Raw genomic sequence first — 559,044 nt, forward strand, 5'->3', positions numbered from 1 at the left:
GAGTTATAGTGGTCAACAAAACTATCTAGTGTTGGTGGAATAGGTGCAGACAGTAAAAGATCTGAAATGGATCCAGAAAGGATAGAGGGACAGATATTTTTAAGGTTTCTGTAAGAAATTTGTCGTTTACAGGTAAGAGGTGGGAGAGGTAATGAGACAGTGAAAAATACTGCTTTATGGTCAGAGAGTCCCAAATCAGTGCTGTAAATGTTGGCAACAGATAGTCCAGAAGTGCAGATCAGGTCCAATATATGACCGCCAGAATGGGTTGGAAAATCAACATGTTGTGTCAAGTCAAAACAGTCCTTGTTCCACCATGTCTCTTAGTGGAAGCCTTTGATGTTTTGGGCCCATCTTTACTAACCATTATCAATGATTCCATAAGTGCGGTCCGTCCCTGTCTAAAAAAGGCAGAATTAGATCCTGGAGTTTTAGCCAATTTTCGCCCAATTTCCCAACTGCCATTTCTGGCTAAAATTCTAGAAAGAATTATTTATAATCAATTGGTCGATCACCTTAACTCCAATAATTTATTTGAGATCTACCAATCTGGCTTTAGGCGTTTTCATGGTGTTGAAACGGCACCCCTGAAAGTGTTAAACGACATCTCTCTTATTACTGACTCAGGTGATGTGGCTGTCCTTCTCCTCCTTGACCTGTCCTCTGCCTTTGACACTATTGACCATGAGATATTGCTGATGCGGCTTGAACATCTTGTGGGGCTTAAAGGGGCTGCTCTTAACTTGTTCAGGTCATATTTAACTGGTAGACACTTTTCAGTAACTTTAAATTCCTGTTTTTCATCTACTGCTCCTCTTAAATATGGTGTTCCTCAGGGATCCATTTAGGGTCCTATTTTATTCTTTATATACCTTCATCCTATTGGTGCTATTTTTAGGAAATGTAACATTTCTTTTCACTGCTATGCTGATGACACACAGGTTTATATTCCTTTCTGCAACTCTGCAATAAATCAACTACACAACTGTCTTTCTGAACTAAGATCCTGGATGGCTAATCATTTTCTTGATCTGAATAAAACTAAAACGGAGGTGCTTATAGTGGGTCCATCAGCTAAAGCCCAAATTGGTCTTGGACTTCTCGGCTCTTTCTCTGTCTTTTGCAAACCTCAAATCCGCAATCTCGTTGTAATCTTTGACAGTAACCTCTCTTTTGAGAAACAAGTAAATTCTGTAGTCAAGAGTTGCTTTTTCCAGCTTCGTCTATTAGGTAAGATCAAGCCTTTTTTATCTTCTAGGGATCTTGAGAAAGCTACTCATGCGTTTATTTTTTCTCGCCTCGATTACTGCAACTCGCTGTATTCTGGGATTAGCAAATCCCTGAGGCACAGGTTACAGTTGGTCCAAAATGCTGCCGCTTGCTTTCTGGTTGGGGCAAGAAAGTATGATTATGTTTCTCCTATTTTAGCTTCTTTACATGATTGATTTTAAAATCTTGTTGCTAGTTTTAAAATCTTTACATGGGCTTGCTCCTGCCTATTTATCCGAATTGTGTGTTTTACACCAGCCATCCGGAGTGCTTAGATCATCTGGTCAGTTGTTTCTTGTTGTCCCTCGTACCAAGTGTAAAACCAAGGGGGACAGGGCTTTTGCAGCTGCTGCTCCTCGCCTGTGGAACTCTTTACCTCATCATATAAAGGAGTTGTCTACAATTAAACTGTTCAAAACAAGATTAAAAACCCATTTCTATTCTCTTGTATTCTGTGACCTTCAGTTTCCTCATTGTGATTATATAACATCACTTCTATTTATTATTTATTTTATTTTTATTTATGTTCATATATTTTATTTCTATTTATGTTATTTATGTTATTTGTTTGTTTTTTCTTTTATTCTGTTATTGTAAAGCACTTTGGCCACAGCATTCCTATGTTGTTTTAAATGTGCTATATAAATAAATTGACATTGACATTGACCACTGATTGATTTCAACCATCCAAAACTTGTTACAAAACTCCCTTCTGGTAAACGCTTTAGGTCAATTAAAACTAACAATAACAGACTCCTAGACAGTTTCTTTCCCAGAGCCATAGTCTTCACAAACCAGTAATTTAGCCTGTCTTTTCTCAGTTGTTCATGTGTTCTTTCATATACTGTATAAAGGTGTGTGTGTGATTGCACAATATAATGTACACATTTTGTACACTATTCTACAGCTGTTTATAATGTATGTTGTTTAACTTAGTTATTTATGTTATTTTTATGTAATGTCAACTTGTTATGTTACAAGTGGCTCAAAAGCTACCAAGTTAAATTCCAGCATATTAAGCAGTGGCGAATGAAAGGGATTCTGAAAAGTGTACCTGTTGTTTCAGTATACAGTATCTTTCTCTCTCTCTGCTTTTGTGCTTGTAATTGCTTTTAAATTGTTTAAATCATTTATTTTGCTTTTTTTCCTTGTTCATCTAGTCATTTATTTTTATAAAATGTTTAATAGTATTTGTGAAACTTTTCTCATTTTGCATATTATCATCTGTGGTGTCTACTGGGATGCATGCACACTGCTTTAATAGGAAATCGCAGGTGTATGGTTGGTGTTGCTCATCTACAGCTGAGAATTTCTGCTATCAATGAGACCAACTGCAAATAATGTCCATTTGACTGCTATAGTACAGCTAACTACTATGTTTCAGGTGGCTTGTCATATTTTTCTATCAATCAAATAATCCTACTATGGGAGCCAAATATGACAGGACAGCAGAAAATGGCAAGTGAAAAATCCTAACCGTGTAAGTGTAAACATAAAATGTTTGGTTATGTGACTTGAGAGTAATTTAATGTTAGTACTTTGTGAGGGCAGCATGATGATGGGCTATGTCCTAATATGTAAAAATTGCAAAACAGGAAGAGTGATTACTTACTTTTTCACATTACTGTATATAAGTAATTGTAATATATACATGTGACTTGTAAATTGCTTTTTTATAAAAGAGACAATAAGTAACATTATTAGGGCAGCTAAGGATAGCAATGCACCATTTGTTTTGTTTGTTCCTTCAATTTATTCGTTATGTAAGAAATGTATTTAATCTTGACAGCTAGGAGTACTTGTCTTTATCCACTGATAAAATCACTTCTGAGCTTTCTAAGCAGGAAAGCCAGCTATTCAAATGGCCTTGCTCAAATTGCTTCAGCAAATGTTTGCCTAATGTTTACTCATGCTGTTAATCATTTATAAATGACTTTACCTGTCTTTTCAGCAAGCACATAAATGATCAAGTCATTCAGGTGTCCCTGACAGCATGGTCTTTTGATTAATAAGTAGCCCTGGAAGCCCAAGTGCAGAGGAGTGTAAAATGAGTAATATCTAGCACGTACGTTAGAAATATATTGTGGTGGATTGCCGGCTTCTTACTCCGGCCATCACCCCCAGGCCGCCAGGAGGAGCTCTTCGGACAGCGTGGACGTGCCCCGAGTTCCAGCAGGGACTCATGGACTATGTAGTTTTTATACGCAGCCCTGCTGGATACCTTGGGGGCCACCAGGAGTCGCTGTAGGAGGACTCGGAGGCTCTTATGTGCCCTATGACCCGGGATACATCATGGTCACGTGACAGGAAGATACGATGTGCTCCCAGGTTGAAGAAAAAGACTGTTTACCCTGACCCGGAAGCAATAAGGAACTGTGGACTGATTGGGCAGGAACACCTCCGGGTCAGGGTGTATAAAAGGACTCTGGGAAGCCCAGTACAGTGAGCTGAGCTGGGAGGTAGGGTGGCGAAGTGTCTGGGCGAGGAGGAAAGAGTATTGTTGAGAGAGTTTATTGTTTATGAATAGTGTGGTGTGTAGAGTGCTTGGTGCACAGTATTATTATTTAATAAATAATAATTACACTTTTACCCGGTGTTTGGAGTGGTACCTGAGGGTCCGAGAGGTGGACGAGGGGCTTATCTGCTACAATATATAAATATTTTGCATTTTTTTATTTGTAAAGAGTCAGGAATCTGGACAAACCAGTTTTCTGCCTCCAGAGTTTAATTGATGAGAAAAGCACCATCAGTTTTCATAGCTAAATAGTTTCCTTTGTTCCTCTCCCACCCGCTCAGTCTATCTTGGTCTCTCACTCACCCTCTGGCCACAAAGACAAGACCTCTAATAGATGTTATGTTAAGTAAAGATGATTTATTTCTATCCTGGAGTAACTGTTCTAGTGTATTACTTTGCCCTTTGTCTTGAAGCACAACAATATGCAGTAGAGTTTTGACGAGTGCCTCTCAATCCTGGTTCAGGGAGTTCCCTTTGCTGTAAGATATGTTTTTAGCCAATGTTTTTATATGGTGGCTGTTTCCAAACTTTCACTGGATTTCTTGTGTAATTTATTGCCTAAGGTCTGTTTTAGTATAAGAGTGACAATAATGTGAAATTAAGTGAAGTTAGGAATACAATGCAGCTATGTAACATACTGGAAGATTTTTGCCATTGCCTTTGATACACATTTTTATTTATTTTTCTCCATTTAGGTGTTGTGCCTGTCCCAGTTTTCTTTAGTGTCTAGACTGTACACATTGATTGCTTATGCTAGAATGTTAACAGAGGAGTATATTAGTCTAGTTAGTGCTAAATTCACTCATATATGGACATAAGGAAGAAGGCCATCCATTTTCTGAAGGTGCTTTAGTTGTTGTAAGCTATAGCCTGTCACATCAACATTAAGCAACATTGGATGGGACACAAATGTATCTCGGGGAAACTCATACACTACCTCACATTCACACTTTCTTAAATTAGGCTAACTTAGATTAGCCAAGCAACCAAATCTTAATATGTTTGGAATGTGAATGGAAAAGGGAAAACCTAGATAGTGCATCTGGAAAGTATTCACAGCACATCACTTTTTCCACATTTTGTTATGTTACAGCCTTATTTCAAAATGGATTAAATTCATTTTTTTCCTCCGAATTCTACACACAACACCCCATAATGACAACATGAAAAAAGTTTACTTGAGGTTTTTGCAAATTTATTAAAAATAAAAAAACTAAGAAATCCCATGTACGTAAGTATTCACAGCCTTTGCTCAATACTTTGTTGATGCACCTTTGGCAGCAATTACAGCCTCAAATCTTTTTGAATATGATGCCACAAGCTTGGCACACCTATCCTTGGCCAGTTTCGCCCATTCCTCTTTGCAGCACCTCTCAAGCTCCATCAGGTTGGATGGGAAGCGTCGGTGCACAGCCATTTTAAGACCTCTCCAGAAATGTTCAATTGGATTCAAGTCTGGGCTCTGGCTGGGCCACTCAAGGACATTCACAGAGTTGTCCTGAAGCCACTCCTTTGATATCTTGGCTGTGTGCTTAGGGTCGTTGCCCTGCTGAAAGATGAACCGTCGCCCCAGTCTGAGGTCAAGAGCGCTCTGGAGCAGGTTTTCATCCAGGATGTCTCTGTACATTGCTGCAGTCATCTTTCCCTTTATCCTGACTAGTCTCACAGTTCCTGCCGCTGAAAAACATCCCCACAGTATGATGCTGCCTCCACCATGCTTCACTGTAGGGATGGTGCCTGGTTTCCTCCAAATGTGACGCCTGGCATTCACACCAAAGAGTTCAATCTTTGTCTCATCAGACCAGAGAATTTTCTTTCTCATGGTCTGAGAGTCCTTCAGGTGCCTTTTGGCAAACTCCAGGCGGGCTGCCATGTGCCTTTTACTAAGGAGTGGCTTCCGTCTGGCCACTCTACCATACAGGCCTGATTGGTGGATTGTTGCAGAGATGGTTGTCCTTCTGGAAGGTTCTCCTCTCTCCACAGAGGACCTCTGGAGCTCTGACAGAGTGACCATCGGGTTCTTGGTCACCTCCCTGACTAAGGCCCTTCTCCCCCGATCACTCAGTTTAGATGGCCGGCCAGCTCTAGGAAGAGTCCTGGTGGTTTCGAATTTCTTCCACTTACGGATGATGGAGGCCACTGTGCTCACTGGGACCTTCAAAGCAGCAGACATTTTTCTGTAACCTTCCCCAGATTTGTGCCTCGAGACAATCCTGTCTCGGAGGTCTACAGACAATTCCTTTGACTTCATGCTTGGTTTGTGCTCTGACATGAACTGTCAACTGTGGGACCTTATATAGACAGGTGTGTGCCTTTCCAAATCATGTCCAACCAACTGAATTTACCACAGGTGGACTGCAATTAAGCTGCAGAAACATCTCAAGGATGATCAGGGGAAACAGGAGCTCAATTTCGAGCTTCATGGCAAAGGCTGTGAATACTTATGTACATGTGCTTTCTCAATTTTTTATTTTTAATAAATTTGCAAAAATCTCAAGTAAACTTTTTTCACGTTGTCATTATTGGGTGTTGTGTGTAGAATTCTGAGGAAAAAAGTGAATTTAATCCATTTTGGAATAAGGCTGTAACATAACAAAATGTGGAAAAAGTGATGTGCTGTGAATACTTTCCGGATGCACTGTAAAACCCAGTTGGCAATGGAAAGAATGATCAGTCTCTATGCTGACTTGGACATAATTTGATTAGAAGTATGAGTCTGCGACTGTAACTACTGCAACCATAAGCTAGTCCAGTTAAGCAGGACATTAATAATTTGACTATACTTAGTACATATGAAAGTGGCTTAAGCTTGAAGAGAATAAAATATTAAACATATACCAATACAGACAACTAACCAAATCCATGAGAAATAACAGGGTACATCAAAAAGTAACGGCAATTTGAAAATTCTGCGGTACAACCGAGAGAAGCTAATACAATACAACACGTTCACATTGGCTTATGGGTAGTCTGAACACACACAGTGCAGCTATCTGTCATTAGACTAGTTTAGCCAAGGTCAAATGAACATGGACGCCTCACTGCAGGATTGCACCATTGCTGAACAATGCGTCATAGTAAGATTTCTTTGGGTAGAAGGGTGAAACCTGCTGAAATTCACTGAAGGATGTTGGCTTGTGCAAATCAGTAAGCTGTTTAGGTAACCATTTTGGGCAAACATTTTAGTGCCTCCAAGTCATCATGCACTATAGCATGTGGAAATACATAGCTGGATTTCCAAATGTGCAACAACAGTGGACAACATAATTTGTTGTTCTTCTCAGATGAAGGCATTCACCATGTCGATGTATGCTTGTATGTACAATATTGATAGTTGACCAGACTGAGCTTCATCGGTTACACTTCCTATTCTGGCTTTCAACTTCTCTACCCATTCATAGACTTTCTTTGAGTCATGCTGTTTTCACTTGCATACTGAGCCAACATCCTTTGCCAAAGTATATGCAAATACAACACTGATAATATCTGGACCAAAATTTGAAACCAGGACCCTGGAGGTGCGAGCAGCAACAATAAGCATTGGACCACAGTATTGTGATATTTTTGCAGCACTGGTAATGTTGTATTTTTTAATAATGGTAGGAGGTATCGCAATGTATACTATCACATAGCTAATAATGCAGTGTATCATTCTCGATTAAGGGTCACTGGGGACCAGTGCCTATCCCAGCAACATCAAGTGCAAGGCAGGAATCAACCCTGGATAGGGCATCTGTCCGTCACAGGACACACACACACCCAGGTCCAATTTGGATTTGGACAATTAACCCAACCAGCATGTCTTTGGGGATATGGGAGAAAACATACTAACTCCACACAGGAAAAGTGTATGAGTTTGACCCAGGATGCTTGATACAGTATGTGAGGCATCAGCACTAACCATTTCACCGCTCCAACTATGAGGGGTGTTCAATTATAAACAAGATTTTTCATGCTCTGTTCTTATAAATAGTGCAAGGTAGACCTGACGGCAGAACTACAGTGAAAAATCCAAGTGGAGATGAAGTGCTGCAAAACTGTTCCAGGGATTTCTTAATTCAACTGTGTCACCAATGATGAGATTCTTTGCATTATCCAATAACGATCAGGCTATTATGAAGACCTCCTCATGATAGTAAAGAAGAGAAAGCTAAAGTGGTATGGTCATGTCACAAGATCTGAGAACCTCTCCGTGACAATCTTACAATGAATGGCCCAGCAAAAAGGAGAAGAGGAAGACAAAGAAAAAAGTGGATACACAACTTCTCCGAATAGACCCAGATGATGTTTGCCGAAACCCAAATGCTGGCACATAAATTGCAAGTGTGGCGTCAACTGGCTGAATGACCAACTGCTTAGTGCTCCCTGCTAATACACCTGATTAAAAGATCAGAAAGAGAGAGATTTTATTTATAGATTATACTAGCCAAAGTACCTGGTATTGCCCGAGTATATTTGTAGAATGGGTTAAGGAAAGAAAGCAAATGTTTACGTGTTTCTTTAAATGATGACCCTGTTTTTATTGCTAGGTGTCCCACCTGTGATCCACACTGCCTCTCTATCAATGTCTCTGCTCTCATGGTCAATAATTTGTTTTTTGGGTCCTATTTGGATTCTATAATTGCAGAAACTCTTTGCTGGCTTGTAACCATAAATGCTGTCATGACTGACTTGTTCTCTTAGTTCATGATGGATAGTTCGTAGTGCTTAATTTATGAAAAAAAGTTCATAAAGCAGGAGTTAAACAACACCCCTTTGATTCTCCTTTGAGTTGCACTGCAGTTCCACTCTCGTTCAAGCCTCACCCAACACCCCCCTGCAGAAGTACATGATACTCCTTTGTATCCATATTACTAACCGAGAATCCATATTACTAACCGAGAATAAACCGGATATGGACGCAGGTACATGGTGATGGGACCATGAGACATACTGCGCAGGCGTCTACAGCGCGCGTCTCATAAACCGCAAGCAAAGTCTTATCCACCGCGAACAAAGGAGTCACGACCCAAAAACGAAAGAGCTCAACTAACGTGAATGAGAAATGAAGCAACAACCCCCCCTAGCTAACAACTAACGACACAGCCACACAAAAAAGAGAATTCTGTGCTGCACCTCAGAGTCAAACGGAAGAGGCTACGAAGGCCCCACAGGTCCACAAAGATAGTACGGAAGGCGCGTGAAAGTACGAAAGGCGCAGGCGCCGACAATAATCTCTTTCAAATCTGCAGGCGCCTACAGCGCGCGTCTCATAAACCGCAAGCGAAGTCTTATCCACCGTGAACGGAGGAGTCACGGCCCAAACACAAAAGAGCTCAACTAACGTGAATGAGAAATGAAGCAACAACGCGCCCATAGCTAACGACTAACGACACAGCCACACAAAAAAGAGGATTCTGCGCTGCACCCCAGAGTCAAATGGAGGAGGCTACGGAGGCCCCACAGGTCCAGAAAGATAGTACGGAAGGTGCGGGAAAGTACGAAAGGCGCAGGCACCGACAATAATCTCTTTCAAATCTATTTCGGGTTACCCAAGACCAGGGGTTGGCGAGCGAAGCAAGCAGGGGGCGGAGCCCCCTAGTATTACAGAAGATAGAAGCAGCATGTGACACTGCTTGGGTAAGTAATGTTAATGTCTAGTCATTTTGTTTGGATGTTTCACTTGGTTTGAGGTAATAGGAGGCACTGATGTGCAAACTGTAGCACACAGGATAAATAACACCCACTGGGTCATCCAAAGTCAAACTTTTGGGTTGCAAAGTAGTTTATCTTGTCTGTATGATTCTAGAGAGCAAGCATTCAGTCCAGATTGGTCAATGGGTGTAGGATTGTATAGGGAACACACAGATGGACAGACAGTCAGACATACAGACCTTCTATTTTCTATATTTAGACTTATTTACATCTAGAGACAGGATGGTGGTATAGTGGAAGCACCTCTGGTCAAGTTCTGAGTGCTCCCTGTTTGAATTTTGCATGTTCTCCCCATGTCTGTGTGGATTTCTTCCGGGTGCTCCAGTTTCCTTCAACGGTCCAAAGACAGGTTAGGTGGATTGCCTCCAATTTGTGTGTGTGTGCGTGCATGTGTGTGTGCGTGTGTGTGTGTGTGTGCGTTCACCCTGCAATCGGCTGGCATCCTGCCGGGGCACTGTTTCTGCCTTTCATCCAGTGCTTGATGAGATAGTGCTTCCATGCAACACTGTATTGGATAAGCAGGTTTAGAAAATGGATTGATAGTCTTATTTACATCTGGGGTGGAATAGTAGTGGTGCGGTTAGCACTCCTGCCTCATAAACACATTGTGTTAGACTTACAAATTAAATTAAAAACCATTTGGGATGTGGAAGAAGAATTAGAATACCTGGAGAAAAGAAAACAGTGCAAACAGAGCCACACAGACAGAGAACCTCAAAGAGCTGGCTAACTTTATTATATCCAGACATTGACAAATAAGTAGGAAAGCTTTAGTTTCAGAACTGTAAAAAATGTATTGGCTCTTCAGCCATCATTTCTAGGTCTGTAGGGGCAGATGTGAGCAGGTTTTTAATTTTTCTTTCTTCTCACACAGATGCCTGCTTTTGTTCTTTGTCGTGATAAATGCTGAACCAATAAAACATGTCTGCTTACTGGATTCACATTCATCTTTCAGTGTATATATTTTTTCCTAAGAGTATATATTTTTTTCCTAAGCACCTACCCAAACATAATATGCACATAAATAACACTCCTCCATACGTGTCCAGTACAACACCCATCCCCCATCACACCGCCCATCCTACTGCTTCTGAACTTGAAAATGTTGGTAGCCCAGTAGCACCAACTTCATCTGGAGAGGGTAGTCATGGAAACTGCTAAGCACAGACACTTTTTCCTGCTATTTTAATTCTGGGTAAAAATATGTGAGTATGACAAAAAGAATTTATATATTTAAGAGAATAATCAATACTTAGGCCTACAGGTCATTTTTTCCATCAGTCCAAAACTAGTAGTGATGTGTAGAGAGGTAAATTATCCCTGCTTTTTTATTCTGGCCTAGTAAACAATTAAATAATGTCAGTTCAGATAAATTTATATTGAGCTGTTCATCTGCTGTGTTGCTCAGCATAATGGAAGGTTATGCAGAGTAGATCCAGAACATAAAGGTCTTGTTAATTACCCCTTAACAATAGTTTTAATCAACTCAGTCTATTTGTAAGTGCTTGAGGACGTGTTTGTGTGCCGTGGCACTCCCCCCAGACTCACACCTCGTTCATTAAACTCTCAATGAATTGTACCCACTCTGTCCAGTTCATAGATGTGGGGACTTGTATCAAGGTCAAGAACAATACTCGGGCAAGGCACCCTTGCATTTAAAGACAAATTCACTCATACAAGGCCAATTTAGAGTTGCCAGTTAAAGGAATTTGCATATGTAAATGATTTAAAGGATTGGAAGTGTAATGGGCTATAAACCAGTGTTTTAAAGAAAAGGCAGAATTTCTGGAAAATTCTGCTACAGGTTATTGCTGATGGCTATCTACAGGACACAAATATTTACCTGTCTTGCTAAAGAGTCACCTGCTTTGAATAGTCAGACTGCTTTGATTTAGTATCTTATCTACACACAATGTGTAGATACAGAACTGTCTGCTTCCTTGGAAAATTAACGAGTTCTGGGGACATTGGTTTCTAATCAAGTACTCAAAGTAAATGTGTTTACACTATTTGTTATACAGAGTAAATTGGCTTGCACCATTGTTTTCACTGATCACCATGTTCATCTATGCAGAAATTGAAGCATATATATATTTCTGGGAAAAGGAGAATAAAGGTAGAAGAGAACAGAGAAGTATGGTCTGAGACTTGGGACTGCTGTCTGTTTCTTTTATGCTTTACACCATATCGCTGTGGCTACACCCTGTAGCAACAGTGACTTGTACCTGGCCCAGGTTCCCCTAGGCTTGAGGTTGGTAACAGAAGAACCACAAATTCTTAAAGAAAACTAAAATATTGCTAGAAACATCACACAGTGGCTGGATCAGGAATTGAAAATAGGCTCTTATGCACCGAGACAGCAGTGCTGGCCATTGTTCTATTATTTTTAATGCTAATTTTAGTGTTAAGTTGTTAATTGTATCAGATTTGATTATGTTTGTAAAGCTAGTGGAATTTGCAATAGTCTCTAGTTTCTATACCCACTTGTTGTTGGGGCTACTTATACTCACAAGTAGGCTTGACACCAGCCCATGTAGGCCTATGCCCACTGTTGTAATGGTACATGATTGTACATACATTTTGCATTATTTAGTTGATGTTTTTTAAACAAAGAATCTATTTATGAAGATTTAAATCCATTCTAAAGTATTAGTACTACAATACTAAGGGATCTCCTGAAAAGCACTCTGGGTATGGAATTTGTAGTTCATGTACTTGCGTCTTTATAGTTTATGTCAAAATTGTGACTTCTTTAAGCACACATTTTCTTTCTAATAGCAGTCCGCTCCGCACTTAAATGCTGAGCTTCAGCTACTACATTCATCATCTCAGGGTCACTCATGATTCCTCAGTATTGTAGTGAAACATTTCTATCCAGGTATTATTATGAGATGAGAATAGATAACCAGGACATGCAAATATGGGGCTAAATATAGTGAGGGACAGGAAGGAGTCAAAGCCAGAATAATCCGGGAGACCGAGCAAGCAACACAAGAGAGAAAACCGGAGAATCGAACATCAAGGGCACAAAGGGAATTCCTAGCAAACAATACCTAGCACTTGGCCTACTTGCTTAGAAGCTAACTACACTAAAGCCTTTGTTTGTTTATCTAACAGAGGGATACTAAAACACGGAAATGCCGCTGTCTTTATTCAGTCACTACCTATGAAGTAATGAGAATGATGATTGTGGTCACATGACTAGTCTCCAGTGTTGCATAAACAAAGAACCGGATGAATGCAAACAAAATAAAATTTTGAAAATGGATATAAATCTCCATAAATAAATTCTACATTCTAAAAAAAAAAACCCTAAATAACACACAATGCATTTACAACCATGCGCTATTACAAAACCCACTGACTTGACATTTTAATGATCACAGCCACTCAACATGTGACGTTACATGTTGTGTGGGTAGAGGTCCTGTTGGAAGGAATATGTGAACAAGGCAAAATAATTGTGAGTGAAGTCTTGACAAACAACCCGTAAGGTTTCTTTAGCAAAAGGAGACTAATAGAACTAAAAAATGATCCAGAGTCTTCTAGTGGTCCTGAAAATTTCAGTGAAGCCCCAATGGCAGATGACTCATCCATTATAGGCTGTATTAATTACGGAGACAAGTCAGAGTACAGGAAGGTTGTAAAAGACTTGATCTTGTGGTGTAGGAACAACAACCTGCAAGTCAACATCAGCAAGAAAAAAAAAAGAGCTGGTGGTGGACTTTAGGTATGCCAAGGAGCCTCTGAGATCTGTCACCATTCAGAGGGAGAACATGGAAGTGGTGCCTGAGAATTCACATAAACAACAAACAAGACTGGTCTGATAACACAGTGGCACTGTACAAAAAGGGACAGAGCACACTGTACTTGCTAAGGAGACTCAGGTCTTTTGATGTGTGCAGCAAGCTGCTAGAAATGTCCTAATAGGCCATTGTAGCCAGTGTGGTGTTCTACGCTGCAGACTCTTGGGGAAGCAACCTGAGCTCAAAAGAAGCACAATGCCTGAGCAGACTTATCAGGAAAACCTGCTCCATTCCAGGGTGAACCCTGTGCACACTGGAAGCTATTGTAGAAAAGAGGATAACGGCAAAATTGGATGTCATCATGAAAAATCTCCTCCATCACCTCCAGGAGGTGCTCTCTTAGAACGCTTTTAGCCACAGGCTCATTCCACCATGGTGTGCTAAGAAGCACCTATGGGGGTCTTTTCTGTCCATTGCTATCAGGCAATTCAGTGCTTCTACCAGATGTACTTGTTAAGTTTATTTTTATTTACTTATTGATTGATTTATTGGCTGGCGGTATTATCTGTCCTGTGTGTCTGTATCCTTGTTTTTTATGTTGCTGATTCTGTATGCATCTTAATTTCCCCATGAGATTAATAAAATTTATCTAATCTATTCTAATCTAAGTGAAAAACCCACAACTAGCTCTGTTAATTTTGGCAGATGGTTTGCCGCCAGTTTTAAATATCAAGTGTTCTGGAAAATCTACAACCACTCCACTGCCAAATGTCTAAGGATCAACCATGGTCACAGATTTGTCTGATATTAATGAACCACCAACTCTGTTGGTACTAAAGTTTCCCACCTGGCAAATGCCAATCGAGCTGCATGTTTATGGGCTGTAAGCACAAGTTCTACTAGAGAATATTGGGCCCTCATGCCACCCTCATGGAGTCTGAGTGTGACAGATTGGTCAGAAACTTGCACACCAGTAGCCAGCTGGAGTTCATTCATTTTGTATGGTTCTGGTACTGCTCCTCCTGTTCCTTCTTGCACAATAGAGCAGATATCAGTCCTGCTATTGGGTTGATGCCCTTCTGTGGCCCTGTTCAGCTCTCCTCGTGTAACGGTCTGTCTCCTGGTATCTCCTCCATTCTCTTGAGACTGTGCTGGGAGACACATCCTGTAGTGGCAAGTATGGAAGTGCCATCATGGAGGAGCTGGATTACCTGTGCAACCTGAAAAAGCTGTAGGTACCACCTCATGCTACTGGTAGAGACAAGGAAATTAGAAAAACGCAAAATTGGAGAAGAATCAGTCAAGAAGGATAAGGAGAGAGCAAATGTCGGTGGCCACCACCTGCTAAACCATTTCCTTTTTGGGGGATATCTTGCTGTTTCTTCTCCGGTGTACCTGTTATGACTTTCATTTGTGCCAAAGCAGATGAAGTTGATTCACTGTTGCTTATGCTTCTTAACTGGACAGACTTATACCCCTGAAGCTTAATTGATTTGGTGTTAGACTGTGATGATTAAGTGTTCCTTTCATTTTTTGAGCAGTATATATTTAACAGTTATAACAATAATATGTGACCCAGTCGTGACAAACTGAGGCCCATCCATTTATGAAAACCTGGTGCTGCTACTGCTCAAAAGTCTATAAAAAGCAGCTAGCAGTGTGTTGTAGTGGCTATGGCTGTGGACCTTTAACTGCAAGATTGGCAGTTCAATACCTGTCCCTGACTCATTGTGTGATTCAGATCAGGTCACTTAATCTGCAGGCGCTGAATCAGTAATGAATGCTGTTAAGAGCTGCAGTGTAAGTTGCTTTGGATAAATGTGTCAGTCAAATCTAAAACAGTAAACCTAGGGATCCTAAAAATCCAGGGAGATCCACAGCAAATAACCACACTGTACACAGATAGGAATTGGACCAAGATTTGCACCTAGGGCTCTGGAGCTATGAGTTAGTGACATTAGCCTTTGCCTCAACATTGAAAACAGATTAATGATGGTTTTACTAAGTGAAGTATTGCTGTTTGAATGGGTAAATAATTGAAAATCCATATAAAAATGATAGCTATGTAGCAAAATCATTGTTAGTGAAACGCTTTCAAAGAATGGCCGCATAATGTCAACACCATTTTTAAAGGAAAATCTCGACAAGCCAACTTTTCTGAGATTATAGACAGTTGTAGGAAAATTCAAAGTGAATCGTCTGATACAATATAATATCTTATGAAATTACCAAGACTGTGTGTTACCTGCAATCTCTGAAGTCCTTCTTATGTCCTTCATAAGTAGATTTGGTTGTGAGTCAAAGGTAAGGGAAATGGCACACTGCCATGCTGCGGAATTTAATCAGAAATAGTGTGCTGCAGCGCTTTCTAAGTAGATTAATTTAGCACTTACTGAAATTTTTACATAGAAACCAGGCTGCTGTAGGAGGATTATGATTATGTTAAAAGACTACCGGGCTTCATATTGCATTAACTTTTTAGATGTGCCATGCTTTAAATCAAATTCAAACCTCTGCGCAAATGTTTTATCATCTGACGCTCTAAATTATCTGTTAAGGAAACATACAAGCCCTTGGCAGGGTGGACCTACCGGAAGGCATTTGCAGTTAAGCAATGGAAACTGCCTCTTTTGTCCATCTGAGCTTTGTTAACATGGTGTTTCACTTTCTGTTTAAGTAAACTGCTCACTGAAATGCTGATGAGATAAGATGGCATGGTCATGGTTTCCTGCTGCCCTGGAAAGACAGGAAAGGAACAGAATGTATAGTTTTCTGCCACATATTTTTTTCTTCTGTTCATTTCCATTAGAAACTGGGAAAAGAGATAGAGGGTAGGAAAGTGGAATGAAAAATTCAATCATACTTTATTTTCAGTAATTAATTTCATAGTGAGAGTCCAATGACCAGACAACACTTTGTATGCACTCAATTTCAGGGGTGTTGAACCTTGTGGGCCACAGTGGCTACAGGTTTTCATTCTAACCATTTTCCTAATCAGTCACCAGTTTTCACTGCTAATTAACTTCTTTTCCCTTCATTTCAATAGGCCTGTTTTTAAGGATTCAGTCCTCAGATTTGTTTCTTCATTAAATGGCAGCCAAACAGGGCCGGATTTATATGAAAAGAGGCCCTGGGCTATTCCACTTATGAGGCCCTTTCACCTTCCATTTTTAAGTTTGTAAATTACATGAGAGATAATAAAATTTTGCTAACAATTTGAATGTAGGCCCCTCTTGATCTTAAGGCCCTAGGCTGAAGCCTAGTTAGCCTATAGGAAAATCCGGCCCTGCAGCCAAACAGAAATGAGATGTGAAACGAGCCAACAGATGACCAGCTAAACTGGGATTTTAAACTCCAACCAATTTCACTCCAAACAGTCTCTTAATAAGAAGCTGATTCTTGCTGTTAATTAAGCCCGTTATTTAATATAATGGCTTGTTGCTGCTCTCATTCTGCCACAGCAGATATTTCCAAATTTGTTAATTTTTTTCTGTTATTTCTAAGAACACCGTCAAAATGTTTTGGTGACCTGAGAGATCAACCTTACTGAGACCTTCACCTTTCTTTATTTTCAGATATTGAGTGATGGGCACAGGTGAGCTGGTCATATGGTGGCTTGTTTGATGTCTCATTATTGTTTGGCTGCTAATTAAGGAAAAAAGGACAATTAAGGGGCCTGAGTCAAGTTAATTAAAACTAAAGCAAAAGAAGTTAATTGGCAGTTAAAACAGCTCACTGATGAAGAAGATGGTTAGAATAAAAACATGCAGCCACTGTGGCCCTCGAGGACCGGAGTCCGACACCTGTGGTTTAGATGAATCAGGAGACGAAGAAAAGACAAGAAAATTAGAGGTGGAAACGGGCCTTCACAAGTCAGTCAGTCTTGGATGTTTGACATGTTGTACATTCAGAGATGCTCTTCTGCATACATCAGTTGTAACAAGTGGTTATTTGAGTTACTGTTGCCTTTCTATCAGCAAGAGGCCATTCTCCTCCAACATCTGGTATCAACAAGGCATTTCCATCCCCACAGAACTTCTGTTCATTGGATATTTTGAACCATTCTCTGTAAAACCAAGAGATGGTTGTGCATGAAAATCCCAGTAGATCAGCAGTTTTTGAAAAACACACACCAGCCTGTCTGGCACCAATAGCCATGCCACGTTCAAAGTCACATAAATCAATTTTTATCTCCGTTCTGGTGCTCTGTTTGCACTTATGCTGCCATGTGATTGGCTGATTAGATATTTGTGTTAACAAGCAGTTGAACAGGTGTACCTAATGTAACTGACTGAATGTTATTTATTATTGAGCTTCTGCAAAAAGCCAGATTTCCCCATAAGGACAAATAAAGTCCTATCTATCTATCTATCTATCTATCTATCTATCTATCTATCTATCTATCTATCTATCTATCTATCTATCTATCTATCTATCTATCTATCTATCTATCTATCTATCTATCAAATGTTAGGTCTAAAGGTGTAAATTATTTTTCTTGCCTTTCTGTTCTCCTCAGTCTTTGAAGTTTACTTTGGTGACATAACCCAGGTATATTTGGTGGTAGCAGTGATTATTTATCAGTCCACTCATTTTACTTCCAAATCCCACTTACAGTATTTCAGTGCAGTGCATTGAAGGGTACCAGAGACACACCACAAGGCAGAAACCAACCTGGACTGAAAAATAGTTTATTTCTGTGCATTTTCTTTCAGGGATTAACAAATTATATAAAATAAAAAAAATTTTAAAGCTGATTGAGGGGAACTCTAAAGTACAGTAATACACTAAAGAAGTAATAAGTAGGTGGAGAAGTACATCTGCTTTTAATTAGAAGGAAAAGGACAAATTAGAAAGTGTTGTGTTTATTGCCTATAGCAGATTATCTGTAATTTATTTGTAAATAGTGTGTGATGTTTGTGTTTAAATATTATGTTCAGTTTTAATGTTACATATCTACTGCTTTTGGCCATAATATACTGTACATTGTACAAATGAATCAGAAATACAGCAAGGTTTGGAGCTCCACAAGTGACCCTGTTTCATTTTCAATGGTGAAAAAAGAAGGAAAAATAGCAAATAAATGCTCATAAAAATGTTGCTAATGACGTCAGGCTCCTAGCAGCCTCTTAGTGTTGACTTTCTTTTAGAAAGGAGTCCATCTCAGTCAGATGTCTGGCCCAGAATGACAATGGTCCTCCTGTGAGTGTGGTTTTTGTAGTGGGGGGAGGAAGTGACTTCAGTAGTGATGCACACAAATTCTTCTGCGTGAGTATTTTATATGGACTCCATACCATGCAACATGCCAATGCTCCAGCACCTGACTACCTTTAACTATTTAATATGAGACTGGGTTCTTAAATTCAGGATTACTTAATAAACATTGAGTTTAGTTTCCATAATGTACGTTCCTTGACTGCTCAAATATCATTTAATATTTCCTTGCCAATTTAAGGGCACCCAGTTCTTGCACACCTTAACATTTTCTCAATGTCCATTTTTGGTGTCAACCTTGATTCTCAGTATGTAAACAGAACAACTTCAGATGAAATAACATTTCTGAATGCGCATTCTGTACAGGAGCTTTCATTGTCCATTGAGATCTTGTCAATGTACATTACAAGAATAGTGGAGCTTCAAGATATAAATGTAACTGGCAGGCAAAGTAATTCACTGGCTAAGTGTGTAAATTTGAGTGCACAAGGTCTTGAGTCAGAATATGCCATCTCTTTTACTATGTCTCATTTCTTCACATTATTAACACTAAGAATGTCATTTAATTTTCCAATTCTCAAAATGCAAGGGTTTGTATATCTTTAAAACAATGTATTGTATTGTAAATGTAAAGTTCAATAAATGAAAGAAGAAGCAGAGAAGGTAGCACGGGAACGTATGTGGCACAGTGGGTAGTATTGCCGCATCTCCAATTTCACAATTTGCAGGGAGTCTGAAACTTCTCATGTTGTTTTATTGAATTTTACTTTGACAGTCCAAATATGTTATCATTTAATAACAACCCAGCTCCACCCGAGGCCTGAGATTGTGTGGTTGTGTGAATGAGCATGTCCTCTAGTAGTTTCTAACATGCATATTTTGCCCTTTGACCATAACCAGAAAAACTGATTTTAGACAACAAAAGCTGTGTAAAGGAAATAGAGAGATTGGACTCTTTAAACTTCAGACTTTGGGTCCAGTTCTGTAGACATACGATCAAGCTGGAGAATGTGTATCAGGCAATGTGAGACATTGCTGGGGTTTTTCACAGTCTAGTAAATATGTAATGCTTGGTGTCAAGAGTGCTGCACTAGCTAATTCCTTCTCAGATTTGTTCCATTATAAGCCTTTCTGTCATTACAGATACAGTAGATCTATCTTTTCCTGATGCACCATTAAGCAAATTAAAATGTATGCAAATAACCCACTTAATCTCCATTATCCAATGCTTCCCTCATTGTTGAAAAGCTAATAAAGTTGTTGTTATGCAATTCATGCCATGCTCTCATCTGCTGGTGTTCATTATGTGAAATACAGTATAATGATGCTCCTAAAAATTATAGGTTAACATATTCTCTGCCAGTACATGACATGTTTTCTACAACAGTGTCTAAAACCTAAGAATGCACAGGGAAATCAAACGATGCGTTAAGATACTTCCAACTCTGCAAAAAAATAAAAGAAAGTGTGCTTTTCAGTTGCATGTAGATGAATAGAGGCCAGTTATGAGGTGTCCTGATTCTTCATCTTCCGCCATACATTTGCTGCTCATCAGGGTATCATTGGAACTCACCAGGACATCAGAAAGGAATAAGATTATTGGATGAACATGTGGATTGATAACTGTTACACAGGTCAGAAGCTGGTCTTTATAAAATTCACAGTGCCAAATATTCACTAATCTGGAGGGTGCATACCAAGGAATACTGTAAATGTGCAATGAATCTTTAATTTATTTATCATGCTTCAGCATACCTAGGTTCAAAATCTGGCCAGGACACTGTTAATATGGAGTTCACACAGTTACATCTTTTCCAGAATTTTTTTTTCACCTGCATCCCAAAGAAGTGCATGTTACTGTAGGTTGAGGGGCACCTCTAAATGATGCTACCAGGGCTTTCCCTAAATCTATAATACAAATTAAAACAACCCAAAGTGTATTAAAATAATAAATTTATTTTCCCATCAAACATTGAAGAATGACAATCAGAAGAAAATAAAGTGTTAAAGCAACAGTGATGACAAATGCTGCTTCAATATTTGTTAAACAAGTCTGTTAAGTAGATTAAATTACATAATGCTTTATTCGTCTCCAAGAGGAAATGAAAACCTTACAGAAACCCCACAGCTTCCTGGCTGTCGTTCTCGATCCTTCTCTGGAATGCCCCTTTCTCAGGGTGTACTAACACTAGCAATTTGTTCGGTGCCCAAGCACATTTGCCCACCTGTAATCCCCTAAAGTCTAGTTCATTTGACTAATGTGATCACTCTGTGCCAGATCAACTGTACCGTGTCTTAGCCTACTTGGAAGAAGGATTCGGGGACAGTATGATCGCTAAACGTGCCTGAGCACAGAACACAGATATGACGTCAATGCTGCGACACATCAGTTAACAAACATTTCTCATTTCATTTGATACTATTTGAGACAAAAACAGGTTTTTATTCTCCACTTACAGATGAACGTGAATTGCAATTGGCAAGAAAAGCTGCATATTCCACCCTTAACATCATTTGTCTCCATAAAAATCTTTTCATACATACAGCATGATTAACAGCAAAACTCTGAGCTTCACGCTCAATAAATCTTTAAGGGGGCAGGGGTTATTCTGCCCTACACAACTCCAAAAAAAAAACACACAAGGAAAATCATTTTGACATGCATGCTGTCCCTCACTGTTTGGATCTTGTTTAGGCTTTACACAAAGTCACATGGTTTTGATGAAGGTGTGCCTGTGCCCAGAACGTTAAAACCGGGGGAAATCTTGCTCGGGCACTGTATGGACCAAACCTGCCTAGTGTGAGTACCCCCTTACTCTCATTTGAACTGAACTGGTCTCATCTCATCTGACTAAGTCGCCTGCAGTTTTCTCTTTTATATCCCCTCCTTTATCCTTTTAGCACATTTATAAAAAAATGTTTGCTTGAGCTGAACCTATCCTTATATATTATATGCGGACACAGACAAAAGTGAAAAATACATTTCTTTAATTATTATATTTAACATAACCAAAAGATTTTGATATACACAGTAATTACATACATATCATTTAACAGAAATCTCCAGTCACCATCCTGCTTTTTCCACTCCAACTGCCTGTACAAGAAGAAACACGTCCAGCATTAAAATAGAATCTGGAATAAGATGTTTAAGTCGGTTCTCTGGAGTACCCAGTATACTACAGTGCCTGAAATCGCTGTGACTCACCATGAGTTGTGACGGTTCATTGAACTTAAGTAAAAGCAACTGAGCATTCCTAATTAACTGGAGCCAGGCCAGCTCTGAAACCTTTCCATCTTACTTTCACCCTCACTCAAATCTAAACTTAAAACTCATTTGATATAAGACTACTTTTTCTCTTTGATTACAATTGCTCTGTCTGATTTTAACTTTTGTATTTTACTTATTGTTTATAATCTGTGTTTTGTCTATTGTTCAGTGTCCTTGAGTGCTTAGAAAGGTGCCTACAAATAAATAAAATGTATTATTATTATTATTACTCCAGATCTTTGCCCCTTCTATCCTCGGATGAGCAGCTCCTCAGGATGCAGTGATCACAGTGCTGCCAGCTGAGTATGGGAATATTGAACGTATCCCTCTTTACATTCCTCAGAGTCTCTTATATCCTCCAATTTTTAGATTTGTAAGGTAGCTATCAGATCCTTTACACTCACCCCATGACATCTCTCAAGTTCACAGCCTGTCTCAAAGGCAGGCCAACGCTCCCGTCTGCAATGATAGCTGCATCTCATCAATTTAAAAATTTGTTCACAAATGTACAGTATAGTAACAGGCTAGAGACCAAATCTAAACATTAATATCTAATAACACTAATAGTTGTAAAAAAAATGTAATAATTGTAAAAAAAAATGGTATGGCGCTTGGAAGCTAGCTTGTACTGTGGCATACCCATATCCCATCTTCTTTTAGCCGAGCAGACTTCTTTTCATCTCTTGCTTGATCTGGCCTATCCTTCTTCCCAGCTGCATACCTTTGCCACATTCACCTTCCATATCAAGACCCATATAACTCCTTTAAGAAGTTGGATTTTCAAACACATCCAATTGTTAACTCACATTTAGGGTTAAATTGTTCCTTTAAAGGACCTCTAGCTCATAGTGGCATTTGGAAGAAATACACTTTGGCATCCACTGTCTGTTCAAGAATGATCTCCCCATGCAAGAACACACTCTTATCATCTGTACACTTTACTAAAGCAAATTTTACCTATTAGTGGGTTTGTATGCTGCAATTTATAGTGGCATTAACATAGACCACCTACCATTCTGTCAGATTCTCTTTTTTTATTGTGGTGCTCCTCAAGAATTTTTATTTGAGGTTCCCTATTTGGCAAGGGCATAGTACCCATGATGGCACAGCAATGTGTTTTCCAGCTGGCAGTGTGGATATTCTCTCTCTCTCTGTCCCTCCCTCTTACTGTCTCTCTCTCTCAGTCAGTCATTTGTTTGCTTCTCACCTGGGGAGATTAGCACGAGATGACAGGTTGAAGTTCAAGAGAGGAATGACCTGCTGCTGCAACATGTAACAGAATAAATATGTGTACTTCATGATCTTGAACTGAGAGAATATTCTATGGGTTCTGCACACCAATTCCCATCTATGTAAAGGTAAATAGATATTTCAGTTATTTTTATTAATACATGAGAAGTATTTCAGGATGAGAAAAATCAATGACTCTACCTATTTTGAAGGAAACAGTCTTGTTGAGGTGTCTCCATTTAGTAGAGGTAATAATAATAATTCATTCATTACATTTATATAGCGCTTTTGTCAGTACTCAAAGCGCTATTCACACAGGGAGGAACCAGGAAGCAAACCCACAATCTTCCACAGTCTCCTTACTGCAAAGCAGCAGCACTACCACTGCGCCACCTGTGAGGTTTGTACTAGTCTGAGCTGATCACAGCCTCCAGACAGCACCCTGAATTAGAGAGTATCCCTGCTGTTACACATGTGAAAAAGGTAAAAATGAGTCTAGAAAGTGAAAGTGAAAAAACTATTTAGATGATAATATCCTATACAGTTGACTCCAAGTCAGTTCAGTTCAAAAGATTTTATTCACTATGCCCTACATATTTTTTTTCTTAAAACCACATGAGTGGGCCCGAGCCATATATAACAGGAGTTTTTCCTTCTGGCAGGTTCTTAGTCAAAGTCAGTTACTGTAACTGAATATTTTTCAGCACACGACCCCCTCTCCCCAACGTCTTCTTTACTCCTGTGCTTGTTGGTCTTGGTTGTTCAATAACTGACTCGCAGGTCTCTATAATGTGAGTGGGATGCTCCCCATTGAATATCTCCAAGCTATGACAAAATCTAACATTTTTTACAAAATGCTCATGATTGCCTTTAAGTTTTTTTTTTTTTTTATACTTTTAAGCAGTGCAGCCAGTTTGCAAAAAGAAAAATATTTTTGCATATGCTTGGCAGGAGGGATTGTTGTATTTTTATTTCATTTTCTTTTCATAGGTGCCAGCTCAGTCTGGCAAAGTGGATGAAACACAGAGGAAATGTGAAAGTGAAATTTTCTTTACTTGAACGTAAATGTTGTTTATAGCCACACAACGTAGTGAAAATGGGAACCAACATAGCAAAGACAGTATTCTATTCCCATCTGTCCGTCCAGAGAACCCAGAAGGCAATATGATTTTCTATCCCATCATTAAAACCATTTGTCAGTGGTTACAAAAAACTGAAGCCAATTCTTTCAGCATCGGGATAAGGCAAGGACCACCCCACTGGAGATAATGCTAGCTGATCACGGGGCACACTCAGGCATATACAGTGTGGAAGGTAGCTCGGACAAAGACAGGCAGACACCGATGGTTCAGTCACCAACACACATTTATTCATAATTACTATATTACAAGTGCCATGCACAACCCAGTGCCCCAGCACCAATCACCCTTAGTCCAGGCCTGTTTCCTCTATGCCTCTTTTCCTGACCACCTCCACTCTTCTCCACCGAGCTCTGTCCTCTTCCACCCGACTCCAGCCATCGAATAGAGGGAGGCGGCCCCTTTTATGTTCACCCGGACGTGCTCTAGGTGCCTCCTGATGAACCTCCGCTAGCACTTCCTGGTGTGGCGGAAGTGCCGGCTGAGCACCCGGAAGCACTCTGGGTGTCCCTGGTAATCCTTCTGCCAGCACCTCTGGGTGTGGTGGAAGTGCTGACATCCAGGGCTCTTCAGGCATCTGGGCACCCCCTTATAGGTTGAGCTTCCATGCTCTGTTCCCGTGGTCCCCATACTAACCAAGGCGGCTGCCCTCTCGTGGTCTGGAGGAGGCGTAGTCCTTCTCCCGGTCCTTCCAGGGGTCCCAGCTGGGTACCACCCCCAGCCGCTTGCCACACTAGTATTTTAACATGGTAAACTTAATCCACACTAATTCAGCCATACAGATATGGGGGGAAAGAGTAAACCTCACATGGGCATGACTGGGTGGAAACTGAACTCTGGTCTATGGATCTGTGAGACAGCATCACTACCCATTGTGCCACAATGCCACAAATTGGAAACTGGAAGAAACTCTGATAGGAAGAGATCTGGAGTACCCAAAGTTACAAGCCAATCAGAAGACAAGTTTCTGAGGGTCACCAGCTTGTGTTATAGGCTTCTCATAGCACAACAGCTTCAAGCCCAGATTAACTGTGGTTGAATAAGGCAAGACTTGGTTTCCACAGTTTCTCACCATTATCACTGGATTATTGTCCAAGTAGTACTTCGGAGGGTGTAGTAACACAGTCTTTTCCAACTCTGCTTTAAGCCAGACATAGGGATTTAAAGTGATCAGAGACTGGGACACCTGTGCAAATTGTTTGTTTCAACTTACAAGGCTTAATTTACTTTAATTGCTGCAGAACATCTGGAGGTTGTAACCTATTAGTTGTCCCTTTATGAAGGCCTATTTGTAATATTCTGATATTTCCTTTTTCAGTTTTTGCTAACCTGGAACATCACAATACCATCAGAAAGAAAAAACACAGTCTTTGATTTACACACATACAAGTTCCACTGGACACACGTTTAACTGAGACACTATGAAAGTAAAATTCAGGGCCAATACCAAGAGTACCAGAGAGCTGGCTGAATTGTGGCTTTCTAATGAAAACACCATTAATAGACACTTGAACTTGAACCGAATATATGCAGGCTTAATAAAGAAGTAAATCCAAATAATAAAAAAGACTTTATTACCAACACATTCCGAAAACCCACCTTATTAACCCCCCCTTTACAATATCCCACCCCATCCCCACCCTTCACTTGCTATGTATTGCCTTTGATTCCTGCATGTCTTATCATTTTCCTCCGATGATGACACCTGGTAGGTTGTCAAAAGCTTAAGAATAAAAAACTATTTTAAGATACGTGATTCATTTTCTCCCTTTCTAGCTACAAATATATATATATTATAATAAAAACATCCTGGTACGAGACAAGACTTTTTAGCCTGGGACGAGATGTGAGAGATACTTTCATGTCCCGTGAGACAAGACTTTGTGCCAAGAGATTTAACCACACCCGGGGCCGGAAATAAAAGACAAAGAGTTAATGACAAAGTAGAACGTCGTAAAGAATTCAAAAACGTTGGCGCGGTACACATGCAGAGCAGATTAGAGATAATGAAAGTACTAAAATTCAAAAGTCTCAAAAAAATTATAGTAAAGATCACATTAGCGCAAACAAACGGAAATTATTACTCTGTGAAATAACGGAACAGTGAAAAGAGATTGAATATATTGTTTGGATTTAAACTTTAAGTCGGAGACTTGTAGATCGTCTAATTCGTGTTGCCATCAGGGAAAAGTAGTGTTTCTTCCCAATGAAGAGGCATATCCACGAGAATTAAAAGATTTGTTGTTTGGTGAAAGTGAAATCCACATACGAGAGCGTAGTGGCTGGCACTTAGTGCAGGCCGGGGGGTTGGCAAACGAAGCGATGTGTATATACATATGTTTGAGTACTGAGAAAAGCGCTATATAAATGTAATGAATTATTATTATTATTATTATGTATACTGTACATATACATATGTATATACATATGTTTGTGTGTGTGTGTGTTTATAATAGGATGCCTTTCTATACTGATCACCATATCTTGGCACTTTACTTGTGTATTATATTACAACTAATTACAAAGTAGGGATTATGCAATAAAATGTATTACATTAACTCCAGAGCTCTATTATGCAGACTATCACACAGTCATTTAGGAACTCAGGAAACTCAGTACAGCTGTTTAAATGTATTTATTTATTTTAAGTGACTTGTTCAGAGCCCCACTTGGAATGCATTTGCAGTACTAACTAAACTAACAAGTTTGTAACTTATACTATAGCCACTGGGTGACACTTATTGCTATTCACATATTAAGATCGATAACCAAACAAAAAAAAATCACATAACGCACTACTATATGACATAAGCTATAACAATCTGAAACCCACTTAATCTATTACAATACAATACAATATAGTTTATTTTTGTATAGCCCAAAATCACACAAGAAGTACTGCAATGGGCTTTAACAGGCCCTGCCTCTTGACAGCCCCCCAGCCTTGACTCTCTAAGAAGACAAGGAAAAACTCCCAAAAAAAACCTAGTAGGGAAAAAAATGGAAGAAACCTTGGGAAAGGCAGTTCAAAGAGAGACCCCTTTCCAGGTAGGTTGGGCGTGCAGTGGGTGTCAAAAGAAGGGGTCAATACAATACAATGCAGTACACAGAACAGAACAAATCCTCAATAAAAAATTACGGAGCAGAATTTAACAGTAGATGATATCACATAATAAGATTTAGATAATTTTAGACTCCTGGAGACCTCATCCATCAAGGACCTCATCTATTACAAGGTAGTTGGGGGGAAGGTCAGAGCCTGTCCAAGTCGCATCTTTCACAAGGCATGAACAAGCCCTAAATGGGACACAATCCATTACAGGAGCCATACACACACACCTACACTGACTTTAACATGGCACTTTGGAACTATTTGTTAACCTAAGGTACATGTCTGTGTAGGTATGAGAAAGAAAACCAATGTACTTGGAGGAAAGTCCATGAAGACATGAAGAGAATGTGCAGACTTCACACAGACAATGACTATGCAAAGAGAATTGAACCCAAGATGTTAGATCCATAAAACAGCAATGCTAATCTCTGTAACTCACAGTAAGCAAATATATTTATTCAAAGAAATCAATGCCTATTAGTTGAAATTGGGCACATATACTGTTTAGACATTGTGAAAAGGAACAGACTCAACACACGTAAAAAGGTTTGAGGCAGCCACCCATATAATATTCCTGGCTGCAAATGGTTTTTGAGTCATACAGAGCTGTTGATAGCACTGAGTCCAAGATAGAACTGATGAGGGTTGGGAAAGATGGCGGCTTTAAATGATCAGACTGGAAGTGATGTAGGGTAACTGGAAGTGATGTCCTTCTGACATCACTCTGTGCGCCGGGACTGGAAGTGACGTTGTTCTGGGCGCCTGAACTAGAAGCATCGTTCTTCTGGGCGCTGGAACCGGAAGTGTCATCACTGACTCAGATAGGTTTTCCCGTGGCTGGTCTGTAGAGAGAACAGGAGAAGGTTTAGTGCACTCAGCCCTCCCCTGGCCTGGCCTGGCGTGGAATTACCTTTACTTGGTCCACACACCGTCCCCCTACTTGCACGTGTGTGACAACATACAATGTGAATCAGAGCTAAATGCTGGCTATGAGCAGCTCTCGGAAATTTTCACTATCTAAACACGGACAATAGATTTACTTGGCTATCCAGATAAAGACACCAGTGCCATAGCCGGTGCTATGAATTACTGCCTGATTTTAAACATAAGCAACACCCCATACTGTATGTTTTCAAGAACCATTGGACAATTGTTTAAATGTATTTATTTATTTTAAGTGACTTGTTCAGAGCCCCACTTGGAATGCATTTTCTGTACTAACTAAACTAAAAAGTTTGTGACTTACACTATAGCCAATGGGTGACACTTATTGCTATCCACATATTAAGATCAATAATCAAAAAAAAAAAATCACATAACTACTACAATATGACAAGCCATAACAGAAACCAGTATAGAGTGTGATTCATCTGAAAATAACAGTGCTTAATGTAATGACATATTAAACATTAATATTATATAGTGACCACCATTCTAAGGCAACAACTAAGTGACTTGCTCAGAGTCACACAATAATTGAAAGGTGGCAGTTGAACTGGTAACCATGTAGTTTTAATAACACTATGCTACACTTCCTACTCTCCACACATAGACACCACTTTAAGACAATATGGCTACTGAAAACAGTACTTGGATCCAGACATATGAATCAGAGGCTAATGCTAAACAATGTCATAATCTTTTTATACAACTGAAACCAGTAATCAAAGGTCCTCAAACATGGAAAAAGGACATAAGCCTACCTGCATGTTTGAACCAGTAACACTGTGGAGACTCAGCACCCTAAACTACTTCTCACTGTTTGCAGACCTGAGTGGAAACACCAGCACATTGTACTGTATTGTATTGCATTGTATTGATCATCATTTTTAAGGTGCCAGTGATAATAAACATTTCCATTTCTCATTGATTCATAACAGATTGAAAGTTATCATTAACTGAATGGCTTCTTAGAGCAGTCAGTTCGTTTTTTTTTTTCCTGTGAGACCATTTAATTGATTTCCGCCTCCAGCTGACTTAATGTGCTCATCTGGTCTTTTGCTCCTTTGTTCCAGTACATTAGATGATATAGTATCGTACTGTCAGCGGTGGTGTCAGAGCACCCATGACTATGGATCACACAAATCCATCCCTGCATTCTGCCTTTATTCTCTTTTTCCTCTATATTGATCTTTCTGTGAATTTAAGCTGAGAATTTATATAAAATAGGCTTTCACAATGCATCTTTGAGGCTCTGTATTTTTTTCTTTAATGAAGAATTTTCAAATAAAACCCCTTATTTCTAGAGTCTCACTGTCTGACCTTTGTGGAGAAGTATTTTTTTCCAGTATATATACAGTATATATATTTTGCATTACGAATATATTACTATTTTTAACCACTAGATGTCGCCAAGATATAAACTAGAAACCTGTTTAAATCTACTGTGCAGGATGTAAAAACACAGCGAATAGAAGTGAACTTGTGTTTCTCATAAAGATTTTAAGGTGCCCTAAATCTAAGTATTTAACTAAAACATAAGTCCATCTAGGGCGGCACGGTGGCGCAGTGGTAGCGCTGCTGCCTCGCAGTTAGGAGACCCGGGTTCACTTCCCAGGTCCACCCTGCGTGGAGTTTGCATGTACTCCCCGTGTCTGTGTGGGTTTCCTCCGGGCACTCCGGTTTCCTCCCACAGTCCAAAGACATGCAGGTTAGGTGGATTGGCGATTCTAAATTGGCCCTAGTGTGTGCTTGGTGTGTGGGTGTGTTTGTGTGTGTCCTGCGGTGGGTTGGCACCCTGCCCGGGATTGGTTCCTTGCCTTGTGCCCTGGGATTGGCTCCAGCAGACCCCCGTGACCCTGTGTTCGGATTCAGCGGGTTGGAAAATGGATGGATGGATGGATGGATGGATAAGTCCATCTATCATGGTAATATTTGACAGTTTCCATCCATCTATCCACCTTCTAGGCCTATTAACTCTGAAGTTTGGGTTATAAATGGCCAGAATCTATCCTAGCAGCATCAGGCAACCCACCAGCATTGAAAAGAAGTCCAGACTCAGGAACTAATGCTTATAAGCGATAACACATATTTTTTAGCCCTAAACATCATCTATTGGTATGGACTACACAAATGGAACAAGCACTGCAAAGCAAATCCCCCAAAAAGATCTAGACAAACAAATGACAACTTACGATTACATACAATAAGAAAACATGCTCTATGCATCCCCAGAATCCACTGTCATATAGTGCATTCAGAACATATTAAGACCCCTACATTTTCTACACCCCTTATTATGTTGTAGATGTCATTTTAAATTAATACATTTCCCATTTTTGCCTACACAATCTACACTGAATAACTCATAATAACAAAATGAAATCATTCAGAAAGGTTTGCAAATTTATTAAAAATCCAAAAACTGAAATCTCACATTTCTTTATGTATTCAGACCCTTGATTCAGTACTTTGTAAAAGCCCCTTTGGCAGCAATTACAACTTCGAGTCTTCTTGGGCAAGTCTCTACCAGCTTTGCACACCTGGATTTGGGCAGTTTATACCACTGTTCTCAGCCGATTCTCGCAAGATCCATTAGACTGGATGAGAATTGTCTGTAAGCGGCCATCTTCAGGTCTCACCACAGATGTACTATGGGGTTTAAGTTGTCTTCGCTGTATATTTCCAGTTGTTGTTATGCTGAAAGGTGAACTGTCACTCCATGCTACGTTTGTGTGCACTCTGGAGCAAGTTTTCTTCAAGGACCTCCTTGTACTTGGCTTCAGGAGGCAGTTTTTATAGTCTGGTAGAAGAGCTGGCCCCAGCAGTTGTTCCTTGAATGTCATGGAGTACTTTTTTGTGTGTAAGTACTGTTCTTTGGCTTTTCTAGTATTTTGATTATTTGGCTTCTGGATTCTGATTTTGATTATTGGATTTTAATTTTTATTTATATCTCTTAAGCCAGAGGTTTTAAGGTTTATTCTCTCCCTTGAAGGTCATTTTTGTATATTTTGGGACATTAAAAGTATCTGAACATTTAAAGTCACTCCACCATTTTGCATCTGGTGGACATTGGGGGTCAGGCTGCCTGGGATGAAACATATCTTTAGTCAGGTGAAAGTCCTGGCCTGGATTGTGGATCTTTTAGAGGCTTCATGGCCTATTTGCTATTATGCTCTGCTCATCAAAACAACAACAAAGAGCAAAGTACAGGCAGGCATCCTAAATAGTCATCTCTGTTAATGGCTGCTCTAATGAACACATAATCTGAAAGTTGTAATTTGCTATAATGCCATGTCCCTGTAAACATTAAAAAGAATTAAGGGCAAGTGGCCAAGGAAACATGTAAAACACGAAACAAGATTAATACAAAAGTAAAGAATTAGTAAGAGAAACAAAAAAACAAAACCAGGGTAATGCACTACTGTAACCGTAACAGTTTTGTTTTGTTATTTTGACAATAGTCAATAGTGTTCTTCCTTATATTTGATAAGCAGTCTGTCTTTTAGTGTTTTTCAGCCTAGCAACAAGTAACAATTCTTCTGAAACACCACTTAATCTCTGCCTCTTTATTAATAAAATCAACTAGTCTGAACCATTTTCTCAGTTGACACAATATAAGCTCAGACCATAAGGATGAGTGATCCAGTGATGAGAATCAAACCGAGAAGAGCACATCTCAGGAATAAAGTGAGCCATCTGCAGGCACAAGTCTCAGAATCAACCACCACAGTGCAAAAACTACTTGTCAGATTAGCTGCTTTGTAGAACCCTTATTCTGTGCATCCCTAAAGAAATCCCAATAGTTGCAGAGGCTTTATTAATCAAGGTAAATTAATTTTTGAGTGACCACAAACTAATTTACTGCAGAAAAATCTAAAATTGCATTTAGATTTTCTGTTTTAACACAGAGACCCTTAGAATCGGTGACTTTTTTATGATAGCAATAATCTATGTTGTAGGAATTTATGAAGTCTCCTGATAGAATTTCATTTCTTTTTCAGGGCCTGTGAAAGAAAGGCGATAGTAACTATCTGGCTGTTGAATCTTAGGCTGAGAAATAAATCTATAGGTGAATATATTATACACTGTGAAGCCCTGTCTGTGACAGCTGGCTAGAAGACAATGCATTAATTCCAATATTTAAGAGTGGATTATCACAGGACCTAAAGGATGACATAGCCAGCCACAGTGTACAGTAAGTGCATCTTTGGAAAATGGCATCCGTCTTGCACTGAAATTAGAAACTAGTTTATCAGAAAGAAAGTCATAAAATGTGCTTCAAAAATGATTTACCAAGACCCAACCTAAATGTAAGGGTTCTGAAACTGGGAGTGATTGGGGGTTTAAACAGAGTATAGAAGTCAAGTAGAGATCTTTCTTGGTGCAGAAGAATTGTGGGCAGCTTAACATTACCAAAAACAAGGAATTTGTTGATTTTCACCATACCAAAAAGAGCCTCTATGTTTGGTCATTATTCAGGGACCGGATGTAGGAGTCATGTGTTGCGACAAGTGCTTTGGGGCCCAATTCAATGACAGGCTGGACTGGTACTTTAACACAGCAGAACTGTACAAGAAAGGGTAGAGAAGGGTCTTTTTCTTAGGAGACAGTGCTCCTTTAATGTGGTTTGATGGAGTGGGTCAGCTCTACACAAACGGTACCTTCCAGGAGCTTCTCGAACCCTCCATCGTTGATACTGGCTATCCTCTCGTCATCCTTATTGCTCACTCTGGTGTACCTCAGATCCCTGAAGAGGACTCCGCTTTGATTGCTCCCACTCCTCCAGACAATCAGGGGGGACGATCCTTATATACATTGCTGCTTAACTGGGGCACAGGTGCGAGGATCTGCCCCCTCTGCAGCATGCTTGAGGCACCTGACTGATCTGCTTGTCTCCACACATGTATGGAGTGTGGTCAGCCAGGTACCTCAATTAGTCATGGAGAAAAACACAATCACACACACCCTCGATTATTTATTTAAAATTAGCCACCTATTGTCATGCAGTGGATCAATGATGTGTTATGCTGGGCTGGTAACATCACTTCAAAAGAGGCCCACTGAATCAACAAGCTAATTAAAAGAGGAGTCTCATTTATAGGACACACTCAGGACCCCACGGAATTAGTAGCAAAGGAGACAATTAAAACAAAACAGAATGCAATTATGAACAATGCTGCACATCCTCACTCTGAAACACTAACTCTGAGGACTTTCAGACACAGAATTATTTTGTAGAAATGTGTCAAGAAACGCTATGGGGGCTTCTTTATACCAATAGCAATATGCCTGCATAATGCTTCTCTGAGACAGCCAAGTCAGATATTTTCTTTCTTTTAAGTCATTCAGTTGTGTGTTTCAGAAAGGTTTGTTGTTTGTTATATGTATACTCACCAATCATTTTATTAGGTACACCTGATTAGTACTGGGTTGTCCCACCTTTTGCATTCAGAACTGCCGTAATTCTTCATGGCATAGATTCAACAAGATGCTGAAAACATTTCTTAGTGATTTTGGTCCATATTGACATGATAGCATCATGCAATTGCTGCTGATTTGATGGCTGCACATCCATGATGCAAATCTCTTATTCCACCATGTTGAGATCTGGTGACTGTGGAGGCCATTTCAGTAATGTGAACTCATTGTCATGTTCAAGAAACCATTTTGAGATGATCTGAGCTTTGTGACATGGTGCAATATCCTGCTGGAATTAGCCATCTGAAGATTAGTACACTGTGGCCTTAAAGGGATGGACATGGTAGTCAACAATACTCAGGTTGGCTATGGCTTTTAAACGATGCTCATTTTTGTACTAAGGGGCCCAAAATGTACTAAGAAAAAATCCACTACACTATTATACCACCACCACCTGCCTGAGCCATGTATACAAGGGAAGATAGATCCATGCTTTAATGTTGTTGACACCAAATTCTGACCCTACCATTCAAATGCTGCAGCAGAAATCGAGACTCATCAGACCACGCAATGTTCTATTGTCCAATTTTGCTGAGTCTGTGTGAATTGTAGCCTCAGTTGCCTGTTCTCAGCCTACAGGCATGGCACCCGGTGTAGTTTTCTGCTGCTGTAGTCCATCTGCTTCAAGGTTTGACATGTTGTACATTCAGAGATGCTCTTCTGCATACATCAGTTATAACAAGTGGTTATTTGAGTTACTGTTGCCTTTCTATCAGCAAGAGGCCATTCTCCTCCAACATCTGGTATCAACAAGGCATTTCCTTCCCCACAGAACTTCTGTTCATTGGATATTTTGAACCATTCTCTGTAAAACCAAGAGATGGTTGTGCATGAAAATCCCAGTAGATCAGCAGTTTTTGAAAAACACACACCAGCCTGTCTGGCACCAATAGCCATGCCACGTTCAAAGTTACATTAATCAATTTTTATCTCCATTCTGGTGCTCTGTTTGCACTTATGCTGCCATGTGATTGGCTGATTAGATATTTGTTTTAACAAGCAGTTGAACAGGTGTACCTAATGTAACTGACTGTATATTATTTATTATTGAGCTTCTGCAAAAAGCCAGATTTCCCCATAAGGACAAATAAAGTCCTATCTATCTATCTATCTATCTATCTATCTATCTATCTATCTATCTATCTATCTATCTATCTATCTATCTATCTATCTATCTATCTATCTATCTATCTATCTATCTATCTATCTATCTATCTAGACTGTAGTAGGCCTAAGTGAATGGAGGAACAGGATTCATGAGGGGATGTCTTTTTATTGTGGTGAGGCTAATCAATTAAGAAATAAATGCTTAAAAGCTTTAGGGAAACTAACCTGCTCTCTATTTAATGGGACTTTAAACTTCTAGTTGCCTAAACGTCCTCTACTGCATTAAAAATAGAATCACCATTCAGCCTTTAGTTGATTTTGATATGGCAGGGAACTTTATCAGTGCAACTTTGGTATCAAATAATTTACATAGTCTGCTGATACACATTAAAACTTTAATTGGAAGCTTAAGAGAGCAATCTTCCCAAAGCAGATATTCAGAAAAAATAGCTTTTTATTATTTATTATGGTAGTTTTGAGATCATAATTAATTTCTTTCAAGTCATCCTTGAATAATAAAAGCCAGATATCTCATATCTAAGCATTTTTGGTGGCTTTCTTTACATTATGAAATGGATGATAATGCCAAGGCTTGTGTTAAGCGTACAGTAACTAAGCCAAGTCTTTGACTAGCTGCCCAGAACAGGACCTACCAGAACCCTACTACTACTACTACTACTACTACTACTACTACTACTAGGTCTGCTACTCTAAAGGTTTTACTATCAAATAAGTTGAATTAGACAGATCTTTAAAACCACACAATTTGGACTACTGAGGATGCCACCTACAGCCCAAAAATTAGCCAAAATATTCCATCTATCCATCCATAATCCAACCCGCTATATCCTAACTACAGGGTCACCAGGGTCTGGTGGAGCCAATCCCAGCCAACACAGGGCGCAAGGCAAACCCCAGGCAGGGCGCCAGCGCACCACAGAGCACACACAATTTAGGATCACCAGTGCACCTATCCTGCGTGTCTTTGGACTGTGGGAGGAAACCGGAGTACCCGGAGGAAACCCACACAGACATGGGGAGAACATGCAAACACCACGCAGGGAGGACCCGGGAAGCGAACCCAGGTCTCCTAACTGTGAGGCAGCAATGCTACCCACTGCGCCACTGTGCCATCCGCCAAAATATTTATAATCAAAATTATCTGTTGTCACAAAAGACTCCAGACAATCACAAAGGTTTGGGGCAGCCACCCATATAATACGATCCTGGCAGCAAAAGGTTTGTAAAGACTGAGTTGTTTACAAGACTGAGTCCAAAACAGAACTGAATATCCAGAGATAAGATGGCGGTTTTAAAGGCTAGCAGAGGAAATTATGTAATCTATGCTGGAACTGGAAGTGACGTCTTCCGGGACCGGAAGTGACATCATCAGATGCGCCGGGACTGCGAGAGACGTCATCAAAGGCACCGGAAACTGAAGTGACATCATCAGAGGCACTGGAACCTGGTGGGATTTCCCAGGAATGGTCTGTAAGAGACTGAGAGAGACAGTCAGCCCACTCCGCCTCCCATGGTCTGATGTAGTATTACAGTTACTCAAGCCCTTCAGCTGCCTCCTAATCGCATGTGTGAGATACCGTATACAAATGTTTGCAAAATTAGCTGTTTCTTATTGGGATGCTCAACTCATTTCCCATTTCTGGCTTACTCTGTTGAAATTTAGGCAAAGCTCAATCTGAGTTGCTATTATCACCCTTGGGTAAACGAGAAAACAAAAGGGATAAATCAGGAGCTAGAGAACTTTAAGAAATCTTGTCAAGTAAATTTTGCTTACCCCTTTGGCAGAATTTTTTGCTAAATACAAGCAAAAAATTCCCATTTAAAGTTTTCTGACTGTTTTTTGCATATGCATCTTATGCAGTACATGTAACATACAAAATGCTTTCTACATTCCAATTTAAAATATAAGAAATGGTATAATGCCTGGGTTGACACCAAACATAGAAACTGGTAAATAATAGTCTGTTTATTTGAGGCAGGAATAAAATTAAAAGCAGAGGTAGACTGGGACAAAAACTGGCAGTCAAAGTGGGCCACCAGGGCTGGACCTGAGATCCTCTTTTGGCAGATAGCTATGTTTTGTTTCTCACCCTGAGAAGATTAGCTCTGTAAAGAACATTTAAATATTTTTTTTCTTTTTTTTTGAAAATGGGGGTTTGGTGATGGGGTCAAAAATCTGAAACTGATTTAATTTGTGATTCTGATTCCACAGTGTTTTAAAACACTTAGAAAAGTTGATTTTAGCATGGTGCCTGTGGAAAATCAAATTTAATTTTCACATGTTAATATTATGATTTTCATCAGAAAATTATGCATAGTTTTCATTGTGTAGAGCTCCTGGATAACTACACCCAGTAGAGAGAATATTTAAGAACAAGCGGTTTCTGAGATATCCACACTGAACGCTGAAATCTGTGTACAATGACAACTTACACAAAAACTGACCTTCCATCTTAAAACAAGTTGCATTGTGTTTGTCTTGTCACAGGCTCTGCATCAGTTGTTTGTGGTCTAACAATTATCCCCATATCCTTCACAAGGAGTTTGTCTTATTGAATTTCAAAATTATTGTACAAGTAGATTTTGAGACATATAATGTATGTAAATATACATGTACCCACTTATGAACGCTCACACAAGCACACATATGCGCACAGATGCACATAAACACACTCTCACACTCAAAGAAATGTATAAGCGAAAATAGCTGACAGTTTGTTTACCCTACCAGAGCACATGAAGGATGGAGAAGAGAAAGAAATTAACACACACACAGACACACACGCACACATACACACCCCAATAGATCTGTAAAGCATGACGTGCACAGAGGCAGTAAGCCAATCCTGTGCCAATCTCTCTATCTAGCTATGCAGCTTATTCACTTCATTTGACTCCATGTGTTTAGTTTTAAATTAAATATTATTTAAATTGATCACTTCATTCAATTTCCTCTTCATTTCACTCTGCATTTTGTTTGTGTACATAATTCAGTAAACATTATATGAGTTAATATATTTGATTATATATTATTGTCCAGTACAATTGGTTGTATTGTATTGTCAAATCTTCTATTGAGTGATTTCCTGCAGTATCACTAAAGTGTAATTAAATGTCCGATACAGACCATTCCATACTGATTTTTGTAATTTTTTTTGTACTGATGATTTTCATGGGTGCCACCACTGTGTGTGTGTGTGTGATTGCTAAATGTATGATGAGTGTGTCACATGACCAGTTACAATACGGTGGCCATGTTTTATAAGATGTTGGCAAACCTAAAGCACAGGCAGAGCTTAAAGGGGAACCTGGCCCACCAATGGATGCACTATGTTACAAAATAAATCTCCAGTTAAGGGTTTTGTTTAAGGCCACAACTACTGTAAATATATTAATTATCAATAAGTACAATAATTCTATTCATCCCACCTAAGCAACTCCTTCTTGCACGCTACTTATCCTTAAAACAGAGAAATACCCATCCATACATACATTTTTCCAAACCTGTTTGAAATTTAGCTTGAGGGAGATCACTTCAATATTTTGTATACAGTATTTTCCTCTTTTACATGTCATATAGCTGCTGCTCCATCTACCAAAACTGATCATCAAACAGCTATTTGAGTTACTGCAATGTCACGCATGGGTGTCTGTGTCCCCGCGCTTTATGCTTGACTGTGTCGCCGTTTAAAACAGCAGTGGGGCGATCGAAGGAAATCTTAGTCACGAGTCACACACACCACTGTGGCAAAATATTTAGTAAACCAAAATGTCTCTTTGTTAAAGTAAATACAAAAGTAAGAATACTCCAACTTTCCATCAATCCATCCATTTTCTAATCCTACTTATCCAGAGCAAAAACGCATGGAAGCTGGCGCTTAACACAGCAAGCATCGGAGACAATAAGGCAGGAACAATTACTGGACAGGACGCCAGGCCATTGTAGGGTGAACATACATACAAACACACCACACTTGCATATGGGGTCAATTTAGCATTCCCAACTCCCCAAACCAGCATGTCTTTCAAAACAGTTAACTCAATCCTAGAACCCCTGAATATCATGCCATGCATACATTTTCTAACTCATTTAAAAGTAAGAAAAGTGTTTATTTTATGAGAAGTATAATAAGCTGACAAAGAAAATGTTTTCTGTCATTGTGTACTTCATTCATAAGTTCAAAGTGTAAATCATGTGACTTGAGATATGATGTAAATATGTAGCAGCATGGCTGTGACTCTTAAAAATAGAATTCTGTTTTATGAGTCACCTAATACCCCCCCCCACCCCCCCCAAACTCCAGCTGTTGCATAAAGTACTATCCGAACTCTGTTGGAAACAGAAAAGATTCTGATAATGACTTTCATTTTGCTTTACAACTTCAGCATTAGTTTTCTTCCTAGTGTTTAATAACTAATCTCTGTCTTTAGTGCTTTCGATAGTGGCAATGACTGATGATTATTCTGAAAGGCCAGCTTAATTTCTTGGTTAAAAAAATTCATCCTTCTGAGCCATTTTTTAATTTCAAAGGTGAGGTTGCCATCAAAGATAACAGTCTGATTCTTGACAGTCGTGGAGATGTTCACTATAACAGTGTGCAAAGATGATGGAATGATCGTAGTGCAGCAGTTGTTTGGCTAGGCGGTAGAGCAGGCCTCTCTTGAAGGAGCTCACTAGAAGGCTGTCATCTATGCTGACAGATTTAATCACAGGCAGAACATCACTAAGAGATTAGTGAGTATGTATATAGGAGGAGTAGGAAAAAATAATTTAATGTAAAAATGGATCTGTGGGAAGTGCTCTACAAAACAGAGGTAAGAATTGAACACAGAACACTCAAGCAAGTCCATTAGATAGGAAATATGCATTCAAAATGGCACTTCTTTCATACTGTACAGACTCTGTAAAAAAGGTTAGCGATGAATCGGATCACAACATATGTAATGATGCCATGCTTCTCTGGTCTAATTAGTAGAATCAGGTGGTTCATTGAGTCAGTAAGTAGGTGTGGAAACAAAAAAAAATGTAATTGAACAAAATGTATGTGTGTATAGAAAATAGGACAGAGTGATGAAACTTGTTTGTGTTTTGCGTACGTGACAAAAAGCATGTATACTTTCTGGAAGTTTCTTTTGATGATGTGTGTGACAAGAAAATATACCTTTAGGGTAATGACTTTACAAAAACTGGAAAAGTACAATGAGTCAGGATGCTATTTTTTGCTTACATGGTCAACGATCAGGAGATTAGAAAGGTATAAAAGAACAAGGACATCTGCGCTCGAGGCAGATGAAGTGCGGTGTCCTAGGACTGTGTTTCTCTGACATTTTACCCTTGCTTGGTATGTATTAATAAAAGGTTTTGACTAATTTTAATTTTCTTCTCTGTCTTCAGTCACAAAAATCGTCCACAGTTTTGGCGCCCAACGTGGGGCAAGAGACGGCCGGTCGACTCCTCCAGCGAGACCATTTCAGTGATCCGTCTTACCAGCGGACTGCCGTTAACTTGAGATATCCGGCAGCAGAGCATGCAGCTCCGGCAAAAGTTAGGACTGCCCTGTCCTGAAACAGTTCTTGCGTGAGGAGCCCCTGGTCTCCTCTTTGCTACATCCACGGTGACTGAACGGATTTCCAGACAGAGCTTGCACATTTCCAGGCTGGGGTAAGCACCGGGGGATTTCCGAATATTTTTTATTTTCTAAATAACGGGAGGGCGAGTTTCCTGTTGACCGTCTAGTCATACTCATATCTCAACGGGTTGCTTAAGGTGATGGAGACTTGACCCAAGCAGTTTGACGCATACGAAAGGTCTGACGAAAGGATACTGGCCTCACCCATATCCTAGACTCGGCTGGACGTATTGATGTAGTATTCTGCTGAACCGAATCGGACACGAAGTCACCTGAGCTGGAATCCAGGGATGTGAGCGGACAGGCTAACGGGACGAGTAACGGGGTGGTATGGAAATATAAACCGAAAAGAGCACAGATTACAGGATTGCTGTTAGGACGAAATAAATAAATCTACATACAGAATAAGCAACAAAACCGTGTTCTCCTGGGAACTGGGACAGGACCGATAGTTAGGTGTCTCCCCTTGAAACTAAGAAGGGAACAGTTTAGGTTTAGTGAGTGGCACACTTAATGCCTTGCTGATTCATACGTACAAGGGATTAGGCGAATCAGTATATAGTTGGAAAATTAAATACAGAACCCAGGAGAGCAAGGGGACATAATGGGAATTTATAACAGTAAGCCTGTTAATCGCCGCACAGGGGGATCAAAATCATTAGTGCTGGAGGGATTATTTTCGGAGGATCAACAGACGCCCCGTAAAAAATGGGTCTCCTAGAAAATTTATAGAAAAGAAGACAGGTTTAGATTTATCCTATTATTTTTTTCCCCTCCTCAGAACCGACCTCAGGCACCTCTATTATCCCCTCCTCTTTTCCCCATTCCGATTGCCCCCCCTGCACTACAACTAGCAGAAGTTTCCCCTGATGATTCCCCAGGCACAGATCACTATGACCCACCCTGTACTAGACAAACCCCCGTCTCCAAATGCACTCGAAGTCAAACCTCCACTCACAAACCAGCTCCAACTTTTTTCTCCTCTAATCCTTCACTTACTTGCCCTTTAATAGAAGTTCCCAATCCCCATTATAACCCTGCCCATCCAGCTGGACCCCAAAATCCCACAACAGTTATGATAAATCGGAATTGGGACATCCAAGAACTAAAAGATGTCGTGAATGCACTTCCAGATCCAAAGGAAGTAGGAGGACTAAAATTTGTTGAACAACTTGATCAGTTAGATAGCATGTATAAGCCTAATGCTGCTGAATGGACCCAGGTACTTCGTCGAAAGTTTGGGACCACATGGGCCACTGTTAGCAGGGGTGTCCGCAATGACATTCCATGGGTATGGAACCCAGCTTTAACTCGAGGACAGGGGATAGGTGGAGAAGGCGAATTTAACCCACAATGGGAGGCGTTGAGACAAAATATTGCAGAAAAATATAAAAAAAAGAAACGGACTGGTCCTTTATTTCTGCTGCAAAACAAAAGAAAGACGAGACGGTTGATGAATGGGCACATAGGATTCAAGACCTTATGGCTAATCACTCGGGCTTGGGAAATGCTGATGACCGCACCCGAGCTGCAGTTCCACCTTTTGTTTCCGGCTTGCGCCTTGATATACAAAACAAGGTCCGCACTTCCTGTATTGGGTGGGAAAGTGCCACGTTTGATGAAGTCAAACGACATGCTGAACAGGCCGAATCGGACTCTCATGCCAAATTATTGGTAGCACAGATGAACTATTATACCAGGAATGCTCCTGACCAAGGTCGAGGATATGGCTTTAGAGGAAGGGGACGAGGACGAGGAAGAGGACGAGGTGGTTTTAGAGCTCCTCCTGTTGACCACACTAAGAATCCTTTTATTCCCTCTCCCTTTAATTCCAATGTTAATTCCTACTCTTGTTACGCCTGTGGTGAAACTGGACATTTTCGTCGGGAGTGCCCTCACAGACAGCAACAGCCCCCACCTCCCCTTATTCCACCTATTTTCTCTGACACCCCTGACTAACAATACTGGCCATAGGAAAACGCTGGGACCTCCAGCCACTCTTTTCAACTACCTTTGCTCACTCATAATTCAGAGACTGATCCTTTACTGACATTGTTCGTTGATGGCACTGAGACTGTTTTCTTAATCGACACTGGTGCCACTCGCTTGCTGGCAAAGGTCCCTGCTTCGAACGAAACTGTTACTGTGCTTACTGCTTCTGGACAACCTCACCTTTTTCAAGTTTGAATCAGCTTTGTTTTTTCTGTTCAACCCCCAAGTTGTTGTGTCAAATTACCCCTTATCCCAAACCCTCTTTTGCAGCATGGACTTTAGATATTTCCCCACACACCATTCTCCTCAAAGCCCTACATTCTTTTTCCCCTTGTTTTTTCCCAATTTACAGGCCCCTGACATTTAACACTGTACTGCCCAATACTTCCCTATAGAAGCAGACACCACCTGGCTAGAATCTTTCCTTACTTCTGGTATTTGCCCCGAAACCCTTCACATCTACTGTGTTTTTATTTCATCCACAAAGGCAGCTGTTTCTGTTCATTTTACATGCTCACAGCACATATATTATCTTGGCAAAATAGTGCCTCATATTTTTCCTTAGCTAAATCACACACTGTTAAATGGGAGAAAATAGGACCATGGGTGGAAAAATGCCTTGAAAGAACAGACTGGTTACAAGTTACTCCGGGTATTTTTGATACTCCTGACCATTTAATAACTAAAGTAGTGTTTCAAAGGATAGCCCATTGTGAGCCTCTGGTGATCCACCCGAAATCCTCCTTCCGCCCGCACCGTGCCCAATATCCTTTGTCTCCCGAAGCAGAGGCTGGCATCTCCGCCGTACATCCCGATCTCGTCAAACGCGGTACCGCCGATGGACATGGACCGTCATGCCTCAGGGATACAGAGAAGCCCTTTGTGTTTATGGTTAAGCTCTTGCCCAAAAATTTAGAAGGCTTTTGGCCGGACGGGATTCAGTATGTAGATAGAAGGCTTTTGGCCGGACGGGATACAGTAGCGCTACGAAAGAAAATTGTACAATAGATACCCAGAAATTGTTGCTGTTTTTGGGGGACAATAGATACCCAGAATGTTTTTGGGGGACAATGGCCATAAAGTTTCTAAAAATTAAGCTGCAGCTAATCAAAACAACTGTAAAATCGCATTACAGCCACTGCAGACAGTGGGTTCTAAATTTTACTGAAAGAGCACAGCCGTTGCAACAACTGGCTGAGAAGGCTCTGTAACCTCAAAGCTACTCTTTTATCTGCGCCTGCGCTAGGTTTGCCTGATTATTCTCGTCCATTCACTTTGTTCGTGGACGAAAAGCAGGGATTTATGAATTCAGTACTGATGCAACAACATGGAGATAAACAAAGACCGGTGACTTATTTTTTTTCTAAAACAAAACTGGATCCAGTGGCCGCAGCATTTCCTCCGTGTCTTCGTGCTGTGGCTGCAACAACAGAAGCTGTATTAGCAAGCACGGATGTAGTTCTCATGAAATTTCTTCTGTCCTTTTCTTTTTTCTTGTGACGTGTGTATTTAAAGTTGTGCATTGAGTTAATATTCTCTGTGACTGTAGCCTTTTTCTGGGAATGCGGTCTTGCTGTGGTATCGTACCGTGTGGTTTCTCGATAGTTGGATTTGTCCTTGTTGTCGTAATTGGATCGCCACGGAAGTTTTCTTCCTTGATTGTCGCTGACTCAGTTCGCCAACGAAGTCTCCTTGATCTGGAAACCGGCGCCGTTTAGCTGAGCAGGATTGTGTTAACACCAGCTAACATCATGAGAGGCTGTTTTATGTTTGTTTGTCCTGAAGAGTTGAACTTGCTTTTCTTCAGAGTCCATTCGTTTCTGTTTCCTTTGCTGCATTGTTTCCAAATATAGTGTAAATATAGAATAATACTGGGGTGAAGTGTGTTGAAAATGCTTTGGGTGATTTTGTATGTTATAGAGTGTATTAAAAGGGATCCCTATGAGTATCAGAATGTACTCTGTACTTTGTCAAATGCTACAATTGAAAAATGGAGCGCCCTCAACCAGTTACGCAGTGGTCCAAGGGGACCGCCTGCTGGAAGCAAAACAAATTTCATCAAGCTAAGTGCACAAAACAGCTGAACTCGTAGCACTCACTCAAGCATGTCAGCTGTCCGAAGGGAAGATCGTAACAATTTATACAGATTCCAGGTATGCTTTTGGAGTCTGCCATGATCATGGAACACTATGGAAACTAAGGGAATTTAAGACTAGTCCTGGAGAGCTCTAACTAAAAAACTGAAAAAGATAATTATCGATTTGTGTGATTGGTTTAGCGCAAATGAATGTCTCCACTTTTGTTTAAGGCTTGTAAATATACAAAAGTATTTTTCCTTTTAAACCCTGATCAAGTTTGAAGGGAAAATGCTCTTTTAATAATATTACATGAGAAGGGAGACAAGTTTTTTGGCGATAAGCGGAATGTGTCTAATTGTGATATGAATGTGTGTGTCTAATTGTGATATGAATGTGTGTCTAATTGTGATATGAATGGAAGTTGTGTATTTAGGTACTATAAAGGAAGAGCATGGTGACGCAGTGGTCAGCACACTTGATACGAATAAAGGTTCAAGCACGTATGTTTTCCTTGTTAATAATAAGCATGAAGGAAAAGACGCGTTTAAGTATGTTGCATAGATAACCTTTTAAGCACAACTTAAGACCAGTACTGGCAAACCCATCCAACATCAGAAATTGATCGAATCCCTTTTAGAAGTTATAACCAAACCATCGGAGCTAGCGATTGTTAAATGTCAAGCTCACACAGGAAAACAGGATCCTGCTAGCAAAGGGAATGATTTAGCTGACCACTTTGCTAAAGAGGCTGCATATAATAACACACCAATTTCTTTATTCCAACAGAGAAATGACCAGGACCCTGATAATTAAATTATTTCTTTACAGAATGCAGCCACGGATATCGAAAGGAGAAAATGGTCCAAAGAAGGGTCCCTCTCTGATGGAGTCTGGACTCATAAACACACTAACAAACCTTTTCTCCCAATGATTTTCTCTCTAGTCTTGCAGGTTTGCGAACCTCGTTGAAGGAAATCCACCAGCAGGTTGATCAAGCCTGGAGGACCAGCCCCCTTTCCAAGGATTTACCAATTCCTTTGGGCACCTGGATCCTGGTTCGAGATACTCGGAGGAAAACACTGGCATCAGCCTAGGTGGAGAGGACCATTCCAAATTCTTCTATCCACACCACACGCCGTGAAAGTTGAAGGACTGCCTGCCTGGATTCACGCCTCACATTGCAAGAGATGGCACCCTTGATTGCTGTGCTACTATGTTTTTCTTTTCCCTTGTCTACTGCCCTGGTCACCTTGACTTTCCCGTTGGGAATCACCACATCAGTGCAGTTTGATTTCTGCTCTATTATCAACTGTGGGACTGGTCGACAAGCCCAGTGGACCGGATCTGACAAATACGTGTGTATGAGGGGAAGTGACTGCGACAACTGGCAATGGGTTTTTGCTAACACTGGAACTGAGGACTGGGGTTATCAACCTTTTGAGGCCCAAAAATACGGTTTGAAAAATCGGTTTTCTATCATAAAAGGACATGCCTCTCATTGTATGTGCTGACAACCATTGTAACTCAGGTATTTATGTATTAGGGGCATATGTATCTGGAACAGACCCTTTAGGGAGATTTCTAATTAAGATTGACAATCCTGTTACTAACACCCCTCATTCTCTGGCACAAACACCCATCTCCCCAACTTTTGGTTCAGATTTTTACCCCTATGTTTCAAACTCACGAAATCTTATGGAACGACATGGGTAGGAGAATTACCATTTTCTTTCTGTTCTCAAACTTTTCAGGTTAACTTTTCTCTGAACACCGTTCTGTCTTCCTTTCTTCTCTCCCAAACCACTCCTAGATCAGATATTTGGTGGATGTGTCGTAGGTCCAAATTATTTGCCACCCTTCCCCCTAATTGGTCTGGTACCGGTGCTCCAATCCAATTAGTTATGCCTTTTAGACTTCTATCCTTACCTCCCTCTCACTCCCCATATTATTTCCACACCTCCTTTTTTTATTTCCGACATACCCGCTCCCTTTTCCATACGCCTACTGATATCTCCTTACATGGCCCTGGAGTATACATAGATGCTATTGGAGTCCCTAGGGGTGTCCCAGATAGATTTAAAGCTAGGGATCAAGTCGCAGCCGGTTTTGAATCTATCATACCCCAAATTACTATTAATAAGAATGTAGATTGGATTAATTACCTTAATTATAACCAACAACGTTTCCTTAACTTCACCAAAGACGCTATTGAAGGCATACATGAACAGCTTGATCGTACTTCTCTGATGACTTGGCAAAATCGTCTAGCCTTGGACATGTTACTTGCCGAAAAGGGAGGTGTTTGTGCTATGTTTGGTGATGCTTGTTGTACATATATTCCAAATAATACCGCGCCAGATGGATCAATAACTCGTGCATTGGCAGGCCTCACTGCTCTCTCTAAAGAACTTTCCACTAATTCTGGCATTACAAATCCCTGGGATCAGTGGTTTACATCCTCCTTCGGATCCTGGGGACAATAGATAAGATCTGTTTTCATTTCTTTGGTTGTGACATTTTGTCTCCTCCTCCTGGTTGGTTGTTGTATTATTCCTTTGGTTCGCTATATAATATCTAAGTACTTTACCGCCTCTATGGAAAGGGCATATGTGCTACATGATGAGCGCATGTCTCGTATAGCTTCTTCCATTTTCTCTCCCCTTTCCCTTTCATCAACCATTTCAAAATAGAATTTATAGGCCCACATCATTTTTGTTCAAAAAGGGAGGAGTGTGGAAACAAAAAAAGATGTAATTGAACAAAATGTATGTGTGTATAGAAAATAGGACAGAGTGATGAAACTTGTTTGTGTTTTGCGTACGTGACAAAAAGCATGTATACTTTCTGGAAGTTTCTTTTGATGATGTGTGTGACAAGAAAATATACCTTTAGGGTAATGACTTTACAAAAACTGGAAAAGTACAATGAGTCAGGATGCTATTTTTTGCTTACATGGTCAACGATCAGGAGATTAGAAAGGTATAAAAGAACAAGGACATCTGCGCTCGAGGCAGATGAAGTGCGGTGTCCTAGGACTGTGTTTCTCTGACATTTTACCCTTGCTTGGTATGTATTAATAAAAGGTTTTGACTAATTTTAATTTTCTTCTCTGTCTTCAGTCACAAAAATCGTCCACATAGGTTATACTGATTTAAAGTTGGCTTGTACAAGTAAAAACTTCTTCTGCTTTCTCTGACCTTCATATTAGGATTTGTTGGCCATCCCAAGAACTAGGTGACGATACACTCTTTCTTGTTATGTTCCATACTTCTGAAACTGACCTCAAGCTGATATAACCTAGGTGTCACATTTGGACAAAACTTAAATAACAGAAAAGTAAAGATGACCAACTGATCCACAAAGCCTACCAGCTGTAGCTGCTCTCAAAGCTGCTACAGCCAAGTGTAAACATGAGTGCCTGAATACTTATTCAAGCAACAGAATGCATTTTATGACTCTTCTTAACACTATGCTGATATACTGAAATTCATCTAATTTGGTTTATAAATAGTTTATTTTCAGTACTTAAATTAGGATGATGTGTACCCCCTCCATGGTATGGCATTCAATAAAATGTCATAAAATAGGAAGGAATGAATATTTTTGCAAAGAGTGACATGCACAGTAGATTTTAAAAGGTGGCTGCTCCAACATGCACCACAGTTAAATTTCCTGATTAATTTACACTTTTGCATCTGTAACTTGCTAAAATAAACAGAATAAAGTGTCTGCCAGCTCCATATATAGAGATACAGTACTTGCATCCTAATTAACACCTAAATTCAGAGCAGTGGGTGTCTATGTAATCCAACATATTTCAGCCTCTAGGTAAAAGCTATAAATGTAAAAAGACCTTCCTACACATCTTGGCACTGGAAAAGTTATCCTTTTAATCAAAGGCACCATAATTCACTTAATAAATTCTTATAATTAAAAAAATATATCCTTTTGCCATTTCTTATTTAAGATGTACTCCAAGGAGCTGTTGTACTATAGAAAGAAATTCAAATCAGCAGAGCTATTTGTTGTATAACACATGAGTTATACTCATGTCTGTAAAATATTATGCCAGTTTTCCCTCACAATTAGGTGCTGGGGCTTCTTAAAAATAGATAGATAGATAGATAGATAGATAGATAGATAGATAGATAGATAGATAGATAGATAGATAGATAGATAGATAGAGCTGGAAGTGACATCATTCTGTGCACTGGAACCGGAAATCCTTGCATTGGACTGCATTCATCCTTCTCTCAATTCTGACCAGTTTCCCTGCCCCCCATAGCATGATGCTGTCACCACCATGCTTCAGTGTAGTGATGGTATTAGATATGTGATGAGTAATGCCTGGTCTTTGTCAGACATAGTGTTTAGAGTTCTGTGCAAGAAGTTCAATTTTTGCCTCATCAGACCAGAGAAGCTTTTTCCTTATGCTGTTCAATAAACAATAGATTTGGTTTTACATTTCTTTAAGATCATATAAACAAACGTCAAAAATGTATTACTTATAATATGACACTAAAGCATTGTAAAATAGAATTATATATACTATGGTGCTTTATATTTCTTTTTGTGTTGCAATATAGTTTCATACATATGCTACTTTTTAATCATCTACTCATCCATCTACTGAACCCACCTGATCTCAGCAGCAACGACCAACTCTGGACTGGGCACCACTCCATTAAGGCACAATCACATTCACTGTTACACAAGGTCAATTTTTTTATCCAGTCACCTGCTAAATCCCATTCACTGGCCAGAGTGTATGTCAGAATCATTGAGGGTGCATCTATGAAAGGGGGCAGTTGTCTATAGCTGGATGCAAACACGTCCACGTCCACATTGACACATATTAGGACAACTTAGAGTGTCCAAATAACCTAATATGCAACATCATTAAAGTGTGAGAACAACTAAACTACAGGGGAAAAACCAAAAAGACATATGCAGAACATGCAAATGCCATACAGACAGACTGGGCTGGCCTGCTCAAGCCCTGACACAGCTGCATTAGCCAGTGTGCCACAATGCCACTCACTCACAGTGACCTTGGATTAATTAAATAGTCATGCTATAATGTTCACCAGCTAATGCCTAAACTCTAGGTAGGTAATTTTACTTTCTCCATTATTGAAATAGTAATTTGGCATTTTAATCACTTGACAGAATACAAAGACATGAATCTGGAACAGTTTAATATTTTTCATCTATTAATATGTGTTTTGGAAGAGACCCAAATTTAGTGTTACAAAGCATGGCATTAAAAAATGCCTGACTTAACAATCAGCATTGTTCTTAAATTTTTCTTCATTTAATTTCTGGACATAGTTTTTAGGCTTCCTCATTTTTAATTAAGCAACCTGCATTTTGTATATTGCTGAATAGTCATTTTTATTTTAAATTATGTATAACTTTTCAAATCAAACAAAACAACATTTGACTGATACTTTCACCTCTTTCATTTCTTATTGAAATTATGGGGAAGCTAGAAAAATGGCGGGACTCAAAGGACTTGAAAGAAAAAATAATTAAATTATGGCCAAAAAACACAGAAGAAAAGGCACTTTTGTAGCCTCCTTAGCATTGGATTTACCACTGGAAACACGAGCCAAAAATGTTGAATTTTTTTTCAACAAGAAAAGCTGTTATTATGTGTAACAGAAACATATTAATACAAAACATCAAAATAAATACAGTAGGGGAGGTATGTCTTGTGTCCACTGCTGCACTGATTCTGATTTAGTACACATCCTTCATGTGATTTATTTTGAAGCAGCAACCAGCTCACTGCCCAATGTTGCAATTGGCACTGTAGAAGTGTGCTTCTTTGCACACTTTTCTTATAATATTTTTTCTGTTGCTTGTGCATGAGAGGGTAGCATGTCAGTGCCTGATCTGTATGAATGATGCTGCCCTTTGCGTTATTGTAGGCTAGCAAAGCACAAGGTTTAGTGACTTCCACCTTTCCCATGACATAAACATTGAGAGTCGTTGCATTTTGAACAGTACTTTGGGGTCTAATGTCTTTCTTGCCCTTCCACTTCATCACAATCATTTTGCCCTTTTACCACACACCCAGCTTTACATGACTGAATTCACCAGACATATTATGGCGGTTCATTTGAACAGTGCCATACGCATCAGTTTGTGAGGCCATAAGCCTCACTGAGATGCTGATGCAGTGCCAGGATCAGCCATCAGATGTTCTGCGATGTTCGCATTCACCTGGTTACTTTTTTGCTTCTCTATAGTCCTGGTCAGTCCTGAACTACTAGCAGTACACTTGCTTCCGCAGGTGGGTTGTGACACAGTTTCACTGTGTCAATGTCTGATGACCAATTCAAATTGTTATCACTATCCCTTGATTCAACTAATAGGTCATCTTCAGTTTGTTCTAAAACTGGCCTTAGATTTTTTGTTTACATGCAATTTTGTATTTTGGTTGAAGGCTCTGCCTTGCTCATGAATACACATGAGTTACCAAGAGTGACAAAACTCATAGAGATTGTATTTTCAGCATGATGCTATTGCATCCATTAGATGGCAGCAGAATACTGTTTCGAGTACTGTTTGGGCTTAACATTGTACATGTGAACAATACAGCTTAACCCAAGAGACACTCAGCCTTAACCTTTTTTACATAGAATTCTAAGACTGAGAGAAACTTGGGGTTAATGCCAAGGTGGTCAAAGGAGTAGGGAAGAGGGTAATGAAAAAGCCAAGTGAGGTTCAGAACATGGAAGAATAAATGGCAAAACATTAAAGTAGTATATGAGGGCCAATAAATATATGAAGCAAATCTCCTGAAAAACTGATTAGACAATGGTTCCCCTAACTGACCTTCAAACAAAGAAACCACACTTTGTTTTGTTTGAATTCCAAAACTATGACATATTCTGCAACACACCAGTATCTTAAGCAGCCACAGTGTGGTCATGTTCAATTCCATATCCAGGGCTGGCTCTAGCATTTTTGCTGCCCCAGGCGAAACTGTAAATGGTGCACCCAAACTGCCCACCATCCCAATGCACAGTCATATGGCAATTTCTACAACACAAGAGTTTCATAAATGCAAGATTAACACTGTTTTATCCTTTGACATATTATCACTGTGACTATATAACTTTTTGATAATTTAAATGGATTATGAACCCTTCACCTCATTTATGCATTTTATGAGGACTATAGAAATACGTTTTTTTCATAAATTTCATAATTTTGCTAAATTACCCCAACTAGGTTAAAACTAGATAATTGAATGTAACAGAACAAGAACAGGGAGTGGTGCAGTGAGAGTGCTGCTGCCTCACAACAAGAAGATTGGAGTTCATGTTCTGGATGCTCTGCCCATTTGGGTTTCTGTTGAGTGCTCCAGTTTCTTCCCTCAGTTCAAAGATATGTGGGTTTTATGGATTGGTGTTGTTACATTGGACGACAGAAGGGTTTTAGAACTGAATACATCTTATTTACAAAATGTATAAACACAAATATATATACTGTATATACAGTATATATATTGTCACACATGTGCGAGTTGGAGGCAGTCAAAGAGCCTAAAGGTGAGTGAATTATCGCGAGACAGAGGGTCATCACGTGGGACTTACCTGAATCTCTCTCATTCTACAGAAAGTCAGAAGAAAAATACTCCATTTCTGGGTTCAAAAAAGCCACGTTGACGTCACTTCCGGTCAATCTCAATGACGTCACTTCTGGTCCCACAATTCTCCACTTCTGTCAACTCCTGATGACGTTGGTTCCGCTTCCTGCCAACCATTTCCTGTCCCATCATTCCTTGTCATATAAAAATGCCATTTTGTTTGTAGTAAAGTGTTCGTTATTCTTTACAAGTTACGAATCAGTTTCTTTATTATTGTCTGGACGACAATATATGGGGACGGTCCCCAAATCTTTTTGTGTGTTTTTGAAGTTTTGTTTTCTTCAAGACTGACTTTCACAATATGTATATTTATTGTACTAGAGCGAATGATGAGGCATTGGCAAAAGCCAAAGCCAAAGGGCAAAACCCTTTGGCATTCATGCATAATATTATAAAAAACAGAATAATATCACTTAATAAAAAATGGGTTAAACCTTGGATGGTATTTTCAGTTTACAAAGAGATACTAGTTTTAATGAGCAAATAATAATGATAATATGTATTGTGGCAGGTGGCTGGGGGTCAGACCCAGCTGGGACACCTGAAAGGACCAGGAGGCGGACTATACATCCCCTGAGCCACGAGGGGGCAACCGCCCTGGTTAGAGTGGGGACCACGGGAACGGAGCATGGAGGCTCAACCCCATTGGGGCCCATGGCCACTGCCAGGGGGAATCCTGAGCTTCATAGAGCCCAGGATGTCTGCACTTCCATCACACCTGGGAGTGCTAGTGGAGAAACTTTCAGGGATGCCCAGAGTGCTTCCGGGTGCTCATGCGGCACTTCCGCCACAGCAGGAAGTGCTGCCGGAAGGACGTCAGGGAGAACCTGGAGCACATCCGGGTGAATATAAAAGGGGCCGCCTTCCTACAGTTGAGAAGCCAGAGTCGAGTGGAAGAAGGCAACGCTCGGGAGTGAGGAGGAAAGGTGGCCCAAGGAGGACCATTGAAAGGCCAAGGAGTGAAGGGTGTTTGGTGCTGGAGCACTGTGTATGTGCAGGACTTGGACTTTGGGGACCTTGTAAATAAAACATGTGTGTTTTTTAGATCTGGTGGTGTCCGTCTGTTTGTGTCTGGGCTGTCTTCTCACAGTATACTGTACAATTATAATTATCAGCTCTTTATTATTAAAATACAAATCATTGAAATTCAAAACCGCTTTTTTCTTGACTTCAGCTTTGCAAAACTTATAAACATTTTTATATACGTAGTATGTGGTTTATATAAACCAGATAAACGACTGCTACATTGTATGATCTGGGTTTTCTATAATGTTAACTAATTTCAGAAATTATTCACCTTAATGTAAATAAAGAATAATAACAATAATGGTAATAGAAAATGGATAATATATATATATATATATATATATATATATATATATATATATATATATATATTGTGATAGATTGTGGGCTCCGTGACCCCTTGAACCCTCAGGTACCACTCTGAACACGAGGTAAAAGTATAATAATTATTTATTTTGCTATTATACTGTGCACCAAGCACTCTCCACACCACTCTCATATAAACAATAATTCTCAACAATAAACCAATCCTCCTTGCCCAGACACTTTGCCACCCTACCTCCCAGCTCAGCTCAGTGTACTGGGCTTCCCACAGTCCTTTTATAGCCCCTGACCCAGAAATGGTTCCTGGCCAAACCCACAAGTCTGTTTTCCTTCCGGGTCAGGGCAAACAATCTTTCTTCAGCCCGGGAGCACGTCGTTTCTTCCTGTCACGTGGTGATGACGCACTCCCGGGTTATAGGGCACGTAAGAGCCCACTAGCCCCCCTACAGCGACTCCCGGTGGCCCCCAAGGTATCCAGCAGGGCTGCGTATAAAAACTACAAAGTCCATGAGGCCCTGCTGGCATTCGGGGCACCATCATGCTGTTCGGAGGGCTCCTCCTAGCGGCCTGGGGGTGGCGACCGGAGTCCATAGCCAGTCGTCCATCACAGTTCCCCCCCCTTAGCGACGACAACTGGGGCGGAGCGTCGATCCCCGGGAGGGACGTCTTCCTCCAGGAGAACGCGTCATCCGGACCTTGGCTACGTTGTCTAGATCCCCCGGCGAACCTTGGGGGAACGGTATATCTGCTATCCCACCGCTCCCCTGTCCTCCGGGGACAACTATGCCACACGTGGCCTGGTTGTCGGCACCGCCGACGTCCTCCTGGTGGCCTTTCTTCCCGAGACTGGAAACACCTCGGGAATTCAGTCAGCTCCACCCTTTCCTCCGCCAAGGAGGGGTTAACGGCCGCTTTGCTGCTCTCCGCCCTTTTCTTTAATATGTCAGGAGACCCACGTGTTAATTCGGTGATCTCCTGCTTTCTCTGGGGCTTGTGCACAGCGTGAGGCTCTCTATGGAAAAGAGAGAGTCTCTTTGCTGTTTGCACGCCCGTTGTCCTATGTAATTTCGGAGGCGGCGTCATTAGTACTGTATCGCTCCAGGTAACAGCACTATTCAGCTGTACCGGGGAGATCGGCACTTCCCCCGCCCCTCCGGTAACCAACGGTAACCCCCTTAATTTATCGGTCGGGGTCTGGAGTGGCGACTCGCTCCGGCAGGCCATGTCACACGCATGCCTCCGAACGATCGCTTCCTCCCCCGGCCAATCAGTCATGGTGCCACACTCCAGTGTCGGGTTCACAGTGCTTTGGCAGCCGCTACTTATTAAACGCGGTGCCGACTCACACTGCGTCCCCTTATGATATACGGTACAGAAATCACTCACCTGTACCGCCGAATCAATCGAGGTCGGGGCTTCTTGGCCTAATCGTCGCAGGTACTCCATTAGCCCTTTCAACGGCGCTTCGGCTGTAGCTCCCAGCTCCTCTACGCGTGCCTTTAAGTCTTTTAGTCCCTGGAAGAAAGTGTATATGGGTTCGAGACATTTCTCGAGCTCCCGTAAGTTTATAAAGTTAATTATCTCGGCCGGAGGCAAGGTTACTTCCTTGTTTATCTCATCCTTCGGCCGGGAGCCAATGAGCACGTCCGCTCCTGGCACGTGCTCTGCTGGGCTTCGCGGAGGCTCTTGGGAATTTGAGTCCCGCATGTTAGACGGCCTGGGTGCTGCTACCGGCCGAGAGCCAATGGGCACGTCTGTTATCGGCACGTGCTCTGCTGGGCTTCGCGGAGGCTTCTGGGAAATGGAGTCCGAAGAGGAACGGGTAGCCTCAAGCGGCTGACTGCGATCTGCCGCTTTTAATTTGTCGGCAGACCGTTCAGTCACCTCCCGCTCCTCTTTTTTTAATTTTGGCGCTGCTTCGCTCGCCGCCCCCTTCCCTTTCATGGAGCTCAGACCTGTCGGGGAACAACTGACCTCACCGAAGGCTCCGAACTGACCGTATCGTTCCCGGCATCCATTGCGCGAGGTCACGTGGTCCTTGTCCTCGAATGGGTTTGTAGATTGTCGACTCCTAGCCTGGCCTGCCTTCTGTGTAACGCGGCCATCTTGCCAAGGTATGAGGAAGGCATCCGACGCACCGTCTGCTTTCTGGAGGCATGCCTCTGTAAAACAGGAATAAAATGTACCCGAAACTTCGGGCGTTTTCCCGGTACATACCTCCAGACATGGTAGCGATGTCCCCAATCCGTTCAGGGATTCCGGCGCGGCCGATGGCTGACAGCAACCCTACTGTTGCGCCCTTCGGGCTTGTTCAGCCTTTATCGGCTCTCGGTCCTCCTCACACCCAGTCAGGTACATCCAGGTCAATTCGGAGTCTGTCATAGCCTTCACCCAGTCGGGACTGCCCTTCTTCTTTCCAGTTTTCTTCCCCATCGCGGTCTGCTGTATCTTAAAGCTCATGGTTGCAGCGCTCTTTGTTGTGGGTGGGGTTTTCACCTCCGCGTTTTCAAGAGGGACCTTCTTAGGGTTCTGTCCACAGTAAAATTTATTTAAATCCAGGTCCTCTGCCAAACCCGACGGCCAGAGAATCCTGCCGACTACGCCAACTGTGATAGATTGTGGGCTCCGTGACCCCTTGAACCCTCAGGTACCACTCTGAACACGAGGTAAAAGTATAATAATTATTTATTTTGCTATTATACTGTGCATCAAGCACTCTCCACACCACTCTCATATAAACAATAATTCTCAACAATAAACCAATCCTCCTCGCCCAGACACTTTGCCACCCTACCTCCCAGCTCAGCTCAGTGTACTGGGCTTCCCACAGTCCTTTTATAGCCCCTGACCCGGAAATGGTTCCTGGCCAAACCCACAAGTCTGTTTTCCTTCCGGGTCAGGGCAAACAGTTTTTCTTCAGCCCGGGAGCACGTCGTTTCTTCCTGTCACGTGGTGATGACGCACTCCCGGGTTATAGGGCACGTAAGAGCCTACTAGCCCCCCTACAGCGACTCCCGGTGGCCCCCAAGGTATCCAGCAGGGCTGCGTATAAAAACTACAAAGTCCATGAGGCCCTGCTGGCATTCGGGGCACCATCATGCTGTCCGGAGGGCTCCTCCTAGCGGCCTGGGGGTGGCGACCGGAGTCCATAGCTGGTCGTCCATCACAATATATATATATATATAGTGTTAAATATACAATTACAGAAATGGCAAGGTTATAAAGTATGTGCCGAGCAGTTCAGTGATTTGGCAGAAATCCCGAATGGAGTATTTTTTGTTCCTCGTATTGTGAGGATTCATAACGGGCACATGCATGAATGAGGGTCCTTCACTGGGCTTGGAAAATAAGGAACAAAATGTAAAGAAAAATATAGGTACAGTATGTATTCAAATCTGCAATGTCGGAGTTAGGATGGGAAATACGATAAAAACAAATTTACAGAAACAAAGGCAAAACTATGAACTTGCATCTGAAGAAAATAAAGAAACAAGGACGCTCCATGTAAAGAAAACCTTTGTGAAGATGAGTATGGTGCACCCTGGGATTAGGAAGACCACAGTTAAGGTCTCATACAGGTCCTATGATATTAAAACCAAGCATTGCTTGCACACAAAAATAATATAAAAGAAGATAACAGGGTTAATGGCAGTCTGATAGTTGTAATGAGTCTGAGTGTCAGGGTCTGTATTGTTAAAAAAATGACACCCTCTAATATCTGCTGACCTAGGCTACTGACTAGTTCGGCCCTGGCCATACCCATTTGACAGGCAATGGGTGTCACTACTAACAACAATATATTGTGATGCCCAAGAACAGAACAAAATGGTACCAATAAAAATAAAAGAAAATTGAAAAAAAAAATCCCAAAAAATCCCATGATATAAAAAATGGCTAAAAGTGATCATCGCAATTTTTCTCATGTCAAAGAATAAAATCTTTTTAACCTACATAAGGTAAACCACGGATACAGTAAAAAAAAATAAGTACACTACATATTTTTAGATGCAATTGTTTGAATTGTACAATAATTCTAGTTTTTGCTGTTTGCATACCAGTAAAGCAATAGACAACAGAGAATTAAGGGGTGTGGGGGTCCAACTTGGAATTCCCTGTTTATTGCCAGTAAGGCAAAGGCATTTAGAGGAATATTCTGGGCCATAAAGCCTGAAGACTGGAAGAGTCAGAGACAATGACTACTGGGAAGTGTTCCTTGGAAACCCATTGATTTCATTTTTGGGATTTTTGTACAATAAACAAAGGATAGTGAGATAACGAGAGAGAGAGAGATGAGGAGCATGCACTGATACAGGATGTTGCCACACCGACCACATGATGAACCACCTCGGGATCCCAAATTAGGACCCAAGTGGCGCCGTGCAATGGGTGACACCTCAGCACCACACTAGTTCGAATGGATTGGAACAGTGTGAGGTTTTGCAGCAGTGGCTGATAGACCCTAATTTTATAAACTTACTGAACTTACATACCATGTCAAACAATGAATACATTTTACTCTTGTTGGTTTGTTGATTTACATCCAAATGACTTATTTTATTTTATTATATTCCTGTTGTTTTTATACCCTTTGGGTTGAGCCAACACCCTTGAAATTTTTGTGTATGTAACAACTGTCCGTTCTGGTTGTTTACGGGATATCTGCTGACTTCTTAGTCATTTCTTAGTTATCTTTCAGTTCACATTCTTGTCGGAGTTGTTCATGTGACCTTTACCTGGTTTCCTGATATGCCTGAACAAGTTTCTGACATTTATTAATCCTTTTTTCTATTTCTTTAAGATGAATGCTATTATGGAAAGCATATCAAAACACTTTACCCTAAATGGCTATGTAACCCCTAAGTCTAATTTTTATTTCACAGCAGTGAAAAAGAAGAACTGAAAGAGTAAGAAAATGAGTGTCATTAATTTTAGATTTGAATGCTTACAGCAAGGCTGCCTCACAAACAGACAAGAAAAGGAGCAACACTTGAATAGACCCAAAAATATACCAAGCTCAAGAGACAAACATGTTATAGATAAAGAAAATATAATAAAAACAGTCAAAAAAATTGAGAAAAGAGCACACAAACTGAACAAAGCCAAGCATATGTGTAATGCTCAAAGAAATATGTCTTTGGGAAGTGTGTATGGGAGGGGGGGAAAACAAGACTTTCTTGTTTTGATTTGGGAGATGCAGAAGAAAAGTCAGACCAACAAGATCAACAAGACAAAAGCCCAATTCAAGCTGTGAGATGGTTAAACATTCAAAAAATTACAAAACCAAACAATAGTTTGAGTTGTTCAAAAGACAAAACAAAATCACAGCTGAGAATGCATCTTAACTTGGAAAAACAAAGGGCAGACACCACACAATCTGGGAGTGGACCTTACATGCCTAATGTGTTGTCACATAAGGTGGCATTTATGCAGAAGCACCCAAAAGTGCATTGCATAGTAATACCGGGTTTTCAAAAATGTCCCTGAGAAGTAAAAACAAATGCATAAAAACAAACCAGACAAAGTTCTTTAATTCCTGACAATATTAAACAAATCTGAGGTGTGTTGGCAGCCAAGGAGTCAGACCCTCCAAACTCATGTGATCGGGTTGCTGCAGTGATAACAAACTTTCATTGCTGGGACCCATTCTTTTACAGTTCATAGGAAGCAGGGTAACCTTTGTTTGTATGGAGATGCCATCCAGCTGTAACTCCATTAAGCTAAATGACACTTCTTTTGGTTAAATGATTTGGTTCGTTTTACTGAGGTGAAACAATGGATCAATGAAAATTATTTGCCTTTATGTTAATTAAAAACAAAACTGAAGTTCATTGTGTAGGTGGCAATGTTTGAAAACGTAAAGCAGTAATGATGACACTTAATTTGAACTGCTTATACTTTAGCTGAGTTGGATGTGCCAAAGATTTAGGTGTTCATTTTTAAGGATTAGTAAAGGATAAGTAAATTAACAAGGAGATAAAAGAACTGAGTAAAAGACAGTAGTAAATTTTGTCATACTTAGGTAATTTTGCACTAATTTTTTTTTGCTTATTTTATTTGGATTCTCTGAGTTATTTATATAATATCTTTATTTCTGTGATGTCACCAATGGGCCATTTTGTGCAATAATTTGAATGGTGGGCCCTGTAATTTATTTATTTATTTATTTTTGCATGGTGTGACTCAAAGGGTCATGTGATTTATTATGTCATCGTTACCTGCCTATATAAAACATCAGAATGCTCCTGTTGTTGTCAGTATACAGGGAAAAGATTAACAGGTAGACAGGATTTTTTCTTTAGTTTTTGACCTTTGAATTTTTGACTAATGATTTAATGTATTTGATCATTGATTTCCTGGTTTAGACCCTTGTCTGTTTATACCAACACGCATCCTTTCATTTTCTGGTCCATGTTCTTACATTGAGCTTTCTTTTGCTCACTACTGATTTATGGTCTAAGTACATGCCTAGGTCAAAACCAGACATATCAATTAGAACTTCCATATAAGAAGTTCAAAAGGGATAAACAAAAACTTGAAATAAAAAAACAGAAAGATTGCTTTCCAGTCAAGTGTAGAATCTCTATATATAAAATGCAAAAGGCTGTGTCTGTCATGATAATTTGTGAACCATTGGGGCTAGAATCTTGATCTGTGTCTTAAGTGAAAGCTTAAGGCGTGACATTCATCGGCGAAGCAAAAAATGTGGCTAAGTTATTGGGATTCTGTCTTTCTTATGCCAAACTGATTGAGAAGATGACATAGCAGAAAGAAAAAAAGGAGCAGCGGCATCTGCTGAGTGTGAAACAAATTGCGGAAATTGATTACATGATAGGAAGAATAAAAATGAATGTTGATCTTGGGAGGACCAGATGTTCTCGTTTTTCCTAGTTGATTTTAAAATGGTAATTTTGCATATGGACCTGTAAATGGTTGCACTCCACAGACACGAATGACCAGTCCAGTTACAAGCAGATGATAACCTGTTACATACCACATGCTCCGAACTCTTCCCTATTCTGTATCAAACTCACAAGATTCCTCCCAAAAACATGAACCAAATAGCAATTTTAAAAGAACACACAACCCAGATTTTCTGAGGTTTTACATTTACTTTTATGAGCAATGGTTGTTGTGCTTTATGTAAGGTGTAGTACTACCAAATGAAAGAAAGACTTCTAAACTATGAAGAACTTTGGAGATAAAGTCTGCTACCTACAAAAGTAAATCATTCAACTTTCTTTCAAATGAAAAAATGAGAATCTTCATGATTCACAAAAAATATTCTACCATGTTTGTACAACAAGCCAGCAGGTACTCGGGGAATCATCTTGTTGCACCCTGAAATGCCAAATATAAGAAAGTGCACACTGCTGCAGAAAAGCTCTTCTTGCCTTATGTAACTACAAAATATGCAGTATGTACACCCAAAATCTAGAAATGTCAGCTGCCTGCCACCTAAAACAGTCCTTTCTGCACGTTTTTTTGCTTACCTCTGATTTTGACAATCTTGTGATGATCAGACAAGCCCAAGTCACCAGTTAAAAAGATAAATGGACACTAAATTTGTTTCAGTATTAAACACGCATGTGTCAAGTTATTCATGGATGAGTAGCATACATAACTAATCTACTGTATTATGTACACTGTATTTAAATGTTCATTATGTATTATTGTTATTTGTTAAGACAAATGGACACTAAATTTGTTTCAGTATTAAACACCAGTGTGTCAAGTTATTCTTGGATGAGTAGCATGCATATGTAATCTATTATGTACACTGTATTTGAATGTTCATTATGTATTACTGTTATTTGTTAATGTGTAAGAACCACTTACTCTAAGGAGTGCATTGTGATCTCAAAATGTAGGCCTTCTTAAAATCCCATGCAGTCCTGGTCTTGTAATGACCTAGCAAGTGGGTAGACCCCGCTGCACCAAGGTATTCATCATGATTGGTGCAACTCTCCTGGGACCCAAGTTGTCTCAAGTTTCCGTGACATTCTGACCATCCTTAGGGAACAGTAGTAGTACATACAGAAAGCAACTGTCAAAGGAGGTGTTAGATTGATTTATGACTTTAAGCCCCGCCCCCAATATGAAAATATGAAAATATAAAATATGAAAATATAAAAATATAATTTATGAAAATATAAAAATATGAAAATTTATGAAACTATAAAAATATGAACTACACCCCGCCCATGCGGGGGTTGGACCACCGTCATAATTGATCATCTCTAAACCACACCTTTTAGGGTGGGTCTTTCGTAAATCGGGCACCTATCACGCCCCATTAACAATACTCACGCCCCTGAGGTACGCCTTTATCTCTCAATCCGCCTATAGGGTTAGGGGTGAGGCGTGTCTCTCACCACCGACTGTGGGAGGAGCCGAAAGAGTTCTTGTATAAATTTCTAGACATTCAGTGAAAACGCCACGACACACAAAAGCAAACAGAATGGACGGTCTTGTGAACGCTCCTAAGAAAGCAAACAGGGTGTCCAGAGGAACGTTACGGGAGTTACGGGAACCACGCTTCAGCTCAGTCTGGTACGACTCTAACTGTGCTTTGTGCCGGGTAGAGTTGAAAAGAAATGCTGATGGACAGCTCACGATCGCTGTTTCCAAGAAGGAGCCTATCCTTCCCGAATATAACGAGACCAGTCACGAAGAGGAGGAGGATAAAGAAAATGTGCTAAAGGAGCGAGTGACTGAAATTAATTTTTCTATAAAAGACTGGACTTTTTTTAAAGCTCTTATGCCAAATATTGATGAAGCTATTTACCAAGGGAAACTGTCTGACCAGATGAAAAGAATTAAAAGAAAATTGGAGGAGGAGTTTAGCATGTTGAATAATTCATGCTCGGAGGAGGAGGAAAACTGGGAGGCAACCACCCCTAAGTGAGTGGGGATAAATACAGAGATCTTTTCCCCCCAGTCTACATTAACCTAAAAACCTATCGAGATGTCTTCAAATACTTACCCTACTGAAGCTGGTGCTAGCTGGTCCGGTCGTCTCCCTGTTCTCTCGGCCTCTGAGGTGGCAGAAGTCCTCGACATTCTGATGCGCTCCGAAGAACCAAGCTCCGGAGGTATGGAACATACGTCCGCCGCTGACTACCTTTTTTGGCCGGCCAACCTTCAAGCCAACACTGCCTACTCTACTCCCGACGATATGATCGACACTAACCTACAGCCCTGCTACTCGGCTGCTGACCAGATGCTGACAGACAACGATGTGTTTTGGTCGGTTGACAACCAACACCCCGCCGGCTACGCTCCTGATCAGACCTGTTGGTCTATGGAACAGACGGCGCTCTGCGACGGCCTGTTTTGGCCCGACGACATCGTACCTAACTCCGGGTACTCTGTCCCTAACAACTCTCCTTCAGACCCACCGTCTTGGCCGGATCTTCTGATGCCCTCAAACGACCAGATCTATTGGCCTGAACCTCAGTTACCCGCCCCTGATGATATGTATTGGCTGGACTGTCTCCTGGAGAACCGTACAGTACCTGACCATTTTGTCCCTGCTGAGGATGCTCGGAGGAGCCTAACGGGAGCTGAGGAGATAGCCGTGCAGGCCATGCGGCAAGAAGAGGCCATGGACAACCTGGTAGATGCTCTGTCCGCATGGAAGCCATCGTCCCGGCATGCTGATTATGAGAGTATGGACATTGAACAAACTGACGGGCCCCTGGGTCAAACACTTCGAAAGACTCTGAAACTGGTCAAGAGTTTGATTGCGGCTCTGCTGGACATAATAGTCGATCGGGACCTAAAAAGCACCTGTCATGGCTGTTTCATAGATCACCCCAGCCAGACGCAGCATACGTGTCTGTTTGAGCCTGACTCTGTTTATCGGGTTGGCCGCTTTCAAGAGGTTCTGACTGTTTTCCGCAAACCATGGCTCAGGAGCCTGGTCATAAAGACTCTGGGTTGCTTCAACATCTTTCCGCCTTTTCACAAGGTTCATTCATTTGTACAAAATGCCGTCGATGAACTGGAAAAAGAACATTCTATTAGCGAAGCCATTGTACAAGCCTTTCACAACATGGACGATCCCTCTTACTCGAAAATACGTGAAATAGCCGATGCCTTTTCTAAAAGACATTTTTCTGAACCGACCGATGCACCTTTGGGGTTTTACGGGGAGTATGACTTAGAAAAATCAGACGAAGTGTCTGCACTCAATGTTCCTGTTCTATGAAATGTTTTAATCATGTTTTTTAATACTGCCGTTTTGAAATTTTAATAATGTTTTTAATCATGCTGTTTTCAAATTTTAATAATGTTTTTAATCATGCTGTTTTGAAATTTAAACAATGTTGTTTTGAAAATTAACAATAAAGACTCATTTGATTTTTAAACCATTGACATTTTTCTTTCACCGTCGACGATGGAGGGTTACTTGAAAAAAGTTTATTATAACCCGGCAAATCCTGGTAGCTTTGGGGGAAAAGACTCTTTGAAAAGAGCTCTTGAGGTTTCGGGTCAGAAAAGTAATGACCAACAGGTGTCGGATTGGTTATCCGGTCAATATGCTTATACAATTCACAAACCCGCTAGAAGGCATTTTAGGAGAAATAAGGTTTATGTATCCGATATAGACTCGCAATGGCAGCTGGATTTAGCGGACATGACAAATGTGTCCGAGCATAATCTGGGGTATAAATATTTGTTAACATGTATCGACGTACTTTCTAAGTATGCGTGGGTACGCCCCCTGAAGAACAAAACGGGTAAGGAAGTGACAAGAGCCTTCCAAGACATTCTGAGTGCCGGTCGAACTCCAAAGAAGCTCCAGACTGATAAGGGTAAAGAGTTTTTCAACCGAGATTTTCAAAAACTGTTAAAGAAGATAGGAATAAAACATTTCACCACAGGAAACGAATTAAAGGCCTCTGTGGTGGAGAGATTTAACCGCACACTAAAATCTAAAATGTGGAAATATTTCAGCGCTTATAACACGAGAGCCTACATCGATAAATTGCCGGATCTAGTATACTCTTACAACAAAAGTTATCATCGAAGCATAAAAATGGCTCCTTCCGATGTTAACGCGTTAAATTCCTGGAAAGTTTTCAAAAACTTATACGGCGTAGCCAGCCCCCCGGGTCCGCCACTGTTTAAGTTCAAAGTAGGAGACACAGTTAGGGTGTCTAAAACCAGACATCCTTTTGAGAAAGGTTATGAGCAATCATTTTCAGATGAAATCTTTACTGTATCTGAACTTGTACCTAGGGAACCGGCAGTGTACAAACTGAAAGACTACGATGGTGAAGAGATTGTAGGATCCTTTTACGACCCTGAATTACAGAAAATTAAATTCGGATCCACAGACGTTTACAGGATTGAAAATGGCTCGGCTGGCCAGAAAAATTTAACAGCTGGATACCGGAGAGCCAAGCCCAAGATGTTCAATAAAATCCAGAACGCTCCTAATCGACTCTTCATTCTCTAGCGATATACCATGGAGAGCAAAAGTTTTTTTGTGACTCTACCGAGCAACGCGTCCTCAGACATTTTCCCTAACAACACAATATCCAATTTCACGACGAAGCTTGCTAAACCCATAGAATTAGAAGGTTCTTGGGAAGTCGGTCTAGCCGAAATTCAGTACCCACATACGTGGAATACCATAGACAAACCGGATAACGAATTCTACGTTTCAGCTCCGGGGGTAAAAAAACATTACTACATTCCATGCGGATATTACGAAGGTATTCACGACCTACTGGCTTTTATGAATTCGACAACCTTAAACCTGCCCACTTTGACAGATGTTGCAGCTGGATTTGTCCCTTCCGAGAGCTCTGCGAAATTCAGTTATAATGCTGTGGAAAGAAGAGTCTACGTGGTACCGGGTGAAAAGGATGAAACTATACACTTGAAAGGACAGCTGGGTCGAATATTAGGAGCGCATCCTGATCAGACTCGGGGTTTAACTTATAAGGCACCTTTCCCCGCCGACATCAGGGCCGGCTTTTACACTTTGTACGTGTACGGGGATATGGTATCTCATCAGAGAGTCGGAGACAGCTACGTACCCCTTTTGAGGTGTGTTCATATAGAGGATCAGGCTAATAAAATTACAACCATCACATATGACAAACCGCATTATGCCCTAGTCAGCAAGAATCATTTTGACACAGTGACTATTGAAATAAAGACGGACCAGAACAAAAACGTGCCATTTCAGTTTGGTAAGGTGATAGTGAAGTTGCATTTCAGACCCGTCAGGCATTGTATGCACGACTGAAACAATGAGGACTTACCAGGACCCAACACCTTACATCCAATATTATCAGACCCAAGCGGGTAATGGCTTACCGGGATTCTCTGGATCCCCTGTAATGTATGGTGGGGGGATTGGAGGTATATTTTGAGGATTGTTTAGAAGAGCTTTACCTCTCCTTAATAAAGGCTTTGACATCGCAAAACCACATATCAAATCCGCGGCTAAAAATATTGTAAAAGATGTGATCACAGGTGCTATATCCAGTGCTGCGGGTGGAGTCCTAGAAAAGCAGGAGGGAGCGGGCTTGATGGTCATGAGAAAGACAAAACGCAAGAGACCACCGGGGTCGCGTCAGGCCCCGCCAGCTAAAAAGGCCGGGCGCACTATTTTTACAGCATTATCTAAACGTCGTCAGAAGAGGAACAAGACTAAAGCAAGCAAAAAGAAGAGGAGAGACATTTTTTAAGAGAAGATGGCTTTCGTACACAGAATGTCCGAAGAGTGTGTCAAATCTGAACTGGATCTGTTTACGGTGCCTTTCACTCAAACGAGTGTAGATAAAAGTATATACGTTGAAGTACCACCACTCTCAGCCCTCTCTGAAGTAGCTCCGCTAGAATTTCTCATAGCCGGAAATGGGGAAGATTACCTGGACTTGAATAACACTCTTCTACACCTAAGGGGAAAGATAGTGAACGCTGACGGGACTAACATACCTGCCGGGGCAAAGGTCGGATTTGTCAACTACCCTATAGCCAGTTTGTTTTCTCAAGTTGATGTCACCCTGGGGGACCGCCTAATATCGCAGAGTTCAAATTGTTATCCTTACCGAGCGGTCTTAGAAGGTCTGCTAAATTACAGCCAAGAGACTCTTCATTCTCAGTTTGCTACAGGACTTTTTTACAAAGATATACTTAACAAATTGGAAGAGACAGACCCCGCCGGAGAAAACATCGGTTTTAATAACAGAAGTGCCTATACAGCCGGTAGCAGGACTGTCGAACTTCTGGGGCACATACATACAGATCTCTTTTTCCAGGAAAAACTACTATTGAACGGCCTAGACGTGAAGATTAAAATGGTTCGGAACAAAGATGAATTCTGCTTAATGTCCGGTGATGCCGAACGTTACAGAGTAATCATAACATCAGCCTCTCTGTTTGTAAAAAAAGTAAAAGTTTCACCGGCCGTGAAATTAGGACACGCTCATGCCCTTACATCAGCCAATGCTAAATACCCTGTGGAAAGGGTGAATATGAAAGTATTCAGTATGCCCGCGGGAATCCGAGTATGCAATCAAGAAAACCTGTTTCTGGGGCAACTACCAAAGTATGTGGTGATTGGCATGGTGGATAATGAGGCCTTTTCGGGGTCTTATACACGTAACCCGTTCAATTTCAAACACAACGATGTAGAGTTCCTGGCTCTGTACATGGACGGTGAACAGATTCCCGCCAAACCTTTTCAACCAGACTTTGTAAGCGGCAACAGTGCCAGAGAATATTATAATCTGGTATTGGCCACTGGTAAGCATTTGAAGGATCAAGCTCTGTCTATCAGCCGTTCAGAGTTCTCGCAAGGATATACTCTTTTCGCTTTTGATCTAACCCCCGATCAAGAATGCGGTGATCATTTTTCATTAGTTAAAACTGGAAACATGAGATTTGAATTACGCTTCCGCGTCCCTCTCCCTAGGACCGTCAATCTAATAGTATATGCGGTCTTTGACAACATCATCGAAATCAACCAGAGACGTAATGTTCTGTATGACTACTAATAAGCACCATGAATACAAAACAATTAACACAACTACTGTCCCAAGACCCCTACACCAAAAGATATTTCCGCGGTGTGCTGGCGTGTGATCAACTACCGGAAAAAAATAACGTCTTACCGGCCATGTTTGTAGTGAATACTCACCGTCAAACCCAACCCGGAGAACACTGGCTGGGGATTTACCTCACAGAAGACGGAAATGGGGAGTTTTTTGATTCCTATGGAAATCCTCCGGACTTTATCTACTTCCCGAATGACATTTACCGTTTCTTAAGCAAAAACTGTAAACAAATCATTTACAATAACCGACAGCTTCAAAGTTGGTTCTCGGACAAATGCGGTCAACACTGCCTCTTCTATCTGCATCAGAGAGGAAAAGGTCTCCCGTACACCTCTGTAATAAAAAAGTATTCGGAGGACGTGAACAGTAATGACTCTATGGTCTCTAAATTTGTTCGTTCCTGGCTTCCTTCGCCGGGACTCTGTTTTTATCAGTACCCTTGCGTGCAAAGATCAGAGACCTGTAAATATTTCAATAGACGGTTAAAGGATGACGACACTCTGTAATGAGATAAAATTGTATTTAATAAACAAATCATTTTACAAATTAATAAGCGATCCATTCCAGTCTTTTTTTTCTCGGTTTCAGTCGGTAGGGGGTAACTTCTGTATGATGAGCAGGGTGGGGGGCTGCGGGTGGCTTAAAACTTTCAAGGAGTTCTCTCGTTTCATCATTAGGTACGACAGAAAATGGAATGTTCAAACCGGCCATGGCGTTTACAAATTCCTTCCACCCCCGCGGTCTCCTATGTTCAGGTATTGTATGAGAAGTGGTCAGATTACGGACCAAATCCACCATGTTGGATCCGACCAAAGGTTTACCCTCTAACAATAGCTCTCCACGATTATTCCAAAACGCGTGATGGGGATTGACGGACATTTTATGTAAAACAAATTCAACATTTTTCTTTGCTTTTACAGGCGCGCTTCTCAAAACCTCTTGCCAAACCTTGTCCTCAGACACCATGACTGATCCAGGGCCCCCCTCGCCATTTTCTTCTTTTGGTAATACGAGCGCCAGACTGCTAGTTTCTTTATCGGCCTTTTTAACTAGAGTCAGATATCTCTGCAAGATAGAAGTGTAAAGCTTCACCTTCTCGTCAGCCCCTATATCACAGCGTTGCAGGATGTTTCTCATTTCTTTGTCCAGTTCAGTTTCTGTGGCACTCAAGAGATCGTTCGTGTTAGCGCTCTTTTGCTGAAAAAGAGACATCTGTTGCTGCGGGACCAAATACATTTTTTGAGCGTATTCCATGTTTATGCTCTAGAAGCTAATAAACTGGATATGAATGGCACGGCGACGCTTAAAAGAGCACCCAAAAAGCCTCCTTTCTGGTTCAGAATAGCTTTCTTCTTTTTTAAGGTTAGTTTTCTGTCACTTATTTTTCTGACAGATGTTTTATGCTTCTTGATTAGCTTAAACTGTTTGGGCGAAAGAGGTATATTACCTTTTAAAGTATTACAGGCTATTTCGGACAAAGCATTAATTAAATCGTCAGAAGAGGCGTTTATAAGAATTTTACGGCGGCGACAAGAGCAACGGAGTAAGGCCTTGAGAGGCTGTAGGTTTCTGCTTATTCTGGCCGACATGCTGACAGAATATGTAACGGGGACTCAGAACAGCTTCTTTTATCTTTTCACGGTGTACACGACCGGCCAATTGGGCGGAAACAGACCTGTTCTTAAACGTAGTTCGTCTGGGGTCTGTGCCTTTAAATCCACTAAGAGATAGCCGTACGGTAGTTTTGTAGCATCTTCGAAAGCTTCCAAAAAGAATTTAACACGCCTCGGATACATTTGTCATGTCCGCTAAATCCAGCTGCCATTGCGAGTCTATATCGGATACATAAACCTTATTTCTCCTAAAATGCCTTCTAGCGGGTTTGTGAATTGTATAAGCATATTGACCGGATAACCAATCCGACACCTGTTGGTCATTACTTTTCTGACCCGAAACCTCAAGAGCTCTTTTCAAAGAGTCTTTTCCCCCAAAGCTACCAGGATTTGCCGGGTTATAATAAACTTTTTTCAAGTAACCCTCCATCGTCGACGGTGAAAGAAAAATGTCAATGGTTTAAAAATCAAATGAGTCTTTATTGTTAATTTTCAAAACAACATTGTTTAAATTTCAAAACAGCATGATTAAAAACATTATTAAAATTTGAAAACAGCATGATTAAAAACATTATTAAAATTTCAAAACGGCAGTATTAAAAAACATGATTAAAACATTTCATAGAACAGGAACATTGAGTGCAGACACTTCGTCTGATTTTTCTAAGTCATACTCCCCGTAAAACCCCAAAGGTGCATCGGTCGGTTCAGAAAAATGTCTTTTAGAAAAGGCATCGGCTATTTCACGTATTTTCGAGTAAGAGGGATCGTCCATGTTGTGAAAGGCTTGTACAATGGCTTCGCTAATAGAATGTTCTTTTTCCAGTTCATCGACGGCATTTTGTACAAATGAATGAACCTTGTGAAAAGGCGGAAAGATGTTGAAGCAACCCAGAGTCTTTATGACCAGGCTCCTGAGCCATGGTTTGCGGAAAACAGTCAGAACCTCTTGAAAGCGGCCAACCCGATAAACAGAGTCAGGCTCAAACAGACACGTATGCTGCGTCTGGCTGGGGTGATCTATGAAACAGCCATGACAGGTGCTTTTTAGGTCCCGATCGACTATTATGTCCAGCAGAGCCGCAATCAAACTCTTGACCAGTTTCAGAGTCTTTCGAAGTGTTTGACCCAGGGGCCCGTCAGTTTGTTCAATGTCCATACTCTCATAATCAGCATGCCGGGACGATGGCTTCCATGCGGACAGAGCATCTACCAGGTTGTCCATGGCCTCTTCTTGCCGCATGGCCTGCACGGCTATCTCCTCAGCTCCCGTTAGGCTCCTCCGAGCATCCTCAGCAGGGACAAAATGGTCAGGTACTGTACGGTTCTCCAGGAGACAGTCCAGCCAATACATATCATCAGGGGCGGGTAACTGAGGTTCAGGCCAATAGATCTGGTCGTTTGAGGGCATCAGAAGATCCGGCCAAGACGGTGGGTCTGAAGGAGAGTTGTTAGGGACAGAGTACCCGGAGTTAGGTACGATGTCGTCGGGCCAAAACAGGCCGTCGCAGAGCGCCGTCTGTTCCATAGACCAACAGGTCTGATCAGGAGCGTAGCCGGCGGGGTGTTGGTTGTCAACCGACCAAAACACATCGTTGTCTGTCAGCATCTGGTCAGCAGCCGAGTAGCAGGGCTGTAGGTTAGTGTCGATCATATCGTCGGGAGTAGAGTAGGCAGTGTTGGCTTGAAGGTTGGCCGGCCAAAAAAGGTAGTCAGCGGCGGACGTATGTTCCATACCTCCGGAGCTTGGTTCTTCGGAGCGCATCAGAATGTCGAGGACTTCTGCCACCTCAGAGGCCGAGAGAACAGGGAGACGACCGGACCAGCTAGCACCAGCTTCAGTAGGGTAAGTATTTGAAGACATCTCGATAGGTTTTTAGGTTAATGTAGACTGGGGGGAAAAGATCTCTGTATTTATCCCCACTCACTTAGGGGTGGTTGCCTCCCAGTTTTCCTCCTCCTCCGAGCATGAATTATTCAACATGCTAAACTCCTCCTCCAATTTTCTTTTAATTCTTTTCATCTGGTCAGACAGTTTCCCTTGGTAAATAGCTTCATCAATATTTGGCAGAAGAGCTTTAAAAAAAGTCCAGTCTTTTAAAGAAAAATTAATTTCAGTCACTCGCTCCTTTAGCACATTTTCTTTATCCTCCTCCTCTTCGTGACTGGTCTCGTTATATTCGGGAAGGATAGGCTCCTTCTTGGAAACAGCGATCGTGAGCTGTCCATCAGCATTTCTTTTCAACTCTACCCGGCACAAAGCACAGTTAGAGTCGTACCAGACTGAGCTGAAGCGTGGTTCCCGTAACTCCCGTAACGTTCCTCTGGACACCCTGTTTGCTTTCTTAGGAGCGTTCACAAGACCGTCCATTCTGTTTGCTTTTGTGTGTCGTGGCGTTTTCACTGAATGTCTAGAAATTTATACAAGAACTCTTTCGGCTCCTCCCACAGTCGGTGGTGAGAGACACGCCTCACCCCTAACCCTATAGGCGGATTGAGAGATAAAGGCGTACCTCAGGGGCGTGAGTATTGTTAATGGGGCGTGATAGGTGCCCGATTTACGAAAGACCCACCCTAAAAGGTGTGGTTTAGAGATGATCAATTATGACGGTGGTCCAACCCCCGCATGGGCGGGGTGTAGTTCATATTTTTATAGTTTCATAAATTTTCATATTTTTATATTTTCATAAATTATATTTTTATATTTTCATATTTTATATTTTCATATTTTCATATTTGGGGGCGGGGCTTAAAGTCATAAATCAATCTAACACCTCCTTTGACAGTTGCTTTCTGTATGTACTACTACTGGGAACAATGTGATGTGGCTGAGGGTGGTATACCATTTTCCCCGTTTTACAAACACATCTTTGCACAGGCTTTGCCTTCTTTCTTCTTCTGCTTTCTTTGCCATTTAAACTCCTACAGCAATGAGGGACAGGTGGTAGGAACAGGCACAGAAGTTGCCTGAAGATTTTAGTGTGAATCTTGTACATAGATGGTGTGGGAAAGATGGTCATTGGAGACTGACTCTGGGACAACTGTCTTCTCCAGTCCTACTTGTGTGACTAAGCAGTCCAATTTAGGGAGAGCACTCTATGGAATGGTGTCAAGAAAATGTAATCCAAACAACTGCTTGTCCCTTGAACCTTCCCGACAGGAGACTGCGCCTGGCAGAACATCCCCATTGGCAGTCAGAAAAATATTAGAATTTTACAAAACTGCTTCATGGAACATGAGGACCTTGTTTGACAATATAGACAACAGTCGACAACATCAGATGACAGTACTCATTGAAGCATTACAATATTGACATCGCGGCATTAGGTGAAACTCATTTCAGTAAAAAAAGGATCTCTGACTGAGAGTGGGAAGGACTATACCTTCTTCTGGAGGGGGCTCTGAGAATACACTGTGTGGCTTTTGCCATTAAAAACTATCTGTTGCAGAACCTAGTAGTGGTACAAGGTGGCATAAATAAACATCTTATGACCCTTTGCGTGCCATTGTCAAAGAACGGATTTGCAACTATAATCAGTGCCTATGTTCTTACACTTGATTAAGTGGAGGACGTAAAGAACAATTTTTATTTCTCATTGGATACTATCATGAAAAGAGCTCCTCCGTGGGATAGTTCTGCTTACAGACTTCAATGTCTGTGTTGGCACCAAATTTGAAATCTTGAAAGAGGTGATTAGAAGACATGGAACAGATATAATGAATCCCAATGAGCTCTGCTTGTTGATTTTTGTTTTGCATCACTATACAATCATCTAATAAACTGATCCAACAAATTTAAATCCACATGGATGCAACCACATATTTGTCTATATTTATTGCTAGTGGACAATGACACTGCTTTGATTTACTAATCTGCTGCACTGTTTTTGCACTCAGTGCTATATTGTTGCTGTATACATTTATGCTAGTTAGAGCACCAACAAATACTTTTCATTGACATAATGACAAAGAACAGAATTGAATCAAGCATATTCCCATGTATAAATCACGTGCTTTTCTTTTCATTATTTGTTTGTCTTTTTGTTGTAGGTCATTTTCTTGACATTAACAATAAAGTCATTTACTCACTTCCTAAAGATGTGTGTGTTAATTGGCAACACTACATCAACACATTTTGAGTGAGTGAGGCACTAGTTTAGTTCAAACCAGAAACTAATAAATGGAAGAAAAAATGAATGGATAGATTGATAAATAATAATGTAAATTACAATGGGTATAGAACAATATTAGAATAAACTGAATTGAGCTTTCGTAAGCTGCGTACCCCTCCCTAAATCAATGTCAATTGAATGTTCTAGTTTGTGGTTTGAAACGTAATGAAAAAATGAAAAGGCTCAGAATCATACAATAATTTAAAGATAAAATGGCAACCAAATAATTATTTATTTTTCTTTTTATTATTATTTCTGTTTTTGAATTATTATTTTCATGTATTCTTTGTTATTACGACTGCCAATTAATAAGAAGCATCAAGGTCAATTGTCAAATAAGTATATTTAGTTAACCCAACCTATATTACACATTATGAAAGGATCAGACTCAACACACTTAAAAGATTTGGGGCAGACACCTGTATATTATCCCTGGCTGCAATGGGTTTTGAAAGTAAGACAGTAGTATCTTTGAAGGAGTCCAAACAAGAACTGATGATTAGTGGTTAAGATGGCAGTTTTAAATGCCAAGACCAGAAGTGATTTAAGGGAACCGGAAGTGACATCTTTCTGCCGTTGTAACTGGAAGTGACATTCTTCTAGGCACCAGAAATGGAAGTGACGTTCTTCTAGGTGCCAGAACCGAAAGTGATGTCTTTAGGGATGAGTCAGACAGATTTTACTATGTTTGGTCTAGTAGAGGTAACAGAAGAAGGTTTACTGCACCCCGCCACCCCCTGGCCTGGCATGGAATTACCCTCACTTGGCCCATACAGCTTCCTCCTACTCATTCATGTGTGACAACATTCATATTTACAGCATTCAAAAATATTTTATATAACATTACAACCTGGACACAAAGACTTCCAACAATATATTTGAGCACACAGCTTCCAACATTTTAAACATGTTATAAAAACATATACCAGGTCAGGCCAAACAACATTATTTATAAATAAAAAAGTCCAGAGGGACAAAGTAATCATAGTGTCCAGAATTAAAGCTTCTAACAACTAATATTCATATATTATGTCGCTTAAATCATCCGAGATCAGGTGCCTCATCTTGGATAAGTTAATGCCGGTGACACTCATCCGGGATATGTCGGTTTTTCAAATGCAGCCGTGTATTAGATTAGTCTAGCTGGATCTAATCATACGAGATGAATGTGCGCGCCCGCGCTGAGTGAAAAGCCCATATATATTGAGTCTAGAAAGCATGATCAGCAAGTCTTTGATAGGCTGTAACAAAATGACGAAAGAACGGCCGCATTTTTTTTTCACACACGCGGCGCAAGACCTTTTATTCGAGGGACATTAAGAATGTCAAGATTTAATATGCACAAGGGGTAACATTGCAAAAGCAGCCCAGACCCGAAAAGACGGCTCGCAAAAAGTGACCGACGAATTAAACGCTAAGTACTGTGCATTGTACTTACTGAATGCAGCGTTTCATTTCCTGTGTGTCAGATTAATTATTATTTAATATGTCATAATTCCAGATCAAACGTGAGCACAAGGAGAACATGGGAACAGGTTAAAGTGAAGTACAAGAATATACTTCAAACTGGTACATATTGGTATATAACTATTTAAAGAATTGTTGACATAAAGAATCATATATAATATAAAAAACATTATTTTTAAAGCTAATAAGAAGGCAGACAAGCAAAAAACAGGTGGAGGTCCACGCGGTCCAGACCTAACCCCTGCAGAAGAGTTGGCTCTCCAGCAAAATGCCCATCGCCCTGTTTCTGAAGGCATTCCAGGGGGAAGCTCCTCCTCAGAACCACTGGCAGGATGCAGTGGTCCCTCCATTTCAGGCAAAGGATGGTCATTGCATATATGTCCTCCATGTGTGCCATAGGTATGTTCCATATAGCCCTCTTTTTTGTTGGGTCAGTTGCAGGGAATGTCATATCCCTTGAACCTGTGTCTGACCAACGAGATATTGACGAAGGTCAAATATTTCATGAAGACACTGTGTCTGATTACTCATCGGGAGGAGAGGTACATTTTCCAAATAATGTTTGATCAAACTCCACTCTGATCAGTCCCATGTGCCCCAATCACATTTGGAAATCCTGGTAACGAGAATGTTAGGCTGATTGAGATTCTTCATGGAACTGTGGGTGTTTTAGCCTGTGTATTACCTACCTGCAATGGCATGAAATGCCTCTTTTATTGTCTGCACACGCAGGTGTCCAGGAAACACAATGAAAACCCGAAGGAAATATTTCAGAGCCAAACAGACTTTACGAATTGCCTGGCAAACTGCACTTTTAGTTAGATTTTCCGCATCGCCTACAGTATATAAAAAAGTGCCGCTTGTAAAAAACCTCAAAGCAATGCATACTGTCTGTGTGGTTGTGAGAGCCCAACTTCGCCTAGTTTGACTTCGAATATAAGGTCCTAATAAATTTTTGAGGTACAATATTCCCCCTCAGCTAAAGCGGTATCTTTTGAAAAGAATTTCCTCCGGGAGCAATAAAGGATCTTGCTGATCGCGCAAAACCCTCTCTATATGAAATTCTCTTCTTATAATTTGCACACCAATATCAATTGGTCGCTCATTCATGAACGGCGAAGCCATGACTGGATGACTTCCACGCACCGTCACTGATCACGTGTGTAAACTAATCTTTGTTTACGTAGAACAAACCTGCTCCGAGCAGGTTTGCGGATTAGGATGTGTTGCTATGACAACACTTGCAGCAAGAGTTTCGAAAAACCGACAGATCCAGGATCAGGCCAAATCGTCAACAATTACATCCGGCTAAATGACTAATCCACGTACGAAAAATACCCCCATGGTCGCTATGGTTTATTTTTATTTTCTTTCGTTTTGCCTTTTGCCCACTTCTCCTGTTTTCCTGCTGAGACGGGACAGTTTTGAAGGCTAAGATCAGAACAACATTGTATTCATCCCAGCATCTCTTGTGCAGTTTTTAATTTTTTTTTTGTTATGTATTCAGACATAATTTCTTGAGATAATAATCAAAAGGGTCTGAGCAACAGTAAAATATCACCACACAATTGTTGAATTTTTAAACCCAAAACCTTGGACATAATTACTGAGGAAATTGGAAAATGAGAGTTAATCTACTTCTTGCGCACAGTTTGCTAAAACCAAGCACATTATTGAAAACTGTGCAATTACTTCAAAGCAAGCCTTACAAACTGCAATGCCTCATCAGCTGTCAACAGAACAAAGTATTCCCAGTACGGCTAATGAAACAATTGGGATTACACTTCATTGCATAGATCACATAACTGATTCAGCTGCAAAGATAAAGGAGTACTGTGTCCAGTATAATCAACAGTCTGTGATGCATAGATATTGAAGCTTTCTCCTCTGTCCTGAAAGTCTTATGGCTAAATAGTATGCTTTCTACCGACAGAGGGAATTAGTCTCCATTATGACAACTGTTGTATGCGTACAGCCACAACATGAATTCACAGGCAATCTTCATCATTGCATACTCAAAGGGCTACTGAATGAATTTCTCAATGTTTATTTTATTAGTAACTAATTTTGATATTTATTGAAATCATATATCCGTCATTATGTCAATTTCCTGAACCTTAATTTTTTTAAAGACATGGTTCTGGAGCTGGGCGGCATGGTGGCGCAGTGGGTAGCACTGCTGCCTCGCAGTTGGGAGACCTGGGGACCTGGGTTCGCTTCCCGGGTCTTCCCTGCGTGGAGTTTGCATGTTCTCCCCGTGTCTGCGTGGGTTTCCTCCGGGCGCTCCGGTTTCCTCCCACAGTCCAAAGACATGCAGGTTAGGTGGATTGGCGATTCTAAATTGGCCCTAGTGTGTGGCTTGTGTGTGTCCTGTGGTGGGTTGGCACCCTGCCCGGGATTGGTTCCTGCCTTGTGCCCTATGTTGGCTGGAATTGGCTCCAGCAGACCCCCGTGACCCTGTGTTCGGATTCAGCGGGTTGGAAAATGGATGGGTGGATGGATGGTTCTGGAGCTGGAGCCTATCTTGATAACTTTAGATGGCAATACAGCTAATTAGCTCAACTGCCAGTCAATCTATCTTGCAAATCTTTGGGACATAGTAGGAGACAGGAGAACCCAGAGGAAGGCCACATGGACACAAAGAGAATTTGTAAACTGCTTACACAAATCATACATCAGCTATTTAGTCAGAAGGGCAAAGGAAACAGACATTTATTTTTTTCATCAACAACAGAGTCAAATTTGGCTTCTGTGAAAGTCTTTAGTCTTTTGTTTCTCTGAAATATTTTGTGTTTTCAGCAGCATAATAAATCCTTTTGTTGTTATTCTGGGAACCCCTGCCTGTGCTATTATTGCCTTCTATGATTTGATCTTTTGTTTCTTACTATATGTCATTATTTTATTTATTCATTGTTTTTGCATTCCAAACTGAAATAAAATAGATTTCTGTGGTTTATCATATCTCTCCTAAACTCTCTTGGTCATTTGGCTTTCATGAACTTAGCTTATACAGACAACTGACTCTTGTGGGCCATCACTCCTATTTAATTCCACAGGGATCAGTTTCTATACTATGGAAATGAATGTTAAGAGGTCATGTTCATTTAGCAATGACCTCTGACAGAATGGGTTGACAGAAGCCTGACAGATTTAAGATCAAACCACTGGAATCGACAATCAGCAGTGCCAACCACTCTACCACTGGGCTGACTACATTCATTTTATTATTTAAAGGTTTCATTTTTGTATAGGTTTAAATTCATTGAATGAATTGCAAATTTGTCTACAGAGCAAATAAATCATAAAATTAAACATGAATGAATTACTCAAAGATACTGAGGTGTCCCAAAGGTTAACAGGGGTTCAGCATCTATACTAATAAAAGGCAAAGCCCTCACTGACTGACTCACTCACTCACTGACTCACTCATCACTAATTCTCCAACTTCCCGTGTAGGTAGAAGGCTGAAATTTGGCAGGCTCATTCCTTACAGCTTACTTACAAAAGTTAGGCAGGTTTCATTTCGAAATTCAAAGCGTAATGGTCATAACTGGAACATATTTTTTGTCCATACACTGTAATGGAGGAGGCGGAGTCACGTATCGCGTCATCACGCCTCCTACGTAATCACGTGAACTAAAAACAAGGAAGAGATTTACAGCACGAGTCGCACGCGGGAACGAAGGTAAATGACGTTAATTTTTGACTGTCTTTTAATACTGTGTAAGCATACATATTAACACATGTGCAATTAAACGTGTGCATTTACGGGGTGATTTCTCAGGCTTAAAAGCTCACCTTTTATCAAACGCGGGAACAAAGGTAACTGACGTTGTTCACTGTCTTTTAATACTGTGTAACCATACATATTAACACATGTCCAATTAAACGTGTGCATTTACGGGGTGATTTCTCAGGCTTAAAAGCTCGCCTTTTACTAAAAAGGTAAATGCAAAACTATTTTCAATCAGTTTATTGAAACGCTCCCGTTAAGGATTGCAATAACATATTCGCGAAATAAAAGAACGAAGTAGGGGGAAATGGAGGAACAGCCGCAAACAGCGAAGAGCAAAAAATTAATTAAACAATTGAGAACGGAGCGAGTTAAGCATACAAGCATGTTCATAAGGGAAACAAACCACGGTGTAAAACGTAAGTTTAAATAAACTTTATAGAAACGCTCCCGCTGCAGATTACAATAACATATTCGCGAGATAAAAGTTTAATGAGAACACACGAGGTATAAACGAACCACACGCCGTGGCGCAACGTTAGGGGCAACAGTTTCAACCATTCTATGATCTGCTTCTCGCAACTGAAAGACGGCACATGGCGGATGTTAGCCGACTTGCTGACCGCAACGTTAGGGGCTTCAAGTATGGCGCTGACGCCACATCTCAGTGCCAACACTTTGCAGACTGTACTTAAAAGACACGCCCTCCTCACTGGACAGTTAAAAACACCAATCAAACTAACGATGACATCAAGTATTACCCAATCAAAAGTAGGAAAGGAGGCATCTTCATAAAATGCGTGTGGGATGATTTGCATGAGACGCTGCTTTAAAAAAAAAATTATAAAAAAAATACGGGATAAATCCCGTCCAGTATTGATTCAAAACGGGACGCGCAATTTCATTGTCAAACGCGGCACGATTCCGTATTTTAAAGGACGGGTGGCAACCCTACAGTGCCAGGTAACCACCCATACAATCAGATTGTGATTCAGACTAGGAATGCAATGAATGTAATTACCCCGATCTACATACAAGGTGAAAGTCTTGCAACATTCAAAGATGATGGTTTGGGATAATTAGTACTTATTAAGTACACCATGGAACATAAAAGAGCTTATGAAGCCTTGAACCGAAAAAAGCAACATCTCAGAGATCGTACAAAAAAAAAAGGAGGTAATGTCGTTTTACTCGCTGTAGATTTTAGTGAAACATTACCAGTTATTCCACGAGGGAGACCAGCAGATGAACTCAACGCTTCTTTAAAATCCATGCTTCTCCCACGGTCGGTTATATGTCGCGTGTTCTCGGGTAGGTACACCAAAAAATGTATACATTTAAGCATGTAATGGGCAAAGAAAAAATGAGGTACAGTAATCCCTCGCTGTATCGCGCTTCGCCTTTCGCGGCTTCACTCCATCGCGGATTTTATATGTAAGCATATTTAAATATATATCGCGGATTTTTCGCTGCTTCGCAGGTTTCTGAGGACAATGGGTCTTTTAATTTCTGGTACATGCTTCCTCAGTTGGTTTGCCCAGTTGATTTCATACAAGGGACGCTATTGGCAGATGGCTGAGAAGCTACCCAACTTACTTTTCTTTCTCTCTCTCTTGCGCTGACTATCTGTGATCCTGACGTAGGGGGTGTGAGCAGGGGGGCTGTTTGCACACCTAGACGATACGGACGCTCGTCTAAAAATGCTGAAAGATTATCTTCACGTTGCTACCTTCTGTGTGCAGCTTTTAAGTATGCTGCACGGTGCTTTGCATACTTAAAAGCTCAAAGGGCACGTATTGATTTTTCTCTCTCTCTTTGTCTGCTCTTGACGGAGGGGGTGTGAGCTGCCGCCTTCAACAGCTCTGTGCCGCGGTGCTTCGCATACTTACAAGCCAAACAGACATATTGATTTGTTTCTTCCTTTGAAGAGGAAGATATGTTTGCATTCTTTTAATTGTGAGACAGAACTGTCATCTCTGTCTTGTCATGGAGCACAGTTTAAACTTTTGAAAGAGACAAATGTTTGTTTGCAGTGTTTGAATAACGTTCCTGTCTCTCTACAACCTCCTGTGTTTCTGCGCAAATCTGTGACCCAAGCATGACAATATGAAAATAACCATATAAACATATGGTTTCTACTTCGCGGATTTTCTTATTTCGCGGGTGGCTCTGGAACGCAACCCCCGCGATGGAGGAGGGATTACTGTATACCCGAAGGCACTGCAGTAGTACTCAATGTAACTTTACTTCTTAAATGTTAATGTTTTACTGTTTAATAATTTATACGCTTCTTATATATTGTTCAAATTCTTTTATCAAAATACCAGTGACAGCGCAATGCACGATAACATGGAGTGAATACACCATACGCATCTGCCCACGGCCGCCCTGGTGTGCGCAGATAGGAGTTGATTCTAAAATAAAATAAACATAAAAAGAGTAATACAATCATCACCCATAAAGCGGATAGCAGACGTGACGTATTATATGTGTACCACATTTCAAGTCAATAGGTGAAACAGTTTGCAAGCTACAGGTGATTTAAAATCCTGGACAGACCAACGAAAAGATAGATAGATAGATAGATAGATAGATAGATAGATAGATAGATAGATACTTTATTAATCCCAATGGGAAATTCACATAGCAAATTATACAAGAAGATTTTACTGTTTATTTATATTTATATGAAATGTGCTTCTTATATATTACTTCATATTCTCATATGATAATGATGTTAATGTTGTTTATATTGATTTCTATGTTATTGTAAGTGCATCTATGTGTGTATATGTATGTATGTATGTATGTATGTATGTATGTGTATATATATATATATATATATATATATATATATATATATATATATATATATATATATATAAAATATATATATAAAAAATATATGTGTATATGTATATATAATATATCTGTATATGTGTGTATATGTGTGTGTATATGTGTATATGTATATATATATGACAGCAACACTCATAACAATGACAACACAATTACATTGACAATCATGTTACGTTATTTTTAAAATGTTTCCTTTACTTTTTCATAACCTCTTTAACACACTACTTCTCCGCTGCGAAGCGCGGGTATTTTGCTAGTGCTTAATAAATTAGGAACACATTTGTTAATTAATGTTGCCAAATTGCAAGAACATTTTGGACAGTTCCTTATAAAGTGAATTTAATTTTCCATCCATTTTCCAACCCGCTGAATCCAAACACAGGGTCACGGGGGTCTGCTGGAGCCAATCCCAGCCAACACAGGGCACAAGGCAGGAACCAATCCCAGGCAGGGTGCCAACCCACCGCAGGACACACACAAACACACCCACACACCAAGCACACACTAGGGCCAATTTAGAATCGCCAATCCACCTAACCTGCATGTCTTTGGACCGTGGGAGGAAACCGGAGCGCCCGGAAGGAAACCCACGCAGACACAGGGAGAACATACAAACACCACGCAGGGAGGACCCGGGAAGCGAACCCAGGTCTCCTAACTGCGAGGTAGCAGCGCTACCACTGCGCCACCGTGCCGCCCTGAATTTGATTTTTTTCTTGTTTAATTTTTGTGCTGCCTTCTTTCAATTCAATTTATATTGTATGAAGTAAGAATACTTCTACAAGTCTAGGAAACTCTACATAGTTACAAATGTTATATGCTCTGGCAACCAGGGGTGCTCCAGCTCCCCAAACACCCAACACAAGCAGGCTCAGACACCAGTGTAAAAACCCAAAGAGTCTTTATTGTGGGAAACTCTCCCACAATCAACATTTCTCACCACAAGCACAAGTACAGTAAAGTACGCTATCAACTGTCTTCTCTCTCTCTCTTTCTCACAGTCACTGCCTCCACCACTCCTCCTCGCAAGCTTTGTCTCCTTCTTCCCAACTCTAGCTCCCCGATGTGAGGCAGGCAGCTCCTTTTATCTACCACCTGGGAGTGATTACTGTAACATGAAGCTGTGGATCCAAAGTACTTCCAGGTGAGGTTGGACCCAGACGGAGAAGGGACTCCCAAATCCCACAGCCCCCTCTGGCGGCTACCACAGGACCCAACAGGGCTGTACCCCATGACTACAATACCTGGCATGCCCTGTGGGTGCTGATGCAGGTATCCCAGCCTGGGTTTGCTGCCATCTAGTGTCCTGGGGGAGGCAAAGCCCTGCGTATGCTGCCTCCCTCTGTCCCAACCAGGTAAGGACACCGGCCATCCCTCATAATGCTTAAAATAAAACACAAAGCAACATGCAGAAAAGCTAATGCTCTGTTCAAAGACTAAAGAAATGTACACCTTCATAATATATTTCACATTGGAAAATCTGATAATAACTCCAAATTCTAAAGATTCTTTTTCAAGTCATATTGAATATTATATTGAAAGACTCTTCAATGTATTTTCATGTGCATATTGACCAGGGGTGTCAAACTCAAGGCATGCTCACCAGATCTGCCCCTTCAACAATATTCAAAACATATTGCATACTACCCATGAGGACTGTTACATTTTTCAAAGATGCACTTTACTGTGCATTTTATATATAGATTGCATCCATATACAGTATAATTTAGCCAGAGTACATTTACACCTAGCATTAAAGTGTGTCTGCAGTTTCCATTTGCATTTTGTATCTGAGCAGCACAGAGAACTAATATGTATTAGAATGGAAACTGCTGCTTGTAATGACCCTACAAGTAAAAGCAAAAAAACTGATATAGCACATGGCTTTTAAGAACTTTTTTTTAGCATGATGCCAAAGATGTGACAGTAGAAGAGATGGTAGCTTGTCACTGCTGACATTCCGTTCACTTTTTAATGTTGCAGAGGGCTGGCCATCCTTCTCTGACTTACCTACCAGCTGCCAAAGTCTCGCACAATTCTTTTTGTCTTTTCTGCTGACTTGATTGTTAAATGTGAATGTTTAATGTGATCACTTTCTATTTCTGACCAACTCTGAATGTCGTCTGTTCCATTGCCAGTGTGTTTACACCTGTTTTTTTCACGTGGTCAAGTCCCTTTCAATTGTGACACCTGTTAATGCATCAACTGTGTACTTAGCTACAAATTCTTGCATGTTTCCGGACTGCCACTCCAACTCAGTTTTAAGTGGAGCCTAATTTTTTCATTTTATGTTGATTTTAGTCCTGTGGCTGCTGGTAGCATTCCTAACATGCTGAAAGAAAAGAAAAGGTGATAAAGAGGGAAGACAGTTTTAAGAGAGAGTAATAACTTTGTGAGTTCCTGAGCATCAAATTCTCATAAATTGCCATCTAGTCGCACAGGGCCAGATGTGATTCTCAAATGAGAATACACATATGGGGATAAACTGTTAAAAAGTTTGTCGGGAATAGCTGCAAAATCCTGTTCTGCAAAAGCTACCTACTGGGCTAATACATAAAACACTCAGTTCCTTCAGTCCGTAAAGTTTGAACCGCTGGGGTAGTAGGAAGAGAGCAAAAAAAATTAACAAAACCTAAAATTGCTGATATCAGTTCAAGAGCTCAGTAGTGCAAGGTAACTGAAGCTTAATAATTCATTTGTATGTTGTAATATGTGCTGCTACAGAGGAGAGACACACACCCACATAAAGACCACTGCAGCCAACTGGCTCCAGGTTTGCAAAGTACTTCTGTCTGCTAAGATATCTTTTTTTTCATTTTGACTATTGCATTACTATATTGCATAACAAAAGCAACAGGATTGTTGTCTATGGATATACTACTTGTTAAAATGCTGCAGCTATGTTCTAGCATGGCATGTTTGCATTTCCACTTAGACAGTAATGTTAAATTACTTTAGTTACTCGTTTAGAAGTCCAGTTACAAGGTGGGTGCTGTGCAGCTTTGTTTGTGCTTTACTGGTGTTATTAGGCAGATTCATTAATTTGGGTGTCCTAAGTACTGAAATCTGCATCTTCCGTGACGTTTTGTTATCAGCTCTCTTAACAGTAGTCCCCTTGATGGAGTGTGACAAACCATTTACATCAAATGCATATTTTACAGTTCATATTTTCATGAATATAGCTGCCAATTCTTTCAAGTTTACATTGATTACTACACTATTGTCATAATGCTGAACAACAGAGAACACACACAGCACCTGAGACAACATATTCTTTACATTTACCACTCTTCCATTGATGCTGTTGAATGCCAATGTACACAAATTTATATGTCTAATAAGGTTTTTCTTTAGGTAACTTTTTGACTATAGACTGTTTGTTGCTTGCTCTCTGTCGGATCAAGTTAACGACAGCACCTCTGATCTTTGCAGTTCAAAATCACCGCTCCTACCTTGAGCACCGCCCTAATGAGGTAATGGATTGGTATAGAAACGTGACACTCAAAGAGCCATCTAATTGTTCCATCCAGGTTTAAGCAAAATTCACTTATGGTTGTCTCAAGACAAATATATCATACAACTGGCTTCAGTAAGACTAATTGCCCACTAGAGGGGGAAACTGTCTTACCCTGGGTGGTAAAAAGTTTATTCCAAAAAAAATTTTCTTCACTTACAAAAATAGTTCCACTAAGTCTAAAAATAAAAAATGTAAAATTGCCAACAAAGGCAATGCTAAATAAACATAGTCTTGTAATGTAGATCCTCAAGAACAGTTGTAAAACATTCCAAACTGGTCAAAAAATCCAGAAATCCATACATGAACATAGGAATAATAGAGTGAACATTCACTACCACAACGTGTTCCAAGCAAAAGAGCATACAATGACTGCAAGTCACTCTGGGAATAGGGCTGAGGTCACTCCCTTGATGTTGATGGATAGGTAACACCACCTCTTGAGGAGCCACCCACAAAACAAATGGAAAGTAACAGAAAATACATGTACACAAGGAAACTAAATGGTAAATGATCATAACATAAACAATAGCATCAAAAATGGACCTAAAGGACATGGAACAGGGTTTTAAATACCAGTGAGGGAGGGAACAACCCAGGCTGAAATATGACAGATGAGAGACAGAATATATCATTATGATGAGAAGAGAGGCAAATTTGTGTTTGGTTTGTAAAGAAAATACAGAGGTAGTTGAAAAAAAAAACTGAGTCTAGCAACCCAGCGGTAGATGAAATGATGTATGAGTAAATGTCCTTATCAAGTAGTCTGGTTTAAGTTAACAAACTTGAGTAAATTAATATTCATGTTAAACTTTGGGAAATGATTGATGAGTTCCATTACCTTGTTAGAAGAGCTTTGCAAAAAACAAGATAAATCATTGAGGAAGTTAACAGAAAGGCAAAACAAGAATGTAAATGTATGAAGGGACTAATTGATTGTGCATTTGGCAGGACCTTGAAGTTATCATTAACTAGGAAGTCAACACCAATGAAGTCACCATCATTGACAGCTCATTGCCATATGAAAATGGTAAATTTCACACTCACCCAAAAGTGTTAAAACCAAAGTCTTCCATGAAGGCTGCTAGAAAACCAGAGGTGCTTTATGCTAACCAGCATTACATACTTGGAGGTAAAAACTCAGAGAGAAGCTGACTTGAACAGTCTTTAATCTTATAACCAGAAAACCTTTGCAGATTGAATAGATCATGTGCTCACAAACATGTTCAACCTCTCACTCTTCTTGTCTGTGATACCCTGCAGGACAACCTAAGTAAGAATCCTAAATGACTAGTACTGAGAAACACTCTGGCTTTGAAATATTTGAAGAGATCGTTATCAGTTTACATTTCCTAAAGCCACTCCAGGTTTTGAATCAAATTTAATGGGTCAGTGAATGATGCAGTCCCTCTGGTTCCATGTACTTCTCATGAACACTGTGACAGGTGAGTCGCCAGTGTTATGATGCAATTTATTGACTGCAATTGTGTCTTTGATTCAGTTTTTCCATCTAACCTTGACTTGAAACTCAGAGATATGATTTTGTATAAACCCCATCTGTACCCTAACCCTGCATTTCTTACCAGGCAGTTTACAAGTCGTCAAGATCGGAAGTAATACCTCATCTACAATCAATTTAAACACTGGAGCACTTCACAGGTGCTGTCTCAACTCTTTAACTATCATTTCACCGAGAAATGCAGTAATAATTACAACAATAAATCTGCTAATGACAGAACAGTATTTGAGCTAATTAAGAATGGGGCAGTTTGCAGGACTATGCTGATAATTCTGACAAGTGGTGCTATGACAACAACATGGCCCTCAGTGCCAGCAAGGCAAAATCATTTGAGGGTGCCACTGGTAAGTCTTTTATGGATACCAGGTACAATTTATTAATGTTTTGAATTCTCTCCTTCCATAATGCAGCTTCCTTACCACCTGCCCAATGATTCAAGTGCATTATAAAAATAAAAACACGCATTGTCTAACTGACACTGCTATAATCTCTTGTGCTCTTTGGAAGGCCACCTTTTTTTCCTTACAGCTCATATCCCCAAAACACATACACCTTTTGTTGCTTATCTTATCAAGACCTGGACAGACATCTGTTCTAGATGCCTTTCTCTCCTTCAAATGGAGAGCCAGGGAACCAGCAGTATTACACTTTGTATGTATATGCCTTTTAATTTGTATTCTGTACGAGCTGTGCTACCCATCTAAAGACGGATTGAAATCTAAACAATCAACATAGACAGCAGTGTTAATGTTTGCAGTGCACCTACCCATCTAAAGACGGGTTGAAATCTAAACAATCAACATAGACAACAGTGTTAATGTTTGCAGTGCACCATCTTTTGGAATGTATTTTGTAATGCATGTAGTAATAAAATGATTGCATTTGTCATGCATATGGCACATCACAAACATTTGTAGCAATAAAATTCATAACTACAAATGTTTGTGGTGCACCATCTGTTGGAATGACAAATGTAATGCATTTTCTGTGTTATATGCCGTTTAGTATGGCATTCATAAAAGAAGTGTTAATGCTTGTGATGTGCCATCTATTAGAATGACAAATGCAATGCATTTTATTACTACAAATATTTGCGATGCAGCATATGTTGAAATGACAGAAACATAACAACTGGATGGACACACAGATACACAGACATTTGTCATTTTATTATGGTAGATATTGCATGCTCTTTCTCTGTTTCTGTTTCAGCATTGCATGTAGTATTCAGATTGCATATTTTTCAGCTATATTATATATTTATTTAGTGGATGTGTGTGTTAAGCTCTTATGGAGTGGTTTAATTAAGAACAAAACCAAATTACAACTGACCTGTGAGACTAGAGCCACTAATAGATACCTCATGTGATGAGCTCAGGCTATTTGGGCTATCCCTAATTTGAGACACATGTCTAGTCCATAATTAAAATTTTGAATACAAAATAGGTTTATTAAATAGGACCATGAAAACAAACCATTAAACCTTAAAGTCAAAAAGTGACCACAACAAAGCCTACAGGGAAACAGGAAGAGTAGGCAAAGTTTTACCTTACTGCAGAACAGAGGCAAGACAAATTGCCTCTTTTGGGGCAGTTCATGTGCATGCAGTGTTTATGCTGTGTCAAGGAAACCATGCATGCGTGTCTAGTGTGTGTGACTCTAACCATCACATATTACCAATAAATATAAGGCAAGAAGCTAAAATTGTCTCCAGTCAGTATCAATGCGGACCACTGAGTTGTGGAAATGTGTAACATCTGCATCAGGAAGTTAGAGTCATATAAGTAAAATGTGCTTTCAGTTCAAGAAAAAAAAACTGATCAGAATTAACTTTATTTTAAATGGTGTTTGTATATGGCAAACTTCTGATGGTAAAAGAGTAATGGAGAAATTGACACAGATGGTCAAGGCAGTGATTCATTTTGTCTTGATTTAGTTTTGCGTACACAACCGATACCATCTGCAAAACAGTCAGTGCCACAGGTGACACATAGTGCAGTCTGTTTGTACCTGATAAGAAAACTCATCCTCTATCAGCAGAGACACATCAAACTTTGCATTAGTTCACTGTCAAAGCTACACCCTCTAAAGACAACTTCTAAACATGGTTACTTCTCTTTCTTACTGAATATTTTAACATACATTCACTATTTTTTTCGTTTTATAAAAGAACACTTTTCCCAAGTTCTACAATTAGTGGACTAACCATCTATGGATTTTTTAATTTCCTGAACTCATATCAAATGTAGTACCTGGGAAGGGGAATGGAACCTGTCTTGGCACTATGTATCAAAATAATACTACAATAAAGGGCGTAATTTTCCTAATTTCCAGGTTTGTCTAATATTCACAGAATTATTAATTTATTTCTCTTTTTTTTTTGTTTAGCTGGATTTTAAAGCAGAATTCTTCATTTTTTAATAGTGGGTGGCCACCATCAGCCGCTCCACATAAAACAATTTTTATGTTTGCAGATCTTGGCAATGTTTCCAATACATACTGGTGATTCTACAAAGCTATAAAATATTCTTCCAGACTGAAATGAAAATCCAACTCAAAATGAATGCTTAACACCTTAATTACACGAATAACTGTTGCTTATATTTCATCAACACTACTTTATGAACACTGCAGCTGTTGGATCATTCAACATTTCCTGGATAATGGAGCCAGCAAATGTTTAGTGCTGCTTGCACACAGCTCAAGAGTGATGGTGCTGTCTGTGTGGAGTCTGCACATTCTTCCTGTGTCTCATTAGAATAATTTTGACAATAGTAGGCAATGTACTCCAACAAATCTTGTAGAGCATATTTACCTAATTATTCTAAGATAAAAAACATCAAGGCAAGTTTTGAAGGTCTGTAAAGTACTACTGCTTACCTCATTTCTAAGTACCTTATTCTATGTATCTATGGATCTCTATGTAAAAAATATTGTAATATTTCTTCGAAATTCATTCCAATTAGAATTATCCCAGTGCTCCTGTATTCTTGTTGAAGAACTCATGTTAAACTAACACGGGGACCAAATCCAGGAATTTAAAAATCCTCAAAGGCATTGATAAAGTAGATCCAGTAACATTCTTTTGGCTTAAGGGTGAATCACATTCTCAAGGACTTCAGTGGAAATTAAGGGGAAGTAAATTTAAAACTAAAGTCAGGAAGCACTTCTTTATGCAAAGAGTTGTGGGACCCTGGCGCAGACTACCGAGACATGGAGTTGAAGCAGAAACCTTGACAACTTTTAAGAAAAATCTGGATGAGATATTGGGACAGCTTAGCTATTAGCTAAAAAAATGGGCTTGATGGACTGAATCATCTCCTCTTGATTGTCAAATGTATGTTCTTATGTAGCTGAGATCCACTGTATTAATTCTCTGCCTACCTTTTAATATGTGACTGCTTAAATTGAAAAGTTAATCTTCTTTAATCTTTCATATTAATTTTGTGTGAGCTGTCTGAAGGAACTTTGGTTCTCTTTCACATCCCAAAGATATGTATGTTGGGTTAAATGGTGACTCTAAACTGGTGCTGTATCAGTGAATGTGAGCAAAAGCACGAGTGTGCAATTTCAAAAGGTTGACATGATTTTTGAATACAAAGTCAACTGTGACTGCAACAGTAGAAATACTATCATTAAGGTCAAAGAGTGGTCACTTACAGCTCTTTGAATGCACAGGAAGATCTAGTGAGGGTTTTCCCAATAAATTTTAAAAGATCCCAAGATTTTAAAATTTAATTTCAAAAGATTCCAAGAGAACAGTTCAGTCTATCATAAAGAAATGGAAAAGTACAAAAAATTGCCCAAGCCCTGTTCTTAGCACTACATTGGGCAAAAAGGCCCTTATTCGAAAAAGTGACCAGTTTATTGAGAGAATATTGTATCTACCTAATAGCAATGTAGTTGCCCATTTATCCTCAGGGAAGCCTGAATCTGTTAGGCATGGACTTGATGTAGGGTACAGGAGAGACTGCTACTTGTTGATTCAAATGTGTCATGGAGTTTCTGCAAATTACCTGGCATAAATTAGTGGACTACTACTCTGAATAGCTTGTTTCAGACCTTATCAGCAACGCTAGATTGGATCTGGTGACTGTAGGGCCACTAAACAAAAAGAATTCATATCCATTTTCTGGTATAATTATAGGACTTCCTTCACATATTGCAATTAACACACTACTGCTGATAAGCAATTACTGTATGTTCAGATGACTTGTAGCCTTCAAACTTTGGTTTACTCGTATCAAGGAGCTCAATGTGTGCTATGGCATCACAAACCATACACTATTACAAAATTATTACTACCACCACATTTCAAAGTTGATCCCTCACATAATAGAATGTTTGCCAGAAGAACTGGGATTCAGCAGACATAGTGATGATTTTCCAAACTATTTTGATGTTTTAGTTCCAATTTCAGCCATTTCTCTTTTTTTAATCACTGACAGGAGAAGAACCTGGTTGAGTCATCGGCTGTCATATGATGCAATCTGATGTAACTCATTTGGCAACACTATTTCACTCATATATTCAGTGGTGATTTCAGCCACCTGGACCCTGTGAAAAAAATGCTGTTAGAAGGGGAGGAATTATCCTGAGAAGCCGTGTAGAGAACGTGTGTATGTGAGTGACAGAGAAAGAGGGACAAGCACTTGAAGAGCAGAAGTTAAGAAACCCACTCCTGTGCTTACAGTAAATTCATTGGCCTGAATAAATGGCCACAGGCAATTTTAGGAAAGATCCTGGCTTTGACCAGATCAAGGACTTGGGGGGAAATGGTGCAGATGTACTTGATGTTGACCCCAATTGAGCAATGTGCGGCAGAGTTGGTGGTGTGAATGTCCATGCAGGTGACGCGACAGACAAAAAAGTTCATTGGATCTACATGGAAAGATCACAGTGGTGGATGCAGCATTACAGGGTAGCCGTGAAAGGCGTCCAGTAATCCTCTGTGAGACAGTGAGATTAAACAATGCATTTTGCAATGTATTAGGCTAACCAGTGATAATAAAATGTCAGATGAATAATGCCATAAAAAATCATACAAGATGAATATTTATCAACATATTACCATACCGTACAACCAGTAATGCACAGTATTAAAAGATATTGAAACATCAATATCAAATATGCAACTCTGAAATCATAAGCACAAATAAATATTTATAAATTTCCAACTTTGGTTCAGTGAGAAAGTGCTTAATTGTATTGTAGATCAATAATCAATATTATTTGTGATAATGATGTCAACTATTCCCAAATATACAGATTTATATGTTCAAAAATTCCTTAAAAACATATCACAAAAGATCAACCAATTGTTTACTTAAAAGGGCTCTGCTGCAGATGTGCTCACCTGAGCAAATGTATGCTTAGAATTCTGCACGGTTGAAGTGCCTACCCAAGCAACTCGAAATCAGGCTAGTGGCGCCAAGCGCAAAAAATAAGTCATAGACTATAATTTATCTAGATAACTACTGTAATTGCATTGAACATATTATGGAGAACTAAGAATTTTTTAAATATTTTAACAAGCTGAGTTAGCTATAAAAATTTTAACGATGTTAAACTACTGAGGCGAGTTTACTAATTTAATTATTGCACAGCAGTGCCATCTGCTGGGTGATGGAGTCCAGTGCCCCAATTGCCCTATTTGATTGGGAGTAGTACTTGCCTGTTACACATGGCATGGCAGCTTACTGTCTTTTGCATCAGCATTGTGTTTCTGACATTGGTTGGATGATTTCTGGGTCAGCGGCATTCATGCCTGTAAAAAACATAACAGATATAAAGGTATATTCTAAATTTAAAGAGATTTAAATATTTAATCTTGCTAATAATCCCTTAAAACTGCCCACACATAATCATTTTGTATATGTTTTAAATTGCATTGTGTGGACATACAAGGTTGTCACTGACGGAACAGAAAATACATGGAACACTCAAAGCTGTCTTTCTATAAATATACCTGACAGGGCCATGTTCTTCAGGTGGTTGTAAACTGGGGCTGTACAGATACATCACTTCAAGAAATTAGGTGGGTTGCACATATAGAGTTGCAGGAAAGAGTGGCAGGTGGGTTGTCTCTAACCCTGGGTGTGAGATATGATGCATGGCTGGAGGCATGTATGTGCAGGTACAGGGGTGAAAAGGCCAGTAATTTGTGGAGCAACAGAAGACCCGAGCAGTCCTTTTAAGGGTCAGCTACCACCAGAATTGTCCAGAGTGCTAAGTACATTTTCCCATCTCTTGCACCCAGGGGTCATTACAATACTTTGCCTGTCACTCTTTGCTGAGTAGCCTTACTCTTATGAAATGCCTATATTCTAAGAAATTACACTTAGTATAATCCTTCTTTTGGGCTGTTTCTCACTGTTTAGAGAAACCCATCTATGATGTTCGGGATTGAATACTGTAACAGAAACCAACCACATACTGCGCTTACTCACTCATAAATGGCCAGTTTAGAGACACCAGCTAAGCTGGAACTTGAAACACTTTGTAAGCAGCCAAAAATGACAGTTATTTTTCAGACATGTTGAGCACACATCTTCGTCCCTTTTAGTTTAAATTTGATAACAGTAACACAAAGTAAGCTCGTTTTGGATGGAAAAGCTTCCCTGTTTATGTATGCTGATAAACAGAACTTTCGTGAGGAGACAAGTAGTTTAACTCGGCTCTGCACGATGGGGCAGTTTGCAGAGTCCTAAATGTTCGTACACTTCTGACGCCTGCACTCGACAGTGATTCGCGCTTTTCGTGCAGGTCCCAACGGGCCTTGGGCAATAATGTAATCTGACAAATCTTAATCAAATCTGGAGATCCCGTAAAGTGGCAAAAATTGATCCTATCTGCTTAAAATTGTTCACTATCTCAACGCTACCAGTGCAGTGGAAACAACACTATCGTGTGCCTCGGATTCTTGTAAATATTAATTAATGCAATCGTCAATAAGAAAAGACGAATTAGCGAGCGAGAACGCGCGCTCAGGCTGGTACCCCGAGGGGCGCGCTGCCCCTTTAAGCCGGGCTCTCTCGCTCGTTTCGGTCGGGGTCTTGCGGCTCCCACTCGGTGTGACGCTTCTCAGGCAGTAAACAGCGCTCGAGTTAGGCGGAGTGGCTCAGACAAGCTGAAGGGAGAGAGAGAGAGAGCGCGCGAGCGAGCGAGAATAAGAGAAGCGGAGAGGGGGCTTATTTTAAAAGAGGACTCGGACGACAAGCCTCACATGCCATTACCGAGACGGAGGAGCGTACGGCGTCTCCTGGGTCTGAAGTGCAATGGCAAGAAAGAGTGAAACCCCTGTCGCTTCGTTCTACGGTAAGCACTGTCCGCCTCGGCGGAGCAATGCCCTCTCTGTCACTCACCGGACGCGTGCAACCAAGTCCGTTACGTGGAGCCGAATGTGAGCGGTGGAGAACTGCGCAGGTTTGCTTCTTCTTTCTGTGGCTGCTGTCGCCTGCAGGCGGACGCCGAGCCGGTGGCCTGTTTATACCGTTCCTGCCCTGTCGATTGTCGGTGAACAAACGAGCGCGGTGCCGCTCATATGTAACGGGCGGGGGTAACGTGAGGAGCGAGGCTGGCAGACCAAAGAAAAGCAGGTGCCCGAGTGCCCTTACCCGGGAAGTAAACTTTTGACAGCTACCTATTTGACATATATTAAGTGGGATATAGCTTTCGTGAATGGATCGCTTACAGGAACGCATTGTGCATTTATTATTTACGCGTGCTCAGCTTCTGCAGCTTTACAGTACGTGCCCAAATCATGCAAAGGCTAAAACTTATACGGTTAGCGGACAGGGAGCAGGCATGGGTAGCGATTTTAAAAATAGCTTCTTTACGGTACATATTATTTTTCAGACTCCCTTTGAGTGTTGAAAATTGATTAAAAGTTTTGATGTTTAGAAGGGGTGTTGGTGGACGTGCATGGGTGACATACGGCCACCAGCTGGTGGAAGCGTCTGTATAGCAGGTTGATTCCAATGTCCCCAGTTCAACACGGTGACAACAATAGAAGTAATGGTGCTGTACATGATATTAATTTGTGTTTGGATTTTGTTAGGTTAAATTACAAAGGATGAAAAAGAAAACGTAATTTGCGAATTTGCAGTGAAATTCAAAGCAAACGGAAAAGTCTGCAGACAGAAAATAAGCAATACCAGTAAAGTGTACTGCACTGCAGAGGTGTGCAAATACTGGATCCTTAATGGTACTGCAAAGTCCAGCCTTCTTAAAGAAGTCTTGGGTCTCATTGTTTTGAGTTGTTTTAGAGGTGTATGTGCAGTGGTCACAGTGTACCTGCCTCAAGAATCCAGCATCCTGAGTACGAATTCTGTTTCCAGCTGCCAACAGCACGTGTCCATTTTTCTTGGTACTCCACTTTTCCTCCCATATCCCCAAAACATCTTGTTAGGATTTGTGGAATTTCTGAATTGACTCTATGTCAGTGTGCATGTGAGTGGGGCCTGCAGTGGACTGGTGCCCACTTCAGGATGGCTCTTGCCATAAGTCTGAGGCTACCAGAAAGGCTTTGAACCCTGTCATATCTAAATAGAACTGGATAGGTAAGAAAATGTTTTATTCTGTAACACTTTTATGCACATCCATTTTTGTTTATGTCTTACATGACTATTAAGCTCTGTTGGCCAAACTGTGATGTAATCTTCCTGTTGTACGTATTCCAGTTGGGCCTGCCAGTCTGATGTATTATGCATGTTTTGAGTAAAGTTTCAGTCTCCCTGGTCCATTGAAATAATTGATGCAGCCTTAATTCAATTGATCTATTAATCAGACTCTGTAAAACTTTAAATAGTATTAAGAGGCCACAGTGATCCCACTACAAATAACATTTTACCTTTTACTTTTTCCACTTACATTTCAGTTAACACCTTCAAGTTATAGTGTGTGGTACTGTACTGTTTGTTTATTGTTATGCTATATAAAAGATTATGTGTAATGCATGAAATGTATATCTCTGTTGCTTGGCACAACTGGTATCAAAGTATTAATGTATTATCAGTCTAAATTGATGTCCTCCTAGGCCTATTAGTCTGCTAGCTGTAATCCGTGGCTTCGCCCACAAAGTAATGAAACAGGACAAACTTTAAAAATCAGTAGACATTGGCACTGTATCTAATCGTGTTCAGCTCTGACGGGAAAGCATTCCCCGTGTGTGGAGAAAAGCACATGGCCGTAATATCTCTGGCAATCAGCAGCTACCCTCTAAAACACATGGAGCTCTGATCTCTCTCTCAAAAACGTCAAACGTTACTCCTTACCAATTTGTAGATGATAATGTATGTTGAACAAACAGGTATCGCTAACTAAGCGGAGGCAAGCTGCACTCCAACACGTGGCGAGATGTAGACCAACTCGAACAGAGGCTGACGAGTGAATGAGGAAGGCCCCGCCCCCATGCTGTTGGCCCACAGCCACTCTGTTGGATTTGCATAAATACACCGGTACTGCAAGCAAACACCTATTTCTTAGCAAGCACCTATGGGCCAAGGGTAACCTACATTCCAAATTTCAAATCCCAAATCCTCATGGTTCAGGAGATTTCATGATGAAGTGTGTCAGTGGTATTTGGCTTTTATATATAGATAACAGAGTCTGCAAAGTTGGTACTAGAGGGCCATAGTGGCTGCAGGTTTTTGTTTCAACCTAGTTTCTTAAAGAGTGTATTCAATATTTTTTTAAGTTCAAGTTATTTCTTCACTATCATCATGTATATTAATTTGCTACTCAAAATTGTGTCCAAAAGTGGAGCTTTTTTAAATTTTAAAAATATCTTGTCTGCTTTTGCAATTTACAGTGGGGCTTTAGGGTACCAGGGTGCAAAGGTGAAAGAAAATGGGGTAAAGTTCACCAAATAGGTCCACTTTGGAGCGACAAAGATTTCAGTTTAGGAAAACATACCTTCAGAGTTTATATTAATAGAATAAAGTTAGAAATTATTATTTTACAACAGATTCTTGATCTTTGCTGGTGATATGTTTGTTGCTTGTTTGTATACTTGTACCAGCTGTCGAGGGTGGCGCTATGACAACCCAACACCAAATTCCTTCTCACCCATTACATTCTGTTTTGTTGTTTTACTTAGGAGCCAGATGCATGATGGGTGGAAGCGTATTGAAAAGAACAATACAAGTTTCATTGTACTTTGTACACATAACCATACATCTGAATTGAACTGATCACACTGTATTGTATTTTTATGATTGTGCACACACAATCACAAAAAAACAAAAAACTCAGAAAATAAAAATAAGGCAGAGTGTACATTCGAGCAGTCTGAAGTGCCACAAACAAGTTTTCAATTTTTTGATGAGTCGTTCTTGGTGACAATATGGAAATTAGGGACTAAGGACAATAACTGACACTGATGCCAGTCAGTCAGTAAATACACATTGAGAACATGCAGACTCCATGTGGAATCTGGTGCTGTAAAGCAGGAATGACAGCCCACTCCAAGAATGTTAAAACATCTGTAGTGAGCTATACTAAAGTTCAGTCTGATTAAACTTAGATGAATTGACGTTGTTTAACTGAACCTATAGTGTGTATATTTGTTCACGCGGTGATGGACTGCCACCTTGTCCAAGTGTTGCTTCTACCATACGTCCATGCAGTGACTGCTGGATGGGCTCCAGATGTACTGTGCCCTTGCCTTGGCAAATCAGAATGGATACCTATGAAATCTGTTCAGTTCTTGTTACTTGATTAGATGCTACATGCAGTGCTTGAAGTTGAAACAAATATTGGTGGTATTCTTTTTTTTGTAGGCTGCTTGGTCCTTTTCATGATGTATTTAAAATTTTATGCAATTTTCCTAATCAAGTGGGTATGGGGGTTCCCCTTGGAGGTTTAAATGTGCTGTTTGGCACATATTATTTTAAAGAGCAGGTGGTGGGAGGGTGGTGTTTGCTGCCAGAGTTTGTTGCAGCCTTTTTGTAGCAGCTACACTGCTGCAGAAACAGAAAACTGCCTCACTTTAAACTCTGGCTATGTGCCTGCTAAATATTCTCTCTCACTGAAGTACAACCCAGCGACAGCAGGCAGTATCTTTCCAAAGTAAAGATAAAAGCTTCCGTATAGTAAAATAATTTAAGCTATTGCATGACTTTTTTTGGTTATTATTATCAGGTGTCTACAGGACTCAGATATCTAGGCAATGTCAATAACACTGACTTAGTAACATTTTTCGCTTGAAAAATGTACATATTCAGTACGTTGTAAGGCTTTTCATCACTTCATGACTCAAGTACCTTTCAGGTCCATTATAACGTCTAATGGCAGGGTTTTTATTTTGTAAAATGTATGAAATATGCTGAACTTTAGCACACCATTTCATGTGGCAAACTAATATATACCAAGATTGTGAAGAAATAACTTTGATTTGGAAAAAAAAAAACTTATCCTTTAACGAGAAGTCAATTCTTGCTGTTCAAGCACTTATAGCTCAAGCAACACTTTTGATGCTTCATTTTAGTTGACTTATTTGTTAAGATTCCCCACACTTAATTTCTTATTTTTCACCTGCACCTCTCTGTTTTCAATTACTTATTATTAGCAATAAAATGCATATGACAAAGGAACAAGCAAGTCTCCATCTGACCTGTTTCGGTTTACACCTGTGTGTATTCATCATGCGGTCTTAATTAGGTTTAGTAAAGTGCTTAGAAAGAAACTGAAAAGAAAAAAGTGAAGGACTGAGAATTACTAATTCTGTTCAGGTTTCAAATTGTTTGGGTGTTATCCCTGAAAAGGAAAAAATCTACAATGTAAGAATGATCTGACACGACAGAATGAAAATATTAACAAGCCATACAATTAAATATAGTTTGTTATTGGCAAGAGTTAGTTCTGAAGTAAGCAGGCAAATTGGAACAAAAACGTGCTCCCACTACGGCCCTCCAGGATTGATATTGCTGCAGGGATTTGCTTCCATTCAGCTAGAAGAGCTTTTGTGAGGTCAGGCAATGAGGCTGAGTGATTAGGCATGGTTCAGAATTGGTGTTCCAGTTCATCCCAGTTGTGTGTAGTTGAGGTCAGGACTCTGTGCCAGCCAGTTAAGGTCTTCCAAACTAAGGTAAACAAACCATTTCTATATTTTGTGCCTAGGAGCATTGCCATTCCTGAACATAAAAAGGCTTTCACCAAACGGTTGCCACAAAGTAGGAAAACACATTATCCTCTACAGTGTCATTGCATGTTGTAGTATAAAGAGATCCCTTTACTCTAATTAAGGGGCCTAGCCCAAACCATGGAAAACAGTGCCAGACCATTATTCCTTCTCTAACAAACTTTACAGTTGGCAAAATGCATCCATGACAGATAGCAGTCTTTTGGCATCTGTCAAACCCAGATTCATTAATCAGGCTGCCAGATAGTGAAGGATGATTGATCACTCCAGAAAGAACATTTCCACTACTCCAGAGACCAAAGGTGGTCTGCTTTACATTGCTTCATCTGGTAATTGTCATTGAGCATTGTGATATTAGGCTTGTGTATGGCTGCACAGCAATGGAACGACCAACAAACAGTTTTTCTGCTGTTGATGCTTCCAGAGGCAGATTGGGACTCAGTAGTGAGCGTTGCAACTGACAGCGTGCTATGTACTTCAGTAGTTGGGTGTCTAATTGTGTGAGATTTTGTGGCCTGTCGCTTTGTAGCTGAGTAGTTGTGGCTGCTTGTTATTTCTATTTCACAGTAGCAGCACTTACAGTTAACCGGGGCAGCACTAGTAGGGCAGCAGTTTGACAGACTGACTTGTTGGAGAGGAGCTATCCTATAACAGTGCCATGTTCAATGATACAGAGCTGTTCAGTATGAACCATTTTGTTGCCAATGTTTGTTTATGGTGAATGCGTGGCTGAATGCCTGGTGTTATGCCCCTGTTAACAATGGCAATAGCTGAAATAGCTAAACACACTAATTAGAGGAATTGTTCACATACATTTTTCCATGTAGGATGTAACCTTTTTACCTGTGCACACCATCAAAAGAACCTTATAAGTTAAACAGAGTTTAACACAGTATTACACAGTATTCTATAAAAATTAAGAATAATGTAAACTGAACCTCAAATTTATTTTTGTGCATGTTTAATCCAAATTACCTTTTTATATCTATTACTGCTGAACTTTGACTAAACTACATCCTGTAGCATGATTTCAAAGAAATATCCAGAACAAAGTATTTGAATGGGAAAATCTGCATATGGTAAGACCTGTAAGTGGGCATACTACCCTTATGCATTTCGCATATGGTGCCAAATGTGCACTTCTTCATAGGCTACCGAATCTGTCAGCTTTATCATACGACCATCAAAAAGCCCATTAGATGTTAGCAAGATGTTCTATAAAATTTATCAAAAGAAACTTGGTTTCAGCCATGAAGTGCCATCTACAGAAATCATTATAGATTTCTGACACAAATCATCGCATGAAGTGAAATACAGTAAATAAAAGAAGAAAATTATTGTAAAAGAAACTGTACAACACTTGCCATTTTCATACCTATGAAAATGCTGCAGCCTGAGTCGTCCTAATTAATAAATCAGGCAGTCTGTTTTATATACTCTCATTAACAGTATTGTAAGGTTAAAAATAATCAATTATTTTTTGTGCTTTATATTCTTGCAAGCTGTTTTGTATTTGTCATACATTATTTATGTTTTCTCGGGGTGCACTGTCAGCATTCAGAGTTGCTGGCATCTTTCTTGTTATGTTATTTTCAGCAGAATGGCTGTGCAACTCAAGTGTCTTCAGTGTAATGTTTGCATATTCTTCGTGTATTATTTTAGTCTCAGCTCAACTATGCATTTCTTCGCACTGACTCTCTTTGTCCTTGAGCAAGTGTCTTAACTTGTCATTACTCCAGCTGCTGAAATGTGGAAATGCTTGTGACACAAAGATTTGTGAGTCACTTTGGATGAAAGAGTTAGCTGACTAAATTAGTCTAAATGTACATAAGTGTGTCCCATTCTGGGCTGGTTCCCTGGCTTACGTTGACGATTTCATTAACAAAGGTTTCAAATAGCAAAAACTAGGCATGCAAAGTGGGTGGATGGATGGCTTTTCAGCATGAAGTTGCATTCCATTAGAAAAGGCAAATAAGTTACCAAGTATTTGATGTTTTTGTATAGGGGATGATTTTCTTTATTTTAATTTACTCTTTAAGACATGTCTGTAGCACTAGGATGTTGTACCATGTTAGCCATAATGAATGTAATGAGAAGTCAGGGAAAATGACACCTTTTATTGGCTAACTGAACACATTACCTGCGGTGGGTTGGCACCCTGCCCAGGATTGGTTCCTGCCTTGTGCCCTGTGTTGGCTGGGATTGGCTCCAGCAGACCCCCGTGACCCTGTGTTCGGATTCAGCGGGTTGGAAAATGGATGGATGGATGAACACATTACAATATGCAAGCTTTTGAGGCAAGAAGGGGCCTAAGCTGCCTCGAAAGCTTGCATATTATAATCTGTTCAGAGAGCCAATGAAAGGTGTAATTTTGTCTAACTTCTCTTAAAATGTGTAATATTCTTCTTCAATGAATATTGGCAGATTTTACATTTAAAGACATTTTTCCTTAGTAATCCTTGCCTGTCCTTGTTTCAGGTCAATTGATGACAGCCTGTAAGAATAATTTTGCACAGAATACACATATATTTGACATTATCTAAAACTCGCACATTAATTGGCAAATAATCTGGAAGTACCAGATTGCTTTTGCATTATTTGTGACTGTTCATTTTGTGCCCACGTACTGTAAACTGTTCATCACATCAGATAATTTTGTACTCATTTGTTTCTTATATGTAGGACCCTTTTCTTACTACAATAACGAGTATCCAGGTTCATGTTTTCCAATGACTGGTTCTTCTGAGAAAATATGAATGCACATAATGCTATTAGAAATGCCAGTTAACAGAATGCTGGTATTGCTTGGTGACAGCCCTCCACATTGCTTACAAATCATTACATCAGTATAAACATGCTTTCACATTAGCCTTGCTAACCTTAATATCATGTAGCTTTTATTTCATGAGGAGTGAAACTAAAGTTGTTTATTATCTAGCAAAATCAATACTATTACATAATAAAGCTTTACACATGTCTTCATTTTGTAAAGGCATCATCTGTTTGTTACATGAGAGATTTGTGAATTTTCACTGATGATATAAGATATGAAATAAAATTAAAGTTTATAGGTAAGTTTATTGCATTAGTGGCAATGCAACAGCAATAGCTACAACATGAGTAATATAAACTGCTATTTAATAAGCAGTGCCACTTTTTCCTTTAGCGTACAAGAGGGCAAAGGGAAAATTAACAGTGTTTTAAAAACTGGCTCAATGGTGAGTTCTTCAAAGAACAATCATTTTACAGGTCTAACTTACATATCATTAGAATAAGTGTGGTGATTACGCTTTCCTGTTGAAGAATTACGTGCACCTTATTTAAAAAAATACATAGCGTAGTGGGCAAATGGGGAGAGGAGAACCAAAGAAAAGTTTGGGTGCCAGCTGGGTCACTCCCTTTACTGCTAATGTCTGAAACAAAGAACCAAAATGAGCGTGTGGTGGCGCAACAGAAAAATGGAGCAATATCTGCCTTTTGAGTTTCAGTGGCTTTTCTCTAAACTGTCGGCTTTCCTGAGCAGGTCTGGGTTAGGGAGCTCTGCCATGCGGGACTGTTCTTCAGAATGTGACACCATCTTCTGGGAGTTCTCGAATTTATGTCATACTGACTAGAAGAGGCGTGGTTTAGTTGGGAGTGGGCGTGGCTAAGGTACGCCTCCTTGGGTGGCTTCTTGGAGCTATAGAGGAGAAAGGACATGCTATTGTTAGCAATGGCAGCCCCTCTTGTCCTGGCAGGTTATTGCATACCTTGTCTGAGCCTGTAAGGTCATTCTCAGGTGCCCAATACGTGACAATAGGTATTGTGTTACTCAAAGTTCTCATATTTTTATCTGCTCTTCCTTGCTCAGTCTTAAATGTTTGAAGTAAAACTTAACTCTACTTTTTTTTTTGTGACCTTGACTATTATTATTGTTTGTGCTACAGCTTGTTTTCTGGAGCAGTTGGAATTATTTATGGATTTGGTTCAATGTGTAACAGGCATGGCAACTTGTCAAGCTTCATTTGGGCAAGTGGATGCACTTTTTAGTTTTCTTTTACATAATGAAGATGGTCAGCATGACAGTGCAACAAAGTGAATATTCAGAAGACCTCCTGTGATGGGGTAATTTGATTAAGCTATTACACAGTAATTATCGTGGTATTCAAGTGTAGTTTGCAAGACTTCCAGAATTTCAAGAACTACAGTATATACAGTATTTAAAAAGGAAAGCAAATATGTCCTGTTTTACTGGCATCTTGTTTTACTTTGTGGGAGTGAAGGTCAAAACTACTGAGTAATGTAATTGAAGGTGATACTCTGACTACTTTTGAGAAACTGGGACAACTTAACTATTACTTACTACATGTGCATTGTGAGATTAATGGTGTTTTCTAATTTGTAAAATTATTTACGCTATATGCTGGATAGTTTGGCTGGGTGGCACAGTGGTTAGTGCTGCTGCCTTATAGCTGTAATGGGTTGGGTTAGAATCCCCAACTGCTCACTGCCTTTGTGAAGTTCGTTTGCTTTCTCAATCCTGCTTTCTTTACACTTCCCAGATGTGTGCTTAGATGTGCTTTACCATGGACTCTTACTATGTCCAGGCTTAAATTCTGCCTTGGACACCTTGTGTTTCTTTCTCCCATCAAACCTAATTTGAATTAAAGAAGCCTGAGGAAACTGATGGGCATAAATGTGGATGTTCTCGATGGACTGTATCTTTTAGCTTTAAGGTATGTGTTTCCAGTGGTTTCTTCTGAATTTTCTTTTTTACTGTTTATGCATCATCTGCATGATGCTGTTAGACAGAGGTTTCATTTAGGTTGGTGTCCGTGAGTTATGCAACAGGAAACTATGTGCCAGAGTGACGGAAAAGACCTACTCAAACGATTTACAAATAATTTATAAAAATTTGTCGTTTGAAGATTTAATGCATATTAATCCATTTCTTGTTGCCAATACACTTTTGGTGGTTCCCTTTATAATGACCCAATTCTGTAGGTGCTGGTATAAAGACTTTGTTGGTGAATTTTGTATCCCTGTGTTGAATCCAGTTTTGTAAGTGATAGTTCTAAAAAAAAAAAAAAAAACCAACAACTTATTAAATTAATTGATAAGATGGATAAGATGCCATACTTTCTGGCACATAAGCACAATATATTAGAGGGAAGTGCAAAATGAAAATGAAACATTGTAATACATACTTTGTTTTGGTAATTTAGCTACATCATGTTTGCCAGGTCCTTAACTGACTAAAGGGGACAAAAATGTTTAAATATTTGGAATTCAAGGGACATTTACATTTAGGTTTGTTTTTTTTTGTTTTACTATGCTAACCGAAAGAAGTGCGAAAAAAAAAATTAAACCAAAACAAATAAAAATAAGCCTGTCCACCAAATCCTAACAATAGACAAGAACTTAAGCGGAGAAAATAGGCAAAGAGGTCAAACCGAATGAAACTCGCAAGAAGCACTCAAGCAACATTTTTTTAAAAGAGGTAGTATCTGTAGATCGAATAAGGAAAGGCGCCTCCAGCAGATGTTTTATCCCATCGCCCCGATTAATGTGGCTTACGGTGCTAATGACGCTCTCAAATTGGCAGCGATAGGAGATTCTGAAAAAAGCGATCAAGATGGTAGAATTTGCAAAATAAAATCATAGAAACCTAACTATGAAACTTTCAATGTGGTCATTTTATGAAAATGATTGTTTTGATAAGTAAAGCACAACATTTATTTTTAGCTTATAATTCAATTTGAAAGAAACTCATTGTCAAATCTGCAAAATTATATTTGCATATCTAATTGCAGTACATCCATCCTTTTTCTGAGTCTGCTTATCCCTGTCAGTATCACAGCTAACTGAAGCATAACATGGCATTAGTGTAAAGAAGCAGTTTCACTGCTTTTTAAGTGGGCTGCAAATAATTCTTTGATAAAATATTAAGGTAATAAGTAATTAAAAGCTTACCGTGTTTTGACGTTTTAAATTTGGTTCACGGTGTGTAACCTGTGTATTATTGCAAAGACTCTACCAAATAATGCATGCATTACCTGTCAAATCATTTATTTTTTAAAAAGTGAATATTCAATTAAATATATGTCTAGCAAAGTACTGTATAAACCAGAAATCTTTTTTAGAACATCATGGAGAGACAAAGAGAGAGAGAGAGGAATCTCAAAATATAAAAAATGATGTTGCCTCCAGTGCAGCATGTGTCCAAGAAAATACAAAGCAGAATGCACCTGGACTGAATCACATGCATTCATCTCTTGTATACTGCTTGCGTGCAGGCTTTTTTCTGGGTCATTTCCTTAGTTGTGCATGTCTTAGAGTTTTCAGTAGCTTTTTTTTAATATAATATTCCTACAGATTTAATTTTAAAACTCTAAAAAGGTAAAACAACTGCAAGTGTTCTCTGTATCAGTGACTGTGAATTGTTACTAATTGTGTTATATTTAATGTTGTTTAAATAAGATGTATGAAAACCTTGACCTTTATTACAGAGAAATGCAGTTGCAGGTGAGGACTATTTATACTTTCTAAAATAAACTGGCATTTGCTTCATTGAAAACACACACACAACATTTCTTAGTCAATCAGTCATTTTCTAACACGTTTGTCCTGAACAGGGTTGTGGGGGCAACCTCTCTTTTATACATTTTCTAATCATGAGAATTAAACTTATTATTTCTACAAGAATCTCTAATAAAAAATACAAATACTTCAACCACAAGGTGGTACGGGATTTAGCATTGCCGTCTTATGGATCTACTTACCTGCTCTTAATGTTTCACCAAGCAAAAGCAAGAAAAATGTAATTCTTGTGAAGAGAATACATGCCTGGGGAGAACTTGCTGAAAATGTAATTGTGAATAGCATTAAAATCATAAAAGGTTATGCCCACAGGGTTTCTTTGTAAAAACCTGTCCACAATATCCTCCATACACTTTAAAGAAACTCCACCCAAAAATGACATTTTCTTATAAGTGATTAACATATATGTTTATGTATTATTTACATAAGTGGCCAAGAATAACATCTTTTCATGCATAATGGAGAGAAAGAGGTTTATGACATAATAGAACTGAATGGCAACCCATGATATACAACGGCAAATGATGAGAAAAATGTCCAGGGGAAAAACAAAAAAGTCTTGCGTTACTCAGGTTACATAATCCACAGATCTCTTATTCTGTCAGTTGCTTAAACAATTCTGGAATTATCAGTGTGTACATAAACAGGGAACCCAAAGGCTCACTGAAGTCACTTTTTAAAATGAAGACAGGACTGTGGACCAACGAATGACAGGAAGAGGCAGGTCTTCGAGTCAAAAAGTTATTTGCGTGAGCCTTTGAATTTAGTGTTTATGTACTGTATGTGCTGATGATTCCAGAAGAAACTATTTATCAATATTTAGGGAAAAAAAGCATTCATTTTGCAAGTTTTGAGCAAGCGACTGGATAATAGTCCTGTGAACAATGTGACAAGAGTAACATGAGATTTTTTTCATGGACTTTTTAAAATTATTTGCTGTTGTTGAACACTGGTCATCACTGAGTTCTGTTATTTCATATACCTCTTTCTTTCCATTTAGTTTTTTTAGGCAACTACTACAAAATACATGGGATAAGTAACATTCGCTGCCAGTGTTCCCTTTTTCTTCATGTGTTAATCAAATGCGTAAAATAAGTTTGGAACGATAGGGAAAGAAAAAAGAAAGTGAAGAAAAGACATGGCAATTAGAGAAAATAAAAAGCTAAAATTGCTGTTATCACATCAAATGATCAGTAGCACAAATTATCTGAAGCTTACTGATTAATTTATATATCTTGTTGTCATTCTGACTATTGCATCACTACATGGCATATCAGCAACATATGGTGTTTAGAGGAGCCTTGTGGTCTATATATGATGCTATGTGTTAAAATGTTACAGCAGTATACAGGTATGGCATGTGTGACATTTCCAGTTAGACAGTAGTGTTAACTTGCTTTAGTTATCCATTTAGAAGTGCAGTCAGAAGGTGGATGTTGTGTAGCATTGTCTGTGGTTCTGCTGAAATGGTTGTTGTTTTGAGTGTATTGAGCCCTGAAATGTGCCTTTCCTGTGGCTCGTCATTATCAACTCGATAGTTCTTTTCACCTGCTTTTTACTGGGTGTGATGGCTTAGGTTAGGTTAGGTTAGGTAGACTTTATTTTATCAGAATGAAATTTTTTGCAGCAGAAAAGTACAAAACATAAGACACTGTTACGCAGACCAAAAATTTTACTGCTAAGTTTTAAAATGTCGTTAAGATGATTTATATTCATAATGCTAGGGTGGCAGCACATGCTTAGTCTGAGTGCGTATTAGACAATTTACCTTTTTGTGAATGTAGCTTCCAATTCTTTCAATCTCATATTAACTCTGACTATTTCGTTGTAACTGTCAGTGACAGAGAACACACGCAGTTGCTGACAGTGAATCCGTCTCTTTTACCACTAACCCAGTAATGTCTTTAAATACTAAAGAACAACCTAGTTTTACAGAATAATTTTTCACATGTTTTTCCACACACATGACATACATTTATAATTTTTAACATGTGTTTTTTCCACTATAGAAGGTTTACTAGCCATTGTCACAGATATTCCGTCAGTCGGACCAGGTTAAGAAGAGCACCATTGCTCTTTGCTGTTTAAATAACCATCTCTACTTCAATAATAATAATAATAATAATTCATTACATTTATATAGCGCTTTTCTCAGTACTCAAAGCGCTATCCACACAGGGAGGAACCGGGAAGCGAACCCACAATCTTCCACAGTCTCCTTACTGCAAAGCAGCAGCACTACCACTGCGCCACTGCCTTCATGAGGCTTTGGATTGGTTTAGAAATGTCACACTCGGTGAACTGTGTAATTGTTCCCACTTACATTTAAGACAAATTCACTCATGGTTGACTCCAGATATATATCTTATACCCATGGCTTTGTGAGACTAGTCCCGGGATGGTACCCACTTTTGATTCTCATTTTCTGAGTGCTGCAACCCTGAATTGAATAAAGCAAATTGTTGTTATGTCATAAAAAATATCAGCATGCATATCCTACAATAAAAAAAGCATATTATTGGATATGGTAGCCTTTTTGTCTGGCCTTACTCAGTAAGAGAATTAGGTTGTTTCAGTCATACTAAGATCACATTTTCAATTCCCAGGAAATAGCTTTGTCTACTCAGTACTTGGAACCAGAAATTTTTTATACTTCAGGTAGAATTACTTTTGAGACTAATTAACGTGTGAAATAAAGGAATAAATTGACACACGGAAACCTACCTGGAGTCATTTATTGGATGGATTGAAATGTAAATGCAACTATGAAAGGATATACACCCTGTGTTGAGTATATGGAAATAAAAGAAAAAAATTATGATTATTAAAAGTATACTTTCATAGATTAGGAGTTGTGTATGCATCCTAGATTGTGGGTCTTTGTGCTGTTCATGTCATGATGCATAGAAAATCATTGATAATAGATTATTCCATTTTTTATTGTTTTTCTATGTGGGATAACTGAATGAAAGCATACAATATGTATTTTGCAAAAAATAATAAGAAAATATGTTATTTGATGAGCTGCTGGAAAAAAGTAACTATTTCATTTAATAACCATAATGTATATCAACTACAGGGTGCCTCATAGTTGTTCTAAATTTTCTAATGATGGAGCTCTACTCCAGACTGAATTACAGTATTGCATGGATGCCCAGATGGATTAAGATAATGGTGTTTATGGAATCAAGTGCATTAAGTCGTACTCCTTTTCATGTGTCTGTCCCTAGTGTTGAAAATGGCTATTTACTTATGAATGCATTTCCCTCTCCTTCAAGCATTGCTCTATTACTCAGTTCCAACCCATTAAGCCACCAAACGCAGTCTTCATTGTTGACTTCCAGCAGTAAAGATTCATGCACATATGGGTCTTCATCATATTCTGTAGACTAGTCAGTGTTTGTTGTGGAACTTTTTTGATTTGTTGCATGCCATACATCCTTTGCAAAGTATTATATAATAAGCTATATAATTGATAAGTGTCTTTCCACTGTACTGTTGTAGTACTAGGGTGTTGTACCGTGTTAGCCATTATGAATGTAGAGAAAAGCCAAGCAAAATGACACCTTTTATTGGCTAACTAGAAAGATTACAATATGCAAGCTTTCGAGGCAACTCAGGCCCCTTCTTCAGGCAAGATGTAATACAGAAACTGAAGTTTCCTATGTTTATATACACACTCTAGGACAAGAAACAACATTGGTAAATCTTTAAATGAGAGATTTTGTATGTAAGAAATTAATAGATTCATTCAGGCTAGGGTTAATTTAGCAAGAGAGAAAAGAACAATGTATTGTCAAGATCTCTGGATAAGATAACTGTCCAACAAGGTCTTTTGAAGTTTGTAATGAGTTTTTCAAAACAATGTGGGTCTGTAGACAGGTTGTCTGTCATTCTGAGAGATGTAAACAATCCTCATATCTGGCCATAAAACTCTTGTCTTTATTCAATCCATGTTGTAAAGTATTAAATTTTAGCATGAGTTTAACTTCCCATTCTTTTCTCTCTTGCTGTGTTTTGAAATTGCCCATAAGCACTGTGACCTTAAAGTCCTTCTCACAGTGTCCATGGCTGTTGAAGTGGGCCGCCACAGGAACATCTGTGTTGCCATGTTTAATGTGGAACCTGTGTAAGTTCATTCTCTGGCGGAGTGTTTGTCCAGTTTCTCCCACATAGAGTGCAGTGTCAGGACATTTCATGCAGAAAATTAGGTAGACTACATTAGATGATCTGCAGGAAAATGATCCCTTGATGTGATGTTCGAGTCGGCAGTGTGGTATAACTATACGGTCTGTATCATAGATGTGGGCACATGTTTTGCATCTTTTCTGTAGGCATGGAGATGTGCCATTTTCTGTTGGTTCACTTAGGGAGCCTCGGACAATTAATTGTTGAAGGTTTGGTGGTTGTCTGTATGCCAGGAGGGGAGGTTCAGGAAATACATTTTTCAGTGTTTGGTCATTGTTTAGTATTGGCTGAAGTTCTTTTATAATTTTTCGAAGTGTTTCAAGATGTGGGTTGTAGGTGACAACAAGGGGGATGCGATCCTTGTTGTCTTTGTTTTTATATTCCAGAAGGTTGTCTCTGGGTATGGCAGTAGCTCTTCTTATTTGAGTGTCTGTTGTTTTCGGGGTGTAACCTTGTTTGATGAAATCTTGTCTGAGCTCCTGCAGTTGTTGATCCCGGTCTGTTGGGTCTGAGCAAATACGATTGTACCGTATTGCTTGGCTGAAAATAATGGAGCGCCTTATATGCTTGGGGTGGAAGCTATCATTTTTCAGGTAGGTCCGTCTGTCTGTCGGTTTGTGAAAAATAGAAGTTACAAGGGTGTTGTCTTTCAGTTGAACGGTGGTGTCAAGAAAGCTGACTTCTGTTTTTGAGTAATTCAGCTTCAGCTTTATGTTGGGGTGAAAACAATTATATTCATTATGAAAATGGAGGAGGTCCTTTTCACTGGCAGTCCAGATTATGAAGATGTCATCTATGTAACGGAGATACAACATTGGTTTTACGATGCACATTGACATGAAATCTTCCTCCAATTTTGCCATAAAAAGATTTGCATAGTGAGGTGCAAACCGACATCCCATTGCAGTCCCCATTTGTTGTAAGTAGCAATCCTGTCCAAAAGAGAATAGATTATGTGTCAGAGTGAATTTTATCATTTCTATTACTGACTTTGTGGGTAAATCATGTTGTTTGAGGTACATTTCACATGCCAATATGCCATCATCATGGGGGATGTTAGTGTAAAGTGCCTCAACATCCATTGTGGCCAGTAAGGTTCCCTCAGGTAAGGGGCCTAAAGCAGACAGTTTTTTTAAGAAGTCAGTGGTGTCCTGGATGTAGCTGGTTGTGTTACGGGTGAGGGGTTTAAGGATCTGCTCCACCCAACCTGAAACATTTTCTGTAAGGGAGCCAATTCCTGAGATTATAGGTCTTCCTGGGTTCCCTTCTTTGTGGATTTTAGGAAGCATGTAGAAGTAACCCATTTTGGGGTTCTCAGGAATTAGACTGTTTACATGATCCCTGATGTCAAGAGGAAAGCTACTTACTATTTTTTTTAGTTCCTTTTTGTAGAGATCTGTTGGGTCTTCTTGCAGTTTGTGATAATGCATAGTACTGCCATACCCAGAGACAACCTTCTGGAATATAAAAACAAAGACAACAAGGATCGCATCCCCCTTGTTGTCACCTACAACCCACATCTTGAAACACTTCGAAAAATTATAAAAGAACTTCAGCCAATACTAAACAATGACCAAACACTGAAAAATGTATTTCCTGAACCTCCCCTCCTGGCATACAGACAACCACCAAACCTTCAACAATTAATTGTCTGAGGCTCCCTAAGTGAACCAACAGAAAATGGCACATCTCCATGCCTACAGAAAAGATGCAAAACATGTGCCCACATCTATGATACAGACCGTATAGTTATACCACACTGCCGACTCGAACATCACATCAAGGGATCATTTTCCTGCAGATCATCTAATGTAGTCTACCTAATTTTCTGCATGAAATGTCCTGACACTGCACTCTATGTGGGAGAAACTGGACAAACACTCCGCCAGAGAATGAACTTACACAGGTTCCACATTAAACATGGCAACACAGATGTTCCTGTGGCGGCCCACTTCAACAGCCATGGACACTGTGAGAAGGACTTTAAGGTCACAGTGCTTATGGGCAATTTCAAAACACAGCAAGAGAGAAAAGAATGGGAAGTTAAACTCATGCTAAAATTTAATACTTTACAACATGGATTGAATAAAGACAAGAGTTTTATGGCCAGATATGAGGATTGTTTACATCTCTCAGAATGACAGACAACCTGTCTACAGACCCACATTGTTTTGAAAAACTCATTACAAACTTCAAAAGACCTTGTTGGACAGTTATCTTATCCAGAGATCTTGACAATACATTGTTCTTTTCTCTCTTGCTAAATTAACCCTAGCCTGAATGAATCTATTAATTTCTTACATACAAAATCTCTCATTTAAAGATTTACCAATGTTGTTTCTTGTCCTAGAGTGTGTATATAAACATAGGAAACTTCAGTTTCTGTATTACATCTTGCCTGAAGAAGGGGCCTGAGTTGCCTCGAAAGCTTGCATATTGTAATCTTTCTAGTTAGCCAATAAAAGGTGTCATTTTGCTTGGCTTTTCTCTACACTGTACTGTTGTAAATAACTATTATTTGACTGACTATAGCCGGTCAGTTATTACTCAGCTCTTGTGTATAAAATCAATGACTTGGTGGCTGTTACTGATACACTCTTCTTGGAGCATTTGGTGCCTACTGCTAATGTCAACTGTAAATGCATTTAAATCTTTATCACTCTCAACCTGCTTTACATCTCATTGAGCAGTCAGCTGTGGTGGAATGAATGGCAGGTTTACCTAAGAAAGTGATCATTTTGTGTACAGAACAGCTTTACCATTTTAGAATGTCATTTCTATGCAGTGGTACAATACTATTAAAGGCATTTTGGAAATGAAAGTGTAGATTTTTTGTCCACATCCCCTGCTCTCTGTCCTAAGAATTCTGACAAGTTTAACAGGTCCTGCTTTTTTTAATGTATTTCCACTATTTTTATGGTATTTAAATTCCGCTTGTTTATTTATAAGTCCCATGTAATAACGGAAGCTACAATATTCATGGATGCTGGCATTTGTGATAGTTTCCTTATGAAACTTGCAATCAACCATTACAGTATAAGGATTATTTCATGTGTATAATTATTTTTCTCAACAAGGAAGATTATTTTCTTCAACGGAACAGAATAGAAAGATCTTGTTGCATACTACAATGATTGAATTTATTCTAAACTGACTTAATCTTTGGTGACACAGACCTCCTCATTAGGGGAGTGTATATATAATGCAAGTGACCTTTGTGGACTCTTATAGTGTTATTTACTTGGTAAATAAAAAATGAGTCGAGCCATTGTTATAAATGAAATTCAAATGTGGCTGTCCTTTATTTACACCAGCTGGTAGAGTCCCAAGTGCTCTTGTTAATGCAACGTGGCAGACTGAAAAAATCTAAAAGAAAGCTTCCTTTAATAATCTAGGTTCATTTACATATAATGACTACAAAGCATTTCAGACACATCAATCAGCATACAGAAAAATGGTATATTCTAGAAACACCTCAGTGACATATTGTTGATTGTGAAGCAGCACAGATCCTGATCAATCTTGCTTTCAGATTTAGATTTTCTTTTTTTTTTTTAGTCTTTTGTGACTGGCCAGATCTTTTTATATACAACCTCAACACATTCACCTCTACCTTCTCCACCTTTCTTGCCCTGTGTACATTATATTTCCATTTTATCCTCTTAATATTTTTATTTTCAGAAAGCCATAAGTCTTTGATTCTACTGAAATCATAATCTCCCAGACTAAGACTGTGGTTTCTCTGTTTATATTGCATCTCTTAACAAAATTCTACTAATATCTGTCATAATAAATTGGTAGTGTAAGTGAAGTGTAAATAAAGCACACAAGGTGACTGCTTGTACAAATTACAATTATTCCCTACTCACTTTAGAGGTTACCTGTATTTGCAGTCTACCTGTGTAATGCCAGGCTTTTTGACTTAACATTGTTTACAGCAAAGCATGTTATGTTCTGTTTTTAGCAACCACTAGGTACTATTAGTTTAGCATCGAACAGCTAGATCTGGCAGATACCACCATCTAGTTAGTGCTGTAGTCTTTCTTTCTTTATTTGGCAAAGGTGATCTGCTGTGGTGACCCCTAATGGGAGCAGCTGAAAGAAGAAGGCGAAGACTAGCAGTGAGACAGGTTTACAGTGCATCCGGAAAGTATTCACAGCACATCACTTTTTCCACATTTTGTTATGTTACAGCCTTATTCCAGAATGGATTAAATTCATTTTTTTCCTCAGAATTCTACACACAACAGCCCATAATGACAACGTGAAAAAAGGTTACTTGAGGTTTTTGCAAATTTATTAAAAATAAAAAAATTGAGAAATCACATGTACATAAGTATTCACAGCCTTTGTCATGAAGCTCAAAATTGAGCTCAGGTGCATCCTGTTTCCCCTGATCATCATTGAGATGTTTCTGCAGCTTAATTGGAGTCCACCTGTGGTAAATTCAGTTGATTGGACATGATTTGGAAAGGCACACACCTGTCTATATAAGGTCCCACAGTTGACAGTTCATGTCAGAGCACAAACCAAGCATGAAGTCAAAGGAATTGTCTGTAGACTGCCGAGACAGGATTGTCTCGAGGCACAAATCTGGGGAAGGTTACAGAAAAAAATCTGCTGCTTTGAAGGTCCCAATGAGCACAGTGGCCTCCATCATCCGTAAGTGGAAGAAGTTCGAAACCACCAGGACTCTTCCTAGAGCTGGCCAGACGGAAGCCACTCCTTAGTAAAAGGCACATGGCAGCCCGCCTGGAGTTTGCTAAAAGGCACCTGAAGGACTCTCAGACCATGAGAAAGATAATTCTCTGGTCTGATGAGACAAAGATTGAACACTTTGGTGTGAATGCCAGGCGTCATGTTTGGAGGAAACCAGGCACCGCTCATCACCAGGCCAATACCATCCCTACAGTGAAGCATGGTGGTGGCAGCATGATGCAGGAACTGGAAGACTAGTCAGAATAAAGGGAAAGATGACTGCAGCAATGTACAGAGACATCCTGGATGAAAACCTGCTCCAGAGCGCTCTTGACCTCAGATTGGAGCAACGGTTCATCTTTCAGCAGGACAACGACCCTAAGCACACAGCCAAGATATCAAAGGAGTGGCTTCAGGACAACTCTGTGAATGTCCTTGAGTGGCCCAGCCAGAGCCCAGACTTGAATCTGATTGAACATCTCTGGAGAGATCTTAAAATGGCACCGACGCTTCCCATCCAACCTGATGGAGGTTGAGAGGTGCTGCAAAGAGGAATGGGTGAAACTGGCCAAGGATAGGTGTGCCAAGCTTGTGGCATCATATTCAAAAAGACTTGAGGTTGTAATTGCTGCCAAAGGTGCATCGACAAAGTATTGAGCAAAGGCTGTGAATACTTACGTACATGTGATTTCTCCATTTTTTTATTTTTAATAAATTTGCAAAAACCTCAAATAAACTTTTTTCACGTCATTATGGGGTGTTGTGTGTAGAATTCTGAGAAAAAAAATGAATTTAATCCATTTTGGAATAAGGCTGTAACATAACAAAATGTGGAAAAAGTGATGCGCTGTGAATACTTTGTGGATGCACTGTACACTACAGAGTTGTAGTCTTCACAAACGCATGTTGATATGTGAAAAAAACTTGGTATTTGAAAAAATTTGTTTTGGTAAACCATTGTTTATAGCATCACTACAAAGTGCAAAAAAGACAAAAAGTTGAAAATATAGCTTAGACTTGGGATCATTAATTGCCTGCCTATTGACTGGATCAGGTTTTCACTGGGGCGTTATATACAAGTAGAAGTATTTTAAAATCAATTCAAAAGGACTCTGGCTGCCAACGTAAAGATAATAATATTGGGGATACATGCTCATATTTATTTTTTTGGTTAGAATTCTTGCTGTTGCATTCTGGACAAGCTATAGCCAATTTAAGTCCTTCTAGGGTAGTCCCGATAGTAGAGCATTGCAGTGATCTAGTCAGCTAAACAGGAATGCATATATTCATTTTTCAACATCTTTAAATGTTATGAGAGCACACCCATGCAATGTTCCTTAGATGGTTGAAAGCAGTCTTGGTAATATTATTAATATGCAATCTAAAATTAAGGTCAGAATCAATAATGAAACCTAAATTCTTTACCTCTGGTTAGATTCACGGGGCCAATCAATTAATTTTGTTTCTAATAATGTCTCTTTAATTATTGCTGCCAATAACTAACTATTCTGTTTTTTCCTTGTTTAGATTAAGGAAATTTATAAGGAAATTCTTGATTTTGGTTTTGTCTTGTGATTCTTGGCTTTGGTTATTGAAATTTGTTCTCCTGGTTCTGAACCTTGCTTTAGTTTTTTGACTATGTCCTTTTCTTCTAGTCACTCTGTAAATCTCGTGCTTGCTGGGTAAACAAGATTTTGCCAATAAATGTCTTAGTAATCATGTATCAAAGTTTTATTCTTATTATGTCTTACGCAATTTTCTTTATATTCTACTGAGACCATAATAACAAAAGAAAAATATACATTTTTTTCATAGTACTATGTAAGAGTAAGGCATTGGAATTCCTTTTAAAGTATATTATCATGGTTTGCTCTGTGTTTCCATTCATTTTCAAGATCTACTTTGTCTTTTATTGGGTTGTTGGGTTGGAGCATTTCTCGATAGCTCCAATCAGAATACTGGAACCAACCATATACTAGATGATAGTGCACTGCAGAAAATGGTGATGGACCATATCCACATTTGCTCTTACTATGTTAATGCTGAGCTGACAGTTAAACTAGCACTTTTTTAAAAATGTGCATGAACTGGCAAAATCCATGTTGACAGAAAACCAGTAAAGCAATGAGCCAAGGCCTCTGTAGCTCTTAGTGAGCAGTACTAACAACTGTGCCACACTGTCTTTAAAAAAATAAACTTTGACTGACTGATAGTTAAGATTATCAATCAGTGTTGACACCAGGGCCACGATACATTAGGGTGATCCACAAACCAATGCAAAGAGTTTGAAGAATCATTTCTCCACAAGGCTTGTTTTTGGCCATTAGGGATAATTTACTTATCTGTGAAATTTCAGCCTGATAGTGAAACATTTAGATGTCCTCCATTCTGAATATTTTATTTGTATTGTTGCTACGTATATACTCTTGCGCTGGCTAAGTGATGTGTAAATAAAAAAAAAGTAAACAGTTAACTTTCTAGTACCAAGGTGAAGTTCCCAGAACATTCTAGTAATAAGAGAAAATTTCAAGAACTTTGTAGTATTAAGTAGGATGTTTTTGAAGACAGAATCTCAGCAGAAACAATGGAAAAGATGGTGCAAACTCTGCAAAGGCCACCATTACCAGACAATCCTTGACGCCTTAAACTGACAAATGAACCTGAACAGTGAAATGAGTTACATAATTTGTATGAAAATGTGCTATATAAATAAATGTTGTTGTTGTATTTTGGGCCACCCTAGTGAGAATTTCACATTTGGTTGAGAATTTGCTAAATAGTAATCACAGAAAAAGTGTTTTTCTTTTCATACGATTTCATTGCTGTCATAGACACACACACACACACACACAGAAAATTAGTAATTTTCTTCTAAATAGCCTGTTCATCCATTGTTTTCAAGCCAGTTCAGGGTTGCAGGATTGGTGGCAATCTCAGTACCACTTGGTGCAAGGAAATAACCAATCGTCCATCACTGGGCACATTTTCACACATACCCACACTTACTCACACAGATTAGAGCTGTGTGTCTTTGGAAAGTGTTAGAAGAACATGAGTACTCTGGAAAAAATGGGATGAACATGAAAACTCTATATAGAGTGCCTGAGCTGGGATGTGGGCCCATGTATTTCGAGCTGTGAGGCAATGGCATTAACTGCTGTGCATTTCTTTTATCTTGTCCAAATGCTGTTGTTCAAATTATGAAAGCAGAAAATATATATGCTATATTTTGGAATTTTGTTTTTTGTTTCTGGTTTTAATCTGTGAAATAGTCTCATAATAGTGGTAATATGATTTTTCAAGCTTCCTATAGGAAAAATAATAAATTAAGGCCTTAACCTGACTTTAGATTAGAAATGATGAATGTCTTAAAAGAGCTGTAATCATAAAACCAGTTATGTGACCTACTAATTTATTAATTTGGAATGAGAATTTCTTTTTAAAAATTTAAGGTTAATAAGATTTGTTATAGAATTTCTTGAATGTAAATTGGTCTACTCATACTTAAATCAAAACAATAACAAATTACGCATGTTTCTGTGTAAAGTACTTATTGATTGCAAATGAACCGTGTAGTTGAACCTGCAGTTATTTTTTTTAAATTCAATTTTAAATGATGATAACAACAACATATTTGATTTAAAAGTCTTAGTTGCTAGAAAAAAGAGAAAAAATACTTTTGAGCCAGAATACTAAACTACACAATAATGAGATGCTTTTTATGCTTCTTGGATGAGGGCAGATTGTTATCTTGTATTTTTCCCAAAAGAACAGATGTGCTACTCCTGGTGGCTATATCCAAACTATAAGTAGAATCTTTTAAAATGAACACATTTGGCATTCCCAGCAGAAGACTCTTACATTAATGTTATGATGATGCTTGTAAAAGCAGGCTTGAAAAAGTACATCATCAATTATGTTTAGAATGTTGTGCTTTAATTTTCTGAATTTTAACTTTTACATTTTGTTTTAAATAGAAAACCTTCCCTCATTTCATTCTTAATACCTTGCGTTTGTTGTGTAGTGGCATAGCAGGTAGTGTTGTATCCTCACAGCATTTAGAGATGATTTGATTCCAGTTCAGATGTGTTTTCTATAATTTTTGCATGTCTTCTTGTGGATTCCTTATGGGACCTTGCATAGTCCAAAGACATTATCACACGTTGATGATAAAACGTGTTATTCCCACATCTGCTTTACTTTTTTGTATGGGTAGTGAGTAGTGCAGTTTTCACCCTGAATACAACATTTGTGGTACATTAAGTGGCAGTTTTCCAAATTTACTTACTATAAGTTAGTGTGAGTGTATGCCTCCGTTTGTAAAAGAACATTAGAAAAATTTTCATGAGAATAGCCCATTCAGTCCAACAAAGCTTGTCAATCCTAACTACTTAACTACTACAGAATAATATCAAGTCGGGCTTTGAAGGTGTGTTTAAGTCCTACTGTCTACCTGGCACTAATTGAAAATGTTTTCAATGTGTCTGTACTTCTCTATGTGAAGAAAAATGCTCTTACATTTGTAGGAGACTTGTTAAGGGTAGATTTCGCATAGTGTTCCCATGTTCTTATTCAACTTATTTTAAACTAACAGTCTCAATCCACTGTACTGATTCCATTCACAATTTTAAGTACTTTAATCAGTCACCACTTATTCTCAATTTGCTTAAACTGAAAAGGCAGAAGTCCTTCAATCTTTCCATATAACTTCCCCCTTCTTTTTGACACCCACTGCACGCCCAATCAACCTGGAAAGAGGTCTCTTTTTGAACTGCCAAGGCCATTGCGGCACTTCTTGTGTGATTTTGGGCTATACAAAAATAAATTGGATTGTGTATTGTATTGTATATAACTCATACACTTTAGTACTGTAATCAGCCCAGTCACTGTTTTCTGGACATTTTCTAGCACTGCAATATATATAAATATACATATACTGTATATTGTAGCATAAGGACAAACTCGCATAAAGATGTGGGGTGTTTAGCCCCGTATACTGTAAAGCAAAAGGTCAAAATAATTGTAACAAATCATCAGACAAAAAGGGATAGGTGTACAGACATTTTAAAGAGCCAGACCGGAAATTAAGAATGTGGAATTCTGGGAAGGCGTGGTGGTAGATGGGTAGTAGACATCATCAGTGGAGGACCAGAGGAGAGAAAGGGACCCAGAAGTGTTGTTCTCTTAGGTGTCCGGGTAGGATTATGGTGGCGGTGCTTCGTCTTTTCTACAGAGAAAGAGGCAGAGAGAGGTTAGTACCCCGCCATTGTCCCCTGGCACGACTTGTCGCGATGCGCTTCAGGTCCTTAAGCTGCTCCCCATGCGCTCGTGCGTGACATATCTTAATACATAATTCGCCTGCCTCCTCACTCACTCACGTCCGTCCGAAGCCGAATGTGCAGTCGCCATCTGTGCACGTCTGAAGCCGAATGCGCAGTTGCCTTCTGCGCAGCTGCCCGAAAAACCTTACAAGACTGACATCCAACCCCAACATCGTGGCAGGCGGCGGTTTTACGGCCGCAAAAATTCAAAGAGAAAGGCGACTTCGATTAAAGCTCTAGAGGCCTGAAAGGCGATTTTGACTACAGCTCGAGGCCTAATTATGCATTCTGATTCAATTACGCATTCATTCAATACACCTATATCAGGTTTGTGGTGCTTATACTTATTACTATTTCATATTGTACTGGAACATTCATCATTCAATATTATACTATAGGCCTGGAACATTCATCAACTAACAGTACAAGCCTGTACAGTAATGAGTAAAGCAGACTACAATCATTACAAAACAACTTCTTCGTTACTTATCACTTGTTCTTCATACACTGCTGACACAAACTCATGCCCGTTTCATCTTATGTTGTCGAAATGGGCTCTTTGTCTAGTATATATATATATATATATATATGTACAGTGATCCCTCGCTATATCGCGCTTCGTCTTTCGCGGCTTCACTCCATCGCGGATTTTAAATGTAAGCATATGTGAATATATATCACAGATTTTTCACTGCTTCGCGGATGTCTGTGGTCTACAGTACGTGTGCTTCCTCAGTTGATTTGCCCATTTGAATTCAAACAAGGGACGCATTTGAATTCAAACAAGGGACGCTATTGGCGGATGGCTGAGAAGCTACCCAATCAGAGCACGCGGTTAAGTTCCTGTGTGCTGCTGATTGGCTCAGCACGGAGTGCTGCATTAACCAGGAAGTCTAATCTCACTCATTCAACATTAATGCACGTTACTGCTAATGCTTCAGGATTGCAGAAAAGGTAAAAGTTTTGGATATGTTGAAGGAAGGAAACAGCTACACCGCTGCAGGACACAATTACAGCATCAATGAGTCCACGATTCTTTTTATTTAAAAAGGAGGAAAAGCATATAAGATCTACGGCCGCAGTGTCCTTTAATCAGGGCGCAGAACGAGTTGCAAGTGGACGTGATAAGGCAGTAGTCTGGATGGAATCTGCTTTAGGGATTTGGATTGAAGAGTGATGGAAGAAGAACAACGGCGGTGCTAAACAGTCGCCTGAAGAGGCTCCTTTAGAAGAGCTGTAACGCTATCCTTTGTTGTGCAGTAAAATTAAACTCATCGTTATCGGACAAGTCGTCGTGTCATTGTTGGTGAGTAACCATAATTAATTATTTACGTACAGTACTTATTACATGTACATAGTTTAGTGTCGCTGTACACACATTTTACTGTACAGTAATCCCTCCTCCATCGCGGGGGTTGCGTTCCAGAGCCACCCGCGAAATAGGAAAATCCGCGAAGTAGAAACCATATGTTTATATGGTTATTTTTATATTGTCATGCTTGGGTCACAGATTTGCGCAGAAAAACAGGAGGTTGTAGAGAGACAGGAACGTTATTCAAACACTGCAAACAAACATTTGTCTCTTTTTCAAAAGTTTAAACTGTGCTCCATGACAAGACAGAGATGACAGTTCTGTCTCACAATTAAAAGAATGCAAACATATCTTCCTTTTCAAAGGAGTGCAAAGCAAGCAGTCAAAAAAAAAATCAATAGGGCTTTTTGGCTTTTAAGTATGCGAAGCACCGCCGGTACAAAGCTGTTGAAGGCGGCAGCTCACACCCCCTCTGTCAGGAGCAGGAAGAGAGAGAGAGATAGAGAGAGACAGATAAAAAAAATCAATACGTGCCCTTTGAGCTTTTAAGTATGCGAAGCTCCGTGCAGCCTGTCCTTCAGGAAGCAGCTGCACACAGCCCCCCTGCTCACACCCCCCTACGTCAGCGCAAGAGAGAGAGAGGGAGAGAGAAAGTAAGCTGGATAGCTTCTCAGCCATCTGCCAATAGCGTCCCTTGTATGAAATCAACTGGGCAAACCAACTGAGGAAGCATGTACCAGAAATTAAAAGACCTATTGTCCGCAGAAACCCGCGAAGCAGCGAAAAATCCGCGATATATATTTAAATATGCTTACATATAAAATCCACGATGGAGTGAAGCCGCGAAAGGCGAAGCACGATATAGCGAGGGATCACTGTATACAATTTTTCTTGCATTGTACATATTTATTGCTGGTGGCCTGTCTGTTGTAATGGCTGTAACGTATTGATATCGGAGACGCTCGATATCTTTAAAATAATATTTAGGTTTTACTGTAGGTAAACTGTGTTTACATACATAATTTCAACGAATCTTACCTAATATCTAAGAGAATACAAAGGGTTTATACTGTATAACTGTGCGTGAAATGTTTATAATAGTGTGGGAGAGTTTATAAGGGCTTAAAATATATAAAAATAACCATATAAACATATGGTTTCTACTTCGCGGATTTTCTTATTTCGCGGGTGGCTCTGGAACGCAACCCCCGCGATGGAGGAGGGATTACTGTATATATATAATATATATATATATAATATGTGTATGTATGTATGTATGTATGTGTGTATATGTGATTTCGTAGTTTTTTTATTTTTAATAAATTTGCAAAAACCTCAAGTAAACTTTTTTCATGTTGTCATTATGGGGTGTTGTGTGTAGAATTCTGAGGAAAAAAATGAATTTAATCCATTTTGGAATAAGGCTGTAACATAACAAAATGTGGAAAAAGTGATGCGCTGTGAATACTTTCCGGATGCACTGTGTGTGTATATATATATATATATATATATATGTGGAAGTGAAGGTCTGTGATACGGTTTGCATATTTGCAGCTGGAGATCCACAAAGGAAGAAGATGAATCACGTATCATAAAGTAGTTTTTATTCCTGAGCTTTCAGACCCTGCCAGGAGCCATCATCAGAGGGTAGTGCTTAGACATACAAGAATTCAGCCAGTACTAAAAGTGCCAGAGAGCTGGCTGAATCTTGGCTATCAAACGAAAACACCATTAACACTAGAATTACCAGAGCCTACGAATCTCCGCCAGAGTCTTTTGTCATCTAAATGTGCTGATAAACAAAAGCTACTAGCAGCCAGCTATTCCATCCCCCCACCGACTTAGAATGAACTTCTCCTAGCTCATGCCTTGCCTTGATTTGATTATCTGGGATTGAAGTGGAGTTTTAGAGTGGAAATAATTCGAGCGTTATTTGGAATACACGCATTTCATGTGTGTTCCATTTCTATAGTAGTCTGTGCAAACACATTTTTAAAACAGAAACGTTTTTCATATTCTAATAGTAAATGACAAAATGTAGGCATAAACTATATAACGTATGAAGCCTGAAGTCCATATATCAAAGAAACACTTTCACAAAAGGTACAAATAAGAGAACACGTGCGCTTTTATTCAAAAATATAACTGCACAAAAAAAAAAAGCCACGTTAGCATGCCACATTGACACTCTTACTACAACCGCCGCGGTGGCGTAATGGTATCAGCCCCTGACTGGGAATCAGAGGGTGGCGAGTTCGATCCCGCACGGCTCCACTTCGAGAAATGAACTGCTCTTATTCTTACAATTTTAGAATAACAACATAAATTTGATTTCAGTCTGTAACAGCCGGTGTAACTTATGATACTGGTAAAGGTTAGCTTTTTTTTTTTTTTTTAATTCACTTTTCATTCTCGCAGTCGCATTCAGAATCAATCCATACAACCCCATCTGACACAGCTGGTTTCACATAAATAAAAGTGCACTTTTATTCAAGACTATAACTGAAGAATAAAGAAAGCAAGTTACAGTTGGTGGTTGATACAACAGCTTGCGTGGTGCAATGTTAAGAACTGCTGATTTCCGATCCGTGCTATATAAAATCATCACATTCAAATATTAACAGTTCCCACACACCCAAGGTCCGCCATTCCTACATTTACGACATGTGTACTTGTTGCAGTGTACACACCTCTCTGTGCTATGGTTCCTATTACAGTGAATGAGCACCTGACACTGTACTTTCTTCCCTGGGGGAAGCTGAGGTCTTAGAAGGGAAGTTTGTTGATGCTGTATCATCTTTTCTTTTTCCATCGCCTTTTCCTGTAAGAAGCGACGACGAAGTTCCTCTGCAAGGTGAGCCATGAACACTCTTCTTTTCTCAGTGGACCCCGTGCATGCCTTATATAGTACGTGTGCGTTCATCGCTGCTAGGTCAAGGATGTTGTAGAACACAGCAACCGGACACCTGCGTGTTCCTGTTCGCACTGAATAAGCACGCGCCTTCTGGTCCATGATGTCAACGCCATGCTGGGGAAAAAAGAAAGACAAATATATGTGACATTTTGAAGAAATCATTTTATCACCAGAATAGCACCAGAATACTTCGTCACACTAATATTTTTTTCATTAGCATACCTTCATGTGGTTGTAGTCTGTGACCGTGTTTGGTTTTTTTTTTTTATCTTGCCCAATCTCCACATCATGGTGCATTGTGCTGAGAATGCAGACAGACTTCTTCTTTTTGGGCACATACACTGTCAGCATGGCACTGGGAGATCTAAACACCAGCGTGGAGAATTGTTCGTGTACTGAACTGACTTTAGCTGCAGGTGGAAATTCCCATCGCACTTTATTCATGGTGCCAAGCAGAGTTGTATTGCGGTGCAGCAGTCTATTAGCCAGCGAAAGTGACGTGAAGAAGTTGTCTGTTGTTACGGTTCTGCCTTTTTGGATTGCGGCAGATTTGGAGACAAAGTACATGTGCAATGCCACTCCTTATTTAGGAAAAGATCCCAGTCGTCCCACGGGAGAAAGACTTTCCGAGTCTGTGGTCATAAAGCTTATGGAGCCATTTCTGGACAAAGTGTGAAAGTGTTTCTTTGATATATGGACTTCAGGCTTCATACGTTATATAGTTTATGCCTACATTTTGTCATTTACTATTAGAATATGAAAAACGTTTCTGTTTTAAAAATGTGTTTGCACAGACTACTATAGAAATGGAACACACGTGAAATGCGTGTATTCCAAATAATGCTCGAATTATTTCCACTCTAAAACTCCACTTCAATCCCAGATAATCAAATCAAGGCAAGGCATGAGCTAGGAGAAGTTCATTCTAAGTCGGTGGGGGGATGGAATAGCTGGCTGCTAGTAGCTTTTGTTTATCAGCACATTTAGATGACAAAAGACTCTGGCGGAGAGGTGCAAACGGATTTAAGACGCAATTTAAGGTGGGACGGATTTACGAGTTTTTTCCTAGGCTCTGGTAATTCTAGTGTTAACAGACATTCGGACATAAACCCAGCATATACAAACTTAAGAAGAACAGGTTCATAATAAATAAAATTTATGACCAATACTCCTCCCATCCCCCACCTCATTACCCCCCTCCTCACTCACACACTGACCTAAGACCACCCCCACCACTTAATTTTGCTATATATTGCCTTTGATTCTTGTAAGTCTAAGCATTACCCTCTGATAACGGCTCCTGGCAGGGGCTGAAAGCTCAGGAATAAAAACTACTTTATGATACGTAATTCATCTTCTCCCTTTGTGGATCTCCAGCTGCAAATATATTATATATATAATTTTTTTTTTGTAGTCTGGAGACCAAAACTGCACACAGAACTTCAGGTCAGGCCTAACCAGTGGATTATAAAGGTTGAGCATAATCTCCTTTGACTTGTACTGTACACATCGTGCTATATAACCTAACATTCTGTTAGCCTTTTTAATGGCTTCTGAATACTGTCAGGAACTTGATAGTGAGATGTCCACTACAGCTCCTAAATCCTTCTCATAAGCAGCATTTTCAATTTTCAGACCTCCCACTGTGAATTCAAATGTAATATTTTTTACTTCCTTTATGTAATATTTTACATTTAATTACCCTAAATTTCATCTGCCACAAATCTCCTCAAACCTAAATGCTGTCCATTTCCCCCTGTAATAAGTCAATGGATTCTAGATTATCTGCCAGTTCACCTATCTTGGTATCATCTGCAAACTTAACCAGCTTGTTGTTTAGATTCCTATCCAAATTATATTATATTATATATATATATATTTTTTTTATATATCCAATATATACTAAAAACAACATAGACACTAGCACTGTCTCCTGTGTTACTCTGCTGTTAGCATCATGCAGTTCTGATTAGGTCCCTTGCACCATAATCCTCTACTTCCTGTGTTTTAGCCAATTCTGCACCAATCTACACATATCTTGAACTCCCGCTTCTTTTAGTTTGATGCCCAACCTCTTCTGTGGGACCTTATCTTAATTTTCAGAAAACATTTCATAAATAATTTAAATGTGTCCTTTTTTGCTTCCTCATAGAATTCCAGCATGGTAATAAAATGCAACCTCCCCCTTTTAAAGACATTCTGACTGTCTTGTGAAACTTCTGTACTTCCAACATATTGCTAAACCTTTTCCTTAATAATTCCTTATATTATTGTATTGGACCAGTTCCTCACCAACTGTTTAATTCCTGTCTTTTTTCCATTGCTGGTGGGATGGCACTATAACGGGATATAGCAGGCTCAGCAAATTTGTGGAAGTGTAAAATTGGGTGTTTTTGCTTATATATTTTCTGTGTACACACATGGCTATGTTTTATTTCTGTGTTAGAGATGGGTAGCAAAGATAAAATAAATGGCATTCCTTGGATTGTTGTAGCATTTGAAACTTATTTAAAGACAGTCCGATTATTAGGTGCTGCATGATGAAATCTTTGGTGCTTGGGTGATTAGCTTTGACAAGCTGTAGTTAATAGTGTTCTGTCTGTAAAGTGTTTAAAAATAGAATGAAATGTTATCCCTTGCATGGCAGAATGTTCTGCCTTTATTAGTGAAATTGTTTGCTTACCACAATTGTAACATTTCTTTGACACTTAAAATAGTATTTAAGCTTATTGAGGTTTTAGGCAATATATTTAGTACAGACTTGATTAGTTAAATGTGAAAAAGAGTTAAGTGTTAAAAGAGTTAAGAATTAAATGTGAAAAGGAGTTCAGTTAGGTCTAGTTGTGGCTGTACTGATTGATTAAAATTGTTCTTTAATGTTCTGAATGAAAATTAATCAATTTATATAGCTTATTAGGAAGGACTAATTTAAATATTTTTGCTCTTTTTACATTTTACTCGGCTCTGCCAATCATTGTGCACTAAATTGTTCATAATTGGCCAGTTGGGGGAAAAGAATCATGTAGCGACTTGTAGGTCAAGCAGTCGGTTTTCAGTTATTTATAACTGCATCTGGGGGAGAGAGAGAGAGAGAGAGAGAGAGAGAGAGAGAGAAATGCATATGAGTAATGTGAGTAATGCAGGCAAGGCAGCTCAGATTTGGAGAGGGTGGAAAGGTGTAGTTGGGTAGTTCTACCCGGACAGATTTTCTGTAGCCCAGAAGAAAAAAATAAGAGCTTGAACAATGAGTTGAGAGCACTGAAAGTGAAGAAGGGCAGAATCTTGTGCATGTCTGTAGCCCAGAAGAAAAAAATAAGAGCTTGAACAATGAGTTGAGAGCACTGAAAGTGAAGAAGGGCAGAATCTTGTGCATGTCTAGAAGGAAGAAATTACTTGATTATGAATAAAAAAAATATGTTGATCTAAAGAAAGGGAATCATTCAGAGTCATTTGAAGATTCCTGACAGTATCCTGTGGCAGAGGAGGGATGTCACCAAACACAATGCTTAGAGCTGGGTTGCCAAATTCAGTTTTGTTGAGGACCACAAACAACCTTTCATATATCCAGCGTGGAACACATTCTCTTTACAAACCGACACACAGACACCCCTCTGCTTGTCACAATCACAAATTCTGCCTTGTGTCTCTATTGAAGCTCTATTCTCTCTTTTCTTGGATATTTTAGCGGGTTTAGGGTTGGTCAGTGATTTCAATTAGTATGAGTGGAAATGCAGATGTGTTTTCTCTTCATGTACAACAATGAATTTGAAGAATAAAACAAAAGAATCGTGTAAGGTGGTGGCTGCAGTTAGTAAAGTGCGGAAGAGTGGCCAGCTCTGACACTTATGCAGCTTTAAAAATTAAGCCCTGTGAAATTGTTACATCTTTGGCATCATGCAAAAATGCTTTAGTTCTTGATGGCAGTGTGATATGTCACTTTATTTTCACTTTTTGTTATTGTGATATTATGAACAGTTCATATCTCTTCCAACTAGGGAATAGCAGCTGTGGTGCGCTGTGCTAAGCAGATAAAAATGAGCACACATTGGAGACACATTTTAATGGCAGGTGTAAATGTAGTTCTGCTAAATTATTTATTGATACATTCTATATATGAAATGCACATTAAAAGGGGTCTTTGAGTAAAGTAACTGTCACCGCGAACCATATGTGACATGTTTTGAGTATTGCTGAAGAGGGCTGCTTTAAAATGGGTGCAAGGGCCAGATGTGGCCGATGGGCCTTGAGTTTAACACCCTTGGCTTAGAGTTGATCAATGGACGGATAAGCAGAAGGGAAGATATCGTACTTGGAGAGTTTAAGTGTAAAATCACGTTTACTAATTCAGGATGAGATCTAGTCCTAGCCTTTAGAGATACTAAGAAGGAATTTGATGTGCCCCCATACTACCTTTTAAAAATAATTGTTATATACTGTAAGGACAACATTAAAGTATATACATGCATAAACACCTCCAATTTGATTTTGTTCAATTTGTTGAATACAGTAATTTCACAAATGTTTAAATGTCTATATAACAAGAATTTTGATATCAGACTGAATAAAATTGTCAACTCCAAATAAATAAAGGGTACATTTTCCACTAAATTCTTCCACAATCTATATATATAATTCACTAAGCCGGAGACAAGTAGTCACCCATGGAAAGCATGCAAGATAGCCACGCTCACCAACTCTAAGACCATTGGATACGACGACAACTTGCAGAGCCACGCCCACCAACTCGAACGCAGCAACTCACAGAGCGGGGCGTCATTTGCGTTCGTCTCTGCTACACTCCACATGCACCTCTGAAGACGTATGTTTGTCGCGGATGTGAATAGCTGTATGCGGCGTGTAGAACAGTTTGCGAGGGTTATCCCAAGGTCTTACAGTTGGTCGGCGGGTCTCTGTTAGTTGCTCTTGCGAGGTTCAGTCTCTCCCTGTGCATTTCCTGTGCGACACACACACACAGAGGCAGCGTGAGAGAGAGAGCCGTGCACACACACAGGCAGCACCAGAGAGAGACAGACACACACACACACAGAGAGGCAGCGAGAGAGAGAGCCGCACACACACACAGGCAGCGCCAGAGAGAGAGCCGCGCACACACACAGGCAGCGAGAGAGAGAGACAGAGGCACACACACAGGCAGTGAGAGAGAGAGAGACGCACACACACAGGCAGGGCCAGAGAGAGAGAGCCACGCACACACACAGGCAGCGCCAGAGAGAGAACCGCGCACACACACAGGCAGCGCCAGAGAGAGAGAGCCGTGCACACACACAGGCAGCGCCAGAGAGAGAGAGCCGCGCACGCACACAGGCAGCGCCAGAGAGAGAGCCGCGCACACACACAGGCAGCGAGAGAGAGAGACAGAGGCACACACACAGGCAGTGAGAGAGAGAGAGACGCACACACACAGGCAGGGCCAGAGAGAGAGAGCTGCGCGCACACACAGGCAGCGCGAGAGAGAGAGGGCTGGACTCATAAGGTAGGAAGGCAGTTAAAGAATGCACTGGGCTTGATTTTGTTTTCACTTCTGTTTACAGCGATCGGTTCGTAGTGTGCATTTTTGAAATGTTACTTTTCTTGGTGGTTTATTAAATTACGCATTTTTTCAAATGTTCATTTTTTGTTGCTATAGCGCAAACTATTGCAGTATTAGTTTTCTCTGTTGTTCAAGATTTTCTCAGTATTATTCAATGTTTTTACATTTAGTTTACTATTACGAAGTGCATTCTATGGTTTAATTAACTATATTTGTGCTTAAAAACTTACAAAAATATATATTTACATACAGTTCGTATGGTCTGGAACGGATTAATTGTATTTCCATACAATCCTATGGGAGAAATTGCTTCGGTTCACGACCAAATCGGTTTACGACCAGAGTTTTGGAACGAATTATGGTCGTGAACCGAGGTTCCACTGCATTCTTTTCAGTTATGACGCACGACCGCGTCCACCATCGCAAACTGTTTTACATGCTATGGTCTTAGAGTTGGCGGGCGGGTCTCCGTGAGTTGCTCTTGCGAGCATGCACATGACCAGGCGGTGTGTATGCTTCGAGAACGAGGGTGGACGCGGCAGGACCATCTAAGAAGAGGCATGTTTGTCGCGGATGTAAATCTCTGTATGCGGCGTGTAAAACAGTTTGTTTGTCGCGGATGTGAATTTCTGTATTCAGCGTGTAAAACAGTTTGCGAGGGGTATCCCATGGTCTTAGAGTTGGTGGGCAGGTCTCTGTTAGTTGCTCTTGCGAGCGGGCACATGACCAGGCAGTGTGTATGCTTCGAGAGCAAGGGTGGACGCGACAGCACCATCTAAGAAGAATCATATTTGTTGTGGATGTGAATCGCTGTATGCAGCGTGTAAAACAGTTTGCGAGGGGTATCCCATGGTCTTAGCAGTGTCTATGCTTCGATGTGAATCGCTGTATGCAGCGTGTAAAACGCTGTATTGTATGTTGCCCTGTCCAGAGTAACATCTTTTCATTTACCTACAGTCATATCCTCAAAACCAACCCCATTTGGACAACTGTGTCTTTCAGGAAGTGTTCACCCATCAATACATAATTATGCGCCGTATGCTACGCCGCGGGTTGGCTAGTGTAAAATAAAAGAATTTATAAAAGTGTAAATAAATATAAATACTAATACATAAAAATAAAAATAATAATAATAGAAATATGTAAACAATAGTGGTTGAGGTAATGGTAGAATAGAGAGCTGTGTCTGTGGTATCTGTATAGAATACATTCTGAACAGTCAAGCAACCCCAGTCCAGGTAGTTCTTAGCCAGCAAGGCAAAATATATTAAACTAGCCAACCAGCGCCGCATAATTATGTATTGATGGGTGAACGCTTCCTGAAAGACACAGTTGTCCAAATGGGGTGGGTGTGAGGATGCGACTGTAATTGAATGAAAAGATGGAACTCTGGAGAGAGCAACATACAATTGTCCGTGACTGAAAACTGGGTTTGGCAGATACAGGCATATCGTTTTGAAAGTGTGTCCCTGTGCCTTATTAATTGTCATTGCAAAGGCCAATCTAACAGGAAATTGTCTGTGTGTAAACGTAAAAGGCAAATTTGAATCTGATGGGGTCAGGGATTCTCTCTCTCGCGCCTGTGTGTGTGTGTGTGTGTGTGTGTGTGTCTCTCGCGCGCCTGTGTGTGTGTCTCTCTCTCTCTCTGTCGCATGCCTCTGTGTGTGTGTGTGTCTCTCTCTCTCGCGCCTGTGTGTGTGTGTATCTCTCTCTCGCGTGCGCCTGTGTGTGTGTGTGTGTCTCTTTCTCTTGCGTGCGCCTGTGTGTGTGTCTCTCTCTCTCTTTCGCATGCCTGTGTGTATGTGTGTGTGTCTCTCTCGCGCGCCTGTGTGTGTGTGTCTCTCTCTCTCTCGTGCGCGCGCCTGTGTGCTGTACGTGAATGAAAAGATGGAACTCTGGAGAGAGCAACATACAATTGTTCGTGACTGAAAACTGGTTTTGGCAGATACAGGCATATCTTTTTGAAAGTTTGTCCCTGCGCCTTATTAATTGTCATTGCAAAGGCCAGTCTAACAGGAAATTGTCTGCGTGTAAAAGGCAAATTTGAATCTGATGGGGTCAGGGAAATCTGGGGAATATGGACAGTTTGTGAGGTAGGAGCTGCGATTGTTTTACACTCCAGTACATTGCGGTGAATGCTGAGAACAGTCAGTCTAGTGCCTTTACAGAGACTTCTTGCTGGCATGACGTTTCTGAGAAGCATGACGACTGAACCAATTTTAAGTTTGACTTTATGCGGAGGCATGCCAGTGGGAGTAATGGCTGCCCGGCGGGTCATGGGAATAACGGCAACGCCAGTCGGCATCGTTTATGGTCAGAACTACGACGGAATGTGATCTTCTTCGAACCACTGACTTTCGTTCTTGATTAATGAAAACATTCTTGGCAAATGCTTTCGCTCTCGCGCGAATTGTTGGCTCTGTAGTGCGTGTGCCATGGTCGGCTGCTTAGTGAATTGTTGGTGGGCGGGGCTCGGTCTTGTGTGCGTCTTGCTTGCCATGGACTTAGTGAATTATAGATGTAGATAAAAAGAATAGATGTAGGAAAAGAAGTTTAAACCCTTTTGTCCCATTTATCTCTTTTTAGGAAAATCTTAGCCATTTTTAATAATATTTCAATGAAATTTGCATGGTTGCAGCTCACACACAAGCAAACTCTTTTTAACAAAGATATCCACTTATGGGATTTTATTAAGACATATAATAAAGACACAAAAGGAGATAAAAAATCTTTGGTATGCTGTGAAGGCTAATCCTGTATATTTATTTATTTATTTTTTTTATTTTATTTATTAATTTTATTGTAATCATTCCATACAAATAGATCAATTTATAACAAAAAAAAATTGAAGACAAATCAAACCCCACCCCTGAGAAGGAGAGCTTAGCCAAAGGAGAATTGCTTAGGGCTTTTTAATAAGGCAACAATAAACAAAAGAAAGGAAGAAATATATATAGGTAAATAAAAAATGGAGAAGGGAAATAAATGCGGTAATAGTTATTTCTCTTATTCTAAAATAATATTGATTAGATCCTGCGAGGTTTTGAAAAAAATCTGTACAGATCCTCTAACTGAGAATTTGATTTTTTCCAATTTCAAATAATATAAAACATCGGTTTCCCACTGACCTATCAGAGGAGAGTTAGGATTCTTCCAATTTAACAAAATAAGTCTGCGTGCCAAGAGTGTAATGAATGCAATCACCGTTTGCTTGTCCTTCTCCACTTCAAGTCCGTCTGGAAGAACACAGAACACAGCTGTTAATGGGTTAGAAGGGATTGTGACCCCAAGGCTGTCTGAAAGGCACTTAAAAATTTTGGTCCAAAATGATGTTAGTTTGGTGCAGGCCCAAAACATGTGACCCAGTGAGGCAGGAGCTTGGTTGCAGTGTTCGCAGGTTGGATCTTGCCCTGGAAACATTTTGGACAGTTTTAAGCGAGACAGATGAGCTCGATACATAATTTTTAGTTGAATAATTCTATGCTTTGCGCATATGGAGCTCGAGTGAATTCTCTGCTTTGCTACCTTCCACTCCTTTTCTGATATATTGATTAAGAGATCTTCTTCCCAATGTCCTCTTGGGTCTTTGAAAGGTAGGGATTCTAATAAGATTTTATATAATGCGGAAATGGTGTTTAATTCCTCGAAAATTGAGCAGTATTTTTTCCAGCATGGTGGAGGGTTCGAGGTGAGGAAAATCGGGCAGTTTCTGTTTAACAAAATTTCTAATTTGAAGATAGTGAAAGAATTGTGTAGCTGGGAGGTTGAATTTGGAACGTAATTGTTCAAAAGATGTAAATATGTTGTCTAAATAAAGATCTCTGAGCATTTTAATCCCAAAACTTTTCCAGGTATTAAAAACTGGATATGTTTGCGAGGGTTGAAAGAGGTGGTTCTGTTGCAGAAGTGCCACGGATAGAAGATTTTCCATCTTAAAATGCTTTCTAAGTTGGTTCCATATTCTGAGTGAGTAAAGCACACCACCTTCTGCCTGAGGTCTTTGTAGGGTCGCACTTCGGATATGTGGGTGTTTTGAGTTCCAAATGAATGAGGTTATTGTTGAATCTAATTGCTTAAAAAATGATTTATTGATATATATTGGAATGTTTTGAAATAAAAAAAGAAGTTTAGGAAGGATATTCATCTTAACAACGTTAATTCTTCCGGCTAGAGTGAGATGAAGGGTTGACCATCTATGCAAGTCTTGCTTAATTTTTTCCATACAGACGGCAAAATTTTGTTGATTAAGAACTTTGTTTACTTGTGATATTTACCCCTAGGTATTTAAACTGATCTGCTATGGTAAAAGGTAGGGTGTCCAATCTAATATTATATGCTTGTGAATTCACTGGAAAGAGTATACTTTTATTCAGTTTAATTCTAAGACCAGATATCTTTTGAAATTCTGTGAGTGCTATTAAAACTGCAGGCACAGTGTTTTCTGGGTCTGATATATATAAAACCATATCATCTGCATATAGAGAAATTTTCTATTCCAGTCCTTCTCTGATAATCCCCTTTATCTGATAAGAATTTCGACAGTGAACCTCCAGTGGTTCAGTGGCGATTGCAAACAGTAGTGGTGACAAGGGACATCCTTGTCTGGTACCACGCTCTAGCTTAAAGTAGTCTGAACAAATGTTGTTAATACAAACTGAAGCTTCTGGATTGGTATACAGTAGTTTGATCCATGCGCAAATATTCGGGCCAAACCCAAATTTCTCCAATGCAGTGAAAAGGTAGTTCCATTCAATCATATCGAATGCTTTTTCTGCGTCTAATGATAGTAATATGTCTGAGGTGTTTGATTTTGCTGGTGAACATATAACATTAAACAAGCGTCGGAGATTGGAAGATAGGTGTCGGCCTTTAGTAAATCCAGTTTGATCCTGTGATATTACCGAGGGCAGCACTTTCTCCATCCTTCTAGCTAGAATTTTTGAGAGTATCTTAACATCATTATTCAGGAGTGAAATTGGTCTGTATGATGCACATTGTAACAAGTCCTTATTTTGTTTAGGAAAGACGGTGATTAATGTTTGAGGTAGTATTTGGTTGTCTCTAGCTTCTGTAAATGTTGCCAATAAGAGGGGAGCTAGCTGAGTGGAGAATTTCTTATAAAATTCTACGGGGTAACCATCAGGGCCTGCTGATTTCCCGCTTTGAAGTGACTTTATAGCATTTAGTAATTCTGTTAGCGTCAGAGGTTTATCCAGTTCCTCAGCAATTAAAGCATCCATTTGTGGTGTCTGTAATGTATCCAAAAATGCATTAGATTGTGTGTTGTCTTCTTTAAACTCAGTAGAATATAAGGATTTATAATAATCTCTAAATTGCGTGCATTATATTTTTATGGTCAATGATTCCTTCTCCATTCGTGTTGGTGATTACTGGTATTGCATTGCGAACTTCTTGGTTGTGAATTTGTTGAGCTAAAAGCTTATTAGCTTTTTCTCCGTGTTCATAGTAATGATGTCTTGACTTATAAATAAGTTGTTCAGTTTCTTTAGTTGTTAAGATGTTGAGTTCTGTATGCAGGGCCTGCCTTTTCATGTGAAGAGCTTCACTTGGACGCCTGGCTTGTTCTTCATCTATTCTAGTAATTTCGCTTCTTAGTTCTGACTAAGTTCTTGGTTTCTAATTTATTTCTGTGGGAAAGATATGAAATTATCTGTCCTCTTAAGAAGGCCTTTAGAGTTTCCCAGAGTGTTCCTGTAGAAACCTCTGTGGGCGTGTTTGTCTCTAGGAAGAAGGTGATTTGTTTGGATATAAATTCTGTGCAGTTCTCGTCTGCTAATAGAAGAGGGTTAAGACGCCATCTACGAGGTGAGTGTGAGGGGCTTAATGATTTTAGCTCCAAGACTAGAGGGCCATGGTCGGAGATAACAATTGTGTCGTATTTGCATGATTTAATCGTAGGCAGGAAATCCATCCATCCATTTTCCAACCCGCTGAATCCAAACACAGGGTCACGGGGGTCTGCTGGAGCCAATCCCAGCCAACACAGGGCACAAGGCAGGAACCAGTCCCGGGCAGGGTGCCAACCCACTGCAGGACACACACAAACACACCCACACACCAAGCACACACTAGGGCCAATTTAGAATCGCCAATCCACCTAACCTGCATGTCTTTGGACTGTGGGAGGAAACCGGAGCACCTGGAGGAAACCCACGCAGACACGGGGAGAACATGCAAACTCCACACAGGGAGGACCTGGGAAGCGAACCCGGGTCTCCTAACTGTGAGGCAGCAGCGCTACCACTGTGCCACCGTGCCGTCCCAGGCAGGAAATTATTATCTATAAAAAAATAATCAATTCTTGAGTAGCTATGATGCACTGGTGAGTAGAACGAATATGATCTTGAGTTTGGGTTAAGAAACCTCCAGCGGTCTGATAAGTTTTGGTCAGTTAAAAACTGTGTAATTGTCTTTGCAGTGTTAGATGTCGTCCCCCCTGCCACAGGAGTCCTATCTAAGAGTGGATTTAAAACACAATTAAAGTCCCCAGCCATTATAATTTTATGAGAATTCACATTGGGAATGGATGCAAATAGATTTTGCATGAATTCCTTATCATCGACATTGGGTGCATAAACATTTATCAAAATCATTTTACTGTTAAATAAGTTGCCCATGACCATCACATATCTCCCTTCAGGGTCCGATACTACATCTGATGCTACAAATGGAACTGTTCTGTGTATGAGAATTCCCACCCCTCTAGTTTTCTTTATAAAGCTAAAATGGAACATTTGGCCAGTCCAGTCTTTTTGTAGTCTGAACTGATCCTTGCTTAGTAAGTGGGTCTCCTGTAAAAATACTATTTTAGCATTTAAGCCTGTTAGGTGAGAGCATACTTTTTTTCTCTTTAATTCGTGATTCTGGCCTTTAACATTCCAGCTCACAAAGTTAACTGTCCCCTCATGGAGACATTGATTCTGAGTTTTTAATGTCATTTTATAGTCTTAACTGGTAGTGAGGCAGTTTTTATCTTAATTTCAAAATTCCCCATGAGCTATTGCATTTTAGCCTATTGTTGCATTGATATTTATAGTTGTAAGGATTAGAAGAATAGATTAGATATAGCCTGCTCTCCTTCTCTTCCCTCTTTATCCCCGCACCCTCCAAACTCCCCCCCCCCCCCATTTTGCCTTCCCACATGAGGCTTGATCCCACTTCGCGATGTCCCGGTTCTCTGACATACAAAGAGACAGAGCACGTCCAAAACAAAACAAACCCCACCCCGCAGCGGCGTTTGAGAATTAAAACAAAGAGATATCTATTGCAGCTGAATTCTAAATACTATCTGCCGAAAATATAATCATTAACAGTCTTTAAGCTTAAAATAATCTTCAGCAATTTTAAGATATTAAGATAATAAAAGAATGAACCCTGGGAATGATTTTAAAAAGTAGTCTAGGATAAACATAGTAAATCCTAATGTAATAGTATAATGTAATAGTATAAATGTAATAGTAATGTAATAGTAATAGTAATGTAATAGTAGAAATAGCAATAAACCAAGAGTATGATGTTAAACAGTCTACTTTAAGGTAGTAAATAAAAAAAAAAAACCCTACTTTAATTACTTCCACACTTCCACATTTCCGTCTATAACTGTAATTAAGACATAAACATATAATGTCCAAGTAAAGAAAAGGATGTATAATTATAATACCAGTCTCTTTAAAGTGGATCCAACAGCAGATGATAGGTCCTTCCCATGCCATAACAGAATACGGCTCCTTATTAACTTTCAAGAGTGTCGGAAACAGCTTCTTTAGTTCCTTTTCAGCTTCCTCCTTTCTTGAAAATACATAATATTGGTCTTGAACTTCCACTTTCAGTTGGCGGGATACAAGAGGCTGTATTTGATATCGGCTTTCTGTAGCAACTTTTTAATGTTAAAGTAGGCTGCGCGTTTTGCAGCTGTTAATGGTGAGAAGTCGGGGAAAATACGAATAAGATTATTTTCAAATATAATCTCTTGCTTGTGTCTGAGAAGTGCCATCACATCAAGCTTACATCGTAATCGCTCGAAGCGGACAATAAAAGACCTAGGTTTAAAGGTGCTTGATCTGTATAAATGCGATAAGCTGCTGCTATCTCAATGTCTAGTTTAAAATCATCTCCAATTATTTTAGAGAGTAATTCTACTGCAAATTTCACTGGGCTTGAGCTTTCTCGTTTCTCCGGTATACCCTCAATTCTTATATTATTTCTTCTGCATCCATCTTCCAGGGCTGCAAGTCTGTCTCCGAGTTTTTTGCATTTGGAATTCGCAGCTGTAGCTTTTTCATTGGGGTTAGACGCCAATTGTTCTGCTGTTTCAACTCGAGCCTTGAATGCCTGCTTAACGTCATCCAGCTGATCTGTAACGTCATTAATCTGGTCGGCAAGTATTTTCAGTTTGGTTCTATTTTCTTCAATGTGTTCCTCTAATTTCTCCAACATGCTTTTAAAGTTCACGTCAAAACGTTTAAATAGACGCGTTTCCCGGTCTTTGTTATCCTTCTTAAGCTCAATGTTAGACTTCTTAAGCTCATTCTTAAGCTCATTCTTGTTATCCTTCTTAAGCTCATTTATGGCCGTAGCCATGGCAGTGGCCAGTGTAGCGATCATCTCTTTCAGTTTGGACAGTTCGTTTTGGATTTCGTGCTCCGCGAGTGGAAATACAGCTCCTGTTACAGAAGGTGCTGCGGGCTTGCGATGAGTAGATGAGAGCACATCCTACAGTGCCTTTTCTAGTCTCGAATGATCCTCAGAAATCGGCGATCCATCGCGACCTGTACCACTTGCACCTTCGCTCCCATTTTCACTCTCGACTGTATATTTAGAAAAAAAAGACTTATAGCGCATTGAAAAAGAATAGAAATGTTGTGATGACACAAGTCTCCAAGATAGACTGATTAAGATGGCATTGCTTACGGTGATAAAGGTTCTTGGCAGGGAGAGGCAGGGTGAGGCAGGTTCAGGTGGGCAGAAACTGGAAGTGACATAAAAGGTGTCGTGATTGTCAATCTTCCAGTCTGCAGAGAGAGGAAGAGAAAAGGTATTAGTCAACAGCGCCCTCTGGCTTTCTGGGGGTGGATTACAATTTTCCGATCTGTTAAACTGTCCCCTATGCGCACGCGTGTGATAGACCAGAATAATGAAGCATCACAGAGGGAAAGAACAGATCATAATATATCTTACCATCTTTAATGTCTTTTAATTAAAATTGAGAACAGGTCCAATTTTATTAAATATGTTTCATGTAAGAAACATTGGCAATGACAGCTCCCCTTTGTTGCAATTTAAACATAAAAAACAAAACCTTTAGGGTACAGTAATCCCTCACTTATCGCGGGAGATAGGTTCCAAGGCCGACCGCGATAACTGAATTTCCGCGAAGTAGGGACACCATATTTATTTAATTATTTAACGTGTATTTGGACGTTTTTAAACCCTCCCTGTATTGTTTACACCCCACCCTTTACTCTATTAATAACAGGTTCAACTGCTAAGCAATATGAAATCGGTAGATAAGTTTACACTTACTGTATAGCGAAGTACACGTAGCAGCTTTTAGGCGGTCATGACGTCGTCGACCTTGTTGCAAGGATTCCTAAAGCAGATTCCATCCAGACTACTGCCTTATCACGTCCACTTGCAACTCGTTTTGCGCCCTGGTTAAAGGACACTGCGGCCGTAGATCTTATATGCTTTTCCTCCTTTTTAAATAAAAAGAATCATGGACTCATTGATGCTGTAATGGTGTCCTGCAGCGGTGTAGCTGTTCCCTTCCTTCAACATATCCAAAACTTTTACCTTTTCTGCAATCATTTGCATCTTCTGTTGGAGCTTGGACACGGCCCTTGAAGCAGTAGCACGTTAATGCTGAATGAGTGAGATGAGACTTCCTGGTTAATGCAGCACTCCGTCGCTGAGCCAATCAGCAGCACACAGGAACTTAACTGCGTGCTCTGATTGGGTAGCTTCTCAGCCATCCGCCAATAGCATCTCTTGTATGAAATCAACTGGGCAAACCAACTGAGGAAGCAAGTACCAGAAGTAAAAAGACCCATTGTCCGCAGAAACCCGCGAAGCAGCAAAAAATCCGCGTTATATATTTAGATATGCTTACATATAAAATCTGTGAAGTTGTGAATCCACGAAAAGTGAACCGCGAAGTAGCGAGGGATTACTGTATTCATTTTTCTAGAACAAAAGATGGGCAACAGGGAAACATGAGTTGGCCTTACATATTCTTAAAGGTATTATTTCTAGATTTCATGTCTCTTTGTTCCCTTCATTGCAGAAACCATGAAAGAAATGTTATGATAAAGTGAGGAACTCACACTAGGGCATTGAAATCATGAACCCCTGCAAGGGGGTCAATAAATAAAATAGTTAAGGACAAAAAGGTCCTGATTTGGCACCAAGGACAAGACTTAATGAAAGTGGTAGTAAAATAAATATTTAAACATTAAAAAAGAATAACACGCAATAAATGAGGTATATCGAAATAAAATTGTAAATGGCAAGCTTAAGTTTTCAAACGGAAGTTTATACTCAAATGACTGGTGTTATCAATATATTTATAAAGGCAATTGGAAAAAAAGATGGTAATAATATGCAGTACACTGTTGGGGTTCCCTGAAATGCTGTTCACTTAGTTTCAACCCAGTCTGACAGAAAGAGAGATCTGGACCAAGGCAGGAGGACCAGAGTTGAAATTCTTCTGCAGTAGGAGAGAATTTACAGCATGCCATAGCAGTTTGAGTCAGAGAGCTGGAGTTTTGATATACAGAAGTTTTACTATGCCTAAAATATATTATGCTTGATTGGATAAACAGTGGATAACTGAGATCCACTATTACAAAGTTACCCAAACAAGCATTAAAAATAATCAGTCACTAATCATACCTGTACTAAATGATGAATGATGAATATCCCCTGTATGCTTCTTCGAAAACATCACACTTCTGTTCCTTCAAAACCTTGCAGCACCTTTTTGATGTTTCTTTTGCTCCTTTGTTGGTATGTCTTTCCAGCCCCCTTGACAATGTCTAGAAGCTTTCATGATCCCTAACAAGGAAAATATGAGTTGAATTTGTTTCTAAGGAATCCTGGAGATCACTGCACAATAAATGACAGCATTTACATAATGTCAAAGATAAAAAGGCTACTAAATAAAAGGCAAATTTATCAAGAGCAAGTTATTGCTGCATTAGTGGTAGCTCTGAAAAAAATTCAAAAACCATTGCACAAGTTTGAAATGCGCAAAAATAAATATATCTGCCAGTTAAAGCAGAATGATTAGATGCCAACTGTCAAAAGTGATGGGTGATAAGTAGAGCAATGTAATGAAAAATGCATAGAAGTGAAAGAGAAAAGCAAAAGGAGGATCAGTTGGATAATTCACACTTGCCACAGGAAAGAGTGGTTTGACACAAATATGGTAGCTGTAAGGTCTTCTGTCCATTTTCCAAAATATGCATGTTAGGTAACACAGATATTTGTATTGCCTGACAATTATAATTATAATTCTTACCTCAGCCATGTTGCATAATTATCTCTGATAGTTATTTAATTTGAACTTGATACTGTTTTTACGCAATGCTTTTGTTATTGTGATTGTTATGTTCAGTAGTTTGTATCTGCTGCTTTGTTGCACTCAGTACTATACAGTTTTGTTTTTTGACAAAACCAGCAGGTCTAGCAAAACAAAAATGTACTGTCATTATGCCTTATGATGCAATTAAATTCATTTGAACCAGTTTATCAAAACTAAGCCAGTGTAAGTTGTTGTAGGGAGTTTTGTGTGAGTGTATGTGTAGTTTGAGATAAACTTAGACACCATCCATGGCTGGTTCTTGCTTTCTACATAGCGCTGCTGGAATAGACTTGGTTTTCTGTTACCATATAGTTAGATAAAGTGGGTTAAAAGGTTGGATTAATACCTGGATAAAAGGAACACTGTAAAAGGAAAAGGGGGATGAAAACTTGTCTTACAAATGGCCTTTAACTACATTTTTAAAGTTTGCTTATAATTAACTATATTTTACATTTTTGTAATTATTTAGTATAATATAGTGTGAAGGCTAGGGGCCTCAAATACAAACACACAAAACAGACCCGATTCAAGTAAAGTGTGTTTATTATACAAAATTACCTCTGTAGAGTCAAATAAACCAATTGTTGTCTCTTCCTTCTCCTCCTTTCTCTCTATTGCACTGCTCTTCTCCAGTTGTGTGTTGCCTGCTTTCCTCCAAGCTCTGACTCACCTGGACAAAGCAGTGCGGTCCCTTTTATTAAGGACCCAGGAGTACTTCTGGTGCCAGGGCTCTGGCCCATTGTAATCACTTCCTGGGGTCATACAGAAGTCTCAAATAACAGAGAGTGTCTCCTTGCAGTGCCCTCTTCCAGCACCCACAGACCCCAGCACAGCTGCATTACTGGACTAAAATTCCCAGCATTCCCTGCTGGCTTCCAAATGGGCACCAGTATCGTCTGGGGTGAATAAGCATCCCCCAGAGACAGTCCTTCCCTTTTATCCTGGTCAGGGAATGTGCTACAGATAGCCTGGGGCTTCCCATCTGGGTAAGGAATCTTCTTTTCCTTTGGCTGGGATGACCATCCATCCGCTAGGGGAGTCTCATTTGGATATGGCACCTTTCTCTTCTCTTGGTCAGGATGCCCGTCTTTCCACTTGGAGCCTCTAGTCTGGGTAAGAACCCATCCTCTCTCCTGGTTGGGATGCCCATCCTGTGTGGCATTTACTGTACAGTGAATGAAAGTATTAAAATGCAACAACAATACAGCAGGAAATTTTTATGACTTTTGAAACTAGTGATCATGCTGGATTCCAGAAGCAATATGCAGTAGAAGAATATCACATCCATTGTACACACATTAAAAAGTCAAAAGTCATAATATTTCAGTAGCATAATTATCCCTGTTTTTTTTTTGTTTTCAGCTTCACAATCTCTGTAAGAAATGGACAGATGTTTCAGTATAAATTGACACCTCCAACAGCATGCCAGATTAGATTTATTTGTGCTTGATTATAGCACACTGCCCATATTTGTCATCAGACCCATTTTCTTAAGTCATTCATTATCTTTACTGGAGGCTGTCAGAAGTGCCGTCTGCTATAGTCCATTGAGGTTGTTTTGTCTGTCAAAATGAATTTAAATGCCAAAGTGTATTAAATCAACAAAGTATAATTTGCAGATATTGTGGCAGTTCAAAGTTAAAGACACGCTTAAACAGATTTTCTTTACAGTGAAAGCATATTTCATGCAACTAATAAAAGCCATTAGTAAACTGTTTAATATGTTTAAGGCTCATTGAAAAGGAAAAAGTCAGTCAGAAGGAATAATGTAAAAAGGCGTGGGACCTTCTCCTTCAAATATTAAAGTTTGTGTTTTATGAAATAGCAACCTTTTGTGAATAACACAGTTTATGCTTGGTCAGTTCATTCTCTCCTTTTGCTACAAACACAGAATCAAAGTTCAAAGCGATATTGACGAAAAGTTAATTCCAAATATTGTTTTTACTGAAGTTTTACAGTAAATGTGTAAGTTTAAAAAGTATTTGTGTGTTAATTTCAAAGCCAAACAGAACAAAAACATAATGCAAAGAATACCTCTAGCTCAGCATGAAACATAATTTTCTTTCAATTTACAGTACACCCCCAAAATTCGCGGGGGTTACGTTCCTAGAGCACCAGCGAATTGTGAAAAACCGCAATTTTGGATGTGGTTGAAAAATGTCTATTTTCATAGTTTAAACCCTATATGCCCCCAAAACACTTTAAAACTCAGCCTAATACATTACCTAAAAATAAAGTGTGTAAAGGTAAGCCTGTATACTGTACTGCTATGTCTCCTGCGAATGTAAAATACCGATGTTACCGCTATATGTACTGTAATTCATGCAAGCGCGTTTTCATTGCCAGAAGCCTTAGACGGTGCAGCTCGTTTCGGTGGCATCTTGGGGCTTTAACCGTTAAACTGCCACATACTTGGGGTTAATGCATCCCTGGACGCCAAATACTTTTTTGCTGCACTTTAAGTAAATATCACAATTCACAAAGAAAAAGTGAAATTTTAATGGAACACATTTTTTTTCATGCAAAGAGCATCACAATTACTGCAACACTGATCATTTTACACACTGCTAATGAACTGTAAAAACTATTTTAAAAACTACTAGAACAATATATACAAAGTGCAACTGACGCCATGGATGTACTGCAAATCACTGAGCCAACTGCGTTTAAACTGGCTGCAAGCAAGCAGACAGAGGTAAGCGCCGATGCTTGCAGGCTATTCTTAGTGCAGCTTGGATCACAGAATTACACACAAACACAGGAGATTGGAAAGACCTGGGGGGTATTTTCCATTTGTCGCTTAAATTATCCGAGATCAGATGCCTCATCTTGGATGAGTTAATGCCAGTGAAACTCATCCGTGATAAGTCAGTTTTTCAAATGCAGCCGTGTAGTAGATTAGTCTAGCTGGATCTAATCATCCGAGATGAATGCACGCGCCCGCGCTGATTGAAAAGCCCATATATATTGAGTCTAGAAAACATGATCAGCAAGTCTTTGATAGGCTGTAACAAAATGACGAAAGAATGTGCGCATTTTTTTTTTTCACACAAGCGGAGCAAGACCTTTTATTCGAAGGACATGAAGAATTTCAAGATTTAATATGCACAAGGGGTAACACTGCAAAAGCAGCCCAAACCAGAAAAGACGGCTGGGAAAAAGTGGCCGACAAATTAAATGTGTGTGCATTGTACTTACTAAAGCAGCGTTTCATTTCCTATGTGTCAGATTAATTATTATTTAATATGTCATAATTCCAGATCAAACGTGAGCACAAGGAGAAAATGGGAACAGGTTTAAGTGAAGTACAAGAATATACTTCAAACTGGTAAATATTGGTATATAACTATTTAAAGAATTGTTGACATAAAGAATCATATATAATGTAAAGAACATTTATTTTAAAGCTAATAAGAAGGCAGACAAGCAAAAAACAGGTGGAGGTCCACGTAGTCCAGACCTAACCCCTGCAGAAGAGTTGGCTGTCCAGCAAAATGCCCATCGCCCTGTTTCTGAGGCCATTCCAGGGGGAAGCTCCTCCTCAGAGCCAGTGGCAGGATGCAGTGGTCACTTCATTTCAGGTAAAGGATGGTCACTGCATATATTTGTCATCGATGTGTGCCATAGGTACAGTGCATCCGGAAAGTATTCACAGCGCATCACTTTTTCCACATTTTGTTATGTTACAGCCTTATTCCAAAATGGATTAAATTCATTTTTTTCCTCAGAATTCTACACACAACACCCCATAATGACAACGTGAAAAAAGGTTACTTGAGGTTTTTGCAAATTTATTAAAAACTAGCCATGTGCGCCCAACTACGTTGCGCGTGTTAAAGTTGTCTGTGAAGGGCTCCCTGTTTAAATGTGGCTGCCAGTTGTGAACTGGGCCCTTCATCACACAGCATTATGATTTTTTATAAGGGAAACAAAATTACAAAACAAAACCCTTGGACATTGATTCAATAGGAACGACCTACTCGAAATCACTGTCCGAATAGTAATTATGTGGTGGTGGAGGAGCATTCCTGCTTCTCTCCATTCACAGTCCGTCTCGTTTTCATGACGCTGTCGTTTCCTCTCACAATCTCTTCTCAACCATTCTCCAATCTCGCAGGTTGCTTTGTGGCAATCCAAAGAGTAAGGAAGAACCAATGCTTCTTTCTTGAACTCCAAATGCCGACTGATGGAAAATCACAGAAGTGTGCCTGACTTATATACTCTGACTGCCAACTCCAAGAAGTGGGTGAACATTCGATTTGGACGAAGTGCTGCCAACGACGGTCGACAGAAACACAAAAAACCACAGCCTCGACAACGAAGCAGGTGTCGACACCAGATCTAAACACAAAGCACGGTGTCGACGCCAGATCTAAACAGAAAGAGTGCTATCGACAGTGTTTGTAAACAAAAGTAACAACCAAGGTGTTGTGTATTCAGCCAGTACAAACCGCACGTAGTCTCCTTTAGTTCAATCCTCTTTAATCACCACACTGCAACCTCATCCAACGATCCTCCCCCTCACTTCCTCTCCTCCTCCATCACTACTGCCCTCTACTGAACACAGCAGGAACACCACACAAGGCAGTGAATTCGCGGACAAACAAAGATCAAGATCCAAATAAAGATTATATATAAAGATAAAAAAAATTGAGAAATCACATGTACATAAGTATTCACAACCTTTGCCATGTAGCTCAAAATTGAGCTCAGGTGCATCCTGTTTCCCCTGATCATCCTTGAGATGTTTCTGCAGCTTAATTGGAGTCCACCTGTGGTAAATTCTGTTGACTGGACATGATTTGGAAAGGCACACACCTGTCTATATAAGGTCCCACAGTTGACAGTTCATGTCAGAGCACAAACTAAGCATGAAGTCAAAGGAATTGTCTGTAGACGTCTGAGACAGGATTGTCTTGAGGCACAAATTTGGGGAAGGTTACAGAAAAAATTGTGCTGCTTTGAAGGTCCCAATGAGCACAGTGGCCTCCATCATCCGTACGTGGAAGAAGTTCGAAACCACCAGGACTCTTCCTAGAGCTGGCCGGCAATCTAAACTGAGCGATCTAAACTGAGCAAACTGGGAGACTAGTCAGGATAAAGGGAAAGATGACTGCAGCAATGTACAGAGACATCCTGGATGAAAACCTGCTCCAGAGCGCTCTTGACCTCAGACTGGGGCGACGGATCATCTTTCAGCAGAACAACGACCCTAAGCACACAGCCAAGATATCAAAGGAGTGGCTTCAGGACAACTCTGTGAATGTCCTTGAGTGACCCAGCCAGAGCCCAGACTTGAATCCGATTGAACATCTCTGGAGAGATCTTAAAATGGCTGTGCACCGACGCTTCCCATCCAACCTGATGGAGCTTGAGAGGTGCTGCATAGAGCCAAACAGACTTTACGAATTGCCTGGCAAACTGCACTTTTAGATAGATTTTCCGCATCGCCTACAGTATATAATAAAAGTGCCGCTTGCAAAAAACCTCAAAGCAATGCATATTGTCTGTGTGGTTGTGAGAGCCCGACTTTGCCGAGTTTGACTTCGAATATAAGATCCTAATAAATTTTTGAGGTACAATATTCCCCCTCGGCTAAAGCGGTATCTTTCGAAAAGAATTTCCTCTGGGAGCAATAAAGGATCTTGCCGATCTTGCAAAACCCTCTCTATATGAAATTCTCTTCTTATAATTTGCGTACCGATATCAATTGGTTGCTCATTCATGAACGGCGAAGTCATGACTGAATGAATTCCACGCATGGACACTGATTAAGTGTGTGAGCTAATCCTTGTTTACATAGAACAAACCTGCTCTGAGCATGTTTGAGGATTAGGATGTGCTGCTATGACAACACATCCAGCAAGAGTTTTGAAAAACCGACAGATCCAGGATCAAGCCAAATCGTCAACAATTACATCCGGCTAAACGAGTAATCCACGTATGAAAAATAACCCCCTGAACTTTATTCAAATACTTCAAACAAACATGTCTCTTTCAGAAGTAAAAGGTACTCAGCATGCAGTTAGTTAACCATTAAACAATAGACAAACATCATAGGAGAATGTCTGGGAGAAGTGAGAGAAAGAAAGCAATCAGCCAAAAAGGACAGGTACATTCAGGCTTTTAAGTAAGCGTAGCGCGAGAAGTGGCAATCGAGAAGACGGTGATTTATTTATTTTTATGGTGGAGATTCCAGCCTTGACCCAGCGCAGCGTACAAACAAACAGAGACAAAAACAAAGCAAACCGGTAATCAAACAGCAAATAAAGAATGTAATGAAAACAAATGAAACAAGAAAACAATGATACCACCCCTGTTCCCCTTACGTCGATTACACATTAAATAATAATAATAATAATAATACATTTTATTTATATAGCGCCTTTCCCATGCTCAAGGCACTTACAGAATAAATAAAGAACGGCAGAATATACAGTATATAGCATTGTACAAACCAGATAAATAAACAAAGAAGATTAAGACAGTAAATTCTGAAAAAAAAAAAAACCAGGCAACATAATTGATGGTCTGGCACACACATACAGGTTACATGAGCATCTTGACAGAGAAGTAAACTGAGAGAAAGGTAATAAAGTCAAGTAGAGCTAAAAGCCTTCCTGAACAGATGAGTTCAACAAAACACACACAGTAAATCATGAAAAAGTTCATGAAAAACGGCAATGGATGAAGTGTAATGATGAAAATAGACAGTCCAGAGATCCGCATGTTGAATGGGAATGTAAAGATAGTCCTACCGGTAGTTCCTGAAATGGTGAAGACGGGTGGATAGGTTCAGGAGCGCTCCTTTCTTTGCAGGATGGCCATAAATCCGTTTACAGTCCTCATGTACACAGGCAGACAGCAGGTAATCCAGACGCATGAAACAATCCAGGACAAAATGAACAAGTACAGGTAACCCAACAGAAGGCAGACAGATAGTAATTTGAAACACAAATTACAAAAACTTTTTTTTTTTTTGCTTTTGGTCACCGGTCCCCTTTTTAAAAGCCACGCTGACATCCTTTGACCTCAACAGCCCCAGCTCAACAGAAGACCAATCAAATCCACTGCAGGGATTGCTGGGAGTGGCAGTTTCAAATTCTATTGGCTACTTTCACCATCCCAAGTCGCGATTTTCTCTACAGTTGCTTCCTGTTCTCTCTACAGTACAGTATTGCCACGAAAAAAGCCATAAAAATTGCGGAGAATATTTGCGGTTTCCGTTAACAATTATTAGTTAGGTTCTAAGGAAAAATCCGCGAATGACTGAGGCTGCGAACTCTGAAGTGCGACTTCGTGGGGGTCTACTGTATTTCGTTTTACTATTTTTTACTATGGTTAATTACTCACAGTAATCTAAAATAGATAGTTCTATGCATATGTAACAATTCCCATGAAAATAACAATCTGTTTAAATTGTACATCCGCTTCCCCATATGCGAGAGGCAGAGCCACGAAGTGGCTAGTGCATAGCGCCTGCACGGGGGTTGGTGAGCAAAGCGAGCAGGGGGCAGAGCCCCCTATTGCTAATAAAAATCAACTTTTAGATACTTGATAAATCATGAAAGTGATGCCAGAAATAGAAATTTCACATATCAAAACCACAAATAAACCAAAATACATTTATACATGAGCTTATATTAAATACACCTTTTATGCACCCACTTCTGACAGCCTGCACATTGGACTGAGTTTCTTCAAACACCTTTATTACATACACGTCACGATTATGCAGTACACACCCACCTCTTCTATGCTCTCTTCACTCGTCATGTTGGTCTTTCCCACATTTACTTTGAGGCCTTTCATTTCCAAACTAACCTTTTGAGTATGATCTCCTTTCAATCCACATCACATTATATCACATTATACAATACAAGAGCTCACATGGCAATCCTTCACTTACTTCTCTGGTCGCCACACTATAACTATCACAGAAAGCAATGGACTCAGAATGGATCCCTTGTGCAGCCTCACCTTCACATCGTCATTTACGATCCTCATCTGCCCTCCTGACTATTGTTTGTGCTTCCTCACACATTTACATCACCACAGATCCTAACCATTCATACAGCCTTAAAAAAATCCTCCAGCACCCCCTTGATTACCATTTTGAAACATAAAATAAAAGCATTTATCATGGAAGAGTAGTGTCACACCCCTCCAGTACAGTTCCAGACACTTTTAGAATCTATGTAGACTGAAGCTGCAGCCTGTGGTGATCCCAAGATTCTGCTAAGACAAGTTGTCAAGAGTCTTTCCTTTATTTTGTCAGTTACCTTAATATAATGAAATTAAAAAATGACACTTAAGACCTTATCTATACTAATAAAAGGCAAAGCCCTCACTCACTCACTCACTCACTCACTCACTCACTCACTCACTCACTCACTCACTCACTCACTCACTCATCACTAATTCTCCACCTTCCCGTGTAGGTGGAAGGCTGAAATTTGGCAGGCTCATTCCTTACAGCTTACTTACAAAAGTTAGGCAGGTTTCATTTCGAAATTCTACGTGTAATGGTCATAACTGGAACCTCTTTTTTGTCCATATACTGTAATAGACTGCAGCTCGATGGCCGTGGGAGGCGGAGTTGCGTATCGCGTCATCACGCCTTCCACGTAATCACGTGATCTGACTGTGAATGCAGTACGTAGAAAACAAGGAAGAGCCCCAAAGAGCGCTGAAGAAAACATTCATTACACAATTGAGAAGGCAGCGAAACAATAAGAAGCGAGCGAGTGACGCATACAAGCATATTCATAAGTGCAGCTACTGCGGAAACAAAGCATGGTGCAGCACGAGTGATCATTTCGATGAATCAAACCTGTTCAAAAAACACATTACACAATTGATAATGTAGGAAAAGAATATGAAGCGACTCACGCATACAGACATATTAATGAGTGCAGGTACTTCGGAAACAAAGCACCGTGTAAACCTAAAGTTTAAATTAAGTCCATAGACCTACAAAAGGTTGCCATTGATTTGAGGCAAGATTGCTTTTCTCCTGTACAACTATACATTGCATTCTCAACAGTAAGCTTGCACGGCTTGGTCATATTACAAACCGGAGTGCTGAACTAACAACGTGTTATACAAAGAGAACTATAACAGTCGTAATAAACGAACAATAAAACAGCGGAGAACCCGTGGATTAAATAAAAAGGCTGCTTCCTTGGCGAAGCAAGGAAAAAGGATGACCTTATATGGCGTTCATTTATAAAACAGCGGAGAAGCTGTGTAAAGTCTGCTTCACAAAAAAACAGCAGAGCGCCTTATATGAGCAGGCAGTCAGCTAAAGAAGGGAATCAATAAATAACTATAATCGTAATAAACAAACAAAAAATAGTGGAGAATCCACGGACTACATAAAGGAAATGGGTACCTGAACAGAAAAGTGACTCTCAGATAGCTACACAATAACTATAACAATCGTAATAAATGAACAATAAAACAATACAGAACCGCTAAGCAAGGAGAAAGAACGGCCTTATATGGCGTTCGTTTATAAAACAGCGGAGAGGCTGTGTAAAGGCAGCTTCACAAAAAAACAGATCCTTAACAAATTGTTATTGGTATATTTTCCCTCAATTTAAAAAGGTTTTCTTTTTTTCTTAATAAAAATTTAAAAGCAGTACTTCGCCACTGCGAAGCGTGGGGATTTGGCTATATATATTTATATATATATATATATATTTATATATATATATATATATATATATATATATGTATATATATATATATATATATATATATATATATATGTATATATGTATATGTAGATATGTATATATACAGTATATATATATATATATATATATATATATATATATATATATATATATATATATATATATATATATGTGAATGTATGTATGTATATATGTATGTCTATATATATGTATATGTAGATATATATATATATATATATGTGAATGTATATATATATGTATGTCTATATATATATATATATATATATATAATGTAGATATGTATATATATGTGTATATATATGTAGATATGTATATATATGTGTATATATGTGTATATATATGTAGATATGTATATATATGTGTATATATATGTAGATATGTATATATATGTGTGTATATATATGTAGATATGTATATATATGTGTGTATATATATGTAGATATGTATATGTTTATATATGTCTGTATGTGTATACAGTGATCCCTCGCTATATTGCGCTTCGCCCTTCGCGGCTTCACTCCATCGCGGATTTTATATATAAGCATATTTAAATATATATCGCGGATTTTTTGCTGGTTCGCGGATTTCTGCGGACAATGGGTCTTTTAATTTCTGGTACATGCTTCCTCAGTTGGTTTGCCCAGTTGATTTCATACAAGGGACGCTATTGGCAGATGGCTGAGAAGCTACCCAACTTACTTTTCTCTGTCTCTCTTGCGCTGACTTTCTCTGATCCTGACGTAGGGGGATTGAGCAGGGGGGCTGTTCGCACACCTAGACGATACGGACGCTCGTCTAAAAATGCTGAAAGATTATCTTCACGTTGCTATCTTTTGTGCAGCTGCTTCCTGAAACGACATGCTGCACAGTGCTTCGCATACTTAAAAGCTCGAAGGGCACGTATTGATTTTTGACTGAAAAACAAACTCTATCTCTCTCTCTCCCTGCTCCTGACGGAGGGGGTGTGAGCTGCCGCCTTCAACAGCTTTGTGCCGTGGTGCTTCGCTTACTTAAAAGCCAAACAGCCCTATTGATTTGTTTGCTAGAGATTGTTTTCTCTATCTATGTGACATTCTGTGCTCCTGACACGCACTCCTTTGAAGAGGAAGATATGTTTGCATTCTTTTAATTGTGAGATGGAACTGTCATCTCTGTCTTGTCATGGAGCACAGTTTAAACTTTTGAAAAAGAGACAAATGTTTGTTTGCAGTGTTTGAATAACGTTCCTGTCTCTCTATAACCTCCTGTGTTTCTGCGCAAATCTGTGACCCAAGCATGACAATATAAAAATAACCATATAAACATATGGTTTCTACTTCGCGGATTTTCTTATTTCGCGGGTGGCTCTGGAACGCAACCCCTGCGATGGAGGAGGGATTACTGTGTATATATATATATATATATATATATATGTGTATGTATGTATGTATGTATGTATGTATGTATGTATGTATGTATGTATGTGTGTATATATATATATGTATGTATGTGTATATGTATATATGTACAGTATATGTGTGTGTGTATATGTATGTGTATATATATGTTGATATGTGTATATATATATATGTATATATATATATGTATATATATATATATATATATATATATGTATATATATGTGGATGTGTGTATGTATATATTTATATGTATATATGTATATATATGTGGATGTGTGTATGTATATATTTATATGTATATATGTTGTAGCAGATACGCGTGTCGTCCACCTCTCGAACCCTCAGGTACCACTCTTCGGACCAGGTGAAAGTATAATAATTCTTTATTATAATCTTATACTGTGCACAAAGCACCCTCCACTCCACACTCATATACAATAAACTCTTTCTCAATAATAACAATACTCCTCCTCTCCCAGACACGTCGCCACCCTACCTCCCAGCTCAGCTCAAATGTCTGGGCTCACCCAGAGTCCTTTTATAGCCCCTGACCCGGAAGTGGCCCCAAGCCAAACCCACAAGTCTGTTTTCCTTCCGGGTCAGGGCAAAGTCCTTTTCTTCATCCCGGGAGCACATCGCTTCTTCCAGTCACGTGACTGGGATGCACTCCCGGGTTATAGGGCATGACAGAGCCCACTAGCCCCCCTACAGCGACTCCTGGCGGCCCCCAGGGTATCCAGCAGGGCTGTGTCAAAACACTACAAAGTCCATGAGGCCCTGCTGGAACTCGGGGCACAAATATGCTGTCCGGAGGGCTCCTCCTAGCGGCCTGGGGGTGACGACCGGAGTCCATAGCCGGTCGCCTGTCACAGTCCCTCACCCTTAGCGACGAGCAGTGGGGCGGAGCGTTGATTCCCGCGAGGGACGTCCTCCTCCAGGAGGGCGCGGGATCCGGGCCATGGTTCCGTTGTCTAGACCCCCCGGCGAACCTTGGAGGGACGGTGTATCTGCTGTTCCACCGCTCCCCTGTCCTCCGGGGACAACTACGCCATACGTGGCCCGGTTGCCGGCAGTTGTAGCACCGCCGACGTCCTCCTGGTGGCCTCTCTTCCCGAGACCTGAAGCACCTCGGGAATTCTGTCAGCTCCACCCTGTCCTCCGCCAAGGAGGGGTTAACAGCCGCTTTGCTGCTCTTTGCCCTATCCTCTTCCCTGTTAGGAGACCCGCATTTCTGTGTGGGGATCTCCTGCTTTCTCTGGGGCTTGTGCACAACGTGAGGCTCTCTATGGGAAAGAGAGAGCCTCTTTGCTGTTTGCACGCCCGTTGTCCTATGTAAACTCAGAGGCGGCGTCATTAGTACCGTATCGCTCCGGGTAACAGCACTATTCAGCTGTCTCGGGACGATCGGTGCTTCCCCCGCCTCATCGGTAACCAACGGCAACCCCTTTATCACACGGGTCGGGCTTATAACGTCCGCCTTAGTCCCGAGCAGCGTCTGATACCGCTGCTCCGGTTCTAACGGACAATTACCCGACCACTCCGTCATCGTGCCACATTCAACTGTCGGAGACACAGCGCTTTGGCAACCGCAACTTATTAAACGCGGTGCCGATTCACACTGCGTCCCCTTATTATATACGGTACAGAGAGCACCTACCTGCACCGCTGCATTAATCGAGGCCGGGGCTTCACGGCCTAACCGCCGAAGGTACATCATCAGTCCCTTCAACGGCGCTTCGGCTGCAGCTCCCAGCTCCTCCACACGCTCCTTCACCTCCTGTAGTCCCTGGAAGAAAGCGTAAAGGGGCGCGAGACATTTCTCGAGCTCCTGCAAGTTTATTAAGTTATTTGTCTCGGCCGGCAGTAAGGCTATTTCCTTATTTTGGTCACCTGCCGACCGGGAACCAATGAGCACGTCCACTCCTGGCACGTGCTCTGCTGATGAGCGCAAGGGCTCCTGGGAAATGGAGTCTTTAGAGGAACGGGTAGCCTCCTGCGGCTGGCTGCGGTCTGCCTTTTTAATATTGCCGGCAGACACTACAGTCACGTCCCGTCCCTCTTTATTAATTAATGGCGCTGCTTCGCTCGCCGCCCCCTTCCCCTTCCGGGAGCTCAGACGCGTCGGGGAAGACGTGTCCTCACCTAAGGAACCGAGGACTTTCCCATCCCGGCATCCATCGCGCGAGGTCACGTGGACGGTATCGGCGTATGGGCTTCCCCTCTGCGGTTTCCCAGACTGGCTCGCCGTCTTCTTGTCGCGGCCATCTTGCTTGGGTCTGAGGCAGGCATGCTCGCTGTCCGCTTTGTGCAGGCAGGCCTCTGCAAACAGAGAATAAACAGTCTCCGGCGGTTTGAGTGCTCCTCCAGCACTTACCTCGGCCCGTAGACGATCCCGCTCCAACTCCCGGTAATAATCGTCGGGAGTCGCGATTCTACGCGGCTCCGGTTGTCTGTCCGCTCGGGTTTGCTCGGCTTTGAGCCGTGCCTGATCCTCCTCACCGCCTGTTAGGTAAGTCCACAGCGTCTCCATCGGGTCTGGGACCGAAGTCTTCTGGACAACTCCAGCCTTCTTCCCAGTCTTCTTCCCCATACTCGCCTGCTGTAGAGGACGGCTCTCAGCTGCAGCGCTCTTGGTCGCGGGTGGAGTTTTCACCTCCGCGGTTACTAGAGGGACCTTTGTAGGGTTCTCTGCCACAACGAATTTGATTATTGCTGCAGATCCTCTGCCTCCAGACGGCCAGAGAATCCTACCGACTACGCCAGTGTAGCAGATACGCGTGTCGTCCACCTCTCGAACCCTCAGGTACCACTCTTCGGACCAGGTGAAAGTATAATAATTCTTTATTATAATCTTATACTGTGCACAAAGCACCCTCCACTCCACACTCATATACAATAAACTCTTTCTCAATAATAACAATACTCCTCCTCTCCCAGACACGTCGCCACCCTACCTCCCAGCTCAGCTCAAATGTCTGGGCTCACCCAGAGTCCTTTTATAGCCCCTGACCCGGAAGTGGCCCCAAGCCAAACCCACAAGTCTGTTTTCCTTCCGGGTCAGGGCAAAGTCCTTTTCTTCATCCCGGGAGCACATCGCTTCTTCCAGTCACGTGACTGGGATGCACTCCCGGGTTATAGGGCATGACAGAGCCCACTAGCCCCCCTACAGCGACTCCTGGCGGCCCCCAGGGTATCCAGCAGGGCTGTGTCAAAACACTACAAAGTCCATGAGGCCCTGCTGGAACTCGGGGCACAAATATGCTGTCCGGAGGGCTCCTCCTAGCGGCCTGGGGGTGACGACCGGAGTCCATAGCCGGTCGCCTGTCACAATGTATATATATGTAAATGTAGATATGTGTATATGTAGATATGTATATATATATATGTATATATGTATATGTATATATATGTTTACATTACCTCTTTAACACAATACTTCTCTGCTGCAAAGCGCGGGTATTTTGCTAGTACTTAAATAATTAGAGAACTGCAGAATGTAAACTATAAACCAAAAGTGTTTGCAGTCTTTGATTCTTATACAGCATGTCTCCTTTAGTAAGTGTGACATTGTTTGCTTTATTATTCTTTCTTGGTTTTGGTGTATGTTGTGATAGAACTTGCTTTTAAAATTATTGTATAAAGAAAGCTGGAAAGGTTAATTTTTTTAATGTTACTATATTTTTATATTATTTCCATGGAGGGCTGCTGCAGTTTTTGAGTCAATTGACTAATTGACTCAAAATTTTAGTCAAGTTTTACATTTTTAATCGAGTAGTTATCCCTGCCACTCCTGCACATTGTGTGACATGCTAAAAAAGATTTAAATGGCAGTTTGGTCATGATATCAAAATTCGTTGGCAAATTTAAGTTCACACTCTGAATCTGTGATGTTGAAAATGTCGAGGAAAGTTGATTTTAGCATAGTGTCTGTAAGCATGTGTCTGTGGAAACCAATTTACATTGGTAACTTCTGAAAAAATTGACCTGTCTTTTCAAACAAGTTGCATCGTGTATATCTTGTTACAGGATCCAGGCCTATTGTTTATGGTCCTGTTTAATTTGGTACTTATCTCAATATCCTTCAAAAACATTTTGTCCTTTACAAAATTTTTGTACGATTAGTTTTTGATAGACATAATTTATTAAATATGCACGTAAATGCACAAGGAGGCACATGCAGGCACATGCATACCCACACACACACATGTACTCACACACACACACTACCAGAGCATATGCTGGATGATGAAAAGAGGAAACAACCATACACACACACACACACACACACACTCCACAATAGATCTGTAAAGGTTGAAGGCATTGTCCCCTGTATCAATCTGTAGTTAGAAAGAACTTTACTTGTCCCCAGGGGAAAAATTGACATCAGTCAACGTTTTTTATGCAGTTTGTTTATATTATTTGACTCAATGTGTCTAGTACATTTTACTCTACATTTATTTTTGTGCATGATAATTATTATTTAACTAGAGAGCTCCACCCCCTGCTCTCTTCGCTTACTGTATGGATCATTCAATATCAATTTTTTTTCATTGACTTTTCAGGTTTATTCTAGATGCTGTGTTTTACTGTTTTTTAAATGTATTTTACCTGAATTATTGCACTCAAATAAACATAGCAATAAGTTCAATCTGCTCATGATTTTCAGACATGCTAAGCTCAGTTAATAGAACCATTCCCACCAGCAATCGCGTATTAGGTAAAAAACAACTCTGAACAAGACACCCGTCCATCACAGGGCCCACTCTTATACACACCCTTACTCATTCAAGACCTGTCTGGAATCAACAGTCAACCTAACACAGAGTTATGTGGTCTGTTGATGGAAAATGAAGAGTACTTAAAAAAATAAATAAACAAAAAATAAACCAAATGCAGATATGACGAGAACATGAAGATATCTCACACTTACAGTAACTATCCTGAGAGCCTTGACCTGTGAGCAGCAATGCAACATCCTACTTTACAGCAGTACCTTTTTAGGTATTCATCATTCCTAACATTATAGTAATGAATATTTATTAATGTATTAAAAGAGACTTTCGCTTTAGAGAAAAGACATTTGAAGTTAGTGGAGACAGTAAACACCAACTGTCACCATCCCAAAAGAGAAATGAACAGTCATAAATAAAATATGTTACAGACAAAAGGAATGAATGTGATCATTTACAGTGTTATAATGCTTTAAATCATCATATATGTTGGAGAGAACTGCATTATTGTGAAAAATAAATCATTGAATCACAAAGAAGAAGGTGGTGGCTGATTAATAATTATATTAAACACACCTGATGATTTATTAATTAGTTTTATTAATGCTTAAAGATGTATTAAAATATCAAATATTCTCTGATCACATTAATGACTAATCTTACTAAGGTAAAATATGTATAAGAAAAGTCTACCGTAATGTTTGCTTGATAGGCTGAAGCACCTGTTACAACATCAGTCCAGAGAATTAGATGAGGGATATGGGAAAGAGAAGAACAGCTGGCCAGATGTACAATTATAATCCAAGCCTCAGAGCAAAAATGCTGCTGAGACATTAGATTAACTGAGATGCATGCCCAAGTTAGACTGAAAGGCAATGTATGCCTTCATTTCTCAGCTTGGGGACTCATCATGTGTGATGCAAAGCCCAGCTGTCTTTATGATGGGAATTGTTGAGCCCGTGAATGGCAGGTAGCCAGGATCCGCTCTTTGAGGGTCAGTCTAATGATTATTGAGTTACTGTAGAGCAGTTAAAGGGGACATTATGAAACTGTGTTTCTCTGTTTAGAAATAACAGGAAACATATCCCATGAGAATAGGTTATAGTCTGAAATGTATTTTAAAGTTCTGTTTTCCATGTTGTTGTGACTTGGTGGTTGATGTCATTGAATGTGTAAGAGCTAGTTTGCTGGATTTATACAAAGGGCATATGCAGAAAGAAAAATGAGCTCATGGAGCAGGTACTGAACTTCTTTGGTTTAGTTGTGTTTATTTTAGCTTTTACAACAGTCTTGTAATAGCTTTATTTGAAAATGGACATTCGTATTGACTAGAGGCTGCCCACAGAAATGCAATGGCCTGGTTTAAAATTTGGGTTGAGTGACTGGTCTGCAGAGAAGTATATATATATATATATATATATATATATATATATATATATATATATATATATATATATATATATATATATATACTAGGAGGCAGCCCCCTGCTTGCTTTGCTCGTCAACCTCTTTCCCACCTGCCAGCGGCCGCTTCTCAGAAACCCCTGTTAAATGGTGATACAATGGGAAAGAAATTAATTTTTTTTTTTTAAAACAGTGATACAATGGGAAACAAATACATTTTTTTGAACTCCTCTTTGCTCGAGCAGCTGCTGGCGGGCTTCTGCTGCCCTCACACGTGATCTGTAATTCGCCCGCCTCCCCCCCCCTTCCAGCTTTAGGCGCTGTTGTGAAGAGGTGGGCTGAGTGCACCCCAAGGAGACGTGTCCGCTCCTCCGAAACCCCTCTTAAAAGGTGATACATTGGGAAACAAGTAACAGGTGTTTTTTTTCATCTCCTCTTTGCTCGAGAAGCTGCTGGCTTGCTACTGCATGCCGCGTGATCTGCATTTCATGCAGAGCTTCGAACATTTAAAAGACTGTACAGCACATGAATATTCGATCTCTTTTCGCTGTTCCGTTATTTCCCCGAGTAATATTTTCAGTTCGTTTGTGCTAATGCGATCTTTACTCTCATTTTTTGAGACTTTCAAATTTTCCTACTTTCATTATCTCTAACCTGCTCTGCATGTGTATCACGGGACTTGCGTCTGAAGGTTGTATGTATGACGTGACTTGTCCGTCTTTCACTTGGAAACTGTCTCTCTGTCTCTCTCTTCAAAAGATCTCTCTTCAAAAGATCATGTCTCGTCCCCGGGATAAAGTCTTGTTTCGTCACAAGTTTTTTTTTTTTATAATAGAGAGATAACACATTATTGTAAACACATTTTGGACTATCAGTTATCTTGGTTTTAGATAGCCTTCTATATCATAAAGCAAAAGAGGTGAGTCTAAAGGTAAATTCAGGATTCTTCCTCTGGGTTATGCTCTTTCTGTCTGAGAGCGGCCATGATATGTGATACTGTGTCACTTCCAAATACAGTGCATGCTTTAAACCAGTCCTTTGTGACGGACATCAGACATCAGGTGGTGTTCCAGCTGGGATAGGTCATGGACCATTACCCAGCCGGGAGGCCAGTTTGTTGGAAGAACAGAGGGAGAATTATGCAGACTATTTTCCTCCCCATCACAATAAGTGTCAGTCCTCTTGGATGACCGTGCAGAGCAGGCTGGGATTTGTAGTCCTGTAGCAGAGCCCTGCAGGGTTTCATCCAAGCCTCCAGAGGAAGCTGCAGGGATAAATCATCCTTGATTCAGGGAACTTTCATCTGACCTAAAAGTGCCTCTGACTGGTAGTGCAGTGACACTGGAAGTACTCCTGGGTCTGTCATAAAAGAGGAAAGGCTTAGCCGGCTTGGCAAAACTATGGACAGTCAGAGTTGGGAGGCAGTGGACGACAATTGTCCAGAGAGAGATAAGAGACAGAGAGAAATGAGAAGGTAAGAAAAGAAGACTTGTATCGTGTGCTTATTACTTCACATCTTCAGATTCTGTAATAATAAACTGTCATTTGAATGTATAATTGTGTTGGTGTTGGCATATTGGGGGTTTGGGGGCTCAGTGGTGCCCCCTGGTGGCCACACCTTATAAAAGACACCTTATACTTTTGCATTTGACAGTAATCAGTCTTTTAACTACTGTATTTGGACTGCTGGCTTTTAACCTGGGGCAAAGAGCAATCTCATTGGAATACTGGAAGGCATTTTGAACTGAGCAGGATCACACTTACAGAAGATACTTTAAATGTTGTTAAAGTATCTTCTGTAATCAGGCATCTTTTTGAAATGGGAGCAAAAAAAAAACCAAATTAAACACCCCAAATAATGCATAAATGCTATAATTCTACAAGTTATTTTGAACCTAGGGAAGGATATTGAAACTGGCAAGACTTTTTTGTAATCAATTGCAAAGAATTATTTAGATCATGCATTTCTCAATGTACACTGTAAGATTTTTATACCAAATAATGTGGAAGAGAAAAAAAAAGCTTTACCAAAATGAAGAAAACTTTAAGTGTAAATTAAGAGATATATTGGCTGCATGTGTTGATTCTCATAACTCATTTGGCAAACTGGATTCTGTTCTTATTGGAGATTCTCTGTATGGAAGGTTTTTGTGTGTTACATCATCATAAGATTCAAATTTTTAAAACAAATTAAGAACTTAAATTTGGATTATTAAATTAGTAGTAGGGAATATAGAAAGAAAATAAAAAGAGGGAAACCTGTTTAAAATCAGTGAACTCCTATTGGTTATGTTATACGGTGTTCTCCCCAGAAATTTTTTCCAGCCGGGTGGCATGAAAAAGTAGTCGGGTGGGGTGGGACGGGGGAATTTGGTGGTGGGGAAAATTAAATGTGCACCATTTTTATTAGTTAATTATTATTAATTATTTTCCAATGCTCAATATGACTTCCTTTTTTAAGGTTTGACACTTGTGCCAGAATATTTTTTATTGAATTTAAGAAGTATCCAATTCAGGATCCTGCAACCCTAACAAAAATTTTAAATAAGAATTGTTATGACATAAACCAAGAGGCACAAGTATTGTCGCTGTCGGGAAGAAAAGTGAAAACAATGAAAAAAATTAAAAAATATTCTTCAAAGCCAACTTGCATATGCAGAAGGTGTCTTCAGTTAAATATGTATTCTTCTTTTCTTCCCAGAAAAGGAACAACCCATTTCTTTACAGTGTTCCAACAGCTTTTCAAACAACGTTGTATGTGGCAACTCATTTTTTGCCAACCAATACATGGATCTTAAAGCTCCCACAAAGGTACTGTATCTCTATGTAAGTTATTTAACACAGATACAGATCTTTCAATTTGACCGATTCCAGTTTGCTCTAGTACATGCTGTTCTAAAAGGTCATCAGAAGACTCAATGTGCATTTTACTTTTTTCATGGTCCAGCAAGCTTTCTTTTCAAATTCTTGTGCATGACACGTTTACCCAAGGTAACTCCCTCCTTGGGGGATGTTTGTTTGAATATTTCACGCACAATGAGCACCACATACCATTTTCTTTGACCATTAGCCAATCAAAATATTTAAACCATTGTTTGTTTATGCCTGATAAGCGGTGCTTAGATTTATTAATTGGCAGAGTGTGTGCTAAAGAGATTTCCCCTGATGGACCAGCTTCTGCAATGTGTTTGTCTGAAATTACCACATGAGGAGTTGATGCTGCACCTTCATTAGTTTGTGGCGTCTCTTTTCTGAAATAACTGAGCAGTGTTGTTTTCTGAACACTTTTTTTGCTCATGTTGGTTAAACGTTTGGAAAAAATTAAAAGTACCTATGAATAAGACTTTTGAGTGGGAAAGTTAGAGCTTATTGGATATTCAATGCACACTTGCACTACAGCAGGACAAGATATGAACAAAAAAGGAATGGCAGATGGGTCACTTTAACAAAACTACGGAAACGTATTAGGGCCACAGTGAAGAAAAAAAAACTATATGTCGAGAATAAAGTTGACATGTTGACGTTATTCTCGACATTTCCACTTTAATCTCGACGTTTATGACGAGAGTAAAGTCGATATGTTGACTTTACTCTGAACATTTCCACTTTATTCTTGCCGTTTATGTTGAGATTAAAGTCGACATTTCCACTTTATTCTCATAGTTTATTTTGTCATTAAAGTAGAATGTTGTAAACTAAACTTCATCTTAAAATCAATGTCTAATTTACTAGATTTTCTCAAACCGTGTCATAAGGCAATGTAGTACATTAAATGCTTTGTGTTAAGTGTTCCCCGACCGAGTCTTAAACAGACTTCCTCTTGCACTGAGGAGGCATCGGGAGGGATCGCCGCACAGAATACAGTCACATCATGATATTCCTGCTCTCTGAACATTTACAATGCTAAGATAAATACTTGATGTCATTTTCATGATGAAATGCATTAAAGCATGTATTAAACATGCACAGTAGTGTGGCGGTAGTGCTGCTCCCTCGCAATAAGGGGTCCCCAGGTGTACGTTCAGTGTAGAGAACTTTATGGCAGGTGTGACGAGGCTCCAAAAAACTGGATGTATGAATGGGTATTGCACAGGTTCGTGATCTGGTGGTCGGAGACACGAACACAGAATTCAATGGATGTCCTTCTGAGCGGGCTTTCTTTATTGCATGCGTGCTGTCTCTACCTGACGTACCAAAACCCCAATTCCTATCCTTCCCTTTTCTTTCTCCACATAACCAATCACCACACGATAAACACAAAGCATTTCATGCGCTACATAATTTATGATGGGGTTTGAGAAAATCTAGTAGATATTCATTTTAAGATGAAGTTTAGTTTATGATGTTCTACTTTAATGACAAACACGAGAATAAAGCCAACATGTCGACTTTAATCTCCAGATAAACAGCGAGAATAAAGTGGAAATGTCAACTTTATTCTCGACATAAGTTTAGCAGCACCATAGACATAGAATCACTAGATGCCGCATGACCAGCAGCATCGTACGTCAATGTCGCCGCCATATTGCGAGTGGCACTGCTGAGTAGTGAAGTAATGAATAATATGCTGCTTGGGGTTGTACAAACCGCTGTACGCTCCAAACCAGATCCCGGGGGATTAAATTTCATAGGTAAGGCTGAACAATTGTTTTGGTTATATTTGGCCATTAGAAAATCCCATTTTATAGCACTCAAGGTCACCTTACAAAAAAATTAAGCAACATTAGTAAAATTAAAACAAGGGAATGATAAATCAAAAAGCAATAATTAGCAAACAAACAAAGATAACTGGCAGTAACAGTGCAAAATTCACAATTGGTATGCCAGTTTGAAAAGATAAGTTTTGAGGGCAGTTTTAAAATGTGATATTGAATCGCGCTGACGTATATGAGAGGGAACAGAATTCCAGAGTTGAGGAGCACTATGAGAGATGCTCGAGCTCCCATAGAACAGAGTTTGATGTGTGGTACAGAAAGTAGAGCTGCAGATGAGGATCTGAGTGAGCGAGAGGAGTGCAAGTCTGTAGGAGATCAGTGAGGTTGTGGAGAGCAGTACAGTGGAACCTTGGGTCACGACCATAATTCGTTCCAAAACTCTGGTCGTAACCCGATTTGGTCGTGACCCGAAGTAATTTTCCCCATAGAATTGTATGTAAATACAATTAAGCTGTTCCAGACTGTACGAACTGGATGTAAATATATTTTTGTAAAAGATTTTTAAGAACACATATAGTTAATTATACCATAGAATGCACAGCGTAATAGTAAACTAAATGTAAAAACATTGAATAACACTGAGAAAACCTTGAACAACAGAGAAAACTAACATTGCAAGAGTTCGTGCTATAGCGCTATGAACCACTCGCTAAAAACACTTTTTTTTAGTGAGTTTTAAGCACAATTTAATAAACAACCAAGAAAGTAACATTGCAACAATGCACGCTACGAACCGATCACTGTAAACAGAAGTGAAGTGGAGGTTAAAATCTAAAAGAAAAAAGTCTTCATTAAATACAACGAGGATAAAACAATGCTCGAATCAGTCTCTTTAAAAACAAGCCAGGTGCATCCTTTAACTGCCTTCTTGGCCTTACGCAGCCAGCCCTGTCTCTCTCTCTCTCTCTCTCTCTCTCTCTCTCACGCCCTCGCTCTCTCTCGCGCTTTCTCTCTCTTGCTCTTTCTTTCTGTCTCTCTCTCTCGCTCGCTGCACAGGGAATGCACAGGGAGAGACTGAACACGTGCGGAAATCATCGGCGCGCACAAACCGAAAGGGAAACTGGTTTGTTCGTATACTAAATGTGTGGTCGTGAACAGATGCAAAAGTTTGGCGAACTTTGTGGTCGTAACCCGATTTGTACGTGTTCAGAGACGTTCGTGAACCGAGGTTCCACTGTATTTTGTATTGTATTCTGTAGTTAACAGGGAGCCAGTGAAGTTGAGAGAGAATGTTCAGTGGATGTAGAACAGGTTATTATCCTGGCAGCAGAATCTTGAAGAAGTTGTAAGCAATGGATAAGTTTTTGTGGGATGCCAGATAGAATAGCTTTACAGTAATCTATACGTGAGGTGACTACGGCATTAACCAATACTTCAGTACTGTGTTGCTTAAGAACGGGACGTCTAGAAATGTTTCGGAGATGGAAGAAGGCAGTCCGAGAAATGTTACTTATATGGGAGGAATTATTTAATAATAATAATAATTATTATTATTTAATAATTGCCATTATTAGTGTATAAATGGATATAAATAATTGCATGTAAACGATTCGCCAAAATCTGTTGTATGTAAATGATACTGTTTTAAACATTATTGTTTTTTCATCAGAAAACCCGGTTTCCACGTCTACCTGTATTAGTTTAAATGGCACTTTTGCCACTCACAAAAGGATGGACGCACTGACGTATCGTGTCGACTGGGCAGCACAGTGAATGCAGCATCTATCTATATATATATATATCTATGAGCAGCACTACACAGACTGCACTGACACTGAGAACAGAGACGTCACTTCCTGACGCCCTTTTTCTAATATCTGACAGGCTGGTTCCACGAGTCTTTTTTTTTATTTTATCAGTCCTCCTCTCGCCCTCTTTGCTTGTCCACCTCCACATCCTCTTTGCTTGTGAAGTGCCGCTCCGCTCCAGCTATTAGCATGTACAGCCTCCTCTCGCCTGTCCACCTCTCCATACTCCTTGCTACTGTAATTAAACTGCTCTGCCCCTGCTATTACCATGTACACCCCCTCTTGAAAGCCCACCTCCCCATACTCTTTGCTTGTGAACTCCGCTCCGCCTCGTCCCCGCTATTAGCTTTAGCACCGAGTGATTGGCAAATTCCCGTCCCGCGCCTCTCCCCTCGCAACTTGCGATCCTACTTCTAAAATATTTGTCCACCCGCCTGCTCGTCCCTTGCCATCTCTGCAGATCATTAGATCTGCGGCTGTCATCTTACAATGTCATGCGAGATGACAGCCGGGCGCTCAACTAAACGACGTTAGGGAGAACACTGTTATATGTCTTGTTTTTCTTGCCATCCTTTATAAATTCACTCCATTAAAGCAGTTAATTGAAGGCAGTGGTAGACTATTAGTTCTCTTGTTAGCTTCATTTTCTTGGCAGAATTTGTTATTTTGAAGTGAGCAGATGGTAAGTCTGCTTTGGCATTTTATGTTGTTTTTTGTTATGTTTGATCTCAGGTCAAATGTATGCCAGGTAGGTTTTTTTAAGGCACATGAGGAATCTGCCATGTTGTGAATATGTGTGTGTGAATAAATGACAGTTATGAAGCACAAGCTATGAGCCTTAGCTTGCCTTACTGAAGTGGGGTATGATAGGATTATTTCTTTCCCATCTCTTTTGTGTCTTTCCCTCCTAGTTTGTATTCCATTCTTTCTCTGAATAGTTTTTGCAAAGTGAACACGCTGGCATAGTTCCCTCTGTACAAGTAAATTCAAGGTCAATGCGGATACGAGATGTTATTCATTTTGAGCTTATCAGTCTGTAAAAAAATGAACAGAAAGAAAAATTTTGTTTTATTCATTTCAGGAGCACAATAAAGGAACAAAGACATTAAACAAGAATGTTATTATTTTAACAAGCAACAGTCAGAAACCAAGGCAGCTAAATCAGTCATTTAGATCAAAAGGGGGAAAAGCAAAATTTACAAATACTTTATATGGTCCATGGTAGAGTAATTATAATTTATTTTTTTCAATGTACATGAAATTTTGCAGTCAGTTTTAAAGTGAATAAGTGTCCTTTTCATGCCTAGTTTTGACAATATGTAAAAATGGCACTTACTCTTATATGAAATGGTGACACCATTGTCAAATTGTAAGATGTGCAAATACACACAGCAATGGCAGTAGTATCCCAAGCAACAAAACTGAATATCAGTGCCAGAATTATGAAGTTCCGTTTAAAGTGCAAAGTGTAAAGATAATATAGAATAAAATAAATTTTTGGAAAAGTGGTAGGCAAAAGTCAAACATACAATGGAAAAAATACTATTAGGTAATGTCTTCATTGTGACATCATGAATCAGAAAATAAAATTTACCTATAATGACATAAAGAAAACTTTAACTTGATTAAACTGTATAATTCAAACCCAGTATGTGTGCATGCCCAGTCACAACGGATACCCTTTGACACTGCAGAAACCTGCTTATATTGGTCTAATATTCACCTAACAATAAGTGATTTCCGCATTTTAACATAAAAACAAAGCAATACACAAGCTGCTACTGCTGTATTTTTGGTACACTTAAAACTGCTCTTTATGTACATTTGTGTACATAAAATGAAGGCCATTACTGGGCTCACAGTTTATTTATAGATGGGCATGTATTTAACAAGAAATTATTTGGTGCAGTTAATTAAAAAGCATTGAGTTTTTCGACTCTCTGTGAGCTCATGTTTTAGTAGCACTTTTGGTTTGTCTGAGTCAATCTTGCCAAGAAAATGATTACTGTTAATTTAATCTTGCCAAAGTTGATTTGCCATTTAAAATTATTAAAGCAATGCAATTGACTACAGATTTAACAAAAACAGACAAAATAGGAAAAAGAAACAATATTATAGTGTTATAAAATCTCTTATATATATTTCACTTCTGGTTCATCCTGCTTCCACTTCAAAACCAGTCCCGCCCACACACAGCCGACACAGCATTTCTCGATTCCTATTCATCCTCTTCCATGTCATGCACTATACTGGCCTGCTGAGCGTAATACATCCAACAAGTACTCGAGGTGCTGCCACAACGGTAAAGTAGCTTTACCACCTTTGCGGGAGCCACCTGTGTCTTTACAACAGCTTCTTACATAGCAAACATCAGAAGCTAAAAATTATCGTGAACACATTCGAGAGTACAATTCTTCTCTAGCGTTTGCTTCCACGGGTGCACAGATAACTCAACCTCCTGGCCACGGACTATACTGTTTTAAAATACATGGGCAAATTTATCACCAAATCTCTCCACTATACGCTAACATTTCTACCTCTCCAGGATATGGACAGTTGTATGTTTTTGCACAGCGCAAGCTACTTAAGTACGATTACAAAATAAAGCAAACTCTGCATGCAGCAAAAATGTACTTCTCCAGCTAGATTCCATGCTCAGAACCATCAACCCCTTCGCTAAATCATACAAACACATGTATGAAATCGCTCAGTCCAATCCAACAGCACCTGTACGAATGGTTTTCAAGGAAAACCCTGGGCAGGATTTATGACGATACAATGCCCCGACATTGCAGCGATTTTCGTCGGAGAAGATGGCGAAACGCCTGCCGAAAGGAACATTTGCAACTATCCCTTAGGCAACTCCTTTAAACAGATTTCCACGCTCAATATGAATTGCGATCCTATGGTTTACCCACTTTTATTCCCTTACAGGGACATTGGCTGGCACAAAGATTTACAACATGTTCCCGATAAAAGAACTGCCAAGCGAATAACACTTACTCAATGCCAATTTTACACGTACAGATTAGCAATGAGGAATACATTTAGTATTTTGCATTCCAGCGGCAAACTATTCCAACAGTACGTCGTAGATGCGTATGTTAAAACAGAGGGCATGCGTCTCAACTATCTCAGATTACATCAACAAGATCTGCGCGTGGAACAATACAATGTTTGAATACAGACACACTGCAAGCAAACGCTGAAAATAACAACGTTCGTGTAGGCAAAATGATCAAATTACCGTCCACATTTCCAGGAAGTCCAAGATACACTCAACAAAACTATCAGGATGCCATGGCCATAGTACGTAAATTCAGAAAGCCTGATTTATTTATCACTTTCACATGTAATCCTACTTGGCCGGAAATTCTACATGCACACTGTGTCTTTCAAGAAGTATTTATTTCTAGTTGATTTCTGAATTCCTTTCTCACTGTTTTCCGTTCCTATTCTTATACCGCTGTATGCTACTGCGGGCGTCAGCTAGTGTAAAATATTATAGTGTTATAAAATTCCTTTAGAATTTTTTTAATTTTGATGTTTTCATTTACATGACAAACAACTATGCTCTGATCTTAGTAACTAACCTAAAATAGTGTTTTATCAGTTCATTTTGGCAGCAAGCTGTGACGTACCGTAAAGTAATGAAAATGATTTTTGTTATCCACTGAATTTTTCACTTAAGCATTTTTTGAATTTGACTGTAATTACACATATTTTAAATTCATTCGTAATTAGTGTTGCAGTCAAGGAATCTAATCTCTTCTTCATTTGAAAAAACAGAGCTTGATCATGATTATCATTGGAAGCCTCAGAAATCCGTTTGGCAAACATCTAACCCTAGATAAGATTATAATAGTGTTTTGCTAAAAGAATACATTTTAAATTGTAATGTTGCATTAGATCAGGGGTTCTTAACCTGAGTTCTGTGCACCCCTTCATGAGGTCTGTAAGGGTCAGATAAAAATAGTGACATTTATATTCAGTGTTCAGCCTGGTACTGTTGATTTAGTGTAGATGTAGTAGTAGTAGTAGAAAACGTAGTAGTAGTAGATCTGTTATAATTTGCACAAGAGGATTGTATTTCATAATTATGAGTGGTCATTACTTTTTGCATAAAGTTAGCAGTTTTTAGATTGTTTACTTTAAAGTTTAATAATACTGCATATCATATATGTATGAGACAATCAAATCTCGATAAATAAAGTCCGTTATATTCATTGCATGCAAAGTTGTGTATATGTGAATATTTCTGGGAAAGGGGGTTCATAGCTTTCATCAGATTCTTAAAGGGGTCTGTGACTCAAAAAAGGTTAAGAATCACTGCATTACATTGTTTTGTATTTGTGTTGCTAGGAACCGGTGTGGCCTTTGAACATTCTGTTATTGAATTAATTGACCACCAAGATTGACCAAATGTATCAGCTACAGATAGTGGTTGGACCCTCTTAGAAAAATTTAGGCTATATTTAAGAATGTGTCCAATTGGATAAACTGTTCTGTCTTATATGTACTTTATAGCTGTTTACTAAATAATTCAAATACTGAAATTTTACTTTTAACAGATGTTTTAAAATTACTGTGATTACCTGTGCTTTAAATTTCAGCATTTGCTCCGTGTAACCAAAAGATCATATTAGACAGAGCGGTCTTCTAATTCTTTAAAATGCTTTGTCCTCAACAATCCTTGTTGATTTGGATTTCCAAATTCAGAAGAACAACTGCTTTCTTGGGGTAAATTTTTATTTTAAGAGAGTCATATATCGTTATTGTCTGGTAATGAATTAGTGCACTATTCATGTTTTTTTCCAACCTTCTTTCTAGTTTGAGGATAGTATTTGGACTTACACAACCTTGAACTGGATTAGGTTGGTTTTAGAATGTTGTGTTATGTTATGCATGATTATTTAAACTGCTTTTCTGTATAGAAATATGTTAAAAGGAAAAAAAAGTAATTTATCATAACATCTAGTACACATTAGGAACAACCTCTGAATTATTTTTTCCATGTAGTGTAGTTACCATTTTGATCAGATTCCTATTTTTCAGCTATTATAAAAATTGAATACTGGTTTAATTTTCTTTTTTATTTTGCAATTCATTAAGCAGGCTTGTATGCTATATGTAGCCTGAGGGTATTTCTGCTGCCTTGAGGACATACATATGGCTTTGCTAAATTTATGATTTTCAGACAAATTTTCCAAATGCTGCTTATTAAAAAAAATACTCTGCTAGAAACAAAATGTAGCTTCAGGATGATTAAAAGAGCAGAGATATTCTGACAGGCATTGGTTCACACTGGAGACTTTTCACTTCTTTGTGTGTCTTTGATTATGTTAAAAGAATTGTAGCAGGTCTCAAGAATGTATAGCTGATGACTGAGTAACTTTGAAAGAGAGAGAGAGAGAGACAGAGAGAAATAAAAGTATTATTCCTAAGTTGTCAGCTAATATCTTAAATTAAATAATCATCTATTCATTATCTGACCAGCACAATCCAGTTCAGTGTTGTAGGGTGTTACAGCTGGTCCTGGGCACACTGGGCACATGGATAGAACTAATAATGGTCAAGATGCCACTCCACTGCAGGACACACTCGTACACACAACTACACACTGGACCAATTTAGTGTTACTAGGAGACTTCTATTATAAACCATATATTGTAAGAAATTACTTATACTTATTGAGCAGATGCATATCTAGTGTGATAGACGGCCGGCAGCTCAACCCAGCCAGGATGCCCTGAGGATGGAAGGATGGGGGGAGGCAGCTACTTTTGGATACTGCTTCCCCCAAAACTCAAAATGGCAGCTCCCATGGAGTGTAGCGGCACCCACGGTACCCAACAGGGCTGAGAATCTGGGGCACCGTTACACTCCAGGGGAGCTGCCATGTACTGTTTTGGGGGAGGCAGTGTCCAAAAGTAGCTGCCTCCCCCCATCCTTCCATCCTCAGGGCATCCCGGCTGGGTTGAGCTGCTGGCCGTCTATCACACTGTATATCCACACTGTACTTTGTGACTTATATAAACTATCAAATTCAGATTCAAAATTCTTGCTGTTGACTTGACAATAAATTGTGTTGCCAGTGTATGATGCAATAGACTATAATGTGTGAACAGTTGTCTGGCTAAAATCTATTAACAATGTCTAAGCATAGCACAGGATCAGGGCCCAGAGATGTCCTACGAGAGAGAGAGAGAGAAAAAAAAATCACACTGGTAGTGGAAATGCTAAGTTACATGCCAGTACAGAAAGAAGGGCACTGCCAGAGGGTAGAAAAACCTATAAACAAAGTGCCTTGAAGTAATTTACATTTGGGCACCAGAATGGGCGAGAAAGGAATTTTCTTAGGATGCTAGTGGTACCTGATCCTCTCTTTATGGTTAGTTGCTTATGAGCATTTGGAAAAAGAAATAAATCCCTCCAGTGATGATTTGTTACTGACAAGAGTCCAGCCATAACCCTTAAGGTGTGTAATTAGGTTGGACACAGCCCGCAAAGAAGAGAATTAGGACTGTGTTGGCATTTTAAGGCACACAGCCCAGAAGCTTCCACTAAACCTTTCCCTTTTAAGTCTATTCAGTGTTAAGAAGTGAAGGAAGGGGCAGCTAAGAAGAATTTGCACCTGGGGATGGTGGTAGGGCCACCTATGTCCCCAAAAACTCTCCAGAGAGGGGTTCAGGCAATAATTTCATTTGAATCTAATGGTTTACCAGCTGGCGAAGAGGAAAAAGACAGGTGTTGTGAGGGAGAGTGCTTGTGGTGATAATTTTTTGGGCAGGTGGTTAAACTTCCCTTCCAGACAGACAAGCCTAAGTAACTGGATCCAGAGAGCAGTTAGAGTTACTGTATGTTTTTCTCTGAGTGACTTTCCCATGTTTCCCATGTTTTAAAAATAAATTCAGTTGATTAGTTTTTACATTACTGGCATTATTGTAGGTGTAGAGAGATGCTATGATGAGACCCTTTACTGCTGCAAATAATTTAAATAAAATATAAATATAAGCAATAAATAAATGCTGGAGCCTTTCTCATCAAGCATAAGATGCAAGGCAGGAACAGTCTTTTTGGATAAGTCTGTTTTATGTTTTGTATAGCATTATGCAGCAAGATATGCCCATTCCTCCTCGTAAAATTACCCAGGCTATGCCATATTAGTTGGGGAGTTGAACTGGACTGCATTTTTAAGATGCTGTCACAAAGGTTCAATGGGGTGAAGGTGTCTGCCACTCCATTGTTGCTGTGGCAGTGTTCTTTGGGTCACTGGCCTTGTTGAAATACAAACCTGCCTAGTTTAAGCTTTCTGGTAAGGAGGCAGATTTTCCTACAGGATCTGTCTGTATTGCATAGCATTAATTTTTCTGTCAATTCTCACGAGATAGCCAGTCTCTGCTGCTAAAACGTACCCCCAAAATATGATGCTTCTTAAACCACATTTCACAACTGAGATTGCGTTACCCCGCCAAAATAGTGTTAGACTTACACCACATACACTGCTTAGTGTTCTAGCTGAAAAGTTCTACTTTAGTCTCATTTGACCACATGTTTGTAATATCTTCCAAGTAATGTTTTACAAAATTTCTATGGGCAAGAACAATTTTTTTCAGTCAAGGCTTCTATCTTGCCACTCTTACATAAAGGCCCTGTTTATTCAATGCCTTGGAGATTGTTGATCTGCAAACAACCCCTTTAATCACAGTCACTGACTTCTGCAACTCAATCAGAGTAATAGTTGTCATCACAGTAGCATCTCTGACAAGAACCATTCTTCTTTGGCAACTAGAGGGATGTAGTTTCGTAATATTTCCAACTTCCATATGACTGACTACACTGAGCTCTGTGGTGTGTTCAGTGTCTTGGAGATGGTCTTGTACCCATCTCCACATCTGTGTTTTTCTATTATTGTATCCCTAACTTTTCTTTTGCCTTCATTTTGGTTTGCATTGCAAAAAATCTTTACTATACTATTGGAGCTCAGCAAGGGGGGGAGAAGGGACTATCCTCATAATTAATTGAGAACAGGTGATCCATCCATTTCCTACACAGGTGGAGATTATCGACAAATTGGGTGAGTTTATAAGGTAATGCAGGTGCTCTCTACATGGTGTTTACATGTTCTCCCCATTTCTATGTCGGTTTCCTCTGGGTGATCTGGTTTCCTCCCATAGTTAAATTAACCCTAGTGAGTGTGTGCTCATGTTCATTTTGATACTGTATTTTTCTTGGTTTGCACCTAATGGCTGCTAGGACAGGTTCTCAGTGGTTTGGGAAAAATTAATGGGTGGATGGGACTGCAAGGTAATGCATTGCATCAGAGCAAAGTTATCCTCATATTTACAGAAAGTATGAATACTTTTTAAATCTCACAGTTTGGAATTTTACTTTTTAGCAAATTGCTGGAAGGTTTTCAATTTGTTTCTTTTGATATATCTTGATGGAGACTGCTTTGTAAATCAGTGAAAAAAATTCTTTTTGTAACTTATTGCAAGTGTAGAATCTGACACAATAAAATGTGAAAATAGTTTTGGGGCTAAATGTTTTTTTTCAAGTCTGATGGACGGCTGGGGATCTTGCCCGGCCGGGACGCCCTTTTAAAGAGAAGACCGGGGAAAGGGACATTTGACCAGCAGTACTTCCCCCGGGACACGAGTGGGCAGCCCCCCTGGTTTACATCGGGGCCATGGAATTGGAACTTGGAAGCTAAACCCGGCAGGGGCCAATGGGCACTGCGAGGGGGTGCCTGGACAGCTCCGGAGTCTAGGCATGAAGCACTTCGCCACACCCGGAGGTGCCGCCAGAGGAGGAGCTGAGTTTATATGCAGCACTTCCGCCACACCCGGCGCACTTTCGGATGCAGTATAAAGGAGGCTGCCTCACTCCTTTTGGGAGCTTGAGTCGGGAGGAGGTGGACAACACTTAGAGGAGTGGAGTGGAGGAGGCAGAACAAAGAGAAGAATAACTCGAAGAGAACTGTATATGGTGGTGATTGAGGCACTGTGTTGTGTGTAGAACCTAAGAGGGAGAATAAATGCGTCTGTCTTGAGACATTTGGTGTCCGTGTCTGTCTGTGTCTGGCGTTCAAGTTCACACAAGGCATTCTCAAACCTTTCTAGGTGTTCTGGGAGAAGAACCTATCCTGGCAGCCTTGTGTTTAAGTTGGGAAACAGCCCTACCACTGCAGGTCCCACTCACACACATACCCACAGCAATGTAGCAATTTGAAAACACCATTTAACTTAACCAACACATCTTTGGGGTTGAGGGAAAGAAAACCAGAGTACACAGGTGGAAAACAACTTGCAGATAAGAGACAAACAACTTTAGCTTGTGAGAATACAACCCAGGGTGGTGGACCTGGGTGGTGACAGAACTATCCCCTGCTACTGATAATGCTCATATTACAACTTGCTGAATTAAGCTTTAAACTTTTTTTGAAAATGAATTCTGCATGTTATAGTACTGTCCTTCACGTTAAATTTATAATAATTTAGTCATTTATACTAATAGTAATTTATTGCTTATAGAGAAGGCCAGTGTTTTATATGTGTGTGAGAAATCAGTGATTTAGTTAAACTTCTTTCAGTACTTCATATTATAGTGTGCACTGTCATCATTTTTATTCTTTTTATGTTATACTACAGGCAGTAAAGAACCATTTAAATTTTCATGAATTCGCTTTTAGCTCCCGGCATTGATGGCGTCCCTTTGAATCATGCTGATTATAAGATATTTCAACAGTCATCATCAAAGTGATGAAAAGCTGAAAACTCTAAATCTATATGTGATCTTTCCGTTTGATTTTACAATAAATACAAACTCCCCCTCATTACGCAGAAGTGCCCAGGAATCCACCTACAATCCTGCATACCAAAGTACTGTAGAATATTCTTAGAAGGAAAAAGATACAGGCTGTTCTCTTTCTGTGCAGGTTGAGTGACGATCCATTAGCTAAAACTTAACACTTTGTGGGAGGTGTCAGATCTTTATGAGTTGCTATTAGTACCATTCACTTAAAATAGAAATAGTGCTAAATAATGCTAGGATTGTACATGCTATGTGCTGAATTATTCTTAATAGATATGGCATGGTGTCCAGTATTCTGAAAACAAGAAAATTAAAACTCACAAGCTTATTTGTGTACATTCAGTGTCCCTGTATTACCCAATGACTCAGTAGTTTCGTCTCTCTATAAGTTATATATATTATTAATGATTATTTACTTATTTTGTGTTGCTCAGTAAATTTTCTTTACTATCAGAAGCTAAACCCTGTAGGTGTGTAAAACCGTATTCAGCTTGAGGCAAAAGCAATTATAGAATCGGTGGTAAAAGCAAAAATGGAATCAGATTAGTTGATATTAAATGTTAAACAGAAGGGGATTATTGGGATTGCTTTGCTCAAAGTGTTAACAGTGTGTCATGCACTACACTTCTACTCAGATACAATTCCAGTTGTAGAATGTCTTGCATGCATCTGGTCTTTCCACCTGCTGTACAAAGCAGGGTGCTGATAGTCAGGCCTTAGAGCATGCAGGCCTTTCTGTCCCTTCAAGGAATCAGAATAAAAGACAGCTGCTGTCTGCAAAAGACAATGCAAAGTTCAGGGCAGGGCCTTGGGGGAGCGTTGGCGAGCTGCTAGGCAGCTAGAGGTTTACAAAGCTGCTGTGTATGTGAGCCCAGCTCAGTGGAGCCTTTGAGTGAAATGATTGTAAGTGTGAGGGTGTAAAGACAATGCAGTAACTGACTCTTAAAACAATTATTACATTGTTTTTTGGGCACTCTTTAAGGGAGTAACGTAGGCTAGAATTTACCCTTTAATCCATCCATTATTGAATCTTTTTAATCCATGTAAGGTTTACAGGCGTCAGAGCCTATTATAACAGCTCTGAGTGCAAGGCAGGAAACAACCATTGACTGAGTGATAGTTCAGTGCAAGGTATTGTGCACACAGCCACACCAATTGAAAGGCATCACTTAATCACACCTGCATATCTTTGGGTTTATGGAAGAAGAGTGAAGTACCCTGAGCCACTTATACACAGATCACTCACTGTGCATGTGGCCTGTGTACCCAGAGCCACTTATACACAGATCACTCACTGTGCATGTGGCCTGTGATCAGAGAAACTATGTGAGGGGAGCCCATTGGGGGTTCGCAGACCTATTCTACTAGAGCTCTACTGGACAGCTAATTGGATTGCACGTTTTTGTCACTTGGTTTACTTGACTTGAGTCAGATACCTTCTGCTACAACTTGTAATCTTAACCATAATGTAACCAGGTGTATTGCATAACATCACTGAATTATAACATAAAGCAACAACCTCAAGCTGTGGTCTGCAGCTTGACTCTTTTGGGGTTTTTGCTATTTCATGAATCATCAAATTAACATCATTCAACAGTCAACATCAGTTAGGAGTGCAGGAAAAAAAAATGAAAGCATGAAGATGCAACTTGTGCTGCAGTTGCAGTTATGTTTAGAAATCTAAATTTTTCTAACTTCCAGTAAGCTAGCTAGTGGTACATCAGTTGGTTTAATGGACTAATATAGTGGTGTTATGTGTAATAGTTTTGATATCGAGTGTCTAACAGATTATCTGATGTTACTGTACCTAGCTGTCACATGGTTTTGGGATATTTATTACTGCCATGTAGACCTCAGGACCAATACTCATAGATAGTCGACATATTATGTGCTCTGAGTGTTGTTGCTTTGAGGGCACGTTTTTACAATTCACCGACACACAGGTCCCTTACTTACTATGAATTGTTGAAAAACACCAAGAAAGCAACTGTGACACACTTTACAAAAAGACCAATTAGCTCAGATTAACTTAAATTTGTGGTTAATTTTATTTGCAGCTAACATTACTGATTTAGTTAATGCTTTATTGTTATCTGCTGCTATAGAAAAGACAAAATGAAGTTTAGATACATTGGCAATTGTATTTGATATATTCACATGTTCATTTTTTAAAAATCTAAACATCTAAATATTCAGCTTCATTTTGACCCTTTATTTATTGCATTAATTAAGTTATAGTAGTATTGGTTTTCATTTTATTATTATTATTATTATTATTATTATTATTACCTTAATAATAATAATAATAATAATTCTTATTATTATTATTGAGTAGTGGTAGTAGTATTATTAAAACTGTCTTTGTTGTTGTTGTATCACGTCACAAGTGATACTGTTGGCAATATCAAGTAACAAAGAGTAGCAGCACATCGATATCCTGGACCATTATTATTATTATTATTATTTTTATGATTATTAATAATAACTAGGGATTTTTACCCCTTTTGCTTGCTTTGCTTGCCAACCCTTTGCACTTCTGCCACTTGCGTATGGGGATGGGGAATTTAAACAGATTGTTATTTTCATGGGAATTGTTACATATGCATAATAGAACTATTTTACATTACAGTGAGTAAATAACCATTTTAAAAAATAATAAAACATAATAATTTGAAAGTAAATTATGTTTCATGTTGCATTAGAGTTTTTCGTTGCATTATACAATTTCGTTCTATTTGGCTTTGAAATTAACACGCAAATATTTTTTAAATTTACACTTTTACTGTAAAACTTCAGTAAAAACTATTTTTTTAATTAAATTTTCATCCAGATCGCATTGAATTTTGATTCTGTGTTTGGACTTACATCGTAACAATGCAATGTATGATAATGCCTATGAGAGAATTTTGTTTCTTTCTCTCTATTAAATAAACCTTTTTTGACTATTTTGAATGTTGTCTCTGTGATTTGTTAATTGTCTTTGCAAAATCTATTCTAACAGGAAATGGTTAACATTTTAATATGAATGGCATATCAAGATCTCCCATGTTGTCTAATGTTATCCGGGAAGATGTACTACATTACATTTCTTGGATACATCCTTCTTTTAACAGTAATTCGGGAAGTGGAAGACTGGATGGTGTTAACGGTTGTAGTTATTCTTCGGAATATTGTAAGTTGATGTTTTCATCTTCCGCACAATCACCATCAACTATTTCAGCATAGTCTATTGATATGCATTTAACCAATTTGCCATGTAACCAATCAACAATTTTCGCGTTAATCCGTTTGACTTCATTGTTTCTTGGTGCTAGGATTGCCCGTGTATTCATTTTTTCTGTTGATATCCCTTTGGGATCAAATTCATCAATAAGATTTGGACATAATACGTCTTCTTTAATTGGAAACTTAAGGTGAGGAAAATGTAAAAATTTATAAGAGCTGAGAGAACAGGAAATGTGTCTGTCAAAAGCATTCACACGAATGAGATACTGTATGAGTGGACTGTTTATGTGTTTGAATATGGTTGAGAGGAGGGAGTGACTTGAAAAAATCTCATGTCAAAAGTCTCATCTCGTGGGTCTCGTCTCGTCGCAGGATTTTTTTATATAATAAAATCTCATGTCAAAAGTCTCATCTCGTGGGTCTCGTCTCGTCATAGGATTTTTTTATATAATAGAGAGATAATAATAATAATTAGGCCTTCATTTATAAAGGAAACAAATCAATTGGTGTATCATTGCCATTAATTGCCATTGAAGTCCAAATTTATGGGTTGCCCTCCAGATTGCTGCAATCTTCCCAGTTAACAGTTTATCAGAACTTAAGCTCATCACGACATACTTAAGGTCATCCACAGTACATCGTATATAAGCAGCTTGACTATCAGACCTTGCACAGAAGCTGCCATATGATTACCTCATAGTAAATGGTGACCCTGTTGTTACTGCCTTCTGTCCCAACAGTCACCTTCACTGCCTCTCTATCAATGTCTCTGCTCTCATGTTTTTATTTATTTATTTTTTTGACAAGGCAGTGCTCTGTATAAATGTGGCTGCAAGCTTACAGTTGTAACTTAATAGATGGCCAAACTAAACACTACAGTTTTTACAGGTTTATCAAAGCTACATAAGGGTGTATAAAGCCTCATATAGCCATGTGACATTGCCTTGCCTTTAATTTAGAACTATTAAAGTAGAGATGTAGATGCTTATTCGGTACTTAGCAGGAGATTCTCGAAGTACAGTTGCACATAACTCATAATTTGACATATATGTATTTTGAACAATGAAAAGTTGTAAATGTATATAGCTTTATTTGCAACTGGATTGGGAATGCTATAACAATTTGTCTACGTAAGTATGGTTTCAAAGGACAAAGCACATATTCTTGTTGAACTGAAGTACCTGGTAGATGTCCTAGAATTACATTTGCCACTCTGGTTCTGTGTTGCACCTCATATGCAGGCTGCAGAACCAAGGCAACACAGGAGCATTTTCATAAAAAGGAAGGCTGGAAAAAAAGAATCTAGGCTATATAAGAAAACCAGGCATGTCACTAAATATAGACTTCATAAAAAATTCAAAGAACAGATTGTCTAGTAAAATATTAAAGTTTTCTCCTTCACCAGTTTCTTTATATTTAATAATTTCTGTATATAGTATTTTCACTTGATATTTTAGATGGCTAATGTAGGTAAGCTGTTAAAAAGCTTGATGTCTTTTTGAGTAACATTTAATCTCTCTATTTTATCATCAGATGTCCTTTACAAAGAAAAACATCTTTCTTTCATGCATAAGTCTGAATTTCAGAATTTTAGTCTTAATTCAGATTTAATAAAATTAGTGTTTCATCTGTTATGTTTTTGAATTACTCTGCACAAAAGGAGTCATGTACACATGGCAATACTACTACCTCCCTTATCTATTTATTGTTTTTTAAGTAGAACAACACAGTAATATATCATTAATGCTATATACAAGAATATTTTTCCCTTTTTAATATCCATCCATCCATCCTCTTCCGCTTATCCGAGATCGGGTCGCGGGGGCAGCAGCTTGAGCAGAGATGCCCAGACTTCCCTCTCCCCGGCCACTTCTTCTAGCTCTTCCGGGAGAATCCCAAGGCGTTCCCAGGCCAGCCGAGAGACATAGTCCCTCCAGCGTGTCCTGGGTCTTCCCCGGGGCCTCCTCCTGGTTAGATGTGCCCGGAACACCTCACCAGGGAGGCGTCCAGGAGGCATCCTGATCAGATGTCCAAGCCACCTCATCTGACTCCTCTCGATGTGGAGGAGCAGCGGCTCTACTCTGAGCCCCTCCCGGATGACTGATCTTCTCACCCTATCTTTAAGGGAAAGCCCAGACACCCTGCGGAGGAAACTCATTTCAGCCGCTTGTATTCGCGATCTCGTTCTTTCGTTCACTACCCATAGCTCATGACCATAGGTGAGGGTAGGAACATAGATCGACTGGTAAATTGAGAGCTCCTTTTTCACCACGACAGACCGATGCAGAGCCCGCATTACTGTGGATGCCGCACCGATCCGCCTGTTGATCTCACGCTCCATTCTTCCCTCACTCGTGAACAAGACCCCAAGATACTTGAACTCCTCCACTTGGGGCAGGATCTCGCTACCAACCCTGAGAGGGCACTCCACCCTTTTCCGGCTGAGGACCATGGTCTCGGATTTGGAGGTGCTGATTCCCATCCCAGCCGCTTCACACTCGGCTGCGAACCGATCTAGAGAGAGCTGAAGATCACGGCCTGATGAAGCAAACAGGACAACATCATCTGCAAAAAGCAGTGACCCAATCCTGAGTCCACCAAACCGGACCCCCTCAACGTCCTGGCTGCGCCTAGAAATTCTGTCCATAAAAGTTATGAACAGAATTGTTGACAAAGGGCAGCCCTGGCAGAGTCCAACTCTCACTGGAAACGGGTTCGACTTACTTCCGGCAATGCGGACCAAGCTCTGGCACTGATCGTACAGGGACCGAACAGCCCTTATCAGGGGGTCCGGTACCCCATACTCTCGGAGTACCCCCCACAGGATTCCCCGAGGGACACGGTCGAATGCCTTTTCCAAGTCCACAAAACACATGTAGACTGGTTGGGCAAACTCCCATGCACCCTCCAGGACCCTGCTAAGGGTGTAGAGCTCGTCCACTGTTCCGCGACCAGGACGAAAACCACACTGTTCCTCCTGAATCCAAGGCTCGACTATCCGACGGACCCTCCTGTCCAGGGCCCCCCGAATAGACTTTTCCAGGGAGGCTGTAGTTGGAGCACACCCTCTGCTCCCCTTTCTTAAAGAGGGGGACCACCACCCTGGTCTGCCAATCCAGAGGCACTGTCCCTGATGTCCATGCAATGTTGCAGAGGCGTGTCAACCAAGACAGTCCTACAACATCCAGAGCCTTGAGGAACTCCGGGCGTATCTCATCCACCCCCGGGGTCCTGCCACCAAGGAGTTTTTTGATCACCTCGGTGACCTCAGTCCCAGAGATGGGGGAGCCCACCTCTGAGTCCCCTCCCCAGGCTCTGCTTCCACATTGGAAGGCATGTTAGTGGGATTGAGGAGGTCTTGGAAGTACTCCCCCCACCGACCCACAACGTCCCGAGTTGAGGTCAGCAGCGCACCATCACCACCATATACAGTGTTGACACTGCACTGCTTCCCCCTCCTGAGACGCCGGACGGTGGACCAGAATCTCCTCGAAGCCGTCCGAAAGTTGTTCTCCATGGCCTCCCCAAACTCCTCCCACGCCCGAGTTTTTGCCTCAGCAACCACCAAAGCCGCATTCCGCTTGGCCTGCCAGTACCTATCAGCTGCCCCCAGAGTCCCACAGGACAAAAGGGTCCTGTAGGACTCCTTCTTCAGCTTGACGGCATCCCTCACCGCCGGTGTCCACCAACGGGTTCGGGGATTGCCGCCACGACAGGCACCGACCACCTTACGGCCACAGCTCCGGTCAGCTGCCTCAACAATAGAGGTACGGAACATGGCCCATTCGGACTCAATGTCCCCCACCTCCCTCGAGATGTGGTCGAAGTTCTGCAGGAGGTGGGAGTTGAAGCTACTTCTGACAGGGGGCTCTGCCAGACATTCCTAGCAGACCCTCACAACACGTTTGGGCCTACCAGGCCTGACCGGCATCCTCCCCCACCATCGAAGCCAACTCACCACCAGGTGGTGATCAGTGGACAGCTCCGCCCCTCTCTTCACCCGAGTGTCCAAGACATGTGGCCGCAGGTCCAACAACACGACCACAAAGTCCTGGTGTCCTGGTGCCAAGTGCACATATGAACACCTCTATGCTTGAACATGGTGTTCGTTATGGACAATCCGTGACGAGCACAGAAGTCCAATAACAAAACACCGCTCGGGTTCAGATCGGGGGGGCCATTCCTCCCAATCACGCCCTTCCAGGTCTCACTGTCATTGCCCACGTGAGCATTGAAGTCTCCCAGCAGAACGAGGGAGTCCCCAGAAGGTATGCCCTCAAGCACCCCCTCCAGGGACTCTAAAAAGGGTGGGTACTCCGAACTGCTGTTCGGTGCATACGCACAGACAACAGTTAGGACCCATCCCCCCACCCGAAGGCAGAGGGAGGCTACCCTCTCGTCTACCGGGGTAAACCCCAATGAACAGGCTCCAAGTCGGGGGGCAATAAGTATACCCACACCCGCTCGGCGCCTCTCACCGGGGGCAACTCCAGAGTGGTAGAGAGTCCAGCCCCTCTCAAGGAGATTGGTTCCAGAGTCCAAGCTGTGCGTCGAGGTGAGTCCAACTATATCTAGCCAGAACCTCTCAACCTCGCACACTAGCTCAGGCTCCTTCCCCTTCAGAGAGGTGACATTCCACGTCCCAAGAGCTAGCTTCTGTAGCCGAGGATCGGACCGCCAAGGTCCCCGCCTTCGGCCACCACCCAACTCACACTGCACCCGGCCTCCTTGGCCCCTCTCATAGGTGGTGAGCCCATGGGAAGGAGGACCCACGTTGCTTCTTCGGGCTGTGCCTGGCCGAGCCCCATGGGTGCAGGCCTGGCCACCAGGCGCTCGCCATCGAGCCCCACCTCCAGGCCTGGCTCCAGAGGGGGGCCCCGGTGACCCGCGTCCGGGCAAGGGAAAACACCGTCCAAAGTTTTCTTTCATCATAGGAGGTTTGAACCGCTCTTTGTCTCATCCCTCACCTAGGACCAGTTTGCCTTGGGTGACCCTACCAGGGGCATAAAGCCCCGGACAACAGAGCTCCTAGGATCATTGGGACACACAAACCCCTCCACCACGATAAGGTGGCAGTTAAAGGAGGGGCCTTTTTAATATTTTAAATAATTATCTTCTTTCTACACTAAATAACATACTGTATTAGAAGGCAAAGTGCAGGAGGGAAGGTATTATATCTAATATTGCCTAAAGTAAGGACACAAAGAACTGTATAAAAGACAGCGGGGGTGGCCAACCATTGATTTAATTTTATTTTTTCTAATTTTAGATAGTACAACTCATCCCCAGGCCATTTGTAAAGTACAGAGTAGAATAAGGATCTTCCAGCTGAGCCAGATTAAAAGCCAACATAACCAAATAATACAGACTAGACAACTATTTTCCATTTTTCATTCAGGATGTGCCTTCCATTTAAGATAGTGGAAAATGTACAATAAGATGATTAGAGTCTGGGATATTCCAACATCTATCCATTTATCCATGATGGGGAGTAGTAGGGTGTTGTACCATGTTAGCCGTTATGGATACAATGAGAAGTCAAGCAAAATGATACCTTTTATTGGCTAACTGAACTAATTACAATGTGCAAGCTTAAGTTTTCGTGGCAACTGAGGCCCTTTCTTAAGGCAGGCTGTAATATAGAAACTGGAGTTGCCAGTGTTTATGTAGAGACTAGGACAGAAACAACACTGGAAAATCTTTAAGTGGGTCATCTTCAACGTAAAAAATTAACAGACATCTCCAGCCTAAGATTCATTTAGCAGGAGAGGAGAACAAAGTATAATCAAGATCTTTTTATAAAATAACTTTGCTCTACCCATCTTGAAACATTTTCTGTAAGTAAACCAATTCCCAAGATTATAGGCCTTCGTGAGTCCCCTTCTTTGTGGATCTTAGGAGACATGTAGAAGTAACACATTTTGGGGTTCCCAGGAATTAAACTGCTTGACTTCTTATGACGGGGAGGAAATTTTGGATGATTCCAAAGGCCCTTGATTGACAGTGGCTTCAAAAATATTGGAACATAATTTTATTAGTTTTTATTCTGTAGTTACTGAAATTGCATTGAAAAGAATAATTTAATTACAACTGTAAATTAATGTTTTTGCCAAAAAGTAGAAATCCAGGAAGAGTCTACATTGTATCCCCCTTCAGTTTAGTCAGAGTGGTTCAGCCCAGTCCACACACACTTGAGTTGTAGACTGGTAAAATCCACACACTTGCTAACCAACAACGTTACATATGTTTTGTTTTGCTTGAATTGAAATGCCAAAGCTAAATTCCATAAAAGCAATGAGAAAAACTACGGCAACAGCTGGTTAATCATCACCATACGCGGTGCAAACGAACCAGTTTTTACGGGATTGTTATACTGTATCTACCCAACAGCCAAAAGATAAAACAAAATCTAATTAGAAGCCAGTTTGAATAAGTCATGTATAAATAGGGACCTAAACATGTCTAATTGCTAATGATTTGAATACTAGATTGCTTTTTAACATTGTTAACTTAGCACATTCCTAGTAAACACTCAAACTTGTTTTACAGAATTTTATTTTGATAGTTTAGTGAGTACTTTTTTATTTAAGTGGGTGAAGTAGATTTTGTGCATAATGAGTAGGGCTGGATATCAGCACTGATGTCCCGATTCACATTGTCCCAATTTGATTCAATATTGATTTTACCTTGACTTAGAAATTACTTACCCATGCATAGAGAACATTAATATAATGTGACAAATGTCAGTAACACTTTATTTGAAGATGTCTGCATAGTGACTTCATAACATATGCTTATGCATGGAATAACATTTAAGAAGAAATACTTGATTAGTAATGGACAGTTAACATCGGTATTTGGAAGATATGGAACAAAATATCATTGTTCTTTAAAAAAAAAAAACAAATCTTTTTTTGAACTTATTTGACATTGATGGGTATTTTTTAGATTGTCACAAATTTATATAAAAATACAGTTTCTATTTTATTTTAGTTTTAAATGCTATTCTAATGAACTTATTATATTTATGCAAGCATTATCATAAAATTGTTCCAAGTCTTCCCTATTCATTTATTGGCACTCTAAATAACTGGGAAAAAATATAATAATGAATATATCTTAATTGGCAGAAAGCTTGGTTAATTACTAAGAAGTATCATTTGTTAATAAAGTTTTGTGAAGTCCAATATAAAATTCTTAATAAAATGCATAGGTGTTTTCAAGTGCCCCTTACATTTGAAGGCTGCAATATCCATTCAAAATTGTGATAAAGGCTTCAAGCTTTGCAGACTTAATGGTGTGTAAAAGTCAGAATATGATTAATAATGAAGTGATATGTGGTGTCAGTGTGCTTGGCTCGCAAAGATTTAAACTCCTTCTCGCAGCTGATTTTATGGTTCGCTATCCTAAAAATGCTAGCCTATGGTGGAGTTGTGGCTCAGAGTCAGGGATCTGCACTGATAACCGGAAGGTTGCCAGAAGTGACTCTACTCCATTGGGCCCCTGAGCAAGGCCCTTAACCTGCAATTACTTCATCCTGTGTACAGCCCTGCAAGTAGGCCCTCCAACCTCCAAACCTCCAAACACTACTGGGGCTCATTTATAACAATAAAAATACTCCTCAATGCCTCAATTGCCCTGTCTGTCTGTCTGTCTGCCTGCCTGCCTGCCTGCAGTGTCAGTGTTTGTAATAATGACAATGAGCGATGCAAATTCAGTATTTCTAAAACTGTTTTGGCTGTAAGAAATTTAAAACCACGGAAAATTAAGAATGGTGAATATAAAAGAAACAAACGTTACTACATTTGCAAGGCTGATCACCTTTAACACTTGTTAAAGTCCTTGAAGTTTGATCAAGTAATATCTTTAATGGACTAGCTGTAAATCTTTGGTTCATTTTCCAGAGAGAAATGCTAAAGTACTAATTCTCAAAGAACAAAAAATGCAAAAATGTAACAAATAAAATAGAAAAATATATTTCAATAATATACTGTAGTACATGAATAATTTATGTTTTTAAATAATATACTTATTTGCAATTATAATGTATCACTCTTCATGATCGTTTATTACCTGTGGACTGAATATTTGAAATGTCTTATCTGTACACTTAAAGACAGGAAGAGACAGAGAAAACAGGGAGGCCTTAAGATATAGCCAGCCTTGATGATTTTAAAATTTAGATGTTCCAGAGAGCAAAATTGCAATAAATGATTTCTTTGGGGTTTTGCTGAATTTTGTTGGAATTAAGAAAAAAAATTGCATTTGTCCCAGCGTGACATCTCTTCATGGTGTAAGTTGGGGCAAACTGGCATTTACTGTTATCATTTTACTGACAATGAAAATATAAGAAAAATAACAAACTGTTAACCTTTTTCTTAGCTGTACACTAACCTAGATAAATATACAAGTTAACAGTGACATTAATTGCTGTGACTTTTATGTTAGATAGTTAAATATTTCCATTAAAATATATAAAGAAAAAAATATTGACATGATCAAAGCATAGAGAGTGGTCAGGCTATATTTGGATTGTCTGTATGTTTTTTTTAAGTTCATTCAGCTTAATAATAAAAAAGTGACACTTATGCCAGGACATCTTACCACAGTGCTTAGCCATGCCATTTTATAATCAAGGATAATGGGTGTCTGTGTGTAACTTTCTTGACATGTATAATGTAACGTGCTGTAACTCTTTTCTTCCACTTCAGTGGAATTGAACTTATTCCAAGATTTGAACTGCTCTGAACTATGCCATGATCAATTTTTTTTTCTAACAGTCTTGTTTCATTATCACTGAGACATACTGACGTTTATTCTTCAAATGAGAAATGCTCTTGTCTATAAGCCGTTTTCTTGGTTGAGTGCGCTTATCTTATACTCTTATTTTTCTGGTATTGAATTTAGGTATCATATTTTTAAAGAATTTTCTTTAGCAGAATAGCTGCTGTCAGCAGGTTATATTGATTATAAGCACATGTAGGTAAATTGTGAATTCTATATGTGTTGTGAAAGGGAGCAAACCAAATGTTTGGCTGTTATTTGATATTTAACGTCAGAAAAATATTCTGAAAGAGTAAGATAATTAAGGTTATTCAGAGCTATACTGTTTTTAATAAACAGAGGTCTTGACGGAGAAAGAATTTTTTGTCTATAATTGTGTAATCCCTCTGCAAGGCATAACCTTCCTTTAGACATGTGCAAGTTATTGTATATTTTACTGAATTATTGGCTAACTTTGACCGGAGGCTATCCATACAGTATGTTTTCATTAGGTACAAAGATTTTAATTTGTGCTTCAGTGAAACATAATGAAGTATTTCCTGAAGTTCTGTTTCCTTTCCTTTGGTCATCGTGTGCATTGCTGAGGTCTTAACTTGATCTGATATTCAGTACATTTATTTAGACAAAGCCTGGCTCGTGGTTTGTGAAAGTAGACTATTTCTAGTAATTATAGTTCATAACTTGGTGTAGGGAGTACAATATTTTAGTAGGCTTTTCAGCCATTGCTGCCAGTGTAGGTTATGGACTGTTGTAACACAACTTGAGATGAAAGGGCATTTATTGGACTGATTTGGGGGCATTTAGGGAATAATATAATCAATAGAAACTGGCCATATAATATGCGATTGCAGACAAAAACAAGAGTGCAAATTAATTTAAACAAGCAGTAGCTTGTAGTAAAGAAATTAGTATAGTATTGAACCATAAGTCACGAAATTGATGGCTTTGTATCCATCAGTGGAGTACAGTGATCCCTCGCTATATCGCGCTTCACCTTTCGCGGCTTCACTCCATCGCGGATTTTATATGTAAGCATATTTAAATATATATCGCGGATTTTTTGCTGGTTCGCGGATTTCTGCGGACAATGGGTCTTTTAATTTCTGGTACATGCTTCCTCAGTTGGTTTGCCCAGTTGATTTCATACAAGGGACGCTATTGGCAGATGGCTGAGAAGCTACATTGCTTACTTTTCTCTCTGTCTTGCGCTGACTTTCTCTGATCCTGACGTATGGGGATTGAGCAGGGGGGCTGTTTGCACACCTAGACGATACGGACGCTCGTCTAAAAATGCTGAAAGATTATCTTCACGTTGCTATCTTTTGTGCAGCTGCTTCCTGAAACGACATGCTGCACGATGCTTCGCATACTTAAAAGCTCGAAGGGCACGTATTGATTTTTGACTGAAAAACAAACTCTGTCTCTCTCTCTCTCTCTCTCTTTCTCTCCCTGCTCCTGACGGAGGGGGTGTGAGCTGCTGCCTTCAACAGCTTTGTGCCGCGGTGCTTCGTATACTTAAAAGCCAAACAGCCCTATTGATTTGTTTGCTAGAGATTGTTTTCTCTATCTATGTGACATTCTGTGCTCCTGACACGCACTCCTTTGAAGAGGAAGATATGTTTGCATTCTTTTAATTGTGAGACAGAACTGTCATCTCTGTCTTGTCATGGAGCACAGTTTAAATTTTTGAAAAAGAGACAAATGTTTGTTTGCAGTGTTTGAATAACGTTCCTGTCTCTCTACAACCTCCTGTGTTTCTGCGCAAATCTGTGACCCAAGCATGACAATATAAAAATAACCATATAAACATATGGTTTCTACTTCGCGGATTTTCGTATTTCGCGGGTGGCTCTGGAACGCAACCCCCGCGATGGAGGAGGGATTACTGTAGTCTACAAAAATATATAATGTTTTATGTCGATGTTGTATTGGGATGATGTATCCCACGAGAGTTGTTATATTAAATGTTTTTCTTGATTTTTAAGTTCAGCGTTAAATACTGTACATTTATAGACATTTGTTTGTCCCTTAGAAACAGATGGCCTTGGAGGACTATGCCCTTCAAAAAAGAATGTTAGCTTTACATATGGTAATACAATATAACTAGAAAAAAATCTAACATAGCCTTCTTAATAATGTTATTTGCAATATGTCTGTGAACCAGGTCTAAATTTTATATTATAAAACCAACATTAGTGTTAACTTGACAGCAATATAAATATCTGGCAGGTGCAGAATACAGAAGACTTACCATTGTCTTCCTTTCATTAGAAGGAGTAGTGATTCTGAAAACCTCTAATACTGTAAATACTTTAAACCATTTTAATTTAAAACATTTTTTGAGAGCAAATATTCAGTGTTAGTAACAGTTCTCTGGAGTAAAGGTAAAATGATGTTGAATCAAAAATGTTTGGATGATTAGAACAAAATTTACTGTAGATTCTTACCTTTTCAATTTCTGCACATTTTATTGTGGTGTAGATTTAATTTTGATTGGATACATTTGCCATTTTTGCCCATTATTTTACAGTGAATAACTCACAATGACAAAGTGAAAATATGTTTTCAGAGGGGTTTGCAAATCTATAAAAAATTCAGAAACTGAAATCTCATTCATATATATATATATTCAGACGCTTAATTAAATATTTTGTTCAAGCCTTTTTAGCTTCAGGTTGTCTTGACTATGTCTCTACAAGCTTTGCACACATGGATTTGGGGGGATGTTCCCATTCTTCCTCACAGATCCTCTCAAGCATGTAAAAGTCATCTTTAGGTCTCTCAACAGATATTCTATGGGGTTTAAATCTGGGCTTATGCTGGGCATTCAGATTCTTGTCCCAAAGCCACTCCAGTGTTTTCTTGGCTGTATGCTTTGGGTTATTGCCCCGCTGAAAGATGAACTGTTTCCCCATTCTAAGTTTTCATGCACTGTGGAGCAGGTTTTCTTCAAGAGCCTCTCTGGATCAGTCTCCATGTCCCTGGTGCTGTGAAACACCCATATGGCATGGTTCTCCCAACACCATGCATCACCGTAGGGAATGTATTAGGCAGGTAATAAGCAGTGTCTTGTCTTTGCTAGACATAGTACTTGGAGTTCTACCCAACAAGTTCGCTTTTTTTGTCAAACTGGACCAGAGACTTGTTTTCCCTCATGCTCGCCAAGCAGGCTGACATACGCCTTTTCTTAAGAGTGGCTTCCGTCTATCCACTCTTATTATAAACGCCAGATTGATGCTTATGCTGCAGAAATGCTAGTTTTTCTGAGGGTTTCTCCCATCTCAGCAGGAGACTTCTGTAGCTCTGTTAGAGTTACCGTTGGGTTCTTCGTCACCTCCCTGACCAAGGCCCTTCTTGCCCGGAAACTCAGTTTGGCCAGATAACCAACATTAAGAAGAGGCCTGGTGGTTCCAGACTTCTTCAGGCCACTGTGTGTGTGGGTTTCACTCAAAGCTTTATAAATGGTTTTATACTGTTACCCTGAACTATGCCTCACCCCAACTTTATTACAGAGGTCTACGGAGAGTTCCTTGTGCTTCATGGCTTGTTTTTTCTCCTGATTTGCAATGTAGTTTATGGAACCTTATTCCACAGATGGACCTGCACCTGATCTTAATCTTTTCAGTTTTGCAAACCTTTCCGAAAACATGTTTCCACTTTGTCATTATGAGTTATTAAGTGTATCTTTTCAGTTTTGCAAACCTTTCCGAAAACATGTTTCCACTTTGTCATTATGAGTTATTAAGTGTAGATTGATGTGCAACAATGACAAATTTATCTGTTTAAAATTAAATCTATGATATCTAAAAATGTGCAAAAACTGAAGGGATCTACATACTTTCTCAATTCACTGTATATGCCTGTAATTTTTGCATGACTTTTTTGAAACATGTACTAATTTTTCTTCTTACTTTAAATAAAATTGAAGTTCCCATGTGCTGATTTTTTCAAAAGCATTAGGGACTTAGCATTTAAGTACTGTAATAACTGTGCCAAATTTGATCACAGTTGGTGGAAGAGTTCATTTATTATGCATGCCACACTGCAGATATCACACTACAAATCATCATGTTTAAAATGTCTGAATCTGTCAAAAACAACTGTCTAGATTTTGACCCTTTAAAATACTTTCTCCTTTGTTGCATGAGGAATAAAGAAAATCTGTTGGTATAAAGTAATTTTAGCCTGTCAATTAGCATTCCCTCTAAAAGTAAATCCTGCAAATGTTAGTGTTCTGGCCTCACTGAATCTCCTGTTCAATTATCCAGCAAGCTAAACACCTTCATGCAATAATTCCCGGAACCACGAAGTGATGTAGAGAATGTTTAATTACAAAAATGGTGTGAAACTGTAAATACAAATACAAACAAACACTAATAAGTACTTGTATAAGTAACATAGAGTAAATACAGCAGCATTTATAACTAAGAGCTTAACAGCCAAAGGCTCAGTAAATTTATGTAATGAAATACAACATTTACTTTGACACTCCTTAACCAAAGTTACTTAAAGACTATAAAACTAGAAAAAAGAGAACTTACAGGGAATGCCTTCACAAGGGCTAACTAAGCAGGATGGCGAAGGATTGTTTGAGAGTACAAACACAGAGGTAATAAACACACCATGCTTACTGCTGCTGCACTCACTTCCTACTTCCTGCCTCCTGTCACATGGCTTCCTGCTTGCAGCAGTAGCATTAGGATTTTTATATTAGGATTACAAAGGTTTGCAAAAACAATTAGAACCAGAACACTCCCCGTCTGGTATCTTTAAGATACCACCAAAAACTGAGCCAAATACTTTAATCTGGTGATAAAAGAAAAACCAGTTCTGAAATAGGCCTGTAAAGGATTTTTGTTGCTCCTTGCTGAACTATCTTTATCTCGACCTTCCTTATTAATCCATCTTTGCTAGGAACAGCCTTCATTATTATTCCCATAGGCCACTCATTCCTCCTGACTTGCTTTTCCTTCAGAAGGACAACATCACCTTCTTTGATGTCAGGCCTTTTATTTTGCCATTTCTGTCGTGTCTGCAGAGTGCTGAGATATTTCATTCTCCACTTGCTCCAGAATTCCTCAGCGAGGTATTGGACACGCTTCCATTGGTGTCTCAACATCTCACCTGTACCAAAGTTACTTTGAGACAGAAAAGGCGTGCCTATTTTTTGGGTGAGCAGCATGGAAGGTGTTAGGACATTAGGATGTTCAGGATCAGACGAAACAGGTACCAGGGGACGTGCATTAATTATGGTGATGACCTCTGCCATTAGCGTTGTTAACACTTCATGAGTAAGTCGTACACGACCAGACTGCAACAGCATGGAGTCTAATATGCGTCGTACCACTCCAATCATGCGTTCCCACACTCCCCCCATATGCGATGAATGAGGTGGGTTGAAAACCCAAGCACATCCTTGATCTTGTAGGTACTCCTGCACCTTCCCTTGCTTTGGAGCTTCCATTCCTAATTCTCTGCAGGCACCCACAAAATTTGTACCACAGTCAGAGATTAATTGTTTCGCTGGACCACGCAGTGCAAAGAAACGCCTTAATGCATTAATGAAGCTGGAAGAGCTCATTTCTTCAACAACTTCTATGTGGACTGCTCGAGTACACAGACAAGTGAAGAGTACTGCCCATCTTTTACTGTTTGCATGACCTCCTCTTGTGCGCCTTGTAGATACTTCCCATGGACCAAACAAATCTACACCCATGTATGAGAATGGAGGATCCATTTGGAGCCTTTCAGCTGGCAGATCACACATTCGCTGTTCATGTACTTTCCCTCTGAGCTTCCTGCAAGTCACACACTGATTAAGTATTTTACCTATGCACCGTTTGGCACCAACCAGCCATAGGCCACTTGCTCTGACAGCACCCTCGGTGAAGTGCCTTCCCTGGTGTTGTACCTTTTGGTGGTGATGCCTCACAAGAAGAGTTGCAACATGGTGGCTGCCAGGGATGATGAAAGGGTTAGTTTCTTTTGATTTAAGTCCGGACTGATTGAGGCGCCCACCAACTCGGAGGAGGCTGCTGCTGTCAATGATAGGATTCAGCTTGATGAGGGAGCTTTGTGAGGGAAGGTCCGATTTTGCCCTAATGCATCTCAGTTCTTTTGAATATACCTCATGCTGCACACTTCTGATGATTAAGCTTTCAGCCTTTACTAATGATCCATCTGAGATGCCTTTCTTACAAATATGCCAGCCAAGACAGCCTTCTGCTTGTTTTCGATTCCCAAAGCAGTCAGCAATGTGGCAGAGATGAGCCACAGCCTTGACTAGAGATGACCATCTAGAGAAACGTTCCCACCGTTTTGAGCTTAAGTGACTCTCAGAGGCATAAGTGGACAAAGAGTTCACTTCAGGTCGGATATCTACATCACTTTCTGGGTTGATGAGGTCAAATTTATTTTGTTCTTCTGGAATTTTCTTTAGTGGAAGGCGAAGGAAGGGAGGTCCAGTAATCCATGTTGAACTGGAAAGCTTGGAGGCTGAAATGGAGCGTGAACCATGATCAGCAGGATTTTGATCTGTTGGCACATAATGCCACTGTTCAGGTTTAGAAGACTGCCGGATTTGTTGCACCCGATTATTTACATAGACACTAAAGCGTCTGGATTGATTGTGAATATAACCCAAAACCACTTTACTATCTGTATAAAAACTAGTGGAGTTTAGCTGGAGATCTATTTCCTCACTGACGACTTCCGCAATCTCCACAGCTAGCACCGCAGCACATAGCTCCAGCCTGGGCACTGTAAGTTGCTGGTCATGGCTTAGAAATTTGAGATAAGCCACAGCAGCAACGGCATTAACAGAGGCATCTGAAAAAATGCACAGCTCAATGTGCAGGGCATTAGAAGGTGGAATAGCAGAATATATACGGGGTATTTGAATGCCTCTGAGGCACTGCAGTGAACTCTGCCATTGCACCCATTGTTCATGCATGCCTTCTGGAAGGTTGGTGTCCCAATCACTGCCGTGTCTCGAGAGTTCTCTAAGTAGTAAGCGCCCCCGGATAGTCACTGGTGCCAGGAAACCCAGCGGGTCAAAAAGACTATTGACCGTGGAGAGTACTCCTCTGCGGGTATATGGTCTCTCAGTTTCAGGTGCATAAAATGTAAAAATGTCTGACATAATATTGCATCTTACCCCAAGACTTCGCTGATCAGGTAGGTCATCCACAAACAAGTCAAGATTTTGTAGATCCTTAGCTCGATCTTCCATTAAGAACGCATCCATCACCTCAGCTTTGTTAGAGGCCACTTTGTGGAGCCTAAGATTTGAAGCTGCTAACATTTCCTGTGTTCTCTTAAGGAGATCAATTGCTTCCTCCACAGTGGGGACAGACTTTAAAGCATCATCCATATAAAAGTCTCTTTGAATAAAGCGGCACACATCACTGCCATACTCTTTTTCTCCTTCTTGTGCAACTCGCCTTAGACCATAAATGGCCACAGCAGGTGAGGGACTATTACCAAAAACATGCACCCTCATTCTATGGTCAACAACCCTTTTGTCCTGGTCACTGTCCTCATACCATAGAAAGCGCAAAACATCCCTACAATCTTCTCGCACTAGAAAACAATGAAACATTTGCTGAATGTCAGCCGTAAGTGCAACGGGGTTCTTCCTAAATCTTATAAGGATACCCAACAGGCTATTATTCAAGTCTGGCCCAGAGAGCAGCACATTGTTAAGGGAAACCCCTTCAAATTGAGCACTAGAATCAAAAACCACACGTATTTGGGTGGGCTTTTGTGTGTGGTACACTCCGAAGAAGGGCAAATACCAGTACTCCTTACCTTCTTGAACCGGAGGCGCAAGCTCTGCATGACAGCTATCCAACATCCTTTTCATGAATTCTAGAAAATGAGCTTTCATCTCTGGATGTTTCTCAAGGGTGCGGCTTAGAGATCTAAAACGATTCATAGCATATACACGATTATTAGGCAATTGCCTACGTGCTTTGCGAAAAGGAAGTGGGGCCACCCAGCTGTTGCTGGAGTCTTGGAAGAATTCATTCAACATAGTTTTGAGAAACAAAAGATCTTCCATAGAAGGTGCAAGTTTGTGATCACTTTTTGTTTGGTAGAAAACCGATTGTCCAAGTTTATCCCCATTTGCTCCAGTCAGATGGCTTTCACTGGGAATGCGGCAAAAGAGTTGGTGCTGCTCAGAAGGGATGAACCTCTCTTTGACCATCATATGGCTCTCGCATGGGTGAAAGAGACTTGGCCTGCCATTATCCAGTATGTAAGTTTTCATGCTAGTGACCTCTGAAGGCCTGTATGTACCACCCAGGCACACATCACCAATTATTACCAAGCCCAAGTCCAATTTTTGGGCATATGCTGCATCATGGGGCCCATTGATCTGCTTACGGACTTTATGCACCCTTAACATGTCCCTTCCCAGCAACAGCAGAATTGCTGCTTCAGTATCACGAGGTGGTATTTCATGGGCGATTGCCTTGAGGTGATGGTGATTGTGAGCAGCTTCTGGAGTAGGAATTTCATCCCTGTTGTCAGGGATCATATCGCATTCTAGGAGTATGGGCAAAGGAAGACTTACTTTTTCATCTAATGACTCTATGATATAACCAACCGCTCGCCTGCCAGTAGTCTCAGCTATTCCAGAGCAGGTTTTCAATGTATATGCAGCTGAAGGTCCATCTATGTTGAAAATGTCAAAAAAATCTGGCCGAGCTAGGGACCTATTGCTTTGGTCATCCAGCATGGCATACATCCTCCTGCTTTTGCTGCAGTCACTGGCTGGATAAACATTCACAAGGCATATTTTTGCACAGGATTTCCCACTAAAGCCTTCACCACACACCTCAGTGCATTTGGACGTAATAGCGTCATCTGCTGCTTCTTTCTTCTCCCCGCCATGCTGTGCGAGGGGAGAAGGGGACTTGGACAGCCAAGGAGCTGGGCCTGGATGGAGGGCAGCTGAATGCCTGTCACTCTCACATTCAGAACATTTGACACTTGTTTCACAACATCTGGCAACATGTTTGGTTGATGCGCAGCATTTGAAACAGATGTTATGTGTTTTTAATATTCTTTTCCGTTCATCGAGGGGCATCTCTCTAAAGCCTCTGCACTTTCTCAGGGGGTGAGGTTTGCGATGAACTGGACATTGTCTATCTGGGTCATCATTGGCTGGGGAATTGGAACAGGGAGTAATATCTGTTTTGTGTACAGACACTGGCTTACGGGCATTACTGTGACTCTCGACGAATCTCTCTCTCTTGTTTGGGTTAACAGTGGAGGAGGGGAGAGTAAAGCTGGGGTCATTACGTGCCTTAGCTTCACCGCGTATGAACTGCAAAAAGAAGGAAAATGGGGGAAAGGTGACCTTGTGTTCTTGCTTATAGCGGGAGCCCTGCATCATCCACTTCTCCTGAAGCGCATATGGGAGCTTTTCTACTATTGGGTTAACACCTCTAGCAGTGTCCAAGTAGGAAAGCCCTGCTAAAAAACCATCTCGTTTTGCAGCCTCAACCTCAGACAGTAAATCACTCAGTTCCCTAAGCTTTTGGTGTTCTTTTGGTAATATTTTAGGAAAATTGTCCAGTTTTGCAAGCAGATCACTTTCTATGGCTTCTGGTGACCCATAAATCTCCTCCAATCTCTCCCAAATGCGCTGCAGCCCAATAGACAAGTTCCGCACATTCGCTGACTTGATGCGACGCGCATGTTCTGCAGATTCTGTCCCAAGCCATTTAATCAATAAATCTATCTCTTCTCCCGCTGTAAGACCCAATGTCTCTATGGCATTAAGGAATGTGAATTTCCAGGCCAAATAATTCTCGGGCCGGTCATCAAACTTATTTAGTCCGGATGATATCAGTTGGCTTCGTACCAGATACCTTGCTAAATCTGATGAGGCATGGTCATGAGAGTGTCCAGCAGTTTCATCCATGTGGTGGTTATAACAACTGGGGCAAGGTGTTAGCACAGGCAGGCTCCGAGCACTGCTTGGCTGATTACTTAAAAGGGTAGGATGGCTCCTTTGCCTTAAAGGAGACTCTTTATTGTGTACAGTAGTATCTGCAGGATGACCTGATGCCAGATAGCTTGCTTCTTCTCTGGCTATATTTTCATCTGCTACCAGGTTGAGGACACACATGTCCGGAATGGGGCCATTATTCAAACATCCTTCCCTGAATGAATGCCTGCCGCTATGCTCATTTACATACTGTTCAGTACGCTGCTGTGGGCTCTGTGCTGGCAGTAACTGGGATCCGAGTTCAATTTCTGCGGCCTCTAAGTTTGCAACTGCAGCCTCCATCACAGCTGCTTCAGCCAGCGCAGCCTCTGCCTCTGTCTCTTTCTCCAGAGCATCTAACGTGGCTTCTAGACGGGCCTTTTCCATTCTAAGTTCAATCTCCTTCTTTGAAAAGGCAGCTCTAGCTTGGGCAGCTTCTGCCTTAGCACGTGCTTTGGCTGCTGCTACACTGACATTTGAAACAGCAGAAGATTTAGTCGAACGACAAGCAACAGATCTAACTTCCAATTCTTGAAGCTCCATTTTACATGGACAACTGGACAATGTAGTAACTGTAACTCCTCTAGCAATTCTTGAGCAAATTACTGCGCTGTTATTTCTGCCTTAAGATGCCTTATAAGACAATGGAGTCAGAGCCACTGAGCAATCTTGCTTGTAGGTCTCCCTTTTCACTGTACTGGCCTCACTGAATCTCCTGTTCAATTATCCAGCAAGCTAAACACCTTCATGCAATAATTCCCGGAACCACGAAGTGATGTAGAGAATGTTTAATTACAAAAATGGTGTGAAACTGTAAATACAAATACAAACAAACACTAATAAGTACTTGTATAAGTAACATAGAGTAAATACAGCAGCATTTATAACTAAGAGCTTAACAGCCAAAGGCTCAGTAAATTTATGTAATGAAATACAACATTTACTTTGACACTCCTTAACCAAAGTTACTTAAAGACTATAAAACTAGAAAAAAGAGAACTTACAGGGAATGCCTTCACAAGGGCTAACTAAGCAGGATGGCGAAGGATTGTTTGAGAGTACAAACACAGAGGTAATAAACACACCATGCTTACTGCTGCTGCACTCACTTCCTACTTCCTGCCTCCTGTCACATGGCTTCCTGCTTGCAGCAGTAGCATTAGGATTTTTATATTAGGATTACAAAGGTTTGCAAAAACAATTAGAACCAGAACAGTTAGAATGTGTCCAGTTTAAACTGTATTTATTAAATCCACTGACCCTGAAACTTTTAGTAATTATCTACCTATTTCTAATCTTTCCATTTATAAAAAAAAATCTTGAAAAGATAGTTGCTTCTCAACTTCAGTCCCATCTTTCAAAAAATAACCTGCTTGAACAGTTTCAGTTTGTCTTTCGTCTGAAACAGTACCAAAACTACATTGGTCAAAATTACAAATTATCTTCTCCAACCAACAGACAGGAGACTTTTAACAATTCATGTACTTCTGGATCGCAGTTCTGCATTTGATACTATATCCCATCAGATTCTTTTGGAATGTTTAGCTACGATGTAGTTTTGGAGTTTGTGGCCTTGTGTATCAATGGTTTTCCTCTTATATTACAGATGGAAGACAGTTTGTTCAGGTGAAGAGCTTAAGGTCGGAGAGTACAGTGTTTACACTGGGAGTTCAGCATGGCACAGTGCTGTTGCCACATCTTTTCCTTATTTACATTTTTCCCATAGGTGATATACAGTATTATGGCATTATGGTATTTCACTGTTATGCTGATAATATGCAGCTTTATTTATTCACTGAATCTACCTCTGTTCTTCCTCCTAATATTCTTACATCTTGACTACAGGACATATCTTCTCCCAGGTCAAGAATCTGGGTGTCATTCTGGATAGTACCCTTACTTTATCATCTCATATTGTGACACGTGAGTTGCTGTCTTGCACCCCAAAGCTGAGTTTCAGAAATGTAGCAAAACCAGATTTATTCAACTCGAAAACAGAAACAGCAAGGTTATTTATCTATCTATCTATCTATCTATTTATTGTAGTGGCATCTACCGTTCTACTAAACACAGGGTCTGGGCCAGGTCTGTGGCCAAGTAATAATGTTCCCTGCATCACCCATTGGGCAACTGGTACTTTAGGCGTGGCAGCGGTCAGCTTGTAGTTGTTTCTGTGGTGCTATGAATCTGCAGTTGCCTCGGCGATGGACAGGCAACCCCACAATAGACACTGCAGTCACGCTTCTGCGTGACATCCCATTGGGGAGGGTCTCTGAGGGTATCAAAGATTTCAGAAGTCTCACAATATAAATGATGTTTCTAGAACTGCTTTTTTCATCTTTGAAATCTTTATTTACTGTGTGAGCAATTCAGCCCGGACACAACCAAACAGACACCAACTGTTCATAAAAACACACGCTTTTATTAGTTCAAGTGTCCCAAAACACCAGTCCGCACACTCACAGTGCTACCCGCACCAAACACCCTTACTCGGGCCTTCAACTGTCTCTGGGCCGCCTTTCCTATCCTCACGGGAGTTTCGTCCTGCTCCCGCTCCCGACTCTAGCTCCCTGACTGTAGGAAGGCGGCCCCTTTTATATCCACCCGGATGTGTTCCAGGTGCTTGCTGATGACCTTTCAGTGGCACTTCCTGGTGTGGCAGAAGTGCCACACTAGCACCCAGAAGCACTCCGGGTGTCCCTGGAAGGGCCTTCCTCCACCTTCCCAGGTGTAGCGGAAGTGTCGATCTCCCGGGCTTCATGACACTCGGAGCGCCCCCTGGTGATGGCCACGGGCCCCAGTGGGTTTGAGCCTCTTTTTTCCGTCCCCGTGGTCCCCTCATCATCTAGGGCGGTTGCCCCCTCATGGCCCGGGGGATGTATAGACCACCTCCCGTTCCTTCCAGGTGTCCCGACTGGGTCTGGCCCCCAGCTTCCCGTGACAACTGTTAGCAAAAAAAAAAAAAACACAACATATTCTGTGCTTTTCAGTAGTGTTAGAGAATGCCATTGTATTACCCTTTCATTTATTTCTGACTTTGGTGAGTCAAAGAGTAGCGCTGTGCCATGCTGTTATTGACAACCAATCAGTCAGTAGTGTTGCATTGTGATGTGCTCCGTGATGGTACTCATTAATGTCATGTTCTGTGGTCAGTGGTGTAAAGATGGAGAGAATGTGTTGATTCTTTTTGTTGAACAAGTAGCTTGTGTTTTTGAGTTGGGAAGCCATCTGAGGCCTGAACAGACACCCTGCTTGCCATTTTACCATTAAAGACCAGTTTGTAAGAGTTCTGTCTCAACTACCATTTTATGAACAGTTGGCATAGAGAAAAGGCTTTCACACTTATTCATGCTAAACCGTTCTCAAGTCATAGCACTGCTTTGCCTGCAGTAAAACCTAAGAAGTGGATGGCCTGCGAAAGAATATTTGTGAATATGGCAGAATAAAGACAGACACACGTCAAAATCAACAAGAATAATATTATTTTGGAGTAACATTTGATTTATAATGTTGCCTCAAAATGAAAACATCTTAAAGAAAACTAAAAATCTCATTTCAAGCATCTATGAAAGATTGGAAAAGTAAGGTTTAGCATATTTTGTGACAACTGACATTAACATTAACATTAATTAATATCCAGTTAGAGTTGAATTTATATTTACTCATCTGGGTTCATAACGTAATTAATTGTCAACAGCAAAGTACAACCCATAATTCAGTCATTATTGTGAAAAAGTAAAGCAAGGAAATGTAACAGTGACAATATATATTGTGTGTTTTTATTTTTACATTAAAAAGGTGTTTGTAATATTCTGAATTAGTCTCTTTTTACTAATTGGAGCACTTTACCTCTGCTTTAAGAAACTCCAGAATACAGAGTATGACTTTTGGGGCCTTGCTGTATGACATTCTGCCATAATCAGAAGTGGCACCAAATGAGGTAATTTGTTTGTTTAAAGCACTAAACTCTTTTTTTTTTTCTCTTTTTAACCATGTGTTGAGGGGCATATTTATTGTCTTTGTTATAGACACTTCAGGCTGGTCACCATATCTGACTCTTAATTGACATTTAGCAACAACTTTTGTCTCACTTCAGGCAATGGTATGACATTTATATATGAATATATAAAAATGGAATACAATTTAAGGGCTTAAAGCCACATTTATGTTACATGTACTTCCTGTATGAGACTTGAATAATAAACTTCAGTTCATCAGTGGTTTATCTTTTCATAAAGATGGTTGCTGGCAATTCCTAGAAGCATTCATTTTAAAGTTAAATATATTTTACATTTATAAACAATATGGAACAATATGTTTGCACTAAGTACTGAGAGATGCATGACAAGCAGTTCTCTGCCTGATCTTTTTTTAATTTTTATTGATTTTATTGAAATCACACAACATTCCATACAAATACATAAATTTTACAAGAATAGGATTGAAAACAAATCAACCCCCACCCCTGAGAAAGAGAGCATGGCCAGCAGAATAAAATTTAAACCTAGTAAAAATAAGCAAATAAATAGAGTAGTAAGTGAATATAGATAAATGGAGAAGACAAAAAAAGGGAGAGAATCTGCTTCCTCAGTGCTTTAAAAGCTTATTCTAAAATGTTATTGATTAGATCCTGCCAGGTTTGGAAAAATTTCTGCACAGATCCTCTAAGTGAGAATTTTATTTTTTCCAATTTCAAATAATATAGAACATCAGTTACCCATTGACTTCATAACATGTGACCCAGTGAGGCTGGAACTTGATTGCAGCGTTCGCAGGTTGGATCTTGGCCTGGAAACATTTTGTACAACTTTAAGTGAGACATATGTGCTCAATATATAATTTTTAGTTGTATAATTGTATGCTTTGCACATATGGAGCTTGAGTGAATTCTCTGCATTGCTACCTTCCACTCCTTTTCTGATATGTTGAGGGAGAGATCCTTTTCCCATTGTCCTCTTGGATCTTTGAAAGGGAGGGACTGTGAAATGGTTTTATATGTTGCAGACATTCTGTCTAAGTCCTTGAAACTGATGAGTATTTTTTCCAGCATAGAGGGAGGTGGGAGAGGAGGGAAATTGGGCAGGTTCTGTTTAACAAAGTTTCTAATTTGAAGATAGTGAAAGAAATTTGTTGCTGGAAAGTTAAATTTAGAATGTAATTGTTCATAGGATGCAAAGACTTTGTCTATGTACAGATCTCTAAGTGATTTAATCCGAAATGTTTTCCAGACATTAAAAACTGCATATGTTTGCGATGGTTGAAAAAGGTGGTTCTTATTGCAGTGGTGCTACCGATAAAAGATTCTCTATCTTAAAATGTTTCCTACATTGGTTCCATATTCTGAGTGAGTGAAGCACTAATGGGTTATTGGTATATTGGCGATAATTTGCATTTATTGGGGCGCAAAGCGAGTAATATAAAGATGAACTGCAGGATTCTATTTCTATTGTAGACCAAGCCTGCATATGTTCATCTATTTGTGTCAATGTCCAGGTTTTTATATGTTGTATGTTTGCTGCCCAGTAGTAAAACTGAAAGTTAGGCAGAGCCATGCCACATTCTGCTTTTGGCCTTTGTAGGGTTGCTCTTTGCATACATGGATGTTTTGAATTCCAAATAAATGAGGTTATGGTTGAATCTAATTTCTTAAAGAATGATTTATTGATGTATATTGGAATATTTTGAAATAAAAAGAGCTTAGGGAGGATATTCATCTCAACAGTGTTAATTCTTCCAGCTAAAGTGAGATGAAGGGTTGACCATCTATGCAAGTCTTGCTTGATTTTTTCCATACAGACAGCAAAATTTTGTTGATAAAGAGCTTTATGTTTACTTGTGATGTTTACCCCTAGATATTTGAACTGATCTGCGATGATAAAAGGGAAGGTGTCCAGTCTAATACTGTGTGCTTGAGAATTCACTGGAAAGAGCACACTTTTAGTCAAATTAATTCTTGAGACCAGAAATCTTTTGGAATTCTGTTAGTGATGTTAGGACTGCCTGATCTTTTGTAGGTTAAGGTGCTGGCCGCCAAAGGCATGTGTCGCTTAATTAATTAAGTCATTTTCTGGCACACTCTGGAGGTTGTCAGCTGTCAGGTACTATATCATAGGTTCAGTGGCAGCTTACATTATTTAGCTCTTTAAAATGAAGTCACCAATTTAAGTCAAAAGAGAAATGAGAGTGCACTCTTTTTCATAGGGAAATCTTAAATGGTTGAATACTGTGTTGGTAATTTTTTAATATCTTGGCTGCTTTACATATACTGAAATTATACAAATGAAAATATGTACTTTAAACAAAATTTGATATTTGTAACAATGCATATTTTAAATTAAATATCATTTTAAGATGGTAATTGTTGGTTTATCTTTGTTCATATTAGATATCATTTATATTTCTGTACTGTTTAAAAAATGCAAAATGGTATTTTGATCTGAGTTTTGGTTCTTTGGGGAATTTATGGTTGTAGCAGAAAGAAGGGGTGTTAAAAGATAAGATTGATCAGTCTTTAGAATATATTCTATGTCTGGGATTGAAACTACTGTAAGTGAATGTAAGTCAGAAGGGCATAATGTTGTATGTGGGAGTATTTAAAAGCATGTAGTGTCGGGTTTAAAACATTTAGGAGTCTATGTAGAAACATCTTCAAAAATTAAAAATACAGATAAAACTGCAACAGAAGTGTAATAGATTATTTTAACAGGTATTTTTTTAATAGTTTTGTTTGCAGAATTGATTGAAGCATTTGCAAGATAACTGCAGTAATACTGACTGCTTTCAATACATGCAGTCGGTGGATACATTTTTTGAAAACTTTTTGAGAACTTCCAGTAGACAGAGTTTTTTTGCGAAATATTTAAATATCTGATTGGTTAAGTGGCTGTTTACAAGGCACTCAGTCATACACAAATTGTTACTGCCCTTGATTGTTTCCATAAACAAATCTGTTTTTGATTAGCACCATCCTTCACCAAGATCAAATTTAGGTAAGAACTCTCTTGCACTAAAAATGAGTAAGACATTAGTCTTTCAAAGATTTGATTTATGGTGCAGCCCCTGAAATATTGTGCGACTCTGGGCAAGTCACTTAACCTGCCTGAGCTCCAACTGTAAAACATACAGAATATAAATGTTTATCCTGCTTATACTTCAAAAGGGGCTTCAAGTTATAGAAAGATTCTCTATGAAATCAAATGTTTATATTTTACTGTTTTTTTGTATTTTTCTGTAGACAGATGATGTGTGGTATTGTTTTATGATCTTTAGTTTTCTTTTTTTATCTTTTTATAGCAATAGGAACATGTCACCGAATAGACTAGCATATTGAAATTGGCATGTAACGACATAAAATTATTTATCATAATTAATCATAGATTATTTCTGAAGTGCTGGGTCATTCAAACATATGGCAAGTTAATTCTGATTAATGATCTTTTAATGAAATTGGACACAGTTATGATTTATTATGCCCTTAAAATATGCAATATACATTATTTGCTTAAAATGACAGTTGGGTGGGTATTTTTCTCCTTGAATAACAAATGCAACAAAACAACTCCTATTAAGAGGCATAAATAAAAATAATTAACAAGACTAATTTAGTCAGTCCTGCATGTAGGCCCTCCAATCTGCAGGGAGAACCTAGGGGATTGGTGGCAGAATTGGCACTCCAGCCACCATAATAAAACCTCACACTGTTTCATTCCATCTGAACTAGCGTGGTGCTGAGGTGTCACCCATTGTATGGTTGCACTTGGGTCCTAATCTGGGACCCTGAGGTGGTTTGTCATGTGGTGGGTGCGGCAATGCGCTATATTCAGTGCAGGCTCCTAACCTCTCTTTTTCTCTTTGAAAAGATAGCCTAAATGTAGAACACAAGGCCTCAAAAAATGAGTACTTAGTTATAAACCATTTTCCACTGTAGAGAATGTTGGACTTTACAGGATGGTTGATTATCTTGACTTCTTCTTGTTTGTATTCGGCTAGTGTTTTGTTATGTTTGCCTGTCTTTGCATGCCTTTTATGTAAACTACTCTTGTTCAGTGTTGGCAGACTCATGAACACATAGCATGTAGTCACAAAGCACTTACAGCAGCAAATGTTACATATCTATAACCTTGACTATTTGTATATTGGCGAAATGTGTAAGCAGAATCTTACTGCTACAGAGTTGTAACACAAGTGTCCATATTTAGGGCTCTATATGGATGTGATCATCACTGTTGACTTTGGCATGATGATTAAAGCAGAGAAAATCTGTAAGTTGAAGGAGCATATAATGGTGAGATATAATACAGGAAAAATTTGGATGCAGTAGATTAATGTATGCTTATAAGTTTTTCTTGCATGCTATACAAATTGGAGCCAGTTATGAAAGATGGTGTTTTGTCTCCAGGTACTATCTCTGATGAAGAGATAACTGAGAGCAGGATTGGCTGTCATTTTAAGCACTCTCAGCTTCCATTTTCCCACTTAACGTTTTTTATAAATGGTGGCCAGTAATGCAGCTCAAGGGTCTCTGACAAGATGTACCTTCAAAGTGGAAGAGTACTTTCTAACATTCTCTGCAATGTAAGGAACAGAACTGATCACTTTGGGCAAAAAAATAGTTAACAAGGCGCTTCTACTGCTAATGTGATTCTTTCAGATTAGGGCATTAAAAAGCCTTAAAAAATGTATAATGAGATGAGTAGCAAAAAGCACGCTTTTGAAGACTATGAATAAATGGCTCTGTAATGTTCAGTAAGAACCTCTCAGCTGTAACACAACTATCATGAATCTAATATATCACTATAAGTTTAACAGGAAGAAATATGGTGACAGGACACCAATTCAAAAACACCTGTGAACTCTTGCTGTGTTATTATCTTTTTACTAAAAGGATACAATATTTTTCACTTATGTACTACTGTTTAAATTTTTTTTATTAAAGCTAATGTTGAAAATATTTTTAGTTATGCTAGCAATCTTCACTAAATATACAGGTTGTGAGATCATGGTCAAGTGATTTTTCTCCTCATGTACATTTACTCTTGATATGCAAGGCCCATTATTTTGGCATGGGTTCAGATCAGACCCAAACTATTTCTCTGTACATATGACAATACAACTATTGCTATTACTACTTCTACGACTAAATACTACAGCTACTGCTATTTTTGATTATGATTATATTTGATCTGGCGTCTGGCTTGTTAGTGACAGAAGCCACTAGAAATTGGATAAATAGATTATAAATGGATTTTAAATTTACCAGTGATCTCCGGTAGTCCTGCAAACACAGGCGTTGGCTCATCTCAACTTCCTTTTGAACAGGCTGCGAACTTGGAAGTGGTCGTGACAAGAATCTGAAGGCTACCTTACATCTGCAACACCTGAAAATATAAGAGACACTAATAAAATAAATGTGGGGTGTACTAAATATTACTGTAATCCGCTACTAGTACTGCGATCACAAATGCCTAAGCAGCTTACTTTCACCATACTGCAAAAGTTGTTTGTCTGAAAAGAGGGCAATGAGCTGGCACAAGAATAAAAGCAAAGCAGAAGGGATTTAGAACTGGCCTGCCATCCATTGTAACGGGCAATGTTTGATCACGGAAAGATTCACTCTGCTACCAACACTCTAATGATGTACCCTACAGTTATAATATGTGGTAACTTCCATAAGTTTGTGTCTTGTTTCACTCTAGGAAATAACAAGCTGGACCTACTCTATTCAAATGTACCTTTGGGCAGATCTGACCACAGTCTTATTCATTTTATTCTCCACTACGAGCCTGTTGTTAGACAGCAAGCTGTTATCAGCAGGATAGTGAGGAAGTGGAGCTTGGAGGCTAAAATGTCTCTAAATGACTGGTTCCAAATGACTAATTGTGGAAATGATGTGTTAGTCACATGGAGTCAGGATCGAGGTGCTCATTTACTGCATCACAGACTATATTAACTTATTTGTGGCTACTGTGGTAGCCTCTAAGACAGTGTATTGCTTTCTAAACAACAAGCCCTGTATTACTAAGGAACTGAGAAGTCTCACAAATAAGAAGAGAGCATTCAAATCTGGTGACAAAGAGGTTCTGAAAGGCACCCAGCAAATGCTGACCAAAAAGGTGAGTAAAGAAAAGGAAACTTACGAAGCTAAAATAGACAGCAAGCTCATTCAGAATAACAAAGTATGGTTGGAATGGACAGGGAATAATTACTGGACTCGAGCAATCCAGGGCATATGTACGAGAAGGGGATGTGGACAAAGCTAATGACCTCAATTGATTTTTTTTCATAGATTTCCCCTCCAAATTCCACCTTCTTCCAATGACTATTCCCCCCAAACCATCTCCGCTACAATTAGAGACAACAATTTCTACTACTTCAAAAGGAGTGACCTTTGATTAATCCATTTTTGATCATCAATAAGGGCTGTCCATAACTTTTGGCCAAATGAGGAGACAACTGAGGAGGTTACATACAGGAGAAAACCATTAGACCAGATGAAGTCTGTCCTCGACTTCTTAGAGGTTGTGCTAACCAATTTTGTGGTATTCTCTGTCACCTTTTCAGTCTGTCATGAAGGCTTCAAAAAGTATCACTGCTGTGTAAAACATCCTGCATTGTTCCTGTCCCAAAGAAGACAGATGCCTCTTTATCCAATGACTACAGACCAGTGACCTTTGAGAGGAAAGCCTTGGACTGTATGTGTCCTCTAGAGGTAGATCACCTGGGCCCACTGTAGGTTGCCTATTAGACAAAGATTGGAGTGCAATTAATAGTTAAATATATTTACATTATTTATCTCCAAAGTGAAAGTAAAACTTTATAGACGGTCAAAGGAGTAAAATTATTTCTCTGCTCCACAAGGCTTACTCTCACTTGGACAAAGCTAACAGAACTGTGAAAATTATGTTTTTGGATTTCTCCATTGCCATAAATACCATCCAGCCATCCCTGTTAAGAGGTAAACTCTGGGATATGCAGGTGGATAAGCTTATGGTGTCCAGCAGACTGCAGTTTGTGAGGTTCAATTACTGTTTCTCTGATATGGATGAGAGCAATACTGGAGCACAACAAGGAATAGTCTTATCACTGTTTCTCTTCATCCTGTACACTTTTGACTATAAATACAGTATAATACCAGGTCATGCCACTTGCATGACAAGGGGGAATGAGACAGAGTATTGAAGTCAGATGGAGAACTTTGTTTCTTGGTACAGGGTCAGTAACATACTAATTAAAAAGGTTTTCTCAGTTATGGGACAGACTCTTGACTCTCTGGAGGTGTTAGTGGAGTAGGGAATGAAGACAAAACCTGACTGCCATTATGAATAATGCTGCACATCCTGTCTCTGGCACACTTACACGGAGGACTTTCAGCCAATGAATTATTCCGCAGAGGTGTGTCAAGAAATGCCACTGGGGCTCCTCTGTGCCAATGGCAATATGTATGCATAATGCCTCTCTGTGACTGTGACTGCCAAGTCAGAAGTTTTCTTTCTTTTTAATTTCTATTTTTTTTTTAAAGTTTGTTTTTTCAGAGTTTGGATTTTGTGGTTTTAATTGATTTCATAATAAATTTAGTATAAAGTCAAGTATTAAAGATAAAATTAAAAAACTTTTATTACAGTTACCATGCTTCATGTTTGGGATGGCATTTTTTGTATTAAATGTAGCTTTTCATTCTGTATCATCTGCTTGCTCTGTAGTCATCATCTCAGTCATTATGAAAGTACTTATGGAGAGCGTTAGTTTTCTCGTTAGTACTATGTTCTTATTACTCTTGTTCATTGTTGGTGAACTTATGAACATTGACATTACTAATGCAAGAGAAGTCTTTTGATTCTTACCTCCTATCCTGGAATTCTCCATGTGAATTACTGAGCTCATAAAATATGAATTTGAATCGTAAAATGTGTTTTGGTAAGTAAGAACACATTCACTCCTGATTGACAACCCCAGCTTGGACTCATTTAGCACATGTTGAGGTAACTGCCAAACACGTTGCATGTTGATTAGCACATGCAAGTAAGAATTTCACTTTGCTCTGTTGTAGAAAATGAAGAGAATTTAACCAGATTAATGAATTACCTGTTAAAGCATCTACTTTTATTTTTCTTGCCTTTCTATGTAGGAGGCCCTTAACCTGAAAGTTGTTCCAGGGCCACTGTACAATGGCTGACCCAGCACTCTGACCTTTAAAACTTATGCAAATAGACAATTTCTCCCCTCGGGGATTCAAAAAGTATACAGTATTAAAAAACAGAACTTTATTGGGAAAAGCATTACTTTTTCTGGCACTAAAAGATGCTGAAGTTCCTTTCTTGAAGTAATGGCTGCTCTTCATTATTCTCAGACAGGATCAGTAACTGACGGACCTTGGCTTAGCAGAGTGGATTTCAGCTTTCAGGTCCACAAAGAGAAGAGATTGTCAGTTTTCATCACACCAGAGAGAGAGCAGCTCACCTGCTTTTAGGTTTTAGAAAGAGAGGTTGTTTCAGAGAGTTAAAGAACTAATTTTGGAGACATGAGTGCAGCTAGTTTATAAAGGAAGGCATAATCGCTCATGATTGGATTGTAGCCACTCCCAGGTGCAAAATGACTGTCTGCTCATTGGCTTAATATTTTGTCCATCATAGTTGTCCTTCATTGAATTAAATCTCTTTGTTTGGACTTGGGTGTCTGTCGCAGAGATTGGTATAAACTGGAGTTCAGGCACTTACTTTGAAATGCAAGTTGGGAGACGGTGAAGCTGAATTTCTGCATCCGTTTTAAATCTGCTGTCTTAACAGGCCTTGTGTGCCACTAAAGCCTAGCAGAATGGGCAAGTCCCGCCTTGTCCTACATTGTATATGTTCCAGTATTGCACCTCTGAACCTATATGCAGTTCAGTGACATGGTCCTGTTTCATGATATTTGTAAACCACAACAGTCATAATATTCACTTTAAGTTAATTGTATCAAACAGGCAATCTTGTAATGAAGCAAGCTTAGATAACAGCTAGGAAGATAGTGGTAGGAGAACAGTACATGAGAAGGGTATACAGTTATTTGGTGATGTTTCAGCTCTGTTAGATCCATAAATTGTAAATGATTTGCGATTTATCCTGGCCCAAGGACATCACCTTTAATTCATTTCCTAGCCCACTTATCCAATTTGTACATAAAAATGTGAGCAGCCATAACATTACATTTGGAGGTTAAATACTGCATAGGTAGCAGAAGGCTGAAAAAAGGTGATTGTGATATATAGGATATATAAGAGCTTCTGCGCCCTAAATACAGTATGTCCACCATTGATTCCATATCTGTAATAAGTGGTTGTTGACTCATTGTGTTGGTTGCAAATTGGCAATAATTAGTATTGACTAGAAAATAGAGCAGAGCATACAAAGAATACTTAGGACAAGATTTTTATTCCACTGCAATACCAAGCTGATGTAGATTTGTGGATTTCTGACAGTACCTAAAATTTTATTGCATGAGCAATTGCAGTCCAGATGTAAAATTGAAAGTTAGGTAGGCATGCTGCCTTATGCTTTAAATCTCTGTAGAGTCACCTTTTGGTGCGAGTCCATTTTGGGTAATCTTCCAGTTGAGTCTAAATTCTTAAAGAAGGATTTTTTTATGTATGTAGGCATGCTCCAGAAAAAATATACAAACTTTGGAAAGATATTCCTTTGATTAATTCTCCCAGCTAATGTCAGAAAGAAGGTAGATCACATTGTAGCAGTTAAGGCGTGTGTCCACCTCTTGAACCCTCAGGTACCACTCCAAACACCAGGTGAAAGTACAAGACTTCTTTATTTTGTAATCATGTGCACAAAACATCCTCCACTCCACACTACTCATATAAACAATAACTAATCACAATACTCTCTCCTCCTTCTCCCAGACACTTAGCCACCCTACCTCCCAGCTCAGCTCAGTGTCTGGGCTTTCCCAGAGTCCTTTTATATACCCTGACCCGGAGGTGTTCCTGCCCAACAGTCCACAGTTCCTTATTCCTTCCGGGTCAGGGTAAACAGTCCTTATCTTCAACCTAGAAGCACGTCATCTCTCCTGCTCACGTGACCAGGACGTACTTCCAGGTTATAGGGCACACATGAGTCCACGGGCTTCCCGACAGCGACTCCTAGTGGTCCCCAAGGTATCCAGCAGGGCTGTGTATAAAAACTACATAATCCATGAGGCCCTGCTGGAATTCGGGGCCCGTCCATGCTGTCGGGAGCGCTCCTCCTGGCGGCCTGGGGGTGAGCGCCAGAATTGGAAGCCGGCAATCCACCACAACATATTAACATCATTTATTGTGTTAAAAACTGAAGTATATTTCTTGTGATAGATATCCCCAGATATTTCAACTGGTTTGATATTGTCAATAAATAGCTATGGAGTCTGGTGAGAAGTGCCAAAGAATTAATTGAAAGAAAGACACACTTTTGTTTAAATTAATTTTTAACCCAGCGATTTTATGAAATTCTCCTAATGGTAGAGATGGTTATGGGTCTGATATATAAAGCAACATATCATTGACATATTTTCTGTTCAAGTTTTTATTCTAATGATCCCCTTTATCTCAGATTGTTTCCAGAGATGAACAGGCAGTGCCTCAGTTGGTGGTATTGAACACCCTTGTCTTGTTCTATGTTCTAAGTCAAAATAATCAGAGTTAGTACTATGGGTAACTAACTACAGTGTGAGTGTATGTCTTTCTCTCTCTCATATATATATATATATATGTATATATATATAAACAGATATATAATATTATGGGTAATTGACTACATTGTGTGTGTGTATGTCAGGAGTACAAGGAGATAAAGTGTAAGGTGAAGAGATAGGTGGTGAAGGCTAAAGAAAAGGTGTATGATAAGTTGTATGAGAGGTTGGACACTAAGGAGGGAGAAAAGGACCTGTACCGATTAGCTAAACAGAGGGACTAAGCTGGGAAAGATGTGCAGCAGTTTAGGGTGATAAAGGATTATGATGAAAACGTACTCATATGCAAGGAGAGTGTGTTGAGCAGATGGAAAAAGTACTATGAGAGGCTGATGAAGGAAGAGAATGAGTGAGAAAAGGTTGGATGATGTGGTGAAAGTGAATCGGGAAGTACAACAGATTAGCAAGGAGGAAGTAAGGACAGCTATGAAGAGGATAAAGAATGGAAAGGACTTGGACAAAGTATATAAGGAAGTTGGGAGTGTAAGAGTTGAAGAGTGTCAGGAGTGATTTGTGACAGACGGGTATCAGCAAGAGTGCAAGAGAAGGTCTACAGGATGGTAGTGAGAACAGTTGTGTTATATGTGTTGGAGACCGTGGCACTGAACAAAATACAGGAGACAGAGCTGGAGGTGGCAGAATTTAAGATGCTAAGATTTGCATTGGGTGTGACAAGGATGGGCAGGATTAGAAATGAGTACATTAGAGGGTCAGCTCAGGTTGGACAGTTTGTAGACAAAGTCAGAGAGGTGAGATTGCGATGGTTTGGACATGTGCAGAGGAGAGATGCTGGGTATATTGGGAAAAGGATGCTAAGGGAAACACTCCCAGATAAGAGGAAAAGAGGAAGGCCTAAGAGAAGATTTATGGATATAATGAGAGACAACATGCAGGTGGTGGGTGTAACAGAGAAAGTTGCAGGCGACAATAAGATATGGAAGAAGATGATCTGCTGTGGCAGTCCCCAACGGGAACAGCCAAAAGTAGAAAAAGAAAGTTTTCTTCCTTGTGCTTCAGTTTCCTTCCCACATTCCACAAATGTGGTTTTCAGTTTAATTGGTTACTTTAAATCTGACCCATTTGAGTGTATGTATGTGTATGTCCTATGACCACCTGCTTCCCTGTCCATGGCCTTATTTATGAAACTTTGCATGAATTCGAGTGTGAAAATATGCACATGGCAAAAAACAGAAAAATGCACATGCCAAAAAAAATCAGATTTATAAAATTTGCCATACAAACATTTGTAAGCAATTTACCCTTTATAAATCATAATCACCTTGTAAATTCGAGTATGGAAAATCATAATCACCTTGTAAATTCGAGTATAGAAACGCGTGTCAAATACCATCCCTCAAACATCCATATATGGGGTATGCTAATCCGTCTCATACAGGTGCAATTATGATGCCGAAAAATTTCATTGGCTGGCAGAGCAGCCTCTCTCCTGATGTACTGAGATTCTGAAATCTACAATTCAAGAGTATCAGGTTTTACTCCACAACTGAGAATGCATGATGTTGTGCAGCATTATAGCGTATCTTCTCTGCATTCTGAGGGTCAGGGAAAGGTGTGAGTGCCAGTGTCTGAGTGGCTAGGTGCTATCACCTGGCACATGTCATGTCATGATTGCTGGTACATTGAGTAGTACAGGCCATATGAAAAACTGAGTTACCTTACCCACAAGCCAGCCACCATGTTCATCACTATTGTGTCTGTCTAAACTAATTTTCTTCAAAGTAAATGAATCATGGACTAACCCAGGCTTTAGAGGCACAGTGTTTCAGAGCTACCTCATGGCATCACAGATGATTTGTGCATTAATGAAATATACCAGCTTATGGTTACTAAAAGAAGTTTCATTCTCACAAAGTTCCTGTTTTGCAATATGAGTGCAGTAAAGTGCTTTGATTATGTTTGGAGAACTGGATGTTGCTGCAAATTGCCTTTTTGTGTTGACACAAACATGTTAGGTTTTATATATGTGCAACCACACCATACAAAAACTGGATGTTGTGTCTCTGTTAATGACATTCAGCACAGCAAGCATGACTGAGTGAAGTTTGGTCAAGATATTCATAAGTTATTGGACACTTCTGTGAGAAGTGAAAACGGATAGCCAGTATAAATTGTCAAATACTTAACAAATCCTCCAGGTCAAATAGGTAGCACTGGTCTCATTTAAAAAGGAACTAAAATACAATCTGTATATCATATTCATCGTTTTTGAGGTGTAAGTTTTGTCGTGTTGACACACATAATAATAAGGTCTTGGTGATATGATTTATTGTGCTTGTGAATCGTCATTTAGCTTGTTTGGCTACATTTCCCTACTTGATCAAGGGTGTTGTTATTTTCCAGTTTCTCTGAAATATTGTATATGTGTGGTTCAGAGCTACTGTAAATATATGCATGTTTCCTCTTCAAGTTTTCTTTTATAAATCTCAATGCTTGGGCGGAAAGTTGCATGCGCTCTTTTTTTGTGTACGTAAGCTTTATGAATTAGGCTCTGGTGTCGTTTCCAGTACTGCTGGGATAGTCACTTGCTCTCCATGACCATGAACTGAATGTGCAGTTTACACAATGGACATTGGAGGAACCCTCTTTACAGGGAGTAAAAATAACTTCATCTGCCAATTAAAATGGTTACAGAGTATTTTGTCTGAGTCATATTTTATAACCTAGTCACTTTACCTTGTTACACTTCTGTTACAGTATTTATATAAATTAACTTTGCTTTATAATATCTTCAACAATAATCATAAATCAATAAATGAATGCCTTCAATGCATTATTTCTAACTCAGTAGTAACTCCTACATTGCATTACTTTTCTAAAAATGTAGTTGTGATAAACAGGCTAAGAAAGATGAAAAAACTGGAGGTAATTAGAAACTGATTATAATCTGTATGAAAGAGAGAAACATAGTATAAATAAAGAGAAGATGAATTTTGAGATGTACAAAAAATATGAAATATAAGTGCACTCTTCCAAAGCAGGCTTTTGTTACCACATGAGGTTTAGTAAAATGCTGATGGTGAAATGCTTGCCTCATATTGTTCTGTTATGTTATATAACAATGCATTTATATCTTTTATTGTAATCTTGTCTATTTTGTTAAAGGCGTTGTGAGAATCACATACATATAATTGATACCTAGTTTGAAGCTAATGCAGTCACCCCTTATCAGAAAGTGAGATTTATCATTAATTTCATGTCTGTGCCTTGTGCATACATATCTTGTTACTTGTGCTTCTATTGCAGACTTGGTTGCCCATCTTCTCCACTGCAATGCCTTTCCTTAGTGTTGGTTGCAGTTAGTCCAGTTTTACACTAACATGATATAAACTGCATAGTACTATGCTGTAATACTAAACAAGAAAAAAGCAAGTGAGAAGGAAAGGCGAAAAAAAAACTGCTCACAGACCCAATTAACTGCTTGCTCAGACAGACATCTCTTCACCAAGTCTAGTTCAATACTAGTGTTTTGACTTATCTTTGAGATTAAACAACATTGATAGAGCATATATGCTCTGCGAAACAATTTTCACACATTTTATGAAATTGTAACACTTTTCATTTTGAGATGCATATTAAAGAAATTAGAAACTGAAACACTAATTTTGCATTTTGAAAGACATTGAAGAAGGAGATCTGAGAATTTGTAGCACTGATGCATTGTGGTTATAGCTGTTATTGTACTGTGTATATTTTATTAAATTCCAAGAACTCAAATGGAATATCTCAGTGAAGGTAATGATACATTCACTGTTGCATGTTAAAGGAATTGCTGGAAAAACAGACCTGCTTAGATATTCTGAAACTGCAGACACGGGGAATACTCGCTGTTTGCAAGTAGGTGTTACAGCTGCCATTTAAAAAAGCAGAAAGGAAAATGAATAAACATAAAAGTACTCTCCAGAATGAAAAGCAATTGCAGTAAACTCTCGGGATTAATAAAGTATCTATCTATCTATCTATCTATCTATCTATCTATCTATCTATCTATCTATCTATCTATCTATCTATCTATCTATCTATCTATCTAAACTCAGTGCAAAACTGCAAATATCCTAGTATGATATATGCAGTAATTTTATACTTTCATTTTTATTATTATTCTATTTTTCACAAGACACTGAGGAAGGATATGAAATCGTAAAACAATACAATTATTTCCATATTTTTTACAATAAGAACACCACCAAAATAAGTTATTTGCTCAGGGTCACAAACAAAATCATCAACCTTTTGGCTTACAAACCAATGCCCTAGTGATTATGCCACACTGCCCATCTAAACAAATGGTGTATTATTTGAAGACCTTGTCTTTGTATACACCTAATCTTTCTAACCATTTGGAATATCTTGTGTAATAGTTGTCTGCTGATCCCCAGTGATTCAGTGTTAACCACTGCAAAAGCCTGTAGCCACTGCTATCCTCCTGGACTGAACTTGAAGACCCTTTTATTAAGTTATATGTAGACTGGTCCTCCCTGATATACTGTACAGACCTTAGTAATGATAACACTCTGTCTTTTAATTTTCAGTAACAAGATGCAATGTTGCTTAAAAGTTTAAGGATCAATAAAACTTATTTAGGAAGCAGAGCCTTTGTCCCAAGCTGTGGAATGATCTACTTGCAAGTATTAGATATTTGCCTCCTTTCATGAAATACATCCAGTAGACAAGCGTTAGGCATCATTACACAAGTCAATTTAGGGGAGTTTTTATTGTAATGCATTTTTTAAATTGATGCTCTTTTAGAATTCAATTAAATCAGCATATATTTTTTGTTATTTTCCAGCAAACTGATTTTTGGCATTTTGCTCAAGTGTTTTGTCTATGAAGCTTTTAACCATGTCACATGTTTATTACTTGCCTCCTTGATTGTCTTGTTTGCGCACTGTTCCAGTATAATACTGCCTTCCAGAAATTCCATCTGAATACCATACATGTTCATTAAACTTTTGCACTATTGAAACATGGGTCAAAAATGTATATTTTGGTCAATAATTACTTATCATTAAGTAATGAACAGCCATTCTTCAAAATGTAATTATGATGGCATGTCGTTTTAACTTGTTAGCCAAATGGTAGCAGATAAAGTACAGTAAATACAATTTCAGAGTTACTGTACTTGTATTTATAATGTGGACAAATTGATAAGCAAGGGATCCATTCAATCCTAAAGTAAAGATTTTTTTTTACATTTAGATGAATGTTGAAATATTTTCAGTTTTAGTTTATTTTATATATCACCAATAACAGCATGCACTTTCACACAAGGTTTATAGAGAGTTACGCATTTAATATTGAAAGGGAGCCCACATTTGCAATCTGAAATAGTGAAAATAGTGAATGTGATCTTAACTGTAAAGGAGGTCAAATGTACTGCATACAGCCACACTATCTTAATTCCTTACACTTTAGCATCTTCTGTCCCTTCCAAACTGTTATAATTCATATATTATCCAAGCTAATTCATTTTGGATGAAGAGAAGATTTTCATTTCACCTTTTAACTTTTCAAATGATTTTTCCATTCACATTCCAGCTATACTGAAGTACAAAATAAATCCAGACATGATTTTGAGGATATTATTAAAATAGAAGGATATATTCAGCCTGAGCAAATGTCATTATTGCCATGTAGCAATTTAAAAATATCAAATCCAGGTGATAGGCAAGAAATTAAAACACATGTTCTAAAACATCATATTATTCAACACATTAAAATGTAATGGAAATTACTTAGGGATTGCTTTTTGTTGTTCAGTTATAGTTTTATTGGCAGATTAATTACAACTACAACAATTGGCAGTATTGGGATCTTTCCTAAATCCAGAGGATGTTGACCTTGGAAACTTGCTGTAGGTTTTTTTTAATGTTATCTAGTAGCTGTACTCCATATTTAGAGGTGAAGTTTGTGACACTTCATACTGATACCTACTTCACTATATCCTGTTTGTAATTTCATGTGATTTTTGACTTTCTCTGTCATGCTTTGGTTTCTCTTATTGTGGCTACTAAGTATTAAACCGGCAGTGAGAATTTAGTCTTTTTCACTGCATAGGGCATATTCACTAAATTTATGCAGTGTGTTGTTTTATAGTTAGAGAGAGCACCCATGATTAAGTTCAAAAACTGCTGCCTTTTTCTATCATTGCTTTGAGTTTTTTTTTTTTTTATCAGATTTCACTTAGTAAGAGAATAACATTCCAATGTGTATTTAAAATATCTGTATGAACTGATTATACATAAATCATTCTGCCAGCTTTGATCACAAATTGATTTAGCGTTTATTCATTGTACAGACTTTGGTGCTTTTGTCTTCTTATTTATATTTACTTAGCACTTCATTTTATATATATATATATATATATATATATATATATATATATATATATATATATATATATATATATATATATACCTCAATTAATTGTTCATAATCTTTTCAAATTGTTCTTTTACAGGGCAATGTGGTTTCTGCAGGATCAGACAGTGAGCCTGTGAAGGGAGCCAATGGCGTTGTGGTTTATAACCCAATGCCTCACATACATAACTTTATCAAAGAATTAAAGGTAATGAAACCCATTTAAGCCAGTAAGAGGTATGCTTGGGTCCCTTAAGAAGCAAGTCTAAGTTCAAATGGTTTTATCAATAGCACTGATGTCCTCACAAGCCACTACAGAGCAGTATGGTATGACTTTTCAAGAATACTGGGGAGGGCAACCATTCTAATATTCTCCAGTACAACTGTGTAGTGACAAGATCAGGCTGGGGCCATACTTTGGAACCGTGTGCAGGCAGCAGTGTGACTTAGGATGGCAACTGGATAAGCTGGAAGTAGTTGGCTCGGGTTACCTGGAAGGGTCGGACATCAAAGCACTTTCCAGCCAGCCTTACTGTGAGCTTGGATTTGTAAGGTGTGGCTCAACGGACGTGAGTACGGAAGGTCAGAGAATGACAGTGGTTTAGTTGGAAGGAAGTTGGAGGTTATATCTTATAGTGGGTAAACATACCAGACTCTTCATGGGTAGTCAGTGATCAGTTTTGTCTTGATAGGCCCTGGGATTTAGATTTTGTTATTGTTTACCCACTTATGTATTGTAGTCTTTACTTTGCCGTAATTATTCCATCTTTTGTGTCCCCTCTCTCTTTCTGTCTTTTGTAATATAAATAACCTCTCCTATTACATCTGCTTAAGAACTTTCTCCAGCTCACCTTCTGACTCTAGTCTCCACATGTGGGCTTCAAGTATTTTTAAATCCCATCTGAAGGTTACTTCCAGCCAAACCTTTGGACTACTCCTGGAATCAGTGGCAGCCCCAGTCTTGAAACAGTGGCCTCAGTTATCCCTACATCCCTGACCCTTTTGTTCCTGTAGCCACTTATGCCATATTTCAAAATTGTTTGTGTACGTTGCAATAAGCCCACAAGTCAAAAAAAGCAACAACGATATTTTTATATACCCAATGGTGTCTTCTTTCAAATGAATCATAAGTTTCAATGTTGTCTGCTCTCTTTTATTAGTAAAACTAGCAAAATACCCGCGCTTTGCAGCGGAGAAGTAGTGTGTTAAAGAGGTTATGTAAACATATATATACATAAACATATATACATATATATATACATATACACATCCACATATATATATACATATATCAACATATATATACACATACAGACACATATATACATATACATATTTGTATATCTACATATATATACACATATATACATATACTTATTTGTATATCTACATATATATACACATATATACATATACATATTTGTATATCTACATATATATACACATATATACATATACATACATATCTATCTACATACATACACATATATCTATCTATCTATATATATATATACACATACATACATATCTATCTACATACATACACATATATCTATCTATCTATATATATATATACACATACATACATATCTATCTATATATATAGCTGATTACCCAGTGGATTCGCTCACTGAGTGCAAGAGAAAAAAATAAAATGTATGTATAAAATAAGTTTAATTGCCAAATTTATTTTTCCACAAATAAAGGGCACTTACAATAACATGGAAATCAATATAAACAACATTAACATCATTATCATATGAGAATATGAAGTAATATATAAGAAGCACATTGCATATAAATATAAATTATTAAACAGTAAAATGTTCTTCTATAATACGCTGCCGTGGCTATTCGTTTGTCTGTCCAGGATTTTAAATCACCTGTAGCTCGCAAACCGTTTCACCTATTGACTTGAAATTTGGTACACATATACTACGTCACGTCTACTATTCGCTTTCCCACACATATGAACAAATATATATATATATATACACATACATATACACACACATACACATATATACATATACATACATAGTGCGTTGCAACACGGGCTGCGATTGTTACATGGGAGGGAGAGGACAAATCACAGCTTCCCGCTTTCTAATCGGGCTTGTGATTGCTGCTTTGACGGATGCCCAGATCCCACAGTATTTCCCCTTAGGAGAGGCGTTAGGCAAGTGTAATTGAATAGCGGTGCTGCAAGTTATTGCTCTTTTTATCTTTATTTTATTTTATTGTAGAGTCAACTCACAGCTGCGCGCACCAGTGCGTGCGTGGCGGATGCGTACGGCTGACGTTTTCATTGTCTACCACCTCCGCTAATCATTCTTGAGGCAGATTGAAGACTTAAGTGCCAGCTTAACTGAAAAATTAAAGAAAACATACTAAGTTTTAAAAAAAATCAGTTTTAACGGGAAAAGATGCCGACGAAAGAAGAGAAGCAGCGGGACGCTAGGGTGAAGAGCTGCTCATTAAGCAGCAAGCTCATCAACCTCTGAGCAAACGAATGGTAAACGTACAGAGAAAGAGGATAAATACTATGAATGGTCATGTCAAGTATATTCACTCCACGTTATCGTGCAGTGCGCTGTTACTGGTATTTTGATAAAAGAATCTGAATAACATATAAGAAGCGTATAAATTATTAAACAGTAAAACATTAACATTTAAGAAGTAAAGATACATTGAGTACTACTGTAGTGCTTTCGGGTATAGTACATTTTTTGTTTGCCCATTACATGCATAAATGTATACATTTTTTGGTGTACCTACCCAAGAACACGCGACATGACCCGGCAGTTAAAAATTTATCGCTCCAGCAATTTTAACTCTGTTACAAAGTCATCTAATATGGTATTGCAAACGGCAGCGGGAGCGTTTCTATAAACTCAATTTAAACTTACTGTTTACACCGTGCTTTGAAGATGCATAGTATGCGACACGTGTTTCGCCGTAATTGTGGGCTCATTAGGAGTACACAGTCACTGCACTCCCTTACTGGAATCGATCCTCGGACGTAGAGGCGAAGCCCCTAACGTTGTGCTACGGCGTGTGGTTCGTTCATTTGACAGCATGTAGATCGGGGTAATTACATTGCAGGCATTCGTAGTCTGATTCACAATCTGATTGTATGGGTGGTTACCTACCAGGTAACGCTTGTGGTTGGTGAGCAAGTCGGCTAACTTCTGCCACGGTGCCCTCTTTCAGTTGCGAGAAGCAGATCATACAATGGTTGAAATAGTTTAATATATATAGCAAAATCACCGCGCTTCGCAGGGGCGAATATGGTATTGCAAACGGCAGCGTTTCTATAAACTTAATTTGAAGTTACGGTTTATACCGTGCTTTGTTTCATATTCTTTTCCTACTTTATCAATTGTGTAATGTGTTTTTTGAACAGGTTTGATTCATGGAAGTGATCACTCCTGCTGCGTTCAGTCACTTGACGTGAGCCGCTCTCTTGTGTGATGTTGCGATGTCCACGGATTTATTTAATGTTAGCTAAGACCCGGCAGTTAAAAGTTTCTCGCTACAGCAATTTTAACTCTGTTACAAAGTGATGCAAACTCTCGTTTATACCTCGTGTCTTCTCATTAAACTTGTATCTCGCGAATATGGCATTGCAAACGGCAGCGGGAGCGTTTCTATAAAGTTAATTTAAGGTTAGGTTTATACCGTGCTTTTTTATACCTCGTGTCTTCTCATTAAACTTGTATCTCGTGAATATGGTATTGCAAACGGCAGCGGGAGTGTTTCTATAAAGGAAATTTAGACTTACGGTTTACACCGTGCTTTTTTATACCTTGTGTCTTATGAAGATGCTTGTATGCGTCACTCACTCGTTTCTTATTGTTTCGCTGCCTTGTCAATTGTGTAATGAGTGTTTTCTTCAGCGCTCTTTGGGGCTCCTCCTTCTTTTCTACGTACTGAGTTCACAGTCAGTTCACGTGATTACGTGGGAGGCGTGATGACGCGACACGCAACTCAGTCTCCTACGGCCATCTTGCTGCCTTCCATTACAGTATATGGACAAAAAAGAGGTTCCAGTTATGACCATTACGCATATAATTTTGAAATGAAACCTGCCTAACTTTTGTAAGTAAGCTGTAAGGAATGAGCCTGCCAAATTTCAGCCTTCCACCTACATGGGAAGTTGGACAATTAGTGATGAGTGAGTCAGTCAGTGAGTGAGTGAGTGAGTCAGTCAGTCAGTCAGTGAGGGCTTTGCCTTTTATTATTATAGATATGTGATTTGCACACTCATGTGCCAAGGAAAATACCATGCCACAGCTGAATGAATCTGCTTTTATCAAAGATTCCACCTGCGTTGAGCCACATACAGTGAAAGACTCATTACCATTGAATTGCTAAGGCTTAGAGCATTCAAATGATACATAGTTGTCTATGATTGTTGATTGATACTATATGTCACATCTGTGCGTAAAAGGCAAAACACAAGATTCTATGAGAGTGCATGGGAATCGTTTGGATGATGCACAATAAGACTTGAAGTTTATACTAAGGAAATGTCTTCTTCTTCTTCTTTTTCAAAAAGGAAAACATTTTCCTAGAAACAGTCCTAGAAAAATAACGGAATGCTAGTGATATGAAATATGAAAACCTTGAGCCAGATTCTGATCACAGTTTTGACTCTTTTGAGAATGACAAATTTGTTGACAGACTTGATGCCATGCTTGATTTCTAAGCATGGCTTATAGTATAACTTTGAAATGTCACGGTGTGCAGTTTTACAGTTCAAGTGTCATGAGTTTAGACACTTTCTGAGGCAAGTTCTCCCTATGAGTTTTATGAGCAGTGCTCTTTCAATTGGAACTTAGTGTATCTGCAACGTTTCTTGGTGTACTAGTGAGTACTGTCATGCTGTACTTATGTCCTTCATTTGAGTGCCACTGTATCACTCTACTTGTGTTCCTGTTCAGTCAGGTTGTGTAGCATGCATTGCTACAGTGCATTGCTGCACCCACCATGCGACGAAACACCTTGGGATCTCGGTTGGCAACCCCAGGCAGACACACCATCCAGTCCCACCCTACGGAAGTAATTGTGTATCTACCACAGCCAGGTGTTGCATAGGTGGCCCCTGGCCTGGTTCAGCTGCTTGTGTTCTCAGCAATGAGGATCTTGTGAGCCAGATCATCCTCAGGGAATCGTGCCACATGGCTGTACTGCCATAACTGATGCTCCCTCACAGTACAGATAACGTGCCTCATTCAGGACTCCATGAACAACTGCTCATTCGACACAAAGTCAAAAAAGCAGTACCCAAGGACTCCCCGAAGAGACACAGTACCGAAGGACTCCAATCTTCGTCTCAGGTCACTGTATAGTGTCCATGCCTCACAACAATATAGCAAAACAGGAAGCACCAGCAGTCTAAAGACTTGGACTTTGTCCTCTTGCAAAGATATTAAGAGTGCCACACACCCCTTTCCAGCAACCTCAGTACTCCCCATGCTCTCTCAATCTGTCTACTGACTTCATAGCAAGAGTCTCCAGAGACATGAATGTTGCTGCTGAGGTAAGTAAACCTCTCAATGTGGTTGACATTCTCTTCCCAGACAGACACACTGTTGCCTGTGCCCAGGAGGTCATGAAAGGCCTGGATCTTGGTTTTTATCCAGGACACTCACAAACCCAGACACTCAGACTCCTTGCTAAGTTTGTCAAGAGCCCTGATCAGAGCCTCTGTTGATTCTGCAAAGATCACTGCATTGTCTGCAAAGTCAAGATCAATGAATCTTTTTTCACAAACAGGTGCCCCATAGCCGCTGGATCCCACCACGCTGCCCAACACCCAGTCCATGCAAACACTGAACAGAGCAGAAGCAAGAACCCATTCTTGACAAACCCCAGAATCAACTGGGAAGAATGGAGAGATTTTGCCAGCACTCTGCACAGCACTAACCGTACCGATGTACAGGCCAGCCATGACATCCAGCAACTTTGGGGGAATCCCATGAAGTCTAAGGATGTCTCACAGGGTAACTTGATCAACTGAATTGAATACTTTCTGAAAATTGACAAAGGCTGCAAAGAAACTCTGCAGATATTTATAGTACACCTGTGCTTTATGAGAGCCCTCAGTGCCAGGATGTGGTTGATGGTAGACTTCTTATACATAAAATGAGACTGCTTAGGTTGCTAGTACATGAGCAAGGTGTCACGGATACTAATAAGGATGATCATAGCGAGAACCTTACCTGGCATTGAGAACAGTGTCATCCCCCGTAGTTAACCGCAATCCAGGTGATCACCTTTCCCTTTCCATGTAGGAACAACAAGTTGAATTTTCCAGTCAGTTAGGATGATACACATTTCCTAAATGGAAACAAAGATTGCCAGGAGGACAATATTACTACCAGCCTGGAGAAGTTTGCGCAAGATACCACGGATCCCTGTAGTCTTCCCTATCCTCCTCTGATTCACCACCTGTGCAGTCTCAGTGAGATTGGGTGATTCACAGCTAATTGGACAATCAGCCTCAAGAACTGTGTATTTTTTAACTCGTTTCTAATTGTGCTCATTTCAACACCCCCCTCCATCTCTTTTTGTTCAAATGCAAATACATTGCCATAAAGATAGAGTTGCCAGTAATTTGCTTTCACTTAAAGCACTATGTCTGAGTGTGCCAGTTTTTTTTTTTCCTGCAGGCCAAAAATGTGGTGCTTAGGTTGATTGGACACTCTATATTGGCACCTGTGCAAATGGTTTAGGTTAGTGTTTCACAACCTTTATAGCCTTGTGACCCAGTTTTACCAAATAAAATTCACTGGTGACCCACATGCAGAATTGAGCACGATTACAAATCGGGGGAAAAAAATCGAAGAGTGTCCTTTGGGGAAGGTTAAAGTGATTGTGATTAAAAATGGGTTAAAAACAATCTCACACAGCTTTGTCAGTCCTTTTGCTGGTTAAACCATAAATAAGTCTCATGTGCTCGAAACTCAGTGACAGCCACTCGTGATCCAAAAGTGGCTGAGAAATGCTGGTTTGTGTGTATGTGTGGTGTGTTTGATTAGCTCTGGGGCCCTGTTCAAGTCTGTTTCCTGCCCTGCACCCAGGGCTGCCAGGAAAGGCATTGACCCACTCCTGTAACCCAACACTGGAGGAAGCTAGTACGAAAATGTTATGCATATACTTAGTCATTTCCGGATGTGAAATGCAAAAATAAGCAACCTTAACAAAAAATAAATACGTAAAAAAACACTAAACTTCTGTGGAGTGGCTGCAACAGAAGCCAGGAAAAGCTATGTGAATTGCAAGACAAAAACCACAATCTATTGTACAAAATGTAAGGTTTCACTGAGTCTGGTGGTAAACAGAAATTGTTTGCCATGAAAAATAATTTTGAAAGTACAGATTTGGATTAGTACGTAATTATATGTACACAGTTAAAAATTTTTTACTTGTTGCTTCAGAGTGACATACTGTATAGTGTGTATGTTTGTGTTTATACACTACCAGTCAAAAGTTTTAGAACTAGTTTCATAGTTTTTGTTCAGATTTAATCATTTGAAATGCAATGAATGACCTAAAGTGGTGAAAAGGTAAACAGTAAACTGCCAGAAGTTTAAATTTGATGTTTAGGATATTAAAAATGGAAAAAAAGGAAATTTCAGAATGTTACAAATAGGCCTTCTTCAGGGAACATCTCATAGGTTACAACATATTGATGTTCTGTAGCAATTAAAGTAAATTAAGCCTTGTACGTTGAAGCAAACAGTTTGCACAGGTGTCCCAATTTCTCTTGATTACTTAAAAACCCTGTCTTAAAGCAGAGCTGGAACAGACTGGCACCTGCAATATGTACTTTACTAGTAGTAGCAGGATTGCCTTGTGTATAGAGTACACTGAAAATCTTACCTGTGTATCCAACCAATGTGCAACATGTTGCCAGTCTCTGGCACCATGATACACAAGGATGTATTAAAATTTGTAACTTAAGTTTATTTAATAGAAAAAATACAAATGGTCTTAGCTGATGTAATCCATTTGCCAATTCCATACTACTTTTTTAGTTATCCTGTTACTGGATTCTTATAGTTTTAAAGTAATAATTAAACTTCTTCAAATAAGCTAGTGTATATTGCTTGTAGATGGGTTATTTTGAAAGAAATACCGGTTTTGTCTTTAGGGTCAAATAATAAAATGCCATGGAAGTGATAAATTATACTTAACAGTAAGAAAATCTTTCCACTTATATTACATGAAGATTTTCTTATTTCTCTAGAAATTGTGCAGAGAAGCATTAAACAAGTCTATTTTCTTTTATATGTGTGTCTGCAAAACTGCTCTCCATGTGTGATCAGGGCAAGATATAACATTATACAGTACTGTTTCTATGGTTTGCAGTCACTGTCACTGAAAAGAAGAAAATGGTAGGATATACATGTAACTGAAGGGCAATTGAAAGAAGCATTAATATAAGTAATTCTTATTTTTCACTATTTAATATAGTAGAAAGCCTTCTATCTTTATTTTTAGCAGCATAACCTGCCAAGCCAGTGTCGGATTACTGTCATCTAATGTGAAGGCTTGGCTGTGAAAATCTAGAGAATCAATTTAGCCTGTAAAGTCACGTTCAGAAGAGAAAATGGTACATTACTGTTTGTACTGAAGAAGCCATGCCTGTCTTCTACTCTGTCTGTCTGCCTGTCTGTCTGTCTGTCTGTCAGTCAGTCAAATAATGCCAATGACTTTCCATCTGTCACAAGATTACTCGTGAACCACTGAGACTACAACCTTGATCTTCATCCTAATTGAAAACTTGTGACCTGACATGTTCTAGGAATTCAAAAAATTTTAGGTTGCAACAACCTGGTGGTTTACTGTGATTAAATCATGGTCCCTGCAAGACCATCTATTGATAATCTGCCAGGACACAGTACATACTGTACCTATTTAGAATTCACAATCAACTAAGTCCTTACAATAAACTAAGTTGTTACGATCAACTAAGTTCTTACAGTTATGAACAACAGACAGAAAGATTACTGTTGTTTATAACTATGCTTTTGTAGCATTTTATTTTAGGGCCATAGGTCTAAATGGTTCACTAGTTTGTGTATGTAATATATAATATATATGTTTATATTCAATTTTATTAATTTTGCTGAAACAAACAAGGATTAACTGAATTTTCAGGGTTTACAGGCATTGCAAGCATCCTTTTGTATTGTAGTAGCAATTTATGTATTTGTTCCAGTCAACTTAATTCATTTATTATCTGGGAATGGGAAATAAGTACATTCCACAGAACCTGGCCATACGACTAGTAATCAAAATAATTTACAGCTTGGGAAAGGAAGGAGTGTTGAGGTACTTAAAGGATCAAACACTTTAATCAGAGTCATTTATCATCAGGACACGATGGACAATCAAATCTGTGCAATGTCAAATGTCCCGAAACCCCATGTGTACATTTTAAGTTAAATATGGCTTGTCTGATGAACCAAAGAAGAGGAGGAGGAAGTTTTGGAGGAGTAAAAGAAGAGGAAGAAAAACAATAACAGAATGGCGACCTCAGAGATCAAGAGATGTGAAATCATGTTATTTGGATATCAGAAAATGTAACTATGAACAACGCTGATCACTAAACCAAAAGCCACCCCTGAACACTTATGATTCTCAGTAAGCTTTTCTAAGCCTGTTTATATGCAGACTTTGGTATCTATTTTACTTTCTGTTATGCTTTCTTTCGTTTCATCTTTTATCTAGAGTAATTGAAATAATACATGGATAACAACAACAACATTTATTTATATAGCACATTTTCATACAAACAATGTAGCTCAAAGTGCTTTACATTATGAAGAAAGAGAAAAAAGACAAAATAAATAAGAATTAAAATAAGGGAACACTAATTAACATAGAATAAAAGTAAGGACCGATGGCCAGGGAGGACAGAAAAAACAAAAATAATTCCAGACGGCTGGAAAAAAAAAATATCTGCAGGGGTTCTAGGCCACGAGACCACCCAGCCCCCTCTAGGCATTCTACCTAACATAAATGACCTCAATCAGTCCTCATTATATTCAGGGTTCTCATGGAAGAACTTGATAATGACGGTCATGTGGACTTCTGGCCGTGTAATCCATCAGTGTAGGGACATCATGGTGCTTTGAATAGGTGGTGGAGGTGCAGATCGCCACCACAGGAAACCAGAAAAAGAACAGAAGAGAAAGTAGGGGTTAGTATGGATTTTGAAGACATCATGAATAATAATGATAATTAATTGAATATACAGATCATCAGGATTAAACTAAAATGAAGCTATGAGAAAGCCATGTTAAAGTAATGTGTTTTCAGCAGTTTTTTTAAAGTGCTCCACTGTATTAGCCTGGCGAATTCCTATTGGCAGGCTATTCCAGACTTTAGGTGCATAACAGCAGAAGGCCGCCTCACCACTTCTTTTAAGTTTAGCTCTTGGAATTCTAAGCAGACACTAATTTGAGGATCTAAGGTTACGATTTGGAGTGTAAGGTGTAAGACATTCCGAAATATAAGATGGATCGAGATTATTTAAGGCTTTGTAGACCATAAGCAGGATTTTAAAGTCAATTCTAAATGACGCAGGTAACCAATGTAGTGACATCAAAACTGGAGAAATGTGCTCGGATTTTCTTTTCCTAGTTAAGATTCAGGCAGCTGCATTCTGCACTAGTTGCAATCGATTGATGTCTTTTTTGGGTAGTCCTGAGAGGATTATGTTACAGTAATCTAGTCAACTGAAAACAAAAGCGTGAACTAAGTTCTCAGCATCTTTCAATGTTATAAGAGGTCTAACTTCTGCTATATTTCTTAAGTGAAAAAATGCTGTCCTAGTAATCTGATTAATATGTGATTTAAAATTCAGATCAGAGTCAATAGTTACCCCTAAATTCTTTACCTCTGTCTTGACTTTTATTCCTAATGCACCAAGTTTATTTCTAATAACTTCATTATATCCATTTTTGCCAATCACCAAAATTTCTGTTTTCTCTTTATTTAGTTTGAGAAAATTACTACTCATCCATTTAGAAACACAAGTGAGACACTGTGTTAGTGAATCAAGAGAGTCGGGGTCATCAGGCACTATTGATAAATACAGTTGTGTGTCATCAGCATAGCTGTGGTAGCTCACGTTATGCCCTGAGATAATCTGACCTAACGGAAAATTGTAAATCGAAAAGAGCAACGGACCCAGGATAGAGCCTTGTGGAACACCATATAGAATATCATGTGTCTTTGAAGTATAATTACCACAACTAACAAAGAATTTTCTACCTGTCAGGTAGGATTCAAACCAATTTAAGACCCTGCCAGAGAGGCCCACCCATTGACTAAGGCGATTTCTAAGAATATTGTGATCAATAGGTTTCAAATGTGGCACTCAGGTCTAAGAGGATGAGAACAGATAAATGGCCTCTGTCTGCATTTACCCGCAAGTCATTTACTACTTTAACGAGTACAGTTTCTGTACTGTGATTTGTTCTGAAACCCGACTGAAACTTATCAAGAATAGCATGTTTATTCAAGTGATCATTTAACTGCATAATGACTGCCTTCTGTAGAATTGTACTTAAGAAAGGCAGGTTAGAAATAGGTCTAAAATTTTCAAAAGCAGAGGAGTCAAAATTATTTTTCTTGAGCAGGGGTTTAACTCCAGCAGTCTTAAGACAGTCTGGGAAGACCCCGTATCTAATGACATGTTTACTATGTCAAGAATACTATCAATTAGCATGCCCAATACTTCTTTGAAAAAACTTGTTGGTATTGGGTCAAGGATGCAGGTGGAGGGTCTCAGTTGTGAAATTATTTTATATAAATCAGGCAAATCTATCCTGGTGAAAGAATTAAATTTGTTTAAAATGGAGTATCGGATTTTACTATTATTCACAGGGTTCATAAAGGCTAATGAGGTTGTTGTTCAATAATTAGAATGACTACAGTAAAAGAAAGACACAGTTTAGTTAGAAAAATAGCATATCAGCAAAAGAGTTGCGCTTTCCTTTTTGTCGCGATGACACCAGAATGTTTGTTAGAGCTGATGATAGTGAATCCCTATATATGGAGAATCTTAAGCAGAATATTGCAGAGTGGCTAGAAATTGGCACGACTCGAGACTTTGTCTGGATGGGATTACTACGTGTATGTGTGTGTTAATCTTTAAGGGCGAGAACAGATGAAGCCAATAAATGTACCTAGCAAGTCTTAGAAATTTCACTGTAATACAATGGGTTGGTCTTGATTCCCAAAACACAAGACTCTGTATGGTACTGACTTGTTCAAATGTTTTTATTAACATGCTGGCTGTCTCCTCGGCTTTCAGGAGGTCCTGTTGTTCTTTAGTATTCTCTCTACTTCTTATTTTTTATCTCCACTTTACACTGTGTCCATTTTCTGTTTCTCTCCTAGCTATTTAGAAGGTTTGAAAGTAAAGGCTGTCTTCTGTCTGTCATCTTGCCCAACAATGAACTCATCACCCAGATTCTCTGCTCCTGTCACTCCCTCAGAGACAATACACTTACAGAAAGAAAACAATTGCAGTGTTATTGCATAAGAAAAATATATCAGAATGTGTTTTGTAATCTCCAGTAATCAGAAAGTCTGATTATTATTAAGAATTTTTAAGAATATCTGTTGTGACAGGAAGCGACCTGAGACATTGTAAAGGTTTGGGGCAGCCACCTATGTGTTCCTGGCTGCAAAAGTCAAAGGTTTGGTAGCAAGTGAAGTTTACAAGACAGAGTCCAAAATAGAACTGAATTCCAGAGGAAGGGAGTAAGGCTTTATAGGAAGTCTGGGAGAAGTGATGTCGTCCTCGGGGCCGGAAGTGATGTCGTCCTCGGGGCCAGGATCAGAAGTGGTGTGTCGAGTCGAGGCAGTAGCTCCTGGTGGGTTTTCCCAGGAAAGGTCTGCAGTGAACTTAGAAAGAGCGTTAGTGCACCTCGCCACCCCCTGGGCAGATGTGTTATCATTTTTCTCCAAGGCCTTCAGCTGCCTCCTATTCATAAGTGTGTGACACTGTATATACAGCTATCTCTTATTGACCTAGGTATTTTAAAATTTTTGACCCAAGTGCAAACTAAAAAACATACACTGTTCACCAATTTAAATCTGGAGAATTTCATATTTTGAAGTCTTTCATCTAATGTTTAGTTAAATCAGTTGTTTTTACTGTGCATCCCCAATCTTTTCTGTTGTGTATTCTAATATACCAATAATACCACTTCCTTTTAAAAATAGAAATCACTGAAACAGTATGATTCTGTATTCTCATTGAAGTTGGCAAGCTTAGAAATGAAATCTGAGACAGGCAATATTAAAGTGATCGAATACATCTTGCCTGAAGATGGGGCCTGAGTTGCCTCGAAAGCTAGCATATTGTAATCTTTTTAGTTAGCCAATAAAAGGTGTCATTTTGCTTGGCTTTTCTCTATAATCATGATGGAAATACAGTGCTGTACTCGTTTTATAAATGCCATCAGTAGATCTTTATTCCTTTAAATATAATGTATTCATAAATGTCAGATTTAAAAAAATGTTTTGGTCTCTCAGATATTCATGTTTACTATTTTGTAGTATGTTGCAAGATATGAAAGTTTATACTGAAGACTCCTTTTGTCAATTAAAAACTTTGCATTGGGCATCTTCTGACTTTTTAAGGTTTGTGTATTGCCATAAGAACCCACTATGATTGTCATGTTTGTCTGTCCATCTGTCTGACAACATTAAACAATTCAGCTCCCAATGGACTGATTTTGTTGAAATCTGCTACACTTATTTTTCAAGGAAATTTGTTGTTGGGAAAGTTTACTTTTCATTGAAATATCTCGATTACAGTTTCAGTATCTCCCCTTGAAAAGCTTTGGCTGATTTAGAAACTCGTGTACAGTGTCTTAAAGCAAAGAAACATTGTATGCGACTTCAATTATGGATTAGTTTACTGTTTAAAATTTACCTTGAGAAAGGTTACTTCAACTAGTATATTGTGCATATTTTCCTCTTTTACTTGTTCGACAGCCTCTCCTGACGGCAAAACAGATCCCAATACAAGTTACTCAAACTCTGGGAGAGACATGTGTTCAAGCTGCTGGTCGTTGAGCTTACTTCTGCATTGTTTGAGGTAAGTTAATCATAAAGACAAAAAAAGCAAAAAAGTCACTTACTTCCTTACATGCATTTCTAGTTTTGTAAGCACCACCCTTTGAGCATAGAATGAACAAATATGCACTTGGCCTGTTGCATTATTGTTATACTCAAAGTTGGGGCAGTGATGAACTGCAAAGATGAGGGCTGCTTTTGTTAACCTGATCCTACAGAGAGCAAGCTTCTGTTTATGATGAAACTTTCTACAGTCAAAGTCTCCTAAAAAGACCCTAATAAACACATACATGTGTGTTGTGTGTGCAGAGAGCATATTATACATTTTAAAAATAAGCAAAACCTGTTTAAAAATAGACATAATCTGGTGCAGGGAAAAACTTTTCTATAACATCCGATTATCCATTGGCATTTGACAGTAGCAACAGGCAAATGGTAACCGTGAATGATATGTTGTCACAGGTGCTGTGTGTGCTGTCTGTTGTTTAGCGTTATGATGATAGTGTAGGAGTCGATGTAAGCTTGAAAGAATTGGCAGGTGTAGTCATGAAAATATGAACTGCAAAATATGTATCTGAAGTAAATGGTGTGTCACACTCTGTCAAAAGGACTGCTGTTAAGAGAGCTGATAACGAAGAGCCACAGGAGATGCAGAATTTATTACTCATACACCCAAATCAATGAATCTGCCTAACAATACCATTAGATGCACAGATGAGGCTGTATAACATCCACCTTCTGACTGCTTATCTACATGAATAATTAAAGAAATTTTACATTACTGTCTAATTGGAAATTCAAACATGATATGACAAAATAGCTGCATCATTTTAATATGTTGTATATTCATAGAACACAATGCTGATCTAAACTGTATTTGCTGTTGTTATGTCATATAGTGATGCAATGGTTAAAATGAGAGAAAGATATCGTAGCAGATAGTGTCAGTTTTCAAATGTTTGGAGCCCAGTAGCTTCAGTAGTCTACATGTGTGTGTGTCTGTCTGTCTACACTATTGCAGCCCTCATTAGAACGTGCAGATTAATTATTAAGGTTCTGTTACCTTGTGCTACCAAGCTGCTCAATGGATAACAGCAATTTTACCTTTTATTTTGTTTCAGCGTCAAATTTTTATTTAGTATCTTTTGCTCTCTCCCTGAAACCCCAGCAGCAGTTTAAGACACACGGACTGAAGAAATTGGGTGTTTTAGGAAGAAGCCCTGTGGGTATAGCCTTTGCAGCACAGAATTTCTCAGCTATTCAATACACAGTTCTTAATGGGTGTCCCTAGATGTGTATTTTCATTTTAAAATCACATTTGACCATGTAAGACTATGTAACATCAGACCGGACTTAAACCGATTTTAACTTATTGAGTATATTTTTCAAATTTGAAAATTGAACTAGGGTTTGTCACAGACCTTCCACAACCAACTACTAACGACAGCACATCAATCCATGCCATTTGTTGCATCATTTGAATTGGAATCTGTTGTCTGTGAAAGCTATAGAGTCACCATAAGCCTATTTGGGTTACATTTTTAATATATAAAAATTAGAACACTGATTCTTTGAAATAACTAAAAAAATGTAAAATGCTCTAACTTTCAACTCAGTTAACTGACTCCCTGAACACATACAGTACATACATTTTCCAACTTGTTTATTTTTTTGAATATTTAACATAAAACATTCTGTCATGTGGTAGTTTGCTTAAAATATTCTCCATTGTATTAATGAACAGTTTCTAAGATATGAAGTAAGTTACAAGTTCAAATGTGGAAATTTGCAAATGGAAAGTTTAGAAATCATTAAAGGCTTATCTTATGAACATAGTGTAAATGACATAGTAAATTTGGTCTTTACAGTACGTTGTCATCCAGTATAGCAGGTTCTAAGAGCAGAGCATTTGGTTGTATAAATCCTGTAATCCCAATAGTCCACTAAAATGGCTATCATTATTATGGCACACTGTATGCTTCCTTTGTGTGATCTTTACTTTACATTAAAAAATGCCAGACTTCCTGATGGCCTACTGATCACCCAGTTGCAGCTCCTTAGCCCTTTTAAATATGAAGCTAATGTCATTAAATGAAGTGGGCCAAATTAATTTTGGATTAAGGACGCCATCTGTTGCTGTAGAAACAGGCTGCCTTCTAATCAGATTGTAAACGAGGATTAGCACCACATGCTGATTGTTAAGGCAGAGTTCTCCAGCAGGAGTGTCTTGGTTATTCCTAAAATGATTCTGTAATGAATCAAGACTAAATCTATAATGTGCCTAAATATCCAGAATTAAAAAAGCAATTTGCAATTGACACCCAGTTTACAATTCCCAAATTATTGAACATGTGTTCTATTGTTCTCTGCAGCACTGAAAGTGTTTCCTCTTACAAATACACTAAGGATATTAAGTGCTGATTTTACAGACTTTTAATTGTGAATCTCTTCAAACAGAATGTGTAACTTTACCTCCTATGATTTTTTTCATCTGTATTTCCTGTACAAGTTCATGATTCCACACATCTCCATAGACCTGGGTTCAAAGCCCAGCTTGTTTACTATCTGTGTGAGATCTGCACATTATCTTTGACTCTTTATATATATTCTCTGTGTAGCTTCCATCCATATTTGCTATTAACTGTCATGGCCTTCAGTGAACTGGAATCTTATAGGTTTATTTGTGCTCAGTGCTGCCCAGATACACTCTGGCTCCACAATCCTATAGTGGAATAAATAGGTTCATAAAATAAACAAAAGATTTTGTTTTACCTATTTTGAAAAAAAGGTTAAATCACAAAATGCTTTTCAGTGAAAGGTTGTACTATGCCATTGCCCCCACTATTCCTTCATCTTAAACATTTAATTATGATAGCTTACTCAACTCATTGCATACAATATACATTGAAATACAATAAGGTGCCCAAATAGTCAATTTTATACTTAATATTAACAACTCAAGGAGGCTTAGAGATCCTACCTTTGGAATAACAGCATTTTATTATTTACTATGGGTTAAAAAGAAAGTTTACTTTTGATAGGAGTTTGACAAGATGTTGCATATGTACATCCACCCATCTATTTTCAACCAGCTTAGTTCATTCAGTTTTATTGAGCTGAAGTCTGTCCTTGCAGCATTGGGTGCAATGTAGCAAAAACAACCAGGTTGTCAATCCATTCCATGAAGCATTGAGGGTAACCACTGTGCCGCAATCATTGCATATATAAAGTAGCATAAATATATGAAAAAAGAGGAAATTCATCAAGCTTGTAAAGAGAGGTGGAATTGGTTCTTCATTAATTAACAAGAGAGTGGCAGTCATCACCACTCCATGGGAGCGTAGTGCTTATGAAGTGTCAGGAAGTTTTCATGTATATAGTGTTATATCAGTAAGTGCTGAAGGTTTCTGTAGCATAGTTGGATGTTTCCAGAAAAAAATACCAACAAGAATCCTCTTTGCCAAATGTTAGTTGGTTAAAAAAAAAGTGTATTAGAAGACTTAAGCAGGAAGGTCATAGAGAAAAGAGTCAAGGCTCAGTTAAAAATAAGAAAAGAGAAGACATACAGTATGAGGTCAGTTTTGAAGGACATCCACATATGTTTTATTTTTAAAGAATAGTGGAGGTGTAGGTAAAATAAAAAAGATGGAATTTTAAAAACAAAGGACAATGTCTTAGAATATATATAATCCCAAATACACAAAAGAAAAATATATAAGGTTATGGCTGTCCATTGGAGACAGCTTATCTTTAACTTCAGTGTACAGATTAGTTGTTTTTCTGTGTTGTTTTAGGTTTGGTTAAATTTGGAATGTATGAGCATTGTAAAAACAAGTATTGGTTTATTGGAGAGTGGTCCTAAAGTGTTTTCAGTGTGTGGGGGGGGGTTATGGGGTGGTGGTTGTGGGGGGATGGACGACTAGACTAATGTGAATTTCCCATTGGGATTAATAAAGTATCTATCTATCTATCTATCTATCTATCTATCTATCTATCTATCTATCTATCTATCTATCTATCTATCTATCTATCTATCTATCTATCTATCTATCTATCTATCTATCTATCTATCTATCTATCTATCTATCTATCTATCTAGCTTAGTGTAAACTGGATGGAGGGTCTGTATTCAAGTGAGAATATCATTCTTTATTAATCAGAGAGGATGAGCAATGGCGCAGTTGAAGTCTTTTACCATTCCATGCAAATTTGGTTATTGGACCAGGATGTCTGTAAAAACAAGAATTTTTAAGTATTTGAAATATAGTATTTTTTTTCCTCAAAATTGTTTTCTGTAGTTGACACAGTGAAAGTGTTTCTATTTAAATTATATATTTATTTTTTTTCTACTACTATCATCCACTATAATAGGTTTTAATTTGTGTTGTTTGGTTTATTTCATACAATGGTGCCCTTTGTGAAAAGCGCAGCATAATATAAAGAGTGCTTATTTGACCTTGAAGAATTGTGTGTGGGATGGGTGAATCACATTGTAAATGATCCTTTTTATGGTATGGCCAAGAAGTGCAGAGCTAACAATCAGTCAATCTTAATTAAACACTTACGCTTAGCTATTTAAACGTAATGAAATTCCCTTTCCTTCACTGCTTCTGCAACAGCTTCCTTTTTGGAAGAGACACCTTGGACAGTGTTGTGATCCCCACATTTCCTTTTTCTGAATTTAAAATGTATTTTAATATTTAAATCATATCCATGTGTGTCAGAGAAACTATTGAGTTCAGGTAATTGCAGAAATACACCACCATTGGTTAATCAACTCTGAACCAGTGAATGTGAATGTTATTGAATAATTTGCTTTTGGGGATGTCACGTTAGACACACATAATTATTTTATTTATGAAGAGATTACTAACCTAGTGAGGAGGAAGGTTAAGCAGAGGCTTTGGTTGACTAAAGATCCATTGGGCTCTGTTCAAGGTTGAAAAAAGTAAAAGGTTACTTTACTGAATTTTATTTTTATTGTTAAAATGTGTTCAATATTTTCTGTACACTTCTTGTATGCAATAACATGCTAGACATTAGGATGTAATCATTGCACTTTTATTTAATTCTCTATTGTCAAATTATAAATAGTTCTGTAAAGTGCCTAAAGCAGATAAAACATGACATTAACACAGATACTAATTAGTTGACCATTTCCTTCACATTCACATATGGTATTTGGCCTCTAACCCTTACTTAAGATTTATTGGCTTTTGGAATACTACATGTCTGATTCATGCCTGTAGCGTCAAAATAAGGAAGAATAAATTGTCTCATTGTATTGGTTTGTAGGGTTGAATTTATGAGGCCCGTGATGGGTTGGCATCTCATCTAGGACTGGTTTCTTCTGTGGGCTCAAATTGGTCAGTATTGGCTTTAGTTGACTATGCAGTGCGAAAAAAAACAGGTCAATTGAATGGATAGTTTGATGTTCAGAATAAATTATCTTCAGTTAAAGACTGTACTTGCTGCACATATTAATGAGAAAATATTTAAAAGTTACATGATTAGGCAGCTGAAGGTCAGCCTGTAAAAACCCTTGGTAATATATCACATGATTATCATTTTTGTGGGCTTGACTCTGATTGCATCCATTGCCCCAGTTTCTAAACATGTGTGCATAAGTGTGTATATATACTGTATATATTTACCCAGTATAAAGGCTCGCTCTGTTCCAGCTTGCTGTGAATGAATCTCCTATTGAACAACACCTGCTTCAGTATCTTTAATGAGGCAGTAAATTTACACAACATTTGAGAACAAGAGTAGAGCAGTTGTATGTAAAATAAATTGGTTTTTGTAATGTTCAGACAGAGGAATAGCAAATCCAGTAGTTGCCTGGTACCTCCTGATACTACGCACACAACTGTCTCTATTACATGGTAGAAAAATATAGAGAAAAAAAGTAATTGTGGAACAGCTGTGATGATCACTTTTTCAGGCAAGTAAACTGTGTACATTGTTTTAGCTTTGTGAAAAATGAAACCATCCCTCCTGTTCCCTATATGTGGAAGTTGACCCAACTGGACTTTAAAATAGCAATGACGCTGCCTATGACAGATGCTAGCAAAGTGTGAAATTTATTTTCACACAGAGCTCTCCAAGACAGTTAGTAGTTGAATTGTAAGGCCCTGAATTTGTGTTACGTTAGCGTCTTTACTCTTTCTGACATCCAGCAATTGGGAGAAAAATTAGTTGATTTGTTTGTTTTAATTGCTGACATAAATGAATATATATATTGGAGGAATTGCCATTTCAATTATTTGGTTTTATGTTGTATTGAGCCACCAGTCTAGTGTCAATTGTAACTATACTTCAAATAAAGTGTATCTCTACTTATGAGCCAAGTGCACTATACTACAAATACAATTACGCATACAGTATGCTGAAGTTAAGACGCATAATAACATGCCAGAAAGACTCAGACATACATGAAAACAAAAACTATGTACACAGAAACAAACACATACTGTACATATATCAAGTTTTTTTTTGTTAAAGTCCCAAATTACAATGGCAGAGAAAGAAGAAATACTGCAGAAACTCAGTGCTTGCAGCAGAATATTATGGGGGTCCAGTGCTTCCATCATTGCTGAAAACATCCATTGTGAGTTCTCCACACAAACACACACTGAATTTATAACTTCAGCAGGAATTAACCCTTGATGTGCACACTCAGTAGTTTAAAGTTGCCAGAGTTCATAGCTTGCATGCCTTTGGTATGTGAGAGGAAAAAATGAAGCACCCAAAGGGAAGAAAGAAGAAAAATAAACATTTAGTCACCGGGAGAACATGCAAACTCCACATAGGCAGCAAAAGTACAGAGTAGTACGAAATGCTGATGAAAATAATATCTCCATTTTTGTATTACTTTATCCAGTTACATTATTATGCACTTTTGACTATTGGACAATTACATTGGCCTTTCTTAAGACTGGATCAACTAGTTTATCAGTTAAAGTATGTTTTTGCTGAAAAGTAGTATTTCAACACTGTGTAAACCATGTCTCCGAACAATACTCTGCACCTCAGGGATGTATTTGGCCCCCTTTTTTGTTCTTTTTCTACATGTTGTATCTTGGCTATATTAATATTTAGCAAAGTGTTGATTTTCATAATCTCAGTATGAAGGTGATACATGGTTGTACAATGTCTTTATTGCTATGTGATGCAAATGCTGTAAAAACTTTATTAAACTTTTGCATTACACTGGATAAAAATTAAGTTTCTTTAACTAAAAGATGACCTGGCTGAATTATGATACAAACATTAATGCAAAGATATACATAATATTTCTAATCCTCCTTCACCCATTATGGTATCAACCCTGGACAAGGTGCCGGATAATTGAGGGCTCACTCATGTGCACACCTACACATATATTAGACTAATTAAGAAATGTTCATAAACTTAAGCTATTTTGTTTTAAAAGGTGAAAAAATTAAAGAAAATAATGAATACTACTTTACAGTTTAGGTTTCAATGAGTAATTAGCTCTGACTTACATCTCTAATGACCTGGGCTCAAAACCCTCTTGCTATATTAAGTACATTTAGTTTTCACACTCTCCTGTGTTCCCATTGTCTTTCTATGTTTATATTGTCTTACATTTCTTCTGACACAGTGTAAGTGAGGACATGTGTAAGGTTATTTGGGTATAACTTGTGAAGGTGGGTCGCCAATTTGTTTCTCTGTATGATGGGAAAAACTCTAGCCTCCTGCAGTGCTTTAAAGCAAAGCACAAAAATGGATGGATGATTAGAAACTCTTTTCCTGCACTGCTTCAATTGAACATTTAAATACAAGTTAAACATGCATAAGCAAAACAGTCAATAAATATTGTCTTCCATCTTTTATTTTCTGCTGTCAGTTATCATTATTTGAATCTCCTTTTGATAGCTCATTTGATTACACTTCAGTTCTGACTGTATGAAGAGGAAAAGAGTTCTCCGGAATTTATTTTTACATTCTCATTATTTGAAGAAATAATCAAATATCTTAATTTGTGTAAGTGACCAATCAATATGAGTGATGTTCCATAATTATTCATATTGGCACAGATGGTAAGAAGTGCATGCTGGAATGATGTCTTTGAGAGTTTACCATTATAATTACTATGACGCTTTGGCCCCTGTTTGCTTTGCTTGCCAAACCCTATCCCCCTCAGCCTGCATCTCTGCCGCTCGCATGTGTGGATTTCACTTTCACGAAACAACAAATCTTTTAATTCGCGCGGATATGCCTCTTCATTGGGAAGAAACACTACTTTTCCCTGATGGCAACACGAATTAAACGATCTACGAGTCTCCGACTTAAAGTTTAAATCCGAACAATATATTCAGTCTCTTTTCGCTGTTCTGTTATTTCACCGAGTAATAATTTCCGTTTGTTTGCGCTAATGTGATCTTTACTATCATTGTTTTGAGACGTTCATATTTTAGTACTTTCATTATCTCTAACCTGCTCTACATGTGTATCGCACCAACGTTTTTGAATTCTTTACGACGTTCTACTTTGTCATCTACTCTTTGTCTTTTATTTCTGGCCCCGGGTGTGGTTAAATCTCTTGGCACAAAGTGTCGTCTCATGGGACGTGAAAGTATCTCTCTGAAAAAGTCACGTCTCGTCACAGGATTGTTTTATTATAATAGAGAGATATGAGCAGTTTGCAGATGCTGAAGAAAAGCTGACCTAACACAAAGGTGTGATAGAGCTCTAATGAGTTAACTAATGAGTCTGTTTTTACTTCCAGAGAAGTCAGTCTTTTTGTGGCTTGAAAAGGTATCACACCATCATATACAAATTAATGTGATTAGAGTAATGCAGAACTTGAGCCTGTCCCAGCAACGGAATGAAAGGCAGGAAGCTTTGCTGGACGTTTGCTTGGACAGGCTTGTGGCAGATTTAATGTAAATAGGGGCAGTGTATTACATATAGGAAGTAAACATGTTAAGTATTAATTATAGAATAGTGGGATCTGAAATATGAAAACACACATTATGAGATGGACTTAGTCATTGTGCACAGTGTACAGAATTGGTTAAGAATGCTAATAGAATGTTAGGTAGTATAGCCCCACATGTGGAGTAGAAGTCAAGGGTGGTTATGCTTAAGATATATAATGCACTGGTAATGCTGACCCAGAGCAATGTGCACATTGTTGTTCTACATATTAAAAAAAAGACACCAGTATTAGAGAAATTCTAGGACGGTAGGGTATGTTCTATGAAGAATGCTTAAATGAACCAAACATTTTCAATTTAGGCAAACTGAGTTTGAGTGGATACATATAGAAGTGTTCAGAATTATGGTAGGAAATTAGAATGGTGGTTTTCAGCTGTTATTTTAAAGTGACTGCTTCAACAAGAATATTGAGATACAGATGGAAGCTTAAGGACAAATTTCAAACACATTCTTAATATTTTGTCTTCACACAGGCAACCATAAACATATGAAATAAATGACCAAATAATTTAGTAGAAAGTAGTATTTTAGGGGCGTTCAAAACGTAATATTGATGTCATTTTGCAAGATTTAGGTGAATACAGTAATCTTCAGCTGAATGTCCCATTGTGTTCATTATTCTAACATTCCAATTACATGGCACACCAAAAACAATCAGACATGTGCATATTAAGGTAGTTTATAGAAACCATGTGATCTTTCTGTGTTTGGACTGTGGAAAGACTCCATATTACCTCTGGAAACAGTGTATTGATGTGCAAGCTTCACACTAAATGTACCCGCTGTTTGGCTGTTGCCAAGGCCAAGTACATATAATTGAGGCCCTGATCATACCCAAGCAGTGAAGTTAAATTGCATGCTCAGAGCCAAGAGCAATGAGGAAAAATGCCTCTTTATTTATCTTTGCTAGTTTCTGACTCCTGCCTATTGATAGTGGCAGCTATTAACCATGTCAAGAAGAGTGTCCTCCTCCTGGAATACACAGTTGACTACATTAATGACTTCTGAACTGCTGTCTCCCTTTTGGCCATTTACTGAAGCATATAACAGAGGGACACAAAGCAGGCATAGATGTTAATGGCCTAATCCATTTCTACACAAAAGGGCAGGCCATCAATCCTTTAGTCTAGCATCTAGCTTAAGTGGGAGATCTACTACTGTGTCTTCATGAAGCATCAAGCCTGCTTATTTGCTGCAGCAGAGTTTCCAGTTACTAAACATTTTTTCTAATTCAGGTGGTTATTAATAAAGATCAGTTACTTTATGGCATTGTAAGAAATGTACTTAATCTTTCTGCCATGAGCTTGAGCCTTAGTACAACAACAACAACGACTTTTATTTATATAGCATGTTTTCATACAAATGATGTATGTCAAAGCGCTTCACAAGATGAAGAAAGAAAAAGAAAAATATAAAAATAAGATTAGGCAATACTAAGTAACAAAGAATAAAGTAAACAAAAAAAAAGCTCCAGAGGGCTGGAGGAAAAAAAAAAAAAACAAAATCTGCAGGGGTTCCGAGGCCACGAGACCACCCAGTCCCCACAGTGTGATGAAAAAGTTGTTAGTCATCAGCACCATGCTGTGCAGACTTAAAACTAGTTTGCATTTCTTGAAATGGATTGTCATGTCATGTTTGGTATGTGCACCTTTTTCAGGCTCTGGGTATGAAAGTTTCTGTTTAAATCATTTAATGGTTAAAGCTTCTGTCACCAGAAAAATAAGCAACCAGCAGTATATTACTATTAATAAGACTCTTGAATGTCAAACTTTCTGGAGTGAAGTACTGCTTTAGAACCAGAACTGCTTTTGTCTTTATGGTTATTCAAATGATCATGAAAACTAGTTTATTCATAGTTTGAGCTCACAATTTTGTATCACAGGCCTTAAAACTACATTTTTTCACTAAAATTGCCCTTAGAAACTTGTGTGCACTGTTTGTCATATCTGCTATATGTAATGAATCATCAGTGGTGCTCTTTATCTTTACTCAGTTTGGTTTTAGATCACAAAATAACATCATCAGAAATTAACTTAGCTATCGTATATAACCACTTCAGCTTTTAACTGGACAATATTTAGAATATGTTCATTTGCTATAAATAGAACTAATACCAAAATTATGGCAATTAACTGTTTTCATTATAAAATATGGTACAGGATATGATCCCTAATAATGATATAAAATGAATGACAACACATATTGTACTGTTTATGATATGATTTCTTGTTGTGCATATTACTGTATATACAATCTTTTTTAATATTTAATGCACTTGTTTTCAGTGCTATTATTGCAAGCTTAATGCTGATTGAACTTCTGATTCTTACTGTAACTTGTGATGTAGCTTGTCTACTTATAGTATAATTTGCACACTTTAAGCTGTTTTTAATAAAAGCTTCTACTGATTAAATGTAAATATTAAGATTCATCCATTTGTTCACTCAGTCTGTTTAAGGGTCACATACAGTTAGATCCTACCATGCTGCATTGGACTCAGTGTATGAATAAAGCCAAAGTGTTCAAGTACAAGTAACACTAACTCATAAAGGGCTAATTTAATTTGCCAGTCATGTCTTTGGGATATAGAAGGATATGTTCAGTACTCAGTGGAAAAATCTCTGCAGATACAAAGGGAACATACGTATTCCTATAGTTACCACTGCTCAGTCAGTTCTGCATCTATCTGAGGTGGTGAAGTATCATTACCCTTTGTAGGCAATATATTATGTGTATTTTTTGTTGGTGCTTTTATCTGAATCCAAGCACAGTTGTTTTAATGTTTCTGTAAAGGTAACACTGGCTCATTACATGACGTCTTGAGAGACTCCTTGGTGAGTTATTGGTGAAAATAGAATTGTGGTTTACAGTTTTAGCCACTTAGGAACATAACTTACACTGACATTCTCTAAGACTAATATTCTTTATTGACTGCCTGAAATCGATGCCCCTCACATCCTCAGTGTATGGAGCCAGAATAAAATAAAATAAAATGTAAAAAGTCATTTCTCAAGTGTCATCTTCTTAAATATGAGGAAGCGTATTCTGAAAGATCTAAAAATAAAATTGCCCAAGCAGTACAAAGTTCAAATATGATTTTTTTTTTCATTTTGTCATCTCAACCTGTGATTGACAAGTATAGCATGTGCTATTGTATGAAGAGTTGAAAGCAACAACTACAATCCCTGCTTTGCACTAGGGGCTGGGGGAGTGGGGTGGAGTGCAAAATTAATATTCAATGTGGTAATCTCCAAACGCTCCTTTTAAACTGGATTGATGACACCCATCAGTGACTGGCAGAACTGTAAACCTCTGTGCTGCCAAAATCCTGTGAAGTAATCAGACAAGGCCAGCATGACTTTCACCCATCATTCTGGATACTGCTGACAACATAGCAACATTACTGTTAAAAAGAATGAATATTTCATTGTAAGAATTCCTGGGAGAAACAACAACTGCCTGCTGACAGATTGCCAGGCGTTTCACACTGGAATCGGAGCACAGCAGATCTAACCCAAACTGCAACATTTCTTTCTTTCTTTCTTTCTTTCTTTCTTTCTTTCTTTCTTTCTTTCTTTCTTTCTTTCTTTCTTTCTTTCTTTCTTTCTTTCTTTCTTTCTTTCTTTCTTTCTTATTTGTTTATTGATTTATTTATATTTTTTTGTGTAGACCATCTGAGTGCAGATGCAAATGGGAAGATGACCAGTGGCAGTGTTTTAATGCTGAGGCTTTGTAGGAGAGCATGCATTTGTAGCTTCAGGAAGCCACTCCTTCTGGTCTGCGTCAGCTGTTTGTGCTCGCTTTATCTTTGCCAGTTACTTGAGATATTATTTTTAAATGTCTAAGCTTCATGAGGAATCTGTCTATAGTCTGCACTGGGAAGAAAACAGCAGGGCATTTGCAGACAGCCACTCAGCTTAAATCATGAATAAAACAGAAGACATCAACAACGGACAGCATGGTAATGTAAACATTTTCACTAATTATCTGGTTACCTGATTAACAGGAAAATATGCTCATTAGACAGGCACTTCTGTTGAGTTGTGGAATTGTTTTTTAAAAAGTATTAAAATTAACTTTTAATCAAGTTTGACTGGGACGGTGCAGTTTAGGATACCTTGAATTGTACAAATGTGAAAAATGAGTCTGATAAAATGTTTCTTATGAAAAGAAATAATTATATTTAAAGAACATTTTTATAGTTTTATACTTTCTACAGTGTGTGTGTGTGTGTCTGTGTGTGTATGTATGTTGTTATATATATATACTAAAACTATTACTTTAAGTATAATAATAAAGGTTGATATTTGAAAAATAACATTTAACAATAACAAATATAAATAATGTTTAATATTTTAACATGTTCAAAGGCTGATTACTAAGTAACACACTTTAGTTATATTTTATGATAGTTTTCAAGGAGTTATTTTAGTTTTTTAATTTTGTATACAGTATACTAGACTGAGTTTGTTCATACCACCCACTGGTACAGTTTCTCATTTTAGATGGCACTCAGTCCATTCTACTCACTGTCCCGTCACAGACCACTTTTAAGCTTAGAAGGATGATAACTGTTGTGATTGTATGTTTGGCAAAAATTCCCAGCAGCAAAGATACAGCCAAAGTGGGTTCCACAAGATAAATGGACAACAAATTAAAATATCTCAGCATAATAATGTAAAAGCAGGAATACTATTTTATTGTAGAAACGTTTCTCTCCTCTTATATTAAAAACAATTCTACAGAAAACATTCCCCGAAATAAGTTACTTTATAGACAATTGAATTTGCATAATAGTGCTAAATTAATTCTTACATATCACACTCTGATTGGTTAAAAGACAAGAGATGTTTTCGCACAGAGTACAACGCTTAAAATAAAAGTCTTTCCCCATTATATCCTTGTTCTGCAATATTCCTTGAATTCAGCTCTTTATTCTGTTATGAAAACTGTATACAGTACATGACAACTAGCAAGTCTTACTAAGTGCATGGAAGAACATTACGTCAGTCAGTTTCTTGAACCATCCTCCTGGATCATTCTGCTTGTTCTTTATGACATTTCTAAAACAATTGTTTATTTATTTCAGTGTGCACTGAAAACCAAAATACTTAACTACTGTTACCTCTAAATTATTATGTAAACTGAAATGGTAGTGGTATTTGTGAATAGAAAGTATTGATTCATTAGAATTTGTGTTTCTACATTTTTCACAATTAGCAACCATGTGTGCACAAATATTAGTTTGTACTTTAATGCTACTGATATTTTCTTATAAAAATTATAGTAATCAAAAGTCTCTTACAGACCTCAGTCACAAGGTGACATAGTGCAGAACAAGTGCTAGGCACTAAAGTGCCGTGGTGGATTTTGCACTAGCACTGGTGACATTGTCAGTCCTTCTAGGCCACAAATGGTGGGGAGGGGGGTACCATGCCTCACCATTATGAACGAAACTTGCAAGATCATTAATTTCTGGGGACGTAGGTGGGATCTTTATGGGACAACAGGCTAGACAAGTGTTTGGGGATTGGCCTGACACTTTATGGGGAAATTGGGTTTCAGGTCAAAGTGAGACCTATAGCTAGAAAAGATTTTTAGGAGTGTAAACCCAGTAGTTATATAGACCATTTTTGACTGTGGAAGTAATGGATGCCCTTCCCCCCTCTGTAGTTCTGGCTAGGGTTTAATTAGATTAGATAAGATAAACTTTATTAATCCCACGGGTAAATTCAGATACATACAGCAGCAGAAACTTAAAAAGAAGGGTACAGACACATAGGACAAATAATACAGCCATTAAATCAATAAATTAATAAGTAAATAAAAATAAAACCCGTAGAGTAGCTTCTTAGCACAACTGTGGTGGAATGACCCTGTGGATAAAAATGCTCTGAGAGAGTGCCTCCTGGAGAGGATAGAGGGGATTTTTCATGATGGCATCCAATTTTACTATCATCCTCTTTTCCACAACAGCTTCCAGTGTATCCAGGATTCACCCTGTGATGGAGCAGGCTTTCCTGATAAGTTTGTTTAGGCATTGTGCTTCTTTTGAGCTCAGGTTGCTTCTCCAGGAGACTTCACTGTAGAACACCACACTGGTTACTATGACCTGATAGTCCAGCTACTGGCCATGTAGCCAAAGAACTTCTTGTAAGGAGAATAAGTGTTTGTAATGGAATAAAAGATGCCAGAGGCAAGAGAAAAGAGAGGGAGTAAACAGGAGATAAATAAGAGTATCAACATGATGGGAAAGTGCTTTAGGTATCCCCACGTGATAGACTGGCCGTAAACCCTGGTATAGACTCAGAGAGTTTTGGTTATTTATTACATTACTCGTTTTGTTACTGCATCTTCAGTGCCCTATGCCATTTTTTTTTCATGTATTTTGGCTTCATTCTGAGTCTTGCGCCAACTTTAAAATTACTCCTTTACTGGCCACTATATCCTTTTCATAAGTATTTTGTGGCAATTAAAATAAATTAATATTAGTGGTAGAAGAAGAGGAATGGAATAAAAGAAGGAAAAATTAATGGTTAATGTACAGTAAAAGCAGCAGGATATATTTATGGTATAGTGAAACTTGAAGTTTGTATTTATGATTCATGTTTGTTGATATATATCAAATAGTGATGAGGTTTACAGAACCAGTTTCCTCTGGTTAGATGCAGAAACGTAGATACTGGTCAAGTAAGCCAACAAAAAAAAAATTATATGTATTAATGTTCTAGTTAAAATATTCCTTTTGAGTTTGTGTTCTAACCAGTTTTTGATAGCAGAATTCCATTCTTTTTCTGTTAATGTCAGGTGGGACAGTGTACAGGTTGAGTACTGAAGCCATTAAATCACATTTATAATATTGTCTTAAGTTGTTATAGGAAAAAGTCACTGACTACAGCATATACTGAACTACATATGTAGTAGTCAGTCTAAATATATAGCTGTAGTGTAGTCTTCATAGATAGTGCAGTTAATATGGCAGTATCATTGCTCATAGTGTTGGATCTCATTAGCAGACCTTGACTAAAACTATACGTCCCTTGTGTAACAAAGCAGCCACTGATGTCAGTAATAGATCATCAGCATACATGATTACTATTATTGGATTAAGCACTTCATGCCATTACTGTCATTTCTAATTCAGTTATGCTTGGCTAAGGCACCACTTGTTAAATCCATTAGGTCCCCATGGAGGTAAATGACAAGAATGACAAGAAGGGGAAAAACAAACTTACAGTAATCTATTTTTTTTATTAAGAATATTTTTATTTCTTGTGATGTAGAGGAGTCACTGTTGGTGATGATCCTTAGAATACACAATCATTTTTGAGTAATTATGTCCAATTTAAGTATAAACTGATGACAGCAATGACAGCAGCTTAGAAGGAAAAAGTTGATTGATAATGGGCTACATCTTCAAAAGTTCTAAAAATGGTTGGGAAAAACTAAGTAAAATGTCCTAGTAAATGCAAGATATCTTCTGTATACTGTAACCAAGTATGATCTTTCCAACAGGATAGGCTTTAGTGTTTCATGTGTCTGCATTTCATAGTAGTCATAGCATGACATATAATATACAGTAGAGTTCAGCTCAGATTATTGTCTTTATGTCCTATGGTCCAATTGACTATACTTGATGCTGTTCCTTCTGGTGTAGAGATATACAGTCACTGCAGTACAGTGCCCAGCAACAAGGTGCAGCAGACACAGACTTGTGAAAACAGCAATGACAATAAAAATGGCAATAGATGTCAATAAATATGCAACAACATCAAATTAAAAATATACATATCTGATTTTAAAATCCCATATGAACCAAACTGATCATGAAACAACTAAATAATACTGTACATGTAAATGCTGTATATTTGATTTAATAGCAGACAACTCTGGGTGAAGACTAAGATGGTTGAGTGTGATACAGTTGACGGTGTATGTTGAACAGGTAGGGATTTCACACTGGTAGTGCAGGTGCTTTCCCCAGTGGAGTCTTATTTAGACATCAAGTTAAGTAGATGACTATACAGAGTGTGGTATAGCAGAATAGTATTCTGTGGGAATGCTATGATAATATCTGTGGGGGAAACATTTTATAGCTGGGATTTGGGCTTTTTAGAGAAGGCCAGTGCTTTCTTCAAGCAGCTACTTGTCATAAATGTTCTAATTAGATAACATTGTGGCACTTGCATTGAAGTGAGCCATGATAAGTACTTGCTACATGGCAGTGTAATCTGTAATAATATATTTGCTATACTGCACTGCAGTGCATCTAGTTCATGCGCTCTTCATGTCGCATCTGTGAAAGTTAGCAAGGGACTGGCTTGGAAAGATTGACAAGGAAGAGTGTTATTGTTTCACTGTTTATAATGAGCTAGGTGGGACCATATCGTAATTTTCCTCAATTTTTCCACTTTATGACAGCAGATGAATGTCTTCTACCAAGTCTATTGAAGTTAATAGTCTGCTGCTTTATTTTTCTAATATTAAAGAACAAATTGTTGCAGTTGCATTATTCAATAAGGAGCTTAACTTCCTTCATGTAGAGTGTTACATCAGTATTCAGACCCTCAAGTGCTGTGCCATCAGTAAAATTGATGATGGAGTTTCTGTCATGTTTAGCAATATATAAACAGTGAAATTGGTAATAGGTTGAGCACACTTCCCTGTTGTGCTTTAGTGGTCTGAGTGGGGCTGCCTCTCCAAGGATGTCAATCTAAGATCTACGAGTAGTGTCATGGATCCTGAGTTATGTTCAGTTTGAGGGCTTTCATCCAGATTTAGGGGCATGGTGGTAGTAAATTAATTAACAACTGTAATTACTGTAAATGTTCTTTTTGTCAAAGTGGCTCAGTGCTTTGTTAATGGCTATTAGAATCAGAAACCTCGGTGGATCTCGGAAAGTGATATGAGTCCAATATGTCTGGTACACCGAGTTTGATATGTGCCATCTACAACTTTAGGCACTTTATAATGATATATTGTAGGTCAATGCAAAATGTCAGTAGTTACAGAGTTTTCCTTTGTGTTTTATTCTGTTTATTGATCCTTTCATATATTCATATAACACCTCAGCATTGATTTAAAATCCAAAGCAAATGTTTGTTGTACTTTGAAGTATTTGTTTCACTTCATCAATATTTCTGTTTTTATTTTAAACCAAGCACACCACCCTTTGGCATACACTTAGCCATGGGAATTAGATCCTCTTATAGATGATACAAATATTTATTTCATTTATATACTGCAATGTTTAACCATAGGAAAAGTGTATAATTATAAAATTACTGCTGTTTAAAAATGTAAATGTAATGTTATTTTTCAGCACTTGCTTGATAGACTAAAGGTTTCTGGTTTTAAATGTAAGAAATCAATAATCTACTTGTTGTGTTGTTAAAGATAAAAGGCTTTGAATCCCATTATTGTAAGGGAAATGGGAAACAAATACAACCCAGGCTTTGTTTAGCTGTTGTATTACTCCGCTGGATATGTCTGATACAGCTTACATTTTTCTTAAAGCAGATATTGTAGAAACCACAGCTGACAATGCAGGTACATCATCAATACAATTAATTATAATAATACCTGTCTAGTCAAGACCTTCTAGACTGGACTAATTACACATTTAAAAAATGTGAGAAATGCACTTGATGTTTATTCATTTTTCTCACTATGATTTCTGACTTATTAAAAAATTAGCAAACCATAATGACTGTAAAGAGAGCTGCCAGCAAAAGTGGGGATTTTTGTATGGTTTAAAGATGCAGAAATTGATTTAGTTTAATTGTATTACTTGCAAAGGAGATGGTGCCTCAGTGATAGCTATTCACATTAATAATACATGTGGATAGTTAAAAATATTTTAAAAAATTGACCATAAAAACATATACATAAGAAAGCAACACAGGTGAATGGTGGGTAACACTACAGTTTGACAGATCCAGCATCTGGGGTTCAGATCCCATACCCGGTCACAGATGCTATTTAAAAAATACTGGTGGGTCTTGAGTTACAGCAATTCTGCAAATATGAATGAGCACATAAAACCCCAAAATTTTTGCTTTCATCTGAATTTCAATTAATTTTCATGCAGCGACTTCCTTTTTTTATATATGAAAATGTAGTATTTACTAACTCGTGTATCACTGATATAGTAATGTTGCCTATACTAATTTATGAAAAGTTTATTTTCAATAAAAAAACTTTTAGTAAATACATCTCATATATGCATATGCTAAGGCAAATATAATTCTTTTTAAACTCACACTGAAATCTGTGCCCACCAACATATAAAATTATCTGAATTTGCACTTATATTGGGAAATCTTCCACTTTGCCAAAAACCAAATTCAGCAACTGTTCAAGTACAAATTACAACTCTTGCAGATCAGCATCATTCTGTAGGAAATAAATAACAATTACTTTTGCATAGAAGAAGTCTCGAAACATGTCCGTCATATGTGATGAGGCTTCCACTGCAAAGCAGAGCAGTTACCAAAATTGGACCGTGAAGAAAGAAAGAAAATGATAGACTTTTTAACAGCAAAATGAAAGCAATCAGTACAGTAAACCAGAAATCAATATAAGAAAGCAAAATGGAACAACCGTAGCAGCTGCACATAGAAGGGATGTTTCTGAAAATTGTTTACAATAGAGTCTTCAGTCTTAATTTAAATGCTGAGAATGAATGGGTATCTCTAGTACTAATAGGTACTGTAGATCATTCCAAAGTTTTGGTATCCTGTAGCTAAAGGCATTGTCTCCTGCACTTGTTTTATGTATCTCAAATTTTTGAAAAATCACAGCCAATAGGATTAAACAAAGAGTCAGAAATATGTCATTTCAAGCCAAGCAGGATTCCCAGTGGAGATGTTTTTATAACTTCTTACACTAAAAATTTCTCAATTTCAAATACATATTTTTAGAAACAAAATTACAGTATACAGTAATCCCTCCTCCATCGCGGGGGTTGCGTTCCAGAGCCACCCGCGAAATAAGAAAATCCTCCGTAGTAGAAACCATATGTTTATATGGTTATTTTTATATTGTCATGCTAGGGGTCACAGATTTGCGCAGAAACACAGGAGGTTGTAGAGAGACAGGAACGTTATTCAAACACTGCAAACAAACATTTGTCTCTTTTTCAAAAGTTTAAACTGTGCTCCATGACAAGACAGAGATGACAGTTCCGTCTCACAATTAAAAGAATGCAAACTATATCTTCCTCTTCAAAGGAGTGCACGTCAGGAGCAGATCATGTCAGAGAGATAGAGAAAAGCAAACAAATCAATAGGGCTGTTTGGCTTTTAAGTATGCGAAGCACCGCGGCACAAAGCTGTTGAAGGCGGCAGCTCACACCCCCTCCGTCAGGAGCAGACAAAGAGAGAGATATATAGAGAGAGACAGAGAAAAACAAACAAGCAACAATCAATACATGCCCTTCGAGCTTTTAAGTATGCAAAGCACCGTGCAGCATGTCGCTTCAGGAAGCAGCTGCACAGAAGGTAGCAACGTGAAGATAATCTTTCAGCATTTTTAGACGAGCGTCCGTACCGTCTAGGTGTGCGAACAGCCTCCCTGCTCAATCCCCCTAGTCAGGATCAGAGAAAGTCAGCGCAAGAGAGAGAGAGAGAGAAAAGTACGTTGGGTAGCTTCTCAGGCATCTGCCAATAGCGTCCCTTGTATGAAATCAACTGGGCAAACCAACTGAGGAAGCATGTACCAGAAATTAAAAGACCCATTGTCCGCATAAATCCGCGAACCAGCAAAAAATCCGCGATATATATTTAGATATGCTTACATATAAAATCCGCGATGGAGTGAAGCCGCGAAAGGCGAAGTGCGATATAGCGAGGGATTACTGTATATCTATATTTTACTACTGGCACCATTTAAATGCTTTGTGTCTAATCCTGATTGTGTACACACTTGCAGGCCAGTAGCACTAAACTGTGTGCCAGATGGACAACCCATGCATGTTACAAACATTTTCAAAATCTATCAAACTATCCATGTTCAAACCTTCTTAATCCAGTTCAGGATCATGATTAGCCTGAGCCATTCCTGACAGCAAAAACCAACCCTGGATGGGGCATGCTCCATGGCAGGGCACATACACTCAACACAACACAAAGTCAATGTAAAGTTAATAAATATTCAAGCCTCAGGATGTTGGAAGAAAGCTTGAGTACTCAGAGAAAACTCTTGCAGACATGGAGAGAACACCAGATAGCCAGTGCCTAGGCTAATATTCAAAATAGGTTAAATCCAGTGTGCCAGAGACAATGTGATTTTAATAAATGAATCACCTAATCAGATTCATAATACAGCCACACATGGGCCACATGTGACGTGTGAAATCCTGATATTTGCATGTCCAAATTAACCAAATTAAATTTCTTTTAATTATATCAGTATGGTACCATATAAATTAGGTTGCACTTTATAAAAACATGGCACGAATGTGAATATTAATATAGTAATGGCTATAAGCCTATGGACAGGTAAAAACATAGAAGATAAATCTTGTTGTCTTAAACTGTAATAAAGCAAACAAGCAAAAAATGTGCATAAAAATTTGACATGTGACATAAACAATAAACAGAAATGAGTACATATTTACCTGTAGTGGAGTGCTTTAAAGATATTTTGATAGTATTTTCATTGTATACTACTTACCAGAATAATCATTTACTGACTGATGGTAAAATTAATATTTACATTTTTATTAGAGTATTTGGAAAACTACACAACCACTAACAAATCTGATTAAAGCTTAACCGATGCTAACAGATTGGCTGTTATATATTGTTATAATTTAGATCTTAATTCCATAATAAATAGAAGCAAGCAGTAGTTATTGATGACTGAATTATCCTATTGGGTATGTAATAAGTTATTTATGAGTAATCATTTGTTTCATGTGATTGTTTTAGTTAACATGAAGTAATAAAGCAACTTTAAGTTATTGGATGATTGAATGATTTGATGTAAATTAATGTGAACAAATATAACTGTAGTTATTTATGTGAGGTAAAAATTCTGTAGATTGCACTAGCTTGGGTTTTACCCCCAATGTTGCCAACATATGTTCTGGCCTTCATATCACTCTGAGTTGGATTAGGTAGGTTTCAGAATTTAGTGTTGTAAGAATTTTATTTCTAGATGTTTCCTTGTTTTCCTTGTTTCTCTTTGCCTTGAGACAGACCGAATGTTTTACTCTAAATCTATCTATCTATCTATCTATCTATCTATCTATCTATCTATCTATCTATCTATCTATCTATCTATCTATCTATCTATCTATCTATCTATCTATCTATCTATCTATCTATCTATCTATCTATCTATCTATCTATCTATCTATCTATCTATCTATCTATCTAGCTATCTATCTAGCTGGCTACCCCTGCAGCTCTGCCCGCACAGTAGTGAAACAGGACAAACTTAAAAATCAATAAATAAACAGGTATCTCTAGCTATGCAAAGATAAGGTATGCTTCAACACGTGGCAAGAGGTAGAGCGACTCAAAAGGAGGCTGGCGTGTGAGTGAGGAAGGCCCCGTCTGGCTCCCCCCTCCTGATGTAACACTTCCCCCTCCCCTCGGCCTGCAGCCTTTGTCTCTCAAAATCATCTGGAATGTTCAAACAAATTACAGGAGAAAACCTGATCTAAATCCGTTAAGTAGTTCTTTTGTGAAAGTGGACAGACAGGCAGACAGATGTTGGATTTTATATATATAGAGATGTGTGTGTGTGTGTGTGTGTGTGTGTATATATATATATATATATATATATATATATAGTGACAGTGCTGGAAAGTTACCTCAATCAAGCATGAGTCACTGAAGCTGTCATGAGCTAGCATTATATTACCAGTTACCAGTGGCAGGGGTGTCCATATGTGTGGCAAGCCTGCAGAATCGCATGCTTTTTCCAACTAGTGCAGCAAAAGGCGAACAGTCCCTTTAAGGATAGCAAGCGACTTCCAAGAGCCATGTAAAGAGCAGAGAATCCATCCATTGCTGCGCTCGATGCCGACACCACAATATTTGAAATGCTAACATCTGTCCATCTGTAATGCAATTACTTGAAAACTCCTGGGCTAGAATATTGATCTTGGTCTTAATGAAAAGCTTATGACCTGATATGTTCTAGACAAAAAAATTTATTGGTAGTCTCGGCAAAGTGATCTGTGGTCATGGGTTAATAACAGTAAAGTGATTACAAAACCAAGTAACATTGTGGAGGCCGATTATGTAATGAAGTATACTATAATAGGAAGAAGAAAAATAAGAGCAGTGCCATCTGCTGAGTGTCAAATGCAGTGTAAAGAATCCAAGAAAGACAAAGTTGGAAAAATGAATGCCGACAACTGCATGGAGATTTCACTGTTGGTTATATCTAGCTTTGTTGTTGGGTCACACCACTGTCTACCATAAGAATACGAGACCTGGAACTATATTAACAAGCCAGAAGTAATTCTGAATATAGACCAACTGAGCAGCAGGCACACATGATGGCTCCTAGGCATGCAAGACAAATTCCAGGATATAGAATGCAAGAATGTAAGCATACCCTCTAAACAAAAATGCACAGTGACAGTCAAGAAGACTGTCAATTAGTCAAAGCTTCCAACCATATGAAAGCATTGCTTTTACATCCTTACATCAATGTTTTTTGAAGACCATACTTAAGAAACTAACGTCATTGATGCAATAAATGTCAAGCTGTATTTTTTGCTTGTTGAAAACAAAAGAATGTGCTGTCAAAATAGAACAATTCCAGTTGTTTTAGATGAGCCACCAGAAGTAATAAAATATTTTATTACCTCTAGTGAAAGTGAAAGAAGCAGCTATTTAAAAAAACATAAGATGTATCAACAGCTCCTTATTTTTAACTTAAACATGCTTGGGGTCAAACAGTAAATCATAAGCAGGATTTTTATATTGCAACTTAATGGTTTATAGATTTATTCTGTGAACAACAGACCAATAAATGTAAATGGTACACAGTAAAAGAGGTAATCTGCTTCTTAATCTAAATAAAATAATTCCATTTTAATATAAAAATTGTTACTCCAGTGTGTTAGAAATATTCATGATTCTAGCCAACCACCTGCAGCCTGGCCTTCTATTTCTTATGGGTGATGAGTGTCCCTTGCATTTAGCACAATGAGATTCAGTGTCTGCTGTCTGTTACAGGCTGAGCTCTTGGCTGACAGCTATTCTGTCTTTTAGGATGTTTCAGAAGGCAAATGCCTCCAAGTTCATTCAAATGTTTACATTGGATCTTGACAATGGCAGCAGTTATTGTTTTTTAAGACAAACATTTGCTCTTGAATTTAGTAGCTCTTGCAGCTGCTCTGACTCTGACCTGATGTGTACAAAGGTCTGATTATTGAATGACAAGGAGAGTCAGGAACAGTAGTACAAGGGATGAAGATTGTTTTTGTTTTCTTGTTAATATAGTGCTTATTCTTCATTTAAATGTACGTAAGCTGTACAGTAAGTGTTATTTTTTTGGAAATGTATCACAGATGTGTACTCAAAATTTAAACCAGATCTAGTGTCATGAGCATATTTTGTACTTCGTATTTTGGAGTAATGCAGGACAAATTGAGCATTGGTCAAAAAATAATGAATAATGATAACAGTGTACAAGTACAGTATAATGAAAATGGATTTTGTTAACTGCATGTCTAAAAAGCCAGTTCTGTTATCTTGACTTACTATTATACAAAGGGTGATCAAAATATTTTGAGCTTGATTCTGATTTAGTTACTACTTAAATATGTGAATGGAAAGCTTCTACCATTTTATAATCACCTTTATTTGCCACAGTCAAGAGATGGGCTAGAGTCTTATCTCAAGGCAGGGGGTCTTTCGAAGATGAGTTCCGTATTGATGATAGTAGAAAATGTTTCCAGTGGGGAGCAAATTATAATGGAGAATTGAAGAGTGACAGAGCATGACATAATAGACACTGCAGGGATTGATTATGTGTCAATTGAGTCCACTCTTCTTGAGCAATTGATTAATCATAAGCAAGGTATGTGCACACAGGGTGCCCAGAATGCTGACTTTTGAAATGAAATATTGCATTCATGTTCCAAGAAGACACTCGAACTAATGAATTTGGACTGATAGAAATGTAAGAAGTGTGCCAGTCCCAGCCCATTAAACAGACATGACCTTGTGTGACTACATCCTGTTCCCCAATCTGATGGATTACTACTATGGGCTGTGCTGTTCCAGTAATGAAGACGTCATGTCAGCTTGAGAATGCTTTGTGAATGTCATAACAAATGTATCTGTGTGCACAAAAGTTATGTTGAAAAAATAATAGGTTGAGTTCACAACTTTTTGATTGCTCTTTACACTATATAGTAGACAATTTTTTTAATTGGCCAATGAAAATGGAATTTATCTTATATGGCAACTTTTTATTATAAGAACAACCCCAAGCCAGTTTTCAAGTACAAGGTTATGGTACAATTGTGTATATTATTCTAAATCTCTAAAGCAAGACTGACAATTTATAGAATGTAAATCAGTAAAAATGAGCCTTTTTCTTTTTTGTGGCCTGTAAAAACTGTTAAGGTGTTTCTCTTGGGGTTAAACTGTCATGAAAAATGGGCTTAGCGCTAGATGCAAACAATACTGTCACTACATATTGCTGCAGAAAAATCAAATTAGCAATAGAAAAAGAAATTAAATTTGTCTCTCTCTTGTCTGTACAAGGTGGTGTAATTATCATTTCCAGAACTACACTGGCTTATGTATCCCTCTTCACCACAGTAGATGTCAGAATTTTGTTCAGGGAAGCTGATAAAGAATGTTGGTATTCTGTTGTCTTTAACAAATAAGAGTCGAATAAAAGGAGATACCAACTTGAGTTGGTATTAAAAAAGTAGATGTTAGCTCAAATCAATTAGTGATAAAATGTGTTTAAAGACATTTGACATCAATCTAATGGTGTACTGAATTATTTGAAAATTGAAGATAGCCCTTTTATCTCACTGAAATATCTATTTTTTAATACTTTGTTGGAATCAGGTGGGTATCTAGTACCTGTCCTTGTGTAATTGAATTTAAATTCTGTTGAATGTCACTTTTTTGTTGTCATAAGATTTATATTTAAATAAATACAGGGCAATATAAAGTACTGTAAATCAACATTGAGCCATTAAAATATCATAAAGTATAAAGACCCATGCCACAACACTTGCCACATAACCCCAATAGCAAAGAAACATTGAAAAAAAAACAATATCAGGAAATTCTGGAACGAGAAAGAGCAGGAAGGTCCAGGAGAAAGAAAACTTGAGTTAAAGGAATGGTGCCAGAGAGGTGAGCTGAAAGAAACTGTGACACAGCTCCCCAGAAGACAAAGTTTGTGGGACAACTCAAATACATTTGAAAAATGTGCATTGGGAACAAAGAGAGACGAGTGGATTTTGGAATAGCCTATATCGAAAATTTTACAGAGATTATATACAAACGGTGTACAATTTTTTCATACACTAACTTATCAAGAGCTGTATTAGTACATTATTCTAACACAATTTGAAATTATGTTATGGTAATCTGAATAAACCATAGTCTTGCTAAGCCAAACATATAAAACATCATGGATGTGCAGCTGCATGGAGACAACCATGTGCGAATTTTACTTAAAACTGGGTGGGAATCATTAGATGACTCACATTTCTAAACTAATCCATTACCTCATTAGGGCAGTACTCAAAGTAGGTCCGATGATTTTGAACTGCAAAGATCAGAGGTGTTCTTGTTAACCTGGTCTGTTTACAACGAACCATCTACGGTCAAATAGTCTCTTAAAAAGACCTGTATTAAACATATAAATGTATGTCATGTGTGCAGACTGTGTGTGTTAAAAATAAACATAACTTGTTGCAAAGAAAACACTTTCTGTACACTCAGATTATACATTGGTGTTTGAAGACATCAAACGTGAACGATCCATGGTCGCAGGTGCCATGTGTGCTCTCTTTTGTTCAGTGTTATGAAAATAGTGTAGATGTCGAAGTAAGCTTGAAGTTTCAGCACCTATGTTTGTGAAAATATGAATTGCAAAATATGCATTAGAAGAAAACAATTTATCACCCTCCATCCCATTAAGAGAGGTAATAACGAAGAGCCACAGGAGATCAAAACTCCTAAATCAATAAATCTGCCTAATGTCACCAGCAGAAGAACAACAAGGCTGCTCAATGCCCACTTTCTGGCTGCACATCTAAATGAATAACTAAGAGAAGTTTACATTACTGTCTAATTGGAAATGCAAACATGCCATGCCAGAATAGCCATAGTGTTTTAACATGTAGTATACAGACAACAATGCTTTGGTAATGTAATGGTGTTATTGGCAAGGTTGTAGCACTCAACCCTTAATATACCAAGCTTTAAATTTGGCTCCTGTCCTACCTGTAGAGCACAGAAAGCAAGACTCTCATCTAATCAAGAGAATGAAGTTTCATACTTTAATGTTTATTTCATTGGAGCTGATTTGTGCTCTTTCTCTACTGAAACGTGTCTGTCACAAAACTCTTCAACACTCCTAATTTAATGAGTCTGTTTGCAGTCTTGTTTTCAAGACTTAAATACCAGTGAATACAGACAGCCAAGGCAGGGCAGTATTGCAGCAAGAGACCCCATCCCTGGTGGTCTCTCATTCTGTAACACCTGCATACTGGATATTATTTCACTTGTCATCTTTCTAATTAAAATTGTACACTTTATAGATTTAAAATCCTACTGTAAACAAATTTTCAATGTTTGTGAGCTAATATGATGCCCCTTATTTATTTAAAATATGTTCTGAATTGAGAATTAACCTGCAATTTACTCAGTCAGAGTACTTTGCCATCCTAAAGCTCTGCAAATGAACGATTCCTTTAGTTAGACAGCCCCTTTACTCTAACTGTACTGGCAAGCAAGACATCTTTATTTGCTTGTCAAGTCAGTTTGCACAGTTTTCAATGACCCTTGGGCGATGTGACAGTCAAAGAGTCTGATGTTAATCTTTGAAACATGATGTGTAAAGACAATGCTTTTTTTTATTTGTAGCCGTGTTTATTACGGCAAAACAAAATGAAAGAAGTACATTCAGAAAAGAGACAGCATTTGGCAATGTTATTGATCAGTTTGTAAAACTGAGATTGAAAGTTTATGGTATCATTACTGTCACATGTACATAGTACAGTGATCTTCTATCGTACGTGTGCTAACCAACATTAAGAACCCAAAACATGCAAAATGTCACTACTTTCTGGCACAACGACCTCAAAACGTCTGTCTTCCTTACCTGAAAAGCACAGACTGTATTTGTCAGAGAGTAAACAGGTAAATTTAGAGCTAGTGGCAAGGTTCCCAACCATGATTGCTGTATACATTGTCTTTTGCTATTTTTATAAACTGACGCTATTTGACTCTAAATTTTAAACATTTTGAAATGATGAGATAATAAAAAGCATCTTTCAAAAATAAATGAAAGGCTTTAATTATAGAGATTTTATTTGGGAAAACATTGCAATTAGTGGAGTGCTAGAGCAGGAATTCATAGATATAACCACTGTTTTTTTTAACTGTATACCAATGAGCAGGGAGCCCTGTCTAAATTTACTTCTCAGTGATAGCTTATTGTATTATTTGGCAAAATACAATATGTCATGAACAGCATGGATACAACACACATGCAGTGAGCTAAGGTGTTTTGCCAGCTCGTAGTTTTCAAAGATATTAAGATGCAATTGTCTAACATCTGCTTTGTACACTATAATGTACGTACTGCTTGTTTTAATTGGCTTAGGTCAGTTCTCTATTTTGTATTGGATCGTAAAGCTGGATATTACCTTCTATTTGCCTCTGTTAAATTGTGCCAAATATAGGTAGATAGATGTATTTTATTTGTCCCTAAGGGAAATTAAAACTTTTCAGAAGTAAAAAAAGAAATATATATAACAGAGAGAGAGAGACAGAGATATGCACACACAACATATATTCAATGGCCACTTTATTAGGTAGACCTTGTTAGTAGTGGGTTGGATCCCCTTTTGCCTTTGTTCTTTGTGGTATACCCTGTAGATTCAACAAGGTGCAGGAAACATTCATCTGGGGTCTTGGGCCATATTGACATGATAACAACATGCAGTTGCTGCACATTTGTCGGCTACATATGCATGGTGGTTGTACGTGAAAATCCCAATAGATCAGCAGTTTCTGAAATACTCAGACCAGCCCATCTGGTACTAACAACCATGGCACATTCAATATCACTTTCTTATGCTTTTAATCAATAAAGTTTTAATGTTAGTCTGTCCATCCACTTAGTGAACCCATTTAATCCATTTGTATGGGTGTTGAGATGTGATACTTACTCTTACAATTTATTTGTTTAAAGATCTTTGGTTGTCTACTTTAGAAAACTCATCTGATGAATAACTGTGAAGGATCAACTTCTGTGACTTAAACTCACTTATACAAGATAGTTTTAATCACGCTAAACAATTTAAAGTCACTCATTAATCTAACATGAATTTTGGGCGGCAACGGAACCCTCTTTTGTGGAACTAACACTGAGTGCATTTATGTGCACGCACAAAACTGGAATTAAGGTGAGTAACGAGTCCATCTATGAAGTTCTCCTTTGGCTGAACACTCTGATGGCATTAAACTGCGCAAAAACGTTAAATGTCCTTACTGGTCACCAAAAACATCCAGTGTTGCCTGAGTGGTTTGGGGAACATTACTTTTAAACATTGCTTAGTTACATTATTAATTACTTACTAAATAAAATAACTAAATATGTTATATAGTTACTGAACTTACTATAAAATGTACTCTGTAAACGGTTCTTTACTTTTGTGTTATTTTTTTCTTCTTTTGAAAATGAAAAATTAAAAACTGCACATTTGACTGGTCAGCATTTGTTTTTAAATCTTAAACCCATATATGAACCTTCATGATACTATCATACACTGATAATTTCTGTATTATCTATATCTATTATTTATTTATTATATTACATATTTATTGACTAAATTTATGTATCTAGATTGCATAATACCATACATTGCATCAATCTTATCTTTGCACAATGTCTTGTCTTGTTTGTGTTTTAATTTTAATTTTAAATTTTAATTTTAATTTTGGGGTGGCATGGTGGTGCAGTGGTAATGTTGCTGCCTTGTAGTTAGGAGACCTGGGTCGCTTCCCAGGTCCTCCCTGCGTGGAATTTGCATGTTCTCCCCATGTCTACTTGGGTTTACTCCTTGTACTCCGGTTTCCTCCCACAGTCCAAAGACATGCAGGTTAGGTGCATTGGCGATCCTAAATTGTCCCTAGTTTGTGTGTGTGCCCTGCGGTGGGCTGGTGCCCTGCCCGGGGTTTGTTCCTGCCTTGCGCCCTGTGTTGGCTGGGATTGACTCCAGCAGACCGCTGTGACCCTGTTTTAGGATATAGCGGGTTGGATAATGGATAGATGGATGGAATTTTAATTTTAAATTTAAATTTTATTATTAATTTAATTTTAATTTTTTATTTCCAATTCATGTTGTTATGCTGTGGACCCTGAGCTTCGCATTTTCGTCTATCTGTATACTTGTATATGGTTGAGATGACAATAAAGTTCGCTTTGACTTTGACTTTTGACTTTGAGAAGCGCCGCCAAACCCGGAAATTTTCCTGTGTTTTATAAACACATTTAGCCCTTCATTTTCCATGAAGTTAAATAACATCCATCCCCTTTTTACATCCTCGACCTGTGCCACTGACGATTTGCAGTATGAACACTGGCAACTGCGTCACCCGATCATACTGTTTAATCGTATCAACGGCAAATAACTGGATGAAAACTAAATTGAGACTTTGTTAACTAGGCTTCTGTTACTGGACTACATGAAGCACACACTTCTACTTGGCTGTAAAATTGAACCTCACAATGCAGCGACATACTGGTACATGTCCTTCTTGCCTTGCTGGAGTAATAATAATGCAGGTATTTTTACTTCAACAGAATACGTATTGTGTTAGGTTATTTGTTACTTTAAAATGTAATTGGACTACTTAATGCATGCTACTTTCAACATATTTCCCTAATGCTCCCAAGATTCTGCTGCTGAGTTTAGCATTCTATGTTCAGCCCATTAACATAAATTTATCAATTTTTGAAATATTCATCTCTAGATTATTTCAGCCAGTAGAAAGAATAGTGTGATCCCTTAGCATTTACATCAGGAAATTGTTCATTGTGGATGCTTCCAACATTTGTTTGTGACTCCTGGAAGTGTGTGTAAAGCTAGCAGAGTGTGACAAACAAAAACCTAAAAAAAGACTACAAAACCCTTAACTGTCCCAAAGTTAAGGGCTTACATGGCCACATGTCCAGGTTACTCACAGAGAAATCTACCTCTGTTTACCAGTTTTCTCAGTGACCAATGACTTAGTTTCTCTAACTGGAATAAAGGTTTAAATGGAATTTTAGAAACTGGATTTCTCTGAACAATGGGGTTATTAAAGCACATGTAAATGCACTCATTGTGTCCGTGTGCTGCCATAGAACAAAAATGACAAACCAGGTGTGGTTGTTGGGCAGGTTTTAAGTTAAATTTTCTGCTCAACTTTGTAAGAGAAGAAGATGTATCATTTTCATTTTGAGCATGTAGTTGAAGCATCACCAACTGTAATGTGGTTATCTTTTAATAAAGTGGAGCAGAGACACGTGTGAGCAAGAAAGCATCAGCTTGGCAGCAAATGTGTGTTCAATTCATGAATGAATATGCACAAGAAACCAAAATAATTTTTCAAAGTTTGCTACTCCTTAATTGGATCATTTGTAAAGTGTCATCATGCAGAAGGAGAAGTTGTGAAATATTGCTGGTTATTGTATCTTATTACACATGTTTTAATCACTCTTATGACATTTCTATTAATCATTTTTAATTAGACTTCCAAATGTAAACTTTTTTCTCATAAACGTGGCATCATTCAAGTTTTCATCTAACTTCTGTTTCATAATTTCTTCCTTTAGTTTCTGATTTCTGGTGGCTCACTGGCTACCTCCAGTATCTGGTGTTCAAATCCCAGCATGGTCACATTCTGCACGCCTGCTAGCTTTATCCGTCTCTGCTCCTCTGTTTATTTTGATTCTTTTTGGGTTCTTAAATTTCCTTCTAGTTGTTTGGTTCTTCCTCAAGTTTGGCTAAGTGTGCATTATTATACCCTATAATGAATGCCTAAAGCTTCTAGGATAGAATCTGCTCCACCATAACCCAGTTTTACCCTCTCAGATGTACATCTTGCTTTAGCCCAGGCAGCTTTAAAAGTTTATTTATTGTAGGCTAAAATATAAGTGAGTGTTCAGATCAGTGCATTTTGCTGAAAAAGTATTCCCATATGACTTTGAAATGAAGATGAAATAATCTGAGTTTTGGACCCTGATTCCTGGTGAGAGTGATACTCTCCTTCACATTTGTGCAGAGCTTCAAAGCTCTCTACTCATGGTCCCCAAAGCCACCAGGGCGGTCGCCCCCTCGTGGTCTGGAGGAGGCGTAAGCCCTCCTCCGGTCCTCTTGGGCGTCCCGGTTGGGTACCACCCCCAGCTGCGTGCCACAGTATATACTTCTTTTGATTAAATTTTAATTGACATCTGTTTTAAGATGCAGAACACATTAATTGTTTCTTCTTTTTTTTTTAATTATCAGACAGACAATAATGAAATGCAAAGTGAGCCTATGGATGTCCAGCTAACTTTATTCTTTATTTATTTATCTTTGTGTCCATCTATTTCATCAAAACATTATAAAGAAATAAGCGACAGTCTGAAAAGTATTGCTCTGCTCTGGTCTGAAAAACATTTTTATGGTGCTCTAGGAAAAAAGATAATGAACATTTTAGGAAATGGTAGGTATGACAGAATGAGAGCAGTAGTAGGCCACAGAATTAGAACAAGAATTGGTTTCTAATTAAGAAAACAGATAGATGTGAAATAGTGGCCCTAGAAGAACTGAGTTTGAGACTCCTGATTTTGTTGGTCATCTGTTGGCTTGCTTTGCACCTAATTATGGTTTAGCTACTGGCTAAGGAAAACAGAAGCACTTCATGTTTCTGAATCAAAACAGTTAAAACTGAGCAAAGAAGTATGTTCCAATAGCAGCAGTAATTGCTTACTAATGAAGATGGCTTGAATGAAAAGCTACAGACATGGCGGCCCCCAGTATCTGACTTTGACATCTCTGCTCTACTCTCATGGTTCACAGTCTTCTGCCTGTCGTTTGCCATTGTGGTTCAGAGTCGAGTGCCTTTGCTGTTAAAGTCTAACAATTAATTACATTTAGAAACTATTGAAATTGTCTTTAATTTTGATTTTCAGGCTTACGTTTCTATTACTGAAAAACATGAATTAAATTTTGTTTAATTTTTTTGTTATTCACAGGTGAACCTCGCAAGTTTGATCCAGCATTTAAAGGGCCTATCCATAACAGGTACTTTCCATGTTTTCTTCTCTCACTTCATCTTTCATGTATTTCTGAATATTTTTTATAAATTGTAAAAAGTCACATTTGTGTGGAAAAATATGACTCAAGATGAGCTCAGATTTTGTCCATTCTACTACTTTGGCAGTCCAAGGCTAAATGACAAGCTTTTTACTTCTTTGTTTCCTTGCTGGGCATCTGCCAGTAGCATGAAAATAAGACATGACCTTTACACATGCCTAATTTATCATCTAGTTTGAAAAAGATTCCAACCATGCTATGCTGAGTTTTAAAATGCACTCAGATACATTTGAAAGAGGGAAGCATGGATTCATGTTAGTCAAAATTCATGTTTTTGTTCGTTTTCAATACCTTAATATATCAGGTATCTCTCTTCATAATATTATTGCAGACAAAAGTAGTGCTTTATATAGATAAAGTTATTAAATAAGAAATTATATAAGAATCTGCTGTCTATATGCTGACTAAATCTTGTGATACATGGCCGGCCATTCAGCCCGGCCAATACCCCCAGGCCGCCAGGTGGAGCCCTCCATGCAGCATGGAGGTGCCCCGAAGACCAGCAGGGAATCTTGGACAATGCAGTTTTTATCCACAGCCCTGCTGGATACCATGGGGACCGCTAGAGGACGCTGCAGGGAGGAACAAAGATTATTTGCCCTATGCCCCGGAAGTACGTCCAAGTCACATGGACAAGAGGAATGACGTGCTTCCGGGGTGAAGAAAAAGGATTTTTATCTGACCCGGGTCAAGGACTGTAAATGATTGTGGGAATCCTCAGATGCTGAGCTGAGCTGGGTGGAAGGGTGGCAATGCGTCTGGGAGTGGAGGATTGATTATTGTAGTGTGTATTGGTGATTGTTTATGAGTATAGTGGAGTGTAGGTGCTTGGTGCACTTTATTATTTTCCTAATAAATAAGTATTGGACTTTTACCTGGGGTCTGGAGTCAAATCTGAGGGTTCAAGGGAGTGATAGCGCCCCCTATAGACCACAATCTGTTAAACAATGAGAGTATCATGTCTCAGATTGTTTGCTTTGTGAGACTGCTTTCTACAGTCTCATTTCTTTAACAAAACCTGCAGCTGTGTTTCTCATCAATTTCCAGAGTTATGTTGATGTAACCACTACAAGAATTTTTGAGAAAAAATATTTACATTTCATGTTGTTTTAGATTGATTACTTAAAAAAATGTTTTGTCATATTGCAGCTCTTTTACTTTTGATAATTATTATTTTTTCAGACCATTTTTAAGTGTTATATTATTATGTTCTACCTTTTCATTTTCTCACCTGGTTTTGGTGGATTTTGGTGAATACAGATACAGTAAACCCAAGTAAATACAATAAATTGTTTTCCATATAAAACGTTTATAGCCCCAAGAACAGATAAACTGTCACATACTCCATCCATCCATCCATCCTCTTCTGCTTATCTGTCGGGTCGCGGGGCAGCAGCTTGAGCAGAGATACCCAGACTTCCCTCTCCCCGGCCACTTCTTCTAGCTCTTCCGGGAGAATACCTAGGTGTTCCCAGGCCAGCCGGGAGACATAGTCCCTCCAGCGTGTCCTGGGTCTTCCCCGGGGCCTCCTCCCGGTTGGACGTGCCCAGAACACCTCACCAGGGAGGCGTCCAGGAGGCATCCTGATCAGATGCCCGAGCCACCTCATCTGACTCCTCTCGATGCGGAGGAGCAGCGGCTCAACCCTGAGAGGGCACTCCACCCTTTTCCGGCTGAGGACCATGGTCTCGGATTTGGAGATGCTGATTCCCATCCCAGCCGCTTCACACTCAGCTGCGAACCGATCCAGAGAGAGCTGAAGATCATGGCCTGATGAAGCAAACAGGACAAAATCATCTGCAAAAAGCAGTGACCCAATCCTGAGTCAACCAAACCGGACCCCCTCAACACCCTGGCTGCGCCTAGAAATTCTGTCCATAAAATTTATGAACAGAATCGGTGACAAAGGGCAGCCCTGGCGGAGTCCAACTCTCACTGGAAACGGGTTCGACTTACTGCCGGCAATGCGGACCAAGCTCTGACACCGGTTGTACAGGGACCGAACAGCCCTTATCAGGGGGTCCGGTACCCCATACTCCCGGAGCACCCCCCGCAGGATTCCCCTAGGGACACGGTCGAACGCCTTTTCCAAGTCCACAAAACACATGTAGACTGGTTGGGCGAACTCCCATGCACCCTCCAGGATTCTGCTAAGGGTGTAGAGCTGGTCCACTGTTCCGCGACCAGGACGAAAACCACACTGTTCCTCCTGAATCCGAGGTTCAACTATCCGACGGACACTCCTCTCCAGAACCCCCGAATAGACTTTTCCAGGGAGGCTGAGGAGTGTGATCCCTCTGTAGTTGGAACACACCCTCCGGTCCCCTTTCTTAATGAGGAGGACCACCACCTCGGTCTGCCAATCCAGAGGCACTGTACCTGATGTCCATGCGATGTTGTAGAGACGTGTCAACCAAGACAGTCCTACAACATCCAGAGCCTTGAGGAACTCCGGGCGTATCTCATCCTCCCTCGGGGCCCTGCCACCAAGGAGTTTTTTGACCACCTCGGTGACCTCAGTCCCAGAGATGGGGGAGCCCACCTCCGAGTTCCCAGGCTCTGCTTCCTCATTGGAAGACATGTTAGTGGGATTGAGGAGGTCTTCGAAGTACTCCCCCCACCGAACCACAACGTCCCAAGTCGAGGTCAGCAGCGCACCATCCCCACCATATACAGTGTTGACACTGCACTGCTTCCTCCTCCTGAGACGCCGGGCGGTGAACCAGAATCTCCACGAAGCCATCCGAAAGTAGTTCTCCATGGCCTCCCCAAATTCCTCCCATGCCCGAGTTTTTGCCTCAGCAACCACCGAAGCCGCATTCCGCTTGGCCTGCCGGTACCTATTAGCTGCCTCCAGAGTCCCACAGGACAAAAGAGACCGGTAGGACTCCTTCTTCAGCTTGACAGCATCCCTCACTGCCGGTGTCCACCAATGGGTTCGGGGATTGCCGCCACGACAGGCACTGACCACCTTACGGCCACAGCTCCGGTCAGCCGCCTCAACAATAGAGGCACGGAACATGGCCCATTCAGACTCGATGTCCCCCACCTCCCTCGGAACATGGTCGAAGTTCTGCCGGAGGTGGGAGTTGAAGCTTCTTCTGACAGGGTGCTCTGCCAGACATTCCCAGCAGACCCTCACAACACGTTTGGGCCTACCAGGCCTGACCGGCATCCTCCCCCACCATCAAAGCCAACTCACCACCAGGTGGTGATCAGTTGACAGCTCCGCCCCTCTCTTCACCTGAGTGTCCAAGACATGTGGCCGCAAGTCCGACGACACGACCACAAAGTCGATCATTGAACTGAGGCCTAGGGTGTCCTGGTGCCAAGTGCACATATGAACACCCCTATGCTTGAACATGGTGTTCATTATGGACAATCCGTGAAGAGCACAGAAGTCCAGGTTTCACTGTCATTGCCCACATGAGCATTGAAGTCTCCCAGCAGTATGAGGGAGTCCCCAGAAGGTATGCCCTCTAGCACCCCCTCTAGGGACTCCAAAAAGGGGGGTACTCCGAACTGCTGTTCGGTGCATACACACAAACAACAGTTAGGACCCGTCCCCCCACCCGAAGGCGGAGGGAGGCTACCCTCTCGTCCACTGGGGTAAATCCCAATGTACAGGCTTCAAGTCGGGGGGCAATAAGTATGCCCACACCCGCTCGGCGCCTCTCACCGGGGGCAACTCCAGTGTGGTACAGAGTCCAGCCCCTCTCAAGGAGATTGGTTCCAGAGTCCAAGCTGTGCGTCGAGATGAGCCTGACTATATCTAGCTGGAACCTCTCAACCTCGCGCACTAGCTCAGGCTCCTTCCCCTTCAGAGAGGTGACATTCCACGTCCCAAGAGCCAGCTTCTGTAGCCGAGGATCGGACCACCAAGGTCCCCGCCTTCGGCCACCACTCAACTCACACTGCACCCGACCTCCTTGGCCCCTCCCATAGGTGGTGAGCCCATGGGAAGGGGGACCCACGTTGCCTCTTCGGGCTGTGCCTGGCCGAGCCCCATGGGTGCAAGCCCGGCCACCAGGCACTCGCCATCGAGCCCCACCTCCAAGCATGGCTCCAGAGGGGTGCCCCGTGTCCGGGCAAGGGAAAACGTCGTCCAAAGTTTTTATTCATCATAGGAGGTTGTTTTGTCACATACTGTTAATGTTAATATTCCAGTGAATGCAGTTTTATAAATGGATTCATTTTCATTCCTAAATGTGATACATAAAAGTAAAATATTTGAAACCGTTATGTCAGTTGATTCATCGACTGTCTAAATGTGGTAGGCAGATTTTCTAATTTCATTTATCACATCAGTTTTGATTGTTGAATTTATGCACTCAATAAACACAAAGATGCAAGTTTTATTTGGTCAGCTATCTGGTATTTTCGGGTATTTGGCAACATGATCATGAATAACCTGGACTGCCAACATAGAAGAATTTATTTTCATAGCCAGCAATACACGATCTATTAAAATGTTTGCCTCGTTAGGTGTCAATTGTTTTCCCTGCACAAGTTCTTTTGTGCCTTTACATTCTTGCTTAGATTATTTTGATTGAATGAGATTTTGGTTCAAACTGATATGGTGAACTTTTTAGTCGCTCCATGCTTTCCATTTGGTAGAAGTTACTGGTTACAAACATATTTTGCAAATTATACCATTTGTCTCCGAGTAGTTAAGCATTTTCCCAGAAGCATGTTGTTGCCTGGTGCTATGTGGTATATCCATTTTAACAAAACAGTCTGGCATCAACAATTCCATATTGAAGCCTAAACATCACTTCTTCGATTTACTGCTTGAATTCCCTTCAGCTTTTCACTTAAAAATGGCTATACTGACAAAGAAACAACAATGTGGACCATGTTATATAGTACAATTTTGTTTGAAACTCGTTTAAGTTGGGTCTGTAATTGATTTAATTTAATTCATTTTTACTTAATTTATAAAGTTTCATTTTGTTTGAAAGTCAGGTCTTTTTGTGAATGACCATGTAAAATTTGTGAGTGGTGCTCACAAGCCAGACTTAGAGGGAACATTGGTGACTGCATCTATACTTTATTCCAGTGCTGGGTACCCTAGCTAACAATGAATTCCTTTAAAGAAATGTAGTCTAAAAATTTATAAACATTGAATTTAATGGTGCATAATATATATATATTTTTTAATTTTAAAGCAGATTCTCTTTCATAAAATTCATTAACTGACTAAAATATATTTATCATGTGTAAATTTATTGATAAACGTCCATGGTGGGATTTGTTGCTACAGTTAAAAAAAAAAAAAGAAATTGAAAGTTAGTTGATCACATTGCCCTAACAATTTTTTTAAAATCTTACTTGCATCTACTTCCTTTTCTGATCAGCTGTTATTTGTCAGCTAGTGATATATGTACATGGGAAAATATAATTCAACTGTTGTCTCCAAATGAATCTTATTTTGTAAAATTTCCTAACCACTGCTAAGTTCAGTCTAACATTTATTCTAAACATAACTTAATTTCCTTTAGTCAATTGCCCATGTAAGCAGTGTGACCTAGTTGCTAAATCAATAACCTTGTCTGATTCCAATCCCCATAATTTATTGTTTTAATCTTAAAAAAATACTTGACCTGCCTGTAATCTTATTGTAGAAAATGTACATTAGTGCACCTGGTTGTACATTCTCACATTTACTAATGGATTTCATTTGGATGCTGCTTGAAAATTACAACCTTCAGATAAAAACCCACTGTGAGAATGTGCAAGCTCAACATGGAAAGTGATTGTGACTGGGATTTGAATCCATTCTCGCAGATATGTGAAGTAATAATGGTATTCACTTACATCATCATGCTTCCTCGCTGTTGGTTTCATTACAAATTAAATAATTAAGCATGGACCTTACTCCTTTTCTATGTTAACTAATGTTGCCTTATTTTAATTTCTTATTTTGTCTTTTATTTTTCTTTTCTTCATTATGTAAAGCACTTTGAGCTACTTTTTGTATGAAAATGTGCTATATAAATAAATGTTGTTGTTGTTGTTGAGTGATGCCTTCTTTTCCAAAGCCTTTCGTGACATTGCATTGTTTCATTTTTTGGATTGTATTTTGTGAAGAGCATTATTGCTTTGGGTGGTACTTGACTCAAACTAATTCATTCTGCTTCAATTTAATTTGCACACCTTGCATGGGACAGGAAAACTGATTGATCAGTTACCAGCTGAACATCATTTTATAGTGCTGCTAGAACATTTTTAGGTGCCACTATTCTCATAAATAAACAATGATTTGATTTCAAGTATTTCTGATTTTCAGTGTCTAAAGATCTACTGAATAATATTCCATATGGTAAACTCATTGTTTTTCCAAAGATTCTAAATGGGAACATCTTTCTAAGATTTCTGCACATTCTGGAATAACATAGACCCAACAACTATAAGCAGATATTTTTGGTGTGATGATGTGTATCATAATATCTGAGGTTTAATGTTAGCTTATAATATATTTGGTAAAAGTAAATCTGTACAAGGACTTGGTTTGGGTCTGTTACAATCTATTTTACCCTATCCACTAGAACTTGGGAGCTATCACCATACATTTCTTTATTGATCTTGTGCCTTCTCAGCATTATAGTACAATTTTGGTGGCAATTGATCAGTTTTCAAAATGCTTTCATTTTGTTTTCTGTGAAAAAGGCAACTTATGGCCAGGGAATTACTGTAGATAATATTTTATTGAAAAAATTTTTCATTTCCATTGGTTTCACATTCCATATTTTTTAAAAGAGACCACATTTTGCTTCATATGGTTTGCAATGTATTTGTACTACGATGGGCTGCAAGCTTAATTTGAACTCAGGATATCAGACATGAGAGAACTTTGACTTGGAAGAATTTTTGTGCCGCACTGATGATTCTTTTAAAAGTTACTGGAAAATTTATGTTACTCTTGACAAAGTTTGGTTGTAATGTTTTAATACATTCTGCTATCTGGGTGTCTCTTTTTAATTATTTATGTAGTTTTAAACTCTCTCTTTTAGAGCTGGAGTCAGTACCGTGGTTTCTTCATTGGTGCTTAGGGTGGTGGAGAACCTCACTAGGTTATGCATTTCATGGAGTGTGGTTTAGGGGAACCTAAGTACTGTATAGTGGAAGCCTCTGCCAAGCAATTTTCACACTGCAAATGTAAAGCAGCCCCAGTGTTTTGGGCTGGACATAAAGTGTGGCTCACTATGCAAGACATCTACCTAAGAGTTCTGTCTCATTAATTTGCTCCACATTACATATTAGTCCATATTCTATTATTAAGCATGCTAGTCCTGTGGGTCTTCTTGCTTATTTCAAAGATCATCCTGTATTTCATGTTTCTTATCTCAGTCTGGTTCATGTTAATCCATGTTTTATAAATATATCCCTATTTCCTCCTAATCAAGTTCATGAGGAACAGGAATTTGGGATTCAGAAAATTTTGGATTCTCATTGCCATGATTCTTGTGCATATTATCTTGTCCACTGGCATGGTCACAGTCCTGAGGATCATTCTTGGGTGCCAATTAATGATATTCATGATTGTCATTTGTTACAAAGGTTGCATCCTGAGTTCATGTCTTAGGAGAGGGGCTTTGTTATAATTGTATACTTTTTGAACCATGTTGAATTCTGCATACTCTGTTTTGTTCTATTTTGCTAATACCTATTGTTGTCATCTGGAAGTCATTGCATATGATGTCAGTGGGGTGCTGCAATTAAAGATGTACTGTTTCTAATTGTCCAGGTTTGTGGCTGTTACAACAAGGGTATTTCATGAGTGCTTCTTTCAGAAATGTTTTGGTCTATGAGACGTTTTGTCTGTTTTCTTTAGACTTCATATTTTGGTTATAGGTGACTAGGTTATTGGGTTTAGTGACATGTTTCTTGGTTTTGACCTCTGCAAATGTTTAACAATGGTTTATGCATTCATCCCCTGATTCTTATGCTTGCCTTTTTGGCATGCTAGTATTTTATAATTCATAATATTGGCCATTTGGCTGTGACTTCTTATAGGCTGAATAGCCTGGTGGACAGCCATTTATACAATATAGATCAAACCAAGCTCTTCTGAAAAAAACATAGGCAAACTGATTTTAATAATGAAGTTAATTATCCAAAAACTAGTCAAATTATATGTAGATGGTAATACAAAGCAAATTCAAACAGCAAAACTTAATAATCATTAATCCAAAAATCCAAAACTCAAAATGAAGAGGTCAGTAATCACTTTGATTAAAAACAGCAGGAGAGGCTGAGAAAATGACTTTTGCAAGGAAACAGGGTTCACTTTTCTAGAGTGAAGCAATATTTTGTGCTCCCTATTTCCTCAGCCCCTCCAACCATATGACTTATGCTTCCTTAAGGTTGCATAGCAACAGACAAAGATAGGAGGACCAAGGAGAAAATAACAGAGAGAAGGAAGTGCTAAGGGCAAAGCCCGAACTGATTCCTGTCATAGAAAGAAATGGCTGGATGCTGAATCCCTGCCTTCTTGATATAAAGGAAGTTGTAAAGGCAGAGCCCCAGGTCATCCTTGGCAACCAACCATGAGTTCAATTATAGGTTGCTTTTCAAAGTAAAGAAGAATACAGTTCATAATCAGTGGGTGGTGATTATTATCTGCAGGATGCTGAATACTTTTATTTTAGTTTCTTTGATTTATGGGCCATTTATATTAGGAAAATATAATTAATAACAATTAAAATAAATTCTAGCATATTTAATTTATAGGGTACTATAGTCAGTGTGGCAACCAAACCGATTAAATTTTACAAAGAGAGTAGGATAAAAAACTAAAAAAGGGTCTTCCATCAGTGCATAATGCTTTAAACATATTTTTATTATAAGTATTCATATAAGGCAGACTTCCAAATAAGTGCAACATACTATACACAGATTTAAAATAAAAAATAGTTCAAATAAAGTTAGAAAATGATATGCAATTAAACAAAGTACAATATTGATGTAAAAATTTAAATAGTATGTATTTTAGATACAGTATATTGTACGTGTTTACATGTAATGTATGTATATTTACTGTATATAACTTGTGAACACCAGCTTGCCCCAAACCCCAAACATAATGTAGTCCCGGGTTCAAATAAACTTCATACTTCAAAAGTAACAAGGACAGGTTCTCTCTCTCTCCACAATACCTCACAGTTCTTCTCCTCTCACCACTGCACTGCCCTCCTCCAGCTGAGTGTTGCTGTACATCCACCCAGCCCTGATTCACATGGATAAGAGAGTGCGGTCCCTTTTATTGAGGACCTGGGAGTACTTCCAGTGCCAAGGCTACTCCCCGATGGAAGTACTTCCAGGTCATAGTTATTGGGGAGCACAACCCTGCAGCACCGCCTTGCAGCACCCACGGACCCCAGCAGGGCTGTGTTTCCGGACTATAACACCCGGCATTCCCTACTGGTTCCCAAATGGGTGCCAATATGGAGTGCTGCTGCCATCTATTCTCTGGAGACAGTCCTTCCCTGTCCTCTTCTTTAATCCTGGCCAGGGAAGGTCTTAAACACATGTCTGGTCAGGACACCTGTCCATTTATTTGAGGCTTCCTGCCCAGGTGAGGAACCATCTCTTCTGGCTGGGATGTCCATCCATCTATTAGGGCAGCCTTGTCCTGGTGAGACATCCTTCCCTGTCTTGGCCGGGATGCCTTTCTGTTCTCTCAGGGCCTCCCATCCGGGTAGGTGATCTTCCCGATTTCTTGCCAGGATGCCTGTCCATCCAGGGTACCACCTACAATGTATAGTATGATATGTAAGCACTATTTGCCTCATATTTCTTATTTTACTCTGTTCTATACATATTTCCATTTTCTTCTGTGTTCAGGAAGACAAATGTCATTCAAGCTCTCTTCAGCTTAATGAGTGACTTTGATTTTCTCCAGAAAGTGTTCATCTCAGTGCCTGGGCAGTGTTTATGCTGCTATGCATTTGTTGGACTTATTAACACAACCAGTTTCTGAGAATGCTTATCTTAAAACACCAGACATGAGAGGTAATTTGCAAACTAATTAAAATGTTTCAGTTACCTAAAACCCTCCACCAGTACCAGCAACACCATATTCCATAGTCCTGTAGTAAGAGTACAGTCAGCTCTTCATTATGCAAACCTCATAAGCCAGCAATTCTAATTAAAACATATTTATTGCTTAACTAAGCTTTTAGTCACACACTTGCTTTATCTTCTTAGGCCTATAAGCAGACTCTTCTTGTCATTGCTGCAGGGTGGTTTTTGAAAACTTGGTCTAATAAGGTAATTTTATATAATTTTTTTTTATTTGGCTCAAAGTCATTGAATAATATCCTTTAATAAATCGTAATCAGTTTGATTGGGAATCCCACATAAGTATGATTAGGAACTGTAAACTATACATAGAGAAGGGTTCCTGGCTGGAAATCAAACTAAGGTTCAGAAACTGTGATTTGACTATGCTACCTGCAGCGTCACTCTGCTACTGCAAAATTCTGCGCATAAATTAAATATTATACATAATAATAATAATAATTCATTACATTTATATAGCGCTTTTCTCAGTACTCAAAGCGCTATACACAGGGAGGAACCGGGAAGCGAACCCACAATCCTCCACAGTCTCCTTACTGCAAAGCAGCAGCACTACCACTGCGCCACCTGTGAGGACATGTACTGTATGTATTTTGTCTCTTGCTTGCTAATAATATTAAAAATTCAGAAGTGTTCACTTCCAATACGCTGTATGGCAGGTATCATCTAAATATCTGGAGATTAAGAGAAAGATTCATCTGAACTTATTTAAAATTTCCTTAAAATTATTTAGTATGTTTAAACAAACAAAAAAAAATAGAAACAAAAGAAGTTCTCCAAATGCATTAAAACCTAAATATATTGTGCATTGTACATACACCATACATGCAATGTGATATTCTGTGATATTATCTTCCCTGTTCTTCTGTTCACTAAAGTTCCCATCCTGAAATATGACCTGGATTTTGTATCCTCCAGTTACCTCCCTGAAGTTTATTTTGAAGGCATTTTACAGGAACTTACAGTTCACTGCATTGTTATGCCCAGAAATGCCACTCTATTTACCCATTAAAGATTTATCTGTCAATTGTGGTGATAACCACTGCTAAACAACCTTAATATTCCATAACTTTCACTCAGATGTAAAACAGTTGAAATTTACATTCAGTTTTATATTTAACTTATATTTGCTTCAGTATGATTATGTAACAGGTTTTTTTAATGATGGGCTACTTACCTTCAGTTGGCCTCCAAGAGGTTTTGTGATTGTTATCCGTTTCTAGTTCAACATCATTTATTCAAATCAAATGCTGTACATTAAGCTTTTAAAGTAATTTCTAACATACTGACTAGTCTTTGATTTGAATTAGTGCTCACTTGTCATGGTATAACATTTAATAGGAGTCTTGGCCTTGTGCGGTATGCTGAATATTTGCCATTATATTTCCTTTGATTTGACACAATTAAAACTTTAAAGGTAGTAATTAGGTTTTCAGTTGTTAGGCAGGCAGATATAGTCATATTAAATGTTGATTGCTGCACCATTAAATGAGTCCTTGGAAGAAGTGAAGGACAACTGGCAGCAGATTACTTTAACATATATACAGTGTCACACATTCCTATGTTTAGCTCAGATTTTTTAAATAAAGTGCCTTAACAAATCTTGTTTGTTTCATGATTTAAAATCGAAAATGTCAATATGAAGCTGTCAATGTAAAAGACATTGGCACCTCATAATTAGACTGATAGTGTATCAGTTCTTGACAAATAAAGCTATTAACTATTTTTTATATTTTTTTCACTGTGATCCCCTTGCCTTGATTCACAACTCAGTGGCTCTAGGCAAAATTTCAACTTTAGAAAATTTATAATGTAAAATCCATCAGAATCCATTATCAGTTCATGGTTTCAGAGTTTGAGAATATCTTACTGTAGTAGCATCGGGCAAACATTGGAAACCAAGTCCATCCCAGTGCACACAGGCACACTCACTCCTGCGGGGCCAATCAACCTAACACACATGATTTGGAGGTGGGTTGTAAACTGGACTACCATGCAAACTCCACACAGCCAGTGCCATTGTTTGGATAAATGAAGGACTCTGAAGCCTAATTAAAGAACAAACACAAATGAATGACAGAAAATTTCTACCCCACTCCTGAAGGTAACAAAACTTAGTATTGCAAATTGAATATAAGCCTAATCTATCCATCCATCCACCAACCTGCTGAATCCGAACACAGGGTCACGGGGGTCTGCTGGAGCCAATCCCAGCCAACACAAGGCAGGAACCAATCCTGGGCAGGGTGCCAACCCATCGCAGGACACACACAAACACACCAAGCACACACTAGGGCCAATTTAGAATCGCCAATCCACCTAACCTGCATGTCTTTGGACTGTGGGAGGAAACTAGAGTGCCCGGAGCAAACCCACACAGACACGGGGAGAACATGCAAACTCCACGCAGGGAGGACCCGGGAAGCGAACCCAGGTCCCCAGGTCTCCCAACTGCGAGGCAGCAGCGCTACCCACTGCACCACCGTGCCGCCCTATAAGCTTAATAACATGTGAAATTATTTTTATTCATTGCCTTTTTGTTATAAGTAATTTGAGATTTTCATCTTTGAAATAAATTTACGCAGTGTGGTACACTGGTGCAGCTACTCTGGTAAAATTTAATTGTAGAATTTTTATTTATTTTTCAATTTGTATATAGTATTTAAAGACAGAGGAAATGATAAGTATGTTATCTTCTTTAACAAACTTCAGTAATGCAAATGTAGATTGTGTGAGTAGAAATGTAATTGCATGGCACAAATGGAGCTCTGATAAGACATTGAACTGTTTTTGGAAATATTTACAAAATTAAAATTCATTAGCAGTGTTCTTGTCAGCGTTTTCATGAATTGAGCAATATTCAGAAGTGCTGTTAGCAATTTTAAAATTTTGTTTTTATAGTATGTAACATTGTACTTCACAAATGTTATTTCTGCATGTACAGTAACAGACAAGAGGAATTGATTTCCATAAACAGGTTCCACCTTACTTTTGGATATGAATGGGATAAAACACTTGGAAAATCCTTTCAAGGTTTTTGTCTCAGTTTCTGTATTATTCATGTATTAGCTGTGTTACCTGGCTTTGACAATTGGCCTCAGTTATAATCCCATTGGTTAATCGCTGTATCAAAAGTTCTGTATAACTAAGTATTTTTCTGTATACAATATATACTTTTTTTAACCAAGGGCTTATGTTATTGTCAGGCAGTGTGGTGTTGTGGTTAAGGCTTTGGACTTCAAACCCTGTGGTTGTGGGTTCGAATTCTCATACAGATATTGTGTGATCATGAGCAATTCACTTCACGTTCCTGTACAACAACTGGAAAAACAAAAGGAAAGTAACAAATTGTGTCTCAGATGTTGCCTTCGATAAAGACATCAGTCCAATGATAAGTAGTAAGTAATGTCTCTCATGGACATGCTATACACAATTGTCCATGAGTAAAACATTCCTGCATTAGATCAGTTCTGATCAATTTTTCCTACTTTTCCCAGTGGCTTGGCTTTTTTGTTGGTCATTGCAAAATGCAATTTTACAGGGAAGTGTATTATTTTGAATTGAAATGTGTAATTAATAGGAATAATGTGAAATTTTACTATATTATTGTCATTATTAGATGTTTACAATTTTCCTTTGTTTATGCCGTTCTCTCAAGTATTTCTTTTTGTGTTTTTTGTCACTTGTATTTGGTTCCCCCTTTAAAGTCCGCAGTTGTGAATGTATATGCAAAGAATTTTGTAGAGCGGGTGGTCCACTTTCAAATTACATAGATGCGAATGTATAATACAATGGAGTAGCTGGTAGGGGACCCATTAAGTTTTAACTTATGCCATTTGCCCAGGCTTGTCTTGGATTGGAATACACCAGTACTGCCTCTACTTCTGTCTCCCTCTGTTTTTGGTTTTGGCGAATCAACACCTGTGCTCACAGCCACAGCGCCATAGTGTGCTTGCTGACCACTGAGCTTTACATCTTTCTTCATCTTCACTGAACTTTCTTATTGCATTTCACGCCTCGCTGTACACGCCAAACTTGATCACATCTTTTTTCCAATTCAGGACAACGCCCTTCTTTAGTTGGCTTGGCCAATCAATTGCTTCTGCTCTTTATTTTGTTTGCATAAAGCCTCTTGTTAGCAGAGCATAGTCCCATGTATGTTAGCATAATATTAATCCATCCATTTACCAACCCGCTGAATCCGAACACAGGGTCACGGGGGTCTGCTGGAGCCAATCCCAGCCAACACAGGGCACAAGGCAGGAACCAATCCTGGGCAGGGTGCCAACCCACCGCAGGCATAATATTAATAAATATCGATAAAAATTTATTGACATTTAAATACACAGATTGGCCTAATTTCTTTTTTCTTTTAACCAAATTTCAAACAAATCAGTCAGAGCATTTTTGAAATTTTGGGGTATTTAATAGGAGGTTTTACCCCTAAATATTGACATATCAAAATGTCCTTTCTTAGCAGATATCTACTGCCACAGATGTACTATCCTCTCAAATTTCTGCCTTTTCACTAAATGGGAAATAGTATTTTTATTGAAGGGTGAGTGACTGAGTGAGTCAATTTTGCATTTTACATATATAAATATGTGTGTGTGTGTGTGTGTGTGTGCGCGCTAAGCAGTTTAATTTCCTTCTCTGACTAAACCAGTAATATAGGTAGTAAAATATAACATATGCTGCACAGAAGGAGGCCATGTTGATTACTTAGATTTCAACCCGCAGCTAGTATCACATAATTCTTTATACAGCTGCCTCCCCAGGTTTTTTTTGCAGTTATCATTAACATGGTCCAGGCATTTTCCTTTGATAGAAGATGTGATTTTGCCACCTGACAGGTATTGTCTATCTCTTTACCATTCTGAGTTGTCTGAAATTATTTCACGGTATGAAACAAAGTCATCTTTCACACTGTGAATCTCAGTGAAACCTTTTTTGCCTTTTATGAGAATCACGCTTGCTTTTTGTAACTTGCAGTGTTTAAAACAATGTTGTGTTTGGTGATTTTGCTTAAGTTTTAGTATAGTGCCTTACATTATTTTTTGTTGAACAAATGCAACTTGTATAGAAATTTATATTTAGAGATCAATGTGCTTTTAGTCATTAGCTTTGGAATTATTAGAAGCTTAGGCATATATTTACATTTTTTTAAGTAGCTTATGAGCCCTTGTTTATTTGTCAGCATAAAGGCTGCTTTTTGCTTGCAAGCCCCCTGTCTTTCTTGCTGCTAAATTTAAAACTTCAGTCAAGAACACTGTGTACTTTGAAAGAGCTGAACAGGCCATTGTCTTAAAATACAGCTGCTGAGATTTTAATCTTAACACTAGAATCCCTGAAGCCTACGAAAAAAGTTGTGATACCGTGCCACCTTAAATTCCTTCACATCTCTTCATCTTCATCTTTGTTTTTCAAATGTGTCAATCAAATCCGCATCCTCTTGATTACGAGGTAGCAGTTCTTACCTCTGCACCAACCAACCACACATTTGGAATTTGTATCGATTGATATTTGGGCTGGGGTTTGACAGCAACATGTAAATTGAATTTCTTTTTCTTTGGTTATATTCTTGAATAAAAGCTTAGTTATTTTGTTATAGATTTTGTGAAGGTGTTTATTTGACATTTGGACTTCAGTCTTCACACATTATACACTTAATGTAAAAATTTTGTCATTATTACTACGAAATGAAAAAAAGTTTCTGTTTAAGTTATGTGTTCAACATTCTTGCCTCACATTTCTTGTCATCCTAGATTTACCCAGATTGTTGTGTGAAAGGTATGTGTTCCAAATAACGATATATTATTTACCCTATACTACTCCAGTCACCTCACACCCAGATAAAGAGACTTGAGCTGGGAGTATTTCAGCTGTGTTGGTGGGGGATGGGATAGCAGGCTGCTTAATGCTTGGGCTGATTGACACATTTGCAAAACAAACATGCTGTTTAAGAGGTGCGAAGGAATTTAAGGTGGCCCAGCATTACGACTTTTTTCGTAGGCTTCAGGGATTCTAGTGTTAAGAGAACTATACAGGCCACTATTTTAGAAAATATAGAGAGAGAATTTAAATCTATGTATTAATACTTTCTTATATTAATACTTTTAATCAAGTTAAAGTAAATGTGTTATATTAGCTAGCCTTAAGTCATATAGAAGTTAATTATTAAAAGCCTATGTCTATTTCTTCCAAGATTCTAAGAAAACCGGCTGTGCTTATCAACTCAAGGCCACTTACTCTGTCTGCCTACTTGGACAGTAGCATGAGGTGATGACAAGCCAAGGATAGTGTGAACCTTAAGAAACCTTAGCGCTATTGTGTTAAGAAATGCAGCTGCCCAAGTCTGTGGCCTTGACGGATGATTGTGCATTAAGAAGCCATTCATTTGACCAGTCCAGTATCTTGAGTGTGGGTCCTCCTAATTCCAGTTCAAAGGTGGGAACTGATCAATAAGCAAGTCAGTTGCTTGCACATGAGACAACCCCCAAAACAGGAATGGTTTAACATGTGGAGGCCACTGACATTTTTCCCTCCTCATCTTTTCTGACTGTTTTTTCACTTGTTTTGCAAATTACTATGGTCAGTGTCACTACTGGTAGCATGAGGCGACACCTGGACCCTACAGAGGTTGCACAGGTAGTCCAACTTCTCCAGGATGGCACATCAATATGTGCCATTGCCAGAAGGTTTGCTATGTCTCCCAGCACAGTCTCAAGGGCATGGAGGAGATTTCAGGAGACAGGAAGTTACTCTAGGAGAGCTGGACAGGGCCGTAGAAGGTTGTTAACCCATCAGCAGAGCCAATATCTGCTCCTCTGGGCAAGGAGGAACAGGATGAGCACTGCCAGAGCCATACAAAATGATCTCCAGCAGGCCACTGGTGTGAATGTCTCTGACCAAACAATTAGAAAGAGGCTTCATGAGGGTGGCCTGAGGGCCTGGCGTCCTCTAGTGGACCCTGTGCTCACTGCCCAGCACTATTGCGCTCGATTGGCATTTGCCATAGAATACCAGCATTGGCAGGTCCACCACTGGCGCTCTGTGCTTTTCACAGATGAGAGCAGATTCACCCTGAGCACATGTGACAGACATGAAAGGGTCTGGAGAAGCCGTGGAGAACATTATGCTGCCTGTAACATTGTTCAGCAGGACCGGTTTGGTGGTGGGTCGGTGATGGTCTGGGGAGGCATATTCATGGAGGGACGCACAGACCTCTACAGGCTAGACAACAACACCTTGATGGCCATTAGGTATCGGGATGAAAACCTTGGACCCATTGTCAGACCCTATGCTGGTGCAGTGGGTCCTGGGTTCCTCCTGCTGCATGACAATGCCCAGCATATAAAGCATGATTGTTTACCCTTTGAGATGTGATGTGTTTTCAAAGTGTTCCTTTAATTTTTTTGAGCAGTATATAAGAATTGTAATAAAAATAAACTCCTGCCAGACTGCTGGCACTCACTTCATTGAACGGAGTCTGCTTTGTGCAATTGCAATAAAGTCTTATTCTGATTGCTCATACAGAGGCTCTGCTTGTCCTGTTTCCTGAAGAAAGTTTTCTCCACGACACTTGTAGTCTTTAGAAAATGTTACCATAAATGAATCACCTTGTAACATATGTGGAAGTATGCTCTTTATCTGTCAGTGCAAGTAACTCTAACAAATAGCACATAAAGGTTTTACCTTTGCAATAAAAATCAACATCAACATAAAATCTTCAAGCACAGAAAATACGTACTCTTCTATCTTCAGTTCTTGGTGTTGCCCCCTTAACAAAATTAACTTCATGTAGCCATCATTAAGCTGCTTATATGGGTGGAGGAGCCATTATACTCCCTTCCACATATATGCTGGATATTTCTTGTCTCTACATGCTCCTTAAAGTGTTTTCATAGCATTTCAGTAGAATTTAGATCTGGGCTTTGACCCAGAAAATCAACACTCCTTCAGACCTGAGTGTTTTTTGTCACTGCCCTACTGTAAGATTTATTTTTGATTTTTGGTTTGTGTTGTCTTTTTTAGCAAAATATGTGTCATTCTGGTTACATCTTCTCCAGTAAATTGTTGTCGGAACCCGAAGCAGCAGAATACCTACAAATACATCTCTTCCAAAATCAAGGAAAGTAACTCCAACTTGGCTGTCTAGAAATCTCTGCTCCAAAAGTCTTGTTTTACATACAAATGATCATTCAGAAAGTTCATTTATACTTTGGTTGTTTGTTTTATTTTTTTGTGACCAGATGCTTTCTTTTTGACTTGTACAGTAGTTTGTTTTAGTGTAGTGTCTTTGTAACAGCTGATTAATACTTGTTGACATTATTGTAGGAATTAATGTTTTTAGATCCTTTGATGCCAAACAGGGATTCTTGAAGACTTTCTTGAACACCTTGTCAGAGAATGGGCTGCATTTTCTGGTTGCTTTATGAAGGTTTCCAGTAATACCGACATTTCCTTATTGTGCTGTGAAATCATTGGCTTTATGGGTCGAACATTAACAGCTTCTTCCATTGGCGTATGGAAGCCTATTTGAACTCGTCACAGTACTTTATTTAATACTTTTATGTTAAAGACCAAATTAGACTAGGTTTTCTTCTGTTTGTAAAGCTGTTCCCTTTTCAGCTACTTGGTAATAATTTCATTACCACTTTCACAACTGTGTGGCAAAACAGTTTAGGGAATGATAGGGGTGTACAGAACTTTTTTCTGTCCCAGGAAATGAGTACTTCTGTTGCCTTTTGTTGATTGAATAACTGTAAAGTGCAATGCATGTCTTTTTTATTACAGTAGGCCACGTTAATCTAGTGATCACATTTTTATACAGTTCACATATGGTCAGATATAAATAGCTTTTGGGGGTTAGCATATGCTGCGGTGGGCTGGCACCCTGCCCGGGGTTTGCTTCCTGCCTTGCGCCCTGTGTTGGCTGGGATTGGCTCCAGCAGACCCCCGTGACCCTGTAGTTAGGATATAGCGGGTTGGATAATGGATGGATGGATGAATGTGTTAGCTTGTGTTCTCATTGCATATTAAATAACATCATAGACTCCATTGTTTATGTTAAATATAATGAAATTCACATTTACAGAATATTTTATGTAATGGATAGAAAGGAGGAAACCATTTTTTAAAATGTCCACTAATCACTTTTTGACGAAAGCATTGAAAATAGAATACTTGTTGCATATCCGTAGTCATCTTCCTTATTGTATCTTGTTTCCAATAATACATGATTTATAGATCATTAAAGGCTACATCCAGCTCATAGGACTTAGTGATTTATTGCCTCTATCAAAAAAAACGATTCCTATCCCTCCTTCTTCCAGATCATGAGAATATTTTATTAAAATTTAGAGAGATCTTGTATGTAATGGAAGGTTGATGTGCCCAAGACAGAATAGGTTGGCTGTAGTGAAATGAAGATTTTTGTCTTGCCTGGGAAGAGAACAAGAGATGTGATTTTTGTTATCAGGCAAATACAGGAAAATCATCTGGCAAAGAGAAAGGAGCTGCATAATGCAGTTGTAGATCTGAAAAATAATTTGACAGGGCACCATAAGAGGTGTTGAGGTGGGCATTGATAAAGTTAGATGAGGAGGAATCATCAGTGTTTGCAGTGATGTCAATGCATGAGGAATCTGTTCTGAGTCTGTTGCTTTTTGTGATAGTGATGGAGGCAGTAACCAGAAAAGTAAGTGAAAGGTTGTCATGGGAGTTATTGTATCCCATTTATTTAATTTTGATGGTAAAAAAGAGAAATGGAATTAAAGAATAAGATACTGAAATGGTAGACTAGTTTGAAAGCAACATCAAGGCAAATGTAGGAGAGACCAAGAGGATTTCTGTGTGCTGTACCCCAGTGTAACTTCTAAAGGATACTCTCTCTTGCATTGAAGGAAAACGTTTGTGAATATTTTGTGAGAAATAGTATGTTCTATGGGTGTTAGACATGGCTAATGAAAATGGAACATGAAGCAAAACAAGAAAGAACACAGAGCAAGACAAATGGCGAGTTAAGAGAAAGACTCTGTGTGAAGGCAATATGTGTTGTGCTGAGGAGAAACAGACTAAGGTGGATTTGGCATGCAGGGTGAAAGGCAGAGGATGATTTGATGAAGAGTATTAACAAGATAGAGGTGGAGGTGGTGGCTCTGAGGCTAGGGATATGCACTGGCAATCGGAAGGTTGCCGGTTCGAATCCCGTAAATGCCAAAAGGGACTCTGCTCTGTTGGGCCCTTCAGCAAGGCCCTTAACCTGCAATTGCTGAGCGCTTTGAGTAGTGAGAAAAGCGCTATATAAATGCAAAGAATTATTATTATTATTATTATTATTATTATTATTATTATTATTATTATTATGAGATACACAAAATGAGGCCAAAGAAGACTTGGAGGTTGTGTCAAAAGATATGAAAAGAGTGGGTCTCACTTCAAAGGATGGCTAGTACTGCAGAAACAAGATTTGAAGGGCATCTAGCTAACATGTGTATCCCTGGGCAATGGCTTTTAAAATGATAATGATGATGATGATAATTTAATGCAAGTGTGGCATTCCTTTGTCTGGGGTGTGAGGAGACAGATATGTTAAGACTTTTGACAGAAGATTTCACTACCTAATGCGTTGTCTCATGTTGGTGAGTGTATTTTCAGCATTAAGGTATTGTTGTAGACGTTCCCAGTAATAAAGAAAGAGTGCTGATTGAAGTACATTCAGTAAAAATGAAATTAAACTACTGGCTAAACAAATAGTGGCTTTGTTATAAACAGAATCCCATTACAAAATATTGTGTGTATGAGACAATATCACAGTTGGTTTTATTTTTTGATTTTGTATGCAATATTTTCATTTTTCTGATAACATGGTGAAGTAAATCCTTTCCAGTCATCTCAGCAAGACAAATATTGCATTGATAAATACAAGTTAACTGATTTCGTTATGATTTAACTTTAACCTTAAAAAAATGTTTGGTTTTCGGATATGTTGCAGCGGAATTAGTATGGAGTCTCATAAATGCTAGAAATAGGCTTTGAGAATGCCCCATGTTGAGGGAGTCATCTTGCAAAACTTACACCCTGGTATTGTATGTCATATCTTCCTTATTTAGCTTTACAATTTTTCTACATTTTGAAATCAGTTTAAAGCACATTTTAGAGTTTCGTGCTTTGATTTTTAATGGTTAATGGGGAAGTGTTTTAGAATAAATGCCAAAGGTAAGAAACCATGTTTTTTATTCTTCAGTTTTTAAAGTAGAGTTTGGTTGGTGGTAGAACTACTGGGTGTACTAAAGAGAGTTCCATGATGGGAGTTTGAAAGTGATCATGTCAGAACATGGAATTGCCTTTTAATTTAATTGTTTTTGGGTGTTTTTTTATTTTTTGGTAAGGATTACCAAACTATATTCCCTTCCTTTATTTGTCCATCATTGTTGTTTGCCCAAAGAAAAGCTGAACATTTTTGTGGACTTGTTTGATTAGTTGAATATTCTGCAGGAGCAGTAAACATATAATGTAATTAATCAGATGATCTTTTACCCTACCATGATTATGCTGCTTCTGTTAAATAAACAGGTCATTATTTTATTTTGTAATGAAATTGAACAAAACATATGAAACATTTTGGTGTACCAGGAGTAACCCCATTTAATTACTAATCATCTGGGTAAAGAAAAAAAAGTTCTATGGGTATCAGCAACACCGATAACACCTTCTGCCATGTCTGGTCAAAGACTGACCCTATTGTTCTTTTCGGGTCGGCTTTCATGGAGTGAGACGGGAAAAGACAGGTGGAAAAGTGGGGTCTGTGGCAATGTCTTTACTGTTCTTCTGGGACATGGCCTTCAGATCTGAGGTCATAAAAGTAAAATATGTAAGCGGTTGTGTTATATCTAAGTCATTCCCCGATACATTTATTAAATCAGTCGATGTAAAAGGCATGCTGCAACTGTGTGTTTGGCAGTTTTTATGTTTTTATAATCAGGACTGTGGAATTAGTACACTAAACCTTTGAAACCAATTCCATCTCCGGCTCCTCATCCTCTGTTTGTAATTAGGCTAATATATTTACTATGTTGGTTTAAAGCACACAACATATAAGACTGAAAGCACTTCTTCTTCACTGCCAGCATGGATTATCAGGTTATTTTTAGCACTCTAACCTGTTTACGTTTAAAGACTATAGCAATAGTGTTGAGACTAACAAACACTGAGTAACATTAAATGTAAGACCACACTTACAAAATTAAAAAAGATGTTTTATTTTTATCAAGTCTATAAAAAAAGTTTAACTGACTCTATATACAATATGTGGAATATTACAATATAAGTTAGAATTAGATTCAGTACATTTGTATCGACTCTGACTCTAGTAACCCAATAATTGCTTCCGACTTACACTCTGACTCCGACTCCATAGTCCTGCTTATAATTCTGAATAAAAAACTACAAAATGAAAGGGGATATGGAGTGGTCTAGGCTATGAAGCTGTAAAAACCAAGAACTTCTAATTCTGATGAAGTATTTTAAAATGAAAGTAGTGGAAGGAACTTAAAAGTAAACTGAACTTAATAACCAACTCAATCACAGAGCATACATCTATCTATCAGGATTGTATGCAATAGATACTGTTCTGTTTTTGTGTTATTTATGATTTTGTATTTTTGCACCATTATTTCTATCACATTTATGCCATTTTGGGCCAGGTTTTCATGGCTAGTGCCAGGTTGTTTGTCTGGTTTCAATGGTTGGTAGGTTAGTGATTCAGGTGTGTTATGACTCTGGACATCAAGGAGCCCATAAGCATGATAATGTTGTTTCTGAGTTCTGTTTAAAAATAAATGGAAGACATAGGAAACAGCTTCCAGAGTTTCTGCAGATGAGTTTAATTTAGATCCTGAATAGACTTTCTTTGTTGACGACTATGAGTTTAGTGTTGCTCTCTAAGCCTTTTATATCTCAGTCTTTGTTTATCGACTTCAGCTTGTTCTGAAGAGACTTCTAAAATGTCCTTAAAAATATCTGTGCCATGCCTTTGATCACTTGCCTGAGCTTTGAGCTGAAGTTGAATATTGCATCTCTTTAAAGTAGAAAGTCAGAAGCAGTATTTTATTAGAAGCTGCACAAAAATAGTTATTATTTTAGAAACCTACAGTATTTCTTCTCAGTGCTACAAAAAAATAAGAAGAGGTGTGAAAGATTTGATTGCCTTATGATCTATCCATAGATTTTATTTCAAATTGTGAAGTATGTACTGTATTTTTTAGGTTGCTGTTTCTGTTGAATGAATCTGTGCATGTGGCCTAGAAAACAGTTTTTTCTTAGCCTCATTTCCATTGCAAGTTGGTGGTGATATTTACAAAGGTGACAAGAATGAGTTTTTATTTATTTGGCGTACATTTTTTCAGTTTATTGCATACTAACATTGAAATATTCAACCTGTTATTTATTTATTTAAATTTCCAACCTGAATAACAAAAGAGAGACTGTCTAATAGATGTGTTTTTTATTCTGACCACAGAACAGCTGGATATGTATGGTTTCTGCCCATAAAATAATCTGTACCTTTCAATGAAACTAATAAGCAGTTTTTTATTTGTTAGGATCTCACTACAGAATTTCCTGATACATTTGGTATAAAATATTTTGTGTTCTGTTTTTCTTCCCATCTTTTTGTCAGAATGTTATTTAGTTTTATTTGAATTTAAGAAATATTACTATTCATATTTTTGTCATTATTAATTTTTACAGTTATTTTTGTGATGTAATTGCAGCACCATTTTGGTTAAGGTTTTCTTTTTCTTGAAGTTCTGAGCACTATCGCAAACCAAGAGAGAGTTAGAGTAGTCAGCACTGTACCACTGCTCACAAGACACCATTCCACCCAAGCCAGGTGCATCAAGGAGGTGCAAACAAATGAAGTCCCAGCATTGACAATAATCTGAACAAAGGCTCAGGTCAAAATTGTTGATGTTGCTATAGTGCAACTGAAATAACTGCACATTTCTATTAGAAAAACAAACTCCAGATTACTGTGAAGATGATGCCAAAGAGAGATGATAAGCATAGTAATAAATATTAAAGCAAAATACACAAAAAATGATGAACAGTGCAACAATTATATTCATAATTATATAAGCCAACAATTAAACAGGTCATACCGTTCAATGTACATAATCAGTTCCTTGTATTTACTTGTAATCTCCAGGAAAAGGACCAGAGGTGAATAGGAGAAGTCCATTTCATTATGATTATATCTCAAAGTGTCTGATCCTGACCGAGTAGAGGATATCCACTTCAAAGGTCAAGGGAAGCCTCAGGAGTTTCAAACTTATTGAAGTTGCCTTTTTCACTCACACTAGCTGGGTGAGAAAACAATTATTTGCCATTTGTACCATTTCAATTTTCACTTTTGTATTTCTGATAGAGGGTTCCAAATCGATGTTTGGAAAGGAAAAATCACCCAAGATCACTAGGCCCTCTTTTCACACATTTGTCAGATTTATTTAAATAATATGCTATTGCCTAAAACACATGTCGCCTACTGCAATACCCAAATCTTTGGCTTTCTTCCTTATTAGCTTAAGCCACAATGATTCTGATGTTTCCATTTTCCATCTTGAATTTATAGTCTTCAATATTATTTTTCACCTAAAGCGCCAGGCCTCCTCCTTTCCTTCCTTGTCTGTCTTTCCTGAAGCATTTACGGTCACTAATATTATATTCATCTCTGTAATTCCTACAATATCATAGTAACAAGTCAATACAGTTTCCTCTAGTTCATGCATTTTCTTTTTAATGGTCCTCCCATTAAGGAGTAAACATTTCAAACAAGGAAAGCTACTTATTACATTTTGGTCCAGTTTTCTTTTGGTTGGTCTGGCTGTTTTTTGTGTCTTCCTTTGGTTTTTACCCCACATCATTTAATTTAAATGTTTTTTCACTCTCTGAAGATTCTGGCTTCTAGAATATTTGTCACTTTCTGTTGTAGGTGTAGTTCATATTGTTGATAAATGAAATGTTTACAGTGAAAGACATTCCAGTGACTAATGAAAAATAACACATTCTTGTTCACACCACGCCTTCATCCATGTATTCTGACTGAGTAGTATGTTCTGTTTATGTGTTAATTTTTCCTGGTGAAGGATTTCAGAGAAAATAACTGATTTGGTTTTTGTATTTAGTTTGTTTCCAAGTTCCCTGATTTATCTCTGCATAGAATATGCACTGGCCTTTCCAATATCATTTGTTCTAATGTGATCTGTAACTAGAGGATCTTCACTTACCCTTAGCCAGTAGCTGGTCCACTGTTTGGGTTATGTGTGAAACTCTTTCTCCTAGTAAGGATCCCACTGTCGTTGACTCCTGATCTCTTCTGCATATCAAGCTGGTGGTATTTTGGAGGATAGAATCTCAAACAACAAGTTATTCCCTTTTCTGTCCCTCTTTCACTTTAACTTCGTTGGAATGCAGAGTTTTTTGCCAATACAAAAGACTTTACTGGATACTTACATTAGTTTTATATAAAGATCGGTTCGTGGATGCATTGCATGTGCTTCAGGAATAATCAAATGCATATTCAGCATGTGTAAGAGTCATTACTCACATTAAGCAGCAGAAGTTTAATTAACAGGCAAATTCAGGTTTGAAATACAAATTAAATAGTCCGTTGAACAAGAAAATAGAAAATAAAACAATAAAATGTTAAGGAGAAACCCATCACAAAGTACTTAATGGCTGGGATTGGTTAAATAGTCAAAACACACATGTGAGCCAGCAATGAGTGGGCACAGCATTACACCGTCTTATACTGTGTGAGATGAATATGGCTTTCCAGGTGCAAACACCATTATTATACCTTCCTCAATATACTCTAAATTGCCAACTATTACTGAATTGTATTTATATATCCTAAACCTAATGCATAGCACATTGAACACTTTAAATCATATAAAACGTTTCATATACAGTAAACTAAATTAATGATATTTCTATACTATTCAAATATGTGATTTTTTTTTGTTTATAATTTAGAAATACCTTTCTGAGGCATTTTTATTATTCCTACTTTATTATTTGGATCCTCATTACAAATTTGTTGCTTTATTGTGTTTATTGAATTTGTATGAGGTAGAAATGTACATAATGCAAGTTAGTTCACAGTTTGACCATTCATTATTTCACTTTAGAATTTATACAGTGATAAATCATTGACCTCATTTTCATTTGTCTTTAAATGGAAGGACATCTGTGATTTATGTTTAGCTGTAAAATTAAATAATGGATGAGCCACAAAAATGAAATAAAAATTATTAATATTTGTAAATTGTGATACCTACCTTTTGCTACAGTTGTGTGTTGTGTCTCCATTTATCAACATGACCCAAACCAAGATATGGAGATGCAAAGCTGTATTTTTAAAGGGGTAAATCACTTTTTTGTTACTTTTCTCTCTTCTTATTTAGAGCCAGACAATCAGTATGTTGATTATGCAGGCATCTGCAGTAAGTTACTAAAATCCATTTGTGAACAAATCAAATCTCAAAAATAATTCCATATGGTCAATTCAAGGGAGATTTACCTTAAGGTTCTTGTAGGTTTAGCTCATTGAAAACCAATGTTAAACTGACCTGTCATCAAGGCCAGCCACATGATTCAAGCAACACAAACTTCAAGATGTGTGGTAGCTGGCGATTGGACTAATGAGCTATCTGGCTAGTCCATATTACTAACCGAGAATGCTAAACCGGATGATGGACGCAGGCACATCCGGCCATGGGCCGTAGCTGCAAAAAGACGTACTGTGCAGGCGCAAAAAGAGTCCGCGAGAGGCGGATGAGGAGCCGCGAGAGGCGGATGAGGGGCCGCGACAGACGGACAAGACCACAGAAAAAAGGAGTGAGCACAGAAAAAAGACAAAAAAGGAGAAATGACGCGCAAGGAGCACCGAAAAAAGGAAAAGGCACATAAAAAAGTAGTCAAATGCAGGCAAAGCACGAAACACGTTGCACACGAAACTAGACCCAAAAAAAAAAAAAAAAAAAAGAGGCTCGCGCACAACAGCAAGGCAACCCACCCCCCCCCCACCCCTACAGGCACCGGACAGGACACACACCAAGAGGGGGATTCAACAAACCCATGGAACACAAAAAAAAGAACACAAAACCACCCCATAGACCCTACAAGCAACGGACGGGACACACACAAAGAGGGGGATTCAACAAGACACAGGAACACAAAAAGAAAGAAGACGCTCGCGCAACAACAATCCTCACCCCCCAACACACACACACATCCATAAGAAGTGACACCCAAAGCCACATATTCTAAAGTGAACGTCAACACCTTCACACTAGACAGCATAGGTGTCAGCATAGGTGGATCTCCTTACAATAAAGCACTATTAACCGTTCAACTGCAGAAAAGGAAACATATTAACAGTGACTGCGATCCTCCTTATTACTTATCCATATTTCGCATGCTGAGAAAGAAACAAGTCTTGAATACACGGTCACGGGTACAAAACGAAAAGGAAATGATAACAAAAACAAACACACGAACAAGAAAGAAACAACAAAATAGACGGCTATGCAGCATAGGTGGATCTCATTACAATAAGGCACTATTAATCGTTCAACCGCAGAAAAGGCTCCATATTAACAGTGAGTGCAATACTCCTTATTACTTATCCATATTTCTAAAAGAAAAAATGTCTCGACTCCAAAAACGCAAAGCTCAACTACAGCTTCTAACTAACGATGTACCTAAAAGTAAAAACTTTATGAACTGCATTAGATCCTACAATAGTTCATTTGCTTTTGCATCTAACGGAGTAAATATCAGGCCACCAAAAGGCAATGGCCCATACTGCTTTCGCATATGTGCACAAATACTGAATCGCATTGGAACAGTGCACCCTGAAACAAATCAACAACGCAAATATGCACAAATCTACATCCTAGATCCACATGACGCAAGCTATCAATCAAAGTGCTGCATCGCAACAGGCACGGATTCAAAACGAAACACCTCCCATCTCAGACATACGTTAACGGCAAGGAAGGCTACAACAGGCTTTTCACACAGCACAGGCAAATCGATTACAGCTCCAAAACAACACGTCCCAAATACTACACATGCAACAACGTGCCTCTCAAACGGCACAAGCGAAATATACACCAGAAAAATTCATTTGGATTAATGAATATCATTTGCAATCATTGTCATTCAGTTCACTTCCCTGAAGAAACAACTGGCAATACAAGTAACACATTTACACGTTGTTGTCAAAAGGGTCAAATTAGACTGCCTTCTTTACATTCATATACTGAATATCTACAAAAGCTTCTAACTAACGATGTACCTGAAAGTGAAATCTTTATCAACTGCATTAGATCCTACAAATCGGTATCCACTATGAACATTAACGGTGACACTGCACGTGACATCCGTCTTGAAAAAATGTTAATTATTGATGAATGTACAATGGCATGAAGTCACTTACTCAACACCATTCATAAACTTCTACAAACGTTTATGAATAATAATATTCGATTTGGAGGAAAGGTACTTTTATGAGGAGGAGATTTTAGACAGTGATTAGCTATTCTTCCAGATGCCATGCACTCAGCTATTGTTCAGTGCACCTTAAAATACGCAGACAATTGGCATTGCTTTCAGAAGATACAGTTAGTAAAAAAGATACGATGTCCAGAACCAAATCATAACAATTGCTTATTACAACTGAGAGATGGTACACTCACCAATACAGATGGACTTCAGCCACATATTATTACAATTCCTCAAGCCTTTATCTGCGACAACTTAGTTACAGAGACATTTGGAACAGCAATCTCATTAGACCAAATGCCCCTTTTAACACAACGCACTATATTAGGTCCAAAAAATATTAATGTGCAAAACATAAATACCCAAGTCATTCCATTACTTCCTGGAGAGACACAACTCTTTCTAAGCTCTGACAAACTTGACTCTGATCACAACAATAACCATCTTCATTGACCTTACAAATTCTGAGCTGGAATTACCTTTTACACTTAAACGGCGTGTACAAAGAAATTTTCAAATAAACCTTTACACTGTGCCACACACTTTATTGTTTGCTTTCTATTTGCATCATCTACACCGTCACACTATTCTATATCTCATTCATACATCGCGCTCTTTGTCATTCCCAACACCAGGGGTTGGCGAGCGAAGCGAGCAGGGGGCGGAGCCCCCTAGTATTTGCAGAATGCTTGGCAAAGCAATTATTCTGTATACCACAGCTGGGACATGTTTGAAAATACCTCCAAGAGTTCCTGAAATATTTTAGTCCCAGAGATAGGCAGCAGCTTAAAAAAATATTGATCTGAATATCCCACAAATATTAGATGCCAATTTTTGAAGACAACTGAAAACCAAATGCAGTATGACCATGAACTTGTTGCAAATTGTAGTCCAATACCCCTGATGACTGAATTATCAGCACTTAACTGCACAAGCTGAGAATACTTCAATCCTAGAACTAACTCATTTGCAGAACGTGTGCAGCATATATGAACAAATAACAGAAATCACTAAGTTTATTGTAAAGTAGTAGTGGAAGCAGCCTTATTCCATACTGTCTTTCACACTGAACTGCTTTTAAAACTGCCATTTGGATTTCATGAATGCACATTTTTTAAATGATAAAACAAAAATGTATGAAATAATTGGTCTTAAATTTTGTTCTTATCAGCTCATTTCTAAACAAACTGACTTTTAGAAATAAAAATTATTTATATGATTGCGTCAATACCTGAAAAAAATGCTGTTACATAAGATTGCTTTTATCTGGAAAGTAAAGTCAGTTCTGTATCATTTCCATTCTAAATTTCACATGTATTACAAATCATATTCCTTTAGCTTCTCTGACTTTTTAGAAAACCAAATGAATAGGATATACAGACATTTGATTAATACTGACCAAATTCCAGTAATTCTTATGTCTCAGCTAACTGCCACGGTTGATAACATCCAACATGATAGTGCTGAAAGGAAGCGATTGCTCAGGTAGGTTGCAGAAAGTGCTGGGATATTGTAGTTGAGAACCATTTTATTGAAAGCCTCTGACCACAACATTTTAGAAAGTCAAGATCAACATTTGAAATGATGTGTAGTTTCATAGGAACTTTTGTAGGACAACTACGTAGCTACCCATCACCTGTTCTAACACAAAACTGCATTTCCATAGTTTTTTACAAATTGACTATTAATTTTGAGTAAAGAATGTGGGAGATGCATTTGGCATCAATAAAACCACTATACATAATTCCAAATAAACTAAAGAAGAGTCTTTGTAACATCTTTAGGAGATATCAAATGGGTTATCTTTGGGAGGTCTGTGCTGTTCGCAGTTTGGGTCCGATATGAAAAGCCATTCTCCGGGGTGACTGTTCTTTTATAGACTCCTGACTGTTAGAGGTGGAGTCAGTTGCCCTCAGTGAGTGTAGTCTTGCTGCTGTGGGTAACAAAAGAGACAACAATGTTTGGTGACAGTGCCACCTCTCACCCAGGGGTGGTATCGCTTACCTCCGATTAACCTGGAAGGTGATCACTTAACATTCATGTGCAACAACAGGTATATAAAACAATTTCAAGACCCTAAATATTGTGAACAACTTGAAAGACTGTGCACACGCTAGAATGAATCACTGAACCTGCATTGTCCCCTAGTGCTAGAAATTCAGTGACCGCAAAATACTTTATTTTGCAGCTTCAGGCATGTATGTTTAATGTATTCTGGAACAAGAAGCATATACAATAAACTACAAGTAGTAGTAACTTGTAATCTGAATATTTTAGAATACAGAAACTAATATTCAGCAACTTCATGTTTTAGGCTCAAACCCTCCATACAAGGCTCCACTTATTAAAATGGTCCTGCTAACCATTCTTTGTGCACCTATTGGGAGACTCCTCATATACTCTGTAGATTTGCAACTCTTTAGTAATACTCTCATTACTCAAGAGAAGATAGAAGTACAATGTGATGAAATTGGGAAATAAAGAATAACATGTCATACTGTGATGGATATTTATTGGGAAGACACAAGGGCTTTAACATTTTTTCTATTACTCATCTTTTAATGTCCTCTCTTCAGGTCATCATGTTGATCTGACAGTACAAACCAAAAGCTTTACTTGCAAAATTTGTGTCTTACTTAAAAATCTGCAACTATTTAGGCACGTTTGTTGTTTGCTTCATGATGTGAAATTTTAACTGTACCTTGTATAAGAGAGATTTCACATGGAATACTGGTTCATCTTTTCCTTGCATGGTAGAGTTGTTAATGCATTGTATAGCCATTCAAAAACCTTACGTTTTCACTGCCACTGGCTACTGGATGGATGAGCACTTTCCTCCAATTAAGTTTTATTTCCAGTATAGGATGTGTGGCTTCTCATAGACCCAGAGAGAGTGCATTTGCCATCATATTGCCATCTACTTGTTTGTCATAATAAATTCCAGTATTTATTGTCCTTTGTAGGATTGATAGCAATAAACGTTTCAACGTTCTCTTCAGATACAGTTGTGAGAAAGTAAAATCCCTTGAGTTATTTACAGTACATTTCACCCAGTGCTTTTATTGATTCATGTCCTAATGTGCTTTTAGCAGCAAGATTGACTGTCTGCATGAAGCTAATGTTTTTGTGTTCCTACTGCACCTAACAGGGCTATCATGTGGATTTGTCTTCATATCTGTTTGCTTATTACAGAGGTCACAACCATGAGCACAACATTGTTATTCAAAGCAATTCTTCAAATTGAGAGAGTGGCTGAAAATTAGAGAATTTTGCAAGTACTGTAATGAAAACCGTTGGAGTACGATACAGCTGTCCTCCTGGGATACACTTTGATGTTTAGATAAAATAACTGATATAAAAATTATGAAATCTCTGTGGATCAAAATAAAAACTTTATTCTACTTACTCTTGTGCTGTGGATCAGCCAATGTTAGAGATAGCAAAAATATGCCGATGTAAAATGATCAGAATATTCTTGGATGCATTTGTTGCATTTTGATAACAAAAATGCCATTTGAAGGAGTGTCAGGAGAAGTAATACCCCTAAGGTGGCAAAAGGCAGATAGAAGTCCCACCATATTTCCTCTGCTAAAAAGAGGAAGACACACAGGCAGCAAAAAAAGAGAAACTCTGGATGGCAGTGTGGGAGGACCGAAACCACTAGAGGGCAGCAAGCTTTGTCATGCCTTGTACCTAAAATGAAAACTACAGGGACGCCAGTGCAAAACTGAGAGTAGCAGATGGGTATGAGTTGGCAAAGTATTCTAGAGGACAGGTAACACTAAAGGTGACATGGGTACCTGACCCTCTACTTAGAAGAAGAAAGAAAGATGGAGAGAAATGCCATGAAGGGCAGCCAAGACAACTTGAAGCCAACAGGTGGCACTTTAGTATCCATAGCTGAAGAAGCTGGGATCAGGCTACCTATTTAAAGACTGGGTCATACAGTAGCTAAGCTTGTAGGTGGCTTATACTTGATACTCTGCCACCTGGGTGCTGTTCCTGGCTTGGATGAGTTTGAGCATGTGGCAAGATTAGTGCAAGAACAGTGCAGCCTGCTAGAAGACATTCTGACTAAGTGTCTCTGTAGCCAGAGAAGGGCAACTCTGGTTCTAGAAGTGATGCTAGGGGCACTGTCGGATTGGGGATTTAAAGCCTCTCAGGGCAGACATCCAGCTGAGTCTGGAGATTGAAAGGGAGAAAAAAGTGATACTGATGGAAAATGGATGAGTCACTACTTGGAAGACAAGGAAAAAAATCCTGCACAAACAGGCCTGTGAAACGGTTACCCTTTAGCCAGAGGATTGTTCCATGTATTCTAGTTAGACTAAAATGTACATTTTTTTCAAATTGTTGGATTCATTCTTTTCTAAAAAATCTCTGCTCTTTCAAAGAGACATACTTAGAGATTTCAGTAGTCTTCAAATTTTGTAAATATCATGTAGATTGTAGACCATATGATTAGATATGGTCATTTTCCTTCTTAAAGCCTGCCTGATAAAAGCAAAAAATAAATAAATAACAAGATTCAAAACTCATTTAAGTGACAGAAATGAAATGTGACAACTAATACCAATGTCTTCAGCATCCTATAATTTCAGCCTAGAAATGGTGGAATTAAAATGCAGCCTATGTGTCAACATACTATAGTATCTAGAATGAGTACATCATTTATGGAATGATTTTGCATATGAAAGTTGCATTTTTAGTCAACTCTAAAGCAGCCGGGTTTATTCAGAAGCATGCAATCTCTTTTTAGCTTCTTTTAATGTAAGTTTTGTGATGAAGGTGAATCCTGTATAATGTTTATTGAAATATGTTCTCTCCATTTTCTGACTCCACTTATTCGAAATTCAAAAAGCCTGCACTTGAAACACTGGGAGCAAAGTCAGAATAAGCTCTAGGTGGGGAATCAGACTGTTGCAGGGCATTGCTGATTACAAAGAAAGTTCATCTTATTTTTGTGTAGCACTCTTCACTGTGAATTTAATTATTCATTTAGACATGCAGTCTGAAGTTGGATGCCTTGCAGCCTCATCCGTGGCTCTGCTGAAGTGTCAATGTCATTTTGACTTTAAACACCTGATTCAGGTGTTTTTACTACCGAAATCTGCATTTCCCATGGCTGTTCACTATCGATTCTGTTAATGGCAGTCCTTATCACCTCCTTCTAATGGGATATGACACATGGTGTACTTCAAATGCATATATTGCAATTCTTATTTTCATGAACGTAGCTGCCAATCCTTTCAACCTTATCCGACACTTTCTTTGTGAACAACAGCACCAACGTATCCCGTTCAGTTTTTGCCTTTGGTCCATTGATGTCTGATAATCTGATTTTACAGTAAAGATTTTCACTTGCAACAAGTTATGTTTATTTTTAACGCATGCAGTGTGCTGTTTACATGTGTGACACATTTATATGTTTAATAGGGGCCTTTTTAGGAGACCTTTCTGTTGTAGACAGTTCATCATCATCATCATCATCAGAAGCTTGTTTTCTGTCAGACTAGATTAGCGAGAGCACCTCTGGTCTAGGCAGTTCAAAATCACAGCCCCTACTTTGGATACCACATTCATGATGTGTTGGATTGGTTTAAAATTTTGACATTCTGTGAGCCCGTTTAATTGTTCCCACCCAACTTTAAGCAAAATTCATTAATGGTTATCTCCATACTTATGTATTATATATTTACCTCCCCCGGGTCCTCCCTGCGTGGAGTTTGCATGTTCTCCCCGTGTCTGCGTGGGTTTCCTCCGGGTACTCTGGTTTCCTCCTACAGTCCAAAGACATGCAGGTTAGGTGCATTGGTGATTCTAAATTGTCCCTAGTGTGTGCTTGGGGTGTGTGTGTGTGTGTGTGTGTGTGTGTGTGTGTGCGCGCGCGCAACCTGCAGTGGGCTGGCGCCCTGCCCAGGGTTTGTTTCCTGCCTTGCGCCCTGTATTGGCTGGGATTGGCTCCAGCAGACCCCCGTGACCCTGTAGATATCTACCTCCTGCCTTGTACCCAGTGCTGCCAGGATAGGCTGTGTTTCCTCATACCAATCTAACCCCATTGGATTAAGCAGCTTTGATAATGGATGAATAGATAGAAATTTAATAAGAGTGTTTATGAGTAATTTTAAAAGTGACTCTAAATCATAGTTTGTCAGGAAATTTACATTTATTATTATTATTATTATTATTATTATTATTATTAGTCCCACTCATTTGCAAACATATATTGTATCATTTTATAGGAAAACAATTTTGTACAAAGTTAATACACATTTTGACTATGAATGCATTTAAACAATAAAGAAACAAGTAAACTGAAAGCCAGCAGTTTTTTGTACAGTCCTTTGCCTTTAAGGACATCAATGCAAATTTTACTGTTCCAACTCTTCAAAGTGTTTCATGTGAGAAAGTGACATTTCATAATAAACCTTGCCTACATGCTTTTAAAAATAAGTGTGTGTTTTTCCTCTCTTTTTATGTTTAGCAGTTTGTAAAATTTGGTTTATTAATAGGGTAACATATCACTCAGGGTCAAGTGTGGATGGAGCCTATCCCAGCAGCCCTGGGCACATGGTAGGAAACAGCCCTGAATACCAGTCCATTGAAGAGTTTACTCACACACACACTCTATAGACCAGTGTTTATTCCACTGTCTCTAAAGTCAAAAAAAGAGATAAGGTAACTTGGTGTGTATGCAGGAAAGGCGATCGTTTTTTTTTTATAACTATATGGGTTAAAGCTCAATGAGCTAATTTTATTTTTTTTTAATTTTACAACTTGTCTCTAAGTCAGGTAAGTATAGGAGCTAAACATTTGGTGAGCATAAATTGAATTAAAGGAAATTTTTGCACTGAATATTAAGGAAAGATGTTTAGCTCAACTTCAAAAAAAGAGTGTCAGTAGGTGAGGGTCTACTGAATGACCAAAGGCATTCAACAGAAGAGTTCAAAATATTGGTTGAGCAAAATTTGAATAGGGCATAGTCAATATGTGTGTGTATTTGTGTACTTTTTGTTTCCCATATACAGATACACTATAAACAGGGATTTCACATTTGAATACACATTTAAAGGTGGTATTCATGCTTGTGGGTTTTAACATTAAGGTATAAGATGATATGCCTGGTCAGGACAAACAACTACATTTGAGTTTTACATGGCTGAAGGAGTAAATGCTATTGCTGATTAGGTAGCCATTTAAGCCAGTTGCCTTTTGGCAGTTGCTGCTCCATTTTCAGTATTGTACATTACTACATGGAAATGGGCTAATAGCTGAGGGGATAAATTAGAAACTACAAGACACCCTGACAAAAAGCTTCATCTGTTTTTCCTTTTACTATATAAAGTACGTGTGTTGAACTGCAAACATAAAGTGTCCTTGGACTGTGTTATCTTATAAATAAGAGACTGGAATATATGAAGGATACTAATGTAAAAATTTTATGAGTAAAAAAAACTCTTGACAGTGAAATACAAATCCTCAGATAACTCAGCATTCATTCAGTGTTTGTTAAAGGTGTTTGTTAGGACAAAATAAGTTGATGCACATTCATATCTGTCTCTCTCTCTTTGTATAATGTTTGGGACAAAGACACATTTTTCCTTGATTTCCCCTTTGCTCTACAGTTTAAAATTTCATATCAGACAATTCAGACATGATTAAAATGCACATTGCAAACGGGTATTTGTATACATTTCAGTCACACCATGTAGAAATGACAACACTTTTTCTATACATACAGTGGTGTGAAAAACTATTTGCCCCCTTCCTGATTTCTTATTCTTTTGCATGTTTGTCACACAAAATGTTTCTGATCATCAAACACATTTAACCATTAGTCAAATATAACACAAGTAAACACAAAATGCAGTTTGTAAATGGTGGTTTTTATTATTTAGGGAGAAAAAAAAATCCAAACCTACATGGCCCTGTGTGAAAAAGTAATTGCCCCCTGAACCTAATAACTGGTTGGGCCACCCTTAGCAGCAATAACTGCAATCAAGCGTTTGCGATAACTTGCAATGAGTCTTTTACAGCACTCTGGAGGAATTTTGGCCCACTCATCTTTGCAAAATTGTTGTAATTCAGCTTTATTTGAGGGTTTTCTAGCATGAACCGCCTTTTTAAGGTCATGCCATAGCATCTCAATTGGATTCAGGTCAGGACTTTGACTAGGCCACTCCAAAGTCTTCATTTTGTTTTTCTTCAGCCATTCAGAGGTGGATTTGCTGGTGTGTTTTGGGTCATTGTCCTGTTGCAGCACCCAAGATCGCTTCAGCTTGAGTTGACGAACAGATGGCCGGACATTCTCCTTCAGGATTTTTTGGTAGACAGTAGAATTCATGGTTCCATCTATCACAGCAAGCCTTCCAGGTCCTGAAGCAGCAAAACAACCCCAGACCATCACACTACCACCACCATATTTTACTGTTGGTATGATGTTCTTTTTCTGAAATGCTGTGTTCCTTTTACGCCAGATGTAACGGGACATTTGCCTTCCAAAAAGTTCAACTTTTGACTCATCAGTCCACAAGGTATTTTCCCAAAAGTCTTGGCAATCATTGAGACGTTTCTTAGCAAAATTGAGACGAGCCCTAATGTTCTTTTTGCTTAACAGTGGTTTGTGTCTTGGAAATCTGCCATGCAGGCCGTTTTTGCCCAGTCTCTTTCTTATGGTGGAGTCGTGAACACTGACCTTAATTGAGGCAAGTGAGGCCTGCAGTTCTTTAGACGTTGTCCTGGGGTCTTTTGTGACCTCTCGGATGAGTCGTCTCTGCGCTCTTGGGGTAATTTTGGTCGGCCGGCCACTCCTGGGAAGGTTCACCACTGTTCCATGTTTTTGCCATTTGTGGATAATGGCTCTCACTGTGGTTCGCTGGAGTCCCAAAGCTTTAGAAATGGCTTTATAACCTTTACCAGACTGATAGATCTCAATTACTTCTGTTCTCATTTGTTCCTGAATTTCTTTGGATCTTGGCATGATGTCTAGCTTTTGAGGTGCTTTTGGTCTACTTCTCTGTGTCAGGCAGCTCCTATTTAAGTGATTTCTTGATTGAAACAGGTGTGGCAGTAATCAGGCCTGGGGGTGGCTACAGAAATTGAACTCAGGTGTGATACACCACAGTTAGATTATTTTTTAACAAGGGGGCAATTACTTTTTCACACAGGGCCATGTAGGTTTGGATTTTTTTTCTCCCTAAATAATAAACACCATCATTTAAAAACTGCATTTTGTGTTTACTTGTGTTATATTTGACTAATGGTTAAATGTGTTTGATGATCAGAAACATTTTGTGTGACAAACATGCAAAAGAATAAGAAATCAGGAAGGGGGCAAATAGTTTTTCACACCACTGTACATATACATGTGACATCACATACATATACTAGTGATGTCAGAGATATAACAACTGTCAATTATCTGGTCTGCAGAAGGAGGAAGAGAACAGGCATTAGAACACAGCGCCGAGCTCCTGGAGCAGCGAGTAATTACAATCACCAGAGCCCTGTAGCTGTCCTCTGTGAGCACGCACGTGACACTGTTCAGTGTTTAAAACATTCAGTTCATTCTTCTCCATTCACCTCTACTGGCCTATTAAACTCATCAATTTAGGTATGTTTTACAAGCCTTAAGTTTTACCCCTTTGGCCACGATGTCTCTCAGGGGTGGGTGTCGACTTGTTTTTCAATCCTATTTTTTTGTAAAAATTGATCAATTTGTATGAATTTTTACAGTAAAATTAATAAAATTATAAAACAAAAACAAAAAAAACATTCATTCCATAGGCTACATAAATGTACAGCCTGTAAATGTCAATGCTGTATGTAATAAGTTAAAGTAAATCATGACTCAGTTTATGTTCATTTTGATCAAAATGCTCCTAAACTTGTTAACAATATAAGAGCAAAGCCTTACATTCAAATCTGATTGAAGTTACCATTTTTACAGTATGTGCTACAGGATGAAATTATATTTATACCCATAATTCCCATTACTTCTACTAATTACCTGTTTCAATTCAAAATAATACAGTTTTCTGGAAAATTGTGTTTTCCAATGACCACCAACAAAATCCAAAGTCAGTCAGTAGGAAATGCAGGAATCGATCTACAGCAGGAATGTTGATATTGTATGTAGCATGTTCATGAGTAAGCAGCACCAGTGATCTAATAGTATTAATTCCTGGTTAAAAAAACAAAAAAACAAATAGTGTGTACAGAAAACTACTACATAGTACTTCTGATACATCAGTTTAACCGATGCCACTGTAACCAAGACCCATTCTCTTAGGAATGCAGCTAATGCATATATGTTTATCCATCCATCCATTTTCCAACCCACCGCAGGCATATATGTTTATATGCTGTATATATAATATAGTTTAAAATCACTAATCAAAAAAGAGATGTACTATTGTCTGTTATTTTTTTCATTTTTAAGAAAGAATTACAGATGAAAAGAAATAAATTCCCCTGAACCTAGTTTATTACCTGAAAAGTCAGTCTTTCTTTCTTTCTTTCTTTCTTTCTTTCTTTCTTTCTTTCTTTCTTTCTTTCTTTCTTTCTTTCTTTCTTTCTTTCTTTCTTTCTTTCTTTCTTTCTTTCTTTCAAGTTGTCCACACCAAATATATGACACTGTGAATCCCAGCGCTGCTGCTTTTTCAATACTTGGACTTGGCCTGGTAGCTTTTATGTCATTGAATTGTATAGACAGCAAATTTGGAAGGCTTTCGACCTTTCAATTAGCCTCCACAGAGATACTTTTTGACATTTCCTTTACCGAGTCAAAACTAAAAATTGTGTTTTGATTGTACTACAGAAACCAATATCTGCTAGGCAATTTTACTTAAAATTACACTGGAAATTTCTCTCTGAAGAAGGCTGCAGTATATCATTTTTTTTAAATGTTCCACTTGCTTATTTAATTGTACTTTTTCAGTTAGTAGCAATGTAAATGTTTCAGCTGCATGTATAGCAAAGTAATGAGTGTTAGGTGAATTTCACAAAGCTGCTTTAACACTAACAAGGACAGCAGTATGGCACTAGTCAAATAAAGGCACTGCTTAGTAATGCCTTTCTATAGTTATAATGAATGCCAACATTTTGCCAGGAATATGGCCCTTTCACTCTGAGCTAAAAACTTCTGGTTATGAATGGATGCCCTATTTATGCATTTATAAAAAAAATTAATATTACATGAATAAAATTCTTTTGGGAGGATTCCAACAATGAGTATGTTTAGATTTTCCTCAGTGCCTGTTTGTGAAATTCATAATAACATAATGTACAGTACAGTATCATCACAGCTTGATTACATACTGTTTTAACATCCATTTTTTGGATTTGCATGGGCTTGCCTCACACACCTCAACACTTCACTGTCTTGGGCATTCTTTTTGGTGAGACCCATTCTTTTTTGTGTCCTCTGATACCACTTTCAACATTACTTCCTTGGTCTCCATCTTGGCCTTGTTCCCTCTAACTATGTGCAGTTTTTCACCCAATCATTCTCTGTTTTTTACTCCATGTCCAAACCTCGTAGTCTGTTTTTTTTAGTCAGCACATCAGACATTGCTTGCTCACAAAGTCTTTCTTTACACGTGACTTAAATTAATCTCTCACTCTGCACTGCACACTGATCTTTTTCATCTCCATTATTTCCAGTTCTGCTATAAGATTATGGGAACACAGTTGGAAATTGGTTAAGGGCAGATTGTAATGCAGAGAACCAGAGACAAACTGAATAAATTACCAAGCAGTGTGGTGGACAGTAGAGCTTTAGGGGCCTTCAAGTCTCACCTTAATGTTATTTTGGACAATCTAGTTGAATAGGACGATGAATATGATGGACAAGCTTGTTGGACTGAATGGCTTGTTCTTGTTAACATTTTATTAGTGCCCTTATTTTCCACCTTCATTGGTCACACCCGACTCTTATTCAGTTTTCATAAACCTTTTCTTTCAATGCTCTTTTAGAAGTCAGAGCAGGGAGCAGGACCTTTAATTTGTTCCATGTACTTACCCCATACCCTAACTGCTGTTTCTGCACCTCCATCTGCATTCAGCATGTCATCTACCCTTGCTATCTGCAGTTAGAATGAGGTCACTGTGCCTCTTTAATGTGGCTTCAGAAATGGTATCCATCCTTAAAAATGTCTGTTCCAATATGCCCTTGATGATGAGATGCAATATAATAAGCAATATCAGATCTGTTTAATCCGTTTCATGGGGTCTGAATCATAGGCTCAAACCAGCTTAGAACAGTTTGCTAATCCATGGCAGGACTCATTCATACACAAAACATACTGGGCTAATTTAAAATCACCAAACAACCAAAACTGAATTTGCAGTATCAAAACTATTGTTCTTACAACAAAAGCAAACATTGTTCTTTTTATTATAGATGTTTGTCATTTTCTGCAGCATTTTACTTTTGCTTCTCTAGGGCGCTCAAATTTTTTTATCTGTGTAGTCATTATATATGACATGCTAGTGTTTTTCTAGCTCCATTAAGCATGCACCACAGCTAGCAATACTCTCGCATAAATCAAATGATGGGACTTTGCAGATAGCAAAATGCAGACAGAAAGTGGTGTCAGTTATTTGATCCAATTTAGAGCAACATACTAACATACTGGAATCTTTAAGTACTGTGTAAAAGAGGCCTTAGAGTTAAACGAAATGCTGAAAGTTCTTAAATATTATTTGGGTGTTCAGTGTAAGCCTGTTGAGGTTAATGCCCAGATTTTGTTGCATACATTCAACACGGTTACTAAGTAGGCATTGACAATAACACAATTTATATTCATCTCTTTATAATGAAAATTGATATAAATTGTCTCCATAGCTGATTCTACCCTTGCGATTGTTGGTTCTAAAATTGGCTTTAACATCCCATAACACTGAACTGAATGCGTAATTAAAAGAAAATTGTAGAAAAAAACAGTTCTTCAAATACTGCTGCACAAACATGAAATCTGTTCATCTGAAAAAAAAAAAAACTGCAGTGTTAAAATTCTAATCTCAATTTATTTTCAGCCCACTTTCTCCACTAAGGCTCATGGTGGCAACAGCCTTATTTCACGTGATCGGACTTCACTAACCATAGCAACAGTCTTCAGTTCCAGTCAAAGGAGAGATGTAATCTCTCCAGCGTACCGTGACATCTGTCCCTGGCTCTCCTCCCTGTGGGATTTGCCGACTGAGTACACACTCTAGATACCTGAACCACTTCAGTTGATTCTGCTTGACCCAGAGGAGTAATGATTTTATGCCAAGGTTCTCCTGATTCTTCACCCTTCTGTGGCAGAGTGAGAATACAATCATACACTGTGTTTTGGCTGCTCCTTTTGAGTCAGCACCAGGTTTTGGTGGCAGTACATGAGGAATGCTACTCAGCTGTTAAGCAGTTCTTGTGAAAAGAAACATATGGGTACCTTTGGAAATGTTATAGAAGTATTTGAATTATTATTGTTGGTTTGAGATGTTTATGCATGTATAATCCATACTTAATAATTCATTATTAATTTGACCAGTTTGTCTTTCTCTAAATATATTCTACTAATAACAGCAATTATAGTTAACCTTTTCATGATTTCAAAGAATGTTGCACTTTTTTTTTACTTGACATTAAGAAAAAGTTTTAAACTTTAACTTCTCGACCATGACTACACAGTGAGCTTATCATATTTTCAACTCAATATAATTCTCGCCTGTGCTTCACAGCTCTTTCTCATTTGTCCATCTCATTATTTCCATAAAGCTTGCTGCACAGAAACATTAAAGTACGTTGCCAAAGACTTAAAGCCATCATTACTTGTCTCTTGTGTAGCTCTTATGCTAAATATAACTTTGAAGATGGAGTGCCGCACAGCTCTGCTAACTCTAATACAGAATTGCTTCATTCACCCACAGCATAAAGAAAGATAGGTGACTTTACAAATTGTGCACTTGGTGAACTATGTAACAAGGTGCATTGCAGTAGCTATTACTGTTAAATTTTAAGGGCTCTATAGCAATGCTATGTTAAGCCTGGCTAAATTGACACAATGAAGCCAGCTGAATGTAATGGCAGGTAGAATGATTAAGGAGGGAGTGAGTTTGTCACGGTTTTCTGTGTTTGTGCTTCTTTGGTCTACCAACCTGTTAGAATCATTATATATTGATATTTCTTTATGGCAGAATTGTTTGCATTTCAGTTTGTTCATGTTGCTCTGATAATTATTACATACATTTAAATTAAATACAGTAGTCATTACCTGAAGATTTGCATTAATTTGCAGCAGCTTTGGGGCACATTGGATTCAGAGTGTGCCATCATTTCTGAGCCACACTTTGTACTAATACAGTAACTGGGTTCTTATCATGATGATTTGGAGCATTCTGAGGGCAAATTACTGTCAAGAGGGGTTTCTACAAAATTGGCCGATTGCTGTCTTTCAAATTTATAATTCCTGAACTTACATCGTTATCATTATTAATTATTTAAATCATTTCAGTTCTGTTTGTTGACTACATCAGGCTCAGAATGCTTTCCCAGATTTTTAAGAATATGGTTACAGTAAAGTACAAAAGCTTAACATATTAATTTACATAAACTTGCATATCTATGGAAGCTTATTCCCATCAATCAAAAAAATGATTGCATTACTTAGCAAAAGTATTCTACTGTTTTGCCAAAAAATTCTGATACTCTGCAATAATTATTACATTATTTCACAAGAAAATTGTATTATCACATAAAAGATATTGCCTGGGGGCGGCACGGTGGCGCAGTGGGTAGCGCTGCTGCCTCGCAGTTGGGAGATCTGGGGACCTGGGTTCGATTCCCGGGTCCTCCCTGCGTGGAGTTTGCATGTTCTCCCCGTGTCTGCGTGGGTTTCCTCCGGGGGCTCCGGTTTCCTCCCACAGTCCAAAGAAATGCAGATTAGGTGGATTGGCGATTCTAAATTGGCCCTAGTGTGTGCTTGGTGTGTGGGTGTGTTTGTGTGTGTCCTGCGGTGGGTTGGCACCCTGCCCAGGATTGTTTCCTGCCTTGTGCCCTGTGTTGGCTGGGATTGGCTCCAGCAGAACCCCGTGACCCTGTGTTCGGATTCAGCGGGTTGGAAAATGGATGGATGGATGGATATTGCCTGGTGTGATGGCTCTCATTGTGCAATCGAGTTCTCCAGATGTCCTGTGACACCTAGTGAGGGACAGATTAAGGATGTGCATATAGTGTGAAATCATGTGAAAAGAACTAAAGGAAAGTCACCTGTATACATTTAATGCATGTTCAAAGGGGCAAATTTAAGCTGCACAGTTTAGGGTCACAGAGAGTCAGTGATGATCACAACAGCACTGAGTGTATGGCAAGAGGCAACCTGCTGCTGCTAATAACATTGGGTATGTACATGGAGAGAGAGGTAGAGAAAGAATGTAGTTTGCATTCAAGGAACACAAACTGAACAAACGTTGGAGGCATACGTTTAATTTTAATCAGAATAAATTTTAGTAAGCCTGGTACAGATGTTTTAACATAAGCAGAGTGGGAATGCAGATCTAGCATTTACAATTCTGCTCACTTAGGCCATCTGAACACTGTCTTACTGTACCTGCCACCTTACAGATCTAGTATCCTGGTTGTTGTCTGTCTGTCTGTTGTCTGTCTGTTGAGTTTAAATATTCCCCCCATGTTTTTGTGGGTTTTTCTGAAACATGTGCTGGTTAGGTTAACTGGTGATTACAAATTGACACTGTGTGAGAGGGCCTTCAACAAAATACATTCTTCTTCAATCTGTACAAAGCCTGTTGCAATTAATCTTAAAATTGTATATCTGCACACCAATCTCAATTTAAATGATTTAAAATCTAGCCAGGACAGGATCCAAACAAAGAATTACATTTTCTAGTATTCCTCTCACTATGTTATATGCTTTAGAAATAATATTTGCTTACCTTTCAGGTAGTTTTTAGATTTACAGAATCCCTGTATCCTTAATTATTTGCATTAGCACTAGTATTATTTGGGATGACACGATGTTGTAAAACATCATGTAAAAATATATAAATACTGTATGCAATTGTGACTTCACGGGACAACCCACACCCTTACTTCGACACAATTTGGACTTCATGGCTATCAAGAGGGAAGAGGTTTGTAGTACAGTGCAATGCTATGGTGCACAGAGTAGGCGCAGAATTGTGCCACACACCAGGGAAACCTGAAGTAAGATGGGGGTTGTTTTGGAGTTATCCGTTATTTGCTTCAGCACTTTAAAAGCTTGCATCGATGTCAAAGTGAAAATTTTTGTACCAATCCAACACTACTTGTCACCTTAATTTATTCAGCCGGGAATATCCTAATGTCCATTTGTATGACTCAAATGGGAAGTTGCGTCTTACATTATCTAACACCAGCATTTTTTCTTTTTTTTTCACAAGGAAACACCAAAGCCTTTTCAGAATATGGCAATAATTGATTTGATTCTGTTTCAAAATAAATATGCCAGACCTCTGCTTAACCTTTTTTTTGCCTCAGTGTACATAAAAAACTACTTCCTATTGGCATTCATCATATGGGTCTAAGATTTGGATAGAGCAGGGGGTCTTAAGTTTGACATATTTTAATTTATTTTAAAGGTAAATATTTGGAATGTATTCTTGATAATATTTTTGACCGAGTTTTATTTATTGTAGTGTGATTATAAGCTTATTAATATTAAAACATAATGATAAAGTTGAATAATACATTCCAGTTTCACCTTACAGTTTATCTGGTCTTTTCTGTTATTTCCACATTCAGTTTACATCTGTAAAACTGTCACTTTTGCTGTGAAAGAGAAATGTTTTTCAGTTTTTAGTATTTTGCCCTTTAGGCCTCATGTTGAGGAAATCTTTGTCAGAAAAGACAGCTTGAAACAAGTGGTGTCATTTTATGCTATATACAGTAAGTCCAAAAATCTCTGTAGTCATGTGGCCTAACATGTCTGTTATTCGCATGTTTACAAAATAATCTCAAAGATACTTGAACTGAACCTGGCATTTAGGCAGAATTATTGCCCCAAACCTATTTAACGCAAATACAGTCCTTTACAAAAACAAAATGAAGATTTATATTTGTACAGATAAATGTTTACTAAAATAACTGATTATTTGAAGGAACTGTAGATTTATTAAAACTTGTTGTGGTTGTCCGAAGAATAACTGGTGGAAATAATCACAGCTCTTTGGGCTGTCCCTGTTTACTGGCCACATTTTTACAAATAAAACAATGCACAATAGCATTTAACAATCAGATAAACAAAATAAGGTTGGCCCTCAACAATCAGATAATTAATTGTTCTCTTACATGTCTTGTCAGTCAGCTGGAGGAGCTGCTCTCTTTGGTTGCTTAAGCCATAAGTGATGACCTTCCCCAGGGTGGTCTTGAATTTAGAACCCAGGGATCAGAAGGGGCGGAGTTAGTTACCCTCACTGGGCCATCTTTCCGTGCTGCACAATAAAGAGAAGATGAGGTAGTTTGTGGATGCAGTGCCCCCTCCCTGCTCAGGATGGCATTAACTACCTATGAAGACCTTGGAAGGTGACCCTCTGACACACATGCACAATACTGTACATGTTTGGACAGAGAGTCCAGAATAAAAAGAAATTTGTAACGTAAGTGTTTCCACATATGACCAATGTGTCAGATTTTCAAGCATCTATTATGTTGTTTTTTTTAAAAATGTAATGAAAACACAGATAGAGAAAATACTCCACTATGCTATATTGACATTATGACAAATTTATTTTACTTAAGAACCCTGAACATAAAAAATAAGAAACTTAAATATGAAAAGACATTTTGTTTGTCTAGCAGCTTTTTTTAGTTAGCCAGAATATTATTAATGAGAGTGAATGTTGTTTTTTTAGGTGATTGTAGTGTATCAGTTTTATCAGCATAATTTGAATAGTTTGTCTCAGTTATAAACGCCATCTTAATAAACAGCAGATTCCAATTCAAGTGATGTAAAATGGCATTGATTGATGTCCTATTGTTAGTTGGTGGTTATAGAGTGGTTGTAACTAATCATAGTTCAAATTTATCAAACATAACCTTTTTCACAGGAAAACCTGATTGAGAGTTAAAACTTCTGTTAAAGTGTCAAGGTAAAATTTACCAATGCTTTCAATTGGAGACTTTGAAATTTCAATGTTTTGTACAGTGTGCTGCATTTGAGAAATCTCAATGAATAAGAATAGACTGTTTAAATTTACCTAAAACATTTTGGGGTCAGACATTTTACAGGGTCATGGATTTTTTAATGGTCTTTAAAGACAAATGGAGTGTTAGCCTAGACAGTAAATGATGGTCAGGAGGTAAAAATGTGAATTGAGATAAGTCAAAATCAAAGTCAGAGAAATTGCCAGAGGTTAGATACTAGGAAGACCAAACAAAATCAACAGTCAATGTCTAAAATTTAAAATCAAAGCACAAGTCAAAATAACCAGACAGGAGATCAAATGTTTCTGATCAGTCTTTCTCTAACTAAATTGTAATTTTTAGAAGTTTATTTTGAAAGAGATTTATCTGTGGACCTCAGCATTTCTAGTGTAGTGATAATCCAACACACTGCTCTCACTGACCTGACACCCATAAAGAACATAGCTGTGACCACCAAAATGATCTCAAAATAGATATAAATTACAGGAAGACAAATAAACAATATGACATCATGATAACCTTAAAAATATAATGAATAAATGTAATAACTTTTAAATTGCACAATAAAAATACACAAAATAATTCAGAGCTAATTTGTATGTTTAAAAAACATTACAGCACATCACAAAAACAAATTAAAAAACAAAAACTAACACAGAGCATTATTTACATCATTCTGGCAGTCTGCTCTCATCCTGACATTTCTTGTTCTTTTATTTCATTTGCACTGGTAATCGTTGACCAGAGTACATTACTAAATGTTTTAAATTCGATCACATTTTACTTAGAAGCGGGTTGGATCGTAAAGCTCTGTGTGAATGAGTTAGAAAATCCCTCTTCAGTAAAATGAACGTTTAGTCATGAAAAAAAAGGATAAAATTGAAATTAGAAACTTTAGAAAACTTAATGTACAACAGCATTAATTTATGCATAATCACATTTTATTTATACTTATACAGAAAACTGATATTATGATTTTAGTGTTTACTTTTATTAAGGACATCAATTACATTTCTTTCTTATAAACAATGTTTTGTTAAAAATGTTATTTTTAAAAACATGGGTTGTTGTAACAAGGAGCTCATACCAGCTTGTCATTCAGAGTGGACATCATGAATGTATGAGCACAGTGACAACATCAGATACACTGATTTGTGTTGATAGTTATTTACCACTGCAGTATGTACAAAAATAAATCTTACCATCTGTACACTTTTTCAAGGGGTGCTTTTTGTACCATTTTGTCTAGATAAACCGAAAGCTTCTTTGTTAACCCAACCCTCTCTGCCGCTTCATTCATAGTTTTAAAACATGTAGCACAGCTGTCTGTGATGTAGCCCGTTTCTTATTAACACAGTATGATTGATGTATGATAAATCTCCTAGCGGAATGCACTTCTGAATATTTACGGTACCCTTTAGATAGTGGTATGTGGTTAACCCATATGTTTTGGTCAAATTTTTCAGTTTCATTCTCACGTAACTTCTTTGTGTCACTGCTTAATCTGTTATGTGTTTTTTTTTTTGTTTTAGCCTTATGATAAGATTTGTTCTCAATTTTGTTGACTAAAGTATGTTTACCCCATTTTCAGTCACTGGTAGATAGATAGATAGATAGATAGATAGATAGATAGATAGATAGATAGATAGATAGATAGATAGATAGATAGATAGATAGATAGATAGATAGACTTTATTTGCCCCCAGGGTGAAATCTGGATTTTTAAAGATGCACGTTCTTTAAATAAATAAATAAATTTACATGATGCAATACATTTTACATGAACCAGCATCATGACTAAAAAGAAAGAAAACTTCTGACTTGGCAGTTGCAGTCACTGTAAAGTGTTATACAGACGTATTGCTGTTGGTATAAAGGAGCCCAAGTAGCATTTCTTGACAAACTTCCGCTGAATGTTTTGTTCGGTGAAAGTCCTCAATGTTATTGCGTCAGAGATGATGTGCAGTATTGTTCATAATGTCACTAAGTTTACTTTTAATTCCCTTATTCGGTAATACCTCCAGAGGTCCAGAATGCATCCCATAACTGATTTTAATTAGTTTTGCTGATTTGGTGGACCTCTCTTGGAAGTGATGTTACCAGCCCAGCTTCCCACAGCGTGGAAAATCTTACTGACCATCACAGAGTTATACAAGATGTGAAGGATGTCACTTCCTGCATAAAAGGAATGCAGTCTTCTAAGGAAAAAGAGCCTGCTCTGCTCTTTCTTATATATTTCCTCTGTGTTTTGAGACCAGTCCATCCTGTCATCAATGTAGACCCTCAAGTACTTGTACGAATGGACCACATCTACATCTACTCCTTGAATAGTAACCTGACATACAGGCTCTGGAATTCTAAACCTTTAGGACTTTTTGTACCCTTCTTTGAGTATATGTGCTTTAATAACAATTTCTTTCAAATTCAAGTAGTTATGGTATTTCCTGGTATTGCCCCTGTCAATGGAAAGACAGATGAGAAGTACTGCTGTGGAAAAAACTTTCCTCTGTTTTCAAAGAAGTCATTCACAGAGACCAGATGAAAATACAGAACAGTTCTTTATTTGCAGATAGATATGCACAGATACCTCAGTTCATGGAGTGAGCAATCAAGAAAGCAATTCATTGCCTTTTATACTTTTCTATTACTGTTACCTTATCTAATACATCACTTCATCTGACTCTTAATATGCAGAATTCTATCATCTTAGCCAATCGACTGCAACCACCAGTAACTTCATATACGAGTATACATTGATTCTTCCACTACTCTAAACATTGCTTCATGAATAGGGGTGTCCTACGGATTTTCTCATTGATCTTATCACCACTTCATAATAGGGGTGTTTGGGCTTTCTCACTGATTTGTCCTTCCTTTTTAAGGGGGTGTTCATTACACATCTACTTTATTTTAACCTTAGCAACTATCTTGGTGGCTCCTCTAGATGAGGCAAAAGCCTCATGTGCCCAAGCTTTAAGCCGTGTTTAGTTACCCTTTAGTTACCTTCAGTCCTTTTCCTTATGCTTTTAATAATCTATTGTTACCACTGCATTTAAATATATGCTTATATTAAATTGTAGAAATTATAGTGTATTGATTAAAAATATTTGAATAAAATTGTATAGCACCTGAATGCCAAATTTTAAGTCTGTATCTTGAAAAACAAAGTTATGCATAAAGAACAAACAAACAGACAGAGATTGAGCTTTACAAATATAAAGAATGGAGATAAATATTTTGAAAGCTGCTTAATCCAAATTAGGGTCCCGAGCTCAAAGGCTATTTTCATTGAAAAACAATTTTTATTGTAAAGTAATTTTAATTCACCGTGTTTCTTAGTTTTTAGTTCAGGTGCAAAGACATTGAAACTTCCAACTATTCAACTTGGCATGTAAAGCTGAAAATGGGAATATCAAGGTGTCTCTTAATACCAGCAGAATGTCCTTCAGCTCAAGTTGGCCTGTCACTGTTACAGAGAATCAGCATCTCAGGAAGCTGGAATTTAACAAGAGGTAGTCATCACCTTCTTCCAGGACAATAGAATGATCACTGAAAACATTAGTGTAATTTACTTAATGCTGTTTTGTAGGGTTTAGATGCAGAACTGTTGCAAGCAAAGGCTAATGTTTACCTGCAAAATGTTCTGAATGAAAGTATGCACCCTGAATTGTTTTGTGGCATGGTGTCCAAAGGCATCAGGAATTATCAGACAGGGACGGTGTTTTATAGATATGCAGATAACTGATGAATTATTGTACCTGTGTCAAGAAGAGTGTTTTTATTCTAAATATATCGCAGGCATACTTATAGCATATGTGGGTAAACCAATTATCTTATTGTGTGGCTCATTAAGGGGCAATAGTTTTAGTGATTATTAAAGGAGATCCTGGAGAAGGTAGTTAGAATATTTTGGAATGCTGATCTGGGTAGCAGTACCCTTATTGATCATCAAAGTATTCTACTGTCAGAGTAGGAGGCCATTCAAGAGCCTGTATGTCATAATATAAACACTGTTGTGAGTTTGAGGTGTCCTAGAGTGATGTGTTGTAACTTCACATGGGAAGTGGGGATGACAACCAATCTGACTCTCTCCAGTACTCTTCTGTAGTAAGGTTAACATGCAAGGATGTCTGGTGCCACTAGTGGGAATTCTACTCAGACAACCCCAGAGATTAATGATGTTAGCCAGGAGCCCAGAAGTGCGTCTGGCAGGGTACCTGGAAGATACAGTAGTTGATGTATGATATAAAAGGACCTTGCTTCCTTTGATGAGAGAGCTTTGATTTGGGAGTCCACTAGTGACAAGAGCTTATCTTGTCAGATGAAGGTAGGAGAGCCAAAGCAGTGGAAAGTGAGCTGGGGAAACCTGTGAAAAACTAGTCAAGGGTTACTGCCATTTAGTTAGACCCCAGAGCCAGTGGCGCAGAGGTGTTTTTTATTTTCTGTCTCTTCTTGTATATTGCTGTTTCCCTAGATATTACTTATTTAGGTTTTGTTATTAAAACATTTTTATTGTCTTTTTATCAACCTTGGGGCTCATTTGTTGATATTTATGGTGGTTGGACAGGTCATAATTTATACAGTCATCAAATTCCTATTTTAAGTCCCTGCTCGCTTCACTCGCCCACCCTCGGATTTGGTTTACCGAATATACAATTTAAAGAGATTGTTATTTTCATGGGAATTGTTACATATGCATTATTTTCACTTTTACTTTAAAACTTTAGTGAAAACAATATTTGGAATTAACTTTTCTTCAAGATCGCATTGAATTTTGATTCCATGTTTGGACTTACATCGTGACAATGCAACATATAACTGCCTGTGAGTGAATATCGTTTCTTTCTCTCTAATAAATAAAACAACTTCCTCGAATGTTTGTCCATGCTTTTTCTTCTTCGCTTTGTCATTGACGTGTCATCTAGAACGTATAAAATTATTGTCCTGATAAAATTTATAAGAGCTGAGAGCGCAGGAAGTGTGTCTGACAAAAGCATTCACACGACTGAGGTTAGATGACCATGGTCTTGTTTGAAAATAGCTGTAAGTAGGGCGTGACTTGAAAGAATCTCATGTGAAAAGTCTCTGTCTCGCGGTACATAACATTGCACCAACGTTTTTGGAATCTTTTAATTTTCTCTGGCAACACGAATTAGATGATCTACAAGTCTCCGACTTAAAGTTTAAATCCGAACAATATATTCGATTTCTTTTCGCTGTTCCGTTATTTCACCGAGTAATAATTTCAGTTTGTTTGTGCTAATGCGAGCTTTCCTGTCCTTTTTTTGAGACTTTGGAAATTTCGTACTTCCATTATCTCTAACCTGCTGTGCATGTGTACCGCGCCAACATTTTTGAATTCTTTACGACGTTCTACTTTGTCATTTACTCCTTGTCCTTTATTTCCGGTTCCGGGAGTGGTTAAATCTCTTCCTCGCAGGACGTATAGTGCTGCTCGTGTTGTGAAGGGGGGGAGGGGGGCTGAACTCATGCTATGCGGTCGGTTCATCTGCTGGCTTGCTGTCACTGGCGAGCTGTTTGTTCTGCTTGTTGCGCTGCGTGTCGATCATTTAAAAGCCTGTACAGCAGCTGTCCTTTTGTCTCACTGCCTTGTCTCGCGGGACGTTAAAGTGTCTCTTGCGGGACGTCAAAGTGTCTTCCGAGAAGATCATGTCTCGTCTCCCTCCTCTCCCTCCCAAGATTTTTTTTTTATAATAGAGAGATTTATTTATATTTTCTAGGCAATTCTGGACTTTCTGATACTTATAGCTTTAGCAAATGTACTCTGACATTTTTTTGTTTTTCTTGTGAGTTTAGATCACAGTTTTTGTTTTAAACAGGACAATAATGTCTGAAATATTGCAGAAAAATAGACTGTGACTATCAATTGTAGTAACCATTTTTACACCTTTTTTATTATAATCTGGATCACTTGTCAGGAGGTTTGTTGTAAATCTTCATTAGTTACTCTGCATTGCAATGGCTTATAGGTACCTGTCACTGTAGTTTTTAACACTTCACTAATTGATGTTTCTTTTTTGCTGTGTAAAACTCTGCATCAGTGAGTGATGGCAGGCTGATGGCAGCAGCTAATCTTTGGCAGATGAATGTGTGAAGAGTGGCTGCCTTGTTTTGTTATGATTCATACTGAGAAATGCTTCATAGAAATATTAGTTATTTGAGTGATTAGGAGATATGTGGTTTATTGGGTTTTAGACTAAGGGGCAGGTGACGATCTGACCACTGCGTTTGAGCAAGAAGGACTACTGTGGCTGAGTTGGTGTCATTTATAGATGACTTGACCAAATATCTATTAGAATAAAGTACAATTAATTTTAAGGAGGTTTAGTTGTCTGTGGAATGGATTTGTTTAATGGTCCATAAGCGTCCATGCTCAGCTTCACTTTTTCATTTCTCATTAGGGATAGAATGTGAACTCAGACAAAGAGTAAAACGAGAACCCAGAACAGACAAATATAGTCCAGTGAAAAGTATATTAGGCATTCCAAAAACACAAATAAGTAATAACTTCACCTGATTTAAAACATGATATTATGTAATATAGAAAATTTGAAAAAAAAATCACTTTTTTTCTTACTAATTATAATAGATACCAAGATATAATTGATATCACTTTCGTGTGTCTTTTGTTGGTATTGTACGACTTTCACTGTTCTAAAGAGACATGTAAGAAAGAATCCCTTTGTAAACTGCTCAAAAAAATTAAAGCAACACTTTGATAACACATCAGATCTCAATGGGAAAAAATCCTGCTGGATATCTCTACTGATATGGCATGGGTAATGTGTTAGGAACAAAAGGATGCCACATCATTTGATGGAAATGAAGATTATCAACCTACAGAAGGCTGAATTCAAAGACACCCTGAAAATCAAAGTGAAAAAATGATGCAGCTGGCTAGTCCATTTTGCCGAAATTTAATTGCAGCAACTCGTACTCAGTAGTTTGTATGGCCTCCACGTTTTTGTATGCATGCCTGACACTGTTGGGGCATGCTCCTAATGAGACAATGGATGGTGTCCTGGGGGATCTCCTCCCAGATCTGGACCAGGTCATCACTGAACTCCTGGACAGTCTGAGGTGCAACCTGGCTGCGTAGGATGGACCAAAACATAATGCCCTGGAGATGTTCTATTGGATTTAGGTCAGGCGAGAGTGGGGGCCAGTCAGTGGTATCAATTCCTTCATCCTCTAGGAACTGCCTGCATAATCTCTCCACGTGAGACCGGGCATTGTCGTGCACCAGGAGGAACCTAGGACCCACTGCACCAGCATAGGGTCTGACAATGGGTCCAAGGATTTCATCCCGATACCTAATGGCAGTCAAGGTGCCGTTGTCTAGCCTGTAGATGTCTGTGTGTCCCTCCATAGATATGCCTCCCCAGACCATCACTGACCCACCACCAAACCAGTCATGCTGAACAATGTTACAGGCAGCATAACATTCTCCACGGCTTCTCCAGACCCTTTCACGTCTGTCACATGTGCTCAGGGTGAACTTGCTCTCATCTGTGAAAGCACAGGGCGCCAGTGGTGGACCTGACAACTCTGGTATTTTATGGCAAATGCCAATCGAGCTCCACAGTGCCGGGCAGTGAGCACAGGGCCCACTAAAGGACTTCAGGCCCTCAGGCCACACTCATGAAGTCTGTTTCTGATTGTTTGACATTCACACCAGTGGCCTGCTGGAGGTCATTTTGTAGGGCTCTGGTAGCGCTTATCCTGTTCCTCTTTGCCAAAAGGAGCAGATACCAGTCCTGCTGATGGGTTAAGGACCTTCTACGGCCCTGTCCAGCTCTCCTGGAGTAACTACCTGTCTCCTGGAATCTCCTCCATACCATTGAGACTGTTCTGGGAGACACAGCAAACCTTCTGGCAATGGAACATATTGATGTGCCATCCTGGAGAATTTGGACTACCTGTGCAACCTCTGTAGGGTCCAGGTATCACCTCATGCTACCAGTAGTGACACTGACCATAGCCAAATGCAAAACTAGCAAATAAACAGTCAGAAAAGATGAGGAGGGAAAAATGTCAGTGGCTTCCGCCTGTTAAACCATTCCTGTTTTGGGGGTCATCTCACTGTTGGCCCTGTAGTGCCCCTGTTAATTTCATTAACACCAAAGCAGCGGAAACTGATTAATAACCCCCTCTGTTACTTAACTGACCAGATCAATAGCCCAGAAGTTTCATTGACTTGATGCTATACTCTGATTAAAAAGTGTTCCTTTAATTTTTTGAGCATTGTATTATGTACACATAACAATAAATGTGTACTTGAACTTGAAAGGTCATGCAATTTTACCTAATTAAAAGCTTCGGAGTTATATGATAACAGTACAAGTAGTACAAACTCAAACAGAAAGATTTAATTGTCTGTCATACAAAGACATTGCAAATTACATGTGACTAACATTTACAATCTGAAATTCATCATGTTTGAAACGGAAAAAGGAGATGTCATGATAACTGTACAGTATAAGACAATTTAATGCGAAAGGTGTACTTAATAAAAGGAATAAACAAAAGAGAGAATATAAGAATGTGAGACTTGAAAATGAAAACTTCTTTGAATTAACATGTAATGGATAAATTATTGCTGTGAACAATGGATACAAAGTTAGACAAAACCATGCGTATGTAAAATACAAAAGTGTGCTAAACATTGTGTATGTAAGACTCCTCGACGTACGACTGTTAAAGGGATTATTCAGGTCTGACAATGGATGGACAAACCAGCACACGTATAAATAGAAAAATATGCTGTATACAAAATATATATGTATGCAACAATGCAGTAATACCCAATAATGTAAATTATTTACACTTTTATCTTTCTATTAGTTAAAAAAATTACACCTGTATCTGTATATTACTGTATCTCTGTTAAAGTTAACATAATAACAAATGTCGCTGGTATAATGTACATTTTTTACAAAATATAATGCAACAAACATACAGTTGATCCAGAAAGTATTCAAACCCCCTTACCTTTTACATATTTCATTGTGTTGTTGCTTTAATTTTAAATGGATGAAGTTGTAATTTCTACCCATTAATCTACACTTAATAACCATAATGCAAAGTGACTGTTTATTCAGAAAAGTTTGCAAATTTGTTCAAAATCAAAAACTCTCATCTCTCAGTTATTAAGTATTCAGACCCTTTGCCTTGATTAACCTTGAGATGTACCTACAACTTGATTGGAATCCACCTGTGGAAAATTGAATTGATTGGACATTGTTTAGAATAACATACACTTGCGTATATAAGGTCCCACAATTTACACTGCGTCTCAGGACAAGTCTGAGGAACTTTTTAGATCTCCATGATCAAATTGTGGTGAAGCATATATCCTGGGCAAGGGTAGAAAGCCATTTCTAAAACTTTGAGTCTTCCCAAGATCACAGTGGCTTCAATAACTGTGAAATGAAAGAAGTCTGGAATCACTAGGACTGTCCCCAGAGTTGGCTGTACAGCCAAACTGAGTAACCAGGTAAAAAGGGTCTTTCTCAGGGAGCTAAGCAAAAATCCAATGGTCACTGTTACAGAGCTGCAAAAGTCCTCTTCTGAGATGGTAGAACCAGTTGGAGGGATGACCATCTCATCAACACTTCATCAATCAAGCATTTAAGGTAGAGTGGCAGACTCCCTCTTGGAAAGGACTCTGAGATCATGAGTAGAACTATAACTATTTGTGGAGAACACCAAACACTATGTCTGGTGAATTCCAGGCACTGCTCATCGCCTGCCTAATACCATCTCTACAATGAAGCATGGTAATGTCACCATTATGCTATGGTGGTGCTTTTCAATGGCATAGACTGGTTACAACTGAGGAAAGAATGAATGCAGCCAAATACAGAGAAGCTCCAGAGTACATGTGACCTCAGGCTGGGATGATGGTTCACCTTTTAGCATGACAATGACTCAAAACATACAGCCAAAACAATGCAGGAGTGGTATTGGGAAAAGTCCTTGAGTGGCCCAGCCAAAGTCCACACCTAAACCCCATAGAACATCTGTGGAGAGACCTGAACTTGGCACTTTACATACACATCTGACTCAATTTAACAGGGCTTGAGTGGATATGCCAACAAGATTAGAATAAACTGCCCAAATCTAGTTATGCCAAGTTTTTAGATGCACCCAAAAAATGAAGCTGGAATTAATGAAAAATGGGCTTCAATGAAGTACTCAATTAAGGGTCAGAATGCCTTAATGAAAGACAAATTTTACTTTTTAATATTTAATAAATGTGTGAACTTTTCTGAAAACCTGTTTTCAGTTTATCATTATGGGATTTTGAGTGTAGATTTATCTGCATAATTTCCAAACAGATCTTTTCAACACAATACATTGTGCAGGAAGTGAAGGTGTCTGAATACTTTCTGAATCCACTATATATTTTAATAATGTTTTACAAATATTGCCGTTTATATTAATTTGCAGGATTCTGTATAAAAGCTGCTTGCAAGTTTCTTAATTTGAATTGTACAACAATTTGTGGTGCTACTGCAACTGCTTCCCAGAATCACACTTGTGGGTTGCAATATTGTTCCTGTGTTTGTTCTCCTCTGGTTACTCATTTTTTACATCCCAATTTGGGCTAATTGCCCCTTCTGTATTGTGCAGGTCTTAGCGAGTGTGGATGTGTGAGTGAGTGTGCCCTGCAGTCGACTAGAAGCCCAATCACGGATTTACTGACGCTAAACTGGATAAGAAAATTAGAAAATGAATGAATGAATGAAGGAAGGTAATTTGTGTTGCAGGTTACATTTATAAAAGTGTCTGAGTGGCGGTTAAAGGCACTGATCATTTGGAAAATGAACCAACCACAAGCTCCACCACACGGTAACATCAGCCTGACTTTGATGTATCTGTAAACTTTGAAAAGCATCAGTGCATCTAGCAATGGCAGCTGATGTGATCTTCCAACAGCTTGCTCAGTCCGACACCTCTAGTTGAAACTTTTTCTCCCCGCCATATTTTTAGTTGAAGGATTGAATTCTTTGCATATGGAATTGAGAATTTTAAATGTTAGGGAAGTGGGCAATAAAGTAAAACCTTGCAAAAAGATTTTTTACACAGTGCAGTATCATACAAAGTGCATTGATTACAGTGCTGTCAGAATGTTTTCTTATGTAAGAAAACAATCTGCATTTGTGGCGATCTAGGTGTCATAAAACATACAGTGTGTTTGATAATGAAAGGTAGAAATAGTTGTATTGTTCCTTTATACTTAGCTTTTTCCAGCCTTCCCTAGCTATTGTTCATACTGTAAATTCCCTAACCAGTTATGGCAAACCCATTTATCTTACTACAGCACCTCAGTAAGAAACAGTATTAAATATATGATGAGGCTTAGCGTTAGCAATACAGGGCAGATAAAAAAAAATCTCTACTATTGCTATGCACCTTCAGATTTATAAAAATGGAATATTTTACTGTTTTTGTTTACTATAACTGAAAGAAAATGTAGATTCCCTCGTGTCAGTTGCCTTATAATTAAAAAAATGTACATTATTCAGTTGCTTAAGTACACAGTAGATATATGCATGATGAATTTTTAATAAGCTCTTCTTGAGTCTGTTTTTTCTCTTGTAGCCTTACTTCAAAATTCACAGCTCTGCCTAACTAGGCCAGTTTTACACACTTTTTCAGATTATATCAAATACCTTCACATCATTAAAGCTGATGTTACCTTTTTTACTTTAATGCCAGATGAAGGGCTCCTCATGTGTTTCAAGTGTATCGCCTTAAGAATCTTTTACTCTCTTCTTTATATACCAGAATTTGAAATTCCCAAAACTCATCCAAGCAAGCGTTGAAAGAGTACATATAATGCCTGTGTCAACCTTACATGCTAGGCAGGGGCTGAATGGTTTTAGCCAAAATTTCCATATTTAAAGGGGCATTGTTTGTCTGACTGATCCTGTGAGTTAAACAGAAATACTTACTGATTAATGACATAGCCTTCTAATCTAACAAAAAAAAAAAAAAATCAGTCTGGTATTTAAATAGATCTCATCGCAAAGACATCAACACATGTCCAATTGCATGATAAACATGTACATCTTTTGTCAGCAGGGTTGAAGTTTTAGTAGTTATGACAGGGAGAAAAAATGTCAAGCAATTTATATTGACTGTTCTTGCAAACAGATGTCTGGATCACTTTTTTTCAGAATCGAAATGTCATCTTCTCCGTGTTCTTCAAAGACAGAGACAACATAATAGTGCCATGGCCCAGCAGATATCCCTTTACAATTTTCTATTCCCTGACTTGTTTTTGATGAGGGATCCTTGCCAGCATTCAGGGGTTAATGTGTTTGTATCGATCCACTCCATTTTTCAAGTTGCGTGCTCCAGTTCAAGGTCTCTGGGATCCAAAGCATATTTCAGTAACAGTGGGAACACTGCAGAAACCAAACGTTTGTAAGAATGTTATTTATATTCTACATACAGTCTATTGCATGTAAATCCCACTTAATGTTTAAAGCACTATTCCTGTATTTTATGCGTTCATTCATTCAAAAGAAAACATACAGAAGTACTGTATGTAGCAACTGACTTGTTTGTATCAGACCTCTATAATTATTTTGTTATGGGCCTTTCCAATGATCCCCTTTGCACTCTTTGTTTTTCCAAATCACTAGGCAGTTGTTTACAAATGTATTGGGCATTTGTCACAGTCTCAGTCTTTTAGTGAGCTGTTCGACAGTTTCTTTCATTTATCCTCTCTGTTGCTCAAGTCTTGATTCACTCGGTCCTCTCTTTCCTCTTTCCAGCAGAGACTGTGTTCTCTTGGGGCACAATGAATGAAATGTTAGCCTTACCCCCTTGTTGGTAATTCCCTGCTTCTCTGTCCCATGGTTTTTGGAAACCATCCTTTTTTAACCTACTATTACCTGAATTAATAATAATAATAGTAATAATAATAACAAATGTTATTTATATTGCGGGGGCGGCACGGTGGCGCAGTGGTAGCGCTGCTGCCTCACAGTTAGGAGACCTGGGTTCGCTTCCCAGGTCCTCCCTGCGTGGAGTTTGCATGTTCTCCCCGTGTCTGCGTGGGTTTCCTCCGGGCGCTCCGGTTTCCTCCCACAGTCCAAAGACATGCAGGTTAGGTGGATTGGCGATTCTAAATTGGCCCTAGTGTGTGCTTGGTGTGTGGGTGTGTTTGTGTGTGTCCTGCGGTGGGTTGGCACCCTGCCCGGGATTGGTTCCTGCCTTGTGCCCTGGTGTTGGCTGGGATTGGCTCCAGCAGACCCCCGTGACCTTGTGTTCGGATTCAGCGGGTTGGAAAATGGATGGATGGATTTTTACTGCGGTGGGCTGTCGCCCTGCCTGGGATTTGTTTCCTGCCTTGCGCTCTGTGTTGGCTGGGATTGGCTCCTGCAGACCCCTGTGACCCTGTAGTTAGAATGTAGCGGGTTGGATAATGGATGGATGGATGGATGTTATTTATATATTGCCTTTCCTATGCTCAAAGCACTTAATTATAGTAACTGCTTCAAGAATTATTGGTGTAGCTGACTCCAGCTTGTCAAATTTGTATAAAGTCACATGTATGCAAGCCATGATTTCCCCAGCCTTCCCGATCTTATTTTTAATTTTTAATCTTATTTTTTTATTTTTTTCATGTTGAATTGCATAGGTTTCCTAGAGTAGAGAGGCAGGCAGGCCACATTACATGTCACTGTTTAACACACACGGTTTGACCCCGGAAGCAATATCAGGTCCAGCATAAAAGATGCCACCCCACTGGCACTGGAGAGTCACCGGAGAGTGAGGAAGAGGTGGATGACATTCTTGAAGGAGTGGTTGAAGAAGATGGAAGGTGGCCACTTGTGTGCTGTTATTGTGCTTGACTAATTAGAAAGAAATTATTGTATATTAAACAGCCTTTTATTTTACCTAAAATTGTGTTGAGTTGTGTCTGGTGTTTGGGGCTGTAGGCACCCCTGGTGGCCACACCGTGCATATCACCATTTCTCACTGCCTTTTGTCTGTTTGAAATGAATGGCCTTTATTTCAAACAACAGCCTTGAATTTATTACAGTAATATTTACTATACATGATCTAGTGCCACAGTTAAATCAGAATTTATATAATTTTAAATTCTTCATTATAGTTTGCAAGATGGCACCAACTAGTGTGGCAGGGTGTCTGCTTGTCTCAATAATTTGTTTTAATTTAGTTTTTATTTGTGATTATATTCCAGCAGCTACTGTCCTATGATCATGTTTCCTTACTTAATATCTTTTCTGGCATGTTAAGCTCTCAATTTTCTTCTTCTGATGTGTGTTTGAACTTCCACCCTTGTTTTATTCATCTTCTGGCTTCTTTACCTGGATGCCAGTATTCACCTGTATGAGTGAGCTGAGTTCCCCTCAGAGATGGAGATGCAGACGCGGAAGTCATGCCGGCTTTGCTGTTAAACAACACCAACTCAATTTTTCCTCACCAAGCTTGGATTCTCGATGCTTGAGAGTCATCTTTGGCCTATCCTCTTCTCTACAGGACACCCTTTACAAGGCAGCGTCACTTTTTCTCTGTGTATTCCAGGGGAGTTAACACTGCTAATCTTCGCAGTCTCACCCGAGCTCGCCTCATAGTGAGCCTTTCTACATCTATCAAGGTTGTTCTCTTTAACGTGAGGTCAGTGTCTTAATAAAACTCTTATCCTGCAAGACTTTATTACCTCAATGAAACTGGACTTCTTTTTCATCACCGAGACCTGGATTGTTAATGATGACTCTTCTTGTTTTATTGACTTGGCACCTACAGGTTATTCATTTTTGAACCCTTCTTGACTGTTTTGTCATTGGGGTAAGGGGGGCTTGCCACCATTTTTAAAAGTTTGTTTCTGGGTCAGAGACTTACTAGGGATCCGTTAACTTTTTGAGGTGTGTAGCTCTTCCTCTTTGCTGTGTGCTGTGGTTTATAGGCCTCCTGTAATTAATGATGCATTCGTTTCTGAATTTTCTGATCTCTTGGCCGATATTACGCTCTATGATAAAGTACTTGTAGTTGGCAATTTTAACATACATGTTTGTTGTCAATCTAAAGCTTTGGTTAATGACTTTTTATCATTATTGGATTATTTGATTTTATCCGGTATTTTAATACCCCAACTAATTCTCTTGGTCACACACTTGATCTCGTTCTTACATGTGATATTTCAGTTAATAACATTGATATATGTGATGTTCCTTTTACTATCATTTTTCTCTAATGGTGCATTTGAATATTAGTGTTGATGTTGCTACTGCAACCTGTGCTCCACACAGGAGTCACCTTCTGTTGAACTGTTTATAATGAGATTGAAGTTGAATTTCTATCCTCTAGCTTTCCATGACCTTCAGTGATACTGATGGTTCCTTCCTCATAGTCATTTGTTTGTTTCAATTTACCGCTGATTTGTATTGTGTTTTTATTGTATTTTATTGTATTTATTTTGTTTATGTTTATTGTATTGTTTATTCTGTTTTAAATGTGCTCTATAAATAAATAGACATTGAACCATTCCCTGAGCTTTGCACTCTGAATAATTGTAGTTAGTTCCACCATCAATGTGACTGCACTGTCAAGGAAACACTGGGGATCTTCATAGGTTTAATAAGATCACAAGAAATGAACAGGATACTTAATATATCCATCCATCCATCCATTTTCCAACCCGCTCAATCCGAACACAGGGTCACGGGGGTCTGCTGGAGCCAATCCCAGCCAGCACAGGGCACAAGGCAGGAACCAATCCCGGGCAGGGTGCCAACCCACCGCAGGACACATACAAACACACCCACACACCAAGCACACACTAGGGCCAATTTAGAATCGCCAATCTACCTAACCAGCATGTCTTTGGACTGTGGGAGGAAACCCACGCAGACACGGGGAGAACATGCAAACTCCACGCAGGGAGGACCCGGGAAGCGAACCCAGGTCCCCAGGTCTCCCAACTGCGAGACAGGAGTGCTACCCACTGCGCCACTGTGCCGCCCACTTAATATGTTACAAAAAGATTTATAGAAAACTGTTTTGGAGCTGCTTATAGCTCTATTACCTACTATGCTGTCAGGTATCCCTTCAACAGGTTTAGGAGGATTAAAACATGCACACCAAAAAAACAAGTATAATTAAACTAGCATATTTAAATTAAATAAAACAAGTACAATTACAGTAATCCCTCGCTATATCACGCTTCGACTTTCGCGGCTTCACTCTATCGCGGATTTTATATGTAAGCATATCTAAATATATAACGCGGATATTTCACTGCTTTGCGGGTTTCTGCGGACAGTGGGTCTTTTTACTTCTGGTACATGCTTTCTAAGTTGGTTTGCCCAGTTGATTTCATACAAGGGACGCATTTGGCAGATGGCTGAGAAGCTACCCAATCAGAGCACACAGTTAAGTTTCTGTGTGCTGATTGGCTCAGCGAAAGGAGTGCCGAATTCGATTCCGCTGCGTTAACCAGGAAGTCTCATCTCACTCATTCAGCATCAACGTGTTTCGCTGTGTAAAGGGTTAACTTTTATGCTCTTTTGTATTTATATTTGTGCATAGTCAAGCCCTTCGTTATGGCTCCAAATCAATCTGCTCCTGCTACTGCTTCAGGGGCCATGCCCAAGCCCCAACAGAAGATGCTAACGATTGCTGAAAAGGTAAAAGTTTTGGATATGTTGAAGGAAGGGAACAGCTACACCGCTGTAGGACGCCATTACGGCATCAATGAGTCTACGATTCTTTTTATTTAAAAAGGAGGCAAAGAATATAAGATCTACGGCTGCAGTGTCCTTTAACTAGGGTGCAAAACGAGTTGTAAGTGGACATAATAAGGCGGTAGTCCGGATTGAATCTGCTTTAGGGATTTGGATTGAAGAGTGCTGGAAGAAGAAGAACGGCGGTGCTACACAGTCGCCTGAAGAGGCTCCTTTAGAAGAGCCTCTCCTTTGTAGTGCAGTAAAATTCAACTCATTGTTATCGGACAAGTCGTCGTGTCATTGTTGGTGAGTAACCATAATTAATTTTCTACATACAGTACTTAGTACATGTACGTACGTTTAATGTCACTGTACACACATTTTACTCCACTGTTTACAATTTTTCTTGCATTGTACGTATTTATTGCTGGTGGCTGTAACATATGTGATATCGGAGACACTCGATATCTTTAAAATAATATTTAGGATTTACTGTATATAAATAGTGTGTTTACATACATAATTTCAATGAATCTTACCTAATATCTAAGAGAATACAAAGGGTTTATGCTGTATAACTGTGCGGGAAATGTTTATAAGAGTGTGGGAGAGTTTATAAGGGCTTAAAATATATAATTTACTTCGCGGATTTTCACCTTTCGTAGGGGGTTCTGGAACGCAACTCTCGCGATCGAGGAGGGATCACTCTATAATTAAACTAGGATATTTAAATTAATTTAGTTAAAAAAAGTTCCTGACATTTTGCACTTTAAATGACTTATGGCCATGTTTTTTTCTCTCTTAGGCACTGCACAGATGTTGTCTGCTGTGTGATCTTTGTCATTGTCATTCTTGGCTATATTGCACTTGGAACTGTGGGTGAGTACTCAGCCTTTCATTTTGGTGGCATCAACTGTTGTGTGCGTGTGTTTTGAATTTTTCTTTCCTATCATATAATTGTCTTTGGTTATAAATCTGACAAAATATTTCGTACCATTGTTTTTTCAGTGACAATCACATTAGCTAACTTATAACAAACAGTTTTAGTTTAATTGGGTAAAATTTAGTTCATGGTCTATTATTTCTGTATCTAAAGAAAAATGTTGATATTTTTACTTTGAGGATTTTTCTTATATTCTAGTTTTATACAATATAAACATAACCACAGGATTTAAAATTGTTGTGTTTCAGGATGGGTTATTGTTAAGGTTTTTGGTTTTATGGATATTCCTTAATCTATTGTGGTAGAACTATAGTAAAACCCAGGTTCAAAGAAGAAATGTTGGGACATCAAGTAAAAAATCAAGTTTAAATCTTCTAAACAGAAAAAGAAATAACGTGCAGTGATGCTACAAAGAGAAGGTACTAGTGGTTGCCTTTTTATTAAAGTAATTGTCTCTTGCCTGAACAGGTCCTTCTTTCTAGTGGTGCTTCGTCTGTGCAGTTAGCTTGGTTCAAAGTCAGACACCTTCTACCGGGGATGTACAGCTTTGTAGGAATTTTCTTGGAAGAGGTGGAGTCAATTGCCCTCAGAGGGCATTTTCTCAGAGCTGTGGGGGTAGAAACAGGTGACAGGGTTAGCAACAGCACCCCCTCTCACTTCGGGGCAGTACTGCATACCGCAGGAGTGCCTGGAAGGTTATTGGTTAATGGAATAAAGTAAGTAATCCATTATTTCATAATAATAATATCATCTTAATGAAAGAAATACATTAATTAGTCTACCTCTCATAACAACTAACAATAATATGCTAATGGAATCATTAAATTAGAGACTCTCCAGTAGTCCATTATCACTAGCAATTTTTGTGTCATTTTTTTTTTTTTTTATTTTAAAGGAGGTTCAGTTTCCAGAATTTATATGTGTTTCAACCAGTGACATTGCCTTCATGTAGTTTAGCTGTTGTTGTGGGCTCAAGACACATTTAGTCATAAACCTGGCTAGATGAATCTTTTGTTATCTCCTTGGTAATTCCAGTCATATCCACACTATGCATTTCAGTTGCTGTATTTGAAACTAGATTTTGGAATGGAGGATCACTAAGTTATTCTCTAAAAATGAATGTACTTCATCGCAAGACAAACAAGACTCTTATTCTCACCTTATTGATGCCATGATCTGACAGTTTTAGATTAAAAATATTAAATTTAATTTAATTTTATGCCTAGCATATTGATAGTTATTTTTCTTTTTTCATATGACTCCATTTTATGTTTTTTCGAGGCTTGCTGCCAATTCATGGGTGCATGCTTAGTTGTGGCCTTATTTTTTATTTCTGCGTGGTTGTTGAGCACTGTATCACTGAGTCATCATTCTCTGCAAATAAAAGTGTCTTTTTAAGTTGCTAGACACCATATGAGTTCTTGTGGTGCATTTAGCTATTTAAAATCAGTTTAGGGAGTTGGTATTTAATCATAAGATGTTTGAGAGGAGACCGTTTAGTCCATGAAGCTTGTTTGTTTAGCTTAATGTTGTATGACTTTGTTTTTTGGTTTGTGTGTGAGGTTTTGTTATTTTGATTTGTGACATTTTTGCCATTTAACCACCCACTTCCTGCCTACATTTTGCTCACATCTCCTGGTTTTTGTACCTTTCTGACTCAGAGCTTCAATTTGATTGTAGAATTATCTGTGTTGTTGTTTAATGTAGTAAAGCAGAAAAGTATACATTTTATTAGTTATAATCTGTTATAATTCTATCATGATTAGCCAAATGGGCAGATAGTGAAAGGGCTTGAATTTCATGTGTGACAGAGAAGGATAATTTTAAGTTGGTTAATTACAATGAGACAGAGAATACATGTAACAACAATAACATTTATTTATATAGCACGGCTGGGATGGGAATCAGTACCTCCAAATCCGAGACCATGGTCCTCAGCCGGAAAAGGGTGGAGTGCCCTCTCAGGGTTGGGAGCGAGATCCTGCCTCAAGTGGAGGAGTTCAAGTGTCTCGGGGTCTTGTTCATAAGTGAGGGAAGAATGGAGCGGGAGATCGACAGGGGGATCGGTGCGGTGTCCGCAGTGATGCAGGCTCTGCATTGGTCTGTCGTGGTGAAAAAGGAGCTGAGCCGTAAGGCAAAGCTCTCAATTTACCAGTCGATCTATGTTCCTACCCTCACCTATGGTCATGAGCTATGGGTATTGACCGAAAGAACAAGATCGCGAATACAAGCGGCTGAAATGAGTTTCCTCCGCAGGGTGTCTGGGCTTTCCCTTAAAGATAGGGTGAAAAGCTCAGTCATCTGGGAGGGGCTCAGAGTAAAGCCGCTGCTCCTCCGTATCGAGAGGAGTCAGATGAGGTGGCTCAGACATCTGATCAGGATGCCTCCTGGACGCCTCCCTGGTGAGGTGTTCCGGGCACGTCCAACCGGGAGGAGGCCCCGGGGAAGACCCAGGACACGCTGGAGGGACTATGTCTCACGGCTGGCCTGGGAACGCCTTGGGATTCTCCCGGAAGAGCTAGAAGAAGTGGCTAGAGAGAGGGAAGTCTGGGCATCTCTGCTCAAGCTGCTGCCCCCGCAGCCCGACCTTGGATAAGCGGAAGAGGATGGATGGGTTTCATACAAACAATGTAGCTCAAAGTGCTCTACAAAATTAAATAAAGTTCCTCAGTGAAGGATGGATTATATTTAGGAGATCTATAAATGGACACTATGAGTGACTGCGACACACCTTGAATAACAATGGCAAAATAATCAAAGTCAACATCTTTACACTTTTAATTGGCTTGAGTAAACATTTCCTAAACTGCTGCCTTTATTGCCTTGGCGAACTGCATGAGTAAAGCTGTAATTCGGAGGTGCAGTTTCAATTAAAACTGCAGCACCATCAGAGCTAAGCCATGTTTCACTTAATGTAAGAAAGTTGATATTCCTATCACTAATTAAGTTGTTAACATAAAAAGAAGTTAAGTTCACACCATGTGGAGCATTATCAATGGTGTTGTCCCTCAGGGATCTGTGCTGTACCATAGTTTCAGGTACAGTTAGTAAACTAACACTACAAGGGACAGCAGATACTGAGAAGGCAACAAAAACAAATCAAAACAACTTGAACAATCAGAACTGAGTGAACACCTAGGAAATGCAGTTTAATGCAAAAAAGTGCAAAGCACTACATATTGGCATAAAGTAAATAATTAAACTGTAAATACAAGATTGTACATTATAGTTTACTTTGACACAACATTCTTACTATCTAAGAAATGTGCAGAAACAAAAGAGAAAATAAAATGTTAGGTTTTATTTTTAAAAACTGATGAATATAAATCAAAGCATGTTATGTTCAGATTGTAATGCAAAGTGAGATGACATCTAGGGTACAGTTAGCAGTTCTAGTCATCACACTACAAAATAGACATAGTAGGACCTGAAGCTGTGCAAAGGAGAGTGAACAGATGCATCCTAGGACTTAAGGAGAGGTCATACTCTGACAGACTAAGAATTAAACCTGTTTACTCTCAAGCAGTGCACACAGCATGGGGACCTAATCCAGGTCATCAAAATTCTCAAAAGCATTGATAAAGTAGATCCAACAGAATTCTTTTGTCAAAATGACAAATATTGAGGACACCAGTGGAAATTAAGGGAACATGTACATAAGACAGAAGATAGGTAGCATTTCTTCACACAAACTACCAAGTCATGCTGTTGAAGTAGAAATATTGACAACCTTTAAAACGTATCTGGATGGGATATTTCAACAACTTCTCTATTAGTTTATTAAGTTGACGAACTGAATACTCTCTGCATGTTTGTCAAACAGCTTATGGTTAGTTGTTTTTTTTTCTTAATTAAATGTGCAGTGCAACCCTATTTAGAAAGTGTAGTACAGTAATACAGTACATGCTTCTAGCTTCATTATACAATCCTTCCGCAGGTGAATTGGAGTGAAAGGTTACTGGTAGAATGTTAGGCCTTCTGTATATGTGTGAGGTAGAGGTAGGATTTGAGAAGTGAGAATACTTTGATAATACTAGACAGAGAAACAAATGGGAGCACCGCCCTGCCTTGCAGACTAAAGATTTAAGACATGCTTGTCACGGTGGTACAGTTTTTATTCCTTTATTGTTTATCCCTTTCTTGTGTGCTTTATTTAAAAAGCATATTCGTCCTTTTTTGTATACCTACAGTCCTTGCTATTATTCAAGATGTAGTAGGATGCCAAGATGGTGTTCTTCTTTTATGCTAAAAAAATGTGCACTTGAACACAAATCTTGTACACTTTGATCTTTTTATAAGATTTTGCCATAAGGGTAATCCTTGAGCTCTGTTGTCCGGGGCTTTATGCCCCTGGTAGGGCCACCCAAGGCAAACTGGTCCTAGGTGAGGGATGAGACAAAGAGTGGTTAAAAAAAACCTCCTATGATGAAAAACAATTTTGGATGGCGTTTTCCCTTGCCCGGACGCGGGTCACCGGGGCCCCACTCTGGAGCCAGGCCTGGAGGTGGGGCTCGCTGGCGAGCGCCTGGTGGCCGGGCCTGCACCCATGGGGCTCGGCCGGGCACAGCCCGAAGAGGCAACGTGGGTCCCCCTTCCCATGGGCTCACCACCTATGGGAGGGGCCAAGGAGGTCGGGTGCAGTGTGAGTTGGGTGGTGGCCGAAGGCGGGGACCTTGGCGGTCCGATCCTCGGCTACAGAAGCTGGCTCTTGGGATGTGGAATGTCACCTCTCTGAAGGGGAAGGAGCCTGAGCTAGTGCGCGAAGTTGAGAGGTTCCGGCTAGATATAGTCGGACTCACCTCGACGCACAGCTTGGACTCTGGAACCAATCTCCTTGAGAGGGGCTGGACTCTGTACCACTCTGGAGTTGCCCCCGGTGAGAGGCGCCGAGCAGGTGTGGGTATACTTATTGCCCCCCGACTTGGAGCCTGTACATTGGGGTTTACCCCGGTGGACAAGAGGGTAGCCTCCCTTCGCCTTCGGGTGGGGGGACGGGTCCTAACTGTTGTTTGTGCGTATGCACCGAACAGCAGTTCGGAGTACCCACCCTTTTTGGAGTCCCTGGAGGGGGTGCTAGAGGGCATACCTTCTGGGGACTCCCTCGTTCTGCTGGGAGACTTCAATGCTCATGTGGGCAATGACAGCGAGACCTGGAAGGGCGTGATTGGGAGGAATGGCCCCCCCGATCTGAACCCGAGCGGTGTTTTGTTATTGGACTTCTGTGCTCGTCACGGATTGTCCATAACGAACACCATGTTCAAGCATAGGGGTGTTCATATGTGCACTTGGCACCAGGACACCCTAGGCCTCAGTTCGATGATCGACTTTGTGGTCGTGTCGTCGGACTTGCGGCCACATGTCTTGGACACTCGGGTGAAGAGAGGGGCGGAGCTGTCAACTGATCACCACCTGGTGGTGAGTTGGCTTCGATGGTGGGGGAGGATGCCAGTCAGGCGTGGTAGGCCCAAACGTGTTGTGAGGGTCTGCTGGGAACGTCTGGCAGAGCCCCCTGTCAGAAGTAGCTTCAACTCCCACCTCCGACAGAACTTCGACCACATCCCGAGGGAGGTGGGGGACATTGAGTCCGAATGGGCCATGTTCCGTGCCTCTATTGTTGAGGCAGCTGACCGGAGCTGTGGCCGTAAGGTGGTCGGTGCCTGTCGTGGCGGCAATCCCCGAACCCGTTGGTGGACACCGGCGGTGAAGGATGCCGTCAAGCTGAAGAAGGAGTCCTACAGGACCCTTTTGTCCTGTGGGACCCTGGAGGCAGCTGATAGGTACCGGCAGGCCAAGCGGAATGCGGCTTTGGTCGTTGCTGAGGCAAAAACTCGGGCGTGGGAGGAGTTTGGGGAGGCCATGGAGAACGACTTTCGGACGGCTTCGAGGAGATTCTGGTCCACCATCCGGCGTCTCAGGAAGGGGAAGCAGTGCAGTGTCAACACTGTATATGGTGGGGATGGTGCGCTGCTGACCTCGACTCGGGACGTTGTGGGTCGGTGGGGGGAGTACTTCGAAGACTTCCTCAATCCCATTAACATGCCTTCCAATGAGGAAGCAGAGCCTGGGGACTCAGAGGTGGGCTCCCCCATCTCTGGGACTGAGGTCACCGAGGTGGTCAAAAAACTCCTTGGTGGCAGGGCCTCAGGGGTGGATGAGATACGCCCGGAGTTCCTCAAGGCTCTGGATGTTGTAGGACTGTCTTGGTTGACACGTCTCTACAACATCGCATGGACATCAGGGACAGTGCCTCTGGATTGGCAGACCGGGGTGATAGTCCCCCTCTTTAAAAAGGGGGATCGGAGGGTGTGTTCCAACTACAGAGGGATCACACTCCTCAGCCTCCCTGGAAAAGTCTATTCAGGGGTCCTGGAGAGGAGGGTCCGTCGGATAGTCGAGCCTCGGATTCAGGAGGAACAGTGTGGTTTTTCGTCCTGGTCGCAGAACAGTGGACCAGCTCTATACCCTTAGCAGGGTCCTGGAGGGTGCATGGGAGTTTGCCCAACCAGTCTACATGTGTTTTGTGGACTTGGAAAAGGCATTCGACCGTGTCCCTCGGGGGAATCCTGTGGGGGGTACTCCGAGAGTATGGGGTACCGGCCCCCCTGATAAGGGCTGTTCGGTCCCTGTACGATCGGTGCCAGAGCTTGGTCCGCATTGCCGGCAGCAAGTCGAACCCGTTTCCAGTGAGAGTTGGACTCCGCCAGGGCTGCCCTTTGTCACCGATTCTGTTCATAACTTTTATGGACAGAATTTCTAGGCGCAGCCAGGGCGTTGAGGGGGTCCGGTTTGGTGGGCTCAGGATTGGGTCACTGCTTTTTGCAGATGATGTTGTCCTGTTTGCTTCATCAGACCGTGATCTTCAGCTCTCTCTGGATCGGTTCGCAGCCGAGTGTGAAGCGGCTGGGATGAGAATCAGCACCTCCAAATCCGAGAGCATGGTCCTCAGCCGGAAAAGGGTGGAGTGCCCTCTCAGGGTTGGTAGCGAGATCCTGCCCCAAGTGGAGGAGTTCAAGTATCTCGGGGTCTTGTTCACGAGTGAGGGAAGAATGGAGCGTGAGATCGACAGGCGGATTGGTGCGGCATCCGCAGTAATGCGGGCGCTGCATCGGTCTGTCGTGGTGAAAAAGGAGCTGAGCCATAAGGCAAAGCTCTCAATTTACCGGTTGATCTATGTTCCTACCCTCACCTATGGTCATGAGGTATGGGTAGTGACCGAAAGAACGAGATCGCGAATACAAGCGGCTGAAATGAGTTTCCTCCGCAGTGTGTCTGGGCTTTCCCTTAAAGATAGGGTGAGAAGCTCAGTCATCCGGGAGGGGCTCAGAGTAGAGCCACTGCTCCTCCGCATCGAGAGGAGTCAGATGAGGTGGCTCGGGCATCTGATCAGGATGCCTCCTGGACGCCTCCCTGGTGAGGTGTTCCGGGCACGTCCAACTGGGAGGAGGCCCCGGGGAAGACCCAGGACACGCTGGAGGGACTATGTCTCCCGGCTGGCCCAGGAACGCCTCGGGATTCTCCCGGAAGAGCTAGAAGAAGTGGCCGGGGAGAGGGAAGTCTGGGCATCTCTGCTCAAGCTGCTGCCCCTGCGACCCGACCTCGGATAAGCGGGAGACAATGGATGGATGGATGGATGGTAATCCTTGAGGGAAATCCTGGCCCAGACAGTGGCAGCGTGGAGTTTCCACATTCTGTGTTTGCATAGTTTTTTCTCTATATTCTCTGATTTCCTCTCACATCCCTTTAATAATAGTAGTTCTTTACATTTATATAGCACTCTTCTCACAACTCGAAGTGCTTCAGTGAGTGGGGAGCCACTTTAGCCACCACTAATATGCAGCATCCACACGGATGATGCGACAGTAGCCATTATCGCGCCATTACACTTACCACACATTAGCTGTTAGATGGTGAAGTGGTGAGAGAGATAGCTAACTAGAAACAGGGGATGAATAGGGAGCCAGAATGACTAGGCCATGGTGGGCAGTTTAGCCTGGACATCGGGATACACCCTACTCTTTACGAAGGATGCCTAGGGATCTTTTGTGACCACAGAGAGTGAGGACCTCGGTTTTAAGTCTCAGCCAAAGGAGGTGCTATTTTTACAGCAAAGTGTCCCCATCAGTGGGGCATTGGGATCCGCACAAAGACCACAGGGTAGATGCCCCCTGCTGGCCTCACCAACACCTTTTCCAGCAGCAACAAGTTTTTCCTAGGTGGTCTCCCATCCAAGTACTGGCCAGGCCTGAACATGCTTAGCTTCTGGTGGATGACCTCTTCTGAAGTTCATGTGGTGTGGCTTCAGGTTAGGTTGTTAAGTGACTTAAACCTTTCATAACCTGCTTACTGTTGATAGCCTGGAAAATATCCCAGCAGTATCACGCACAATTTAGGAACTATCTCCTGCATGGAGTACTAATCCATTTCAGGAATCTCCTACACAGACATGGTAACTCACACCAGACCAAGGAAGAGATGGATACAAAACTACAAAAATCTCAAAGAGGTAAACATCATATTTGTCTTAAGAGCCAATCCTTTTCTAAGTTATAAAATTAAAAAGAGTGCTTAGTATTTTTATTCTACAAAGTGGATATTCATTCAGAGTTGAATTTTGTCCTTAAAGATTCATCAGAAAATAAAATATCATTTAGAAGTTTAATTTATTTTGTTATATTTTGTGTGGAATAGTCAGATTCCTGTATGTCATTTGTTCTTTTTTCTCATAGAAACTGCATCAATTTCTATGTTTGTGGCTTTCTTAAGATTAAAATATGTGAAAAATTACAGTATGTCTGTAGTGTCACTCATTCGGTTTTCAAGTGTCGTGCTTTCAGAGTTTAACTGGAAAAAAAACAAATTGAATTCTAAATGAAAATCCCTCCTGATAACAAGAGGAAGCAAACCAGCTTTTTAAAGCCACCTATTTTTGATGTTACAGTACACGTGACTGCCTCCTTCATAAGACTCTACTTGAAAAAAAATTTAAGAAGCATTCATGAAAAAGTTTTTTTCACTAAACCAATATTCTTCATTATCAAGACACATCTCTTGAACACTTCACAAACAGCAACAGTAATTGAGACTGGGAAGAAATTCGTATTCATTTCATCTTCCTGCTTTATTACTGAATGCATAAAATATTATTGGCCTGTCACATGTAACATCATTTTTGCTTTAAAAAAATGTATTTGGGTTTTGAAAAACTTTTAGGAATATGTTTAAAAATAATACACTGGAAGAGAGATTGTGTTTTTTCTTAGCGGCTGCATCGACTCATTCATCACCTACAGTATGATTTGAAAGATAGACCCGTACAGTAACTTTTTAAAATGCAAATAATTTTGTGATCGTGTTACCATCTAGCAGCTCTCTCTTTTCCTTGCAAATTTTTTAAGCAAAGATCTCTTTAAAAAATATAATGAACATGATATGGTACTATATATATCCGATCCACAAAATACTGTGCCGGCAGTCTTAACAGTAACAGCAGAATTTCAAAAACTTTCTGGACTCAAAATTAATTTGAATATTATTGTGCTTTTTCCATTGATCTCTCTAACACACAGTATTAGATTGGACACCTTCCCTTTTATCATCACAGATCAGGTTAAATACCTAGGGGTAAACATCACAAGTAAACATAAAGCTCTTTATCAACAAAATTTTGCAGTCTGCATGGAAAAATTTAAGCAAGACTTGCATAGATGATCTACCCTTCATCTCACTTTAGCTGGAAGAATTAACATTAAGATGAATATCCTGCCTATGCTTCTTTTTCTATTTCAAAGTATTCCCATATATATTAAAAATCATTTTTAAGAAGTTAGATTCAATCATAACCTCATTTATTTGAAATTCAAAATATCCATACATCCAAAGGGTGACCCTACTAAGACCCAATGCAGAAGGTGGCATGGCTATACCTAACTTTCAATTTTATTACTGGGTGGCAAATATGCAAGCTATAAAAACCTGGACATTGACACAAATAGATGAACACACACAGGCTTGGTCTGCAATAGAAATAAAATCCTGCAGTACTTCTTTATATTCCTAGCTTTGTACCCCAGTAAATACAAGTTATCGTCAATATTCTAACAACCCAATTGTGCTTCACTCACTCAGAACATGGAATGTAGGAAGTACTTCAAAAGAAGCTTTTATCTGAGGCACCTCTGCACAATAATCACCTTTTTCCATCCTCTCAAACATACACAGTTTTTAATGTTTGGAAAACATACGGGATTAAATCACTTAGAGATTTGTACATAGATAACGCCTTTGCATCCTACGAACAATTACACTCCAAATTTTACTTTCTATCAACACAATTCTTTCACTACCTCCAAATCTGAAACTTTGTTAAACAAAATCTGCCCAATTTTCCTCTCCTCCCACGTACTTCTATTCCAGAAGAAATATTGATCAGTCTTGAGGACTCAGACAGCATTTCTATAATACATAAAACCATTTTAAAGTCCCTTCCTTTCAAAGATCCCAGAGTACAGTGGGAAAAGAATCCCTTACTCAACATTTCAGAAAATGAGTAGAAGGCAGCAATGCACAGAATTCACTTTAGATCCATATGCACAAAACATACAATTATTCAACCTAAAATCTTTTATTGAGCACATTTGTCTTATTTTATACTGTCCAAAATGTTTCCAGGGCAAGATCTGACCTGCGAACATTGCAATCGAGCTCCAGCCTCAGTAAGCCATGTGTTTTGGGCGTGCACCAAATAAACATAATTTTGGACCAAAATCTTTAAATGCCATTCAGACAGCCTCTCCTAATCCACTAACAGCTGTGTTTGGTGGACTCCCATATGGGCATAAAGTGGAGAAGGGCAAACAAACTGTAATTGCCTTTACTTCACTATTGGCACATACACTTATCTTGCTCACCTGGAAGAATCCAAGCCCATCTCTTTTAAGTTAGTGGGCAACTGATGTTATATACTATTTGAAATTGGAAAACGTCAAACTCTCACTTAGAGGATCTGTTCAAAACTTTTTTTAAAACCTCGCAGGATATAATCAGTAAGATTTTAGAATAAGCATTTAAATTGGGGAAAAGACTTTTCTCCCCTTTTTGTTCTACTCTTAAAGTTTTACTCTGGCTGTTGGCCTTGCTCTATTTCTCATGGGTGGGGGTTGATTTGAACTAACATGAACCAAACAAACATACTAGAGATCAGCTCTAAATCAAAGCACACTTTGAATTATTGTAATTTATCCTCTGCCATGCTGCCAGTGCTTTACAGTCAGGAACCGCCGGTGCCAAAGCCTTCAGGAAGTGTCACACCAACTTTCAATGAACATGATTTTAATAAAGTGTAATGACTGCACAGGAAGAAACAGTAATAGATGGTTTGAAATTAACGTTCAGGAGATAAAAAGAGAAAAATAAGTTGAGGTCAGAGTGAGTGATAAAGAAATTTAGCATTTTAAACAGAGCCCAAAACATAAGTCAGAAATCTACCTGAAAAAAGGACACAAAGTGAGGGTCAGGATCCAGGAAGTCAAATACTATTTATGAATCAATATGAGAGACAAAAATCAAAGCCAGGAAACCAAACCAAGTCAAAACCAACAAATTAAATTAATACGGTAAGTCGCACATCAAGTTCTGTGAAGAAGTCGGAATATGATGGCGACCTTTATTCTGTCATGGTTATGATGTCACATAATGCACAGCTCCAATCGTTATGCCTAGCAACCGCCTAGCAACTACACAACAACAATGGCAGCCTTTATATAAAACAAATATTACATAACTAGTCATTTAACCCGTTACAATAACGGGCGCTAGAACAGTAGTGCATAAACATTAGTAGGAACAGTCTATATTAAATGGCAAGGGACTTTGACCTCATTCTTTATGTTGGTTAGTATTTTTCTTTCTTTCAGCCTTTCTTTTGTTGATGTTTACTTGCTGAGCTGACCGTTCTTCGTGGGCTGCCGCCGTGTATTATGTGTCTTTAATTTTCTGTGACAGTAATACTGTCTTGTACGTCCGCTGGCTTGTACGTTCTAATATACCTTTAATTTTCTCTGGCGGTAATACAGGTGTGCTCGTCGGTAATACGCCTTTAATCTCCTCTGACAGTAATACTGGCTTGTATGTGGCTGTAATATGTGTCACTGTATTGTATACCTTTAATTTCCTCTCGCAGTAATACTGGTTTGTATTTCCGTAAAACGCCTCTAACTTTCTCTGACAATAATATCGCGCATCACACCGTGCCCCGCACATGCGCACTTCACCAGAAGCCCCGCACATGCGCACTTCACCAGAAGACACACACACACGGACACCTGGACGCACAAAGGGATTTTATTAAAGAGGATGAGTGAAAGATATCCAATTGAAACATTTATAAGAACACATCAGAACAGAAAATAAACTACCACAGAGACCTCTGAAACATCAGCTTAAAGATTCTTTAAGGACAGGAAATGACTATAAAAACTTAAAATCCAAGTATGACATTACAGTAAGATCCTGTAGAGCATAGTGGTGAATACATATGAAACTTGACCTAGCCTTTGAAACTTCCTGTTCATCTTCTGAACCACATTTATTAACTCAAGCAGATCGTAGGTCTTAATAACCTTGTTTGAGATTTGAACCTATATAAAAGATGAACAGAATTCATTGGTTCTAGATTAAAAGGCTACAATCTCCTCCACAAAGAAACAGAAGTAACGAGCATGGAGAATGGTTTCATCAGGGCATTTCTTAAATGGAAAACAGATAACAAGCTGACACGCAAACGCTGGTGAATCTGCCTTCTTCGTATCTCAACGTCACTTGAATTTTTTTTTTATTCAGTTTTATTGAGTGTTCCTGCTCATGCTGAATTAGTAAGCACCTTATGGTCCATGATGTCAATGCCGCACTGACAAAAAAACAGAGACATAGGTATATATGATATTTGGAATAAGTCATTTTATGACCTGTATAGTACATTTCGGAAAACATTGAGGCACTGATGCAACATTATTCATATTATTCATATTCATTCGCATGCCTTCTTGTGCTTGTAATCAGTGACCACGTTTTTTTTCCCCATCTTGCCAGTCTTCACATGTTGTTGCACGGTACTGTTTCTTTTGTACTCCAGGACATGCAGAGGAAAGAATAGTACAGAGAGGTCAGTTCTGCGCTATATGCAATCATCAGATTCAAATGTTAACAGTTCCCACACACCTAAGGACTGTCCTTTCTACGTTTACGACATGTGTACCTGTTGCAATGTACACACTTCTCTCTGTGTTGTGGTTACTATTACACTGAAGGGGCTGGGGTAGCAGCGGTCTTGGAACAGAAGCTTGTTGATGTTGCATCCTCTCTTGTGATGAACGCACATGTACTGTACAAGGCATGAACAGGGACCACTGAGAAAAGAAGAGTGTTCTACTTTGCTCACCTTGCAGAGGAACTTAGTCATCGCTTCTTACAAGAAAAGGCGATGGATGAAGCAAGAGAGGTTGCATTATATATTATATTATAAGGATCATCTATGTTGATTCATCTAATAAAAAAAAGTTACATTTTGTTACCCAGCGAAATTAAAGAAAAATAATAGAACTGTTAAAGAATCAATAGGATCCGTGTGCATTTAGTGTACTACCTCTTATTAGTTTTGAACTTAATAAGATGGACAGTAGAGGTTGCATATATTTTGAAGTGATCAGTGGTCAGAAATGTACTGGGATTTGAGTTCCTCTCTTGAACAGCTGGATCATGCTGCTTTACAGGCATATTGTATCATGCTTTAAAGAATTTCACAAAAGGTGTCTTTCTAAACATTATATTTTCTGTTGTTTTTTTTCCTGATGTCATTTAGTTCATGGTGAAAAATAGATTAACTTCTACTGTATGCAGTAGACATTTTGTCTTTTTCTTTACACTGACTTGGAAGAATGTGTGCCCTGCAGGTAATGCAAAATTTATGGATGAATTGTTGGTGATTCAACTTTTGTGTCTGGTATACATGCTTAGGATTTAAAAAATAATACTGCTCAGTGAATGGCCAGCAGAGTATTCTTTGAAGGCAGATGCCATACATAATTCAGAGAAGAAAAGAAGGCTCTTCAAAGCCCATAACTTGCAGAAATGTTGTGTTATGCTGTGTGAGTTGACATGATTTTACTAAATTGGAAAAATATTAACACAAAATTTCAAATGTGCAATATAAAGGTCTTATTTAATTTGAGAATGTGTAAAAAGTGTTGTGAAAAGAAAGAACATAATGTGTAAAGTAATAAAATAAGTAATTTTTCTTCTGGCATTTGATACTTACATTTTACAAAAAATATGTTGTCTGGTTATAGTTAAAAAAAGGTTATGCAGATGTACATATTTAATAGATGCAGTTGACTTCTGAAAAAAATAAGCGTGCAAGACAAAGGATTATCAATATGGCTTCCAGTGTAATTCATGTTTGTTTTCCATTGTGACCAAAGTGTCAAAGTAAGATTGCCTGCTTCCTGGTATATCTTATGCAGATACTCTACTGTTACTCACTGGAGATTCTAAGTATTTCTGAAAGAAGAAATGTTTAATATTTGATGTCCTGAACTACATGCATCTCTGACTCTCTCCTGCTCTGTCTTTATCTCTTCCCGCAGTTCAAAGCAGATTTTTAACATGGCTGTTCTATTTATGGATTTGAGGGCCCTTATGAAAAAATCATGTATGATGAATAAAAATTTAGATACCGTCTATGTTTATTCTTGGAGATACTAAAAACATAAACCCAGCTGGCATTCTGAAGATAACAGAATATGTGTGTTCAGAAAGCTTAGTGAAGCAATCACAGGGCTTTCTGTTGGCTAGATCCATATATTCAGCTATAAGCAGAGAGGCTAAGCAGACAGAATATCCATCCATCCATCCATTTTCCAACCCGCTGAATCCGAACACAGGGTCACGGGGGTCCGCTGGAGCCAATCCCAGCCAACACAGGGCACAAGGCAGGGAACCAATCCTGGGCAGGGTGCCAACCCACCGCAGGACACACACAAACACACCCACACACCAAGCACACACTAGGGCCAATTTAGAATCGCCAATCCACCTAACCTGCATGTCTTTGGACTGTGGGAGGAAACCGGAGCGCCCGGAGGAAACCCACGCAGACACGGGGAGAACATGCAAACTCCACGCAGGGCGGACCCGGGAAGCGAACCCGGGTCCCCAGATCTCCCAACTGCGAGGCAGCAGTGCTACAGACAGAATATATTTCTGTGAAACATTTAAAAATGGAACTTGCTTTTAGTACCATATAATAAAAAGAAATGAATACTGCAGAACTTTAAATGCCTTTTATAATAACAGAGCACAAACTGTCATATGTTTTATAAAGCATTGTCAACAGAAATTGGTACATAAGCTGAAGTGTGGTTGAAGTGCATATTTTATGTAAGGAGCTGTGAAACGGTTCTGAGACCTCTGGAACAGTTATTGGATTTTCTGAATGCACAGATTACATACAAATACAAACATAAAAAATTAAATGAGAAATTAGGAGCAAATATCTTTATATCTACAGCCTATATTGTTATTCAACATTGATTATAGTTGTCATAATTCCCATATTTTGAGCATACAATTTGATTCACTTCATTATGTTTTTAATGGTTATTAAATTTTATTATTATTTTTTGACATCATTGGAACTAAATTTTTTTTAGTCATGTTGTTGACCATTGTTAGGTACAGTGTCTGCCACATGATTAAAATGTGGTCGTTAAATGACAGCACAGTATTTCCTGTGTCACGTTTATTGATAAAACACTTATAAAGACTTTGATTTGATGCACAGTTTCTTAGGGAAATATCTATAGACAGATTTTTGGCCTGTCCATTTTTGTTTTGTATGTTCTCTTTAGACACCATCTTGTTGCCTGGTAGCAATGGCACAAAAATGTTAATGTATGGAATAATTTATTTTAGTTTTAATATTGTTATAGCATTAAAAAAATGCATCTTAGGAAAAAATAAACAAACAAAGTTTTGATTTATTCAAATGTTTCTGTTTTTATTCAGCTTGGATACATGGAGACCCAAGAAAAGTGGCTTATCCTACCGACAGCTATGGACAGTTCTGCGGGCAGCATGGAACTCCTAATGCGTAAGTGCACAAATAAATGCTAAAATAAGTACACGCAGTAAGAAATAAATATTTTAAAAAGAACTCCTTCCTTTATTCATTGGTTTATATTCTACTAGTCTTGTTTGTGTTTACCTAGATCTCCTATGGTGCAAAAGACTGATATAATTTTGTTTATGGATGTTTACTTTTAGTTGTGCCCTTCTGTATTCTTAAGTTATAGGAGTATGATAGTTCCAGTGTTGAAATCTAAGTTAATATTTATTTAAAAGTTTAAATTTCATTGCTTATTTCACTCCACGTAATATGCCAGCCTGAGAAAACTATATCAATAAGTGCCAGTTGGTGATTTTAACTTCTCTGTTGGTAAGCAAAGACTAATTTAAAGTAATTTTAGAGTAAACAGCCACAAAGAGACAGATTCACTTAAAGAGAGGAAATTAGTATCACTGTGTAAATTACTGGCAAGTACTTTTCCAATTTAGTAGAGTATCTTATAAAGCTGGCTATGTAAATCTTTAAACATGCAGTCTGCTTATTTGGAATACATGGCTGCAACATAGAGGCCATGTTTAATAACTGCAAGAAACACATAAAAAGAAAATTATATCTTTACTATGAAATAAGAGCTTTTTAACCACGAAAACAACACAAAAATATCTTGCTCCTCCACAAGAAGAAACTAATTTATTTTATAGTACAAATTACATTCTTTCAGTTGAGTTTTGTATGTAAATGGTCAAAATATATCACTATATCAATTAAGTTTAACTAAGGTGTTCAGTTCAATTCTTGAGCACAGGTTTAGTTGTACAAATATAACACAACTGCAGAATATGCTGTATACTACATATGTACTGATATATAAGCACATACAGAGGTATTTTGTATAAAATATAAACTTTGGTAAAACGTATTCGATTTAAGTATAAAATTGCAGGTGCTTTAAAGGAAGTGATGTGAAAATACTGTATCTAACTAGGCATAACTAAGCAGAGTCCATGAACATCAATCCATGACTGAAACATTTCTATTAGATAGATAGATAGATAGATAGATAGATAGATAGATAGATAGATAGATAGATAGATAGATAGATAGATAGATAGATAGATAGATAGATAGAGAGATAGATACTTTATTAATCCCAATTAATCAGGTGAGAGTAGTGTAGTGTTCATAATATGTGACAGTAAACATAAAAAACAAGGTCAGGTGAGGACCATGCTTGTTGTGGATACATTAATCAAATGAACAAATCACTGAAGCTGATGTATACTTCTTTACTATGCTGCTTATTATAAAAGTGACTTTACAGAATAAAAGCTTGTCCATAAAGTGTTTCAATGCCGTCTTTTTTGAACTGTGTGGACCACCAGGGCGCGCACCAGCCACCATACCTGACACAGACAGGCAAAGACACAAGTGCAGGTGCAACACACGTTTATTTTTCCATTTTTCATGTGGGAAACGACTACCCCTGTTTCCCACGTGTACAGCACAGTTTGGCACTACACAAAAGCACAAACACCTTTCTTTCTTTCTTTCTTTCTTTCTTTCTTTCTTTCTTTCTTTCTTTCTTTCTTTCTTTCTTTCTTTCTTTCTTTCTTTCTTTCTTTCTTTCTTTCTTTCTTTGCCTCCTCTTCTCCTCCAGGAAGCTCCGTCCTCTTCCACCCGACTCTGGAACCTGAAGTAGGGGCTGCTGGTTGCTTTCATAAGGCACCCGGAGGTGCTCATTGACCTACTTCTGGCATCACTTCTGGGTGTGGCAAAAGTGCTGCATACAAGAGCTCAGTAGTTCTTCAGATGCCCCCTTGGGGTGGCCTCGGGTCCCAGCAGGGTTGAGCTTCCATGCTCCAAACCCGTGGCACTGCTGCACACCAGGGGGCCTGTCATCAAGCACTCCAGAGGAAGGTAATTCTCTAGATATGCTCTCTCTCTCGGATATTTCATTATAGGGATGTGCCAGCCGGACAAGGTTCCTGGCCATCTGCTACAACTGTTTATTCCTCATGAAAACTAGTACCTTTAATTCTTCTACCAATATTTTTTTGAGATGAGTTTAGTGGGATCTAATTAAGATGGTCATGAAAACATGCAAAAATACTAACAGGTTTGGCTCAGACACATGCACCATGCCTTATCCACACTATTCACCTCATGGATGGTCAGACCACATCGCAGCTTCATGCAGCTTTACTGAGTTGAACTCAGCTGGACTTTGTGGGCCTCTTGGCTGCTAGGAGTTCGCTTTGCTTTAGTAGTGTAATTCAAAAGCTCAATCCCATTTCAGCATGCTCCATAGTGGTTCACAGGAATGATTTCTGGAAGACATTTATTTAACAATAGTTTAGCCAAAATATTTGTGTTTTTGGACATTGTAAATATACAATTGGATACTTTACAAGTAGATTAGGCAACTTGACTCATTTGAGGTTTTTTCATGGATGTTTTAATAATGTTTGCTGTTGTTTAGTGGTGGCCTCTGTTAAAGTCCATTATATATTTTTTTGTATCAGTAAGGTGCTGCTGGAGTATGTGAATTTCCCCTTGGGAGTAATAAAGTATCTATCTATCTATCTATCTATCTATCTATCTATCTATCTATCTATCTATCTATCTATCTATCTATCTATCTATCTATCTATCTATCTATCTATCTATCTATCTATCTATCTATCTATCTATCTATCTATCTATCTATCTATCTATCTATCTATCTATCTATCTATCTATCTATCTATCTATATCAAAAACTTTGTAGTCTGTGTTTTCATGAAATCACGAGATTAAAAGTTTTCTCTATCATCACTACAAACAATTTGGTGTAAGTAACGTCATAATTTTTGAATGGAGTATTCCTTTAATATCGTAATTCATTTGATATTTGATAAACTTTCAAACTTGCACATTGGTAATGATGGTTTCACTCATAGGGATGGTGAAATTGTAACTATTTTTTCAATGACATACACTGTTATTTGTAGAAAATACTTTCAGACCATGGGGGAATTTATTAGAGTATTCATGCCACATCCTGCTGTTATGATTTAGTATCTATCTTACTAAACCACAGTTAATTTATGCACGGCGGACGCACCGAAGCGCATGCGCACTGCGGCCTTGACGCCCGCTCCAGAGTCCAGAGTCAAACGCTGCCAAAACGCGGCGGCTTCCCAGAGTCAGTAGGTGGTGCCCAAACAACACAACCTCTGAGCGCCCAAACAACACAACCTGTACAGTCAAACGCAGCGGCTTCCCAAAACGCGGCGGATTCCCAGAGTCAGTAGGTGGTGCCCACACAACACAACCTGTAAAATACACTTGCTCTACTCCACTGTGCCAGGAGGCTTCCACAACGCGCTTCACACACACCAGAAGCAAAGACATCACGGCTCCACAATGAAAGAGCTCAACTAACGGAAATACAAAACGACCCCGTATGGATAAACACAATGAACAAGCGCGCCCACAACGCGCTTTTGACACAGCACAGGCAAAGGAGGCATGTATCCAAATGGAGGGAGCTTAACGATTAGTAATACAAACACAAGCCAGTATGGCTACAACCTGTAAACGAGCCTGTATGGATACAAACAATGAACGAAGGCGCCCACACAAAGAAACCGCTTTAGTTCAAATAGGGTTATTGAATTAAATGGAAACTTTACCATGCCTACGACCTGTGAACTAAACCTGAGATAAAGCGTGCACGGCAGGTTGTATAGCCGCCCGGACGCGACCGCCCACACCACCGCATATACCCTCCATGATATTTCATCACGCAGCGGCACACCCCAGAGTCAAACGCAGTGGCTTCCCAGAGTCAGTAGGTGGCGCCCAAACAACACAACTTGTTCACTGCACTTGCTCTAATCAAACTTGCTGTGCTCCACTCTGCAGTTGGTGTCAGCAAAGGCAACAGAATCACGTCTCCACAAAACAAAACCGCTTTAGTACAGATATGCTTATTTAATTAAATGACATTTTCCCAGACGCACCCACCCTCCATGATATGTCATCCATCCAAATATCGGACGGAACAGAAACTGATTGCCATTCTTGGATTTCCGATTCGCTAGCGAATCGCGGGCTTACTTGTCATTTCAGAATTTTGTATTAGGTTTCCTGCAGTCTCATAGGGTCTGTTTATGTTAGGCAAACATAAATTATAACCAGAAGGAAACACAAAGAAGAATTTTTGAAAGGTGTTAGATTGAATCCAAAACCTTGGACAAAGAGAAACAAGTGGCACCAGCTTAAATATTGTGGTAATGATGTCACGTGATTCAACATCTGGCACTGGGCTAACTAGCAATGAGCCATTGCGCCATGACAATGAAGACCCAAAATTGCATTTTGTATTGTTAAAACATAAACAACAAAAGTGAAACTGAATTCCACATGTTTCAAAACTGCAATTAAGTCTCAGGAAAGCCTCAACGAAAAAATGTCTTAAGCCCAGGAAAATTTGTAAAATCTACTCTATATATATATATATATATATATATATATATATATATATATATATATATATATATATATAAAATCCTAAGCCTAAAAGTACAACGATTTTAGGTGATGTTTTTATGTCACGTTTTTTGGCACGCTTTAAATTGGGCTTATTTTAAAACCTACATATATATGTTTGGTATCATTCTTTTCAGAATTTATCGAACTTTAATGTGATGTTGTTAGATTTTCAGATTCTTATTCTGTTTTTAAATTATAAAGTGAAATATCAAGAAAGTTGTAGGCCCAGCGCCTGCTCCCAGGTTTGGCAAGCGAAGCGAGCAGTGGGCGGAGCCTCCTAGTGGAAAGTATAAAAACAAAAAGCAGCTTTGATGGTCAGTTGTTTTATCCTTGAACTACACTTCGACATCTGGTCTGAACTCTGGGGGGTTTTACATTTTTTTGCAAAGTAAAAAGTGGAAATTGGCCAACAGAAATTTGTGTGGAACAAATGAATACTGCTATTTTGGCATGTTTGTTAGAAGCATCTTAATCAGATCCTTCTAAAATGGCTGTGTTCTTATTTACATGTGGAATAAGCAAAACAAACATGAAACATTTAAAGTGTGTATATCAACCAGCTTTTTATTGTGTAAATAAGGCTTTATAGACAGTACCATCACAAGGCAGCATACAGCAGGTTTAGTAGTTCATTCATTTGAGTAACGTATTCATAGAAAAGTTGGAGCTCTTCTGGAAAAAAAATTGTTTATTGTCACAGAAAACTACACTATTAAAACCTGTTTAAAGGATAATTTTGGTATTTTTCAAATCAAAGGTATTTCTTCGCGATCATGGAATATATTAATTTCCCATAATATGAAATTTTGTTCTAAAAGTGAAATGTATTATAGATTAAAAAAAATACCTAGCCTGTTCTTTACTTTAAAATGGAGATGAATGATACCAGTGTCCATCGTGATATGCAATGTCCAAGTGAGGTATTTTTGACTCCTGCTTGTTTTGCTTGCTGTATAACACCTGTTGTAATTGTATGCATGGTGGTACAGTGGTAGCACTGCTGCCTTCAATATGGTGACCCAGGGCCTCCCTGCGTGGAATTTGCATGTTCCCACAGTGTCTGCCTGTGTTTCCTCTGCGTGCTCTGGTTTCCTGGCACCATCCAAATAATGGCAGATTAAGTGAATTGGCGACACTGAATAGGTGTGTGTTCACCCAGTGATGGACTGGTGCCCTGTCCAGGGTTTGTTCCAGTCTTGTGTCCTATACTAGCTGGGGGGGTTGCAACCTGGTCTGGATTAAGCTTTTATCTTTATATGTGCTTTGTGTATTGGTGACAGTGTGTCTTTTTAAAGTGACATTTTTATATCTGTGTAAGTGCTCTGAGCCTGTCCTTAGTAAAGAGTGCTATATAACAAAACAATCAATTTAATCAATTATGTAGGGAATTTATCTCAACCGAAATAACAATGTCTTCAGTGGCACTAAGTGTATGTAAACAAAAGAGCTACTGCATTTTTACATTTTTCAGAAACTTTTATTACATTTTCTTCCACAGCGTACAATAGATTTTATATTATCTTTGGTAGAACCTTACCAGTAGAAGTTTGCCTTCCTTCAATGATAATCAGAAATCATTACTCACAGCAATGGGGCAACCCATGTGTTTGACTTAAAGATAACTAAGCCAACTGAGATGATGAAGCTGTACTCTTTCAAGGCTGAACTGCTATACCTGATATCACAAATTCATCCTGTAAGCAGGACTAGACTAAGGAAGAACTAGTCCCTTAGACCTGAAAATGGAGTATAACCTTTTAAAAGGAATAAGAATAAGGCAGGCCAGAAAGGATAAATTCAAATTAGCCATGGAGAGTTTTTAAATAGCAGAGCATGTGGTACTTCTGGCACCATAGTTGCCTGTGAGCAACTGAGTTGAGCCTACTGTGGCCCTTTCTGCCATACTCGGGAAAAGAGGTTTAGTGGAAGTCTGATACCAACAGTATTTAATTCTGGATCTAGACAGCATTACAGATGTTTTATTTGTTTGTTTAGAGAACAAATAATGCTCTTCAAAAAAGCTAATCAAACTAGCAACCTGGGGGATTTTTAACATCATTTTTAGGCTTATTGGAACCTGTTGAAATAACTTATTATTGTAATTACCAGGGAAATATCCATATTTATTATGAAGTCAATTCTACATTCGAGTCTTTTTTGTTTACACATACTTTTTACAACAGGTAATGTTCTTTGACTTGAATTCTGACAATTTTCAGATTAAGCAGAGTGACAGATTTGTACAGATTTTCAGTTAACAGGTCTATTTATGTGGGGATTTCAATACCAGCATGATATTTTTTCTTTAGTGCATACATTTCTGTGCAATGCTAAAGTGCTTTCCAGGCAGTAAGAAAGGTCAATCTGTACCTTTTATACAGTAATGCATCATGGCATCTTCTATTTTCCCATTGTAATTATAATAAGTGAATGAATGGATTATTTGGCTGTTGCATAGAGCAAAAGTGTTTATTTTTTCTTTGAAGATCATCTTTACCTTATACTTGCATGATCTAAGAAGTATCAAGATTAAGTGATGGATTTATGCATGTACTGTATGTAGTGTGCAGGGTAACAAATATATAAATGGTAGTGAATATGTACCCAGTCACCTATAAAAGGTAACCGTGAGTCATAATGAAAACATAATAAAGTGATGAACCTCAGACTCAGTGTTTAACCAGGAATCTGAAAACTGAACGCAGTTGACCACCAAAAAAATGTTAAACTTCAGATATTGCTGGAGTATTGTCTACATTTTAAATTGGAAACATAAAGATTTATTAAACTTTTTTGAAAAAAAGGTCACAGTTTGTTTTCTGTAATGATTTTTAATTTCATTAAAAAAGATAAATTACTATCTGAAAGTGTTTTTAGAAATGTCAGTTCACCCCATTTATTTCTTGAAACTTGAGTACCAATTATTTTTCTCCCCACATCCTATTATAAAACATTAAGATGACTTCATCAAAACTATGAGTGTCAACAAATTGCATTACCTAACCTGGATCCCAGAACAATAGAAAATAGAAAATTGAAAACAAACATTTTTAAGCATAACAGGCAGGGCAGTAAACAAAGAAATATCTGTAAGATGAAATTTGATAATTATGCTGGTTAGTTCACACATACTATATATATGTAATAACTGCCTCATTAGATGAAAATATCCACGGAAGTGGCAAACATATTAAACGAGCTATTGTTCTTAAAAAATATAGATGATAAAGAAAGCGTCTAAATTACTTTGGATTACATGGTTTGTGCATGTTTAGTAGGAGATATGAGTAACAGCCTGAATTGTATACAGTCCTTACCCCCTTTTTCAGTTGGTTCACTAAATTACACAACAGAAAAGTGCAGATTTAAGTCAAATAATATTTTGGGAGTTGTGGATATATATTTTAGAAGCAGTTCTTAATAGAAGATAAATAGTGCTAAAATATGTCAGGTATACTGAAAATGACTGATTTATATCTAATAAATTGTAAGTTAACATTGGGTATCAGTTTACATAACTGTATGCTAAGGGTGTAAGTTCCTCATACCATGAAGTGATATTTTATGTAGGAGAAAATTTCTAATGCTTTGGGTGCTAAAATATGCACCATTTTATTTTTCATTTTAGTCCTTTCCTTGCACTGTATCTTTTCTACACCCCCACCTCCTTCATAGTGTTGATGAGATCATTGCTAAAAATATAAATGTAGTAAACCAACAAAGGAAGTGATGGATGATGTACAATAAAAGACATGCTTCTTAAATTCCAGCCACTGTAGGTGATGTCACTGTTTCCTGATGCTCATATTATTGAAACTATTAACCCCTTTCAGTTTCTGGGACCATTGTGACTGTTTCTTTATCTGAAAAGGAGCTTATCTGTAATTGATACTCAATACTGATGTGGTACCCTCATGCCATTTAATTGCATCCATCCAAGTAACATTGTATTAGATTCATATTGAAGAAGGCAGCAAAAGTGGCTAGCGATATGACTTCACAGCACTTCGTCGGTTGTTTATTTGTAATTATGTTTCCTTTTATGCTGATTTACATGTTTTCCTCATAAATATTAAATGTTTACTAAGGGATGTCTGTGTTCTTGTAATAATGCAAAAGAGACTAAAATCTATAAAAAAAAAAGATCTTATTTGTTTCTAAAACATACAAAAAGGGGCACAGAAAGTGTTTAGGATTGAGAAAGAAGCAAAACAAGACCCCTGCTGCCTTATAGGACATGGCTTCTAACAAGCAGGGGTCGCTTGTCCACTTGGCAAAGACCAGACCAAACTGCATTCTTCTCATTGCCTGTCTAAAAGTGTCTTTCCTTTATGTCTCTTGCTCCTACAATTTAACTTCTCCTGTCTCCCCAATAACAGGCCTGGATCCTTTATCAAAGGTGGATTTTAAAGCCACTGTAGGGATAATTTTTAGCCAATTTCTACAATTACTTCAGGGATTTGAAGGTCTGCTTTGGCTAGGAGGACAACAGGTTAGAACTACCCCGGTAGACCCTGCTATGCCTACAACCTTATGTTTTGTGTCTCTAAGGGGTGGCATGGGGGGTAATCATAAAATTGGGAAGTGAATATTATATCAGCAAACATTAGCATAATGTAAAGTGTTCGGTATCTATGGGGTCATATTATAAGTCTTTATTTGGGCAGAACTGTTCTTTGCATTATTGTTCCACTTTCCTCTTAGCTGTAGAAATAACTGATCATAAAATGTGTCACTTGTGAAGTTATTTCTGCATGAAGCCCCAGAACACTGCTAAATTCTGTTTTGTTTAGTAATTTAGTCACTGAGCCATGACATAAATGTATAGCCATCTTGGAGTAAGTTACAACAGTTCTGAAATGAAACATTATAAACCTTGAGAGGAAGCTTCTTGATCGCTTCACTATAACCAGTAATAAGCTATTTTCAGATGTCCTGTAGAATATGTAATTCTATTATAAAAATCGGTTTTGTTTTCAATAAACATATTTCTAGAACATAGGCATTTCAGTGGAATGATTGAAATTGAAGTGGAATATCGTTTAAAAGAACTATAATACTGAAATAAAGTATTGCCCTAAATTAATTTTTGAGTTACTAGAATAGGTTCAACACATTCACAACAATTTCTTTCTAAATTGTTAAAATTCTCAAAGACGCAGTTATTAAAACTTTGTACTTATAATTGTTTACCAGATGACATTAGCTACAATTTGAGTTGCACTCCAAAAGCAATGTTTGACTTTCACAAAGGAAATATGCCTCCGCTTGACGAAGACAGCGCAGTCATCAGTCATTGACCGAAATGTTTTTTACTGTATGTGTATCACACATCCATATGCAGAAATACTGGTATATTTTTATAAATGATAAATGATTCTGAAATATAAATAAATATTACCTTAGTTGTTTAAGGTAGCTTTTTCCATAAAACATCAGAACAATTATGATGAGAACAAGCCATTTAGCCCAATTAACTCATCCATCCTGTTCATTTTGATTCTCTTCAACAACATCAAGTCGAGATACGAAGGTCCCTTAAGTTCAACTTTCTACCACACTACCTGGTGATTTATTTCTTATGTATATGGTTCTCTGTGTAAAGAAAATCTTCCTAAAATTTACCCTTGACAAGTTTCCAACTCTGTCCTGTGTTTTTGATTATCTTTATTTGGTTAAATAGTAAAGGTTCAGTTCCTTCAATCTCTCCTCACAGCTCATACCTGTTACTGCTGGAATCAGCCTATTCATTCTTCCCTGGACTTTCTTTAACGTGGCTACATCTATTTTGTAATCTGAGGACCAAAACTGCACATAGTACTTCAGATGAGGCCTCACTAGTGTGTTATATGCTATACTAGGGGGCTCCGCCCCCTGCTCGCTTCGCTCGCCAACCCCTGGTCTTGGGTAACCTGCAATAGATTTGAAAGAGATTATTGTCTGTCTTGGTAATTGTTACATATGTATCATGTTCACCGTCACGACATCTTGTAGGTCTATGTAATATATGTAAATGACAATAGCAGTTTAATTGTTATGTTATGTAAGTATAGAATGTCTTTGAGTTTGCGCAGATCTATGTATGAGATATATTGGAGTGTAAAGGTGTAGATGACGCACAAAGGATATCTTCATACACCACATTTGTAGTAAAGATGACGTGTTGTCCTTGAATGAGTTTTCCTTGGTATGGAGTTATTATAATCTTGACGTTAACGTCACATGCATGCCGAACTCTTGAGAAGGCTACATAAAGTTGTCCATGTCTAAATACAGGGTCAGAGAGGTAAAGGCCGACTCTGTCCATGGTCTGTCCTTGGGATTTGTTGATTAGGTATACGTTGTTTACTGTTAGTAATATTGGTAATTGCACTTACTGTTAAAATTACCTATTTCCGTTAGTTGAACTCTTTCGTTTCTGAGCCGTGGCTCCTTCGCTTGCGGTGCATAGGCGCATGCGCCTTCGGTACTATCTTGTGTTTGACTATGCTGTGTTTTGTGGACGTTTGGGGTCTCCGTACTTTCTCTGGTTTGACTGTGGGGCGGGACGTGGAAGCCTCTTCTGTTTGTGTTTTCTGTGAGTACTTATAGTGTTGTATTACTGTAATGTGATTTACATATGCTGTGGAGTCCAGATCTTCGGGGCTTCTGTACTATCTCGGGTTTTTGCTTGCGGTGCTTTAGAAGCGTGTTGTAGGCGCCTGCACCTTCCGCACTATGTCGGGTTTGACTATCCTGTGTAGTGTGGACGTGTAGGGTTTTGTACTCTCTTGAGAAGGCTACATAAAGTTGGTTAAGACTGTGTTGTGGTAATCTGGCTGGGTTAATGGTGTTTCTCGTTTTTGAGCCGTGACCGTGACTCCATTAGTTATACGTTGTTTACTGTTAGTAATATGGATAATTGCACGTACTGTTAAAATTATTTATTTCCGATAGTTGAGCTCTTTCGTTTCTGAGCCGTGGCTCCTTCGCTTGCGGTGTATAGGCGCATGCGCCCTCCGTACTATGTCGGGTTTGACTATGCTGTGTTTTGTGGACGTTTGGGGCCTCCGTACTTTCTCTGGTTTGACTGTGGGGCGGGACGCCGAAGCCTCTTCTGTTTGTGTTTTCTGTGAGTACTTATAATATTGTCTTACTGTAATGTGATTCACATATGCTGTGGAGTCCGGATCTTTGGGGCTTCTGTACTATCTCGGGTTTTTGCTTGTGGTGCTTTCGAAGCGTGTTGTAGGCGCCTGCACCTTCCATACTATGTCGGGTTTGACTATGCTGTGTAGTGTGGACGTGTGTCAGTCGAGCTCTTTCTTTTTGGAGCCGTGCCTGCTTTGCTTGCGGCATTTCAGACGCGCGTTGTAGGCACCTGTGTTCATTGATTCTATCCAGGCGGGCTCGTGATTTACCATTCTCGGTTAGCCTGTGTTTTCTGTGGTTGTACTGTCAATATTGTATTACTGTAATGTGCTTAATATTGTATTACTGTAATGTGATTCACATATGTTGTGGAGTCCGGATCTGTGGGGTTTCTGTACTATCTCGTGTTTATGCTTGCGGTGTGTTAGAAGCGCGTGGACCATGCTGTGCAGTGTGGACGTTTAGTTCAGAAGCGTGTTGTAGGCGCCTGCGACTTTCGTACTTTCCTGCGCCTTCCGTACTATCTTTGTGGACCTGTGGGGCCTCCGTAGCCTCTTCCGTTTAACTCTGGGGTGCAGCGCAGAATCCTCTTTTTTGTGTGTCTGTGTCGTTAGTCGTTAGCTATGGGCACGTTGTTGCTTCATTTCTTATTTACGTTAGTTGAGCTCTTTCGTTTTTGAGCCGTGACTCCTTCATTTGCCGTGGATCAGACGTCGCTTGCAGTTTATGAGACGCTTGCTGTAGGCGCCTGTGCTCTATGTCTCCTGCGTCCATCGCCGTGTACCTGAGTCCGTGCCTTCCGGTTTACCATTCTCGGTTAGTAATATGGATATAACTTCTTCTTCTGTACACTGCCTAGATGTACTGTAGATAGTGAGGAGTCCACTATTACTCCTAGGTCCTTCTCACTTTGTATATTAAAATCTAACAAAATATCACTTTTAATTTATTTATATAATATTATAGTTGGGGCTTATGAAAGTAATCTATCCTGCTCTGTGTGTACATTTAAATTTTTACTTAAAGGATAAGTTTGGTATTTTTGAAGTTGTTTTTTCGTGGCATATACTCATTTGGCCTGGAATTTTGCATTGTTAAGTGAAGCTACATTTGTAAATGAAAGAAAATGTCTCATCCCCAATGAGTGACAACGTGGCACTAGATGTAACATGAAACAAATGTGTTAAATTCTTACAGTATCTGCATCACTAAATATTTCTTTTTATGAGGCTCCACCATTTAAAATGAAGCCCAGCTTCTTTGCCATATCTTTGCTTCATTCCTTCTTTTTATATGCTAGCTTCAGGAATTGCACAATTGCAGTTGTACTTTGGTATTTCATTTTTCTCAACCTTTAGACAAGTAAACACTCATTTTATACTGTCAGCATTTCTAGCTATGGCAGTGATGAAACATTCAGCTTCATTGACAAACTTTATCTGTGTGAACCAGAATACACTGATAAGAAGCTTCAACAGATCGAAGCCAAGAGAAAACAGATAATAGAGAACTGGAGAGACAGAAAGAGTGAAACTCACAGCCTTTACCTACAACTGCTAACTGATAATTATTGAGGCACATGAGGAAAATGTAAATAAGGCCGAAGGATGAATATGTTTACTGCAAGGACATACATTGCTGGACAGTGTACAAGCCTTCGTTATAATACCAGGCAGTTAATCACCATTGGTCATGGAGTTCTTGAGATGTTTTTCCATATTCTGGAATTAGAGTGTAAGAAACTATTGAAAAGATTACATTGAAGTAGGTTTGTTTACTGACTTTGTTAGGTGCAGCAGGAGATTAACTTGGCAGTGATGCCGCATAGCTTTTGTCTAAGCACTGTAAACCATAGCTTCAAAGTACTGGGGTTACTGTTGTAAACTATTGACATTCCATATTTTTATTTATTTTCACTCTACTTTTATGAAAAGCCATTTTAGCTATGAGGAAGTGATGTGCTTAACAGCTAGAGACACATTTTTCTTCTGGATATACTCCACAGCTCTTTAGATTGGCTCTCTGTTGTCCTTTACATTGGCTGTTGTTAACATGAAGCCCCAGTTTATGCCAGTCACTGTGAACAGAAAGGAGAACATGAATCCTTCCCTCAGAATAGACAGTGCCAAGAATCTTTGATAAAAATTACTTCCTTTTTTGTCATAAACATTCCCCAGACCAAAATGTTTTTTTTTTCTGTATCTAGAAAAATTGTACATTCATCCCGTAACTCACACAATATGCTGGCTCTCGAAAACATGTTATATTTAAAAACTGTTATTTTTAAAGTTACAAGAATATTCTTTTTAAAAAATAAAATATTTTTTTCATCTTTTCTGATACATTCTTTGCTATTGTTAAACTCAGATAAGCAAATCTAGAAAGTTGTTATTTAGCCTGATTTTATGGCTAAGCTGTGATGCTCCTTCCCAAAGGCCCCATTACATAAGCTTTTTAAAGTCCAGCATCACTTCCTTACTCATCTTAATGTATATGTTCAAAAAGATTCTATAACTGTGATTATAGTGACAGAAAATACACAGGTGGAAGTCACCATGAGACAATTATTGAATGCTAATTGGTTTACAGTATATTCAAAGTTCTTCATAATACTATGATAACTTTGGAATGATTTATCTTTCTTTTTGACTTTTAGGAACAAAACCCTTTTGTTCTACTTCAATATTCTCAAATGTGCCAGTCCAGCAGTTCTTATTAAACTACAATGCCCTACAACTCAGGTGAGAGTTTTTTTTTTAAGAAATAATCCTTTGCTAGATATACTGTACGTGTAATCTCCTAGGTGCTCTTCTTTCCAGCCTTTCTTATGTTGCATTTATTGTCTAAAGCCAGCTGATCATTGCAGAAAAGGAAAAATTCTCACCACTCCGAAAAACTGAGAGGAAAGTACAGTACAGGTTTATTAGAAAGGATGACTGGGTATTCAGAATGCATTGTAATGTTTCTTTAAATATGAAACAGTACCTGGAAATATTTTAAAGCAATGTTCACATCATGTCAAGGTGTAATGTCCTAACTTAAATGATGTCAGTGTTGGCCCAAGTTTATTTCTTTTTACTGGACCACCAGTGTCTCCAAAAAGCATTAGTAAGCTAGCAACTGTGAGTTTTCAGGTTTCAGTATAAAACATGTAAAGATATAATTGTGATTTAATCGCCATTCACATCTGTATAAGCAGTGGACTTGCTAGACTTCACTTACTCTTACTGGAGCTGTTGAACATCTGGATTAGTGACTGTGCTAAACTCTCAAGTAGATTCTTCTCCGTACACACTCTTAAAGCAATGACAGAAGTATAAAATAATCACTCACCTAGATTTTCAGTGCTGGTTAAACCCTATCAAAACACACTGCTGTTGAGGTACATGAAGGAAGTATGTCATCCTCATTATCAGAACATGTGGCTTTAGTTCTCTTTAGTGAATGTAGGAAGACTCAGGTATACTTCTTTTAGTCTGTATCTTCTCAGGTTTTACAAGATGGCTCCAGATGGCTTGGTTCAGAACAAAAGATCCAAATGCTGAATGGCTTTTTGATTCCACATGATAACAATCACATGTTAAACCATAGCACCTGTAGCAGCAAGTGGTGTGCTATAGGTTGACTTTTTATTCTTTTATTCATTGGCTGTTTAAAACATTTCTCAAATAGACATTATTCTAACATATACAGTATTGTATACAGTAATCCCTCCTCCATCGCGGGGGTTGCGTTCCAGAGCCACCCGCGAAATAAGAAAATCTGCGAAGTAGAAACCATATGTTTATATGGTTATTTTTATATTGTCATGCTTGGGTCATAGATTTGCGCAGAAACACAGGAGGTTGTAGAGAGACAGGAACGTTATTCAAACACTGCAAACAAACATTTGTCTCTTTTTCAAAAGTTTAAACTGTGCTCCATGACAAGACAGAGATGACAGTTCTGTCTCACAATTAAAAGAATGCAGACATATCTTCCTCTTCAAAGGAAACAGAGAGGAAAGCAAACAAATCAATAGGGCTGTTTAAGTATGCGAAGCACCGCTGGTACAAAGCTGTTGAAGGCAGCAGCTCACACCCCCTCCGTCAGGAGCAGGGAGAGAGAGAAAAACAAAGTCAAAAATCAATACGTGCCCTTTGAGCTTTTAAGTATGCGAAGCACCGTGCAGCATGTCGCTTCAGGAAGCAGCTGCACACAGAAGGTAGCAACGTGAAGATAATCTTTCAGCATTTTTAGACGAGCGTCCGTATCGTCTAGGTGTGCGAACAGCCCCCCTGCTCACACCCCCTACGTCAGGATCAGAGAAAGTCAGCGCAAGAGAGAGAGAGAGAAAGTAAGTTGGGTTTCTTCTCAGCCATCTGCCAATAGCGTCCCTTGTATGAAATCAACTGGGCAAACCAACTGAGGAAGCATGTACCAGAAATTAAAAGACCCATTGTCCTCAGAAATCCGCGAACCAGCAAAAAATCCGCAATATATATTTAAATATGCTTACATATAAAATCCGCGATAGAGTGAAGCCGCGAAAGGCGAAGCGCGATACAGCGAGGGATCACTGTATATTTTTAAATCTTTAACTTTAATCTTATGACAGTCGATAGCACAGTTCTGAGTTGCTATGTCGTTGTGTGCAGAGTTTGTGTTTTATTCAATGTCTGAGAGTTATTTTCTTTAAATACTATGGTTTTACTCCTTTATCTCTAAAAATGTACATAGTCAGTTCACTGGCAACTCTAAGGTGGCCCCATGAATATGTGTGAGTTCTTATTACTGTCTCACATTCCATATGTGTAGTGAAAAACAGAAATAGTCATCGATAATTTTTGTCAAATCAAACCTTCTTAAATTCTCAAATAAAGCCAGGTGTTTCCAATACAAATTCCCAAATAAACTTATTTTCACTTATATAAAAAAGTGTATTTATTTTTCTGAGATTTTTTATAGGAAATAACATTTGCATTTCTCTCCAACATATAATTATTGCAAAGTTGTCTTTCTTCCTCATAAACAAAAAATTGGTTTGGCTTTAGCCTTTCCTGTCCCTTCAATCAGGTATTGACATTAGTACCTTCTCTACACCGTCTTGTCACAAAGCACAGAGCAAACAAATAAGCAAAAGTATATTTAAAAAAATATGTGCCAATATACAGTAGATTCAGGCACACTTTGTGTTGTAGATTTAATTTTAAATGGCTAATATTTGCCATTTTTGCCAATCGGTCTACATGCAATAATCCATAATGACCAAGTAAAAACATTTTAAGAAAGGTTTGTAAATTTTATTAAAAAATCAAAAACTGAAATTTCTCATTCATATAAATGTTCAGGCCCTTAATTCAGTACTTTGTAGAAGTCCATTTGGCAGCAATTACGTCTTCGAGTCTTCTATAGATTTTGTATGCAGATCTCTCAAATTCTGTTATACTGGGCATGCACTATGTGATTTTTAGAAACTGTGGACAAGCGACTACTCACCCTGCATGATAAAATCACCATTCGTATACGTATTCAAACTCTACAAATACATTCGGTATGATTGACGTGCCACAAAGTGAATGGTCAGGTTTTACATATATATATATGACAGTTTTACCCATGCAAAAAAAACATGATGGCCACAGGTTTCTCAAAATGTCAATAAAGAAAAGAGCTGCATTCCAGACTCTTGCCGTACTATACTTTGAAAGTACATAGAAAAGACGTAACTGGACACACAGATGGTTGAAGCACAGACACATTTTGGCTTTTTTACAGAGAACATTAGAGGTATGTAGTCTATATAATTTACTGTTGTGTGTGTTTTCTTCTAGTAATAGTTTTCTAGTATACTTTTATCATTGCTCATTTAGTTGTAAGTGTGTTGCTGTATGTATGATATTTAGATTTTTGAAATCAAAAATGTAAAATGGATATGGCAGCAGCAATACCCAATGCACAATATACTGTGATCAATGCACAATGAAATTTGATGGCGATATCAAGATAATCAGGTCGTGAGATTGCTCTCACTACAAGTCAGCCTAGTGAAATTTCTGGCATGACCGAGGTCCTTCCAGTCGTATGACAGCACAATTGTAAGATGCAATTGGTCATCACATTCACTCCCATATTTGGCTGATGAAGCAAAAATTTTGGCCATCTCAGAACATTGGGCTTAAAATCGATTGTGCCAAAATTTCACAGTGTATCCTGGCATTAGATTGGATGAGAAGCATCTATAAACTGCCATCTTCAGGTCTCACCACAGATGTTCACTAGGGTTTGAGTCTGGAGGTCTCTGTGCTCCTGGGAACATTGAAAGCTTTAGAAAAGTTTTTTTTACCCTTACACTCATCCATGCCTCACCTCAGTTTTAATGCAGAGGTCTATAGAGAGTTCCTTGAACTTCATGGCTTGGTTTTTGTTCTGACCTGCAGTGTAAATTGTGGGACCTTTAATACACAGGTTCAACTCAGTTTTCCACAGGTCCTCTCCAGTCAAGTTCAAGAAACCAAATGGGATGCACCTTACTTCAATTTGGAGTGCCAAAGCAAATTCTCTCAAAACCCATAAAATAAATGATTGCAGTTTTTAATTTTTAATATATTTGTAAACCATTCTGAAAACATGCTTTCACTGCCATTATGGGTTATTGAGTGCAAATTGATGAGTAAAAATGTTAAATTTATTCATTTAAAATTAAATCTACAGCACAAAGTGTGTAGAAAGTGAAGATTCTGAATAGATAGATAGATAGATAGACAGATAGAACTTTATTAGTCCCCAGGGTGTAATTTGGATTTTTGAAGATGCTCTTTAAATAAATAAATAAATTTACACAGATATTATGGTCTGAACACGAACCAGCATGACTAAAAAGAAAGAAAACCTCTTACTTGGCAATCACAACCACAGTGGGGCATTATACAGGTGTATTGGTGTTGGTATAAATGAGTCCTTGTAGTGTTTCTTGACACACCTTTGCTGAATAATTAATTGGCTGAAAGTCCTCAGTGTTAGTGTGTCAGGGAGAGGATGTGGCACATTGCTCATAAACGCATTCAGTTTTGTTTACATTTTCTCCTTTACTACGACCTCCAGGTGGTCCAGAGTGTGTCCTATAACTGATCTCGCCCTTTTAATGAGTTTGTTGATTCGGTGGGCCTCTTTTGAAGTGATGTTACCATCCCAGCACACCACAGTCTAGAAAATTGCACTGGCCATCACAGAGTTGTAGAAGATGTGGATGTCACTTCCCACATTAAAGGAATGCAGTCTCCTAAGGAAAAACAGCCTGGTCTGCCATTTCTCATGTAGTTCCTCTGTGTGCTGAGACCAGTTCAACCTGTCATTGTTGTAGACCCACAAGTACTAGTAGGAGTGGACCACCTCTAAATCCACTCCTTGAATAGTGACCAGACATACTGTGTATGCTCTTTGGTGTGGCAAAATTCTATAACCAGTTCCTTGGTTTTGCTGATGTTAAGTTGCAGACAATTCTCTTTGCAACAAGAAACACAGTTTTCCACCTGACTCCTCTACTCTATCTCATCCCCTTTATCAATAAACCTGAATCACCTGAGAATTTCTGCAAGTGACATGACCTGCTTTTATATTTAAAGTTGGAGGTGTACAGAGTGAAGAGAAAAGGAGACAGGACTGTTCTTTGTGGTGCCCCAGTGTTGCTCACATCCATATTAGAAACACAGTCCTTGAGTCTCACAATTTCAGTCTGCCCAACTGATAATCCATTATCCAGGACACCATAGGTTCATCCATCTGCATGCCTCTGAGTTTACCTATTAACAAGAGTGGCTGGATGGCATTTAAGGCGCTGGAGAAATCAAAAAACATAATCCTCATGGTGCTGCCAGCTTTGTTATAGCAATGAGAATAAGCCTTTCAATAAGAATAAGAATACTTCATGAGTCGACTATATACAACCTTAATCTCTTTGTAGGCGTGAAAATTTGGATGAAATGTGACCCCATCCATTCACTTATTTTCTAAATAATTGCACTACTTCCATAACTTATTAAGATGTTCTGAAAGTATAAGTAAGTTGTTACATTTTTATCCACCTACGATATAAACTCAGTCAGAAGATCATTTAACTGTTATTGCTAAGATTTTATAAGTGCCCTTTATTGAATGTACATATGACGTAACCCTTTAAAACCATTAAATTGATAGTATATCACTATGATTCCAGCCTTGATAGAATGAGGATAAAACTTTGAGAGTTGGCCTCTTGCCAGAAATTCCCTAATTCTATTTTTTTAATCTCTGGAAATCCTATTTTTTTAAGTTAATGTCACTTGAACTTTCAGCAGAGCAGATCAGCAGTTCATCTGGCTCCAATATAGAGAAATGGCAAGCCGCTGCGCGTTTGGTCAGGACCAGGATTGCCAATGGTTGGCGACACATTTCTAGTCTGGATTCTTAACTTATTTGTCTGCTATACTTAGTTGCTCAAGGGCTTCCTGTGTCTGCTGTGCCTCTCTTTCCGGTTTTCACACACATTAAGGACTTTGAGCCTGTTTTGACCTCTTCAACAGTGAAGTTTGGGCGGGATGGGTGGTCACCTTGGGGAAAAGGTTTTTATTCTCACACTGTTTTTAATATTTGATTTATGTTGATTTTCATGATTAATGACTTATGATTACATTTAGTACAGTAATTAAATACTTTCATCAAAAAATAAATAAATAAAAATCCTGACAATTTTTGTACATTTCTATGTATAAGCCCTATTAATGTGTCTCCAGTATACTAATATATTAAGCACTGAAATCCTAACCATTTTTTCAGTGACACAATATTCTGTAAAGCGGTTAATAACTTTTTATGTTTTTGTAGTCTGTTATTTACTTAAAATCATAAGAACACAAAGATGTGATCATAAACGTCTATAATTGTGCATACTAAACTTTTGTTTAATTTTGTGTTTTGCTATTAAACAGCTTTGTGTCTCCAAATGCCCGGATAGATTTGCAACCTACATTGACATGCAGTACTCTTACAGGTCTAACAAAAGCTACTGGGAATATTATCGACAGTTCTGCAAGCCTGGATTTAACAATCCCAGAAAGGTAGGTTTGTTTATTTGTTTGTATACATTCTCAGTTTATATGAGTAAAATGCAGCTTTAACACTTCTTTATTTTATTCAGATATGCTAATGGTAAAAGTGTTCTGGATTATTTTGCATTTTTGCTACAGTGTATTCTTAATCAGGGTGTCAACTTATCACAAAACTATTGTGTTCATTGTGGTTTAAGATCATGACATAGTTTATCTAAAAAGCTAGACAAAAGTGTGTGCCAGTTTATTAATAAAGTGCAAGACTCTTACAGTCAGTAAGACTCTCACTTTAGGTTATGTTGTTTAAAAAATGCAGTCAAAGATGCATAAAAGATAGACAAGACCTGCAACATTAAATACATGACCAAGCCCTTAGACAAAAGCACTGATAGCTACAGTAGTTATTACATTCCCCATTCTCGTGTTTCCATCTAAAGTAGTAAATTTGAATGAAGCCTCAAATCTTTCAGTAGTGTTATCATTCTTCAACCTGGTAGTTCTCCAGTTCATTAGTTAGAAGAAGACTAACAAAAATGTTGAGAGCATTGTAGACTGCTCAAAACAAGGAAGCAAGCAACCTTCTTGTTATGTAGTATTTTCTTATAGCAGGCTGCTTACACTGAATTTCTATGGTTGGAGCACAGGTGGAGACAGAGGTGGGATCTGGCAGCCTTGGATTGTAAACTCCAGTGAATTATCCACTTCATTACACTGGCCTGCATGTGTTTCAACAAATGATTAGCAGAAAGAGAAGTATCTTTGATGAAGGATAGCTTCTGCTCTGTTCCATAGACTTGTTTTAGTAATGACACATTGCTGCTTTTCATAATGTCTCTCCTGACAGGAATGAAATACTGGGTCATTTGATTTGCATTATGTTTTACAGAAATATTGTGTCCTTTCTTATTGTGCCTGAATAGCAAATGCATGTCATGTAATATCACAATTAAGACATTTATTAAAGTTTTAAACCTCTTTTTGGTTGGTCTTGGATCAGATGTAAGTTCCACACTATTGGCTGGAGGCTGTTACTAAAGATAGACTCACCTGTTTTGTTGGTCATTAAAACGTACACCAATCAAATAAAATAGTGAAGTGCTACTGAAACAATATGACTTTCATTCACTGGTGTAGCAGTAGAAGTATCGATCCACCTCTTGAACCCTCAGGTACTACTCCGAACACCAGGTAAAAGTCCAAAACTCTTTTATTTTCTTATTACACAGTGCACCAAGCACCCTCCACTCCACACTACTCATATAATCAATTCTCTATAATAAAGCACAAATAAACACTCCTCCTCTCCCAGACACTTCGCCACCCTACCTCCCAGCTCAGCTCAGTATACTGGGCTTTCCCAAAGTCTTTTATACCCCCTGACCCAGAGGTGTTCCTGTTCCATTACCCAGAAGTCCTTATTCCTTCCGGGTCAGGGTAGAAGTCCTTTTCTTCAACCTGGAAGTAGGTCATCTCTCCTGTTCACGTGACCAGGACGTACTTCCAGGTTATAGGGCACATATGAGTCCACGGGCCTCCCGACAGCAACTCCCAGTGGTCCCCAAGGTATCCAGCAGGGCTGTGTATAAAAACTACATAGTCCATGAGGCCCTGCTGGAATTCGGGGTACGTCCATGCTGTCGGGAGAGCTCCTCCTGGCGGCCTGGGGGTGAGGGCCGGAATATGAAGCCGGCAATCCATCACACTGGCCTATTATTGTATCTGTTCTAATGTCTCTGAACATACTCTGGTGCCTGTATTTTCAACAAGATGTTGTCCTTTTATGTTTGTTTCCCTCAAGGGTTTTTTTTTTTGAATTTCCAGGCTGTCTACTTGTAATGTTGACATCTAAGTATTAGCTGAATGAAAGTTTTGCTCGAAATCAGCTCATGAATATAAATACTGCAGAATAAATTTGTGTCCTGTTTGTTTTAGTGCTGAATTTAACCTGAATAAAGAGTTAAGCTAGTCAGGATAATTGGTTCAGTTCTTGCCAGAATACACTAAATGAAAACAATAATCCTTCAACAACAACAACATTTATTTCTATAGCACATTTTCATATACAGGATGCCACTCAAAGTGCTTTACAAGACGTAAAGTATCTATCTATCTATCTATCTATCTATCTATCTATCTATCTATCTATCTATCTATCTATCTATCTATCTATCTATCTATCTATCTAAAAGAAGTAGTTACAAGAAAAAAATACATTACAATTACATAATAATAATAAATAACATGAAAAATATACAATACACACATACATAAAAAATCACACATCACCTAAGATCACATATGATTACTTTCACAACTAACTTATTGATTATGTATTTAATATATTTTTAAGTAAGAATCAATTACATATTTTTGTAATTTACATTTTAATCCAAATTACACTTTGATCACGCAATACATCCTTAACTGTACTTCCAGTATTGCTGGTATGACTTTTGTTGAATGTCCAACCCAGACTATGTCATTTTTTTCTGAATACCATTGGTGTACTGACGCTTAGCTTGTGTGTAACTCAGTGCCAGTAACAGACCTCTCAAAAGGGACAACTGAATGAACAAGTTGGAATGGATAACTCAGTATGGCATAGCCTGCTTCAAGTTTCTCATTTTTCAGTTATCAGAAGCTATTAACCCCATCAGCAGCAAGTTCAGAATAATATTAAACCTAAATGGAGCCAGCGACTGATATTATCTGGAGCCAGTGACTGATATTATCTAAGTTATAATGCACACTCAAAGCAAATGGTGAACTATAATATAAAACAAACATTACACACCTCCTCTAATGCATGTGTTTTTACTTTGAGTCCTGCTTGCCTGGTTTCTTACTTAACTGTCAGCACCTGTGTAAGAAAAAGTATTGCAGAAAGTCAAAACTTTTCCTAACAGAAGTAGGAAATATAGAGCCAATGCGGAATCTTAAAACTGACACCACGAGACCTGAAATCTTTAACCTATTTTATTTTATATTTTCAGTCTGTATCAGAAATTTTACGAGATGAAGATTGCCCTTCGATGATTGTTCCTAGCAGACCTTGTAAGTTTTTGATTGTTATAAAGAGATGTAACTCATTTTATTTCTGTTAGTTTTTGCAGTTTGGCTGAGGTGGAATATTTTCTGCAGTGAAGCATGTATGGTGGTCCATCCATTTATTTGTTTAATCCATTCTTAATGCAAGCTGGACTATCTAGGTAGCATCAAGTGCAAGGTGGGAATCAACCTTGGGCAGAATGGCAGTCCATCACAGTGTATGGAACACTTACTTATTCCAGTCAAATTTAAACTTATCAGTGAAGCCGAGATACTCTTTTTTGAATATGGAAGGAGAACTGAGAACACAACAAGGGAACAATGTGAAGACTCCACACGGCCAGTGGTCAGGCCTGAGTTGTTGTCTCCTACAGCTAATCACTGTTTCCATGGCAGCTATAGTAATGAATAGTGTGGCTTATTTTAAATACACTACATTAAAAACACTGTATTGGTGTATTTTTCAAAAAATGTTTCAGTTTTGTAGGCTGAGCACAATGGATTCATGGTACTCCTAAAAAGTACCAATGCTTTGTTGTCTGAACAATAATTCAAAGTATTTGAACTATGATAATCTCCCATATAATTCTAAATTAAAGAAATAACTGTGTGTGTGTATATATATATATATATATATATATATATATATATATATATTTATATCTATATATTGTAACAAAGGCGCTATATAGGCACCCGACACAGATGGACACAGAGGCACGTATAAACAAACAGGACTTTTATTTTTCTTCACCCGTGAGCGCACATCTTCCCCATGACCCACAGGCAATACACAGTACACAAGCACAATTACCACAACACCAGCAGTTTCTCCCTTTTACCACCACTCCTCCTCAAGCTTCGTCTCCTTCCTCCCAACTCTGGCTTCTCAAGTGGTGGTGGCTGGCCCTTTTTATATCCCACTCGGAAGCCTTCCAGGTGCTTGACCACCTGGTCCTAATTGCCCTTCCAGGTGGGGCTGAAGATACGTCCAGCTGGACTGCTGACTCCATGCAGCTCCCCCTAGCGGCCATCCGAGCCCCCAACCAGGCTGTGGAGGACTCCATCTCCCATGGAGCCATGCGAGAGGCTGGGGGATCACTGTCCGCCAGGGAGGCTGCCACCAAGCGTCCCGGGGGAGGTATTGAGCTGCCCATGGTTGCTCCCCCGGAACAGATGCAGAAGGGGCGTCCCTGCCGGACATGGAACCCGGCTGTCCACCACAATATATATATATACAAATAAGGAAATCAAAATATACAAATTCAGCGTATCTATAGTAAAGGGTCATTGTGCTGTTGGCAGTGAGCTTTGGCTCCCTTCAGCCTAGAGTTACATTAAGTGATTTTGGTAATTGGATGGATGGATGGATGGATCAAACAATGGGCACAGCATAGCATCTAATAAATTTATTTCTTAAGATTTTAAGAATGAACAGAGGGTCAAAATGTGGGTTAGTTAATCCGCTTATAAATAATGGTAAAATTATTTATTAATTATCTCCTATACCTCTGTTTCTCAATTTGAGAAATAAGCAATAATCGACATTCATTATAAACTCTTGGCCAGTGGATCTGCCCTGAGTAATTCATAGCAGTTTATTATATACTTTATGTAATAGGTTCAAATTATTCTTGCATTCATTGCTGCTGCTGTCATTTTTTTCTTCATTTTTAACACACTTTGGCTTTGTATGTATACACTGATTTGCTTGCTTGTAGTTTTTCAAAGGTGCTTTCCGGATTTTACCACCAGAAATGGAATATTGACTGTTGCCAACAAAACAACCTTTAAAGATGGAAAAGGTAAAACAAGAAATGTGACAGAGCTCAGACAGGCTGCAAAGTAAGTCCTTTTCTGTCCTGCATATTTTGTTTGAATAATTTAAATGGTGCATTTGAATTTAGTGCATTAACAGTTAGTTTAGCATTTTGGTGAATCGTTTCTGTAAAGTACTTAATTTCATTAAGTACCAAATGCTTAATTTTACCTTTCATTTTTTAATTCTGTTTAACTCATAATTTATTTCTAAAATTATTTCTTTTGTAAAATTCAACAGTTTTTTAACTCTAGCCAAAAATGATCATCCTCAGATTTTCTGATTCTAACAAAAAAGTAAAAACCCCCTATGATAACTATAATTTACATCAAACTAAGTTTTCATATTTCATTACAATTTATTACAGCAGAAGGTGTGATTATATTGCTTAACACTCATGTGAATAACTGTAACAATAGTTGTGTTTTTTTTTCATAGCCATGTTGCTACTATTCAGCAAGGAGGCAAAAGGTCTCATACCATTTTTCACTTTTAACCATGTTCTAGCACCAAGCTGACTAATAACTAACATTTCTGCAACTACTAGTCTTTAAAGGCAAATTTTCATGTACATTCCAGGGACTTGCACTGTTAAACCAAGACTTTTTAAAAATATTTGGTATAAAGTATATCACAGTTTTTTAAGACCGTTGATCCGTTGGCCATTGATCTATTTTTAGAGATGGTGTTCCTCTATTTTAATAACTTGATTCAATTATAATAACTTGTAGAAAGATAGTGTATTTTGATGTTCTTTACCTTTTTACGTTACAGAGTGTATGCCTATTGTAAGAAGACACTATATAGCGCCTGACCCGACACAGATTGGACACGGGAGGCACGTGTTAAACACAAAGACTTTTATTTATCTTCAGCTGGAGGGCACATCTTCCCCGTAATCCCCCCAGCTACAACACAGTCCCAAGCACTAGTAGCCACCAGTACAGTACAAACACTTTCTTCTCCTTGGCACCACCACTCCTCCCTAGCAACATTGTCCTCCTCCACCCGACTCTGGCCCCCGAGTGGTGGTCGCTGGCTCCTTTTATAGGTCACCTGGAAGTGCTCTAGGTGTTTGATCACCGAGTTCCGGCGGCACTTCCAGGTGTGATGAATCTGTTGCCCACACGGGCTCAGGAGTTCCAAACACAGCACCCCCTGGCGGGACCCAACAGAGCTGCCCCCAACTCCAATTCCCAGGGAGCCCTGTGGGAAACCCAGGCACTACTCCAGCCCAGGGTGGCGGCCATCTAGCGTCCAGGGGGAGATATTGCACTGTCCAGGGCTGCTCCCCCTGAATATAGTGTGCAGGGGCGTCCCAGCTGGGCATGGACGCCAGCCGCCTGCCACACTATTTAAATATTTTTTCTTGTCTAGTTGAATATACTAAATAATAAAAAAAAGACCCCTTGTTAGGTAAATACTATGTCCACAATGCCCAATAAAATAAATTCAAACTTCATGATTTGCCCCTGTTTTGGACTTTGAGACATACACTAAGAGAGAAACAAAACAAAGCAGAAAATGTGTGGATAGCTTTGGATTTAATTGTTGTATTGCATGATAGAGAATGGAAGTGGCATTTTAATTTAATTAAAGTGTATAAGTAGTATATGATTATGTTCTATTTTTGTGTATTAGTCCTGTGAAAAGTCTTAGGGCTCCCAAGAAATAGATTTTTAAGCTCAATATTTGGGCAGCAAGTGTCTTGTGTTTATAAAAGAAGTCATTATTTTGGAATGTCTCAATTAAAATGCAAAATTTCACTAATTGGCTTTGATATGCTGCTGTGTAATTCTGTCAAGTATTTCTGTGGTAAATTCTTGCAAGCTTCTTTTAGGATTTGTCATAGACCTTCTTTTTGTTCGTTTCATTGTCAAAGTGATCACACACAATTTTAGATATGCTGAAGTCAGTGCTCTGAGGTGCAATAAGCAGCCTCATATTGTTATTGTTTTCTGGAGATTTCTAGTAACTTTCTGGTTCACAATATAAGAAAATTGATAAAAAATGCAAAATGAGGCCTAAAACTCCAAAATGAAGCCTTAATTTCCTATCTGCAGACTCCAAACTGAAACTTCCCCAAATGAGGTCTCCCAAACTGCAGTCTACTCTGAGGCTTAATATTCAAAAATAGAGAGAGAGAGAGATTGGGAGCATGTGCTGATAGCATGTTGCTGCATCCACCACACAACGAACCACCTGGATTGGGACCCGAGTACAGCAGGTGACATCTCAGCACCACACTGGAACAGTGTGAGGCTTTTTTTATGATGGCTGGAGTGCCAATCCTGCCACCAACCCCCAAGTTGTCCCTGAAAGTTGGAGGACCTGCTTGCAGGGCTGGATGCAGATTAATGTCATACCCAGGACAGAGCAATTGTAGTTTAAGGGCTTTGCTCAAGGGCCCAATGGAGCAGAGTCACTTCTGGCATTTATGGGATTTGAACTGACACCTTCTGTTTGCCAACGCAGATCTCTAGCCTTAGAACCACCACTCAGCCCATCCAAAAATAGGCCTTTCCCAAAACACAAAAAAGAGGAAAAACCAGACTCAAAAAATAATCCCTACTAATTTTAAGGTAAAATTCAGAAAGAAGAAGAGGGAATCATTAAAAATCACTGGTCACAAAATTCAGCAAAAGATTACAAAACTTTGGAAATATTGTTATAAAGAAATATATATAACAATAAAAAATGATACAAACACAAAACATTAGCACAAGGGGTGTGCCAAAAAAGCAACCCAGAGCAATCGAAACCACTTTGCATACCCAATTTTGTAATCCACAAAATTATAGTAATCATTTGAGAAAAAAAACAAAGATTTAGTACCTGTAAAACTATGATTCTAATGCCAAGCTTAATGCCGACCCAGAGAAGCTCAACATCAAGGTAGATACCACAATGGATGGGGAAATTAAAACAGACTTTTCCTGAGGGCCTTTTTATTCTAGATTTACCAGGAAAGTATTCAGTCTGCTTCAACTACAGATCTTCATTCCCTGACTTAACTGAAAGTACACAATTGTCTTTGACATGAAGCCTTGGAGTTACATTTTGCAAATGTTTTTTCATTCCTACAGGTACAAAAAAACTTTTTTATAGCGTTAAATGCTTTCATAAGTCAAATTTACTCATAGGTTATGTAATGTATATTCTGTAAAGGTCTATATATTACACGTCATGGTGAATAAAGTATATCTGCATGGTTTGCTAAAAGCTATAAAAGTTATTGTCTCATTTTTCTTTATTTACGCAATACCCTGAGTAGTGTCACATGACTGTTCCGTCACACTTAAGACATCACCTTAGGCTACACTATAAATATGGTGGCATTCCGAATCTTAGCAGTAAGTAGTTTCAACTCAAGTAGGCCCTAGTTACTGGTTTTTTGATCCTCTTTTTATGGACTCAAACTTATTATTTTTGCCCTGCCCTTTGACTTTGGTTGCTTGTTCCTTTTCACACAATTTATTGTGCACATTTACATCTCACAGTTACGCATGTCACTCACAATATTTCCCAGAGACCTTGTACCTCATAACACATTGCACCTCATCCCAAAGGTAAAATGGGGAGTTTGTAGGCCATTGTAATAAACTGAATTAACTCCCATTTTTATGAAACAGGTGAAAGAAGAAATGTGCTTTGTGCAATAGTGACTTATTCTGTTGGAAATATAAATTTGAAAAAGGGCACACAGTGATCATAAATGGATGGACATGGTAGGCAACACAGCTTAGGTACACTGTAGCATTTAACTGGCACTCAGCTGGTCTTAAGAGACCTAATATATGACCTAATATTGTTGGATCAAGGCAGGATGAATCCATTGATTTAAGCAGCAGACCCTAAATTCTGACTCTACCATGAATGTTGCAGATGAAATTGAGATTTGTCATAGCAATAGGAATCTTTCCAATCTTTAGTTGTCCAGTTTTGGTGATCATATATACACTGTATCCACAACTTATTGTTCTTGGCTGATACTAGTGGAACCCAACATAGTTTTCTGCTGCTGTAGGTTATCAACTTCAGGATCTCACGCATTGTACATTCAGATGTGTTAGCTTGAATAACTGTGTCATTTCTCCTTGACCTGTTTCATTAATGATGTATTTTCATCCAAATAAATGCCACCCAATGGATTTTTGTTTATTTCACCATTCACTTTACAAATTTAAGATTGTAGTGTGCGAAAATCCCCATAGGGCAGTGGTTTCTGAAGTGCTGAAAGCACCATGTTGAATTACCCATTTTACCCATTTCAGTGTTTGGTCAAACAACAGCCAAACCTTTCGTCCACTGTGGTCGTCCAAAGGAATGACAGGCCTTGATAAAATAAATGCTGTGGTGCTAACCCATTCATCCCCGTTTACTTCAAATAATAATAAAGAAAATAAATGCACGATGGCGTCAAAACAACAATAAAAATTAATTCCACTTTTAAGTGATAAAGGAACTCTGGATTTTTTTTTTTTTGCTCAGTCATGAAATGACACTTCCTTCCAGACAGTTGTGCTTTTATGGCCCAGAGACCAGAAGGGGCAGAGCCAGTTGCCCTCACTAGGTGGTTTCTTATACTGTGGGGAAAACTGAAGACATCATAGAGGCAGTGCCCCATCTAAGCCCCGGGTGGAACTACATAACTGGGAGGAACTCGGAGAGTGACCCACTGACGCACATGCGTGACACCATGTATTAAGTAGCACCCTGGTGATTGGCTATATGAAATAGGAGGGGGCAATTTGTGATAATTACAATCTATACCTAAAATGCTTGCTGAGTTGTATTTATATAAATAAGCTGCTCTGAAAGGGGCAAAGTAGACTGTCTTTTCAAAGGAGACTCTGGATTTTTAATATGTGCAGCATTTTGCGTTGTATGTTCTGCAAGAGCAAAGTGGCTAGTGTACTCTTCTTTGCAGTTGTCTGATGGGGACACAAACTTGGGTAATGGCAAATGATAAACTAAATTAGCAAGACTAGCAGCATTGTAGGACTGACTCATGACTCACTGAAGGCAGTGGCAAGAAAAAGTGTGATTACAGAATCTTGGGGAATCATGCTTAATACTGCAAATTATCTCCAGCATGTGCTGTTTGGAGCACTGCCGTATTCCACCATGATGTGCTAAGAGGTGCCACTGTGGCTTTTTTTTTTTTTACTTGCAGCCATCAGACTGTAAATTGGCGCCTCCCGTCATTCCAGTCTTCATCCTAGCCAGTTATAATAGACACAGCAGCATACATATGTATCTATTTAAATATAAACACATAACATATTAAGTTTATTAACTTCTTCATATTGTAAAACAATTTAAGCAACAACATGCAAAGAAGATGAAGAAAGCATTGACAAAGATGATTAATTTTAGTACTCTTTTGTGGCTTCTGTTCTGAGGAACAGAAAGTTAGCTCAATTTATAATAAAGAAATACATGTCCAGTTACCTTTTGAGTGCAAGTGTTCAGGAATTATGGAGGACACTGCTGCTTTATATATTTTCTCTGAAATACTAATTCATTAAGCAACAAGCTGTTAGTACGTGATATGTGTTTTGTGTTAAAATATTTTGCTATGAAACTGTTTAAATCAGTTTAACCCTCATCTAATATTCAGCCACTCTTCACTGAAATTAACTGTTTGTATTTTATCAATGCACAGTTGAAGTAATACACCATATTTTTACCTTCAGTGGTATCAATGGGGTTCTTGATGGAAGAGAAGTAGGAATGAAGATATTTGAGGACTATGCCAACTCCTGGCACTGGATTTTAATGTAAGTTCTTCTTAGATTCCAATCAAAAATATCACTCACTGTGTTTATTAGTAAATCTCATACTTGAATGAAAATTCACTTATTATTTTAAAGGTATTGGTAAATATTTGTGCCCAGGTGGTACAGTGATCTATGCAGTGGTGTATCATACCCTTTAAGACCAGGGGCCTCATGCATAATGCCATGCGTAGAATTCACACTAAAACATGGCGTACAGACAAAAGCGGAAATGTTCGTCAGTGTGAATGTAACGCACATGCATGTGCCTGCCACCACTCCCAAAACCCCTCCCAGAATTATACCTCTTTAAATATGCAAATCAATATAATTAGCCCTTAGGATCAGCGTTCTGTGAAAAGGCAATGGCAAAAGCATTTCGGGGAAATAGAAGAATTTCAGCGAATACCAAGTGGAGGCAAGGAAAAACATACTATTTGTTGGCTTAAACAGTGGTATAAACAACAAAAGGAATTTGATCGAGTGACATAGAGTGTCGGAGAAACTTGAAAGCTCAAGTTCACAAATTCACACAGTGCCCGAAATAAAAAACAAGTTGTCAGATATCAAAGTCGACATGAAAAGGCGAGTTGTAGCCCAACGTCTGAGTGTCAAATGAAAGCTTATTAGGGTACAGAGAAAAGAAAGAAAAAAAAATAGGAACACAGTGGGAAAAAAGCTTGAAATGTCAACTTTAATCTCGAAATTTCCACTTTAATCACGTAGTTTATCTTATCATTAAAGTAGAACATCATAAACTTAATCTTAAAATCGTTTAATTTACTAGTTTCTCAAATCCCATCGTAACTAAAGTAACACGTTAAATGCTTTGTTTTGTATGTGTTCTTCTATGTGCTCTATGTGTGTGAATCACTTCATGCCTCTTAAACGGGCTTTCTCTTCCTCCAACAGGACACAGAATCCATTACATTTGTGATATTACAGCTCTCCGAATAATTTAAATACTGAGATGTATTCTTGATATCATTTTCATGATGATAGGAATTAAAACATGTATTAAACATGGGAACACGGTGGCACAGTGATAGTGACGAGCTGGCGCCCCGTCCAGAGATTTTTCATGCCTCACTCAAGATGCTTGCTGCGCCGTGCGTGACCTTTGATGAAACAGTTTATTGCAGCAGTACTGTCTCTCTCAAACGTACTAACCTCCAATTCCTGTCCTTCCTTTTCTTTCTCCAAATACCCAATCACCACACAATCAGCTCTGTAATAGATGTAAAGCCATCTGTAAGCTGAGATTGCCGATTCTTCAAAACTTTTAAGGAACATTGAAATATCTTCATAGTACATGTTTAATTATTCTATCCATCTATCCTTCCAGTGTCGCGCCAGCCCCAGCAAGAATACAGCATGAGGCAGGAACAATCCGTGAACAGTGCGCCAGCTCCTTGCTAGCACTGCGACACTGTGTCCTCACGTGTTTAATTATTAACAATATAGATTATTTAAATGAAGTTAAAGTTTTATCTGTATAATATAATAAACATATTTTGCTTCATTTCATCTTAATGATATCGTCATCATATGTAAATACGTACTTTATAAAGTGGCTCAGGTTGTGCAATATTATAACTGTATCGCAAGTTTACAGTGAGGTGATTGTACTTATAAGTACAAACAGTTCTACAAGGAGGACTTGATGGACTGATTGATAGCATTTATAGTTCTTGGGATGAAACTATTTCAGAACCGCGAGGTCCATACAGGAAAGGCTCTGAAGCGTTTGCCATATGAGAGCAGTTCAAATAGGCAGCATGGCTGAAGCAGCGTATGCTAGATGCTGTATACTGATAATTCTCTTTCCGATCAGGTACAGTGATATAAATACTCCGAGTGGTGCAGTGAGAGTAATATGGAAAAAGATGATCCACTGTGGCAACCCCTAACAGGAGCAACTGAAAGAAGAAGAAGAAGGTGCAGTGACACTAACAACGCTGAAGTAGCTATGGTATTTGGAATAGTTTGGCTATTCCGTGGACCATTATATTGTTACAGGTTAATTACAATCAGATGCCTTAAACTAATAAACAATATTCAGTTAATTTCAGTATATATGATAAAGCCGCTTCAGGGATGTGGATCTAAAAAAGAAAGGGAAACCACACTGGAACAAAAGCACTGCTTTGACGCTGGGTGCTGCCAGTTTGTAAAACCTAGCAGAGAACTTGCGTACATCAGGGTTTGAGCTACCATGAAAATGTGGATGGCTTTACACCAAGTTTAGGTTTTATACATCACGATTTGAGTGTGGAAACGGGAGTGCGCAACATTTTTGTGCGTACGCACCATTTATACATGAGGCCCCTGGGTTTGACTTCTTCCCAGTCAGTATGAGGAAGTGAGTACACCCTTACAGCTTTATATCAGTTAAGAAGATAATTAAAGGCAGGGGCATCTCATCAACTGCACTCATTTAGCTGCTGATCGTGAAATGAGATCACCTTAGGCAATTTAGTATGGAGTATTCTGCTTTGTGGTAACACCATGCCAAAGCCAGAAGACTAACAGAAGAAAAGAAGTAATTGTTGTAGCTTATCAGTCTCAAATGGTCAATTATTGTACAAACGATGTGTTGTCATTCTATAAGGGAAATATTATTTACAAATAGAGGACATACAATAAACTTGCAAGTATTCCCCTGTATGGGTTGGGTTATCTTAGCAAATTTATCCAAAGATCAGACTGTATGTGAATTTATGAGACAGATAATCTAACTCAGCTAGTGGTCAATTCAAATTTTTGCTACTAAAAGTGGTTCTGCAGGTTACTGGATCATGGGATATACTTATGTTTAAGTTTGAGCAAATCAGCAATTAGTAATTTACCTCTGGATTCATGAAATGATAATTGATTTAATGGCAGTCTTTAGAATCCATATTACTAACCGAGAATGGTAAACCGGATATGGACGCAGGGACCTGCCTGTGGACGCAGGAGACATAGTGCGCAGGCGCCACACAAAGCCCCCCTCCCCAGAGTGAAACGGGAGAGACTACGAACGTGCGCAGGCACCACACAAAGCCCCCCCGCCCAGAGCGAAATGGGAGAGACAATGAACCGTCTGACATGCCGCAAGCAGGATAAAGCGAGGTCAGAAATAAAAGACAGAGTAGGAAACAAAGTAAAACGTCATAAAGAGGTTAAATAACGGGGCCAAACACATGGAGAGCAGGTTACAGATGATGAAAACTGGAATGCAACAGCTTCAAAAAACCTAGGCACGAAACACATGCACAGCGAGATACAGAATATAAAGGCAGAAACAACGACAGTTAAACGTCCACACCACACAGCAGAGGCAGACCCGGAAGGTGCAGGCGCCTACATCGCACGTTGGAAGGCGCGGGAAAGTATGAAAGGCAAAGGCACCTACACAGCATGGTAAAATCCGACATAATACGGAAGGCGCAGGCGTTGCCGTCATATTGTGAGCGGCACTAATGCGTAGTGAAGGCACAGGCGTCACCGCCATAGTGTGCGTGGCACTACTGCGGAGTGAAGTTAGGAATAATGTGCTGCTTGGGATCGTACAAAACGCCGAACGCAACCCACCGTCTGAAACTGCGGAGGCACAGCCGGCACGGGTTCAAAGCGAATGAGCTCGACTGACGGATATACGCCTACAACGCGCGTCTCAAACCGCAGAAGCAGGGCAAGCACGGGTTCAAAACAACGCAAGCTCCTATAATGTGCGTCTGAAACTTCGGCTGCCCAGCGGGCACGGGTTCAAAACGGCGGGGGTAGGTGAGCAAAGCGAGCAGGGGGCGAAGCCCCCTTGTATCAGAGAAAAGGAAAGTCCCAAGAATAAACTAACGGGGGCATGTGGGTGAACACACAGAAAGCAGTTAACAGTGTATGGTAAAAAAAATAATTTTTGTCACCTTATGCTAAATTGTTTTGAATAAGAGGAACAATGAAGGGTCATTTTTCAGTGAAAAACAAAAGTACTTTTTGTCTCCAGCAGTTTGTGGCATAGCAAGGCAGAAAATATCTATAGGAGGAAATAAATACAGATGAACAAAAAAGAGGACAAACATGACAGGAGTGATCAGAATAACAATAGGTGAAAGTCTAGAGGGGATTAAAATATGAAGCTAACACTCAAAGAGGCAATTGAGCAAAATTAGTCTGTGAACTGATTCCCCAGATTAAGTCTAGCAATTGATGCTTTTATACTTTTAGTATCTCTCGATTCTCTTGAAAGCCACAGAAATGATCATCAAAAATAACATATTCCAAGTTGCAATTTATCAGCATTTTTTACTTTGTTGGTTAATTTGTGCTCACATAGTAGTAATATAATTTTCTTCAGTTGTACAAAGCCATGCTATTTAATTATTCCCTTTGTGTATTGCTATTTTTATAGCTGTTGGTTGTGGTGTGCAGTATTTCTTACACTTTATTCTGTATTTCTGTTTTCTTTGCATTACAGTATTATAATATCCCAAAGGCATGTACATTTGTGGCCCAGAACTAAATTTCCTGTACTTTTAAAAGTGACTTTCTCAGGGTCATGCTGTGATTCAGTAGTTGGAATGAACCAACAACCATGGGATTAACAGTAGAAAACCTGAGCCATTAGCTGACGTATGTAAAAATACTTGTTCTATGTTTTCCTTATGGATTAACATAAATGACAAGATATATATAAGAGTTGTATATTCCCATGGTACCCAGAAAATTAGAATTCATATTCATATTTGTTCTGTCAACAGCAACCAAAATGTCCATTGAAATAAGAATCTCTTATATATATTTCTGTTCTGGTTCATCCTGCTTCCACTTCAAAACCGGTCCCACCCACACACAGCCGACACGGCATTTCTCGATTCCTATTCGTCCTCTTCCAAGCCCCTTACCCATGCTGCCTGTGGCTCCTGTGTCTTTACAACAGTTTCTTACACAGCAAACATCAGAAGCTAAAAATTATCGTGAACACATTCGAGAATACAACTCTTCTCTAGCGTTTGCTTCCATGGGTGCACAGATACCTCAACCTCCTGGCCACGGACCATACTGTTTTAAAATACATGAGCAAATTTATCACCAAATCTCTCCACTATACGCTAACACGTCTACCTTTCCAGGATATGGATAGTTGAATGTTTTTGACACAGCGCAAGCTACTGAAGTACGCTTACAAAATAGTGCAATCTCTGCATGCAGTAAAAATGTACTTCTCCAGCTAGATTCCATGCTCAGAACCATCAACCCCTTTGCTAAATCATACAAACACATGCATGAAATCGCTCAGTCCAATCCAACAGCATCTGTACGAATGGTTTTCAAGGAAAACCCTATGCAGGATTTACGACAATACAATGCCCCGACATGTCCCACTGATGTTGCAGCAATTTTCGTTGGAGAAGATGGCGAACTGCCTGCCGAAAGGGACATTTGCATCTATCCCATAGGCAACTCCTGTAAACAGATTTCCACGCTCAATATGAATTGCGATCCAATGGTTTACCCACTTTTATTCCCTTACGGAGGCATTGGCTGGCACAAAGATTTACAACATGTTCCAGATAAAAGAACCGCCAAGTGAATAAGGCATACTCAATGCCAATTTTACACGTACAGATTAGCAATGAGGAATACATTTAGTATTTTGCACTCCAGCGGAAAACTATTCCAACAGTACCTCGTAGATGTGTATGTTAAAACAGAGGGCGCGCGTCTCAACTATCTCAGATTACATCAACAAGATCTGTGCGTGGAACAATACAAAAGACTATCAGACACACTGCAAGCAAACGCTGAAAATAACATAAGTGTAGGCAAAATGATCATATTACCATCCACATTTCCAGGAAGTCCAATATACATGCAACAAAACTATCAGGATGCCATGGCCATAGTATGTAAATTTGGAAAGCCTGATTTATTTATCACTTTCACATGTAATCCTGCTTGGCCGGAAATTCCACATGCACTGTCGGTTACCCAAAGACCAGAGCACAGACCTTATACCAGTCTTCAGTGGTCAGTTGTACGTGGCTTTTTCTAGGGTTAGATCTTTCGACTCATTATCTCTCTTTTCCACCAAAACACCTATGCACAACTGCGTCTTTCAAGAAGTATTTATTTCTTATTGATTTCTGAATTCCTTTCTCACCGTTTTCCGTTCCTATTCTTACACCGTCGTATGCTACAGCGGGCGTCGTCTAGTTATGAATATTATTATTCTGGGACAAAGGTTAGAGTTGCTGCTTGATAGCTCAAGACTCGAGAGTTTGATTGCTTGTCTTGATCATTGTCCGAGTGGAGTGTGTGCTGTGACTGGCAATGCTAAATGGGCCCAGTGCTAGTGATTATCCCCCCCCCCACCCTTGGGCCATGGCTTATACTAGTTGTTGCCAAGTTACCCCTTCATAACCCTGAAGTTGTTTATTTACCCCATGTACTCTGTAGTGTTGTGGCTTGAAATAAAAATTTTAATCTCATGCATTCATGCAGAATGGAGAGAAAAAAGTTTATGATATAATAGAAGATAATGCTGCACAATGAAAAGTGATGTGAAAAATGTTAATGACAGTTTAAAAAAAAAAAATCTTACATTACTCGTATCGTATTATTCACACATCAGTTATCCTGTAGTAATAAAACTTTTTCTTGGCCACCACTACAAAGTACATGGGGTAGTAACATATTAAAAAATATATTATTTTGGGGTGGAATATTCCTTTAGCTGGAATAATAGTACAAATTTAAGTTTGATTTACCAGGCAGTACTCTGGAATTCATATTCACGTCTGTGCTCTCAGCAAACATGCAAAGTTAAATTGATAAGAATATCATTATTATTTAGCAGGCACTTTTACCCAAGGAAAAAATATTAAAAAGAAATAAGGTAAACTGCTATATCATATCATAACTTGAAATATGTAGAACAAAGTAAATGAAAAAAATGAATAGATAAATAAATAAAATTAGATTGCACCTGTACAATATACCAGTTAATACAAAGTAAAGGAAAGTATTAAGTCATACAAAAATGTACAATATGTCGTGTAACTGGCATGATGTCTGACAGCTCTGGTATTAATTAGCTTTACAATGAAAAATATTTGAACTCTTCATAACATGTACCACTTTAGGCTAAAACTAGTTTTGAACCGTGCATTCTGCATTTTGATGCTGTGGTATTGTCTGCCGAGCTGTCAGGTGAAAACAGTTTGGACCCAGGGGGTCAGAATCCCATATTATGGCAGTAGTGTTGTATGCAGGTTTATGCATTTCAAGGTAAGTCAGACTCTGTGATGGTTTATGTAGATGTCACTACACTTTTTTCTTTTTTGTTTATACAGTGCATCTGGAAAATTATTCACAGTGCATCACTTTTTCCACATTTTGTTATGTTACAGCCTTATTCCAAAATGGATTAAATTCATTTTTTTCCTCAGAATTCTACACACAACACCCCATAATGACAACGTGAAAAAAGTTTACTTGAGGTTTTTGCAAATTTATTAAAAATAAAAAATTGAGAAAGCACATGTACATAAGTATTCACAGCCTTTGCCATGAAGCTCAAACTTGAGCTCAGGTGCATCCTGTTTCCCCTGATCATCCTTGAGATGTTTCTGCAGCTTAATTGGAGTCCACCTGTGGTAAATTCCGTTGATTGGACATGATTTAGAAAGGTACACACCTGTCTATATAAGGTCCCACAGTTGACAGTTCATGTCAGAGCACAAACCAAGCCTGAAGTCAAAGGAATTGTCTGTAGACCGCCGAGACAGGATTGTCTCGAGGCACAAATCTGGGGAAGGTTACAGAAAAATTTCTGCTGCTTTGAAGGTCCCAATGAGCACAGTGGCCTCCATCATCTGTAAGTGGAAGAAGTTTGAAACCACCAGGACTCTTCCTAGAGCTGGCCGGCCATCGAAACTGAGCAATCGGGGGAGTAGAGCCTTAGTCAGGGAGGTGACCAAGAACCCGATGGTCACTCTGTCAGAGGTCCTCTGTGGAGAGAGGAGAACCTTCCAGAAGGACAACCATCTCTGCAACAATTCACCGATCAGGCCTGTATGGTAGAGTGGCCAGACGGAAGCCACTCCTTAGTAAAAGGCACATGGCAGCCAGCCTGGAGTTTGCCAAAAGGCACCTGAAGGACTCTCAGACCATGAGAAAGAAAATTCTCTGGTCTGATGAGACAAAGATTGAACTCTTTGGTGTGAATGCCAGGCATCACGTTTGGAGGAAACCAGGCACCGCTCATCACCAGGCCAATACCATCCCTACAGTGAAGCATGGTGGTGGCAGCATCATGCTGTGGGGATGTTTTTCAGCGGCAGGGACTGGGAGACTAGTCAGGATAAAGGGAAAGATGACTGCAGCAATGTACAGAGATATCCTGGATGAAAACCTGCTCCAGAGCGCTCTTGACCTCAGACTGGGGCGACGGTTCATCTTTCAGCAGGACAACGACCCTAAGCACACAGCCAAGATATCAAAGGAGTGGCTTCAGGACAACTCTGTGAATGTCCTTGAGTGGCCCAGCCAGAGCCCAGACTTGAATCTGATTGAACATCTCTGGAGAGATCTTAAAATGGCTGTGCACCGACGCTTCCCATCCAACCTGATGGAGCTTGAGAGGTGCTGCAAAGAGGAATGGGCGAAACTGGCCAAGGATAGGTGTGCCAAGCTTGTGGCATCATATTCAAAAAGACTTGAGGCTGTAATTGCTGCCAAAGGTGCATCGACAAGTATTGAGCACAGGCTGTGAATACTTATGTACATGTGATTTCTCAGTTTTTTTTATTTTTAATAAATTTGCAAAAACCTCAAGTAAACTTTTTTCACGTTGTCATTATGGGGTGTTGTGTGTAGAATTCTGAGGAAAAAAAATGAATTTAATCCATTTTGGAATAAGGCTGTAACATAACAAAATGTGGAAAAAGTGATGCGCTGTGAATACTTTCCAGATGCACTGTATGTAAAATGCAGCTTTCTGAAGTGGTACGGCATTTTTTTACTATACTACTACTGTAAATTGTTCTTAACTGGTGACAGTGTGAAATGAAATGTTTCTGTTTGTTTGCAGTGGGCTGGTGATTGCCATGTTGGTGAGCCTTGTGTTTATCTTGATTCTTCGATTCACAGCGGGGGTTCTTCTTTGGCTCATTATCTTCGGGGTTATTGGAGTTATCGGCTATGGTAAGTGTGTTGAATTGGTATGATCTATCAAGCCAACAATGCCAGTGAAACTAGAAAGATTAGATTAGGTTTTCTAAAAATGCTCATGTATGTCATTTAAACTATCTGATTGTTTTTGTTCATTCTATACCAAAGATATGAATATCAGACATGGAGCAATGTGTGCAGCTTTAATTAGTATTTTTCCAGAATCCAAGTGTCTTGCTTCATTATTATGCAAGATCTCATAAAATGATATGCATGTCATTAAATAAGGTTCCGGTGGCTAACCAAATGCATGGTTTTCTTTTTAAATTTTTTCTCATCTCATCATCTCGTTCTAGAGACCATAAGGAATAGTAAAATGTTATAAATAGCTAGTGGTCATGGAGAATTTTATGGAAAGTTATCTTCTGTTATAAGTCAAAACTCTTGATATGAGTTGGTGGACAATATGTAGTAACTACAACAATTTTTATTATAAGAGTCAAGAATCTGAATTTAACAAGATACCAAGTATTGTATGTGCAGCGATCATTTTCTTATATTTGCTGTCTTGTAACAAATAGATTAACCAATGCAGAACAAAATCTGATAAAGAAAAATCTTTGTTTTAAGTCAAAAAAATATGAGTTTATATACATTTTCTGAAGTTGTAATGGATATTATCCATTCTGTTTTAATTTCTTTACTTCATATTAGGTACCCTTTTTGTTTTATTTTATCCATTCCTATCTGGAAGATTGTTTAATTAATCTTGTTCTGCAAAAACAAATCTGAGCATACATTAAACTCTTTTAGGTGGCACTCTGTTACAGTACTTGGCACTCCTGGCTAACAACTTCAAAATTCTATATTCAAATCCTGCTCTAGTTACTGTCCATGTGGAATTTAGGTAAATTAATGATACTAAGTTGACTTTTATGAGTGAATGTATACAGTAGTAGGTGTGTGCTGTGATGGACTGGCACTTCATCCACATTTGGTTTCTGCCTCGTGCCCATTACTGCTGAGATAAGAAACAGTTCTCTGTGATTCAAAAAAATAGTAATAGTAAAATCATTACTACTTTAAAATATTTTAAGTTTTGCTCAACTGTTATTTGTGACAAATATGCATGTATAGGGGCCAGGTGGACGTATAATGATCCTTTGGTGCAGAATTATGTTTTAATATAAAATTCAAAATATATATTGTTTAATTTTGACTGAATTAGGACCAGATAACAATAGTCATGGATGGTATAATGAAGCACACTTAATTTTCTCAATGATATGTTGCACTGCCTACGAAGGTTAGCTAGAATCTCTTTATTGTGTCTTGAACTTCTTGACTTTTGTTTTTTTTTTTTGCCCTAAAGGCATTTGGCACTGCTACTGGGAATTCAGCACTCTGAGAGGAAGGCCTGGAGCAGATGTTACCATCTCAGACATTGGGTTCCAGACAGATTTCCGTGTCTACTTGCAGCTTAGTCAAACTTGGCTTATTTTTAGTGAGTTAATTTCTTTGTCTTCATCTCATCTTATATGTTCCAGTGCATTTAAAATTCACTTTCCTTACTGCACAAGATTGCCTTTTTAATAGAATTAATGAGGATTTTTTTTCTGAATCTTCTCAAGAGTGTTCAAAACTAACAACAAAGCCAATTTGAAGATTATGTGTGGAGACGTTTGTAACAAAATCGATGAGGCATTAACATTTTATAAGAAGGGTGCCTTTGATCATTTAAAATCTATCTCATGGAATTTGCAAGTAGGAGATAAATATATTCCCCAGTGTGTATGTAAGCTTCTACATGGAAACTTTGCTAAAAACATCATGCTTTTAGCATGGTGTGCAGTACTTCAAAAACATTACTAGAAGTGGCAGCAAAGTTAACATGTAAATATAAATAAGTAGCTTCAGAATTGACCACCTGATGAAATAAAAGGGCTGGACACACAATGGAGTGGTTTTAGATTTTAGATTAGTGCTTAGTGCTGCAATCTTTAAGGAAAACAACAACTTTGCATTGCAATAAAGGTGCTAATACTCTTTCACACTTTTAACAATCACCAGACAGATGAGTGGAGCACAGAAATAGAAAAAAAAAAAATTTATTTGTAGAAAAGAAAATTGAAGTAATATAGATAGATAGATAGATAGATAGATACTTTATTAATCCCAGGGGGAAATTCACATATTCCAGCAGCAAAAATATTAAATTAAAGAGTAATAAAAAATGCAGATAAAAAAACAGACAATAACTTGAATAATGTTCAACGTTTACCCCCTCTGGTGGAATTGAAGAGTCGCATAGTTTGGGGGAGGAATGATCTTCTCAGTCTGTCAGTGGAGCAGGACAGTGACAGCAGTCTGTCACTGAAACTGCTCCTCTGTCTGAAGATGACACTGTTTAATGGATGTAGTGGATTCTCCATAATTGATAGGAGCCTGCTGAGTGCCCGTTGCTCTGCTACGGATGTCAGACCGTCCAGCTGTATGCCAACAATAGAGCCTGCCTTCCTCACCAGTTTGTCCAGGCGTGAGGCATCCTTCTTCTTAATGCTGCCTCCCCAGCACACCACTGCGTAGAAGAGGGCACTCGCCACAACCATCTGATAGAACATCTGCAGCATCTTACTGCAGATGTTGAAGGATGCCAGTCTTCTAAGGAAGTACAGGCGGCTCTGTCCTTTCTTGCACAGAGAATCAGTATTGGCAGTCCAGTCTAATTTATCGTCCAGCTGCACTCCTAGGTATTTATATATATATATAAAAATATTATATATATATATAGAATATGAATATCAAAAAATGTTTTTGCCTGCTTTAGCCGTTCTAAGATTAAGCACTGGCCGCTTTGTGAGCATGGCAAGTTTAATATTCCAGGTGTCAATACAAACTGCAGAAAATTAGTATTTGTTTGAATAATGCTTAGAGTAAGCCCCAATCACACTACAAGTCTTTTCTCTTAATTTTCAGTTATCACTTTTTTTATGTATCCTTAGCAAGTTGTGAACAGTCACAGTGCATGACCGTGACCAGCAGTCAAAGTCAAAGAGGGCTGATTTTGATTTTTGTTTTTTATTTTGAGAAAGAAAAAAGATGCTGGATTTGATTAGCTGCCAAAATGTGCTCACCTTGCAATAGGAAATATGAAACTGTGCTGTATTGAGAAAGTGGTGTAATCTGTCATCCCCTGCCATTTCTAGTGGTTCAATGTGATACCCCCAATGCAACAAGATCAGGTGTACAGTAATCCCTCCTCGATCGCGGGGGTTGCGTTCCAGAACCCCCCGCGAAAGGTGAAAATCCACGAAGTAGAAACCATATGTTTATATGGTTATTTTTATATTGTCATGCTTGGGTCACAGATTTGCACAGAAACACAGGAAGTTGTAGAGAGACAGGAACTTTATTCAAACACTGCAAACAAACATTTGTCTCTTTTTCAAAAGTTTAAACTGTGCTCCATGACAAGACAGAGATGACAGTTCCGTCTCACAATTAAAAGAATGCAAACATATCTTCCTCTTCAAAGGAGTGCGCGTCAGGAGCAGAGAATGTCAGAGAGAGAGAGAAAAGCAAACAAATCAATAGGGCTGTTTGGCTTTTAAGTATGCAAAGCACCGCTGCACAAAGCAGTTGAAGGCAGCAGCTCAAACCCACTCCATCAGGAGCAGAGAATGTCAGAGAGAGAGACAGAGAAAAACAAACAAGCAAAAATCAATACGTGCCCTTCGAGCTTTTAAGTATGCGAAGCACCGTGCAGCATGTCGCTTCACAAAGCGGCTGCACAGAAGGGAGCAACGTGAAGATAATCAGCATTTTTAGACCCGTATCGTCTAGGTGTGCGAACAGCCCCCCTGCTCACACCCCCTCCGTCAGGAGCAGAGAATGTTAGAGCAAGAGAGAGAGAGAGAAAAGTAAGTTGGGTAGCTTCTCAGCCATCTGCCAATAGCGTCCCTTGTATGAAATCAACTGGGCAAACCAACTGAGGAAGCGTGTACCAGAAATTAAAAGACCCATTGTCCGCAGAAATCCGTGAACCAGCAAAAAATCCGCGATATATATTTAAATATGCTTACATATAAAATCCGCGATAGAGTGAAGCCGCGAAAGGCAAAGTGCGATATAGCGAGAGATTACTGTACTCACAAAATAAGCACATTTGTGTTAATAGTTAATTTTGGTTTGTATGTGTGCCTTCATCTGTGATAAACAGGCAGAATAACAGATGTTTTGAGAATTTCTTTGATGGTGATTTTGCAAAAGTTGGCACTCTGAGGTAAACAATTTTGTGAATATGGTATATCGTATGTACGCTACTTGTCAAAAACTTTAGAACACCACCATTTTTTCAAGTCTAGTGAATAAACTGAAATGATACAAAGACGCAGTATGTGTAAAACTGTCAGAGGTTAAAAAAAGTTTAGATTTCAAGAACTGGAAAATAATGTAATTTGTAGAGTTAATTTTAGTTATGCATAAAGGCCTTTATCAGGGAACAAGTAATGGGTTAACAACCTATAGCTTTTCTGCAGCAAAGAAAGTTCATTAAAACTTAAAAGCTGGTGTAAAGAATTTCTACTGGTATCCAAAAGTGTGTTTCTACAACCTCTGAAGTGTTATTTGGACAAAATTGTACCATATATTGCTCTCCTAATGGCGAGACAAAGGCAATTAGCAAAGGAAGACTGAAAGACTATACATCTCTTCCCAGGTGAAGAGCATAGGCCTCATTCTAGACAGTACCCACTCTTTTTCTTCCCATAAAAGTAATGTTTCTCCGACTGCCTTCTTCAATCTCTGAAACATTTCTAGACTTCGTCCTGTTCTTACGCAACCCAATAGTGAAGTATTGGTTAATGCCCTAGTCACCTCACATATAGATTACTGTAATGCTATTCTATCTGGAATCCCTCAAAAACGTATCCGTCGCTTACAACTTATTCACAATTCTGTTGCTAGGATTATAACCTGTTCTAAATCCACTGAACATATACCAACTCTGAATATAACACTGCTACTGCCTGTTATCGTTGTATGTTATCTACTGATTCTGTACCTTATTGCTATTTGATTTTATCGTCCTCTTTGTTTTTATATTTTATTAATGTTGTTTAATTTCATTGTAAGGTGACTTTGAGTGTTAAGAAAGGCACCTATTAAATAAAATGTATTATTGTTATTATAAAGCTCTCACATACACACCGTTAAGTACATTATGTGTTAGTCCACTCCATATCTGAACAACTATAATGTGCATTATGGTACATCTGTAATCCACTAAAGCTTGAACCTGTCAGAGTCCGAGGCAATTCAGTACACACCAGCAGGTAATGGTCACCTGCTCTAATACTTTGGAGTGCTCAGTCACTACTACTTAGGACTCAGCTCAAACTGTGGATTAAGGCAAGCTCATTCATATTCGTCTTACATAAACCTTGCATCGTGGTTCCAACCTTTCCAGCCCAGCTTAAATTATTTTTTTCTCTATTGATTTGGAGGGACATATACAGTAATCCCTCCTCGATTGCGGGGGTTGCGTTCCAGAACCCCACCGCGAAAGGTGAAAATCCGCAAAGTAGAAACCATGTTTATATGGTTATTTTTATATTGTCATGCTTGGGTCACAGATTTGCACAGAAACACAGGAGGTTGTAGAGAGACAGGAACTTTATTCAAACACTGCAAACAAACATTTGTCTCTTTTTCAAAAGTTTAAACTGTGCTCCATGACAAGACAGAGATGACAGTTCTGTCTCACAATTAAAAGAATGCAAACATATCTTCCTCTTCAAAGGAGTGTGTGTCAGTAGCAGAGAATGTCATAGAGAGAGAGAAAAAAGCAAACAATCAAAAATCAATAGGGCTGTTTGGCTTTTAAGTATGCGAAGCACCGCCACACAAAGCAGCTGCAAGAAAGAGAGCAATGTGAAGGTAGTCTTTCAGCATTTTTTAGAGGAGCGTCCGTATCCTCTAGGCCAGTGTGCGAACAGCCCCTCTGCTCACACCCCCTCCGTCAGGAGCAAAGAATGTCAGAGAGAGTGAGAGAGACAGAGAAAAACAAACAATCAAAAATCAATACGTGCTGTTCGAGCTTTTAAGTACCGTATTTTTTGCACCATAAGACGCACCTGACCATTAGACGCACCTAGGTTTAGAGGAGGAAAACAAGAAAAAAAATATTCTGAACCAAATGGTGCACTAATATGTTTAATAAAATATAGCAGAATAATATTTCAACCATGTAAATTCAACAGCGGTATTAAGAAACATCATCACTGTCATTAACAAATAAGGAGAGACTTTAAGGTTGAAGCATTCTTCTAGTTTTATGGAAACCCCAAGAATTCCTCATCGCTAGTGTCAGAATATATTAAGCTCAGTTGCTCACAATCACTTTGCAGCATCACGTACCTATCATCACGCGACATAACCTGTCCAAAGCCACCAGGGGACAAAGCACGTTTGGACCAATGCTTCCTGAAGTTATATCGCCAGTCTAGTCCCATCTATATTTGTAATGCCACAAAGCCCTTCATCTCGTGTTTTGTTGTGGGTTTCCAGTTTGAAAAATGAGAATGCGGTGCAAGCACAGCCCTCGATTCAAAAAATTGCTCTGCATACCTGTTTGTCTTGTCTGACAGTAGCTGAAAGGCAGCTTCAGGAAAGAACAGCCTGAAGTAGTCCAGCGGCTGGTAATCTATCGAGTCCAGAGTCCAACTCAGTGATAATGCCCTTCGCTCCCTCATGAGATGTAGACGCTATCTTGCCTTTGTTTATATTTGTTTAGATTTCGCAACTCACGCACACGCAAGGATTAGATGCCGAGTCAATGAGTCTAACATTCCTCCAAGCACAGAGGGAATGCCTGTAACGTAACAGTGAGTTTTGTCGCCCTCTAGCCCTGGATGTCGACTTTTGTCAGGTATTACACATCATGGTCTGTGATGCAATATTCGCACCATAAGACGCACAGACATTTCCAACCTTCTTTTGGGGAAAAAAAGTGCGTCTTATGGTGCAAAAAATACGGTATGCGAAGTACCTCTAGGGGTGCGAACAGCTCCCGTGCTCACAATATATTTGAGGAGTTTTATTTGATACGTAATACACACTCTGGTTGGGTAGCTTCTTAGCCATCTGCCAATAGCGTCCCTTGTATAATATCAACTGGGCAAACTAACTGAGGAAGCATGTACCAGAAATTAAAAGACCCATTGTCCGCAGAAATCCGCGAACCAGCAAAAAATCAGCGATATATATTTAAATATGCTTACATATAAAATCTGCGATAGAGTGAAGCCGCGAAAGTCGAAGTGCGATATAGCGAGGGATTACTGTATATTGGCAAGATGACTTTACCTAGCATTTTTCATAATTTACTCGCAACAGTGTAGCATCCTGCAGATGCTATTTTATACTGAAAAAGTTGCTAATATATTTCTGTTGGACTATTTTCAGTGTCTCATTTGCTGACTACTCAGCCTTGTTGCAGACTAGAATATCCTTTTATTTCTTTCTCAGTTATGTCTCTTACTTGGTGTCAAAGTCTTTAAGGTTCAGTATTAGGTATATCAAGACCATTACTCATTTTGACAGCATATTCAAATGAAATAATATAGAGATTGTACTGTGTTGGCAAAATGATTTTCTTCTTTTTCCAGTCTGTTTTTCCAATCGACTCATCTGAATTGAAGCTAGTAGGTAAAAGATCGGCTCGGCTCCTTGTGTTGTTTCAGCAGACTAAATGGTGCTTCTTCAGTATTTAATGTAACGAATGTGATCAATGTGGTTGTAATGCTTCCTGTCAAGTGATATCCAAATGTGAATCTACTCTTGCTTCCCCCCTTGGGGTGTCATATGGCCCATGTGCCCAATTCACAACTGTTTCAAGCAGCAGCCGTCCGTGTTCAAGATGCACCTGGAGTGCAATGATGTGCACATGCTTCTTTCTTTAGGTTAGCCAGTCATTGGACACTTTAACATACTATTCATACTTTAAATTTATTTTTTTTTACTTTTTTGTTTCATTTACTTTTATCACAGGATATTTTAGTAATTAAAAATAATAATAAATAATAATAAAGCTAAAATTATATGAAAATGTTAGTTTGCTTTTATTGGGAGTTCTTTCCTATTCACTTACTTAATCTTGCTCAATTTCTAATTAATTACCTCTGCCTGACAGTATTATGAAAATGCATCTGATTGTTGGCGTTAAGTTTGCATATTTAATTGAAAAAACAAGTTGTTAATCTTTGTTTTCCCACTTAGCCTCAAATTATATTTAGCACAACCTTTATTTATAAATCTGTGAGCTTTCTTTTCAGTGTACTAATGTAGAAGAACATAATAAATCTGACAAATGAAAGGAAACCCTTTAGCCCATCACAGTTGTTTGGCTAGTTTCATTCTTTTAGCATTTAAAAGCTTCAACTACAGTGCTTTTATATTTTAAATAATGCTGCAGCTTTAGCAGCTGAACTTTGGGAGCTTACTAGACAAATGATTTTTTTTCGCATATTTGCTATTGCATGTGGAATTGTATAGGAAATAAAATTATTAGAAAGAAGAGGAAAAAAAATCCCCCAGACAACCCCCCCTGGAGGCTCATAACATTTACTTGGATTAAGACATCATTCAGCTAAGTCAGTCTGCTCCAATGCTTTTAGGTAATTTGGGCACATACAACACATGTGGACATTGCATATTTCACTTCAAAGAGCGTTCCATCACTAAATGGGGAAGTACATTTTTCATTCCAAGTGGTGCTTTACATTTGGAGAAAGGCATGCAGAAGGAGTAAAGAATCATGGATGTAAATCACACATATGCCATTGGTAGAAAAGAATGATTAGTACTGCATTTGTGAAGAGCAGAGAACCACCTAAACCAGTCAATGCCTGCTATTTGACTTGAATTATTTTATATACAATTATAATTAAATGAAGATTGACTGAGAAATGTTAACTGTGGCAGGCATGGAGATACAGCAAGTCTGTAACATAAGGTTATTCCAATATTTATCAAAACATTTCAGCATTTATATGGAAACCTCAATTTCAAGTTCTGTTTTGGGCAAGGAAAATACTTTCTTCAAAATGAATCACATGAAATACTGCTTAAGATCTGTTTTATAAAAATAAGGTTATTGCTGTGATGCTGGTGGCACACAAGTGATGACATTTAGAAGGTGTACATGTGTCACTGAGTCACCAGGTCAGTTCCTGTACATTTCTAAAAACAGTACATACTGTAAGGCCTGACCTAGCAGACCCCTTGTACTAACATAAAAAAGATTTACTTCACCAACTGGCAGGCAAGACCAGGCTCACAGATTTGTTTAATAATCTCTAATATGTCACATTACTGAAAAAACACAAAGACATAATGCTGTAAACAAAAAAATAACACATGAAAAATAAGTCATAAAAAATAGCTGCTGATTAAACAATGACCAAAATTCACAAAAGAACGAGGAAAGTGAACATTAAACCTTAGAATAAAAATATCACTTGAAAAGCAGATGCCAGAAAAGCTGACAGTTCCATACACTACTTAACTACTTTTTATAGTAAAAATTGATTCCCAGGTCAGGTTAGATGGATTAACAACTTTACATTGTGTGTGAGTGAGTGATGATGTGATTAAGACAGTGCCCTGTGGTGGACTGGAGCTCAGTTTGGAGTTGGTTCTTGCTTTTTTTCCCATTTGTAATCTTCTACTACCTTGAATGAATGAACATCCTGTAAAATATGATTACTCACTCCATGGCAAACACCACTAACCCCACATAAAAAAAAAACAACACACCAGACACACACTAGGGCTAATTTATGATCGGCAGTTCATCTGACCTGCATGTCTTCAGACAGTGGAAGGATACCTATGCAGATATGAAGAGAACATGCAAACTCTATGCAGGGAGGGACACAGGAGAGACCAAATGTATCCCAGTAATTATCAACCAATGCATCCCAATAATTATGCATTTTTTTGAATTTGCAAATAGAGAAACAGAAAAAAAGGTCTGACATAATTTGCTTATCCTTTCAGAAAGCCTTTGATATAATTCTACAAGAGAATTAGTCCCAAAGCTATAAATAATTGGCCTTAGAATTAATTTTTGAATCTGAATTTCAAGGTGGTTAACGGGTAATAAATAAGCAGCACATATTAGAACAGAATTCTCCCCCTGGGGTGAGAGCATTGGTATATTTATCCTAGAAAAGTTAATCCATTGAATTTATGTAAACAACATACTGTACCATCAGGTATTGTGCATAAACTTGGAAAATGTGATAATTACACTGAATTTTTAATTGAAGAAAATGCGAAAAAGTCTGGGATAATCTTTAGAAGTAGACAAATACTTGGAAAACACAATTTTATGTAGAGAAGAACCAAATGCCACTTGAGGGAAAAACTTTCATTATAAACAGAATAGTATAGTGCAGATCTACCTTACAGTAGAAGTGGCAAGCACTGAAGATGATTTAGAGATTTAAGTTCATGTAGCAGTTCTCATCAACCAGCCAATGGGACCAAAGGCAATTAAAGTTGAACTTTATAATGTATTCTGCAATGTATAACAACTAAAAACATCCCTGAACTGAAGGGCATGTTATACTCTTAAAAGCAGAAGAAATAGAACCCCACTAATTTTGAATAGATAACTTACCCTGGCACCTAATTCTTAAACGCCTCAGTATAGTTAAGCCATCAGACTTGTTGTTGGCAAATGTTGAATCTGGATATTGAAGACACTGATTTAAATTAAGCTGAGTTGTATTCTAGATGAAACAAAGAAGTAGTTGTCTCATCTCTCGTATCCTACCAACTGCTGTTATTGAAGCAGAGACCATGGCAGGCCTTAAAAAATGGATGAGATACTGGGACGGTTTAGCTAATAGTTAGCCTAACAACCTTGATAGGATGAATGGGATTCTGTCTTTCATTAAAATGTGTTTGAAGTGTAGAAAAAATGTAAGTAAGCCTTTTCCATTTTAGCCTACTGTAAGGTGACGACTGTATACTACACAGCCCGACACTGTTAAAATGTCTTTTTATGTTTATATGTAAATGGTTCAAACAAATGTGAATGTTACAAAACATTATTGTGTGAGTGACATCAGTCCTCATAGTTCAAATTCCTTGTAGAAGTTCTCCTTTAGTTCAGTTCACTTTGAAGACTTGATCTTTATTGCTTATTATGTCGCACGAAGAAACCCAAGTTCACTTTGCAGATGGTAAGATTTTCAGCACAGTGCAGTGCCGCCTCTGTCTAAGTCTAGTGCACCAATGCAGTGACCCATATTTAATAGAATGATCACAGAGCAAATCTGAGCATTTAGAATAACCTTCAGTGGTGAAAGGTGTAACGGGGACATAGTGCATGAATTTGTTACAGTGTGTGCAGTTTTATGAGTTCTTCTTGAGGTTATTTGGATATGATGGCTTGAGGAAGGCATACATGTGGTCATGAAATGATAGCTCTATCTCAAATGTTCATATTCATTGCCGTAATGTTACCTCATAATAATAGACATATAGAAAATAATGCATCATTAAAACAGAAAAAAATCAGCTGGAAAAATTTTAGAAAGTTTAGAAATAATAGTTGATAATATGGATGTCATTGCCATGAGCAAAATAATAATAATTATTCTTATTGCTAATAGTAGTGTCTTTGTGTATGTTTACTGTATCGTCACCATCTGGTTTGTAATGGAAAAGCTCGTTCCCACCATATAAATATTTTATAGGACATGGTGATTCAAGGTATTCCTTCTCTTTATTTAAATGATTTAATTCATTGAAGGTGAATTAATCTGGTGCAAAGAATATTTTAATGTAATGGCAAACAGTCAGCACACCTCCTGGTTGATAAAGTTCAATCAGGCAGGTCTGTCATGGTATAATCACAATGTTGTTCACACTTGGTTTGCAGTATACCAGAAAATAAAGGCTGACACTTCAACTTTTCAGAATGTCTGGTACCAGCCTTGGACCCTTAGGCTTTGCCCAGCATTCTGGCAGTTCATCAGTAAATGAGGAGTGACAGTTGTAGCTCCTTGATAAGTAAGGCATGGCTTGGGGGTAGAGCTACATTTAAGGAGAAAATAAGAGTAGGGTGAGTTCTGATTTTAGTCAAGACCAGACTATGCTTTATGAAGTGTCATGCATAGTGTAGCTCAGTTTAGTGTCATGTCTCCTAGCAAAAAAATCTGGAATATAGCAAACACCAAATCTACAATACTCTCTATTCTCAGAACTGTGAAGCATGCAGTAGCATGTCAGATTAATGAATATATTAGTATATACTGTGACCTCATTTGCAAATAGTATATCCATATTACTAACCGAGAATGCTAAACCGGATGATGGACGCAGGCACATCCGGCAATGGGCCGTAGCTGCAAAAAGACGTACTGCGCAGGCGCAAAAAGAGTCCGCGAGGGTCGGCTGAGGAGCCGAGAAAGGCGGATAGAAGAGGGCGAGAGAGGCGGATGAGGGGCCGCGAGAGGCGGACAAGACCACAGAAAAAAGGAGTGAGCACAGGAAAAATTGAGAAATGAGGCGCAAAGAGCACCGAAAAAAGGAAACGGCACATAAAAAAGTATTCAAACGCAAGCAAAGCACGAAACACATTGCACACGAAACTAGACCCAAAAAAAAAAAAAAAGAGGCTCGCGCACAACAGCAAAGGCACCCCCCCCCCTACAGGCACCGGACGGGACACACACCAAGAGGGGGATTCAACAAGCCCATGGAACACAAAAAAAAGAACACAAAACCACCCCACAGACCCTTCAAGCAAGGGACGGGACACACACAAACAGGGGGATTCAACAAGACACAGGAACACAAAAAGAAAGAAGACGCTCGCGCGACAACAATCCTCAAACACACACACACACACATCCATAAGAAGTGACACCCAAAGCCACATATTCTAAAGTGAACATCAACACCTTCACACTAGACAGCATAGGTGTCAGCATTGGTGGATCTCCTTACAATAAAGCACTATTAACCGTTCAACTGCAGAAAAAGAAACATATTAACAGTGACTGCGATCCTTCTTATTACTTATCCATATTTCGCATGCTGAGAAAGAAACAAGTCATGAATACACGGTCACGGGTACAAAACGAAAAGGAAAGGATAACAGGAACAAACACACGAACACGAAAGAAACAACAAAATAGACGGCTATGCAGCATAGGTGGATCTCATTACAATAAGGCACTATTAACCGTTCAACCGCAGAAAAGGCTCCATATTAACAGTGAGTGCAATACTCCTTATTACTTATCCATATTTCTAAAAGAAAAAATGTCTCGACTCCAAAAACGCAAAGCTCAACTAAAGCTTCTAACTAACGATGTACCTAAAAGTAAAAACTTTATGAACTGCATTAGATCCTACAATGGTTCATTTGCTTTTGCATATACCGGAGTAAATATCAGGCCACCAAAAGGCAATGGCCCATACTACTTTCGCATATGTGCACAAATACTGCATCGCATTGGAACAGTGCACCCTGAAACAAATCAACAACGCAAATATGCACAAATCTACATCCTAGATCCACATTACGCAAACTATCAATCAAAGTGCTGCATCGCAACAGGCACGGATTCAAAACGAAACACCTCCCGTCTCAGACATACGTTAATGGCAGCGAAGGCTACAACGGGCTTCTCACACAGCACAGGCAAATCGATTACAGCTCCAAAACAACACGTCCCAAATACTACACATGCAGCAACGCGCCTCTGAAACGGCACAAGAAAAACATACACCAGTAAAATTCATTCGGATTAATGAATGTCATTTGCAATCATTGTCATTCAGTTCACTTCCCTGAAGAAACAACTGGAAATACAAGTTATACATTTACACGTTGTCAAAAGGGTCAAATTAGACTGCCTTCTTTACATTCATATACTGAATATCTACAGAGGCTTATAACTGACGATGTACCTGAAAGTGAAATCTTTATCAACTACATTAGATCCTACAAATCGGTATCCACTATGAACATTAACGGTGGCACTGCACGTGACATCCGTCTTGAAAAAATGTTGTTTATTGATGAATGTTCAATGGCATGAAGTCACTTACTCAACACCATTCATAAACTTCTACAAACGTTTATGAATAATAATATTCGATTTGAAGGAAAGGTACTTTTATGAGGAGGAGATTTTAGACAGTGATTAGCTATTCTTCCAGATGCCATGCACTCAGCTATTGTTCAGTGCACCTTAAAATACGCAGACAATTGGCATTGCTTTCAAAAGATACAGTTAGTAAAAAAGATACGATGTCCAGAACCAGATCATAACAATTGCTTATTACAACTGGGAGATGGTACACTCACCAATACAGCTGGACTTCAGGCACATATTATTACAATTCCTCAAGCCTTTATCTGCGACAACTTAGTTACAGAGACATTTGGAACAGCAATCTCATTAGACCAAATGCCCCTTTTAACACAACGCACTATATTATGTCCAAAAAATATTAATATGGAAAACATTAATACCCAAGTCATTCCATTACTTCCTGGAGAGACACAACTCTTTCTAAGCTCTGACAAACTTGACTCTGATCACAACAATAACCATCTTAAATGACCTTACAAGTTCTGAGCTGGAATTACCTTTTACACTTAAACGGCGTGTACAAAGAAATTTTCAAATAAACCTTTACACTGTGCCACACACTTTATTGTTTGCTTTCTATTTGCATCATCTACACCGTCACACTATTCTATATCTCATTCATACATCACGCTCTTTGTCATTCCCAACACCAGGGGTTGGCGAGCGAAGCGAGCAGGGGGCGGAGCCCCCTAGTGGAATATATATTCCAAATTGTGTATTAACCTTTTTAATTTTGTTTTGCAGTGATCTTTCTCTGTATTACTGAAGCTGTGATCATCTTAATGCTTATTTTCTTGAGGAACAGAGTACGTATTGCAATTGCACTCCTCAAAGAAGGAAGCAGGTAAGATACCGATTGGCCTTATTTTGTAACATATCTACGGTAGCTAAAAGTCCATGTCTTAGATAAACTCCTAAACATTTCTTTACTTCACTTTCCTAAATCTCAAAAAATGACATTGCAGTGTCTTCTCTTGGGAGATTAGTATTTGCTTAATGTTTAACAAAATACAGTAGAAAACAACAGATATCTGGATGGAGTAACATAGGAGGTACAGGGCTGTTTTTAGAAAATTGGAGTGTATGTCTCTCATTATGCTGGTTTTGCTAGTGTAGCAGAGTGCCGTCTGCTTGTTAAGTTGGGGTTTCTTTTTTGGGCAAAGTATTTTAAGTGGTTAGAACAGCAAAACTTTAGTGGCTATGACTAGAAATGTTAGGTAATGCTAGACTGTGAAGTACTTCAAGCATCAAAGTCAAAGCTATTGTCTGTCTCAAAGTACAAGATACAAAGCAATGAGGTACATAGTGAATGAAGTGACATATATGTCATCCAGAGCCTCTGTATGTATCATACAAAACAAAGCAGCAGACGTGTTCTTCTTTTTCCTTGTGTAATGTTTTGTTCTTAGGAAGTGCCATATGGTTTTTCTCTGTTGCTTTTCTCAGCAAAATTCAATTCTATCACTTTTCTTGGTGAAAATGTGAGAGTAGGAAGAAAACTACTCAAGGATTTTTCATTTATAGCCCGTCATGCATTTTGTGGACTCGGAGTAAGAACTGAAAAGGCTAATGAATACATTCAGAACTACTATAATATAGTAGTCATGGAGTTCTTAAAGAAACTGCCATGAAAAAAGGAAAAAATAAAGCAGTCACACTAGATGCTGAGAAGGTTCAACATATAAAAATAAAAAAGTCTGAAATCGTGATAGCTAAAGTATAGATTAAGGTTCAAAAATGCAAAGATAAAAAGTAAATAAAGCAGTTACTTAACACTAGAATTACCAGAGCCTACGAAAAAACTTGTAGATCCAGCCCACCTTAAATCCCATCGCACCTCTCCGTCAGTGTCTTTTGTCCTGTAAATGTGCCGATAAAGACAAGCAGCAAGCAGCCTGCTATTCCATCCCCCCACCGCCGCAGAGTTTTAAAGTGGAAATAATAGATTGTTATTTGGAACAAATGCATTTCATGTGTGTTCCATTTCTACAATAATCTGAGTAAACACATTGTTAAAACAGAAACGTTTTTCATATTTTAGTAGTAAATGACAAAATTTTGGCATAAACTATATAATGTATGAAGCCTGAAGTCCAAAGATCAAATAAACACTTTCACAAAAGGTTCAAGGGCAATACAACAGCTTCCGTGGCGTAGCGGTAAGATTTGCTGACTTGTAATCAAGAGTCTCCGGTTCGATTCCAACTGACTTCCATATATGCCGTTTTCAGTAGTGAGCTGCTCTTATTGTTAATATTATACAGTACACTCATACATTTGGTTTGCGTCTGTAACAGACGGTGTACATTTATAGGACTTGTAAAAGTTACCATTTTTTTTTCACTTTTATTCTCTCTGTCACGATCATGATACATACTACCGCCCTAGGGATCTGACACTGTTAGTTTTTATTTGAAACTGGGAATAACTGTAGATGTGAGTGGTGTTTTGAGGCAATGGAACTGGACATTCTCTGATGTGGATGGATAAAAGCTGACACACAAACGCTGGTGAATCTGCCTTCTTCGTATCTCACCGTCTCTTGATTTTTTTTAATTCAGTTTTATTGAGTGTTCCTGCTCACGCTGCATTAGTATGCACCTTATGGTCCATGATGTCAAAGCCGCACTGACAAAAAAAAAAACAGACATAGGTATATATGATATTTGGAATTATTCATTTTATGACCAGTATAGTACATTTCGGATAACATTGTGGCACGGATGCAACATTATTCATATTCATTCGCATAACATCTTGCGGTTGTAATCAATGACCGCGTGTTTTTTTTTTCCCCGATCTTGCCAGTCCCCACATGTTGCTGTATGATGCTGTTTCTTTTGTACTCCAGGACATGCAGGAGAAAGAATAATACAGAGAGGTCAGTTCAGCGCTGTATGCAATCATTAAATTCAGATGTTAACAGTTCACACACACGCAAGGACCGTCCTTCCTACATTTACGACATGTGTACCTGTTGCAATGTACACACTTCTCTCTGTGCTGTGGTTTCTATTACACACCTGAAAGAAAGAGACAATATATGTGACATTTTGAAGAAATCATTTTATGACCTGAATAGTACCAATCAGAAAACATCATCACACTAATGCAATATTATTTGAAAATGAACAGCGTCAGATCGGGTGTGAATTTATGCTGGCACTGTTACTTAGAGTCAGATCAGGAGGGGCGGAGTGGGGTGGGTGGTGTTACAGCATGATCGTGATTGAGAGAATAAAACTGAAAAAAACTAACTTTTACAAGTACCATAAATTTAGACCCAATGTCCCATATATTTGTCTCTTTTTTTTTCTCCGCAATGCGTTGACATCATGCACCAGAAGGCGTGAGCTTATTCAGTGCAAGCAGGAACACGCAGGTGGTCAGTTGCTGTGTGCTATAACAAGCTTGACCTGGCGGAGATCAACGCACATGTACTGTGCAGGGCATATACAGGGGCCACTGAGAAAAGAAGAGTGTTCATGGCTCACCTTGAAGGGGAACTTCATCGTCGCATCTTACTAAAAAAGGTGATGGAAAAAGAAAAGGAGGATGCAACATTGACAAGCTTCTGTTCCAGACAGCCACTTTCACCAGGAAAGTAAACTGAGTCAGTGTCAGGTGCCCCTTCAATGTAATAGGAACCAAAGCATAGAGAGAAGTGCACGGATTACAACAGGTATACATGTCGTAAATGTAGGTAGAACGGTCCTTGCGTGTGTGTGAACTGTTAACATTTGAATCTGATGATTGCATATAGCTCTGAACTAACTTCTCTGTACTATTCTTTCCTCTGCATGCACTGGAGTACAAAAGAAACAGCACCATACAGCAACATGTGAGGACTGGCAAGATCGGGGGAAAAAAAAACACGCAGTCACTGATTACAACCGCAAGATGTTTTGCGAATGAATATGAATAATATGAATAATGTTGCATCCATGCCACAATGTTTTCTGAAATGTACTATACAGGTCATAAAATGAATAATTCCAAATATCATATATACCTATGTCTCTTTTTTTTTGTCAGTGTGGCTTTGACATCATGGACCATAAGGTGCATACTAATTCAGCGTGAGCAGGAACACTCAATAAAACTGAATAAAAAAAAATCAAGTGACGGTGAGATACGAAGAAGGCAGATTCACCAGCGTTTGTGTGTCAGCTTTTATCCATCCAGATCAGAGTGTCTAGTTCCATTGCCTCAAAACACCACTCACATCTACAGTTATTCCCAGTTTCAAATAAAAACTAACAGCATCAGATACCTAGGGCAGTAGTATATATCGTGATCGTGACTGAGAGAATCCATCCATCCATTTTCCAACCCGCTGAATCCAAACACAGGGTCATGGGGGTCTGCTGGAGCCAATCCCAGCCAACACAGGGCACACAAGGCAGGAACCAATCCCAGGCAGGGTGCCAACCCACCGCAGGACTGAGAGAATAAAAGTGAAAAAAAAAGGTAACTTTTACAAGTACTATAAATGCACACCGTCTGTTACAGACGCAAACCAAATGTATGTGTGTACTGTATAATATTAACAATAAGAGCAGCTCACTACTGAAAATGGCAAATATAGGAGTCAGTCGGGATCGAACTGGAGACTCTTGATTACAAGTCAGCAAATCTTACAGCTACGCCATGGAAGCTGTTGTATCATCCTTGAACCTTTTGTGAAAGTGTTTATTTGATCTTTGGACTTCAGGCTTCACACATTATATAGTTTATGTCAGCATTTTGTCATTTACTACTAAAATATGAAAACGTTTCTGTTTTAACAATGTGTTTACACAGATTATTGTGGAAACGGAACACACATGAAATGTGTTTGTTCCAAATAATGATCTATTGTTTCCACTCTAAAACTCCAGCACTTCACTCCCAGATAAATCAAGGCATGAGCTGGGGGAACTTTGTGCACGTTCTGCGGCGGTGGGGAGATGGAATAGCAGGCTGCTTGCTGCTTGTCTTTATTGGCACATTTACAGGACAAAAGACACTAACGGAGAGGTGCGATGAGATTTAAGGTGGGCCGGATCTACGAGTTTTTTCGTAGGCTCTGGTAATTCTAGTGTTAACTCATTTGGAGTGTTGTCTCCTTAAGTTTAGAGACATTGATACTGAGAAAGTAAGAAAGAAATGGGTTTATATCTGTTTGAATTTGCAGATATCTCGTAGGCTCTGGTAATTCTAGTGTTAACTCATTTGGAGTGTTGTCTCCTTAAGTTTAGAGACATTGATACTGAGAAAGTAAGAAAGAAATGGGTTTATATCTGTTTGAATTTGCAGATATAGAGAGACAATGGAAATCAAGTTGCGAGACCATAAAACAAATTGTGCAGCAAAGAATATGGATAAGCAATTGATGGAGAGAGTGAAATGAAGAAGATGGCATTGAACTTATTTTTTGTAGAATATTAATGATGATATTCATTTACATTAAAGCAGTCCCTGGAAATGCCCTCACCCCTTCAGTTCTTTTCGGCCTGTTAGAAATGGACAGTTGTCAGGTAGCAAGACCCTGGCTCTTCCCTTAGCCCTTCCTTTCATGTACTCTTTGCTTCTGATGCAACCTTTCTGGCTGTTCAATTATTTATCATGCAGTCCTGAGTACTTGAAGGGACAGGGGAAATAAAAGGGAAGTGCAGTGTTGCAGCTATGTGTTGGTATGTTTCCTTTCATGTATGTGAGTCTCAGTTGCAGAAGCTATTCTTGATCTTCTTTTTTCACTCTGGTTACTCCTCCAAGTATTGCTATTCATTTTGAATTGTTGCCTGCCTTTCTAACCTGCTGCCCCCTTATTTTTTCTTCTGGGTCTCAGGCTTTTACTTTATCACTTCTTACATTCTGTACATACCCACCTTCTTATGGCTGTGTCCACCAATTTACAAGATCTTCCCTTTCGCCCTGCCCTTGCTGCCATCAAAGTAATAAGTCAGTGTTGCTGTTTACCCTCAGACCTTGGCTTCTGGGCCACAGCAGCTGAATCCAGAGGGATTTTCAGAGAGAGTATGCTACCTCCTGTGTCTTGGATGGCCGGTGTGGGTATGACAGCAGTGAATTAGTGGTTAGATTCAACTGTTACTGTTTTTGTTTTAAGAGTTTCTTCACTCTCTGTTGCTACCTTATATCTATATTATTCAATAAATGCCTCAAAAAAGTTGGATTGTATAAATAAATAAATCCCTTATTAATGGATGAATAACAATCTGGTGAAACTTTGCAAAAGAGCTTTTGTTTGTGTGAGTGTGTCAGTGTCCATATTTTCCATTGAACTGATGGATTAGGCCTGTCACAGAGAGAGCTTATAATTTCACTGCTTAGGTCATTTTTTAAGCCTGACCTTTCTAATAAAAATTGAAATTGATACTGTAAGATTCCTAATCTACTGATCTCCCTTTAAATCCCAGAGCCATTGGAGAGATAATGTCAACCTTGTTCTACCCTATTATTACCTTCCTCCTGATTGCAGTTTGTATCTCCTACTGGGCTGTCACGGCTGTGTATCCTTTCTGTTCATTATGACTGTAGAATGCGGTAATTCAATTTCTCTATACATTTGTAATTAATTCCTGTATATTTTATTTACCTTGCAGCTCTGAATTCTTAAAGTTATGTCTTTACATTTAATGCTATTTTTTATCTTACTTGCTCCACGTCTCAAGCCCTTTCATCTTTAATGTGCATAACAGCAAACAAAAATTCACTTAGTACTGAAAAACAGACTTTATAAATCTAATTATTCTTGTTTCCATCTTGTAGAGAAATGCTGCTTATTTCAATGAGCATGTCTGATATTGTAGGCTGTAATAATAAAAATAATTGGAAAAGTATTTTAGGTATTCTGTTTTTAAAGCTATGTAAAATACTAAATAAACATAAGCCCCTCGCACATGATGGTGATCCCAGGAATTACAAGTTAATTGCCAAGATGTAAATAAAACCATGTCAGGAATGGCAGGAAACTGAACCTACCATAGTTCTTGGGATTTTCTTAGGTCTACAAAATAGCAAGTTACACACGCACAACTTCATGACAGTGACAAATAAAGCATGTCTATGTTAATAGGAGTGAGCCATACAAACCTGAACACCAGTGAACAGCAAATAAGCAGCAGCATACATCTACAGATCTTTGCAGCTTTGTGTTTCCTATCCATAGTATCATTTACTTGTCAAATGCAACTTTGTGATTACAGTACATTATGCAGTTTGTAGATATATCAACACAATAAATGCAGCACTCACAAATTGCTGTTCACCAATTTATTTTCTTTCAATCAAATAAAAAGCTAAATGTGTTTAGTGGTTGTGCATGTTTTGGTATTCCCAAGGTTAGACAGAGTGTAAACTTGATTACTAAGGAAATGGCCAGGTCATTTCGAAATGTGTGTAAAATCCTCGTAACCGAAGAGTTTTCCAAATTCTATGTGTGAAAGGGAGCTTTAGATTACATGAAACCTATGAAGAAATAGCTGGAAATTTAACATTTTCTACTCTATGTACATTTTATTAGAAGTGTTTATGATAAATTGGTGTTGGAAGCCAAATTTTTTTAATAAACGTAGGAGCCATAGCAACCATATCAAACTTGTTTTACTAGTAAACATAAAAAATGTAATATGAAATATAAACTTACTAAACCTATTTCCAGGTACTTACCAACTAAAGGTGGCTTTCACTTTCTAATTGGCTTTCTTTGGCAACAATGCACTTGGCAATTAATGTCTCTAGTGCTGGAAATGTATATCAGACCTAGACCTAATAACCTTTAGCCCCTGTTCAATTTAAAATAATGCTAAAAGTCAAGAAAGGAGAACAGCTTCAGTGAATAGTACAAGTTGTCCACTGTTGTAAAGTTTTTTTGCTGAACATAACTGCACAATAAGAACGTCATGAGCATTGATAGATTGAAGCAGATGCTCTTATAAAAACTACCAATCCTGTCCTATCTGTGAGATCCTGTCTGCAATTTGTTGAATTCTACACTCTTGCTGCCTCGTAGTTTGTTGTTATAGAACAGATGTTGTTTCCCAGTGGACAGAAAGGTGCAGAGTAGTTCAATTGTTTCTTTTAGGGATTGTAATGAATAATGTAAAAGATAAAGAAAGAGCCAAAAAGGCAAGGAGTGACCAAAAATGGGCTAACAAAAAAAAACAAAGTCAGTAATCAGGCAGCTGGTCAAGGAATCAGAAAAGGCCAAAAAAAAATATCAGGAGTCAAAATCATTAAAAATGTGTGTCAAAATCAAACTTAAAAAACAAAGCTAGATATTCAATAATGAAAGAGACATTAATTTAGCAAAACTGCTGTCTTTTATGTAAAAAAATCCCAAAACTGGGATGCCTGTAAAACAACACTGCAATCTTAAATATCAGGAGACGAAGCATATTGTAACAGGATTCCAATGTGCCCTCCAGTGACTTACGGGACTCCCAATTTGCTAATGGAAGTTCTCTATTGCTTTACTTTAAATTGATCAGGATCTTTTTATGGCCCTGCTCCTATTTGTTAGCTTCCCCTGTTTCTCAGAACTGGAACCACGACCTGATTTCCAATATACTATTTTTATTATTATTGATACCACTCTTACTCTTACTAAAAGGGTGTGGATAAAGTAGTTACAATTTATAGACCACACACTCAGAACCTTTACTAATTATAGTATAATAATAGTATAGTAATAGTAATAATAATAGTATATTTCTAGTAGGCCCTTTTGGTTCTTTAGATGAGCAGTATTTTTGTTTTCTGGTTGATGTCCTAATGTCAATATTAGCATTCACAATTTTACTGGTTGCCAGCTGTTGAGATAGAATCAATTTCTGCTTGCTGTATTTTGTAGACTTTGTCTGGACTTTCCTCACTGTTCCAGCTCTCCTAACAGTCTGGTCCTACTTAGCCCTCTCCCAAACATGTACACGTAGGTTAATTGGCGAGTCTAAACTGGATGGGCTGCCATCCAGTCCAGTGTTGGTTCTATCTTGTATCTGCTGTTGTTTGCATCATGTCAACCACAGGTTAGACATCCTCAAGATTCACCACTCAGCAGGTGATGGGCACAGTGCACACCTCTTACATTATATATGACAAAGCAGGAAACATAATGCATACACACTTAGTAAATTCCTAAAAAAAAGCAAATTTATAGAATGAGTTGTATAATAAAGAAGAACTGTACAATAAGAAAATGATTCTGCTGAGTGTACTGCATGCAATTCACTAAAATCAATGGCTGTCTGGTTTCATTGCTTAAGCAGATTGACATCAATGCTATAGACATAAGCTTGCCACAATGTCCTACCAGCAGACACCTAAGATCGTCTTTTTAAACATTTATGGTATATAAAAACAAAATGAAAAGGTTAAATTAAGGTATTGCGTGATACATCAAAACTTGTTTCATTCTTGAAAGTAACTTACTAGTTGCTCTGTCTTAAATCCTCATCTTAGCGGCGTGTATTTGCCTTCAATAAAATGAAGATGTCACCGTTTTCTGGTTGTAGCTGAAACCCTTGTGCTTCGAGACTGATTTTATAACACTGAACCTGAAAAACATGAGTTTAGGTACCCCCAATATAGCTGAGTATGTTATAAATTTTAATTTGTGGATTTTTACTTTTTGCCCTTCTCTGTGTAATCTTATCACGTTCAATGATAAAATGTTTGACACTGCTTTCATGTCTACTCGGCATCTATTCATTTACATTAAAAAAATACTTCCCTTTGCTAAACTTACCCTTAATATGGTACATTTTCTTTTTAAATTTTTGAGAAAAACTTTGCAACATGTACTTTTTTTACAGTTAGAACTGCCTCCATCCCTAAAGTGACAAAGATAATCCAAATTGTAGCCTTTCAAAACTCACAGAATCTATTCAGACTTTCTAGGGCATTGTTGGCATTAAAATGGCTGAAATAGACCGCTGTGTGGTATTTACCACCATTGTCCAGCTTATGCTTCAAATCTTTTTGCATTTTGTAGGAATACTGATGAGATCAATGATTCTTTGTTACAGACTTCCTTTAGCTCAAAGGTTAAAAAAGAAAGAAAAATGAGAAGAATCTGATGAATTTGTTTTTTGCATAACCTTAACCAGTCATTTCTAGGTTTTTGGCTTCCTCTGGTGAATCGGTGTACAAAGTGATGCCTGCCCAGCCTAAGTGCATATATGCAAATCTGACTTGTGATCCTAATGTAAGTTAATTTTGAATTCTTTTTAAACCATTTTTTACAATTATTTTAATATTTAAATGTTTAAAAAAAATAATTGAATAAGATTGGGATTTTGTAGAGGAATAAAGAAAAGTACACAGATTTCCTATTCGCATTTTTATTGCATAGTAAAATGAATATGATGATTGCTTTTGATGTTTTTGTCTATTAAATGGTATTATATTTTGATCAAAGAACATTAGTTAGCACCACTAAACAGTGGTTTGGTTTTAAATTCTGGCCACACTGTTGTCTCATGTTCTCCCTGTGTCTCAACTTTTACTAGCACATCCCAAAGAGTTAGGATTAGTTTGTGTGTGTGTGTGTGTGGTGTGCGTGTGCGTGTGTGTGCATGCATGCATGCGTGTGTGTGTGTGTATTGGACTAGCATCTAATCCAAGGCTGCTTCCTGCTTTGTGCCCAATGCTACCAGGATAGCCTCTTGCCGCATACAACCCTACAACTGGATTAAAAGTGTACATTACATGAAAATGAAAATAAGTTAGTTGCATATTTATACTGTAATACTGTGTCACCCTGCATTGGATGGGAAAGTGGACCTTTTCATTAAATTAATGAATATTCCAGTTTGTTATCTTTTTCAGCTCCACTTTAAAGATTTTCAGTAATCTTGTTGATTGAGTAGAGTGGTGGCTCTGAGATTAAGGATCTACAGTTGTAAATGGAAGGTTGCTGGTTCAAATCCTGCTACTGCCAGAAGGGATCTTACTCCATTTTGCCCTTGAGCAAGGGCTTTAACCTGAAAAAAAAAATCCCTCAGGGATTAATACAGGGGGCGGCACGGTGGCGCAGTGGGTAGCGCTGCTGCCTCGCAGTTGGAAGACCTGGGGACCCGGGTTCGCTTCCCGGGTCCTCCCTGCGTGGAGTTTGCATGTTCTCCCCGTGTCTGTGTGGGTTTCCTCCGGGCGCTCCGGTTTCCTCCCACAGTCCAAAGACATGCAGGTTAGGTGGATTGGCGCTTCTAAATTGGCCCTAGTGTGTGCTTGGTGTGTGGGTGTGTTTGTGTGTGTCCTGCGGTGGGTTGGCACCCTGCCCAGGATTGGTTCCTGCCTTGTGCCCTGTGTTGGCTGGGATTGGCTCCAGCAGACCCCCGTGACCCTGTGTTCGGATTCAGCGGGTTGGAAAATTGATGGATGTATGGATTAATACAGTATATCAAATATTGTATATTTAATCTTGTGGACAAAAAGTAAATTGCAGTTTTTTTTTGGCTGGTGACACCTTTGTTAGTTTTACTTGTTCCAGAGGTTTGTGGATCAGGAAACATCTCTGAAATTATTCTTAGCAGAGAGTTTCACCTTTGGCGCCTTAGTATTGTATCAAGTTCATCTTCAGCAGTTCTTTGTGTTAAGCAGGGTCTAGTTTCTCAGTGTTTTCTTCTTAAATATACTGTATCTTATTAAATATTAACCTTACAGCAGTGCTGTTGACAGCATGATAGCACTGTGTCTAGTGCTGTGGCTTCCGAGCTCCAGGCTTCTGGGTTCTAACCATTTTCCCTGTTTCTGCATAGGTTTTTCTGCCACATCTCAAAAACATACATGTTAGTTTTGTGAAGTACCAAGATAGCCCCCATATGATTCAGTGTGTGTGCGTGTTAACCCTACTGAGATGGCATACCATCCAGAGATGGTCCTTACCTTCAGTCCAGTACTATCCACAACCGTAAACTCGATAATCGGCCTAGAAAATGAATAAATAGTTCAAAGCTGGCACTGCATTAGGAATTGACATAATCAAAGAGCATGTAACTCTCAGTTTTGACAGAAAATGCAAAGGTGACAATGAAAGGAAACAAAACTAAATGATAATTATGAACATGATTAAATAGCTTTAATCTGAAAAAAAAAAAAAAAAAAATATATATATATATATATATATATATATATATATTCATGGCATTCGTAGTCTGAATCACAATCTGATTGTATGGGTGGTTACCTACCTTGCTGACCAACCATAAGCGTTACCTGGTAGGTAACCACCCATACAATCAGATTGTGATTCAGACTACGAATGCCATGAATGTAATTACCCCGATCTACATGCTGTCAAATGAACGAACCACACGCCGTGGCGCAACGTTAGGGGCTTCGCCTCTAGCGCTGACATCCGAGGTTCAATTCCCGAGAGGGAATGCAGTGAGTGTATACGCCTGATGAGCCCAGAATTAGGGCGAAACACGTGTCGCGCACTCTTTGCATTATTTGACAGTAAAACAATTTTCATATATATATATACATATAATAATTTCTTTTTACATTATTCTGCTAACATCTTGTAAATCAGTGATAGTGCTCACTGTGATTCGTGACATAATAGAAAGTCTAATGACTGATATATTTATTAGTGTAATTATGTTAGCGATGCAGGCCTACCACTGACTGAATGCCTCTGAAGCACGTGGTCTATCTTTGTTTGATATTGTAGCTTTTATAATTTAAAACCTTGCATAATATGTGTGTGCTTTGAAGTTGTTCTTTACTCTTTCTCTCTTTGTTTTTTTCCCACACTTTTACAGACATTTAACAAAACAAATGTGACAAAAGTTTGCCCAGGATCTCAGTGCACATTTGCATTCTATGGTGGGGAGAGCCTTTACCACAGATATATCCTGGTCCTGCAGATTTGCAATGTCTTTGTCTTCCTGTGGCTGGTTAACTTTGCCATTGCTTTAGGCCAGTGCACTCTGGCTGGGGCCTTTGCATCATATTACTGGGCATTAAGGAAGCCAGCAGACATTCCACAGTACCCTCTCTTCTCTTCCTTTGGGAGAGCAATAAGGTATGTATGCAGGCAGCTGCGGCAGAATATCTGAAGGATCTTTTGTTATCATAAGGTTGATGGATTGATTGACTCAATGGTAGATGTATACCAGCAATATTATAATCAGTTCTTCCTAAACACTGTCTAGTCCCAGAAATCACTCTTGATGTTCTGAATTATAAGTTTTCATTTTCTAGGGAAATAGTGGCTTGATTTTATGTCTATGGAAATGACATTAAAAAAATAGAGAAACTATGAATATGAACAGAAAAATGTTCTGTCATATAACTATGCTTTTTAAAATATATTTTTTAAATCACATATTCATCCCATAGTTTGGGGTTAAAGATGATAAGGTACTGCAAGTAGAAATTTTCCTCAGCTTATGGAAGTTTGACTCGCCATAATGTGTGTCCCAAAGTGCACACATTTCTTGTCACTTGTGTATTTGCACTGGATTTTCGAATTTAGCCACTATACTTACTGACTTAAACCTTTGGTACGTTCTAGTTAGTGTTCCTGTGGGACTTAACTTGCTTCATATGTAAGAAACCATTGGGACTGTTTTGCCCTCTGGGCATCCACACCATGGCACCATACAAATGATGTGTACTTGGTGGCCAAGATGTTAACTCCTTGTTAATGCAACCAGCCTGCTTTTTTAAAGAACCAATCATGTGTCTACAGTTCAATATAGAGCATCTCAGAAACAAACTGGCCCCTAAAGCAAATAAGCCACAAATACTCAAGTAACAGCTGCTTACAACAGTGGTGTGCAGAAGGTCATCTCCAGATGCACCAAGCATTGCATTTTGAAGCGGATGAAGTACAGAAACAGAAGACCATGATGACTTCTGCTTCTTTCAGCTAATACTAGGATGATGAGGGTACAGTAAGCACATGGGGCCAAAACTGGACAACTGAATTTTGGAAAAATGTCTCCTGGTCTGGTGGATCTTGATTTCTTCTGCATGACATTCAGATGGTAGAGTCAGAGTTTAGTATCTACAACATGAATCTGTGGATTCATTATCCTGCCTTGTGTCAACAGTATTGGCTTGTAGTGTTTGAATCTTATAAAGTAGGCACTGAATGTTATGCATATGAGCAGAAAGATCTGGAAGTAGAAGAGGATTTGTGTTTAGGGATAGGCACCCACAAAACACATTTGGCTGTTTACCCCACCATGTGGTCAGAAGGTATGAAGAATGATTAGCTTTCATGCAAAAAGTTGTGAAAAGAAACAGGGTGCTGCTCCAGTTTAGGTAATGTCCCCTTTCCTAATTAAGACACCCCCTTGTACCCAAATATAGAATGCATCATGAAGTATCACCTGCATACAAACTGAGCTCCATATTGCCCACACTAATTATTGAAAAAGTACTGGGTTATATGGTAACGTCTAGCTTTCAGTGTTATTAGTTTTTTACTCCCCTGTCACACAAACTGACACTTGTCACTACTAAAGAATCATCATCTATAACTAACATAATAATGTATTAAATGAGAATTGCTTAATTTAAGTACTTTGTGTACAATTGAAGTTAGTATCTTAGTGACAGTTGCAAAAATCAGCCAGAAGATGGCACTATTGATTCATCATATCATTCCTTTAAGGTTTAGCTGTTCCTTGCAATGCCATTCATTGTCATTTTGCTTCACAGTTAAGCACATTTGTTGCTAGTCTCTCTGCTGTAGAATGCCAAGCATCTACAACCTAGCAACAATACTGTACAAGGAACAGTAGGCCACACTACATAAACAATAGATATCAGTAAAAATGTAATAGTATCAGACTAAAAACTATGACTATTGCATGTACATTTACTTTTATTATTATTCTGTCCAAGGCTATGGTTATTGATTGAATAAATCATTTTTATATTTTCATCTTGAAGGTATCATACAGGGTCTCTTGCTTTTGGATCTTTGATCCTTGCCACTGTGCAGCTGATCAGAATTATTTTGGAATATCTGGACCATAAGCTTAAAGGTAAGTGAAGTGAGTTGTTTTAGAATTATGAAGTGTCATGTCTTTTCCATGTAGACCCCTTTCTTGATCCTGGAAAGGCATAATTGCTGTTTATTTTCATTTCAGCCAGTTTCCACATTTTTATGTACAAAATTTTTACATTTTTTGGTCAGCTTGTAAACAGCTGTATTCACAGTTTTTAATCACTTCTTATTTGCTTATTCAGTCACTAATTAATAATGAGACTTAAAAGATAGCAAATCCAGCAGACCCACCATCTTGTTCCTACTTCATTAAAACATTTGGAAAGAAACTAGAGGGAAGCCTGAATGACCAAAGTATGTTTTGGTCTCGCATTTCATGTAAAAAGTTGAGAATACCAAAAAAAAAATAGTTATCTGTTAGAACTAACTTCTCAGTTAAGAACCAACCTTAGCAACAATCAGCAGCCCAGGTTAGAGATGTTTAATTTGGATCCTTGTGTAACAAAGGCGCTATATAAGCACCCGACCCGACACAGATAGACAGAGGCACGTATAAACAAGCAGGACTTTTATTTTTCTTCACCCGTGGGTGCACATCTTCCCCGTGACCCACAGGCAATACACAGTCCGCAAAACACAATTAACACAACACTCTTTTCTTCTCTTCCTTACCACCACTCCTCCTCAAGCTTTGTCCCCTTTCCTCCCAACTCTGGCTTCTCGAGTGATGGTGGCTGGCCCTTTTTATATCCCACCCGGAAGCGTTCCAGGTGCTTGACCACCTGGTCCTAATTACCCTTTCGGGTGGACTGAAGATATATCCAGCTGGGCTGCTGACTCCATGCAGCTCCCCCTAGCGGCCATCTGAGCCCCCAACCAGGCTGTGGAGGACTCCATCTCCCATGGAGCCATGCAACAAGTTGGGGGATCATTGTCCGCCAGGGAGGCTGACACCAAGCGTCCCGGGGGAGGTATTGAGCTGCCCATGGTTACTCCCGGAACAGATGCAGAAGGGGCGAACCCTGCCGGGCATGGAACCTAGCTGTCCGCCACACCTGTTAGACTGTAGTTTGGCTAGTGGTGCACTTTAGAAAAACTTATTATCATCTGGGGACTTGAACATGTCTGTTTCTAAAGTGTACATTCATTAGATCCTCTTCCTTGTTTTATGTGTATATCATTAATTCAATTTAATTCACCTTATGTTTTTATGGCACTGTTCACTGAATTACCCTACACGTATTATATAAACTAACATTCTGTTAGCCTTCTTAATGGCTTCTGAACACTGTCTAGTGGACTTACGACTCCTAAATCCTTCTCATAAGGTGTACTTTCGATTTTCAGACCTCACATTGTGTATTCAAACCTAATATTTTTATTTCCTACATGTAATACGGCAATAGTGACAAAGCAGTTCAGTACTGATTAACCTAAATGAAAACTTAAACCCATCTATTAATTCATTGTTGAACTGTGGCCAATAGACAATGGAAGAAAGGTAAAGAAAAACTCAAGTCACCATACCATAAATGGAGAAAATATATCTTGGGGGTGATCCAAGATCAGTTACAACACACAAAGTCAGACACAGTGACAGTCCTGGAGACCTCAGCTAATTAGTTGCTCACCCACTTTTGGGCATTATATAGCAGAGTCTGTACTGGGCCATCTAATCTGACAATAGCATCTTTACATCTGTTGATTTCAAGGCTCCCTTCAAGGTGTCTTTTCCATAGGAAGTCAACTTCACTTACCAACATTTGGGGTTTTTATTTCATCTTTTGTAGTTTTTTCTGTTTTTATCACAATTTTATTAAAATTAGAATGTTATGACAAAGTACATCGAAAATCCAGTGCAAATGCACAAGTACAATATTTCAAAGAATTTTGTAAATAAAATCTTTTGAAAAGAAGTACCCCATGGCAGTCTCCCCTCTTCCAAAACCTGCCCAACCTTGTGAAAATAACAAAGGAAAGAAGAAATGGAGAGAGGTGCAAGAGTAGCCCCAAGCCTAGGTACAGTCCTAAAAATACTCCAGGAGAGATAAGAGAAAGGTAAAAGAAGGGAATGGGATCACCAAGCCAAGGTCTTCCAGTCCCCCACCAAGCAGCTGCTTTTCACTTGTCAATAGTGGTACCAAAAACTCCATTAATCCAAGGTGAGGATAATCCCCAAAGGACTAAACTGAAAAATGAGGATTTCCACAAATTAATGAAAAGACCAAATCAGAGGCCTTATTGGGTGACAGATGCCAAAATGTTTATTGAAATTATGAGAAAGACAGAGAGAAGGCTGAGAGATCCAAGAGCAAGACAATATGAAATAGGAAGGGAATGTTCAATGCCCGAACCTTGGAAAGAGATGGAGATATGGGTCCTAAAAGAAGAAACATTTCAGTATAATGTAGTTTTTTGTGTATTATTTTTACTTGTAGCAGTGTTTCTTTCTTCCTAATTTAATTCAATGTACAGTTATGATTGGTAGTACGATTTTGCAGATTTTTATACCTGAATATATGATTCTTATTCAAGGAGTAAAAATATGTAGAAACAGTAGATTGTAAACCTTGTTACTCTTTATACAGGCTTTCACAAGGCTATACCTTTTTAAAGGTGTTTCCAAAGATATTTAAGATATTAATCAAATATGGTCATATGCATTTATTATATCATCATTATATCACACCTACCAAAAGAACCTACAGTAGATAGATTCCTCAAGTGGTAATATTTCACAGAAAAACTGAAAACCAATTAGAGGATGCTGACTTATTAAACCTGTGGTGGGCTGGCGCTCTGCCTGGGGTTTGTTTCCTGCCTTGCGCCCTGTGTTGGCTGGGATTGGCTCCAGCAGACACCCATGACCCTGTGGTTAGGATATAGCGGGTTGGATAATGGATGGATGGATGACTAATTAAACAATAAAACAAAAGTTAATTGCTGAAATAAAAAGCACAATATAATGAAAACTAAAAATAAAATGAAAAGATAAAGAAGAAAGAAAAATAATCTGGAAACACTGGTAGCAAAGTCAATTAACATCCAAAAGAAACATCAGAAAACAATGAACTTCCAGTGATCAAAATGCTTACACCAAGTACATGAGAAGCAAATGCACAACAAGCATCAACGCACGTTAGTAATCATAGGAAATTAGAGGTTTCACCCCCTTAGGTTCAGTCATTATGGGGAAAAGAAACCAAAAATGAAAGCCATGGTAGAGCCCCATCAAGAACGTGGCTTTGGATGTTGTTAGAATAACATTCATCTGTGTTATCTGAAAAAACTGACATTTTACAACATTACATTTGGTTTGATATGGTGCCATTTAACGTTATAGCAAAAGTGTATACTATTATCTTTGATCATCCATCCATCCATTATCCAACCCGCTATATCCTAACTACAGGGTCACGGTGGTCTGCTGGAGCCAATCCCAGCCAACACAGGGGGCAAGGCAGGAGACAAACCCCAGGCAGGGCGTCAGCCCACCACAGTCTTTGATCATTCATCATTCATCTTTTATGTCTGCAGTGACTTATGCCTTTCACTTTTATTATGTCTCTCTGTGATGCTCAACTGAATATGTTCATCATTTTCTTATGCCTTTCAGTCCAGTTTAAGGTATTTGACAAATGCTTCAGCCATTATAAGTATTTATGTAATGAGCATAATATTATCCATAATAACTATTATTAGACTTTTATAATCTCTGTATTTTAGTTATACTGTACCTGATTGCTGTTAATGTATAAAGAATGATGTAGCAGGTCGATTTTCCTTGGGGTCAATATCTATCTATCTATCTATCTATCTATCTATCTATCTATCTATCTATCTATCTATCTATCTATCTATGTGATCGGTACCATATACTGTTTAATCATTAAAGTGTTGAATCTGATATGAACCTGTATGACATGGAAACATCCACTAGGTGGCGAGAGTGCTACACCATTTCCCTTTTGTGCCCAGTATTGACACTGACTTTGTCTTACAGGTGCAGAGAATGTTTTTGCCAGATTCTTGTTATGCTGTCTCAAGTGCTGCTTCTGGTGCTTGGAGCATTTCATTAAATTTATGAACAGAAATGCATACATAATGGTGAGTGCATCAGTACAGTATGCAGACGCATATTCTCTTATTATAACTTAATAAGCAAATTTGCATAACAAGGGTCATTTGTGTCACACAGGAAGGTGACAAAGTTATAATCTGTGTTTCGATGCCAGGCTTGTTTTTAAAATAAAAAGCAAGCAACACTAGTAGCTTATGTGCCATTGAACATGGTAGCTGAACTAAATGGAAGCAATTTTTTTTTTGGTAAATTTCCACAAACACATTTTCATTGTTTAAAAAAAGAGTTTGATTTCCAGAAAGAAATCTAAAAAATTAAGAAAAATAACAAAAAGATTTGTGAAAGTCCATAAGAAAATACCATTCAGCAATAACTGTATACAACATAACTAGAGAGTGTTCATTTTTATATAGTGCACTTCCGACTGTAATTTATGAATATAGGGTAAGAATTGGAATTGAGAGATTGGCTGTCTCCACCTCATTCAGCCATTTTAAATCTTACTATGGTAATGCAATGACAGAGAGGAGAAAATTAAGTATATGTAGCAAGGTTTTTCCATTCCCTGTTATGATTGTAGTTTTAAACTCAATGTTTAGTGAAGCTACAGTGTTTCTATATTAGGTTTATAAGAAGTTGGCTGTGGCTGTGTGTCTCTCATTTCTTTCTATGGTCTAAGCGCCTGTTTTTAACTAATTTGGCCACTCTATCTGGTAACTGCATGTGTAAGCTCATTGGTCTGAATAGATGTTTCTGTTCAGAATATATGCAACTTTCGGTTACCCAGACCAAAGAAAGTGGGTGTTGAATGATTTGACTTGAATTTGGTGCTTCTTAGTAACTTTTCTACAGCTCTTCCATTTCAGTAAGAACAGTTCTGTATGACACACAGAAAAGAGGTGTGCGATGCCATGTCAGTATTTCTTAAGTCATGCTAAAATGACTGTGAAATAAATAAGGGTTTCAGTAACTTGTCACTCACATGTCTTCCTGTTTGCTCGTTGTCTTTAGATTGCAATATATGGCAAAGGTTTCTGCACATCTGCAAAGGAGGCCTTCTTTTTGTTGATGAGAAACATTGTAAGGTAACATTTCTTTGCATCCCAAATAAGTGGTTTTGTGTCCAATAATCTACTTAATCTTATGTGCCTTTCTTTTTCTCTCCAGAGTTGCAGTGTTAGATAAGGTTACCGACTTTCTGCTGTTCCTTGGAAAAGTATTCATTGCAGGAAGCGTTGGTAAGAGGAATTGAATTTGTAACAGTTCTAATCATCTGAACACCCGCAGCCTTTTGGCTTGCAAGAAACGAATCAGTTATCTCTGATATGTTCCTAATTTTTTTCAGTATAGTTAATTGATCCTCACAGCCCTGAATTGGATTAATTGATCTGAGAATGTTATATTAGATTGTGTGTGTGTTTTCTAATGGATATGTGCATTTGTTAATTTTTATTAGGCTTGCTTTTTATTAAACTGTGTTGTTTTCCACAGGTGTCCTTGCCTTCTTTTTCTTTACTCGCAGAATACCTTTTATACAAGAAGAAGCACCATCTTTAAACTACTATTGGGTGCCACTTCTGGTAAGTTAAAGGAGACTAAAAGGTGTAGTCAGCTAGTAGCTACTATTACTAAACACTTGTACTCTGTTCAGTTGTAATAGCTCTTAATAAATCATTTTATTTTTTTGATGCACAATATAAAATTGTAACAGAACTTAAAATAAACATGGTGTGTGATTAAGGTAAGCGGTGGAGTAAGACGGACAGTAGTGGAATAACCAACTAGACAATTAAAGTACATGTAGATAATTACTATAAAGAAAACAGACTTGCAGTAATTGTACTTAAAAGTCGCATAGCGCCACAGTGTTTTGCCGTGTTGTCTCTCAGCTCCATAGGCCTAGGTTTCAATGCTATCTTTGGCACTGTCTTGAGTTCACACGTTTTCTTTGCATTTGCTAAGTATTCCTGTTTAATTTACTCCAGGTAATTGATGACTCTAAATTGGCCAGTTGTAAGTGAATGAGTGTGGGTGTGTGCTTAAATGGGCCCTGTGATGGACTGGACTGTCCTGTCCAAGCTCATTTATTGTCTTGCTCCTGATATTGGGAATGGACAATGTCATTTAATTCAATTAAGTAGTAGCAGAAAATTAATGTATGGATGGATAATTGCACTTGATGTGATTCATATGGTGATATTCATTTTTAAGGAAAGGTTGTAAAGTAAACATGTGGATAAATCAATAAGAAAAAGGCAATTTGAAAATTATGCCATAAACACAACGGATAGAAACTGACGCAGCACAGTATGTTTGCCACAGCTTGTGCATAGTATGAACATGTACAGGGCAGTAGTCTGCCATTGTCTAGTTGAAGTCAAGGTCAAAAGAACATGGATGCTCCGCTGCGGGATTGCACCGTTGTTGAACAATGTGCCATAGTAAGATTTCTTTTGGGAGCAGGAGTGAAACCTGCTAAAATTCACTGAAGGATGTTGGCTCAATATGTAAGTGAAAACACAAAAGGTTTACGAACAGGTAAAAAGGTTTAAATTGGGAAGAACAAGTGTAACCGTAAAAATTTGATCTGGACAACCATCAACATTGCGCCCACAAGCCCTCATCGACATGGCAAATGCTTCATCAGAGAAGACTGTCGGATTACATTGTCCACTGTTGCTTCCCATTTGGATATCAGCTAGTTGTATATGCCATAGTGCAAAATCACTCGAGGTACCGAAAAGTTTGCATAAGATGGGTACCAAAAGAGCTGATTCATTGGTACAAGGCAATATCCTTCAGTAAATGTCAGCAGGTTTCATTTACTCTGTCAAAGAAATCTGATAATGGCGCATTGTTCAACAAAAGGTGCAATCTAGCAGCAGAGCACCCATCTTCATTTGACTTTGGCTTCAAGTTGACTAATAGCAAAGCACTGTGCTGTGCATGTTCAAACTACCCACAAACCATTGTGAACATGTTGTATTGCATCAGCTTCTATCCGTTGTAGTTACCATATAATTTTCAAATTGCCTTTGCTATTTGACTTACCCTCACAAGACTGTCAAACAGGATGCCACTATGTAGAGAGATACAGATATGCAGTGCACCATGTTAAAGGAATACTCCCCCTAAAAATGTATATTTTTTATATGTTACTTAGCCTGTGTAGTTTGTCATGATAACAAGAAAAAAATTTAATGTCACGTTTTCATGCAGAACAGAGGTTCAAAAAAGTTTATAATGTAATACAAGCCATTGGTGGCTAAAGCTGTAGAATGGCAAGCGATGTGGAAAATGTCCATGCAAAAAAGAAAAACAAATTCCTACATTCCACATGTCAGTTATCCAGTTGTATCCTCAAAACATACAAAACACATGCATTTTTGATAAAATATTGTTAAACAGGTTATTCTGGAAAATCAAGTGCACATCATAAACAGCAAACTAAAGAGTTTTTGAACTGAAGACAGGACCCTCATTCATTGGCAAAAAGTCTCCTGTCGTCAATTCAAAAACTCAATCTCATGTGACTTTAGCTTCCTGCTTATGCTGTGTGCTATTTTCTGTAAGAATCTATTTATTGCTAATACTGTATTTTAGCATAAAATGCCTGTTTTGGAAGTTTTGCACATACAACTGGATAATTGATATGAGGAATGTAAGATTTTTTTTTTGTTTCTTTTTTCACACGGTTTGTTGTTGTACAGTGTTAGTATCATTGGCTTATATTATAAACATTTGTTATCTACATTCTAATTGAATTATTACTACAAAATAGATGGGGTAAGTAATACATACAAATATATAATTTTTGGGTGGAGTATTCCTTTAGTGGGCAGCACGGTGGCGCAGTGATATCGCTGCTGCCTCGCAGTTAGGAGAACTGGGTTCGCTTCCCGGGTCCTCCCTGTGTGTTGTCCCTGTGTCTGTGTGGGTTTCCTCCCACAGTCCAAAGATATGCAGGTTAGGTGGATTGGCGATCCTAAATTGTGCTTGGTGTGTGTGCCCTGCAGTGGGCTGGCGCCCTGCCCAGGCATTTGTTCCTGCCTTGTGCCCTGTGTTGGTGGGATTGGCTCCAACAGACCCACCGTGACCCTGTGTTCGGATATAACGGGTTGGACACTGACTGACTGACTGACTGACTGTATTCCTTTAGTGAGTCGATTGAGTGTTTCCATTTTTAAAGCCAGCATCATTATTCAAGGATGGGAGTTCAGTTTCTCTTTAGGGATTTCCTTTACAGCATCATTAATATATGAAGCCCACATGATATGTCTTATGCACATCATATTCAAAACTGAAAAGCACCTCACAAAAGATTTCAGTTACTTTTTAAATGATATACTGCTTATATTATGTAATGTTTGGTATGTACTGTAAAACTGACCCATGTATGTGAGGCAGATCCTTTACAGTGGCATTTATTTTATTTGGTTAATTCCTTTCAAATGAATAAGTGGGTAAAAAAAATGACTGAATGAATGTTTATAATGATACAGGAAAGAAAACTGTCATGTATATTAATACTGTAAGACACACCAGGAGAAAGCAGTCTAAGAATTGGTTAAAATACGATCAAAGTTGTTTGCAGACTCATGGACTCACCTTCTTTTCCTTTGAGGATACGTCCCACGCAGTGTATAAAGTTGCTGCACACACTACTGTGGATGTGACTGCTTTCTCCTTTTCCACACGTCACAAGAAGGTGTGCGTGTTTACTTGTCCATCTTCATGTTAAACTGGACGCCTTTCCTTTCTTTGTTTTTTTTTCTGCAGACTGTAATATTTGGCTCTTATCTCATTGCCCATGGATTTTTCAGTGTCTATGCAATGTGTGTTGACACACTGTTCCTCTGTTTCTGTAAGTAACTCTTCTTTATATAGCAACACTTTTATTAACAACATTATTCTTTAGTTTCTTATTATGGTGGCCTGCAAGTAGAAGTAAAACTTAATATCTGAAAATTATTAGTTACGAAATGTGCCTGGGAGATGCGTGAACAGTACATTTGTATGAAATAACCTTTGATCTTTCCATCCTTGCTGCTTTTGCTATGTTGGATTTGCAGCTACAGCCGAGTAACTCTCCTCAAGTCTAGTTTGCATCTCATCGTGTGCCTCTATTCACTTTTAAGTTGTTTTATTTTTGTGAAAGTTGCTTAATTAAACTTGTGGCTGTTAGCTTATGATTCAGCCAGCTTGTTTGAAAGCCTTATTTAATTCAATAAACAATTTCCACCATTATTCTGTAGACTCTCTAAAAACCAGATGTGCTCTGACTTTTCTGTGAAAGTAGAACTGCATGGGTGGATAGATTTAGAAGTCTGTTTATGTCATTCAGTTTGTGAAGATGATTGTTTGAATTTCTGACGTTAACATTTCTCAGAACTTTATATGGCTTCTAATGATAATTACTTTTAAATGGGAGGGAGGTCTTAAAACTTTTTGGTAATGAAAATTACAAAACATTTTATTTCTGAGGCACAGAAAACCAGTAACTATACAGTTATACTTCATTAGTTAAAGGCTCCACTAGGCAGTTAATTGCACTTTTTGGTTGAAATAATAAGCAGCAGATCTCTGGAGGAAGTGTAAAAAGCATAGCAACAATGAATGAAATAGCGACTACATCAGTGAATGAGTGTCGGACAGCTATCTTAGAATTGTTATGTTGTGAAAGGAGACTTGGTTCACTCAAGCAACCATATGGTCACGTTTAATGCTTTAATAGACATATTCACTAGTTTAGGACTTTAGCATTATTCTTTAAGAAGGCTACATGTTTTGTTTCAACCAGATTTTTTTTAAAATGAAATGAAATAAGTAATTTAAAAATGTATGAATGCATTTGAAAAATCTGTGCATTCTAAGCACAGGGATGATAAAGTTCACTTCAGCGATGTGCTTTTCAGATTATACAGTATTACCTTTAAATAAGGTACTTATGGATAAGCACACACGGCTCCAGTGCATTAAAACCTATGACAACACTATTCCACCTTTGAAGTAACTGTACAAATTAAAAATACAAACTTTACTTTCAAATCTATGGGTATTTCTGACTCAGATGATTAACATCTGGAAAAAGTACCAGTATGAACAAGGACTTTGACACAAGGCAGAAATCATCCTGTATTTGCGTCCATTTATGATAACCTTGTCCTTTATGGTCATATAATTTTTTTAAGAGAGTGCACTGTTTAAATTAATATTTAGAAATCTCAGTGCCTTTGATTTTTAATGTGTAATAAGAACTGTTTTATGTCCAGAGTTTTAAGTCCTTAAAATATAAAAATGGCATGCACTCTGGATAAGTGCGTTATGGCAAATGAGTAACTAAATCTTATTCGTGAAATAAAGGAACAGCTTGGTGCTGTACAGTATTGTGCCTTTGATTGGTCAAATGTTATGGCGTTTCTCTGTACAGAAGATTGAAGTTATCTTGAATGTCTGCTTAGCATGATTCTCTTCCTTTTGATTTTACTTTTGCTCTTTTCATTCATCTGCTCTCAGTGGGCTGGTGGTGTGCTCCTCTAACAAGCTTCCTCTCATTTCTCTTTCTCTTTTTCTTTCTCTCTGCCTTCTTTTATACAATGGTGTCCTTGCCTGCTTGTGTATTGCACTCAGGTGAAGATCTAGAAAGGAATGATGGATCAGCAGGAAAGCCTTACTTCATGTCTCCTGAGTTGCACAGAATCTTGGGAAGAAACGAACAAAACCCCAAAAAGGCTGCTGCCTAATTGCGTTGGATGCTTCACTTCATCTGAAATAGCTTTATTTATTCATAAACTAAGCATGCTTTAAACAATTTGTGGCTGAAGGGTAACTGCAGGGCTCATTGGCAGAAGTTAACATTAACACAAACTGGCAGAGAGAAGGTGACGCTGGGCTCTGTTCACTTTTCACCCTTGCTGGCACACTAATGGGCTCAATTCATTCATCTGGTGCTTTAGGGATGGTCTTACATTTGATGATAGCTGCCTCACTAGCTGACTCAGTCTCATACCTTCCCATCTTACTGGCATAATTGACAGTCAGATATGCATTTTCAGTTTAGGATATGGTTATCTTATTTTGTAAGAGCAAAGACAAATTCAGCAAATGCTTCTTTTAGTATCTGGCCTATTGAAAACCATACAAACTGAAAAACAAGTTCACTTATGATTTTGTGACATGCTAATCATTTTTTTTGTGTTTTTTCCACTCACTGCGCTTTTTCGTATGTTTCTTAATGAAAGTAGGCAGGCTGTACTAAAAGAGGAAGAAGGAAGACCCCTTGCCTGCTCTCGGAGTTCATACTGATCTGAGTGTAGGACAGCCGGTCTTTCTCATGCGTGTAAATGTGAGGTACCTGAAAGCCATTTAAACATTCAGAGCATCTTTCTGAGTGCGCCAAGCAAGTATGATACGGTGAGCTTAGCAGTGGCCATGGCTTTTCAGATGTGCTGACACGTATGACAAGTCCATAATTACTTTTAGATTTTCCAGTGCCCACAAAACGTAACAAAATGTATCTGTGTTGGACAAAGTGCCTTGTACAGGCGGCGTTCTTTATGTGATTTAAAGAGAAAGGAGAATCCTGTATACATTTTATATATGTGATTTTGTTTCTTCTTCACAAATTGAATATGTTTCCATGCATATTTTGGAAATCTGATTTACTATTATTGTCCATTTAATATTCATTTCTTATTACAGAAAGGTAGGAAGAATCTGCATGATTGTACAGATTCATAAATATAAAACACTATCAGAAAAAGAAAAAACAAGAAATATTTAACTATGTAGGTTTACACAGGCTGCGGTGGTTTGGCGCCCTGCCCGGGATGGTTTCCTGCCTTGTGCCCTGTGTTGGCTGGGATTGGCTCCAGCAGACCCCCGTGACCCTGTGTTCGGATTCAGCGGGTTGGAAAATGGATGGATGGATGGTTTAGACAGATTTAATTATGTATATATCATGTACTAGTAAAAAAGATCCTTATCCTGAAAGGAATACTCCAAGCAAAAATGATCTTTTATGTGTTTTTTACCCCATGCTGTTTGTAGTGAAGGTTGAGAAAAATGTTTAGGCTTGTGCTTTCAAGGAGAACAGAGATAATAAAGTTTCTGCCACCGCAGGATGTTTTAATGTTGTTTGCTGTGTTTCCTCAATGGTGTCCCACACCTGCTGGCCCCTAAACTTTGTTATCTCGGCATGAAAATCTGAGCTTAAAAACTTTTGTCAGCCATCACTATAAAAACAGTCATAAAAATGGTAATTTTTGGGTGGTCTATTCTTTTAATATTGAGTGTTCCCAAAAAATGAACAAGGGAAGCATCGATTAAAGGAATACACCTCAAAAAACGATTGTATATGTTACTTACTTTATGTAGTTTTTAGTGAAGGCATAGAAATAATGTTATTTCATGTTTTTATGTAGAATGGAGATAAAAAAATAGATTCTCATAGAACAGAAGTTTATGGTGATATATATCCGTGAAAAAAATCCCATGTTTCTTATGTTGCATAATTCCCATGTCAAATCGCTCAGTCGTATGCTAACAACATCCCAAACACGTGTATTTTTACTAAAATATTGTTAAATAAATCCCTTCCAAAAAATGCTTTGATTCACAAAATGATGCGAATGAGTATTTCAATTGAAGACCCGCATCCTCCCTGCATTCATTTGTCACAAGTCCTGACTGGTAGCAGCTTATTCATTGGCTAACATTGTGTTCACGTCATTTTGGCAGTGCAAAGTTCACCATGAGGCATGTACAACTAAAGGAAAACTGTTAACATGTTACACTCACTTTGTTGTTTTTTTTTTTTTTATCAAGAAGACAATGTGCCTCATACGTGTGCGTATCTGAAGGTCGCTTCACCCGCGCAGTTTCATACGTGTGCGTATCTGAAGGTCGCTTCACCTGCGCAGTTTCATACGTGTGCGTATCTGAAGGTCGCTTCACCTGCGCAGTTTCATACGTGTGCATATCTGAAGGTCGCTTCACTTGCGCAGTTTCATACGTGTGCGTATCTGAAGGTCGCTTCACCCGCGCAGTTTCATACGTGTGCGTAGCTGAAGGTCACTTCACCCGCGCAGTTTCATACGTGTGCATATCTGAAGGTCGCTTCACTTGCGCAGTTTCATACGTGTGCATATCTGAAGATCGCTTCACTTGCGCAGTTTCATACGTGTGCATATCTGAAGGTCGCTTCACTTGCGCAGTTTCATACGTGTGCATATCTGAAGATCGCTTCACTTGCGCAGTTTCATACGTGTGCATATCTGAAGGTCGCTTCACTTGCGCAGTTTCATACGTGTGCATATCTGAAGATCGCTTCACTTGCGCAGTTTCATACGTGTGCATATCTGAAGATCGCTTCACTTGCGCAGTTTCATACGTGTGCATATCTGAAGATCGCTTCACTTGCGCAGTTTCATACGTATGCGTATCTGAAGGTCGCTTCACCTGCGCAGTTTCATACGTGTGCGTATCTGAAGGTCGCTTCACCCGCGCAGTTTCACAGACAGCCACTGAATAATTCTGACAAAGAGATGCCGAGAGGAGAATCTGCAATTCAAATGCTCGTTCGTGTCTGAGCGTGTTCCGTTTTAGTTCACGAGAGTGTTTTTTGGGAAGGGATTTATTTAGCAATATTTTAGTAAACATACATGTGTTTGAAGTGGTGTGAGCATACGACTGGATGACGTCACTGGTGAATTATGCGACATAAGAAACATGGGATTTTTTTTTTCACAGACGTTTTGTTTTTGTCCAATGCTGGCCACCATAGACTTCTTTTCTGTCAGACAGTTGTTTTTTTTTATTCTCCATTCTAAATGAAAACATGACATTCATTTTTTTTTTCCCCCCAACGCTCACTAGGCACTACATATAAAAACAATTTTGGTGCAGTATTCCTTTAAGTAAGTAAGCATAAGGTAGGAATATATTACAAATCAACGTAACTGACGTCATGAACAAGGGGACTATTCATTAATCATTGTTATGTTTTCTGGACCTGCTTATCACATACGAAAGTGGAACCAAAACAAAATGGACACTCTATGAACCTTAGAGGTACTGTAAAGGTGAAGGTAAACAAGGCTTCCTCTGTCCTCCATCACCGGTGAGCCTCCGAGTATACTGGGGTGGCTTTCGTTTCTCAGCATTTGGCTGTCAGAAAGCTCATCATTGACACATTGACACACTGGTCATGCATCCACCACCATAAGGCCTATGCCACAACCTGCTCCCCTGAACACACCATGAGGTGAACGCCTCTATTGCACGTCGGCCTGACAGGAAAGTCCATCCCCTAAGTAAAGTCAGACAAGTGGGGCCTAAGATTACAGTGTGCATGATGAAGATGTGAGCAAAGTGATAAAAGCTGAGCAGAGCCTGTGTGGATCAGGGTTGTGCAGTGCTTTAGAAACAAATTAGTTTCTTGCTAATGTGCCTAGCTCCACTGCAGAGGAGGACAAGGGGAGAAGGTTTTCATGTTTTGGATCTCAAGCTGAACACCTTTATGGACTCACTTTGTAAAAGGATGTCAAAGCCATTTTTTTTTGGTAATTTTGTACTAGTGTGGTACTACATTTTTATAATCCTAATTAATATAATAATCTTTGAATTTTTTTGTCTAAATCTATGGAAAACTAATCGTGTTTATACAAAAGACTTTTTTGTAAAAAAAAAAAAAAAAAAAAAAAGACACACACACAAAATATGAAAAAAAGTGGAACCGATGACATTTTTTCAATAAATATTACTACTTTGAATATGGTGCTATGTCTTTGTAGATATAAACTTGCATTAAAAATGAAGGTATTGTAATCTGCCAAGACTTGGAAGAACCTGACATCTCCCAGAGGCTGCATTAACCACTCATCCTGTTTTGTAGCCCCTGAGCTTTGAAGGTAGCCCAATCAAGGAGCTACACATTCATTGGACAATTTCTTTGAGGATTCTGTTACTATGGTTACTTTTGTATAGCTATTTAATAACATTTTATACTTACTGTACATCCATTCAGGTCCAAGTGTGTTCAGCATCACTATTGCTTTCTTTTTTCTTATCTGTCACATCTCAAATCAAAACTCTTCAGAGGAAGGAAAGAAACAAGGAAAAGAAACACTACTGCCTTTCCAGTTTACAATACTTGAATTTTCGTACTTTGTGGCTATCATTTTGGGCTCAAGCCCTGATTTTCTTAAGAGTTTAGTACGGTTATTAAAGTTTTTTTAATGTGTGACATATTTCTGTGTCAGCTCTGGTTTGCCTTGACCACAGGCATATGGGGATGGGGCAGTTGAGCCTTGGGGCCTTTGCTATTGAATTTCGTTTGTGTACAGTATGCACACTTTTTTTATAATGTTAGGAATACACATTCACAATGATATTTACAAATGAATAATCAGAAGCTGATTTAGATTGGCAGCCAACTTTTGTACTCAAAGTACTTTTCTACTTTTCTTTATGGTACCTTTTGGCTGTCATGGATGGTCTTTAAACCAAGCTTCGGTCAAAGTCCACAAACAATCTGACCACCGTGTTATATTAATGAAGAACCTTATTGTTAATATTGATAACATTTTAACACTAATTTTTTTCCTGTACCTAGCAGGCATCCATAGTGAATATACAGAATTGTTATGCAAACAACTTCAGATATTCATTTTTGGATTGTTTTTATTCAGCAGTTTCTGAAGTTTTTATTAATCTTTTGCTGCATTTTGTTGTAAAATAAGTCGCTTAGAGTATTTGAATAATTGAATGATGCTTTTTAATGTTGACATTTGAGCTCCAGGTACAGTACTGATATTTAGTTATTGAATTCCCTTCTCCAGTAGAAGACGCTGAGAGGAATGATGGGTCCGAAGAGAGACCCTTTTATATGACTACATCTCTGAAGAAGATTCTAAAGAAGCAAAATCCAATCCCATATTAACTAAGGCCCCCACCCAATGATGAAGACGTTACAAGAGCTACTCTTGCTTAACCAAAGTTTATCAGAAAAGCTCTCTGCGGATAAGATGATGAAGCAACAAGAAATGTTACTGCATTGTTCACATTTCGCACGTGTGCTATGGTTTATATACTGCTCCACTGATTTTTCACAAAAACAACACGACTCGGTAAGAGTTCAAAATATCGTCTATCTTTCACTATTAATCGGTCATTTAATTTCAGATTGATGGTTTTTCCTTAGTGAGACTGTCCGATTTTATAAAACTCATTTCACTAGGGTGACACCATTTATTTCCACATCTCGAATTGCTGTTTTCTACAGTTGATCTTGCCAAAATGTTTTATTCACAGTAGCAAAACATCCAAACAGAATATCACATCAGTTTCTCCATGGCGTTGGGGAGTGGGTCGTTATTACTGGAGCACTGGCCAGTGACCACACAAACGTGCCTGCCCATTAAAGCCAAATGTGTATCATTTACCATTTTTGACTTCTTTATATTCTGTTTTAGTTCCAGCAAATTCTCAAATCATTATGAAGATCTTATAATATTAACATAATGGATTTTTAGCATGTTTATCCATTATCTGATTTTTCAATGTAAGTAATGTCAAACATGAAAAGTATTAAAAGTATTTACTTGTATCAAGAAATCATGAAGGTATTTAACATTTTAGAATAATCCTAAGTATTGTATAGAGAAACGTTTGGCTGGCAAAATGACCAGAATTTCCTTTGCAGCTCGGTGTCTGTGTACACCATGGGTTTCCTTTCACATCCCCAGTGATGACCTGCTATGCACAAGTTCATGTGTGTGTCCTGGGATGATGGCCGGGCTTGGCTTTTCTAATATCCCAACAGTGCAACTCCCATGAGCCGTAAACAGGAGAAGAAAACCGTTCGTTAGAATGAGCCTCCTAAGAAGGGGACTAGTATCAAATAATGTCAAACGGCCATCGTGACAGTGCAGGCTTGTAAGGATAGACATGCTTCTTAAAAGAAATAAGTTAGAGGTGAATTGTAAGGCATTTCAAAATAAATCAAATGCTTCTTGGAAAAGCTTACAATTTAATAACCATGATGAAAAAATTAAATAGTCTGATGGACCTCTTGCACTTTTTTTACAGATGTATTTACACCACTGTGGGTTGATTTGTCAAAAATGATAAATTGTTGGATTCTTTTCAAAATTCATTACTTAACTTTTTGCTAGCCAGACTATTCCTTGTGACAATAAACTTGTATCCTCCTCCCCACTTCATCGGGCTACATCCTGCTTTTAGAGTGGCTAAAGGTTACGCCTGTAAACAATCCTCAGGATTAACTGCACTTGTTTCTTCTCGACTGCTTGTTGCTGAAAGTTTCGTATAAAGCAGCACAGTTTTTTTTCATGAACTGCAGGAGATGAGTGTCAAATTGTGCTTGTCATTTACTGACCAAACCTTAAACCAGTGAGTGACTGCCAAACCGAGCAGAATAGATGCAGCCGCATGACCTCCACAAGCACATGAGCAGACGCTGCTGCTGCTGCCGCCACTGGCAGGCTGTTTAAAGTGTAGGAGCAGAAAAACTGGGCTTGAGGTTCTGTAACCGACTGGCTCAGCGTGGCCCTCCATTGTCACAACCACCATCAGCAGCACGAGTGCCCAGCAGGTTTTTCCTAGTGAACATATGGAAACAGGCCATTTTCCTTTTTAAAACCCATCATGGTACATTACGTGACTGTTGTGAAGCATTTTAACAGTTCATGTCTGTAAAATCAAATGTAAGTTTGGTGTAAGTGAGAAAGTTCATTAAAACATGAAACGGTCAGTTTAATAAGAGAGTCCAATTCTGGTAGCTCTGCACTAAAATTGGATACAAGCTGCCGGCAGTCTGTCCCAGCGATTGCTGCAGCTGCACTTTTAATGAAAGCTCTGCTCAGAGCAGCAGCTTATGGACGTTTTGTATTGTACGTTATGGAGATTCCTCCATGAAAATGGGAATATTAAATCTTTCAAATTTAGGATATTCACAACAGCCAGAAAATGTTTATAGTGTCCTGCTAGGTTTCCTTTTTAAGCATGATGTTAATTTGCTTGTAAAAGATGCAGTAAATGATGTTAACTTTAAAAAGGGTAAATGTTATTTTACAAGAGGATACAAAATTTTATACATTTTAAAACATTTTCTATCAATTGAAGTTGGTCTGCTTTGGATCTCTGTTGTATTAATTTTAGGATACAGCCATCATTTACATTAATTATTTGCACTATGCCAAACCAGTATTTTATAGTGTATGTGCATGGGAATTTGAATTTGATGGACTTGGTGCATCTGCTGTGCAGAAATGTTTTTTTGTGAATCATTTTGACAAAAAAAAAAAACCCTTTAAAATGTATTCTATTTTAAATATTTTAACATTATCTTCTAATATTAATGGAAAACCAATGAAATAAAAAAATCCACCAACCTAACCTGGCTGATAGAACCTCTTTTTTAAAAATGGGCTATTTGACACAGAAAGCCTGGTTTGTATCAAATTTTTTACTTCTAGTATCAAGCAAACTACAACTGGACAGCATTTCTAAAAAGATGTTCCCATTTGTTTGAGCACAGAGGCGAAATGTACTGGACGTACGGTCTCAAACGTGTAGCTCACCTTGGCCAACACACGTCCACCTCCACTGGGCACTTCCAGTTCATGCTCAAGAACACAAACCCACACCAAAATAAAATTAAAATCACCACAGTTTAGTTAATAAATAACTGCAGAAATGGTCCGCTCAAGTTTTGACAGTGGTGCATATGAATATTGGCTCAAATAGAAAGTATGATGAAATTCTTAAAGGCCGTGTCACATTACATGACTTTTCAGTTGTGGACTTCATTTACCGGAGAGTCAACACGGTCCACGACTCGCTCGGACAGTTTGATTCGTCTTTAGTCCGAGTGGCAGGCCTGGTGTGCGTGAGAACAGACAACTAAATGAGCACTCGGCCAGTGTGACGCTGATCACGCAGCAACAAGGATTAAGGAACGCAAAGACAGAAGGGAGGCTTCATCTGTCCAAGGTGTCACGTTTTATCTGGCATGACAGAATGGGGAAAAAACAAAAAGACAGAAAATGTACACATGGTGCAACATTCAGCTGCGTACTGCAAGTTCATGGATATGAACTGGCAGCTGAATAAAGGAGGAAAATATAAAAATTACTGTAACTGCTGTAAAGTGAACGTTGGCAAAGTAAACCAATTCTAAGTTGAATTCACACAGAACGTTTCTCTGTTTTGGGGTAAACAAGTTTAAAGACTCCCCATTGCTTTTCCATGGGAAATTTGGAAGTTTCAGAACTTTGTAGGACATGTTCAGTTTGTGATATTGTGACAAATTTAACAGTCTTGACAAGTGTCTAAGAATTAGTGTGTCACTTTAACAAAATCAGGGGCAGAGTCATTTCCAATGGACACACAGACAGGACCATCACAGTGGGCGCCTCTCACATCACATGCAAACATACATAAGAAGCATCGAGATTGCGGTTGAACCGGTTGGCGAATTTGGCACATAACACCAGCTCTGTCAGACAGCAAGTTATTGGCCGACATAAGGGGCAAGCATGGGATTCTTTGGAAGTGTGAAACTGTGATGGAAAGTTGTCATACAGTCAAACAATGACATCCCCAGTGATTTGTATTTTATAAAATTGACACATACAGGCAATGAGATCAGCAACCTCACTCATCGAGTTTGACATGCCTTCCAACTAGAACTCATGTAATGTCAGTGACATCAGTCTAAGGCCATGTCACATTGCACAACTTTTCCAGTGATTCTCCTTCAGACTTTATAGACTAAATGAACTGGGGGCAGTGGTGGCACGCGCCTTTGAGCGCCAGTCCTGTAATGTGACATTCCCAGCCACTAAGAGTCATGCAAATGGACTTGCTCGGGTCAGAGGATTACTGTCTGCAGTCGTCAAGTTTGACATCCCCTACAACTAGAAGTCGTGTAATGCGACATCGGCATTAACTGCATGTGCTCATCAACTCGCGGCACCAATTTTACAACTTCAAGTTTGTTATGGCACAGTGCAGTTCCTCCCCAACCAATTTAGGAGGATAAGCACTTTTTATGAGGCCACCATAACTGGGCCAGATCTGTCAAATGAAGGTAGAGGGACAATTCTGTTTAAATTGTCATTAAAAGTACAAATTTGGGGGGGGGGGGGGGGGGTATTGATTTTTTACTGGTTTAAAAAAAATTTTTTTTTAAATATTTATAGAGTGGGCGGCATGGTGGCGCAGTGGTAACGCTGCTGCCTCGCAGTTAGGAGACCCAGGTTCACTTCCCGGGTCCTCCCTGCGTGGAGTTTGCATGTTCTCCCCGTGTCTACGTTGGTTTCCTCCTACAGTCCAAAGACATGCAGGTTAGGTGGATTGGCGATTCTAAATTGGCCCTAGTGTGTGCTTGGTGTGTGTCCTGTGGTGGGTTGGCACCCTACCCGGGATTGGTTCCTGCCTTGTGCCCTGTGTTGGCTGGGATTGGCTCCAGCAGAACCCCGTGACCTTGTGTTCGGATTCAGCGGGTTGGAAAATGGATGGATGGATGTTCACAGAGGAAAAAAAAAAAAAAAAAAAAAGTGTCCCTGAAGTCTTATTTTTTCCCCCGTAACTAAAGGAAGTTGTAGTCACAGTCCCACAGAAGCACCATTCTGGGAAACGTGTAGACGGCCTATCAATCTCTCATTAAAACATCTTTAGTATTTGAGCAGACTCTTAATTCTAACACGCACAGACTGGCGAATGATGTTTGTACAGGACTCCGACATCTGCCAAACCACAATAAAATACTTTTCAGTAGATGTAACATTAACCACATCAAATGAGTATTAACCACACATATGCTCAGTCATGGATTATGCTTATTTAAATCAAAAATGTATTCTCTGCCCACCCTTACAAGGTAGTGATTTGTATCCAATGGTACAGCTTTGCTGCAAGAACTACACAGTTGTACATATGCACCCCACTTTAGACGCCTTCCTGCCAGCACTTACACGAGGCGTTAACTGGCAAGCACGGTTTCATTGTGCCCACTTAATACAACACCAATAATCCTAGTGGTCTTCATTAACGACTAAATTAACTAATATTCAAGTACTCTGTGTGTTGAAGGCACAGCTTACAGTTCTAGTCAGTCATACAGACTAATGCTTTTTTATTTTGCCTTTCAATAAGCAGTCTAATCACCTGTTTTGACAACTGGAAGACTGCTTCAATTTTTCAGGCTGTCCTCATTAAAAGTTTTTACAAATGGCAGGTAAGGATATTAAAAATGCGAGGAAGTCATCAGCTGCTGTCAGAACAGAGAACCTCCACAGCTCTACAACGGTGCGACAACAGTAATGCTGGAACCTGCAAGTGCATTTCCATAAAATGCTAGATCATCAAGTGAATGTGCATAAACAATTCACATTACCCTCATTATAGAGCCTAAATGATCCAGACTACTCAGTGGTTAACATGGAGTGAAAGTAAACCTGCTCAACTGCACAAATACAGTAAAATAAAGCGGCACATTCCATGATGTGTTCCTAACTCCACCACAACAGGACAGTCAGAGTAATGAACTGCAGAAACGGAGATGGGCCGCGTAAAAGTTTTTACACTCATTTATTTCTTTTAACAAAGTGCTTCCGCCAAATACAACAATCAAATAAATTAACACATAGGAAAATACACCATGAATAAATCACAAACTAAACAAAATAGCATCACAATATCACACTTTGTTTGCCAGAACCCACCCCTCCCTCCCCATGTATATCGTCAGTGATGCCAGCCCCCAACAGTGTAGCTTCAATACACTGAACAATGGAAGTAGTTTGCATATGTTAGTATAACATACATTTTTTTCTTTTAAACCTGTCATTATCCATGCACTTCTTTAAGCTTCCAACCTGAATAGATAGCAGCTGCTCACTGCTGGGAATACACAAAGGTGAATCAGGCATGGCTGATTGGTAACGTTGCCATGCTGTGTGGAAGCAGGGGCTGAAACACCAAGGATGATGGGGAGTGAGCTAAAAAAAAAAAAAGAAATTTCAATTAGATTATCATCTTTGCGAATTTAAAAAAAAAAAAAAAAATTTGATAATCAAATAATAATATGCCATTTATGATGGCTGCCTTAGGTCAAGCTTTGCCATGCACAGCCAATTCCTCTTACTGCGAGGGGTGACCAGCGTTACTGTAAAGTCTTCAATTCTGCTTCATCCAAATCAATGGCTGTCTATGCTAGGCACCACCACTTGTTGGTTTGTTTTTGTTTTTTTAATAATATACACACACACACACACAAAACTTGGGAATCGCCCAGAGATGTTTAGGTTTTTGACAGAAATGTCTACCTTTTGATCTTTTTTTTGTATCAAGATACCATCAATTGATTTAAAAATACCAAAACATTACTAGTGATGCTAACGGCTATTATTGCTTGAAACGATCGATTTATTATTAACATATGACTGCAAAGCCCCATTTTCAACTTTCAGTGTCCTAATGGTGGACTCCCTTAATTATTTTAAATTGGTTATTAGAGAAACCTTTGTAATTGCATTAGCATTGCTGAAACCTGTTACTCTGTTCAACAGAGCATGTAAACGGTCTGCAATATACGGGCATTCCTAAAGTTCCGTTCTGGGTTTAGGACTACCAAACACACACTTCTGGAGGATTCCAAACTTTTGAACACCACCAAGTGAAGTAACTTACTCAGTGGTACCGATTTGACTCGACAAGCTTATGGTCCACCAGGCCATGCTCAACTCCACAGCCAGCCCAATAAAACATTAATATATTTGTCCCCTTGGGGCTGTAAGACATTCACTTTATCTTACTGTTTCATTCATACCATACATTTGTTTAGCCAATTTGATTTAAAAGTAAATACATTTCAAGTGTATTGTTTCATGCTAATGAATTACTGGTGTGGTATTTGCTCAATGTTGGTACTTGAGCCATTACATCTGATCCAGCAGGCCACACTGCCTGTGTCACATCCTAACCAGGACTGGCCAACTACTAGAGATTGATTAGGATTAAGTGACACACCAGAATGAGCTGCACACCAGCAGAGCCTCTTTTTAATGGCCAAAAACCTAGGACTCCAGTTGCTCCAAGTCTGTTGTGCTTAAGCCTCTTCGAGCTCCGATTTACAATTTCAAGCAAATCTTGTCTAATTATGACAAACGTTTCTGATTGCAGCCCAATATTGTGTACCAAACTTCACTGTAAGCCAATTCCTAAATCTTAGCCAGAAAGTGGCAAGATGTCTTATGCAAAAGCCATCTGTGTAATCCAGAAGCTACATCCAAACCCCTAAAACATAACCACTGTGGTGCCCGGCGGGCGTCCATGCCCGGTCGGGATGCCCAGGAGGAGGGCTTGTGCCTGCTCCAGGACACTTGGGGGCATCCTCCCTGGTGGCTTTGGGGCTTGGAAGCTCAGCCCTGTAGGGGCCCGTGGTCACCACCAGGGGGCGCCCCAATGCCTTGGGAGTGTTGGCCCTCAGTACTTCTGCCACACTGGACTTCCGGCTTCACCATGGGAGCTTCCGCCACACAGGAGTGTGGCTATGAGACCTCAGGATCCACATGGAGTCCTTCCAGGGGAAATAAAAGGGGCCGCCTCCCTCCAGTCAGGAGCGAGAGTCGGGTGGAAGAGGACAAAGCTTGGTGGAGAGGAGTGGAGGTGGACAAAGACTGAGAAAGGCATTGTGCGTGTGGCCAGGACTTAAGGGGTGATTGGTGCTGAGGCACTGGGTATGTGCACTGTATATAATATGAATAAACGTGTGTTGGGTGAAAATATGATGTCTACCTGTCTGTGTCCGGGCTGTTCCCCACACCAGCCACAAAGAACATTCTTTACATTGTCTGTCTTTCTAAATAAATTGATTTTCTAGATCAGCATCTCTATGGGCCAGTCCTTCAAGAGAAACTCTTGATCTTAGTAGGTTTTCAATTCCATGTTAACGGTCACTTTCAGTCTGAAATGGATGGTCACTCTTTTCGGCCTCATAGGCACCCCCTTTAAAGTGGCCAGTGACTATCAAAGCAGGTTGGGCAGTTCGATAGGACCCCAGAGATTAATCGAGTCACACGTCACCACCACAGTTGTGGACACTTGCCAGACCAGTTCTGCTTCTATAATATAAGAAAGCCCAGGGAGAGGTTATGTGGCCAGCCACCTTAGATCTGCTGGACCAGGGTTTGTTTCAGCCATGCCATCTACACTTCACAAGTGGTAATCCACTTGAAGCCAAGCATGTTCAGGCCCAGTCAGTCCTTGGATGGGAGACCAATCTGGGTTGCTTCTAGTAGTAGTGTTGGTGAGGCCTGCAGGGGGTGCTTAAAATGTGTTCTGTGTGGTGGTCCCAATGCCCCAGTGCTGTGATGGGGAGACTGTTCTGCAGAAATGGTGCCATACTCTGGTCATAAAAGATCCCTGGGCATCACTCAAAAAGAATAGGGTGTATCCCAATGTCTTGGCTAAATAGCTCATCATGGCCTGGTCTTTCTGCCCCCCTAATAATTTCCTGTCCCTTACTGGCAAACTCTCCTCCTCCATCACGAACAGCTAATGTGCGGTGAGTGTACTATCACAAAAATGGCTGCCATCGCATCATCCAGGTGGGTACTACACATTGGTGGTGGTTGAAGTGACTCCGCATGGGCTGTGTAAAGCACTTTGAGTAGTTAAGAAAAGTGCTATACCTGTATAGATGGATATTATTATTATTACTCTTCTCCAGTGCCATCAAGCTTTCTGCCTTTGGAAAGTGCAGAATATCTGTATCCCTTCTTTACCTTCTCTAGTATTTGTATCAGTTTTCTTTAGTGCAGCACTCTAAACATTTAATGTTCTGCTTGATTTGAGGAGCTATGACAAATGCAAAGAGCACTATATTAAAAACCATCTGTAATTTCACATATTCTGGATTTAAATAAAAGGATCTTCCAGAAACCTCCAAGACTCCAGTACCAGACTAGAACTTCTAGCCTGAGGTGGGCACTGGCACAATAGTACAGGCCTGCTAATTAGTGGCCATTTAAAGCATTGATTAACTCCGACTTGTCTAAATTATCTGCCAATTCAAAGATACTCCGGTGTGCAGTTTATTTTTCTTTCATTTTCAGTTTAAGTATTGCTATTGCAGCTGCTGATTGTACTGAATATACTTTTTTGTTTCATTTGTACTGAATACTTGATTTTTTATCTAGTTATTTGGGGTGCAAATTCAGCCATATGCTAGTGTAATAATTTATTATACAAAAAAAAAAGGTCCTTTCACTAGTTTGTTCTAATTGTATTCAAAGGCAGAAAAGTTTAATAATTAAAGATTCCACCATTGAAGGATAAAACTAATGTCAATCCATTTTGGTACAAATGCTTAAAGTAAAAACACACTCCACTGGGTACTTCTGTATTACACAACTAAAGAAGAAAACAAGCAGTCCACTTGAGCAAAGGTTAATTAAAAGCATCACACCCGGCCTACCAAGATGGACCAGGATTAAGGACCACTATCCTAAACAGAGCATTACAAATACAAGAAGAATAGCTTCAGAGACTCACCATCCATGTAAGAGTGCAAAGCTGTCAGCATTGGGCCATCTGGAGATACGTAGGCTGGATACGCCATTTCCTCCAACATTGGAGAGGAAAGACGAGAAGGCTGCATGGACGCTGGAGCAGTGGAGGCATGGTTGGGACTAACGTGTTTCTTATGACGGGCTCGACAGTTCTGAAACCAAACCTGGTTAACAAGAGACCGAGGGGCACACAGGAATTAATAAAGAGCCATTTCTAAGATGTTCAGAAAACTTTAATATCATGTAGTGTGTGTTACCCAAAAAGTTGCCACTAAATACTTCAAAAAGTTCAAATGAAGCATCAACAAAAAGGTGCGTACTTCAAAGAGCGTTACAAGAAAAAGGGATTTGCAGACAGCGGCGCTTCACTTTGATAATTCATGTGACGTTATGTGGCCTGCCTTATAAAGCATTCCCAGAACCAAGTTGTTTTGAGCTGACCGCTCGCTTGACACACCCATGTAGTGTTACAACACAAACAAAGGACCAGCCGCGCAGCAGGATCAATTAGATTACATTTCACTCGTCCGTTCTCGGCCTTCACACAATGTGCCGGCAGCACTAAAAAAAATACAAATGTGATGTCTACCTTGTGACATAATTGACACAAATTGTGTAAGGAACTTTGGCAGATGCATTCATACTTTCTCATTTCAGAACTGTTTCTTACACAGCTCAGTCTCAGCCACGACCTTAAAAAACAGTGCAATTTTACTGATCCACCTAAGATCTTCCACGGAGGCTTATCATAAATGGCAGTATGTGACCAACCTGTATGACACGCCTGCTGAGTCCTGTTCTTTCAGCGAGTTTCTGCAGTGTTTGTGCATCAGGGTTGTTGTCCTGGGCAAACTGTGCTTGCATTACCTAAAGAACAGAGACTGATTAAGAAACGAGTCCATTCTGGAATTGATGGCATAATAAAAGAATAAAGAGGCTCGCAAATTTATTAGCAAGGCAGCATCAATATCATTGAACTGCATATCCTGAGCAGAGTATTCAAGATTTGAAGGACAATTATTACGTGGAAGCTGGGTTAAACAATGGATATTAAGGGCAAAATGGATAAATGTTTTACATAACTAAAATGGAGGCTTTATGAAGGCCTCTCTAAAGTCGTTAATACAATTGAGCATACATAGTAGAAAATAACCAGCATAGTCAACTGATCACAGACAGGAGGACACGAGATCTTAAATTTGAAAGGAGGACACCGGTTTCCAAACAAACATCAAAGGTGTGGAGGTGCACAGAGGTTTGCTTGGCAGCCTTGCCACTTCAAGAACTTTGTCCCATGTAGTTAAAGAAGGTCTCTGAACCGGACTGGTAAAAGGGACAGGTGATGGGCCTGAACACAAGGCAGGCAAGCGATTCAGAAGGAGGACAAACAAAAAAGATCTTTAGTATTAAAAGTAGTAAGATGAGGTATCCCCCCGCCTCTAGGCTACTTTGGCATTACTTTTACAAAGCGTGAGCTAGCAAATCAAAATTTTCATGATGTGCTCGACAAACTACATATTGACAGCATGCTTTACGTAATTTGGAAGACACTTCGAGATGACCTACTGTAAATAGACTTCAACACGAGGATTTATGTAAAAGTGACAAAAGGTCACACATGCGAATCAGTAATTGAAATCAAGGAAACAAGCTAGTTCATTCTGAGGTCAACAAGCAGGTGCGAGCATTTTGAAGATATGAGCCTCAAATGAAATGGGAAACACTCATTTTATAAAGGCATACAATATCAGTGAATAGTCTGCACAGACAGAGGAACAACGAAAACCACAAAATACAAAAACAACACTGAATTTGCACTGTTTATTACTCTTGGCAGGGTAAATCTCATTAGACAGGCACTGCCAATGAGCCAAGTACACTTTTTGGTAGAAATTAAGCTTGCTTTGCAATTTGTGTGTGCGTTTCTAGTCTGTCTTTGCCACAGATAAACGCCGTGGTTGCATTTGCTACTGGGATGTCACAATTGCTCGAGGCTTCTTGTCATCATTCCTAATCTATGACTAATCCATCTCCATAACGGACTTCTTATTTAATTCCATAACTTTGTTCACCATTTCTGTGCCTATTCTAGTAAATGCAAGGTGATGCAGCCTACCTTTTCTAAGGTATTGTGGCCCACATTTGCATTGCAGGACATCAGATCTCAAATGATAGCATCTTAAGTTGGTTATAAAGTTCATTTTTGGTCATGTCAAAATGTCTCTCCTGAGCTTCTGCCCCCAGACACAAACCTGAAGCTGGTCCGCTGTGAAGCTAGTGCGTGCTCTCTTTGCTGGCTTGGGTTGGTTAACTTCCTGTTCTGTCGGCAAAGCTCCTTCTACATTTACCCCGTTTCCTGCAATTAGCAAAAAGTCAATAAAGGCAATTTAGTTTAGACAGATGCGGGACCATGTGTATGAAGTGAAGTTACAATGGATTTGTGAGACTCTCCACACACACACTTTTTTGTTAAAGAGACAGAAATGTTATAGTTCACATTGAAAGCCTTGTTTAAGGTCACTCACCATTTTCCACAGCTCTCTTAAGATTGTCTATCATGCAGTCATAATGAATTCGACACAGGACTTTCTCCTCTACTAAAGCAAACTCCTCCCCAGTGGACAGCTGCCTTTTGCAGGAGAAACAGGCAAAGCAGGCTAAATGGTAGACATTCCCTTTAGCCCTTCTCACCCAGTCAGTCGAGTGTATGTGTCTTCCGCAGCGAGCACAGCGTGTTCCATATCTTCTGTAGAGTCACAAGAAAAAAGGATCGGATTAAAATTATATATAGTGGAAAAAAAAAAAAAAAAAAATCCTTGAATAAAAATAAATGGCAATGCACAGTTTTAAATGTCTCCTTTCATAGCATTAGAATATTTTGTTCAGTAGAAAACTGAATTCAAGGTGAGGTAGGAGAAAATTCTAGTAAACCGTGTCTTAAAACATTCACTCCAGACTCGAGCAAGAATACTGACAGCTGAAAAGAATTAGGAGTGTGGAGCAGATACTGCGGAAAATACCAAACCTTCACAATATTAAACAGTTTCCAACAAGTGGCTCATGATACTGCACAAAAGCTCAAGTAAGGCACATGTGCCACTACAGGGTTTGAGACTGGAATACAGTTTCAATAATTTTAAATCCAATAACTGCACCACAGTCAGTATGGGCTGCCCACCATTCTAAAGCCCCCATCCAACTATAGGCGCCTCATTTTGGAGTGTGTGTGTTCATGTTGGCCCAGTTGTGTGAAGGCCATCTTAAGTGCACCAGTCATTTTTATATTCTTGGCGACTTCATGAGGTCCACAAAGCACACTGAACGACTGTGACAGAATGGGGGAGCTTCTAGTGTGGCAAGTAGTGTAGTATTAATGTGAAAAGAAGCTCGGGCACGCACAGAGCTCATTAACATTATTAAAAACAAAAAAAGCTACATACGTTTAAAGTAGATAATTAAAAACATCTCTTAAGCAAAACAAAAAAAGGTACTGCAAAAGAGCAATTCGCCACTTTATACAGCCCATGAAAGACAAACTCGCTGTAGCGAGATCAGGGAATGTTTTTGTAACAAAAAAAATTACAGTACATGTTTATTACAAAAGACCCTTCTGACATTTAGCGATGATCCAATGACTAAAATGCAGCTCTCATAATGTGCCATGCAGCTTAACGGAATGAATATTAAACCAATTGGATCGTGTTGCTAAGATTTTCATCAGCAAACTAGCCTGATTTTGTCGAGATGCATTATGAAAAGCTTTCTTTATTGTTTTAAATATCTTACAAACACACACTAAAATAAACCTCGCATCAACACACCAGGGCACTAGGGAAAAAAAAATCAAGACTTGCTCTTCAAAATAATACAGAAGTCATTTAAGAGGTCCATCATAACCAAGACCAGCGATTACACTGTCAGACACTCTCAGACGTTTCTACCATCAAGCACATACGTACTAGACCAAGGGTTGCGTGCTTTAATTTCTGAAACATTTCCTTAAAATTTTCCAAGGAACAAGGAGGAGTGAAAATATCCATCTTTAAGTAAGCCACAGCCCTGGTGAGGACTATAACGCCAAATCAAATACTAACTGGACTGGCATGGTGTCTGCGCTGACAGGCGGGCTTTAAAAGAAGTGGGAGACCTCGGCCAGAAACTTCTAGTTTAGTTTGTCCGTAGAAATACCACATGCTGCAGAGAATGGAACAATAGCAAATCCAAAAGGAAAAAAAAATCTGTTGGATTGGAAATCACTCAGGAATTAGTCGGAGAGTCCAACAGAAAAGTCTGTATCCGTTACCACCCAATAACCTTTAATAGTACCCAAGTATGTGAAATATTGGAAACACGAATTACAAGAAACTTTTTAACCAGATAAATCATTGCACACTCAAGCATTTGCGCTTAAGAAATTACCTGAAATAGTCTAATTTACAGAATACTTCCTTTTCTTTGATATAGCAACTGGTATGTCGACCCAGTGATGTTCTGCATACGCTGCACGACAGACAACGGACATGCCAACACAAATCATTCACCTGTGAGGAGCGAAAGAGAAGAGTCAATGGAGGAAAGACCCGAGCTGAAAACAAGGAGGAGCAGCACAAATCTGCACGGCTCCTTTACAAAATGCAATTAAATATACACAAACTTTCATACAAAATCGGCTTCTAACCGAACACTTGCCAAGAGAATGTCCCTTAGTTTAACTTCACTCACTACTTTCAACTCTCGCCACGTATGCATCCACGAAATGCCCGTACTCGTTTGATCCCATTTTGTAACTTTTTTTTTTTTTAAATGCTAGAAAGAAATAAACCAGATTATGAAGTCTAAATATTGATAATCGCAGGAGTTAATAAATTGCGTTATATACACACTAAAATAAATCGTACATAACTGACACACAACGAAGACAAATCAAACAGAAATTAATAAGCCCACAGAATATGCCTGGCCCAAAAATAAATTATAATGAAAATCTTTACGAAATCTTATACGGCTGAAGTATATTTTGTGTCACCTTGTTATTATAAAATAGTTAAAACCCCATACGCGAGGTAAGCCGCAGTTTCCATACAAACACACACTTCTTAATACTGTATATGTAAATACACACACACACGTTATATGTCCATACTTGTACGTTTATACACAAAACGTTATCCCTTACAAAGCGGTTTTAAGGAAAGAATGGATACGTGACTGGATGATTTGAAAAACAAACGCCACCATATAAACCACACGAAACTAACAGTTATCAAATTCAAACAAATACATTAAAAATACTTTGAACAGTTGAACATAATGAATCCGTTTAATAGTACCAAAAAAAAAAAAAAAAGTCCTCGAGGAAGCAGGACAATCATTTTAAAGTTTTAAACGGTTCTTAGGAAACGAGTTTGATGTGGCGGTGAACCTAACAAAAAGTATCCCGTAATATCTTAATATCTATAAAATAACATACCTAAACAATTTATCAAATCTGGATCGTTTATTTTGGGATATAAAAAAATAAAAATGAAAGAAGATGGATTTTGCGCTCTTTTATTTGTGTCCCAGTTTCTTCAATGGGTCTCTTACCGGTGCACAATGCCGTTATTTGCACGCTGGGTCTTATACTTGATAACAGACATTTCACACGTTTAATAAAATAAGGATATAGATGCTCGTATAACTGTCTTTTCATACGAGATCGCTGGGTTTATTATAATTGAGAATAGTAAAATAGCATATTTCCGATACAAAACCTTGTGCACAATTTCTACCAGATTTGAGATGACAAATAAAAAAATGCAACACTGGTGCTAAATATTACACGGAGTTGGGAGAAAATATCGATATTAATACTACTTTTAAAAGGCACTATATCAGAGAATATGCTCACCTTCAACAAATATTTGTCCACAATTTCCAGACCACAGCTCGTGCAAACCGACTTTCCCAAGAGAGAAGTGGAGGCCATTCCTGGAGGAGAGGACGACGGAGACAGTGAAGGTGAAAGAGAACAGGAATCCTCAAAAACGTCTTCTGGTGTGTTCTAAAATTTTGAAATCAATGAGAGGGGAGATTAGTTTTGATTTCTTTTTCTTTAAATCCCCTTTTTATCCTTATCAAAAGCGGGCAGGCACTGTCATTTTGAAGTAAATTTCACCCACTGAAATGAAACACTAAAGCCACAGTTAACAACGCGGATCGTCCATCGCCACAAAACTGTGCGTATCACAATACAATGACCTGCAATGCAAGAGACCGTACCCTGAAGAGAATATTTCATCGAGAGATCAGCACCGCACCAAGATTAATGGTGAACGCTAAACCAAGCAGCATTTAGTCATATAACGTGTGAAACTGGAGAGACGTTACCAATTCTGTCTCAGTTCTGTGCTCCCGACTTCTTCCGAAAGCCCCGGTCTCTGCTCCTTCGCAATCTTTAGACATGACGAAAAACTACCGAAAAATAAAATAAAAACATTATGACACAAACTTGTGGAGAACTTCTTGTGCTCGCAGCGACAACAAGAACCTGCAGATTTTCCAGCTGTCTTTTAACCACTGCATGCCAGCCCATAAAATATCATGCGCTTGCTTTTTCACCATGACAACCCAGGCGATGATTAAGATGTCATTTGGAAAGTAAATATTCTACCCCTTGCTTACAAAAACAGAAGCCTCTCGAAGAAATGGTTATACTCAGTTTATTATTCTGTTAAGATCTGCATTTAGGATTCGGAACTGCTTAACAAAGGTTTTTTCCCCTCCACATATCAATTTCCGATGTCAATCAAAACCAGTTTGGAGTCAGTGGGAAAAGGGAATTGATTTTTTAATAACAGCAATTAAAAGAACAGCGTTTACCCCAAATGTCTTTGAAAAGGGTAACCTAAAGGTGAAGAGGTTTAATAAGCTACTTGAGGGCTAATTACTGCAGATTTTAGGAGCCTGGCGTTTGTTCCATTGCCAATTTGAAGGAAATACGAAGGACTTAAACGACTAGCAGTCTCTTTACTTAAATAGCAACAATTACAGCTGCAGGCGATTTACGCGAATTTTATACTGGGACAAAATGTCTCAGATTTGTTTATAAAATCCCAGTGTTCTTGTTAGTACACAATAACGAACAGATTTACAAATGTCAACAGTTTCAGCAGGCCTATTGGGCCTTCTATTATGATCCATTTTGTATCGGGGTGTCTGAAAGTCTTTGTCAACGTCAATTTAAATTGTGCTAATCAGGCGTGTCTGACACAGATCTGTGCTTCCCACCTTTTTCAAATCACTCTAGCTAGAGCTAGCGCCGGTCCTGTTTCAATGATCATCAGACGTTGTGGTATGCAAAGAGCAGCTGCACCCCTCCCTAGTAAGCGGGCCATGTAGCCTCACACAAATAGGTGTAATGAAGCCATGACAAAAATACAGGAAAACCCGTAAACCTGTTCAACGACCCAGTTCGATCTCTTAAGATTTTACTTGCTCGATCAAGTGGAAGGAAGGTATAGTTATGTTCCAGCTTTGCTTTTAAGCAAGCAACTAGTGTGATGCCAGATGTCACAAAAATGCAAAAGGTACAGTAATCCACAGTTCCCACCTTTCTCCGTTTTTTTCCAGTCAAATGCGCTTAGCTGATTTCGTTTCGGCAACCCAAATAGGATACAGGAAAGCCCCTCTTCAGTCTTTTTTCATAACTGGCGTAAATCACGTCTAGCTCACTATTTTGCATGTAAGACAGTCCATCCGTTTCAAACAGATCTTGCTGACAAAAATATAATATCTTAACTAACTCGGCCTCAGAGCCGGCAACGAACAAACTGTACAACAGAGATTTCTTTACCGTATCATGGGTGACAATGTTCAGTGTATTCCCCTTGTCTTCACCTTTACCATACACAACCCTTTGTTCACTTTTCCAGTACATCTCAGTGTCCGACAGGGCTTTCGCATACCACCTCTCAAAAAAATTGCAACGCAGCTAAAAAAATCCACATTGGCAAAGGAGTAGCGAGCGTAACTCAAGCCGTTTGCCTTGTACTTCCAACTGACTTCGTTTTCCCTAAGCTCCCACTTTCAAATTGGCGATTCTCAAATACTCTCCTAAAAAGTTTTGTTTTCATGAGGGAGGAACTTTTCTGATACTTTTTTCCGCTTTGGTTTCTTAGCCGCACCTCCTTGCACGAAACACGCCTATATACATCATGGGTTATTATATGAGGAATACGGTCCTTGCATTTTTTTTGTATTTTTATGAAAACAACGTCAGAGATACCGTTGTAACTTCATCTTTTATCAGCTGGCATGCGTATCCGTGTACTTAAATATGCTCTCATGTTTCATCTTTTTCTTTTCAAATCTTGGGCGAACACAAAGAGGAAACACAAACATTTGCACTGCGCTTCCTAGGCTTTTCCCCTTCTCTCTGATCAAAAAAAGGGGAAGGGAAAGAAAAAAAAACAAGTGGGAGAGACAGAGCGAGAACCCTGACCGGTTTTCTTTTCGCATTGAATGAACTTTTAAAAGCTTTCCTCATTATGGAGAACTTGATGCATGTGAGCTGCACAACCATACCTACTGTTTTTAGTTTTTAATCAGCTACACTACCTGCACTCGGTAATTGATATTCAACACAATGCCAGCATTAACAGGAGGATTACTATATATAAACGCGACTGTGCCGTATGTAATAAAACCCGAATTAAGTATAATGTGTGAATGAAGGGTACCCGCTTTTCTATTGCATTTGTTGTTTTCTTTTTTCTTCACAGACACTAATGATCATTCAGAGTGCTGGCATTTGGCACACCTGGTCGCCGTTTCTCTCACCTTGTTCTGCTATAAGTGGACATTCAAATTCACCTGGTTTTAAACAGCAAGATGTGTAAAAGTCGCTAAGGTTTACACTTAACGGTCATCCTGACTTTTGCAGAGCTAAACGAATTACGAACCAAGGTAACCCTTTCAGAGGAAAATATGAATATATGAACTGATCGCATTATGAAATCGTTTCATTATATTTGTCTAAAAGTCATTCATGTTTTGCTTTCGAACGTCAATCTCTGTACTGCAGTCAGACCTACAAGTCAGTTATTCCATCATAAGGATAGATTATTTTACAGGGTGTCCAGAATGATTTCTATGCAAATAAGAACTTGTTTATATTAAACAATGTAACCCAGTCTTTTCGAGATCAGAATTCTTTTGGTTTTTGGCTAATAATCGTACATGATGCGAATCGTTCCAAAGTAAATAGGCACCAGCTTGTGGCTCTGTGCATGATCCAACACGCTCCCTCTCATATTTTTATGTAACGTCATGTGTTCATAACACAGCCCGTCTCGTATCCTGCAAACATGTCAGACTTTTTCCGAAATCTGGTAATTATGTGCGTCCCATTTCACGTTTTGAATAGTTAATTTTATTGCTTCTTATCACCAAGACTGGAAGTGAAGTGACTCAAGCAACACCATATGAACTTAACAAGCTTCGGTAAAAATTCAATTCGTTTACAGAAAAAAATTGAAAATATAGGATTTAAGAATCTACAACGAAATAGCTTTTCAAAATTATTTTCCGTAAAAATATAATAATAAAAGCAAGGCCACATTTGCCGTAAGATACTGCTTAATTAAGGTACACACAAACGGTATTCCAGGGGATAGAACCAGGAGAACGTCCAAAGTACTCTGCTAAAATAATCCAGTCTTAATAGCTATTAAATCATTGGACACTTGTGCTATTTAGAAAAAAAAAACGCAGTAAATGAATTTGTTTTTCTGTTTGAAATTGCACACAGGATTGTCAGAGATCCAGTAATTGTTATCCAGCTAATGATAGCTAAGACTGAGGACAATTATGATTAAGTTTAGTAATTATTACTTACAGACTGAGTCCAATAAATTATTTAACATCCCTCCCAAGACAATCTGCTCGCGACTCTTTTAGCGCAGTATAAACGAGCCTTTCCAAAATGATGCACGTTGTACCCTCTAAATACTGTTTATGTTTCTGATATTAATGATACTTTTAACGCCTTTAATAAGTTTTTTTTAAAGCGGCGACTAAGCATATATATATATATATATATATATATATAATATGTATTTATATGTATGTATATGTGTGTATGTATGTGTGTGTGTGTATATATATATATATTTATATATACACATAATATATAAAATATGCAAATACAGTACCTGTATTGAAATCATTTAAATCAAATCTGCGGTACATTTTGTAGTCGACTTAGTATCGAACGCTGTAATTAATTTATTTTAATAGAATAATTATACTGGTACAGCGAAACAGTAGCTGCCAGTTTTCACATCCTATCCAGAAGTAAAATGAAAAGGCACGCTAAGACAGATCATGAACAATGTCTAGTGTGCATCCAGACTTTTTAGATTTTTCTAGAACTAATAGTACACTAAAGATTAATCTTCAATCGCGTCAAGTGAAGTAATACTCCTGAATCACCATAAAATTGAACTCGAATTAATGTTGTTTAAAGGTTATAAGGAACGCTTATGACACAATGGGTTATATTTTATATCAAAAATAATTTTATTTTTAAAAGGATGGCGACATGTTTTTTTAGTCAGCTGGATCTCTATTGTTAATAGTGTTGAGCACATTTTTTCCTTTAGATTTCTAACGGTATTTAACTCCGTTATTTAAAACCTTTTCAATTCCTCTATAGTGGATAAACTACGAAAATATACGCTGTCGGACACCATAAGAAACAGATTGGTTTTGAAATGATGGGTTCTATAATTCGGCCATTTAAATGTTATGAATGTTTCTGTTAAAGTGTTGTAAAATACCGAGACTAAATTACTAAAAAATAAATATATGACAAAGGCACACTATTAATTTTGTCATGCCTGCAAAAACTGTATTTTACGCGTATTTCTGTGTATTGGCCAGTTTAATGTTTGGTGTGGTGTATTTCCGTAAATAAATTCAGCTTTTTGTTTCTGGTCGTTGATGTCTGCTCGTTTGCTATCATTTCGCAGTCGAATGAAAGTGTAGGTTCTTGTAATAACATTTCTTGACAATACTGCACTGTATTTATTTTTTAAAATGTTTGTTCTTTATATATACAAACGACATATACGTATAAAATATGGGAAACCCCAATCAGGTTTGTTGTAATAAACGACTCAGATGTGCATCCGTTGTTGTACTGTTGTATGGTATGAATGACAATAAAGTTCACTTACTTACTTACTTAATGAATGGTTCCTGGTAAATTAAACTGTTGTCAATGACACATTGTAGTGAATATTTTAATAAAGTGTTTTATTTAGCATTCTTTGAATCTGAGTGTATATGTAACGATTCAGTTTGATCGTCGTCTCAGTGTCCTGCCACACAGTGTGTATTTACAAATCGATCCACGCATACTGAACTTTAAATTCACTGAACCTTCCTCTGTTTTGCCGACGTAATTAATATTCAGTCTGTCGGACGCGGACACGTCCCGTGGGGTCTTACATTCTGAGGCCCATTAAAAATGAGCAACTTTTTGGCAAACACGGTAAGACTAGCGCTTTAATGAACACCGTACGTTTAAGTTGAATAAAATTCCTCTGTTTCGCAACACCGGCATTGCACGGTTTGTTGGTGATACCATTTGGAGTATGCCATAATTAATGCATTATGATTTATTACCAGAATTCCGTCCTCTTTACATACTGTAGGTACCCATTTCCTTCATTTCATTCTTTGGAATTGAGAGTGCCTCTTAAAATGTAAAACTTTCACAACTTGTTAACTTGAACTTTCATTCACTGTCGAAGGCTTCTTTCTCCAACACGGCACCTCTTCTGCGTGTCCCTCGGTGTGCCCCGTTTGGAACGCGCGCGCGAGACGGCGTCTCCGGGCTGAGGTCGCGCGCCTCTCCCTCACTCCTCACAGGCAGCTGCGGCATCGCGTCGACTCGACGACGGGCGTGTGCACCTGTTGGACATCTGCGTCCGTCGCACAATGTTCAAATGCCAGCCGATATCCACGCTCTCTTCTCTGCGTCAAGCTACCGAGAGCCACCAGAAAAGTGTTTTGGAGCAAGAAGGGGAGAGCCGCCAGTAGAAACTATTTTAATATTGGCACCCGCACAACTCCCACCCTGTAATGGAAGAAGCAGGTTCAGAGAATGGATGGATGTTTTGTTGATGTCACAGGTAACCTGACAGAATTGGAATTTAAATTTAAGAAGATTAATTTACCTTGATATGTAAAAGTACCTTTTAATGTCTGATAAGGCAGAATATTCCTGTAACAAAATCAGGACTGTGCAGCAAAAATAATTTCGACAATGGGCACGCCGAAGTTTCAAAATATTCCCCTGCTTCTCGTGTAAAGCACTGTCTGTAAAAGCCTCACTTTATCAAGTGAAGTAGAAGTAATCCAGGAATACTGACACTGCTGTCCGTAGTTTTCAGCTACATTTGTACAGACAATAATACAGCGAGTAAGCACAATACACCGAATTTCACTGTTTTAAGTTAATACGGATGAACTGCGAGAAGTTTATTATTCTCTCCGCCAAGATAATAGTAGTGATGTGCTGTTTATATAAGAGAGGAGGAGAAACAACTTTTATAAATGAAAGACTGTCATATTTTAAGGTCTGTCTGCTACCTGGGTGGGCTGAAAGTTCGTTTGAAAAATGTAAAGGCTGCTTATAATCAGCCTTGGATGAAATGTTAGCTCTGATTTAAAGGTAATAGCAATTGTATGGTTTTTTTTTTACACAAATGGTTGTGGCTTTTGTATTATTAATTCTTACAGCATTTGTAATTAACTGATACCAGAGCATATTCCTCTCCTACACGCTGAACGCGAGTAATGGAAGCTGTTACAGTATTTTTAATATAGCATAAACAGTGAATCTGAACAAATCTGTATAGAACCCTATTTCTGATCACCTTGCTTGAATGTAGAAAGAAGTGCGACGTCTATAATTATGAATATGTGCATATACTGGGTTTAAATTCCACAGTGTCCTCATCCCATTAGATTTCCTGATGTCACTAAGCATCAAGGTGGAGTGTGACAAGAGCTTTTGTGTTCCATTTTAAATGTTCATGCAAACTACATAACTTGAAACAATGTCATGCAGAAATCAAAACCTCAAAGAAAGTGATTTATTGACTTTAATCATTCATATTAGCTAGTCCCTTTTAAAAGGTGACTAAAAAAAGGTTATTTTATTATTGATGGAATTGCCAAACCTGTAAATGATAATGTCTCTTTGAATTCTGATGCCATGAAGGCAAAAAAAAATATCATGCAAGGTTCTTTTTATAAATGTTTATTAAAGCACTCCAAAACAGGAAGAGGCAAATGATAGAACACATCAAGTTGTGCCAAGTTTTAATAATGAAGACTGGTGGCATTAGTGCTCTGCTACTTTATTAATTACTACCCTGGATTAATGCTGAGGGATATTACTTGAAAATCCAAAAGGGGTTGCGTTTATTTCCCATTGAATTATTTTTCAAGTTAAGTCACTTTTGATTCACAGGCCAGTTATTATTACCATTATGTCCGTGTTCCAGTTTTGTTAAGTTGGTCACTAAGTCGTTGATATTGAAATGCACGAGGACAGTCATCTAACTGCATTAATGGTATGGCCATGTTAAATGGCTGGTATTGAAGTCTGAATGGGTATTTACATTCATGGCAGAAGAATGTGATTAGTAAAATTGTTACACTATTTTCCCCCAATTCCCTTTAACACTTCCATTTACTACTTTTCTTGGTGGGGGCTGCAATATGCTTTGACAGATAATTCAGTGGATAATGGCATCCTTTGTTCAGTTATCCCTATCATACCTGCAATTAATTACAGTATAATGTCAATTAATTTTCCTTGTTTTGAAAGTTAAAATTCTATTAATCAATTTAGATCCTATTGTCTAGGTAACTTTCAAATGCTAAAGAAATTTGCAATACAAATGTGCATGTGAACAGTTAATATCTCGGTTGAATCTGGTATCCGGCAACTTTAATTTAGTGTATACAACATTTCCTATTATGCTGGAAGCTACTTTAAAAAATGTGCCTGATATTTTTATTTTAGTCACTCAGTTTGAAGGTAAACTTGAAGCAAGTGTTTTAACCTCCTAATCCTACAGTAAGCACAATCTTAAGACGGTTCTGTAATGACACTTTACTGGGTTGTGTGGTTCCTAATAGAACCTTTGCTTGACAAAGAACCATTTATTCTAAGAAGGATTCTTTGCATATGAACTTGGATCTTTGGGCTTTAAAACATTTCTGCTTTGTCCACATATTAGTAACATTTACAATTTCCATTGGGCTGCCTGCCTAATACGATACTGACAGATCAAGAAAAGCTGAGCTGATCCGGTGTTACCGTATGCAGCAGGAGTCCTTTTAAAATCAGAAACCCATCAATTCTTTACAGATCTTTTATCATCTGTTTATGGTGATTTATGAAACCTGTATAGGGATCTGAATATATCTTTTTTCTGGAACTTTTATATTGATGGTTCTTTGGGTAACCAAAAATTGTTCCCTTATTGCATCACTCTGAAGAACTACTTTGGCACCTTTATTTTTAAGAGTGTACTTTGGGATTCAAATGTTATGTGCTCTCTTCTGAGAGAATTGTAACTCTGGATTAGAAAACCTGAAGAAAAAGTGAATCGTAATATTATAATTAAACATTGCTTTTATTAGGTGAGCATATAATAAAGTTTATTTATTTATTTTAAAAATGTATTTGGCAAGTCTTTACATTCATTCAACGGCAAGCTGGAAAAGGTGCCCCCTGTATTCCATATTCAGATTTTGAGTGGGAGCAGAGAGTGATGTGTATGATGGAACCTGGAAAGTAAGGGTGCATAACAGCTTGGCTGTCTTTATTATTGGGTGATGTTTAAAAACTATCTCTTTAAAAACGTTTTGCATCTGCCCACCTTTCCTTCCTTAGATTGTGGAGAGTTGGAGCCAGTGCAGGGCAGCACAAGGTGGGAACCAACCCCAGACAGAATGTCCGTCCATCATGGGATTTATTCATGTATGCCGGGCCAAATGGAGTGCATATTCATCTTAATTTGTACATCTTTGGAAAGAGGGAGGAAACTGAAATATCCATAGAAAACCCACAAACACAGAGGGGTATTATGCAAACCCTACCCTGCATTAGTGCAGCAGTGCTAACCACTTCATTAACTACATGGATTACTGCACAAGTTTGTTTAGGTAGTTTTAGTTCTGATGAGGGTTTACATGCTTTTACTAGTTTAGAGAGACTTTATAGGGTGTGCTGGGTTTGGTTTTTTTCTTTTCTTTAAATGTTTTCCTTTTCCAAGATGCTACATTTTTCTAGCATGCTCCCTGGATTTAAACAACTGAGAGCAATTAATTTAATGCAATTAGTGGCTTGGAATTCTTTTTGTCTTGTGGTGTTGTGCCCGATTGGATGCTATTGTTACACTTAATGTAATGAGTTGCACTGAATAAAATATTGGATCTTGTCTTTTTGGGTGATATGGACATTGGGGGGGAGTCAGAAACAACCAAAGTCTGTCAAGATTTCTGTATATGCAATGTTCTGAGATTCATTTTATTTAGTAGGATTTTTTTAGTATTATTTTATTTGTTTTGTCCTGGAGAGGGTTATATTAATCTAATTTTAAATGTTATTTGTATTTGCTGCTACAGTATCATTTGTCTGTAGTCCTGAACAGGCTTTTTCTACATTGGAACCTCCAGACCTTCTCTTGGTCTACCCAGTCTTAACTTTGATATTGGAAGGCATCACCAATTTCTGATTCTGTCACACATACATGTATCCACATACATCTGTTTTGTTTAATATTTGAATGTGACCTATTCTTTGATATCATTAATAACTGATATTTTATTCAATTCAGAGTGAAATTAATCCAAAGGATACACACCCATTTATCTTTAAACACACATGTTCTAGTTTATGATTGCAGGGAATAAAAGTGGTTAGGAATGACTCTGGACAAGGTGCCAGCCCAGTGCACACTAAACTTTGAAGTTATTTACATAGAAATAATACCATTATAACTGAATATTTTTAAATTATCATTAACAATTGTTTCTGCCCCTTAGAATATATTGTTGGTAAATGCTAGTGAACAACTGTTGATGAAGCACCAGCTGTGCTGAGTAGTTATCTTTTATAGGTTTCTACTGGTTAATGCTTAACCTTTTCATTCCAAGGACAGTTCACAGCCTTCACTTCCTCAGAGTTTTGCAGGTAGGCATTATTTTGGCAAACACTTACTGCCTTAAATGTATTTACTTTGGTACCAAATTATGCCTATTGAATTTTGTGCAGCACATTCATCATTAAATCCATTTGTACCTCTGCCACGAAATACAAATGCATATCTGGATCCATCAGAATAAAAGGTGACTTTTGCATATGGCAGTTTTAATAAATATAAGCAAACTGTTGTTGTATTTAAGCTTTAAATTGTTGTGCAGATGTTTTGCTATATTTACACATTTTGTTTTAATTTACATTTACTGTATATACAGTATATAAATATTTTAGTTTGTACTTTTTGAAAATTTGAGCATATTTAGGAATGTCTTTTAAGCTTAAGACAATGCCCTTTTCAGATGTAAACCTTCAGCGAGAAATGAAAAAAACAAGACCAAGCTGAAGTTCCAACCAAGAACTTTCTAGGGTGTTCTGGTTACATGTATATGTGTGTATATATATGTGTGTGTGTGTGTGTGTGTATATATAAATATATAAAATATATTTATATGTACTGTGTGTGTGTATATATATAATATATATATATATATATATATATATATATATATATATATATATATATATATATATAATATAAAAATATACTGTATAATTTTTTTAACATAAGATTTTTATCATAAAATTCTATCCAGCCTTTTCATGTCTTTTCTGAAAATCAAGTCATGTAAATAGAGCTAATAAGAACTCGGCAATGATATGCTCTTTCTCTGTACAGCTGCTTGTATGTAACCCGAATTAAGACCTCATGCTTTTTCCCCCCTAATGTTCATGTGTTTTGCCATTCATCACCTGTTTAAATGTGTGTGTGAGTGTGTTCGTGGGCTTGCAATTAGGTATTAAATAAAAGTGACTATTTATTTCAGTGACCGCGTGACCCCTGTTAAATACAATATAAGAAAAGTTGAGCTTTAAAAATTTTTGTAAACAGTAATAGTTTTATATTCGTTAATGTAGCAATAGTGCATCAAATGTGTGTCTTGTCATCCCTGTATGAAGTAAGCGGTCTCCTTCTGACAGACAGGCTCAAACAGTTGTTAATCTTGTTCAAGAAATTTTGCATAATCAGTCTCCCATGTGAGATATTGCTTTCTGCTATCAAACACTGTAATGACTACCTGGTGTTTCACTTGGTTGTTTTGATCCTGCATGCTGTTGATGTATTCATTTGCACTGTGTTACTTAATACTGCATTAAGTTTTCTTCCCATTTTTAGAACTCTGCCGTTACTCTCAGATAGCCAGAGCCTGCTGATTCTAGCAGTATGAGGTGAAAGGCAGGAACCACTGTGTTCGTTAGGATTTCGGAGGAATAAAGAAAACCTGCTGAAAACCACATGAACATGGGGATGGCCACACAAATTCCATACAGACAATAACTCAACAAGAGCCTTGATCCTTGGTGACTGCTGTAGCACCTTTAGATATTACTATAGTCACTAAAACATAATATATCCCTTTACAGGCTTATAATTTTGTCAAACCATTTAATTTCACAGTTTGTTTGATTTATAGATATGGATATTAACCCAGTGTAAGTATGAAAGTTAATTTAATCGTTTACATAGTTTGAATATGATTGAATTTTTAAATTAATTTACAAGATTGTTTTTAATTGTTGTGGTAATTGTATGATATTCTTGTTCACAAGAGACCATTTTGGTGTCCACAGGGTCCTAATCATTCCTATCGCATAAAAGCCCTGTTGACTTGTTAATCAGTTCACTGGTTGCGACTCCACAGCAGGTGCTGGTGCGTGAAGTACACACTGTGGCTTACAGCTTTGTGGAAAAAATAAAGCTTCTGTTATGGCCTGCCTTGTAATACATAATTGACGTGTTCTGTAGAAAGTGAGTTTCCTTGCTAATGAAATACATATACTTGCTAATTGTACCATACCACAAAATTGGCTACTCCCAAAAAAAAGTGTGGCTTGGTACTTTTGATACAGAGGTGTTCCTCTTAGATTTTCTGTGTGTGCTTACATCCATGTCATTAAAGGTTTATAAGGTATAAGGCACTATTAAACACAAGCTTTGTAAAATCACAATCCAGTCTGTTATCTGCCTCTTGTTTATTGTGTACTTAAGCAGTTTTCTAAAGTAAGTTCCAATATGAATAGTAATCAGGTTATTAGTAGGATGTCATGCAAGGAAGAGTAATTCCTTAGCAAAAAAGGGTAAATGTGTTGTTATACTTAGCATCAATCTCATACACTGAAAAAAAAAATAACTAAAGGGAATATTTACTTTATCTAATTCAAGTTAATTTACCTTAAAATAATTGTGTATGGTGGTAATATGTAGCTATTTGTAGTTATGTTGACATAAATCTCTAAAGTGTCAAATTAACACAATTGATGTTGAAATAAAGCTTTAGATGATTTTTTTTAAACAGAAGCATAATCTGTCTGGGTAACTAACTGTTGTCATTGTTTGTTTCTTTGTTAATTTTAAATTAACACATGGTATGCCCTTTTTCAGTATACACAGTCACATTAAGTTGATTTAATTTAAACAAGTTTTATATATACAACTCTGCTATTTTTACATAAAATATGATGTTTTACATAAAGAACTACCCTTTTTGTTACTTTGTAGCCCAAGATAAGATCCTTATACCTTTCATAGTTGGAAAGAGACTTTCAGCAAGTTGATTTTTATCTGAATGCTGTGGGTTTTGTCTGGTAGTGGGAACTGATGTATTACACTTTTTTATTATACTGGCAAACTTGTCACCCACCCTCCATCACTAAATCATCTTTTTCTTCTATTCAATACAACAAGGCATTAATTGTAGGATTCTAGTGAAGGTATAATCAATCAATGGAAATGAATTATGTTTACACAATATTGTGTGCACCATTGCCCTTTTAATATAATTTACATGTTTTATCGCTTGTGTTAATAAAATGTGTATGTTGTTGTTGTTGTTTTTTTTTAATGGATTAGTTTAAGTAGTTGAACACCTACAGTTAATTGGAAATAACCTTAGTCGATAGGTTTGAGTAAGTCAAAGCATTTTGTTGCTGTACAAGAACACAAACTTGGGCTAATGTAAGTTTGTGGAAAACTGCAATGAAAGGTTTCTTACAAATGAATTATGTTAGTTATGTGGAACTGGTTGACATAACTAGATTAAGGAATTCCTACATTTTATTTTTTTCAGCATAGAATACTGCCTGAAACCTTTCAATGAACATGAATTATATAAAAAAAATAGTAGTTTTAAGCGTGCAACTTTTTATAGTAAATAACAGGATGGTTAAATTAAAATCTTGAAATTTTTGGCCAATTGCAGTGAATGCCAAAAATGAAAAAGTCATGGAGACTTTTGGACACTTCCAGCACCCTATGCATTTTTTTTGTTGGGATCCATAGCATTGTAGTTTAATTGCATTAGCTTTGATAACAAGCATCGGAGTTTACTGGGGTTTACCAGGTAGTTTGATCCCATTTGCTTCTACTAAAGGTATCTGATTCAAAAAATCTGAAAAGAAGAAAATGAAGGTCTAAGAAATATCAGTCTGCTTTTGTTTAAATATTTTTAAATTACATTGCAGAAAGAATGAAATCAATGGGTTTGCAACTGTTAAGAAATTTAAGAATGTGGCCAGGACAAATAATGCAGCCATCCAGGATCTGAATTTGACAGTCCTGTTTTAAAGTAAAAAGAAGCATTAGAGTCTTATGTCCACTTTGCACACTCTTGAAATGTATATGCCATCCTTCATCCTAAAAAGCCTTGGCTTCATTTCAGATATACAGGTTATTTCCCTTGCTAACTCCAAGGAAGATTCTCTAATTCCACTCCAACAATGGCAACTGTGCTTTTGTCCTGTAGCACATCATTTAGTCAGAAGCAATCTATTAGAGCAGAGGGACCACAGGACAATAGGTACGCACTAAAATAACAACCTACACAAGCTGCCAGTAAACTGCACACTAACAATGAACTGAAACCCATTCCCACTTGTGTAGCAGGCTGAGTGCAGAAGCACTGTACATCTTTTGCTCTGTAGCAGATTCCTATTTTAAGTACAGTATGTGCCCACTATTATTTGTGTTACTAGAGGTGCAAATTGTCAGGGACACAATGATAAAATAATAGTGCATTTTGTTGGGTTTAGTATTATGATTCAATTATCTGATACATGACAATTTATCATTTCTCTTTTTATTTGACTAAAGTAAATAGGAATAGTATTTTTCAATATCAGAAAAAATGTGTCTGTTACACCTAATAATAAAGCACCCTTTTGTCAACTAGTTACACATAATTCCTTTTTTCCATGGAAAAGGATTTGAAATATACAGGAGCAATTTCTATAGTAAGGCTGCTGTTAAAGTAAAAAACACAAGTGTATTTTAATTTCTTATTTGTCTTTTATTCTTCTTTTCTTCATTATGTAAAGCACTTTGAGCTACTTTTTGTATGAAAATGTGCTATATAAATAAATGTTGTTGTTGTTGTCTCATCTAACCTTATCATTCAGTGATATGACCCAAGGTGAGTTTTTATGTTTGTTGTAGAGCTGTGAAGCAATAGCAGTTTAAATGTTTAATATTTAAAATGTATTGTTTGAATATATTTTAATGAGTTTACATTTATTTGGGTAATTAACACTGGAAGAGCAAAGTTTGTGCACTGCAGCCAAATGGGAGAATCAATTGCAGCAGAGGTGTCTTCTGTAGTAGAGGCAATGTTGGCTGTACACTATCTATGGGAATGTAAAAGTAGTGCAGTTTTGTTATGTCCATAACATTGATGATATAATGTGACAAAAAGTTCTGCAATGTTGTATTGTACAGAGTCCCTGCTCCCTTGGAGATTAAATCCTAAAAAAATTACAAAGTTATCTTTCTACTTTCACCTAATTCATATCTACCCTAAACAATTTCATGCTGCTTTCAAGGCACTTCATTGGCATACCCTGCCACACCCCTTAGTGTTTCTTCACTACTTGGTTTGATTTGCAGTGACCATAGCAATATGATTTTTTATTTTTTTAATATTTTTTTTTCTTCATGAAAAGAGAGAAAAGGAGCAACACTAAATTTTTTAATCCTTTATTCAGTTAATTGTATGTTTATGTTTTATGTTAGATGTTTTTGGGGAGTGTTAGAGACATGTCTTCTGTATGGATTTCATGTTGTCATCTGAGACAGACGCTGCTGAAAATAAAAAATAATCCAGGTCTGTATTAACTTGTGAGTTCCAGATAAGAATTTATGCTGTGATTTGAAATTTGGCTGCTGCATTCCCCGCTCTCTCACTCTGTGCTTAACACCAAACCTCGGTTTAATTGCCTCCAATAAGAAAGAACCACTAGAATCTGTAATTTGCATTTCTAATAAGCTACAAGGTTTCATGCTGATCAACACATTGTTGCACACATACAGCAGCATGCAATATACATTGCATCTTTAAAACATCCATTACAGTATTTAACCTTGCTTCATTAATGTTTTTTATACATCCAATGATTTAAGACATTTTATGTTTTTATTATGTATGCATAAACTTGTGAAGTGCTGCAAAAACTGTTTTGAAAATGGGGTTTGTATTGCAAAACGGTGGGTTTTGCATTCTTTATTGCCATTTGTGTCATATCTATTAAGGGATTGCTCTCATATTACTCATAGTCTCATATACCTGCCGTTAAAGGACAGATAAATGTGCAGAGGTGCAGGGACAGCAGGAGCCACTTGAGGGAGTTCTAACTTGATGTTCATGAAGCTAGTACAAGGCTATCTCTAAAATAAGAAGAAATTATGGGGATTGACTGGAAGTGACCCTGTGTTGGAGTCAAGGCTCCCCCATAGCTAGAGGCTCATTTACTGCGGAGTTGAGAGAGTAACTGGGCAAATGTTGGGGGGAGTAGAATGTATAAGCTAGAGAAACCGGGAAAAAAATATGGAAAGCAAGTAGGTGATACACCCCACCATAATGACAATGAAGGCCCAGAGGAGCAGCAAGATTGGTTTACTTTTATGTTTTTTCTTTGCTTCCCTGTGCTCGTCACTCCTTTTTGTGTTTGAATTACACAATGACCATATTTCATTTGCTATATTTTGGTCTTGTTTTTGTTTATTTTTCTCTCTATGAGAGCATCCTCAGAATTGTTGTACAGGACTGTTTGAAGAAATCCTTACACACATGGGAAACATGCTCAACATGAAGCCTCTTTATATATTTAGTCCTGAAACTGCAGTCATGTAATGCAGCAATGCTGTATCATTATTCAAAGTCTCTAATATGCTTTATCTTGTATTGGCTGATCTATTAAATGTACAATAAGTTGTCCTACCATCATTTTTGTACATTAACAAAACCTTTATTTGAAAAATCCCTGCTGACCCATTTATAGAGTTTACAGAACAGTATAATTAAACTAAATGTATTTCCATAGAGTTGAAATAATTGTATTTGCATCATTTTAAAACAGTTTAATTTTCTGCTTGCATTAATCCAGCATTTGTAATAACAATGCAAGTTGTTAAAATCGTGATGTTCTACCTGGGCAGAAGACGAATGACAACAGTAGAATTAACTCAATATGAATCCTTTGAAATACTGGAATAGGAAACCTTTGTTGTACTTAAGTGGGCTGTTTATGATGTCATGTGTATCGAGAAGATTGTTTATATAAGTCTCGTTACCCTTCAGTGCATGATGAGATTAAGGCAGGGTCTTCCAAGAATAAATAATCATGTAAAATGCCGGTGATTTTACTTAGTCAGAATCTTAATGCCATACCAGACAATTGCAATTATTCCAGCCAATTTCTCTCTCTTATTTATAACGGAAAACATTTTGAATTTCTATTGACATTTTAAATATTTCTTTTTTCATACCAGGATGGGCTTTTAACTTTGCCAAACAATCCTGATTAATGCCAACTGTGTGTTTTGCATTACTGCATCATACACATTTTTTCTTATGGGATTACTACCATAGGTTTTTTCTTTATATTTCAATAGCCATCATTCAAGATAACAATGGAAAAATGTTTTGCCAGAATGAACATGCTGTATATTCCAGTAATGTGCACTTATGTGAAGCAATTGCATTTATTCTTTCATGACTTTTTTCCTTCTAGCTGTGGAAATGACCTTAAATGTACACCCTCTGTTTGTTTCTTTCTGTTTTTTGTTTTGCTTTTCCAATTACATAGACATCTGTTTTGGATTTGTGTACAGCACTCTCTATTGTGTTATCAATGATATACAGTACTTGAGTTGAGTATACAAATGTTAGCCAGCAGAAAGTAATACCATACTGACAATGAGCCAAGCTCTTATAAGTGAGTGGCACAGTGGTCCAGTGGTTAGTGCAAGTCACTCTAGGAGTCTGAGTTCAAATCTCAGCCCACTTACTCTGTATATCATGTTTGCACATTCTAGCTTTATGTATGCCATCTCTTTCTCTAGTTAATTTAGTTTTCCTTCCATATTTCAAATGCACTCCTGTGGGCATGATTGTTAATCATAGTGGACTGGCATACACACCAGGTAAGCTCCAATTCAACATGGCTTTAAGACAGATTAAGCAGATTTAATAATGGATCAATGAATGGATCTGTAAGCAATATGATTACTAAAGAAGAAGTGATTTTGTGCAGCAGTAAGTGTGAAACAAAGGATAATAATCATGGCCACTTTATATTTAATGCTGACTTCCTGGTTAGTAGATTATATAACAGCAGACCTTATAACTTCCAGAAATAGAAAATTGAGTTTAATACAGTTAAGGCCAGAAGGAGTTGCATTGCATCTTTGTGGACCTGCAGAAAGCACGTGATAGGGTGCCCCCAGAGGAGTTGTATTGTATGAGAAAGACAGGAGTGGCAGAGTAGTACGTAAGAGTTGTACAGGATATGTATGAGGGTAGGAGTGACGGATGCATTCAACATGGAGGTAGGATTACATCAGGGATCGGCTCTGAGCCCTTTCTAATTTGCAATGGTGAAGGACAGGTTGACAGACAAGATTAGACAGGAGTCTAATCCCGTGAACTACGGTGTTTGCCGATGACATTGTAATCTGTACTGATAGCAGGGAGCAGGTTGAGGAGACGCTGGAGAAGTGGAGATATGCTCTAGAGAGGAGAAGAATGAAGGGCAGTAGGACCAAGACAGAATACATGTGTGTGAATGAGAGGGAGGTCAGTGGAATGGTAAGGATGGAGGGAGAAGAGTTGGCGAAGGTGGATGAGTTTAAATACTTTAATACAGAGTAATGGGGATTGTGGAAGAGAGGTGAAAAAGAGAGTGCAGGTAGGGTGGAATGGGTGGAGAAGAGCGTCAGGAGTAATTTGTGACAGATGGGTAGCAGCAAGAGTGAAAGGGAAAATCTATAGGATGGTAGTGAGACCAGCTATGTTATATGGGCTGGGGATGGTGGCACTGACCAGAAAGCAGGAGACAGAGCTGGAGGTGGCAGAGTTAAAGGGGCTAAGATTTGCATTGGGTGTGACGAGGATGGATAGGATTAGAAATGAGTACATTGGAGGGTCAGCTCAGGTTGGACGGTTTGGAGACAAAGTCAGAGAGGTGAGATTGTGTTGGTTTGGACATGTGCAGAAGAGAGATGCGGGTATATTAAGAGAAGGATGTTAAGGATAAAGCTGTCAGGAAAAAAGAAAAGAGGAAGGCCTAAGAGAAGATTTATGGATGGGGTGAGAGAGGACATGCAGGTGATGGGTATAACAGGGCGAGATCTAGAGGACAGGAAGATATGGAACAAAATGATCTGCTGTGGCATCCCCTAATGGGAGCAGCCGAAAGAAGAAGAAAAGCTGGTGCGATTAACCATTGAAGACTTTATTTCATATAGTATGTACTTGATCAAGGAAGTTCTACATTTATAATTACTGTGCACATACTGTATACCATTTTAAGGCTCTCTTAATTTGCTTTGCAGAGGCCAGTACTTGTCCTGGAACCATTGCACACAAGGCAGGAGACAACTATGGACAAGGTGCTAGTTCATCACTATTTTTGTGGGGTCAGACATGACTCTCGACATCTGGCTCTAAGAGACTAGTTCAATGCTGGGCTCGCTCACACACAAAAAGCCAGTTTAGAGTTTTCCAAGTGACATTACTGCCGTGGAATTGAAAACCAGAATGCCAAGAGAAAATCCTGGATATTGGAGGCAACAGGGCTTAAACTCTCTGCACCACATAGCCTGCTGACATCAGATGAGTTTGTGAAATGATTTGCTTCTGAGCAGCATATTGACTGGGTATCATCTCCTTACTGCCAGCATGATTAAGCCTTGGGTTTTGATTTTGCGCCATTTCTGCTGTGTGTTTGGGATTATTTGATTAAAAAGAAATCCATTTTTCTCACCCTCATGGAGTGAGCAGAAAACACTAATATTAAATTTTAAGATCTGACGTTTTTACTGTTTTATGTTAGCTTATGGAATTTCCATGTTTCAGTATCTTGCAGGCCTTGGAAATCAATAAGACATAACCCGTATCTCCTAGAGCTCAAATACGCCCCTCAATTTTAATTGATCTCCTTCAATTAAAGGTGAAAGAGACCAGGCCTAATTTTTTTAGAATTTTTTTTATTTTGTTTGAAGTAAACAACACTGCTTATAATCAAGCCAAACATAGACAACAAATGTCTTCATAGGCAAACAAGAAAAAAATATACATGAGGAAGTGACCAAACCTTATTTTGACCAAAGTTACATCTACTATGAAAATCTAGTATATAGAAATGAAACGTTTTAAAGACTGAAGCAAACTTTGGTCTCCTGAAATGTCCGAGGCTAAACTGTGTGTTTTACCTGAGAGTGTGATTTCTGTTTTTTTTTTTTTTAACACAGTAAAGAGTAACTGAACCATTTAGGCAATATTGGAATTCCCCAAACTAAGTATGAAATGAGTTGGTGCTTAATTTAGAGTATCAAACCCTGCAGTGACCTTGGACCAATCACCCATTTTAAAAAACAACCTAGCACAAAAAGGGAGGAGATGCAGGTCCATATTCATAGCATGCATCGGTCTGTTAACAGCTATGAAACTGACAGATGGCACCTATCTCATTTTATTAATACACCTTACCACTTCAGGTTCTGATATCTGCAAAGAAGTGTACTCCTAACAATGCTGGTGCTTTGCTTGTGTGTACAATTATTACTTGTTAAATTGTGGTGGCAACTGGTATACACGTACAAATTTCATTTTCAAACCTGCTTAATGCAGTTCAGACTCACACAGAGAGCCAGAGCCATTGCTGGAAACATCAAGGGCAAGGCAGAAACTAACCATGTTCAGAGGACCATGTCCATCGCAGAACTTACTCATGCACTTGACCACACTTACACTGAGTCAATTTACAATCAACCTAAGTTATAAGTCTTTGGGAGAAAAGCCCCACAGGAACAAGGGGAATATTCAAACTCCACACAGACAGCAGTCAGGTATGGAATTCACACTTAGGGTTACTATTCCTTGTGGCAGCAGAGACGAGCATTGCACCACTGTGCAGCACATGATACATGTATTAGTTATAAAATCAATAATTACTAATTTATCTAATGATATTTTAAGTAAGTATACATTTTTATTTTCACTTCTGGATTATGCATAAAGAGCAGATCCTATCCTGGAATCACTGGCCACAAGGCAGGATCCGACACTGGCCAGAATACCACTTCATTGCAGGATGCACTCATGAACAAAATGCTAATCACTCATCTGTGGTTAATGTAGAGTAGCTAATTAGGTTGGCATACATATCTTTGGGATATGCCAGGACATCCCATGTAAGCACAAAGAGAATGTGCAAATTGTAAAGAATACATCTGGGTTGGAATTCAAACACGGGACTTGGGTGGTGTTAGACAGAAGTGCTAACCACTGGGCCACAATGCCACTCTGGTTACAAAACACAAAATATCATGACAGACACAGTTACACATTGAGTGCTTTATCTAGTAGTAGTATTTATTATTATTAATATTATTATATTTCTAGAATCAATCAGAAATGTGATAATAATGTTTACAATCAGGCTTCACACTGTTAACTTTGCAAGATAAAGTAACAAATGCAAGTTTATGTTTACATTTTCTTCATTCCTACATATAACTGGCAGAAAAATAAAATTGCCAGTAACTTTCTTTAGATAATGACTAAGAATTATTTTTCTAAATGTAAGGTAGTTTGGTATGGTGACTGCTAGAGGCTACATATTTCTTTATTTGCTTGGCTCTCATTAACTGATGTCTAGTCTGTACAAATGTTATCGTGAATTGCAGTAAACAGTTTTCAAAAGCTAAGCTTATTATATGGCTGCCAAAAGAATGACAAGTTGTGCAATGTTGTACAAACTTAGTCCTGCATTTAAGTAAAAGCATTGTTTACATATAAGGACTGACACCGCGACCATACTAGATTCCCATAGTTGCGCCCAATGCTGCAGGGATAGGCACCAGCTTCCTTTGACCCCAAAAGGAATAAGAACCTGTGAGTGCCATGCTCAGTGCTCTGGCATCCTGACTGGAATGGAGGCTGGTTCCTTACCAGGAAGAGAGGCCAGAATGGAAGAATAAGGGTGGACAAGTGTCCTATTGGTATGGCTACGTATACTTTTCATAGAAGGGAGGACTGTTTGGAAGTACAGATGATAACTACCTTCTGTGTCATGGTCGCCCCCAAAACACAAAATGGCAGTATCCCACTGGTTGAGCCCCCTTATAGATACCAACAGGGCAGGATGGGAATTGTAGTCCTGTGGGAAAGCCCTGTTGGGGTTCTTGGGTGCCTGAGGGGGCACTGTCCTTTCTTTGAAGGGGTTCCACCTGACCCAGAAGTGCTTCCAACATGTGCTGCTGTGGCACTGGTAGTACTCCTGGAGTTGGGAGGAGGTTAATGAGACTATATGGGAGGTGAGGAAGGAGGAAAAAGAGCTTATGACCTTGTATTGTCCAAAAAGGAGGAAACTGGACATATGTGAAGGTATTGGCTTAACTAAAGCGCCTTGTGTTTGAACCCGTGACTGTGTTGTGTAGTTGTGTCTGCTGTTTGGGGCTTGGTGGCATCCCCTAAAGTCCAAAAAAGTTTGAAAATAAATGGAAACATATTGACGTAAGAGTGTCATGGTGGCATTGTGATTACCATGTGGCCTTACAGCTCTTGAATCCCGGCCCCTTCACTCTTTGTGTGGAATGTTTGTGTACATGTGTGAGATTCTTAGGAGTTACTGATGTTTTCCTTCCGCATCTCAAAAACATACAGGCTAGACAAGCTGGTGTTGGTAATTGTGACTGTGTGTGTGTGAGACTGTGTGTGCGCCATGTAATAGACTGGCATTCAGTTCCAGAGCTGAATCCTGCTTTGTGCCAGTGCTGTGATAGTCTTCAGCAACCTACAACTGGGAAATGGAAAAAATGAGCCGAGGAAATATACTGAACAATAAAAAGATGTGCAGAAGAATTGGTGATATTCAAGTGGCCCCATGTGGGTGTATTTATGATTGAGATGGGGTGGCTGTACCATCCAGATTGGTTCCAATCTGGTTAATCTTTTCTGATCCTGAGTTGGACTAAGGTGGTTTAAATAGGGATGGATCCATTTATGTAGTTTCCCTTACTCATTTTTCTAACCCTAAAAGGCTCATGGTGGTGTTCTGTTAATCTTTAGGCTCTGATATCTTCTCAGACAGGCTTAAGTAAAACTTTTTGGGCCTGTTGAAATTTTAATGATGTAAAGTTTTCCTGATTGTTTAAATCTATTTGTGTAGCAACATTTTTAAAGTTTCTTCTGCTGAAAAACAAAACAAAAAACATATCCTCTGTGATGGCAATAAGATGCCTGTAGAATGGCATGGGACATCAAAAGACCTAAACAGAAGATATGTGAGAAAAATGGCATCTGGTGGGGTAGTTGAGGTATCAGCTATAGGTGGAGCCTCCGTTACAGTAGGGTACACTTCATGGTGTATCGGCGGGGTGACTTATTTGGAGATTAATATCTCTCAAAACCAGTAGATGGCAGCAAGTAAGCCAAGTAAGCAATTTTTGGGGACTGGAAGTACAGTAACTGTGCATATCTCCAGTAAACCGAATGTCCCATGAAAGTAACTGTATGGGTGCCGTATGTACAGAATATTTACATCATTCGTGGCAGAAAGTTGGTTTTTGATTTAGGGCTGTTTGTTTTAAAGTATAATAAAATAAAAAATCTTGTAAGGATTATTTATTATTAAAGAAAATTATTTCATATTTCTTGGGCACAAATTCTGACATAAGCTACCTTCTTTAACTGTATGACTCTGTGACTGGCAGTCCTCTAACTGGCATACACTGTTTCCCTCACAGGCCGCACATGCATTTTCCTCTAGCACGTGCTTAACATGTTTGAGATTTTCTTTCAACTGTCAAGCAACCTTGTTTTTGTAAAGTGCCCGTGTTTCTCCAGAGTGGTACTGGTGCCTGTCATTATCAGAGCCCCTGGTTCAAATTTAGACCTGGCAATGTCTGTGTGGAGCTAGGATATTTTCTCTGTGTCTGCATGTCTTTGTTTTGGGTATTCTCACATTTTTCCTTCATTAGATTAATGGCTACTCTGACTTATATGAGCATTAGCATAAGTATGGCCTGGAATGGAAGAGTATGCCATCCAGAGTTTGTTCTCAAGTGGCGCTTACTGCTGCCAGGCTGGCCTATGCCTGTTCATGACCCTGAATTGAATAAAGTGGGGGAGAAATTGAATAGACAGGATTCCTCCAGCCTTGAGTGTGTCCATTGTCAGGCACATGCATTGTCCTGCTAGGTAAATGATACCACCGCAGGATGAGAGAGGGTGCTGTGGCTAAGTTCCATTTTTTTTTCTATCTGCACTTCTAAGGTACAAAGTCATGACCATACTTTCCATCTTGCGCCAGTAGCCCTGCACTTCCAGGAGAACTCCTATAAATTTCAACCACTTGTAGGAAATGGAAGTTCATTTTTGGACCTGCAACAGACAGAGACCGAGCTCCTTCAGCCGGCTGATTATTTATGTTCTTTAACTTTTTGAACAGGCTCACCAAGGAGGTGCCCCAGTGTTTGAACCCTTGTTCCTCTCTTCATTTACACAGTGATTTACTTTAAATTCTGTTGTTTACCGCATTTTAAATGTATATATTGTAATTATTTAAATGTATTGCAAGTATAATGATTTTTTTGACAATGACTTAGATAAAATTGTCTACTAAATAAAGAATTATAATTTTCTTCTCTGTGCTTCAGGGGCTTTATTTATGGAAACCACCCTTCACAGGTGAATCCAAACCACCAAATCCAGTATCTAGTTCTCATATTTTCAGAAGACATAAATAATGCCTGGAATTACCATGTTTTGCTTCTTTTAAAAATAATGTTCATAAATATAATTGGCATGAAAATGCAAATCTGTTAAAGTACATTGAACTTACTTGACAGCTAAACGCCCCTCTTTATTAATCTGCCTTTCTATGATTTATATAGACAGCATAATTGTTTTTTCTCCCTTGAAAATGTGAGACAAGTGTGTGCAGGCTTTTTAATTGCTTATTTTCCACTTTGATAAATAACCAAGAATGCAGATCATGCAAGGAAGTGCTCCCAAAGTTGTAACCTTTTAATTCACACCGATATTAACAATTTGTACCACTTCAGCTGTTACTCAGTCATCAGTTTGGACTTGCGTCTTTTTTATGATTTGGCACTTTTCAGGTCTGCTGTCTCAGCACAGCCAGCTGACAGTTCTGCATGCTTTCCTCACATGGGCAGCAGAGCAGCTCCTTTATGAATGTTTGTTAGGTGGCAAAGGGCTCCAGCAATGTCTGTTTTATAGCACTTACCAGCTTTGTTCTATTCTCTCTTCTTCTAGGTCCTGAATCATTGTTTATGAACAAATGAATAAGAAAAGAAACCCATTACCAGGTTAGTACTTTACTAAATGTCTCACTGTTTACATTTTCCAAATAAATATATTTAAGTCATCATTCTTTTCTAATAAATTTGTCATTTTCATACAGAGATGTTAAAGTCTTAGGAGGCTAAAGCTTAGTCTTTATTGTAAATACATCATGCTTTTAAAAATGTCTCTTGCATTTATATATCTGTTTGCTAAGTTTATTGTGATAGGCTTCTGAGTTTGCACATGGCCATCTTTGTCACTAATTCAAATTCTGCAGTAAAAGAGGCAGAGCCCTCCAGGGTAGATTTTCCTAGAATGGAGGTTACCTACTCACATTTTAGAAATATTTCAGTATTTTGAATATCCGGAGTGGATAAATACCTACCAGATAGAAGTTTATAGGAAACAAACTAATATGGTGAGGATTGATGCTTGAATATGGTGATGGGGGTCTTTAAAGCTTCATAGTGTAATGTAATTTATTTGTGAGCTATGCAAAGGACAAGCTGCATTTGATTCTGACATCCCCCCCCTACTGTATGGTTTTTCTTTCATTTGCCTGAATTGTTTTATTCCTTAAAAAGCCAAACAACAAATGTTCAGTTTGCTCACTATAATAAAGGAAACAGCATAAAAAATAACTGTAACAGAAATATAATTTCTTTTAATATTTTTTTTTTATCATTTTATTTTTGGGGGTAGCAGCATGGCGGCTAGTAGTAAATGGTATTGCCTAACAGCTCCAGAGGTTTGGGATTTGAACCCCGTTCCCGTCATTGTCTGTGTGTGGTTTGGATGTTCTTCCTGTGTCTACATCATTTTTTCTCTGGATACTCTGATTTTCCTCCCACATTTGAAAGAAATCTGCATTAGGTTAATTGGAAACTTTAAGTTAACCTTTTGTGTGTGTGTGTGTTAATGGACTTGTTTCCAATCCAGGAATTTTTCTAATAGATACCCAGTGCTTCCAGACAAGGCTTTGGCTGCTGTGACCCTGAACTGGATTACTTGGGTATCTTGATAGGTTAATGAATGTGAAAGTAACAACTTGTGTTTAACTCTGCTGTTTCTTTTTCCCACCCTGTGTGGAATGAAATCATCTCTGAGAATATTGTTTAATGTAGACCTCCATACCTAGCATAGTTACATTGGTGTGTTTAAATATTATTGTGTTCTCTAATGTTATGTTTGAGCTTTGTGCTCCTTTAGGGATTACCCTTGGAAAATTGGTCTAAGCTGATGCTCAGGCAGATAGCATTCTATCAGTAGACTCTGTGGTGGTAAATCCGATGTAATAAATCCATAAATAAATAAACTCTCCAAGTATCCATGCCTGGAATAAACCTTTGAGAAGGTGTTCACTAAAAAAGGTGGTGGCCATCTGACTTATATAATCTGGATGGCCTCAGCCTGACTAAATAAACACTGCAGAGCTACAGTATGTGCTCACCTCCTGCAAAGCAAAGTGTTGATATTATGTGCCACGTCCATGGCGCCAAGAGGAAAACAGATTCAGGCAAGAATGTAGTGATGGAAAGTGGGTGTTGTAACTGAAATATCAGGTCACTGGTGTGAAGAAGCTAGAACTTATACAGTAGAAACATACTAGGTGTTTATAGACAGTCTTGTTTCTGTTCTCTGCCTATGATCTGGAAACAAATATCCTGATGTAGCCTGGTCCATCTTATGCTGGATTTGTTTCAAATCAAGAAACCTGAGTTAGTGTGGAAGTACTTCAGTTGACATTTACCCGAGGAGACTCTACAATGCAACCTTGAATTATTGTGAGGAAAAATTTGACAATCTGTAAGTAAATGACTCTTCAGAATATTCCATTATTTTTTAGAAAAAGTAGATTTGCTTTTCAAATGGATTCTTCCTATTGAACCAGAAGTCATACTGGAAGGCTTCAGTGATCACTCAGGGAGTGATGGAGATAGCTGGACTAGCATGATGGGATAAAAGGCCTGACTGACCTAAATACAAATGGTCAAGTATCTTAGCAGTTTTGAGATAGATAGATAGATAGATAGATAGATAGATAGATAGATAGATAGATAGATAGATAGATAGATAGATAGATAGATAGATAGGAAAGAGAACTATAAACTGATTCTTCCCCGGCAGTGAGCAGGTTTAGACTGCTGGAGCATCAGCTGAACAGATTTAGGAGATGCCTTCATTATCCGTTGTACTGTATCCTGGGAATGCCTCGAATATATCATGATGTGTTCCTCTGCCTCCTTTAGAAGGCTTTCACCCACATCTCAAAGAAGGTTGATAATATGGAGTTGGAATAAATCCTCTTCAGACTTTGACCAGAGGAGACAGCTTTAAGGAGTGTCACAAGAATAGTCCAAAGACATTGAAAAAGGTTTGGGGCAGCCACCCAGATACTGTGCCCTGGCTGCAAATGGGTAATTTGTATTGAGATGTTTACAGGTCTGAGTCCAAAACAGAACTGACTTAAAAGCTGTAAATATGGCGGCTTTAAAGGCTATGACAGGAAGTGACATCATCTATGGGCCCGGAACCAGAAGTGATGTCATCCATGGGCCTTGAACTGTGCGGGATTTCCTGTGGATGGTCTGCTGAGGATTGAGAGAGAAAGTCAGTGCAGCTCGTCACCCCCTGGTCTGACATGGAACTACTATTATTCAGGCCCTTTAGCTGCCTCCCACTTGCACATGTGTGACAGTAGTTATGAGCGAAGGCGAATGGGAGAAAGAAATGTCTTGCAGTATTTGAAACTAGGGGTCTAAATTTGACTGCCCCAATAGGTAAATAAAACAGCAGCTGTAGTGGCAGAAAAAGTGAAGGCGTGTGTGTGTGTAGAAAAAGATGGATTAGGCATTAAATTTCTGGCCAAGCATTTGTTAATTCTTGAGCTCTTTGTGTAACTCCTAAACACTACAGATGAGCAGCAGCATCACATGAATTATTAGCAGGTCTGTGTAAGTAAGTCTCTTATCTCTGCTTATTTTGGTGGCTTAGACTCTATGCACAGGCAGGGCTGTGAGATGCACAAGATTCAGAGAATATAGAGACACAATAGCATACCCTTCTCTCTGGGGTTTGAGAGCAGCTGAAGACTGCTGTTTTCTGATTAGTACATGCAAGTTACAATTTCACCGTACTCTACACACAGGAGAATAATGACCACATAAATCCATACAGGTATTCAGTAGAAGGCTTAGCCTGATGCCCTTGCAATTCTTACAAAATGAAGTGTATGGAAAGTGTGGGAGTCTGCTACCATACTGTATTTATATTAATATAATATTATATAATTTATATAATATATATATAAATACATACATCCATCCATCCATCCATTTTCCAACCCGCTGAATCCGAACACAGGGTCACGGGGGTCTGCTGGAGCCAATCCCAGCCAACACAGGGCACAAGGCAGGAAATAATCCTGGGCAGGGTGCCAACCCACCGCAGGACACACACAAACACACCAAGCACACACTAGGGCCAATTTAGAATTGCCAATCCACCTAACCTGCATGTCTTTGGTCTGTGGGAGGAAACCGGAGCGCCCGGAGGAAACCCACGCAGACACGGGGTAAATACATACATGAATTTATAAAATATCTTAAAAATTAAAATTTTTTATGTGCCCTTATTGCAAAGTATACTTGGTTGCTGTCAATTTCTGTTCTGAGAAGTTATTTGGGTATCAGTCTTTTTTAATAACAGCACTGTTAATAATATGAAAAATGTTAACATTTTTTTACAATGAATTCTGGATTACAAAAAAGTAGTTAAATTTTAAATGATAACAATATGTACCATTAAAGTTCGCAGACGACACCGCAGTGATAGGACGCATCACTGGTGGGAATAAGGCGGTCTACAGGAGGGAGGTGGCCAGTCTGGTGTCATGGTGTGAGGACAACAACCCCACTCTCAACACAGACAAGATGAAGGAGATGATAGTAGACATGAGGAGACCTCACTGGCCACTGTTCATCCAAGGGCTTGAAGTGGAGAGGGTGAGCAGCATTAAATACCTGGGCGTCTACGTCAGTGAGGACCTCACTTGGACACTTAACACCACACAGCTGGTCAAGAAGGCTCAACAGCGGCTGTACTTTCTGAGGAGGCTGAGGAAGTTTTGTATGTCCACTAAGATCCTCGGCAACTTTTACAGCTGCATTGTTGAGAGCATCTTGACCAGCTACATCACTGTGTGGTACGGTAACACTACTGCTATGGAGAAGCGCCTGCCGAGAGTGGTAAAGACTGCTGAGAAGATCACCAAAACTCCACTGCCCTCTCTGCAGAGCATCTACAACTGCAGAGTCTGCAGGAGAACTGCCTCGATCCTCAGGGACCCCACCCACCCCAACAAGAACTGTTCACACTTCTGCCCTGAGGCAGCAGGTATAGAAGTATGAAATGCAGGATTTCCAGGCTAACAAACTCTTTCTTTCCCAAGGCCATTAGACTCCTAAATAACTGACTGAAGTTTATAACCATGGTTCACCTCATTCTATCTACCTCACACAACTGTATTTGATTTGTCTATCACACACCTACCTGCATATTACACTTTATACTTCTATTCTGTTTTTATACTTTATGCTACCTCTGTTACTTATTATCTATTTGCTACTTATTATTTATGTTTATCTTTATACATTAGTTTGTTAACCATTGGGATTTGGTGTGGACAGCAAACAAAGAATTTAATTGTACAGGGAAACGTGTTTCCTTACTGTGCACATGACAATAAATTTTGAACTTGAATTAAGCATATTTACAATGTGTATAATTACAAAGAAGAGTATTAACTGTGGGCAGCATGGTGGTGAAGAGGTCTGCTCAGCTGCCTAACATCTCCAGTGACCTGATTTCATATCACTGAGCGGACCCCGTCTAAGTAGGGCATGTTTGCCTTTTTGGGATCTTTCTCATTATTCTCTCATTTCACCCTTTACATCTCAAGAACAGTATAAGGTTAATTGGTGAATCTAAATTTGCCTAGTGTGCACTGATCTGGATTGAGCAGGTCTGATAATAAATGGATGGAATATTAACCAGTTTTTACTTTGAAAAAAGTGACTTTAGCCAGCATTCTGGGCAGTAATTTCAAGTTCACGTTCAAGTAAACTGGATAATATTACTGTAAATGGAGACTACAATAGAGGTCAGTGGTGATTTCTGGCGAGTGTAAAATTATTGCATCATTTTGGATCATTCTGCAGTTGGCAAAAGAACTATTATTGAGGCCTACAAATAGGAAATTACTAGAAATTTAAGAATAAGAAAATATAACATTCATCTTTTGGTGTGTGAGAGGTGATGACAAGTTACAATGTGCTAGAAATGTTTTTGATGTGCCTTGAATGCTTACGAAAATGATTATCAATACAATTTTAATCTAACATTGTAATCACGGAAGGGCAGACTTGTTTTTCCTGGCATGTGAACCGAGATCAAATCTGGTGAAATAAAAATAAAATGTAAAGCACAGTTGTCCTGATTTCTAATCCTGCTTTTCATTAATCTCATCCTTCTATTGGAGCCTGAGTAACACTGTGCTGGAAAATATACTGTCTTCTAAAGAATTACATTATCTATCTATCTATCTATCTATCTATCTATCTATCTATCTATCTATCTATCTATCTATCTATCTATCTATCTATCTATCTATCTATCTATCTATCTATCTATCTATCTATCTATCTATCTATCTATCTATACAGTATATACAGAGAGAGAGAGGGAGAAAGAGAGGGAGTTAAAGGTTATCGCCATACTGAAGAGTCAGGAGGTGAACCAGGAACCAGATGATGATTGTTTAAATCAATGTCAATGTCAATTTATTTATATAGCACACTTAAAACAACATAGTAATGCTGTGGCCAAAGTGCTTTACAATAAAAGAATAAAAGAAAAACAAAACAAATTAACATAAAACATAAATAGAAATAAAATATATGAACATAAAATAAATACATAATAAATAGAAGTAATGTTATATACATAAAAAATAGAAGTAACGTTATATAATCACAAAGAGGAAACCATCAGTATTACTGAAGGTCATGGAATGCAAGTGAATAGAAATGAATCTTTAATCTTGTTTTGAACAGTTTAATTGTAGACGACCCCTTTATATGATGAGGTAAAGAGTTCCACCGGTGAGGTGCAGCAGCTGCAATAGCCCTGTCCCCCTTGGTTGTACACTTGGTACGAGGGACAACCAGAGACAGCTGACCAGAAGATCTAAGCACTCTAGATGGCTGATGTAAAACACACAGTTCAGATAAATAGGGAGGAGCAAGCCCATGTAAAGATTTAAAAACTAGCAGCAAGATTTTAAAATCAATTCAAAAACTGACAGGCAGCCAGTGTAAAGAAGCTAATATTGGAGAAACAGAGTCATACTTTCTTGCCCCAACCAGAAAGCGAGCGGCAGCATTTTGGACCAACTGTAACATGTGTATCAGGGATTTATTAATCCCAGAATACAGCGAGTTGCAGTAATCGAGGCGAGAAAAAATAAACGCATGAGTAGCTATCTCAAGATCCCTAGAAGATAAAAAAAAGGCTTTATCTTACCTAATAAACGAAGTTGGAAAAAGCAACTCTTGACTACAGAGTTTACTTGTTTCTCAAAAGAGAGGTTACTATCAAAGGTAACACCAAGATTGCGGACTTAAGGTTTGGAAAAGACAGAGAAAGAACAGAGTAGTTCAAGACCAATTTGGGCTTTAGCTGATGGACCCACTATAAGCACCTCCGTTGTATTTTGATTTAGATCAAGAAAATTATTAGCCATCCAGGATCTTAGTTCAGACAGACAGTTGTGGAGTTGATTTGTTGTAGAGTTGCAGACAGGAATATAAACCTGAGTATCATCAGCATAGCAGTGAAAAGAAATGTTAAATTTCCTAAAAATAGCTCCAATAGGGTAAAGGTATATGGAGAATAAAATAGGACCCAAAATGGATCCCTGAGGAACACCATATTTAAGAAGAGCAGTAGAAGAAGAAGATAAATTAAAAGTCACTGAAAAGTGTCTACCAGTTAAATATGACCTGAACCAGTTAAGAGCAGCCCCTTTAAGCCCAACAAGATGTTCAAGCCGCAACAGCAATATCTCATGGTCAATAGTGTCAAAGGCAGCGGACAGGTCAAGGAGGAGAAGGACTGCCGCATCACCTGAGTCAGTAATAAGAGAGATGTCGTTGAACACTTTCAGGAGTGCCATTTCAACACTATGATAACGCCTAAAGCCAGATTGGTAGATCTCAAATAAATTATTGGAGTTAAGGTGATCAACCATCCATCCAACCATCCATTTTCCAACCCGCTGAATCCGAACACAGGGTCACGGGGGTCTGCTGGAGCCAATCCCAGCTAACACAGGGCACAAGGCAGGAAACAATCCTGGGCAGGGTGCCAACCCACCGCAGGGCACACACAAACACACCCACCCACCAAGCACACGCTAGGGTCAATTTAGAATCGCCAATCCACCTAACCTGCATGTCTTTGGACTGTGGGAGGAAACCGGAGCACCCGGAGGAAACCCACGCAGACACGGGGAGAACATGCAAACTCCACGCAGGGAGGACCCGGGAAGCGAACCCAGGTCCCCAGATCTCTCAACTGCGAGGCAGCAGCGCTACCCACTGCGCCACCGTGGCGCCTGGTGATCAACCAATTGATTATAAATAATTCTTTCTAACATTTTAGCCAGAAATGGCAGTTGGGAAATTGGACGAAAATTGGGTAAAACTGCAGGATCTAATTCTGCCTTTTTTAGACAGGGACGGACTGCAGCATGTTTAAAAAATGAGGGCACAACTCCCGAACTAATAGAATCATTGATGATGGCTAATAAGGGTGGACCCAACACATCAAAGACTAGTTACAGCTTTTGTTTTGTTAAATAATCATTCTATTACCAAATTTGCTTAATTCTCCACACAGATAGTGATAAGACACAAGATCTGAACCCTAGATTCTGAAGCCAGAAGGGCTAACTACTTGTTTCAATTGATGGTTGTTATTGAGGGATTTAACTTCAAACATTCATGAGATGTTAGCCTATTATGGTGATCATTTTCACAATTTTTTTAGTGAAAGTCATATTGTTGCATCATTTCCCCTCCTTGTATGCTTTTACTTGAACACCACTCCTGCTTTCAGGTTTATTACTTTTCTGTGATTTATTTCATAATATCCCTGACATCTATTTCTTAGTGTATTTTTATGTGCATGTATTAATTTCAAGCATCTTGTGCTATCTTCACCTGACTTTTTAGTCTATATGATTCTTATCCACACAGACATTAATAATCCACAACTTCCACTGCCAGGTGAAGTGAATAACATTGATTATTTTGTTACAATGGCACCTGTCAAGGGGTGGGATAAATCAGGCAGCAAGTGAACAGTCAGTACTTGAAAGTGATGTGTCCAAAGCAGGAGAAATGGGCAATTGTAAGGATCTGAGCGACTCTGACAAGGGCCAATTTATGATGGCTAAACGAATGGGTCAGAGCATCTCCAAAACAGCAGATTTTGTGGGGTGTTCCTTGTATGCAGTGGTTAGTACCCACAAAAATTGGTCCAAGGAAGAACAATAGGTGGACCAGCAACAGGGTCATGGGCACCCAAGACTCATTTGTGCAAGGGAATTTGCCTAGTCTGATCCCACAGAAGAGTAACTATACCACAAATTTTTGAAAAACGTAATGCTGGCCATGAGATAAAGGTGTCAGAACACACAGTGCATTGCAGCTTGCTGTGTAACTGCATACTGGTCACTGCTGAAAGCATCAGAACTAGACCACAGAGCACTGGAAGAAGGAGTCCTGGTCTGAGAAATCATTTTTTGTGTTTATTTCATGTAGACGGCCGTGTGTGTGCACATCGTTTACCTATGGTAAAAACGAAAGCTGGCAGAAGCAGTGTTAATGCTCTGGGCAATGTTCTTCTGGAAAATCTTCAGTCCTGGCCTTCAAGGTTATTGTATTTAACTTTAACACATACCACATACCTAAAAATTGGTACAGACCATGGACACCTGTTCATAGCAATGATATTCCATGATGGCAGTGGCCTCTTTCAGCATGATAACGTGCTTTGCCACACTACAAAAATAGTTCAGGAACTGTTTGAGGAACACGATAAAGAGGTTAATGTGTTGACTGGGCCTCCAGATTTCCCAGATTTCAATCTGATCGAGTATCTGTGGGATGTGCTGGAAAAACAAGTTGATCTATGGAGGCCCCACCCTACAACTTACAGGACTTAAAAGATCTGCTGCCAATGTCTTGGTGTCAAATGCTACAGGACACCTTCAGAGGTCTTGTGGAGTCCATGCCTCAAAGGGTCAGAGCTGTTTTGGTAGCACGGCAGGTGTATATTGCCAAATCCTATTTCCTTTCATGTTACAGAAGGTTCCTCCATGTTTATCAGCTATACAATGCAGTATTAGAATTACAGTTGAATATCATATCACATATTGATCAAGTTTTTTTCTTCATAAAAAGAACAGCTGACAATAATATATATACATTATATATATATATATATATATATATATATATATATATATATATATATATATATATATATATATATATATGTATATATATATATAAATATAATAATATAAATAAAAATGAACATGTCAAAGGTCAGGACAACGCCTTTAAAGAAGAGACAAATCTGCAGATTTGTACTTTGTATCGTTTAATTAAATTCAAGAGATTAGTGTTCATCCCTGCTCCTTGTTTTACCATTGGTCATGTATAATGAAGATATGGAGGGTTGGAGGAGGTACTCAAAATACTCCAAACTCTATTGACATATCCACTGGTAGTTGACAATACACAGGAGTGAGGAGAGGCTGTCTGTCTTTCTCAAAGTCTGTTAACTAAATTCCTGCTTCCACAAAAGAAAAATTCTTAAAAATGCGACATGTTGTATCATCAATCCATGCAGACAAGCCCATTGAGAGACTGTAGAGGTCTCATTCATTATTTAACAGTCACAAAAGTTAGAGTTGTGTTCATTTCATTTTTACAATACTGTGATTAATAAAATCTTAACAAAGGAAATACTGATATATAAAGAGCACAGTTTGTTTCCATTCACTCTCCTTTAATATGGCAGATTTGTATTTGGGGAGATTTGGTAATGTTGGCAGTAACAGATGCAAAAGGGCTATATATAATATATATAATGTTTCAGGGAGTATATATACAGTAGGACAACGTATATATTGATAAAATATATATTGATAATATACTGTATAATGTTTCAGGGAGTCTGGTTTTACTCCAGATACCCAAAGATGACCAAGTTAGGTTGATGGTCACCTCTGACCTGGCCTGGTGTGAGCGAGTATTGCCTTCAATGTACTGCCACCCCATCTGAGATTAGTTCCTCCCTTGTACCTGATGCAGCCAGAATTTTCAGGTGTTCCTGTTTTGACATAGTGAAGTTTAGAATAAGAATGAGTAGCTGTTAAAAATAGCCTATTTCTACTTTCATCTGTTTTTGTTTTGGAGGGGTGGTGAGGTGAGGAGCAGCAGAAGGAAAGCACCTGATGCAAGTATGTCCTTTTAAGAATGCCTTTTCAATAAGAAAAATTCTGGGCAAGATGTCAAAGCAATGAGAAATAACTTGGAGCAACCCAGCAGACACAAGGTTCAGAATAGGTTCAGGATTGAATGGTGCCACAGGTGTACCCTTTTGTAATGACACTGAGTCCTTCTATTAAATTTTCTGTCTAGCTGGTTTCTATTTTGTATACTTAGGAGATCTAAGACTCATTCAATCATTTTGTTCAGCTGCTGTTCTGCTAGTAGAGAAGTGAGAATAAACATACTGTACTTCAGTGTCTCGTTCATGTAAATATTTTAATATCATGCATCTTGTTACTCTGAGGAGGTCTAGGTATGGGTGAGAAGTTGTTTGCAGTCCAGAACTTTGGCAGATCTTTCTGCTTGTGCTGAGTGTCATTGAAATAGAACAACATGGCACACCAGTTTGTTCCCATCCAGGTTGGTTTCTGCCTTGGTCCTGTTCCCAGAACATCCTTTAGGTCCTCCACCATTCTAATGGTAACGTCCATCTCTATCCAGCCACTCAATCCATCCCAAGGTCCAAGGTGAAGCCTTTTCCTGCAGTACTGGCTACAACCTTTAATTGGCCTGTAGGTGTATAGTAAAAATTTAGATCAGAAAATAGAAGCATTACTTGAAGTGGCGGTTAAAGTTAATGTCTTACAACAATGATAAAATATTTATCACCCCACGCATTATTTTACAGAATTATTGACAGCTAAGTTTTGTGTTACTTTGTCTTGAACCTGTTAAATGCCTGGATGTTGAAAATATTTTGCACTGTTTGGTGGATGTTTTTGGTGCTAAAAGGAAGACCGTGTGCCTTGAATGGCGGAAGCTGGTGGAGCCCCAGCCTGCATTAGGATGTGTAAATGGATCAGCTTGAAAGATTGAGATGGTCAGTCTAAAAGCAGGAAACAGAGATGATAACATTGCTCTGACCTGGAAGTGATACTCAAAACATGCAAGGACGTTTTCCTTTATAGTGGAACCTCCAAGCAGTAAACAAGTGCCAGTTTAAGAAGTTTTGAGGAATTAATTGACTTTTGTTTTCCTGGATGCCTGAAGGCGGTAACCCATCATTTCCTTTTCTCAGAGAAGTTTAGACACGGACTAGTGGTATTGGGACTAATTAGGTCATCTTAGTCACCCAGTGAAAGGCAAATAAGTGTCAGAAGAAGTCATGATGGCGTTATGTTATTCAGCATTTTAACTTTACAGAAAGGCACAATTACACCAATTATTGCAACCAGAAGTTTTTAAATAAGTTGATGCAATGCTTTTAAGAAATATTTATCCTCCTAAATGTTTTTTTTATATATTTAATTATTGAAGTTTAAATTCTAAATCATTTAACTTGGGCTGTCTTCTATTGTATTACAATTGTATTACAATTACAACTTGGGGGTTTAAGAGACCAAGAAACACAATGTATTTGTTTATTTTTTTGTTTAGATATGTTTTTGGTATTATTTGTAAGTAAATATGTTTTGTGGTGGTGACATTTTGTTTTTGATATGGATGCTGTGATAAGCTGCCCGGACACAGACAGACAGACACCATCTTTAAGTCCACCACACGTTTATTCGCCATATTTACAGTCCAATAAAGTGCACAAACCCAGTGCCTCCAACGCCAATCTCCCCAAAGTCCAGGCTCTCACTCAGTCTCTGCCTGCTCGTCAGGCCGCCTCCACTGTCCTGCACACAAACCTTGTTCACTCCTCACCCGACTCCAGTCCTCCTTTGCAGGGAGGCGGCCCCTTTTATAAGTGCCCGGATGGGCTCCAGGTGATCCCCGACACTCCCTAGACACTCCCCTGTGTGGCGGAAGTGCTGGCTGTGTTCCCGGAAGCCCTCCGGGTGTTCCCAGTCTTCTTCCCCCCAGCACTTCCTGGTGTGGCGGAAGTGTTGGGGTTCTGGGTCCTTCAGGTATGGGGGCGCCCCCTGGCGGAGACCACGGGCCCCTACAGGGTTGGGCTTCCAAGCCCTGCACCCGTGGCCCCCAAAGGAACCAGGGCGGTCGCCCCCTCGTGGTCTGGAGGAGGCATGAGCCCTCCTCCTGTCTTCCTGGGCATCCCGGCTGGGTGCCACCCCCAGCCATCTGCCACAATGCATTATGACTTTCAGCTTACGTTTTGGCTGTGGCTACTTGAAATTATTTTGGTTATCAGCTCCTCTGCTATGTTATTTGATTTATGGTTTTGGTTTCACCTCCTGGGCTCTAAGTATTGCCTTCCCTTTATTTACCTTTGCCTGTTAATAAAAACCCAATCCTTATTCCTGATTCCACTCTTATTTAAACACTGCTGTTGTCCAATGGAGTCAGTACATTGATATAATCAACTATTGTGACCTATTTGAATGGGAAGGGTTTAAATTATGGCTAAAAACTTTGTCTCTGGTGATGGCTGAGAAATTTTTGTTTCTCAGCAAAGCTTAGCAGAGGGCATGTCTATCTGGACTCAAGGAAATGGCTGTGGACACAAGGATATACTGAAGGCTCATCACAAAAGGTATCCTAGCTGGAAACTGAAGGGGTGATCCAGTTGTAGTGGCATAGTCCTAAACTTAGAGAGCATAATTCTGTACTAAGTAGTCTATCATGTTTTGGGCAGAATCTATCTTTGCCGACCTATGGGGCTAATGGGTCTTTCTATAATTTTTGTATTGCCAGGATTACAGAAACTTAAAAAAGAGTTTGCATTTTCTCTGGAGACATGATTACATGCCACACCATAGGTACTGTTTCACCTCCCATGGCTAACAATGTACAGTTTGCTCATTGTGCTCTTTTTCAAGACTCTACTATACTAGTAAGTTGGGGAATCCTCTACTCTAGAAAAACTGAGATTGGAGATTGCAACCATATCTTGTTGATAAACCAGCCACATGAAGCATCTGCTAGTATAGCATGTTAACATTTCTGGCACGCTCTAAGTTGCTTATCTAGCTTCTTTGTCAGAAACTGTCAACACACACTGTAATATTCTAACCTGAAGCAAATCATCTTAAATGTGAGTAACATGGAAAGGCTGAAGGAGAATTGATGACCGATGAGAAATATTCCAACTATAATCAGGCTGTACCCAGGATGATCTCTTACAATTCTGGCAATTTAAACATTACAGGTTTCTAAAAGTATGTTGGGTACAGAAGGGGATTTTACAACCATAAAAATAAACAGAATAAACTTTAAAAAGCACATTTCTTAAAATTAATTTAGTCCATTTGATTTTACAGTCAATAAAACAATCTTCCATCCTTTTCCTAACTTATTTGTTCAGATCAGAGTCTTAGAAGCCAGTGTATATCTTGGCAGCAAGGGTTCAAGGCAGTAACTGACACAGGACTGTGTGTCATTGCGTCAAAGAGCATGCTGACACATGCACCCACACCAACTCACACTGGGCCAATGTAATGATGCCAATTGACAGAATACATTAACAGAGAGATGGAGTACTGGCCACAAGATAGGAATCAACCCTGGAACTAAGACAGAAATGGTGTCAACTAATCTAACATGCACATCAAAGGGGTGTGGAAGGTCTTCACATTACCTGGAGAAAAATCTGGGAAAATATATAAATTCAGTATAGTCAGCAAACAGGCATGAGCTTTGAGGCAGCTCTGCTAACCACAGTACCACTGCACCACCCGCTTGAAAAAGCATTCATTTTCCAAATCCTGAGCAGGGCTATGGGAGCCTATCCCAGCAAGCATAGGGCATAAGGCAGGAATAATCCCCAGAAAGGGCGCAGGTACATCACAGGGTGAACACACACACACACACACACACACAAACTAGGGCCAATTTAGCATTGCCAAGAATTCTAACCTGCATGTCTTTGGACTGTGAGAGGAAACCATTGTGGGCACAGGGAGGACCAGAGACGTGAACCCTGTCCTCCGTGTGAAGCAACAACTTTATACCACTGTGCCACCAACCATGAAAAAATTGATGTTCTCTAATTTCTGCTAATGAAATGAAGATTAGAATTTGGTAATAGTTATTAACAGCAAGTATTCCTTTAGTGGCTGATCTCTTAACCACGTGGATTTACTTTATCAAGTATCTGTTCTCACAGAGTTTCAAATGTTTTCTTAATTAGTCTAATCAACATTGGGTCAAGGAGGCAGGTTGAAGGTTTAGACTTATAAACAATTTTAAGTGGCATGTCTATGTTGATCTTGTGAAAATAAAAAATATGTTGACAGATGGAGAGGATAACAGAGGATGAGTATGTTGAGGCAGTTATACAGGCTTGAATATTAATGGCTTTGAAAAATGACGTGAATCCCTCACACTAGGAGGCAGGTACTTGACTAATTTGTAGAAAAAAGATTAAGTAGGAGATTGGAAGTTGAAAAAGTATTCAAGTGATAGTTCTGTAGTAAATAATAATATGTTTAAAGAAGTGAGCTTGCCTTGCTGTGCATACAGTTTTGCTAAAATGTAGGTAAAGCACAGGGATTTTGTTCTTCTCAGATTGGTAGATGCTGATTTGCCCAAGTTATCATCAGAATGTGATACTTTGTTAACATTATTGGGAGTTACAGTTATCAACAGCATCTCTTGGCCTTTCATTAATGCACTTCAGGACAGGTGATCCACCTGCAGCTAAGCATGTTCAGGCCTGGCCAGTACTTGGATGGGAGACCATCTAGAAAAAGCTTGGGTTGCTGCTGGAAGAGGTGTTGGAGAGGCCATCAGGGGGTGCTGTGGTCTGTTTGTGGATCCCAAAGCCCCTGTGCAGTGACAGGGAAAATTGTGTTGTAAAAATGGTTCCTTCCTTCAGCTAAATGTCCTGACTCTCTGGGCATAAAAATTCCCTAGACATCTTTTGAAAAGAGTAGGGTGTTTCCCGATGTCCTAGCTAAACTGCCCACCACGGTCTTGTCTCTTCTGCCCCCTCATCATCACCTTTCTCTAATTGGCTAATTATCTCTCTCACCCCTTCACCACCTTATAGCTAATGTGTGGTGAGAGTACTGGTGCAAAAATGGCTGATGTCACATCTTCTTGGTGAATGCTACACATTGGCGGTTGCTGAAGTGGTTCTTTGCTGTCTATGTAAAGTGCTTTAAGTTGATTAGAAAAACGGCATATAAATGGAATTATTATTTTTATTATTACTGACAATATTTTGCACTGTCCAGGTTATAAATCCATATACAATATTGGCTATATCAGAAAACATTAAAAGTAGTGAGGTGTTGATAAGCATTTTTGATTGAATGATATGAGCATTTCCTGGGGTACATAACATTGCTTCAAAATAAGCATAAACATATTCTGATACTGTATATTAACACCAAAAACAGAAAACTAGATTAAGGCTATGATATTCATGTATAAAGCAATAGTTTTGGAAATAAATGGTGCTGTTATCTAAATTGTCTTCCCAATGAAGATATATTTGGTTCTTTGAAAATAATAGATATAAATTCAGAGAACTCAGGCAAGATGTTTGAACAGTCCTTGAGTGATCAACACAACTTTAAGGATGAGTGATTTAACTATTACTGTCAAAGGTGGGATAATTGCCCCATCTGGTACATTTTCATTGATCTGATAAAATGACTGCTGTACCGCACCCTTTTCCTCTTATCTGCTGGCCTATGAGCTCATACTTAAGAGTCAATGCTTTTTCATAAAATTGATGTATGTTAGTTTTTTTTAACTTCCTGATGTGCTTATTTCAGGTTTAGGACACTGAAGAGTGAAGCCTATTCTGACAGAATCAATAGCATGGCAGGCTGCGACTTCTGATGGGGCTGCAGTCCATCATAGGGCATGCTCAAATATACACACCTGCATTCACTCACACAAGGCCATATAACCTTAACCCATATATGTTTTGGAGAAAAGCCTGAAACCCAGGAAAAATCCTATGAGTGCACATTGAGGATGTGTGAACATCCTGTCATGGAGTGACTGAGCTGGAACTCGGGCATAATCTGCTAGAGCTGTGAGGCATTAGTGTCGGCCTCTGTGCTTCCATATGACTTATCTTTATTATTCTAAAATAAACATTAAAAGACACTAAAACAGCCATCATGTGTATTGTTTTGTGTGTGTTTGTGTATGTGGCAAAGTGGTAGCGCTGCTGCCTCACAGAAAGGAGATCATAGGTTGGCGTCTCAGGTCCTTTCTATGTGAAGAGTGCTGTGAATAGTGAGAAAAGCGCTATATAAATGTAAAGAATTATTCTTTTTTATCTGTTCTCAGATTTCATCACATTTGTTTTAAAAGTCAACTTTTTTTTTAAAGAATTATAAAAGTTGCATAGCTTCTCAACTTTAGTTGTTCAGTTCATTTTATGCTGTTGCACAAGAAAATAGGAACTTGCACATGAAGGTCTCTCGGGAAGCTAATAGGCTTAGTCTGCAGGATTTCCTTTTCTTCTGACTATATCACTAGGAATTATTGCACATCGTCACCTGTGCTCAATGAGTTTTGACAGCCATTCTTTCTTTCTGTCCTGGCTCTCAAAAGATGCTGCACGCAATGCCATGAGACAGGAAGGTGTCGTCTAGACGCAACTCCTTTGAAATGTGCTTTACCTTGCAAGTCCCATTAAGTGTATTTTAAACATTTGGAGTTCTGTTTTTCAGCCACCCAGTCAGCCAAGTATTCACTTCTCTTGTTAGCCTTTACTTTCTGTGAGTAGTGTGCCACCATGGGAGTCAAAGGAGACTGCAGTTTGTGAAATGAATTCCTGCAATTCTTTCTTTTTCATGTGCATTACGTTTATTGAAAACAGTAGTTTCTGTATCAGAACTAAGTAAAACGAAAAGCCTAGCCTATTAAAAATGTAGTCTCGTGGGACTAAAAGTGATTTTCAAACAAGAATGCACATCTGCAGCCATCCTCTTAAAAGGTATGTAGTGAGTAGCAACAAAATCCTGCTCTGCAAAGGCTACACCCACAGGGCTTCTTCATAAAAAATCTGCCTCCAATTTCTCCAATCCATGCATTTTAAAGTGCTGCCGGGGTTTCAGGAAGGGAGCTAAAGATACTGAATTAAGCACTTGATGCTGAGAGAAATAATAAAAGTTAAAATTGCTGTTATCTGTTCAGGAGCTCAGTAGTACAAAGTAACTGAAGCATAATAAATAGTCTGCACCATAAACAATGTAATGAGCTCTGGAACAGTGGAGACAGACAGACAGACAGACAGACACATGTAGACCACCACAACTACAATATCTTTTTGTCATTTTAACTATTGCATCCTTATCTCTATATATATTAAATCCAATGTCTGTCTGTCTGTATGTATGTCTGTCAGCTTTTCAAGAGAGAACTACTTAACAGATTTCAATCAGGTTTTTTTCAAAAAGTTGCATGAACATTCCAGTTGATTTTACGTCTTCTCTCATCGTGCTAAGTATCATAATTTGCTTTTGGGAGCGATTTATTCGTACTAATCCGAGACAGAGGCTGCAAGCCGAGGGGAGAGGGAAGCATGACGTCAAGAGTGGAAGCCGGCTTGGCGAGGCCTTCCTCCCTCACGCGCCATCCTCGGAGTGCACCTTGCCTCCGCTTAGCTAGCGAATGAGAGAACTACTTAACGAATTTAAATCGGGTTTTCTTCTATAATTTGCTTGATCATTCCGGTTGATTTTGCAACTTCTCTCATCATGTTAAGTAAGTATCGTAGTTCACTTGTACGCGCTATATATTCGTGCTAATTCGAGACAAAGGCTGCGGGATGAGGGGAGGGGGAAGTGTGATGGCAGGAGTGGGGAGCCAGGCAGGCCCCTCCTCACTCATTCGCCGGTCTTCGTTCAAATCGGTCTACTTCTGGCCCGGCCACGTTTTGGAACATACCTTGGCTCAGCTTATCTATCAATACCTGTTTGTTTATTGATTTTTAAAGTTTGTCCTGTTTCACTACTACGCGGGCGGAGCCGCAGGGGACAGCTAGTATCACATAAGAACAACAAACAGAGTTCAGATAACCATTGTGGTTTATGGATATATAGCAAGTTAAAACGCTGCGGCTATTTTGTCATGCCATGTTTGCATTTTCCAAATAGACAGTAAGTTACATTTTTTAAATTACTTGTAAAGATTTGCAGTCAGAAGGTGGATGTTGTGCAGCCTCAACTACTGGTGTTTTTAGGCAGATTTGTTAATTTGGGTGTTCTGAGTAGTGAAATCTGTTATCTCCTGTGGCTCTTTGTTATCAGCTCACTTAATGGCAGTCCCTTTTGATGGAGTGTGACACATTGTTTACTTCAAATGCATATTTTACGGTTCATATTTTCATCAATATAGCTGCCAGTTCTTTCAAGCTTATATTGACTCCTACACTATTGTCATGAAGCTGAACAACAGAGAGGACACACTGCTCTTATGACAGCGTATTGTTCATGTTTACAATCCATCCATTGACGCTGTTGAATGCCAAAGTATAATCTGATGCTACAGAAAGGCATTTCCCTTGCTTAGATTATATTTATTTTTAAAATGTGTAATGTGCTCTTTGCACACGCAGCACACATATATATGTCTAATATTTTTTTTTAGGAGACTTTTTGACCTTAGACTTTTGCTGTAATCAAAATCATGCTGTGTGTTGAACCAGGTTCACAAGAACCTCTAATCTTTGCATCTCAGTATCACTGCCAGTAGTTTCAGCAATGCCTTCATGAGGAGTTTGTTTTGGTTGAGAAATTTTGTTCCCACCCAGTTTTAAACAAAATTCACTCAGAGTTGTCTCCATACCTATATATTACAGTATATGTCTGGTTCAACGAGACTAATTGAAATGTAACATTTTAAACCTGTCTAATCCAGTTCAGGGTTTCAAGGAGCCAGAGAACTGGCAGCATTGGACACAATGCAAGAACCAACCATGGATGGGGCACCAGTCCATGTGTGAGTATTGTCACACAGCTAAACTCACATTTTGGGGCTGCTAATAAACTGAGAAGCAGGGTATGAGGAATAACAAAATCTCGTACAGACATAACACCAGAAATTTAGAACACTGTATCTGTGGGGTAATAGCATCTTCTACTGTTCCATCCTGCTACACTTAGCATATTGGAACAGAAATCTCTCTATTATACTAAAAAAATCCAAGGAAGAGATGAGACTTTTTAGCCTGGGACGAGACGTGACTTTTTGAGAGAGATACTTTCATGTCCCACGAGATGAGACTTTGTGCCAAGTGATATAACCATGCCCGGGGCCGGAAATAAAAGACAAAGAGTAGATGACAAAGTAGAACGTTGTAAAGAATTCCAAAATGTTGGCGCAATACACATGCAGAGCAGATTAGAGATAAGTACTAAAGTACTAAAATTTGAAAGGCTCTAAAAAAATTATAGTAAAGATCTTATTAGTGCAAACAAATGGAAATTAGTACTCGTTGAAATAACAGAACAGCGAAAAGAGATTGAAAATATTTGTTCGGATTTAAACTGTAAGTCGTAAACTTAGATCGTCTAATTCGTGTTGCCATCAGGGAAAAGTAGTGTTTCTTCCTAATGAAGAGGCGTATTCACTAGAATTAAAAGATTTGTTGTTTGGTGAAAATGAAATCCACATACACAAGCGGCAGAGATGCAAAATGGCTGGTGCGTAGTGCAGGCTGGGGGGGTTGGTGAGCGAAGCGAGCACGGGGCAAAGCCCCTAGTGATTACTAATAGAAAGAAATTTGAATTGGAAAAGTCATATGTTATTTTTATAGTTTACTATTTTGAATTTGGAGAAATGACTGTGGTGTGCTTAAGAGGCCATGAAAAAAAATTTATTTACCTTAATATTGGACCGCAAATTGACCTATTAGTGATGTGATTCATCCTTGAAATATTATTTTTAGTGTAGTACTTTATTGCATACAGAAGGATAGCTTGGTGGCACAGTGAATTGCGTGCCAAATCATGTGACAGAAGGTTGCTACTCATTCCATATGAGTTCTTGCTTTGCTTTCCATTGCATGGCTTTTAGCTTTGTTTTTTATCTTCTGCACAATCTCCATGTGCATGGCACTAGTAGACATAGATATTTTGATAACGAGTCTTTTTTGATTGTCATGAAGAGAAGATGACAATACTCTCAAACATGGATCTCTGATGTGAGCAGGTGATTATAGTGGCTGACATGCACTGTGTGTTAGCAATTTATACTGTAGCTTTCCTACAGATAAACAAAAGACACCTAAATAGCTTGTATGTAAAAATAAATTGGGGGCAAGACAGTGTTTGTGTGTGTGTTTTTTCTTCAGCGGTTTTCCAAATAGTGAGTGGCACAGTGAGGAAGTAGTTAGTGTGCTGCCTCATAGCTCCTGGGACTTGTACTCAATTTCCAGCTTGGTGTAAGTTTTCTGCAGGATTTCTGCTTGTTAAAAACTCCTTCACCTTTAAACATTTGAACATCTGTCTGTTTTCCCATTATCAGATCTGCTTAATGTAATTTCAGGGTCAGCAGCATCAGACAAAAGACAGGAGTCAATGCTGAACAGTCTATCACAGAGGAACCTTTTAACATTCAAGAATACAATTCTAACAGTGCTCCAGTTCCAAAATGGCACTGTCATATAAATAACACTGCAAGTCAAAGTTAAGTTCTTACAATAGAATTTAGTGACCCCTTTTATTTTTTGTTAAAACAACAGGTGTGTCATGAAAGTCAAAATGCATTATTTAATTTTTTTTATCTATTTAGCAAACAAATTAAACAATAAAGCACACAAAAAATTTAATGAGTGCAATAATATGTACTGGAAATACATTTTTTTTCAGTTTGATAAAAAGTAGAACATCATCATCATCCCACCGAGTTATAGAAAGTGGATTACGATTCTTCCAGGTGAAAAAAAAAATTCAAAAATAAAGGTACAAAAGTGGTGTTTCCAAGCAGGAATTAAGGAAATTGTTTTTGTTCCCAAAAGAACCATTTTAATGAAGGATCCTAAAAGAACTTTTTTATTTAGATCCATAACAATCCATAAATCCCCATGAATAAATGAGAACAGATTTGTGAATTACCAGTAGGTTCCTAATTTTTAAAGAACTTTCGTTGCATACAATCACACAGGCTGAGTTCAGGTTTTCTTGATCTGTTATATCCTGCTAAGTAGCCTACTATACTCTATTAAAGATATCTGTTTTGTCTACATATTAGAAACCTTTTTCAAAGCCTGAAGAACTCTTCCCAAAATGAAATGGTTCTTTGTTAAGTAATGGTGCTATGAGGACCCACACGACCCAGTCAAATGCTATTATGCCATTATTTTTACAGGGTATACTTTGGTATTGGACATTAGAACATATTTTTATAGTACAATGATATCCCACCTGTTATTTCTCTAAATGCAGTTGTTAAAGGATTAGAAATGATGTATCGATCCAAGGCATTATATAAAATAGTGTTTTAAACTAAAGTGCTTAAACATAACTCCTGTCTACTAAATGACAGAGAAAAAAAACTTTCTATTAGATTCTATTCGAACTAAAAACCTGGGAAGCCAGAGGGCTAATTAAATCATCTAAGGTGAATAGCCAGGAGCATCCATTTGGTTGTGTGTGTCTTTTTGACGCATATGTATTGATGCAGCTGGTGTGAAATGGCAGGTGTTTCTATTTTTTCTACACATCAACTTTTTGACGCTTTACTGTTGATGCAGTTGTTGCATGTGTAAAGGTTCTGCTACTTTTCGTGTGCATCTACGCCAGAATACAGGTAGAAGATTGATAAGTTTGACTTCATTAGAGTCATTAGAGACACGAGAACCTTAAACAAGGTGTTGACAAGAAAAATATGCAAGTTGACAAGAATAATATGCAACAGATTACAGGATACAGACCTTCGTTCTGCCCAATGCCAAGCCGCAGTTTAGCCACATAACAAACCAAACACTAGATTTGTCCATTGCACACATGGAAAGTAGCACCAGCACGTTTTCAGAAAACCAAGTCCCAGCCCTAAATACACAGCACTATGCTCAGGAAATAAGAAAAGAAAATGACAAAAAGCAAACAAATAAAAAGGCTACCACTACATGCTGCTAACAAGGTCACTAAAATAACACCATTAGTGCACAGCCACCTTAATAGTCAGTTATCAGAACATTTCACCTTAGGTGAGGTAAAACTGCATCAAGCTTAGGCGTGGCATTGCTCAGATTAAAATAAACATATACATATAAATGAACCACTAAAACTGCCTTTTTGAAGAGATAAAACTGAATTGTCTGAAAACTGAAGCAGCGTGCAAGTTACACAGTGTCAATTGCGACACACAGACAAAAGCAAGGGAAGCGAAACTGCTCAGTACTAGTGAAATATTTAAGGGAAAGTAACTCAGTAATAATGTATACATTTCATAGTCAGTACATATAATATAATTTAAGTTATGGTATATAAGCCTCTCGATAGTACCAAATTTAGCACTAAGTTGTTTACTAGAAAGATATTTTATAAAATAATTCAAATGACAAAAGAAAATGTGGCAAATAAAGCATATAACCTGAAGGGTAAATGTATCTGGATGCCCCTTCTCTCCTCACTGTGATACCAATATTGAGCACCTGTCTATATGTTTGTTGATTTTATTTTGAGATTTCAAATGTTTTCATTACAAATGCTGCAATGCTACATCAATATTCAATATATATCAATGTTCAGCAAACAGCTTGCTGTTTATAAACAATGATGTAAATGTTGAGATCATTCATCCATCACTCACTTGTACTGGGTCATTGGTGTTTTAGCCTGTGCAGCTACTTTTTGTAACATATGGACCATGGTACACTAGAGATGGCTGAGAGCAGATGGGTGCAGAATTGGCTCAGACACAGGAGGCAGAGGGTGATGGTGCGAGGAACCTCATCAGAACTGGCCGATGTTAAGAGTGGTGTTCCACAGGGGTCAGTGCTAGGGCCACTGCCATTTATATATATATGATTTAGATAGGAATATAAGTAACAAGCTGGTTAAGTTTGCAGATGATACCAAGACAGGAGGATTAGCAGATAATTTGGAATCCGTTATATCATTACAGAAGGACTTGGATAGCAATATGGCTTGGGCAGATTTGTGGCACATGAAATTTAATGTCAGTAAATGTAAATAAAGTATTACACATAGGAAGTAAAAATGTTAGGTTTGAATACACAATGGGCGGTCGGAAAATCGAGAGTGCACCTTATGAGAAGGATTTAGGAGTCATAGTGGACTCTAAGCTATCAACTTCCCGACAGTGTTCAGAAGCCATTAAGAAGGCTAACAGAATGTTAGGTTATATAGCACCACCCCCCTCTCACATGTGTCTGGATAAAAGACTTTCTTACCAACCGGCTCCAGACTGTGAGACTCGGACCCCACCACTCCTCCATTCGCACACTGAACACTGGTACCCCACAAGGCTGTGTGCTGAGCCCCCTTCTGTACTGTCTCTACACCCATGACTGCAGTCCTGCCCACAACAACACCCTCATCATCAAGTTTGCTGATGACACCACAGTGGTTGGACTCATCTCAAAGGGAGACGAGGCATCTTACAGAGAGGAGGTCCTGAAGTTGGCAGTCTGGTGTTCAAAGAACAATCTGGCTCTGAACACCCGGAAAACCAAGGAGATCATTGTCGACTTCAGGAGGCACAGCACCAACTTAGCCCCCCTTTACATCAACGGCGAGTGTGTGGAGGGGGTCCATACCTTCCGGTTTCTCGGCGTCCTTATCTCCGCTGACATCTCCTGGACAGACAACATCACAGCAGTCATCAAGAAGGTTCAGCAGCGGTTACACTTCCTGAGGGTCCTCAGAAAGCACAACCTGGACTCCAACCTGCTACTGACCTTCTACCGCTCGTCCATCAAGAGCCTGCTGACGTACTATATCACAGTATGGTACGGCAGCTGCACCATGGCAGACAGGGAGAGGCTTCAGCGAGTAGTAAAGGCAGCACAGAAGATCATCGGCTGCCCTCTCCCCTCCCTGATGGACATTTACACCTCCCGCTGCCTCAGCAGAGCAAAAAACATCATCAAGGACAGCTCCCACCCTGGCTCTGATCTGTTTGACCTGTTACCCTCAGGGAGGTGCTACAGGTGCATCACAACAAGGACAAACAGACTCAAGAACATTTTTTTCCCAAAAGCCATAACCATTCTAAACTCATACATGCACTGACTACACAGTCTAACCCCCCAACCCCTGGACTTCCTTCTATCCATCAACTGTTCAATATCCAATATATAAATGGTACTGAATAATAACTGTGTAATATCTGTATACTGTACAATATCATTACTCTCAGGGTCCTAACATCCACTACTCACTGCACATGATCATCATTATTATGCAATATTTAAATTATGTGCAATAACCCAATAGTACAATAGTTATTATTCTTTCCATTTGTATATAGCGTCACAGAACTTTTTTTTTCAACTTTTTGCACCATTTGTTTATTTGTTTATTTACTTGTTGTGTTCTACATATACAGTGCATCCGGAAAGTATTCACAGTGCATCACTTTTTCCACATTTTGTTATGTTACAGCCTTATTTCATAATGGATTAAATTCATTTTTTTCCTCAGAATTCTACACACAACACCCCATAATGACAACGTGAAAAAAGTTTACTTGAGATTTTTGCAAATTTATTAAAAATAAAAAAATTGAGAAAGCACATGTACATAAGTATTCACAGCCTTTGCTCAATACTTACAACCTCAAGTCTTTTTGAATATGATGCCACAAGCCACAAGCAAAAAATGAATTTAATCCATTTTGGAATAAGGCTGTAACATAACAAAATGTGGAAAAAGTGATGCACTGTGAATACTTTCCGGATGCACTGTATGTCTGCACTGAAGGAGCTGCTTTTAATCTCATTGTACATGTGTATAGTGACAATAAAAGGCATTCTATTCTATTCACGATGTGTGGAATACAAGTCCAAGGAGGTTATGCTGAAGCTTTATGACGCACTGGTGAGGCTTCATCTTGAGTACCGTGTGCAGTTTTGGTCTCCAGGCTACAAAAAGGGCATAGCAGCACTAGAAAAGGTCCAGGGAAGACCGACTAGGCTGATTCCAAGGCTACAGGGGTTGAATTCTAAGAAAAGATTAAAAGAGCTGAGCCTATACAGTTTAAGCAAAAGAAGATTAAGACGTGACATGATTGAAGTGTTTAAAATTATGAGTTAGGAATTAGTACAGCGGATCGAGACTATGACTTTAAAATGGGTTCATCAAGAACACGGGGACACAGTTGGAAACTTGTTAAGGGTAAATTTCTCACAAACATTAGGAAGTTTTTCTTTACACAAAGAATGATAGACACTTGGAATAAGCTACCAAGTAGTGTGGTAGACAATAAAACTTTGGGGACTTTCAGAACTTGATTTGATGTTTTTTTGGAAGAAATAAGTGGATAGGACTGGTGAGCTTTGTTGGGCTTAATGGCCTGTTCTCATCTAGAGTGTTCTAATGAAAGGCACTATAATAGATATTGTGACGTGTCTTGCCATTGCATGGGCTATAGGGAAGGGAAGCAGTGTTGGGGTGGAGTCTTGAGGGAACCCTGTTTGTAAGGGCTTGGGGCACCTCCCTAGAGAGAGATGAGTGACAGGGATCTGGGTTAATTAATTAATGGGGCGTGATAAAAGGTGGTGGGTGGCCGGAAGTTGGAGTTGGAGGCTGGAGAAAGTGAGGAGAACAGTATAAGGTGGAAAAGAAGGGAAGTAACTGTTTGGAGAGTAAGAGAGGTAGATAGGACGAAGGTGATTAGTCTTTGTTATTTTGGAGGTGTCCCCGTGACCCAGACAACGGGCGGCTGTAGGGCACCGTTTATATCGCGGCTGATTGAATAAAAAGCCAGTCGGCATTTTTGGAAGACTTCCCCGGACAAGCGGCTCCTGAGTGTGTTATTCGACGGGACGTCACATTGGTGATCAGAAGTGGGATTTGGTTATTAGACAAACGGAGTCGCGACAGCGTGGAAATGAAACGAAGCAGCAGTCAAAGTCCGGGTGAGAGTGTATTTAAAGAAGCGTTCACGCCGCATATAAGTTCGCCTAGGCAGTTAGCACTCATGGAGGAGGGCGGGTTTTCAGCCTGCGTGAAGCAAGAGGGCGACTTAGAGCCTCCGTCGGAGCAGTTTGCATTTATGAGGCTGAATGCTGTTGAGCCTGCAGCGCAACCCCATTTTATGGAAGATGCTCAATTTAATGCGAGGCCGGACGGAGCGATAGAAACGAAAGAATTGCAGCGCTTCCCGAGTGTGTTGGCGTGGACCGAATTTAAACAGCGCTTCCTTTATTTAGCAAATAAGTACGGATGGACGGAGGATTATGGAGCAGGGCAGTTATTGGCACACGTAGATGGAGAGGCAATAAACGTGTTGGCTGAAGGATTGCGCGAAGGGCGCCGTGGCTACACAGAACTGTTATGCTGCATGGACAACACGTGGCTGAAGGCAGCTAGGGAGGCGGTGCATGTCAGTGATGTAATAAAGACACAACGGATGGGTGGGACTGTATTGAAGATTGGCAGATTTGATGGAACTGGGTCTTGGGAAGCATACAACACTCGTTTCCGCATGATTGCCAGGGCAAATGGCTGGAGTTTGGAGGACCAAGCTGTACAGCTGGCTGCAGCATTGGATGGTGATGCATTGGTGGTGCTGACGGATGTGCCAGAAGATGAGCTGTTAAATTCCCATGCTTTGGAAATTGCATTGGAGCGACGGTTTGGCCATATAGAAGCTGTGACTACAATAAGACAACAGCTGGAGCAGAGAGTTCGCAGGACAACTGAGGCCCTGGGGGCATTTGCAGCAGATGTACAGTCTCTGGTGCGACGGGGTTATCCCCATTTTGACAGATCCGTGCAGGCAGAGTTGGCTAAGGAGGCATTTCTGCGGGGTTTGAGCCCACCATATCTCCGACAGCAGGTCCGTTTCGCTAAGCCTGAGACCTTGGAACAAGCTTTGTCTGCAGCCCAGGAGGCAGAACAAATACTTAAAGAGGGTTACAGCCAAGCACCTCTTGCATCAGCAGAGTCGACCAAGGTGAGGAGACCGGAAGCTATCCACCAAACTAAGGCCATAGATGTAGAACAAGAGTATGAGGCAGTGGCTCCAGTGGCTACCGTACAGAAATTCAGGAATCCTTCACGCCTAATGTGCCCACCCCGCTGCTGGTACTGTGGACAACATGGACACTTACAACGTGACTGCCCCAGTAGGGCTAAACAAGAGGACTCCCAAGTAAGCATCGTACCGGGAAACGACATGGGACCAGTGTAGGAGGGACAACGCTGGCCCCAAGAACAGTCCCTGTTGGTCAGTTGGGTGAGGGAGATTACTGTCACCTTTCAGTTTTGATTGGCGGCCATGTATGCAAGGCACTGGTGGATACAGGGTCAACTGCATCTATTATCCATCCTGACATGTTGGATGTGGCGGTCCTATGTGCAGCCAATTCTACTAAGTTGATGACAGCGACAGGTGAGATGACCCCCATGTTAGGCAGAGCACAAGTAGACATTTGTATTGCTGAGAAGCAGTGGGTGCAGGATGTCTGGGTGGCTAATATCAACAACTCCTGTATCTTGGGACTTGATTTCTTACAAGCAGTTGGAGCGCGAATAGATCTTCAGATGGGGACTCTGTATCTTCAAGGCATTGGGACACTTCCCTTGTTAGGGCACCAGCAAGGCAGAAGGGAACCACCGGTGGTGGCTCCCCAAGAAGAACATGTGCCTATTTTTACTAACATCACTCAAACCGTACCAGTAATGAAGGTTGTCCGGACTGTTTGGAATGCCAACAGGGAAGGGTTAACACACAAGCAACAGCGCCAGCTCTGGCAGTTGTTACATGACTTTAGGGACCGTTTTGCTACCTCTGCAGATGATGTTGGCCAGACTTCTCTTGTGCAGCATGACATCAATACTGGGAGTGCTTTCCCTATCAAACAGCGCCCCCGCCGTATGCCACTAGCTAAACAGACAGCAGCTGAGAACATTCTACAGGAAATGAGACAGGCCGGAATTATCGAACCCTCTGAGTCTCCCTGGGTCTCTCCTGTGGTCCTTGTCCCTAAGAAGGATGGCAAGTGGCGATTTTGTGTTGATTATCGGCGGGTAAATGCTGTAACCATCAAGGACTCCTATCCGTTGCCTCGCATTGATGAATCCCTGGACTTGGTGGCAGGATCAGCCTGGTTTTCGTCACTAGACCTGCGCAGTGGCTACTGGCAGGTGCCACTAACACCTGAAGCTCGACCTAAGACTGCATTCTCCACAGGAAAGGGGCTCTGGCAGTTCCGAGTTATGCCTTTTGGTCTTTGCAATGCTCCAGCTACCTTTGAACGGTTAATGGATAAAGTATTGGCAGGTATGTCTGGTACTCAATGCCTTGTCTACTTGGATGATTTACTGGTTCATGGCAAGACATTCCAGGAAGCTCTGAAGTCCTTGAGGGAAGTTCTGCAGAAGCTTCGTGTGGCCAACCTTAAACTTCATCCTGATAAGTGCCACCTTCTCCGGAGGGAAGTGTCATTTCTGGGTCACCGTGTGAGTCAAAGAGGTGTCACCACCGAGAAAGATAAGGTGTCTGTTGTGCAAGAGTGGCCAGAGCCACAGGATCGAAGGCAGATTCGTGAATTTCTTGGACTGGCCTCTTACTATAGGCGATTTGTACCTGAATTTGCCACTATTGCTGCACCCTTGCATCGTTTATTGAGCCCAGATGAAGCATTCCAGTGGGGGGGGGACCAACAAACCGCCTTTTGTAAATTGAAAGAAGCCCTTTGCGGTGCACCGATCTTAGCTCCACCCAATATTGACCTGCCATTCCTCCTTGACACCGATGCCAGTGATGTGGGCTTAGGGGCTGTGCTGTCACAGCGGCACCCAGAGGGAGAGCGTGTGGTGGCTTACTATAGCCGTGCTCTCAGAAAAGCTGAGAAGAATTATTGTGTGACTCGGAGGGAGCTCCTCGCCCTGGTGGAATCTGTTCGTCACTTCAAGCACTACCTGTGTGGCCTCTCTTTTGTGGTCCGCACTGATCATGCTGCTCTTCAGTGGTTACTGTCTTTTCGAGAACCTGAGGGTCAGATTGCTCGTTGGTTGGAGGAGCTTCAGACCTACCACTTTCAAGTAGAGCATCGACCTGGTGAGCAACACAAAAATGCAGATGCTCTGTCTCGACGGCCCTGCGCAGATCAGGGATGTGTCTATTGTGAGAAAAGGGAGCGTCAAGATCAAAGCTGTGAGGATCTTGATAAGGTTCAGTGCCAAGCTCTTTCAGTGCCAGGTTGTACCCAAGAATGGCGAGTTAGTCAGGAATATGATCCTGAGGTCAAGAAGGTTCTCCAGTGGAAAGAGGAACAGCATCGTCCCTGCTGGGAGGAAGTGGCACTTGAATCACCTGCAGTTAAGGGTCTTTGGTCCCAGTGGGACAGCTTGGTTGTGGAAGAGGGGGTATTGAAGCGACAATGGAGGGACCCTGCAACTGGAGAAGGGAGGTGGCAGATCGTTGTACCACGACAGCTGCGTGAAGAGATCCTGAGGAACATGCATGGAACGCTTGGAGTTGGTCATTTTGGAGTCACCAAGACCTTAAGGCGGGTGAGGCAGGCGTTTTATTGGGGACAGTGCAGGGCGCGATGTAGAGGACTACTGCCGCAGGTGTGATTTATGCACAGCCAGGAAAGGACCCCAAGGAAGGTCTACTGCCCCACTACAACAGTATCAGGTAGGGGCTCCAATGGAACGGGTGGCAATTGACATTCTTGGGCCATTTCCCTGCTCAGCTATGGGGAATCGGTTTGTTTTAGTCGCAATGGACTATTTTACCAAGTGGCCCGAGGCCTATGCACTACCTAATCAAGAAGCTGAGACTGTTGCTGAAGCTCTAATTACAGGATTCTTTAGTCGGTTCGGGATGCCTGTCGAACTGCATTCAGACCAAGGGAGAAACTTTGAAAGCCAGGTCTTTCAAAAAGTATGTGAGAGACTTGGCATCCAGAAAACCCGAACCACCCCTCTACACCCCCAGAGTGATGGGCTAGCCGAGCGGTTTATCCAGACTCTGACCACACAGCTGGCTCTTACCACCTCTAAGGATCAAAAGGACTGGGACCAACAGCTGGCTCTGGTTCTGATGGCCTGCCGATCTGCTGTGCAGGAATCCTCTGGATGCACCCCTGCTTTATTAATGCTAGGACGGGAGCTGCGAACACCGTCTGCACTTGTATATGGTGTTCCCCCTGACACCCCAGCTGAACCTCCAGGCCCTGACTATGCTCGCAAGTTACAGGATCGATTGGAGGTGGCACATAACTTTGCAAGGGGCCGGATAAGAGTAGCAGCAGAGAAACAGAAGCGCCACTATGACATTAGGGTTCGGGGGCAGCCTTTTCAAGCAGGTGATCAAGTTTGGGTGTATGGGCCAAAAAGACAGAAGGGACGCTCTCCAAAGCTGGACAGTCCTTGGGTGGGACCCTGTCAAGTATTGGAACGGGTGGGGGAGGTTGTTTACTGGGTCCAGTTACCACCTCCGGGCAGGAGAGTGTTTTTGCATCAGGACCGTCTGGCCAGTTACAGAGGTTGTGCTCCTTCACAACCTGCACCCATGACTGCCACAACACCTTCCACAAATCTTGGCTCAGACGTTATACCACTTGCCCGGCCTGACTCCACTAACAGACGCCCACGCCGGCGAAGACAGCTGCCAAGACATCTGCATGATTATGTGCTTCCTCGGGGACGAGGAGCTGAGGAGGGGGCAGTGTGACGTGTCTTGCCATTGCATGGGCTATAGGGAAGGGAAGCAGTGTTGGGGTGGAGTCTTGAGGGAACCCTGTTTGTAAGGGCTTGGGGCACCTCCCTAGAGAGAGATGAGTGACAGGGATCTGGGTTAATTAATTAATGGGGCGTGATAAAAGGTGGTGGGTGGCCGGAAGTTGGAGTTGGAGGCTGGAGAAAGTGAGGAGAACAGTATAAGGTGGAAAAGAAGGGAAGTAACTGTTTGGAGAGTAAGAGAGGTAGATAGGACGAAGGTGATTAGTCTTTGTTATTTTGGAGGTGTCCCCGTGACCCAGACAACGGGCGGCTGTAGGGCACCGTTTATATCGCGGCTGATTGAATAAAAAGCCAGTCGGCATTTTTGGAAGACTTCCCCGGACAAGCGGCTCCTGAGTGTGTTATTCGACGGGACGTCACAATATAATAGTTCTAATGAAAGCATGCGGGTAGCACAGTGGTAGCGCTGCTGCATCGCAGTTAGGAGACCCGGTTTCGCTTCCTGGGTCCTCCTTGCGTGGAGTTTGCATGTTCTCCCCGTGTCTGCGTGGGTTTCCTCCGGGCGCTCCGGTTTCCTCCCACAGTCCAAAGACATGCATGTTAGGTGGATTGGTGATTCTAAATTGGCCCTAGTGTGTGCTTGGTGTGTGAGTGTGTTTGTGTGTGTCCTGTGGTGGGTTGGCACTCTGCCCGGGATTGGTTCCTGCCTTGTGCCCTGTGTTGGCTGGGATTGGCTCCTGCAGACCCCCGTGAGCCTGTGTCTGGATTCAGCGGGTTGGAAAATGGATGAATGGATGAAAATATGCAACACTGGCACAGGCTGCGACTAACTGTAAGTAGCTCCTCAGAAGTATTCTCAAAAGAGACAGCCACCCACTTTATACTTCTCCACCTGCTTCTTTTCCCCCCTACTGAGTCACTGGGAGCCTGAACTTATCCTAGTAGTGTCATGTACAAGACAGGGGCCATTCTAATGGATTTTTTGGTTATAGCACAATGTGTATAGTACAAGTCTAAGAAGGTTATACTCAAGCTTTATAATGCACTGGTGAGGCCTCATCTGGAGTACTGTTTTGATCTTCAGGCTACAAAAAGGACATAGCAATGCTAGAAGAAGTCCAGAGAAGAGGGACTAGACTGATTCTAGGCTACAGGGGATGAATTATGAAGAAAGATCAAAAGAGCTGAGCCTTTTCTGTTTAAGCAAAAGAAAATTAAGAGATGACATGATTGAAGTGTTTAAAGTTATGAAAGGAATTAGTACAGTGGATCGAGACTGTTACTTTAAAAGGAGTTCCTCAAGAACATGGGGACACAGCTGGAAACTTGTTGAGGGTAAATTTTTCTCAAACATTAGGAAGTTTTTCTTTACACAGAAAACTATAGATGCTTGCAATAAGCAACCAAATAGCATAGTAGACAGTAAGACTTCAGGAAATTTCAAAACTAGACTTGCCATTTTTTTAGAAGGATTAGGTGGATAGGACTGGCGAGCTTTGTTGTGCTGAATGGCCTGTTCTCGTCTAGACTGCTCTAATGTTGATACCAAATGGCCTGTTCTCGACTACATATTTGTAAAAGAGTTTGCACTGAACTTTATGCTACAAGGAGGTGATATCACTAAAAGCAGTACTTCAGCAGACCTGAGTGGATGTGAAGGAGCATAGCACTTCACAACAGTCTATAGCATGTTGGTGTTGACCTGTTGACTACTCTTTAGGCAAGCATCAAGGATTTGAACTTATCACGTGATGCTACGGGAAGCCAGTGTAGTGATCGGAAAAGAGGAATGACATGAGCTTTCCTCACCTCGGCTGACTGATCACTTGCTGTGCCATTGTATTTTGAATCATCTGCAGCTACTTGGTCACACATGCCATCCAGCAGAGAGCTGCAGTAGTCCAGATGTGATAAGAGCAAAGGCTGGACCAGGAGTTGAGCTGCATAGTCCATCACATACAATCTGATTTTGTGGATGTTGTATAAAGTGAATCAGCAAGAATGGAAGACTGCGCAACATGGCGGACACTGCCCTACCTACCATTATTAACAAATTAATTAAATAATTGTTATTTACATATATTTATCAAGTGTGATTCTTGATGCTATTGCTGGAATAGGCTCAGTTGTAGCGCTGCTGCTTTCCAGTAAGGATATTGTGGGTTCACTTCCCGGGTCCTGTCTGCATCAAGAGGACTTTGAGTACTGAGAAAAATCGCACTATATATAAGTCTAAAGAATTATTATTATTAAGCTTGTTTATTTTTGTCATATTTGTATGCACACTTTGCACTAACTTTAAATAAGCTCCTATAATTAACATTAATCTAATTGTTGGTCTGTTTATCCGCACATGTTAAACATTTGTGTGTAAACTGTTATGTACAAGGCAGGTCTGAAATTTTCATTTCCCTCTCAACTAAAGGGCATTGTAATGATGCATTTCACGTCCCACAGAACCTTGTGCAATCTATTCAGTGACCTAAATGTCACTTTACTGCATATGATTATTCTATCTGGAGATCTGAGCAGTTCATTACTTTATTATTCTGATCACCTTGTTCGCAGTTTAAGGGAATTTGCATACATTAGAGAGATGGAAAATGGGAACACGACAAAGCTGTGTGTTTGAGATTGATCTCATTGTTATTCTGATTCACTGCAGTGATTTAACAGGGCCTCAAACTGTTCCCCGGAATAAAGGAAATACCCTATGTAAAACTCATAGCTTCATATGGTAGTGATTTGTCATCTCAATGTGTTTTGGGCCGCTTTCCACAGCAGCTGCTGCTCAGGAGAGACAGTCCAGGGAATGTGCTGATTATTCTCAATAGGGAAAGGAGAGAGGGGGTGAAAAACATCTAACAAGAGACTTTTTTCTTTATTTCCGTAACAGGTAAAGCTTGACAAAAAGTAGATCCAAAGGGAATGAAAAAGCAGACAACTTAGAAAACTCAGAACAAAAAAAAAACATGATTTTGTTTAGAATTGCAGCATCTCACTTTGTCAGCTTTGTCGGAGGCACATTACGACCCACTTCATTACTGAAAACGCTTAAGCCATGTATCTCTGGAGTCATCTGTTTCCGAAGCCTCCATCGACTTTCCCTGAAGCAAAAAGAAAAAACAAATCTGTTTTTAATAGTACCTCTGATTTCCATTTTTGTTTTAAAACCCGAAGCACAAAGAAATGACACTATTTCATAACATTGGGTAGCCTTGATAACCTTTAGAGGCTGGGTGCTCCACAATGTGGCCGCCTTCCTGCAGCTATGTTCTGTTTGCAATAAGACCTGTCTGGTGGTCACAATTCAGAACGGCTCACATCGCTTTCTTGCTTCCTCTCGATAATCCTACGGTCGACTCTTTGTCGTTGCCTCTAGTGTGCAAGGGGGCTTTAATCAACAAACTCAGATTCATTTTACTTTGCTCTTTATTTCTATAATATGATTGAGTCTTCCGCTCACACACTAAGCCTCAGCCTTCCCACAATCCTGTTTTATCGGTTTCAATTGTAAACACCAGATAGCGCCGAAATAAAAGTCCTGCTTCACCCACTCTGATATAGCCCACAATACACTTAGTAGTAGCCGTCCCAAACTAAACAGAAGGTCCAGGTCAGGGTGTCTTTATTAGCTGTTCACAATAAATGCACAGGAATTGAATTCAACCAGATAGCAATAATTATATTATGCATTAGGGCAAAAAGAAACAAATGGAACTCCAGTGTGTGACTTAAGAACAAACTGTGGGTTTAAAGAATTTTAACTCAATTACCCTAACAGGAGTTTACCAATAGTTAAAAAAAGAATTGTTAGAAACATAAGAACCATTTAAAATTCTCCTCCAGCACACTTTTGCAATGAGATGGGCATTGTTGAAAAGCTGCAAATGTAATTGTTGTTCCCATGCATGGATGGCCAAAGCTAAAAAGCATTAACTCAAGTTAATATTAAATTATTAAGCCTATTCTCCAAAATGCACAAGAAGGATACTCAACAGGATGACGGAATTATGTATCATTATACAGTATATATATATGCAGGACACAAACAAAGTGTTGGGGAACCAGTGGGTACTTGTTTGATGCCAGGAGATGTTAACAGCAAAAAGAGAAAAACAAACAGCACTCATGAGTGCTAAAACACAAAAGAAAGGTGCGCTTTTGAGTGTAACTCCCTAGAAATGGTTGAATTGAATGCTGAGTGTCTCCTTCCGGTGCTGGGTGGTTTTAAGGTGCCCAGTAGAGACGGGGCTAACTGACAGATAACTGAAAGTGATGTTAATCATCATTCTACCAACACTTCTCTGAACTGTGGAGTTAAAAGATATAGCATCAGTATGAGTGCCTCCTTTCATTCCAGTGATAGTACTGCTTACCTAAGGATGCCTCCTATATATACATGTGTGACAGAAATATACTGTATATATATATATATATATATATATATATATATATATATATATATATATATATATATATATATATATATATATATATATATATATATATATATGTCAAATAAACGAACCACACGCCGTGGCGCAACGTTAGGGGCATCGCCTCTGACGCTGACGTCCGAGGTTCGATTCCCGAGAGGGAGTGCAGTGGAGTGTGTACACCTGATGAGCCCAGAATGAGGGCGAAACACGTGTCGTGTACTCTTTGCATTTATTTGACAGTAAACTATTTCAACCATATATATATATATATATATATATATATATATATATATATATATATATATTACTTAACCTTCTTAAGTTAGATTAAAGCTATAGATTCAGGTAAAGTAAATATATTTGTGAAATGTGAAAATTAAGCAAACATAAAGTACATATACTGAGGAGCAGACACCATTAAAAGACCTAAACACTCTTCAAAACTAAGAAACCTTAGGAAAGCGGACACAGGCATGTATCCTTAAGCTGAAATATGGTGAGCGGTGTGTTCTATCAAGGGGATGTGATATCAAGAAACTGGGTCAGGATGTGGCACAAGATTTTAACATGAAAATAAGAATTTACATTTTTTTAAATTGCTGAAGATAAACATCACTCTGTTAGGAATATTATTTCAGAGAACTCCTGTGCCTTTAATATGAACAAATCAGATGATCTTATACTTCCATCCATCCATCCATTTTCCAACCCGCTGAATCCGAACACAGGGTCACGGGGGTCTGCTGGAGCCAATCCCAGCCAACACAGGGCACAAGGCAGGGAACCAATCCTGGGCAGGGTGCCAACCCACCGCAGGACACACACAAACACACCCACACACCAAGCACACACTAGGGCCAATTTAGTATCACCAATCCACCTAACCTGCATGTCTTTGGACTGTGGGAGGAAACCCACGCAGACACGGGGAGAACATGCAAACTCCACGCAGGGTTTGTTTTGTTTTAAATTTTCTAGCCCAAGAATTTGATGCAATCGTTTTTTGAAATTAAGCTTTTTTCATTTGTTGTGATATTTTTTAGGCCATTTTTCACCATCATTTTGGTTAGTTATGTGCTCTGCCGTTTTATAAACCCGTTGTTAGGACTGTGACCACATTGATAGGGGTGTGTCCTTGGGGGGTCATGGCCTCTCGGTATAGCATGACAGGTTAAAATCTGTTCTTTCACAGCACTTCCTCAACCAAATTTTAGGATAACAAAGCCCTTTTTCAAACGTCCTTTTGACCATTTCAAAACTCTTTTTCATTAGAAGTTTTCTGGCTTTGACTTTGACTATGATTTTTGTCTCTTGTTTTGGCTTTGGTTGCAGTGTTGACTGACATCCTGGTTTCGACTTCTATTTTGGCTTTTGACTGCAGCTTTTTTCACCGGTCAACATCATAAAATACTCCTTGCTAGCGTGCCTAGCATAATAGTAGTTCAGATCATTATAAGTGACTTTGAAATGAGGCATATTTTCCGTGAAATACAGACAACGCAAGATGAAATAAAGGAGCTGAAAAGCTGATTGCAGAATTGGATTTTTGAGCTTGGAAAAAAAACTTTAAACAAGTGTAAGAATTCTCAATTTGTACAAATAAAAGTACAGGAAATACAGATTCTGAAATACAGATTCCTAACACTCTCTTTCCAAATCTTGACAGAGGTATGTCTCAAACGTAATTTAACATTCTCAAATTCACTATCAGGGGCTGGAGCCCATTCCTACAAAACACTAGTCAGAAACTGGACCTGGATAAGGCACCAGTCCAGATTGTGATCTTCCCATACTCACACTACACCACAGATCCAGTTTGGAATCACCAGTTAATCAACCTTTATGTCTTTAGGGAAACAGGAGGAAAACCCCAAGAGAGGGGATGTGCAAAGCCCATACAGAAAATGACTAAGTTCAAAAGACACTAGAACTTTGAGGCAGCAACTTCTCCCCTATGTTTCTAATGCAGGGCTTCTTAAACCTTTTAACCTGAGGAACTCAAAAAAGAAAATCAGTAGCATACTGGGGAGCAAGAATAGGATTATTATTATAATGACAGTGGAGCCATAAATAGACAAATGATAATGGCTACATAATATAAAACAGTACACATTTTTGTTTTCTTTCATCCATTTATCTTACATGAATATCACTAAAAGAGAAAATTATAAACCAAATGCACTGGTAATAGCAATACATTTTATTTGTATAGTCCTTTTCCCATATTGTTAATAAAATAGAAATTATCACTTAAAATTGGGAATAGATTCCCGAGGTATACCACATTGTAAATACCAAGAGCTTAAACGACTCAGTCATTCTATCGGGTGCTCCCAGTAGAACTGTTTGTACTTCATCCATCCATCCATCCATTTTCCAACCCGCTGAATCCGAACACAGGGTCACGGGGGTCTGCTGGAGCCAATCCCAGCCAACACAGGGCACAAGGCAGGAACCAATCCTGGATAGGGTGCCAACCCACCGCAAGACACACACAAACACACCAAGCACACACTAGGGCCAATTTTAGAATCGCCAATCCACCTAACCTTACCTAACTGTAAACTTGCACAACCTGAGCTACTTTATGAACCATTTGAACTGTCTGCACTATATGTACATGTATATTGTACTTATGCTTTCATATTATATATTTCCATTGTTTTCTATCTTCTTCTTCTTATTATTATTTTATCATTTTATAATAAAATAGGTTTATGGAGGATTTGCATATTGAATGTCATTGTACCATACAATAACAAAGGAATTAATTTCAATAGAAGAGAGTGTGTATTTACAGATGATGACGAATGGCTTCTAAATTGATTTAGATTTCCAAGAGCTATCTTCTTGGAGCTCTTGATATCATTTTTAAGATTAAATGTATTAAAGTATGTATGTTACGTTATAAAGATACATTTTTAACTTCATTTAAATCAATGTATACTGTTAATAATTAAATGTGTGGGCACAGTGGAGCAGCGGTAGTGATGAGCTGGCGCCCTGTCCAGGGATTGGTCCTGCCTTGTGCTGTTTGATTGCTGGGAGTGGATGGATAGATGGATGGAATAATTAAACATATACTATGAAGATATTGCAGTATTGCAATTAATTTATATTATAAAAAAAATCCAAATGTGCACATTTATTTTTCAGAATATTCCATAAAATTATTATCCTTTAATTTTGTTTTGATATTTTTCATATCTTCAAATCCACCATTTAAAAGGTTTTTATCATGGATACCACCATGTTGTTTACAGTTGCTATGGCCATTGTTAGGCATACAAGGGTCATGTGACCTGTGATATCATAGCAGTCATTCTGCATGGCACAAGGCACACAGCATCCCACCTTTGGATTAAACACTAAACTGTTTGATGAAGATCTGGAAATTATTTAGTTGGGGAATTAATATTTTGATATGTTTTGGACCTTTGCTCCTGTTTTATTTCACAAAGACTTCCACCTTGTTTTTTGGTTTTGCTGATATTTTTGGCTTATAATACGACAACACCTGTCTTTTTGACAACACTTTTATTTAAATCCTTATTTGTGCCTTCATCTCTCAGTCATAGGTCTCATTTGTCCGTTCTATGAATAACCAAAGAATACCTTGGTTATATTTATTTATGTTTATTTAGTAAATAATATTAAATATTGAAATGTAAGTTGAATAAAGTAATGTTTTATCAGGTAAGAGCTTGTGTTCCAGTTATTAGCCCATCATTTTGTATTCTGTATGCCCTGGCAACACTTAGTAGGCATTTGCTGTTGCTATGCATCAAAAATCTATAATTTTTTTTTTTTAGTTTTTGCTTGTTTTGATTTGGTTCTTTATTTAATTTTTCTAGCACCTCCTTGAAATGTCTGTGTTAATTCATACATCATTTATGGAATTTCAATATCCATGGAATTCCTTTTTTCATTCTTATTTTAATAATTATGCCACAACACCATTCTGTGAAATGTAAGTAGTGGGACAAATATGCACAAAAGAAACAGAGAGCTGGGATTCTTAAGGGAAAGACAAATGTTCAGTGTCGCCACATTGGAGTTTCCTGATGGGTCCCTCCTGAGGGGTTAGACATTTCACGAGTAGTCTGAGAGCTTTGATGGTATGAAGGTTCAAAATCCAAATGTGCCACAGCCAATGGACAGCCAATGATTTTCTCATCTTGTTTCTGCAGCAAACCAATTTAATTACCTGAATAGCTAAGGCATTACATAGTATACATCGCCTCTTACATTCCTAGTAATGCCATTGAAGAGCTATTCACACAAAGAAGTATTCTTGAAGTGGAAGCTCTCACTTAAATCACAACGAATCATGTGGCACACAATACTCAGAGCGTCTGTGTATATTTCAGATATAAGTCTTCCTTCTCTGCATTTCCTCAGGTGAAAAATGTCATATATTTGACAGCATCTTCGTGAGATGAGACCCTGTGGCACAGCAGACTAGTTTGTGGTCAGCCAGTCATCTGCATTTCTTGGAATGTTTTTGTTTTTTCCTAGCTGCAAAGATCTGAACTTTATAAATGCTTGTAATACTTGGTTTGTGGCCTCAGGCCTTTTTTATTGAAGGCCGTATAACTAAACTCAGGAATTTTAAAACTTTCACATGGGATGCAAAAAACAAGTACAGAAACAAAAAAGAAACTTAAAGTTACAGACAGATTTCCCTTTGCACTATTGGTTTTTGACTTTTAACCATAAGTTTTTACTCTTTACACCTCAAATATAAAAAAAATCCAATATGACAGGTTTATTATTGTTACCAATAATAATGCTTTTCTCCAATAAATCCCCATCTTATGAGCTTTGTTTCCAGTATAGGCTCTGGACAGCCATAACGGTGACTGGTACACAATGTGAGTAAAACATGATTTTCAAGATGCAAACAATATGTGAACACATGCACCAGTGTGACATAACGAAACTTGAGCCTAACTTGTCTCATCACGAAGCTCCAAGATTATCAAATACCATATTATTAAAATGATTGCCCTGAGTGGGTACTAGATGCTTGTTATGACTATATTTACACATTCCTGTGTTTTCTTGTTACAGTAGTGTTGGTGTTCTAGAACTTTCAGCAAATTGGTTAACTCTAAGGGAAGGCATCATGGCAGAAGGTTAGTGTGTAAGATCATATGGATTGTCAGATGGCACAGCAGTGCTGTCTCATTAAAGGCAAGCGGTGATCCAGATTTGAATTCGTCAAGAAACATGTCAGCAGGAGATGGTGGTTAGAAGGAAAGGATTATGTCTACGAGGAAAACAAATCAATAAACCTAACCTATGTGTACTTGGTAAGCAAAGTAGTTGTTATTATGTTTGTAGGTCTGTTCAGTAAATAAGATGAAATAAGAGTCCATCCATCCATCCATTTTCCAACCCGCTGAATCCGAACACAGGGTCATGGGGGTCTGCTGGAGCCAATCCCAGCCAACACAGGGCACAAGGCAGGAACCAATCCCGGGCAGGGTGCCAACCCACCACAAGACACACACAAACACACCAAGCACACACTAGGGACAATTTAGAATCGCCAATGCACCTAACCTGCATGTCTTTGGACTGTGGGAGGAAACCAGAGCACCCAGAGGAAACCCACACAGACACAGGGAGCCCATGCAAACTCCACGCAGGGAGGACCCGGGAAGCGAACCTGGATCTCCTAACTGTGAGGCAGCAGTGCTACCCACTGCGCCACCGTGCCGCCCGTATGTATTACAATATACTGTAAATATACATTTTTACTAACATTCAAAATTTTGAACTCCCCATGAAAGTTTCACATTTTTCATAGCAATTGGTACTTTTTTTTTGTAAGACCTCATTTAAATTAAGACATTACAATGTTTCAAATGCCTATTTCTGTTTTAAATTAATGACTTAAAATTTTTTGTTCACAGCCATTTTTTAACCCAAAACTGAATTTTGGGAATGTCAGTACATTACAACACAAGGAAGGACAACTTACTTGTGTTATTGAACAGAATAGCAGATTTTAGATTTCTCTAATAATAGTTTCTGTAATAAATGATTAGCATTTGTACAGAATTAATTAAGGATGATCAAAAACAGTTTACCATTAGGACACTGAGTGATAGCTGCTGAAAATGGGGCTCTGCAGTCATAATGTGAATAATACATTATAAATCAATCATATCAAGCGGCAATAGCCATATTAACATCTTGGTTATATTTATAAAACAATTTAACGGTATCTTGATAAAAGGTCACAACTATTAAGTGTGGATGTGTATATATATAGTTTTGAGGAAGGTAATTAGTTCCTTTATCAGCCAATCCTCACCAAAGTCCTAAAATGACAAATATCTAACCTTACATTTCAAACAAAAAATAAGAAATTTTTACAATATCATTATTTGTCAAACATGCTCCAGTAGGTTGGGTTCAAATACTTTGTGAATATGTTGAGTTTGCCCTGTGGTTGCAAAGATATGCTACATGTTTTCCATTTTTAGATCACATGCCAAAGACATGCAGGATCACTGAGTTCACAACATTAAATTGGCTCAATATGGGTGAACGTGAGCCCTGAAATTAACAAAATGAACTTGTGTCCCTCCCAGAGATGGGTCCTGTCTTACACCTGACAATGGTGAGGTCCTGCAATTCTCAAGTACAGACAACAGGTCTACCAAATCAATAGATATACATATACACTTTCCATTAGACGTATTAAGAACAATGAAAACATTTACAAATAAGTTACCTTTAGATTATGACACAATATAAAGTTCTAACATTAGTAATAAAAGCAAACAATAATGTTACGTAAGGTAAGGTACACTAAGGATGACAACAAATTTCCAACTGAAATGGATTTCTTAGAAAGTAACTTCCAGTTCTTGTGACCTAATGTGGACCATCTGGCAGGCCTAACCCTGAGTCTGTTAACCGTTATGCCATTCCCTCCTGTCCTGTTGATGCTCCCGCTCCAAAGCCAGTAATAAGAATGACTTGGTCAACATAACACTGTAGTGGCTTGAATAAGACTATGTTAAAATAATGGGTCTTCATCCTTAAAGAGTGTGGCGTTTATTCTGCTATTAGGAATATGATGTTAGAGTTAGAAGGCCCTATAACTATATCTCATAGAGTAACTTGATTTATAATCAAAGCTGAAATTGTAAGCAGTAATTAAAATAGTAATAATATGCAACTTTTAATAATGTCTCATATATATGTGAGTGTGCAGCCATAGTTTATGGATAATGAGATAATTTAGATTTTGCAGAATTTACAGTTTCATCATTCACATTGCTCATCTTCCTCAGTTTTTTTGCAGAGTAATTACCAAACTTATAGTTTAACTTGTTTTAATATTCAAAGAGATTTAGATAAGGTGAACACAAAATAAAGGAGACAAATATACACTCCTTTGGTTATCTAAAGGCCACAGCTGCCCTAGTGGCTTACCTAACCAATTCACAAATAATAGCAGGATATCCAGCTCAGCATTATGAGTCTTACTAGTTTATGTTAAATGAAATACTTCTTGGCTTCCATCTTGTTATGCTTCCTTTAAGCCTCATTGCAGCTTTTAGAAATTTGATATTGCGATGACAAAGAAAGCTTGCAACATTTTGGCAAAATACTGCACATGGAATTATTGTATTGGTCACATAAAAAGTCAAATCATTTAGACATGCTTTGAGATTGAATGACGTGACTGAAATAATATGGCAACAAAATTCTTTGGGAAATGCTAGTATTAGTAAGGAAACCAACTAAACATCATGAAGATTTTGAGAGGCTGGTCCAAAAACAGCTACAACCTCTGGTTTCAGAACATCTGGATCCTCTGCAGTTTGCCTCTCGGACACATGTGGGTATAGAGGAGAGCCTCCTCCCACCTGGACAAAGCCGGCACCACAGTCAGGATAATGTCCTTTGATTTTTCCAGTGCCTTCAACACCGTTTTGCCTTATCGACTGGGGAAAATGCTCAAGGCTTTGAATCTTGATGCCCCCACAATTTCCTGGATCATGGACTATCTGACCTACAGACAGCAGTTTGTATGGGTGAGGGATTTTGTGTGAGAAATGGTGGTGTGTAATGCTGGAGCACCTTAGGGAATTGTTCTACCTCCCTTCCTGTTTACCCTCTACACAACCAACTTCCAGCATAATACCAGTGCTTGCCATCTACAGAAATTTTCAGACGACTCATCCATCATAGGCTGCATTAATAATGGAGATGAGTCAGAGCACAGGAAAGTTATGGAGAACTTTGTCTTGTGGTGCAGGGACAACAACCTGCAACTCAACATCAACAATCCAAAAGAGCTGCTGGTGGACTTCTGGCATGCCAAGAAGCCTCTGAGACCAGTCACCATTCAGGGGGAGGACATGAAAGTGACACAGTGTTACAAGTACCTGGGGGTTCACTTAAACAACAAGCTGGACTGGTCTGACCACACAGTTGTGCTGTACAAGAAGGGTCAGAGCAGACTGTAGGTCTCAGAGAAAGACTTGGGTATTATGGTGTGTATAACAAGCTGCTGGAAATGTTCTCTCTGTCCATAGTAGCCAGTGTGGTGTTCTAACCTGCAGTCTCCTGGGGATGCAATTTGCGCTTGAAAGCACAACGCCTGAACCAAGATATCAGGCAAGACTGCTCCATCACAGAGCGAACCCTGCAGACACTGGAAGCTGTTGTGCAAAAGAAGATGGTGGCAACACTGGATACCATCATGAAAAATCCCCTCCACCCCCTCCAGGGGGTGCTGTCTTGGAGCACTTTTAGCCACAGGCACATTACACCACGGTGTGCGAAGAAGAGCCTCTGGGGGTCTTTTTTTGCCTAATGCTGTCAGGAAATTTAATGATTTCTCCCGATGTACTCTTTAAGTTCATTTTGAAATTTCTGCCCAACATACATCTATTTATTTATTGATTGTTTAATTGACTTTATTATTTGTCCTATGAGTCTGTATCCTCTTTTATGTTTCAGCTGCTGTATGCTTTTCTGTTTATCTTATCTAATCTAAAGATGTAAGCAACTTTACAGTACAACTGATTAAGGAATGGAGAGAAGAGGGAGGCCATGTTCAACATAACAGTTATTTTATAATGCACCATTTGCCTCGCAGCTTCTTACAAAAGTCAAGCTGAATTGCTTTTCAAAATGGGAGGAGCCAACAAGCCCCGTAATTTGTGCATCTGGTGTCATATTTTTCACGCAACAATAATTTTTTTTAAGCTGTCACATGGAATGCTTGAGTGAAATGTGAGAAAAGTGTAACTTATAAATGTTTGACCAAAGCTGCTGAGCTTCTGATAGCTCTTCACAAATGAAAGCAAAGCCTGAAATAATGAAAGGGTAAATATTTTCTCATATGGGAAAATAAGCGTGAAGCTGGCATGTAGCACAGGTGATGACAGTAATCTGGAGAATTATGCAAACAATGAAAACAAGCCGAGGTGGTGAAATAAGCCTGACGTTTCACCTGTGCGCATCTGCAGCAGCGTCTTGCAACAGGAGAGTTTCACTCCACTGCAAATGTAAAGAGACGACAAATGAGGCTAAAAGTCTACTGAAAGGCCAAAGGGGATTGGCTCATGACATCACTTTGGAGAGTCAAGGGAAGCAAGGCTTATGGACTGTAAGAAAAGGACAGTTCAGACTGAGATGACTATGACAAATTGATGCCTGCCAGAAAAGCTTTCTGGGGTACAGCCTTGTCACCTTTGACTTCAATACTGATAGAAAGAGTTCATTGACAAAAGAATTTGACTGAAAAGATGGTTCCGGACTGCAAAGCCTGAATTGTTCAATGGGGTGACACTTCTGTTAAGGAAGAGCTCACATTTAATCAGGCATTTTGCAACAAGAGGTGCTCGCTCTTCTCAGACTGTAGATGGAGGCTGTAGAATGAGACACTGCTGTGTTTGCTCCTTTCTTTCTCCATTATCTTTTAGATTTTTATGCATGTAACATTTCTATGTCATATAGTACTTACAGTAAGTGAATGAACTGCAATCTTCATTTTGCACATATTCTTTTTATTTGTTTTGAGATAGTGTATTACAATAAAATGGTGCTATGGAAGGTGTGCTCTGCATCTGTAAAGAGCATATAGTACTGTACCTTTTTAAACAGCGTGGAATATTCGGACCCGGACACAAACAGGCCGACACTGAATGTCCCAAAACACACATGCTTATTTACAACCTCCATCACAGTGCACAAAATAACAATAATAAAGGTCTATCTTGCTGTCTCTTCTGCCGCCTCAACTCCTCCCTCACATGCTCCATTCTCTTCCACCCGACTCTTGCTCCCGAGTGGAGTGAGTCGGCCTCTTTTATACAGCAACTGGAAGTGCTCCAGGTGCTCCCCAATTAACATCCGAGCGAGTTCAGTTCCTCTTCTGGCAGCACTTCCAGGGGTGGCGGAAGTGCTGCATACCCCAGTGGTGGTGGTCACGTCGCTCCACAGGGTTGAGCTTCCCAGGTCCATGGCCCCCATACAATCCAGTGTGGCTGCCCTCTTCCATTCCAGGGAAGACACTGCCCTTCTCCCGGTACTTCCCTTCTTGTGGCATCCCGGTGGGGCAAGGTCCCTGGACGTCTGTCACAACAGTAAAATCCAAATGCTGTTGGAAGTTCACTTCATATACTGTATGCAAATGGAATCAACTAACAAGGACAATTTACATTTTTCACAGACACATTACTGCATGTCTGAATATTTAATTTATACATAAAAGTGACAGTACAGTAAGGTTTTTATTACCCTCAGTCTGTCTATTTGGCTTAATCCAAGTAGCTAATTTAATGTCCACATATGACAGGTTTCTTTTTAGATGTCATTGAAGACATTTAACGGTGTCTTACCAGTATAATTCTATCTATCTATCTATCTATCTATCTATCTATCTATCTATCTATCTATCTATCTATCTATCTATCTATCTATCTATCTATCTATCTATCTATCTATCTATCTATCGTGGCACTAAAAGATATTAACCCTCTTGGAAGTTTTCACATTTTGTTGTTATGCTATGTTGAATAACAGTGGATTTAATTTGGCTTTTTTTGCCATTGATGAACCGAAAAAGACTGTGTAATATCAAAGTGAAAACAGATTTCTGCAAAATTATCTAAATTAATTACAAATATAAAAAACAAAATAATTGAATGCCAAAGTATACTGGACATCCACACATGGATTTTTATAACACTGATGTTGTTACATGTTGCACATTCTCTGGTGATTAAGGAATTGGATGGGTGGTAACGCTGCACTTTCACAAATGAGACACCTTCCAGGAGTGTCTTGGTCTTACTCTCCTTGGAACAGATGGGGCAGAGTCAGTTGCCCTCATTGGGCGTCTTCTCAGAGCTGTAATTAGAGAAAGAGACAATACTGTCAGCAACAGTGTTCCCTTATGTCCCAGCGTGGTAGTGATAACTTCTGATGAGCCCAGAAGGTGACCCTTAGCCGCACATACATGATAATATACACTGAGAGAAAAATGTATCATTTTATATAAAGGAAAATGGCAGGTTCAGAAAACAAATTGATATTAAAAATGCTTAAAAAGCTTATCTGTATGTCTTTGTGAATATTTAGGCTGTGTGTTATGTATATTATTTTAAATACATAAATCTGAACATTCTGTCTTGTCGCAAATACTAGCATCACATAGATTTTCCTATCCAATACCATTAAAACAGGGTTTTTAGGTTTTAGGATTTATGTAATATGTTTCACTTCTATTATTTAAGTACAATATAAGCCCACCCAAAAATAAAGTTTTTGTCATAAAACTCTTAATTTTTTTCCTGCTCCTTATTACTGGCATCATGTTGCCCTGCTCTGGGCCTCTAATCACTTCATCATGTTGCAGGAAATCCTGCTAGGTCATATATAAACAGCCTGAGGTAGAGACCTCCTCATCAGGCCAAGCATGACATCTGACAATTGTGCAACCCACCACTTGCATGCCATGTGCAACTGGGCAAATCCATCTTTAGGTAAATCTTAGCAGTCCAATGGTAATCTTTATCCGTGCCGTTTTTCATCACTATTGACAAGGCACATCAGTGATATTTGACCATTCAAGGTCCAGATGGCACAAGCTTCATTGTGAACGTTTTGGATTTCAGAGTTACACTGCAAGGCATTGTGTGGTAGCACAGAACAAGAAGTGCTACTCAAAAAGTGGATGATTGCTTAGTTCCTTAATGATAATCAAACACTCTATTTAAGATAATGAATACTTTCCTGTGTGTTGTTTGAATATTCAGGTATTCATTTTCAAAATTTTTAATACAGTTCATGGTCATAGGTGCCAAAGCATATACTGGCAGCACTGGGCATAACATGTAATCTTCCCATCGCGCACACACACACAAACACACACACCCACGCTCATTCATTAGGAACCAATTTAGAGCTGACAATTAGCCTAAAAAGCATGTTTTTAGAATGTCAGGGAAAAAAATATGACCATAGAAAAATTCACTGTAACATGAGAAGTGTTGCAAGTTCTACACCACCCAGGCTAGGATTCGAACCATGGATTTTTAAACTGTGATATGATACCGGACCACCCTTGTTTGAGAAAGGTAATATTTAAAGTTTAGTTATGTGATTGTAGGGTTTATTTGTAAAGCATGAACTATCACTCAGAATTCGTAAACTAAAGTGAAGTTTCCTTATTTCTTTATGACTGGTTTGTGCTACAGACCATTGTCCAGTTTATCAGTAAGTTCAGGCCCTGGTGATGAAGGATGTAGGCAGGCAAACAAGTCCTGGCCTCTGAAGGCAAGCTGTTTTCTCTCAAGATCAATAAAACTCACCAAGGAAAGCACTTCAGTCCTCTGTAGGACGGGCGCCTGTGTGTGATCAAATTCTGGCTACTGGCCACATTTTATGGCTCAGTTCAAGCTCCACGTTCAAAGGGAGATCTCCGAGTCATGCTTAAACAATCTGGAAGCACAAAATCAACAAACATGCACAATTATCGTAATGAAACACCATTGTTGGCCAGAAGATTTAGAACATTACAGTGTTTGGTAAGCACAAACCATCAACATTGTTTTAAAAGAAAATTGAACACGACCCCAACTGTGTGTCAGGTTGACAGTTCCTATTACAACCAATCAAATTATAACAGGAACGTCCTGTCTTTCTCATATAGCTGCCCACAGGAAAGAAACAAAATATAACATTCATCTAAAAGCACATTGTCAAATTAAACAAGCAGAGTCAATCCCAATTGGTCTTGTTTCCAGAACTGAACTCCTCTTTGATCCACTGCAGGGAGCTGCTGCCTACCTGAACTAACTGAAGGCCTTGGGGAATAAAGCGAGGTGTCAACTTTCAGAAGACAGAAACCTCTTTTTAAATCTAACGATAAAATATGTCATTCTGATAATATGGCAATTAATGTGCTTTATGCACCCCAATCTCTGTGACAATACTTTTAACAAATGATATAGTGCAATATTATGACACTGAGAATTTCTCTGTACCACTACTACTACTGCAGTGCATATTGTTCTCTTAAGCAATGATGTAGTGGAATGAAGCCCATGCATCACTCCACTGGTCAGTGTTTATTGTATGTGTGTGCTTTCAAACAATCAACTCTAGAAAAAATTTTGCAACATAAGAAGGTTAACAAGTACAGCTGGCCAGAGTAGACATCTTGGCAATGTGTTAGAAGAATTTGTTAAAAAAAATACTACTGCTTAAATTAGAACTAGTTATATTTTCTGCAATGGTTTATTGTATTTTCTGTTTTTTTAATTATTATTTTTCACATTTTTATTTATTTATGTAATGTTTGTTTACTATTTAGTATTTGCATAGAATGTCTTTAAGTTTATATGATTCTTATGTTCTGTCAGTGCTGCCTCAAGAGGCGGGGCCAACGTGACATCACAACTGAGGGGCTGCCATCCACCTTTATATTCTGCAGGATGAGTTGATCTCCCGCAGGTTGTTGTTTGGACTTCTTAAGTATTTGCTTTTCTTTCGATATTCTGATTTTTGTGGATTTTGCTTCTGTTTTTGAACTCTGATTTCTGGTTTGTGTTTTAGGACTTGTTCGATCTGAAGTACCTTTTAGGCAAATCTTTTTCATGTTCTAGTTTTGCCTTCAGGCTATTTTTGTTAATAAATTCTTAATTGATAAAGATACAGAGGTTTACAGTTTCCTTCTAAATTGCAGGGAATGTTGGTAAATGTTGTAACTTTAATTGCATTTTGAACTCTCCATTTTTAGGTGTTCCTATGCCAAAGCCTGCATGTAATAGTTGAGGGTGGAAGAGCTGGCTGCCTGAGGTAAGGCCATATTTTGACATGTCTGTGAAGGTCCTGACGTGCTTTTTGGATTTTTTTTGTTGGCCCTACACTCTTTCGCTATGCTCCTGACCCCACTATTAAGCAAAACCCTGATTGTCTGCGTCATTGGTCTCACTATTAAAGGCACTATACAAAATAAATGTCACAATGTTGAGAATTTCTCCAGACAAAACCATCAAATTAGGCCTCTATAGTAGCAGGGAACAGGCCCTAAAAATGGGGTATCTGGCCAATACACTTTAAAGTCCCCAAAACTGTTGCAAAAAGCCTCAAAAGAGGAAAGATCTATTAACCTCTGGCTTGTATAGCAGAACGGACAAATAAAGAATCCTTTATAAAACAAGCTCTGAGGAGCACAAAAGGCACAGAAGGAGTTAACGAACAGAGCAAACAGGTTAAAATCCAGTGATTCATCAAAAACCAAACAAACAAAACAACAACAACAAAAAAGCAAATCAAAGAAAACCCACCAACATCCAGCACATGCAATATACCAGCAGGAACTGTCTCTTGGTGTGGTGATGGACAAGTGGTCCTTTCTCTTGGGGAACCACCCACAAAGTACAAGCAGCAGGGAAGAAGAATAGACACATAGAAATTAAATGCACAAAGCCAATAAAAAACATAGCATGCAATTAATAAACATAAGTAACAATATTAACTTTAACCAAAGGATCAAACATGAACAGAAAAGACATAAAACTGAATACAAGCCAGGGGAGGAACCTTGACTGAGCATAAAACCACATGGGTTAAGCCTGAAATGAGAACAGGATAATGACAGTTAGTTATACAATGAGGAGGGGACTCCTTACATTCAGACTTAGTGAGTGACTTCAACAGAGCATTAGTGCTATAATCCATGGCCAGTATATCAGAAGTGTAGACACTGGTAAACTGGGTCAAGGCACTAATCGCATCTTATGGTGGTGTCAGTGCCATGCAGCAAATGATATTTGTGTTACTAGTCATTTAAGTCCACTTTCCCCAGAGGTATCTTTGAAGAAGTCCTGAAGGTAAACAAGAAAAGCGATCATAAGACTGGTTTTGCACTACACAGACTTGAGCCTCAAATTAGAAATAAGTGAAGGAATCTGATACAATATCTGTGGTGTTTATTTTATATAGTCCGAATGTGGCCTGTGCATTTGTGGCCTGTGCAATTTGCGTACACATTCAGAATATGAGGAATATATGCACTGCACATGCATTGTGACACAATGACATAGATAAGGTATAAATCCCAGTGTGTTTTTCTGCTGATGCTCTTTAAACTCAAAAGACACACAATGCCAGAACAAACTTATAAGGAAAGATTGCTTTATCACAGAGCAAACCCTGGAGTAACTGGAAGCTGTTGTAGAAAACAGAATGGAAGCAAAACTGGATACCATCATGAAAAATCCCCTCCAGGAGGCGCTCCCTTGGAGCTCTTTTAGCCACAGGCTCATTCCACCATGGTGTGCTATGAACAATCTCTGGGTTTTTTTCCGTTCAGTGCTATTTGGCAGTTCAATGCTTCCTACCGACACATTGTAAGTTTATTTTGAAATTTCTGCACAATATACATTTATTTATTTTTATTTATTTATCGGCTGATTGATTGATCGACTGGCTTTATTATTTTTTCCTGTAAGTCATTGTCTTTGTTTTTTTTATATTTCTGCTGCTTTGTGTATCTGAATTTCCCCTTTCGATTAATGAAGTTTATCTATTCTAATATCCTAGTGGCTTTTATTTTTCTTTGGCAATGGAGCCCCATTCATTGATATCATTTCTCGATCACTGAAATAGTTATTTATTTAAATACTATGCAGTTTCTGTAAGAACCATCTAATTTAGCTTGAACAGCTTTATTAACCAATAAATTTATAAACAATTTTGTTTTCTCACTGCATCATTCACCATGACTGTGTCTCATGATGCCAATAAATGACATTGTTACATTAAAGCCAGGTTCTATATATATTTTCCTTTCTATTGTTGTTTTTGTTATTTTTCATGTTTTCAGTGTAGTTTCCATAAATAGTGATATACCTATTTATGATGTCACATTTATGTATTATGTATTTGTTCCTTGTGTTTTGTGAACCACCCTGATGTCACTGCTGAATGATTGCCCCCAGTCTTTATCTGTGAGGCTGGGGAATGTCCTAGTGATGGGCATTTTGATTCACTTTACTGATTCAATTCTTTCAAACTGCCTGTTTAAGTGAATTGATTCTTTTGATTCATTTCAGTCGTTTGATTCATTTATAGGATTAAAGGCTGGTGAATGTGAAGTCCAGGAGGGGTGTGCAGAGGGGGTTGATTGGTCCCCTCTGATTGCATCAAAAATGTATAATCTTATAAAAGTTGTGCATTATATATATATATATATATATATATAATATATATATATATATATATATATGTGTGTGTAATTATTTAGATATGTAACATGATGATACTTCAATTGACATTGTCCTGTTTCAGTACACAAAGCATGATAAAACATGTATCGACATACAAACTCAGAATTTAAGTAAAACGTCACGTTACAGAATCACAAGTGCAGTAAATGAGAGAAACGTGCAGTAAAGTTGAAATGAAATAGTTTTTAGAAATTAAAGTGTTATTTTTATGATGTTCCATTTTTTGTGACTAATTTGTTGAATGCACAAAGCAACAAAAATGTGTAAGTTTAATATTGTGTTTATATATTCTATTCAAAGCAATTCCAATAATGAATTGTACAAAACAAACAATTAGTACATTCTAATGTAATATGGCTAATGTATTTTATTTGTATGATAAATTAAAGAATAATCAATAACAGAGTTCTCATTCGCCAATAGTGATTTAGTTCTTACTAGAAAGAATTATGAATCAGATGGGCAGTATATGCACGTGCCCTTTACATTTCAAAACGAAAGAGGCTGACAGCATCACACATGTGCTTGAAACTTTTAAACAAAATGGGCTGACAGCATTATGCATGCACTTTAAACCACTAAACAAAAGAGGTTAATGGCATCACACATGTGCTTTCGCACTCCCTTTGAGCTCTACTGAACTGATTTGCTTCTGCTCATGAATCAGTTCCCATGATTCACAGAAAGGAGTTGCTCAAAAAGAACAAATCACCCATCACTAGCTGCTCCTTCAGTGGTTCATTGTAGTTTGAAGACTGCAGTTTTGTGAGTATTGTGCACTTGGTTTCTGTATTTACTTGCTTCTGTATTTGATCCTTGATGGGTGGATTTTGTATTGGGATTTGCTTGCTCTTGATTGTGTCTTTCAGCAAAACTTTTTGACTCTGTTTTGACCCTATTTACCTGTTTTCCATTTTTGGACATTTTTTTGCTTTTTTTATTTAAATTATGAATTTATATAGATTCTTGGTTGTACTTGTCTTTTAAAAATAGGTAGACAGTTATACTCACATTTGAATGGCATTTTTGTGTATATTTTTGAACATTTAAAGTATTTTGAACTTTTAAAGCCTGTTCTCTTTTGGTCTGTGTGAGCCAAAGCATGCCTATGGAGTTTGGGGTGGGGATGCCAGGGGTAAGGCCTATTTTAAGACCTGGCCTACTTTGTTGTTCTTTTGGAGGCCATGTACCCTTTAACTTGTGTGTGTCATCATCTCACAACAGATATAAATCCTGTGTGATTGTTTAAAGTCTTATTAGATAAAGGTGATCAGAACTGAATCAGAATTCAGTACATATGAAAGCAGCCTGTATCCAAATCAAATGGTATATGGATTGGGGTATTTGCACCAAAATCCAATCAGATATATGAAAAAACCTTGAATCAGTTCACAAGTCTCAGTGTAAATGTAGACTAACTGGCGGATCTCCATGAAGGAACTCAGATAGGCAATTGTGTTTAAAGAGCTCACACCAAAGAAGACATGTAGGATTTATTGTTTAGTGAACTTTTGTCACACTACCGTAAGCAAAACAAAATTATTTTAACTATTGTTTTTGACTTTAAGGTTCACAAGGTGATAGTGACTCATTCATATTCAAGTTCACACAGAAATTATTCAAACCCCACCCTGCTTTTTCCCTTTTTGATATGTTCTTAACAGCAGACATCTTCAGGATAGTGCATACTCTGAAAATCACTTGGCAAAATAAGCACAATGTGACTTAATGCTACAGAGTGAAAAGACCCACCAGGAAAGTGGAATATTGCAGAAATCCAAGATTAATCTCAGTCAGTTACAGAGAAAAGAAGCTGAGTGAGCCCTCACTATGAACAACTAAAGAACAGCAAAAGAGTGGAATGTCTTGAGCAGAACAGAGAATGTGACAAGGGGGCGCTTTACAATCCTCAACGACAACAGCAAGAACCTGCTGTTTTACTCTTGACTCTGACAATTAAAGCTTCATCCCTTTTGATTGTAAATTGTATTAATGGGGTTTGAGAGGCTTATTTTATGTTGTCAGTCTTGTTTGTGCAAACCTGTTGTTTACGTTGTCAGTCTTGTTTCTCTTGTTTGTGCATAATTCTTAACAATTAAGAGATGAAGCATAGGAGCAAAGGTGAAGCACATTCATGGTTTAAATTCTTTTTACCATTTGTAATATGAATCTGGAACAAATTACTGACTCAAATAGATGTGATGGATATTTTAACCAACTTTAAAAATGGGTAGGATATTGAAACAGTTAGCTATTAGCCATCCAAATTGAACTGGAGAGACTGGATGGTCTTAACAAGGAAAAGAAAATCCGAGCACATTTCTCCAGTTTTGATGTCACTACACTGGTTACCTGTGTCATTTAGAATTGACTTTAAAATCCTGCTTATAGTTTACAAAGCCTTAAATTATCTCGCTCCATCTTATATTTCGGAATGTCTTACACCTTACACTCCAAATCATAACCTTAGATCTTCAAATGAGTGTCTGCTTAGAATTCCAAGAGCTAAACTTAAAAGAAGTGGAGAGGCGGCCTTCTGCTGTTATGCACCTAAAATCTGGAATAGCTTACCGATAGAAATTCGCCAGGCTAATACGGTGGAGTGCTTTAAAGAAACTGCTGAAAACACATTATTTCAACTTGGCTTTCTCATAGCTTCATTTTAGTTTAATCCTGATACTCTGTATATGCATTTAATTATCAATATCATTCATGGTGGCTCCATAATCCATACTAATCCCTACTTTATCTTCTGTTCTTTTTCCGGTTTTCTGTGGTGGCGATTTGTGCCACCACCACCTGATCAAAGCATCGTGTAGTCCATATATTGATGGATGCAAGGCCAGAAGTCCACATGACCACCGTCATCAAGTTTTTCCATGAGAACCCTGAATACAATAAGGACTGATTGAGGTGATTTATGTTAGGTAGAATGCCTAGAGGGGGCTGGGTGGGCTCATGGCCTGGAACCCCTGCAGATTTTATTTTTTCATCCAGCCGTCTGGAGTATTTTTATTGTTTTTTCTGTCCTCCCTGGCCATCGGACCTTACTTTTATTCTATGTTAATTAGTATTGCCTAATTTTATTTCTTATATATTTTGTCTTTTTTCTCTTTCTTCATCCTGTAAAGCACTTTTTTGAGCTACATCATTTGTATGAAAATATGCTATGTAAATAATTGTTGTTGTTGTTCTGCCATGTGTAAAATGTGCCTAAATATAATGCAGTGGTAAACACTACAATTGGACTGTAGAGTGTGTATTGGCAAGTGTGTGTGTGTTTGTCCTGTGATGTACTGGACTCTGTCTAGGTGTTGATCGCTAGGATAGGCTCCAGCTGCCCCAGGACCCTGCTCAGGACAAGTAGGTTAAGAAGATGGTTGGATGAATGGATGCTGATATTGAAATATGATTTTTATCAAACAGTAAATTGATATGCCTTTAAGTGAGCATTTTGGTGGAAATTATTAAAAAATCATAGTAACAAATATAAATTAAGTATTAACATAGAATCCACCTAGTGCTAAAATGAGCCAACACATAAAAAAGGGTCACCTCCTTGTGTACCAATTTGTATCACTCACTGAGGCTAACATTCTTTATAAGAAACAAATCTTTATACTTTGGATACTTTTGAATTTTGGCTTGATGTTATTTAATCAGCAGTGTCAGACCAGAAGGCCCTGTTTCCATCAAAATGTACCTTAAATGGCCTTTGGTCACCATAGAGTTGTCCCTGCGCACTGTAGCTGGATATCCTATGTTTAAGAAGAGTCAAGAAGTCAAAAGGGACAAACAAACAGTGAAAGTAGAAAGCACTTGACATTATTTCGAATTCTTTTTTAACTACCTGAAGCTAAGGATGTTTTCAGAAACTGAAGAAGCTGGGCATGGCCATTTTATAGTGGAACCCCCATGGTTTCATGCAGCACATCACTTTCAGTTACATGATAGGAACAGGACTCAGTGAGTAGGAAAGACAAGATGTTAAAATGTTTAATGGTGATAAAAAAAGGCACTGAATGTAAGAATTGTATACTAAAACTGAAGAAAATACACAAAAATTAAACTGAATTATATGCTGTTAGACTTGCTAATTGGGGTACATAGAAGGAACTCACACCTTTAAACCTGATAGTTCAATTGGACTGGAATGAGGCTGTCAGTTACATCTGTAGGAATTCACATAACAGCATTCTGGCCTGTTGGCTTCGAAAAATAACACCACTGAGAGAGAATTCCTTGTATACAGTATGATAGAAACCAGAAGACGCATCTTGCTTGGGGTCACAGGAGTCTGCATCAGCTTACCAGGTCATGCAATTGGAGCTGATACCATGACTGCTTTTAAAAAATATCTGGAAGAAATACTGGGACAAGTTAAATATTAGGTGATTAGACTTCTCAGACTGAATGTTCTCCATTCATCTGTGAAATATCGTATGTTCTTATGTCAGTCTCCAAAAGAAATCTAACTTAAAACCTAATCTAATGCTGTGTTCACAAGCTATCAGAGTATTTAGATCTCTGAGTTGTGACGTTTTTCATCTTCCCATTTCCTACTTGTGTTTACACGAATTTTGGACTTGTGACCTATTGGGAGAAACACAATGTCCCTGTTGAGTGTTACTGTTATGACTGATATTTTATTTAATTTTCCCTGGGTTTCCCTCTAGCCCATGTACCTTTGTTTTCTCTAAATTGTCCAGCTTAGAGCTCCAAACTGGTAGCGTGTTCATATGGAATTTTATTGGCTGTTTGATAGCACTTGAACGACGCATAACCCCTCCCTTTATCTGAGTCTGGAGAGTACAGGGATGAATTGCTGCCCCCTAGTGAGGAATTCAGCTCTTCACCAGGGTGTCAGGAGCACATACCAGTAATTAAACCTTTTGAGTTACTGTTTAATATTCATGTTTCAAGTTCAAGTTCAAAGTTTATTGTCATGTGCACAGTAAGGATAACATGTTTCCCTGTACAATGAAATTCTTTCTTTGCTGTCCACACCAAATGACAAAACCAATGTATAAAAATAAACATAAATAGTAAGTAGCAGATAGATAATAAGTAACAGAGGCAGCATAAAGTATAAAAACAGAATAGAAATATAAAGTGCTTTGTGCAGGTAGGTGTGTGATGGACAAGTCAAATACAGTTGTGTGAGGTAGACAGAATGAGGTGAACCATGGTTATAAACTCCAGTCAATTATTTAGGAGTCTAATGGCCTTAGGAAAGAAAGAGATTGTGAGCCTGGAAGTCTTGCATTTCATACTTCTATACCTCCTGCCGGAAGGCAGAAGTGTGAACAGTTCGTGTTGGGGGTGGGTGGGGTCTCTGAGGATCGAGGCAGTTCTCCTGCGGACTCTGCAGTTGTAGATGCTCTGCAGAGAGGGCAGTGGAGTCCTGGTGATCTTCTCAGCAGCCTTTACCACTCTCTGCAGGTGTTTGCGGTCCATAGCAGTAGTGTTGCCATATCACACGCTTGTGCTTATTAAGGCTATATTTATTATTTTATAAGTTACTGTTTTGCTTTTTGGACAGCACCATTTTTTTTTTGCTTTGGCATGAATATGACAACAATGCCAGTTGCTGATGTAGCCACTAGGCGACGCCAAGGAACTCCCAACAACGGACACAGCAATACCCAACACAATTCCAGGTTGAAATAAATAATTTTTATTGGACAAAAACACCTTTTTATAAGAACACCAGCACAAATAAACTATTCACGATCCTCCTTTCTCTGCCAAGAGTGTGTTGCCCACTGCCTCCCGACTCTAACTCGATTTAAGTGAGGCAGCGGCCTCTTTTTTACACTAGGCCCTGAAACTGCTTCTGATATCCTGTCCAAGTTGTCTGAAGTACTTCTGGCTCATGCAGAAACCAGGGCAGTCTTCCCCCAGCAGCTCGCTCTGACGGTGCCTAAAAACCCTGATGGGGCTGTCCAGATTGAGTTTAGTCCGGAGGAACACTGCCACCTGTTGTGTGGGGGAGTGACCTGCTCCTGGTAAGCCTGTTTGCCCAGTCCATCCATTATGACTTCGTGGCCGGGTATGAATCCTTCATTTATCCTGGCCAGGATGCCTGTTCTTCCTCTCTGGAGCCTATGTGGGCATGACGTGATGTCACATTGACATAGTTTATGACATCTTTCTCTTGTGGCTGCATGAGATGGACGTGTGTGTTGATATGTGTCAGTATATTGGGCTTGACAATAAAAAGAATTCTGGCAAGTCTTGCAAAGGATTTCTAGACTAGATATAGGACTTTATTGTCTCTTTGACTTCTATTTTTGCTACTGTTTTAGTGCAAAAACACAGTTATTTTGGCATAGAGCCAGTTTGTTGCCCCCAAAGAAGCCATGCATTTCCCAAGTAACAATTTTAATAAAAAAGCACCAAGCCTGTCATCTTCAGGCATAACACACTGAAGGTCCATTTTCCAGACTGGATTCTTACTATTATGAGCTGAGTTATAGATCCATTTTTAGACCTAATATTTGTGTTGGACTTATGAAAAAAGTTGTATAGCTATTTTGATGCCACCATTTTATGTTCTGTTTTTTTGTATTATCATTTTTTGTTTTGTTTCTGCATTGCCTCAGTTGTGTTGTTTATGGTTGTTATGCCCATTGCCAGTCATGTGACATGGACAGCGCATGACATATTGAGTGATCACTCTCCACTTATATAAAATGATGGCACTCAGTCACTAACACCTTGAGTATATTTTGTTCTGAAAAAAAATCTTTCTAGGTATTTTGTAGTGTTAGTGTAAATGAAACTCAAATTAGTGTCAGGATTTTCTGGTTTCTTCTGACTATAACTCTTTGGTTTTCGACCCTGGCCTGTTTTCAGACCTCATTATTGCCTTTCACTTCTTGGAATCACATCAGGTAATGGACAATGTTATAGCAGACTGTGTTCCATTGTCCTGTGGAGGTTGGATACAAGCAGGGGGCATATTCAGTTTTTAGTGTGTGCAATCTAAGCATCACTTCTAAAAACTGTTGTACTAATCCGCCAGACTTGATAAGTTCTCTTAGAAGGACTGACAGGCATTTGTGGCTTTCACTAAAGTTATTTATTGCACCTGCTAGTGAAACATTATTGGAGTTCTTAATAACATTTTGAAAAATTTATTTAAAACAATCTTAAAAAATTAAAATAGTGGTGAGGAATATTTACTTTTAACAGTCATACATCCATGAGTATCAAGACTCACCATCTGTCAAAACAATTGTTTGTCTCATTGCATGCCCTAACTTGACGCGGGTGGCATTATCTAAGACCAGCTGTGTGAAGGTAGCATCATATTGAATTCTGTGTCTTTTTATGTCAGGGAAAGCTGGTTATAACACTTTAAACTTATTGTACTGCATGCCCTTAGACTGGAATTTTCAAATGCTGTTTAAATTGCCCCATCTTATGCAAATGTATATGGTGGATGAAATATCTCCCTGTTTACAGCTTCTCTTTTTGTGTCTTCTTTGAGCACCTTGCTGACTTAGATGTTAAATATCATGTGTCCCAATGCTAAAAGTCTGCATTTCTTTAGAATTTTGGTAACAAACATTAATAATGTTACATCTGAGTTAGGAATTGTGATCCAAAACATTGAAAAAGACCAATGTGAGGAGCAAGAAAGCAACATAAGTCAGCCATCTATGGTGTAGCATGCATCACAGGGCAAACTTTAAAAATCACTAACTATGGGATGGTTTAGAGTTGCTATTAAACTTATCTGCATGTCTTTGGACTGTATAAGGTGACTGGGATAGCTGGAATTTTCTGGAATGATAAGAAAGCTTGCCAAGTCCACACAGAAGGTATACCAGGCAGGAAAACACCTGAGAAATAACCAAGATGAAATGACAAATGTTGCACCACGTAAGAATTAGGCACTAAGAAAGAATGCATTGGAGCCGGGAGATGGGCAAAACAAAATCGTCATCCTTTAATTACTAACAGAAACAACCAAAAATAATCAGTGCTTGGTGGGACAACATAAGAAACAATAGCCCAGGAAATGACTCAAGGTCAAGATCAAGAATAGCTTTACACAGCTGCTCCATCATTTTGCAAGTCCACATCTCAAAGGTGCTGTCTTCTGGTCGGCTGTTCAGTTATATAGTGCCAAGCCTGGAAGGGGTGGGGCTTACTCTGGAAGTTACAAGCAGGACTAAGCATCCTTACTGAGTGGTTTCTCTATACCACGGGTGTTGAACTTCAGTACTGGAGGGTCGCAGTGGCTGCAGGTTTTCATTCTAACCATCTTCTTCATTTGTGACCAGTTTCTGCTGCTAATTAACTTCTTTTGCCTTAATTTTAGTTAATTTGACTCAGGCCCCTTAGTTGTCTCTCTTTCCTTAATTAACACCCAAACAATAATGAGACACAAAACAAACCACCACATGACCAGCTCACCTGTGTTCATCACACAATATTTGGAAAGATTAAGGCCTTGATAAGGTTGATCTCTCAGGTCACCAAAACATCTTGACAGTGTTCCACAATTTTGGAAATGTCTGCTGTGGCAGAATGAGAGTGGCAACAAACCATGGAATTAAATAGCAACAAGAATCAGCTTATCATTAAGAGACTGGTTTGAGTGAAACTGGTTGGAGTTTAAAATCCCAGTTTAGCTGGTCATCTGTTGGCTCATTTCACATCTCATTCCCATTTGGCTGAAATTTAATGAAGAAAGGAATAAATTCAAGGACTGAATCCTTAAAAACAGGGCTATTAAAATGAAGGGAAAAGAATTTAATTAGCAGTGAAAACTAGTCACTGATTAGGAAAAGCGTTAGAATGAAAACCTGCAGCCACAGCAGCCCTCCAGGCCTGGAGTTCAACAGCCCTGCTCTATACTGTGAGTAAAAGATAATAGGTTGAAAGCGTGAGCACCCCCTCTTGTCCCGGAGTGGAACTGCTTACCTCAGTCCAGCCTTGAAGGTGATCCCCAAGTACACATGTGTGACAATGTTTAATTTCAGATAAACTAACTAGAGTGTATATGCCTTGTTTATTGATATAAAATGATGAATGCAGCCAACTGTGCAGTTCAGATGAATCATATGTCTTATAAGTGATTTGTATGTCTTCAGGTTCGAATTGTGCTTGTTGGAATGAATCGTTATTTATTCAGCTCTTTCAGAGGTAGCATTCTTTGAACCAAAGGATATAGGCATCCTGGCAGGAGGTTTTTCTGATTTTTGCTTGGAGTATCTGTGTAGCCCTTTCCTTGTATCTCAGCTGGAGTGCAGCTCTTGATGAAACCCTTGGTCTTTGCAGTATAACCTTTTCATGAGTACCAATTCAAGAGTTGAAGAATAAAGGCGTCCTGACGCAAGTGCAGCTTGTAAGCGGAGCAGATTCTGGCCCCTGCTAAGGGACTGAAGCTGAGGTACCCAACCTTGGCCATTATTAAAGAATTCTTGCTTTGTATTGGAGGTTATCATTATAGCAACCTGGGTGTAGACTGCATATTTCTACCCTGGCAGAGGCAGCTACAGGCCCTTGGCCTCTTTTGTGCATCAAACAAGAGTGATAAGTGTTACGGGGTCTACATGTAAATCAAGGCTAACAATTTAGGAATTTCTAGGATTGACTTGTCCACCAAAATAAAAGAACCTTAGAGGTTAAAGTGCCTTTTGTGAAAACTTGTACAAGATAAAATAAGTATTATTCTTCTTTCATTCAACTCCTGGTTAGCTCTTACTGGTACTTTACTATATTTAGATCTTTAAAAGATAACAGTTTGGTGCAAATTAGGTGAATATCCATTAATGTGGCAGCTTGGAAAAGCTTGAACTCTCAATCACACTGTGATGCAACAGAGATTGACGGCTTTCTATATTCTATCCATTCAATCAATAAAATATGAACTGTGACACTTAAATCCTGGCTGGACAGACTTGATTCAATTAATGATTCAATAGACAGAAGTGACACATACAGAATAGCCATAGTATGTTATGTGCTTATATTTATTTACAGTAATTCACATTCCATCACTCATCCTGAACTCCACATCAATATTCAAGCTGAAGGTGTGAATATCAAATCCCATGTTCAAAATATGGATGCATTTAATCCTCCGTCTTCAGTGTTGGGTGCATACAATTCCAGTGCTCATTTTGACAGTTATGAAATAACATGGAGTTGATTGTGCTTCTGCCAGAATATTTTGTTTGTTAGAATTTCCCATTACAAATATAGGTTCCAAGCTCTTTGTCTATAGGAAGCATTGAGTGTGGACCTCACGGTGTTAACCCCACGCAGGACTGTGTTTTCTTCCAATTTTTTGGGTGGAACTTTCTTTTCTTAAAGATATCTGGTCATTTGTCTAGAAATCTGAGAACATCTCAGTAGGCTGTAGTGATGGCCTATAACAAAAACTTTGAGAGTGGACAAGGTGGAGAAGATAAATTGATTTTTCATATGTATTTGTTTATGCCTGTAGTATATCAAGGAGAAACTGGAGTTTGCCTGTTAGCACCAAGTACAGTGTAGAAACCAGCCCTTGACAAGACACCAGTCCACTGCAGTGCAAACGTCATTCATATATGAGCCAATTTGGGTTTGCCAAACAACCTAACAGAATGTGTGAGAAAGCTGGAATAAAATACATGTTAATAAGGAGAACATGCAAACTCCACATGTGACCAAACCAGGCATTTAACTCTGCACTTATCAGCCATCAAATAATATTACCCAGTGGCCCACTATGCTATCCACCTTAATAAAAAGATAAGTGCCTGTGTGTGCGTCCTACTGCTATGTCTCTGGCATTCCAAAAGATGGCACATCACAAACACTGCTTTTATAAGTCCCATGCTAAATGGCATTTAAAACAGATACTGTATATGCATTGCAGTGATTATTCCAACAGATGGCTCATCACAAACATTTGTAGTAATGCATTTTATTACTACAAATGTTTGTGATGTGCCATCTGTTCTAATGACAAATGCAAAGCATTTTACTACTACAGGCAAAATACATTGCATTAAAAGGTGCACTGAAAAGGCTAATACTGAAGTCTATGTTGATTACTTAAATTTCAACCAATCTTAGATGGGTACCACAGCTAGTCTGAAATAAAATACTGGGGAGGATTTCGACCATGAAACTGTGCGTGATTCCAGACTTCAAAGTGAAGCTAGTAAGATTATTCAGAACTAGAACAGGTCAAAATTTTTCATCTTGTCTTCATCTGACAGTGTAAGTATTGCTAGAAGCCATTTATAACATATTATACAAAACTTGAAAAAGGTGATGGGCAGAACTTTTAAATAAAAAAATATTACAAATTAACCAAATCAATTTAACAAAATATAAAAATTGCATTTCTGTGAGATTCTAAAGCATTGAGCTGTGTTACTGATGTGTGTCATCCTGAACCAATTTAGAACACATCTGTCATCTACTGAGTGTCAGTGAAAGGCCTGAAACCAAAACTAAAAAAACAGCGAGCACTCGTCCTCATCATGTCACCCTGTCTGAGATAACTAAACACGAGATCACTGAATAACAAACTGATACACTATGTTACTTATCAAGATGAAGCATAAAACGCAAAGTATGGCAACTTGTTGTAACAAGAACTCAGCCATGAAGGTGTATGTTTTTCTTGCTTCATCTTTTCTGATGCATATAGCAGATAAACTAAAAAAATGAAAGATATTTATTATGCAAAGTGTCTGGGCAAAAAGTACAGTATGTGAAAATGTAACTCTTTTCTGAGAAAACACCTGTTTGTAATCTTTGCTTTCACATAAGTTAGTAAAATCACTTAGTTCATTAGATAACCTTTTATTTTGTAGGCTTCTTTCCAAGTAACAGCCATCTTAACAAATTAAATAGTCAGAAAAAAAGCATTTACAAATATTTTGCATACAGTACTTATCTACTTAAGTGAAATTTCAGATCAGGAATGGGCCACTATGAGGGCTAAAGATGATATATATATTTTCATGGTTTTTTTTACAAAGCAAACACTGGTTTTCACTGCAAAAATTCAAGCTAGTCATTCCAGAAATTATTAACTGAAAATTCTTTGCTTATTCTCAGTCAAAACATTTTCTTGGCAATTAAATTTTTCTAATTTAGTGGCTTTCACACTTTCTTTGTTACGCCTCAAGCAGAAGAAGTCAACACAAAGAAAAAGATGAAGATGTCAGCAACAAGAAGCAAACAAGAAGTGCAAGATGTACTGTATGCATGAAGACAGTGCTAGTAGAAAAAATGGAAAAAACAAAACAGTTAATTACAACAGAAATATTTTTTTTAGTGCTCCCCTCCCAAAAAATAAAAAATTCAAAAAATCATTGGCACTAGCCAGGTACCAATTTACTGGCTTACAATTATCTAGAATAGCTACTCAAGGCACAAGCATAATATGGGGAAGAGCTTTAAGCAAATGTAATTTTTACACGTTTTTATTGTCTATGTTCATTTGCTATAAATATAAAGCAAATATCTATCTATCTATCTATCTATCTATCTATCTATCTATCTATCTATCTATCTATCTATCTATCTATCTATCTATCTATCTATCTATCTATCTATCTATCTGTCAGCTCATTTCTTGTGGTTGTGCCACTATTTCGTATTACAGCTCTGTTTTTTTGTGCACTGTATTGTACCATCAAGCTCTTACTAGGTCTGTGTTTGAAAAAGCCTAACTATCGACCTACCTGCACTAAGGAACATCTTGTATATTATCAGACTGAAAGAGAGGTAAGAATTATTTTGGTAAGGACCAGAGGATAAACAGTTCCCCAGAAACTGGGCAAGAATTTGTAACCAGGAAGTGAGAGAACGTAAGCATCAAAACAAAAAGTAAAATTCATAGTCAGAATGTCAAAAGCACTAAATGTGTTAGCCAAGAACACTAACTAAAGAAACACACGCTAACTATTTGTGTTTTTCTCTCCATAAAATTGGATCATTTTGGAAATTTACAATGTCATTTTTATACCAACATTTTGGTGATGTCACGCTAAATTTCCAGGCTGTTTCCTAAACAACAAAAATGTTGTTCAAAAATAACCAAAAATAATAATTCATGTGCATTAAATAAAATCCAAATGAAGAAATAGTTAACAGAATTGGATTCTAAACACCAATCAGTCACAACCTGAAAACCACCTGCCTAATATTGTTTAGGTTCTCCTCCAAAACAGCTCTGGCCTATCATGGCATGGACTCCACGAGACTTCTGAAGGTGTCCTGCGGTATCTGACATAAAGATTTTTGCTTGCAGATCCTTTAAGTCCTGTAAGTTGTGAGGTTGGGGCTTCCATGGATCAGGCATGTTTTTTCAGCACTTCTCACCGATGCTTGATCAAATTGAGATCTGGGAGATTTAGAAAAAAGGTCAGCACCTTCAACTCTTTGTCATGTTCTTCAAATCATTCCTGAAAAATGTTTGCACTATGGCAAGCTGCCTTATCCTCCTGTAAGAGACCACTGCAATCAGAAAATACAGTTGCCATGAAAGGGTATACGTTGTCTCTTTCCCCTGGTAAATGATACATACATGCCCGGCCAACCACTTGGTCTAAAAAAAAATTTGAATCATCAAACCCTGTCATCTTCTTCCACTGCTCCATGGTCCAGTTCTGATGCTTACAAGCCCATTGTAGGCTCATTTGACAATGGACAGAAGTCATCATGTACACTCTATCCAGTGTATGGCTACGCAGCCCCATAAACAGCAAGGTGCAATGCACTGTGTGTTCTGACACCATTCTCTCAAGGCCAGCATTAAGTTCTTCAGCAATTTGTGCTACAGTTGCCCTTCTATGGGATTGAACCAGACAGCATAGCCTTTGTGTTCCACATGCAGCAAAGGACATTGGACACCAATGACCCTGTTGCTGGTTCACCAGTTGTCCTTCCTTGGACCACTTTTGGTTGGTACTAACCACTGCATACCAGGAAAACCCCACAAGACTTGTCACTTTGGAGATGCTCTGACCCAGTCATCTAGCCATCACAATCTGGCCCTTATCAAAGTCATTCAATTGCCAATTTTTCCTGCTTTCAACACATCATCTTCAAGAACTGACTTTTCACTTTCTGCTTTATATATCCCATCCCTTGACGGGTGCTGTTTATCAAATAAACAATGTAATTCACTACACCTGTCAGTGGTTTTCATGTTGTGGCTGATCAGTGTATGTCTCAAAACCTGAGATAAAAAATGTCAATCACAGTATCACAGGAAAGCCAAGAAAATGAAAACCATCCCACATTATAACAGGCATCTCATGGTAATCACAACTTTAGAAGACCATCATATTTAAGATTTAATGTTATTACTATTGGTTTTGTTTATTTTTAATCAATTTTGTACTGTCTATAGTTTATTTATTTTGATAACACTTTATTTTATTTCCAAGAACTGACCATTACAGTGGCATCCTACTCATTCAAACTTATACTAATAACACCCATTTACTTCAAAATGACTACCTTTACTGTATCTTTGAATCTGATCCTATTCCTTGTTTTCTGTGGGTGTCCTAACAGGCAGGGTCATCCTGACATCACCACTACTGAGACTTTCCTTTGGCTATTTAAGGACCAGGAAAGAAGATCCCAGGAGTGATGCATTTAAGTTTTATGACTCATTTGTAACTAATGCTTTTTTGTGTTGGATTTACAGATTTTTGTTTTTATTTTCTTTTGCTCCAGTGACTTGTTTATGGCTTTGGATCAAGCTTTGGCACTTGTTCACTTGGATTGCCTTTGTTATTTTTTCTTTTGTGAATACTAGGGGTGTTCAGTAATCTACCTACCCAAGCATCATGCATCTCTGTGATAGATCTGATCTTGTCACAGAAGATCAGGGTTATATCTTTGCATGCCACACATGCAGTTGAGGTCATTTCATAGGAAGCACTCAAAAAAGAGAAGATGGCAAACACATCTACCTGTGAGTCTAAGAAAAAGTGCACAGGTTAGGAGCATTGTTCTGTTATTAATTTCCTTAGAAAGAAAGGGAAGAAGCCAAAGGAGCCATGAGAGGTTAAATACTGTGTATGATGAAGTTTTTGGCCAAGTAATTTAAATGTAGTGAGGAGTCAACTGAATGTGACCCCACACAGGGCATCCTGTGGAGGCATATTCACAGGAAATGTGCCTAAAACTGGAAGCCATGATTATGGAATATTATTGTATTAAAGGGTTAGTGTTATAGCTCTTGAACTAGGCATTTCAGCTGGCATAATTTCCACAATCATCCATAACGATTTGATGGTGAAGGTCAGTTCTCGATGGGTTTCCTAAATGTTAACACCTGCTCAGAAAACAAACGCCAGGAATTCAGTCATGAGAACGTTTAGCTTCTTAGAGAAAATCCCACTTATTTATTCTCACAGATTGTTACTGGGAATGAAATGTAGGTTCTCCACCATAACCCTGAAACTAAAGAAAAGCAATGGAAGCATAAGGAGTCCATGACCAACAACAAATTTCACGCACTCCTGTCAATAATGGAGAATCCACTGCATCCACTAAACAGTATCATCTTCAGACAGCGGAGCAGCTTCAGCGACAGACTGCTGTCACTTTCCTGCCCCACTGACAGACTGAGGAGATCGTTCCTCCCCCACACTATGATACTCTTCAATTCCACCCCTTGGTAAACGTTAACATTATTCAAAGTTATTGACTGTCTGTATACCTGCATTGTTATCACTCTTTAATTTAATATTTTCTTTATCAGTATGCTGCTGCTGGAGTATGTGAATTTACCCTTGGGATTAATAAAGTATCTATCTATCTATCTATCTATCTATCTATCTATCTATCTATCTATCTATCTATCTATCTATCTATCTATCTATCTATCTATCTATCTATCTATCTATCTATCTATCTATCTATCTATCTATCACAGTAGCTGGAATGAATAGTCATGGGAGACAAAGGGTGTTCTGCCATTGGAAGTTATGCCACACAAGTCAACCATCACTGGAGAAACCTATACTTCCACACTGATGTCACTATATGAGGCCATCAAACAGAAACATTATGGGAAACTATTAGCAGGCATGTTGTTGCTTCATGACAATTCACTGTCCCATAAATCCCAAAAATCAAAGCCTCCTATCAAGAAATGTGGCTTCAAAAAGCTTAACCATCAGCCATATAGTCCAGACCTGTCCCCCAGTGATAATTTTCTCTGAAAAAAAATCTTAGGTGGATAGCAGTTTATAGTGAGAATTACCTCAGGGAGGGTTAACAGGTTGCTAAAGGACCAAAATGAATCCTTCTATTTCAAAGGGATTAAATCACTGGAGATGAAGTAGACCAAGTACTTTGAAGTCAAAAGGGATTTCATTGAAAAGTAATGAGGTGTATTTGATTATCAGATTTTATTGTCATAGTCAGGTTCAGTAATGGTTGAATTTCATTTGACACTTTAGGTGGTGTGGGGGTAGGCTATTTCCCTTGGTGATTGGAGCACACAGTTAGCCTTAATGATCATCGAAGACCATCCAGGAATGGAGTGGTTTCCCCCTTGTTGTTCATAGTATGTTGTTAAGGTATTTCGTCCTTTAAGATACCTAAAGAGCACCCCTCAGATGACGGCCGCCTATGCCGCCTTATGAGTTGACACAATCTGATCATGTAGATAAATTATTCAACAGCCCTTGTAAATATTCTCATTAATAAAGATTCTTTTGGTGAAATCTATCTTTTCAAGCAAATATGTTTTCATAGTTTCTCATCCCTTAGAGGCATCTAAGATATTTTGTGACTTTAAAGGCATTTTTTAAATTTTGAAGCCAAAATACCTTTCTAGGCCTGCTTAGCTGAAGCCAGCAATTAGATTTTGGAGTTTGCGGTGAGGTCTATTCTAGGTATGCTAGGGAAGGCACCAGCCTAGTGTTTGGGGTATTTTTTGAGATCTCACACCTTTATTGTCATGTCTAGCACTCCACATCAATAAATTTATTATTTTGGTTTGTATGTTTGTTATTGCTTTTATGCCATTATAAATTAATCTTCCATCTGTTGTAATTTCATTCAAAATGTGAAAAATGTACTTTGAGCCTAATAAATTTTGTTTGGCTCATCTTTAATACTAGTGTGCACTTCAAATCATCAAGATTTGAACTATTTCACCAATTTGTTAGTATAAGTTATTTTCTTTTGGTTTTTTGTTCATTTTACTATAGGGCATCTGTTGGTGAAGTAAGGTTCACAGATCTTGACTTTTCTGACGATGCTGTGATCTTTGCGGAATGTAATGGAGACTCTGATCGGGGTGCTCGAGAGACTGAGTGAGGAGTCTGAGTGTCTGGGCTTGTGAGTCTCCTGGATAAAAATCAAGATCCAGGTCTTTAATGACCTCTTGGGTACAGCAATCAGCAGTGTGTCTGTTTGCGAAGAGAGTGTTGACCTTGTTGAGAGGTTTACTTACCTTGGCAGTGACTATCATGTCTCTGGTGACTCTTCCTATGAAGTCAGAAGACGGATTGGGAGAGCATGGGGGGTCATGAGGTCGCTGGAAAGGGGTGTGTGGCGCTCCCATATCTATGCAAAAGGACGAAGGTCGAAGTCTTTAGAGTCCTGGTGCTTCCTGTCTTGCTATATGGTTGTGAGACATGGACGCTATCCAGTGACCTGAGACAAAGACTGGACTCCTTTGGTACTGTGTCTCTCCGGAAAATCCTTGGGTACCGTTGGTTTGACTTTGTGTCAAATGAGCGGTTGCTCATGGAGTCCTGAATGAGGCACATTACCTGTATTGTGAGGGAGCGTCAGTTACGGCACTACGGCCATGTGGCACGTTTCTCCGAGGGTGATCCAGCTCGTAAGATCCTGATTGTTGGTGACCTGAGTGGCTGGACCAGACCAAGGGGTTGCCCACGTAACACCTGGCTGCGGCAGATAGAGGGTGGGACTGGACCGCGTGTCTGCCCGGGGGTCTGCCAACCGGGATCCCGAGTTGTTTCGTTGTGTAGTGGGTGCGGCAACGCACTGTACCTGTGCATGCTCCCCAATTTCACTTGACTTTACTGTTGTGCCATTTTGTTACAAGGAAGTCATCATTTTGATGCTCTGCTGGGTTGCTAGAGTTGCATCATCAATGCAGACATTTATAAACATTCATCATGTAAGTTACGTTGTACAGGTTCATGTAAAGTCTCTGAGAATGAACGTATTGTGAATGTGTTAAATATTCCCTGACAAACTGGATCTTACCTTACCCATTTTGATTTTGATTTTGAATTCACCTTTTGCTCCGAAAAAGGTATGCTTGATCTGCAAGGTTTCAACTCCTGCCTGACTTTTATCTACACTGATTTCCCAGTCAGCTTTTCATTACTACTCTGTGCTGCTTTTAGTGGCAAAACACCATCTATAAAAAAGTGACAGAGCAGTAGGTTTGTATGCATACTTTTCAGTTTGTGTACACATTACAAAAGTTTTCTTATCACTTTAGGGTTTAATAAGTCTAGTTTTATGTCACTTTTAAGTTAAGATGAAATTTGTTCATACAATCATTGTATAAATTAGACTTAGGTTTCTTTTGTGTAGAGCAAGCTATCAAATACTGGGTCATTTATACCTGATGCAGCCTGAGGAAACATAATAAATTTCCTCCCAAGTTAGAACATTGGAACAACTGTGACAAGAACAAACCATTCAGCACAAAAGCTTGTCCATCCTGTTCACCTAGATTGTCCAAAATAACATCAATTAGAGATCTGAAGATCCCTAAATTCCTACTCTCCACCACACTACATGATAATTTATTACATGTGTCTATGGTTCTTTGTGGGAAGAACAACTTCTAACATTTTTGTGAAATTGATCCTTAAGAAGATCCCAACCGTGTCCTTGGATTCTTTTTGAAAAATTGGGATCCACGAGACTAATTTCATTTCATAATTTTAAACTCTTCAACCATATTACTGCTTAAATTACATTTGCTTAAACCTTCAATCACTCCTCATAGCGCATATCTTTCTTATTGTAATGATTCTGCTCCCTCACAAGCTCAAAAATAGTGCAGACTTCACAAAAACCAAAAGCCAGACCTGCACTTTGCACACGACTGACCCAATTTTCCGTAGACCTTCCCATCTCAGGTAGCCTGGCTTAAAATTCAAAAGGCAGGTTTCCAGCCTGCTCAGGCCCAAACTGTGCAAAGGCTTGAATATGCAAAATGTTCACAAAAGGAAGAGAAGAAAAAGCGTATGACCCCAAAACAAAAACAAAAAAATCCTTTAACTTTTAAATGCTTTATTTTAAATAATTCAAAAAGATTGCACAAACAAGGATGGAGCAATAAAAGGAGCAAGGATTGTATTGAGTAGAAGGCAAAGTGTGCAAAACACCTCAAAAAGGTGCAAGGGACAGTAAGAGGGGAGATTTTAAAAAATGGGACATAAAGCCATGGAGAAAAAGTGGCAATAGGCAGTGATGGAAGGCTCGCATTTTGATTACGTTAGTAGTGTGCTTGGTGATCCCTGGCAGCAAGCGATGACAAGGAAAGTTTATTTTTCTTTTGCAGTGTATTTAAATAAAATCTCTGAAGCTAGTCAAGTGCAGGACGTTATTATGCACATACTCACAGTCACATTGCCCATTTAAATGATATATATATATATATATACAGTGATCCCTCGCTATATCGCGCTTCGCCTTTCGCGGCTTCACTCCATCGCGGATTTTATATGTAAGCATATTTAAATATATATCGCGGATTTTTTGCTGGTTCGCGGATTTCTGCGGACAATGGGTCTTTTAATTTCTGGTACATGCTTCCTCAGTTGGTTTGCCCAGTTGATTTCATACAAGGGACGCTATTGGCAGATGGCTGAGAACCTAGATTGCTTACTTTTCTCTTTCTCTTGCTGCTGACTTTCTCTGATCCTGACGTATGGGGATTGAGCAGGGGGGCTGTTCGCACACCTAGACGATACGGACGCTCGTCTAAAAATGCTGAAGGATTATCTTCACGTTGCTATCTTTTGTGCAGCTGCTTCCTGAAACGACATGCTGCACAGTGCTTCGCATACTTAAAAGCTCGAAGGACACGTATTGATTTGTGCTTGAAAAACAAACTCTGTCTCTCTCTATCTCTCTCTCTCTCTCTCTTTGTCTGCTCCTGACGGAGGGGGTGTGAGCCGCGGTGCTTCGCATACTTAAGCCAAACAGCCCTATTGATTTGTTTGCTTTTCTCTATCTATGTGACCTTTGAAGAGGAAGATATGTTTGCATTCTTTTAATTGTGAGATGGAACTGTCATCTCTGTCTTGTCATGGAGCACAGTTTAAACTTTTGAAAAAGAGACAAATGTTTGTTTGCAGTGTTTGAATAACGTTCCTGTCTCTCTACAACCTCCTGTGTTTCTGCGCAAATCTGTGACCCAAGCATGACAATATAAAAATAACCATATAAACATATGGTTTCTACTTCGCGGATTTTCTTATTTCGCAGGTGGCTCTGGAATGCAACCCCCGCGATGGAGGAGGGATTACTGTATATATATGTACCAGTAACGGTGCAGTGCACGATAAAATGTGCAGTGAATACACTTGACTTGAGCATTCTCTAGTTTTCATCCTCTTTCTCTGTACGTTAAGCATTCATTTGCTCAGAGGTTGATGCACTTGCTGCTCTTCTTTTCTCCACCCTAGCAGCCCACTTCTTCTCTTCTTTCGTCAACATCTTTTCACATTAAAACTGATTAAGTCAGTGTTTGTGTTGCAATTGCTTAGTACGTTTTCCTTAATTTTTCACTTAAGCTGGCACTTAAGTCTTCAATCTGCCTCAAGAATGATTTAAGATATGAAGAGGTAGGGGAAGTGACGGTAAAGGTGGTAGGGATGAGAACAGCGCCTATACACATGCGCCACACGGACGTCCTGCTGGCCGCTGCTGAGAGTTGATTCTGTAATAAAATGAAATAAAAATAAAAAGTTGAATAACCTTGGAGGTCAATCATCACCCCGGAAGCGGCCACAGTAAGCGTATTATATAAAAAGATCTTTTGGATAGGGAGAGAAATTGGAATACCCAGAAAAAAAACAGACATGGATGCGAGGAGAATGTCAGATTCTGTATGGAGTGTGACCAGGCCAGACTCAAACTAAGGTCTTTCCAGCAGTGATACAACATCACTAATCACAGCACTACTTTGTTGTAAACTGAGTATGCACAACATGAAGAAAATCAAATGATAGTCAAGATGTAATTCTCCTCATTGTTGAAATTAAGTTCATGTGCAAAAATGAATGTTTTTGATTGGGCACCATATTTTCTGCTTCTTGGTTAGAATTATCCTTTTTTGGAGTGCTTTTCAAAACATTTTAGGAGTTCGGCTGGGGGTTACACCTGTTTATCTTCCAATAAAGGTATAGGGTTACTGATCACTGAAATTCAGTACCTTTATGCTGATATTAAATTGCTATTTGCCTTACTTTACACTCAGAGTGACTACAGAGGCCCTGGGCCCAGGTGTCTTTGGTGTACATGCTGGTGCCTAAAAGTAGACAGGTGATGGCCTGCTTTAAACAGTATCAGGAAGACATTGCTGCCATCACATTGTTAGCCAATTAACAACTAACATAACAATCAGAAATTTAGGTTAAACTGAAAAAAACCAATTTATGTTTATTAAAAATGATGTTTACGGTATCATCGAATGACTTAGGGTGTAAGAGAGACAGAAAAATGGAATTAGCCACCTCACAACTACTCGTGTGACCCTTAAAAGAACCTTTGGCTTCTTTAGTGATACCTCCACCATGCCACCAGGTCTTTTGCAGTGCCTCATGACCCGGGCTGCCACTCTGTCCTCCAGTTCCATGAGCCAAGCCAAGGTCAGGGTCCACACACAGACACACACACACACACACCCACAGGGTAATAGCCATCAGCAGCAGGAAAATGTAGAATAAAATGTTTTCTTACAATGCCATATCTGCAGCCCCCAGTTACACTATTCATTGGGCTGCTTATATAGCTGGCTTCTCTGAGTATCACCATACATAGCCAGAGGCCTCCCAAAGAGCGAGCCTCTCTCAGGTCTGGATCAAGGGTCATTACGGTGCCTTCCTCTCAGAACCCTTGTCCTCAAGGGTAACATGACCTCTACCCCCAGGGTACTTGAGGGGTGCAATGCGACCTAGTCTGAATGGAGCTGTCATAAACATGGATGAAGGGTCCTACAGTGCTAAACTAGTACTCCGTAATGGGCTTGTTAATCAGTTCTATCCCAGTTCTAACACCACTACATTCAAAATTCCCAGATTGATCCATTCAGATGAGCTTGTGCATTATTCAGCAACCTGAGACCTCCATCCCCGCTGTGATTGGCACCACAGGACATAAAAATGCTAAACTAAACCTTAACTTGTGTTCTTTTTATTGTAAACTGTACGTAATGGAAATTGCTGACTATTTCAGTTTTTTTGTGTGTTTTGTATGACTAATGTATGGTCAATGGCATCATGATTTCAGCTTAGGGCAATATAAAAAGTGAACCATTTTTAAAAAACAACCATTGTTTAATATGGCAATATCAGGCAATATCCCAAGGCACTCACAATTTTACGCACGTAGTATGAACATTTAACTGATGGCAGGTTAAATAACTTGCCCCAATTCACACAGTGGGTCAGAGATGTGGGCTAAAGTGGGTTTTAAAGTCTAGTTTACCTACTAGACCACCCTACCTAATGTTATTGAAACATTTTTTTTGTCAATTGCAAATCACATTTGTTCACTTTGAAAAATGGACATAGCACGGCCTACATCAATGAGGTATCATATACAAATATATTTAAATAAACAGAGTCAAAGATACCACCATTTACAGTTTTTTAGTAAAACTGTTTTTTTATGTCATTTTATATAAATTTAAATTTTGCATGTATGCTAATTAAATAATTATACAGAAAATACACTGTCCTACTGTGCAGTATAACAAAGTAGAACGCCTTTTCAAGAAGCTCCCCTTAGTTTGTGCTCGGCTGCCCCAGCAGGCCACAGGTCATTTTAAAGTTCATTCACTATTTAGCTTACATTAGCTTAAGAGGAAAAGGGTGTCATAACAGACAGAAAACAAGCTTGCGTACCTCATTAAAGCAATCCCAGAAGGAAGCTCACCAGGATGTATTTAAAGAATAGTGAGGACTTTGAAAAGCTCCACAGAGCAAATAAGCCAACAACAGAAAATGGTTGGAACTTTCTGACTGATTTCAAATCATGGGGGATGAAAGTCACAATTGACAAATTAAGACAACATTTGGTTGAATATAAAATACTTAGGAGGATTAAATTAATATTTAAATATATGCAATTGCTATCAAAAATTTTGATGACAAAAAGAAACTCCACCAGAAGAAATTGGTCATGTTTAAAGTACGATTGAGATTTGAAAGTGTTTAAGATAATTCTTTCACCAATATTACAAGGGAACTAATCCAGTGTGACAAAAAAGTTTCCGCTATTTATACAAAATGATCTCTAAATCAACCTCCATCCGTGCACCTATGTCCCTACTAAAGAGGTTATAATAAAGCAGCAGCTGTCATCCATGTTAGTTTTCATTCATCTGTCTTCCAAATTTGTATTTTCCATGATGGAGTAGCAGTGATCCAGAGCAGAGCAAGATGGTATTGGGCGTGAGACAGGAACCAGCTTTGAATTAGCTTTACTTCTTTCAAAATTTGAAAAATTTCCATCAGTTCTCCATTTAATCACCATTCATGTAAGCCAAAAAGATTCATCTCATCCCACCTTTTGTTAGAACTCAAGAATCCAGTCCTGAAAATATTCTAGTAGCGCTCTTAATAATTTATTCTAAATTTAAATAAACAAAGGATAACACCTAAAAATTATTACCTGAGACATACATTATTTCCTTGAAATATACATTTGCCATTCATTATTAAAATAATTTAAATTCCTACCAAGCACACAGGATAGGCTTCAGCCACTTAAATCTTAATTTTGTCCTTCATGGAATTTGTAAGTTACTCCCTTGTATGTGTGGGTTTTTGTCCAGGGATGGTAGTTTTTCTCCCACATCCCAGAGATGTGTGTTTTGGTTAGTTGGCAGCTCTAAAGTGATCCCCTATGAGTAAGGCTATGTCCACACTGTCTAAGTTTTTGTTTAAAAAACAGACATTTTCACCTTTTGTTCACATACCTTGCTGTTTTTAAACTGAAGACGTTTAAAAACGTTCTCCTGCGGTGTGTGTTTCTAAAAAAACTGCAGTGTGGATGTGTGAAAACAAAGTTTTAAACGCAGATTCTAAACACACTCTGATTGGTTTGTAGTTATTATTGTTATGAATTGTGCACCATAAGAATTTTTTTCTCTCAAATTTTTTTTTAGAACAATATTTTATGTGGGTATTTTGACTGCTTTTTCTCTAGCACTGTTCTGTGTGGTTTCCTCACAGGTATATGTTTCCTGAATGTAATGATTAATTATTCATTGTGCCACGACATTATTTAGTTTTACATTTGGGCGCTGAAATGTTTTTATTCCCATCACCGGCATGTGGCTCCTGCTTGCCGTGCAAATTGCATAGCACCATACGGTGTCTTGCATCATCAGACCAACCCTTTAAATCTGGTGCGAGAGTCTTCCGTAATTTGGATAAAAACTCCAACAAGTGAAGCATGTATTCTTTCTCGACTTCCTGGTCTCTAGTTCTATAGTATCTCTCTCTGACCTTGATTTCTAATTTACGATTAGGCGTTGGTGTATTAGGATTTGCCTTACGGTTTCAATTCGTTTCTGGTTGATAAACATTTCATCTCCTGGTCCTCTTCACGCCTTCAGGCAGAATAATTATGTGGCCCTTCCCTAATTGGATCTAATTCATTATAATGTATCATTACTTAATTGGTCATCCTTCACAGAGGAAAAATATATTCCAACACAGTGAACATAGAAGACATTTTGGAATTTGCAAAGCTTGAATGCTGCATACATTTGCAAAAGGCAAATGATAATGCTACAGTTTTATGATAAATCCCACGGCTGGTAACACAATCATTCCTATAAGGGCTTTTCCTCTTCCTACTCCTGCTGATTCGCACATGCCCAGTGTAGGCAAATGTGCAAGTCATATGCGTTTTCAGGCTGTTTTAGTGTGGATGGAGATACTTTTGTAAATGAAGTGAAAAATGTTTGTGTGGTTGGAGAATATAAGACAGAGTTTTTTAATAAAAATGTAGTGGTGTGGACTTAGCATTATTGTGAGTGTTTATGTTAGTATGCCCTGTGATGAACTGACACCCTGTCCAGGGTTGGTTCCTGTCTTGTACTTGATACTGCTGGAATAGGGTTGAATATCTTTTACCCTGAAATGGATGGGCACATAAAATGAATGGATGGTTTGGATACTTTATTTTATCCACCTGTTGATTTCTCATGCTCTCTTTAGGACTGGTTGGCCAGGAGCCTGATCTTATTTCAGATGGAATCTGAAAATGGCCGAGGTGAGACATTCACATACATCAGCTCTGGACCACACACAAGCACACACTCATTCCACTCATGTCCATTCAAAAAGAGCCAATGAATGTTGACCTATTACTACCCTAACCTTCATGTCTTTGAGGTATGAGCAGAACACAGAGTAGTTACAGAACACTAAGACGTACAGATTCCAAACAGGTAACAGTTTTTGAAGAAATTGAACAGGAAACATGGAAACAGTTGGGATGACCTCCTCCATTCTAGGAATTATAGAAAAAGTAAGTATGCAGTTTGCACGTATTTGTTACCAAGTCATATAACATTTCAGTATTTAAAATGTGATCAAAACTAGTAATGATGGTGCTTTGGTTTGTGAAATGCCCTTTAATAAAATTATAGTCGAAACAACAAAGTTATGAATGCGATTTGTAAAGCTGATTACATTCCAAATTTTAGGTCATCAGGCCTCAGAATTAAATGCTGTCCTTAAGTTTGTGTTGTATTATTGGGAGTCATCCTGCCTGACTATCTGAGAAGATTAATATTTAACTTCCAAATTTGGAGACTCCAAGTAATAAAGACTTTGCACAGGCAATTTACTGGGCCAGTGGATGAATGAACATTTCATTTCTGTAGCCTTAGACATCTCTTCAGGTTTTCTCTTTGTTGATGAAACTGGAATTACATTATTGGTACCAGTCATGCCCTTTAGAAAAAATATACTGCATGTCGTCTTTGTGTCATGATTCATTGGTTTTGGACACTTCAGTTCAATTTAATTCAGCTTATAATTATACAACAGTCTTCACCAAATGCCGGCACAGAATGCTGTGACAAGTTTACAAGTAAATACAAATAAAAAATCTTCAAATTACTAATTACATACTAAGAACACATTAGACCCAAATTTCTATAAACAGACAGAAACCGGTTCAGAATTGATCAGCATAAATGGAGCCCAGCAACATTTGAAAATGAAAAACTCCAGGATGATTTGGTCTTAATTTAAAAACTTGAAAGGGAAATATTCGGAGAGACTTTCAAAATCTTAGATATAAAAACTTCTCCTCAAACTCCTTGTATAGAAAAAAGTGTTCTGAAGAAAATTAATAACAGAGAATTATGTGAAAGAGAAAAGGAACAGACTGTGCCTTATTGTGGAAATTGGTAGCATTTCTTAAATACATGACAAATGTTACTGATTAAGGAATGCAGTATAACTCAGGCTTATTTAAAAGTTCTTTCCTGGTGCTCATTATGATAAATATTTTTCTCAAGATGGTAGCATTTACAGACTTTGGGTCAACAGAAAATGTTGTTAATTTGGGCTTATTAGAGCAAATTAGCTGTCAAATAATTTCCATAAAATAAAAATGAAGAGTCGGTTGGATAGACGGTGGAAACACTGGCAAGTTTTTAATGAATTTATCACTCCATCACTATTACTGAACAGTTTGCTTGCATGAAGAAAAAATAACATGTTCTACCCATGATGACTCCTGGGGCTCCCATGTCTGAAAAAACACAACCCCAGAATAAATTGAATTGAATGTTAGGAAACCTTTATACTGAATGTAAAATTGTCTAAAAGAATCAATCCTCCTGTAATTCGGTTTCTTTTAGTGTAGACTTTCATCATCAGTATGAATGTTTAAACGATATTTTTAGTAAGCAGAAGTATGACATTGTTACAGACCTGTTATCTGGAATGCCTTTAGCTAATGAATATTGATATGTTTTGTCCAAGTCTGACTCTAAACTATGGAGGATTATATCCAAGAAAATACATAGTGGTTTTATTAGACATGTTAGCAGCCTTATTGGACCCAGAAACAAAGATGGACCTCTTTGTTCTTGCATTGATGACCACAGGGTAAACAAATTTATTATTAAAAATAACTACACCCTTCCATTAATTTCTTCGTCACTGAATCAAGTTATTGGGTTGACCATCTTTAGTGAACTACTGTATATTTAAAAAGCTCATATAATCTCATTTGTATAAGGGCAAATGGAAAACTGCTTTCAATTCAACAAATAGGCATTGTGAGTATGCAGTTATGCCTTATAGAGAGAATAATACTTTGGCAGTCTATCAGTCATTTGTGAATTACAATTTTTGAGACATTCTGGGAATTTAGGTTTTACCACATAGACATTTTCATTTTTTCACAAAGACATGATTAGCAAATTCATCACTTTCAAGGGGGTTATATTAAGACTCAGAAAAAGTAATGTATTTGTAAAATTAGAGAAATGTGAATTTAAATAGTTCATCAGTGTCTGAAAAGTGGAGTTAAGTCATCAGGATGGCAGACTTAGATGCTGCCTTTCACAGAATGGAGCATTGTGAGCAGCAGGAAAGAAAAGAGAAAAAGCTTTCTTGTTCTCATTGTGAGTTTAAACTATTAGTTTGCAGTTCAAATTGTTGGAGAGTTCCTTATAAATAGTGGTACTTCCATATTATGTGTGCTAAGGTACCAAGCAGGCTAGGAATTGAAGATCAGTGTGAATCATATCGGATGCACTCTGGTGGATTTAGCCAGATCTCATGGTATTGTTATTATTTTTTTATTTTTTGCTACTGTTTCTTGAATTATTGAGGATTTTGGTTTGGTTCTCATTTCTCTTGGATTGCTGTTTTAGGCAAATCCTTTCTGAATATTTTATTTTTTCATTTTTAAGCTTGTGATCTTTTTGCTATATATTCTTGTTTCTGTCAATAAATACTGTTTTTATAAAGATGATGTGTGGCCTCACTCTATTCAAACCAGGGACTGATGGTGATTCCCTCACTTGTGAGGCATTTTGAGAGTTTTTATGGACTTCACAGAATGTATTTTTTGAATTTTTTAAATGAAGTGCATTTTGGCCAAATGTAGACTGATGCTAACTAGTCAAATGGAAACAAGGCTGCACCTTTTCTGACCAGGCTAGTGGCATTCAAACCTGCTCCTTGGAATATTTTTGAAGTCCTCACACCACATTTGGTCGCTTGTTAGATTAAATCACAACACCCTAGTGATCAAATGAAATATTTATCTAAATTGAGAATAGCAATCAGCATGTATTTGCTGTTTACGTGAGCAGCTATACAAAATTTGATGCCATGCTTAAGATTTATTTGACATGTACTAAGTGAAAGGTCATCAAAATTTCATTGGGAGTAACTGCTCATCAGTACTAATGATGTGCCCTGTATCAGCGCATGCTCCCAAACCATATGAATGAGTAGGCATCTGACATCAAACCATTGTGTTTATATGTCATTAAATACATACACAAGCATTACAGCATAGCTCTACTCAAATTGTATGGTTTTATTTCATGATAAATACCTTACTGTACAGGCATGTCCTATGTTGTATCGATCCATCCAGATTCAGCCAAGGAATAATCAGGGAATTCTTTACAGTCTAATAGGTGTGTAATGTTACCTTTAGCAGAATTTGCAAGAAATGTTCTGTACAGTTGTTTTATAAATGTCTTTCCCTTGGAATGCTCCCATGGCTTTAAGTATTTTTCTCTTCTAAAATAAATTTGCTGACATATTCAGGAGACCCTATTTATGGTGGGAACGTTTGCCAAATGGCTTGTCAACAGTAAACATTGAGTTGTCCCAGAGCTCCATCCAATTAAGGGCTTTGTCTCAAGAACTGCCTGCCAGAATTCTTAATACTTTACTTGGTTCACTGACGTGGTTATGGTCCTGAAGATCATTCATTTAGTGTGTCACACACGTGCGCTTGGGAGACAACATCAAGGCTTAGATAAAAGTAATTACACTAACAACCAGCGGTTGGCGCTGTTGCCTAATGCCTCTTCTCTTCCTCCCTCAGCAGAAGCTGAGATTGACAGTTGAGCCCCTAATGATCTCACTTCCGGTTCAAGACCACCTGAACCTGCCTCTTCCTGTTTTCCCGATTGACTCATGTCTGCAAAGACTAAAACTTTATTTTTTTTAGATTTATTTAACTGCCAGTTATACACTAGATCACAAGATCACTATGACGTCCCAACTCTTTATCTGTGCTTCTTCTTATTATTATAAGTGATATCCAGTCCCTTGTAAAGTACCCAGGGAACCAGGAGGGTCATGTCATAATGCCAAGGAGTTTTGGCCACCGTAGTTTTCATTTTTTTTAACTAATTAGGCTAATTTTATTCCATTTTCCATATCTTAGCATTTTTTAACAACATTCTTATTTATTTACTCATTTCCATTTGTTTTTTGTAGATGCTACTATTTTGGGCTTATTCCCCAGATCAGTAGCCTTTGTGTTTTATACATAATCTCTTGAAGTTGTGATGCATTACTTCATCACCCGGAGTATACTTAAAATAGAAGTGTGCTAAGTCTAATGTCCAAGGTTTTGGATTCTGATATAAAAACCGTTTTCACTCTAACAAAAAGCACTTGCTTTTTGACTATGAAGTTTGATATTTTGGTTCATTTGTATATTCTAACTTTAACCTCTGCATGTTATTTTTCCAAATGTACTATTTTTCATCTCCTGGTCATTCCTTGCACTACCTGGCTGTTCATGTTAGGATATTGGTCCAATGCAAATTAGTTTACCTTGTGATGCACTGACATCTCATTCAAGAGTTACTCTTTTTTGTGCCTAAAGATACTTGTATAGGTTTCAACCCCCTAAGGCCCAGAGCTGGATATCCAGGCATATTAAATGAATTGATGGAATAACCACACAATTAAATATTATGTACATAATAACATGCTTATACAATTCAAAACCATGGTGACCCAAACTGAACACAAGGCAGGAACCAGCCTTGGAGCAGGCATCAGTACATCACTGGACACAATAAGACAGCAACCCAGACTCACTCATGTGAGGTGAGTTTAAAGCTGCTGATTGTTCAAATTTGCTGGTCTATTTTGAAAGTGCAATGAAAATCAGACTACCAGGTAGAAAAGCCCCACAAATGTGCACAGATTCAACACAGGTAGTGCCAGGGTGAAGAATAAACCCAGAAGCATGAAGTAAAAATAAGAAGGTAATTTTCTAAATAAATAAATAATGTTAAATATGAAAAACTCCATTAATCTAGTGGGCTCATGGAGCTAATGAAGTCACATAACTTTGTCAACATAACTTCTAACAATGCTGATTTTATGCAGTCTGTAAGGTCAGTAGCAGACTACACACACACACACACACACACACACACACACACATATATATATATATATATATATATATATATATATATATATATATATATATGCAGTATGCATGAAATGCTTTTGATAGCAAAACAAGAAGAGAATGGCTATACTGGAGGGAGCACACACACGCACCTGTGTAAGGAGAAGTCATTTTTTGAATAAAGTCTTTTTATTGAAAGTTAGGGGGCTAATCAGAAAAGCATAACCTTCTTTAGACTCTGCACTCTATAAATAACAGAGCAGACAGGAACAACCTTGATTGCATGGAGCGCGGAGAACAACCAGAGGCTCTACATCCAAATCGATGGCACTTTGCCAGAAGTTTCATCAAATGAATAATAGCTTCCAATTGACAATCACTAAAGTGCCTCTTCTCTTCTAGATCCAGTTCCTAATGGTGATTGGAGAGGAAGGGCCCATAACATTACTTTGCTTCAAATGACCTCCTAATAATGCCTTTGATTTAAAATGCTAATTCACTAGATTTTTTTTGCAGCTGCAGGACTGCTGTACATTACTACTGCAAGAGAATTATTAATCTATAAAAACTGAGTTATAGGAAGACATCTTTTCTGGGGATAACCACAGCCTAATTAATAGGTAAAATAAAACAGGATAGCCTCCCAGGCAAACAATTGATACAAATGTAATGGAAGCTGTTGTTTTTATTTCTATTATTGTTATTATTATTGTACTGATAATTCTTAGGTTACCCTTATTCATAAATTATCTACTTCACTATTTTCTTTATTGTTATTATTATTATTTATTTTTGCACAATGTATTGTATTGTTATGTTGTGAATCTCTTGGAAATCACAGTTCTTAATAACGTACAAACTTCACAGGATGTACTGTCCACCCAATCTCTTCTTGTGCTGTGTCTTTAAAATGAAATTATTTGAGTCATGCAGTGATTTACTTTGTTTAACTCCTCTTCACATCCCTTCAGATCCCTTTATATTCATATCAAAATCTTTATAAATTAATTTCTAGTCCGATTCTTTGGTGTTTCCCACCCATCAAAGCCATTCAGTCACATTTCAGGTCTACCGTGTCCAATTAAAGAGGAGCAGTAGCTACCACAGTAATGCAGAGCCCCCAGTTCTGAAACAGACACTCGTCTGTCACGGATCACACTGATGTTAGAATAACCAAATTCTCCTGGAACCAGTTGAGACTGGGTAGTTTATAAATTATAATAAATGTTATGTGTAATTGTATCTCTTTTTAAATACAGTATTTTCCTAATTCTTTGCTATAATTTTGTTATCAGAAAAGCACATTACTCCACTAAACTAGAGCTCTGTTCATGGACACTCACACAATGTTATCTATTTTGGATGTTCTTGACCTTCTTTTTGGTATACCTCCCCAAGGAATGAAAATGTTTTATAGTAGTGCCATTTTTTGGTCTTAATTTGCTAAGTGCTAAACTCTTATTAGATAAAACTAAAGGATATATATATCTTTATCTGGTGTGGTAATAAATATTATGGATATTTTTGTGCATGTGTGTGTGCGTTTGATTTTTCTTATGTTCACTTAATGGTTTTTAATGAATTACTGTATGAATAAAAGTGTGGTTTGATATGGAATAATTAAAAAGCCTAAAATGTACATGCTTTTAAATTTAAAAACACAAAGTTCAGAGTTTGAATTCCATGTATGTCTGAGAGGGGAGATTTCTCCCCAGGGTAACAACAAAATGAGATCCTATTGGCTTTTGGATATTTCAGCATGGGGTTTATTAAGAATGACATGATCATCATGGACAACCTGATTCATCTTGGAACATAGAAACATAAGAAATCTGACAAACGAGAGCAGACCATTCAGTCCATCAAGCCCATTGGTGTTGTTAATAGCCAAGCTGCCACAATATTTTATCCAGATTCTTCTTAAAGGTTGTCAACATTTCTGCCTCATCTACTTGTCTCAATAGTTTGTTCCAGAGTCCCACATCTCTTTGCCTAAAAAATGCTTCCTGGCTTCAGTTTTAAATGCACTTCCTTCAAATTTTCACTGACTGATTTCCATCTTACCATATGCACATACTAAATGTATTTACTTTCAGCTTCTATTAACTGAAAAGTAAAGCACTGCTTAGAACCAATGTAAAAGAAATAAAAAATAAAAAATGATTATGTCATTGGCATGTGAATTAGTAAAAACCAAAATAGTTCAGAATATTTTCATTTACACAAACTCTTTAAAGATGGTTTTAAAGCTGCACACTTGCCAAATCAGGTCTGTCGGAAAATCATTTTGTAACATTTGCTGTTTTGAGATTTAGTTAAATTAACTTGAATTTTAAAAGTTTAAAAGTCCTAATGCTTTAATTTGATACATGTATCCCTCTGTTTTTAGATTTGTCTTAACTTTAAGGCTATTATTTTAATTAAATCAAGTCTACCATTTTAAGCTTTGTACATCAGAATTGCTGTAAAACAGCCTTTGTTCTGTTATTTTCATGCTGCCTCACTTAACTCATCAGAATTTGCTCTTACTTGTGCCTTTCACCTAATCTAGAATTTGGCACTGAATTGGACAGCAATAATTAATAATTAATCATAACTGGAGACTGTATCTCATACTCTCTTGTACCATCTAAATATGTGTCATTTGTGCTTTCATCACATTTCTTATATTTGATTGTTATAGTATTGAATATTAGTTTTATTTTAAAAACACATTAACAGCAATAAAATACTGCTTGTGGATTCAATTTTAGAATTTAAGTGATCTGTTGTATCAGCCCTTGCTAATTGGGCATCTCAGAGATTATGGGCTTCTGTTAACACATTACATTTTGTATCATCAGAGATTTGCCTTACACATGTCTGGGCAATGTGAACGAATTTAAATACTAACGAAATAAATTTTAGTATGGAATGAGCATACTGTATATAACAGTTCATTTCAGCACAGTTGTAGATGGACCCATGTGAGGGTAACATCCCATTCAAGGACTTGGGCATCCTTTGTAAAAAGTAGGGTGTTTCTTGATGTCCAGGCTAAATTGCCCTCCATGGCCTACTTATTCTGGCCCTCTAATCATCCCCTGTCTTTAAGAAATCTCCTTCTCAATCCTCCACCCCCTAGCAGCAAATGTGTGGTGAGTGTACTGGCGCAAAAATGGCTGCTGTCGCATCATCCAGGTGGATGCTACACATTTGCTGGTGGTTGAAGTGGCTCCCCACTCACTGTGTAAAGCACTTTGAACAGTGAGAAAAGCTCTATATAAACGTAAAGAATTATTATTATTAAAGTGTACAGTGCAATGTCTAAGTAAGTTAATGCAATGAGATATTAGTCACACCAAAATGTGAGGAAAAAGTACAGTATTTAAGAATGTCAGGACACACAAACAGGGGCTAATATACTGGACTCAGCTGAAAATACAGAATATTTTATCACACATGCTCTCACTCACCTAAACTGGGCCAATTTATGATGACAAACCAACTGAACATCTAAATCTTTGGCATGTGGGATGAAATCAGAGAACCTAAAGGGAAGCTACACAGTCTCAGGGAGTGAACGCTGCAAACTTCTCACAGATTATTAACAGCCTGGAATTATTCAGATACAAGTCCAGC

General features: G+C 38.8%; 2 protein-coding genes and 1 long non-coding RNA gene across 13 annotated transcripts; 1 reads left to right on the plus strand and 2 right to left on the minus strand.

The window, feature by feature from the left end:
- Positions 1–93,449: 93,449 nt before the first annotated feature.
- slc44a5b (solute carrier family 44 member 5b) lies at positions 93,450–433,802 on the plus strand. Of its 5 annotated transcripts, none has more exons than XM_028811195.2 (23): positions 93,450–93,720; positions 264,873–264,921; positions 329,366–329,439; positions 345,563–345,647; positions 359,947–360,031; positions 366,236–366,364; positions 369,349–369,409; positions 371,125–371,248; positions 371,661–371,693; positions 376,922–377,005; positions 386,076–386,188; positions 387,528–387,659; positions 401,080–401,179; positions 406,755–406,847; positions 410,455–410,542; positions 413,103–413,365; positions 415,246–415,340; positions 419,307–419,410; positions 420,396–420,469; positions 420,552–420,622; positions 420,876–420,964; positions 424,164–424,248; positions 431,225–433,802. In XM_028811195.2, the coding sequence occupies exons 1-23, from the start codon at positions 93,681–93,683 to the stop codon at positions 431,323–431,325; spliced, it is 2,172 nt and encodes a 723-aa protein (XP_028667028.1). In that variant the 5' UTR covers positions 93,450–93,680; the 3' UTR covers positions 431,326–433,802. The 5 variants fall into 5 exon arrangements, with proteins under 5 accessions (XP_028667028.1, XP_028667027.1, XP_028667030.1 ...); XM_028811194.2 differs by lacking the exon at positions 431,225–433,802 and adding an exon at positions 426,015–428,169 and having other exon boundaries at positions 93,451–93,720; XM_051933316.1 differs by lacking the exons at positions 93,450–93,720; positions 431,225–433,802 and adding exons at positions 244,096–244,380; positions 426,015–428,169.
- Positions 118,993–197,346, minus strand: LOC127529498 (uncharacterized). 2 transcript variants are annotated; one of them, XR_007936161.1, is made up of 3 exons: positions 197,258–197,346; positions 140,020–140,181; positions 118,993–119,237 (listed from the first exon to the last, which is right to left on the minus strand). It is a non-coding gene; the product is annotated as an uncharacterized LOC127529498 (long non-coding RNA). The 2 variants fall into 2 exon arrangements; XR_007936160.1 differs by lacking the exon at positions 197,258–197,346 and adding an exon at positions 190,795–191,275.
- A 3,184-nt stretch (positions 433,803–436,986) lies between the features above and the next one.
- Positions 436,987–449,050, minus strand: LOC114659014 (LIM/homeobox protein Lhx8-like). 6 transcript variants are annotated; one of them, XM_028811200.2, is made up of 9 exons: positions 448,818–449,046; positions 447,353–447,436; positions 446,874–447,026; positions 445,403–445,524; positions 443,509–443,726; positions 443,236–443,339; positions 441,755–441,850; positions 440,967–441,147; positions 437,177–437,410 (listed from the first exon to the last, which is right to left on the minus strand). In XM_028811200.2, the coding sequence occupies exons 1-9, from the start codon at positions 448,899–448,901 to the stop codon at positions 437,334–437,336; spliced, it is 1,119 nt and encodes a 372-aa protein (XP_028667033.1). In that variant the 5' UTR covers positions 448,902–449,046; the 3' UTR covers positions 437,177–437,333. The 6 variants fall into 6 exon arrangements, with proteins under 6 accessions (XP_051789278.1, XP_028667033.1, XP_028667032.1 ...); XM_028811199.2 differs by having other exon boundaries at positions 437,179–437,410; positions 443,509–443,729; XM_051933319.1 differs by lacking the exon at positions 448,818–449,046 and adding an exon at positions 448,575–448,804 and having other exon boundaries at positions 437,180–437,410; positions 443,509–443,729.
- Positions 449,051–559,044: the final 109,994 nt, after the last annotated feature.

Source organism: Erpetoichthys calabaricus, chromosome 10 (assembly GCF_900747795.2).
Source record: "Erpetoichthys calabaricus chromosome 10, fErpCal1.3, whole genome shotgun sequence".
Classification (NCBI taxonomy): domain Eukaryota; kingdom Metazoa; phylum Chordata; class Cladistia; order Polypteriformes; family Polypteridae; genus Erpetoichthys; species Erpetoichthys calabaricus.

What these genes read in the sequence shown, in the direction of transcription:
- slc44a5b (XM_028811194.2), top strand. Translation starts at nt 93,681, where the DNA reads ATGGCAAGAAAGAGTGAAACCCCTGTCGCTTCGTTCTACG. An exon ending in TATTGCACTTGGAACTGTGG is followed by an intron (nt 329,440 to 345,562) that starts GTGAGTACTCAG and finishes GTTTTTATTCAG; the next exon opens with CTTGGATACATGGAGACCCA. An exon ending in TATTGGAGTTATCGGCTATG is followed by an intron (nt 386,189 to 387,527) that starts GTAAGTGTGTTG and finishes TTTGCCCTAAAG; the next exon opens with GCATTTGGCACTGCTACTGG.
- LOC114659014 (XM_028811199.2), bottom strand. Translation starts at nt 448,901, where the DNA reads ATGTACTGGAAAAGTGAACAAAGGGTTGTGTATGGTAAAGGTGAAGAC. An exon ending in ACATTGTCACCCATGATACG is followed by an intron (nt 447,437 to 448,817) that starts GTAAAGAAATCT and finishes ATTTTTCGGTAG; the next exon opens with TTTTTCGTCATGTCTAAAGA. An exon ending in TCAGCAGGCGTGTCATACAG is followed by an intron (nt 441,148 to 441,754) that starts GTTGGTCACATA and finishes CTTGTTAACCAG; the next exon opens with GTTTGGTTTCAGAACTGTCG.